General features: G+C 51.6%; 9 protein-coding genes, 15 long non-coding RNA genes, 1 other non-coding gene and 6 pseudogenes across 91 annotated transcripts; 17 read left to right on the top strand and 14 right to left on the bottom strand.

Annotated features, from left to right (window-relative positions):
• Nucleotides 1–5242: 5242 nt before the first annotated feature.
• LOC144331930 (uncharacterized) lies at nt 5243–71640 on the bottom strand. The gene is made up of 3 exons (XR_013399544.1): nt 71482–71640; nt 46165–46359; nt 5243–6228 (listed from the first exon to the last, which is right to left on the bottom strand). It is a non-coding gene; the product is annotated as an uncharacterized LOC144331930 (long non-coding RNA).
• On the top strand, nt 27085–49946 carry LOC107000560 (uncharacterized). Its single transcript, XR_013399554.1, has 3 exons — nt 27085–27268; nt 27379–27548; nt 48341–49946. It is a non-coding gene; the product is annotated as an uncharacterized LOC107000560 (long non-coding RNA).
• LOC144331943 (uncharacterized) lies at nt 27661–31982 on the bottom strand. The gene is made up of 2 exons (XR_013399563.1): nt 31919–31982; nt 27661–29525 (listed from the first exon to the last, which is right to left on the bottom strand). It is a non-coding gene; the product is annotated as an uncharacterized LOC144331943 (long non-coding RNA).
• Nucleotides 29607–30462, bottom strand: LOC695168 (transmembrane emp24 domain-containing protein 2 pseudogene; annotated as a pseudogene).
• On the top strand, nt 34358–39396 carry LOC144331944 (uncharacterized). The gene is made up of 2 exons (XR_013399564.1): nt 34358–36009; nt 36197–39396. It is a non-coding gene; the product is annotated as an uncharacterized LOC144331944 (long non-coding RNA).
• Nucleotides 71641–75098: 3458 nt separating the features above from the next.
• On the bottom strand, nt 75099–77213 carry LOC100430086 (sodium/hydrogen exchanger 3 pseudogene; annotated as a pseudogene).
• An 8796-nt stretch (nt 77214–86009) lies between these two features.
• Nucleotides 86010–92397, top strand: LOC107000559 (sphingomyelin phosphodiesterase 4-like; annotated as a pseudogene). Its single transcript, XR_013399535.1, has 11 exons — nt 86010–86587; nt 86652–86656; nt 87131–87225; nt 87678–87776; nt 87999–88000; nt 88525–88688; nt 89261–89487; nt 89836–90069; nt 90318–90447; nt 91842–91963; nt 92115–92397. The product of XR_013399535.1 is annotated as a sphingomyelin phosphodiesterase 4-like (transcript).
• Nucleotides 90733–99782, bottom strand: LOC144331950 (uncharacterized). Its single transcript, XR_013399570.1, has 3 exons — nt 98282–99782; nt 91766–92767; nt 90733–91044 (listed from the first exon to the last, which is right to left on the bottom strand). It is a non-coding gene; the product is annotated as an uncharacterized LOC144331950 (long non-coding RNA).
• A 323-nt stretch (nt 99783–100105) lies between these two features.
• MED15 (mediator complex subunit 15) lies at nt 100106–186219 on the bottom strand. 50 transcript variants are annotated; one of them, XM_077950628.1, is made up of 22 exons: nt 186089–186219; nt 174558–174631; nt 172710–172801; nt 160322–160451; nt 159365–159547; nt 155758–155845; nt 138343–138394; nt 136659–136688; nt 134677–134889; nt 124182–124420; nt 121992–122345; nt 120241–120348; nt 113053–113172; nt 104986–105122; nt 104766–104893; nt 104445–104579; nt 104302–104365; nt 103260–103326; nt 102669–102829; nt 102417–102583; nt 101863–101961; nt 100106–101155 (listed from the first exon to the last, which is right to left on the bottom strand). In XM_077950628.1, exons 6-22 carry the CDS (start codon nt 155833–155835, stop codon nt 101019–101021), a joined length of 2289 nt encoding a protein of 762 aa, XP_077806754.1. In that variant the 5' UTR covers nt 155836–155845; nt 159365–159547; nt 160322–160451; nt 172710–172801; nt 174558–174631; nt 186089–186219; the 3' UTR covers nt 100106–101018. The 50 variants fall into 50 exon arrangements, with proteins under 50 accessions (XP_077806754.1, XP_077806777.1, XP_077806753.1 ...); XM_077950651.1 differs by lacking the exon at nt 136659–136688 and having other exon boundaries at nt 138319–138394; XM_077950627.1 differs by lacking the exons at nt 172710–172801; nt 174558–174631 and having other exon boundaries at nt 159365–159830.
• Nucleotides 130134–141660, top strand: LOC144331932 (uncharacterized). Its single transcript, XR_013399548.1, has 3 exons — nt 130134–131244; nt 131575–133507; nt 141628–141660. It is a non-coding gene; the product is annotated as an uncharacterized LOC144331932 (long non-coding RNA).
• Nucleotides 186220–192992: 6773 nt separating the features above from the next.
• Nucleotides 192993–193742, top strand: LOC100429984 (mitochondrial carrier homolog 2 pseudogene; annotated as a pseudogene).
• Nucleotides 193743–195334: 1592 nt separating this feature from the next.
• Nucleotides 195335–202796, bottom strand: LOC144331931 (uncharacterized). 2 transcript variants are annotated; one of them, XR_013399545.1, is made up of 3 exons: nt 202669–202796; nt 196949–197850; nt 195335–195993 (listed from the first exon to the last, which is right to left on the bottom strand). It is a non-coding gene; the product is annotated as an uncharacterized LOC144331931 (long non-coding RNA). The 2 variants fall into 2 exon arrangements; XR_013399546.1 differs by lacking the exon at nt 195335–195993 and having other exon boundaries at nt 197055–197850; nt 201898–202796.
• LOC144331935 (uncharacterized) lies at nt 201304–202756 on the top strand. The gene is made up of 2 exons (XR_013399553.1): nt 201304–202305; nt 202459–202756. It is a non-coding gene; the product is annotated as an uncharacterized LOC144331935 (long non-coding RNA).
• Nucleotides 202797–202874: 78 nt separating the features above from the next.
• On the top strand, nt 202875–256813 carry KLHL22 (kelch like family member 22). 3 transcript variants are annotated; one of them, XM_077948096.1, is made up of 8 exons: nt 202891–202936; nt 209791–210057; nt 226380–226545; nt 232557–233275; nt 240129–240321; nt 251672–251905; nt 255890–255928; nt 256375–256813. In XM_077948096.1, the coding sequence occupies exons 2-8, from the start codon at nt 209831–209833 to the stop codon at nt 256510–256512; spliced, it is 1716 nt and encodes a 571-aa protein (XP_077804222.1). In that variant the 5' UTR covers nt 202891–202936; nt 209791–209830; the 3' UTR covers nt 256513–256813.
• LOC144331955 (uncharacterized) lies at nt 212014–222196 on the top strand. The gene is made up of 3 exons (XR_013399575.1): nt 212014–212270; nt 221038–221540; nt 222104–222196. It is a non-coding gene; the product is annotated as an uncharacterized LOC144331955 (long non-coding RNA).
• Nucleotides 214928–216200, top strand: LOC107000558 (keratin, type I cytoskeletal 18 pseudogene; annotated as a pseudogene).
• Nucleotides 246341–248530, bottom strand: LOC107000538 (kelch-like protein 12; annotated as a pseudogene). Its single transcript, XR_013399540.1, has 2 exons — nt 246544–248530; nt 246341–246364 (listed from the first exon to the last, which is right to left on the bottom strand). The product of XR_013399540.1 is annotated as a kelch-like protein 12 (transcript).
• A 3704-nt stretch (nt 256814–260517) lies between the features above and the next one.
• On the top strand, nt 260518–274322 carry SCARF2 (scavenger receptor class F member 2). Of its 2 annotated transcripts, none has more exons than XM_077950676.1 (11): nt 260518–260777; nt 266726–266784; nt 266867–266968; nt 267175–267694; nt 267804–268022; nt 268154–268282; nt 268892–268995; nt 269072–269189; nt 269344–269474; nt 271032–271184; nt 272627–274322. In XM_077950676.1, the coding sequence occupies exons 1-11, from the start codon at nt 260605–260607 to the stop codon at nt 273532–273534; spliced, it is 2616 nt and encodes an 871-aa protein (XP_077806802.1). In that variant the 5' UTR covers nt 260518–260604; the 3' UTR covers nt 273535–274322. The 2 variants fall into 2 exon arrangements, with proteins under 2 accessions (XP_077806802.1, XP_015005257.2); XM_015149771.3 differs by having other exon boundaries at nt 260520–260777; nt 269359–269474.
• A 7578-nt stretch (nt 274323–281900) lies between these two features.
• Nucleotides 281901–282003, top strand: LOC114670649 (U6 spliceosomal RNA). Its single transcript, XR_003720349.2, has one exon. It is a non-coding gene; the product is annotated as a U6 spliceosomal RNA (small nuclear RNA).
• A 7130-nt stretch (nt 282004–289133) lies between these two features.
• Nucleotides 289134–292243, top strand: LOC144331934 (uncharacterized). The gene is made up of 2 exons (XR_013399552.1): nt 289134–290118; nt 292081–292243. It is a non-coding gene; the product is annotated as an uncharacterized LOC144331934 (long non-coding RNA).
• LOC144331951 (uncharacterized) lies at nt 289273–295439 on the bottom strand. The gene is made up of 2 exons (XR_013399571.1): nt 295408–295439; nt 289273–289843 (listed from the first exon to the last, which is right to left on the bottom strand). It is a non-coding gene; the product is annotated as an uncharacterized LOC144331951 (long non-coding RNA).
• Nucleotides 295440–295720: 281 nt separating this feature from the next.
• On the bottom strand, nt 295721–311569 carry ZNF74 (zinc finger protein 74). 5 transcript variants are annotated; one of them, XM_077950714.1, is made up of 6 exons: nt 311057–311569; nt 310292–310377; nt 305399–305494; nt 304004–304130; nt 303390–303485; nt 295721–298809 (listed from the first exon to the last, which is right to left on the bottom strand). In XM_077950714.1, the coding sequence occupies exons 4-6, from the start codon at nt 304035–304037 to the stop codon at nt 297218–297220; spliced, it is 1722 nt and encodes a 573-aa protein (XP_077806840.1). In that variant the 5' UTR covers nt 304038–304130; nt 305399–305494; nt 310292–310377; nt 311057–311569; the 3' UTR covers nt 295721–297217. The 5 variants fall into 5 exon arrangements, with proteins under 5 accessions (XP_077806840.1, XP_077806841.1, XP_015005256.1 ...); XM_077950715.1 differs by lacking the exon at nt 305399–305494 and having other exon boundaries at nt 311385–311569; XM_015149770.3 differs by lacking the exon at nt 305399–305494.
• LOC695246 (uncharacterized) lies at nt 311089–323548 on the top strand. Its single transcript, XM_077949050.1, is given in 11 exon segments — nt 311089–311487; nt 312118–312224; nt 313298–313453; nt 313686–313695; nt 316148–316224; nt 316226–316255; nt 317537–317676; nt 318735–318869; nt 319795–319900; nt 320381–320549; nt 322917–323548. Coding segments are annotated over 10 exon segments (1299 nt in total). The 3' UTR covers nt 320520–320549; nt 322917–323548.
• Nucleotides 323549–338474: 14926 nt separating this feature from the next.
• Nucleotides 338475–354413, top strand: LOC100429360 (uncharacterized). Its single transcript, XR_013399550.1, has 7 exons — nt 338475–338614; nt 340594–340655; nt 341119–341152; nt 343186–344476; nt 344953–344993; nt 345453–345607; nt 353913–354413. It is a non-coding gene; the product is annotated as an uncharacterized LOC100429360 (long non-coding RNA).
• Nucleotides 343110–358396, bottom strand: LOC107000556 (uncharacterized). Its single transcript, XR_001447684.3, has 2 exons — nt 358304–358396; nt 343110–345647 (listed from the first exon to the last, which is right to left on the bottom strand). It is a non-coding gene; the product is annotated as an uncharacterized LOC107000556 (long non-coding RNA).
• Nucleotides 358397–375956: 17560 nt separating this feature from the next.
• On the top strand, nt 375957–396299 carry LOC144331929 (uncharacterized). 4 transcript variants are annotated; one of them, XM_077950748.1, is made up of 4 exons: nt 375957–376323; nt 376780–376886; nt 390785–390856; nt 394499–396299. In XM_077950748.1, exons 1-3 carry the CDS (start codon nt 376099–376101, stop codon nt 390852–390854), a joined length of 402 nt encoding a protein of 133 aa, XP_077806874.1. In that variant the 5' UTR covers nt 375957–376098; the 3' UTR covers nt 390855–390856; nt 394499–396299. The 4 variants fall into 4 exon arrangements, 2 of the variants coding, with proteins under 2 accessions (XP_077806874.1, XP_077806875.1); XM_077950749.1 differs by lacking the exons at nt 390785–390856; nt 394499–396299 and adding an exon at nt 389636–389754 and having other exon boundaries at nt 375960–376323; XR_013399542.1 differs by lacking the exon at nt 376780–376886 and having other exon boundaries at nt 376227–376323; nt 394475–396299.
• Nucleotides 384609–398454, bottom strand: LOC144331933 (uncharacterized). Its single transcript, XR_013399549.1, has 3 exons — nt 396672–398454; nt 389615–389872; nt 384609–385507 (listed from the first exon to the last, which is right to left on the bottom strand). It is a non-coding gene; the product is annotated as an uncharacterized LOC144331933 (long non-coding RNA).
• Nucleotides 398455–398481: 27 nt separating this feature from the next.
• Nucleotides 398482–404140, top strand: DGCR6L (DiGeorge syndrome critical region gene 6 like). 2 transcript variants are annotated; one of them, NM_001193690.2, is made up of 5 exons: nt 398482–398686; nt 398766–398926; nt 402299–402399; nt 403001–403141; nt 403595–404140. In NM_001193690.2, the coding sequence occupies exons 1-5, from the start codon at nt 398577–398579 to the stop codon at nt 403742–403744; spliced, it is 663 nt and encodes a 220-aa protein (NP_001180619.2). In that variant the 5' UTR covers nt 398482–398576; the 3' UTR covers nt 403745–404140. The 2 variants fall into 2 exon arrangements, with proteins under 2 accessions (NP_001180619.2, XP_028682949.1); XM_028827116.2 differs by having other exon boundaries at nt 398542–398686; nt 398766–398989; nt 403595–404134.
• Nucleotides 404141–404813: 673 nt separating this feature from the next.
• Nucleotides 404814–419030, bottom strand: LOC114670386 (proline dehydrogenase 1, mitochondrial). 4 transcript variants are annotated; one of them, XM_077950743.1, is made up of 10 exons: nt 418740–419024; nt 416976–417073; nt 414645–414724; nt 413586–413667; nt 411895–411987; nt 411627–411773; nt 410501–410676; nt 409033–409131; nt 405445–405533; nt 404814–405369 (listed from the first exon to the last, which is right to left on the bottom strand). In XM_077950743.1, the coding sequence occupies exons 3-10, from the start codon at nt 414707–414709 to the stop codon at nt 405200–405202; spliced, it is 921 nt and encodes a 306-aa protein (XP_077806869.1). In that variant the 5' UTR covers nt 414710–414724; nt 416976–417073; nt 418740–419024; the 3' UTR covers nt 404814–405199. The 4 variants fall into 4 exon arrangements, with proteins under 4 accessions (XP_077806869.1, XP_077806868.1, XP_077806866.1 ...); XM_077950742.1 differs by lacking the exon at nt 416976–417073 and having other exon boundaries at nt 418740–419030; XM_077950740.1 differs by lacking the exons at nt 416976–417073; nt 418740–419024 and adding an exon at nt 415137–415520.
• A 31510-nt stretch (nt 419031–450540) lies between these two features.
• Nucleotides 450541–478333, top strand: RTN4R (reticulon 4 receptor). The gene is made up of 3 exons (XM_077950754.1): nt 450541–450698; nt 450770–450849; nt 476639–478333. The coding sequence occupies exons 2-3, from the start codon at nt 450828–450830 to the stop codon at nt 478036–478038; spliced, it is 1422 nt and encodes a 473-aa protein (XP_077806880.1). The 5' UTR covers nt 450541–450698; nt 450770–450827; the 3' UTR covers nt 478039–478333.
• A 32645-nt stretch (nt 478334–510978) lies between these two features.
• LOC114670594 (uncharacterized) lies at nt 510979–513111 on the bottom strand. Its single transcript, XR_013400137.1, has 2 exons — nt 513024–513111; nt 510979–511332 (listed from the first exon to the last, which is right to left on the bottom strand). It is a non-coding gene; the product is annotated as an uncharacterized LOC114670594 (long non-coding RNA).
• Between the last annotated feature and the right edge of the window lie 29117 nt (nt 513112–542228).

Consider the following 542228-nt stretch of genomic DNA (forward strand, 5'->3'; position numbering starts at 1 on the left):
AACCAAAGTTCTTCTGATGTCTTATAATGGCCACTCTTAGAGACAACAGATAATAAATGTTTCCGGCCAGGTGTGGTGGCTCAGGCCTGTAATCCCAGCACTTTGGGAGGCTGAGGTGGGCGGATCACCTAAGGTTAGGAGTTTGAGACCAGTCTGCGCAACATGGCGAAACCCCGTCTCTACAAAAAATACAAAAAATTAGCCGGGTGTGGTGGCAGGCACCTGTAATCCCAGCTACTCGGGAGGCTGAGGCAGGAGAATTGCTTTAACCTGGGAGGTGGAAGTTGCAGTGAGCTGAGATCACGCCACTGCACTCCAGCCTGGGTCACAAGAGTGGAACTCAAAAAAAAAAAAAAAAAAAAAAAAGCCAAAAATAAATGTTTTCTATGCAGATCTTAATTAATCTCTTTAGTGTTGGGAGGGTCTGGAAGAAAAAGATCTAGCTATGTTAATAGAGATTCTTTACACATACAGATTTTCCCCCACAATAAAACAGCTTTGCAGGGCCATTTCAAAATACGGCAAAGAAACGTGTTTTGGGGTAAAATATTTTGATTTTCTTCTTTGTCTTGTAATGTTATGCCAGAGTCAGGTTGGAAAGTAAATCACAATACACAGGGTTAAATAAAACCCATCTTATGAGAATTTCTGATTTGTAGGGGATGACTCCCCAGACCCCTTAGAAATTTGGGCAAGATAAAATATCAGAGTTTAGGGCTGAGTATGGTGGCTCATGCCTGTAATCCCAGCACTTTGGGAGGCCAAGGCGGGCACATCACGAGGTCAGGAGATTGAGATCGTCCTGGCTAACATGGTGAAACTCCATCCCTTAAACACAAAAAAATTAGCCTGGTGTGGTGGCAGGTGCCTGTAGTACCAGCTACTCGGCAGGCTGAGGCAGGAGAATGGTGCGAACTCGAGAGGCGGAGCTTGCAGTGAGCTGAGATCCCGCCACTGCACTCCAGCCTGGGCAACAGAGCAAGACTGTCTCAAAAAAAAAAAAAAAAAAAAAAAAAAAAAATCAAGAGTTTAGTCCTCACATACCTATTTTTTTACATCAATCCTCAAATAGTTTTTTTTCCCACAAAACATACTGGACCAATCGTACAGAAATGATTTGTCAACTTCCAACTTTGTCCAGCTAGAACACTAGAAACCAGTTAAAACGTTTGAGCAAGACAGGACAAATGCTCTGTTTCTTCCACAAACAAGCTGCAAACAGGAAAAAAGGAGGGAGAAAGAGCCTATAGATTAAAAGATTTAGGAAGTGTGCTATCCAAATGCCATGTGCAGACTCTGTTTTGGCTCCTATAAAACAAGTCAATTGAGTCTTGCTCTGTTGCCCAGGCTGGAGTGCAATAGTGTGACCTCGGCTCACTGCAACCTCCGCCTCCCGGGCTCAAGTGATTCTCCTCCCCTCAGCACCTGGAATTAAAGGCACTGGCCACCACTCCTGGCTAATTTTTGTATTTTTAGTAGAGATGGGGTTTCATCATGTTGGCCAGGCTGGTCTCGAACTCCTGACCTTGTGATCTGCCCGCCTCAGCCTCCCAAAGTGCTGGGACTACAGGCATGAGCCACTGTGCCCGCCCAAAACAAGTCAACTTTTTAAATGAAGAAATTTAAACAAACACTGAACATTTGATGATTTTGAAAAATTACTGTTTTTTCAAAGTCATATTATTATGGCTATGTTTTTAAAGAAAGCCCTTATCTTCTTGAGGTATACTGAAATATTTAAAAATGAGATGACAAATGTCTGGTGTTTCCAAAATAATCCTTTTTTGGAAAAGGGGTAAGAGTGAAATATGACTGATTATGAGTTGGTGATTATGAGTTGGTAATCGTTGGAACTTGGGGTTCATTTTTCTAGACTCTACTTTTTAATGTATTTGAAACTTTATTACTAATTACTATCACTTTTATTAATACTGACTACACAAATAAAAGTTTCAACAAATGAAAAATTCAAGACACCCCCAAAAGGGAACAATGACATTTTCATACATGATTTCGTCTACTATTTAAATATCTAAATGGAGGACAGTTGAGGGTGTGACATGGAATACTGGCGTAGAATTTTTTTTTTTTTGAAACGGAGTCTTGCTGTGTTGTCCAGGCTGGAGTGCAGTGGCGTGATCTCGGCTCACTGCAAGCTCTGCCTCCTGTGTTCATGCTATTCTCCTGCCTCAGCCTCCCAAGTAGCTGGGACTACAGGTGCCCGCGGCCACACCTGGCTAATTTTTTTGTATTTTCAGTAGAGACGGGGTTTCACTGTGTTAGCCAGGATGGTCTCGATCTCCTGACCTCATGATCCGCCCGCCTTGGCCTCCCAAAATGCTGGGATTACAGGTGTGAGCCACTGTGCCTGGCCCTCTAACATATTCTTGAACACAAGATAGGAGGGTTTACATTTTTTCCTAAAACTTGATCATAACTCTAATACTACAATATTCCAAGAATAATATACAAAAGTTAAGACCACAGACTAACTATAGACTACTCCTCATTTGAGAATATAGGTTAAAAAATTAATAAAACATGAATACAAAAGGTTTCACTGTGTAGGCAGAGAATAAAATGCCATGGCTAAGTGTTTTATTCTGGGAATGCTTGAATGATTCGATAATATTAGGTATATTAATCTAAACAACAGAAATAGTCGAAGACGAAAATCACGATGCTCTTCAATAGCCGTATTTCAATATTGATTTCTCATTAAAAGTCTTAGACTTTAGATTAATAGAGTTTTTTTAATGTTTAAAAAAATCTGGCTGGGCGTGGTGGCTCACGCCTGTAATCCCAGCACTTTGGGAGGCCAAGGTGGGTGGATCACGTGAGGTCAGGAGTTCAAGACCAGCTTCACCAGCATGGAGAAACCCCACCTCTACTAAAAATACAAACATTAGCTGGGTGTGGTGGTGCATGCCTGTAATCCCAGCTACTCGGGAGGCTGAGGCAGGAGAATCGCTTGAACCCGGGAGGTGTGGGTTGTGGTGAGCCGAGATCACGCCATTGCACACTGCACTCCAGACTGGGCGACAAGAGTGAAACTCTGTCTAAAAAAAAGAAAAAAAGAATCTTTCAAATCAACATTCAATGTTAATGGAAAAACTCTAGAATATACCTTAAAATAAAAAACAAGTAAAACATTCATAATAATTCGGAGGAAGGTGGCTTTCACTTTCCATGGCATACCCTCCTGTAATGTTTGAGTTTATTAGTTTTGAGCACACTTTTTTTTTTTTTTTTTTGAGACAGGGTCTTGCTCTGTCACCCAGGCTGGAGTGCAGTGGCGTGAACATGGCTCACTGCAGGCTCGACCTCCTGGGCTGGGACCACAGGCACACCACAGTCATGCCTGGCTAATTTTTTAGTTTTTATTTTTAGTAGAGATGGGCTCTCATTATGTTGCCCAGGCTGGTCTTGAACTCCTGGGCTCAAGTGGTCCTCCCACCTTGGCCTTCCAAAATACTGGGATTACAGGTGTGAGCCACCTCACCCAGCAATAACTGTCTTGTAACACGAACAGGTGGATTGGCACTGCCATCAATAATAATTGTGACTAATTAGCTGATCAGATTCCCAGGATGGCTTTGGGGCAGCAGTTGGTGCAACTTCTGTCATCAAACTCTGGTTATGTGGACGTCTCTGAGTCATGTCAATGTCATAGTATCTTCTGAGTAGGAATGGTGTTTGTGTGTCTCTGGGTCTGAATCCCTCATGAAACTATAAGCTCCTTGAGGGCAGGTATTATTTGTCATTGCTCTTAGCAAGTCACCTGTTGCTTGACATACTCAACTCTCCTTCTCTGGAGACTGTCCTTTACTTTCTCCATCCACATAGCTACAGTAGGAGCCACCATATTTGTGCAACATGGCCCTACCAATGGCTGCTGTTGACTGGACTAGAGGCAGAGCCCATCTTAAGCTAAGCCACTGAAAGCCTCATGGCCCCACTCATGGATATTGTTGATTGGACTGTGGGTAGGGTCCAACCCAAGCTGGACCAGTGGAGCTCTTCCTCAAGATTTTGGAATTAAGTTTAAGAAAAGGAATCCTACTGACCCAGCTTAAGTATTTAGAGGAGTTGCTGACAAAAAGGAAGACATAAGAAACTCCATTTTGATTTGTACTAAGAAAAATTGTTTTGCCTTGAGATGCTGTTAATCTGTAACTTTAGCCCCAACACTGTGCTCACACAAACATATGCTGTATGAAATCAAGGTTTAAGAGATCTAGGGCTGTGCACGATGTGCCCTGCTAACAATAATTCTCCATTTTCAATTAAGCAGGGGCACAATGCACTGTGGAAGCCGCAGGGACCGCTGCCCAAGAAAGCTGGGTATGGTCCAAGGTCCCCCCCCCACCCCGAGACAGCCTGAGATTTGACCTCATGGGAAGGGAAAGACCTGACCGCCCCCTAGCCGTAAAGGGTGTGTGCTGAGGACGATTAGTGAAAGAGGAAGGCTGTCTCTTGCATATCCCTGGGAACAGCATGTCTCGGTGTAAAACCCGATGGTACATTCAGTTTTACTCTGAGATAGGAGAAAACAACCCTGTGGCTGGAGGCGAGATACGCCGGCGGCAATGCTGCTCTGTTACTCTTTGCTACACTGAGATGTTTGGGTGGAAGGAAGCATAAATCTGGCCTACGTGCACATCCGGGCACAGAACCTTCCCTTGAACTTGTGACACAGATTCCTTTGCTCACGTTTTCCTGCTGACCTCCCCCCCACTATCACCCTGTTCTCCTGCCGCATTCCCCTTGCCGAGATAGTGAAAATAGTAATCAATAAATACTGAGGGAACCCAGAGACTGGAGCCGGTGCGGGTCCTCCGTATGCTGAGTGCGGGTCTCCTGGGCCCACTGTTCTTTCTCTATACTTTGTCTCTGGGTCTAATTTCTTTTCTCAGTCTCTCGTCCCACCTGATGAGAAATACCCACAGGTGTGGAGGGGCTGGTTCTCTTCACAGGCCCCTCCCAAAACCTGGCTGCATCGGATCTCCCCTCACCCCTTCACCGCTTGAGTTAATCTGAGTGAGTCTGTTACTTTCAGCCAAAAGTATCCCAAGGAATTTAATCCCAAGGAATTTAAAGCCTGAGAGACGTCCAATGTCACACTGCAGGCCAATGAGGAACCATCCTCTCTCTGCTGACTCTCAAATGTAAAGTTCTTTGGGGCAAGAAAGAAACAAGGAAGAAAAAATCACTCATATCTGTTGAAGACCTACTATGAGCTGGTACTTTGGGATGTCATTTATTTAATGTTTACCATGCCAGAAGGTAGATTTTATTCTATTAGTTTACAGATAAGGAAACTGAGGCTCAGATACATTGAATAACTTGTCTAGAGAAGAATGGGGATTGTATTTAATTATTTTAACAAATTCCATGATTGTCAGGTACCTCACGTTGCCCTTTTTTTCTTTTTTTGAGGCAGAGTCTCGCACTGTTGCCTGGGCTGGAGTGCAGTGGCATGATCTTGGCTCACTGCAACCCAGGTTCAAGCGAGTCTCCTGACTCAGCCTCCTGAGTAGCTGGGATTACAAGCATGTGCCACCACACTCAGCTAATTTTGTATTTTTAGTAGAGATGGGGTTTCACCATGTTGGTCAGGCTGGTCTCGAACTCCTGACCTCAGGTGATCCACCCGCCTTGGCCTCCCAAAGTGCTGGGATTACAGGTGTGAGCCACCACACCCGGCCCCATATTGCCTCTTAAAATATGTGCTACTTTGTTGTAGATATCAGCATGAGCCTGTTAAAACATAATGAGGTAGCCAGTGGGGACCCTAAGAGGAAGGCGACTGGTACGTTGGCAGTCAGCCTCTTGAAATCTTGTAGAGTACAGACAGAACCAAGAATTGAGACATAGCCATGTCTCCCCCACCTTTTAAGACCATCTCTTTCTAGAACTCACACACTGCTTTCTGATTGCTTCAGGACTCCCAGGACCCACCTAGATAGCCCCAGCTCCAGCCACTGGAAACATCTCCTTAGTGGGTTCTCTGCATGGCCTTCCATCCTTGGGAAAACCCAGAACAAAACCAGATCTTCCAACAGAGGCTCTGCAATGGAGAAATCCCAGTGGACGGAGGTGCATGATCTTCTTTGGAGCACTCAGGGATACTTGTCTCCTCACACTGGGCTGGTTGTGGTGAAGGGTGCACCAGGCTCCTTTTAATGTACACATCTGGATTGAATTGATATTCCCACAGCAGATTTCCTAATGGGGAGTGGAGGACAACAGATAGATAAATAAATATAATTAGGAACTACTGTTCAGTATCCAGACTGACGCATGCTGAAGAGTTTCAGCAGGTACCAACAGACATATTCAGGAGTCAGAGAAGCTTGAGAAATTCCCATAATCATAAATTGTAATCTCCAGGTTAAGTTAGTTGACCATCAGAAATCATCCTAGCAGGTCTTTTAACACTGCAGTTTCCCACAAGCCTGACTTCCGAGAATTCTGATTCCATACGCCTGTGGTGTATTTGTCCTTCTGAGAAGCTTCTAGGAGGATTCTGACAACTGGTCAAACTTAAGAGATTCACAAGGCACATCATCACATTAAAGGCACTGGAAAGTCCTGTAATAATGACACCCACATCATTTCACCGAACCAGTTTATCAAAGTTACTTGAACACAGATTCCTCTCTCTATATATTTTGTACACCTGTTTTTACAAGGTTTACCGCTCAGGGAGCTTGCCAACATTTCCTCTTAATATTTCTATACTAATATTATACATCCAGTGTTTTTTTTATGCCTCTCCTACCATTTTGTAGCATCCACTGGCTGTTCTCTCCCTGAAGGCAGGAATAGTGTCTGTTTTATTTGCAATATCCCTCATGCAGAGCCTGAGTAAATAAGTGAGTCTTTTAAGATCATCTCTGAACAGGGTATGTGGCCCTCTGCCTCCCTGGTTCAATGAGGTACACTGATACCAGGGTGGAAGAGAGATTTAAAGCAGCATGTCATAGTAAGAAAGCCTGCAGAGCCACTTCTGGTTGACAATCGTGGATGATGAGTGCCAGCAGTCCAGCTCCTTCTGCTGTGAGCTGTTTCTCCACTGCTCTGAGATCAGCCTCTTAACAAACTTGGTCCCCTGGTACAAGCCCTCCTGAGACATTTGGTTAAGGAGAGGAGCTTCCCATTTCTCCCCTTCTCCTTTCAGCCACCAGACATTGAAGGGAGCAGTGCTGAGGTCATTTAAATGGGCTTCTCCATAGAATGAGCCCTTCTGTTGGAAACTGGGTTATGCACAAACCATTCACAATGGCTCTTTACACCCCAGGAGCACTAAGATCCCCCTAATCTTCAGTCAAAACAGAGCATGAAGGTGGTGTATTCATCCCAAAGGCACTGGGCATCTGAAAATTAGGGAGGGGTGGGACTACCCACATTCAGGGCTTTGACTTTCCAGCCACAATGACAAGACCACAAGACCTCAGGGAGGACTCCATCCTTCTCATTCTTTATGTTGTGGACCCGTAAAAAGTGCAAGGCGGGAGGCTGAGGCAGGCAGCTCATGAGATCAGGAGATCGAGACCATCCTGGCCAACATGGTGAAACCCTGTCTCTACTAAAAACACAAAAATTAGTCGGGTATGGTGGCGCATGCCTGTAATCCCAGCTACTCAGGAGGCTGAGGCAGAAGAATGGCATAAACCCAGCAGGCAGAGATTCCAACGAGCCGAGATCGTGCCACTGCACTCGTCTGAGACTCAGTCTCTAAATAAATAAATAAAAATGCAAGGGTTTTTTTTTGTTTTGTTTTTTCTTTTCTTTTCTTTTTTTTTGAGGCAGAATTTTGCTCTTGTTGTCCAGGCTGGAGTGCAATGGTATGATCTCAGTTCACTGCCTCCCTGGTTCAAGCGATTCTCCTGCCTCAGTCTCCTCAGCAGCTGGGATTACAGGCATTCGCCACCATGCCTGGCTAATTTTGTGTTTTTAGTAGAGACGGGGTTTCACCATGTTGGCCAGGCTGGTCTTGAACTGACCTCAGGTGATCTGACCTCCTCGGCTTCCCAAAATGTTGGGATTACAGGCATGAGCCACCGTGCCTGGCCACAAGGCATCCTCACAAGAGTTTTGCAACCATTATCTCCTGTTACAATTGAGGAAATTGAGGTATGCAGAGGTTAAATGATGCACCTATCAGAGCCAAGCAGATAGATGGCACAGTTATATTAGTCTGGTTTAAGAAGAGTTTAATTTTTTTTTTTTTTTTGAGACGGAGTCTCGCTCAGTCGCCCAGGCTGGAGTGCAGTGGCACGGGCTCACTGCAAGCTCCACCTCCCAGGTTCACGCCATTCTCCTGCCTCAGTCTCCTGAGTAGCTGGGACTACAGGCGCCCGCCACCTCGCCCGGCTAATTTTTTGTATTTTTAGTAGAGACGGGGTTTCACGGTGTTAGCCAGGATAGTCTCGATCTCCTGACCTCGTGATCCGCCCGCCTCGGCCTCCCAAAGTGCTGGGATTACAGGCATGAGCCACTGCGCCCGGCCTTATGAAGAGTTTAATAAAGGTACCATTTACAGAGATGCTGACAGTGTATTTTTGTTGTTGTTGTTGAGATGGAGTCTTACTCTGTCACCCAGTCTGGAGTGCTATGGCTCAATTTCGGCTCACTACAACCTCCAGCTTCCAGGTTCAAGTGATCCCCCTGCCTCAGCCTCCTGAGTAGCTGGGATTACAGGCACCTGCCACCACACCTGGCTGATTTAGTAAGGATGGGGTTTCACCTTGTTGGCCAGGCTGGTCTTGAACTCCTGGCCTCAGGTGATCCGCCCGCCTTGGCCTCCCAAAGTGCTGGGATTATAGGCATGAGCCACTGTGCCCGGCAGTATATTGGTTTTCTATTGCTCCATAACAAATAACCACAAACTTAGTGGCTTTAAACAACACCCCTCCATTAGGTCATAGTTCTGTAAGTTAACAGGCCAGGAATGGCCTGATTTTCTTCTCAATGTGTCACAAGTTTAAAGTTAAGGTGTTGCTGAAGCTGTGATCTCATCTGAGGTTCAGAGTTCTCTTTCAAACTTTTTCCAGTTGTTGGCAGAATTCAGTTCATTGCAGTTGTAGGACTGAAGCCCCGGCTTCCTTGCTGGTTGTTGTCCAGGAGCTGCTTTTATCTTTTAGAGACCACACTCAAAGTCCATAGGCAATTCACAGCATGGATGTTTTCTCCTTCAAGGCCAGCAGGTGGCTGTCTCTCACTCTTCAACTCTCTTTGACTTCTAAGGGTCACCTGATTAGGCCAGGCCCACCCAGGATAATCTTCCTCTTGATGAACTCAAATCAACCTAATGAGAGTGTGAAATGCTATCATATTTACAAGTCCAGCCCACACTCAAGGGGAGGGCATTATGCAGGGTGTGTTCACCAGGGGAGCAAGAATCTTGGCGGCCAGTTTAATATTCTGCAACACAGAGATAGGAAGCAGGAAACCACCAGGAATACTGCAGCTCCCTGGGAATAGCAGTGGCAGGACTTGATTACAAGCCCTAGTCGAGAATAGATGAGGAGCTGAGAGACACAGAAGGCTGTGGGGAGAGGGTCTCCAGGAAGATGCTGCGTCCTTTGGTTGAAGGATACAGCTAGTCCACAGTTACTTGGCAAAGAGGGAGCTAGAAAAATAAATAGCCTGACCTCAGTTTCCTTTCTTTTTTTTTTTTTTTTTTTGTAACAGAGTTTTGCTCTTGTTGCCCAGGCTGGAGTGCAATGGTGTGATCTTTGCTCACTGCGACCTCCACCTCCTGGTTCAAGGGATTCTCCTGCCTCAGCCTCCCAAGTTACTGGGATTACAGGTGCCCACCACCACGCCTGGCTAATTTTTTGTATTTTTGGTAGAGACAGGGTTTCGTCATGTTGGCCAAGCTTGTCTCGAACTCCTGACCTCAGGTAATCCACCTGCCTCAGCCTCCCAAAGTGCTGGGATTACAGGCATGAGCCACCACACCCGGCCTTCTCCTTTCTTTTTTGAGATGGAGTTTTGCTCTGTCACCCAGGCTTGAGTGCAATGGTGAGGTCTTGGCTCACTATAATCTCCACCTCCCAGGTTCAAGCAATTCTCCTGCATCAGCCTCCTGAGTAGCTGGGATTACAGGTGCATGCCACCACACCCAGCTAATTTTTGTAGTTTTAGTAGCGACGGGATTTCACTATGTTGACCAGGCTGCTCTCAAACTCCTGACCTCGTGATCTGCATGCCTCGGCCTCCCAAAGTGATGGCAAAGATCCCAAAGATTACAAGCATGAGCCACCGCGCCCGGCCACTTTCTCACTTTCATCTTCTGTTGTTGTTGTCTTTTGGCTGATCTTAACACGAAGCTGAGTAAGCGAGCCAGCTTACTGATACAGTCAGTAGAGGCCAACTTCTCAGGGAGATAACAGGTTGGGGGAGTATGGAGTGTGGATCGGGAGAGGTAAGGAGATGATATTTGGCACAAGTACTTCTTAGAGTCACACATCTTGTAATGATAGACCTCAGATTCAAATTCCAGTCTGTTTAAAGTCAAATTATACCATCTATGCATCCATTCATCCATCCATCCTTCCATTTCCTGAGTGCCTACTGTGTGGCAGGCACTCTGCTAACCTAACAACCCAGTGAGAGAAATACTTATATTCCTATTTTATAAATGCGTAGAGAGGTTAAGTAAATAATCAAGAGTCACAGCCTATGAGTGGCAAAGCTAGAATTCTAATTTAATTCCAAATTTGATTTCTACCCTCTCCACCCCCAACCACCCATATATACTGACCAACATATTCATTCATCAGACTTTTACTGCATGTCTTAAGTAAGCTGTGCACTGTGTTCAGAGCTGAATGATACACCAGTCTTATGTCTTCATGATACCCACAGTCTGGTAGAAGAAACAGACCTGTACACAGGTTTTTGTGCAGTGTTCGGGGACAGGAACTTTGAGAGAGGAACGAATGGTGCCCACTTGTGGGCATATAGGAGAGGTCTGCTCGGCTGGGGAAAGACAGCATCCTTTTGAGGTGGGTTTTGAAGGATGCGTAAGATTTTAAGGGGACAGTGCATCTTGGGAGGGCATCATATCTTTGTAGTTCTGGAGGGGGCACCACGGACGCTTCTGGACGACTTGGAGTCATGTCTTGGGGAGAAAACCGCTCCTGTCTGGGCCCTGACTGCTGAGGAGGGAGCTGCCATGCACTTTTCCCTGGCATTTTTCCTACATGCTGAGTACAGAAGCTTTAGTTTTCTGGCATGTTCTGTTCATTCCTTTCCTGTTCTCCCTAGTTTTCCTCTTTCTCTTGTAGTATTTTAGTATTTATTTTACAGTGGTATTCAGTCTCTGAAGGCTTTTGAGGGCATCACGTGTAGCAGGCTGTGGTATTTTTAGGAGTTTAAGACTTTTTCTGAGGGAACCTCCCCCGTGTAGAGGGAGAGAGAGGGACGCCCCGCTCAGGTTGGAGTCAGGGTCAGGGCCAGGCCCAGATCTGGCTGGCTGCCTCGTGTCCAAGCCTCAGAGGGAGGATCTGTGTTGGGCTTTGCTGAATTTTAAAATCTGAGTTCCTGCCATCAGGACACAGGGGTCACTTTTCTTCACTTTTGGGCAGCGCGTGTCCTCTCGTGTCCCTCCCATTGTGGCCGCCTCACCAGAGGCGAGGGACTCCTCGGTGTGGGTTTTCTGTCCTCTTTGCAGAAATGTCTAATTTGGGGCCTCTGCCCAGTTTGGGGTGCATGATTTGTTGTTTTAAATTGCTATGTAGTACTGTTAATGTGTTGTATATTTTCGGTAAGAACCCCTTACCAGATACATGATTCCCCAAAACTGTCGTCCAAACTTTGGGCTCATTTTTTCCTTTGTGGTGCAGAAGCTTTTCAGTTTGCTGTAGCCCACATGGTTGTTCTTGCTTTCCTTGCATGTGACTTTGGTGCCCAATTAAAGAAAAATCATTCACAAACCATTCCATCCTCCATGAGGTTTTTACCCCTTGTGTATTCCTCTTTTTCTTTTTTAAACTCTTTCCAACCGATAGGCATGGATTCAAGTTGTCCTGAAAGTAAGCTCCCCCTGTCTTTTCTTACAGGAATTTTATAATTTTTTGTGGTTTCAGGTTTTGTGTTCAGGTCTTTAATCCATTTTGAGTTGATTTTTTGTTGGCTCACGCCTGTAATCCCAGCACTTTGGGAGGCCGAGGCGGGCGGATCACAAGGTCAGGAGATCGAGACCACGGTGAAACCCCGTCTCTACTAAAAATACAAAAAAAAAAAAAAATTAGCCGGGCGCGGTGGCAGGCGCCTGTAGTCCCAGCTGCTCCGGAGGCTGAGGCAGGAGAATGGCATGAGCCCGGGAGGTGGAGCTTGCAGTGAGCCGAGATCACGCCACTGCACTCCAGCCTGGGCGGCAGAGCGAGACTCTGTCTCAAAAAAAAAAAAAAAAAAAAAGATTTTTTGTGTATTGTGTAACAGAAGGGTTCTATTTCTTTTTTTTTTTTTTTTGCATATAGATATCAGTTTCCTCAAAATCATTTCATGAAGAAACTCTCCTGTGCCCCTTGTGTCTTTCTGATGTCTGGTGCTGATTTCTTTTGCTCAGGAGGTATACCCAGTAGTGGGATTGCTAGCTCTTACCGTAGTTGTATTTTCTGTCATTTTCTTTGAGACAGGGTTTCTTCTGTCACCCAGGCTGCAGTGCAGTGGTGCAATCACAGCTCACTGTGGCCTCTACCTCCAAAGCCCAATCAGCCCTCCCACCTCAGCCTCCAGTAGCTGAGATCACAGGCACACACCACCATGCCTGGCTAAGTTTTTTATTTCTTTGTAGAGACACGGTTTTGCCATGTTGCCCAGGCTGGCCTCAAGCTCCTGAGCTCAAGCAATCTGCCCACACTGACCTCCTGGTAGCTGTATTTTCAGTTTTTTGAAAATAGTAACTTCCAACTCTTTACCATACAATATGTACTAATTTATCTTCCCATCAACAGGGTATAAGAGTTCCCTTTTCTCCAATTCCATACCAGCATTCTTTTTAAAATTTTATGGCCAGGAACAGTGGTTCATGCCTATAGTCCCAGCGCTTTGGGAGGATAAGGCGAGGTGGTGTGCGCCTGTAGTCCCAGCACTTTGGGAGGATGAGGGGAAGTGGTGCGCGCCTGTAGTCCCAGCACTTTGGGAGGATGAAGCGTGGTGGCAGGCGCCTGTAGTCCCAGCACTTTGGGAGGATGAAGCGTGGTGGCAGGCGCCTGTAGTCCCAGCACTTTGGGAGGATGAGGGGAGGTGGTGCGCGCCTGTAGTCCCAGCACTTTGGGAGGATGAGGGGAGGTGGTGCGCGCCTGTAGTCCCAGCACTTTGGGAGGATGAGGGGAGGTGGTGCGTGCCTGGAGTCCCAGCGCTTTGGGAGGATGAGGCGAGGTGGTGCGTGCCTGGAGTCCCAGCGCTTTGGGAGGATGAGGCGAGGTGGTGTGCCCCTATAGTCCCAGCGCTTTGGGAGGATGAGGCAAGGTGGTGCGCGCCTGTAGTCCCATATACTCGGGAGGCTGAAGTGGGATGATCACTTGAGCTAGGGAGGTCAAAGCTGCAGTGAGCTGGGATCACGACACTGCACTTCAGCTTGGGTGACACAGTGAGTCCCTGTCTCAAAAAATTAAAAAAAGATCTTTTTAGTAACATTTATTTCAGTAAGAGTAAAATGGTATCTGAATGTGGTTTTGAGGTACTTTTTTTTTGTTTTTTTGAGACGGAGTCTCGCTCTGTCGCCCAGGCTGGAGTACAGTGGCATGATCTCAGCTCACTCCAAGCTCCACCTCTTGGGTTCACGCCATTCTCCTGCCTCAGCCTCCCAAGCAGCTGTGACTACAGGCGCCCGCCACCACGCCTGGCTAATTTTTTTGTATTTTAAAGTAGAGACGGGGTTTCACCGTGTTAGCCAGGATGGTCTCGATCTCCTGACCTCGTGATCTGCCCGCCTCAGCCTCCCAAAGTTCTAGGATTACAGGCGTGAGCCACTGCGCCCGGCCGAGGACTTTTTCTTACGTGTTGGTCAATTTTGTGTCATCTTTGCAGAGATGTCTACTCAGGTTCTTTGTTTTGGTTTGGTTATGTATTTTTATGCTACCTTGCGTTGTTTTTTTCTGTGTACATGTTTGATAACAACCAGTTATCACTTACACGATTCCCTCAGATTTTCTTTTTTTCCTTTTTTTTTTTTTTTGAGACAGAGTCTCATTCTCTCACCCAGGCTGGCACGCAGTGGCACATCACAGGGACATGTATATTGGTTACCTACAGCTTTGCAATGTAATTTGCTATCAGGGATTGTGAGTTCCCCAACTTTGTATTTTTCAGGATTCCTTAGATGTTCAGGGTCATTAGTGGTTCCAGGTGAATATTAGCATTTTATATAATATTTCTTAAATTTTTGGTGTATAATAAAGTACACAATTAGAGGTTATGCTGGGACATGTTTTTATCTTTGGGGACATTTTGATACATGTATATTTTGAGTAATGATCAAATCAGGGTACTTAGCATGACTGTTCCCTCATTGAGGTACTATTTCTTTGTTGTGAGTACATTCAAATTGCTCCCTTCTAGTTCTTTGAAAAATACAGTATTTTGTTAACCAGAGTTACCAAGCTGTGGTATAGAAAACCAGAATGTGTTTCTCCAAACGCACTGTAACTTTGTTTCCATAACCAATCCCTCCTATCCCCCTCCTTCCCCTCTCCTCAGGAAACCACTGCTGTACCTTCTGCTTGAAGGTAAAGTTTTTTGGATTCCATGTAAGTGCGCCCATGTAGTGTTTGTCTTTCTCTGCCTAGTCGATTTCATTTAATGTAATGTCTTCCAGGTTTGTCTGTGTTTTTGCAAATGACATGACGTCATGAATTTATTCCTCCTAACGAAAACTTTGTACCCTTTGAACGGCATCTCCCTGTCTGCTTTACCCCCCAACACACCACAGCCTCTCATAACCTCTTTTCTACCCGTTATTTCTATAAATTTGGCTTTTTTAGATTCCACATATACATGAGATCATGTGGTACTTATCTTTCCTGTCTGGCTTATTTCACTTAGGGTAATGTTCTCCAGGTTTATTCATGTGGTTGCAAATGACACAATTTCCTTCTTTTAAAAAAATGCCCAGCAGCACTAATCATTAGGGAAATGCAAATTAAAACCACAACAGTATCACTTTACATCTGTTAGAATGACTAATATTAAAAAAATGAAAGGTAACAAGTGTTGAGGAGGATGTGGAGAAAATGGAACCCTAGTACACTGTTGGAGTGAATGTAAATTAGTACAGGCATTATGAAAAACGGCATGAAAATTAATCAAAAAACTAAAAATAGAATTACCACATGAGGTCAGGTGCAGTGGCTCACACCTTTACTCCCAGCACTTCGGGAGGCTGAGTTTGGAGGACTGCTTGAGCCCATGAGGTGGAGGCTGCAGTGAGCCGAGATCATGCCACTGCATTCCAGCCTGGGCAACAGAGCAATACTTTCTCTCGGGAAAAAAAAAAATTACCACATGACCCAGCAATCCTACTTCTGGCTATATATCTAAGGAAACTGAAATCAGTATGTCCAAAGAGATACCTACACCCCCATATTTACTTCAGCATTATTCACAACAGCCAAGATAGGGAACAACCTAAGTATCTATCAACAGATGCATGGATAAAATGTGTGTGTGTGTGTGTGTGTATATATATATATTTATTTTTTAAACTATAAGTTCTAGGGTACATGTGCACAACGTGCAGATTTGTTACATGTGTATACATGTGCTGTGTTGGTTTGCTGCACCCATTAACTCTTCATTTACATTAAGTATTTATTCTAATGCTATCCCTCCCCCATCCCTCCACCCCACAACAGGCCCCAGTGTGTGATGTTCCCCGCCCTGTGTCCAAGTGTTCTCATTGTTCAATTCCCACCTATAAGTGAGAACATGCGGTGTCTGGTTTTCTGTCCTTGCGATAGTTTGCTCAGAATGATGGTTTCCAGTTTCATCCATGTTGCTACAAAGGACATGAACTAGACTGGCTAGCCATATGTAGAAAGCTGAAACTGGATCCCTTCCTCACACCTTACACAAACATTAATTCAAGATGGACTAAAGACTTAAATGTGAGACCTAAAACCATAAAAATCCTAGAAGCAAAAACCTAGGCAATACCATTCAGGACATAGGCATGGGCAAGGACTTCATGACTAAAACACTAAAGTACATATTTTTTTAAAGAAAATCTTCTTCAGTGATTTTCTTGTCTAGTTTTTCCATGCCTATTTTCAGCAGGTTGCATTAACATATACGTGGTGACTTAGCTTTCTAAAAAGAGCTATGGTATAATGAATATATGCCACTTGCCAGAAACCATGGTCAATACCATACATACCTCATTCCTAAGTGACCTATAAACATAGCAAGGCCGGCATCACCATGTCCATTTTATAGATGAAAAGACTGAGGCTTGGTGGTGCTGAGAGGTCTAAAGCTACAAGTTTACCAAGTAACAAAGTCGATTTAATCATAAGCACATTCATTTCTTTCACTTTTCAGATACAATGTTTAAAAACACGTCAAATGATTAAGCACTTCCTATTTGTTTTACTCTGAAATATAGTGATGTCCTTTGCCAGTTACTTAAAAATGTTTTGTCCTTACTCTGACGTATGAGTAACTGGTGTGTTTGTTTTTGAGAAGGGTCTTACTCTGTCATTCAGGCTGAAGTGCAGTGGCATGATGTCAGCTCACTGCAATCTCTGCCTCCCAGGCTCAAGTGATCCTCCTACCTCAGCCTCCCAAGTAGCTGGGATTACAGGCACACGCCACCAGGTCTGGCTGATTTTTTGTAGAGAGGAGGTTTTTGCCTTGTTGTCCAGACTGGTCTTGAACTCTGAGTGCAAGCAATTTGCCCAACTGGCTTCCAAAAGTGCTGGATTACAAGCATGAACCATAGTGCCCTGCCTACCGTTGTTTTTTTATAGCTTGTTTGCCCTCTTCTTCCCTTTCTTACCCTCCCTCCCCTGATGGTCTCCCTCCCCTTTATAGATATAGGGTAAGTGGCCTCAAGCCAGTACCTTGGACATTTACCTCTACTATATTTTGGGCCAGGACATTATAACTAAATTTAATAACTATTTGAAACAAACATCAAGTTAAGATTTTGCTACAAGAAAGGTGGGTGGACATATATGAATAGTTTGGGAGTAAATGTCAATCTTTACCTTCCTGAGGCCTTATATTCTTTTTTGTTTTTGTCCTGGTAGTTACTTTCTACATTTTAAGTTTTTTTTCTTTTAAAACCTTTATTGTTGACAGGTTTTTCCACTTACATTATTTATCTCAGAAATCATAGGAGAGACTGTACCCTGTATTAGTTTTCTGTGGATGTGTAACCACCACAAATGTACTGGCTTAAACAACAAGTATTTATGATCTCTCAGTTCCTGTGTGGCACAGTTTCGTGTGTCCTATACTCAGGGTCTCGCAAGGCTCAGTCAAGGTCTTGCCTGGGGCCGGGCGCGGTGGCTCAAGCCTGTAATCCCAGCACTTTGGGAGGCCGAGACGGGCGGATCACGAGGTCAGGAGATCGAGACCATCCTGGCTAACACGGTGAAACCCCGTCTCTACTAAAAAGTACAAAAAACTAGCCGGGCGAGGTGGCGGGCGCCTGTAGTCCCAACTACTCGGGAGGCTGAGGCAGGAGAATGGCGTGAACCCGGGAGGCGGAGCTTGCAGTGAGCTGAGATCCGGCCACTGCACTCCAGCCTGGGCGGCAGAGCGAGACTCCGTCTCAAAAAAAAAAAAAAAAAAAAAAAAAAAGATCTTGCCTGGGCCATGCTCTTCCCTGAAAATTCTACTAGAGAGAAACTCACTTCCAGGCTTTTTCAGGTTGTTAGCAGAAGTAACTTCCTTGAGGCTGTAGTTCCAAGGAGCTCAGCTTTTGCTGCCTGTTGGCTGAAAGCTGCCCACAGTTCCTTGCCACGTGGGCATCCTCTACTTAGCAGTTTACTACATCAAGCCAGCAAAGAGGATATGTGCCCCAGTCTCCTACGATGCAGTCCTAAATAATGTGGTCAAGGGAGTCTTAGACAATATAATCAATGGAATCAGAGGAATCACATCACTTTTGCTGTATTCTCTGGGTTAGAAGAAAGTCACAGGTCCCACTCACATTGAAGAGGAAGGGATTTCACAAAATCATGGACACCAGACATCTATCCATGCCCTCATTTTACGGAACAACAGAAAGACCATAAAATGGAACTCTGAGAAATTATCATTCAACATACAACTTTAGTTGCCAAGCCCTCAGGCTACTTTTAAAAATATAAACATATGTCCCAGTTTAGATATATGAATATTTCAAGTTTCCTGGAGTCCTTCTTTTAAGATCACAAAGAAGGAATGTAACTTTATAGCTTAGGTGATATATAAAAAAATGAAGCTCAGATGTAACCAGAAACTGAGTTTTTTTTTTCTTTTCTTTTTTTCTTTTTTTTTTTTTGAGACGGAGTCCCACTGGCAGTGGCACGATCTCGGCTCACCACAACCTCCACCTCCCAGGTTCAAGCGATTGTCCTGCCTCAGCCTCCTGAGTAGCTGGGACTACAGGTGCACACCACCATGCCAGGCTAACTTTTGTATTTTTAGCAGAGACAGGGTTTTGCTATGTTGGCCAGGCTGGTCTTGAACTCCTGACCTCGTGATCCACCCACCTCAGCCTCCCAAAGTGCTAGGATTACAGGCATGGCCAACTATGCCCGGCCCAGAAACTGAGTCTCTACTCTGGCAAGTTAAACATAAAAAGTTAGTACATCTCAGGCTAGGTGCAGTGGCTCAAACCTGCAATCCCAGCACTGTGGGAGGCCCAGGTGGGCAGATCACCTAAGGTCAGGAGTTCAAGATCAGCCTGGCCAACATGGTGAAACCCCGTCTCTACTAAAAGTACAAAAATTAGCTGGGCCTGGTGGCAGGTGCCTGTAATCCTAGCTACTTGGGAGGCTGAGGTAGGAGAATCTCTTGAACCTGGGAGGCAGAGGTTGCAGTTAGCCAAGATCGTGCCACTGCACTCCAGCCTGGACAACAGAGCAGACTCAGTCTTTAAAAACAAAAAAACAAAAAAACAAAGGCTGGGTGCGGTGGCTCAAGCCTGTAATCCCAGCACTTTGGGAGGCTGAGACGGGCGGATCACTAGGTCAGGAGATTGAGACCACCCTGGCTAACACGGTGAAACCCCGTCTCTACTAAAAAATACAAAAAACTAGCCGGGAGAGGTGGCAGGCGCCTGTAGTCCCATCTACTCGAGAGGCTGAGGCAGGAGAATGGCGTAAACCCGGGAGGCGGAGCTTGCAGTGAGTGGAGATCACACCACTGCACTCCAGCCTGGGTGACAGAGCGAGACTCCGTCTCAAAAAAAAAAAAAAGGTACATTTTGTAAAAACGAAAACATGTTTTTGCTTAAATGAATGTATATACTCTTTTCTAACTTGAATTTATTCCCTATTCTTAGCGTATGAACTTTTTAATAGACTTTAACTTCTAAACAGTGAATTGAAATTCTCAATACAGTGAATTCTATAGGAAAAAAGAATACTACATAAAATGATTATTGTTCATGTGTTAGTCATTTCTACAAATTACTTAAAGCAAAACTATTAGAAGGCAGGCCATAATTAAGGGAAGATCTCAAGAAGACTCCTAGTGCAGTTCTTAATATTTTTACTCCTGATTTTCATATTATTATTAATAATGATAAACCCCTCATTTGAAAATACTTGTACAAGGAAGCAGGACAAGTGAAATGATTTTGTAAACCCCAGCCAATCTCCAAGAGAATAATGATCATATTAAAAGTAATAGCAATGACATCACTCTGCATTAGTATAGAGTTTGTTTATGAAGCCCTTTTACATGCCCCAAACCAAACTTGATTTCCAGTGACAATATGTTAATATTATGCTTTATAGAGCCCTGAGCCACACACTGATTATTTGTTCATGTGTTAAGATAAATGCAAGATTTTTCCCAAGAAAATCCTGGTCCCATGCCCAAGCACTTGCCTGATTCTCACATTTAATTACTTGGGCATATCTTGATTACTGTATCTTTGGTACTGCATTTTTGAAAGAGGGCATTCATTTTATCCACGGATAATGTTTATCATCAAAAAAAGAACCTACCCTTACTTTATTGCATAGATTGTCTGAAGTCCATGGCTCTTGTTAGAAAATTTACCCATATTTTAGTAAAATTTTTGTTCTAAGACTGGGTAGAGCTAGGTGGGGCAAATTTGCCTCTGCTCCATGTCAGCTTCCATGGCTCATTGGGAAGACTGAAGGGTTCATTTTCTTTATTTTGAGACAAAGTCTCGCTCTTTCGCCCAGCCTGTAGTGCAATGGCACGATCTCAGCTCACTGCAACCTCTGCCTCTCTGGTTCAAGTGATTCTCCTGCCTCAGCCTCCAGAGTAGCTGGGACTACAGGCATGTGCCACCATGCCCGGTTAAGTTTTTCTATTTTTAGAAGAGATGGGGTTTCACCGTGTTAGCCAGGATGGTCTCGATCTGCTGACCTCGTGATCCGCCCGCCTTGGCCTCCCAAAGTGCTGGGATTACAGGCATGAGCCACCGTGCCCAGCCTGTTATGGCTTTTTAAAAATAATTGGAAAGAGGTCCACATAGTAAGAGAGTGAGGTCTTCCACAACCAATCAACAACGAGCTGAGTCTTCTCACCAACGGCCATGGGATGAGGCATCTTGGAAGCTGATTCACTTATAGCAAAGTGTAAGAAATTTTCAAAGTACTTTTTTTTTTTTGACACAGAGTTTTGCTCGGGGGCTCAAGCTGGAGTGCAGTAGTGTGATCTTGGCTCACTGCAACCTCTGCCTCCCAGGTTCAAGCAATTCTCATGCCTCAGCCTCCCAAGAAGCTGGGATTACAGGCATGTGCCACCATGCATGGTTACTTTTTTTTTTTTTTTTTTTTTGAGACGGAGTCTCGCTCTGCCGCCCAGACTGGAGTGCAGTGGCCGGATCTCAGCTCACTGCAGGCTCCGCCTCCCGGGTTCACGCAATTCTCCTGCCTCAGCCTCCCCAGTAGCTGGGACTACAGGCGCCCGCCACCTCGCCCGGCTAGTTTTTTTTGTATTTTTTAGTAGAGACGGGGTTTCACCGTGTCAGCCAGGATGGTCTCGATCTCCTGACCTCGTGATCCGCCCGCCTCGGCCTCCCAAAGTGCTGGGATTACAGGCTTGAGCCACCGCGCCCGGCCGCATGGTTACTTTTTTATTTTATTTTATTTTATTTATTTTTAGTAGGGACAGGGTTTTTCCGTGTTGCTCAGGCTGGTCTCAAACTCCTGGCCTCAAGCAGTCCTCCTGCCTCAGCCTTCCCAAGTACTGTGATTACAGGTGTGAGTCACCATGCCCAGCCAGAAAGAGTAATTTACCACTAATCACCTCCTCCTCTTTCCTGTTACTATTGTCCAGCATTTTATTTTCACCTCAATTTTTCTATTGCCCAAGTTGGTTATCTATTGCCCAAGTTGGTTATACTCCTAAGGTGCTTATTCAGATTTACCTGTGTTTACCAGTTTCTTTACCCACTGCTATGCCAGTTATGAATTTACTGCCTCTCAGCTCCCAAACTCAGCTTGGTTGTCTTGTGTAGTGATACTGGAGCTGGATCCTGTGTACTTGGATTTCTCCTTTACCAGCTGATACAATGCCACGTTATACTAGGTCAGTAAGGGGAAACAGGTTCACTGCAGAGGAAAGTGGCTTCTCTTTCTGGTTCCTGTGTTCTCCCATTCTTGTCTTCTTAGTCCTATTGGCAGCAGTGTGCATGCACCCCGCAACAAGTTTTGCTGACACTCTGGAGTGGGGCTTTCTACTTACCAATGTGAGCTCAGAATCCCTTGCTCTCTAGCCTTGCTTCTTGCATTTTCTTCTTCCTGGGATCAAATTTCTTCTCTTTCTTCTATTGTGTGGGTTATTATTATTATTATTTTTTTAGATGGAGTTTTGCTCTTATTGCCCAGGCTGGAGTGTAATGGTGCGATCTCAGCTCACCACAACCTCTGCCTCCTGGGTTCAAGTGATTCTCCTGCCTCAGCCTCCTGAGTAGCTGGAATTACAGGCATGTGCCACCACGCCCAGCTAATTTTGAATTTTTAGTAGAGACAGGGTTTCTCCATGTTGGTCAGGCTGGTCTTGAACTCCTGACCTCAGGTGACCTGCCTGCCTTAGCCTCCCAAAATGCTGGGATTACAGGCGTGAGCCACTGCGTCCGGCCTCTTTTATTGTTTTAAGGAGGGCTTATTAGTAGTAAATTCTGTCTTTGTTTAGCACTTGATCTTCAATGATGAACATGTCTTTCCTGAGCACCCACTTTTGAATGATAATTTGGGTATAAAATTCTAGATTGGCAGTTAATTCCTCTCAAGACTTACAAGATATGATTCCACTCACTTTTGTCTTTTTTGTTTTATGAAGTTTGCTTCTAGTTTAATTTCTTTATAAATAATCTGACTATCCTTTTACTGATTCTGCTGTCTTTAATGTTTGAAAGTTTCACTTTTTTGTCTAGATGTGAATTTATGTTTTCCGCTATCACTGTGTGTTCTGAATCTGAAAATGAGTTATTTTATTTCTAAAGTAAAGTCAGCCAGTATCACTTTAAACGCTTCCTCTTGTTCATTTTCCAGTTTTTCCTTCTGGTACTTTCTACTGACATATGCTGGACTTTTATATTCTATCCTACATACCTCTTAACCTTTTATATTTTTAAATTTTCATCTGTTTCTGCTATCTCTTGATAATGTCTTCAAATGTATTCTCCTTTTCTGTCTTTAATGGTTTTTTAATGTCACGTTTATCCTGTTCACTAAGTTAGTATTTCAATGATCTTCGTTTAATTCTGGTATTAGAAAGTTGTGTCTAATCTTTACTTTATCCTGTCCACTAGGTTTTATTATTTCAATTACAATATTTTTCATTCTGCATTTTTTTTTTTTTTTTTTTTTTGAGACGGAGTCTCGCTCTGTCGCCCAGGCTGGAGTGCAGTGGCCGGATCTCAGCTCACTGCAAGCTCCGCCTCCCGGGTTTACGCCATTCTCCTGCCTCAGCCTCCTCAGTAGCTGGGACTACAGGCGCCCGCCACCTCGCCCGGCTAGTTTTTTTGTATTTTTTTAGTAAAGAAGGGGTTTCACCGTGTTAGCCAGAATGGTCTCGATCTCCTGACCTCGTGATCCGCCCGTCTCGGCCTCCCAAAGTGCTGGGATTACAGGCTTGAGCCACCGCGCCCGGCTCATTCTGCATTTTTTTTTTTTGCCATCTGTTCTTCAGAATCTTTTTTTTTTTTTTTAACTTTAAATCCTTATATTTGCCTTTACTTATATAACACTCTTGGTGGGTTATGTGTCAATCTGTTCTTTTGTGTATCCGCTGACCATCCCTCATGGGACTTGTTTACTCATGTGTTTTGTAATTGTGGATTGTGAAGTCATCTTAAGTGGGGCTTTTCTGTGGGAAGTTGTGGGGCCTAGGTTATAGCTATGCTCCTACAGAGTGATACACTGTGCATCCTCCTAACACCTGAGTTGACACTGTCCTGGAACCAATTTAAATTGTCACCTGTAGTTTTCCACACTAAGTAATTTAAATTTTGGACTCAAAACCATGGCAAGATGTATTTCCAGGGTTTCAATTTGGTAAGATAAACTTTAATTTAAGAAAAATCCAGATTCTAGAGACCTCTTCTGTGAGAATAGTTTTTTAGTTGCATCTAGATAGGCAGAAAAACTTAAGCTGCTAGCAACTATCAACTTTAATAATTCACCCACCCCCATCCTCGACTGCCACAATATCACCTCAACTATCTACTTCTATTTATTTTTTGTATTTGTAAATTTTCTTTTCACATTGTATGGTATGGCTGCATGATAATTTACTTAAACCCTTATTTATAAGCTTTCGGATTGTTTTTTCTATTTTAATACACAGTATTTCTATGAAAATTCTCATAGGTATTGAGTATTGTGGATATTATTTAGGATAGAGTATAAAGGTTAGATAACTAATCTAGTATCAATCTTCCAGTACCTGTGAAAATTTTCAGGTTGTATGAAATTTTGTCCAGCAGCATTCAGCACCACAGGGAAGGCAAATACTTGGAATCAACCAGGTTGGGTTTTTCTCTTCAGAAGAGTAAAATAAAGGAAAGAGTCAGTGTGGTTAGGCTCGGTGTGGTGGCTCATGCCTGTAATCCCAGCACTTTGGGAGACTGAGGCAGGAAGATTGCTTGAGCTCAGGAGTTTGAAACCAGCCTAGGAAATATGGTGAAACCCCGTCTCTACTAAAAATACAAAAATTAGCCAGGTGTGGTGGCAGGGGCCTGTAGACCCAGCTACTTGGAGGGCTGAGGTGGGAGGGGATCACTTGAGCCCAGGAGGTCGAAGCTACAGTGAGCTGAAATTGCACTAGTGCACTCCAGCCTGGGTGACAAAGTGAGACCCTGTTATGAAAGAAAAAAGAAAAGAAAAGAAAAGAAAAGAAAAAAAGGACAGGAGGCAGTGGCCAGAACAGCATGTAAGTGGGATAATTCTTGGGTAATGAAAAGGACTAGAATGCAGGTGATGGACTTTGGTGACAAAATGCAAACTATGCATACAACAAAGAGAGTTAATGTTCAGAATATGTGAAAAAACTTTCACAGTAACTCCAAGGAAAAACTTAGGTTTTCACTACAAAGAAATGCTAAGTGCTGAGGTGATAGATCTTCTAAATACCCTGATTTGACTATTGCTCAATGCACACATGTACAGAAACATCACACTGTATCCTATAAATATCCACAATTATCACATATCAATTAAAATAAAACTTCTAAAATATGGAAAACTTCTTAAAAGTAAACAAACAAACAAAAATTAGGAAAAGCAGAGGCCATAGAATTAAATCAGGCCATAAGGACATTCAAGTCAGTCAGGATGAACTCAAGTATAAGACTTTAGGAAAAGTGTGAAAGTTTTCACTGAAAATTTCCAAGAGATCTGAAGGTGGCAGTGCCAGGGAACTAGCAGTGGGGGTGGGTAGCACATGTTTCTAAGAGCAAGAGATTTTCTAATAGGAGGAGAGAAATAATGATTCCCAAGGAATTGGAAGGAGCAAAGAGACTCTATAAACCACATTCCCACCTGAAGTACTTTAAGTACTTTGGAGTTTGAGAGATGTGTAATCTCTACTTGACATCCAAGGGAAGCAATGCCCTCAAGGGAAATCCAGGTTACAGTTACAGCCAGGAGATCCAAGGAACTGTCAAAGATAGAGCAGCCAAAGGAAATCAGGACATTGGCTTGTCATACAGCTGGACTTCCAGAGACGACAACTGAATGTTTTGTGCAGTGTGGGAGGAAAGGGGTGCTGGACCAAGGGAGAGAATTCAGAATATAGTGGTAAGAGTGCAGGAGAGAATGGGAGAACAAAGGGGCTTAGGGTTTGGATAGTGAGCACAGAAACCAGGAATGTTCAGCAGAGAGGGTTGCTCCATCAGACAAAAGAATGGAGAAGTGTGCAGGGGCCTTCTTAGCCATCCCACATGGAATCAGATATCTCAGCAAGAAAGTCTAAATCTAGTCATTACGTGTCCAGGAGTGGGCAGTCCTCCTGCTAGCATTGGCCCTATGTTTATGGTTCCTGTTAAGAGGACAGGGGAACAGGGACCAAGAGGTTACTACAGAAAGTCAAGTTGTGCTCTGAAGCGCCCCCTGCAGGACCCTGTCCAGAGAGACAGCAGCAGTTGAGGCTGCTGGTCAGCACTCTGGGCTATTTTGTGCTCCCTCCCACCTGCTCCTCCTTTTGGCCCAAGTTCTAGTCCCACTTGCTTTGTCACCCCCTCCTATGGCAGCTTCCTCTCTGGTCTTCAGTGTCCTCGTTGATACAGTGAACATAGCATCTCTCCTCTAATCACATATATTCATACAGTAAATAAATGATGTGAAAGTACTTTGAAAAATGTAAGTGAAAGACTGGGGCACTGACTTCTTCCCATTTTCCCAAGTCCTGCTTCAGAACCACTCTCCTAGGCCCCAAGCCCCTAACTCCTTCTTGGCCGTTAATCAAACTTTGCCTACTGAGGGGCATAACTATATGGTATCCCCAGAACGGGGACTAATATTACAGCCCCCATTTCTTCTCTTTGCTATTTGCCATGATACTCTTAAACCTAGAGACTGGGATCCTCTCCCTAGGCCAAAAGGGAGGGGCACATAGGCATCATAATGGGCATTCAGACATGGTATGATGCGAGGGGTGGGCATGAGATAAATGCTGGAGTAGGTCTGGGCAACACCCCAGTTACTCATTTGGACTCACTGGGACAAGTGATTAACTAGAATTCTCAATGAAGAAATGACAAGAAGGCTCCCTCCAATTTCTCAATTTCCACCCCGCCCGATACCCAGTTTGATTCCGCACCCTCCTAATCCACGCCACCCTTGTAATCCAACCCGCTCTCCTAAGGCAACCCACTTACCCCCCCTTTATCCTCAATCTGCCAAGACTCTTTCTCCTCTCCAGAAGTATGTGGATTTTTCAGTTTTCTGCTCTCACTGTTATCCCACTGTGGCTCATGCCTGCCCTCCCCACTACCCTACCCTAAAACTCTTCCTGCCCTGCTCTTCTGCTGTTCATCACAGACTATCTATTTGCCAATGCCGTGGTCGCACAACTCTTTCTGGCAACTTCCCTATCTATGCCTCTAGCCCTCTTAGCCCTGCTTGCCAAAGCTGTGGTTCCAGAGCTCTTTCCTGTGACTCCCCTATCTATCCACCTACTCCTCCTCCTAGCCCTGCTTGCCAATGCTGTGGTCCCAGAATTCCTTCCTGTCACTCCCCTGTCTATCCCCGTACTCCTCATCCTAGCCCTACTACTTCCCAATACTCTAGTCCCAGAACTCTTTCCTGTGACTCCTCTATCTATTCCTCTACTACTTCTAGCTCTGTTTGCGAATGCTGTGGTCCCTGAACTTTTTCCTGTCACTCCCCTATCGATCCCCCTACTCCTCCTCGTAGCCCTTCTTTCTAGAACTCAGCCTCCAGCCCTGCCACCTGCAACCAGAGCTGGCGATTCAAAGATCTCATCTTGGAGATGTTTTTCCTGCTCCTGGAGCAGTTTTGGTGCAGTTCAGAATGGCCAGGACCATGGCTTCAGCAGCCTGACCTGGTGGACAAAGAGAAGCAAGACAACGGCAAACCTGCATTCAGCCTCAGTAAGTCACGGGAGCCCTTTCCATGGCCAGGTCCTGGTCACCTACGGCTATCTGTATTTTGCCTTCACTCCCATCTTGTTAATCCTCTTTGATTTTCTTTCTCTAAACAGTCTGCTCCTTTCCTTCCCTGCCTGATCAGCCAGATGGCCTAAGCTTCTACATTTGTCCCTGGCTTCTCCATGGAACTCAGTCTGTAGCCACAGAACAAACCACAGGGCCAGAGACAGAGAAAGTAGAGGTGAATGAGGAGTGGGAAGCACCTCATCTGTTCTCAAGGAGGGTAAGTCCTGCCCTGGGTTAAAGTAAGGGCAAGAACCATTACCCCTGTGAGCTCAGAGGGCACAAGGCCCCTGCTAGAGACAGAGCGAGACTCAGTTTTGATTTTGTTCATGTTTTTCGGGTCTTGTTTATTCCAGAATTTATTTGTATTCACCCTAGGATTCCAGAACCATGGCAGGGACTTTAGATATCTAGATTCAACAGAATCTCAATTAAAATCTCACTATATTTTTGAGAATTTGACAACTAAAATTTATACAGAAATGCAAAAAGCCAAGGTTAGTCCACATTCTCCTAAGACATTTTTGCCTACCAGATATCAGAACTCATCATGAAAATTATAGTAATTAAGATAGTGTAGGAGTGGGGAAAACACAGACAAGCAGACAAATGCCACAGATCCAGAGCAGAAGGACTGCCACACTGCTCTGCCCATGCATGGCTACTGAACACTTGAGACGTGCTATTAAGTGTAGAACTTACACTGGAATTTTGTTGTTGTTTTTAAAAAGAATTATTTATTTACCAAATCTGAGACATGTTAGATACAACCAATTTTAAGTTTACATATTTTAAATCAATTTTGAAGTGTTACACACACACACACACACACACACACACACACACGCATACAACAGTTGTCCTGAGGTGAAAGTCACCTTTCTCAATAAACTGTTGCAAGTGTTCTCACCCAAGGTTGAAAAATTGTTTATCCTGAACATGAAAACCTGTAACAAACTTAATTATGTAAAAGTCATTACTTGTAGTTTTCCCGTTGCAAAGATAAAAAAAAAATGTCCAACTAATATATATGAGTCATAATGTAATACTGGATCGTCCCCATACCAAAACCAGAGGCTCTTCTAATTTTAAACCCATCATCGGAGAACAAGAGAAAGTCATTTCATTTTACACAAAGCAAAATTTACATGTGCTGAAAAAGAAAGACCTAAAGAAAGACCGAAACAAAAACCCTGGGGCGGACACTGATGCCCGAAACAAAGACCGCTGATCAAAAATAAAATGGTGGCTATATATCACTGCAATGAAATCCAAGAGGCTTCAACCCTTTGGCATCAGAAATCCAGATTTTTCCAATTATGTAAATGCATGTTTCTTATGTGCCAAGAGTGAGGGAAGTGGATGTGCCAGTGTGGAAAGAAAAAGAGCCACCACTCACTGGCAATTTTAAACCCATCATCAGAGAACAAGAGAAAGTCATTTCGATTCTCTCACCCAGGGAACTAGCTTTAACAGACAATGAGAAGGTCAGGCAGAAACCCAAAAATGATTATTAGCTACTTGTGTCATCAATTTAACTGGAGGTGACTGAGTCCTAAGGTTCAATGTAAAAATGTATGGGGCAAAATATATGCTGAGTTGTAGCTTTAAAGCAAAACAAGAAAACAAAGTAGAAAAGTACCCAGCCTGGCAGCATACGCCCAAGTCAGAGAGCTCTGCCATTAGGATGGGCAGAAACCATCAAGATTCATACTGTTGTTTCTCGTAAGGACTCAACAAAATCTTAGTGACCTGAACCATAAATTGAGGGAGTCCAAAGAATGCAGTCATTTTAGTACAGTACAGGCTTTGTGCTGACTTCCTGAACAAACTGCATTTTATTGTGAAAACAAAAAGAAGAAATAATAAAAAACTATACCCCATATTTCACTTAATGGAGGGAGCATTCAAATAAGAAATTATGCCAATCAACTGTCAAATTTCCACTATAACTTTCCTGAAAAGGTATTTTCCCCCCAATATCCCAGTATCTATTAATCACAAAGAAATATAAGTTGTGAATGTATAGTTCAGAAAATAAAAATGGAGAAACTAATGATATTATTATGACCAAGATGTATGGCAAACAGTGAATTCAGAGTTTAGGATCATCAGGAAGAGGCTTTTTTTTTTTTTTGAGACAGAGTCTCTGTCACCTAGACTGGAGTACAGTGGTGTGATCTTGGCTCACTGCAACCTCCACCTCCTGGGTTCAAGGGATTCTCTTTCCCCAGCCTCCTGAGTAGCTGAGATTACAGGCTCACACCACCACGCCCAGCTAATTTTTGTATTTTTAGTAGAGACAGGGTTTCACCATGTTGGTCAGGCTGGTCTTGAACTCCTGACCTCGTGATCCGCTGGGATCACAGGCGTAAGCCACCATGACCAGCCAGGAAGAGGCTTCTTAAATAAGCCTCTGGACTTCAAAAAAGCTCTTCAGGTAGTAGATCTGTCCCAATGTCATGGCAACTAGAACAAGAGCTTCAAAGAAGGACCAAAGAACCACTCTGCTGTTTGTGTTGTTGTTGATGGCTCCATGTATCCTCTCCCGATTTCCATGTATTCCTGTTTGTGCTTTCCAGCTGTCATCGCCACTGCTAGCTCACTGATCATTTCTTCTAAGTTGTTCTGGTGAGCTGCTTTTTCCATGTCTTGTCCTTTTGGAGCCTCCCCAGTATCAATGGTGAACATCACTATTTTTGGAGTCATGGTAGACATCCGGTTACTAAAACAAACTTCGGAATCCATGTGAGCAGCAAATGTGTATTTCCCACTGGATTCTCCGTCTCCTCTGTAAATCCCTTTATTATCTGGTCCTATTATCTCCACATTAATGTCCAGGAAGCCGCCCTCCACCACCTCAGAGATGAGGCCCATCTTGGTACCCGAGGCGACCCACTCAAAGAAGCACTCCTTGGCATGTGGGTTGATGCTAATAAAGTAGCCTGAGACCATGGCCAGGAGCGCGGCTAGGAGCACCAGCAGGTCAGCAAGGGTCACCATGGTGGGGCTGGGGCGGAAGCCAGGACCTGGACTGCGGCCTCCAGAGGTGCTCCTGCTGCCGCCCCGCTAGAATTTTAAACAGTAGGAAAAACGGGCTGCGTACGGTGGTTCACGCCTGTAATCCCAGCACTTTGGGAGGCCAAGGTGGGTGGATCACGAGGTCAGGAGTTCGAGACCAGCCTGGCCAAGACAGTGAAACCCCATCTCTATTAAAAATACAAAAAAAAAAAAAAAAAAAATTAGCCAGGAGCAGTGGCAGGCGCCTGTAATCCCAGCTACTCAGGAGGCTGAGGCAGGAGAAAATAAATAAATTAAGTAGAAAGAACAATGTCAAATGTCTCAATTTTTTTTTTTTTCCTTGAGACAGAGTTTCACTCTTGTTGCCCAGGCTGGAGTGTAATAACGCAATCTTGGCTCACTGCAACCTCCACCTCCTGGGTTTAAGCAGTTCTCCTGCCTCATCCTCCCAAGTAGCTGGGATTACAGACATGCTCCACCATGACAGGCTAATTTTTTGTATTTAGTAGAGACAGAGTCTCACCATGTTGGTCAGGCTGATCTCCAACTGCTGACCTCATGTGATCTACCTGCCTCAGCCTCCCAAAGTTCTGGGATTACAGGCATGAGCCACCATAACCAGCCATGTGTCAATTTTTATACTGAAACTTTGAAAGTAAAATAATTTGGATATAACATTAGCTTTATCAGGTTCCTTTTTCTCTCTGATGTGGACACTAGATATTTAGCCTAGATAGACAATATTTAGTCTAGATAGGCAATATGTGTCTCACTTCATATTTTTATTGCATGGCACTGATCTAGAAGATAACAGAAATATATCTTCAGGACATCAAATTAGGAAAAGATGCCATAAATGGCAATTAAGAAGCAATAACCATAAAGGGAAACACTAATATATTTGACCACATTTAAAGTTTTGGTGTCAAAAGACAGCATTAAGAGACTAAAGAGGCAAGCTACAAACAGAGAAAATGTATTTGTAGCACACATGATTCTCAGTAAAGAACTTCAACAAGCTAATAAATAGGCAACCAATCCAATAGAAAAACACGTTCAACAGTCTCCCCAACACCCAAACACATCCCGCAGCACATGGTGTCAGAATGAATGTATGGCGGGGAAGAGTGTTTACGCGCACACTAAATCGGGTGGCTAATTCACCCATCCTAGGGATACCTTTGAATCTTTTAAAGTAAAGGATATTATATGAAGTATCCAGTCATTCATAAAAACAAAACTTAAGATAGGGACTACTAAGGCTGGAGGGACGGGGAAATGCAGAGTTGTTTCATGCGTGCAAAGATGTTCTGGAGACTGGTTTCATGCAATGTGAATATACTTTTGTGTACTTAAAAATGCCTAAGATGGGAAGGCTGAGGCGGGTAGATCACAAGTCAGGAGTTCGAGACCAGCCTGGCCAATATGGTGAAACCCCATCTTTACAACAATACAAAACTGTTAGCTGGGCGTGGTGGTGCACGCCTGTAGTCCCACCTACTTGGGAGGCTGAGGCAGGAGAATTGCTTGAACCCAGGAGGCGGAGGTTGCAGTGAGTGGAGATTGCACCATTGCACTCCAGCCTGGATGACAGAGCTAGACTAGACTCTGTTTCCAAAAAAAAAAAAAAAAATGCCTAAGATGGTAAGTTTTATATTATGTGTATTTTACAAATAAATATTTAAAAAACCTCTAAAGTCACCACGTTACTTAGAATCGGAAAGAGTTATTCTGTCTATATTATCGTGTTGGTGATACTGGTCACATTGACCAGAATGTTTTTCATATAGAAAATCTCCAGTTTTTTGAGGCAGACACAGAGTTTGGATTCTTGACATCTGCTTTTAAGTGGAAGAGATTTCTGACTCCTTACAAAATTTCTTTTAGAGAATGATTGGCCAAGATGAGATCCAATCATATGTCCATTACCTCCTGGGTCATCCACTTGGTGGTGAGTCCTTTCCAGGCCATGTGCAGGGGCAGTTCCAGTAACCAGGCAGGAGCTGAGAAGCCCCAGGCAGGTGAGTTGAGTGCTGGAAGCAGGCGGGGTGTGAAGTAAGACCCTGAGAAGTGGGAGCGGGTTGAGGTGGATGGGCAATAAAAACAAGACCTACTCCAGAAGGGTGGTACCACAGGACAGTTGCCTGGAGATGGAAAAGGATGCAGTTGCCTGGAGTCGGCAGAAGGCGTGGAGCAGGTAGGGAGCAAGAGGGCACCCAGAGTGCTCCAGACCAGACCAAGCAGCATGGAGGCGATGGTGGGACACCCGAGGGGGCAGGCGAACCCAGATGAGGTTCATCGGGACCAGATTTTGTGGGGTCCGCGTGACCGTATCAAGCCACGTGGAGGCCATGGTGGGACACCCAAGACAGGAGGTGACGCCACATGAGGTTCATCAGGACCAGATCTTGTGGGGACCGCGTGACAAGATCAAGCCGTGTGGAGGCCATGGTGGGACACCCGAAGGAGCAAGCGACCCCAGATGAGGTTCATTGGGACCAGATCTTCTGGGGACCGCCTGACCAGATCAAGCCGTGGGGAGGCCACAGGGGACACCTGAGGGAGCAGGCGACACCAGATGACGTTCATTGGGACCAGATCTTGCAGGGACCACGTGACCAGATCAAGCCATGAGAAGACCATGGTGGGACACCTGAGGGAGCAGGCGACCCCACATGAGGTTCATTGGGACCAGATCTTGTGGGGACTGCCTGACCAGATCAAGTTGTGTGGAGACCACGGTGGGACACCCGAGAGACCAGGCGACCCCACATGAGGTTCATAAGATCTTATGGGGTCCGCCTGAGCAGACCAAGCTGTGTGGAGACCACAGTGGGACACTGACAGAGCAGGCAAACCCAGATGAGGTTCATCAGATATTCTGGGGACCGCATGATCAGATCAAGCTGTGTGGAAGCCACGGTGGGACACCCAAGGGAGCAGGTGACCCCACATGAGGTTCATCGGGGCCAGATCTAGTGGGGACCGCCTGACCGGATCAATCCGTGTGAAGGCCACGGTGGGACACTCAAGGGAGCAGGTGATCCCAGATGAGGTTCATCAGATCTTGTGGGGACCGCTTGACTATATCAAGCCATGTGGAGGCCACAGTGGGACACCTGAGGGAGCCGGCGACCCCAGATGAGGTTCGTTGGGACCAGATCTTGTGTTTACCGCATGAGCAGATCAAGTCGTTTGGAGGCCACGGTGGGCCACCCGAGGGAGCAGGCAACCTCAGATGAGGTTAGTTGAGACCAAATCTTGTGGGGACAGCATGACCAGATCAAGCCGTGTGGAGTCCACAGTAGGACACCCGAGGGAGTAGGCGACCTCAGATGAGGTTCATTGGGACCAGATCTTGTGGGGACCGCCTGACCAGATCACGCCGTGTGGAGGCCACGGTGGGATACCTGAGGAAGCAGGCAACCCCAGATGAAGTTCATCCGAACCAGATCTTGTGGGGACCGCCTGACCAGACCAAGCCGTGTGGAGGCTATGGTGGGACACCCAAGGGAGCAGGTGACCCCACATGAGGTTCATCAGATGTTGTGGGGACCGCATGACCAGATCAAGTAGTGTGGAGTCTATGGCAGGAAATCCAAGGGAGCAGGCGATCCCAGATGAAGTTCATCAGGACCAGATCTTGTGGGGACCTCCTGACCAGATCACGCCATGTGGAGGTCACAATGGGACACCCGAGAGAACAAGCGACCCTACATCAGGTTCGTCAGATCTTGTGGGGTCCGCCTGAGCAGACCAAGCCATGTGGAGGCCACAGTGGGACACCCGATGGAGCATGCGACCCCAGATGCGGTTCATCAGATCTTGTGGGGACCACATGCTCAGATCACGCTCTGTGTGGTAGGACACCCGAGGGAGCAGGTGACCCCACATGAAGTTCATTGGGACCAGATCTTGTGGGGACCGTCTGACCAGATTACGTGTGTAGAGGCCACAGTGGGACACCCGAGGGAATAGGCAACCCCACATGAGGTTCGTCAGATCTTGTGGAGTCCACCTGAGAAGACCAAGCCATGTGGAGGCCACGGTGGGACACCTGAGGGAGCAGGCGATCCCAGATGAGGTTCATCAGATTTTGTGGGGACTATCAAGCCATGTGGAGGCCACGGTGGGACACCCGAGGCAGCAGGCGACCCAGATGAGGTTCGCCAAGACCAGATCTTGTGGGGACTGCGTGACCACATCAAGCCGTGTGGAGCCCATGGTGGGACACCCGAGGGAGCAGGTGACCCCACATGAGGTTCGTCAGATCTTGTAGGGACTGTATGAGCAGATCAAGCTGTGTGGAGGCCACAGTGGGCCACCTGAGGGAGCAGGCGACCCCAGATGAGGTTTGTTGAGACCAGATCTTGTGGGGACAGCATGATCAGATCACGCCATGTGGAGGCCACGGTGGGACACCTGAGGAAATAGGTGACCCCAAATGAGGTTCATCAGGACCAGATCTTGTGGGAACCGCCTGACCAGATCACACCGTGTGGAGACCACGGTGGGACACCCGAGGGAGCAGGTGACCCCAGATGAGGTTCATCTGAACCAAATCTTGTGGGGACCGCCTGACCAGATCAAGCCGTGTGGAGGCCACGGTGGGACACTCAAGGGAGCAGGCGACCCCAGTTCAGGTTCGTCAGATCTTGTGGGGTCCGCCTGAGCAGACCAAGCCGTGTGGAGGCCACGGTGAGACACTTGACGGAACAAGAGACCCCGGATGAGGTTCATCAGATCTTGTGGGGACCGCATGAGCAGATCAAGCTGTTTGAAGGCCAGGGTAGGACACCCGAGCAGGCGACTCCAGATGAGGTTCATCGGGACCAGATCTTGTGGGGACTGTGTGACCAGATGAAGCAGTGTGGAGTCCATGGTAGGAAATCTGAGGGAGGAGGTGATCCCAGATGAAGTTCATCAGGACCAAATCTTATGGGGACCACCTGAGCAGATCAAGCCATGTGGAAGCCACGGTGGGACACCTGAGGGAGCAGGCGACCCCAGATGAGGTTCGTCAGATCTTGTGGGGTCCGCCTGAGCAGACGAAGCATGTGGAGGCCATGATGGGCCACCCGATGGAGCAGGCGACCCCAGATGAGGTTCATCAGATCTTGTGCGGACCGCAGGAGCAGATCAAGATGTGTGGCGCCCGTGGCGGGACACCCGAGGTAGCAGGTGACCCCAGATACGGTTTGTCGGGACCAGATCTTGTGGGGACTGCGTGACCATATCAAGCCATGTGGAGGCCATGGTGGGATACCCGAGGGACCAGGTGACCCCACATGAGGTTCATCAGATCTTGTGGGGACCGCACGAGCAGATCAAGTCATTTGGAGGCCACGGTGGGCCACCCGAGGGAGCAGGCGACCCCAGATGAGGTTTGTTGAGACCAGATCTTGTGGGGACAGCATGACCAGATCAAGCCGTGTGGAGTCCACGGTAGGACACCCGAGGGAGTAGGTGACCCCAGATGAGGTTCATTGGTACCAGATATTGTGGGAACCGCCTGACCAGATCACACCGTGTGGAGGCCACGGTGGGACACCCGAGGGAGCAGGTGACCCCAGATGAGATTCATCGGTACCAGATCTTGTGGGGACCGCCTGAGCAGATCAAGCCGTGTGGAGGCCACGGTGGGACACCCGAGGGAGCAGGTGACCCTACATGGGTTCATCAGATCTTGTGGGGACTGCGTGACCACATCAAGTCATGTGGTGGCCACAGTGGGCCACCCGAGGGAGCAGACGACTCCAGATGACGTTTGTTGAGACCAGATCTTGTGGGGACAGTGTGACCAGATCAAGCCGTGTGGAGTCCACAGTGGGACACCCGAGGGAGCAGGCGACCCCAGATGAGGTTCATCTGCACCAGATCTTGTGGGGACCGCCAGACCAGATCACACGGTGTGGAGGCCACGGTGGGACACCCGAGGGAACAAATGACCCCAGATGAGGTTCGTCAGATCTTGTGGGGTCTGCCTGAGCAGACCACGCCATGTGGAGGCCATGGTGGGTCACCCGATGGAGCAGGCGACCCCAGATGAGGTTCATCAGATCTCGTGGGGACCGCATGAGCAGATGAAGATGTGTGGAGGCCATGGTAGGACACCCGAGGGAGCAGGCGACCCAGATGAAATTCCATCAGATTTTGTGGGGACCGCCTGACCATATCAAGCCATGTGGGGGCCACGGTGGGACACCCGAGGCAGCAGGCGACCCCAGATGAGGTCCTACCCAATCAGATCTTGTGGGGACCGCCTGACCAGATGAAGCCGTGTGGAGGCCAAGGTGGGACACCCGAGGGAGCAGGTGACCCTACATGAGGCTCATCCGATCTTGTGGGGACTGCGTGACCACATCAAGCCGTATGGAGGCCACAGTGGGCCACCCGAGGGAGCAGACGACTCCAGATGACGTTTGTTGAGACCAGATTTTATGGGGACAGTGTGACCAGATCAAGCCATGTGGCGTCTACAGTGGGACACCTGAGGGAGCAAGCGACCCCAGATGAGGTTCACCTGGACCAGATCTTGTGGGGACCGCCTGACCAGATCACGCCGTGTGGAGGCCACGGTGGGACACCCGAGGGAACAAACGACCCTAGATGAGGTTCGTCAGATCTTGTGGGGTCTGCCTGAGCAGACCACGCCACGTGGAGGCCATGGTGGGTCACTCGACGGAGCAGGTGACCCCAGATGAGGTTCATCAGATCTCGTGGGGACCGCATGAGCAGATGAAGATGTGTGGAGGCCATGGTAGGACACCCGAGGGAGCAGGCGACCCCAGATGAAGTTCATCAGATTTTGTGGGGACCGCCTGACCATATCAAGCCATGTGGAGGCCACGGTGGGACACCCGAGTCAGCAGGCGACCCCAGATGAGGTTCTACCCAATCAGATCTTGTGGGGACCGCCTGACCAGATGAAGCCGTGTGGAGGCCAAGGTGGGACACCCGAGGTAGCAGGCGACTGCAGATGAGGTTTGTCAGGACCAGATCTTGTGGGGACTGTGTGACCACATCACGCCGTGTCTCAAGGTGGGACACCCAAGGCAACAGGCGACCGCAGATGAGGTATGTCAGGACCAGATCTTCTGGGGACTGTATGACCACATCACGCCGTGTGGAGGCCACGGTGGGGCACCCAAGGGAGCAGGTGACCCCACATGAGGTTTATTACATCTTGTGGGGATTGCATGAGCAGATCAACCTGTGTGGAGGCCACGGTGGGACACCCAAGGGAGCGGGCGACCCCAGATGAGGTTTTACCGAACCAGATCTTGTGGGGACCACCTGACCAAATCAAGCCGTGTGGAGGCCACGGTGGGACACTTGAGGGAGCAGGTGACCCCAGTTCAGGCTCGTCAGATTTTGTGGGGTCTGCCTGAGCAGACCAAGCCGTGTGGAGTCCACGGTGGGACACCCGATGGAACAGGAGACCCCAGATGAGGTTCATCAGATCTTGTGGGGACCGCCTGACCAGATCAAGCCGTGTGGAGGCCACGGTGGGACACCTAAGGGAACAAGCAACCCCAGATGAGGTTCGTCAGATCTTGTGGGGTCCGCCTGAGCAGACCAAGTGCGTGGAGGCCATGATGGGACACCCGATGGAGCAGGCGACCCCAGATGAGGTTCATCAGATCTTGTGGGGACCGCATGATCAGATCAAGCTGTGTGGAGGCCAAGATAGGGCACCCGAGGGAGCAGGCAACCCCAGATGAGGTTCATCAGATCTTGCAGAGACCGCTTGGGCAGATCAAGCTGTGTGGAGGCCATGGTGGGCCATCTGAAGACCCCAGATGAGGTTTGAGACTAGGTCTTGTGGGGACAGCGTGACCAGATCAAGCTGTGTGGAGGCCACGGTGGGACACCCGAAGCAGCAGGCGACCCCAGATGAGGTTCACAGGACCAGATCTTGTGGGGACTACGTGACCACATCAAGCAGTGTGGAGGCCACGGTGGGACACCCAAGGGAGCAGGTGACCCCACATGAGGTTCGTCAGATCTTGTGGGGACCGCATGAGCAGATCAAGCTGTGTGGAGGCCATGGTGGGCCACCCGAGGGAGCAGGCGACCCCAGATGAGGTTTGTTGACATCAGATCTTGTGGGGACAGCGTGACCAGATCAAGCCGTGTGCAGTCCACCGTGGGATACTTGAGGGAGCAGGCAACCCCAGATGAGGGTCATCGGGACCAGATCTTGGGACCACGTGACCATATCAAGCCGTGTGGAGGCCACGGTGGGACACTCGAAGGAGCAGGTGACTGCAGATGAGGTTCATCGTGACCAGATCTTGTAGGGACCGCCTGACCAGATCAAGGCGTGTGGAGGCCACGGTGGGACAGCCGAGGGAGCAGGCAACCCCAAGTGAGGTTCGTCAGATCTTGTGGGGACCGCATGACCAGATCAAGCTGTGTGGAGGCCAGGGTGGGACATCCGACGGGGCAGGCGACCCCAGATGAGTTTTATCATATCTTGTGGGGACTGCGTGAGCAGATCAAGCCTTTTGCAGGCCACGGCGGGATACCCGAGGGAGCAGGCAACCCCAGATGAGGTTCATCAGATCTTGTGGGACTGTGTGAGCAGATCAAGCCATGTGGAGGCCACAACGGGACACCCGAGGGAGCAGGTGACCCCAGATAGGGTTCATCAGGAGCAGATCTTGTGGGAACTGCTCTTCAGTTATGAACCCACAAACTTGATACGCAGCATCACATGTATGCCCTCTGCAAGGGTGATGGGCCTGGTAGGATGGAGGAAAGGCCAGAACGGGGAGTTCTCCCCCGGAAAAAAGGAGAGCATCCTGGTGGCTGTGGAATGAAGGGTATGGGTCCCAGTGAAGGAACAGATGCCTTCTCGCACCCCACCTCCTTTCATAGATGTTAGGAGCGACATCTTTGGAAGACGCCTCGCCTACATCACATCAGATGTATTAAATATACTAAAACGCATCCACATCCCACGAAACATTTTCACTGTGGAGATGAGAGACTGAATACCTTTCTCTAATTTTGCTTTTGAAATATATTTTGCAAGATTGTTACATTTTGGTTTTCTTGGTATTTTGGTTTCTTTCTAATAAGCTAGAGGTTTCTACTCAGGTTTCTGATCTTCTCTCAGACCTTCAGAAAGCTCAGAGGTAGGAGCCTCTGGGCTACGGTGCTCCCCGATGAAGCAGCCCTGCGCTCCACTCTCATCACTGTGCACACTCCATCGGCCTGTCACATCAGTTCCCCCTAGGCTGCTGGGCCTTAGATGGAGCTTCAGGTCCACGTATAAAACCACCTCCCAGCTCTCTTCCCTGGACAACCCACAGGTACCGAACTCACCAGGTAGAAAGCCAGGCTCACCCTGCCTCTTCTTCCCCACCCTCTGCTACTCCTCCAGAAGGTCCTGTGTCTCAGCCAAAGGCATCAGTCATCCACTCTCCCTGTCAGAAGCCCAGGAGTCATCCCTAGGGTCTCTCCCTCACTCCACACGCATAGGGAGACACGAGTCCTATTGGTTTCTTCACATTTCTCTCACCTGATCCACCTGTTCCCACCTCAGCGAAAGACTGCGTGTCTGCATTCACACCACTTTTCACCTTCTAAACAGCACCCCAATCTGCCTGTCTCTCCATCCTCACTCCGGAAGCCTCAGCAGGGCCATGCTATCTCCTGCCTAGATTGTTCTGATGGGTTTTCCAACTACTCTCTTTCCCTCCCACCCATCCCCCTCCACCCCTGCTAGCTAGGGCTTTGCTAGGAGGCCAATTAGATCACATCAGTCTCCACACAAGGTCTTTCAGTGGCCCTCACAGCTCCTGAGCTTAAATAAATCAGCACACATGGCCCCTTTGGTTCTGGTTCCTGCCTAGATTCAGCCCATACTCCCTTCCACCTCTCCACCCACATCTGTATTTCTTTATATAAATTGTTATTATTATTTGAGATGCAGTCTCATTCTGTCACCAGGCTGGGGTGCAGTGGCGTGGTCTCAGTTCACTGCAACCTCCGCCTCCCGGGTTGAAGCGATTGTCCTGCCTCAGCCTCCCAAGCAGCCGGGACTACAGGTACATGCCACCACACCTGGCTAATTTTTTGTATTTTTAGTAGATACGGGGTTTCACCATGTTAGCCAGGATGGTCTCAATCTCCTGACCTCGTGATCTAGCTGCCTTGGCCTGCCAAAGTGCTGGGATTACAGGCGTGAGCCACTGGGCCCCGCCTATAAATTTTTGAGAGGCGTCGCACTCTGTCACTCAAGGCTGGATTGCAGTGGTGTGACCACAGCTCACTGCAGCCTTGAACTCCTGCCTGCCTCAGCCTGTGGAGCAGCTGGTGGTATAGGTGCACGCCACCACAACTGGCTTTTTTTTCTGTACAGACAGGACCTTACTATGTTGCCCAGGCTGATCAGCTCCTGGCCTCTAGCAATCCTCCCCCCTCAGCCTCAGCCTCCCAAAGTGTTGGGATTACAGGTGTGAGCCCCTGCATCCAGCCATATATATATATATACACATATATATATATACATATATATATACACATATATATATATACATATATATATACACATATATATATATATATATATATATATATATATATATATATAAATTCTTTGCTTGTCATTTTTGATTAGTGTAAGAAGCCTAGACTGGCTAGAAGTTCTGAATTTAAATCCGTGCTCTGTGACACTGGATGCTCACTTTTCCTTTTCTGGACTTGTTTTTTCATCTGAAAAAATGGAAATGCAACCTGTCACCCTCTGAGAGTGTTTTATTTTAAGAGTTGAAGACTTGTTTAAAGCTCGTAGCTCAGAGTAGGTACACAATAAAGAATGGCCATCATTGCTCTATTAGTCATTACCCAATGATTATGAGCCTTCACTTGTCTCCAGGTAAAATAAGTTAATTTCAGCCATGTATTTCCTTACTCCCCACTCCCCATGCCTCTCTTGTCTGGTGTCATCTCACATCATACAGCAGCTCAGTGATGGTGCTGGCCAATCTTGAGTGTACATTCACATCTGTGTCCTTAGCACTCCATGGTACTAGCTCTGCAGCCACCTCTGTGGCCTGGCATAAAAGATTCGTAAGATAAGGTGGGTGAAAAGATGTGGCCCCAGAGGCATAACTAATCCAGATAAAGGCCACTGGGAGTGCTTCTGGACCTACCAGGTACACTCTGACGTCTACTTGGATTCTCCCTTTTAGGATTTCTCACATGGTTCTTAACTGGTATATTTAAACAGGCATTTTCTCCAAATAGGCTTTTCTTTTCAAAGTCTTTTCTTTTTAAGCCAGCTTGGTTAGAATGGACAGCTGGGCATTATTAGGTCCACGGGACCAAGGGGACGACTGACATGAAATTGCTGGTGAAGATGGAACTGACCTAAGAGGACTAGAAAACTTTGTCTAGTAGAAAGTGACTATTGTTTTAGTAACTTTAAAACTTGCCAAACTCAAATGAACAGGGTGTTAGACTTAAATTGCTTGATCATTATACAATGTGTATGTGTACCAAAACATCAAACTGGGCCTCATTAAGTATATACAATTATAATGTTTTAATTACGTAATTTTTAAAATTCAGTATCTTCCAATTAGTTTGGAGAACTGAGTAACATAAAAAATTAAAAATTGCAGGACAAATTTTAACACAAATTTTTACTTAATTGGCACATGGGATTTTTTTTTTTTTTTTTTTTTTTTGAGACGGAGTCTTGCTCTGTAGCCCAGGCTGGAGTGCAGTGGCCGGATCTCAGCTCACTGCAAGCTCCGCCTCCCGGGTTTACGCCATTCTCCTGCCTCAGCCTCCGGAGTAGCTGGGACTACAGGCGCCCGCCACCTCGCCCGGCTAGTTTTTTGTATTTTTAGTAGAGACGGGGTTTCACGGTGTTAGCCAGGATGGTCTCGATCTCCTGACCTCGTGATCCGCCCGTCTCGGCCTCCCAAAGTGCTGGGATTACAGGCTTGAGCCACCGCGCCCGGCCGGCACATGGGATTTAAAAGTACCGTAACTTAGTAAGCAGGAAAATGAATTCTTCCTACGTGTTACTGTGAGGTATTGTTTCCACCATTACGACCATTAAATAGTGAAATAAACTCATCTTAGAGCCACACATTCAAGGTCTTATAACAGTGAAGTATTGAACCAAGTTTTCAAACTTAATAAACCATATTTAATCACATTTTTCACATAAAAATAAATTATATACTTTCCTTATTTAATATATTAAAGGCAAATTCACTGACAAGACCTTGAAAAAGTGACAACATTCTAGCCGGGCGCGGTGGCTCACACCTGTGATCCCAGCACTTTGGGAGGCCGAGGTGGGCGGATCATGAGGTCAAGAGAGCGAGACCATCCTGACTAACATGATGAAACTCCGTCTCTAGTAAAAATACAAAAAAAAAAAAAAAAGAATTCGCCGGGCGTGGCGGCACGCACCTGTAGTCCAGCTACTAGGGAAGCTGAGGCAGGAGAATTGCTTGAACCTGGGAGGCGGAGGTTGTAGTGAGCCAAGACTGCACCATTGCACTCTAGCATGGGAGACAGAGCAAGACTCCGTTTCAAAAAAAAAAAAGCAACATTCTGAAAGTGTTGACATAGTACTGTTTCGGACGTGAAGTGTAATTCAATAAATGCTGCCAACATTTTTCAAAGAATCTCAAGTGTAAATTTTAAAAAATCTCAATTCTAGAAGGAAATAACTTACATGCATGTTTCTAAATGCAAAGTATGTTATTGCCAAGGAATTAAAGACCAGGAAGCAATAAGCAAGAAAAGGGATTTATTTTCTTTTTAGGATTATTTTAAGAATTTCTCCCTAGCTTAGCTAATTATCTTCAAATCCCAAATACTACACTCTCAAAGATCACACTATCACCTACTACATCATAAAACAAGTTATGTGGTGTGAAAAGAAAGAAATCTCGGGACTCCCAAATCACTAACCCAAAGGCAAGTGAAGCTGGGAACTGCATCAGGCAAACCCGCTCCCAGTTTATTCCTAACTAAGATAGCTACAAAGACAAAGAGGCTACATACCTCCCATACTTCCCCTCTCACCATTTGCCCACAAGGAATTTCCTTAAGCCAGACTAAGGCGTAAGTGAAGATTACTCTCCCCTCCTCTCACATATAAATTGTGTAATCAGAAAAAGGCAAATCAGAGACTCAAAAGAATGCAGCCATTTGTCTTACCTACTTATGACCTGGAAGCCCCCTCCCATGCTTCAAGTTGTACTGCCTTTCTGGACAAAATCAACGGACATCTTACATATATTGGTTGATCTCTCACATCTCTCTAAAATGTCTAAAAGCAAGCTGTAGCCAACCACCTTCGGCACGTCCTCAAAACTTCCTGAGTGTGTCACATCCACAACCTTGGCAAAGTCAAGTCTCCAAATTTATTGAGACCTGTCTCACATATTTTGGGTTCACAATGGAACAGAGTGGCCCTCAGCTTTCTGCTACACAGAGCTGACTCGAATCTTCTTTGGTGATCCCAGGGAGTTCTCATCACACCCCCTCTGGTGGAAGAGCACGTGGGCATTCCGTATCTTTGGTGTACACAAGTGTGTGTTTGCTTTACAGCACTGCATTGAGAAATCTAAATAAAATTTTCTTGTCTTGACAATCTAAAACAAAGGGCCCATGACTCCAGCAAGTAACTACTCACTAAATGTGTTGAATGCAAAGCATAAGTAAAACGAGGATCTTTTTAGGGTATCACTTAGACTGGAAGTCAGGGGACCTCAGTTTGGCACCAAAATCGATCCCTCATTTGGAGGGTGATAGGGCAGGAAATAAGCGAGGACGGGCAGGAAATAAGAGCTGTTTGGTAACAGAGTAAGGGAAAGAGGATAAATATCCTAGGGAAGACAAATTTAAGCAAATGGCAAGTAACATTTAAAAGTATGTTCTGTGGCACAGGGTGGGATCATCCCTGGCTTCGTTTGGCAATTTCTGCAGACTGGCCAAATCTAGATAATTTCTGGCAATGATACTCTATTTAACCACCATTGTACACATGACTACAGTGGCATGATCTGGAACTTGAATATAGTTTATCTAGTACAGGCAGAAATTTGGAAATGCCCCTAGAATATTTCAAAATTAGGTTTCAGAAATGCTAAGATCTCTGCCAAATGGTTTTCAAACAGCTAACTGTGATTGGGTTTTTTGATGTAGTTTCTCTCATACATTTTTTGTCCTGGGAGTGGGGGTTTGGAGGTAGAGACTGCTTTGCCACGCTGACTCATGAATATGGTAAAAGTACAGGTGCTAAAAAAATGTTCTCTAGTTATGCTCCTATGTAAGTGAAAAGGAAATTTGAAAATTTTAACGGACAACTACTTCTCCTGAAACTTTTAAGGTTAGATTTATCAGTTTCTCTTTGATACTCATTTCGACAGCATGCTTCCCCTCCCCCACCTACTCGTGGTTCTATATATAGCCAGAGCAGCAGTACTAGAAAAAAAATAGCCTATTCTATTTTTAATGTAAATAATCCTACTTCCAATTTTATAGAAAACTAAATTTAAAATGTGCTTCACCAAAGCATTTGCACTCCAGGGCTCATCATTTAGGTCTAAGTCTTCTGTAACCTTGTCATTAAATTTATACCACTTTCCTTTTCCACACTCCCTAGAACCCAGAGATCAAACACAAGGTTAAAAACAAACATCCTTATCCCCAGCATTTATCTCTATGCACTGTCTACAAATAAAGCAGCTACATTTTAAACATCTGAGAAAAATGTGGCAACAAATATTTCAATTTATAAAATAAACTTTTCGAATTGAAGGGGTAAAACCAGTTACATCAAGCTTTAAAAATTCAGAATGAAATGAGGTCAAAGAACAAAGCCAGCAAGCCAGCGTGTCCTGCACCACAAAGGTGAGTGTGGATGATAAGGGAGGCGGAGAGGACAGCGGAGAGGCTGCTGGCCGGTGGATGAGCAAGCACCGCCTCCAGAGATCCTCCCCACCTGTCCTTCATGAAGGAAAAGTAGGGGCCTGCGTGTGCTGCCCATTGTATATGATGACACTAAGTGCATAGTTCTCTGTGAGGGCATTTTTTTTTTTTTTTTGCGGGAACCCTCCACCTTCCTAGATCTATATATACTTCACCTATCTTCACCAATTTCCAAAGAAGAATTCTGCCGAGCCATTCCCAAAACTGTAAGGCTCCACATTCAGCATCCAGGGAAACTATGCTTTAGCAGAAAGACCATATTAATGTAGATCAATAACAGCAGGACCCAATGAAGTCAGATACAGATAAGAAGATGCGATTTCCTAGTTTAATCCCAGAATAACTACCTCTTCAATTTAATTACAGTATCTCAGAAAAGCCAAGTCTGGGAAAGCCTAAGTAGGCCCTGGTTTGAGCATTAAACATTCTCCTTCACAGCAGTGACAAGGCTGCGCTCTAGAAACAAGGCTCCTGTGATGAGATCTGCCTGTTCTGGAGCAGCAGCTGCTTCAGACAAGGGGCTTCTCGGAACACAGGGCCACAGCCTTTCATACGGTGAATGAAACATGAGAACAGAAGAAGAATTGAGTGAGGAAATAGTTTTTAAAGTTTTCAGGAAGAGAAAAAGTTACCCTTATTTGTTCATCGTGTTTACTGGAGCATCTAATCTCCCAGTCAAATCCAAATATCAATAGGTCAATTACCAAGACACCAGGTCAAAGCTTAAGGTAGGTTTTTACTTAATGTAGCTTCTACTGAAACAGAATTCACAGACATAAACAAACACATAGAAAAGGTAAACCTGACAATGAATAAAATCCAGCTTGCTACAAAGTAGTTACCTAATTTTCTTTTCTGTTTTTTTTCCTGTGATTTAAAACTGGCTCATCTGGTAGCAACTTGGTGTTGGTGACTGGAGTCCAGTGAATCAGCTGGGTTGAGCCACAGGGTGTGGGACAAGAGTAGGGAAATCTGATTTTGGCTTGCTGCTCATCACCGCGATTCCCAGGAAAGTTACTGTGCCTCAGGCTTCTTGTCTGTAAAATGAGAGAATATTGCCTGGATACCTCATAAGCTGATCATTTCAGCTTAAGGAAGGTTAAAAAATAAGGCAATATACAGACCTAAGAAATATGTTTTTGAGGACAGATACTTTGTAACAGCGGTTGACAAACTATACCAGTGGGCCCAGTGCAGCCTGCCATCAGCTTTTGTAGATAAAGTCTTGTTAAAGCACAACCATGCCCGTTTGTTTACTATTGTCCATGGCTGCTTTTGTGCAACAGCAGCAGCAAAACTGAGTAATCAAAGACCACATGGCCCACAAAGCCTGAAGTTGTTTTGTTTTGTTTGAGACGGGGTCTTGCTCTGTCGCCACGGTGGACACGATCTCAGCTTACTGCAACCTCCGCCTCTCGGGTTCAAGCGATTCTCCTGCCTCAGCCTCCCGAGTAGTTGGGACTACAGGTGCACAAGACCACACCTGGACACTTTTTTGTATTTTTAGTAGAGACAGGGTTTCATCATGTTGGCCAGGATGGTCTCGATCTCTTGACCTCATGATCCGCCTGCTTTGGCTCTCAAAGTGCTGGGATTACAGGCATGAGCCACCGTGCCCAGCCAAAGCCAAAAATTATTTAAAAAAACAAAACTCACCAATTCCGATCTGTAATGTAACTTTGAACTTGATAAATGTGTAAAGGTGGTTTTAATGAATTATTTTAATACTATTTCTACTGCATGTATCTTCATCTTCTAAATAGTCATAACCCCAAATCTCCTTCCTGGTTATAAAGTGACATGCTAGAAAGATTCCTTTTGGTTTTGAGAGTTTTTTTTTTGTTTCATTTATGTTTCTTTTTTGAGATGGAGTCTTGTCACCCAGGCTGGAGTGCAAGTGGCAAGATCTTGGCTCACTGCAACCTCTGCCTCCCAGGTTCAAGCGATTCTCCTGCTTCAGCCTCCTGAGTAGCTGGAATTACAGACATCCACCACCACACCCAGCTAGTTTTTTTTTTTTTTTTTTGGTATTTTTAGTAGAAATAGGGTTTCACCATAATGACCAGGCTGGTCTCGAACTCCTGACCTCATCCACCCACCTCGGCTTCCCAAAGTGCTGGGATTACAGGCATGAGCTGCCATGCCCAGCCAATTTTGTGGCTTTTTAACTACAGTTCTCTGAAGAAAGAATACAATGCGCATTGCATTTTAGGGGTCTCCTCCCCAGAACTGACCTGTGGAGTGCATTTATTGGAATGGCAAAGCTTCCTTTAATTAGAGTGGATGTGAATACTAAAAACACCCACATACAAAACTCAAATGTGAACAAGAAAAATTGTCCAGTGTGCTTCAACATCTTTGAGGCTTCTAGGCCCCAAAGGAGCCACGTGAGTTCCCCTGCTCCCTGCCTGGCTTGTTCCCCTGTTGGCTGAACTGGTGTCCCCCATCAATCCTCAACCTCATGTGTCTCCATCTCCTGTGAGCCCATTAAACAAGCCAACCACATCCTCCCACAGGCACCAGAGGCCACCACACCCCCTTGTTCCTACAAAGCCTGCCTCTACGCCCCTCTGCTTCACTCTATTCCTGAGTGCACCCCTCGTGTGGCCCTGCCTGGTGCGTGGCGTCCTCTTCTCCAGGCCATGAGTATGTGTAACTCATAAGCTGCTGTCGATCACATCTGTCCAGCGCAAGGTGTCATGTGTTCAGCTACCTTGTGCTATTTAGGGTGGGGCATTCTTCCTTCATCAACATGGTGAACAATGATGACAGAATGGGGTGCAACTGGGAGCCACCAGCAGTCAGGCTATGGGCAAATCATTTCTAAGAAAGGATGCTGGCAAAGCACCACAGTATAAAAATTCCTTCCACTGCACAGATCAACTTGCTTTTTACATGAAGTTTGTTTCATTTGAGAAAAGCATGGGATAATGAGCACAAAAGAGATTCTTCCCTATGCTGTATTACGTGGCAGCAGGCCGACCTCCCGCTGATAATCAGAGTCAATTTTCCCTGCAGGTTGTGACTTTTTTCTCTTCTGGATGGTTTCTTGGCACCAGCGCTAAAAGTGATCAAGCAGCAGCCGTAGCTGAAAGTTCAGCGAGACTCTTATGCCCACTGATGGAAATAATTTCCTTCTGGAAGTCAGGACTTCTTAACATGTAGAGCTTGAAGTTGCAGGGACCAGAGCATAAATTTCAAGTGAGTCACAGAGAGTTATGAGGAAGGTGGCGCCATCTCTATTTTCCATCCCTTACACCAAGTGAAGACACAGCGGTGTTACATAACAATCATTGATTTAAGGTGTATACTCTGCCCTGGAAAATAGTACCTGTGGTAAATTAAATATGGCTAAAGATACTTTGCTACGGGTCCCACTGAGATGTCACTGAGAGGGAGAGTCTATTTCCCCTCCTCCTGAATCCGGGCCAGGTCTGTGACTTGTGTGGTTAATAGTGTGCTACAGAAGTGATACCCCACGAGGCTGGGACAGTGGCTCACGCTGCAATCCAAGCACTTTGGGAGGCCAAGGCAGGTGAATCCCTTGAGTCCAGAAGTTCGAGATCAGCCTGAGCAAAGTGTTTGTAAAATCCCATTTCTATAAAAAATACAAAAATTAGCCGAATGCAGTGCCAGGCAGCTGTAGTTCTGCCTAATCAGGAGGCTGAGGTGGGAGGATCACCTGAGCCCAGGAGGTTGAAGCAGCAGTGAGCTGTGATTGTGCCCTTGCACTCCAGCCTGGATGACAGAGTGGGAGGCTGTCTCAAAAACTTAAGAAAATAAATAAATAAAACAGTGGATGAGATAACAAAAATGTATTATACACCATGCAGCCGTAAAAGAAAAGTCACATCCTTGGCAGCAATGTGGATGGAGCTGCAGGCCATGATCATAAGCAAACTAAGCCCCGAACAGAAAACCAAATGCCGCATGTTCTCATTTACAAGTGGGAGCTAAACTACCAATACACCTGAACATGAAGGGAACAACAGACACCGGGAATGACTACCAGATGCCCCACCCAAAAAAGGGAGAGGGACCCGCTCTGCAGGTCCTCCGCTCACTGCCTGGGTCATGAAGTTGCTGGGACCCCACCCCCAAGCCTCAGTGTCATGCAATCAACAGATGTAACTAACCTGCATGTGTACCCTTTAATCTATAATAATAAGAGTAAAGAGTATTGAAAGAAGCGAAGAAAATAATAATGAAAAAACACAATCTATAGTTATCCAAACAATCCACAACTGTCACAAACACAGAACGAGGACCCAATGGACAGAATGAGGCAGCCAAATACTCAACCCAACATGGTATGTAGGGAACATATTTTTCAAAACACCAAAAAGACACAATGGGAGAGAGTCTGGTTCAAGAAGTGATTTTGAGAAAACTCAATATTCACATGCAAAATACTGAAATAAGACCTTTACATTGCACGGTACACAAAAATCAACACAAAATGAATTAAGGACCTAAACTCAATCTTGAAACTGCAAAGGTCCTATAAGAAAACATAGGTTGGGCGTTTATTTTGGGAAACCTGTATCCACGCACACAGGTTGCAAAAAGTAAAAAATGATCATAACATTAAAGGAAAAATTAGGGGAAATACCCCCACAGATAACGCAATGGCTTGGCTCTGTGTGTGTGTGTGTGTGTGTTTTGTGGGGTAGAGGCTTGATACAAAAATTACTGCTAACATATGCAAATATGACACTAGTGACACTTTAGAACTTCTACAGGGGGAAGGAAACAATGAAACAAACAAACAAAAAATGCATCCTAAAGACTGGGAGCGAATTATGGAAAGTCCTACCTCTGAAATAGGTTATTTAACACCTACCATAAATTAAGTGAAAAACAACAACAAATACCCAAGCTAAGAGGATGAATAGACGTGTGTGTAAAGAAGACAGGAAATTGACTCACAGGTAACAGTTTCTCAGTATCACTAATCCTCACAAAAATGTCAATCAAAACTGTAGTCAGGTACCATATAATTCCAGTTAGAATGAATATTACAAAAGACAACAGACAAAAATCAAAATTGTTGAAGGTGATGGCTGGTGTAGACTTGCAGGAAGGAAAACGCTTGTATGCTCTTTGTGGGAATGTAAATTAGTATACACGCTATGCAAAACTGTTGGAGGTTTCTTAAAAAAGTAAAAGGTCAAAGTACAACTACCACTCCAGGTAGCAACCCCACCACTGGGTACACATTTAGAGGAAACGAAATCCCTGTGTTGAAGAGGTATCTGCCTTCCCATGTGTCCTGAAGCACTAGTCACAATAGCCAAGATATGGAATCAACCTAACTGTCCATCCACAGATGAAGAGATAAATGAACTGGATATACACGATGCAACGCACTTCAGCCTTCAGCCACAACACTCCAGGAAATCACGTGATCCACAGCCACCTGGAGAAACCTTGAAGACAATTAGGTGAAATGAAATGAGAGACACACACACTGCGTGACATTAGGCAAATGGAATCCCAAGAACACTGTCTCCTAGAAGCAGAACTTTCAATAGGTGTTACTAGAGGCTGGAGAGAGGAGGGGGCATGGGCAGGGATTGGTAACGGGTACAGAGTGACACTCAGAGGTGAGGAATCCATTCTGGTGTTCTAGTCCACAGCAGGGTGCCCAGGGTCAACAACCTCTGAGGGAATTTTTCAAAATCAGCTGGAAAGGATGGTTCTGAATGTTCTCTCCACAGAGAAATAATCACGATGGAAGGTCACAGAGATGCCAGATTTGATCATGATGCTACGTATATATCAAAACGTCCCTTGCACCCTCTGGTTACATACATACACTCTATAGCAATGAAACTGCCATCAACTGTTGGGAGAATTCATTCTAACTGGAGTGAGATAGAATCTGAGTGTGGTTTCATTTATGTTTTGGTGTGAATCAGCCACGTTGATAATCTTATCTTTTACCTGTGCATTAACCTCATGTTTTCTGGTCCTCTGCCCACTTTTACACATCAAATTAAAAACAAATTAACAATAACTTGGCAAATATAACTAATCATGCAAACACACAAAATCAAAACCACCACTCAGATTCCATCTCACGCTAGATGGAATGGATACCAAAAAAAAAAAAATGGTGAAAAATATTAAAAGACAAAAAATGATGGTGTGGATTTCCACAGAAAGGGAACTTGCCTCCACAATTCATGGAAACATCAACTAGCATACACACTAAAGAAACCACTTGGAGTTTCCTCCAAACCTTAAAACTACAACTACCATTTCATCCAGCAATTCTACTACTAGGTGTATACACAGAGCACATGAAATCAAGCCACGGAAGAGATTATCTGCGTTCCCAGGTGGAATCCAGCACTATGCAGAATGGCCAAGATGAGAAATCAGCCTGCCTGTCCATCTGCAGATGAAGGGATAAGGAAACTGTCCCCTGCGTAGACATTGGAATACTCTTCAGCCAGAAAAATACAACGAAATCCCATCACGGAAGTCACACGGTTGCACCTGGAGAACGTGGTGGTAAATGAAATGAGCCAGGCAGACACAAACAAACTTTGCATCCTCTCACTCACGCAGAAGCTGAGAAACTCTGTCTCAAAGACCTAGAAAGCATAATCATGGTTACCAGAGGTTGGGAGGAAGAAGGGGAATGGGCAGGGATTGGAAAGGTGTACAAAGTTCCAGACGAGAGGAAGGAAATCCTGTTTTTCTATTTCACAGCAGGGTGACCAGGGTTAACAGTATTAGATAGCTTGAAAGGAGGATACAGAAGCTTCTAGTTACAAAAGAATAAACAATGGTACGAAATAACAGAGACGCTAAATACCCTGATTTCGTCATTCCACAATGTATGCAAAGACCAAAATGTCGCACTCTACTCTCTCATTGTATTCCTTTACTATTCGGCGAATTTGTTTAAATAAATATAAATACATGATGTTAAAACTCATATGGGACCATGAATCACCCTGAATTTCTTCCAAAGCAATCCTGAGACATCCAGACCACATCAGATGCATCTCACCCACTGATTTCAAATTTCATGGAAAAACTGAGTACCTGCTTCCACATAGCACAGTGGAACACAAGGGAGGACCCAGAAGTAAACCCACACACCAAAAACCATCTGACCCTCGACAGAATCCACAAAAATAAGCAAGGGGGAAAGGATGCCCTATTCAATCAACGGTGCTGGGATAAGTGGCTAGCCACGTGCGGAAGAGTAACACTGGGCCCCTACCTCTAACCAGACACAAAAAGAAACCCCAGATGAATGAAAGTTTTTTTTTTCCTTTTTTTTGGAGACGGACTCTCGCTCTGTCACCCAGACTGGGGTGCAGTGGTGCAGTCTCAGCTCACTGCAACCTCCGCCTCCCAGGTTCAAGCGATTCTTCTGCCTCAGCCTCCTAAGTAGCTGGGATTACAGGCATGCACCATCACGCCCGGCTAATTTTTGTATTTTTAGTAGAGACAGGGTTTCACCACGTTGGTCAGGCTGATCTTGAACTCCTGACCTTGTGATCTGCCTGCCTTGGCCTCCCAAAGTGCTAGGACTACAGGCGTGAGCCACCACTCCTGGCCTGAATTAAAGGTTTAAATGGAAAACCTCAAACTATTAAAATCCTGCAAGAAAACATACAAAATACCTCTCTACACATAGGCTTTGGCAAAGAATCTATGTGGCTTTGTCCCCAAAGGAAATGACAAAAAAGTTGACAAGTCAGACTTAGTACTCTAAAGAACTGCCAAAGAACAAAATAAATTAGTGACAGAGTAACAGTCAGCCTGCAGAGTGGGAGAACATGCTCCCAAACTGCGTCTGATCAAGGTCTCATGTCCAGAATCTTCAAGGACCGTAAGCCAATCATTCAGCAAAGAACAAAAAATCCCATTAATATATGGGCAAGGGATGTGAACACACACTTCTCAAAGGACAATGTGCAAGTGACCAGCAAAGAGGGAAACATGCTCAAATCCACTCATCAACAGAGAAATGCCAATCAAGAGCAGGTCGAGATACCATCCCACACCACTCAGAACAGTGATGACTATGCAAAGAACAGATAATTTCGTATTTTTAGTACAGACAGGGGGGTTTCTCCATGTTGGTCAGGCTAGTCTCAAACTCCCGACCTCAGGTGGTCTGCCTGCCTCAGCCTCCTGAAGTGCTGGGATTACAGGCGTGAGCCCCCGTGCCTGGCCACCGAGCATTATTCTTTTTTTTTTGAGACGGAGTTTTGCTCCATCACCCAGGCTGGAGCGCAGTGGCACTATCTTTGGCTCACTGCAAGCTCTGCCTCCTGGGTTCACACCATTCTCCTGCCTCATCCTCCTGAGTATCTGGGACTACAGGCGCCTACCACCACGCCCAGCTATTTTTTGTATTTTTAGTAGAGACAGGGTTTCACTTTGTTAGTCAGGATGGTCGTGATCTCCTGACCTTGTGATCTGCCCACCTCGGCCTCCCAGAGTGTTGGGATTACAGGCGTGAGCCACTGCACCCGGCCCACTGAGGACTATTCTAATCCATGCAGTGGAGGAGAAGGATGAGGAGGAAGACTGAAGTTATCTGCTAATGGCTTCCCCTATAATTTTTGACCATTCTTAACTTGGTAATATTAATACATATATGTGGATTTGCGGAGAAAAGAACCTTTCAGAAATGCAGAATCTCAGGCTCACTCCAGACCTACTGAGTCAGAATTCACATTCTCTAGGAGCCCGGAGGATCTGTGGTTTGGACTTACCTTCGTGGGAGAAGTCATAAAGTTGAGCAACTTCTTTTTGACTCATTAGTCAATTCATGCCATCTTTTTAGAGATGTCTATTAAGGGCCTTTACCCAGTTTTAGCTTTGACATTAGTGGTGGTGGAGTTGTTGTCTTTTTTTTTTTTTTCCAAACACAGTGGTGTTAGTTTCTTGGACATGTTAGATAACAACCGCTTTCATAGATAGTTTTTCAGATCTGTCTCCAAATCTGCAGGACACCTTCTCTTTTGATTCATTGGTTTCATTCCCATGGAACATCTCTAAAGCTTTCCATAGTCCTACGTGTTTCTACTTGCATGTGTACATGGTTATTTTGGTGTCCCGTCACAAAAAAAGGAAACAAGATCGCATTTTCTGTGCATTTCTTCTTCCTACATTTCCCTTTTGTTTCTTTCCTTTTGGCTATCTAGGGAAGGGGCTCTATCCTTGGCGGGGGGGGGAGCCCACACAAAACAGGGTCCAGGTTACTCTCATCCTCATGATCATAACTGTCTCTCCTGCTGGTTTTAGGGGTGGATTCTCAGACTGTGGTGACCCAGGAGCCATCGTTGTCAGTGTCCTCTGGAGGAACAGTCACACTCACCTGTGGCCTGAGTTCTGGCCTAGTCTCTACCAGTAACTACCCCAGCTGGTACCAGCAGACCCCAGGCCAGGCTCCACGCACGCTCATCTACAGCACAAACACTCGCCCTTCCGGGGTCCCCGGATCGCTTCTCTGGCTCCATCCTTGGGAACAAAGCTGCCCTCACCATCACGGGGGCTCAGACAGACGATGAATCTGATTATTACTGTATGCTCTACATGGGTAGTGGCATTTCCACGGTGATTTAAACCTATGAGGAAGTGCAACCAAAACCTCTTTATATACTCACAACAGTTCAGCCCTTACAAATGGGAGGGAAAGTGAGAAGATGGAAATGGTCAACACGGTGAGTGAGGAGTCTCCTTGCCCCAGTCTCTGATGCAGGGGTTCACTGCCAGGTGCCTCTCCCAATCTCTCCCCGGGTGTGTTCACCTCCCCAGTGTGACTGTTCCATGGCTGTGCTTCCTCTCCACTGAGAATAATGTGAAGGCAGAATTATCCACAAAATATGTAAGCTCACAGTGAGTCACAGAGACCCCCGTGCTCCAGGAAGACACTTCTTACTCAAAGAGAATTAACAGGCATATGCTCATTCATTAATTTGACCACGAAGGCTGACTTAATATTTTATTTATCACCGAAGTGGGAGCATTTTCAGGGAGCTTGTTAAAAATGCAGTTCTCCAACCTAAACCACCTAAGTCTGAATCTTGGGTTGGTGCCAGATAACCTGTACTTAACAAGTTGTACACGAAATTTTTCATTAGTGTTAATGTTTGGGAAGAGCCTACTTTTATTATTATAAAATTATTCACAGGGATCTCTGTTTAAAATAATGTCAGGTTAATATTCCATAATCCTACTCTCCTAAATTCCCATTCAAAACCCCCCAAATACTCAGAAACAGATTTTAAATCTCAAGCCACAGCAAAAATTATAACTTGATTTATGCAGACAGACTTGGGAGGAATTTCTAAAAGCGTAAGTTCTTAGGTGCCAGGTGTGGTGATTCATGCCTATAATCACAATACTTTGGGAGGCTGAGGCTGAGGCAAGAGGACTGCTTGAAGCCAGGATGAGGCCAGTGTCTTCCACATAGCAAGACTCCGCCATGAAAGAAAGAAAGAAAAAGATGTAAGTCCCTTCAGGAATTTCCAAAAACATGTTTCCTTAGGGTATATTTAGTGGTCCATATGAATATCTGTTACTGAAAACCATCCCATGGAGGACTGGCTTCCAGAATCCCTTCTCCCTCCCACTGAGCTCACCTACCTGTGGCTCTGGCTCTCAGGGTCTTTGTAGGACACAGGGCTCAGCCTTCCCCATCCTCCACCTCTAATCACAGATTGTTCCACAGGATCACGGTTCCACTGAGATCCTCTCCCATAGATGTGTACCTGTCCTGAACAGTGTCTCTTAACATAATGCTGGCAAGACAGGAAGGACTGAGGGATGACTAAGCCTTGAAGCCACCAGAAGATGGCAGTAACGTCACTGCTGAGCTTTGCTGGGCCAGACTCAGGCTCCCACCCTCCTCCCTTCCTCTGACTCTTTCTTCTGGACACCCAGGGTCCGGGAGCTTTCTCCACTCAATCTGGGCTCTGGGTTGAGTCCCTCAATAGGACAGAGAACCTCTCAATAGGACAGAGGAAGTGCTTCAGGGGGATCTAACACAAGTGAGGGCAGATTTTAAGACTGTCCATGCACAGAAAACCCTGTGAAAAGAAACAAACCAGCCCTACTTGTGTCTGTGCACCTGAGTACTTAGGACTGTTTTCCTGATCTCCCGGTTGAGTCAAGATTGCAAATGTGTGGTTTGTTATCCAGATCAAGAGAAATCCATGACAGTTTACGAAGACAAAGACGACAACTACCCTGATCTACTTGTCACACAATTAAGACACAAGGTCAGGGGATCACAACCATCCTGGCTAACATAGTGAAACCCAGTCTCTACTAAAAATACAAAAAATTAGCCGGGCGTGGTGGTAGGCGCCTGTAGTCCCAGCTACGCAGGACGCTGAGGCAGGAGAACGGCATGAACCCAGGAGGCAGAGCTTGCAGTGAGCCAAAGATAGTGCCACTGCACTCCAGCCTGGGCAATGAATCAAGACTCCGTCTCAAACAAAACAAAACAAAACAAATCCTAAAATTCATATGGAACCAAAAAAAAAAAAAAAAAAAAAAAAAAAGCCCTCAAAGCCAAAGTAAGACTAAGGAAAAAAAAAAAAAAAAAAACTAGGGGCATCACATTACCCAACTTTAAACTATATGACAAGCCTAGAGTTACCAAAACAGCATGGTACTGGTATAAAAATAGGCACATAGACAAATGGAACAGAATAGAGAATCAAAAATAAAACCAAATACTTATAGTCAACTGACCTTTGACAGAGCAAATACAAAGTGGGGAAAGGATACTCTATTCAACAAATGGTGCTAGGATAATTTGAAAACCACGTTTAGAAGGAAGAACTGGATCCTCATCTCTCACTTTTTACAAAAATTGAGATGGATGAAAGACTTAAATCTAAGCCCTGAGACCACAAAAATTCTAGAATATAACATTAAAAAAGCTATTCTAGACATTGGCTTAGGCAAAGACTTCATGACCAAGAACTCAAAAGCAAATGGAACAAAAACAAAGATAAGTAGCTAGGACCAAATTAAGCTGGAAAGTTTCTTCACAGAAAAAGAAATAATCAGCAGAGTAAACAGACAACCCACAGATTAGGAGAAAATATTTTGCAAACTATGCATCTGACAAAGGACTAATACCCAGAATCTATATGGAACTCAAACAAATTAGCAAGAATAAACAAATAATCCCGGCCGGGCGCGGTGGCTCAAGCCTGTAATCCCCAGCACTTTGGGAGGCCGAGGCGGGCGGATCACAAGGTCAGGAGATCGAGACCACAGTGAAACCCCGTCTCTACTAAAAATACAAAAAATTAGCCGGGCGCGGTGGCGGGCGCCTGTAGTCCCAGCTACTCAGGAGGCTGAGGCAGGAGAATGGTGGGAACCCGGGAGGCGGAGCTTGCAGTGAGCCGAGATCGCGCCACTGCACTCCAGCCTGGGCAACAGCGTGAGACTCCGTCTCAAAAAAAAAAAAAAAAAAAAAACAAATAATCCCATCAAAAAGTGGGCAAAGGACATGACTAGACAATTCTCAAAAGAAGATATACAAATGGCCAAGAAACAAATGAAAACATGCTCAGTATCACTAATTATCAGGGAAATGCACATCAAAACCACAATGAGATATCACCTTACTCCTGCAAGAATAGCCACAATTAATAAAATAAAATAACAGATGTTGGCATGAATATGGTGTAAAGGGGAACATTTTTACACTGCTGGTGGGAATGTAAACTAGTACAACCACTATGGAAAACAGTATGGAGATTCCTTAAAGATCTAAAAATAGAAATACTATTTCATCCGCAATTCCACTACTGCTTATATACCCAGATAAAAAGAAGTTATATGAAAAAGACACTTGCACAATATGTAAAAATATTAAACACATAGCACAAAAAATGAATAACAGGGTAACTTTGGTTATAACTTTAAATGAGAAAATCCAAAGTAAAACAACAGTATATAATATAAATATCATATAAAATGCACAAGAATAATTTATACTTAAAATTTTTTAAATTTAATATTAACAAAAGTAAATCTAATATACCACATAAGTAGGTATTCAATAAAACTAAATACAATTATGTTTAACTTTATAAACTACGTTATACTATGAAAAAAATCCTATTAACTTTTGAATATTTAGCCCAGGAAACCAAGTACATCTCTTCTTTAAAAGTTTTGATTCCAATTTTAACAAACAGGTGTTTTTGACAACCAGTTTATTTCCTTACTGAAATTTTCAAGGCACAGAAAGAACAAAAGAAGTAATATCCATTACATTGCCCAAAAGAACAGTACCTGGAGGATTTAGAGGCAAAAATGAAGCCTGAGAATAGCAGGACATAGACATATTTCGTAACATAGACTCATAGCAGAATCACGGTTATGTTGGTTCACTAGGGAAGAAAACACTAAACAGCTCTTGCAAACACACTCAATATACAGTAAGATAGTTTGTGATTTTAATGAGTTAGCAATGCAGAACAATGAGGCAAAAGCAAACAAAAAAACTAAAAAAACACTAAAAACAAAAATAAATCAATTTTCTAGAAACATTTTTAAAGACTTTGCTTGATTTACCAAAGAATTCAGTATTGCTTTATTCTGTCTCCATTTTATTTTATAATGGAACCCATCTAATTTTATGCTAAATGTATGCTGTAAGGACACCTTGCTTCTCTGGAAAGAATAAGAGGACAGTGGACAGAATTCCATACTCTATTAAAAAGAGTATCTCCAGCCTGGCGACAGAGCGAGACTGTCTCCAAAAAAAAAAAAAAAAAAAAAAAAAGTGTGTTTTCATATATGATTTTGTGACTCTACATTTTTAAGTAAGGATGAAGAACTTGGTGATTAATTGATTCCTCAGTTACTCATCAATGCCATCAGACACCTTGAATATACTGTAGGAACAGCATCTGGAAGAGGAGGAGGTGGGAGACCTGAGTAATAATTCAGACGGAGCTGATTTCCACGATCTTATTTTCCCATTATCTGCAGCTCAGAATTTAACTAAGTATCTGTGTTAACCTGTATTGTTAATCCGGGTGAATGACCTCAGAAGACACCAGGCAGCTGGATGCCTGCACTTTTTTAGATTTCGTGCTAATGGTTCATCTACTCTCCCCATCCCTGACACTTTGATACTTCCTTGAAATTGGATTACGTATGAGATAGAAACAAAGAATGCAGGTGTTATAATGACTCTTTCTCAGGAGCCACTGCATTGGTGTTCATGATGCATTACTGTACCAGGTGCCTCCCTCTTCTTGTTAAGGCCCTTCTTTATTCCCTGAGATGTGCTCATCACGAGATAGCTTCAAGCATATCATATGCTTGCTTTGCCAGTTATAGCAACCATGAAAATAAATTTACGGCATCATATATAGCCTGAATATTCTCAGATGTTTCTAATAGCTCTTAAAACAGAATGTTTTCCACAGAGTAGCTATACACACATGCTCTCAGCTTATGTAAACTTGTGTTTTTATTGGTCTTAAAGCAAAACTTTTCCTAAAATTGAGAAAGGAACTAAAGTCTATTGTCATTATATGAAGAAAGATACAGCATCTAATATTGTGAACTTCTCTATTTTAAGATGTTTCCAGACATCAAGACTGGATAATACAATTATTTAACAATTTGGAATATAAAGAAATGAAAAAAACCTTTATACTACATTACTAACATCTTTGTTTGAGCATGACTGCCTTATAAATTTTTGGTAGTTCACTGAAAATAATGGCTACTTGTGAGAAAACTGAAATAGCCTAGGACATAGAAGACAGAGATAGAAAGAAAAGGTAAATTAACTATTTGTGCCACATGGTAAAGAAAGTTTGCAGTATGTAGTCATTAAATGTACTTGCTTATAGTTACATAATATAACCAATGATGAATAATTTTAAGTGCAATTTAGAATTCGGAATGTTTTATATTTAATATATGTTTCTGAAAGAAATATAAGATCTACTGAATGGGGAGACCCTTTATATGTGTAATTACTTACAAATGGAGAAAACTTTTACAATACTTTTTACACTTTAGCTATAGACTATAATTCAAGAGATTCAGTAAGAATAGCTTTTTGTAACTTAAATATTCTACATTTTCCTTGCATACATTTTTGCCTTTAATCACGTATTTCACCTAAGATGGTAGAGAATATACGTGCAGTAAGATTACATTAATAATTACTATAATAATGATCCACGACAAATTTAGTTTTAAGTGCAGCGGGAAAAAAAGTTTAATAAAAACAACAGAGACACAGAATATGTGGCTTTTCACAGTTTGTCTCCCATATTATTCCTATCATTTACTCTGTGTTTCTGGGGTTAAGTAATAATAAGATTAGGTGTAAGTGTTTTAATGTGCTTTTAATTATTAAATATAAATGTATCACATAGCAATTATATTCAACACACTATTATTTCAAGCTATGTACAATTTTAATAATTTCATACAGATTGCTTTGAAAATGAGAGTGAATCTGAATATTAACCAATAATCAAAGAAATATTTATAGTGCAAATATTCTCAGCAAGATTTGAATTGTTGGTAAATTCAAAACAGAAATACAAAGAAAATTTTGTATAGTATTTTTCATCTAGTTTATGTTACAATGTTTTAAATTCAGATTAATCACATATCATGATATAATGTTTTTGGTTTTGTTTTTTTGAGACAGTCTCCCTCCGTTGCCCAGGCTGGTGTACAGTGGCATGATCTTGGCTCACTGCAACCCCTGCCTCCCGTGTTGTTCACATGATTCTTGTATCTCAGTCTCCCGAGTAGCTGGGATTATAGCAGTGTGCCACTGTGGCTATTTTTATTTTTTGTAGTTTTAGTAAAGATAGCGGTTTGCTATGTTGGCCAGGTTGGTCTGGAACTTCCGGCCTCAAGTGATCCACCCACCTCAACTTCCCAAAGTACCAAGATTACGTGCATGAGCCATGGCATCCGGCCCTGATATAATGTTTGAAAGTAGTGGGTGAATGCTGCATTTGAGATACTAGAGACCTATTTGGAGCATTAAGCGAATGCATCTTATTCTCTTCCTTCTTCTAAGAATGTATTCTTTACTATTCTATGCAATGGCTTACATATCTGCATATTTTCTTGGCTTGTCTACATGATATACAAATATTTGGATACAGATAGAAATATAAGTCACTCATCTAAAAGCTTTTCAACCTGACATGTAAATACAGGTTATTTGAAAATGAAATGGTAAAGTGTTACTGAAGAACTTTTACTATGGTTCGCGTTTGGTAATATTTGCTAATATTCTAAAAACAAAATAAAACCCAAAAAATACCTTGATTTCATAATGTAAACATCTGATGTCTAAATCAAGACATATATTTTAACTAATTTTATTCTGGTGCTGCATAATTTCATAACAGATTAAATACTAGCTGAGACTCATGAGAGGTAAACTAGTGAATTATCCCATTAAGATAAATTTTGTTTCGGGGAAGTAACATCTTAATTTAAATGGAGAAATTTACTAAATCAAGTACCAAGATTTTATTTCTGCTACTAAATGGAAGATACAAGTAAAATGTAAATACATTCCATCATTCTATTCTTTACTATCATGAGAATATAGACAGCATATTTTACACAGAGCATACAAAGCCTTATGTTCATTGAATTACAAGTAAAATATATGTGTAAATAATTATATATCTAATTTAGATAGTAAATGACAGAATTTACTTATTTACCTGTGCGAGATGGAATCACTAGCAATTATTCCAGGTACGATAACTGGCTGAAAACGGGACATGAAGTAAACTGGTATGCTTAAAAGTAACGACATCAAGTAAATTCATTATAATGTCTCCAAGCAAGGCAAAACCACTCTCATGAGATAAGAAATGAGAGGCTACTTATTTTGACAAAGTTGACTTCAATGACTTGGGGAACCAAGGACTGCATGTACATGGATACTTGTTTTGTACCCCCCGCCAAAAATGTGTTTCCACTGTAATATTTGGGAACCCATTATTTCCCGATTTATGCTCTTATTTTCATATAAGAGAACAGTTGATACTCCAAAATCAACTTAAATTTTAATTAACCAAATACAATGTTTTTAAAGACAAAAAAAATTCATAGTAAGAGTTAAGCCAACAGAAAGATAGGGAATACAAAACAGAAAATCAATAAACCAAAATTAGATGTTTGAAAAGATACCAACGTTGGCAAATGTTTACTTAGGTTAAGCAAGAAAAAGAAGAGACTCACATTGCTGGAATCGGCAATAAAAGAGAACTCATCACTGCCAGTATTACAAAATAAAAATAAAAGACAATGCAATGAAAATCTTAGGCTAAAAAAATTAGATAGCCTAGATAGAAGGGATGAATTCCTAGAAAGACACAAACTAAAACAGATGAAACGACTAAGGAGAAATAGAAAATCTACATAGATCTAAGAAGGTAAAAAGATTGGATTGTAATTTTGAAAACTTACAATAAAAATCTCAAGTAGCTTCTCAGGTGAAATCTATCAAACACTCTTGAGAAATTAGTGTCAATTGTTCACCAACTGTTGCAGAAAAAAAAAGAGAACACTTCCCATTTTATAAAGCTAGGATTACTGACACAAAAACTTTATCACAAAACAATATAGGCCAGTATCTTTCATTTTGTGTGTGTGTGTGTGTGTGTGTGTGTGTGAGAGATGGAGTCTCACTCTGTCGCCCAGGCTGGAGTGCAGTGGTGCAATCTCAACTCACTGAGACCTCCACCTTCCAGGTTCAAGCGATTCTCCTGCCTCAGCCTCCCAAGTAGCTGGGATTACAGGCGTGCAGCACCACACCTGGCTAGTTTTTGTATTTTTAGTATAGAAAGGGTTTCACCATGTTGGGCAGTCTGGTCTTGAACTCCTGACCTCAGGTGATCTGCCCACCTAGGCCTCCCAAAGTGCTGGGATTCCACAGGCGTGAGCCGCCACACCCAGCCCATTGTTTTATAAAATCGAAAATCTTCAACAAAATACTGCCAAACTGAATCCAGAAACATATAAGATAGATTATGCGCTACATGCAGATGTGATTTACCCCAGGAATGCACCATTGATTTACTATTTGAAAATTAGTGCATGCGAATGCTGCATTAACAGAATAAAAGACAAAAATATATGAGCATCTCAGACAGAAAGCATTTGAGAAAATATCACACATTTTTCATCATAAAAACGCTCCAAATGTATGGACAATAAAATAACTTCCTGAAACTAGTGAAGAAAATTTTATCTATGAAACCCACAGCTATCATTATACTCAGCAATGAGAGGATAAATGACTCATCAGTTACAAGAATGTCCACTCTTACAAATTCTATTCAACATTATACTGTAGATTCTAGTGAGGTGTAGTGAAGAATGGAAAATTTAACACATTCTTATTGGAAAGAAAATAAATTTTTAAATATTTACACATCACACGATCTCATATAATTCTAAGAAATTCAGTAAAATACTATTAGAAATAAATTTAACATAGTTTCAAGATATAGATACAATACTACAAAATGAATTTTATTTCTATATACTATCAATGAACTGTTTTAAAATGGTATTAAGGAAACAAAACCATGTATAATACCAACAAAACAGGTAATAAATTTAGAAATTAACAAGAGCAGTGCAAAACTCATACTTTGAAACCTGCAAAATATTGTTAAAGTAAGTTGAAGAAGAACTAAATAAATGAGAAGAGGTGGAGCGAGATGGCAGAAGAGAACGCTCCGTGATTGTCTCCCTGTAGGAACATCAAATTGAACCACCATCCAACGATCTAAGCAAATGAATACCTTCACAAAAACCAAAGAAATCAGGTGACAGATCACAGAACCTGGTTTTAGCCTAGAAACAAAAAAAGACACATTAAAGAGGGTGGAGAAGACAGTCTTGCGGTGCCTATACCAGCCCTCCCTCAACCCCAGGCAGTGCAGAGAGAGAATGTGTCCACTTCTAGGAGGGAGAAGAAAGCGTGCATGAAACTTTGCCTTGGAGCCCAGTACCATCTCTGCTACAGTAAAACACAGCACTGGACAGAACTCCATTGTCCTTGATTCGGCCAGTGCCCACAGACAGAGCATTTAGATATGACCTGGGCTAGGAGGGAATCCACGGCCCCGTGGGACAAACCTGAGTCCTAACTTGCTTCAACACCAGCTGATTAAAGTGGCCTCAGGCTCTGAATAAACTTCAGTGGCAGGCAGGCCGTAGCCACTGTGGTCCTTGGGTGAGCCCCAGCAACCAATGATGGTCTGGGAGGCTGTGGGCTTCATATGTGACATCAGCTACAGTGGGCACAGGGCTGCCTGTGTTACCCTAATCCCAACTCCAGGCAGTGTAGTGCAGTGCAGAGAGAACTCCTTTCCTATGCAGGAAAGAGGAGAACCCAGTCCCAGCTCCACCACAGTGGACACAGTATCAGACAGAACACTGTGGTCCTGATCCCAGGCAGGAGCTCCCAGGCACCTCTAGACCCACCTGGAGGCAGAAGGGAATCTGCTGCCCTGGTGGGATGGGCCTGAACACTGGCCAGCTTCACCACCAGTAGACTAATATGGCCTAAATAAGTCAGCAGCCGTCAGGCAATAGTGGCCACAGGACTCAGACAAGCCCCAGTGCTGCTCTGGTCCGAGAGGCTGTGGGCTTTGGGTATGTGGTGCCAGTTGCAGTGGCCATGGGAGTACCCAAACCACCCTTCTCCCAGATCCACAAAGTTCAATACCCAGACTCCTTCCAATGGGAAGAAGAGGGAAGTGAATGAAACACTTTGGCTGGGAACCCAGGGAACCCCTCCCTTATCTTCTCCAAGTCCATTAGGCGCCTCCGGGACCTCAATCTTGCAAGAGTCACAGTGAACCTGAGCTTAGGGCACCCTGTTGCTGAAACAGCTTCAGTGACCACAGGCTTAGGGAACTCAACAGTCAGTACCCTTGGAATTTCTGGAAGACCATCTAAAGGAGGACAGGTACAAACAAGACCAGAGTACAAAGACAGGAATAAATACCGACTTACTCAATTCCCAAGCAGGAACATAGGCCCAAAAGCATTAAAAATATTCAGGGAAGTATGACTGCACCAAACAATTAACAAGTCACCAGTGACTTAGGAGAGAGAAAGATGTGAAACTCTTCAGAGAGGGAAGTAACAAATAGCTGTTTTGAGGAAACTCAATGAAATTTTAAAAATATAAAAAAGTAGTTCAGAAATTTATCAAAAACATTTAACAAAGAGATTGAAATAATTTTAAAAGACCACAGAAACCTCAAAGCTGAAAAAATATAATGGATGAACTGAAAAATGCATGAGAGGGCCTCAATGGCAGAACTGATCCAACAGAAGAAAGAATCAGTAAGGTCACCCAGGCCGTTTGAAATACACAATAGGAGAAAAAAGAAAAGAATAAAAAGAATGAAAAAGACTTAGGAAATCTATGGGACAGCATCAGAAGAACAAATTTAAGAGTCATTGGTCTTCAAGAGAAAGCAGAGAAAGATAAAAAAGCTTATTCAAAAAGATCATAACAGAAAGCTTTCCAATTCAAGAGAAATACATAAATATCCAGGTACATGAAGACCAAAGATCATCAAGTAGATTCAAGCCAAATAAGACTATGCCCAGGTGGCCAGGTTTGGTGGCTCACGCCTGTAATCCCAAGCACTTTGGGAGGCTGAGGTGGGCGGATCAACTGAGGTCAGGAGTTCGAGACCAGCCCGGCCAACATGGTGAAACCCCATCTCTACTAAAATACAAAAATTAGCTGGGTGTGGTGGTGGGTGCCTGTAATCCCAGCTACTTGGGAGGCTGAGGCAAGAGGATCGCTTGAACCCAGGAGGTCTGAGGTTGCACTGAGCCAAGACCATGCCACTGTACTCCAGCCTGGGCAACAAGAGTGAGAGACTCTGTCTCAAAAAAAAAAAAAAAAAAAAAGATTATGCCAAGGCATATAATAATCCAACTCCAAATGTCAAGGACAAAGAGGATACTGTAAACAACAAGAGAAGTGAATCAAACAACATATGGAGAACCTTTGATATGTCAGGAAACAGAGTTCTCAGCAAAAATTAAACAGGCTGGGGGCCTCCCTCCCATGGGGGAAGTGGGATGACATATTCAGTGTGCTTAAGAAAAACAATACCAATGAAAAAAACCACACCCAACAAATATACATCCTCCAAAAATGAAGAGATACTTTCCCAGACAAAAGCTGAGGAAATGCATCACTACCAAACCTGTTTTACAAGAAATGCTAGGCCGGGCACGGTGGCTCAAGCCTGTAATCCCAGCACTTTGGGAGGCCGAGACGGGTGGATCACGAGGTCAGGAGATCGAGACCATCCTGGCTAACACGGTGAAACCCCGTTTCTACTAAAAATACAAAAAAAAAACTAGCCGGGCGAGGTGGCGGGCGCCTGTAGTCCCACCTACTCGGGAGGCTGAGCCAGGAGAATGGCGTGAACCCGGGAGGCGGAGCTTGCAGTGAGCTGAGATCCGGCCACTGCACTCCAGCCTGGGTGACAGAGCGAGACTCCGTCTCAAAAAAAAAAAAAAAAAAAGAAATGCTAAATGGAGTTCTTCAGTCTGGAAGAAAATGATGCTAACATGTAACAAGAAACCATCTGAAGGTATAAATCTCCTTAATAAAATTAAATACACAGATAAATTTAAAATAATACTGTAGTTGTGATGTGTAAGCAACCTGTATCTTTCATATAAAGGCTAGAATACAAAATTGTTAAAAATAATAATATAACCCAACAATTTTTCAAGGTTTACAGAATATAAAAACATACTGAAAGACATCCAAATACAAAACGTGTGTGTGTTTCGGGGGATAGAGTTACAAGGTAAATGTTTTTTTGTTTCTTTTTTGTTCTTTGCAATCAAGGTTAAGTTTTCTTCAGTTAAAAATAACTTGTTATAATTATGTTTAGCCTCATGGTGAAAAGAAAACAAAAATCAGTAATAGACACCCTCAAAATAAAAAGCAAGGAATTAACACACACTACCAGAGAAAATTACCTCACTACAAATAAAGACAGGAAGGAAGGGAAAGAGCAAGGAAAAGAAAGGAAGAAAGAAGGAGAGAGAGAGAAGAAAGAAGAGAGAACAAAAGAAAAAGCGTAGCAAAACAATCAGAAAACAAGTAAAAAATGGCAATAGTATGTTTTTACCTGTTAGTAATAACCTTGTATATAAATTAAATTCTCCGACTAAGACAGAATGGCTGAATGGATTAAAAGACGAGACCCAACTAGACACTGCCTAAGACACTCAGTTCACCGATAAAGACATACCTAGACTGAAAGTGAAGGGATGATAAAAGATATCCCACACAAATGGAAACAAAAAAAGCAGGAGTAGCTATACTTGTATCTGATAAAATAGACTTTAAATCAAAAAAAGAAAAACTAGAAAGATAATTATATAAGGGTAAACAAGTCAACACAGCAGTATAAAAGTAGAAAGATCTCAAATATCCAACCTGACAATACACTAAGTAATGAGAAAAACAAGAAAAATCAAATTAGTAGAAAAAAAATAAAGATTAGAGAAAAAATTTAAAAAATAGAAACTAAAAAAAATACAAAAAGTCAAATGGAACCAAGAGCTGGGGTTTTTTTCAAAGTCAAAATTGACAAGCTTTAACTAGACTAAAAGAAACTGAAATAAAATGAGAGATGAAAAAGGAGACATTCAGTTGATTACACAAAAATACAAAGGATTGTAAGAGATTACTAAAAACACCTATATACAAATTGAAAAATCTAGGAGAAATGAATAAATTTCTGGACATATAACCAAGTCCCAAGATAGAATGATAGAGAAATAAAAAACCTGAACAAACGAATAATGAGTAATGCAATTAAAGCAGTAATAAAGAGTCTCCTGTCAATTGAAGAAAAACACACAAATCATGGTCTTACTGCTGAATTCTACTAAACGTTTTTAAAACAACAAATACCAATTTTGCTCAAAATATTCCCCAAAAAATGAACAGGAAGGAATACTTTCAAACTTGTTCTATAAGGCGAGCATTACCCTGGCACAAAAGCTAGACCAGGACACAACACAAAAAGAAAACCACACACAAATATCCCTGATGAACACAGATGTAAAAAAACCTCAACAAAATACTTGAAAATTGCATTTGACAATACAATAAAAAGATAATCTGCTATGATCAAGTGAGATTCATCTGAGGAAAATGAGGATGATTCAATAAACACAAATAAATGTGATACATCATATTCAGCAAATCAACAACAAAAACCATATAATCATTTCAGTGGATGCTGAAAAAAATAAAATTCAACATTCCTTCGTGATAAAAACTCAACAAAATGAATACAAAAGGAACATTACTCAGCACAATAAAGGCCATATATGACAAACCCACCGCTAACATAATCAATGAGGAAAATTTAAAAGCTCTTCCTCTAAGATCTGGAACAAGCGTGGCTACTTTTACCACTTTTATTCATCATAGTATTGTAAGTCCTAGCTAGAGCAATTAGGCAGGAGAATGCAATAAAGGGCATCCAAACTGGGAAAAAAGGAGTCAAGTTTTCTCTGTCTTCAGGTGACATGATCCTATAAAAGAGAACCTTAAAGATTCCACAAAAATCTTACTAGAAATAATAAATTTAGTAAAACTGCAAGACACAATATCAATATACAAAAACGAGTAGCACACCCATGAGCCAATAGTGAAACACCTAAGAAAAATCAAGAAAGCTATTTAATTAACAGTACTCACCAAAAAAAGATACCTAGGGATAAACTTAACCAAAAAGGCAAAAGATCCCACAATGAAAACTATAAAACACATTGATAAAAGATATTAAAGAAGACGCAAGTAAAAAGAAAGTTATCCAATGTCCACGCGCTAGAAAGAATATTGTTAGAATATCTATGTCACCCAATATATGATTTACAAAATCAATGCAATCCATGTTAAATTACAAAAGATGTTCTTCATAGAAATACAAAAAAGAAAATCCTAAAATTCACATGGAAATGCAAAATATCTTCAGATAGACAAAACAATGTCGAATAAAAAGAAAAAAGCCGGAGGCATAACACTACCTGATTTCAAAATACACTACAATCTATAGCAACCAAAACAGCATGGTACTGGCAAAAAAAAGGGGGGGGCAGGGAGAGACAAAGACAGAGAGACACAAATGACAGACACACAGACAATTGAAACAGAATAGAGAACTGAGAAATGAATCCATACATTTACAGTCACCTCATTTTTAACAAAGGCACCAAGAACACACATTCGGGAAAGACAATCTCTTCAATAAACTGCGCTAGGAAAACCCAACACCCACAGGTAGAAGAATAAATCTAGACCATTATCTTACCATGTAAGAAAATCAACTTAAAATAAAGGTTTAAATATAGGATCTGAAACTATGAAAATATTAGATTAGAAAACATAGGAAAAATGCTTTATGAAATTGGTTAGGACAAGGAATTTTCAAATAGACACCAAAAGCACAAGCAAAAAAGGCAAAAATAGACAAATGGAATTACATTAAACTTCAAAACTTCTGCAAAGCAGAGGACGCAATCCATAGAACGAAGAAACAATCCAGAGAGTGGAAGTATCTGCAAACTATGCATCAAGCAAGGGATTAATATACAAAATATATAAAGAACTAAAAAACTACTCAAAAGCAAAAATACAAATAATCTGATTTAAAAATCAAAAAAAATCTACCCAAAACCTTTGTCCCCTACCATTTATTTCCCCGCCTTCTTTTCCTGACCCCCTTCAGACCCCTCCCTCTCGCCATCCTTTTTCTTCCTCCATCTACCTCAAAACTTCTTCCCCACCACTTTTTACCCACCGTCTTTTCCTAACACCTTCTCTACTCTCCCGCTCACAACTCTCTTCCCTATCCATCTACCCAAAAACTTTCCCCACTGTTTTCATCTATCCTCTTTTTACCCCCTTCCGCTCTCATTAGCCTTTTGCTCCTCCATAATCCCAAAAACATTTCCCTCCATTATTTCCCAAAGCCCTATTCCTACTCCTGCTGCTAACCACCCTTTCCCCCTCCATCTACCCAAAACCTGTTTCCCCATCGTTTTTTTTACCCTCCTCCTTGCTACCCTCTATTCCTTCCTCATCTATCCAAAAACGTTTCCCCACTGTCTTTTCATAAAGCCTTCTCCACACTTTTCTCGCCACCCTCTTTCCCCCTCCATCCACCCCCATTTTTCCCCTCCGTCTTTTCAAAGCCCTTCCCACTTCCCGCTCGCCCTCTTCTTTCCCCTATCCTGCTTGCCACCCTTTTTTTGCCCTCCATCTACCCCAAAACTATTTTCCCCATCATCTTTTTCCCAATCCTCTTTCCTACATCCCTCTCACCACCCTCTCTTCTCCTCCCACTTGCCACTCTTTTCCCCCTCCATCTACCCAAAAGCTTTTTACCCACCTTTTTTCTTTCTGCACCATCTTTCTTTTCTGCCCTCCATCTTTTCGCAAAACCTTCTCTCCCTCCCACTCACCACCCTCTTTTTGCTTCTCCCGCTTGTCACTCTCTTTTCCCCCTCCATCTACCCAAAAACATTTTCCCCCACAGTCTTTTTGGAAAACCTTGTCTCCCTCGCTCACCACTCTTGTCCCCTCCTACTCACCACCCTCTTTTCCCCCTCCATCTACCCAAAAACATTTTTCCTCACTTTCTTTCCCCCTAACCATCTTTTCACAAAGCCTTCTCCCCGCTCCTGCTCACCAACCTCTTTTCCCCACTCCCGCCCCTCTCCCACACACCACCCTCTTTTCACCCTCCATCTACCCCCAAAACTATTTTTCCATTGTCGTTTTCCCAACCCTCCTTTCCCCCCTTCCTGCTTGTCACCCTCTTTTCCCCCTCCATCTACCCAAAAACTTTTCCCCTACTCTTTTCCCCACCATCTTTTACGGCTCCTGCTTGCTACCCTCTTTTCTCCTTACATCCACCCAAAAACTTTTCTCCCTCCCCACTGTCTTTTCACAAAACCTTCTCTCCCTCTCGCTCGCCGCCGTTTTACCCCTTTACCACTCTCTTTACTCCTTCCACTTGCCACCCTCTTTTCCCCCTCCATTTACCCAAAAACTGTTTTCTCCTTACCGCTCAGGCCAGGTTGCAGTCTTCATTGTGGCCACCAATCACAGCGAGGCGAGCCGCGGTGCCACAAACGGGCATAAGGCAGGTGTCTCTCCTTTGGCCTCTTCTTCCTCTAAGCCAGGCGGGAGCTACTGGAGCGTCAGACACAGAAGAATCCGGAATGGCCTGACCGCCCCCTCAGCATGCTTTATATACGGAAGTTATACCACTGTGTCCTGAACTACATGTTCTGATTGGATGGGAGAAAAACCTCTAGGCCTACTCTGATTGGACTTTATTATCACGTTCTGATTGGATGAGAGCAATTCTTTAGCCAACCAATCAGAACATGATAATAAAGTCCAATCAGAGTAGGCCTAGAGGTTTTCTCTCATCCAATCAGAACATGTAGTCTGGGAATTCAGTTGCAAAACCTCCCTATATAAAGCCGGCTGAGGGGGTCAGGAGACAGGTTATTACCAGGCTCTTCTGTGTCTTCGTGCCCTGCTGCTTGGTGCTCAGCTTAGAGAAGGGGAAGGGGAAGAGGAAGACACCTGCTGGATGCTGGAGACTTGAGTCTGTGACAGCGTGGCTGGCTTTGCTGTGGTTTGTGGTGGCCATGGAGACTGCAGCCGCGAGAGCCTGGGAAGGCAGCCCACAGCGGGAGTGTGGCCAGAGTGGTAGAAAAGGCAGCAGGGTAGGTGTGGTATCTGGGAGTGCACTGCTCGCTGCGGGGGCAGGTTGGGCACGCTATCCCGGGTTGCATTGCCTGGGCGGGTTCCATACAGTATGCATGGTGCCTGAGTTTATCCATCTTTACAATGGGAGCAGTACTAAGGTTTTCTTTTTCTTCTCAGTTGACTGAATTATTTCCCTAGTCTGTCTTCTTGCCACTCTTGATGCTCATATGAGAGGACCTAAGGTAGTTTCTGACAACCTGGGACTCCTGGGAAAAACAGAAGGTGCTGCAGACTCCATTTTAGGAGAAACCTCTGTTTCTCTGTTTTCCTCATGGAACCCCAAGAACTGTAAGCAGAAAGGTCCCTCTCAAAATCTGAGGCTCCGCTGGGCCCTGTGGCTCATGCCTGTAATCCCAGCACTGTGGGAGGCCGGGGTGCGGATCACCTGAGGTCAGGAGTTCAAGACCAGCCTGGCCATGGTGAAACCCGGTCTGTACTAAAAATACAAAAAAATTAGCCGGGCTTGGTGGTGCGTGCCTGTAATCCCAGCTACTCGGGAAGCTGAGGCAGGAAAATCGCTTGAACCTGGGAGGCAGAGGTTGCAGTGAGACGAGATGGTGCCATTGCACTGTGGCCTGGGCAACAAGAGTGAAACTCGGTCTCAAAAAAACAAAAAAAAGAGAAAAAAAAATCTAAGGCTCTACTCTGTTTTGCCTTGCCTTATCTGACCTTTTTGATTTGGGGGGCCATCAGAAATTAGTAGAGGAGAGAGATCTAAAGAAACTTGTGGAAACAGCGCTGTAATTCCAGCACTTTGGGAGGCTGAGGTAGGCAAATCACCTGAGGTCAGGAGTTCGAGAGCAGCCTGACCAACATGGAGAAATCCCATCTCTACTAAAAATACAAAATTAGCCAGGTGTTGTGGCACATGCCTGTAATCTCAGCTACTCAGGAGGCTGAGGCAGGAGAATTACTTGAACCCGGGAGGCAGAGGTTGCAGTGAGCAGAGATCACACCATTGCACTCCAGTCTGGGCAACAAGAGCAAAACTCCATCTCAAAAAAGAAAAAAAGAAAAAGAAAAAGTTGTGGATATGAAGATATATTTATGATAAGATAGGTTATGAAGGAAAGACATTTTATGTGAGAGAGCATCTTGTATGGCAAATTCTTGTCCTAAAGTAGAATGACTAGGAAAGAGAGAAATACAGGACAAGTCAGAAAGTCATAAGATGGGAAAGAAAAACTTACAACTGCTAGATCTTCTCCTGTCTAGAAGTGTGTGTGATGCTTATATGAAGGAGCTCTAATTAATTGGATTAAAGGAAAATGAAAGCTCTTAAATATTTTGTCAGAAAAATAGACACTCTCGGCCGGGCGCGGTGGCTCAAGCCTGTAATCCCAGCACTTTGGGAGGCCGAGACGGGCGGATCACGAGGTCAGGAGATCAAGACCATCCTGGCTAACACGGTGAAACCCCGTCTCTACTAAAAAATACAAAAAACTAGCCGGGCGAGGTGGTGAGCGCCTGTAGTCCCACCTACTCGGGAGGCTGAGGCAGGAGAATGGCGTAAACCCGGGAGGCGGAGCTTGCAGTGAGCAGAGATCCGGCCACCGCACTCCAGCCTGGGTGACAGAGCGAGACTCCGTCTCAAAAAAAAAAAAAAGAAAAAAGAAAAATAGACACTCTCATGCCTTTTATTTCACAAGACTTAAGTATTCTTTGGGAAATACAGTTTTAAAATTATTGGTAAAAAAAAAAGTCTTTAAAGTTTAGACATTTGTTCTAAATTAAGTCAGAGGTTAAATTGGCTAAGTGCTTTAATGTCATAAACTGCTTCTTTGACTTTGGAAAATTGTTTAGTTTACCTGGTTTAGAGCCATTCATTAGATTTCTAAGTGACACCTGGAACAGGTGGAGTGAGCCATGTCTCCTAACTATGTTGGAAAGAGACTTTATCTGCAGTTCTGTCTTGTAGCGTAGACTCTGCCCCTGGTACGTAATTAAAACTGCTTACACTGAAAAGAAACAGTACGTGTTTTTGATTTTTAAAAGGCATGGGAGGCCGGGCGCGGTGGCTCAAGCCTGTAATCCCAGCACTTTGGGAGGCCGAGACGGGCGGATCACGAGGTCAGGAGATCGAGACCATCCTGGCTAACACGGTGAAACCCCGTCTCTACTAAAAAGTACAAAAAACTAGCCGGGCGAGGTGGCGGGCGCCTGTAGTCCCAGCTACTCAGGAGGCTGAGGCAGGAGAATGGCGGGAACCCGGGAGGCGGAGCTTGCAGTGAGCTGAGATCTGGCCACTGCACCCCAGCCTGGGCGACAGAGCGAGACTCCATCTCAAAAAAAAAAAAAACTAGCCGGGCGAGGTGGTGGGCGCCTGTAGTCCCGGCTACTCGGGAGGCTGAGGCAGGAGAATGGCGTAGACCCAGGAGGCGGAGCTTGCAGTGAGCTGAGATCCGGCCACTGCACTCCAGCCTGGGCGACAGAGCAAGACTCTGTCTCAAAAAAAAAAAAAAAAAAAAAAAAAAGGCATGGGAATATGGGTTTTTAAAAAAATTGTTTTGTCTAATTTAGAAAATTTAAATGACCTCAAGGTCACTTCAGGCCTCATCCCTCCATCCCCGCTTGAGCTACCAGATCCAGAAGAGGCATTTGCATGGCAGCCACCCAGAGCTGCCACCTCCAGAGCTGGCGAGGGCAGGATGGAAACTGGGAGGGAAAGGGGGCAGATGCTGGTTCAAGGAGTCTAAACCCACAAGTGCTGAGCAAACTTGCTGGGCTGCAAGTTTACCTGCAGCCCACGAGGTGACCCAGTAGTTCAACAAACTGCTAAGGACCTGAAAATAGCACTTAAGCCTGGGCTACTTGCTGGGCCTGCATCCACTCTAGGGTCACGCCTGGAGTCCTGGCACTGCGGACGCACCCCACCGTCCCCGGGGAGAAGCGCTGGGCTGGGAGGGGCCTGGAGCCTTGTCTAGGGTATCACTTTTGCAAATTCATTTTGTTCAGCAGCACAGGATGGCCGCTGAGGCCCGGGCCCTGGCCTGGGTTGGCATTAGTGCGGCTCTACTGGAGTGGGCGCAGAGCTTTGGGAGTTCCCCACTTCTGGTCGTGTTTTGGCTTGTACAGCTTGGCTGCCTTCTTGTTCTGGGTGATCCCGAGCTTGGTCTACTTGAAGGATTCCAAGCACTTCCTCATGGACTTGTGGAAGATATCCCAGTCCTGCTTCTTGTCCTCAGCTGGTGTGGCTGTAGCGATGCATGTACTCCTTCCCCGGCTTGCACAGGTACTGCTGCAGCATGTGGTGCATGACCGTGTGCTCCCCGTACCAGATGCTCTGCCATGCCGCCCCAGGGACTGAATGTCCAGACAGACGGCGCTGATGTTCTCCCTCAGGAGGTAGGAGACAGAGGCCACCATAGTGGACAATCGTGGTGTGAAGTCCACGTTTACCACATTATTAGCACTTGGGGAGCTGATGAAGGCCAGGGACCTCAGGCACTCTCCCTTGGTCACTTAGCTGATGGCATCCTTCAGGTTCAGCTTGTGGAAGACATTGAGGATCCCATCTGGAGACTTCTGGGCCAGCCTTCTCATGAGGACTCCGCTGAGGAAATTCTTGTCAAAGTGGGACCACATCTCTCTGAGATAATTGTGCCTGATATGCCTGGATATGTCCTTGATGGCCAAGAGGATGTGGTCGAAGGCGTGGCAGTGCAGCTTCTCATGGAGCATGGGCTCCCGATGTTCACTCCTCTTCACCTTCAGCCACTGCACCAGGGGCTTGATGGTCAGACCCCAGAAGATGACCCTGAAGATGATGACGGTGGTGCCGACAAACAGGTTATTTTCCTTGACCTTGTTTCCATTCAGAAGCATGACCAGGATGAAGGCCATGGCCCCATGCAGGCCTCCATAGGACATGACCACCTGGTCTGTGATCTCCAGCCGCACCGTCCAATAGCAGTCCAGGAGCCAGGACTGGATGACACTGATGGCGTCGGCACATGAAGGTGAAGGGCAGTGCAGGAGGAGAAAGGCCCTGTTCCACATCCAGATGAGCAGGTGCATGGCTAAGATGCCCAGGGACATGAAGATGGGATTGGTGCCACTGGCCAGCATCTTAATGGTGTAGCACATGGTGGTGGCCAACTGCTCCTAGATGTTGGCCTTCACATACTTATGGCAGCAGATGCCACAGAAGATGATGGCCAGGATGGCCTCCAGCAACAGCTTCACAGACATCAGGATGGACAGGTAGGAGATGACGAACATGAAGCCAGGCTCAATGATGTGCACGTGCTTGGTGAGGTGGGTCACCAGTGACAGCGGAAAGGCAAAGACCACCCCCATCAGCGGGCCCCCCAGGCTCACCACAGACTACACCTTCCATAGAGTCCATGCTGGTCACGTTGTCACCACCCAGTGTCACAAAAGATTGAAACATATTGTACAGAAACACAATGATAGAGTCATTCAGTAGCTACTCCCTGAAGATGATGGTGAACATGACCTCATTGACATGAACCTCCTCAAATGCAACCAGGACAGCTGCCGGGTCAACAGTGGTGATCAGGCTGCTGAACAGGAGGCAGTCCAGCAGCCCTATCTGCAGGTTGCCCATGAGCCTGCTAAGGGAGATGCCATAGAGGGACAGGATGGTGGTGGCTGTATTCCACATGGTGCTGATGACCTTGTACAGCAGGATGGTGCCCAGGTTTCCAAAGAAGAGCCTGTTGGGGATGAAGTAGCTGGTGTCTAACATGATGGGGGACATCAGCATGAAGGATGCTATGTGTTTGGCCACCCAGATGGGCTGCCCGGCACCAGGCCCAGGATGATGAGCAGGGCGCTCTCAGGGACCATGCTGGTGACCTTGTGGGACAGGTAGAACCAGTCCTGGCCAGGTTGGCCTCAAGGATGCAGAGCACAATCATATACAGGTCTTGGACATTGGCCCGTTCAAAGGCGACCACCTGGGAGCTCTGGCTCACATCATGCACACTACTGTGGTCCTCCTTGACACCCCCTCACCCATAGCAGCCACCCCAGCACCAGCACCAGTGCCATCGGCAGCCCCCCGCAGCAACATCACTGCTGTGTCTCAATGCCAGCCTGGGACACACATGTTGTGGGGAATCCCAGCTGTGCTTGACTGATGCACCCCGCTGGTGCTGCTGAACTCACAACCCAGCAAGGAGCCCCCGGGGCTTTGGGGCTGTTGCTGATGGCAGTCCCCTTGTTTTGTTTTTTAATCAGATGTCACTTTTATAAGTACACACAGATAAAATATCATCAAAGTAAGATATTCTTAAAACTTTTTTTTAGTTCAAAGTTCTTCTGTATCACTTTTGACTTAAAGTCATCAGTGCCCTCATTTTCCCACATTGTTTTCTGTTCCATCAAGAGAAAGGGACAACAAACTACCACCCATGAGCCAGATGTGGTGCTCCACTCATTTTTGCAAATAAAGTTTTGTTGGGGCCGGGCGCCGTGGCTCATGCCTGTAATCCCAGCACTTTGGGAGGCTGAGGCAGACGGATCACGGGGTCAGGAGATTGAGACCATCCTGGCTTACAAGGTGAAACCCCGTCTCTACTAAAAATATTAAAAAAAAAAAAAATAGCCACGCGTGGTGGCGGGCGCCTGTAGTCCCAGCTACTCGGGAAGCTGAGGCAGGAGAATGGCATGAACCCGGGAAGCGGAGCTTGCAGTGAGCCGAGATTGCGCCACTGCACTCCAGCCTGGCAGCCTGGGCGACAGAGTGAGACTCCGTCTCAAAAAAAAAAAAAAAAAAAAAGGCCGGGTGCGGTGGCTCAAGCCTGTAATCCCAGCACTTTGGGAGGCCGAGACGGGCGGATCACGAGGTCAGGAGATCGAGACCATCCTGGCTAACACAATGAAACCCCGTCTCCACTAAAAATACAAAAAAATTAGCCGGGCGTGGTGGCGGCGCCTGTAGTCCCAGCTACTCGGGAGGCTGAGGCAGGAGAATGGCGGGAACCCGGGAGGCGGAGCTTGCAGTGAGCCGAGATCGCACCACTGCACTCCAGCCTGGGCGACAGAGCGAGACTCCGCCTCAAAAAAAAAAAAAAAAAAAAAAAAGACACGATCTTGTTCTCTCACTCAAGACTGAAGTGCAGTGGCATGATCTAGGCTCATGACAGCCTCAATCTCCTAGGCTCAAGTGACCCTCCTGCCTCAGCCCCCCCAAGTATCTGGGACTATAGGGGTGCACCACCACACCTGAATACTTTTTTTTTTTTTTTTTTGTAGAGACAGGGCTTTGCCATGCTGCCCAGGCTGGACATCTTATTTTTTTAGAAAAAGAGTCTCGCTCTGTCACCCCAGGCTGGAGTGCAGATGGTGCCGCCATCATAGGTCACTGTAGCCTCAACTCCCAGGCCCAAGGAGGGAGCCATTCTCCAACCTCAGCCTTCTAAGTAGCTAGGACCATAGGCACACCCCACCATGCCCAGCTATTTCATGTTTTAATGTTTTTGTAGAGATGGGGGCGTCACTGTGTTGCCCAGGCTGGTCTCAAATGCCTGGCCTCAAGAGATCCTTCTGTCTTGGTTTCCCAAAGTGCTGAGATTTCAGGCGTCTCACACCTGGCCTCATGCAGGTCCCATGCCTGGCCTCACTTAATTCTTGACCAAATAACCTATTAATAGGGCAGTTGCCAAGTGGTGGTTCTCTAACTTCATTCTTCCTGTATTGATTACTGGGTCAGTGGTCATTCTGTGGTAGGGAAGACTTTTCTCTTTGATGTTTGTTTATTCAGGTATATCCGTGTGGATCGGGGGCGGCGGCGAAGTTTGCACATTGTGCAATTGAACAAGTTGTGATACGTCCCTGCTGTCATTGATTTTGATGTCCAGACTGCCTCTGGCTTGGCCAGTGGGAGCCCCTAACTTGGGCCTGTTTCCGTATCTCCCTCAGGACACCAGCCATGTCCTTTGCTTCCTACAGCCTCCACACACTAGCCTCCTGAAGCGACACGTCTCTCATCAGACGTCTGTGAGTGCAGACCCTGCCTCCCAGGAGGTCTGGAGGTCAGAAACTCTGCTCCAGGTGAGAGCTGAGCTGGTCTCAGCTTCTGTTTCAAAAGAAACTATTCAGCCACCTTCCACCATGTGGGGCAGAGTCCCAGAGGTGGCCCCTCAGCCTGGGGCTGATTCTAAATTGTTGGTATTTTTCTGCAATGACATTTAGAAAACATGAAAATAAATCTGCCTACCCACCTAACTTACATGCCATGGATGGTGTTTTTCATCCCAGGACCCCCCTCCGTCGGAGTTGTTTCATTTGGCTCATGGTGATATGATCATTGCAGAGTCTCTCGGTGTCCCTCTCTCGTGGTGTTGGAGATGTTTCCTATGATTACCATCATGTGGATATTCAGCACTGCCCCAGTAGCACTTTTGTGACATGGAATGGTGAGGGGTTTGTGCAGCCTCCACAGGCCTTCTGTTGATTCAGGGGATCCAAATAGTAGGTGACAGAATCTTTTGTTTTCACAGGAGGCTCCAGCCTCTCACAATGGTGTGGGCTGGCTCGCTCCCTGAGTCCTGGCTGTGTCTTCTGAGCACACCTTGGAGAGATCTGGCCGGTGCTGCTTCTGATACTGGATCCTAGGACTGATCTGGTAGCCACAGCCTCGCTGTTGATGCCTGGTATGTAGATAAGACAGGATTCTGTCTCCGACCTCAGACATAACTCCTAGTATGTGGAGTGCTGTGCTTTTTGAAGCCTCCAAACCATTTCACAGCAGCCTCAGGTGCTAGAATGGTAGGAACCATTGCCCCTGTTCACAGAGGGGACCATGATACCCAGACAGCTCTTGGCTGTGTGGACAGTGGGATGTGCTGGCCATGAAGAGGACAGGAGACCATGACAAAGGCTTACAGGACAGAACTGGAAGGTTCTGCTGTTTCCTGGACCAAAGCATTAATGCTTCTTGTTTTTTTAATTAAGAAAAAAATTGTAATTGTAAAATATACATAACATAAAATGTACTGTCTTAACCATTTCCAAGTGTACAGTCAGTAGTGTTAAATACATTCACGTTGTTGTGCATCCAATCTCCAGAATCTTGCAAAACTGAATCTGAACCGGACGAGGCGTGGGAACTCACTCCTGTAATCCTAGCACTTTGGGAGGCCGAGGTGGGAAAGATTGCTTGAGGCCAGGAGTTTGAGACCAGCCTCGCCCATATAGTGAGACCCTGTCTCTCTCTCTCTTTTTTTAAACAGAGTGTCGTTCTGTCGCCCAGGCTGGAGTGCAATGATGTGATCTCGGCTCACTGCAACCTCTGTCCCCCAGGTTCAAGCGATTCTGCTGCCTCAGCCTCCCGAGTAGCTAGGGTTACAGGCACCTGCCACCGCACCTGGCTAATTTTTGTATTTTTAGTAGAGTTGGGCTTCTCCATCTTGGCCAGGCTGGTCTTGAACTTCTGACTTCATGATGCACCTGCCTCGGCCTCCCAAAGTGCTGGGATTACAGGCGTGAGCCACCGTGCCCAGCCCCCCCATCTCTTTTAATAAAAAAAAGAAACTGAACAATTAAACAATAGTGGTGTCTCCTCCACCATCAGCAGTGCCTTTGTGTTTTGCCATGAAGTGATGGCCCGGGGCAGACCCATGCCCAGCATAGTGGCACCATAGTTAGCCTCCTGTCCGCCCCCCACTCCCCCACCTCCTCCAGAGCATGAGCAAGCAGCTGTACTCATGGTGTGTGGGGGCCTGGCGCCCTCCTACATGCAGCCTGGCCTGCTTCCTCCCCTTCCGCCTCGCCTCTCCCCGCTCCCTCTCTGGGCAGTGTGCCCTAGGCACACAACCTGTAGTCTGGTGCCCATGGCGTCTGTGCATCAGTGTGCTTGGGAGACTTTGGCTTTGTTGCTGACAAAATTCTTGAGGGCTTTCTCCAGAATGAAGGACCTGTGGGTGATGGAGTTAAACTACAGAAGAGCCTCCTGTCACTTTTTCTTTGGTTCTGGGGAAAAGCTGTGGGCCTGCCTCTGCCACAGTCTCTGCAGCCAGTTCTGTGGCCCCATGCTTTGCCATGTGAAGGATCTCTCAGAGCATAGGTTCCCCCAAATCCTCACCCTCGGCATCACCTGGAAGGAGAACGAGGAAAAGCTGGGGACCCCATCTTGGGCCTCCTGAGTCACAGAGCCTGCAGTGCCCTTCCTGCTTCCAGAGCAGACTTGCTGCGTGTGCCTAGCTGGTGCCTGGGGGCCTGGTTTGTTGCCAGGGCCCCGCTTCTCCCTGGGGCCCTAGGGCGCTTGCTCAGCGCTCTTGCATGTGGCTTGACCTGGCAGGGGCAGGGGCCGCTGCACTGTGTCACCTTCTTGTCTGCTGGTTCTGCCTACTGAGTGAGTGGAAATACACCTACTTTCAAGGGCCAGCCAGAAAGGCTTTTCTGGGCTGTTGCCTGTGAGGATTCTGTGTCCTCACGGGCCAAGGGAACTGGCAGGGGGTTGTCCCTGCAGAGGGCAGGAGGTGCCTTTCCCTTCTTCCCAATGTTCACTTCCTCTTGGCCAGACCTTGGGTCGGGTGAGCCCTGCTCAGAATGACTTGCAGTGGTGGGACGAAGTGCCCAGAGATGCTCCACTTTTTGCCTCTTCCAGTTGAGACAAAAAACAAAATGTGAGAAAACTGAGTGGGTAGGAGTCAGAGAAAGGCAGCTGTGGAGGTCCGTGTCCCCCAAGGCCCCTTGCCGCTTGCCCAGGCCTATGCTGCACCTGCCATACAGAAATCCCTGCCCGTCCCTGCTAGCCCTTATTTCCAGATGCAGGAAGTGAGGCTCCCGGGGTTGCCCTGCTCTCACTAGTTGAATCCAAGGTGTGTGCTTGCTCCCTGGTGGCCCTGTGGGCCGTAAAGATGGCCAACGGCCCCACAGGCCACTGTGTTCCTTTAAGCGAGGACAGAGACACACTGGAGAACTGTGTCTGATTCCTGCCTGAGCCCCAGGTCTGGCATAGAGGAAGGCTGTGAAGGCGACACCTTCCTGCCCTGCTCCTTCCCGCTCTGCTCTGCGTGCTGTGGCATCTAGCAGGTGTGTCCTGATCTCTCCTGTGTGGAGCCCAGTGGCCGTGCTGCTTGGGCAGGAGGCATGGCGCTCATGAGGCAGGATATGCGCCAGGCCAGCTCTGGCTGTGCTGGGCTGAAGGGGTGCTTTGGATGCTGCAGCGCTGCGGGGCGGTAGATTGGAGGGTCCTGGCTGGGGGCCAGCTTAGCTTGTTTCCTGCTGCCTCTGAGTCTGTGTGGCTGTGGCCAGGTCCTCGGGGGCTCCTGCCCTTGGGAGCCCTCCATATCTGGAGGGTGGGAGTTCCTGGTGCATTAGGAGAGGCTGCCTCCTAGAGTCAGAGCTGATGCACACACCACCTCGGCTGACCTCCAGACTTGGGGGTGTGGAGGGCAGGACCTGGGGGCCTGAGCCTGTGCTCCTGTCTGTGCTACCCTTGGGGACCTGTCGTCATCCTCAGCTCTCAGAGAGATCCACTCAGGGAGGGGACATTGCTTGGGTTTTAGACACATAGGAATTGATCATGTCATATGCAAATTTGATAAATTTCTCAAAACAACCCAGGGAAATCCAGTCAATTACATATGTGTCTTCTCTGGGCAGAGTCCCTCTCCTGGAACATGCTTTGACAGTTTCTTTTCTGGGCCTTGGGATCTTGAGGCCTTGGTGGCTGACAGCATGTCCCAGAGAAGACCCTGAGCACTTGAAGGGCTGTGGTGTGCACATGGCACACACAGTGTGGCCTCAGAGTCACTGGGGAGAGCGGGTCCTATCTGGAAGGGCGGTGAGTTGGGCCCTTCCAATGAGCTAGTGAGGCCTTTAGGCCTCAGCGACACTGAGAGGCCACCCCGGTGAGCTGGAGGGTCTATCCACCCCCAGCCTCCAAGGCTGAGGAGAGTGCCGCCACAGCCCTGGCCTGGCTGCCGAGGAGGGTGCTGCGCTGGCCGCGGCTGCTGGGACTGCAATTGTTTGGATGGTCACTGACCACGCTTTTGTTGTCGTTTTTCTCCTCACTTCTGGGCTCATTCTCATTGCTTGCTTTCTCCACTTCCCCCTCCTATGTCCGGTCCCATGTTTCCCCTTCCCCACCCTGTCCTCTCATGCTCTCCTCTTCTGCCTCTTCCGGCTTCTCTCTGTTCACCGTCTCAGGTGGAGGTTCTGCACTACCGACTCTGTCTCCAGTGCCCACCACAGCCCCCTGCAGCCCAGCCTCCAGGCCCTCCACACCTACCAAGAACATGCTGCGCTCCTTGATTCCCTTCCCCTGCCCAGAGTGCGTGTCCGTGCCTGGCAAAGCAAGGGGCTGGCTGGGCTCAGCCGCAGGTAACAGAAGCTACTTTCAGGCAGAGCGAAGCCCCTGTGTTGCGGGAGGCAGAGATCAGCCTCCAGCCTGGCCTGGCCCTTGGCTTTGCAGACTGGCCCGGTTTGTGGGGGTGGGGTGTGGCTGTGTGGCAGAACAAGGCACGTGGCCCAGACTGGCCAGCTCCCCACCAGTGGAGGAGTCCCAAGGTCTCTGGTGTTGAGACTCCTTGCTTGGCCCTGGTTTGAAGAGCTGGAGTCGTGAGGCCTCTGCAGTGGCCCAGTTCACCCCCACTCTGCAGGGCCTGGTGCTCAGGAAGGAGCTGAAGACACAGAGGCCTGGGACTTGCAGTAATGTGGGTGCTGCCCTGTTCAGAACTGTCACCCACGCTGGAGGTTCTGTGAGACTCTGTGTGTGAGGCAGGGGGTTGGCGAGGACCTGGAGCTTGGCCCTATAGCCCACAGAGGCTGTCAGTCCTTGATGGCCCGGCCTGGGCCCCGCCTTCACCTAGGGAGCCTCGGCCACTCGTAGACACCTCCAGAGGGGGATGAGAATAGGTAGCGACCTCATAGAGGTCATGGTCTGCCTAGGCACAAATGACAAGTGTATGGATGGATTTGAGGTCAGTGAAGCAGAGTTCAGGCCCATGGGGGATTTCGGAGACGACAGAGTTAGCGAGTCTGTGAGAACCCGGGGGATGAGCCGTGCCCACAGCCAGGGGCCTTCCCCGTTCACCCTGCAAAGGAGCACACGTGATTGAATGGGAATTTGAGCACAGGATGGATAAACATGGGGGGCCTGAGTGCCGGTGGGATGAGTGGCAACCACAGCATGTGGTGGCATCCCTGTTCTGCGGAAGCCACTGGAGAAGACTTGGGTCAGGGAGGGAGGGCAGTGTCCAGGAAGCATCTAGTAACCCCCATGGCAGTAGGGGTGACCAGGGAGGTCCTGGAGGGGTGAGCTGAGGTGTTGTGAGGCTGGGCCCAGTGGGAAATGTGGGGCTTTGGGGACACATCTTTAAGAAGCAAGCAGGTACGACTGTGGCCAGGGACTCCACGTGGGACTGTGGCCCAGGAGAGGTGCAGAGCTGAGAGAAATCTGTGGCTCCGCAAACCTGTGGGAAAATAGCCTGAGGCTTTCATGTGACTGCCAGGGACAGGGCCCGACACCAGCCCCTCCAGACCCTCTGGAAGGACCAGGTGAGGCTGGGTAAGTGCACCCGCAGGGAAGGCAGGTTCCCAGTTCCCATGTGGATGCCGTCCCCTCCCGTGAGTTGAGGGAGCATGTCATGGCTCAGGATCCCAGGCCAGGATGGGAGGGAGGGCCGGGGTGAGACTGGAGGAGAAGGACGCTGGTCTGACTTCCCACCCGCTGGTGCCCTTCTAGTCAGGTAGTATAGGGACTGGTTTTCTCCTTCCTTCCAAGGCAATGCAAATTCATTGCCCAAAGACTTAAAGATACAGCTAGATAGAAGAAAATAGCCGGGCACAGTGGCTCAAACTTGTAATCCCAGAACTTTGGGAGGCCAAGGCATGCAGACTGCTTGAGCTCAGGAGTTTGAGACCAGCCTGGGAAACATGGCAAGACCCCTGCCTCTACAAAAAAAGAAAAGAAAAATTAGCTGGGTGTGGTGGTGTGTGCCTGTGGTCTCAGCTACTCGGGAGGCTGAAGTGGGAGGATCCCTTGAGCCCAGGAGGCAGAGGTTGCAGTGAACCGACATCATGCTGTTGCACTCCAGCCTGGGTGACAGAGTGAGACTCTGTCTCAAAAAAAAAAAAGAAAATACCTCCCACCCTATAGCTCCATTCTCAGCCTCAATCACTGATCTGTGGGGTGTGTCACCTGGACCTGTGGGGACATTTTCCTGACGGGGAGACTTGAGTGGGCAATGATGTGAGCAGTGGTCCATGCGGGGTCTGCAGCATCCCAGGATATACCCAGAGGCCGGGCCCTGCACCAGCCTCAGCATCACAGATGGGTTGAGGCCCAAAGGGCTGGGGGTAAGCATGGAGAGGTGAGCATGTCCACTCGGACTCAGTGCCCCGTTCCCCTGTCCTCATCCACTCTTGATGCTCCCACCTGCCCTCCCAATGCTGAGCAACCAGAGAAAGCCCACGGCCAGCAAAAAGGCTTTCCTCACGGGTGTAGGTCTCCAGGATCCTGCTTGTACATTGTAAATCTAAAGCTTGGCCTGTTAGCTTGACTGTGTTCTTGTCTTGGGATTTTCCTGACCACAAGTCTGTGGGCAACAGAGGAATTGATATCCAGGGATTCTCCTGGGCTGAGCCCTTACCTAGCTGTGTCCAGAATGAGGAGCAGTTGGAAGGAATTGGGGAGGAAAGCGAAGGTACTACTCTGTCACCCAGGCTAGAGTGCAGTGGCACGATCCTAGCTCACTGTGCCAAGAACTCCTGGGCTCAAGTGATCCTCCCACCCTAGCCTCTTGAGTAATTAGAACTACAGGCACACACCACCATGCCCAGCTAACTTTTTAAGTTTTGTAGAGACAGAGCCTCCCTATGTTGCCCAAGCTAATCTCGAATTCCTGGCCTCAGCCATCTTACCTGGGAGACCCTGGACCCAGAGCTTGGGGGTGACACCCGCCTCCTCCTGCCCTGAGGATCAAGATAGGCAGCAATGGCCAAGGGCACAATGTGGTGGGCCATGGCCCTGTGCCACCCACTGCGGGTATGCAGCGATGCAGAAGCAGATGTGTCTGTCTCAGCGAGTCCTCTTCAGGTGGGCTGTGCGGGCGCTGGGCCAAGCACTTCCCTACCACAAGCTGGCCGCAGTTCAGACCAAGCAGTGCAAGGCACATCCGCTGGGTGCCAGGCACAGTGGTGGCCCCACTCTTTGCCTGGCTCGTGCCTCCTGTGTGGAGGCAGATCAACTGCCCCAGGGCAGGATGTGGTCAGACCTGGAGGCCACGTGTTGCAGCCCTTCCCAGGCCCTGACCCCTCCTCCTCCACCGAGGAATCGTTCATGCCCACCAAGGAGCACATAATGGTGGTGCGCCTGCCACTGAAGCACCTGCACACCTTTGCCAACAGCCTGAAGCCAGAGCAGACCTCACCTTTTGGCCACTCCCATACCAGCAGCCCCCTGGAGGCGTTCAGTGTCTCGTCCTCTTTCCCCCACTCTGGTGTTGCCCACAGCGACCTCTCCCCAGGGCATGGGAGGCAGGGTGAGGGGAATCCTTCCCTGCTCACTGTGAGGCCTCTGGAGGTTGACACAGGTGCCTTCTCAGCTAGCCTGGTGGGGCTGCCGGCTGGTCTCTGGCTCCCAGAGCCTCTCTCTCCAGACTGGCCAAAGAGGCCCCATCACGCTGCCGTCACTTGCTCCTCCCCACCCCTGTCAGGAGAAGGGCTGGGGTGGTCCTGACTCCCAGGCCCACTGGGACTGGCAGAATGGGCTGTTTTGTGTGGGGCTGAGGTAAGCTGTGTGCAGGGGATGCAATGGCTTGGCCGCCTGCATGCTGGGTGTGTCCTTGGGATGTTCCCTAACCTTGGTTTCTTCCTCTGAAAAATGGGGCTGAAACAAGCTCTTACCTCTCAGAGGTGCCCAGTGCTCTCCCCTGGCAGAGCCAACCCTTGCTAATGGGAGCCCCAGGCAGGGCCACCTTACTGTGCAAGCAGTGGGACCCTCCCCTCCCCTGCAGGCCGCTGTCCCGAGGTTCGTCCAGCAGAAACTCTACCTGTTCTGCAGCATTACTTTGGCCACTGGCCCCTGGACCCATTGTTCGGAGCTAGGAGTGTCGGCTCCATCTCATGCGGGCTTGAGTCCTCTGTGTGCCCCAGTGAGGGAGGTCCCCTGGGGTGGATGAAGGAGGAGAACAAATGTTGTCACAGAGACCTTGGAGAGGAGGGGCCTTGGAGGTCACATTGTTCTTTCTGTTTCAGTTTCCAAAGCCAACCCTCAGGTACAGCAAAGCCCTGCCCCGTGCCATCTGTCTGGTGTCAAACGGGTTTCTACTCTTACACAACCAGGGAGCACTGGGTCCTGTGGGCTGGGAAAAGCCCGCCCATGACCCTGGCTTCTGAAGCGACAGTGAGAGCGCCAAACCTCACAGGGCTGTGCGTGTCTCTCCTGCGCCCTCTGGGGGATGTGGGAAGAGTCAGTGTAGCTGCCGCCTGGGGACCTGGCCTCCAGACCACGGGAGGATTTGGCCCCAGCCACTGGGCCTTCAGCACACACCTCCCCGACAGGTCCTGGAGGTGTGGCTGAGCTACCTGCAGCCGTGGCGATGTGCGGCTGACAAGCAGGCTCCCAGCAGCGACTCCCAGCCCTGGTGTGCCTGAGAAACGGTAAGCCCTGGCCCCCTCTCCTCACAGCCATGCCACCGGCTCCCCTGGGCAGATGTTGCTCCAATGGGTGGAGGCCAGGACAGCGGCCTATGCTGGGGTCAGCCTGGCCCTGGCTCTGGCGGCCTCCTGGGCTCCTCTCCCAGCCCCTGCTGAGTGGCGCACAGACCAGCCCTTCCTAGGCTCAACTTTGCAGGTCCTAGAATGGGTTTCTCATGGAAGCAGTGGTTGACCTGTCCCCTCTCCCTTCTGGCCCAGATTTTCATAGTGACCTGCAAACTGTGCCTTGACCCTTCCTTACCAGCACAGAGCAAACCAGTGGCTGCCTTCCCCTTATCTCCTGCTTCATCCTCACACAGACCTCCCAGGCGTCCATGGCACCTGGCATAGCCACTGACCTCTCCCTTCCTTGCCCGAGGCCTTCCCCTTTGGACCCTCTGGGGGATCCTCCCTCAGCCCCCTCAGGCTCTGGGCCAGCCTCTGCCATGGTGGCTTCAGTCCTCTTGGAAAGGGGCCTCAGCCCTGCTAAGGATTCAGCATCCTCAGAGGGCCTGGGTCTCACCTGCCTGTGTCCTGCCCTCCCTGCCTGCCAACAGTCCTCTGAGCTGTCATCCATGACACTTTGTCACCTTGGCCAGGGAGAGTCTGAAAGCCTGGGAACAAGCAGGGGTATTAGGGGCATGGACGGGCGCAGCCCCCACCTCCACCTCCAGTGGGAAGGCTGGCCCCAACCTGCCACCTCGGTCCCCAGGGTGCCCTTTGTCCAGGAGAACCTGCTGATGTACACCAAGCTGTTCGTGGGCTTCCTGAACCACGTGCTCCACACAGATCTGGTCAGCCCCAAGCACGTGCTCATGGTGTTCTGAATGGCCAGAGTGTTTGCCCAGTCCAGCCTAGCCAAGATGATCCAGAACGGTAAGTCCTCGGCCCAGGCCAGCCTGGCAGACCCCGACCCAGCCAGACTAGAGCCAGGCCCTTAGCTGGTGGGTGACACCTCTTCAAGAGGGACCCATGTGTCCAGAGTGGGCCTCGGCAAAGGTTGCTGTGGAGACTCCTGGGACACATCTGCGCAGTTAAGGCTGGGACCGGCTGGCAGGCACCAGGCACTGGGTGGAGGTATACCCACAGAGGGGGCTGCACAGACCAAGCTGCCGCCCCATGGCACCACAATTTCTCCCTGGCAACTCGTGGCAGCAGCCTTGGGAGGCTGTCTTGGTCTCTGGCGTGCGTTTGTCTTGGCTGGGTTGGACATTGGCTTCTGTTGCTCCTCCCGGTGTTTGCCCTCCTGTAGATACTGCTGGGGGCTCTGTGAGCCACCAGCTCCCTCATTTGCCCTCCCCATGTCAGCCACCTACTAAATGGGAGACACTGCCAGGCAGGGCCTCAGGAGGACACCCCTGGGTCATGGCTCCCCAGATACCTCGGAGGCATCCTGAAAACCTGTGGGCAGTAACCAGGTACTCTGTGCCTCCGGAACTGGGCGCTAGGTTTGTCTCCTGCCTTCCAGTTTGAGCAGCTGTTCCTGGAGCCGGAGCTCATCATCCCCCACTGCCAGCACAGACTCTTCACAGCCTGCACATTCGCCAGCGGCTTCCTGTCATCGTGGCCACCAGTGGTCACTGATACCTCCTTCAAGGTGAAGAGCCACGTCTACAGCCTGGAGGGCCAGGACTGCAAGTACACCCTGATGTTCAGGCCTGAGGCCCACACCCTGGTGAGTGGGTTGGTGGTGCCCATCCACAGGGCCCCTGGAGCCACGGGGCTGAGCAGAGGCAGGAAAGTGCTGTGTTCTGGCTGGAAGGCGGGAGGTTGGGCGTAGAGTTGACGCACTTCTCCTTCCCCTGTTTCAGTAAAGTCTGATTTGTTTCTGATAACGAAGGCAGTGTTGGGAAATTTCACATTTAGAAGATCATCCTTTAGTCTTTAAAAGTCCTCCAGCAGAAGCTGCTCCTCCCGTCACTCAGTGATCTGGCTGTGCATCCATCTTAGGGCCCCTAGTCAGCCTGCCTTGGTGGCAGCACAGGCCTCTCCTGCCAGTGACCTGCTCTTGCCTCCCTTGCAGGTCCTGCACCTCACTCAGCTCATCACGCAGGCCAAGCACATGGCCAAGTCCATCTCAGACCCGTGTGTGGAGAGTCCGGCCGGCTGCTCCTTCCTATTGTGGCCGGGCTTTGGCCCCACGGACACCAACGGCTCCTCTTCAGCCAATGACCTGGACGAGATGGGGCAGGACAGCGTCCGGAAGACAGACGAGTGCCTGGAGGAGGCCCTGGAGTATCTGTGCCAGATATTCCAGGTATGAGCAATGGGGCCTACCCCACGGCCATTAGGGTCCCCTTCCCCGAAGGGTCCACTCCCCCTTAGCCTGTGGTCTGCCACGCACCTGTCCCAGGCCCCATGCAGATGAACCCAGTGTTGTGGGAGGCAGGCCCACACCCCGAGTCTGGGTGCCCTCGTCGCCACCATTAGAAGCTGGTGGGGTGAAGACTGGTCCCTTCCTTCACCTTGACACTGAGGACAGAGGCGCTTCTCTCTCTCTGGCAGCTCAGTGAAGCACAGCTCACACAGTTCACACTTGCCTTGGACACCATCCAGGATGAGAATGGAAAGCAGCAGCTCCGACTGCATTGCAGGTGAGGATGGACTCATCCCTACGTCCCTGGGCCAGTACCAGGTGAGAGGCCCAAGTCCCAGAGTTGCATGGGCTGGGCCCTGACCTGTCCCCAGCTCCCTCCTCTGCTGTGAGCAGAGATGGCTTGGCTCTTCTGAATTGTGTGCAGGGGCCATGTTTTCTTTTCTTTCTTTTTTTTGAAACAAAGTCTCCCTCTGTCGCCCAGGCTGGAGTGCAGTGGCAAGATCTCAGCTCACTGCAACCTCCGCCTCACGGGTTCAAGCGATTTTCCCACCTCAGCCTCTTGAGTAAGTAGCTGGGATTATAGGCGCATGCCACTGTGCCTGGCTTTTTTTTTTTTTTTTTTTTTTTTTTGAGACAGAGTCTCGCTCTGTCACCCAGGCTGGAGTGCAGTGGCACAATCTCGGCTCACTGCAAGCTCAGCCTGCTGGGTTCACGCCATTCTCCTGCCTCTGGAGTAGCTGGGACTATAGGCACCCGCCACCACGCCCAGCCAATTTTTTGTTTTTTGTTTTGTTTTTTTTTTGAGACGGAGTCTCGCTCTGTCGCCCAGGCTGGAGTGCTGTGGCCGGATCTCAGCTCACTGCAAGCTCCGCCTCCCGGGTTCCCACCATTCTCCTGCCTCAGCCTCCCGAGTAGCTGGGACTACAGGCGCCCGCCACCTCGCCTGGCTAGTTTTTTGTATTTTTTAGTAGAGACGGGGTTTCACCGTGTTAGCCAGGATGGTCTTGATCTCCTGACCTCGTGATCTGCCCGTCTCAGCCTCCCAAAGTGCTGGGATTACAGGCTTGAGCCACCGCACCCGGCCCAATTTTTTGTATTTTTTAGTAGAGACAGCGTTTCACCGTGTTAGCCAGGATGGTCTCCATCTCCTGACCTCGTGATCCACCTTCCTCGGCCTCACAAAGTGCTGAGATTACAGGTGTGAGCCACGGCACCTGGCCAATTTTTGTATTTTTTTTTTTTTTTTTTGAGACGGAGTCTCGCTCTGCCGCCCAGGCTGGAGTGCAGTGGCCGGATCTCAGCTCACTGCAAGCTCCGCCTCCCGGGTTCACGCCATTCTCCTGCCTCAGCCTCCCGAGTAGTTGGGACTACAGGCGCCCGCCACCGCGCCCGGCTAGTTTTTTTTTTTTGTATTTTTTAGTAGAGACGGGGTTTCACCGTGTTAGCCAGGATGGTCTCGATCTCCTGACCTCGTGATCCGCCCGTCTCGGCCTCCCAAAGTGCTGGGATTACAGGCTTGAGCCACCGCGCCCGGCCAATTTTTGTATTTTTAACAGAGACAGGGTTTCATCATATTCGTCAGGCTGGTCTCTAACTCTAGACCTCGTGATTCACCTGTCTGGGCCTCCTAAAGTGCTGGGATTATAGGCGTGAGCCACTGCGCCTGGTCAGGGCCATGTTTTCTGACCCAACCCTACGACCTGGGTTTCTAGATCGACAGGCTGCAAAGGTTTGAAATTGAGTATCAGGGGGACCTGGAGCTGCTGCCCCTCTGGGGCTATGAGATTACCAGCTTGGTTCGAGCACCCTTCCGGCTGTCATCTGCCATCAAACAGAGTGAGTGGGCAGGAGGGCCGGCCTGGCCTCTTCAGAGAGGGTTCTGGGTGCTCCTGCCTGGGGTGCAGTCCCAGGGTGGCCTATGGGGGTGGGGTGCACCTGAGGCCTGTGGTGCCACCACCCCATACCCCCGTGCCACTGTCTGCGCTTCAGTTTGCAGACCAGATGGCGGCTCTGTGTTCCTGAGATGACTCCCTTGGCAGCTTCTGTCGCTACCGCCTCACAGAGCCCACGCTGGCCAGCGGCCCCAGGCTCAGCCTGTGCTTTCTGGGCAGCTACCTGACACTGCCCTGGCTGCTGCTGGCTTTCTTCGTGGCTTCTCTGTTCTGCGTCGGGCCCCTCACCTGTGCACTGCTGTTTACTCTGGGCTATGTCCTCTACTCCTCAGCCAGGACGCTGCTGACCAAGCTGGGGAAGCTGCACCAGCCCTGATGGCATTGGACGTGGGAGGCCCCTCCAGGTGGGAACACGGTTATCTTTGGGCTCCTGGTTGGGAGCAGGGGGATTCCTGCAGTCGTGGAGGCATCTGGGGGAAACGGGACTGAGAAGGGAGGGAAGGTAGCTTCAATAAAATCAAGTGCTCAAAGACACAGCAACCGTTTGATGATACTTAAGTATTCAAAATAATGACAACTACAGACTGACTGACAGAAGCCACCATGGGATCTCTCACACCTTCATTCACCCCACAGACGACACACCAGGGAGAACAGCATCTCAGTGGTGATTTTTTCTTTTTTTTTTTGAGACGGAGTCTTGCTCTGTCACCCAGGCTGGAGTGCAGCGGCACCATCTCGGCTCACTGCAACCTCCACCTCCCAGGTTCAAGCGATTCTCCTGCCTCAGCCTCCTAAGTAACTGGGACTACAGGCTCGTGCCACCATGCCCGACTAATTTTTTATATTTTTAGTAGAGATGGGTTTTCCCCATGTTAGCCAGGATGGTCTCGATCTCCTAACCTCGTGATCCGCCTGCTTCAGCCTCCCAAAGTGCTGGGATTACAGGCATGAGCCATCGCACCCGGCCTCAGTGGTGATTTTCAAACCAAGCCTTTGTTTTTGATGTGGGGTTCTTTTTAATGATTTTCAAATTTAAATGTTGTAATTTGTATTTTGGTTTTTGTTTTGTTTTGTTTTTTGAGATGGAGTCTCGCTCTGTCGCCCAGGCTGGAGTGCAGTGGCGCGATCTCGGCTCACTGCAAGCTCCTCCTCCCAGGTTCAAGCAATTCTCCTGCCTCAGCCTCCCGAGTAGCTGGGATTACAGGCATGTGCCACCATGCCCAGCTAATTTTTGTAGTTTTGGTACAGATGGGGTTTCACCATGTTGGTCAGGCTGGTCTCAAACTCCTGACCTCATGTGAGCCACCCACCTCAGCTTCCCAAGTGTGAGCCACTGCGCCCGGCCAGTGCTTTGTATTTTTTATGTAAACTCAGAATAATGGCATTTTAGGGCCTGTGACCAAAAACCAAACCAAGTTTGTAACTCCACCAGGGATCTGAATAAACCTGCCCTTGTTTTTTGAGTTTTCCACCGCCTAGGCTCAGTATCCAGGCGGTTCACCCACACAGGGTCCCTGAACACGCAGGGGCTGCAGAAACAGCTGCTGGGCACCCTCACCCAGGTTGGCCCCTCACCCCAGTGTCCATGGGCCTGGCCCTCTGGTTTCCTTTGCTTTCCTTGCCCAGGAGCACAGTAGACATGGCAGCAGCAAAACCAAGGTGCATGTTAACACTGAAGTGCCTGTGACAGAAAGGTTGAGGGCCTGCCTGAATCTTTTTTTTTTTTTCTTTTTTCTTTTTTTTTTTTTTGAGACAGAGTCTCTGTCGCTCAGGCTGGAGTGCAGTGGCATGATCTTGGCTCACTGCAACCTCCGGCTCCTGGGTTCAAGCGATTCTTCTGCCTCAGCCTCCTGAGTAGCTGGGATTACAGGTAGATGGCACCACACCCAGCCTGAGCCTGCTGGGCCTGAGCCATGTGAATTTTGCCTTCTACTTAATATCAACATTGAGTAGATTGGCCTGTAATCCCAGAACTTTGGGAAACCAAGGCAGGGAGGATCACTTGAGCCAAGAAGTTTAAGCCCAGCCTGGGCAATATAGCAAGACCCCATCCCTACAAAAGATTCAAAAAGTTGGCTGCGCGTGTGGCTCACACCTATAATCCCAGCACTTTGGGAGGCCAAGATGGGCAGATCACCTGAGGTCAGGAGTTCGAGATCTGCCTGGCCAACATGGTGAAACTTCACCTCTACTAAAGACATAAAAATTAGCTGGGTGTGGTGCCACCTACCTGTAATCCCAGCTACTCGGGAGGTTGAGGCAGGAGAATCGCTTGAACCTGGGAGCTGGAGGTTGCAGTGAGCCAAGATCGTGCCACTGCACTTCAGCCTGGACGACAGAGTGAGACTCTGTCTCAAAAAAAAAAAAAAAAAGATTCAAGAAGCTAGGTGTGGTGGTGGCTCATACATGTGGTCCCAGCTACTTGAGGTGGGGTGGGAGGATCACCTGGGCCCAGAAGGTCAAGGCTGCAGTGAGCCATGATCATGTCACTGCACTCCAGCCTGGGTGACAGCAAGACTCTGTCTCCAAAAAAAAAAAAAAAAAAAAAAAAAAAAACACCTGACAACCTGAAGCATATGCTACTGTGTCTATGGCTTCCAGAAGCTCTGAGGATCTCGCGAGTGGCTGGGGACTGTGCACTCAGCCCCAGGGCAGTGTCTGGCCAGGAGTGGAGGCAGACACAACCTACTGAGTAGAGAACGAAGCACAGCAAAGCTGAGTGAGGAGGCAGGGTCTTGGTAGTTGGGGCCCAGACACTGGAGAGAAAGGAGGACTACTGGCATGAGAGCACCGGACGCTGGAGAGAACGGGGGACTACTGGCACAAGAGCAGAAGCAAAATGCAGTTAGGGGTCCCAGCCGGGAGGCACTGGGGGGGACTTCCAGGGGAGGCCTGGGGTTGGAGCAATTCAGGAACCAGTTCTGGGGCACAAGGAGGAGGAAGCTCTGGGGACATCTAGGAGGGAGGCCGGTGGCCGGGGTCCTGAGGAGGCCAGGCTGAAGGAATTTCTTGCACGTTCTTGTCTCTCCACCCCTGGACGCCTCCAGAGTGATTTATTCTAACCGCTGCCACCTCCTCAACTCCTAGGATGCCCTCAACTTTTTGCCACTAGGCCACACTCCCCTGCTGTGAACAGGCCAAATCCAGATGCTTCTCAGACCTCCTGGCCTGCAGCCTCTGGCAGCACAGCTTCAGGCTCTCCGGACACCACCCCTGCCCCCTGCACCTCCACACCCCACTCCTCGCACCAGACAACGCTGTTGCCGTGGAACCCATTTGTGGCCCACTCTCTTCCATGACCAACACATCCTGTCTCTAGGATGTACCAGCACCCGCATGACCCGAGGTGACTCAGATTCTGGTCACCTCGTGCAGGTGACCCACCAGAAGAGGCCCTGTGCAATCAGGAGAAATCGATACCTTTCCTCTTGGACATCCAAGAGCAAGTTAGATCCCCTAAATGGCCAATAACCCTGACATTTCCAACATAAATGAGAGAGGACTCTTTGTATTTTTCTGAGACAAGTTCTCGCTATATTGCCCAGGCTGGAGTGCAATGCACCATCATGGCTCACTGCAGCCTCCAACTTCTGGGCTCAAGCAATCCTCCCACCTCACCATCCCAAGTAGCCAGGACTACAGGCACACACCACCACACACTGCTAATTTTTAAATTTTTTTTGTAGAGATAGGGTCTCACTACGTTGCCAGGCTGTTCTTAAACTCCTGGGCTCAAGTGATCTGCCAGCTTCTTTATCCCAAAGCGCTGGGTTTACAGGTGTGAGCCACCACTCTGGAGAGAGGACTCATGTAGCCTTCACTTTAAAAATTAAGCTAGCTTCCCTTCACTCTCAAACCAGAATCCTCAGCACAATTTTCTCAAATGGGAAGGGGCCAAAAGAAATCAAATTGTTTCCCAATCAAGAATTTCTACTTTTGGCCAGGCACAGTGGCTCACGCCTGTAATCCCAGAACTTTGGAAGGCCGAGGCAGCTGGATCGCCTGAGCTCAGGAGTTTGAGACCAGCCTGGGCAACATGGCGAAACCCCATCTCTACTAAAAAATACAAAAAATTAGCCAAGCCATGGAGGCTCACACCTGTGGTCCCAGCTACTCAGAAGGCTGAGGTGGGAGGATCACTTGAGCATGGGAGATGGAGGCTGCAGTGAGCCAAGATTGCATCACTGCACTCCAGCCCGGGCAACAGAGTGAGAGACCTGTCTCAAAAAAAAAAAAAAAAAAAAGAAAAAAAAAAGCAATTCCTACTTTCTCCCAACGAGTATTCCAGCTATGAAAATCACCATTGACTTTAATATCCATGTGAATCTTTGTATGCACTTAAGAGGTAGGAAGAATGCAAAAAAGTGAGAGGAAGAGGAGGAGCAAATGCTTTTCAGCCACAGCAAAAGGCTGGCACTTCGGAGGGTGGAGGCCTTTTGAACCCAGCCCAGCCCAGGGGAGCGCAGCGTCAAGCCGAGGGTGTCACCAGCAACTTCTCTCTCCACTGTTGGGTCTTCCTGACTTCAACGCATCTGCAGCCTCCTCCCTCCAGCTATGCTGACCTCTGGGAGAGCAGCCAGGGAGCACCCACCTGGCTGCATGTGCTGACTCGGACTTCCCAAGGAGTGCTCAGAGCACTTTTTTCTCAAGATGCTCAGGAGAAAAGCTACCCAGGCCTTCCAGAGAACCAGACTTTCTCCTCTTAAGATTCAAAATGGTAAGCTGGGCGTGGTGGCTCATGCCTGTAATTCCAGCACTTTGGGAGGCCGAGGCGGGCGGATCACGAGGTCAGGAGATCGAGACCATCCTGGCTAACACAGGGCAACTCCGTCTCTACTAAAAAATACAAAAAATAAGCTGGGCGTGGTGGTGGGTGTCTGTAGTGCCAGCTCCTTGGGAAGCTGAGGCAGGAGAATGGCGTGAACCTGGGAGGCGGAGCTTGCAGTGAGCCGAGATCATGCCACTGCACTCCAGCCTAGGCGACAGAGTGAGACTCTGTCTCCAAAAAAAAAAAAAAAAAAAAAAAAAAAAGATTCAAAAGGTAAGCTGGGCATGGTGGCTCACGCCTGTAATCCCAGCACTTTGGGAGGCCGAGGCGGGTGGATCATGAGGTCAGGAGATCAAGACCATCCTGGTTAACACGGTGAAACCCCATCTCTACTAAAAATAAAAAAAATTAGCTGGGTGTGGTGGCGCACGCCTGTAATCCCAGCTACTCAGGAGGCTGAGGCATGAGAATCGCTTGAACCTGGGAGGCAGAGGTTGTGGTGAGCCAAAATTGCACCATTGCACTCCAGCCTGGGCAACAAGAGCAAAACTCGGTCTCGAAAAAAAAAGATTCACAATGGAGACTGGGCCTGGTGGTTCATGCCTGTAATCCTAGCATTTTGGGAAACCAAGATGGGAGGACTGCTTGAACCCAGGAGTTCAAGACCAGCCTGGACAACATAGCAAGACCCTGTCTCTGTTTAAACAAACAAACAAAAAAGCCTAGGCAACATGGGGAGACCCCGTCTCTACAAACAATAAAAAATAAAAAATTAGCGGTGGGGTGCAGTGGCTCACGCCTGTAATCCCAGCATTTTGGGAGGCTGAGCGGGGTGGATCATGAGGTCAGATTGAGACCATCCTGGCTAGCATGGTGAAACCCCATCTCTACTAAAAATACAAAAAATTAGCCTGGCGTGGTGGCGGGTGCCTGTGGTCCCAGCTGCTCTGGAGGCTGAGGCAGGAGAATGGCGTGAACCCGGGAGGCGGAGCTTGCAGTGAGGTGAGATCACACCACTGCACTTTTCAGCCTGGGTGGCAGAGCAAGACTCCATCTCAAAAAAAAAAAAAATGCTGGGTAGGATGGTGCATGCCTGTGGTCCCAGCTACTTATGAGATTGAGGCAGGAGGATCACTTGAGCCCAGAAGGTTAAGGCTGCAGTGAGTAGTGATCGCACTACTGCACTCCAGCCTGGGCTACAGAGTGAGACACTGTCTCAAAAAACAATTAACAACAAAAAGCCAGGACCGAGCATGGTGTCTCATGCCTGTAATCCCAGCACTTTCTGAGGTCAAGGTGGGTAGGTCACTTGACATCAGGAGTTCTAGACTAGCCTGGCCAACATGGTGAAACCTCATCTCTACTAAAAATACAAAAATTAGCCAGGCGTGGTGGTGCATGCCTCTAATCCCAGCTACTCAGAAGGCTGAGGCAGGAGAATCACTTGAACCTGGGAGGCAGAGGTTACAGTGAGCCAAGATCATGCCACTGCTCTCTAGCCTGGGTGACAGTGAGACTCCTTCTAAAAAATAAATAAATAAATAAAAAATGAGAGTTATAAATTGGCACCTGGCACCAGGGAGAGGCCAGTTCCTGATGGGTCACACCTGTTTCACTAAAGTGTTAATTGAATGCAGGCACAAGGGAGAAGCAATTTCCTGGCCATGTGTATTACGAGACAAAATGGCAGAGTATGACTTTCTGGGGGCACCCCACCAGAAAAAGGAAGAAAGCCTCAAATAGGCATACGTACAGTTTCCTAAACACACTGCGTACGCTCACCTTCCAAGGGCAAGGAGGGCACTGTGCATGTAAGCAGCCCACCCTAGGGAAAGAATGATGGGAAATGGGCCAGTCTATAAAGTGCTAGGATCAAGGTTAAACACCGCACTTGACCTTTATATGCTGCTTAGGTCTCTTCCAAGAATACTTTCCTTTCTTTCCTGTTCTAAAACTTTTTAAAATAAACTTCCGCTCCTGCTCTGAAACTTGCCTCTGTCTCTTTTTCTGCCTGGGTGCCAGGGAAGGAGTGGGGAAGGGAGGGAGGGAGCACAGAAGCAGAGCAGGCCCTGGCCTCACTGGGCCCTGGTGAGGGCCACACAGGCCCGACTCCCAGCACACACCACTCCTGAGGATGCTCAAGGTGACAGTCCCTCTACTCACCCCCAGCTGCTTCTGAGCCCCTTGGCTGTGGTAGCACTTGTCATCTTGCCTGCATTGAAGCCAACCCTGAAGAACACCTTTGTCTCTCAGCAGAAGAGGCTTCAGGCAATGTGGACCAAGCACCTGCACCGCTCAGGGCCTTTGAGATACCCGCATCTGCACCCACAGCTTTCCACTGCCAGGCCCACCAACCTCCAAGTGGATTCTGGCTCTCTATAGCATTTCCTGGTAATTCTACTACTTTTAAGCCTGGCTAAATTCCAAGATAAATGACTCAAGATAAAGTATTTGATCTCCAAACTGACAAAACAACAGCTAGTTTGTTTTCTAGCTATTATTTCGGTATTTGGCATTTACACAAAAGCACATGATGAAGTAAAACCTTACCTGCTGAAGACTAAAAATAAAGCTTGTTTCTTTCCAAGTCATGTGCTTGGATCCTCACTATCAGGCGTCCCTTCCCGGCCCCTGGTCCCTAGTCCGGCCCCTGCTATCTGCAGGGACCTGCCTGGCCAGCCAAGTCTTGCTCATCCTGGGACCTGGCAGCTGCCCTGGAAGAGAAGCGTTGCCAGAGCTGCGCCCACCCTCCCTGGAGGTGGGAGGGCTTTCCTGGTCCCCCAGCTGGGCCAGAGCTGCCTTCGAAACACAGATCAGCCTGGGTCTCCTGCCCAGACTGCATGCTCCTGGGGGCAAGATGCCATCTTCTCCTGCCCTGACAAAACACCGCTGACAGGGGGTCCAGCCAAGCTCATCTTCCTTCCTGGAGGGCCATCTCCAGAGTGCTGTGGCCATGCCCGCGCCACCCCTCCCACCACAGCAGCAGCTGCATCTGTGGCTGCGTCCATTGTCTGGGGGTGGCCAGCTTAGTGTCCACCCTCACCTGGCAGCACAGTCCTCCCAGTACCATGGCCCCCCTTCCTTGGCATGAATCTCAGCCCTTTCCTACCTCAGGGAGCAGGAACTTTGCCAGGAAGCTGGGGGATCAACTAGGCTAAGGAATGGGATGGTGTATCAGACAAGGAGAGCTGAGGTCCAGGGTGTCCAGGGCCAGACTGGACACTGCCAGCCCCAAGGCTGACAGCATCCTGACAGGACAGCGAGCCCAGATTCATGGAGAAGGGGACACAGTGATGAACAACTGGCAAACACAGGAATAATAAATTTATTATAATCACAGATGGTGGGGTAGTGCACATAAAAAGGGGGGACCTCTTCTCACCAGAGGGCTGCTGGCCAGTGCCCAGAGTGGCAGGCAACACAGGGAGGCACTCCCCGCATGGCCCCGGCCCGCTGCCAGGCCCATTCTCTCTGGGTGGCTCAGTGTGTGGTGCTCTGAGGACGCGGGTCCCGAGGGCCTTGCTCTTCATCCTTCACAGTGGGGACATGGCCCTCATGCCAGCGGTGCAGGGGTGCCAGCAGCAGGACCCCCGATGTCCCTGCTCCCTGGGTGCTCCACAGTGCTCAGCAGGAATGCCGTGAGGGCTGAGGCCCAGCTGGTGGCAGGAAGCCGGCAGCACCCATGGGCCAGCACTCCCTCCAAAAGGCAGCCTGTGCCCTGGACTTGGGGGCTTCCCTGGGGGGTGCTGCACCTGCCCAAAGCAGCGTAGCCTGAACCCAAAACTGTGACCAGAGAATCCCATGTGTGTTTTAAGGGTTTCCTATGTCCTCTGTGTTCTCCTATAGAAACGAGTAGCAGTGTGTCTAGCACACACAAGATGCTCTAAACACCCTGAGTGCACCCTCACGCTGCTGAGATGGACCTGGACCCTGGACAGGCCACGGTGAGAGCAGCCCGAGGATCGCATCTGGCTCCTTGGAGGAAGTCACATGGAGGGCCTTCTCTAAGAAGTCGGCCAACGCCCCCCAAGCAGCCCGCTCCACTGCGCCTATCCCAGTTCTGTACAGGTGTGGGATTTCGTTTGGCAGGTCCCCAAGGCAGAAGATAAAAGCAGGAAAGCTAACCTAACCCCAGGCTCTCTAAGGAAGCCAACACCTAGAAGTGTCTGACAGGAGGCATGTGTCCTTGGCCCCGATGAGGCTGTGGGCCATCCCTGCAGTTATGGCTAGGCGGCTGAGAGGCAGGCCTGGTGGACGCTCTGGGCCCAGGTGTTGAGCAAGGCGGTGACCGAGTGCTTGTCTGGGAGCTGCAGCAGCCTGGAGGTCATGCAGCGGTGCACCGACTGGAGGAAGGGGTTGGCGTCTGCAACAACGTAGCAGGTGTGAACCTAAGGCAGCCAGTGCAGAGCTCGCTCCTGGCATACCCGGCAGTGCTCCGCAAGGGGCAGCCCCAGGCTCCAGCCGAAGCACCAGGAGGTGATGTCCTGCATGGTGCCCGGCCTTCAGGTTCTCCTCCCAGAGCCTCGTCGTCAGTGAAGAACTGAATCTGAACAGGATCTAGCGCTCTGCCTCTAACAACCTTGGGGACCCAGCCCAGCTCTGCTGTGCCAGCTCTGGGCTCAGGGAGACTGCCCCCTGCCACCGTAGTTCTCTCTGGAGCCACATCACCCAGATGGGGCCCTGTGCGCTCAAGCTGCCGGTGGGACCCATCAGCCCCGCCAAGGTAGTGGCCTCTGGGAAGCTAGTGGCCTCCGGGAAGAGCAGGGTCTGTCCTTGAGCCATGGGCTTACTCATCCCTCACCCACTGAACACAACCACCCTGGACAGTTGACCTGACACAAGTTGAAAGGGCGAAGGGACACAGTGGGAGCAGAGACCCTTTCCTCTCAGGTGACCACTGGACAACCCGCTCCTGTCTGTGCAGGAGGAGCCAGAAGAGGTGAGGGAGGGGCTTGAGCTGGAGAGGGGCAGGAGCGCAGAGCGGCTGTCCCCGCTGCAGTGGAAGCCTGGTTTTCCACAATGACCCCTGCTTGCCCTGGGTCCCCAGACAGCTCCTCTGGGTCTACCTACCGTACTGCCACTGCCGGTCGATCCACAGCGGGCTTTGGGCAGGATAGTCAGCGGGCACACTGAGCTCCAGCGGTGGCACACTCGGGAGGTCCTTGTCATCTGCAACACAGAAGGCTGTATCTGTGACCTGAACAAGCCCCAGCCTGCCTTGCCTCACAGCCCTGCTCTGGAACAGGACTCTTCACACCCTGGGAGGTTCTGGTGAGGCTTGTGGCAAAGCCTGGAAGAGGTCTCTCTGACTCTCAGATTTCCAAACATGAAGCCTGGAGTGCCCTGCATCGATGGGTGCCCAGAGGTCCTGCCTACCACCTCCCTAGGGCCCCAGAGCCACATCTGTGTTGGGGAGGTGAGAGTGTGCGGGCTTTGGCAGTGAGGACTGAGGCATCATCAGGCTGTCTGGGGCCCGGTGTGTATGAGGATAGAGCAGACAGCCTGGCGGGGCGTGAATGCAGGGGGGGTTCTGGGCGCTGTGCCCTCTGGCTCAGATGGCAGAGTCCTGGGGCTGCAGTCAGGGCCTGCTTTCCCATGCCAGCCCCAGCCCTCTGGACACTCACCCAGCTTGCAGATCAGGTGGACAGTGCCATTGTTGCTGCAGTGAGAAGGGTCCAGGTTTACTAGGAACTTGGGGTCCAGCCTGGCCACCTCGCCCTGGAGCACACTGGGGATGCTCTGCCGCTCATCATCCTCAAGCCTGCGCTTCCGGGTGCACACCACCGGGGCCCTGGGGAGGCGGCATGGTGACCACACCGGGCACACGCGGCCCAGGGCTGGCCGCCCTCCGCGAAGCCCAGCCCAGCTGGACGTACGTGATGGGTGGGCCGTGAATGGCGGTCATGGCTGGAACGAATGTGCGGTACAGGGAATGGTTGAAGACAGGTGAGCGGATGTTGGCCAGGACGGCGTCCAGGAGCGGCTGGCATAGGTACTGCTGTTTGGTCGGTGGCACCGGGGGCGGTGGGGGAGTGGGCTGGAGGCAGGATGGGCACGGTCAGCAGCCCAGGACCCGAGGGTTCCCCATTTAGGGGGCTTTCACACCCCAGGCCCGTTGTCACTCACAGCCAGATTCCTGAGGCCCCTCTCACAGCCTCCACCCTTGTGCAGACAATGTTGGCTGATTCTGGGAATAATCCCCCACCCCTACAGCCTGTCTTCCCTACAGTCCCTGCCTCCTCTGAACTGGGTGGAGGAGGCACCCATGGGGGCCATAGACAGAGGGTGACTTCTCCCATGCTCCCATCCAGCACAGCAGACCTGGCCTGGAAGCCTCGTGGGCAGGGTCCAAGGTCAGGCCCAGCCCCCACCCAGATGCCCTGACCTTGAAGGACCATCCCAGCGGTGCTCTCAGGAGCTCTTGGGGGAGCCCTGGTTCCCCTAGGGGTGTCTGGCATCCCACTCACCACCGCCATGTCATTCTTGAGTTTCTCCAGGGCGATCTCACACTTTTGCAACGTCTTCAGGGGACACCTGCAGAGAGAGAGGACTTGGGCTGACCTCTGTGCTGGAAGAGTGGGAGACATGGCAGCTCTCAGGCTGGGATCCCAACCACTGCCACTGGGCCTTGGCCATCAGAAACCTCCTCTGCAGGAGCTCCTACCAGTTGACTGGCTGTTCCCAGACCCAGAGTTGAAGGCAGGCAGCCCTCAAACCCAGGAGTTGCTTGTCCCTGGTTGGCAGAGTGAGGCGATGGGGCAAGAGAAGGGACAGTGGCCAGGCCCCTCATTAGGCTGGGAATGCCTCATTCTCATGTAGGCCAGTCCCTGCCCCGCTCATCCCTATAACCCTAACAAAGGATCAACCCATGAAGGCCTGGAGGACCACCCAATAGTGACTGGCATTCTATCCAGACAAGCAGAACAGAGAGACCCTTCTAGACAGGGGTGGGGGGAACAGCCTGAGTTGAGGTGAGAGGGAGGTATATGCCAGTGCCCATGCAGTTTGGAGGCACTGCCCGAGCACTGATCCTCACAGCACCGTGGCCAGTGGCCCTGCCTTCCACCTGCTTCTCACCAGAGCCATCTTGTTTCATTTTCAAGACAGCACACATGAGCTACAAATGGGTAACTGAGATGCAGTCGCCTGCCCATGGTCACCGGCAAGTCAGGGGCAGAACTCCAGGTCAGGCTCAGGCCCATCAGGCCAGCTGATGGTGAGGCCACTGCAAGCTGGGCCCCTGGCTGCTGGCTGGTGAGGTCTGGCTGTGATGGCCCAGCATGAGGGCCACAGCAGCGGCCAGGAGTAGGGCAAAGGCTGGGCACTGGCCAAGATGAAGCCTGGGCTTGAAGCCTCAGCACACACCAGAGTGGAGCCTTGGAGGCCTCTGGCCAGGGCTCAAAGAGCTGCCCGGTGCCTTTGCTAAATCCACATCATCACCAAGTGCTCATCCATGGCTGGGCTATCCATGCCCCTGTGGACCCTCCGTGGGCTGTGTGCAAAGCTCACCGCTTCGAGGGATCTGTCAGAATATCCAGAAGGCTCTTCATCTTACTCAGGTCCTTTTTTCTGTCTGGGACAGAAGAGAGGACACTAAGACACAAGCCCGGCAGTGTCCCCAGGGTGCAGGCCCTGCCCCGGCCGCAGCCCACCTTCGTTCTTGTCGATCTTGTTGATCATGCGACGCAGGGGCTCGATGTACTTGGACAGCTGCTTCAGCTTGTCCAGGTACTGCTGCTCCTCGGCCTGGCTGGAGCCGGCTGGGCTCATGACAGAGCTGGGGTTCACTGCAGGACACAGGTGGGTGAGGCCACTCGACCCTCAGGCGGGGAGCGTGAGCTCTGAGGGCCCCAGAGCTCGCACACCCAGTATGAGCTGAGGCCTCATAACGGTGAGCGGTGACCTCAGCACCTCAACCCACCAGGCCGAGTACAGGTCACACGATGGGGCCATGGACCCCAGGCCCAACTTACCAGGTGTGTTTAAAGGTCCAGGTGAGGGGACACTGAAGTTCTGTGGGGTCCGCGCCGTCACTGGGCTCTGGGAGGGCTGTGGTGAAGGGCTGGGCAGGAAGCTACTGGGGGACGGGGCAGGGCCGGAGCTGCAGACAAGTGAGAGAAACATGTGAGCTGGGGTCCAGGCAGGGCCAGCCTTGAGGTCCAGGCGGGGAGGGACACCCCAGGCCAGGCCTACCTGACGTTGGAGTTGGGCTGTGAGCCGGGCTGGCCAGGCTGCGGGGATGGCTGCGGGGGAGGGGGCATCGACTGTGGGGTCTGCACCTGCTGGCCCGGTGATGGCGAGGACAGCATGGGGAGGCTGCTCTGGCTGACCTGGAAGTGGAGGGGCTCAGCTGGCGCACTGCCACACGCCCGCCCACCTCCACACCACCTGCCCACCTCACACACAGGTCCGTCCTCCTGCACAGCCTCACCACACACCTGTGTCTTCATCCAAATGCCACCAGGACATACACACAGGCACATCCCCCAGCATGGCACACAGCATGAGGTGACCAAGGAACTGGCAGGGGGGCCACGCAGGGCAGCCCTTGCTCCTTGGCCAGGGGCCCACAGAGACACAGGCTTTGAGGGCTGTGTCATAGATGTGTGAGGAAAAGGGCAGTCTGGGAGGTAATGCCCTCGGCTGGCACTAGCCTGGCCTTCCCTGCCACGCCTGCCTGTCCTGTGACGTGCTCCTTTGTGGGTTGGTGAGGACCTTGCTCTGCTGACCAGTGGGACTGTCTTCCCACATGCTTCCACAAGCCCCCGCAGCCCACAGGCTGACTGCACCAAGGACAATCCCGGTGGCCGTGGCCATCTCTTTGGTTAACACATGCAGCTGCAGGGCTGGTCCCAGGCTGTGTCCCACCTGGACCTGCTTAATTGGAGTGAGGTGGCCCAGGGAGCCACACACACACCCATGGTGGCACTGGTATCAGCCCACACCAGTGCCCCTGGGAGAGGCGAGCTACTCAGTGTCAAAGACACCTGGGCCCAGAGCCTGGTTCTGCCATGCAGGCGTGCACCTGAGTCCTCTGAGGCCCTGTGTGTCTGCAGAGCAAGGCTGCTGCTCTGCTCCCCAGGCCTTATTGGGCACGATACAAATAAGATCAATCAGCCCATTGTCTGCACAAGGGACACCACTGTCTTCATCCGTAAACTCTAGGGATGAAACCACACCACCCAGGCATCAGGGACAAGCATGTGTGAAACACCCACACCTTCCTGGGGTGGAGCACAGATGGCAGTTTTGATGGGGAGGACAGCTGCCTGCCAGACCCGGGTGAATGGCCTCCCCTAGAGGGACTCTCAGCAAAGAGGGCTGCCTTGTCACACTGGGGGAACCCTGAAGGCCCTACTAGCTTCAGAGGCCCCCATGGGCCCACGGTGGCATTTCCCACACCCTAGTCAACCCCCTGCATGCCGAGCATCCCCTCACAGCCTGCCTAGGAGCCAGGCCCCTGGACCGTCCATTTCTGTAGACCAACTCAGTGCTTCTCCTGGGGCACTCTGGCCATGAGCACCTGTCTGGGGCCACAGCTCACACAACTCCCCAAGCACCTCCACCACAGTGCTCTGAGTACTGGGACAGGACTGCTGCTTTCTAAGCTCCTTAAATTGGGAACCAGGCCCAGAGCCCACAAACAGAATGCTGCCCTCCTCACCACCCCACCAGGCAGCAGAGGGCAGGGTGGCACTGCCCTTTCAGCACCACCTGGATCAAGCTCCTGGAGCGGAATGCTCTTTCTGTCCTGCCTGTTCCATGGGGTGTGCCTGACAGTGCTGCAAGGGATGTTGGGTGCAGGCCGCTCCTGAACCACGTGTGCTGGGAGACCAGGGGGTAGGGGGCTAAGGCACAGGGTGTGACCACAGCAGGGCACTTCCAGCATGGCTGGGTCAGAGGTCCCTATCCAAAGCCACTGGCCCAGTGGACATCAACCGATGGAATGGACTGTTACCACTGCTTTGTGATCAAGACACCGCTGCCTGGGAGAGGAGGGGCAGAGTACAGGAGCCCCAGCCTCAGCCTGCCGGGCCTCATCGCTCTACTTAGTGGAGCAAAATGGCTCGTGGTGATTCTCGCAAAGGTTAGCAAGGTCAGAATTGTGACTGATGTGACTTCATTTGCTAAAATTCTGAGTTGAACAAGTACAGAGGTTTCTCCCACCAAAGTCCTGTGCATTCAGGGTGCTGGGGTGCACAGAGTCCTGGCTGAAGGGGAGTGAGGGCATGTCTCAGACACCAGAACACATGTTCTAGACTCATCCAGGTGTCAACAAAATCCCAAGGCCAGAAAATTCCATACAGAGAACCACAGACGGCACCGAGGAGTGGGAAGTAAAGACTTCGGGCTCCACGCTCAGCCCAACCCTGTGGAGCACGGCCCGCCCTGTGGTGGGGTCCCTTCTAAAGCCCCCAGCAGCCCCGTCACCACTCTGCCTTTCCTGACCCGTGCCTGACTTGCTGCTGCTCTCTACCTGCACCTCAGAAAGCTGTCTCACAAGCTCACCTCTTTCTGCTTGAAGGTCAGGCCCCTCCCCCTCGCCTCTCTCTGACCGCCTCTTCCAGAGAGGCGCTGTGCCTGAGCAGCTGGCCCTTCTAGGAGATGGTCAGCTCTTGTCTGCGGCCTAAAGCTCAGCGTTTCTCTGAGGAGCAAGGCAGCTGCAGGCTGGGCAGACCGCCGAGCAGGGAAGGCCACCACACGGCCCTCATTGCCACTCGAGAGTTCTTATCTGCTCTCGAACCTCAGGAAGCCCAGCACCCGCTTTGGCCCCGAAGCAGCAATCTCACCAGCCACGCCCGTGGGACCCCCAAGCACCCACCCAGAACTTAGGTCTATCTCAGTTCTTCAGCTGCTCCAGGCCAGGGCAGCTGGCAGCCAGCAGAACCCAGAGGATGGGAGGCAGGGAGATTTCTAGTGGGAAGAAAAACAAACTAGGGGCACCCTTTCATTTCCAAGAGCACGAGAACAGGAAGCCAGGCCCTGTGCCCAGGTGTCAGTGGTAGACAGTCCAAGTCCAGCACCTGGGATGAGAAGCAGCACCCCAAAGACTCATCTGAAGACAGAACTGGCTCTAGAGAGGCAGCCAGAGAGGTGAGAAAGAAACCTCCCAGCCCTTGGGCTCATGTCGGGTCTGGGACTGGAGCAGGAAACAGGGAGGCAACAGTGCCTCTCCAGTCAAAGGATGAGCCCCTAGCGGGCACAGGGCCAAGGACCAAGGGGAACTGCTGCTCTGTGCACTCTCTGGTCATATTCGGCCAGGGGCGCGGGCGCCGGTGTGTCACAGCTACTAGCAAAGGGCCCAGGACAAGAATGTCACACCTGCTAGGGAAAGAGCTTCTAAGTGCACACCACCTGTCACCTGTGTCACAGGTTGGGAACAGGGAGCTCAGAGGGAAGTGACTTGCTCAAGGTCACCCTAGTGATGAAGGGACCTCAGGCACGTTAAACATCAACACCCCAGCAACAATGGCATGAACTGCATTTCTGGGAAAGGGACCCACACAGCAGCCTGGAGCTGAAGGCAGGTGAACACAGTGGGCTAGATAGGAGGTGGGAGGGCAGAAAGGCTGGTCCAAGGAGCTCCATCCCACAGAGGAACCCTCAGGCAAGGCTGGCGGCACTGCGCGCTCCCCCCAGTCCCCCCCATATACTGGGAACCGTTCCTGGCTCCAGGCTCCAGCACTCAGTGTGCCCCCTAGAGGCCCTCCCCAGGGCGCAGTGGAACACGGCTTTCACCCTGGCAGCTGGCAGCCAGCAGAGCCCAGAGGATGGGAGGCAGGGAGATTTCTAGTGGGAAGAAAAACAAACAAAGGGAACCCATTCATTTCCAAGAGCATGAGAGCAGGAAACCAGGCCCTGTGCCCAGGTGTTTGTGGCAGGCAGTCCAAGTCCAGCACCTGGGATGAGAAGCAGCTCCCCAAAGACTCATCCAAAGACAGGCTCTAGGCTCTAGGGAGGCAGCCAGAGAGGTGAGAAAGAAAACTCCCAGTCCTTGGGCTCATGTCAGGTCTGGGATTGGAGCAGGGAACAGGGAGGCAACAGGGCCTCTCTAGTCAAATGACGAGCCCCTAGTGAGGAAGGCACTGCCTACTTACACCTGCCAAGGGAGGATTGTGGCATGGGTTATGCCACCCCCTGGGCCCCTGTGCTGGGCACCGTTATCCAGCATGCACCCAGCACAGAATCCTGCTTGGACCTGGTAGCCTGAGTCCGTGAGGCATGCCCACCGTTACAGGAAGATGCAGCCATGTGCCGTCAAGACAGAGGGAGGAAGCCCGGGCCCTGCGAGGCCTCTGGAGAAGAGCCCATGGGGCACGTATGTTCCCACTCTTTTAGCTCCACCTGTTTTCTTGGACCCAATTTGTTGCCACAAGGAAAGAACAAGAGCAGACAGGCAGTGTGGTCTCCAGACTTCGTCTTGCTGACTGCTGAGGGCAGGTAGCTGGAAGGACAGTGGCCACTGGATGGCCAACTGGACACACCGGAGTCAGCAGGTTCTGGCTCCTGAGAGCTCAGATGGGACACAGTGGGGCAATTCCGGTGAGGTCAACAGATACGTTGCTGGGATAAACTCTCTTTTCTCGGAAGGGACTGGATTGAAAGATAATGACACAAAAGCAGCAGCACACCTCTGGAGCCAGCTGGTGTGGGCAGGTGAATGCCCTTGGTACACGGTGCCCAGCATGCTTCACGTCCCCAAGGCTGTCCCACAGCCAGGTATGGGAGGATGTACCAGGGAGCCTGGTACTGCAGCCCAACGTAGAGGGCTGAGCTGGGGGAGGGCCCTCTGCGGGGAAGGCCAGGACCAGCAAGGGCTGCAGAGCAGCTGCCTGGGCAGCAGGGAGGCCTCCACTCCAGGGTGTCCCTCCATTGGCTTTTCTCCCTCCCTAAACTCCTGCCAGTTTCCTTTTTTGCAGCTGACAAGCATGAACAAATCTGCTTTAAAAACACAGAACAAGGCTGGGTGCAGTGATTCAGGCCTATAATCCCAAAACTTTAGGTTGCCGAGGCGGGCGGATCACCTGAAGTTAGGAGTTCAAGACCAGCCTGGCCAACATGGTGAAACCCCATCTCTACTAGAAATACAAAAATTAGCCAGGCATGGTGGCAGGCACCTGTAATTCCAGCTACTCGGGAGGCTGAGGCAGGAGAATCACTTGAACCCAGGAGGTGGAGGCTGCAGTGAGCCAAGATCACGCCATTGCACTCCTACCTGGGGGACAAGCATGAGACTCTGTCTCAAAAAAAGAAAAACAAATAAACAACAACAACAACAAAACAGAAACAAAACCAGAACTTTGCCCCAGTTCTGTGCCTTCCTTCCTCTTTCCATAAATCCTGTGGCTTTTGTCTACTGCCAGGACAAGGAATACTTTCTAAATGCCGCCACATTTGTCCTCAGTGAACAATCCCAAAGGTTCAGAGGTATGCCCCTCACTGCCAGTGCGAATGGGCGGAACCTGGTGACTAAATCTGTGTGGAGTTAGCCAGCATCTTCCCATGCCGGTGCTCTCACTCAACCCACACAGTGCAAAGAGGACAAACCAGAATTCTCCATGGCATTTACTCCAAGGCACTAACTTTTTGGCTTCATCATATATTTCTCTATCCTTCCTCTGCTCCACCTTACCTCCTTGCCTATGGGGATTGGAAGCTTCTAAAGAGAGTGAGACCTATTAGCTGGCATAACTCAGGGCAGCCTTAATCTAAGGGCCAGGGAAGGTTGGGGAGGGAAAGACTGAGTGGGTTTGGGAACTGGTGGGAAGGAGGGAGGGAGGGGCTGCCTATGAGAAGTCTAGGTGGCAACACCAGCAGCTGGGTGTGGGGAGTGGCCAGTCCACAACACAGTATGGGCAAGCCAATGCCCAGGACAGAGCCTGGTCTTGCGGGATAATGGGGGGGCCCACCCGAGAGTGCCCAGTAAACAAGGAGGAGGAGCCAGGTCATCAGCCCAGCAGGAAGGGGAGTGAGGAGTTGCCAGAAGAAACCTGCTGAGAGGCCAAGGCACAAGGGTTTCATTTGAGCCCTCGATACTGACTTGGTGGCTCCCTGGGGGCACTCTCAGTCTGTAAAAGGGGCTAAATGTTCGAACTATGACCTGCTGCAACGAGAAACAGTGAGGCTCTGTACACAAAGAGCTTAGCTCAAGGCCTGGCACTGGCACGTATCACACACTGAAAACATTGGGGACTTTTTGTGTTTATAAAAATCAGTCCTACACGCTGCTACTAAAGTCATTCCTCCACATAACAACCCAACCTGATTCTGTGAACCCAGTGGATACTAAGCCAGAGGCTAAAGGAAAGGAGAAAAAGCAGTTTTAGCAGACAAGAGTGCAGAACCCAAAGGGGTCTGTCTGGTCAAGGAGACACCAGCAGCATGTGAGTGGATCGCGGAGCTCACAGCCTCCAGGCCATGGGGAACTGCACCCTGGCTTCTGCCCACACTGGCCTCCTTTCCACCACAGCCAAACAACCTACTTCCTCACTCCCAACTTCCGCTCCTCTGGAGAGCTCTTTCACCAAAGCCTTTCCACCAGCCGATTCCAGGCACTTCCTCCTGCTGTAATTCAACAACTACCAAAAAGGAGGTCCCTGCCAGAGAACTTAAGTTCCAGTCAGTAACTATGTAAATGGCACATCTCGGGTAACCCAGGGGGTTAGTATGCAGGGAAGGCAAAAGCTTAACATGCACCCAATGGGGGCCCAGGCCACTCTCTTGGCAGTGTGTGGTGTGTGGCACCGGACTTGGGGCCACATGGACCAAGGGCCATCCTGGCTCAGCCTCCACTTCTTCCTCTGTAGAACAGAGCTGCAGAGACAGCGCTGCACAAGCCAGGGTGGTGGCAGTGCCTGCACCTGGGCATTCAGGGATGGGCAGGGACCACTGTCTGCTAGGATTATAGAGGCATTTCCCCTAAAACAGAAACTGAATTGTAAAGTTCTTTTGGCAAATTTGAGGTTTCCACAACAAACCCACTAAAATGGAAAGCCTGTATGATTAGAGAACTTCAGCATCATTTTATTCTCAGAACCTTAGCACAGTGCCTGGCACACAGAATGCATGTGGTAACTACTTGTTAAACAAATGACTGTACCATGGAGCAATTCCAAATTTCATACAATAAAGAGAAGCCGGGAATTCATATCCCTGAAAAGCAAAATGTACACAGAAGTCTACCTCTACCTAGAAAGGGGATGTGTATTACAAATTACACACTCTACACAGCAAACTCTACAACAGCATGGCCCAATGCCATCTTGGCCACAAAAGCCACGTTCTGGAGTCTGTGCTATCCACTGCAGCAGCCACTAGCTTCCCCGTGGGCAAATGAGGGCTTGAAATTTATTTGGTACAACTGAGGAACTGCATTTTTTCATTTTATTTAATTTTAGTTGACTTTTGGGGTTTTTTTTTTTTTTCCATTTTTAAAATATATGGCCGGGCGCGGTGGCTCATGCCTGTAATTCCAGCACTTTGGGAGGCTGAGGCGGGTGGATCACGAGGTCAGGAGATCAACACCATCCTGACTAATACGGTGAAACCCCGTCTCTACTAAAAATACAAAAAATTAGCCGAGTATGGTGGCGGGCGCCTATGGTCCCAGCTACTCAGGAGGCTGAGGCAGGAGAATGGTGCAAACGCAGGAGGCAGATCTTGCAGTGAGCCGAGATTGTGCCATTGCACTCCAGACTGGGCCAGAGAGCGAGACTCTGTCTCAAAAAATAAAAAAAATACACACACACATATATATATTTTTTCCCATGAAAAATAAAATATATATGTATATATAATTAGAGAGTATGTCGCTATGTGAACCAGGCTGGTCTCAAACTCCCAGCCTCAAGTGATCCTCCCATCTCAGCCTCCTAAGGTGTTGGGATTACAGGCATGAGCCCCTGTGCCCGGCCTAATTTTAGTTAATTTAAATGTAAACAGCCACACATGCTTAGATAGCACAGCTCTAGAAAGCAAAACTTTTGCTTAGCTTCTGTTTTATTTTTATCATGAAAATGCGTACAGTATAACTATTTTAAGCTGAAAAGACCCAGATATTTATTCATATCCTCTCAAGAAGCACAAGCTGGGCTTAGCTTCATTTAAAAAAAAAAAAAAAAAGGTGACTGTGGGTTTGGCACTCTGAAAGCCACCATAAAGGAAGTCACCGGCAATGATAATGACAGGTGTGCTTTACAAAGGCGCTCAGAGGACGCCCTGAGCTCCCAGCCGTGCCCTGGGCGCTGCCCCGTTAAATACCTGTGCCATGGGCTGTCTGCCCAAAGGGATGGAGCTTGACGGGACGGCGGACACAGCGGTGGTAGGCGGGAACCGGGCTCTTATGTGCATCCCACCTTGGGCCAAGGCTTCCGTGATCATCTTTGAGGACAGAGGGACAACAGACAAGGTGATCGCAACAAAGAAACTCAGTGCCTGGGCAGGTGGAGAGGACATGTGTAGCCTCTGCAAGAAGGAGCACCAGGGTGAGGAACCCTTGGACAGCTCAGGGCAGCCTGGGAGGGGAGGCCACCCACACATTCAAGCCCACAGCACCTCCAGGTCTATCTGGGCATTGGGAATCTAGAAGATTTGCCAAGAATGCTGCTTCCAGACCTTTCTATTCTATTGGCTGCTCTCCTGCACTGGTGTCCTCAACACACTTCTGAACACACCTCACTAACAGATTAGAATTCTACAGCCCACAGAACCATCAGAGCCAGACCTTGAGGGCCCGCACTGGTGTTTCTGGAGACCAGGCTCCCGGGGACAGACGTCAAGAGTACATTCCACCAAAGCTTGTGATGAGAACACTCGACTCCCACTGAACCATGAGCTCAGGTAAGCCTGCTCACAGCATCCTTCCTTCTCAGTGGCACACTTCTTACAGCCCAAACCCAAATCATCCACCTCTCCTCCTCCAGGCCTGAGGCTGCTGGTTCTGGTATCTATTGAGGAACTGGTTTTCTTTCATAACAAAAATGGGCAAAGGTGAGCAAGAGAAGCCTAGGGGGACTGCTTGGCAGGCCTCCGCCCTGATGAGGAAGTTCACCTCCACAGGGATGTGAGTCAGGAACTCCAGTATGAGCCAGGACCATTTCCCTCATCAATGGACACTTCTTGAACTACAAAGGCAGCAGGGCAGCTGAGCACTGTTGTGGGCCCAGGCCCGACCACTCTTGCTCTGGGTTTTGAGTTGGGGATGGGGCCCAAGTCTCGTTTCTAGAGAGCAAGGCCTACAGGCACTTAGGATGGTAACAAACTAGAATAAAACACGCCAGGCTCAGAAAGAAAGCAGGACTGATCCACGGAAAAACAACACATCTCATGGTGGGAGGCTGTGCTCTGGGTCCCAAGCTCCGGAAGGTGCTGCCAGCCTTCAGTGCAGGCAGCGACGGATGCCAATAACAGAGCTCCAGCAGGAGAGTGGCTGCAGGGAGACCTGTGGCCTCACACACAGGGCCCACACTCGCAACCATGGGCACACACAGGAGGCACGAGAAGACGGAGTGACACAGCCTAGCAGATGCCAACCAGAACCTCACTCGTTCCTCCTGCAGCCAGAACAAATGAACTAACTGGGGGTGAGAAACAAAGAAGCGATCCCAATGGGGTAAGAGTCTATTTACCACTACCTGCGGCACTTCGGAGGAGCCCGTCTGAGAGTGCAGCAGTGCTCAACAGCACTCGTTCCACAAGGGAGAAAAGCCTGGAAGTAAGTCAGATGGTATGAGAGAAGCAAACTTTTTTCCAGGAAGAGAAAAACAAACAAAAAAACACAAGGAAGGCAAAGCTTAAGTCTAATGTACTGCTGACTGGTGTTCTTATAACTGAGAACTCCTGATAAGGAAAGCCCAATTTGTTTCAACTACAAATGCCAACCCAAAAGCACCAGTTATGTCTACTGGATCCGACGAGCCAGGCAGCTCTCAACAACACTTCACTACTTCCCAACACACATCTACCCAGAGAGGAGTCCAAAAAACCTCTCCCCGCTCCCAGGTCTGACTCTCCCCACTGCAGTCACTGTGCAGAAGGATCCACAGAAAAGAGAGAGGGTCCTCCAGGCTGGCCAAGGCTTCAGTAGAGCAGCTGTGAATCAGCAATGCCACATACATGTCTATAATGGAGGTCTGTCTTTGATAATCCTTTGTGACTTGTAAATTAGAGTTTGGTTTTCACATACTAAAAGAACAGAAGGTTAAACGACAAAGTATTATAAGGACTGTTTGAAAATGAGATGCATGGCCAGGTACAGTGGCTTACGCCTGTAATTGCAGCACTTTGGGAGGCCAAAGCGGGCTCATCTCTTGAGGCCAGGAGTTCAAGACCAGCCTGGCCAACATAACGAAACCCCGTCTCTACTAAAAATACAAACATTAGCCAGGTGTGGTGGCGCATACCTGTAATCCCAGCCACTTGGGAAGCTGAGGCAAGAGAATTGCTTGAACCCAGGAGGTGGGGTTGCAGTGAGCCAAGATCGAGCCAATGCACTCCAGCCTGGGCAACAGAGCAAGACTATCTCAAAAAAAACAAAACAAAAACAAAAACAAACAAACAAACAAAAAACAAAAAACAAAAACCCAGCATAGTGACTTATGCCTGTAATCCCAGCCTTTGGGAGGCCAAGGTGGGTGGATCACCTGAGGTCGGGAATTCAAGACCAGCCTGACCAACATGGAGAAACCCTGTCTCTTCTCTACTAAAAATACAAAATTAGCCAGGCACAAGCCTGTAATCCCAGCTACTTGGGAGGCTGAGGCAGGAGAATCTCTTGAACCCAGTAGGCGGAAATTGCAGTGAGCTGAGATTGCGCTATTGCACTCCAGCCTGGGTGACAGAGTAAGAGCCTCTGTCTTAAAAAAAGAAAAAAAGCCGGGCGCGGTGGCTCACGCCTGTAATCCCAGCACTTTGGGAGGCCGAGGCGGGCGGATCACAAGGTCAGGAGATCGAGACCACGGTGAAACCCCGTCTCTACTAAAAATACAAAAAATTAGCCGGGCGCGGTTGTGGGCGCCTGTAGTCCCAGCTACTCGGGAGGCTGAGGCAGGAGAATGGTGTGAACCCGGGAGGCGGAGCTTGCAGTGAGCCGAGATCGCGCCACTGCACTCCAGCCTGGGCGACAGAGCGAGACTCCGTCTCAAAAAAAAAAAAAAAAGAAAAAGAAAAAAAAAAAGAAAACGAGATGCATTCTGTCCTGTTTCTTGCTTTTTTAAAGAGACAAGAGTCTTGCTCTGTCTCCCAGGCTACAGTGCAATGCTGTCATCACAGCTCACTGCAGCCTCAAACCCCTGGGCTTGCATCATCCTCCCATCTCAGCCTCCCGAGTAGCTGGGACTGCAGACATGCACCACTGTGCCCAGCTAATTTTTTATTTTTATTTTTTTGTAGAGACAGGGTCTTGCTGTGTTGCCCAGGATAGTTTTGAACTCCTGGTCTCAAGTGATCCTCTCACCTCTTTTCCCAAAGTGTTGGTATTACAGGCATGAGCCACTGTGCCTGGCATGTCCTGGTTTTACAGGGGAGAAAGAGAAGTATGCTGTGTCCTGCTAAATCCCCCTGTGGGTGACATCGCCCTTCTCAGCTACATAAATAACACTGGAAAGAGAACCAGGTGTGCACAGCACAAGGCTGAGCAATTTTTCTAGAATACTCAGTCCCAGGCTACCCTTTACCACACCCATCACCACAGTACTGCAAAGGGCCTAACAGGGCGCCTCTCTTCGGCTCTAAGATGGACTTGAGAGACGGCATGGAGGGCTGCCGGCATTGGGGCCCCCAATCCCAGAATTTCATTCATGAACTCAGAGGCCTGTTTCCACAGCACGCAGCAGCTTACACATACAAAGCTGCAACACGTGGTCACCACGTCCTGATGTCCACTGTGTGAACAACACAAGGGGAGCTCCAATCTGCATCTCTGACCTCCTGGTTAGATGGTGGCTGATCAGATCTGAAGGCCCTCAAAGTGAACCAGTCACTCACCTCTATTAGTTTCAGAAACAATCTAGGAACAATCTAGGACATCAAGATATGTGTCATTGGTAACAGCAAAAAATTGGAAATTATTACAAGGTCCAAGAACAAGACGGTAACTGAGGATGGCAGGAGACATTCACAGAGTATGATGAGAGTCCCTTGGCGTCGACCAGGGCTTTCTAATTAAAGGAGAACATTTCATCCCATGTTGATGTGGAAGATGCTGCACAAAAACTGCAGGATAGCATGGCATTGATTATGGGAAAGAACCAGAAAGGACACCAGACCTTCTCTCTCATGGAATGGTTCTCTTACTTCTATTCCTCTCCACTTTCTGGGTTCTACAGTTACCACACATACTTTTAAAGTTTTTAGATCAGAGTACCGTAGCCTCACCTGGTCACTGTGCCAATTCAAGATTCAAAAGAAGATCATCAATCCAGAGGGCCCCTCAGAGCACTGGCTGCGCCCAAACCCCCCCATCCCCCAGCAGGGGGAGCTGCTATTGGTGGAACAATACAGTGAGGGTGTCCAATCAGCCCCCAAGAAACTGCACTGCTTGCAACAAGGCAAGACCAAGCTCTGAGAGAAAACCAGCAGAATGCAGGTTACAGAATTTCAAGGTGCTACATTTGGACTGAGAAGCACCTCATAGATACGCCCTACCCATTGCTGGACTTTGAGAAACTACAAGGCTCCTCTGCCACTAGCACTTGGGAATCCCCCGCAAGGCAGCACATGGTGCCACAGGGCAGGTAGGCAATGATCCTTAAAACACTAAACTCACTCGGCAATGAACCACAGTGGTAACCACTCTCTATCCTTCCTGTGCCAGCTGGGCGGGGACCTCCACATGAAACAAGGGGTGGAGAAACTGACAGGAAGACCAGCGCTTCAAGGACAGGCTCAGCATGGGCCATGAGCACACACAACTGGCATCCTGCTTCTGGAAGGTGATGGGATGCCAGTGAGACTGCAGAGCGGACACTTCCTTGAGCTAGAAGCCTAACGAACGTACCAGCTGGGCCTGCACCAGCTGAGAACATGGGCTGTTCCATGGCTGTTCACTTTCCAAATACCAAGAAATGGAAAGAAAAGGAAAGTTCGGCTGGGCACAGTGGCTCATGCCTGTAATCCCAGCACCTTGGGAGGCTGAGGCAGGTGGATCACTTGAAGTCAGGAGCTTAGGACCAGCCTGGCCCATCTCTACTAAAAATACAAAAAATAAAATAAAATAAAATAAAATAAATTAGCTGGGCATAGTGGCGCATGCCTGTAGTCCCAGCTACTTGGGAGCAAAGGCAGGACAATTGCTTGAATCTGGCAGATGGAGGCTGTAGTGAGCCAAGATTGCACCATTGCACTCCAGCCACTCTAGCCTAGGTGACAGAGCAAGACTTTGTCCAAAAAAAAAAAAAAAAAAAGGAAGGAGGGAAGGAGGGAGGGAGGGAAGGAGGCAGGAGTTCTAGGCTGGGAGTGATGGCTCATGCCTGTAATCCCAGCACTTTGGGAGGCTGAGGCGGGTGAATCACTTGAAGTCAGGAGTTCAAACCAGCCTGGCCAACGTGGTGAAACCCTATTGCTACTAAAAATACACAAATTAGCCAGGTGTGGTGGTGTGTGTCTGTAGTCCCAGCTACTTGGGAGGCTGAGGCACAAGAATCGCCTGAACCCAGGAGGCAGAGGTTGCAGTGAGCCGAGATCGCGCAACTGCAACCCAGCCCGGATGACAGAGTGAGACTCTATCTCAAAAAAAAAAAAAAAAAAAAAGAAAGAAAGAAAGAAAGAAAGAAAAGAGCAGTTCTTGCTTTCCTGCTGGGCTTGACCTGCAGTATAGAAGTTTCTGGCCGGGCACGGTGGCTCATGCCTGTAATCTCAGCACTTTGGGAGGCCAAGGTGGGCGGATCACGAGGTCAAGAGATCGAGACCATTTTGGCCAACATGGTGAAACTCTGTCTCTATTAAAAATACAAAAATTAGCCTGGCATGGTGGTGCGCGGCACTTGTAGTCCCAGCTACTTGGGAAGCTGATGCAGGAGAATCACTTGAACCCGGGAGGCAGAGGTTGCAGTGAGCCAAGTTCGTGCCACTGTACTCCAGCCTGGCGATAGAGACTCCATCTCAAAAGTTTCCATGAAGTAAGGTCCTGAACAGAGGAGCGACGGTCCAAAGAGGCAAAGGCAGCAGCTTCCACTGGCTGGGCAGTCACTATGTGCCACCACTAAGCTGACTGTGAACACACTACATCCCTCCTCTGCATGAGCCCAGGACAAGGGAGCCCCCCCGGAGGCCTGAGGACATGCCGAGACACACAGGGAGGTGGCAGAGACCTCCAACTTTGTCACACGAAGTGGTCAGCCTCCCCCAGTTGTAAGTAAACGTGAGTTCTGTGGTATGTTTCATACAGGGCTCCACCTAAGTAAGAATGTGACATGGGGACCCTGGCCCCAAGTCATTTGGTGCCATGCCAAGGTAGGATGCTAACCTCAGCTGCAGCTAAACACCTCAGATTCCCTCCTCAGACAGCTTCCCAGGGACTTAAAGGAGGTAGCAGGCACCAGGAAGGACATTACTGAGCACCCCCCAGGTGTGAGATGAAGCCTGCCACCCTTAAGACGACAGCAAAGTGCAGGCGCACTGCCAGCTGTGGGCTGGGACCCAGCCACAGTCTTATCACATCAACTAGCACATTCTGACTCTTTCTAAAGGCAACACCCCCTCCGAGTCAGGACCAACAGTGTTTCCACCATCATGTGGAAAGTGGAAAAACTGAAGCCCCAGACCGTAAGTCTCCCCACCTCAGTGGCGGCAAGGAGAGGAGGGGCTATAGGAGAAGGTACAGAAACCCTGGGACTCCAATCCCAGGACGCTAGGAGGCCAGGTGAGGCCATCTGCATTCCATTGACACGTGACACATAGAGACACACACATGTTCCACACATGTGACACACCAGCAAGCTCAGCAACACGGGAGCGGCACGCTTCTCACCACACAGCACCAGAGTCCCCGAGTGCAGGTGAGCACCAGGATGCCCTCTCCCACACTCCTGCTGCATGTGGCTCCCATCTGCTTCCGAGTGTCTAGAAAGCTGCCCTCCACCCTGGTCAGCTCTGTACTCAGACTCTCAAATGGAACGTGAGAGGTGAGGACAAAACTGCAGCCTTCTACTCTCTGATACATGTTCCCTGAGTCACTCAGAGTGGCAAGGAAGAGGGATGATGAAGGATGCCCAAGCAAAGCTGGAAACGACACGCACTATGAGACTGGTGGGTCCTAGACATGACCAAGCAGAGCTGCCCACCCCAAGGACTCCAGGGGTGTCTTGCAGAGTGCAAGGGGGAGAGAAGCAACTGCTTTACCAACTTAGCCCCCAGCCCCTAATCCAACCAGAATCCTCACTGTAGCACTCCATGTGCAGGTGACCATGCACCTGCTGGTGACTATGGAGCCCTCCACCCCCAGGCCCTCACCTGGACTCCGGGAGCCACCATCTGCGCAGCCTGAGCTGTCTGTACTGCCGTCTGCTGCTGCACCTGGGGCTGCACGGGGGGCTGCTGCACCACCATCGGAGCTCGGACCTTGAGGGAGAAAGAGAGAATGTGATTTGGAGCCACCTGGGTCAGAGAGCAGAGCCCAGTCCTCCTGCGGGAGCTTAGGAAATGGAGCCTTTCTTGAGATGAGGAATGGGACTTTCATGACTTCATGTGCTGTGATGTCACCTCACTAGCCATCTAGGATCCCATTAGCTCAAATCCAATTCTGGCAAGTGGCAGTGTGGCCCTCCCACTGGGATGTCTCCACATATCCCTCAGCACCAGCTATCACCACAAGCACTGACAGCTTCCAATGCAAAGCTTACAGCCTAGCCTGCTCATCCTCTGGGCCAAGCATGCTGATGGTCCATGAGAGCCTCACTCAGCCTGATTTGTTGAAGGTGGGTCAGCTGGCCAGCAGAGGGCAGGGCATAGAAGCTCCTGTCTGTATTCTCAGCATTCTGGGAGGCCGAGGCCAGTGGATTGCTTAAGTCCAGGAGATCAAAACTAGCCTGGGCAACATGGTCAAACCCCATCTCTACAAAATATACAAAAATTTGGCTAGATGTGGGGATGCACGCCTGTAGTCTCAGCTACTTGGGAGGCTGAGGTGGGAGAATCGCTTGAGCAAGGGAGGTCTGATCACGTCAGTGCACTCCAGCCTGGACAACACAGAGAGACCCCGTCTTCAAAACAAAAAAAAGTGGGGGTGGGGGGCAAGCTTGGGCAAAAGGGGCAACTGTGGAGCCACTGCATGGAGGGGTCTCCAGAGGGACGAGATGGGCCCGCACTACCACACAGGGGGCTCTTCCTTAGACATCTCCAAGCCACCAGGGCAAACCCTGCCAGGGCACATTCCACCATGCAGCACACAAGGGTTTCATTCTGCACAGTCCCAGGGGTCAGGCAGTGTGTTGACTCCCAGGTGACAGATGAGTGACCGTATCTGCTCCTCACAACTCTCCTGGACTTCCAGCCTGCCTGTGAGGCCTCTTGTTCACCCCCACATTTGGCTCAGGCCCCACTCCACTCATGAATCACAAATAGAAAAGGCCACAAAAATCAAGTAAGCCAGAGTTATCCAAATAGCCCCTTGATGCAGCTACCTCCATCCTGGTGATCATACTCTATCCTCTGTGCCAATGTCACTGAGTAGACTGGCTTTGTGCAGAGATACAAAATGAGACTGGGAATAACAGTATTTTATATTAATACTCCCCTCGAAAATATAGTAATGAACTTTGTTCTCCTGAGACTTGGCAGAGTGTAAAGAAAACAAAAAAGATACTTGCTTAGAACATTAACTCTGAGCAGTTGGCAAACCACCAGATACTGATGGAGCTGTCACATTCTTCCATGTGGTGCCCATTAGTCGAAGTGCTCACACCCTGAAAGGGCCCACAGAACTGCTGCAATCAGCCACACTGCTTGGAATGCGACTTGGTGCCCCAGCAGCAGCAGCAGCCAGCACCCTGTGCAGGGTGCAGAAGCAGCTCTCAGAACACAAAACGCAAAACACATGCTTCCCTGCTGAGCCATGCTAGAATCAGCAGGGCTGGCAAGGGGCGGGGGCTGCCTGAAGTCTCAGCACTTGAAGAACAGGACATACTATCTCTAGTCAAAGAGTCTAGAAACTACTGACAGAGTCATGGGCTGCATGTGCTCCACTGCGGGCCACAGGTACTCACAAATTTCAGTGGTGGTTGGGTATACAACATTTGTCCAGGGAGAGCTTGTGCCTGTGACACCAAAGGCTGGGTCTGTGACTGTGGTGGGAGTTGTGATGGTTGGTTCTGAGCAACAGGAGGCTGCTGGGGCTGTGGTGGCGGCTGGTGGTGCTGTGGATGATGCATCTGCTGCAGCTGCTGGGGCAGAGCTTGGGTGGGCGGAGGCTGTGGCTGCTGCATCGGTGGCTGCTGAATTGGCGGCTGGGCCTGCAAAGCCTGCTGCTGCTGCTGTTGCTGCTGCTGCTGCTGCTGCTGTTGCTGTTGCTGGAGCTGCAGCTGTGCCATTCGCTGCAGCTGCTGCTGCTGCTGCTGTATCTAGAGACAGACCAAGCAGCACTCGGTTATCGTTCATTTGCCTCTGTGGTACCAGCTCCTCCCTGTGACACTCTGGACCCCAGGAAGCCCAGGTGGCCATCTGCAGAGCCATCAAGAAGGCCTTCCTGGCTGGGTGCAGTGGCTCATGCCTATAATCCCAGCACTTTGGGAGGCTGAGGTGGGCAGATCACCTGAGGTCAGGAGTTCGAGAACAGCCTGGACAACCCGGCGAAACCCTGTCTCTACTAAAAATACAAAAATTAGCCAGGCATGGTGGCTCACACCTGTAATCCCAACTACTTGGGAGGCTGAGGCAGGAGAGCTACCTGGGAGGCTGAGGCAAGAGAATCACTTGAACCGGCGGAGTGGAGGTTGCAGTGAGCCGAGATCACGCCGCCGCACTCCAGCCTGGGCGACACAGTAAGACTCAAAAAAAGTCTCGGAAAAAAAAAAAAGAAAAGAAAAGAAAAAAAAAGGCCTTCCTGAGCTGACAGGCTGACCTCTCACTCACACAGGGAGAGGCACATCTCCTATAGAAAGATTCTGGGCCCCCGAGGCCAACACCAGCTGCCTTCCTGACACTGAGGAGGCACCAAGCGTGTGCCTGGGCTCTGGTCTACCATTCCACTAGGATGGTTCAGAGGACATATCTAGAAGCTTCAGCAAAAGGTGACAATGAACAGGTATAGCTCCATGGAAGCTAGGATAAAAGCTGAGGCAACTGCAGATTTCTGAAGCCTCTGTAATGATGCTTGCTTTGCCCCTACAGGTCAGTGGCATGAGCCTCACAGTGACAGTCAAGATCTGCTGGTTAGCATGAGAAGGAAAACTGTGGCTGCAGATGGACTGTCAGCTCTGGGACAGGGGCCCCAAGATCCAGAGAAGCCCAGCAAGCTGAGGCCTGAAGGAGTAGGAGGGTGGTGGGGGCCCTTTGGGGCTTTCCTCTCCCAACCAAGACCTGCTGTGGGGGCAGATGTTTAACATGTCTAGACTCTCTATGGAAACCATGGGAAGCTGAACAACTTCTGAGAAGCAGTGCTGCTAACATGACATCACCATCACCCCATGGAACACCAGCTGGAGGCTGACTAACACTGAGCCCAGAACCCAAGACAGAGAGGTAAACAGGAGGCACATGTGTCCTCAGCCAAAATGGTCCACAGTGGCTCAAGTAGTCCCAAGCCTCAGAGTGTTCACCTCACTTCTTGCTTCAGCTCACTCGTTTGAATCCCTTGCAGCCCCTGAAGCACACAGGAGGCCTGCCGCCAGATGCCCCGAGCACAAATGGAAGGGCTAGATCACAGAACCTTCCTAGTGAGTCAGGTCCTGTTTTTCCTACCTGTCTCAGACTTTTCTTTCCTTTTTTTTTTTTTTTTTTTTTTGAGACGGAGTCTTGCTGTCACCCAGGCTGGAGTGCAGTGGTGCAATCTCAGCTCACTGCAACCTCCGCCTCCCAGGTTCTAGCAATTCTCCTGACTCAGCCTCCCGAATAGCTGGGATTATAGGTGTGCGCCACCATGTCCAGCTAATTTTTTGTATTTTTAGTAGACGCGGTATTTTTAGACGGGGTTTCACCATGCTGGCCAGGCTCGTCTCGAACTCTTGACCTGGTGATCTGCCTGCCTCAGCTTCCCAAAGTGCTGGGATTACAGGCATGAGCCACCGGGCCCAGCCTTGTCCCAGACTTTTCGAGAAGCCCATGGAAAAAGGCAGGCACACATGTGTCAAGAGGACCCTTGGCTGGCTCCGTGCACTGCACCCAGCATCGTGACTGATGCCAGCCCAGGGCTCACATTGCAGGAGGGAGGCCAAGAGCAGGAACAGGGGACCTGGTACCTGTTGCTGATTTTGATGATGTAATTTAATTAGATGCTGCTGCTGCTGCTGCTGCTGCTGGAGCTGCTGCTGCTGCTGCTGCACTACTGCTTGGAACTGCTGCTGCATGGCACTCTGCTGAGCCTGGAACTGCTGCTGTTGCTGCTGCTGCTGCTGCTGTAGCGCCGCCTGCTGCTGCTGCTGGAATTGCTGCTGTTGCTGCTGCTGCTGCAGCGCCACCTGCTGGAGCTGCAGCTGGGCTGAGAAAAGACCAGAGTTGCCAGTCAGTCCACAAGGCAGGTTCCCAGAAACGCTGCAGGGCTGCACAGCGAGGGACAAAACAGCCAGCAAAGTCCCCACTGCCACGGCTGCCGCTGGAATCTGAACGTTCCATTTACCACAGACAGAAAGATAGAATACAAAGTAGCATTTGTGTTGATTTTGGAATTTCCTATCACGAGTTACTCTGTAATAACCAAAGAGAAAAGAAAAGGGACAACTGAGTCTTTTGGATAGATAAGAAGCCTAGACTCTGGAAATCAGTAATCTCCTCTCTGTCTCTATGGATTGGCCACTTCTGGACTCTGTACGAATGGCACTGAACATGTGCTGTTTTGTGACTAGCTTCTTTAGCATAATAGTTACAAGTTCGCCCATGTCGTGGCATGTATCAGCTTTTCCGTGTTATTTTTATCGCCAAATAGTATCCTACAACACCGACTTCCTGTGTTTTATTTATCCATTCATCAGCTGATGAACATTTGGGCTGCTTCTACTTTGTGGCTATTATGAAAACTGCTTATATGAACAGTCAATTACAAGATTTTCTGAGGTAAGGTTTCTTTTGGGGTGAACATAAAAATGTTCTAAAATTGTGATGATGGCTGCACAACTCTGTGAGTTACACTAAAACCTACCAAGTGGAGCACTTCAGATGGGTGAATTGTATGCTGAAGAGAATGATGTCTCAATAAAGCTGTATTAAAGAAATACAGAGAGATCCTTTGTATATTTTGCCATTTCTTCCAATGGTAACATTCTACAAAATTACAAGGTATCATAACCACGATGTGTGCTCACTTGTGTGGGTGTGTGTACTCAGTTCTGGACAATTTAACCACCTGGGTGGGTTCAATCACCACCAGTCAATACACTACACAGTTCCCATACCACAAGGATCCCTCATGTTGCCACCTCTCTCAGCAACCCTGACCCACAAACTCTGGCAACTACTGCAGCATCCTCCATTTCTAAAATTTTGTCATTTCAAAATTACATATAATATTTCAAAAATGGAACCATACAGTATGAACCTTTGGCTTTTTACATTCAGCATACAGGTTGTAGTTCTGGCAACAGTTCCTTCCTTGTACTGCCAGGGTATTCCATGGTACAAGCACCTCACACTGTGTTTAACCATTCACGTGAAGGACATTTGGGTAACTGCAGATTTGGGCTACCACAAATAAAGCTGCTGTTAAAATTTGTGCCTGGGTTTTTATGCGAGGTTTTCATTTCTCTAGGAAAAATACCCAAAAGTGTAACTGCAGAGTTGCATATTTCATTTTGAAAGAAGGTAAAACTACTTTACATTCTGACCAGCAATATGAGTGATTCAGTTTCTCTGTCACCAAGATTTGAGGCTGTCACTATTCATTTTAGCAATTCTGATGGGTGTAAGATTTTTTTTTTTTGAGATGGGATCTCACTCTGTTGCCCAGGCTGGACTGAAATGGTGCCATTGTGGCTCACTGCACCCTTGACCTCCTGGGCTTAAGTGACCCTCCTGCCTCAGCCTCCCGAGCAGCTGGAACTACAGGTGCATGCCAGCAGACCCAACTAATTTGTAAAATTTTTGTAGAGACAGTCTCACTTTGTTGCCCAGGCTGATCTCAAACTCCTGGGTTCAAGTGATCCTCCTGCCTCGACTTCACAAAGTGTTGAGATTACAGGCATGGGTCACTGTGCCTGGCCACGTGTAAAACTTTCAAAATTTATTTTGTAACAGATTTCTAACTCTATCTGACATTCATAAAACATGTATGACCGGCTGGGCGCAGTGGCTCACACCTGTAATCCCAGCACTTTGGGAGGCTCAGGCAGGAGGATCATTTGAGGTCAGGAGTTTGAGACCAGCTTGTCCAACATGGTGAAACCCCATCTCTACTAAAAATACAAAAATTAGTGGGCATGGTGGCACGCGCCTGTAATCCCAGCTACTCGGGAGGCTGAGGCAGGAGAACTGCTTGAACTCAGGAGGCAGAGGTTGCAGTGAGCCAAGATTGCACCACTGCACTCCAGCCTGGGTGACAGAGTGAGACTGTCTCAAAACAACAACAACAACGACAAAAAGTATGACAATACTTTTAAATTTTCTGAAATGTGTTGAAGCTTGCTTTATGATTTTTAGAAACATATTGTTCCATCATATGCTTATATTAAGTTGTTCATTACATTGTTCAAATTTTCTGTAAATGAATTTTTTGGTCTGTTTATCAATAACAAAGAGATGTAATTGAAGTAATTACCTAATACATCTTTCTTCATCTTTTTGTTTGTTTGTTTCTTTTTTGATTTCGCTCTGTCATCCAGGCTGGAATGCAGTGTCTCCATCATGGCTCATTGCAGCCTTGGCGTTCTGGGCTCAAGTAAGTCATCCTCCCACCTCAGCCTCACAAGTAGATGGGACTACAGGTGTGTACCACTACACCCAGCCAATTTTATTGGCTGACTGATTGAGATAGGGTCTCACTGCAGCTCAGGCTGGAGTGCAATAGTGCAGTCATGGCTCACTGCAGCCTTGACCGCCCAGGGTCAAGCGATCCTCTTACCTCAGCATCTCAAGTGTACCTACAGGTAATTTTTAAATTTTATGTAGAAATGGGTCTCCTATTTTGCCGAGGTTGGTCTTGAACTCCTGGGCTCAAGTGATCCTCCCACCTCAGCTTCCCAAAGTGTTGGGATTACAGATTGAGCCACTGCACTCGGCCTTTCTTCATCTTTTATTTAAAAATAAAATTTTGAGTGTTTTACTTACAATCCTTTCACATGTTATATTGTAGGTGTGTGTTTCTTCTAACAATAAAACAACTGTGCTGTTTCATTTCCATTTGTTCTCACATTTCCTATCTTTCAGCAGAAAAGTTTAGTCCACTCACATTTATTATGATTACTTATATTTTTAAACTTATTTCTATTAATATTTGTCTTTCCTTTTCTCTCTTTTTTTTTTTTTTGAGATGGAGTCTCATTCTGTCTCCAGACTGGAGTGCAGTGGTGTGATCTCGGTTCACTGCGACCTCCGCCTCCTGGGTTCTAGCGATTCTCCTGCCTCAGCCTCCCAAGTAGCTGGGATTACAGGCATGCACCACCATGTCCAGCTAATTTTTCGTATTTTTAGGAGAGACAGGTTTTCACCATGTTGGCCAGGATCGTCTCAATCTCCTGACTTCGTGATCTGCCTGACTCAGTTTCCTAAAGTGCTGGGATTACAGGCGTGAGTCACCGCACCAGGCCTTTGTCTTTCCTTTTCTTTTTTTTTTTTTTTTTGAGACGGAGTCTCGCTCTGTCGCCCGGGCTGGAGTGCAGTGGCCGGACCTCAGCTCACTGCAAGCTCCGCCTCCCGGGTTCCCGCCATTCTCCTGCCTCAGCCTCCCGAGTAGCTGGGACCACAGGCGCCCGCCACCTCGCCCGGCTAGTTTTTTTGTATTTTTAGTAGAGACGGGGTTTCACCGTGTTAGCCAGGATGGTCTCGATCTCCTGACCTCGTGATCCGCCCGTCTCGGCCTCCCAAAGTGCTGGGATTACAGGCTTGAGCCACCGCGCCCGGCCTTGTCTTTCCTTTTCTAAGCTTTGTATTTTTTTATTGCATTTTTGCTAGATGACTGGATTGAACTTTGTATTATCTGGATTTCTGCCTTATCCTATTTTTTCTACTGATTTTAAATTTTATGAATTATTTCCATTGTTTTAGCAGTAAGTTTTCAATTTTATCATGCATATTTAACTTAAAATATAAACCTTATCAATATTTTAGCATTTCCCAAATTTACTACTTTTTTTTTGTTTGTTTGTTTGTTTGTTTGTTTTTTGAGACGGAGTCTCGCTCTGTCGCCCAGGCTGGAGTGCAGTGGCGCGATCTCGGCTCACTGCAAGCTCCGCCTCCTGGGTTTACGCCATTCTCCTGCCTCAGCCTCCTGAGTAGCTGGGACTACAGGCGCCCGCCACCGCGCCCGGCTAATTTTTTGTATTTTTAGTAGAGACGGGGTTTCACCGTGGTCTCGATCTCCTGACCTCATGATCCGCCCGCCTCGGCCTCCCAAAGTGCTGGGATTACAGGCGTGAGCCACCGCGCCCGGCCTGCTACTTTTTAAAGTAGGTTTTATATGTACATGACAGAACCGATATTCACACTCTATCTCCCTGCTGACTTTCATTTATATCATATTTTGTTGATCTTAACTCTTCACAGCAGACATTCTATTAAGAGGCTGGATGGATGTGAGGCTAGGGATACAGCCTCTGAGCGAGGCTGCCTGGACTCAAAACCTCAACTCTGTCACTGCTCATTGCCTCAGTTTTCCCTGTTAGAAAACACAATAATAGTATCCACTCCACACACTGGACTAAGAATTAAATAATCTATTATGTAAGTAAAACACTCAAAATAGTGCCTGGGGTTGGGTGCTGTGGCTCATGCCCATAATCTCAGCACTTTGCACAGCCGAGGCAGCAGATCGCCTGAGCCCAGAAATTCAAGACCAGCCTGGGCAACATGAGGAGATCCTAGGTCTATAAATAATAATAATAATAGGCCGGGCACGGTGGCTCACGCCTGTAATCCCAGCACTTTGGGATGCCAAGGTGGGCAGATCATGAGGTCAGGAGATCGAGATCAACTGGCCAACATGGTGAAACCCTGTCTCTACTAAAAATACAAAAATTAGCTGGGCGTGGTGGCACGAGCCTGTTGTCCCAGCTAATTGGGAGGCTGAGGCAGGAGAATCGCTTGAACCTAGGCAGTGGAGGTTGCAGTGGGCTGAGATTGTGCCATTGCACTCCAGTATGGTGACAGAGTGAGATTCCATCTCAAAAAAAAAAAACAATAAAATAAAATAAATAAAATAGTGCTTGGAATGTGGCAAGTCTGTATGGAAGTTAGCTTGACTGTTTTATTTTACAGAGGTAAATTTTTATTTACACCAGGGATTTTCAACCTTTTCGCTACACTACTGACACTTGACCCAGATGATTCTATGTTGTGGGGTGCTGGCCCGTATTTGTAAGATGGTTAGCAGCATCTCTGACCTCCACCCGTTATGCACCAGCAGCACCCCCACAGTAGTGACATCCCAAAATGTCTCCAGACATTGTCAAATATCCCCTGTGGTGGAACATCACCCGGGGTGAGAATCACTGGTTTAGATTTACACACATTTACTATCACCTACGCTCAACGTTTCTTTTCCCATTTTATACCTTGCATCACCTGAGAGGGAAGAGGAGAGGATAAACAAAAGAATATATCTAAGAGTGCAAAAGGCTTATTGGAAAAAGGAGAAAAAAGGATATATTCTTTAGAAAATCTTTTACTGAAAGTTTCTAAGGCTAGGTTTATCTAAAAATGGCTTGCTTTCCACATCCTTGAGTCTTGCTGGCATACAAATGTGACTGGCAGCTCTATTCTCAGTGCTTTAACAATATTCTATTATCTTTCTGACTCCACTGCTGAGCGTACTCCTTGCTCCTTTGCAGGAACTGACTATTTCTAAGATATTCCTCTGGCCTTTGGTGCTCCGCAGTCTCACAGCAAATGAGATGGCTAACTAGGCTGGGGCCAGATGGGCTTTTCTCAGTAGTTATCCCCTCACATATTGTTTTCTTCCATTCTCTCCATTTGATCCTTTGGGGGCTTTGCTTGGATGCCAATTCAAATTTCTGATCTTATCCTCATTTCTTACCCTTGCTTTCATATTTTCCATGTGCTCTTCTCTGTGCTACATTCTAGGTAATTTCTTCAAATGTAGCTTCTATTACACAAATTCTTTCTTCAGCTGTATCTAATGTGCTGTTTATCCATCCACTTCCTTTGTTCAAAAATTATACTGCTAATTTCTACAGCTTTATTTGGTTCCATTTCAAATCTGCTTCATCGCTCCTGATGATGCTTTTTCATTTGAATTTCTGCTTTTTCTTTTCTTTTTTGTTTTCTATTTTTTCAGAGATGGTATCTCGTTCTATCCCCCAGGCTGGAGTACAGTAGTGAAATCATAGTTCACCATAGCCTCAAACTCCTGGCCTCAAGCAAATCCTCCTGCCTTAGCCTTCCGAGTAGCCAGGAGTGTAGTTATGTGCCACTGTGCCCAGCTCTCCACTTTATTTCTTTATACACCCCATGGCCCATATCTAACAGTTCCTGAATGTGTGGTCACTGGGCATGCCTACATGTGTCTATTATTTCTGTTCACCTTCATGGTATCTCTCCTTCCCTTCATGGCTGGTGATCTCTGTATGCTGACTGCTTGACCTTAATGAACAACTGTCACAGGTCTTACACTGGGGACATGTTCCTCCAATCTGCACCTGCTTCTGGGGGACCTGGGGGGTGACCACAGGACCCAGCACAAACCCTGGCTGACTAGAGGAATCCCAAGCTTACTTTCCCCCACCCTGCAGCAGCCGAGGCTCAGGAGGACAAAGCCTCCCCAACTGCTGCAGGCCAGCAATCCAAAGTGCACCCTAACCAGGACCTAGTTATCCAGGAGGAGGACATGTCCTCAGCACCCAATCCGTCACACAGCTGGCAGCAGAAATTATTTTTAAAGTCAGCTTCACATGCATGTGATATAAAACTCATTGAGAAACAGAAATGCACAGCGTGAAAAGCTTTGCTTCCAACTCTGTACTGCAGCCCCAGCCATAGGAACAACCAGCAGTTTCAGCCTTTTCAGACTAACCTGGGTCACCTGAAAACTACCACAATGTCCCCTGGCCTACCCTTTGAGAGTCCCTGGCAAAACCTCTGCCCCAGGCTCTGCCCTCTTGGTGGCACCAGATGAAGATCTGAAAGGGCCTTAATCATGCAGTAGTCTTTTTTTTTTTTTTTTTTTTTTTTTTTTTTTGAGACGGAGTCTCGCTGTGTCTCCCAGGCTGGAGTGCAGTGGCGTGATCTCGGCTCACTGCAAGCTCCGCCTCCCGGGTTCACGCCATTCTCCCGCCTCAGCCTTCCCAAGTAGCTGAGACTACAGGCGCCCGCCACCACGCCCGGCTAGTTTTTTTGTATTTTTAGTAGAGACGGGGTTTCACCATGTTAGCCAGGATAGTCTCGATCTCCTGACCTCGTGATCCACCCGCCTCGGCCTCCCAAAGTGCTGGGATTACAGGCTTGAGCCACCGCGCCCGGCCGGCCATGCAGTAGTCTTTGGGAAAGGTATCAGGAAGGGATATTAAATGCCCATCAGGCAACACCACTAGTTTCAGGGAGACCAGGGAGGCAAGCGGTAAAGGGCAGGGAGATATGGTCTCTGACAAAGGTGGTAACAAGATCCTGAAGTACAGAATCCACTGTAACTTTTTTTTTTTTCTTTTGAGATGGAGTTTCCCTCTGTTGCCCAGGCTGGAGTGTAGTGGTGCGATCTCGGCTCACTGCAAGCTCCGCCTCCCAGGTTCACGCCATTCTCCTGCCTCAGTCTCCCGAGTATCTGGGACTATAGGCGCCTGCCACCATGCCCGGATGAGTTTTTGTATTTTTAGTAGATATGGGGTCTCACCATGTTAGCCAGGATGGTCTTGATCTCCTGACCTCACGATCCGCCCACCTTGGCCTCCCAGTGTTGGGATTACAGGCATGAATCACCGCGCCTGGCCCCCACTGTAACTTTCAACTAGTGCCACACACAGAAGACCAGGCCCCTTGGAAGCTAAAAACAGGATGTGGGCCAAGGTCATACTGGGGAGGGCAAGGGCAGGATATCAAGCTTCACCACTGAACTTCTGACAAAACTGGTTTAAGACAAAGTCTCTGGAGTGGGATGACAAGGCAACTCATGTGAGCATTCTAAACTCAAATACATTTAAAAACAATTTATTATCAAATATAAGCTCATGATAAAAAAAAAAAAATGCACCCAGTACACAAGAGTAGAACATGACAAGGAACTTGAGCCAGTACTTCTGTGGGTCCTCCCTAAACCCAGCTGGCGTACGTATCTGATGTGCTAAGAAGAGTGAGGTGATGAGAGCTTGGGACAAAGAACCAGGCAGATTGTTCTAGGACGAGGAAACCAGCACGTACTGAGAGTTAGACGACACGAAGTAAGAGGAGAATTAAGGTATGAGAAGGGAAGGTGGCTCGGGATGGAGGAAGACTCCAGAGCAGGAGTGGGTAGAAATGAGCATGCCTATGGCCTCAAAGAATAGGAAACCTGACACAGGATGGGGTAGGAGCATGAGGATGGTGTCAGGCAGCAGCTTTGATCCCGGCTCTTGGCCTGGGGTGTGACTCCAGCTCTCATTAGCAGCTGGACAAAGCAGAGGGGGTGATGCTGCCCTCTTCATAGGGTTATCATGAGGGATGTGTGATAAAAATACACTGAAGCACCAAAGCCTGTACACAGATACCCACAGCAGCTTTGTTTGCATAATAGTAGCCAAAAGCAGGAAACAACCCCATGTCCTTCATGGGTGAATGAATAAACTGTGGAAAATCCGTTCCATGGAATATTACTTAGTGATGAAAAGGAATGAACTACTGATAAAACCTGGGTGGATCTCAAAGATCTCAGACTGAATTTAAAAAGCCAATCTCAAAAAGTCACATATGGTATGATTCCATTTATACAACATTCACAAAAGGACAGAACTACAGAGACACACGACAGATCAGCAATTGTCAGGGCTTAGGGCTGGAGGGAGGGTGTGATCTCTGAAAGATAACACAAGAGAGCTGGTTGGTGGTAATGGAACAGCTCTGCATGCCAATTGTGGTGATGGCTACTTGATTTGACATGTGGTAAAATCTCACAGACCTACACATACACATATATGCAGCCCAAGAATGAGTGTAAAAAACTGATGAAGTTGGCTAGGCATGATGGCTCACGCCTGTAATCCCACCACTTTGGGAGGCTCAGGAGGGAGGATCACTTGAGGTCAGCAGTTTGAGACCAGCCTGGCCAACATGGTGAAACCCCATCTCTACTAAAAATACAAAATTAGCTGGGCATGGTGGCAGGCACTGGTAGTCCCAGGTAGTCAGGAGGTTGAGGCAAGAGAATTGCTTGAACCCAGGAGGCAGAAGTTGCAGTGAGCTGAGATCACGCCACTTCACTCCAGCCTGGGCAACAAGAGTGAAACTCTGTCTCAAAATAAAAAAAAAAAAAAAAATGAAGTCCAAGTTAAGTCTCTAACTGAGGTGATTACACTGCCTCAACATTAATTTCTTGGTTTTGACCATGTTCTGTGTAAGATATTGTTACTGGGGAGAGCTGGGTAGAGGGCATGTGGGAACTCTCTGTGCTATTCTACAACTTCCTGTGACTCCTAAACTATTTTAAAAATAAAAAGTTATATGAAAGGGAAAAAAACACTAAAGCACTTTGCAGTGGGCACAGCACACTCCAAGAAATGTTGATGGGACTCGAAGATACATCAACATAGGTCCTGAGGGTGGGCGTGGTGGTTCACACCTGTAATCCCAACACTTTGGGAGGCCAAGGTGGGCGATCACTTGAGCCCAGGAGTTCAAGATAAGCCTGGGCAACATGGTGAAGTCCCATCTCCACATAAAATACAAAATATTAGCCGGGCGCGGTGCTGTAAGCCTGTAGTCCCAGCTACTTGGGAGGCTGTGGTGTGAGGGTCACCTGAGCCCAGGATGTCGAGGCTGCAGTGAGCCGTGATTGTGCCACTGCACTCCAGCGTGGCCCACAGAGCAAGACCCCATCCCAAAAGACAGTCCTGGAAAGAAGAGGGAGGTCCTTTAGCTCCCCTTGAGAGCAGCTTTGGTTCACCTGTAACACCTATCACAGCCCAGTTCCCCACCAGGGCAGCCGTGTGGAGAGGACATAGAGTCTCCTTCACAGAAAGGAAGTCAGAAGATAATATGGCTGCAAGCCACACCCAGGGTGACCAAGTGGCAAGGGCACCACTAGAAGAGATGGTGCCCAGAGCTCGGGCAGACAGTGGAGTTGTGGGTGCTGGCACTCAGCCCTGCCTCGTGGCTGAGAACCCCCTGAAACACACTGTATCTATCTCAGCCACAAAACACAAACCTTTGGCTGGAGTCTCCGGCCATCCCCACCCTCCTGCCCAGGGCTAGGAGGAGGGCCCAGGATCACTTAACCCTTCTGGGAGCTCAAAGAAGATTGGAAGCCACATACAACAAAGATTAAAAAAAAAAAAAAAAAGCGATTTGGAGCTTCTCCATGCTTTTCTTGATACCATCATAAGCACAGGAATAAAATGTGTTATCGTTTGCAAGGAAAGTGGCAAATCCTCCAGGAAGCGTGGTACTCACTCTGTGGAGTTGCCGTAGACACGACAGCCATGCTGTGAGGGGCCATCCCCGAGGTCCCAGGAGGCGGCTGCCCTGAGAGGGACATTGGCTGTCCCATGGCACCAAGGCTACCCATCCCGCCCAGAGACTGTCCCGGGCCCCGAGGAGGCATGCCAATTCCGGCGGCTCCCGCGGCGGGTCCGCCAGTCAGGCTCTGGAGTGCATTCATAGGATCTGTGGGAACACAAGGGCAGAGCTTCTCAGGAAAGGGACTAACGGACTGACCATGGCTCAAATGGCGTGAGGCTCACAGAGCACAGATCTCTCCTACCTACAGGCTCAATCCCCTCACAGCCCCAAGCAGTAAGAGACTAGGCTCCTGGAGACTCCCAAATATGAGTGGGTAGGATGCCAGGTGTGTTGGTCATTGCACGACCCATACCTCTAGCCTGGCCTGGTCCAGGGTCCTAATGTTAAGGGACAAATGACCTCTCTGATGTCTGCAGGTGCACTAAAGATGGGCTGAGGCCTTGAGGGCAGGTGGCTACCCCCACCTCTCCTGGCTGTCCAGCCCTCCTGCTGGGTGAGCACACAAAGCACGATGGGCCCTTCTGAGCAAGCAGAAACACAGTGGCCAGGGGATGCTCTCCCAGGGAGGGCACAAGTCCACAGGCACACAGAGCTCCACTCCTACTGTTGCACAGTCCAACTCAGCCTGGGCCCCTGTGTGCAGGGCCACCATGCCAGAACAGCTGAGGGGTGCAGAGGAGGGCTCCACAGAGCACCGAGGAGAAATGTGCCAAGCCCACCAGGTCAGCAGCTCAGTGAGCAATGCCACAACAAAGGACAAGGATGCCATTGTCACAACAGTGTGGACTTAATAGCAAACAGCTACCCACAGACAGATATGGCCTGGCAGGACCACCATGTCACACAACTGGGTGGTGCCCAGGACCCCATGTTCCAATGCCAAGGGGCCCAGATGTTCTGGCCACATGCCCTTGCTGCTGCTCAGCCCAGCTGGCCAAGAATCCCTGTCCTGGCTAAGAGGTGAGACCCACACGGGCAGAGACAGCTGGCATGTACAGCTCTACTGTCTAGGGCAGGGCAGACCGTGGTGTGCAGCCTGTAAGGCCAGTGCACTCCCTTCCCAATGGCAGAATGCAGTTGGCCAGCCTGGATCTGTTAAACCCCTTCCCTCATAGCTTAGTCAGCAGAGACCAAGGCTGAGTTGACAGAATTCCCCTTATGTGATAAACCTTGAAATTTAAAAATATGGATTTCTAAACTTTTTTTTTTTTTTTTTGAGATGGAGTCTCACTCTGTCACCCCGGTTGGAGCGCAGCGGTACAATGTCAGCTCACTACAACCTCCGCCTCCCAGGTTCAAGCGATTCTCATGCCTCAGCCTCCCGAGTAGTTGGGACTACAATGCGTGCCACCACACCCGGCTAATTTTTGTATTTTTAGTAGAGATGGAGTTTTACCATGTTGGCCTGGCTAGTCTCGAACTCCTGACCTCAAGTGATCTGCCTGCCTCAGCCTCCCAAAGTGTTGGGATTACAGGCATGAGCCACAGCACCCAGCCAGATTTCTAAATTTACAAAGAAACTTTGTAACTTAAAAAAGTGAATTCACAGCATTTTCTCAGAAATGCTGCTACATATTATTACACTGAAAACAGCATAATAATTCTCTACAAGAGAGCTCAGCACTTTTGGATAATGTCTTAATAGCTTTGTGAGTGTTTATCTTTTTGCTGGGCAAAGGCAGCATTTGTATGAAACGGGATGGGGAGGATCATGTGACTTCACAGTCTGCAGGAAGACGAAGGCTGGAGAGGTCGGGGCACAGCTGGTCAGCCTCCTCCCTCCACAGCTCTCTCCGCAAGTATTCTCCTCTAGTGACAGGTTAACCCAGGCACATGAGGCATGCACTATGTCATTCTTGTCACCTCAAATCCAAAGTTGGGAGAAACTTTAACTCAAAAGGGAAAACTCTTACCACTGACGGAAGCTTGAGATTTCTTGTTATCTATATGAAAACACAAACGAAAAAAACCAAAGTAAACAAAGTTTTATATAACCACATATTTCCATGGGTAGGTCAGTTCTGTAGGCATCTGCCCAAGCCTCAATCCCCACGGAGCTCCTAGTACTGCCCGCTACCAGGGGAAGTGTTTCGACTCTTGGCAGTGCTGACCCCACAAGGGACCTGGGAGCAGAGGGTGCAGAGTAGCTCCAGGGTCAACTTGGGGCCTTAGGGAGCTGCCCCCAAGGCTGAAGCACTCTGGGGTTGGGGACTCTGGGCCTACTCTGGCTTTCCTTTTTTTCAGGTCCAGAGTCTCAGCTCAGCCCTAAGAAAACAAGTAACAAGAACACTACAGGAACCCACGGCAGGGCTGGAGTGGTGCTGAGACTTGACACTGCCTCCCTTTGCAGTCTGCTCTGGTGAGGCAGTGTCTCTGTTACCTAGATGAGGAAACTGAGGCTGTCCACAGCCAGCTGGAAGCCAGTCCAGCTGAACCCAGTGCCCAGTGGAGAACTTCTGTAGCAGCCATGGGGCCCTGAGCCTCCTGCTTGGCTGCTCCCCATGACCCCATAAGCCCCACAGGACTGTGTGCACCAGGTGGGACACTGTCCCTGAAAGCAGAACATGGGGAGTCTGCCAGCGCATCTGGGCCAGATCATCTGGGCTATTCCTTCTCCTCTTACACATCCCAGCACCTTCCCAACACCACAGAGAAAGTGAAGTTCACCTTGCTGGCCATTCTGGTAAAAAGTTAGTATGGAAAGAAGCAAAATCTACCAGGCTCTGGGGTGCTCAGTGTCTCCCTTCGCCCTAACAACAGACACTGAAGGTACAGCTGCCTGTCCCTAACCCACAGGGGAATAGCAATAGGACTCGCCAAACACGTGCTCCAAGGACAGGCCTATGTCAAGAGAAGCCTGCCTCTGGTGGTTACGCAGCGGCAGTGGGCAGGAGCCATCGTTGGCTGAAAACACAGAGCAGCTGCTGGCCCCAGTTTCCTTCACAGGCTGTGGCCATCCAGGAACACTTGGTGTCCACATACTTCCAAGTAACACACACAAGCACCAAGACCCGGGCCCTAGGATGTAATGACAACTCACTTCTGCAGAGCTGGGGCCACTGCCTGGTTGATAGAACCACACTGGGCCCTCTGAATCAGAGGAGGCACAACGTGAGGTAAACACGGGGGCCCTCAACACAGCAGGGAGCCAGGGTGCAGACTCAGGAGGTCCTCCTCAGAAGCTTCCAGTCTAGAGGGAACATATGCCTAAGTGTCTCTGGCCTCCATGGGTCAATAAAATCAACTTTTAGGGAAGAAGAGTTTCTGTTCCAGGGTAAACAGAACTTCCCAGAAGTAAAAACAACAGCCCTAGGAAAAGGGAGATTAAGTGAGCAGTGAAACAGCAACCCCGTTTAGACCACTTTGAGGACAGCATTTCCATGATGCTAGAATCAGCATTTTTGAGGCCAAGGCTCTGGGAGGATGGGGGATCTGGAATCAAATGCAAGGCAGTGAAGAACTTCCCAAAAGGAAGTGAGGTGACACAGACCTTCTGACTCAGGCACCACGGCCTGCCCAGAAAGCTCTGCTGAGGCAGCGTCAGGGCTGGCCTCTCACAGAGATCTCAACAACCCAGAAATGTGAAATCTTACTTACGAATGTCTCGAAAATGGATAATGAGCCTGGCCACGAGAGAAAGGTATTCATCCTAAAAGTAAAAACAGGAAGCAGTTTAATCCCAAATGAAGAAGCGCAGTCATCGGACTCCCCCTTCCCGCCCCCTCGCCTGCTGGCGCCGAGCTGAAGCCCGAAGCCCATTCTGCAAGGCAGACTCAGACACTCAGCCTCTTCTGGAATCCGCCTCTCGGAAGGGAGCCGTCAGTGCTTAGCTAGGCGGGCCAATAACAGGCACAAAGAAACAAGAAGGGGACAGAGAGCCTCCAACGGCCACTCCTCTCCCCTGATGGAAAGGCACTCAGCTGAGAGAGCTGTGAGCCATCTTGAGTGCCGTCTTTTTGTCACAAAGGGGACAGGCAGGTTGGGGGGATGAGGCACTAGCCTGAGGGCACAAGGCCTGTCAGAGGCAGCCGTGGGTGGGCCGCTGTGTCTTTGCACTATGTGTACGGAAGGGCTTTCATTTCTCAGCCCAGCCTGTTGCTGCCTTTTCACTGATGACGCAGTACCTGCTGCAAATCTGGATGGCACTCCCCTGGCTGTGCTTTCCGGGAGAATCTATGTTCATCCGCATTTATGCAAGGGCAAGGGAGAGGGTGAAGCCCACTCTCAGGTGAGGTGAAGGCCGCTGGCTGCTAAGGCCCGCTATGTGCAGGCTGCTGTGTTTCTGGGATTGCCTGGCAGGGCCTGCCTCCCACCCATTGTCCTCTTTGGCCCCAAGGACACTCACTCGCAGGTGTTTCAGGGAAATCACTGCTGTGAGTTGGTCTTGTGGTCAATACAGGGATGTCTGAGGTAAAGTCTTATTTCAGAGAAGCATCCTTGCCCTCTGCTGAAGTGCCCATCCTTCTGGCAGGGAAGCCTGGAAGGGGCAAAGCCCCGGCTCCCTGCCCTGCTCACCCAACCTTCCTCCTGAGTCACTGTGACACTAAGAGTTCATCCACTACACTCATAAGATGGCAGGGCAGAGGGAAGGATGATGAAAAGTGGTCTCAGGTGAGGGTAAAAACATAAAGACACTTCCGAAATCTTTATCATCCCACATCTATTTCCAAACTCTACCCTATTTCTTTTTTTCGGCTTGGGGAAATTAGCACAGGACAACATGAAGAGGAAAGGCCCAGGAGAGAGGAGAAGCTGGGATAAGCAGCGAGGCCTGGCCAGAACAAGGGGGCACCAAGGAGGTTCCGGCTGTCCCCATTATTCCTGACAGGAAAGCTGATGTGCATGTGAATGTGGCCCGCAGGCAGTCAGTCCCTGAAGGACAGTGGTATGAGATGGGGGCAATGGAGGTGTGGGAACCTGAGGACACTCAGGAACAGAAGCGAGGTGGCCAGGTATGAGGGGAGAAGGGCCTCGGGGCCAGCCAGGTCGACATCTCACAGCTCCTAAGGCCCTGGACTATTTCTTAGGTCTGCAATACTTCAAATGAATTTGTTTTCTCCACATCCATAAACAGTAAAACAAGGGGAAGTAGGTTTCAAAAGCAACAAGATACTTCTACTTAGACATAAGACACTTAAACAAGGCTCAGGACCATGTCCCCAAAGCCCTTCTGCATAAAACCAGGGCTGAGCAAGACCCACTGCCAGCCCAGCCCCTGGAATGCAGGGGGCAGGCATCGTCACTCTGCAGAGCCCAGCACCACTCCTGACCCACAGCAGGGGGCAGCCACTGCAACCTGCTCCAGTTCCACTACCAGACCAGCATGAGGAGGCTTAGTGGGGAGTGCGGAGGGAGGGGATGCCTGATGTGAGAAACAAGCACAGGAAGCTGTCACACTGCCAGCCAAGGAGCTTTCTTGTGGGCGATGATATTTCCCACATTCCCCCAAACACGGGTTTATCTAGGAATATCCAGGGGCGAACGCAATAGGTCAGCCACAACAGCTCCTTTCCGGGAGAGAAAGGCCTGGATCCAAAACTGTGCCTCTGATCCCCCTGGCTGGGTTCTTTCACTCCTGACTCCTCACCATCCACCCCCAACCCCATCCAGATGGACAGATTATTACGCCCCTTTCTGCTCCAAAGCACACCAACTCCCCTAGAGCTGCTGCAGAAAAAAGGGCTAAAGAGTCAGGAACCTCCCTTATCTTCACTCGATCTGCTCCAGCTCCCCTGCTGGCTATCAAAATATAAGTGAGTGTCCAGTTGCACCTGAGGCTGAGTATTACAAACCATAAACAATGAACATCATGACAGTAACAGCTAGCACTTGGCACTTTATGGCGCCAGGCACCGGAGTTAACAATTCACATGCATTATCGCCTTGATTTCTCCCAACCACCCAGAGGCAGGTACTACTAACACATCCAGTTTACAGATAAGAAAATAGAAACGTTAAAAAGCTCCATAGAGGCCAATCGTGGAGGCTCACATCTATTATTCCAACATTTTGGAAAGTCAAGGCAGGAGGGTCCCTTGAGGCCAGGAGTTTAAGACCAGCCTGGGCAACGTAGTAAGACACCATCTCTACAAAACGAACAAACAAACAAGCAAACAAACATTACCCTGGTGTGGTGGCACATGCCAGTGGTCCCAGAGTGGGAGGCTGAGGCATTAGCCTGAGAGATCAATGCTGCAATGAACTGTGAACACTCCACTATACTCCAGCTTGGGCGACAGAGTGAGACCTCACCTCAAAAAGTTAAAAGCTTCATAGAATTTCCACATTTGCTTGACATGTGGAAATCTTGCACAAGTGCCTCACAACACATTGTGGAGTGAACACAAGGAAGAAGAAAGGAGAGAAACACACGCTCCATGCCACATACACTGCATGACATACACCTTTTATATAAGACCTAGGGAACCCAAACACACATATTTGCTTAAATCTGCCATGAGAAACACTGGAAAGACACACCAAAATAGAAAACCGACAAACCAGCAAGTATCAGGAACTGGGCTGGAAATGTGCCCTCTCTAAACCCACGGTGTTATGGGTTTTCACTTCAGAAGCACATAAATCTTTTACTATTGAGAAAATAAAGCCAAATCAGGTCAGGCACGGTGGCTCACACCTGTAATCCCAGTACTTTTGGAGGCCAAGATAGGAGGATCACCTGAGGACAGGAGTTCAAGACCAGCTTGGCCAACAAGGTGAAACTCTAGCTCTACTAAAAATACAAAAAAAATTAGCCAGGCATGGTGGTGTATGCCTGTAATTCCAGCTACTTGGGAGGCTGAGGCAGAATTGCTTGAACCCAGGAGGCAGAGGTTGCAGTGAGCCGAGATCACACCACTGCACTCCAGCCTGGGCAACAAGAGCGAAAACTCTGTCTCAAAACAAACAAAAAAAGCAAATCAAAGCCAGGCACAATGGCACAATCCTGTAATCCCAGCTACTTGGAAGGATAAAGTAAAGTAGGAGGACTGCTTGCGCCAGGAGTTCAGGGGCAACTCAGTAAATTTTATTTCTCCAAAAAAAAAAAATATATATATATATATATATTTGAGATGGGGTCTCACTCTGTTGCCCAGGCTGGAGTGCAGTGCAGTGGTGCGATCACAGCTCACTGCCGTTTCAACCTCATGGGCTCAAGTGAGCCTTCCCACCTCAGTCTCCTGAGCAGCTGGGACCACATGCAAGCGCCACCACACCCAGCTTATTTTTTTTTTTGAGACAGAGTCTCACTCTGTGGCCCAGGCTGGAGTGCAGTGGCACGATCTCAGCTCACTGCAAGCTCCGCCTCCCAGGTGCAAGTTATTCTCCTGTCTCAGCCTCCCAAGCAGCTGGGACTACAGGCGCCCGCCACCACGCCCAGCTAATTTTTTGTATTTTTTAGTAGAGACAGGGGTTTCACCGAGTTAGCCAGGATGGTCTCGATCTCCTGACATTCTGATCCGCCCACCTTGGCCTCCCAAAGTGCTGGGATTACAGGCGTGAGTCACTGCGACTGGCCAATTTTTTGTATTTTTTGTAGAGACACGGTTTTGCCATGTTGGCCAGGCTTGTCTTTTGCTCAGTCCTCAACCTCCAAAAGTGCTGGGATTACAGGTGTGAGTCACTGTAGCCAACCTGAAATATTTTTCTAAAATGAAAAGTATAGCAAATCAAAAGAAAAAGGTACAATTCCTAAACATTCCAAATAAACTAAAACAAATGAGCTGAATATTAAGTTGGTGGCAGAGTCATATAGGGAAAAGAAATCTTTTGAGAAGCTTTTTAAAAAAATGAAACAAAGAGCAAAACATTCTCAATAAAAGGGATACATTTTAAGGGCAATTAGAACTTCAAGGTAATCTTAAAATTTTAGTCTAGCTTTTGTTATCAGGGGTAATATAAACTGTTTATTCTGAAACGATTTCAAAGTAAAGCAAGCAAGTATGCTAATAATATTAGAAACCAAGATATTCATAGTAACAGAAAAGACACATGTTTAAAATGAAAGAAGTAAAAACCCTATATATAAGGTTAAATTTGAATTAGAAATATTAGTGTAAAATTATGGGGTTTTGTTGTTGCTGTTATTTCAAAAACATGTTTTTTCTTAGTTCTGTTCACTAAAAGGCCCAAAGCAATGAACAGAGCAGCGCCCACATAGCACGCTCAAAATGCCACTTTACCGGCAGAAGTCCCCAGGGTTCACTCCCTAGAGGAGCAGCCAATCTGGGTCTAAATGCCAGCAGACTAAGAAAAACTAAACAGGTTGTGTGAGGGCCTCAAGAGACACAGGAGCTCCTGCTAGATGAGGATGGGACCATCTAAGCATCAAAATGAATGACAGCAATGGACCAGAACACCCCAGATACACAGCTCTGAGCTCAAAATGTCACTAAAAGAGAACCCATCTGTGGCCCTTGGGGGGATGCCTTAGACTGGAAAGATCAGAAAAACAGCATTCCTGGAGGTCCTGAACACACAGGGTTTCAAACAATCATCTAGCCCTGGCTGACTTTCTTGACAAAAAAAAACTCCATGTAATGAATGTGGGAGAAAAGCCAGAACTAGTCTACAATCCCTAATTAAATGATGAAATCATCGGAAAGATAATAGGAACTTTACAAGGGTCAGGCTGTTGTTGCTCTCCAAACCTCCAAACTGTGGTCTTATGGGAATATCAAGATGCCCAGAAATACAAATTAAGGCAATACTTCGGAAATATTTTTGCTAAAAGACCACGGCATCCTCTCTGCTCTTCGATTTAGCACCCAGTTCATAAGAAGGAGGGGGCAGGCAAGATGAATCAGGAGCTTAGGAGACATCAGAGCTCATGGGGAGGGCTGCAGGACAGCTGGGCTGCTCCTTCACCAGGCTGGGAGGGGCCCGAAGGGAAAAAAGACCCTTGTTTGGATCCTGATTCAAAGAAGCCAACTATTAGGAAAAAAGCATTGGAACTTGAAAGAGGCCTTCCCACTGATGACAATAGTGACTCCATGTGATTGTCAGGCGGGGCCCTAGCACAGGCCAGTGTGGAGACGCTCAGCAGAGATAACACCCTGAGGGTGGGGATGTGCCCTCCACACTTCAGGAGAGACACAGAGACAGCCAAGGGAAAAGTCACCAAACCACAGCAACTGCTGACTCCGGGTTAGAGGAATACGACACCTCTGTGCTTTCATGTCTCAGAGTTTTCCTAATAGATTTTAAAATACCATCAAATTCCTGAAAGAAAGCTTCCATGATAGTATCCGTAGCCCCATGGGACCTTGGCCCCAGCCCACAGGACATGCCATCAGAAACCAAACAGGGATGAGGCAGCCCCAGCAGTGCCCCCCACCCAAGGAAATCACACAGCCCTGACCTGGCCACGAAGGAAAAACAGACTTGTTATCCATCATTTTCACTCATTCCATTAAAAATATATGTACAGGCTGGCTGAGATACCCATTTAAAACATGCCATTCAATGGTTTTGGGTACTACATTCAGAGTTCTGCAGCATTACCAAAATCAATTTTAGAGCATTTTCTTTCTTTCTTTTTTTTTTGAGGCGGAGTCTTACTCTGTCACCCAGGCTGGAGTGCAGTGGCGCCATCTTAGCTCACTGCAACCTCTACTTCCTGGGTTCAAGTGATTCTCCTGCCTCACCCTCCCTAGTAGCTAGGACTACAAGTATGTGCCATCATCCCCAACTGATTTTTGCATTTTTAGTAGAGGCAGGATTTCACCATGTTGTCCAGGCTGGTCTCAAACTCCTGGCCTCAAGTGATCCGCTGGCCTCGGTCTCCAAAGTGTTGGCATTACAGGTGTGGGCCACCATGCCCGGCCTAATTTTAGAACATTTTCATCACTCCAAATGAAAACTCCATTTCTCCTACAGCACGCTTGGCAATCACTAATCAACTTTCTATCTGTGGCAGGCTAAATAATAGTCCTTAAATCAGGTCCTATTCCCTGGAACCTGTAAATGCTGCCTTATTTGAGAAAAGGGTCTTTGCAGATGCGATTAAGTTAAAGATCTTGAGATGGAGGACTATCCTGGATTATGTAGGTGGGCCCTAAGTGCAATTGCATGTATCCTCCTACGAGGGAGGCAGAAGGAAAGTTCACACACACAAAGAAGGCGATGTGAAGATGGAATACAGAGAGAATTTATTTACCTTGTGATGCTGGACTTGAAGACTGGAGTGATACAGCCACAAGCCAAGGAGTACCAGCAGTGACCAAAAGCTAAAAGATGCAAGAAACAGGTTCCTCTCCTATTGCCTCCCTGCTGCCACTGTGATTTTTACCCATGGTAACTGACTTTGAGTTTCCGGCCTTGAAAACTGTGAGATTAAATTTGTTTTTTTTTTTTTTTTTTTTTTTTTCAGATGGAGTCTCGCTCTGTCACCCAGGCTGGAGTGCAGTGGCTCGATCTCGGCTCACTGCAAACTCCACCTCCCAGGTTCAGCCATTCTCCTGCCTCAGCATCCCGAGTAGCTGGGACTCCAGGCGCCCACCACCACCCCCAGCTAGTTGTTTTGTATTTTTAGTAGAGATGGGGTTTCACCGTGTTAGCCAGGATGGGCACGATCTCCTGACCTCGTGATCTGCCCGCCTTGGCCTCCCAAAGTGCTGGGATTATAGGTGTGAGCCACCACGTCCGGCCTAAATTTCTGTTCTTTTAAGCCACCAAGTTTGTAGTAACTTGTTATAGCAGCCACAGGAAACATAAATTTTGTTACCAGGAGTGGGGTGCCTAAAAACGTAGCAGTGGCTTTGTAACTCAATAATGAAGGGGTGCTAGTAGAATTATGAGAAGCATGACAGAAAAGGCCTAGGTTTCCTTGAACAGGCTGTGGGGTAGATATGTGGATGTTAAAGACTCTGTCACCCAGACTGCCTTAAAGGAAATGAGGAACTTGATACACAAAGTCTGTGTTATCTTCAAGAATACATACACTATTAAAAACAAAACGTTGGTAGAAGCATGAACATTAAAAGTGATTCTAAAGGCACAAAGGAAACAAGGAACATGTTACTGGAAACCAGAGCAAAGGTGATCTTTGTAATATAACGGCAAAAAGTTTAGCTGGATTGTGTCCTGTAGCTGTGTGGAAGGCAGAATCATAAGCAATAAGCTTGCACATTTAGCTGAGCAGACTTCCAATCAAAGCATTCAAGACTCAGCTTGGGCCGGGCGCAGTGACTTATGCCTGTAATCTCAGCACTTTGGGAGGCTGAGGCAGGCAGATCACCTGAGGTCAGGAGTTCAAGACCAGCCTGGCCAACATGGTGAAATCCCGTCTTTACTAAAAATACAAAAATTAGCCAGGCATGGTGGTGGGCACCTGTAATCTCAGTTACTTGGGAGGCTGAGGCAGGAGAATCACTTGAACCCGGGAGGCAGAGGTTGCAATGAGCAGAGATCGCGCTACTGCACTCCAGCCTGGGCGACAGAGTGAGACTCCGTCTCAAAAAAAAAAAAAAAAAAAAAAAAAAAAAGCAACACGAAAGAGATAAATTAAGGGTACAATAAACAAAAAGAATTTTTAAAATACAAAAAAAAAAAAAAAAGAGAGAGAGAGAGAGAAATTGAGGGAAGAACTGTTAGGCAGAAAGGAATCCACACTTAATGATTTGGGAAATTCTCAGGCTATTTAGATCGGAATAAACCAAAATGCTAAAACTAGGAGATTCATTGTTAGGAAAGTGTGTTCTGTAGAGAATGCCAAGGGTGTGGCATATCTTGCAATTTTTTTCTAGTGCCAAAGAGATTAAACATGGAACTTACGAATCCCCTCAATCATCTCGCAGAAGTAAGGAAACAGAGATGAAATTATCTAGGAAAGATCTGTGGAGAAACCTCATCTAATACTATGAATTCCATCATATATGCAGAAGTTCCACAAGGATTTTGAGAATGTTCTACCAGCAGAAACACTGCCAGCTTGGAGTAGAAAGTTTACAGACTAGACAAAATCAAAGAACTCCCAAAATTTTAGAAGCAGGAATAGGCTGATAAAACTACTCAGCCTCAAACACGTGCTACCCTTTAAGAAAGTGAGGGCAGAGCCACGGGCTCAGAAGTCAAGAGACAGGAGCCTCCAACTTTATGGTAACCTGTTATGGCAGCCATGGGAAACTAATACACTATTTCTATAGATCTGCCTATTCTCTGGGCATTTTATAAAAACGCAGCATGTCATCCTTTGTGGCTGCTTCATTTCATTCACGTAATGTTTTTAAGCTTCATCCATGTGGTAGCATGTATCAGCCCTTCATTCCTTCATGTGGCCACATGATACCCACTGTATGGCTATTCTACATTCTGTTTATCCATTCATCTGCTGGTAGACATTTGGGTTGTTTCCACTTTTAGCTATTTACAATGTTATAATAATGCTATAAATGTTTGTGTATATGTTTTTGTGTGGACATGCTTTCTTTTCTCTTGGGTATATACCTAGGAGTGAAACTTCTGGGTCGTATGGTAACTCTACATTCAATTTTTTTAGGAACTGTCATACTGTTTTTCACAGCAGCTGTACCATTTCACATTCTCTCTAGCAATGTATGAGAATTCCAATTTCTCCACCAGGCATGGTGGCTCACCCCTGTAGTCCCAGCACTTTGAGGAGGCCAAGATGGGTAGACTACCTGAGGTCAGGAGTTCGAGACCAGCATGGCCAACAGGATGAGACCCTGTCTCTACTAAAAATACAAAAATTAGCCGGGCCTTGGCTGGGCGTGGCAGCTCACACCTGTAATCCCAGCACTTTGGAGGCTTACGCAGGTGGATCATGAAGTCAAGAGATCAAGATCATTCTGGCCAACACGGTGAATCCCCATCTCTACATCTAACAAAAGTTAGCTGGGCATAGTGGCGCGTGCCTGTAGTCCCAGCTACTCGGGAGGCTGAGGCAGGGGAATTGCTTGAACCTCAGAGGCGGAGGTTGCGGTGAGCCGAGATTGCGCCACTGCACTCCAGTCTGGTGACAGAGCGAGACTCCGTTGCAAAAAAAAAAAAAAAATTAGCTGAGTGTGGTGGTGTGTGCCTATAGTCCCAGCTACTCAGGAGACTGAGGCAGGAAAATCACTGGAAGTCGGGAGGCAGAGGCTGTAGTGAGACAAGATTGTGCCACTGCACTCTAGCCTGGGTGACAGAGCAAGACTCCGTCTCAAAAAGAAAGAAAATTCCATTTTCTCTACATCTTTGCCAACACTTATCATTGTTGTGTTTTAAATCACAATCATTATAATGGAAATGAAGTGGCACCTCATTGTGGCTTTTATTTGCAATCCACTAATGACTAGTGATGTGGAGCCTCTTTTCACGTGGTTGTTGGCCATTTGTATCTCTTCTTTGAGATACATTTATTCAAGTACTTTGCCTATTTTGTAGTTGCTTTTTTTTTTTTTTGGTGTTGCTGAGTTGTAGGAGTTCTTTATGTATTCTGGATATTAAACCCTTACCTGACATGTGATTTGCAAATACTTTCTCCCATTCCATGGGTTGTTTTTCCCTCTTTCGACAGTGTCCTATGATGTACAGGTTTTTAATTCTGATGAAGTCAAATTTATCTATGTTTTTTGTAGCTTGTGCTTTTTTGGCATATCTAAGAAACCACTGCCTAATCCAAGGTCATGAAGATGTATGCCTCTGCTTTCTTCTAAGATATTTACAGTTTTAGCTTGTAAATTTAGGTTTTTGACCCATTTGGGGTTAATTTTTTTCAAAGTTTTTTAGAGACAGAGTCTCACTCTGTCACCCAGGCTGCAGCATGTTGGTACAATCACAGCTTACTGTAATCTCAAACTCCTGGGCTCAAGTGACCCTCCAGCCTCAGCCTGTCGATTAAGCAGGACTACAGGCACGTGCCACCATCCCTGGCTGGTGTTTTTTATTTTAAGTTTTGTATAGGGTGTTAAGTTGGGGCTCAACCTCAGTATTTTGTATGTAGTTACCAGTTGTCCTAGCAACTACTGTGGTTTATGTATTTAAAAATTTTATTTTTGTTCGGGCGTGGTGGCTCACACTTGTAATTCCACCGCTTTGAGGGGCCGAGGCGGGCGAATCACGAGGTCAGGAGTTCAAGATCATCCTGGCCAACATGGTTAAACCACGTCTCTACTAAAAATACAAAAAATTAGCCGGGTGTAGTGGCAGGTGCCTAATCCCAGCTACTCGGGGGGCTGAGGCAGGAGAATCACTTGAACCCAGGAGGTGGAGGTTGCAGTGAGCCGAGATTGTGCCACTGCACTCCAGCCTGTGCAACAGAGCAATACCTTGACTCAAACAAAACAAAACAAAGCAAAACAAAAAGCAAGCTGAAGGTAGGAAAGTATCTTCATTAATCAGAGGCATGTTGGCATCTTTGTTCTCTCTTGGTCTCCTGGGGAACACAGTTGGGCCTATCTTTTTGCCCCTTGATTCTAGCTGTTTTGTTGTTCACTTAGACCCTCCTCTCTGATGAAGTCCAAGGTGGCTTCCCAGTTCTGATGCTCCCTCAGCCTCCCTAGTCCCTGAGTTTCACCTTAGCTCCTCAGTCAGGGTTCAGCTCTGTACTAGTCATTTCTAAACTACAAACCAGAGACATGTACTACTCTTCTTTTCTTTTTCTTTTTTTTGAGATGGAGTCTCACTCTGTTGCCCAGGCTGGAGTGCAGTGGCATGCTCTCGGCTCACTGCAAGCTTCACCTCCTGGGTTCAAGCAATTCTCCTGCCTCAATCTCTTGAGTAGCTGTGATTACAGGCGCACCACCACCACGCCTGGCTAATTTTTGTATTTTTAGTAGAGATGGGATTTCACCATATTGGCCAGGATAGTCTCGATCTCCTGACCTCCTGATCCACCCGCCTCGGCGTCCCAAAGTGCTGGAATTACAGGTATGAGCCACTGCATCCCAGCCAACATGTACTACTTTTCCATAGTACTATGTGAAGTGGAAAATAGGTGATAGGAGTTTAATTTTTAACAGGCAAAGTAAGCAAATGCCCAGAAATACATCCAGTTCCAGTAAATATATGTCCGCACTGCCCCTGTAGTGCTGATACAGAGGTGCCAGGACCCTGATTGTCTTCTCATTCAATGGGTGCCAAATCTTCTTGAACTTTCCTTCAGGAGGCTGGCTGGAATGTTTGGAGATGCCATTATCACTATCACCTACCACCCCTAGGCATAGCTATTTTTGTATCCCTCAGTCTTCCTTAGACAGAGAGTAGTCCCACCCATAAAAATTAAAGTGTTAAGGAATTAAAGTGGGTGTTTGGGTGTCTTTTGCTTGACAGATGGGAGTCAGTAAGAGATGTGGCTAAGAGTGTGGGCTCTGACATTAGCCAAATGACATCCTGAGCAAAACAATTAGCATCTGCATGCCTTAGTTTCCTTGCCTGTAAACAGGAAAGAGTGGCACTGTAACCGAGTAAGGATCAAATGAGTTCACACGCATGAAGCATGCAGAACAGGGCCTTCTAGGCAGACATCACTGTAGAATGCACAAATGGGGCCTGGCTGTGAGACCTGGAGCCAGGCAATGACAGGATAAGGAGGGCTTTAACTTGGGGTGCTGACACTCACACTGAAGGTATGAGCTCACTCCAGACAATTTGGTGAATTCCTTTAGACAAGTACACACAAGGCTTTCCTTGCTCTGGGGTATACGCTAGATAGCCTGAGGTGCCCATTAGTGCCTGGTTTTCTTTGGGATGGGCACCTCTGGACTCGGAAGCCTGCCAGGACTGCAATGGAGAGTAATCCTCCTCCTCCATGAGCCACAACCTCTCAGACCCTCTTGGGGTCTGGAAGCACAGAGAAACTACTTCTCCCTATCCTATTCCCTGCTCAGGGGTCCCACCTTTTACATTCCTTCACAGCTGTTCCAACAGGGTCTCAGGCAGCAAGGGCAGGTAACAAGTGTGCCTGGGCTGCCATCTGACCTGGAGAGTCCTATCACAGTCCACCTGCTGAGATGGTCCTCACAATACTAGCTGGCATTGCCTCCATGAGGAGCTTCAGCAGTAAGTAAAAAGATGGCCACCAGACAATATCCAAGTAAGATGTCTGTCCCTGTAAAAACGATGTAGGAAATTTCCAATAGTTCTTACACATATTTGTCTTCCAATTAATCAGAGCTTCTTCCTGGAGTTTGGGATTTAGAAATGGCTTGATAAAAGGAAATGGACTAAAATCATTATGGCACAGTGTGCAGGCTACAGTTAATTCAGGGGCCAACGCAGAGAGAGCTGTCATAGGAAGGGGCAGTTGTTCCGCTGGACGCCTCTTTTGGGAGGGAAGGATTAATCCTAAGGTGCTGGGCATGTCTCTGTGGTAGCTAGTCTCCACGGTGCTCCCAAAATAATTAATGGCCTGCCTATAGGCTGCCATTCTCATCAAAAGGTAGAGGTAATTTACCCTCCCCTGAACCTGCACTGGCCTTGGGACTTACTGTTTCCAAGTGATGTTCTAGGAGTTGTGAGGACTGGCAGCTTCCACTTCTTCCTTCTCTTGCAAGCCAGCTGCCATGCTAAAAGGAAGTCCAGCTATGCTACTAAAGATACCACGTGGGGGCCATGTAAGGAAAACTGATGTGCAGCCTGATGAAGCCTTTATTGCCCTGTCAGCATGGCTGGGCTGCGGATGGAAAGCAGTCACATGAAAACTCACAAGTGAGGCCGGGTGCGGTGGCTCACACCTGTAATCCCAGCACTTTGGGAGGTCGAGAGGGGTGGATCACCTGAGGTCAGGAGTTCGAGACCATCCTGGCCAACATGGTGAAACCCCGTCTCTACTAAAAATGTAGAAATTAGCTGGGCGTGGCAGTGTGTGCCTGTAATCCCAGCTACTCGAGAGGCTGAGGCAGAATAGCTCAAACCCGGGAGGTGGAGGTTGCAGTGAGCCGGGATCGTGTCACTGCACTCCAGCCTGGCGACAGAGCACTTATAAATCTGAGATAGCCCTTACAAAAATTCATTTAATTATAAGAAAATACAAACTGGCCAGGCACGGTGGCTCACGCCTATAATTCCAGCACTTTGGGAAGCAGAGGTAGGTGGATTGCCTGAGGTCAGGAGTTCAAGACCAGCCTGACCAACATGGTGAAACCCATCTCTACTAAAAATACAAAAATTAGCTGGACGTGGTGGCAGAAGAATCACTTGAACGCGGGAGGCGGAGGTTGCAGTGAGCTGAGATTGTGCCACTGAACTCCAGCCTGGGCGACAGAGTGAGACTCCATCTCAAAAAAAAAAAAAAAAAAAAGAAAAAAGAAAAGAAAAGAAAAAAGAGAAAAAAGAAAAAGAATATACAAACTAACAAAAACAATTAAAAATTGTCAATTTTTTTTTAAGATGGAGTTTCACTCTTGTTGCCTAGGCTGGAGTGCACTGGCGCGATCTTGGCTCACACCAACCTCCGCCTCCCGGGTTCAAGCAATTCTCCCGCCTCAGGCTCCTGAGTAGTTGGGATTACAGGCATGTGCCACCATGCCCGGCTAATTTTGTAGTTTTAGTAGAGACAGGGGTTTCTCCATGTTGGCCTGGCCGGTCTTGAACTCTCGACCTCAGGTGATCTGCCTACCTAGGCCTCCCAAAGTGCTGGAATTACAGGCATGAGCCACCGTGCCTGGCCAAAAATTGTTAATTTAAAAAAAACAATAAAAAGAGTCAGCCGGGCGTTGTGGCTCAAGCCTATAATCCCAACACTTTGGGAGGCCGAGGGGGGTGGATTACCTGAGGTCAGGAGTTTGAGACCAGCCTGGCCAACATGGTGAAACCTTGTCTCTACTAAAAATACATAAATTAGCCGGGCATGGTGGCACACGCCTGTAATCCCAGCTATTCAGGAGCTGAGACAGGAGAATTGCTTCAGCCCAGGAGACGGCGGCTGCAGTGAGCCAAGATCGTGCCATGGCACTCCAGCCTGGCCAACAGAGCGAGACTGTCTCAAAAAAAATAAAAATAAAAGTAAAAAAATAAATAAAAATCCCCCCATATATTTGCAAATTATATATCTAATAACAGACTTATATCCAAATGCATAAAGAACTATTACAACCCAACAATAAAAAGACTAACAACCCAGTTTAAAAATGAACAGAGGATCTGAATAGACATTACTCCAAAGAAAATATACAAATGGCCAAAAAGCACATGAAAAAGATGCTCAGCATCATCAGTCACTAGGCAAATGCAAATCAAAACAATGAGACACCACTTCACACCCATTACACAATGGCTACAATTAAAACAGACAACGAGTACTGGAGAGGATGAGGAGAAACTGAAACCTCATTTAAGTTGCTGGTGAGAATTTAAAATAGTGCAGTTGCTTTGGGAAATCTGGTATTTCCTCAAAAGGTCAAATACAGGGGTACGATATGACCCAGCAACTCTACCCCTAGGTATATACCCAAGAGAAATGAAAACACAGCCCACACAAAAATTTATACATGAACTATTGTTCTGCTTATTCATAATAACCAAAAAGTAGAAACTATGTAAATGTCCACCAACTAATGAATAGCTATAAAATATGTGATATGGCCATCCAGAAAAGGAATATTTGACAATAAAAAGGAACAAAGTTGACTAGGCGCGGTGCGGTGGCTCACGCCTGTAATCCCAGCACTTTTGGAGGTCAAGGCAGGTGGATCACCTGAGGTCAGGAGTTCGAAACCAGCCTGGTTAACATAGCCCTAGACCATGGCAAAACCCCATCTCTACTAAAAACACAAAAACTAGCCAGGCATGGTGGTAGCACACACCTGTAATCTCAGCTACTAAGGAGGCTGAGGCAGAAGAACTGCTTGAACCCAGTGGGTGGAGGTTGCAGTGAGCCAAGATTGTGCCACTGCACTCCAGCCTGGGTGACAGAGCGAGATTCCACCTAAAAAAAAAAAAAAAAGAGGAGGCCAGGCACGGTGGCTCATGCCTGTAATCCCAGCACTTTGGGAGGCCGAGGCAGGCAGATCATGAGGTCAGGAGATCGAGACCATCCTGGCTAACAAGGTGAAACCCTGTCTCTATTAAAAATACAAAAAATTAGCCGGGCGTGGTGGCGGGCCCCTGTAGTCCCAGCTACTCGGAAGGCTGAGGCAGGAGAATGGTGTGAACCCGGGAAGCGGAGCTTGCAGTGAGCGGAGATTGCACCACTGCACTCCAGCCTGCGGGACAGAGCAAGACTCTGTCTCACAAAAAAAAAAAAAAAAAAAAAAAAGAGGAATAAAGTATATAGCAAACATGGTTCATGGACCTTGAACCTTGAAAATATTATGCTAAGTGAAATAAGCCATCTGCAAAATGAAAACATATATTGTACAAGGACGGGTGTAGTGGCTCACACCTGTAATCCCTGCACTTTGGAAGGCTGAGGCAGGCGGATCACCCGAGGTCAGGAGTTTGACCAGCCTGGCCAACATGATGAAACCCGGTCTCTACTAAAAATACAAAAAATTAGTCGGGCGTGGTGGTGGGCGCCTGTAATACCAGCTACTTGGGAGTCTGAGGCGGAGGAATCGCTTGAACCTGGTAGGCAGAGGTTGCAGTAAGCTGAGATTGTGCCACTGCACTCCAACCTGGGCAACAAGAGGAAAACTCTGTCTCAAAAAAACAAAAAACAAAAAATATATATATTGTACAATTGTATATTGTATATGGAAAATTCCAAATAGGCAAATCTATAGCAGTAGAAAGTATAAGTGGTAGCTGAGGGTTGAAGGAAAAGGGAATGTGACTGCTATCAGGTATAAAGTTTCTTTAAAAAATGTTGAAGGCTGAGCATGGTGGCTCATACTTGTAATCCCAGCACTTAGGGAGGCCAAGGCAGGAGGATAGCTTGAGATCAGGAGTTCAAGACCAGCCTGGTCAACATAGTGGGACCCCGTCTCCACAAAAACATAAAAAACTTAGCCGGGTGTGGTGGCACACGCCTGTAGTCCCAGCTACTCAGAAGACTAAAAAAGGAGAATCACTTAAGCCCGGGATGTTGAGGCTGCAGTGGGCTGAGATCACGCCACTACACTCCAGCCTGGGTACAGAGTGAGACCCTGTCTCAAAAAAAAAAAAATTCTAAAATTAGGCCAGGCTTGGTGGCTCGCACCTGTGACCCCAGCACTTTGGGAGGCCTAGGCAAGAGGATGGCATATGGCCAGTAGTTTGAAACCACCCTGAGCAACATAGTGAAGCTAGCTGCATCTCTTTTTATTTATTAATGAATGTTTCAAAATTAGATTTTGGTGATGGCCGCACAACTCTGTGAATATCCTAAAGACCACTGAAATGTAAACTTTAAAGCGTGAATCGTATAAAGCTCTTAAAGAAAAAGAAAAGGCTTATCAAACAGATCCCTAGTACAGAGCCCACTCTACCCCACCTCAGTCCCTGTGCTCTTGCAGCTCTGCCTTGCACACACACGTGCACACAAGTGCATATGTGTCTTGTTCATTTCTAATAAAATGGTTCTGTCCCAGGGACAGATGAAAGGAGGTGGTCACATAAAGCCCTCAATGTGGTGCCCCACCCAGGGAGAGAGCCCACATGTAGTGGAAATCCTTCTTCTCCACTCCACCTGTGACGAGTTCTAGATAAGCATCACCTTCTTCACTCTAGCAAAAGGGGACAGGAATGATTCTGGGCGCATGCCTCAGGGCCCTGTAGGGCTTAGGTAAGGACCCCTAGGAGGGGCTGAGGACAAACCAGGTTCTTGCTCATGGCACTGATTCCTTCCACAGGAGCAGCTAGGGGCCTGAGCAAGCTTCCAGTAGGATTCACGGGGGCTGACAACAGATGGAAGGTGCCGGCAGTGAGGTCTGGGGCTAGAGGCTGGGCCTGCATCCCAAATGCCCTCCTTGTACCATGGACACACAGGAGGACCCAGACTGCTGCAGGCAAAGCCAACGGTGCCTGTGATCAATCAGTGAGTAACCACCCCACCCCTACACCCTAGGACACCCAACAGAGAGGTTCCAGAGTCTGTCACACTCTCCTCTCCAAGGCTCTCTGCCAGAGGGGCTCCACTCACTAGGGCCTTACCCGGGTCTTGGCCTTCAGGAACACATGGCTCTCCATATCCTTGCTGGATTTACTGTGTGCCACGCCAGCTTTCCTCATGGCATCCTCACTGAAACACAAAAGGAAAAGAGATGTTTGCACACACCAGTGAGTTCACCACTGTGGGGCCCTGGTCAACAGGCCCTGCACAAGCAGCTGCCCCTGGTGACAAGGTGCTATCAGACCCAGCACACCAGCCTGGCTGAGGTCCAGGAGACGAATATAGGAAGGGGCACTCAATAGAGAGCAATGACAGGCCACTGAGTGAGGGAGAGAGCGAGCAGGGTGATCAGAAAAAAGGGACAGGAAAGGTGGTCGCCATGAAGCAAAGAGAGATCCCTGGCATGAGGGGGCAGGAGGCTAGCCCCTAGGGATGGCTCACAACCAGTTCAGGATCAAGGACTACTGGGTGGCCAGCTGGCCTCTATTTCCTGCTCTCTGAGTGGCCTGCGTTCCCCACGAACTCTGCCAGATGGTGTAGCACCCTGGTTCCAGATTTGATTCCTCCTATAAAATGAAGGGGACACATGAAGTCATCTCTCAATTCCTCCCAAGGCAAGGGTCTGTCCCCATGTGGGACAATGCAAGTCCTATATGTGGGATCAAAGAGACAAGCTTCTAGCTTAACTTCTAGCTAGCGACAAGAGGAGAAAGACCACATAAATGTGAAAAGTATCTTTAAAAACCGATTTACCAACAATTTTGTACCAAGATAGAATCCTGTGAAGGGTTTTTCATCACACTGCTGCTCCACGGGGATAAAAAGTCATGTACGTCAGTTAAGCTGGACCCCCCTTGAATGCAGCACATGCTGTCCCACCCCACCCCCCACCTCCCACACTCACACACGGAAAGACAAAAACAAGTGTGCATCTGTTAGAAAGGCCTGGACTGTGGCTACCAGGGGCGGGCGGCTCTGGTCTGCTCATGGCCTGCCTTCTTCCTAGTGGGATGGGTCTCTTCCTTGCCTGGCCTCCCACCCTGGGTTTGCTGATAAAGAAACAAGTGGCCAGGTGCAGTGCCTCACGACTGTAATCCCAACACTTTGGGAGGCCAAGGCAGGTGGATCGTCTGAGGTCAAGAGTTCAAGACCAGCCTGACCAACATGGTGAAACCCCATCTCTATTAAAAACACAAAATTAGGCCGGGTGCGGTGGCTCAAGCCTGTAATCCCAGCACTTTGGGAGGCCGAGACGGGCGGATCACAAGGTCAGGAGATCGAGACCATCCTGGCTAACACGGTGAAACCCCGTCTCTACTAAAAAATACAAAAAAACCTAGCCGGGCGAGGTGGCGGGCGTCTGTAGTCCCAGCTACTCGGGAGGCTGAGGCAGGAGAATGGCGTGAACCCGGGAGGCGGAGCTTCCAGTGAGCTGAGATCCGGCCACTGCACTCCAGTCTGGGTGACAAAGCGAGACTCTGTCTCAACAAAAAAAAAAAAATTAAAAAAAAAAAACAAAAAAAAAACCCCACAAAATTAGCCGGGTGTAGTGGTGCATGCCTGTAATCCCAGCTACGAAGGAGGCCGAGGCAGGAGAATTGCTTGAACCCAGGAGGTGGAGGTTGCAGTGAGCCGAGATCGCGCCGTTGCACTCCAGCCTGGGTGACAGAGTGAGAAAAAAAAAGAAAAAAAGAAACAGGCTGGGTGCGGTGGCTCTCGCCTGTAATCCCAGCACTTTGGGAGGCCAAGGCGGGTGGATCATAAGGTCAGGAGATTGCGACCATCCTGGCTAACATGGTGAAACCCCGTCTCTACTAAAAATACAAAAAATTAGCTGGGCATGGTGGCAGGTGCCTGTAGTCCCAGCTACTTGGGAGGCTGAGGCAGGAGAATGGCGTGAACCCGGGAGGCAGGGCTTGCAGTGAGCGGAGATCGCACCACTGCACTCCAGCCTAGGAGACAGTGCGAGACTCCGTCTCAAAAAAAAAAAAAAAAAAAAAAAGAAGCAAGCATGTCAGGGCTCTGGGGCCTTCCCTCTGAGTGAATTGAATAGGCCCAGTCCAGCCCATGCTAGAAAGCATTCTGACCACTCCAAACAGCAACCAGCTAACCTCAGGAAACTGAAGGAATGTACACACGGGGCTGCAGCAATACGACTGTGATTCTTAAAGACATCACAGAAAGAAGGTTTAATGCTCAGAGGTGCACGCATCTGTCTTAACGTAAAAAGAAAAACAAAATGACATTGACCTATCACCCTGCTAGATTCAAAAAGCGTTCTTGGGCTGGGTACAGTGGCTCAGGTCTGTAATCCCAGCACTTTCGGAGGCCAAGGCAGGTGGATCACCTGAGGTCAGGAGTTTGAGACCAGTCTAACATTACGAAACCCTGTTTCTACTAAAAATACAAAAATTAGTCCGGCATGGTGGCGGGCACCTGTGGTCCCAGCTACTCGGGAGGCTGAGGCAGGAGAATTGCTTGAACCCAGGAGGCAGAGGTTGCAGTGAGCTAAGACGGCACCACTGAACTCTAGCCTGGGCAACAGAATGAGACTCCTGCACTCCTGGAGTTCCTACCTCCCTGTCTGCTTCCTGAAGCCTGAATTGAGGCGAGGAGGCAGCAAGGGGTTCCTGCTCACAAGGCATCCAGGGGTGGAACAGAGAAGTAAGGGGAAAGGTCACCAGAGTCACAAAAGATGAGAGAGTTAACAATTCAGGAGGATAATGACAACCAGCTCACGCACGGTGCTGGGTCAGAGTTCTGGGAAAGCGAGGCATGGGTGGGCTGGGAGGACCCTGTGCGCATGCTCTCAGGTTGGCGCGGGGCTGGCTCTCCACACCCAGAGGCTGAGATGACAGCTGCTAGGCCCCAAGAGGTCAGTGAACATTTCTGATAGAAGTGGCTGCATAGGCCTGTTTCCTGAAGGTTGTCTCACCTGTGCCCCTCAAGGCAGGTATGCCCTTCAAGAGCATACCTGTTCTTCCCACCTTCCTTTTTTCTTTTTCTTCTTTTGTTTTTTGAGACAAGGTCTCGCTCTGTCACAGGTTCAGCGCAGTGGTGCAAACACAGCTCACTGCAGCTTCAAACTCCTGGGCTCAAGTATCCTTCCACCAAAGCCTCCCAGATAGCTGGGACTACAGGCATGTGCCACTATGCCAGGCTAATTTTTTTTTTTACTTTTTTTGTAGAGACAAGGTCTTCCTTTGTTGCTCAGGCTGGTCTCAAACTCCTGGCCTTAAGTGATCCTCCACCTTGGCCTCCCAAAGCACTGGAACCAATAGGGAGACCCAGGGGAGAGCAGTAGAAACAGCAGGGGAGCACTTGCAGGCCAAGCGGGACAGCCTGGAGGCTGGTTCTGTGAGGAGTGGGGAGGCTGTCGGTGGTGGATGTGACTAGGAGTCAGAGATAGAGAAGGTGCAGAAGAGTCTGGGAAGTGACAACCAGTTACACGGATGGGCCCTGTGCCCACCAATAGCGATCAGAGAGCAAAGCCAGGCTTGATACAAAAGCAGTCCTTCTGAGCTGCTACTGGCCATTTTTGAGAGTGTCGGCAGACTGGCAGGCCCCAGACAGACACTGTCTTGGTGCAGCAGAGACACCTGGCACAGTCAGAGAGACAGGATCTAGAAACACAGCTTAGTGCAATACCTTTGAGGTGATGGGATGACCAGGTTGAAGAAATGTGCTTGGTGAGCCGAAGGCAAGGTGGCACCATACACTAGGGGATGTGCTGGCGGATGAGCCCGTCCTGTCCTGGGTAACGTCACAGATGACGTGGACACCGTGAGCACCAACTGTCAGCTACTCAGAGCCTGAGGAGCATGGACCAAGCTGGAGGCCGGAAACAGGCAAGTCTTGACAGGCCAACACCAGGAAACTGAGTTGGGATAAATGTCCACTTCTGCATGAGCTTCAGGGGATCAGAGTGGGGCCGAGGAGCAAGGTGCTCCTCCAGCAAGGCCAGGGCTCCGAACAGCAGCACTGTGCAATGTCACTCCCACATCTCCTCCACAGCATCCACCCATGGAGGCCCAGCAGGTTTGGTGGCCAGTTAGACCCTATGCGGTTTGCAGTTCTGTCAACCGTATTTTTAAAAACGTCTTTGCTCCTGTTTCTAGTTTGAAGATCATGTGCCACAAAAGAGATAAAGTGAAAAAGAACGCAGGAACTCTGCAGCTAATCCCCCACACTTCCTCGCTGATGCCTGCCCTTTCCTCTCCAGCTGGCCTGGCGCTTTTCAGAGGCATCCCCTGCCTGGGCATTGACTCCATGAGGGCACCCATTTCACACTCATGCTGAGGTCAAGTCCCCTTCCTTCCTCCCTTAGACCTAACACGCCTGCTGTGGGAGGCTGCAGGCAGGACCCAGGCCCACCTTCAGAACAGGACTGGCTGCTCCCAAAGCCCCCTTCTGATCTCCCTAAGCTGGGCTCTGCCGCCATCCCCAGCATGCCTTCCTGAGCAGCCAGACCCGAATGGGTCTCTGTCTCCTGAAAACAAAACCCTTCAAGCCACTGTCACGAAATGAAAGGAAACTATCACACAAGGAGACAGCCCCAAACATGGAGCAAGGAGCACAGCCTCAGACAAAGAAGAGAGAACCAACCTGTCACGGTGAGCTCTGCCCCGACACAAGCAAGCCCGGAAGACGAGGGCCCGTCCAGACAGATGAGGGCAGGGAGCAGACTGGTGTCAGCTCACAAGGGAAGACCCTCGATGACTGTCCTGCCACAGTCCTGTCCAACATAAGCAACAGGTTCGAAAACAGTACAGGCCTATGAGGCGGCCGCCGAAGAACCCAAGGCTGCCTGGGTGGTGTTCACACTAGCTGACGAAGGGGGCAGGGAGCCACTCCCTGTTTGCAACCAGCCAGACCTCTGAACACAAGGGTTGTTACCTGCTCAGAGCACACAGTCCCTTGCTGTGAACTGGGCTCCCATGCTCTGCCTTGGGCCATGGTCTAGCTGGTTGCCATAGCTATGTCTGTGCACTCAGTCAGGGTTCAACTGGTATCTAGCTTAGACAGAAGCCTCCCAGGGGACCGATTCATCATTACAGGCCCTTGGAGCTCCCCCACCAGGGGGTCTGAGGATGTCCTACCGTCCAGAACTGTCCCCAGAACATGGTGTGTCTCAATGGCACTGCCTGACCCTGCCTGAGCTCTTGGTGTCTTCATCTCCCAGCACCAAGTGCCCATCCCAGAAACTTGGGAACCCCCTTCACTTTCTGACTGCCGCCTTTAATTCTCCAAAGTTCCAATCTTTGCCCCAACTCCCACTGCACCTGTGGCAATTCCTCCCAAAGGGCCTCTGTCTCCCGTTCCCATTCCTATCCCCACGGCCTCAACAGCTCCCCAGGTCACATGACTGCCAGTGAGCAACTGCCACTGAGTGTGGGAAGCAACCTGAGCCCCTGCTTGCCTTGAGCCTCGCTCCTCACCAGCAGGGCAGGCAGCCTGTCCAGAAGGCCACCGAGGAACCTACTCCTGCACCTGCCCCACATACTCTCCCCAGGGCCCCGGGGACGATGACCTACTGTCTGGCACATTAACTGACTATCCCACCCTGCTCCCACCCAGGCACCCCTGCTGTCAGCTGCACAGAAACCCTGTAGCCACCTCACCCATGTCTGTGGCACTTCCTGGAGGAATCTCTGGTTCCCGTGTGCCAGTCCCACTATACCAAGAACACTCTGAGAGCAGAGACAACGGCGTCCACTTCTGTGTGCAGCAGGCAGTCATCACTGCCAGGCAAAATAACTGGCTCTTTTTAACACAAGGAGTGGTACTGTCATGCATTTTGATGGGACACGACGTGCAGAACGGAGAATCAGCGTGGCAGCCATGGGGGAAACCAGGCCTCAAACAAGCACGTCCTGGCAGTGGAGGACAGGGTGCCTGGGGGAAGGCGTGTGCTGGGGCAGGCAGCTGGGCCTGGCAGGAAGCAGACAGAGGAGGGGCCTGGGCTCAAATTCCAACCTAGCCACTCAGCAGCTCTCCGTCTTGGGAGAGGCACTCCCTCCCCCAAAGCGTGGCCTCTTCATAAAGGAGGGCTCTGAGAGGCTGTGGCCAGGATGAAGGTGCACAGAGAGGACCAGGCAGTGAGGACAGGCCCAGTGTTGGCTGGGTCTACAGGGCTTCTGCCCAGCATGGGCCTGTTGTTCCTCACCTCCTTCCTATTCCAAATTGGGAAACTCTGTCAACAAGAGCCCAGTCCCAGTCCTTGTAATCTGAATGAGACTAAGAAAAAGCAAAAAACTGGCAAACTGAGCATCCTAGGGAAGAAGCACAGGGCATCAAGCTCAAAGCCTGCTAAGGCCAGTGAGGCCTGAGGTAAGCTGCCCCAGTCTGCCCTCAACCCATCTGGGAGCGCCTCCCTGTCCTTCCTTTGCACAGACAGTGGGGACAGTGCCGACCTCACAGGTGGCCCTGAGGATGACAGTAGTTAATATTATAAGGCACTGGACATACAGGAAGTGCTAGGTATGCATTAAAGAAATAAGTCAGGCAACAACCTGCCCAAATGTGCAACAGGACAGCATCCTAAAACACCTCCGCCATGTGTTGAGGTTATTGTCGCCCCCTCCCTAGCAGATGATGGACCAATGAGCATGTGCAGCTCCCTCAGGCAGAGCCACCCTCCCACTGGAGCTCTGAGTCACCTGTAGTGTACCCTGAGGCCAGCCCCACAGCCCACAGGAAGGACACTCACACAGGCATGTTGATGAGGCATGAACTGGCCTCCCCACCCCAACTCCCGCTCTGCTCCGCTCCACGCCCTGACTCTTCCCTCCACACCCACCCTGGTTCTCACCAAGGACCCTCTCCCCTCTGAATGAGGCCTCTCCCCTGACCCCACCCTCTTTACCACTGCTCCCCCTGCCACACTGCCAGGCCCCCTTCCCTGGTCTAACTACTTTCCCATTGCTGAATGCGGGCACGAATTCCCAGGACGGCCAGCTCCTCTGTCCTCCTGCTGGTGTCTAAAGCAGGAAGGTGCTTTCCTCCCTGGGGCACAGACTCCTGACCTCAGGGGGACAGGATGATTCCTTCTAGCCATTTATGGGACAGATTTATGTTCTGCTCCAAGGAAACTTCTGTGAGTTTCTTCTATTTTTGAGAAACACAATACCTATCAATCAAGTGAACTCTCATAGGGTGGAATAAATTTTTGGCAGCTCCACTTCACCCCACCCAAGAAGCCTCCTGGTAAATTGCTGCCTGTGTGTGCAGTCTGCTTGCCCACCTGGGACAGGAGCCCACAGCTTGTACGTGGGCCCCTTACCCTATGTGTTGAAAACCTAAATCACAGAGGACCAAAAGACAACAGAAGGAGAGTTAGACAATATCAGGATGATGGTTTCCTAAGCATATCACCAGAAGCAGACACCATAAAGGAAAAAAGATTTTCCCATATTAAAAAAAAGATTGGGGCTAGGTGTGGTGGTTCACACCTGTAATCCCAGCAATCTGGGAGGCAGAGGAAGGTGGATCACTTGAGGTCAGGAGTTCGAGACCAGCCTGGCCAACATGGTGAAACCCGTCTCTACTAAAAATACAAAAATTAGCTGAGCACGGTGGCTCACACCTGTAATCCCAGCACTTTGGGAGCCAAGGCGGGTGGATCACCTGTGGTCAGGAGTTCAAGACCAGACTGGCCAACGTGGTGAAACCCCATCTCTACTAAAAATACAAAAAATTAGCCGGGCATGGTGCCTGCAATCCCAGCTACTTGGAAGGCTGAGGTAGGAGAATGGTTTGAACCCGGGAGGCAGAAGTTGCAGTGAGCCGAGATCCTGCCACTGCACCCCAGCCTGGGCAACAAGAGTGAAACTCGGTCTCGAAAATAAAAAATAAAAATACGAAAATTAGCCAGGCATGGTGGTGTGCGCTATAATCCCAGTTACTTGGGAGGCTGAGGCAGAAGAATCGCTTGAACCTGGGAGATAAGGGTTGCAGTGAGCCAAGATCAAGCCATTGCACTCCAGCCTGGGCGACAAGAGTAAAACTCTATCTCATATATATAAAAATTAGCTGGGCATAGTGGTGTGTGGCTGTAATCCCAGTTACTTGGGAAGCTGAGGCAAGATAATTGCTTGAACCAGGGAGGTGGAGGCTGCAGTGAGCTGAGATAGCACCACTGCACTCCAGTCTGGGTAACAGAGTGAGACTCTGTCTCTAAATAAATAAATAACAAATATGAACCTCCAAGTTGAAATGAGGGACCATATCTGCACATTTAATTCCCTTCCATCCTAAAACCACGGAAAAAAAAAGGAAGAATGGAAATGGTCGCCTCAACAGCCTTTTAGAAGCTGGAAAACTGATGGCCCAGTGGTAATGTACACAGCAAGAGGACCAAGAAACCAGAGTCCTAAGTAACCCTGAGGAGGGGGAGAGCCCTAGGTCTTTGCCAGGTTGTGGCCAGGCTGCAACACGTGCTCTGGGACAGAGGGTTAAAGCTGTCCCTGTATCCCCCACACCCCAATTTCACACTGTGGGTAGCTGCTCCCACACCAGGTGACCACAGGAGGTATACTCTTTGGAAAAGCATGAAACAGATAGTCACTGGATGAGGGGGTCAACCACCCAGTTGAAAAGGCACAGGTAGGACACTGAGAGAGGTGGACTGCGTGGTCATCTGTGCTCTGGTCTGAGTGACTAGATTGATGCACACTAACTGCCGAGACCCACTGGGCCATCAGCCTCCTCCATCCCAGTGAGCAGCAGGCTGGCAGCCAGGCCTTCACCCATAGCCTGGTGTCTGGAAGACCATGCTCTAGGGCAGGGTCTCCAATCCCTGGGCCACAGACCAGTACAGGTCTGTGGGCTGTTAGAAACCAGGCCTCACAGCAGTAGGTGAGCAAGCATTACCGTCTGAGGTCCGCCTCCTGTCAGATAAGCGGTGGCATCGGATTCTCATAGGAGCACAAACCCCACTATGAACTGTGCATGTGAGGGATCCAGGTCGCACACTCCTTATGAGAGTCTAATGCCTGATGACCTGAGGTGGAACAATTTCATCCTAAAACCATCCTCATCTGCCAGTCTGTAGAAAAATTGTCTTCTGTGAAACCGGTCCTTGGTGCCAAAACTGTTGGGGACCATTGTTCTGGAGGAAGGACTCAGAATCTGCAGCCAGATGAGCCTTCAATGAAGTTCCCAGTCAACAAGCTTCACATGCTGGAAGAGACTCCTAGGCTTTGGAGGGCCCCTCTCAGAGTGAGCAACCAGCCAAGGGCAGCCAAATGCCATTAACATGGCCAATAAAGACCCCAAAAGAAAAGAGTAATTTAAGGTAACAGAAATTCAGCAAGAAGGAAATGTAGAATTTATTAGGCCAGGTGCAGTGGTTCACACCTGTAATCTCAGTACTTTCAGAGGCTGAGACGAGAGGATCACTTGAGGTCAGGAGTTTCATTTTGTTGCTTTTTTTTCTTTTGAGACACAGTCCCGCTCTGTTGCCCAGGCTGGAGTACAGTGGCATGATCTTGGCTCACTGCAACCTCCACCTCCCAGGTTCAAGTGATTCTTCTGTCTCAGCCTCCCAAGTAGCTGGGACTATAGGCGCGTGTTACCATGCCCAGCTAATTTTTGTATTTTTAGTAGAGACGGGGTTTCACCATATTGACCAGGCTGGTCTTGAACTCTTGACCTTGTGATCTGCCCGCCTTGGCCTCCCAAAGTGCTGGGATTACGGGCGTGAGCCACCACATCCGGCTGAGATCAGGAGTTTGAGACCAGCCTGGGCAACATCACAAGATCCCATCTCTACAAAAAATAAAAATACTTGCCAGGAGTGGTGGTGCATGCCTATAGTCCCAGCTACTTGGGAGGCTGAGGTGGGAGGATCACTTGAGCCCAGGAGTTCGAGGCCACAGTGAGCCATGAACACATCACTGCATTCCAGCCTGGGCAATAAAGTGAAAATTTACTAAAAAAACAGAATTTATTATAATACATATAAATATTATACTACATTGTATCCATTTAACAGGAACCGGTGCTATAAAAAGGGAAAAGTCAGATTATGAAAAAGGAAAAAAAGGAGTTCTTGGAAATAAAAGCATGTTAGCAGTGAAAGGTCAAAGACAAAATTGTGGAAATCACTTAGAGAGCAGAGCTAAAAGAAAAAGAGACAGAAAACAGGAGATAAAAGATGAAATTAGAGGCCCAAAGAGTGAACATTAAACACTCCAGCAGAGGAAGTGTAGGGAGTGAGATTCCCCTGAAATGACTCAAGGGAACTTCCCGAGTAGAGCAGGACTTGAGTTTGGGGATCAAGGCAAGTCACTGTGAGGCTCAGAGCCAGCACCTCAGGAGAAAGACAAGGCCAGCACAAGGGCAGCACAGTGGAACGTCATTTTAAATCCCCCAGTTAGCATGTCCCACCAGGGGGCCTAGATGCACCCAAACTGGCATGGTCTCCAGAAAGTTAATTCCCAGGAGTCCCTTCTCAGGAAACTAGCAGAATGAGGGAATAAATCACAAAGGATGAGACACGGGATATAGGAAACAAGGGACCCAACAAAGGAGGGCAACAGTCCTAGTCTGGACAGACAAACAACAGACAAGCACGCTGAGGGCTGTCACACCATGCCTGCGGCCACTGCCTAGAGGGTTCCAGAAGGGAGGTCCAAGAGGGTCACCGCCCACCTCCTTTGGGAGGCCAAAGTGGGTGGATCACTTGAGACCACAGGTTTGAACTGAAACTGACAGACAGCCCACTCGCACTAAGCCTGAAGATAACTGTACTGAGACACAACCGGAAAATAAAGGAAGAATAGGAATAGATACACAGAAAACTGGGCAAACAGTGTTCAAAAGGCAATTCTTTCCTAGGAAAAAAGTTAACAAGCAATTGCAGTACACCACTATGCTCAGCTCTGAATATCATTTGTGTAGGCAGAAAACATACACATTCATTACTGATTTATGCAGAAAGTAAAATACTGGAAGAATGAGGGAGGAGAAGCAGAGATAATGGCGATGGAAGGGAGCTACAGAGCAAGCCAACAGATAAATGTAAAATGCCAAGTTGCAAGAGCGGCACACGCCTATTACCTAGAATCAGAGGTATATGCCGGAAGAAAGCTCAGATGTAAAGGCAGTTGCTACCTCTGGGGAGAACTGGCAGAGTTGGAACCACGGTAGTTTCTTGTCTTTATACAGTTTATGTGATATATTATGTTGATAAAATTTAAAGTAATTAAAAATTAAATGAGGCTGAGAGTGGTGGCTCATGCTTGAGCCCAGGAGTTCAAGACAGGCCTGGGCAATATAGTGAAACCCCATCTCTACAAAAAATACAACAACTTAGCCAGTTATAGTGGTGCATGCCTGCAGTCCCAGCAACTTGGGGGCTGAGGTGGGAGGATTTCTTGAGCCCAGGAGGCGGAGGCTGCAGCAAGCCGAGATCGTGTCACTACACTACAGCCTGGGTAAAAGGGTAAGACCCTGTCTCAAAAAAAAAAATTGTTTTTAATAAAATTAAATGACAAAATGCACATAAAGAGTGTCATAGAGAAATACTCAGCAAACAATAGCTATTAAGAAGGGTCATGTGGCCGGGTGCAGTGGCTCACACCTGTAATCCCAACATTTTGGGAAGCTGAGATGGGTGGATCACCTGAGGTGGGGAGTTTGAGACCAGCCTGAACAACATGGAGAAAATCCGTTTCTACTGAAAATACAAAATTAGCCAGGTGTGGTGGCACATGCCTGTAAACTCAGCTACTCATTTGGCTGAGGCAGGAGAATCGCTTGAACCCGGGAGGCAGAGGTTGCAGTGAGCCGAGATCGCGCCACTGCACTCCAGCCTGGGTGACAGAGCTAGACTCCATCTCAAAACAAAAAAACAAAAAAACCTGCCACATATTCCTTCTGCAAGTGGTCCCACAGTCAGCGCATGGATGGAGTTGGAAGGGACCTCCAGGTGAGTGAGGCCAATGGCACAGGCAAAGCAGTTCCTCCCACCCCCACCAATCTGAGAGGTGCCTTCTGGCTCAAAGGCCTCACCACACTCCCAGGCAGAAAAGCCCCTTCCCTGTCCTCCACCAGTGCAGGGCTTGTTCTCATCTAGCCTTCTGACCTTCATGAGGTCTCTAGACAGCTATAGGGTGGCATCCCACACTGTCCCTAGACTTCTTCCAATCCTGCAGCCAATTTACTGCCCCACTGCCCAGGTGGTTTCATCTCTAAGGCAGGAAATGATGAGATACCGATTGTTTAGTCATCAATGTACCCAAAGCAAACACATGGCCTCTCCACCTCTCAGGTAGCTGAGAGCACATTTGTCAAACTGTATCCCAAACAGACTGCAACTTTTCCTTTACTGGAACTTCTACATTCTGGTTCTTTTGCTTTTTAAAGAAACATAAAAGTGTTTTTTAACAAGATAAAAATATATACTTCAGAATTTAACTCTCCACCCACATGTAGGAATGGATATTTTGGTCTTGCAGAAAGAAAATCTCGAATCATACCAATACAGGAGATTTCAAACACTGTACACCCCTCTGGACTGCTTGATGACACTTTCTTGCCTCTATTCTCAAGATCTCTCAACTCCCAGTAAACGAGATCATTGAAAGAACTAACCTGCAGAAAAGGCTGCTGTCCTTCAAACTGTGTGCTATTGTCTAAGCTAGTTCAGAAGAATACACGAGCTTCCTTCACATACTCCAATCTGTTGATTTGACTTCTAAAGAACCAGCAGAGCTGGAAAGGCCTTGAGATCTCTGTCCTGGTGCTGGCCTGGGGCTTCCCTACGTCTAGCCTGAAAGTGTCCCCACTCACCAGCAGGAAAGCATATGGCAAGGATGAGATCTGCCAACCCAAATGCTGATCTCACATGGCTCTGTGGTATTTGGTGGGGGTGGGGAAGCTCGATCTTTTAGAGATCTGCACTCAAGTACTCATAGTTGAAATCATCTGGTGTCTGGGATGTGATTTAAAATAGTCCAGGAGGTGGTGAGGAAGGGTGGGTGAAGAAACACTGGCCATATGTTGCTAACTCTCAAAGTAGTTGGGAGACCATTTTTCTATTATCTCTACTTCTGGGAACACTTGAAAAAGTCCATAACAAACTTTTTTTTTTAAAGGAAGGCAAATGCTTATCTCAAGCCTGTGGGATGACTGTGTATGATCCACACCTCATGTGAACCTGGGCTGTGAGCATGCAGGTCCCAGCCAGACTGAGCATGCAGGTCCCAGCCAGACTCCATCCTGGGAGAGAACACAACTTAAGCCATGGGAAACCTGTAACTCAAAACTGAACTCACAGTCACAGCCTAGTTTCAGTTTAAAAATACATGTGTATATGTATTTACATATTTAAAATGCATACATATCAAGCTATAAGCACACACAGGACTGGTGGAAATATATCAATATGTCAGTAACAGCCAGCTCTGGGGAGAGAGTATGGAAAACACCTTCCTGTTTTTCAGTCCTCTACAATGTTATCTGGAATGGAATGAAGTACTACACCCACAAGTCCTGAAGCTACTGACCAAAACAGGAGGGAGAGACGGGACCAGGGATGCCATGACTGGAGTCTGATGGTTTCCACCATGCCCCATCCTCTCATCCCACAGTCTTTCTTCACATCTGCTCTGCCCACCACAGCCCTGCTCTGGAGTTCTCTGCTCTGCCCCTTCTGCCATCCCCACCTAGGCAGATGGGTTTCATCCAGCCTCCAGGGCGGCCCACCCACTTGTTCCTGCAGCAGGCTGCTCTTCCCAGGTTTGCTTCCCCATCTCCCACTGGCTGTTGGAAATTTCACCCGCACCCACTCCGCACATCATCACCTTACACCCAGCCCTCAGATCAGTAGAGAGGCTGCGGCAGGAGAACTGGTGGAGTGCATACCAGTGGCTTCCTCCTCCCTTCCTCCTGCAAATTCATAGACACATGCACACAGAACACGAGCATTCACACATGGAACCACCAAATCCTACCACTTATTTCCTTGTGGGCTCCCTCCCTCCTAGATCATCCTTTCCATTCCTTTTTTTCTTTTTTTAAATCATCTTTTCCATTCCTACTGTCACTGCACCCAGTAAATTTCAATGTGCATTCAAAATCAATGACAGAGCCTGTTATAAAGGCAGGTTCCTTGACAATGCCAGGTGTTGGCAAGGATGTCTAGCAAGTGGAACTCCCTCACATTTTGCTGGTGGGAATGTAAACTAGTACCACTTGGGAAGAGTGTTCAGCAGAATATGCTAAGAGACACATCCCCTGACCCAGCCCTCTATTTAACTTCTAGGTGCACAGCCCAGAGAATTAAGTGCATATATTTATCAGAAGACATGACCAAAGTCATTCCTGGTGTTGCCTTCATGTAGCCAACACCTGGAACTAACACCAAAGTTCATTAGGCACAAAACAAAAAAGTAATCTGGAACAGAGTCCTCCATGGAATAACACATCATAAACAAGAACAGGCTGGGCATGGTGGCTCACGCCTATAAGCCCAGTATGTTGGGAGGCCAAGGCAGGTGGATCACCTGAGGTCAGGAGTTCAACACCAGCCTGCCCAACATGGCGAAACCCCATCTCTACTAAAAATACAAAAATTAGCCAGGCACAGTGGTGCACGCCTGTAGTCCCAGCTACTCTGGAGGCTGAGGTAGGTGAATCACGTGAACCCTGGAGGCGGAGGTTGCAGTGAGCTGAGATTGAGCCACTGCACTCCAGCATAGGCAACAGAGCAAGACTCTGTCTCAAAAACAGATAGATAGATAAATAAGGCCGGGCATGGTGGCTCACACCTGTAATCCCACCACTTTGGGAGGCTGAGGTCGGGGACCACGGGGTCAGGAGATAGAGACCATCCCAGCTAACACGGTGAAACCCCAACTCTACTAAAAAACTACAAAAAAAATTAGCCATTTGTGGTGGCAGGTGCCTGTAGTCCCAGCTACTCGGGAGGCTGAGGCAGGAGAATGGTATGAACCTGGGAGGCAGAGCTTGCAATGAGCCAAGATCGGGCCACTACACTTCAGCCTGGGCAACAGAGCAAGACTCCGTCTCAAAAAAAAAAAAAAGGCTGGGCACGGTGGCTCACTTCTGTAATCCCAGCACTTTGGGAGGCCAAGGTGGGTGGATCCCCTGAGGTCAGGAGTTCGAGACCAGCCTGGCCAACATGGTAAAACCCCATCTCTACTAAAAATACGAAAATTAAGGGCTGGGAGCGGTGGCTCACACCTGTAATCCCAGCACTTTGGGAGGCTGAGGTGGGCAGATCATGAGGTCAGGAGATGGAGACCATCCTGGCTAACATGGTGAAACCCCGTCTCTACTAAAAATACAAAAAAATTAGCAAGGCATGGTGGCGGGCGCCTACAGTCCCAGCTACTCAGAGGCTGAGGAAGGAGAATGGCATGAACCCAGGAGGCGGAGTTTGCAGTGAGCCGAGATCGCGCCACTGACTCCAGCCTAGGCGACACAGCAAGACTCCATCTCAAAAAACCAAATGAAATAAAAATACAAAAATTAGCCAGGTATGGTGGTGTGTGTCTATAATCCCAGCTCCTCGGGAGGCTGAGGCAGGAGAATTGCTGGAACCTAGGAGGCAGAGGTTGCAGAGAGCCAAGATTGTGCTACTGTACTCCAGCCTGGGTAACAGAGTGAGACTCTGTCTCAAAAAAAAAAAAAAAAAAAGAACTGCTGCTGCCTGTGAGGATAAATTTCACACATGATGCACACGATTGTACAGAGGCCTGTAATCCCAGCACTCTGGGAGGCTGAAGCAGGTGGACTGCTTGAGCCCAGGAGTTCGAGACCAGCCTGGGAAACATGGCAAAACCCCATTTCTACAAAAAACACAAAAATTAGCAGGGCGTGGGGGTGAGCACATGTAGTACCAGCTACTGGGGAGGCTGAGGTGGGAAGATTGCTTGAGCCCAGGAGATCGAGACTGCAGTGAGCCAAGATTGCACCATTGCACGCTACCCTGGGCAATAGGGCAGACCCTGTCTCAAAAAAAAAAGAAGGCACAGAGTGTGATTGCAGAGATTCCAAATGTCTCCCTGGCCATGGAAGTCAGAAGAGTGGTGCAGTTTGCCCTGGCTGGATGCAAATCTGAGGAGTATGAATAGTTCTCTGGTGGCACACTCAAGACTGGAGGCATGTGTATCGTTTACTGTGATAGGGATTATACCTCAATTTAAATACCCCATAAAATAAGCAAGAGCTTTGAGCCCCGTGCCCCAGGACCCTGCCCTGTCCTTTGGTTGGCCTGAACGCCTACTACAGAGCACTTGACAGGGACTTCTCCCTCACATGAATGAAAGCAGACTGACAGCACTTGCAGGACGTATGGTGACCTACTGGGGCTTCTGAGGACGAACCCTGAGTTCTATTTCACAACAGGGGCTCCATCTCACACATGGCAGCCAGAACACTTCCTCAAAGGTCATGTCTGATGAGGAGGACTGAAAGGAAGCTTGGAAAGAGCAGAAGAGAAGGGCAGCAGGGACGTGGGATGAGTCACTTCTTAACCTACAAGCACTGCCTTCACCAAGCCCCAAGAGCTCACCAACACAAGAAGGAACAAGGGGGTACTCAGGCTGGGAAGAACAGAAGTTCCAGGGGTAGGGGTCTTGCTGGTCCCCTGCCTTTGGCCCAGATGTCCCTCATTCCCCTTCAACCCTCCAGCTCACACTTCACTCTTATGTGAGCCCCTATCTCTCCCCCAGATTCACAGGCACAGAGCTCAGAGAAGATGCTGGGGCCAAGGATTAAAACAAATCCTGCCAAAGAGAAGGGCCAGTTAAAAAAATTTTTTTAAAAAGACAGAAACAAATAAAAGGAAACAGAGTCCAGAAGGAGGGGGCCCCCAGGGAGTATGGGAAGATGGTATAAGTGAGAACGAGCTGGTGAATCCTGGGGAAGAGGATGCCTGAGTGCTTTTACTGTCCCTGCAACTCTCTGTACATTTGAAATATTCTCAAAATAAAAAGCTCAGGCCGGGTGCAATGGCTCACACCTGTAATCCCAGCACTTTGGGAGGACGAGGCAGGCAGATCACCTAAGGTCAGAAGTTTGAGACCAGCTTGGCCAACATGGTGAAATCCCCATCTGTAATAAAAATACAAAAATTAGCCAGGTGTGGTGGTACAAGCCTGTAATCCCAGCTACTCAGGAGGCTGAGGCACGAGAATTGATTGAACTCAGAAGGTGGAGGTTGCAGTAAGCCAAGGTCATGCCACTGCACTCCAGCCTGGGCAACAGAGCGAGACTGTCTCAAAAAAACATAAATAAATAAAAATAAAAACACCCTCAAAATAAGGAGACATGGGGCTTGGAAAAAAGGTAAACCATCTTCTCCAAGGACTCACTGCCCTAAATAACAGTTACCGCATGTCAAGCTGCTTAACCCAATCACGGGGCCTCTATTAACAGCCCTGCACCTAGGCTAGAGAGTCATTACTAAAGTTGAGGCGAACATCTCCCTTACAGGGTGACCGTTTAGAGGTAATTACGCCTTGGCTCTTATTCTATTCCTGTTTGTTCTCTAGCCCGTACTCCCCTTTGTCTTTAAATGTCTCAGGGCCAGGCACAGTGGCTCACACCTGTAATCCCAGCACCTTGGGAGGCGGAGGCAGCAGATCGCTCAAGCCCAGGAGTTGGAGACCAGCCAACATGGCAAAACCCTGTCTCTACAAAAAATACACAAATTAGCCGGGCATGGTGGCACACACCTGTGGTCCCAGCTACTTGGGAGGCTGATGTGGGAGGATCGCTTGAGCCCTGGAGGTGGAGGTTGCAGCGAGCCACAATCACGCTACTGCACTCCAGCCTGAGTGACAGAGTGAGACCCTGCCAAATAAATAAATAAATAAATAAATGTCTCAAAAAGAAAATCAACCATCACAAGCTGTGAGGGAAAAAAAACTTCAAAATGAGAAGTTCAGAATGGTTTAGGTAGCACTGACAGACAAAACCATGGCAGGCTTTAATTAAAGCCAGCACTGCTTTCCACAACCCTACATATAATTATTATGTACTTCATCTAGGCCAAGATATTGTGCTAAGAACTACAAGAGACACAGAGCTATGGTTCCAGGTACCACACTCAAGGAATTTCCAATGCTGTTGGCAAGGCAAAAAATAGTTAATCTGTTCAGTTCATGTTAGGATGCACTCAATGAGGGCTCTGGAGCCACCATAGGCTGAGCTAACCATCAGGGGTCAACCGGAGGGGATGAAGCCAAGGTCAAAGCTTCACCAGAGAAAGTCACAGAGACAGAGGAAGAGCCAGCCACTACAGCATCCAGAGAGGGCATGGTGTGGCACAAAGCTCTCGTGCCAACATGAAGAAAAGTAACTCGGAAGGACAGTGTCAAACTGAAAGGGAAAGGGCCTCAAGCTCCCTTGCATGGATGGAAAGGATGGAATCATCTTGGGAACGCTGGTCTGGCATTGAGGGCCCAGGTGAGAGAGGTCACATATCCTGAATACAGAGCACACAGTGATTTTCCACCTCAGATAACTAGCTATAGCCACCTCACTTACAGACAGGTCCACCCTATCTAAAGATTTCTGATGACAAAAGCAATATGCATTCATTCTTGACAAAAATACACACAGGTATACATGTAGTGAAAATTACATGGAAAATTAAAATCATGGCTGGGCACAGTGGCTAACGCCTATAATCCCACCACTTTGGGAGGCCGAGGTGGGCGGATCATTTGGGTCCAGGAGTTTGAGACCAGCCTGGCCAATATAATGAAACCCCATCTCTACTAAAAATACAAAAATTAGCTGAGTGTGGTTTTGCGCGCCTGTAATCCCAGCTACTCGGGAGGCTGAGGCAGAGAATCGCTTGAACCTGGGAGGCGGAGGCTGCAATGAGGCAAGATCACGCCACTGCACACCAGCCTGGGCGACAGAGCGAGACTCCATCTGAAACAAAGAAAAAATTAAAATCATTCATAACAGTTAAAGACATCTGTTTAATAAAACTCAGCCTGTACCATGCATCCTGCTTGGTAACAAGCACTTGTCGATGTTGACGCCTTATGGCAGTCCCTCCCATCAATGTCAACAGCAGCACGGAGCCCATCGCCTGCAGCTACAACTCTAACCAAGCTCCCACTGTTGGTCTGTTTCACACATCCCACTCCTGAGACAATGATGTGGCAATGAGCATCCTCATCACCATCAGGCTTTGAATACTTTCCTGATTGTGCCCTTGGAGGAAATAGACATTTTAAGGTACTGGTATAAACAGTATTGCCAAAAGGCCTTCCAGAAAAAATGGCTCTAATTTAAGTGTCCCCAGCTGAGCTGGCTGGTTGCCTGCATCTTCCTGTGGTGCTTCTGCCATCTCTACCTGAGGTGAATGTCCCCTCAGGACAGCCCCCATCACCATAGCAGCTGAATGGGCCTATAACAGTACTCAGAAAACTGGCACTGGACAGACTTACCAATCCCCCTGCTATAGCACTCCTGAGAGGCAGGAAATGATTGATTCAAGTTCCTGCCCTGAGAAGTTCAGACCAGGAGGAGATAAGCCTTCAAACAACCCAAGGGCAACCTAGAAACTCCTCACCAAGCCTGTGAAAAGAGCAAGGGGGTGGGGGCAGTGAAAAGAGCAAGGGGGTGGGGGCAGTGAAAAGAGCACGGGGGTGGGGGCAGCGGAAGGCCCAGCCTCCTTGGAGAACGGCTACACCACTCAGCCACGGAAAGGAAGGATCTTTGAGGCAGGCGAAAAAACTGGATGAAGAGCAGGGAGCAAGAACTGAGATTGTCTGAGGGTCCACTGCCAGCTTGGTATGATGGAGCACAGGTCAAGGAACTGGCAGGCAGGTGCAGACACTGCAGGAAGGGTCAAGACTAAGAACAGAATCCACAGACAGTGGGCAGCCACTAAAACACTCTGGGCATCAAAATAACTGGGGAGGACCAGGAGTAGTGGCTCATGCCTGTAATCCAACACTTTGGGAGGCAAAGGCAGGAGGATCACTTGAAGCCAAGAGTTCAAGGCCAGCCTGGGCAACAAACCAAGACCTGGTCTCTACCAAAAAAAAAAAAAAAAAAAAAAAAAAGAAAATTAGCCAGCCCATGGTGGCACCTGCCCTTAGTCCCAGCTATTTGGGAAGCTAAGGCAGGAAGATCACTTAAGCCCAGGAGTTGGAGGCTGCAGTGAACTATGATCGTACCGCTGCACTGGGGAACAGAGCAAGACCTTTTCTCAAAAAAAAGTAATAATAATTGTGTGGCAATCAAGTACATGAAACAAGAGTTAATAATCACTGAAGCAGAGTGGTGGCTATATGGACATAGGGGTCTTTATTCTATTTGGTTTTGTGATTTAAATTTTTCATTTGGAATTTTAAAAAATTCATTAAAATTCCTTAAAATGTTTTCCCTCCAGATATTTAACAGAAATTACTGTCCCAAGGAATGCTTTAAAGGGGGCTAGTACCCCACTGCCCTGCCATGACAGTGGCAGGGAGATAACCATGTGGTCATGGTCCTTCCTACCTTGGGATGCCCAGCATGGGTCCTTGACTGGCCACAGACACAGACAGCATCACAAACAGCAGTAACAGCTGGAAGACCTCTGGTCAGGGTGGATGTCAGGGCCTGCAACTGTGGTAGGCACGTGGGGTCACTTACAAAAGGGACCTGGTAGGGCTGGGGGCTAAGGTCTGAGGGGTACTGGTTGGCAGAGGCCAAAGATCAAAGGGGCTTGCCGGCTGGCTCTTCCTCTGCTGTTAGGGTCCAATGACCCACTGGAGCTGCTAAAGTTATAAAGAAGCCACCAGCATCAGGCCTCTTTACCGGGTCTCCCAGTACATTTGGCTTGGGTTAACTTTGAGCTGCTCCTCTCGCTCCCCTACTCCCAACAGCCTGCAACCTCTCTTTCCAAAATTAAAAGGTGGTTTGGGCCGAGCACAGTGACTCACGCCTGTAATCCCAGCACTTTGGGAGGCCGAGGTGGGTGGATTACCTGAGGTCAGGAGTTCGAGGCCAGTCTGACCAACATGGTGAAACCCCATCTCTACTAAAATACAAAAAATTAGCCAGGGATGGTGGCAGGATCCTGCAATCCCAGCTACTCGGGAGGCTGAGGCAGGAGAATCGCCTGAACCTGGGAGATGGGGGTTGCAGTGAGCCGAGATCATGCCACTGCACTCCAGCCCGGGCAACAAGAGTGAAACTCCATCTTAAAAAAAAAAAAAAAAAAAAAAAAAGGGGGGGGTTTGTCTGTCTTGTCCTGTTGTGGTTCAGCAACTATTTATTTATTTTTTTATTTTTTTATTTTTTTTGAGACAGAGTCTCGCTCTGCCGCCCAGGCTGGAGTGCAGTGGCGTGATCTTGGCTCACTGCAAGCTCCGCCTCCCGGGTTTACGCCATTCTCCTGCCTCAGCCTCCCGAGTAGCTGGGACTACAGGCACCTGCCACCTCGCCCAGCTAGTTTTTTTGTATTTTTTAGTAGAGACGGGGTTTCACCGTGTCAGCCAGGATGGTCTCGATCTCCTGACCTCGTGATCCGCCCGTCTCGGCCTCCCAAAGTGCTGGGATTACAGGCTTGAGCCACCACGCCCGGCCTATTTATTTTTTAGATGGAGTCTCGCTCTGTCACCCAGGCTGGAGTGAAGTGGCATGATCTTGATTGAGTGCAACCTCTGCCTTTCAGGTTCAATCGATTCTCCTGCCTCAGCCCCCCAAGTAGCTGGGACTACAGGTGTGTGCCACTATGCCTGGCTACTTTTTGTATTTTTAGTAGAGATGGGGTTTCATTATGTTGGCCAGGCTGGTCTTGAACTCTTGAGCTCAAGGAGGATATATATATATATATATATATATATAATATATACGTTACTTATATAAAATTTTATATATGTTCTCTATATAATATATATGCACACATATATACATACATACACATACATATACACACTATATATGTGTGTGTGTGTATATATATTTGGTTTTTTTTTGAGACTAAGTCTCCCTCTGTCGCTAGGCTGGAGTGCAGTGGCACAATCTTGGCTCATTGCAACCTCTGCCTCCTGGGTTCAAGCGATTCTCCTACCTCGGCCTTCTAAGCAGCTGGGACTACAGGCACCTGCCACCACGCCTGGCTGGTTTTTGTATTTTTAGTAGAGATGGGGTTTTCATCATGTTGGCCAGGCTGGTCTCGAACTCCTGACCTCAGGTGATCTGCCCGCCTCGGCTCCCCAAAGTGCTAGCCACCGTGCCCAGCCTAAATATATTTTTTGTAGAGCCAAGGCTTCACCATGTTGCCCAGGCTGGTCTCAAATTCCTGAGCTCAAGCAATCCACTCACCTTAGCCTCCCAAAGTGCTAGGATTACAGGCATGAGCCACCGCGCCCGGCCTTCGTAAACTTTATTATGAGATTTTTTGGCAACTTATTTTTTTAGCTCATCAGCTATCATTAGTGTTAGTGTATCTTATGTGTGGCCCAAAACAATTCTTCTTCTTCCTATGTGGCCCAGGGAAGCCAAAAGACTAGACACCCCTGATTTACAACATGCAGAGTAACTCTAAGCAGCTGTGGCCTCTCCTCTAGGCTTCATTTTCCTCATCTTATAAATGGGAGTAACATGTGCATCTACTGACAAAGCAAGCATGAAGAGGGGATGAGTCAACATCTGTCAACTCCTGCAACAGGGCTTGGCATAGCATGCCTGCCGCATGTCAGCTGCTGTTGAGAAAGCCCTGAACTCCTGAGCAGATGACTGAGGGCTCAGGTCACTGTCACGACTGGCCTAGAGGCTCAACAATCACTTCCTATTTGCCCATCAGGAGCCGCCCTATGGGGCATTTGGACTGTGAATGTGAAGAAAGGGACAGAAAGGGCCCCTAGCCTCAAGGAATGGACATTCTAGCAATAGGTTATACACAGATACCTGTAAGCCAGTGCAGTCACTTAGGTGACAACCAGGCTATGAAGCTGGAAAACAAGGGCCGGAACTGCACCAGAAGGGCACAAGAGCTGTGAGTGGAAAAAGCCACAGAAAAAGCTCAGCCAAGGCTGACTCACTGGCTTCTGCCTATGGCAAGGACCATAACCCACAGGCAGAATCTTGGCTTGCAAGTTTAAAGGCACTCCCCATCCTTCTGAAGACCTCTCCAGATCCCTGGAAGTTGCTGTTCAGTTGTATGTTTTGTTCCTTGTGTTGTCTTACTTGGAGCTCACGTCTCTCTGGAGGCTTCACTAGAAGAGGTGGATGGGCCGGGCGCGGTGGCTCAAGCCTGTAATCCCAGCACTTTGGGAGGCCGAGACGGGCGGATCACAAGGTCAGGAGATAGAGACTATCCTGGCTAATTTTTAGTAGAAACCCCGTCTCTACTAAAAAATACAAAAAACTAGCCGGGCGAGGTGGCGGGCGCCTGTAGTCTCAGCTACTCCGGAGGCTGAGGCAGGAGAATGGCGTGAACCCGGGAGGCGGAGCTTGCAGTGAGCTGAGATCCGGCCACTGCACTCCAGCCTGGGCGACAGAGTGAGACTCCGTCTCAATAAAAAAAAAAAAAAAAAAAAAAAAAAAAAAGAGGTGGATGACATGCTAGTCCCAGCTCCATTCCATGCTTCCCCGAGCCCCTTCTGGCACTTCACCAGATACTGTCCTTTCCCAGTTGTGTCACCTCCTCTCTGTACTGTTTTGCCCAATGGACATCTATTTATTTCATCTTTATATGTGCAATCTGCTGTACAGAGGAGTGGGAGGGATAAAAGTCTCAAGAAAAAGATGACAGAAAAATAAAAAAGAATTGAAAGAAAATAGCTGATAAGGTCCTTTTGTTCATTCACAGCTTAAATATTTTCTACAAACCTGTATGACAAGTGCAGCACTAGTCATTGCACATGCACGCTTGTTCTCTGAGAGACTATAGCCCAGAGACAGGCTCAACATTAACCCAGCAATCCCGTGAGGAAGTCCAAGCCCCAGAAAGGCCAGTTAAATTGGTTCTAAGGGTGGCTTATCCTGTAGTTTCTGCAGGGAGAGTAGATGTTCAATGAAGAGTCAACAAAGGCAAGCACGGTGGCTCACACCTGTAATTCCAGCCCTTTGGGAGGCCGAGGCAGGTGGATCGCTTGAGCCCAGGAGATTAAGACCAGCCTGGGAAACATGGTGAAACCCTGTCTCTTACACAAAATACAAAAATTAGCTGGGCCTGGTGGCATGCGTCTGTAGTACCAGCTACTTGGGAAGGCTGAGGTGGGAGGATTGCTTAAGCCCGGGAGGCAAAGGTTGCAGTGGGCCAAGATCATGCCACTGCACTCCAACCTGGGTGATAGAGCAAGATTCTGTCTCAAAAAAAAAAAAAAAAAAAAAAGCCAACATGAACCTACTAACAATTTCCCAACTACCCTCCCCACAGGCTCCAATAAGTGTCATCAATTTCCCTAACCAGGCTTGGGGTATCGGGGTATTACCTTCATTCTCCAAGACTAGAGAATCTCCTACTCCTGCAAGGGCACAGGAGGTTGTGGCAGGGAGCTCACCACTGAGTCCCAAGACCTCTGCAAAGGCTTGTACAGAGGTCTCTTCATTTTTCCCTTCCACCATACCTGTAAAACAGATTGGCCTCCTACCATTTCATTGATGAGGGATACAATTAAGAAAGGCTCGGCCAGGTGCAGTGGCTCACACCAGTAATCCCAGCACTTTGGGAGGCCGACACAGGTGGATCATGAGGTTGGGAGTTCAAGACTAGCCTGACCAAGATGGTTAAACCCCATCTCTACTAAAAACACAAAAATTAGCCAGGCATGGTGGCAGGTGCCTGTAATCCCAGCTACTCGGGAGGCTGAGGCAAAGAACTGCTTGAACCCGGGAGGCGGAGGTTGCAGTGAGCTGAGATCGTGCCATTGCACTCTAGCCTGGGCCACAGGGCAAGACTTCATCTCAAAAAAAAAGAAAAAAAAAGAAAAAAAAGGAACAGCTACCAAGTGGAGAAAGCAGGGGCTCCAGAGCTTTACAATGTACACTGGTTCAGGTAAAAAACACCACTGCACTGGAGAATCACTTGAGTACAGGAGTTTGAGGCTGCAGTGAGCTATGATCACAACACCTGCACTCCAGCCCAAGTGACAAAGCAAGACTCTGTCTCTTAAAAAATAAAAAAATAGGCCGGGCGCAGTGGCTCACGCCTGTAATCCCAGCACTTCGGGAGGCCGAGGCGGGTGGATCACAAGGTCAGGAGATCAAGACCATCCTGGCTAACATGGTGAAACCCGGTCTCTACTAAAAATACAAAAACAATTAGCCGGGCATGGTGGAAGGCGCCTGTAGTCCCAGCTACCTGGGAGGATGAGGCATGAGAATGGCGTGAACCCAGGAGGTGGAGCTTGCAGTGAGGCGAGATTGCACCACTGCACTCCAGCCCGGGCGACAGAGACTCCGCCTCAAAAAATAAATAAATTAATTAAAAAATAAAGAATGCCACTGTAATACAAGAGGTGACCCGGCTGGGTGCGGTGGCTCACATCTGTAATCCCAGCACTTTGGGAGGCTGAGGCGGGCGGATCACGAGGTCAGGAGTTCGAGACCAGCCTGACCAACATGGTGAAACCCCATCTCTACTAAAAATACAAAAATTAGCCAGGTCTGGTGGTGCGTGCCTGTAATCCCAGCTACTCAGGAGGCTGAGGCAGGAGAATCGCTTGAACCTGGGAGGCAGAGGTTGCAGGAGCCAAGATCACTCCACTGCACTCCAGCCTGGGCAACAGAGTGAGACTCTGTCTCAAAAAAAAAAAAAAAAAAGAAAAGAAAAATTAGCTGGGCATGGTGGTGGGCGCCTGTAATCCCAGCTACCTGGGAGGCTGAGGCAGGAGAATGGAGTGAACCCTGGGAGGCAGAGCTTGCAGTGAGCTGAGATCGCACCACTGCACTCCAACCTGGGCGACAGAGCGAGACTCCATCTCAAAAAAAAAAAAAAAGAGGTGACTCACACAGCCCCCTTCCACTCTTCAATAAGTGTTTTGTGTACCAGGTACCAAGCTTCATAGGTATGAGGTCCTATGGGAAACTAAAAAGTGCTGAGATAAAACATATCAGAGGTGGTGACCCACTTTAGATCAAGCAAGGAAGGATCCTCTGAGTATCTGATACTGAGCAGACACCTAAAAGAAGGAGCTAGTCATGAATACAGTGGCGGGGAGGAGTCTACTCATTTTTGAATACCTTAAACACTTGATAATAAATTGGTTAAAAATAAAGAGCTCAGGGGCCAGGCATAGTGGCTCACATCTGTAATCCCAGTGCTTTGGAAGGCTGAGTAGGGAGGATCACCTGAACCCAGGAGTTCCAGACCAGTCTGGGCAACATGGTGAAACCTCATCTCTACAAAAAATATAAAAATCAGTCAGGCGTGGTGGTGTGTGCCTGTAGTCCCACCTACTCAGAAGGCTATGGTGGGAGGATCGTTTGAGCCTTGAAGGCCAAGGCTGCAGTAAGCTATCATCATACCACTGCACTCTAATTTGGGCCACAGAGCAAGATTCTGTCTCAAAAAAAAAAAAAAAAAAAAGCTTGGAATGTTCAAGAAGCTGAAAGACCAGAGAGATCAGAACAGGGTGGGGGTAGGAGAAAAGGTGACTATACCAGGTCAGGGTGAGGGGCTAGGAGGGTGGGACATCTGGAGTTTTATTCTAATGCTAAGAGAAGTCACTGATTGTTTTGCAGCAGGGCAGTGACTACACTTCAGGCCTCACCCTCACTTGTGCTGTTGAGGGAAGAAGGATGGGACTGGGAAGAGAGCAGGAGACCACAGCCCAGAATGGGCCTGGGTGAGGTGGAGGCAGTGGAGGGCTAAGAGGCTGAACTGGAGAGTCTCTGCAATGGCTGTCTAGTCATAGCCAGCCTCAACTCAAAATCCCTTTTCCTTACTGGGAGCCAGGAGACTAGATTATATACTAGCGCATGCTCTGGGTCACTGTTCCCTAGGCTCTTGGTAGAGACAGTTAACTAACCATCAGATGTTTTCTCCTCTATCAAACCTTAACAGGCTTTTTTTTTTTTTTTTTTTTTTTTTTTTGAGACAGGGTCTCGCTCTGTGGCCCAGGTGGGAGTGCAGTGGTGTGATCGTAGCTCACTGCAGTCTCGACCTCCCGGGCTAAAGTGATCCCCCTCCCCCCTGCCCCCGCCTCAACCTCCAGGGTAGCTGGGACTACGAGTACATGCCACCACACCCAGTTAATTGTTATATTTTTTTATGTTGCCTAAGCTGGTCTCAAACTCCTGGACTCAAGCAGTCCCAGATCTCAGCCTCCCACAGGGCTGGGATTACAGGTGTGAGCCACAGTGCCTGGCCAAGCAAGATACTTTCTCTATCCCTTCATCAACTATAAATTACTTGGGTACAAAGCATTTCCCAAAATGGCCAAATTTAAACAACAGTGTAAAAACATGGGAGGAAGTTAAGTGTTAAAGGTATGTCCAGAATTCTAATGCAAATCTTTTTTTAAAGCAAATTTTTTGACCTTGTGAGCACAATAAATCAAGGCACCAAAAATCACGACTTTCAACGTGAACCCTAGAGAGAATGTGAATCCTAGAGAGAATACAGACAAATTTGAGAACTGAGAACACCCACATCACCACCTAGGGAAGGCAACCTTTGAAACTGCTCCTCCCTGCTGTGGTAGGAGAACGCCCATCTCGTGCCTTATCCCTAGAACTTGGGAATATGCTACATTAGATGGCAAAAGGAACTCTGCAGATGTAATTAAAATACAAACTTTAAAATAAAGAGATTATCCTGGCTTCTCCGAGTGCACTAAATCTAATCTGAGCCCTGAAAAGCAGGATATTTTCTCTAGTTGAAATCAGAGATGTGGCAGAAGAACTGGCCCTCGCTGGAGGGAGACACATAAAAAGCATGAGAAAGAATTCGGGCAGCTTCTGGGAACAAAGATTGACTCCTGGCTAACAGCTAGTAAGGAAAGAGGGCACCTCAGTCCTACAAGCTCAAGGAACTGAATATGGCCAACAACATAAATGGGCTTGCAAGCAGGTTCCACCCCAGGGCCTCCAGTAAGAAATGCACCCTGCCAACATCTTGATTTCAGCCTTGTTAGGCCCTAAGCAGGAGACCTAGTGAAACCTACCTGGACCTCTGACCTACAGAAACTACCAGATGATAAATGTGTGTTTTTTGTTTGTTTTTGAGACGGAGTCCTGCTCTGTCACCAGGCTGGAGTGCAGTGGCGTGATATCGGCTCACTGCAACCTCCGCCTCCCGGGTTCAAGCAATTCTCCTGCCTCAGACTCCTGAGCAGCTGGGACTACAGGTGTGTGCCATCACACCCAGCTAATTTTTGTATTTTTAGTAGAGACAGGGATTCATCGTGTTGGCCAGGATGGTCTTGGTCTCTTGACCTCACGATCCACCCGCCTCAGTCTCCCAAAGTGCTGGGATTACACGCGTGAGCCACCACGCTCGGCCAAATGTGTATTGTTTTAAGATGCTAAATTTGTGGTAATTTGTTAGAGCAGCAATAGAAAAATACACAAACAGCAATCTCCAAAAAAAAAAAAAAAAAGAACTCAATTCTCCTGGAAGCAAAATAAAGCTAAGTTAGGAAATATCCAGTCACTCTCAACACCCATAAACTCTTCAAGCACCCTCCCAGTCCTCTAACACTTTCCCTGCCCCCATTTTCTGTGATGACAACTCACCCTTCCAGTTCTTAAATTCAGGGCTTTCCAAAGAAGAACCCTTGCCCTGGGGACTTTTCTTGCAGGAACCCTGAAGTGGGATATCTCTCAAGATTTCACCTACAGATAACTACAGTGTATCATTAAAACACTGTTCACTGATTGTGCAATATCCCCAGAAATATCCCAAGGCTATTCTTCCCAAAGCCCATAGCTACTAACTCTACAGTCCCTACTCTTTCCACTGTACTGAAAGGTTTCCCAGCATTCAGCCTGGCTTCCTTCCTTCCACAATGCTTCACCCTACACCCCACCCCCCTCCATCCAGTTAGTCATCAAGAATTGTCTACATTCCCCTTCCTCTGGAATCTGTCTTCCTCTTTCAGTTTCTACCACTGTCTAATGCAGGCCTTTATAATCTCCCGACCGACTAGGTCATGCCACAATCATTTCATGGAGCAATGTGGCAGGCAGTGAGCTAGCAGTGAGAATACAAGGATGAAAAAGGACAGGTTCCCCACTCCCTGCAAATGTTCAAACTCCCTTAATGGCTTAACTGGTCTCTCTTCTCTGTCCTTTATCCATCTCCAGGGACTCTAGGGATATTCCCAACACTGGCATTTCACTACTTCAAAGAATGCCACATGCCAAACACAGGCTCAACTCCTTAGCACAACACCCCCACTAAAGTGCTAGTACCCGCTCACCCTCATTCCATTATCTCCTGAGCTCCCTTACTCCTCGAGCCCCGGAACTCTCAGCCTACAAGGTCCTCCCTCCACGCAGTAAATGCACATGTTTCCTAACTCCTCAGCTTGGAATGGTGGCTATTTACACTCCTACTTGTCTTTCTAGGACTCAATTTATTCGTCACCTACTCACTAGACTGCCCCTGGTCTGCTCAAGTTAACCGCCGCTTCGCAAGAAACCCCTGCAGTATACACAACATTACAGACGCACAAGACTGCACCGTGACGGTTCCTTTACCGACAATGCCATCCCTCAGGAAAGGGGCTGTGTCTCCGGCAAATCTGTGGCGAGCACAACACGCCAATAAGCTCAGTTAAAAACTGCTAATAGAAACAAGCAGTCGGTGGTAAGGGGCTAGAGTTCCTCTGGGCGGGGCCACTGACCCCAGTTCTTCACTCTCTCCTCCAGAAACGACGATCGCTTCCTGACAGCGGCTTCCTGCCATCCTTTGGCAAAGTCCACATTCCTTCGGGGGGTCACCCTTAGATCCTCCGTCCCACCGCCCACACCCCAAACAACTACCTTCCCAATCTCATCTTACATCCACCCTCCTCCCATCACTTTCTCTCACCGTTGACGCGCTTTTCTGGAAGAGAAAACATGAAGTACCCAGCTCTGCTAAACACACCACAGCCGGTTGCCTCTCTCCCTTTCCCTATTCAGTGTGGTTCAAAAAGCGGGGGAAAGTCTGCACCCAAAGCACACAAATGACGAATGAGAAAGCTCAAGACGATGATTCATAAGCCAGGGCTCGTTGGTTTGCAGAGCTCGGCCCCAGGAAAGCTAACGAGCAGTCCATGTCGGGAACAGAGGGGAGAGACAGGGGAGGCCCGCGCCCTGGGACCCACGCAAATCCCCGGCGCCTTCTGTCTCCCGGAGCCCTAGGTTTCTCACGGATCCGGCCCTGGCCTCGCCCGCCACGCGAAGGAGGAAGGCCCCGCAATCCAGCCCCCTGCCCCGACCACTACTCACATTTGACTGACCAGCTTCTGCCGGAAGGCGGTGCTCCGCCAGTCGGTCTCTTGCCCTGAAACGTCCATGCCTGTTCCCCAGCTCCCGCCGCCCGTAGCCCGCCCCGCCGCGACCGCCGCTGCCTCAGCCACAGAGCCAGGCCCAAACCCGGAAACCGTCCGCGGCGCCTCGGCCGGGGCCGGAAGTGAAGGGGGGTTGTGGGAAATGGAGTCTCACGCATAGGCCTGTGGGAAATGAAGTTCCCCGCCGAGGACGAATCGGTCTCAGCTCCGCCCAGCTGGGAGACACACGCCTCTCTTCCAGTGCAGCTGTCGAATAGGGCAGGTGCTCCCGCAGCAGGCCCGCGCCTGACAGCCTGCATCTTCTGCGACTCTTCAGTGTGCTGGCCTTATCTACTCCCTGACATCCAGACCCCTCCAGGATGCCGGGCCAAGCTGCCAGCTATCTGCTATCTATAGTAATGTTAGGGAGAGACTGTTTGTCAAATATGTGTGGGTACCTACTGTGTGCCAGTGCAATGTGATCTGGGATCTGCTTTCCTGCGACTGCCTGCTAGCACCGCCTCCGAAAAGCGACCAGATGGACTCTCATCACCGCTTTGCTCTTAGATTTTTTTGAATCTCACATGTCACCAATGGCTGTATTTGGGGGTTGCGGATGTGAGGCCCCTAAACCACGTTTATCAATTTTTAGACATGGGCTTTCCCCTTTGACCAGCAACCATGTCCCCTTCATGGAGAACTCAGCCTAGCTAGTAGCTGGAGGCCAGATGTCAAACGAATTTGATAGGTGAAGGTGAGCGAGCTGAAGGTGGGATGAGGGGTTATGGGGGCCTGAGAATACTTTTAGGAATGTAAAAGTTCTGCCTCCTCGGAACTATGGGGCCTTTATCTGTTACCCCGAGGAGGGAGGTGACGTGAGGAAAATCTGGAGCCCAAGTAGTTCATAAGTACCAGGTGGACACCAACCAATACGGGCCTCAGAGAGTGTGGACTGGCACCTACTGAAGCCTAAGTGCCAGGCCCCTGCTAGGCACTGTACGCCCCTTGAAACTGTGCCCCAAACAGGAGGTTGAGGGTGGTAGGGAGTGGGTGGGAGAGGAGTGAGCATTCTCCCCAAAGAGGCCTCTCTTGCCAACAGGGTGTCAGGTCTTGTGTTGATGTGAGGGCTGTTCATGTTTTCAAACATTTTCTGCTCTAATACTCCCAAAGTTAATTTTTCTTTTTTTCTTTTTTTGAGATGGAATTTAGCCCTTCTTGGCCAGGCTGGAGTGCAATGGCACCATCTCGGCTCACTACAACCTCCGCCTCTGCCTGCAGGGTTCAAGCAATTCTCCCACCTCAGCCTCCCCAGTAGCTGGGATGACAAGTGTACCCCACCATGCCTGGCTAATTTTTGTATTTTTAGTAGAGACAGGATTTCACCGTGTTGGCTGGGCTGGTCTCGAACTCCTGACCTCAGGTGATCCGCCTACCTCGGCCTCCCAAAGTGCTGGGATTATAGACATAAGCCACCGTGCCCGGTGGCAAAACTAATTTTTTTTTTTTTTTTTTTGAGATGGAGTCTCGCCCTGTTGCCCAGGCTGGAGTGCTGTGGTGCCATCTCGGCTCACTGCAACCTCTGCCTCCCAGGTTCAAGTGATTCTCCTGCCTCAGCCTCCCAAGTAGCTGGGATTACACATGTCTGCCACTAAGCCTGGCTAATTTTTTGTATGCTTAGTAGAGACAGGGCTTCACCATCTTGGCCAGGCTGAAAACTAATTTTTAAAAACTGTATCTAGAGTGTTCATCTTGTCCGGGGTTGCCCAGGAAATTCCACATTTTAGTGTTCTTTTACTTTTTTTTTTTTTTTTTTTTGAGACAGAGTCTCGCTCTGACACCCAGACTGGAGTGCAGTGGCACAATCTCGGCTCACTGCATCCTCCGCCTCTCGGGTTCAAGTGATTCTCCTGCCTCGGTCTCCTGAGTATCTGCGACTACAAGCACCTGGCACACAACTGGGTAATTTTTGTATTTTTGGTGGAGACAGGGTTTCACCATGTTAGCCAGGATGTTCTCAATCTCCTGACTGGGTGATCCACCCACCCTGGCATCCCAAAGTGTTGGGATTACAGGCGTGAGCCACCGTGCCCGGACTTGTTTTTTTTTGTTTTTTTTTTTGAGACAGTCTTGCTAGGTCGGCCAGGCTGGAGTGCAGTGGCACCATCTCCACTCACTGCAGCCTCTGCCTTCCAGGTTCAAGTGATTCTTATGCCTCAGCCTCCCCAGTAGCTGGGACTACAGGTGAGTGCCACCACACCCAACTAATTTTTTTTTTTTTTTAGTAAAGACGGGGTTTCACCATGTTGCCCAGGCTGGTCTTGAACTCCTGACAGGTGATCCGCCTGTCTCAGCCTGTCTCACTGTGCCCAGCCCCAGGTTTACATTTTGAAAGTCCTGTGTTCTGGCTGGGCGTGGTGGCTCACGCCTGTAATCCCAGCACTTTGGGAGGCCCAGGCAGGTGGATCACCTGAGGTCAGGAGTTCCAGACCAGCCTAGTCAACATGGTGAAACCCCATCTCTACTAAAAATACAAAAATAGCCAGGCATGGTGGTGTGCGCCTGTAATCCCAGCTACTCGGGTGGCTGAGGCACGAGAATCACTTGAAACCAGGAGGTAGAGGTTGCAGTGAGCTGAGATCGTGCCATTGCACTGCAGCCTGGGCGACAAGAGCGAAACTGTCTCAAACAAACGAACGAACATGTTAATAGGGTACTCAGGACAACCCTCCCTCTTCTGCACTGTGGTTGATGGAGCCACAGACACATAATTCACAGACACAGGCAGAGAGAGGCCTGGAACTTTGCCGGGAGTTTGTCATCACAATAAAATTGAGTGACTATTCCCTTTGGTATTTTCCCCAGAGCTCTTTTTCTACTTGTCCCTGCATTGGGTTGGTGGTGCCCAGGGCAATGATCCCTGGTGAGAGACCTGGAAAGGTGGACCAGGGAAAGTAGGAGGCCATGGGAAGGTTGATCATGAAGTGGACTTGCCCTCTCTTGACACTGTAGACCCTCCTGGGATCCCCCATCTGGATGTTGATGGTTTAGATGTCTGAGAATAAATGATGGAGGAGGCCGAGAGTATGCAGAGGCCAGACCTGCATCCCACACTATGTTCTGGGGATCCTCATCTCGGGGGAGATCCTCACTGCTCATGTGGCCATGTCTCTAGTCCCCAGGTTCCTGCAGGCTACTGTGCCAAGGCTGTTTCCACTCAATGGCCACATATTTCCTGGACACCATTCTGGGCTCTGCAGGAGGTAGGAGGTGGAAGCTTCCCAGGCAGATCAAGCTTCCCCCTCGAGAGCTTAGCACAAGCCCTTTGAGCCTGTGGCTGTCTCCCTACAGCCTCACCTCTAATCTTCCTCCTTACTTTGGCACTCAGTCCCTGGGAGGTGATGACCTGCCCCGCATTCCATCCTAGCACCAGCCAGATGTAACTCCTCTGTGTGTTTGGCCCGGAGCCTGTAATCGCTTATGTATGTGGAGGTAGGGAGGGAGTGGTTGTTTTTTCTTTTCTTTTCTTTTTTGAGATAGAGTCTCACTCTGTTGCCGAGGCTGGAGTGCAGTCGTGCAATCTCGACTCATTGCAACCTCCACCTCCTGGGTTCAAGCAATTCTCCTGCCTCAGCCTCCCAAGTAGCTGGGACTACAGGTGTGCGCTGCCATGCCTGGCTAATTTTTTTGTATTTTAGTAGAGACAGGGTTTCAACATGTTGCCCAGGCTGATCTCGAACTCCTGAGTTCAGGCAATCCGCCATCCTTGGCCTCCCAAAGTGCTGGGATTACAGACATGAGCCACCACGCCCGGCGGTTATTGTTTCTAAAAGCCATACATGGTAGAAACTTTAGAAAGGCCCAAACATTACGAATCCCATCATCCAGAGGCAGCATTGTCAGTATTTTGGTAAATTTTCTTGTCCTCTCTGTTCGTTTAAAAACTGTAATGGGGGCCAGGCACAGTGGCGCACATCTATAATCCCAGCATTTTGGGAGGCTGAGGTGGGCTGATCACCTGAGGTCAGGAGTTCAAGAGCACTCTGGGCAACATGGTGAAACCCCGTGTCTACTAAAAATACAAAAATTAGCTGGGAGTGGTGGCACATGTCTGTAATCCGGCTACTTGGGAGGCTGAAGCAGGAGGATCACTTGAACCTGGGAGGCGGAGGTTGCAGTGAGCTGAGATGGCACCACTGCCCTCAAGCATGGGCGACAGAGTGAGACTCCGTCTCCAACAAACAAACAAACAAACAAAAAATGTAATGGATCATGCTGTAGATGCCATTTGAATCCTGTGTTGTAAACCTAATGTTAGAGCCTAGGTATTTTCATAAGTATTAATTTATTATTAACTAAAATTTTCATTAAAATTTAATTATAATTTTGATTATAGAATTACATCATGGGTAAATCTATATACCACCAAGTGTAACAAATTTTTTTTTTTTTTTTTTTTTTGAGACAGAGTCTCGCTCTGCCGCCCAGGCTGGAGTGCAGTGGCGTGATCTTGGCTCACTGCAAGCTCCGCCTCCCGGGTTCACGCCATTCTCCTGCCTCAGCCTCCCGAGTAGCTGGGACTACAGGCGCCCGCCACCTCGCCCGGCTAGTTTTTTTGTATTTTTTAGTAGAGACGGGGTTTCACTGTGTCAGCCAGGATGGTCTCGATCTCCTGACCTCGTGATCCGCCCGTCTCGGCCTCCCAAAGTGCTGGGATTACAGGCTTGAGCCACCGCGCCCGGCCAAGTGTAACAAATTTAAAAGGCGATTTTAAGGCCGAGCAGGTGTGGTGGCTCACACCTGTAATCCTAGCACTTTGGGAGGCTGAGGTGGGTGGATCACCTGAGGTCAGGAATTTGAGACCAGCCTGGTCAAATGGTGAAATCCCATCTCTACTAAAAATACAAAAATTAGCTAGGTGTGGGGGCGTGCGCCTGTAGAGGCAGGAGAATTGCTTGAACCCGGGAGGCAGAGGTTGCAGTGAGCCAAGATTGCACCAGGGCCCGGTGTCACTCCAGCCTGGGTGACAGAGCGAGACTGCATCTCGAAAAACAAACAAACAAACAAAAAAACCCAGACAATTTTAATAGCAGTATCATATGCCATATCTATGAATCTCTCACGCCTTGCTCACTCCAACATTCTTGGACATGTAAGTCGACAGTGTCATCTTGGTGCACAGTTTCAGAAATTGTCCTGAATCCAGGCTTTAGAAATGTATCCTGGGGCCGGATGCAGTGGCTCATGCCTATAATCCTAGCACTTTGGGAGGCTGAGGCAGACAGCTCACTTGAGGTCAGAAGTTTGAGACCAGCCTGGTCAACAATACCCAACCCTATCTCTACTAGAAATACAAAAAGTAGCCAGGTGTTGTGGCACATGCTTGTAATCCCAGCTACTGAGGAGGCTGAGGCAGGAGGAGGATCACTTGAACCCGGGAGAGGGAAGCTGCAAGTGAGCCGAGATGGAGCCACTGCACTCCAAGCCTGGGTGACAGTGTGAGACTCTGTTTCCAAAAAAAAAAAGAAATGCATCCGGGATCTGTCCATCCACGGGTGCTGATATGGTTTGGCTGTGTCCGCAATGAAATCTCAACTTGAATTTTATCTCCCAGAATTCCCAAGTGTTGTGGGAGGGACCCTGGAAGGTAATTGAATCAAGGGGCAGGTCTTTCCCAAAAATAAGTCTCACAAGAACTGATGGGTTTATCAGGGGTTTCTGCTTTTGCTTCTTCCTCATTTTCTCTGGCCCTCACTGTGTAAGAAGTGCTTTTCACCTCCCGCCATGATTCTGAGGCCTCCCCAGCCATATGGGACTGTAAGTCCAATTTAACTTCTTTTACGTCCCAGTCTTGGGTATGTCTTTATCAGCAGCATGAAAACAGAATAATACAGGTGCTGTCACGGCGGATGTTGCTTGCCAGTCAGGTGCTCCTGTTCTCAGGTCTCACCATCCTGTCCTAGCGAATCATGCACATGGAAGTGCTCATCCAGGTGGGATATGAGCCTCTTCCCCCAACAGGACGAAATATTTTGGGGTGGCAAGTATGTCAGCTTTCTCATTTCTTTTGTTATGCTCTGAACATTGCCAGCATTGACAGGAGGCATGGGTTGCTCACAGGCTTAACTCCATGACTGCATTTGGGGGTCCTTGGAACTGTGGTCCATGGTAAAGTTTTTTTTTTTTGTTTTGTTTTTGTTTTTTTTTTTTTGAGACGCGGTCTCGCTCTGTCACCCAGGCTGGAGTGCAGTGGCCGGATCTCAGCTCACTGCAAGCTCCGCCTCCCGGGTTCACGCCATTCTCCTGCCTCAGCCTCCCGAGTAGCTGGGACTACAGGCGCCCGCCACCTCGCCCGGCTAGTTTTTTGTATTTTTTTTTTTTTTTTTTTTTTTTTGAGACGGAGTCTCGGTCTGTCGCCCAGGCTGGAGTGCAGTGGCCGGATCTCAGCTCACTGCAAGCTCCGCCTCCCGGGTTCACGCCATTCTCCTGCCTCAGCCTCCCGAGTAGCTGGGACTACAGGCGCCCGCCGCCTCGCCCGGCTAGTTTTTTGTATTTTTTAGTGGAGACGGGGTTTCACTGGGTTAGCCAGGATGGTCTCGATCTCCTGACCTCGTGATCCGCCGGTCTCGGCCTCCCAAAGTGCTGGGATTACAGGCTTGAGCCACCGCGCCTGGCCGTTTTTTGTATTTTTTAGTAGAGACGGGGTTTCACCGGGTTAGCCAGGATGGTCTTGATCTCCTGACCTTGTGATCCACCCGTCTCGGCCTCCCAAAGTGCTGGGATTACAGGCTTGAGCCACCGCGCCCGGCCCCATGGTAAAGTTTTATAGCATTACCAGGAGTGTGACAAGGGTGAGAAGTTAGGACCTGGATATGAACAAAAAGAAATCTCATCTTCCTTTGACCAAATCATCAAGGAAACAACTCAAGAGATGATCGTTTGTTCAGCTGCTGCCCTTATCACGTCCCTTCCATGTGCTCACTCTAAGATCTATGGCACAATTCACTGGGAAAGAATCCAAGTTCTGTGGACTTTGTGACACCATACTAACCATTTATCAGAAAGAGGGTATCCTAGGATTTTTCCCAGGTCTTGTTCCTCACCTCCTAGGTGACGACATTTCTTTGTGGCTGTGTGACTCACTAGCCTACCACCTTGTTGATACCCATGCAATGGACAGTGGGGTTTCTATCATGAATGAAATGAAGAATTATTCTCAAGCTGTCACAGGATTTTTTTTGCCAGTATGTTGACCTATCCCTTTGTGATTGCCTCCCATCTTATGGCTGTTAACAACTGTGGTCTTGCTGGTGGATGCCCTCCTTACTCCCCAATATATACTTCTTGGATAGATTGCTGAGGTATGCTACGAAGAGAAGAAATATGAGCCTAGGAAATAGCTTGTTTTTCCAGATACAAGCCCTTTGGGAAGAGAAGACTTATTGTTGTGACCTGAGAATGTTAATATGAAGATGTGGGGCAGGGACTGTGACATTTCTATAGTTTCAGATGCACAGGATTATGGGAGAGAATGTTGATTTGTATATAATTTGGCATGCTTTCGAAATAATCATTTACTCTTGGGGAAAAGCAGAAATGCATCCTGGGTCTCAGGGACAAACATATTAAGGCTCTTTATATAATTTCACACATTACAGATATTACAGGATAATTTTCAAAAATAGGAGGCTGAGGTGGGAGGATTGCCTGAGCTCAGAAGTGAACCCAGGAGGAGTTGGAGGCTGCAGTGAGCTATGATTTCACCACTGCACTCCAACCTGGGTAACAATGAGACCCTGTCTGAGGAAAACAAAAAATCAAAAATAGGTACAGCCATAACTGTTCTGATACTAACTCATGTTAAAAAACAAGGTTTCACTTGGGCCACAAAACAAGACCTGATCTCTACAAAAAAATAAAATTAGCCATGTGTGGTGGCACATATCTGTAGTCCCAGCTACTCGGGAGGCTGAGGTGGGAGGATCATTTGAGCCCAGGAAGTTGAGGCTGCAATGAGTTGAGATTGCCCCTGCACTCCAGCCTCAGTGACATAGCAACGCCCTGTCTCAAAAAGAAAAAAAAAAAAAAATCCTCCCTTTTTTCTTTTTTCGAGACACAGTCTTGCTCTGCCACGCAGGCTGAAGTGCAGTGGCGCGATCTCGGCTCACTGCAAGCTCTGCCTCCCGGGTTCACGCCATTCTGCCTCAGCCTCCCAAGTAGCTGGGACTACAGGCGTGCCCACCACCTCGCCTGGCTAATTTTTGTATTTTTAGTAGAGACGGGGGTTTCACCCTGTTAGCCAGGATGGTCTTGATCTCCTGACCTCGTGATCCACCTGCCTTGGCCTCCCAAAGTGCTGGGATTATAGGTGTGAGCCACCATGCCTGGCCCTCTTGTTTTTTTTTTTTTAAACTTCCATGCATCAAGCAATTCATGTTTGTTTGTTTTGAGACGGAGTCTCACTCTCACCCAAGCTGGAGTGCAGTGGTGCCATCTTGGCTCACTGCAACCTCCACCTCCCGGGTTCAAGCGATTCTTCTGCCTCAGCCTCCCCAGTAACTGGGATTACAGGCGCATGCCACCATACTTGGCTAATTTTTTGTATTTTTAGTAGAGATGGGGTTTCACCATGTTGGCTAGGCTGGTCTCGAACTCCTGACCTCAAATGATCCACCTGCCTTGGTCTCCCAAAGTGCTGGGATTACAGGCATGGGCCACCACGCCCAGCCATGCAATTCATTTTTTTGAGACGAAGTCTCACTCTGTTGCCTGGGCTGGAGTATAGCAGCCCGATCTTGGTTCACTGCAACCTCCGCCTCCCCAGTTCAAGTGATTCTCCTGCCTCAGCCTCCCAAGTAGCTGGGATTACAGGCATGTACCACCATGCCCAGCTTTTTTTTTTTTTGAGATGGAGTCTCGCACTGTCTCCCGGGCTGGAGTACAGTGGCACAATCTCGGCTCACTGCAACCTCCACCTCCCAGGCTCAAGCGATTCTCCTGCCTCAGCCTCCCGAGTAGCTGGGATTACAGGTGCCTGCCACCACACTCAGCCTTAATTTTATATTTTTAGTAGAGACCAGGTTTCACCATATTGGCCAGGCTGGTCTTGAACTCCTGACCTCAGTGATCCGCCCGCCTTGGCCCCCCAAACTGCTGGGACTACAGGGGTGAGCCCAGCTGTAATTAATTTTTATTGCACATTTTGCTCTTAGGTTGGATTGATAATTTTATTATCTTTACCATTTAGTAGTGATAACATAAACTTGTTTGACTAGTCTGTCAGTTTTCTTTTTTGAAACAGTCTTGCTCTGTTGCCCAGGCTGGAGTGCAGTGGGGGGATCTCAGCTCACTGCAAGCTCCACTTCCCAGGTTCACCCCATTCTCCTGCCTCAGCCCCCCCAAGTAGCTGGGACTACAGGCGCCTGCCACCACGCCTGGCTAATTTTTTGTATTTTTAGTGGAGATGGGGTTTCACCATGTTAGCCAGGATGGGCTTGATCTGCTGACCTCATGATCCGCCTGTCTTGGCCTCCCACAGGCATGAACCACTGCGCCTGGCCTAGTCCCATCAATTTTCAAACTAGCTTTATTTACTAAAGAATATCCCAGATCATGTAAACTAAAAAGCATTTGGATTAGTTTCTATTTTTCTTAAAATTTTGGTAACATTTAGCTTGTATGAATGCTCATTTACCTCCCTCTAAGACCAAAAATCCTTTTATGACACCACAGACAAAACAGACATCTTCAAAGGAGGGTACAATTTGAATAGAACTCCTTTAAGGGATTTAAAAAATTTAGGCCAGGCGCAGTGACTCACTGTAATCCGAGGTGGGTGGATCACTACATCAAGAGATCGAGACCATCCTGGCCAACATGGTGAAACCTCGTCTCTACTAAAAATACAAAAATTAGCTGGGCATGGTAGCTCGCACCTGTAGTCCCAGCTACTCAGGAGGCTGAGGCAGGAAAATCGCTTGAACCTGGGAGGCAGAGGTTGCAGAGAGCTGAGATAGCATCACTGCACTCCAGCCTGGAGACAGAGTGAGACTCTGTCTCAAAAAAATAAAATAATAATAATAATTCAGTTAATAATACTGAATATGGATATATATAATATTCAAACATACATACATACATATACACAAATATAAACACATAAACATAAAAACACAAATATCTTATAGCTTTCATTCCAAAATGGTAGTTGTGAGTCAGTAAAGCACAGTAATACAAACTCACTGTTCTCTCTCTCTCTCTCTCTCTCTATATATATATATATACTTTTTTTTTTTTTTTTTTTTTTTTTTTGAGACGGAGTCTCGCTCTGTCGCCCAGGCTGGAGTGCAGTGGCGCTATCTCGGCTCACTGCAAGCTCCGCCTCCCGGGTTTACGCCATTCTCCTGCCTCAGCCTCCCGAGTAGCTGGGACTACAGGCGCCCGCCACCTCGCCCGGCTAATTTTTTTGTATTTTTAGTAGAGACGGGGTTTCATTGTGTTAGCCAGGATGGTCTCGATCTCCTGACCTCGTGATCCGCCCGTCTCGGCCTCCCAAAGTGCTGGGATTACAGGCTTGAGCCACCACGCCTGGCCTTTTTTTTTTTTTTTTTAAAGAGATGGAGTCTTCCTGCTCTATTGCCAGGCTGGTGCAGTGGTCCAATCTTGGCTCACTGCAACCTCCGCCTCCTGGGTTCAAGTGATTCCCCTGCCTCAGTCTCCCAAGTAGCCGGAACTACAGGTGCGTGTCACCACACCTGGCTAATTTTTTTTGTATTATTAGGAGAGACGGGGTTTCACCATATTGGCCAGGCTGGTCTCAAACTCCTGACCTTGTGATCTGCCTGCCTCGGCCTCCCAAAGGGCTGGGATTACAGGGGTGAGCCACCACACCTGGCCCCCCAAAAAAAAGACTTTAAAAAGGGTTTTCATTTGCCCAGTTTCCAAACAGTTTCATTTTTTCTCTTTTTATCCTTAGATGGTTGTTTTTGCAGGATTTTGAGTCCCTTTAGGGGAGGGAGCCCTAATGTTTAAGTGACTGAAGTGCTGAAGTGGAAAAAGTTCTGGCAGGTTGGACTGAATTGGGACATATCAAAGGAATCAAGGAAATTGGAGGAAATATCAAAGGTGGCAAAAGGAGGAAAGGGGAGCAAAAGCAACTGGAAAGGAGAAATCTCAGAGGGGCTTGTTTGGGGAGATTGCAAGTTTCCCAAAGAACCCAATGAAGTTGTCCATTATCCTTAGCAAAAATCATGGCAATACAGAAAGGAAGCAGGAGGCAGAGCCGGTAGAGGGCAGGGACTCCAGAGAGGGGCTTTAGGTGACCAAGAAGACCCCAGTGGAGAAGCAGGATCCAATAGAGAGAATATCAACTTCTTACGCCATCTTCTTTTCTGTTTTTTGAGATGGAGTCTCACTCTGTTGCCCAGGATGGAGTGCAGTGGTGTGATCTTGGCTCACTGCAGCCTCCGCCCGAGTTCAAGCGATTCTCCTGCCTCAGCCTCTCAAGTAGCTGGGATTACAGGTGCCTGCCACTGCACCCAGCTAATTTTTTTTGTATTTTTAGTAGAGATACGGTTTCACCATCTTGGCCAGGTTGGTCTCGAACTCCTGACCTCGTGATCCACTCGCCTCAACCTCCCAAAGTGCTGGGACTACAGGCGTAATCCCAGCTGGGCACTGAGCCACTGTGCCCAGCCCCGATTATGCCATCTTCTGATCATAGAGCTGTTAAAAAAAAAAAAAAATTTCAAATATCTCATTATCAGTTTTCAGCCAGAACAGATAGTACATATTCCTGGCAGTACTGAACACTCTTCCCTACCACCACCCTGCCCACCCACCACTTTTCTTCTTGTAAACCAAAGGTACCTACCAACAAACTGAGAACCAAAACCAATAAGCATTTTATGACTTAACCATGGACAAAAGAGATATCCTCAAGGCTGGGCACAATGGGTCATGCCTGTAATCTCAGCACTCTGGGAAGTCAAGGTGGGAGGACCACCTGAGGCCAGGAGTTCCTGACCAGTCTGGGCGAGACCCTGTCTCTTAAAAAGAGACAGAAAGAAAGATACCCTCCAAAGAGGGTGCACAAAGATTCAGCACTCTCAAATCCATACCATTTGCAAAGACATTCAAAAGAAAGAAGGTACCTTTGGTTTCTTTTGTTTTGTTTTGTTTTGAGATGGAGTCTCGCTCTGTCACCCAGGCTAGAGTACAGTGGCGCGACCTTGGCTCACTGTAACCTCTGCCTCCTAGATTCAACTGATTTTCCTGCCTCAGCCTCCCAAGTAGTTAGGATTACAGGCATGGGCCACCATGCCTGGCTAATTTTTTTGTAATTTTAGTAGAGATGGGGTTTCACCATGTTGATCAGGCTGGTCTCTAACTCCCGACCTTGTGATCTGCCTGCCTCAGCCTCCTAAAGTGCTGGGATTACAGGTGTGAGCCACTGTGCCCGGCCAGAAGGCACCTTTGTTGACACAGGTGACTAGGGATGTCATCTCGTACAGAACAGTGTCATGTCTCCAGTCATGGACTGACTCATCTATAACACCAATGAATATTGAGACAACAAAAACCCCTTATGGACTAGGCCCACTTATTACAAACTCCTCTGTCATGGTCAGAAAAAGAGAAGGTTCAGAACCTTGTCTTTGGCCGGGCGTGGTCCTTCATGCCTGTAATCCTAGCACTTTGGGAGGCTGAGACAGGTGGATTGAGGCCAGGAGTTCCTGACCAGCCTGGGTGAGACCCTATATCTTAAAAACAAAAGAGGCCAGGTGCAGTGGCTCACGCCGTAATCCCAGCACTTTGGGAGGCCAAGGCGGGCAGATCACCTGAGGTCAGGAGTTCGAGACCAGCCTGACTAACATGGTGAAACCCTGTCTCCACTAAAAATACAGAAATTAGCTGGGCGGAGTGGCAGGTGCCTGTAATCCCAGCCACTTGGGCGGGTGAACCGAGATTCCGCCATTGCACTCCAGCCTGGGTGACAGAGCAAGACTCCGTCTCAGAAAACAATTGAAAAAAAAGAAAAAAAGAAAAAAAAAAAAAAAAGACCACCCCTCGCAACATGGTGAATCCCCCTCTTTACTAAAAATACACAAAAAAATTACCTGGGTGAGGTAGTGTGCACCTGTAGCCCCAGCTACTCAGGAGGCTGAGGCAGAAGAATCACTTGAGCCCAGGATGCAGAAGTTGCAGTGAGCCGAGATCATGCCACTGCACTCCAGCCTCGGCGAAAGAGCAAGACATTAAAACAAAACAAAAACCAACCAAACAAACAAAAAACGAACCTTCTCTTTTTCTGACCAGGACAGAGGAGTTTGTAATAACGCAAGCTGTCCTAAAGCAAGCTGTCACTTGCACGCACTGGCTATTCAGAGATCGGGGAGAATATTCTCACTGGTCATAAAGCCAAGCTCTCAGGACACAAACAAAACAAACAGGAATGAGGTAGCTGTGCCTGGGAGGAAAGGATCAGTAACAAATGGTTACCCCTAAAACAAATTTAAGCAAGAGTCACAATGCGGATACAATATTTTCTTCTGCTAATTTGAATTTGGAAAGGAAGGGACAAGAAGTTTTTACCTTCTACTCTCAGCTGAGTACTACAGGCAGCGATCTGGGAGTCGACCTTGGTAAGAATGCTTACCTTTTGCCAGTTGTCCCAAGTGGGGTGTCTTTGCCACCTCATTTGTTTGCTGGGTGCCAGAAAGAGTAGGGGGAAAGGAAATATTTTTTCCTCACCTATCACAAGGTTCCTGGTTGACACCCCTCTAACAAAGGACAGATTAACAAGAGAAAAGCATATCAATTTATTCAATATAAATTTTATATGACACAGTAGTCTTCAGAAAAAAGCCCCAGTGTCCAGTGAGGGGTACATTCTCTGCCTTTTTTTTTTTTTTTTTTTTTTGAGACGGAGTCTCACTCTGTTGCCCAGGCTGGAGTGCAGTGGTGTGATCTCGGCTCACTGTAAGCTCTGCCTCCCAGGTTCATGCCATTCTCCTACCTCAGCCTCCTGAGTAGCTGGGACTAGAGGTGCCCACCACCATGCCTGGCTAATTTTTTGTATTTTTAGTAGAGCCGGGTTTCATCGTGTTAGCCAGAATGGTCTCGATCTCCTGACCTTGTGATCCGCCCGCCTCGGCTTCCCAAAGTGCTGGGATTACAGGCGTGAGCCACCGCGCCCAGCCAATTCTCTGCCTTGAAGATGGTGCTTATTACAGCGTCCTCACCTGGCAAAAGTAGGGGATGAACTCCCTCAAACCTCTTTTATACGCTGATCCCATGGTGACTTCACCCTCATGACCTAAACCCCTCCCAAAGGCCCTACTTTATAATAGTATCACACTGAGGATTCAGTTCCAACATAGGAATTTTGGGGGTACCAACATTCAGACCACAGTGGCCTCCTTGTCGCTGCCCCAGGACTCCTTTTCCTCTCCTCTCTGGGTCCACCCTTACACCTGGTCCCATTGGGCCTTGGAGATCAGTCTTCCCCTACCTGAGGCCAAGCTGGGCCTCATCTTCCCCCAAACCTGCTCTTGCTCTGGCTCCCGTGTAGCCAGGGTGGGCCTACTTCCCCACCCATCTCCTGGGCTCAATCTTTACACATCACTGGATTTATACTGGGGAAGCTGCTTCCTTCCCGGGTTTCTAGCCTGCTCCACTCTCGTCTTCACTCTCTGCCTGTCTGAGACCAGGCACTATGGCTGGCTCCCTACTTAGTCTTCCTCTCCACCAGGTTGGCATCTGCCCACCCTGGCTAAAGGGTGCCCTCAGGGCTAAGTCTAGCCTCCAGAGGGCAGGGTCTGCTCTCCAACCTTCCCTTCAGGCTCAGAAATCCACTGGAATTATGAAAATTCCAGGAGGTATCCTGGAAACCTCCATACCACTCACTTTGAAGGATCTCACCTCCACGCGTTTGCTGACACTGTCCCCTTCATGGAATGCTTTTCTTACTCCCAAAGTCCTCGTCTGTTACACGTAGGGGGTTCTCCTCCAGAAAGCCTTTCTAGGAGGAAGCCCACTCGCATTTGGAACCTCTGCCTCTGGAGGCCAATCCTGTTCACCTGATCCTTGTCTGGGACCCTCAGTTATTTCTCTGGACTCAGCCAGGACAGCAATTCTCTTTCATCTATTTTCTTCCTTTTACATTCCCCTTCCACCTTTTTTTTTTTTTTTTTGAGACGGAGTCTCGCTCTGTCACCAGAGCGATCTCGGCTCACTGCAACCTCCACCTCCCGGGTTCAAGCGATTCTCCTGCCTCAGGCTTCCGAGTAGCTGGGAATACAGGTGCGCGCCACTATGACCGGCTAGTTTTTGTGTGTGTGTTTTAGTAGAGATGGGGTTTCACCATGTTGGCCAGGATGGTCTTGATCTCCTGACCTCGTGATCCGCCTGTCTCAGCCTCCCAAAGTGTTGGGATTACACGCACGAGCCACCACGCCCGGCCCCACCTTTCTTTTTAACCATGAGCCATCTCCAGCCATATCCTCCCCGCACCACTTTCTCCACCCTTCACAGTCCCTCTCAAAACCACAGTGTGGGACACGCCAATCTTATTCCATCAGGAGGCTCTGTGGCTCCAAGCTCTGGGCGCAGCCGTTACGGATACGCCTTGGAGGATGGGATCCGCTTGGAGGTGAGGTGGAGAAAAATGAATGCCAAGAGCCGCGCACGGACCTCTGGGACCAGGCTTTAAGACTGGGAATCAGATTTACTGCAAAATATCAGTAAAGGAACGGGCACACAAACTAGCACCTGTTCACCCTGGCGGTGTTCGGCGATTCTCCCCGATATCCCGCAGGGGGCGCGCTACCTTCAGCGGCACGGACAGCGGTGGGAGCCGGGAAGGAGCAGGCGCGGGAGGGAGGGAATGAGTGCGTGACGAAGGGAACGAAAAAAGGAGGGGAGGGGGAAAGAAGGGAATCAAAGAGGGAGGGAGGCAATGGGAGGGGGTAGAGAAGGAGGGAGGAAAAGCAGGGGGAAGTGAGACAAGGAAGGAAGGAATGAGAGAGGGAGGGGAGAACGAGAGTGAAGGAGGGAGGGAAAGGAAATGAAAGAGGGAGGGGATGAGGGGGGAGAGAGGGAGGGAGTGAATGAGTGAGGGAGGATGGGAATGGGGGTTAAGACAGGGAGGGAGGTAACGAGAGAGAGGGGAGAATGAGAGTGAAGGAGGCAGGGAGGGAATGAGTGAAGGAAGAAGGGAATGATGGGTGAGACAGGGAGGGAGGGAATGGGGATGGAGGGGAGAATAAGAGAGTAAAGGAGGGAGGGAGAGAATGAGAGGGGGGAGTAAGAGAGGAAGGGAGGAGAGAACAGAGTGAAGAAGCGAATGATGAAAGGGGAGGGAGGATATGAGCGGGGAGGGAGATAGTGAGGAAGGGCAGGAGGGAGTGAGTCGAGGAATGAGGGCAGGACCGAGGCAAGGAAAAAGTCAATGGGTTCAGAAGGCGCGACCCTCGGCAAATTCACTCATTCGTTGGTTCGGCCCCGCCAAGTGCCAGGTGCCGCGCTAGTGCGGGGACTCACTGAGCCTTGGCGGTCGCTGCTGTCCTCCGCAGAGCGCCGGAGGGGAGCCGCCCCCCGTCTCCCAGCCGCAGGGCCGCCCCGCGCTGCTACCCCGCCCGGCCAGGCACCCCTGGGCCCGCGTCCAACCCGCCCGGCGCCTGCGCGGCGCGCCCACGTGACGGCCGAGGGCCCCGCCCCGCCGGCGCCGCTGGCCCCGCCTCCGCCTCCCGCCTCCCGCCTCCCGCCTCCCTCCTGCTGCGAGCGCGGCCTCGGCTGGCGGCGGCACCAGGTCAGCTGCGAGGCGTGGGCCGGGCGGGTCGCGCGGCGGCGAACGCGGGGGGCGGGCGGCAAGCAGGCATCGCTGGGCCGGGGGCAAGCTAGCAGCGCGGAATCCGAGGGGCGCGGGGGCGGGCGCGGGCCGGAGGCGCGGGGGCGGCGACCTGAGGAGAGCCCGCGGCCTGACGTGGCGGGGACGCGGCCGGCGGGATCCCGGGGCGCGTAGAGGCCGGGATCTGGCGCTCGGCCGGGGGCCAGGGTGCGAGGCCTCCTCAGCGCGGCTGCGGGCGGGCCCTGTTGCCTGCGGCGGGTCCGAGGGCGGCCTTCCTGGCGGCGACCCTCCGCGCTGAAGCGGGCGGCCTTGCAACAGGCGGGCGACTTGGGGCCGGCCTGACGAGCCTCAGTTCCCTCAGTCGGGCCCGGGGACTGCAGCCGTAGGAGCCCAGCCCCGCCAGCTCGCCGGGTTTCCTGAGAGGAGCCGGAGATCGCGCTGTCAGTGCAAAATCACCAGAGCGCGAAGCGTCGGCTGCCAGTTCTGACCATTTTAGATTCGCTGCGGGCGGAGCCGAGTGGATCTGGGGCGGGTAGCGGGGCACCGCCACCTTTCGCCTGGGCTCCTCCCTGGGCGCCCTTGCTCCGGCCCTCCGCGGGGCCGGGCCTGGGTGCGCCGAGTGCCTCCAAGTCGGCTCCCTGGGAGGTTCTTCCAGAGCGCACCCTTTGGAAGGCTCCCCCGCTGGGAATCAGGACCCACTCCCTCTCTACCCGAGCCGCCCCCTTTGCCTTTGTGGCCGACCTTGCTTCATGCTGCCAAGGATTGAGTTTCTTTGAGGGGATACTGCTCGTTCGGGGGGCCTACAGAGGACTGAGGATATCTACTCAGTAAAATGGTAGCGAATTGAAAGTTCCTCTAAAATGATTTTGACTCTGCCATCCATCACTTCATAAAAATTCGTCTTATATCCTTCAGTTTGTACCTATGTGGCACATTAAACTTCCTTTCTGCTCCCCACTAAAACTTCGAACAGCACAAAACAGAGGGAACTTGGCTTGTGATGACTAGAATTGGGGATATGAGACTGGCGAAGAGCTTCAGGCTACAGTAGCCATGTGTCAAATGAAAATGGGGCCTGGGGGCGGGCGCAGTGGCTCTTGCTTGTAATCCTAGCACTTTGGGAGGCCAGGGTGGGTGGAAAACTTGAGGGCAGGAGTTAAAGAGTCCAGCCTGGCCAACACGGTGAAACCCCGTCTCTACTGAAAATACAAAAATTAGCTGGGTGTGGTGGCGCGCGCCTGTAATCCCAGCTATTCGGGAGGCTGAGGTAGGAGAATCGCTTGAACCCAGGAGATGAAGGTTGCAGTGAGCCAAGAACCTACCACTGTGCTCCAGCCTACACCATGTAGTGAAACCCCTTCTCTACAAAGAAAATTTGAAAAATTAGCCGGGCGCAGTGGTGAGCTCCTGTTGTTCCAGCTACTGAGGAAGCTGAGATGGGAGGACCACTTGAACCTGGGAGCTTGAGGCTGCAGTGAACCTCAAGCTGTCTCACCCCAGATAGCCAGGACTACAGGTGTACGCCACTATGGCTTGTTAGTTTTTAAATTTTTTGTAGAGAAAGGGTCGTGCTATATTGCCCAGGGTGGTCTTGAACTCCACCTACCTGGACCTCCCAAGGCACTGGGATTACAGGCATGAGCCACCATGCCCAGCCTACTTTGCACTTTTTTTTTTTTGAGACAAAGTCTCGCTGTTGCCCAGGCTGGAGTGCAATGGTGCAGTCTTGGCTCACTGCAACCTCTGCCTCCTGGGTTCAATCGATTCTCCTGCCTCAGCTTCCCCTTTCCTCAGCCTTTCGAGTAGCTGGGATAACAGGTGTGTGCCACCACACTCCGCTAATTTTTGTATTTTTAGTAGAGATGGGGTTTCACCATGTTGGCCAGGCTGGTCTTGAACTCTTGACCTCAGGTGATCCTCCCACCTTGGCCTCCCAAAGTGCTGGGATTACAGGCAGGAGCCACTGTGCCCAGCCTACTTTGCACATTGGTTTTTTTTGTTGTTGTTTGTTTTTTGTTTTTAAAACGGAGTCTCACACTGTCACGCAGATTGGAGTGCAGTCGCGTGACTCTCCTGCCTCAGCCTCCCTAGTAATTGGGATTACAGGTGCCTGCCACCATGCCTGGCTAATTTTTTGTATTTTTAGTAGAGATGGGGTTTCACTATGTTAACCAGGCTGGTCTTGAACTCCTGACCTCGTGATCCGCCCGCCTCAGCCTCCCAAAGTGCTGGGATTACAGGCGTGAGCCACTGCGCCTGGCCACTTTGCATATTTTGACTGTTGCCTAAGGTTCTGTCAAATCACTGTGCCATGACATCTGTTCTCCTGAGGGTAGACGTTTTGGTGATTTAAAACCGTATAGATGTGGTTTTAAATGTTGCACTCTGTGCTGTGCTCCTTTGCAGCAGAGAATTGATTCATTTTTCGGCATATCCCCCTTAGCCCCTAGCTACGTTTCTTAAATTGTACTTGGTAAATGTACTTTGCCTGCCCATGGAAGATGTCTTTCTATTTTACCGTACTTGTTCTTGCAGTAGGTGTTTAGGGAGTAGCTGCCGTTTATCCCTTCCCAAGACAGCAGAGGCGCTACTGTGCTCATAGAAGGTGGGGATCCACCTAGGGGCTTGATGTCTGTTGGGGTAGTCAGTTGTGGAGGTCACCCTCAGAGAAGGAGGCCCTCTTGACTCTGTGGTGGTCATGGTGGTGATGAGGAAGCTGAGGCATGGATATATGAGACAAGTGCCCAGAGTCTATCATTAGCAAGTGGTGCAGCCAGCCATAGGGGCTTTTGAGATGTTTGTGAGATAAAGCCTCACCCCTTAAGAGGCCGGAATCTCCTTGTGGTGGGTAAATAGGCAGGTTTGGGCTGGGCGTGGTGGCTCACACCTGTAATCCCAGCCCTTTGGGAGGCCAAAAGCGGACGGATCACCTGAGGTCAGGAATGTGAGACCAGCCTGACCAACAGGGTGAAACCGCTCTGCTAAAAATTAGCTGGGTGTGGTGGTGCATGCCTGTAATCCCAGCTACTAGGGAGGCTGAGGCAGGAGAATCACTTGAACCTGAGAGGCAGAGGTTGCAGTGAGCCGAGATCACACCACTGCACTCTAGCCTGGATGACAGAGCAAGACTCCGTCTAAAAAAAAAAAGGCAGGTTTGAGTGGTGGGGCATATTTGTCATGTTCTTTGTACAACGATAGAGGAGAAGTAATAGAGCTAGACCTTGACCAATATGGGACTATGAGAGACAGAATGGCCTAGATGGGTGACTAAAGGTGTTCAGAGGATAACAGGTATCCCTTTTGGACTAAGGACTACTAATGGGGCTGAGTAGGTAAGGCTTGAAGGAGAGCAGCCTGGGGAGGATGAGGCAAGAGGTAGGGAAACTGGTTGGGGCATCATTGCTGTGGTCTGACCCAGAATAGTGGCCCTGGAGGAGTAGAGGGTGGCTGACTGAGACGGAGGAGAGGTGAAGGAATCAGAACTAGTGGGTTCATAGGGCACACGGGTTAGAAAGGAAAAATATCATTAAGACAGTGAGGTTTTCAACATGGAAATGGTAGCTATACCAATAAGAAAATTAGGCAAGTTGGAGGGCTACTAGCTAGAATAAGCACTGAGCTGTAGGTGAAACTGGGAATGTGAACCCTTGGGAAAGAAGGGTGGGATCGAGCAGGGTGTGTGGGATGAAAGGGAGAGGTCAGAAAAGGGAGAATTATCATAGGGCAGAGTTTCCAGGCAAGAGAATCCTAAGTGAGAGGTGGTCATGGGGGATACACCTTGCTCTGGCAATCTCTGGGGCCTTGGTGAGAAAGACGAGTCAGCCCAGGGAGGGGGAAAGGAATGGGTGGGTGGCTGGGTAGAGGTCCCAGGTCCTGGAGGCAGACTGAGGGGCAGGTATAGATAACTGAGTATGTTTGATGGGAAGCAGTAGAGCATCCAAGGGGTGGGGTAGGGGGGTGACCCTGAGCCTCAGTAGTGAAAAGGGAGACCTCTTCTTTTTGGCAAGTTTTATATTAGCATCTATTTTTCATTTTTTCTTTTAAAGATATATAATCATGTGCCACACAGTGACGTTTCAGTCAATGACAGACCAGACCACATGAAGGATGGTGGTCCCATATTTTTACTGTACCTTGTCTATGTTTAGATACACAAATACTCACCATTGTGTTACAGTTGCCTATGGTATTCAGTACTGTGATATTGTGAAATATATATTTGGTCTTGTCTCATTTCTTGGCATACAACTTATAAAATCTTTGGACTCTCCAGAGTGCTGCCTTTTTGTATGCTGGCCAGCATCCCCTAGGTAGCTTCAGGATGGAGGCTAGTTATAGGAAAGGCCAAGGCAGGATAAGAGGGTTGGGACTTTAAGCCTCACCTCTCAACCTCTGGAGAGGGGAGACGGGCTGAAGATTAAGTTCATCACCAATGGCCAGTGATTTAATCAGTCATGCCAACATAATGAAGCTTCCATAAAAATTGAAAATGACTGGGTTTGGAAAACTTTGGGATAGTTGAATACATGGAGGCTCCTAAAGGGTGATGTTCCTGGAGAGGGCCTGGAGGCTCTGCACCACTTCCCACATGCCTGGCCCCATGCATCTCTTCATCTGTATCCTTTGCAATAACCCTTTATAACAAACCAGTAGACATGAGTATTTTCCTGAGTTCTGTGAGTCGCTGTAACAAATTAATTAAACCCAAGAAGGGGGTCTTGGGAACCCCAATTTGTAGCTTATTGGTCAGAAGCACAGGTGAAACAACCTGGGAGACTGAGCCCTCAACCTGTGGGATCAGACACTGTCTTCAGGTAGATAATGTTAGAGTTGAATTAGAATTAGAACACGGGTCCGCAACCTCAGGCCTCAGACATGTATCAGTCTGTAGCTGGTTAGGAACCAGGTGGCACAGCAGGAGGTGAGTGGAGGGGGATCCAGCATTACCACCTGAGCTCCATCTCCTGTCATATCAGAGGTGGCATCAGATTCTCATGGGACCACAAACCCTATTGTGAACCGTGCATGTGAGGGATCCAGATGAAGAGATGCATGGGGCCAGGCATGTGGGCTCCATATGAGAATCTAACTAATGCCTGATAATCTGAGGTGGAACAGTTTCATCTCGAAACCATTCCCTGACCCCGTGGAAAAATTGCCTTCCACCAAACTGGTCCCTAGTGCCAAAAAGATTGGGGACTGCTGAATTAGAGGACACCCAGATGGTATCTGTGGCAGAATTGATTGCTTGCTTGTTAATGGGGAAAACCCTCACACATTTGGTCACAGAAGTCTCCTGGATTTGTTGTGGTATGAGAGGAGAGGAAAGACATGCTGTACAAGTATGTAGCCTAGGAGCAATTGGCTGTACCTTATGGCCTAGATATGTAGTAGTCTCTACCATCTAGGTTTGTGTAGGTGTACCCTGTGATGTTCACACAATGAGGAAATTGTCTCCAGCGGTGCATGTCTCAGAATGTATCCCCAGGCCGGGCGCGGTGGCTCAAGCCTGTAATCCCAGCACTTTGGGAGGCCGAGACGGGTGGATCACGAGGTCAGGAGATCGAGACCATCCTGGCTAACACGGTGAAACCCCATCTCTACTAAAAAATACAAAAAACTAGCCGGGCGAGGTGGCGGGCGCCTGTAGTCCCAGCTACTCAGGAGGCTGAGGCAGGAGAATGGCGTAAACTCGGGAGGTGGAGCTTGCAGTGAGCTGAGATCCGGCCACTGCACCCCAGCCTGGGCGACAGAGCAAGACTCCGTCTCAAAAAAAAAAAAAAAAAAAAAAGAATGTATCCCCAACATTAAGTGATGCATGACTGGAGGTAATTGGAGAATAAACATATTTTGGGGAGAGGAAAGTAGGATGAAGTGAGGTGGAGAAGACAGATGTTCACATCTTGTAGCTCTGACTGTGCTGTGCCTACAGAGCCTGCAGCTTGGCCATGCCTCGCAGTGTAGGACTGGCCACTCCCTGACCCGAGCAGCTGGCTATCCACAGCCACTTTTGGTTGGTCCATGGTAAAAGTGCATTTGCAGTAGGTTCGTTTTACTGGTTAGGTTTTAGAGGCTCCTATTCAAATCAGTTTGCGGTTTTTGAGCGTACTGACTCAATTGTTAGAAGGTAACCTTTAATTTAAAAGGCAATGCAAATGAATTTAAATGCATGAGGTTCAATCACAGTTACTGTGGTTGACTCTCAGAATCTCAGTAAAAGAAAGTAGGCCCTGGAAATGCCACCCCCTTGGCACCCACCTCCCAGACTCCTGGCTCTGTGTCTCCTGACCACAACTCAGGTCTTGCCATTTTTACGCATCCATTACTGAGGAAGAACCCAATTTTGTTCATTCAATGGGAGGGAGGAAGAGCTTTTGAGAACCTGGTGTGTGCTTATGTTTCATATTCATTGTTTTTACGAATTTTAGAATACCCCAATGGGGTGGGTGCTTTTATCTCTCTTTTTACAATTGGGGAACTCGAGGCTCAGGTTAGTCATGTTGTAAGTCCCCGTGAAGTGGTGCTCCAACCCAGGTCAGTCTGTTTCCCAAAACCCTTCTGTTTGACTTTCATGCGGAAGAAGATAAAATGCGATGAAGAGTCTTGGGCATGATGGCGCACAGATCATCATGAAGAAGGCCATCAGGAAGTTGGACTAGAGGTGGGAGGGGAGAAGGAATTATGGATTTGGGAAAAGAGGGAAAACAGGTGAGCCTGAGGGAGGCACAGGAGCAAGGGGAGCAACAGAGCTGGCCAGTCTGTGTGTGGTAGGGCTGATGCTTGCCTGCTTACCCCCATCCCCTCTGTTTTGCCAGCTGACAGGCTGAAGTGGTAAGGGATCTTGTGGCTGTCAGGATGGCAGAGGAGCAGGAGTTCACCCAGCTCTGCAAGTTGCCTGCGCAGCCCTCCCACCCACACTGCGTGAACAACACCTACCGCAGCGCACAGCACTCCCAGGCTCTGCTCCGAGGGCTGCTGGCTCTCCGGGACAGCGGGATCCTCTTCGATGTTGTGCTGGTGGTGGAGGGCAGACACATCGAGGCCCATCGCATCCTGCTAGCTGCATCCTGTGATTACTTCAGGTGAGTTCACTAGAACTGTTCGTAAGAAGAATAACAAAGATAATCCTGGCTCTGCTAATAAAGGTACTGGCGGTGACAGCAGTTGGTCTCCTGCTCACCTCAGAGGCTCCCCCACTCCTTGTGGTTATGACTTAGTCAACAAGTATGAGAGACAGAAGGGGGTCTTAGAGTTCATTTTTCATTCAGCGATCCTATCTCTTGGGCTTTGCCTTCCCTTACCTTCCTTTTCTTTTTCCTTTTCTCTCTTTTCTCTTTTCTTTCCTCCTTTCTCTCCTCCCCTCCCTTCCCCTCCCCTCCCTTCCCATTCCTCCCCTCCCTGGTAATTATTGCTGTGTATGCATCACCTTCTGGCTCACATCTCTCATCCCTCAGGTGTTAGCCTCTGGCCCTCCCAGTGAGCTCTGTGGCCCCTCAGGGATTTCTTATGGCCTCCTTCGTGACCCCATCCCAGCACTTGGCACAGTGTGAGGAACCACTGGCTTATCTGTCTTTTCCACTGGGTGGAAATTTGTCTCTTATCCCTAGCGCCTAACGTGGTTTTCACATATTCAAGCAATACCCATGGCTTAAATGAATAAATTTATGTGCACAAATAGCAGATCAGTACACCATTTGCCCCATTGTCTGCACTGCTCTGCACTCAAGGAGGTGGGTGTCACCACACTTATTTCACATAGGTGGCATGAGCCTGAGAAGGACTGAGGGCCACTCATGGTCCCCAGCAAGGTTGTCATGGGACTCCAAGCCTGAGGTGTTCCATTCTAGCTCTGATTCTGTTCGATCATTTTGTCTTCAAGGCTTGGTTGTAGTTCTCTCTCTCCCTCTTTCTGTCTTTTTTTTAATTAGGAACTATCAAGCAAAATATGTATGGTTTAAGTGCCTTCTGTCTCCAGAAGGAGTTTTGGAGAATGTGACCCAGTGGTGGCTTGGTGCAGATGTGCCAAGGAGCAGCAGAGTTCTTTCAGTTCACCAGGGAAATTCAGCTGAGGCCTTTAATAAAGATTAAGATAACATACAGGACAGTGGGTAGGGTAGGGGAGCTGAGGGCCCCCTGCAGGGGGCTTAGGACGTGTACAGGAGAGGATGGCCAGAGGCTGCAGAGCCTGTGGGATCCCCTGGGCTCACCCTCTCAGCCCTTCTTGATTTAGTGCCATACCACTCTTTCTGAAAATGACAGTGTAGGCACTGCCTTTCCCTAACTTATCACAAACCTTATGTGGCTTTCCATGTCCTCCAGGAGCAATTTCTAGCCCTTTCCACAACCCCTCTTGGGTAAACCTCTTATGAGAGGTGTCCTGCTCTCTGGGATGATTACAATGCATCACTAACACCCCCTGCATCCCTCCACTTCCATTGGGAAGGGGAGCAGGCGAGTGGCAACATTATTGGAAGAGCCCAGACTCTCATCTCAGAGATGTGTATGTGTGTGTATGTGTGTGTGTGTGTGTGTATGTGTGTGTGTGTGTATATATATATATATGAATATATGTATATGAAATAGAGGCCAGGCGCGGTGACTCACACCTGTAATCCCAGCACTTTGGGAGGCTGAGGCAGGTGTATCACTTGAGGCCAGGAGTTTGAGACTAGCCTGACCAACATGGTGAAATCCTGTCTCTACTAAAAAAAAAAGAAACCAAAAAACAAAAATTAGCTAGGTGTGGTGGTGGGTGCCTATAATCACAGCTACTTGGGAGGCTGAGGCAGGAGAATCGCTTGAACACGGGATGCGGAGGTTGCAGTGAGCTGAGATTGTGCCACTGCACTCCAGCCTGGGCGACAGAGCAAGACCCTGTTTCAAAAAAACAAAAAAGAGGCCGGGTGTGGTGGCTCACGCCTGTAATCCTAGCACTTTGGGAGGCCAAGGTGGGGTGGATCACCTGAGATTAGGAGTTGGAGACCAGCCTGGCCAACATAGTAAAACCCCGTCTCTACTAAAAATACAAAAACTAGCGGGGTGTGGTGGCACATGCCTGTAATCCCAGCTACTTGGGAGGCTGAGGCAGGAGAATCGCTTGAACCCAGGAGGTGGAGGTTGCAGTGAGCTGAGAAAGAGGCCAGGCTCAGTGGCTCACTCCTGTAATTTCAGCACTTTGAGAGGCGGAGGAGGGCGGATCACCTGAGGTCAGGAGTTGGAGACCAGCCTAACCAACATGACAAAACCCTGTTTCTACTAAAAATACAAAATTAGCTGGGCGTGGTAGCACATACCTGTAATTCTAGCTACTTGGGAGGCTGAAACAGGAGAATTGCTTGAACCGGGAGGTGGAGGTTGCAGTGAGCCGAGATCGCGCCGCTGCATTCCAGCCTGCTCCCCTTCCCAATGGAGTGGAGGGATGCGGGGGGTGTTAGTGATGCATTGTAGTCATCCTGGAGAGCAGGACACCTCTCATAAGAGGTTTACCCAAGGGGTGCTGTGGAAAGGGCTAGAAATTGCTCCTCGAGGACACGGAAAGTCACCTAAGGTTTTCGATAAGTTAGGGAAAGGCAGTGCCTACACTGTCATTTTCAGAAAGAAAGAAATAGACCATTCCCAAGTGTTAGCGTGTTTATTATTTGTTTTAGTTATTTGTGAAATGTTAAAATGATAAAGGACTATTTTTTTCCCAGTATGACTGGTAAAGATATGTAAGAGGCTTGTAATATTTGATATGGGCAAGGGTGGAGAGAAGGGTATTTGGGGGTGGGCTGGCCCGTAGTTTAGGGCCCTGCAGTTGTACGCCGGGTGTCTGTGTAGGTGTCGTTCCCGTGGGATGATGCACCCGGTGCTGAGACATGTTGCAGGACAGAGCCCTTCTGTTCTGTGTTATCCAATGGAGCTGCTTGCAAACTGGGCAGTGTGGTTTGTCTACTGATAGGGAGTGAAAAACCTCAGGACCTGGTGGAAGATGATCCCACTGTGAAGATCTGGAGGGATCTTGCTGTACTCTGGGAATTGAGCAAAGGGAGAGGGAGGCTGACTTTCTTCTGTTTACTGCATTGTCTGAATTATTTTACAAAGAACAGAAATTGCTTTTTTTTTTTTTTTTTGAGACAGAGTCTTACTCTGTCACCCAGGCTGGAGTGCAGTGGTGCAATCTCGGCTCACTGCAACCTCCACCTCCCGGGTTCAAGTGATTCTCCTGCCTCAGCCTCCTGAGTAGCTGGGATTACAGACATGCGCCACCAAACCCAGCTAATTTTTGTATTTTTAGTAGAGACGGGATTTCATCATGTTGGCCAGGCTGGTCTCCAACTCCTGACCTCAGGTGATCCGCCTGCCTTGGCCTCCCAAAGTGTTCGGATTACATACGTGAGCCACTGTGCCCGGCCTCTTCTCTGCCTTTTCTGTCCTGTGGAATTTTTTCTTCTTTGGCCTGCCTGAAATGCCTCCTCCTCTGGAGAGCTTTCCCTAATTGTCCCTCGCTGTTTCCCAGGTGGAGGAATCTCAGTTTTCCTGAAGGGCAGAGAGCTGTACTGCCCTGCTGCAGGATGCTTCCTCTGCTCTTTCCGTGTGCTCTGTACATGGTTTAGGAATTCGATGGCCAGACTGCATCTTCTTTTTTTGACTTTTGTTAATAACTTTTCATTGCACACTTATTTTGGCTCCCCTGACCCTACGCCCACCTTGTATGCTTTAACCTTATATGCTTCTGAGGTGGTTTCTCCTCCCCTCCTGGACCCTTATAGTCTGAAGGGCCCAAGGGCTCTATCCTTTATATACAACCTCCACAGGTCACGTCGTCCCTCTCTTAGTTTTCATACCATCTGTGAATTATAAAAGACTGCTTTGCTGAACTCAATGCCTGTTACTTTAGAAGTTTGGATATAGTTGATGATTTTATTTTTTAAAAATTAATAGCACTTTATCCACAAAAGAGAGAGAAAGTTGTATTCCCCACAAAACACAAAGCCCAGATGTTTCCCAGGGTAGGTGTGCCTTTTACAAAAAGACTCCAATGCCGTTTAAATTTTTTCCAAGCAGTTTCAGAAAAAGAAAAAAAATTTTTTTAAATTAGCCGGGCATGATGGCATGGCCTGTAGTCCCAGCTACTTGGGAGGCTGAGGAGGGAGGACAGCTTGAGCTTTAGAGGTTGAGGCTGCATTGAGCCATGATCACACCACTATACTCCAGCTTGGATGACAAAGTGAGAGACCTATTTTCTCTTTAAAAAAAAAAAAAAAGCTGAGCACGGTGGCTCACACCTATAATCCCAGCGTTTTGGGAGGCCAAGGTGGGCAGATTGCTTGAGCCCAAGAGTTTGAGACCAACCTGGGCAATGTGACGAAACCCCATGTTTACAAAAAATACAAAAATTAGGGCTGGTCACGGTGGCTCACACATGTAATCCCAGCACAATGGGAGCCCAAGGCCAGCAGATCACTTGAGGCCAGGAGTTAGACACCAGTGTGGCCAACATGGCAAAACCCCTTCTCTACTAAAAATACAAAAATTAACTGGGCATAGTGGTACACACCTTTAATTCTAGCTACCCAGGAGGGTGAGGCTTGAGAATCACTTGAGCCTGGGAGGTGAAGGTTGCAGTGAGCTGAGATCGCGCCACTGCACTCCAGACTGGATGAGAGAGTGAGATTCTGGCTCAAAAAGAAAAAAACAAACAAGGCTGGGCACGGTGGCTCACACCTGTAATCCTAGCACTTTGGGAGGCTGAGGCGGGTGGATCACCTGAGCTCCAGAGTTGGAGACCAGCCCAGCCAACATCCCTACTAAAAATACAAAAATTAGGTTGTTGGCAAAGCCTGAGTCCTGTCCTCTCGCTCTCCTCCCTGGATAGCATGAGCTTCACTACTCGCTCCACTTTCTCCACCAACCACCGGTCCCTGGGCTCTGTCTCAGGCTCCCAGCTATGGTGCCTGGCCGGTCAGCAGTATGACCAGCGTCTATGCAGGCACCAAGGGCTCTGGTTCCTCGATCTTCATGTCCCGCTCCACCAGCTTCCAGGGCAGCATGGGGTCTGGGGGCCTGGCTTCGGGGATGGCTGGGGATCTGGCAGGAATGGGAGGCATCCATAATGAGAAGGAGACCATATGGAGCCTGAATGACCCCTGGCCTCCTACCTGGACAGAGCAAGGAGCCTGGAGACCAAGAACCAGAAGCTGGAGAGCAAAATCCGGGAGCACTTGGAGAAGAAGGGACCCAGGTCAGAGACTGGAGGCATTACTTCAAGACCATCGAGGACCTGAGAGCTCAGATCTTTGCAAATACTGTGGACAACACCCATATCATTCTGTAGACTGACAATGCCCGTCTTGCTACTGATGACTTTAGAGTCAAGTATGAGACAGAGTTGGCCATGCACTAGTCTGTGGAGAGCGACATACATGGGCTTCACAAAGTCATTGATGACACCAATGTCCATCAGCTGCAGCTGGAGACAGGGATCGAGGCTTTCAAGGAGGAGCTGCTCTTCATGAAGAACCATGAAGAGGGAGTAAAAGGCCTACAAACCCAGATTGCCAGCTCTGGGTTAACTGTGGAGGTAGATGCCCCCAAATCTCAGGACCTCGCCAAGATCACGGCAGACATCCAGGCTCAATATGACAAGCTGGCTTGGAAGAAACGAGAGGAGCTGGACAAGTACTGGTCTCAGCAGATTAAGGAGAGCACCACAGTGGTCACTACGCAGTCCACTGAGGTTGGAGCTGCTGACATGACAATCATGGAGCCGAGACGTACGTCCAGTCCTTGGAGATGGACCTGGACTCTATGAGAAATCTGAAGGCCAGCTTGGAGAACAGTCTGAGGGAGGTGGAGGCCCGCTATGCCCTGCAGATGGAGCAGCTCAACGGGATCCTGCTGCACCTGGAGTCAGAGGTGGCACAGACCCCGGCAGAGGGACAGCGCCAGGCCCAGGAGTACGAGGCCCTGGTGAACATTAAGGTCAAGCTGGAGGCTGAGATCGCCACCTACCACCGCCTGCTGGAAGATGGGTGAGGACTTCAATCTTGGTGATGCCCTGGACAGCAGCAACTCCATGCAAACCATCCAAAAGACCACTACCCTCCTGATAGTGGATGGCAAAGTGGTGTTTGAGACCAACGACACCAAAGTTCTGAGACATTAAGCCACCAGAAGCAGGGTATCGTTTGGGGAGCAGGAGGCCAATAAAAAGTTCAGAGGTCAAAAAAAAAAAATACAAAAATTAGCCAGGTGTCATGGCACATACCTGTAATCCTAGCTACTTGGGAGGCTGAGGCAGAAGTACCACTTGAACCTGGGAGGCGGAGGTTACAGTGAGCTGACTGAGATCGCACCACTGCACACCAGCCTGGGCGACAGAGTGAGACTCCATCTCAAAAAAAGAAAAAAAAAGAAAGTAAAAAACCAAACAAAACAAAACATAAATTAGCCAGGCACGCCTGTAGTCTCAGCTTCTGGGGAAGCTGAGATGGGAGGATTGCTTAAACCTGGGGAGGTCGAGGCTACAGTGAGCCATGAGTTGTGAGTGTGCACTGCACTCCAACCTGGGTGACCCAGCGAGACCTTGTCTCAAAAAAAAAAAAAAAAAAAAAAAAAATTGGTTTAATGCTGGGGAATCTTACTAGTTACATGCCAGGGAATCATGGCATTCATCAATTCATGGCAACCCAACACATCTGCACACATGTCTATATAGCATATCTGCAGACATGGTGAACAGGCATGTGATAACATTCAGCATCCATTCTCACAGTTAAAAGTTTTTTGAGCAGGGTGTGGTGGCTCAAACCTATAGTCCCAGCTACGTGGGAGAGTAGGCCGGAGGATTGTTTGAGCCCAGGAGTTCTGGGCTGCAGTGTGCCATGCCAATAGGGTATCCACACTAAATTTGGCATCAGTATGGTGACCTTTCTAGAGCAGGGTTGCCTAAAGAGGGGTGAACTGGCCCAGGATGGAAATGGACCAGGTCGAAACTCCCATGCTGATGAGTAGTGGGATCATGTCACTGCACTGCAGCCTGGACACCATAGCAAGGGTCCATCTCTCACAAACAAACAAAAACCAAAGAACGTTTTGGGCTGGGCAGGGTGCCTCAAACCTATAACGCTAGCACTTTGGGAGGCTGAGGTGGGCAGATCAGTTCAGTCCTGGAGTTTGAGATTAGCCTAGGCAACATGGCAAAACCCTATCTCTGCAAAAAATACAAAAATTAGCTGGGCATGGTGGTGCACACCTGTAGTCCCCACTACTTGGGAGGCTGAGGTGAGAGGATTGCTTGAGCCCGGAGGTCAAGGCTGCAGCGAGCCAAGCCAAGATGGTGCTACTACAGTCCAGCTTGAGTGACAGAGACTCCGTTTCCAAAAGAAAAAAAAAAATTTTTTTTTTTTTTTCCAAGGGATTCTTGTTCAAGTTCAAGTGATTCTCGCACCTCAGCTTCCTGAGTAGCTGTGAGTACAGGTGCGTGCCACCACACCCGGCTAATTTTTGTATTTTTTGATAGAGACAGGGTTTCACCATGTTGGCCAGGCTGGTCTCAAACTCCTGACGTCAAGTGGTCCACCCACCTTGGCCTCCCAAAGTGCTGGGATTATAGGTGTGAGCCACCGCACCCAGCCTATTTTTATGTATTATTATTTTTTAGACTAGTCAAGTGCAGTATTGAGAAGAGGGGACAGAGAAGAATAAGGAGTTTGATCTGTTACTGCCTATGAACAACCAACTGAGATAACTCAACTACCTTTGGACCAGCCAAACGTTTTAAAAAAATGTTTGGTGTAGGCCGGGCGCGGTGGCTCACGCCTGTAATCCCAGCACTTTGGGAGGCCGAGGCGGGCGGATCACAAGGTCAGGAGATCGAGACCACAGTGAAACCCCGTCTCTACTAAAAATACAAAAAAAAAATTAGCCGGGCGCGGTGGCGGGCGCCTGTAGTCCCAGCTGCTCGGGAGGCTGAGGCAGGAGAATGGCGTGAGCCCGGGAGGTGGAGCTTGCAGTGAGCCGAGATCACGCCACTGCACTCCAGCCTGGGCGGCAGAGCGAGACTCCGTCTCAAAAAAAAAAAAAAAAAGTTTGGTGTAAATTCATTAAACCACAGAACCCACCCAAAACTCAAGAATATTTTCGAGGCTAATTATATTTTTTATCCTAGTGCGAGTCTTTATACTTTTTTGGGGGGCATATTAAAGTATTGAAGAGGAGGCACTAACCCAGATCCCATGGGATGTAAGATCCTATGTGGCATGTGTACAGTATTTCTCACAATGGAACCTTCTGAATTCTAAAATATACTTGACTTAAAGAGTTTGGACAAGGGATCGGGGACCTGAACAAGCTGACCCAGGAAATATTTTTCTCCCCCATCTCACACCAGAGGCAGCACACTGGTTTGCCATTCTGTACCTCGTGGAGGTCCCGGGCACCAGCAGTAGAGATGGCCCTCATTCTCTGTGCTGTGGAGTGTTCTGTGCTGTCGATGTCCTCTGTTTATTTTGTCATTCCCCTGCTACTGGGTTCTGGTGAACAGTTTTTTTAAAATTGTGGTTCTAAAAAAATAAACACAAATAACATTTATCATATAGTTCAGTAATGTTACGATTATTTACATTATTATGAAACAGATCTCCAGAACTTTTTAATCTTACAAATCTGAGACTCTATACTCACTAAACCACAACTCCCTTTTCTCCTTTACCCCCAGGCCCTGGCAGCTACCATTCGACTTTCAGTCTCTATGAATTAAACTATTCTAAGTACCTCATAAGTAGAATCACACAGCATTAGCCCTTTATCACTTGCTTATTTCATTTGGCATCATGTCCTTAAGGATTATGTGTGTTATAACATGTGACATGATTTCCCTCATTTTGCAGGCTGAATAGTGTGCCATTTTATGGATATACCACATTTTGTTCGTCTATTCACCTATCAAGGGATACTTGGTTTGCTTCCATCTCTTGTCTATTACGTATAATGCTGCTATGAACATGGGTGTGCAAATATCTGAGACTCTGCTTTCAGTTCTTTTGGCTATATCCCCAGAAGTGGAATTGCTGGGTCATTCTATTGATAATTTTCTGAGGAACATAGCAGTTGCACCACTTTTTATTCCCACCAACAGTGCACAAGGGTTATAGTTTCTCCACATCCTTGCTAAAGCTTGTTATTTTCTGGTTTTTTTGTTTGTTTGTTTTGTTTATTGAGACAGGATTTTGGTCTGTCACCCCAGCTGGAGTTCGGGGGCACCATCATAGCTCCACCTCCTGGGCTCAAGCAATGCTTCTGAAGCCTCCCAAGTAGCTGGGACTATAGGCATGCACCACCATGTCTGGCCAGTTTTTTAAAAAATATATTTGTAGAGATAGAATCTTACTGTCTCCCAGGCTGGTCTCAAACTCCTGGGCTCAAGCAATCCTTCCACCTCAGCCTCCCTAAGTGCTGGGATTATGGACATGAGATTATAGATGTGAACCACCACGCCCAGCCTACTTTTTTGTGTTTTTTTTGGTTTTGGTTTTGGTTTTTTTTTGTTTTTTTTTTTGGTTTTGTTTTTTGTTTTTTTTTTTTGAGACGGAGTCTCGCTGTGTCTCCCAGGCTGGAGTGCAGTGGCGCGATCTCGGCTCACTGTAAGGTCCGCCTCCCGGGTTTACGCCATTCTCCTGCCTCAGCCTCCCAAGTAGCTGGGACTACAGGCGCCTGCCACCATGCCCGGCTAGTTTTTTGTATTTTTAGTAGAGACGGGGTTTCACCATGTTAGCCAGAATAGTCTCGATCTCCTGACCTCGTGATCCACCCGCCTTGGCCTCCCAAAGTGCTGGGATTACAGGCTTGAGCCACCGCGCTCTGCCTTTTTTGTTTGTTTTGTTGTTTTTTTATAGTGGTCATCCTAATGGATATAAGGTGTGGACAACTTTTAAAAATTTTTAAATCTTTATTTTGACATAATTCCTGACTTATAGAAAAGTAGTGATAAAAGGATACACCTTTGTGTCAGGCCATGCATGGTGGTACATGCCTATAGTCCCAACTACTTGGGAGGCTGAGGCAGAAGCATCACTTAAGCCCAGGAGGTTGAGGCTGCAGTGAGCCAAAAATGAATTTTATTTTATTTTATTTTTTTTGAGACAGAGTCTCACTCCGTCACCCAGGCTGGAGTGCATTGTCTCGGCTCACTGCAACCTCTACCTCCTAGGTTCAAGCGATTCCCCTGCCTCAGCCTCCCAAGTAGCTGGGATTACAGGTGCCTACCACCACACCCAGCTAATTTTTGCATTTTTACTAGAGACAGGGTTTCACCATGTGGGCCAACTTGGTCTTGAACTCCTGACCTCAGGTGATCCGCCCACCTCGGCCTCCCAAAGTGCTGGGATATAGGCCTGAGCCACCGAGCCTGGCCCCAAAAATGAATGTTTAAAGAATTAAGTGTGGGCCGGGCGCGGTGGCTCAATTCCAGCACTTTGGGAGGCTGAGGCGAGTGGATCACCTGAGGTCAGGAGTTCAAGACTAGCCTGGTCAAAGTGGAGAAACCCCGTCTCTACTAAAAATGCAAAATTAGCTGGGTGTGGTGGCGCATGCCTATAATCCCAGCTACTCGGGAGGCTGAGGTAGGAGAATCGCTTGAACCTGGGAGGTGGAGGTTGCAGTGAGCCAAAATCGTGCCATTGCACTCCAGCCTGGGCAACATGAGCAAAACTCTGTCTCAGAAAAAAAAAAAAATTACATTTGGTAAATTTTTTGTTAAAAAGGAAAAACAATAAAAAGGAGTGACTATATATTTTGTTTTTCTTTTGGGCTCTTTTTTCTCTCTGGTTTTTATTTTGAAATATTTAAATCCTATAGAAAAGTTGAAAGTTAAGTCTAGTGAACACCTGTACTCTTGGTTTCAATTCATCAGTTAACATTTTGCATATTCACTTCAGAGTAAGTTTTAGATATCATGACAATTTATCTCTAAAACTTCAGTTCAGCTCTCTAAGGATGAGGAGATTCTTTGACATACCTATAATACTATCATAATATCAAAAATTTATAATTGAGCCGTGTTCCATGGCGAGTGATTTTAGTCCCAGCTACTTAGAAGGCTAAGGTGGGAGGATCACTTGAGCACAGGAGTTTAAGTCCAGCTTGAGCAACGTAGCAACCCTGTCTCTAAAAAAATAAAAATGAAAAAGAAATGTGTAATCATTCTATAATTTCATCTGATACTGAGTCCATGTTCAAATTTTCCTGATTGTACCCCAAATGTCTTATATCTTCTTTCTCCTCCCTCCATTCATGATCCATGCAGTGAACTTTTTTTTTTTTTTAGGAGACAGAGTCTCATTTTGTTGCCCAGGCTGAGCAATGGTGTCATGATAGCTCACTGCAGCCTCAAAATACTGGGCTCAAGCAATGCTCCCACATCAGCATTTATAATTGATGGGATTACGGATGCGTGCCACCATGCCCAGCTAATTTTTTTTTAAGAGATGGGGTCTTTCTGTGTTGCCCCATCTGGTCTTTTTTTTTTTTCTTCTTTTTCTTTTTCTTTTAAGGCAGAATGTTGCTCTGTTGCCAAGGCTGAAGAGTAGTGGTGCAATTTCGGTTCACTGCAACCTCCGCCTCCCAGGTTCAAGTGATTTTCGTGCCTCAGCCACCCGAGTAGCTGAGATTATAGGTGTGCACCACCATGCAGCTAATTTTTGTGTTTTTAGTAGAGGCGAGGTTTCACCATGTTGACCAGGCTGGCCTCGAACTCTTGGCCTCAAGTGATCTACCTGCTTCGGGCTCCCAAAGTGCTGGCATTACAGGTGTGAACTATCGCACCCGGCTGCCCAGTCTGGTCTTAAAGTCCTGGCCTCAAGCAGTCTTCCTGCCTTGGCCCCCAAAGGATTATAAGATTTTTTTTTTCTTAAAATGACACACATTTGTGTCAGGCCAGGCATGGTGGCTCACATCTGTAATTCCAGCACTATGGGAGGCTGAGGCGGGTGGATCACATGAGGTCAGGAGTTCGAGATCAGCCTGACCAACATGGTGAAACCCTGTCTCTACTAAAAATACAAAATAGCCAGGCGTGATGGCACATGCCTGTAATTCCAGCTACTTGGAGGCTGAGGCAGGAGAATCGCTTGAACCCGGTAGGCGGAGGTTGTAGTGAGCCGAGATTGTGCCATTGCACTCCAGCCTGGGCAACAAGAGCGAGACTCTGTCTCAAAAAAAAAAAAAAAAAAAAAAAAAAATCTGTGTCAATCAAAGCACCCACACCCTGCTCAGGGCAGGCAGTCTTGAAATGTTGCAATCTTCACTGCTGCCAATATAGTCCCAGAGGTGCCAGCAGAAGAATCAGACAGGAGAAGTGCATGTATTAGCACAGTCCTGGAAGTCCAGGAGAGCCAACCAGATCACTACAAAGAGCATGGGAAAGTGCCCCGAGGGCTTGGCCATGCATGGAGTGAAATGTCTGGGAATAAATGTAACAAGTATGTGCCAGGTCTGTAGGAAGATGACTTGTAAGACCTCCAAATAGACCCAGAGGATGGCTGGACAGTTAAAAAGGTCCACTGTGTCCATTATAAAAATGCCGTTTATCTCTACATTAACCTAGATGTTTAACATAACCCACCAAAATACCAAGAGGGTTTATTTGGGGCAATTACAGAAACTTGATTCTAAAATTCAAATGTAAAAAGGAAGCAGTGACCAGGAAATTGTTGAAAACAAAAATAACGAAAGGAGACCATTCCTATCCTATGTGATAAAGATAGCCTCAAAAATTAGAGGAAGGGGCCAGGTGCGGTGACTCACGCCTGTAATCCCAGCACTTTGGGAGGCTGAGGCGGACGGATCACAAGGTGAGGAGTTCAAGATCAGCCTGGCCACCATAGTGATAACCCCGTCTCTACTAAAAATACAAAATTAGCCGGCTGTGGTGGCACATGCCTGTAATCCTAGCTACCGGGGAGGCTGAGGCAGGAGAATCTCCTAAACTTGGGAGGTGGAGGTTGCGGTGAGCCAAGATCTCGCCACTGCACTCCAGCTTGGGCGACAGAGTGAAACTTTGTCTCAAAAAAAAAAAAAAAAAAAAATTAGAGAAAGGAGGGAAGAGTTCAGAGTTGCCATCTAGAAAAACAAAGTTGGACCCTTGCTTCATACCTTATACCAAAATAAATTCCAAGTAGATCAACAGTTTTAAATGTGAAAGAAATGTGAAAGATTCAACAGTAAAAACACTAGAGGAAAATATGGGAAATGTTTTCTAAATAATCTCAGAAGGAAAAAGCCTTCCTGAGTTTGACACAAAACTCGGAGGCAAGTAAATGATAAATTTGATCACATTGAAAACGAAGATAGGCTGGTCCGAAGGTAGTGAGTTACCTCAGTTGGTTGTTCACAGTCACAGATCCAACTCCAGGTTCTACTGTTTCACCTTCTACTTCTTTCACTGCACTTAACTAGACTTAAGGAAAAAAAAAAAGACAAATTTCTGCATGGCAAAAAAGCAATACAGAATCAAAAGATAGGGGAAACTCCTCATCAAAAAAGGGGCAGATTTCTTCAAATTGATAAGATAGAATCTAATAGAAAACTGACTAAGAATCTGAACTGTTCAGAAAAGAAAATGGAAATGGCTCTTTAACATGTGAGGACATTTTCTGTACCTTTTGTGATGAGGTTTTCCCTCTCGTGGTAGTGAGTTAGAGCTGGTGTCTTCCTGGGTTGGGGGTAGAGGGTGCAGGCACCAGTCCCTGCTATTAGGAATGATGTAAAAAGAGTGACTTGACAATACTATCAAAGTATAAATGTATGTAAACCCTTCAACCCAGCAAATGTATTTGTGGGACTTAATCCTGGCATATGCATACTCAGCATGTTGTAAGAGTGAGGCTATTTATCACGTGAACTAACTGGAAATTATAAGTAACCTAAATGTACCCCTGTAGGAATAGGTTAAAGAAGTGAGATAAGCCGGGCGCGGTGGCTCACGCCTGTAATCCCAGCACTTTGGGAGGCCGAGGCGGGCGGATCACAAGGTCAGGAGATCGAGACCACGGTGAAACCCCGTCTCTACTAAAAATACAAAAAATTAGCCGGGCGCGGTTGTGGGCGCCTGTAGTCCCAGCTACTCGGGAGGCTGAGGCAGGAGAATGGCGTGAACCTGGGAGGCGGAGCTTGCAGTGAGCCGAGATCGCGCCACTGCACTCCAGCCTGGGCGACAGAGCGAGACTCTGTCTCAAAAAAAAAAAAAAAAAAAAAAAAAAAAAAAAAAAGAAGTGAGATAGCTGGCTGGGCATGGTGGCTCATGCCTGTAATCCCAGCACTTTGGGAGGCTGAGGCGGGTGCATCACCTGAGGTCAGGAGTTTGAGTCCAGCCTGGCCAACGTGGTGAAACCCTGTCTCTACTAAAAATACAAAAATTAGCCGGGCATAGTGGCACACGACAATAATCTCATCTACACCCGGGAGGCTGTGGCAGGAGAATCACTTGAACCTGGGAGGCGGAGGTTGCGGTGAGCCGAGATTGCGCCATTATACTCCAGCCTGGGTGACAAGAGCGAAATTGCATCTTAAAAAAAAAAAAATAGGCCGGGCGCGGTGGCTCAAGCCTGTAATCCCAGCACTTTGGGAGGCTGAGGCGGGTGGATCACGAGGTCAGGAGATCGAGACCATCCTGGCTAACATTGTGAAACCCTGTCTGTACTAAAAATACAAAAAACTAGCCGGGCATGGTGGCGGGCGCCTGTAGTCCCAGCTACTCGGAGGCTGACGCGGGAGAATGGCGTGAACCCAGGAGGCGGAGCTTGCAGTGAGCCAAGATCGGCCACTGCACTCCAGCCTGGGCGACACAGCGAGACTCCGTCTCAAAAAAAAAAAAAAAAAAAAAAGTGAAACAGTCTTTGCAAAGAGTGAAGCAGTCCTGTGTACATGGGCATGGATCGGTCTCCAAGCTTTATTGTAAAAACCGGGCCGGATGCAGTGGCTCAGGCCTGTAATCCCAGCACTTTGTTAGGCCGAGGCAGGCAGATCATGAGGTCAGGAGATCAAGACCATCCTGGCTAACACGGTGAAACCCTGTCTCTACTAAAAATACAAAAAATTAACCGGGCGTGGTAGCATGAACCTGTAATCCCAGCTACTTGGGAGGCCGAGGCAGGAGAATCACTTGAACCCAGGAGATGGAGGTTGCACTGAGCCGAGATCATGCCGCTGCACTCCACCCTGGGCGACAGAGCGAGGCTTCATCTCCCTCCCACCCGCGCCCCCCCAAAAAAAGTCCTGGCACTGTGGCTCACACCTGTAATCCCAGCACTTTGAGAGGCCAAGGGGGTCGGATCACAAGGTCAGGAGATCGATACCATCCTGGCTAACACGGTGAAACCGCGTCTCTACTAAAAACAAAAAATTAGCCAGGCATGGAGGTGGGCGCCTGTAGTCCCAGCTACTCAGGAGGCTGAGGCAGGAGAATGGTGCGAACCCGGGAGGTGGAGCTTGCAGTGAGCCAAGATCGCACCACTGCACTCCAGCCTGGGTGAGAGAGCGAGACTCCGTCTCAAAAAAAAAAAAGCCAAGTGAGATGTGGAATATGACTGCCCTGGGAATACTGCGGCCCTGGGAGGGGAACTCACTGATATCTGGGAGCAGAGGCAAGGGGACTTTCACCACAACCTATGCTGTATTTTTTTTTTTTTTTTTTTTTTTGAGAGACAGAGTTTCACTCTTGTTGCCCAGGCTGGAGTGCAATGGTGCGATCTCAGCTCACTGCAACCTCCGCCTCCTGGGTTCAAGCGATTCTCCTGCCTCAGCCTCCATCTGAGGAACTCAGAGGAGACACCATCACGCCCAGCTAATTTTTGTATTTTTAGTAGAGATGCAATTTCACCTTATGGGCCAGGCTGGTTTTGAACTCCTGACCTGAAATAATCCGACTGCCTCGGCCTCCCAAAGTTCTGGGATTACAGATGTGAGTCACCGTGCCTGGCCTCCTTCTGCTCTTTGAATGATACTTGGCATTTGGTAGGAACTTCATAAATATACATTGAATGAAACGACTTGTATTAGTTTCCCATTAATTCATTGCTTTGAAATGTGCTCTGGAGTTGCTACTGCTCCGATCCAGGAACTGCACTGATGAACACAGCAGAAGCAAGCTGTGCGTGGCCTCCCCTCCCGAGGCTCATACGGGACTCCTTGGGCCCATGAAAAGGGAAACAGGACAATTTCCAGGATGGCTGCCCAGACTTGGTCAGGATCCTTTTGTGGGATGGCTCATGCGTGCACACAGTTCACTCAGAGCACAGAGTGGGTCAGCCCACTCCCCGGGCCCCGCCACCAGCACCAGGTTCTTCTCTGAATACTGTCACTCTTGACAACCTGGGCTTGAGTCCTTGTTGGTATAACTCAATTTTCTTGTGTCTTCACTTTTCAGAGGAATGTTTGCTGGGGGATTGAAAGAGATGGAACAGGAAGAGGTCCTGATCCACGGCGTGTCCTACAATGCTATGTGCCAAATCCTACATTTCATATACACCTCCGAGCTGGAGCTCAGCCTGAGCAATGTGCAAGAGACACTGGTGGCTGCCTGCCAGCTTCAGGTGAGGCATGTCTCGTCTAGCAGGGCAGACCCACACCCAGGTGGGGTTCCCTGAGATGCCCATGATGCCTGCCAGGCACTAGCATTGGCTTGAAGATGGGTCAGGAGTGTGAGGAGACCAAGCAGTGAAGAAGGCCATGAAGTGGGGAGGACTCTGGAGTTGTGCCCTAGAGCTAAAACAGAGCTGCTTCAGACACCCCAGGCCCTCTGCCTTTGCCCTCTTCACTATTGCTGGTTGTTTCCCCACTGTCTGAGTCTCCCTGTCATTGAAAGCATCCTGAACATAAGCAGGTAGGCTGACCCGAGGCTGCATGCGGACGTCCTGTGTGCTTTGGAGTCTGGCAATGCGGAGCGTCCATCAGCATTGCTGCCAGGGCCCTTCCTGCCTGTCCCCGCACTGGACCACTTCAGTCTCTTGAAAACATATGCTTTTTGTTATTGAACTTTATCTATTTATTTCTCCATCCATCCATCCATGCATGCATGCATCCATCCATCCGCTCATTCAATTTATTGGAGACAAGCTCTCTCTCTCTTGCCCAGGCTAGAGTGCAGTGGCACAATCACAGCTCACTGCAGCCTCAACCTCCTGGACTCCAGCAATCCTTCTGCCTCAGCCTCCTAAGTAGTTGGGACCTACAGGCATGTGCCACCACACCTGGCTAATTTTTAAATTTTTTTTATAGAGATAGGGGCTTGCTTTGTTGCTTAGGCTAGTCTTGAACCCCTGGCCTCAAGTGATCCACCTCAGCCTTCCAAAGTGTTGGGACTACAGGTGTGAGCCAATGTGCTTGGCCTGTTTATTTTTTTTAAAAGACAGGATCTCACTCTGTTACCCAGACTGTAATGCAATGGCATGATCATAGTTCACTGTAACCTCCACCCCCTAGGCTCAAGTGGTCCTCTTGCCTCAGCCTTCTGAGTAGCTGGGACTAAAGATGCATGCCACTGTGCCTAGCTGATACATATATGTATATATATTTTTATACGGATGGGATGGGGCCTTGTTTTTTTTTTGTTTTGTTTTGTTTTGTTTTTTGTTTTTTTGAGACAGAGTCTTGCTCTGTCACCCAGGCTGGCATGCAGTGGCACGATCTCGGCTCACTGCAACCTCTGCCTCCTGGGTTCAAGCACTTCTGCCTCAGCCTCCTGAGTAGCTGGGATTACAGGCATGTGCCACCATGCCCGGCTAGTTTTATTTATATTTTTAGTAGAGATGGGGTTTCTCCATGTTGGTCAGGCTGGTCTCCAACTCCCGACCTCAGGTGATCCATCTGCCTTGGCCTCCCAAAGTGCTGGGATTACAGATGTGAGCCACTGCGCCCAGCCAGGGATGGGGCCTTGTTATGTTGCCCAGGCTGGTCTCAAACTCTTGGCCTCAGGTGATACTCCCACCTTGGATTCCCAAAGTTCTGGGATTACAGGTGTGAGCCTCTGTGCCCAACCTGTTATTGAAGTTTAAGTACTTGTTTTCAAGTACTTAATTCTGAATACTTACAGAATTCAAAAAGTTTTCTGAGGCTTTGACAGTGTGACTTATGCTTTGGAGGATTATTCTCAGTGGTGTGGGTGCAGTTACACAGGACTGGGCCTGCAGGTGCCTTTGAACTATCAATCAGAGGCCTGATATGAGTTGAGAGTCACCTCTTCCCACATTTCTTAAAAGTGAAACAAAGTGCTATGCTAAGTTCATCATTCTGACCTTTCTTCCCATGAGGGCAGGTTTGGCGCAATTAAAAAAACACTCAAGTCCTAGGAAAACCAACCTGTTCGGGGGCATATGGAGGTGCCACCCCATGTGACAAGGCCCTGGCGGCCTCCCTGTGCCCTATTCTCAGATTGTTAGGACCTGGATGCTGGGTGGGTTGATCGGAGATGACTGACTTGTCTCACCATACCTGCATGGTGAGTAGATGGAGTTGGGTTTTACAACAAAAGAATTTCCCCCTCTTCTTTTGTTTAGAGATCTCTTCTGTCCCCACATCCCTGTCATTTTCGCTTTGGGAACACTCGTCCAGTTCTCCACCCTGGCAGCAGTTAATTCCTGATTCAGCTGCCTTTGAAACATTTCCCCCAGCATGGCTCAGCTCCAGCCGTCCTATCTCCTCCTTCACACCTGCCACTCTCCTGGAGCTCCCCTGCCAGTCCCCTGCTCTGTGTGTCCTGTGACCATCCTGCCAGTTCCCTGGGCTCAATCTCAGTGACTCCTTGAGCCTGTCCACCTTCTTAATTCCCTGTGTCCAAGTGAGCACAGGTCATCCTTCTCAGTATTGCTTGTAACCATCTCTGTTCTGTGTTTCCATTTCCTTCCCCTTTGCCTGGCCTCCATCTCTATATTTCTGCCATTTCCTTCTTCTCCCTGCAGCAATCACACACACTGAAACCAGATCATCTTCCTAACACCACTTTCACTCTCACCAGTCAGCTTGGAGGCCTACAGTCTCTCTCTGTCGGTTTGGCCAGTGCTCCTGACAGCCCTGGGTCATCTCCCCTAGTGCCTCAGAGGCCATCTCAGGGGCAGCAGCCTAGCTTTGTTTTTTAACATATCAGGCTTCTGGGCCAGGCTTGGAGGTTCATGCCTGTAATCCCAGCACCTTTGGAGGCCAAGGTGAGAGGATCGCTTGAGGCCAGGAGTTTGAGATCAGCCTGGTCAACAAAGCGAGACCCCATCTCTACAGAAGCTTTTTAAAAATAGCCGGGCATAGTGGTATGCATCTGTAGTTCCAGCTATTTGGGAGGCTGAGGTGGGAGGATCACTCGAGCCCAGGAGGTGGAGACTGCAGTAAGCTGTGATCACACTACTACATGCCAGCTTATCTCAAAAAAAAAAAAAAAAAATTCCGGCTTCTTTGCAATATTGTTTTATAGCAGGTTTTACTTGGCATGACCATGTCAAGTCCATAGGCCTGTAGGATTGTGTGTGTTCACATAGCTAGTGACTATTGGGAGCTTTCCCCATGTGTTGTGCCCTGCACTAGGCCTGGGACCAGACTCTTCACGGTGTCCCCAGAGGCCTGAGTCTGATTCCCAGTAACACTGTCCTATTGGGTTGCCCCAAGCACATGCAGTCCCTTCTGTGAGCCTCTTATGGGGCTTTTGCACATCCTGAGCCCAGGCTGGTTCCTCTGTGAGATTTCACTGAGCAGAAGGCCCACTGCTCTAAAAATAGGACTGAAAGGAGTATCAGCGGGGTCCTCTCAAGGAGCTGCTGCTGCCCAGGCTTCTTCAGAGCTGTTTGTGCTCACATTCTGCCCAAAACTTGGTCTTCAGGACCCTGGCCCATGACAAACCAGAATTTTAGGAAAACCTAGTCGTTTGGAAAGAAGTGGCAAAGCAGAAGTACTGGCAAAGGGGGAAAACAGAAGGTCAAGTGAAGATGATCAGGGCCGAACAAAGCACCATGGGATACCTTGTGTAGGCACAGAAGATGGTCAGGGCCGAGCAAAGCACCATGGGGATACCTCGTGTAGGCACAGAAGATGGTCAGGGCCAAGCGAAGTACCACGGGGATACCTGCCTGACATTTGGTAGGTCCCATCCAGCCCTTAGCATGTCACCTTGCAAGCAATATTAGATGTCTTTTGAATTTTAAAAAAGTTATTGTTAGTATTTATTGATAAACTTTAAATACCTTGGCCGGACGCTGTGGCTCACGCCTGTAATCCCACAACTTTGGGAGGCCGAGGCGGGCGGATCATGAGGTCAGGAGATCAAGACCATCCTGGCTAACATGGTGAAACCCAGTCTCTACTAAAAATACAAAAAATTAGCCGGGCGTGGTGGCGGGCATCTGTTGTCCCAGCTACTTGGGAGGCTGAGGCGGGAGAATGGTGTAAACCCGGAAGGCGGAGCTTGCAGTGAGCCGAGATCGCGCCACTGCACTCCAGCCTGGGCAACAGAGCGAGACTCCGTCTCAACAAAAATAAATAAATAAATAAAAATTTAAAAATAAATAAATAAATAAATACCAGCAGAATTATTCCATGTGTAATGGTTAATTTATTGATGATCCTGGATAAGCCAGGTATTTCCATTTTTAGAGAAACTGATTTATTGCACTGAACCCATGACTGGAGTTGGTAGCAGGGGGGTTCCCACAAGAGGGGACCCCACAGCATCCTGAAATGGAGCTGGTTTGGGATTCCGAAGAAAGAAGCATCAAACACCAGGGTGATCTGGCCAGAGCGTTTATTAGAGGGAACTTATGTATAGAGTGGTGCAGCATATCCTCAAGACAGATAAGGGAAAAGAGAGGCTTTACCCAGGCTTGCCCATGGAGTGGGTTAGGGTATGGAGTTTCAATTAGGGTTTAAGGAATTTGTCTCAGGGCCAGAACCAGTTTTTCTTTCAGTGTTTTGGGTAACAACCTTGATGCCTTTATCAGTGCCTGGGAATGTTCAAGGGCCCAGTTTGGGTTCAAGCCTGCTGGGAAAACCTGCAGTTGACTGGGTCACAGAGAGGTCAAGATACTCTGTCATTTTTCAATCTGAACTCGGAAAGAAAGGAGGTAGGCACTGGGGGGCCCCACTGAACCTCTAAAATCCTGCTTTCCTAAAGAATTTATCAACACCTGGTTTGTTCTCCCAGGCAGTTTTCCCTAGGGCCCTTACCTTTGTCTTCTATTTTCCAAGATTTGGTTGTTCACAGGGTGGCCTTTAACAGCCTGCTAGTTGTGGCCTCATTCCCATCTCCCTCCAGTGCCATTCTTTCTCGCTGTCCTTTCAAACCACTAGTGCTTCCCCACGGTTGGGAAGGGTTGATGTGGCCACCTGGGAGCCCCTTCACTTACTGGAGTCAAGTGGGTCTTGACCCAGCTGGGGACCTCAAGAACCCTGAGTCAGGGATCACTTGAGCCCAGAAGCTTGAGACTTCAGTGAGCTGTGATCTTGCCATGGCACTCCAGCCTGGGTGACAGAGCAAGACCCTGTCTCAAATTTTAAAAAGAAAAAGAATTCTAAGTCAGGTTTCTGGGTTGGTGCTGGTTAGGTGTCTGAGAGGCTCTGAGCACTCCTAGGGAACCAGGGTGGATGTTCTGGCAGGGGGAAAAGGCCGGGTTTGCTTTTGCTCCCAGCACTTTTGGAGAGGCAGGCTCTTCTAGAGAATCCTAGGGTAAGGATGGGGGTGGTCTTAGGTCCTTTCCAAACCACAGATACATGACGCAGTAACCGTTTGTGCTGCTTCCTGCTTTTCTGGAGAGCCAGTACTTTTTTTTTTTTTTAAGGTGGAGTCGCACTCTGTCACCCAGGTTGGAGTGCAATGGCGCGATCTTGGCTCACTGCAGCCTCTGCCTCCTGGGTTCAAGCGATTCTTCTGCCTCAGCCTCCTGAGTAGCTGGGATTATAGGCGTGCACCACCACGCCCAGCCAATTTTTGTATTTTTAGTAGAAACGGGGTTTCACCATGTTGGTCGGGCTGGTCTCGATCTCCTGACCTCGTGATCCACCCGCCTCGGCCTCCCAAAGTGCTGGGATTACAGGCGTAAGCCACCATGCCTGGCTGAGCCAGTACTTTTGATCTAAGAGGGAGCTGACGTATATCAAGGGTCCACTCCTATGTGCTCTCTTATTTTCATCATACTCCTCCTCACTTTAATGATCCCTGTTTTATAGATGAGGAGATTGAGTCTTAGAGAGGTTAAAAACATTCTGTATGGGAAACTGAGGCAGGAGAATCATTCGAACCTGGGAGGCAGAGGTGGTAGTGAGCCGAGATTGCGCCACTGCACTCCATTCTGGGCAACAAGAGTGAAACTTCGTCTCAAAACAAAACAAAACAAAACAACAAAACATGCTGTATATCCTGTCACCTGGTACGTTTCCAAACCAGGACTTAAACCCAGTCTGCAGTAAGCCCCAGTCTCCAGTGTGTCAGAAAAGGTCAGGGACAATTAAGGAGGACTTCCTTTCCACTTTGCCTGGCCCACAAGGGCCTGTATTTCTGCCATCATTCTGTCTCCCACCCCCAGATGCTGTTCGCTAGCCCAGGCTTCAATGGGTGTCATTCTCTCTGCAGATCCCAGAAATTATCCATTTCTGCTGTGATTTCCTCATGTCCTGGGTGGACGAAGAGAACATTCTTGATGTCTACCGGCTGGCAGAGCTGTTTGATTTGAGCCGCCTGACTGAGCAACTGGACACCTACATCCTCAAAAACTTTGTGGCCTTCTCTCGGACTGACAAGTACCGCCAGCTTCCACTGGAGAAGGTCTACTCCCTCCTCAGCAGCAATCGCCTGGAGGTCTCCTGCGAGACCGAGGTATACGAGGGAGCCCTTCTCTACCATTACAGCCTGGAGCAGGTGCAGGCTGACCAGATCTCGCTGCACGAGCCCCCAAAGCTCCTTGAGACAGTGCGGTTTCCGCTGATGGAAGCTGAGGTCCTGCAGCGGCTGCATGACAAGCTGGACCCCAGCCCATTGAGGGACACAGTGGCCAGTGCCCTCATGTACCACCGGAACGAGAGCCTACAGCCCAGCCTGCAGAGCCCGCAAACGGAGCTGCGGTCGGACTTCCAGTGCGTTGTGGGCTTCGGGGGCATTCACTCCACGCCGTCCACTGTCCTCAGCGACCAGGCCAAGTATCTAAACCCTTTACTGGGAGAGTGGAAGCACTTCACTGCCTCCTTGGCACCCCGCATGTCCAACCAGGGCATCGCGGTGCTCAACAACTTCGTATACTTGATTGGAGGGGACAACAATGTCCAAGGATTTCGAGCAGAGTCCCGATGCTGGAGGTAGGACAGGGTGCTAGCTGGTCCCTTTGTCTTCAGGTGATGTGAGGGTGTGGAAGTCATGGGCTGAGAGAGTTGCTCAGGTTCCCCCAGCCTTTCACATGAACTTCACTTGTCATTGTGGAATAAAGTCTGGGTGAATTCAGAGAAGGTGGACAGCAGTGAGATAAGGGAAGGGGACATCCGGATTGCCTTCTTTCCTGCATGTCCTCTACTCCTCAGAAACCCATTTACCCTGGACCCCTGCTCAGCCTCTTTGGGATGGGCTAGGTTGTGAGTGTATTGTGCAGGAGGAGACGGGAGGGGAGCCCACAGCAGGAAAGGCAGTCGGACTGTGATGGAGAGGACCTAGGAGCAGTGGCAGCTGGGCAGCCTCGCCCTCCGTCGTGCTCTCTCTCAGCTTTGATGCATATTGTTTCAGTTTCCCTTCGCCAGTCTGCCTTGCTCTTTCTTCTTTCTTACCTGCTCGCTAATGGTGGAACAGACTTCCTGCTTCTGTGCCTGAGCAGCATGCAGTCTTCAGCCCAGGGGAGTGGTAAAGGCCAACAAGCATCACTGAGCCTCATGCTGCATTTTCGCTGTGCCCTGCAGTCAGCCACACACTTAGCACAATTTCCCCTGGGAGGAGGCAGTTTTCCCAAGAGAGGGTTTTGTGGACTGCTGTGGTCCGTAGGATGTACCTGGCTCTATCAGTCACTTAGGCTGTGATCTCACAAATGCATTTCTGAGCAGAGCAAGGGACAGTGGGTCAAGCCCACCAGCCTCAACTACCATTAGATTTCCAGGGATCCCTCCACCTTACCTTGGTGCATGTGAGAAATCTCCCCACCCTTCATGCTGAAAGACGGAGCTGTGCTGGAGAGAGAGAGATTGCTAACTATTTCCAGCAGCCATGAGCTAGATGCTGACTGAGTTCATGTTCATGTTTCTGTTTTCTGGGATCAGGGTGGGGTAGGGCCTGGCCTGGCCATGCCACTTGGAATCAAGCATAGTGATCCTGGCCAAGGAGGAGAAGACCATTTCTAGGCCACCTCTCTACTCCTGGCCCCAGGAAGTGATCTCCTTTGTTAAGCTGATGAGACTCAGAGGTTGGCAATAACACATTGTGGTTAAGTATGAGGAAGGGCAGGTTTCAGAAAAAAGGAAACAGCTACCTTTATTTCCTCCCTAAACAAAAGTTGTCCCCCCAGTGGGTGTGGCCACACCAGGTTCAGACTTCCCTCTGGCCAAACCTTAAACCTTCTTTTTTAGGGGACTCGGTTTCCCAGTTGGGGGGCCAAGGCCAGACCACCCTGCTGAGAGTAACCTACAGACCTGCAAAGCCAATCTCTCCAGAGTGTTTTGGCCTCTGACCCTTAGCAGAAGGTAGAGACAGCTGTGTGCCCAGCAGGGATGCTGGATGTTTCCACAGAACTGTCCTTGGGGGGTGACAGCTAGGGATTCTGCCTGCCCCTGTCCTCTGTCCACCTGCTATGGGCCATTGATCTCACTTTCACTTACAGTGGGAGTATGAATTTCCCCTTGTGAAGGGGTGTTTGTGAGACCAAAGCTGAACTCTGAGTAATGCTAATATTAGCCCCTGTAACCAATAACCAATCCCAAACCCCTGTCTGAGAGTAGGATCACAATGGCAAGTGGGGTCGGCAAGACCTGCCTTGAGAGAGTAGGTACCCACAGAGTGGAAGTGGCGGGAAGGGCCACAGCCCTACTGGTTAACCCAGGGGTGTATCATTTCTCCAGAATGAAGGCTTCATTAACCTTCCAGTGGACTCAAAACTTCCACATGAATCCTTAATTTGAATATTCTAAGAGTTTGGATCTTTCTCTGCTTTCTCATTTCATCAGCCTTAGAACTGGTGAATTCTAAAAGCTATAGGCTTTTAGAATATAAGGAAACAAGATTTTACAGTAAATTAGGCTTTGCATTTTGATGAGTTACTTACCAGGTTATATCTTAAAGCATTGATACAGAAACCGCATATTTTAAAACCTTACCTCTCTTGGAGCAAATGGTGTTTGTCTCCAAGATACTACTTTTTTTCTTTCATTCCTTCTTTCTTTGTATCTATATTATCTACATTATTCTTTGTACCTTTCCCATAGCCATAGCCCTGTGGATTACTGAACACCAACTGCATAGTATACCTAGTAGTAGCTGGTTACATGCTGCTATGTGCCCTGACCCTACTTAAAATAATAATTTAGGCTATGTGCAGATCATGTCAATAATCCCAGCACTTTGAGAGGTTGAGGCAGCAGGATCTCTTGAGCCCAGGAATTCAAGATCAGCCTGGGCAACAAAGCGAGACCCTGTCTCTACCGAAAAAAAAAAAAAATTAGCTGGGCCTGATGGCGCGTGCTTGCAGTCCTGGCTACTTGGAAGGCTGAGGCAGGAGGATCACTTGAGCTCAGGAGTTTTAGACTTCAGTGAACTATGATCATGCCCCTGTACTGTAGCCTGGGCAACAGAGTGAGACCCTGTCTCTAAAAAAATTTGCTTTAAATAATGTGATTTTTCCCTGGGCATTTTCGTGGCTGCTAATATTTTAAAGTACGTTTAATTTTTTTTTTTTTTTTTTGAGAGGAGTCTAGCTCTGTCACCCAGGCTGGAGTACAATGGCATGATCTCGGCTCACTGCAACCTCTGCCTCCTGGGTTCAAGCCATTCTCCTGCCTCAGCCTCCCAAATAGCTGGGATTATAGGCACCCACCACCACGCCCAGCTAACTTTTTTGTTTTGGGGGTTTTTTTTTTGAGATGGAGTCTCACTCTTTTCTGCCCAGGCTAGAGTGCAATGGTGTGATCTTGGCTCACTGCAACCTCCGCCTCCCAGGTTCAAGCAATTCTGCCTCAGCCTCCTGAGTAGTTGGGATTACAGGTGTGTGCCACTATGCCCCGCTAATTTTGTATTTTTTGTAGAGATGGGGTTTCACCATGTTGGCCAGGCTGGTCTCGAACTCCTGACCTCAGGTGATCCACCTGCCTCAGCCTCCCAAAGTGCTGGGATTACAGGTGTGAGCCACCACGCCCCGCCATTGTTTTGTATTTTTAGTAGAGATGGAGTTTCACCATGTTAACCAAGCTGGTCTTGAACTCCTGACTTCAGGTGATCCGCCCACCTCAGCCTCCCAAAGTGTTGAGATTACAGGCATGAGCCACTGTGCCTGGTCAGTACATTTAATTTATTTAAAAAAAATTTAATAGACATTAAAACATTAATAGTCATGCAAATGCTTAAGTCATAGAAATATAGAAGAAAAACAGTCTACTGTTTTTTTTTTTTAAATTTTTGAGACGGACTCTCACTGTATCCTAGGCTGGAGTGCAGTGGTGTGATCTCGGCTTACTGTAAGCTGTGCCTCCCGGGTTCACACCATTCTCCTGCCTCAGCCTCCCGAGTAGCTGGGACTACAGGCGCCTGCCACCAGCCTGGCTAATTTTTTGTATTTTTAGTAGAGACAGGGTCTCACCGTGTTAGCCAGTCTTGATCTCCTGACCTCGTGATCTGCCTGCCTCAGCCTCCCAAAGTGCTGAGATTATAGGTGTGAGCCACCACATCTGGCCACAGTCTACTGAATTTAATAGGAATTCCAGAATATTTTTCTACCAGCTCTAGGGTTCATGTCTGAGTTTAAAATAGGATGATACAAATCTGAGTTAAAGTGACTCTCCTAGTCAGTTTCAGCTGCTATAACAAATACTACAGATGGAGTGACTTAGACAACATACCTCTATTTCTCACTGTCTGGATACTAGGAAGTCCAAGATCATGGTATTGGCCAGTTCAGTCCCGGTAAGGGCCCTTTCTGTCTGTGTTCTCACATGGTGGAGAGAAAGAGCTGTAGTCTTGGGCACTAAGCCCGTCATGGGGCTCCACCCTCATGACCTGATCACCTCCCGAAGGCCATGCCTCCCAGTAGCATCACATTGGGGATTAGGCCTTCAACATAGGGGTTTTGGGGGAATCCAAACATCTAGTCCATAGCAATAACTAAAATTGTTTACATCTTTATATGCAAAAATAAAGCTTATTTTTATTAGAAAAATATTGCTTGAGGACTTATTCTAATAAAGTAGAAAATTAATTCAATAAAGGGGAAGGAGGGATACAGGACACAACAGGGAAATAAGAAATCAGTGGAACCTTGGCTATGTCTAAATTATTGACATATGGTATCACTGTTGGTGTCTTTTTTTTTTTTGGTGGGGTGGAGTCTTGCTCTGTCGCCCAGGCTGGAGTGCAGTGGCATGATATCAGCTCACTGCAACTTCCATCTCCCAAGTTCAGGTGATTCTCCTACCTCAGCCTCCGCAGTAACTGGAACTACAGGCACACGCCAGCATGCCTGGCTAATTTTTTATATTTTTAGTGGAGACGGGGTTTCACCACATTGGCCAGTCTGGTCTTGAACTCCTGACCTCATGATCCACCCGCCTTGGCCTCCCAAAGTGCTGGGATTACAGGTGTGAGCCACCACACCCGGCCCTGTATGTGTCTTTAAATTTGAAGCCACAAATCCACATGAACTCAGCTTAAAAAGCTGTTAGGACAGTAGATGAGAAGAGCAAACAGAAGCACATGGAGGGTCCTATCTCACTCTAGTTGCAGACACTTGGGGTGCAGATGTTGATTGAGCCAGAATGAACACAAGAGAGGAAAGATTTGTACATAAAGGAGCATGGCGCACAGGAAAGGCAGTGAACAGCACCATCCCAGCCAGTTGACGGGGCCTCTGTGAGTGCTGTGCCCCAAGCCTGGACTGCTGGTCCCTAGCCAGATCTTATTCTGGCTTGTGCCCCAGGTCATGCAGGTCTCAGACCTTGCCTTCTCAGGAGGCCTTTCCTGATCACTGGAAGGAAGCTCTGCCCTCCCCAGGCCCTGCTGACTAGCAGGTCACTCATCTCCTTACCTCCCTTTCTTTCCTTCACAGTGTCTGTCATTATATCAAGCACTGCTCTGGTTAGCCTGTTTCCATTCTGCAGGGGAAGGCAGGGCCCTGACCTCTTGAGGCTCCCTCTGGATGTAGTGCTGAGCACTGTGCCCCATCCACAGTGGGAGGCCTGGGAATGTTGATAGAGTGAATGAATGATTCATTGCTGGTAATCTTATTCCTTTGTTTAATTCATTCAGCAGACAGAACATAATCTGTCCTGAGCCAAAGGCTATACTGAGTTCTAGGAATATAGAAATGAACCCTGATCCATTAGAACCCCAAAGTTAACAAGGACCCTTTTCATGCTCATCTTTTATGATTCCTCTTGATAGCTTTTCTAGGCAGGTGATATCACCTCATTGGACAGGTGCAGAACTGAGTAAACTCCAAGAGATTAAAACTGATGCCCAGGCAGACCCAGCTAGACAGGGCAGAGCCCAGGATTCACACCAGGTCAGGGGCACCCAGGTGTGTGTTCCCTCTCCTGTTGGCCCTGCCTCCTGAGGCTCTTGTTTGCTGCATTCCTGGTAGGCAGGGAGGGGCTGACCACGCTGCAGGGGCTGGAGGAAGCAGCAGCAGAGCACAGCTAACTTGTGCTTTGGAGCAAAGGATGAAACTGATCTTTTCACTGACCAGCATAGGGCACAGGCCAAAGAAAATTTTGGTTACTGTCTTGTGAGCCAGTTGAAGTTAGACTTGTTCTCTTTGGATTAAGTCTTCCTCTGGAGAAATAAAAACACTTGTATGAAAGAGGCTGTAACTATCTGTGGGCTGTTGGGCAAGGAGGCTTCAGACACTGGCTTTGAGCTCACTGGGTCCTGGCCCCTCATGGCTCTATGATCATCTCTGCTCCACACTGCAGGCCATGCTCCCTGTTGGTGCTCAGCCCAGGAGCCCCCCTTGGGTCCTAGCCAGACTCCTCTACCCTCATGGGCCTGCTGCAGCGAGTCCAGTGCCTTTTCTCCCATGGGGGGTCCCTGGAATCTCACACACCCTGCCCTTACAGAGCCTGCAGTCCAGGGTGGGAGTTAACCCTTTCCAGTTTCCCAGAGAGGGAGGCCTTGAGTGGAGGGGAGGTCAGGAAACTCGGGGCTGGCAGCATGGTGGGAGGAGGTGAAAGTACGATGCCTAGAGCCTTGTGTGCTGCTGTTGACAAAGCTTGAGGGTATGATGGGTGCTGTGTGCAGGGTGTGCCTGAGCAGACCACTCCTGATGGAGTGCTGGGGGAAGTTCAAGGCCGGGAGGCCAGTGAGGGGGCTGATGCACCCATCCAGTGGAGAGGCTGTATTTGGAGGCCCTCCTGAGTGGGAGCAAGGCTATGTGGACGGTGAGATGAGGTAAGTGAGATGGAAGTGGCTGTATAGCCATTGAAGCTGAGGCAGGAGGATTGCCTGAGTCCAGGAGTTTGAGACCAGCCTGGACAATATATGTCACAGGTGTCAAGATCTTGTCTCTATCAAAAAAAAAAAATGGTTGACGCAGTGGTGCATACCTCTAGTCCCAGCTACTCGGGAGACTGAGGTGGTAGGATCACTTAAGCCCAGGAGGTCGAGGCTACAGTGAGCCATGATTGTGCCACTGCACTTCCACTTCCACTTCAGCCTAGGGGACAGAGAGACCCAGTCTCACAAAAAAAAAAAAAAAAAAAGAAGCCATTGGACAGCCCAGGTGGACAGTTAGGTGGAAACACAGAAGGCTCCTGGCCACTCCTTCCATTCTGTGTTTGGGGAAGCACCTGTGCTCAGGTGTGTAACAGCCTGCAGGCCTGGCTGTAGATCGGTGTGCACTGGTATGTGGGGCAGTTGGGGAGGGTTCAGGCTGGGCCGAGGCAAAGCAGAAATGGGACCAGAACAAGAGGTGCAAGCCTGCGGGGCAGCCTCCCTGCCTAGTCAGTGCTGTGCTTTCCTCATATCTTGGCACAGGTATGACCCACGGCACAACCGCTGGTTCCAGATCCAGTCCCTGCAGCAGGAGCACGCCGACCTGTCCGTGTGTGTTGTAGGCAGGTACATCTACGCTGTGGCGGGCCGTGACTACCACAACGACCTGAATGCTGTGGAGCGCTACGACCCTGCCACCAACTGCTGGGCATATGTGGCTCCACTCAAGAGGGAGGTAAGGAAGAAGAGGGGCCTTCTCCTGCCTAATTTCCTTCCCCAGGATGTGCAAAGAGTGAGAGGCCCAGGTGTTAAGACTTGTCCCAGGTCAGGGAAACAGGCTTAGTGAGCAGAATCCATGCTTCTCCAGAGACCCTGCATTGAATGCATTGATAAGGCCCCATGAGGTTCAGCCAGCCCACCTGGGGAGGCTCATCAAGGATCCAGACCCCATTGCTCAGAATTGCACCCCACTTGTGAGTCTCACATGCTGAGACCTTGTCACACCACCTTGGCCCTGGCAAGCTGCTTTAACCTTGTAGTTCAAATGTGGATAGAACATTTGCTCTTTGTGCAGCTGAGATGAGCTGGGACACTTCCAGAGATGTTAAACAGGAAGGGGCCCTGAGAGAGGTGAGGGCCCTCAGTAGCCCAGCTCACTGGCCTATCCTCAGACCTCTTCCCTCTAGGTCCCCTGAAGGGTGGGGCCTTCCAGAGCCAAGAAACACTCGAAGGTTTTGTTTTTTATATTAAATCCTATGTTTGAATATTGGGACAACTTGAAAAGAAAACAAAATCATGTGCATCCTATATAATACTTTTATTCCAATTTGAAGATGTTTAAAATTATGTTCATTGTGGAAAAGTGATGTTTTAGGGAGGTGCCTCTTTTTTATATTATGGCTTTGGGGTACTCAGTCCTGGTGTAACAACCAGACATGGGATCCCAGGGAAGGAACAGGCCTTGCTGGCCCCCTATTTCCTGGGTCTCAGCTTCCGAGAACAGGATATGCACCCTGCTAGTACTGACATAGCATTTGTGGAGCACCTGCTATGGGCCAGGTACACCTTTGGGGATTCCCAAGAGGCAGATGATGGTATGGAGGGCAGGTTCTACCTGCACTGCCTCAGGGAGTTTAGCAAGAGCTCTGGCCTTTGTAAGCCTCTTTCCAGTATCTCTCATGACCCCCAATCCCCCCAGGGACTTAGACTTTGACTTCAGGGAGTGAGGGCTAGTGTCTCCTCAATGGATCCAGCTCTTTATCCAGGTCATTCACATAGCCCACACAGATTTCTGTCTCTTGGGCAGCTGTGAGCTGCAAGCTGTGACCTGCTCCTTGCTCTCAGCTTCTTTGGGGAGAAGGAAGCCTCTTTGGAAGGACACTCCCTACCCCCATCCTGGGGAAAGGAGCAGATTTTGCATGGAGAAGATCAGGAAGTCCTTGAGACCAAGCGGACAAGAAGGGCTCTTGGGTTCTGTTCCAGGAAGGGTGATGGGGGAAGCCTCCTAGGTGGGTGTTGTGGGAGGGGCTTAGCAATTTCTTTGTCTGCGGCAGCTGGGGAAGCAGCAGTTCTCCAGCTTGGCCACAGAGGGGCAGCCTTGGCTTTCAACTAGCTGCGTCCTGGCTGCCGGTGTTCCTTCTTTCATGCATGCATTCATTCCGCAACTACTAAGCACCAAGTACCAAGTCCTGGGAATCCAGTGGTGACAAGAAATGAGAAAGACTCCCCACTCCATGGTGTTTACAGCCTTGTAGGAGAAACCACTCTTAACCAGCAAACAAATCAATAAAGTGGTTACAATTATGGTAAGTGAAATGAAGAGGGGGCTGAACTGAAGCATTTCCAGGGAGGGGGCTCTGGTAGGATGAATCTAGAGGGACTTTTTGGGGAATGTCCACCTGAGGAGATGTCAATTAGACCTACCATTTACAGGGGAGGAAATGTTACTGGGAATGTGTCCTCAGTTCTTATCTTTTTGGTTAAAAGACTTTAAGCAAGAGACATGCATTAACAAAGATAAGTGTAAGGCAGTTTATTGCAAAAGCAAGAGTACATTCTGAAGGCTGAGGCAGAGCACGCTGCTCCAGAATAAGATCGCCCCAACTGGCACTGGGAAACCTCCCTTACGGGAGGTTTAATGATTATGCATAAATGGGCGGGAAGAGGTGTTACTCATAAGCATGTTTTGTTTGGGTGGTCTAGCAGCGCATGCACTGTGGCTCTACATGCTAGTGCATTTATCGCATGTCTCATTAGCATCTTAAATCTTCACTGAGGAGGTGTGTTTTTTACCGTTACAATGAGCAAAAGTTACTTTCGAAGCAAGCAAAACTGGGGCAAAATATACAACACAGGCTCCTTGGGGTGGAAAGTCCCTTGTGGGGTTAGTTCCTATTTGAGCTGGATAAGCTCAATTGAAAGAGGGGTTGGGGCTTTTGAAACCCCAGGTGTGGTTAACATGTCTCAGAGGTCATAGTCCCTTCCGGGCATGCTAGGGGCTGAGGCCGACCTGGAATCCACTTCCCTGCTCATATCTAACCATCTGCCTAGTCTAACAGAAGGACCTTCCAGGGCAGGAGATGGGCTCACAGCTTTTCCTGAGCAGAGGAAGAAACATGGGGCATGCTTGTAGGAAAAGAAAGCCCAAGGATCAAGAGCAGAGCAAGTGAGGCTGGCCCTGGGTCATCGCGTGGTCTGGGTTGAAGGCAGCAGTAACCTGTGCTGACACACAGCTGTGGAGCTGGAGGGAGATGGGAGGGTTCAGAGTGTAGTGTGGAGGTAAACTGATCAGGCTTGCTGATGGATCAGATGTTGGGGAATGAAAAAGGATAGGTCATGTTGGCAGGGCACGGTGGCTCACGCCTGTAATCTCAGCACTTTGGGAGGCCCAGGCGGGCAGATCACCTGAGGTCAGGAGTTAAAGACCAGCCTGGCCAACATGGTGAAACCCCATCTCTATTAAAAATATAAAAATTAGCTGGGCGTGGTGGCGGGCGCCTGTAGTCCCAGCTACTCTGGAGGTTGAAGCAGGAGAATGGCGTGAACCCGGGAGGCAAAGGTTGCAGTGAGCCGAGATCACACCACTGCATTCCAGCCTGGGCAACAGAGCAAGACTCTGTCTGAAAACAAACAAAAAACCTCACAGGATTGGTACACTGAATATTACAAAAAACCGATGAAAGAAATAAAAGAAGATGTGAATAGATGGAGAGACATACCAAGTCCATGGATTGGAAGAGTCAAATAGTAAGAATGTCAGTTCTTTCCCAACCCAATTAATAATACATATATTAATATAGTATTCCTTATATTGGTATAGTATTAATACAGGAATACTAGTATTTCTATCAAAACTTCAGGAATGTTTTTTGTACTATTAAGGGAAAATGAAAATGGAAGCTGAGGTTTGGATATGCCCCTAGGCCAACTGCCTCTAGCCATGTAACTGAAAGTTAAGCTGTCCTCCCTCAGTGTGATAGCATTACAAAGAAAGCTTATGCACAGTAGGGAACAATATACTTCCTCATTCATGCTTTATAAACTGTGCTGTAACTGCTGTGAATTGGGGCTTCATACCACTTCCAGTTTGGGGTTTCTTGGTTCATGAAATCTTTTACAGGCACAATAAAGCTTTTTAAAATATTTCTATTTGTTTATTTTTTGAGACAGAGTCTCACTCTGTCACCCAGGCTGGAGTGAAGTGGCATGACCCTGGCTCACTGCAACCTCTGCCTCACTGGTTCAAGTGAGTCTCCTGCCTCAGCCTCCTGAGTAGCTGGGATTACAGGTGAGCACCACCATGCCCAGCTAGTATTTATATTTTTAGTATCATGAGGGTTTCACCGTATTTATAGCCCAGGCTGTTCTTGAACCCCTGGTCTCAAGTGATCTGCCTGCCTCGGCCGAAGTGCAGGGATTAGAGAAGTGAGCCATTACACCCAGCCTAAAATTTTTTTTTATTGCCGGGTGCAGTGGCTCATGTCTGTAATCCTGGCACTTTGGAAGGCCGAGGATGGTGTATCACTTGAGGTCAGGAGTTCAAGACCAGCCTCACCAACATGGTGAAACCCCGTCTCTACTAAAAATACAAATATTAGCTGGGTGTGGTGCCACACACCTGTAATCCCAGCTACTCGGGAGGCTGAGGCACAAGAATCGCTTGAAGCCAGGAGGCAGAGGTTGCAATGAGCCAAGTTTGTGCCACTGCACTCCAGCTTGGGTGACAGAGTGAGACTCTGTCTCAAAAAATAATAATAAATTTTAAAATAAGTAATTTTTAAATTTTGATTTGATTTTACTTGTGACAGTAGATGTAAATGAGATTATTCTGAAATTTATATATAAAGGCAAAGGAACTAGAATAGCTCAAATAATTTTGAAAAAGAACAATAAAATGGGAGGAATCTGCCCAATTTCAAGATTACTACATAGCTACAGTAATCAAAGCCGTGGTGTGGATAGAGTGTTAGACACATAGATCAGTGAAACAGAATGGAAAACCCACAGACCCGGGTAAACATGCCCAGTTGTGTTACACATGATTTTGGACAAAGGTGCAGAAGCAATAGAGTGGAGGAAAGATATCTTTCAGCAAATAGTGTTGGAGCAATTAGATATCCATCGGCAAAAAAATGGACATCAACCCAAGTCCCATACCATACACCAAAATTAATTCAAAATGGCTTATGGAGTTAAATGTAAAACCATAAAACTTCTAGGAAAAAAAAGAAAATCTTTTTTTTTTGAGACTGTTGATTTTTAATATTTTCTTTAAAAAATACAAAGGAAATTAACTCTGTGGGTTAATACAATTCAGGGAAAGAGGGAAAAATGGAATTTCAGAGCAAAGGTTGTTTAGGTTATCACATTCCCACACTCCCAATACCTATAAAACAAGAATTTCACTCCATGACACAGAGGAATATTGAATGATAGCCCAGAAATGTTGATAGTTGAGGTACTGAAACTAACAAAAGGATTTTGGTTGTCCTTGGTTATTCTGTCCTGTGATGAATAAAATATACACTAAAGGACAGGTAAGGAAAACTTATAGCAGAAAAAAGACTAAATGTACCAAACACAGCAGTACAAACCACTCCTTGGCAGAAGTGTGCTTCTGAAAGAATGGGGCAATAATCAGGTAGCTGAAATAGTAGGCTACTGTCACTCCCAGCCCATCCCCAAATAAATAGTGTGGAAGTGTAATAGTGTAGTAGTATTTGATTCAACAAAGAAAGTCTTTCACCCCCATTCAAGGCAAACATTGCCATGGCTAGATGAGCCCTGGCAGGTAATAAGACAACTGTAAAATCACAGGTACTTCTAGTTTATCCCCAGTTATACCGAACTCCCACATTGATGTCATCTTCTCTCATCCCAATATTTGTTCACTCTTTTATTTCCCCAAGGTGCGAAAGACCTTGGGGAAATAAAAAGATCTTTCAAATAATATGCCCTTCTCCATCTTCCAAGCTATGTAATACTTCAGTGCTGTTCTAAGTTCACTGACATTCCATCCAGTTCAGTTTACTTCACTTATTCTAACTTCAATTGTGATATATAAATCCTGACCTCCAAAAGAAGTGTCAGATGAGTCTCTCCCCCTTGGCCCCAAAGTTTTGTGGGGTTTTCCCTTTTGTTTCTCTCTAGAATGGAACTGTGTTGCCCCTAGCTACCTGGAGATTAGAAAATGTATTTGTTCTTGGAAAAAAAAAAAAAGACTTGAATTTTACCAAGTTTACCTAAATTGGTATCCTTCCAATCATCTAGGCTGGATATTACCCACATCTAGTAGGCAATACTCACCTTAGTTCTTTGCAACGTATGAGGCACAACATACATATAGTACACCAAGCACGTGGTAAGTTAGAAATGACAGGAAAGTGCTCCCCAAAGCAGTGGGAGAGGTCATGTGGTCTCTTACATCCATTCAATGTACATTCTTTTCCCTGGAGTATGTTACCCACCCTTCTCAGGAACAACAACCAGGACGAGGGGGAGTATGTGTCAAATAAGTACAATCATCACTGCACTGGTGCCTGTAATCACCCTGTGCACACAGTGAGAAACAGACATTCTGGAAAGGATTCTTGATTCTCCCACTAACTGTCCGCTGGACTGGTCACTAGCTCTGGATGGTGCTCCAACAATGGTCACTTCTTGTGGAGAACACACACCAGCATCACAGCACTGGGTTCCCATGGATGTCACAACTTCCCAGCTGTTGATGATAGGGTCATAACATTCAATGCTACTTAGCAGGGAATTACCATCATATCCTGAAGTTGCATAGAGTCTCCCCCAAAGCACTGTGGCCCCTACATCGTAGAGTGGTCATATTGGTGACAGTTGTCCAGGAATCAGTGAGAATGTTGTATGCTTCATTGGAAGAAAGGTGGGCTGTACCATCAAATCCCCCCACCACATAAATATGGTCATTCAGCAGGGCTACTCCCACACCAGAACACTCGATGGCCATTGATGTAACATTAGTCCGATGTCCTGTATGAGGGTATATTTCTCAACTGAATTTAAGATATTCAAGCCGTCATACCCTCCTAGACAGTGGATCACTCCACTGGCCACTACGGGTCCAGCACCTTCCTGGGCTGCCTGCATATCTCCCAGCATGCTCCACTGGTCAATGTTTGGATCATACCACTCCATACTGGTGTGACACCTGCTTCCATCAAAGTCTCCAGAGACACAGATCATATCTCCCCGGGTGGTGGCTCCAGCAAGACCTTGTCAGACATTAATCGGGGTCACAGAATACCAGACCCCATCCTCATCTGCTATGTAGTCTAGACATTCCACTGAACTAAGGCAGGAACAGCTATCATAGCCACCAATAATGTAGATTCGGTCATGTAGGGACACTGAGGCCACATAATGTCTGTTACGAGTGATGTTTGGCAAAAATCTCCACTCCTGAGTCTTAGGGTCGTATTTCTCTACCACGTCAGTGGGAGACTGCTGGCTTCCGAAGCCCCCAGCCACCAAAAGCACTTCATTGGCTCCTAGGTGAGCCCTTGTCCTGGGTCCCTGCATCTGACACTGAAGTTCAGGCCTCAGATGAAACTTCTTTGCTTCATCCACCAGATCCCTGCATTGTAAACTACAGCGGAAGAAAGGCTCAGCATCTGTTACATCTGTGATATACCTGGGGGTTAGCAGGGGCATCCGCACATACTGTAGCAGGTTAGGCAAGGGTTTTTCCCGCTGTTTCTTGACGTGCTTCAGGCAGTTGATGACAGCCTCAAAGACTGGCTCTTCAGAATCCACCTGAATTTCATCGCACTTGATTAGCTTTTCCACCCCTCCTTGACTCAGAAGAATGAACTCTTCATGCTACACCACTTCAGGAAAATGCTTCTGGCTGCTTGCATCAGGTCAACACAATTGGGGTTTTAGCAAAATCCCTAATAACCCAGGCAATTAGAAGGGTCCAACTGACTAAGAACTCACAACAGGCTTGTTTCACACCTTTCAACTGAAGCAGACAGGTTGCAGGAAGCAGTTCTTGTGCATTCTCCACTGTCACATGTACTGTTTCTGTGTGCACAAAGTCCGATAAAATGTCCATGGTAGAGGCAGTCAAACTTTGGATGTCAACATAAGGTTTCCCCTTCTGTGAAAGCTCACTAGTGAACATGGCACAGAAGTAATCACTACAGGCAACCAGCACAATCCAATGGGCAGGGAAGTCTTTCTGCTCTACTCTCAATGTCACATCATAGGGTATTGCTTTTCCTGAGGGAGTTCATTGAATTGAGGATGGATTTAGCATGAGTATTTGTCATTATGTCTTTGGGGGCCATAATGCCTCCCATAAAGCAGTGTAGAGAAAGAACAAAATGGGTCCTTGGATTCTGCAACTCTGCTCCTGAAACCACACAGCCGCGCCAGGGCCCATCCCCAGCCTGTGAGGATGGAGTGGGGCATGGGGCCAGCAGGCAGCTCAGGAGGAGCCGAAGCGTCGCCACCGTCGCCCACCCTCCCACCCCCTGGGCGCAGTGGCTCTGGAGCCGTCTGGGTCTGGTCCCTGCGGCGGCCGTGTGATGTGATGACCACAAGAAAATCTTGAGGATCTAGCTAGAGCAAGGAATTCTTAGACTTGACCCCAAAAGTATAAGCCATAGGCCGGGCGCGGTGGCTCAAGCCTGTAATCCCAGCACTTTGGGAGGCCGAGACGGGCGGATCACGAGGTCAGGAGATCGAGACCATCCTGGCTAACACGGTGAAACCCCGTCTCTACTAAAAATACAAAAAACTAGCCGGGCGACGTGGCGGGCGCCTGTAGTCCCAGCTACTCAGGAGGCTGAGGCAGGAGAATGGCGCAAACCCGGGAGGTGGAGCTTGCAGTGAGCTGAGATCCGGCCACTGCACTCCAGCCCGGGCTACAGAGCAAGACTCCGTCTCAAAAAAAAAAAAAAAAAAAAAAAAAAGTATGAGCCATAAAAAGAAAAATTGATAAGCTGGACTCCATCAAAATTAAAAAATATTTGCAAACCACCTATCTGACAAAGGACTAGTATTAAATAAATACATATATAAACAACTCTTAAAACTCAATGAAAGGCCAGACGCGGTGACTCACACCTGTGATCCCAACATTTTGAAAGGCCAAAGTGGGCGGATCACGAGGTCAGGAGTTCGAGACCAGCCTGGCCAACATGGTGAAACCCCGTGTCTACTAAATATACAAAAATTAGTCGGGCACAGTGGCACATGCCTGTAATCCCAGCTACTTGGGAGGCCGAGGCAGGAGAATCGCTTGAACCTGGGAGGTGGAGGTTGTAGTGAGCGGAGACAGTGCACTCCAACCTGGGCGACAGAGTGAGTGTCCGTCTCAAAACAAAACAAAACCTTGGCAAAATACTGCAAATAACCCCATTAGAAAGAGGGCAAAAGAAGCTGGGCACGGTGACTCACACCTGTAATCCCAGCGCTTTGAGAGGCCGAGGCGGGTGGATCACGAGGTCAGGAGATTGAGACCATCCTGGCTAACACAGTGAAACCCCGTCTCTACTAAAAATAGAAAACATTAGCTGGGTGTGGTGGTAGGTGCCTTGTAGTCCCAGCCACTCGGGAGGCTGAGGCAGGAGAATGGCGTGAACCTGGGAGACAGAGCTTGCAGTGAGCCGAGATCATGCCGCTGCATTCCAGCCTGGGTGACAGAGCGAGACTCTGTCTCAAAAAAAAAAAAAAAGAAGGCAAAAGAGTTGAAGAAGCATTTCACTGAAGAGGATATACAGATGGCAAATAAGCATATAAGGAGATGTGTAACATTATTAGCTATTAGGGAGATGCAGATTAAAGCCACAGTGAGAGAACTACCTCAGGATGACTAAAATAAAAAGTAGTGACAGTACAAAATACTGGTGACTGTGCAGGGAAACTATGCTCATGCATTGCTGATAGGAATGTGAAATGGTACAGCCACTCTGGAAAACAGATCTGGCAGTTCTTCCAACTATCATGTGACCCAGCAGTTACCATCCTGGGTGTTTATCCTAGAGAAATGAAAACTACTCTGTATACGTTAGCCAGGCATGGTGATGCGTGCCTGTAATCCCAGCTACTCGGGAGGCTGAGGCATGAGAATTGCTTGAACCCAGGAGGCAGAAGTTGCAGTGAGCCAAGATTTTGCCACTATACTCCAGCATGGGCAATAGACCAAGATCCTGTCTCAAAAAATAAAAAATTTTTAAAAACTTACCTGTACATGAAGATTAATAGTAGCTTTATTGGTAATAGCCAGAAACTGGAAACAAATCAGATGTTTTCAACAGTGAATGGTTAAACAAGCTGTGGTGGATACACATGGAATACTACTCAGCAATAGAAAAGGAACTAACTATTGGTACATGTTGAATACCCCTTATCTGAAATGCTGGGGACCAGAAGTGTTTTGGATTTCAGATTTTTTCAGATTTTGGAATCTTTGCATTATAGTTACTGCTTTAGCATTTCTTATCCAAAAGTCTGAAATGCATTTCGTTTGAGTGCCATGTATGTACTCAAAAAGTCTCAGATTTTGAATGTACTCAACGTGTACATGCAATAACTTGGTAGAACCTGGGTTGGGGTAGAAAGCCAATGTCAGAAGGTTGTATACTGATTTAATTCAGACAACACTCTTGAAGTTACAAAATGGTAGAAATAGAGAAGAGATTGGTGGTTTCCAGGGCTTAAGGAAGGGATTAGAGTAAGGGAGGTGGAGTGGATGTCACCCTAAAGGGCAGCCCCTTGGGATCCTGGTGGCTGTGTCCGTGTCAGCATCCTGGTGACACTGTGATATAGTGACACAGGCTCTTACCATTGCGGAAGGAAGGCACATGGGACCTCTGTATTGTTACTTCCAACTATACGTTACTCTACACTTATCTCAAAATTAAAAGTTTAATTCAAAAGAAAAACCTCAGCTGGGTGTGGTGGCTGATGCCTATAATCCTAGCACTTTGGGAGGCTGAGGCAGGCAGGTCACAAGGTCAGGAAATCGAGATCATCCTGGCCAACATGGTGAAACCCCATCTCTACTAAAAATACAAAAATTCGCTGGGCTTAGTGGTGCATGCCTGTAATCCCAGCTACTTGGGAGGCTGAGGCAGGAGAATCATTTGAACCAGGGAGTCGGAGGTTGCAGTGAGCCGAGATCACGCCATAGCACTCCAGCCTGGTGACAGAGCGAGACTCCGTCTAAAAAAAAAAGAAACCCCCCCCCCAGACCCTTATTGGTGATAGGAGAAGACCTAAACCAAACCCTTGGTGTGTTTTCGTCCTCCCCACTGCTTTGTCCACCTCTCTAGACTCTTGTTTTGTCGCCCGCATGGCCTCAGTGTTAGTGACTTGCCCGGTGACATAGCTCTGGAGGCTTCACACCCTGAGGGGCTCCTCTACCCTCAAAACACCCAGGGCCTTGCCTTGGGGCCTTCTGTTGGCCTGCTCGGTGTGAGGGGTGGGTTCTCTTACCTTGGGGCCAAGGTAAGAGGTTCCCGTGATGGGGGCAGGCTGGGCCTGTAGAGATAGCCCACCAGAGGGAAGGTAAAAAGCCCACAAAAGATTCAGGACCAGGATCCAGAGCCATGTGTATTTTTCTCCCCACATAATAAGTTTGATGTCAGATATTATTTACAAACAGATTTTGAAAGCAGGGTCAGCAGGCCCGGAGGATTGCATGTCCAGTGGGAGTGGGAGAGGGGTGCAGGCCTCTGAGGGCAGGTCAGCAGTCCCCAGGGTTCTGTGGCTTCTCCCAGACTGGCTTGAAAAAACTGTTTTTATTTTCTTGGAGTTCCCCCATGCAGATGTTAACTTTAGGGGCAAAGGAAAGACAAAGGTTACATTTCATCTCTGAGTCTATAGATGTATCCCCTATTGGGAAGAGGTTAGAAGTCAGTGACAAAGACAGTATGTCCCATGAGAATCGAGGGAGGATTCTTGTCTGTATGTGAGGAGTAAGTGGGAAGTGGTGCAGCCTCACAGTGTTGTCAGGCAGATGTGGGGTGGTGATTGGCCTTGACAGAGTACCCAGCCACCCTTCCTTACTGCCCTCTCACGCCATTTCTCCTGGTGGCTCCACACAGGTGTATGCCCACGCAGGCGCGACGCTGGAGGGGAAGATGTATATCACCTGCGGCCGCAGAGGGGAGGATTACCTGAAAGAGACACACTGCTACGACCCAGGCAGCAACACTTGGCACACACTGGCTGATGGGCCTGTGCGGCGCGCCTGGCACGGCATGGCGACCCTCCTCAACAAGCTGTATGTGATCGGGGGCAGCAACAACGATGCCGGATACAGGAGGGATGTGCACCAGGTGAGTGGGGCCAGGGGCTGTCCACACCCGTCATCATTCCCAACCCTCTCAGTTGTTGTTGATGGAAAATGTAATTGAAACATGTGCCTTTTAAAAATAGACTATTTTTCAAAGCAGTTTTAGGTTCACAGCAAAATTAAGTGGAAGGTACAGTTTCCATACACCCCTTTTTCCCTGCATACACATACAGCCTCCCCACTGCAGACCTCTCGCTCCACAGGGGTGGATATGTCACAGTTGTAGAAACTGCATTGATGCGTCACCATCAACCAGAGTCCACAGTGTTCACTCTTGGTACATTCTGTAGGTTTGGACAAATGTCACCATGACAGTATCATACACATACACATCTACCTTTGCTTATTATTCTTAAAAACTTTTAGGCCGGATGTGGTGGCACATGCCTGTAATCCAAGCAGTTTGGGAAGCCAAGGTGAGAGGATCGCTTGAACTCAGGAGATTGAGACCAGCCTGGGCAACATGTTGAAACCCCATCTGTACAAAAATACAAAAATTAGCCAGGTGTGGTGGTGCATGCCTGTAATCTCAGCTACTTGGGAGGCTGAGGTGGGGGGATGGTTTGAGCCCAGGAGGCAGAGGTTGCGGTAAGCTGAGACCACGCCACTGCACTCCAGCCTGGGTGACAGAGCCAGGCCTTGTCTCAAAAAAAAAACTTTTAGAGTCAGGCTGGCGGCACATACCTGTAGTCCTAGCTACTCAGGAGGCTGAGGTGGGAGGATCATTTCAGCCCAGCAGTTGGAGGCTTCATTGAGCTATGATCACACTGCTGTTCCCCAGCCTCGGTGACAGAATGAGACCCTGTCTCTATTAAAAACAAAACAAAACAAACAAAAGAACAAAACTTTTATTATAAAGTTAATATAACCACATTGCAGGAACTTTAAAAAATAGAGATGGGTGGCCAGGCATGGTGGCTCACGCCTGTAATTGCAGCACTTTGGGAGGCCGAGGTGGGTGGATCTCTAGGTCAGGCGTTCAAGACCAGCTTGGCCAAGATGGTGAAACCCCATCTCTATTAAAAATACAAAAATTAGCCAGGTGCGCTGGTGGGCGCCTATAATCCCAGTTACTTGGGAAGGCTGAGGCAGGAGAATCGCTGGAACCCGGGGGGCGGAGGTTGCAGTGAGCCGAGATCGCACGACTGCACTCCAGCCTGGGCAACAGAGCAAGACTCCGTCTCAAAAAAAGAAAAAAAAATAGAGATGGGTGAGGAAAAGCATTTATAATCAGGCCCCTGCAGCACTGTTTTTCCATATGACCATCTTCAGTATTGACTGTGTATGTTTTCTGCCTGAAAGCATCCCGTTCTGAGCTGGGCACAGTGGCTCACGCCTGTAATCCCTGCACTTCGGGAAGCCAAGGCAGGTGGATGGCTTGAGTCCAGGAATTGATACCAGCCTGGGCAACAGGGTGAAACCCCATCTCTGCTAAAAATACAAAAAAAAATTAGTCGGGCATGGTGGCTTGCACCTGTAGTCCCAGCTACTTGGGAGGCTGAGAGAGAATCACCTGAGCCCAGGAGGTTGAGGCTGCAGTGAACCTCAGTGATGGTGCCACCGCACTCCAGCCTGAGCGACAGAGCGAGACCTTGTCTCAAACAAACAAACAAACAAACAAACAAAAAAGAGCATCCTATATCCCATTCTGCTTCTCTCAGTGACTTTTGTCCTGGGCATTTTCCAGTTTAACACTCAATCTTCATAATCCCCTCTTGTGTCTGAGTTTTAACTATTCCAAATAACATGACAAGTAACAGTTGCTTTGTTGGACTTTTCAAGTATTTTGGATTATTTCCTTAGGTTCATGCCACAGTTCTCAAAGTGTGATTCTCAGACTAACAGAGTCTGCATCACCTGGGAACGCTGTGTGATGAAGCACCTCAGACCCACTGATTCAGAAGCCCTGAGGGTGGGGCTTGGCAATCTGGGTTTTAACAGGCCCTCTGCTTGTGAGATCCTCCGGACCAGCACATTCATTTTCTATTGCTGCAGTAACCTATCTCCACAAACTTAGCAACTTAAGATAAATGTATTCTGCATTCACAAGTCCTCTGACAGGGCCTTGCCAGGCTAAAACCAGGGTGTGGTCAGGGCATCTTTCCTTTGTGGAGACCCTAGTGGGGATCTGCCTCCTTGCTCACCCAGGTGGTTAGAAGAATTCAGTCCCTGGCAGTTGCAGTCCCATTTCCTTGCTAGCTGTCAGCTGAGGGCCTTCTTGGCTTCTAAAGGTCCCCACTTTTCCTGGCTTCGGGGTGCTTCATCTTCAAAGCCAGCAATGGCAGGTTGAGTCCTCCTCACTTCTCAGCTCTCTCGTCTGGCTTTACCCTTCCTTTCTTTTGAGATGGAGTCTTGGTCTGTCACCCAGGCTGGGGGGTAGTGGTGCAATCTCAGCTAACTGCAACCTCTGCCTCCTGGGTTTAGGCGATTCTCCTGCCTTAGCCTCCTGAGTAGCTGGGAGGACTGCAGGTATTCGCCACCACACCTAGCTAATCTTTGTGTTTTTAGTAGATGGAGTTTTGCCATGTTGGCCAGGCTGGTCTCAAACTCCTGACCTCAGGTGATCCATGCACCTCAGCCTCCCAAAGTGCTGGGATTACCGGTGTGAGCCACCACCCCCAGCCTCCCCTTCCACTTTTTTTTTTTTTTTTTGAGATGGAGTCTCGCTCTGTCACCAGGCTGGAGTGCAGTGGTGCTCTTGGCTTACTGCACCCTTCGCCTCCCGGGTTCAAGCGATTCTCCTGCCTCAGCCTCCCAAGTAGCTGCGGTTACAGGGATGTGCCACCATGCCCAGCTGATTTTTGTATTTTTAGTAGAGATGGGGCTTCATCGTGTTGGCCAGGATGATCTCGATCTCTTGACCTTGTGATCCGCCCGCTTTGGCCTCCCAAAGTGCTGGGATTACAGGTGTGAGCCACTGCGCCCAGCCTCTCCCCTTCCACTTTTAAGGGCTCATGCAATTGGATGGGTCACCTGGAAAATCCAGGAAAACTGCCTCATCTCAGGGTTTGCACCCTTAATTCTTTTTTTTTTTTTTTTTTTTCTGTATTCTCGCACCCTCGATCCTATCTGCAAAGCCCCTTTGGCCACTTAAGGTAGCATATTCTGGAGATTAGGAACTAGACATCTTTGGGGGCCACTATTCTGCCACCATAGCTAGAGAACCAAAAACGGCTAATCAGTTAAGAAGATAAGATTTTCATGGCTCTTAATACTTATTGCCAAATTCCTTTTCTGGCATGTCAGACAGATACATAGTAGTATGGCTTTACCACACCCTCACCAGCATTGGGTTTTGTGATTTTTCTTCTCTGCAGTTGTTGCTAGTTAATAGTTGGAAAATTTGTCTCTGATGTTTTGATTTTGTATTTCTTGAATTACTAGTAGGTTGAACATTTTTCCATGTCTTTGTTTACTGTTTTGGACAATTTTGAAGACAAGAGAATGTTGATGTTGATTACTCCGCAAGGAATTACTTCCACTTTCTGTCTCCTCCCCCTGTCCTGCTGCCTGTGTTGAGTGCTGCCGGTGAGGTTGAAGACATTTCAGTGGAGTCCCTGTTTCTCAGGCAGCTTCCGTTTCCTGGAGGGGAGAGAAGCAGTGCCCTCAGACATGGGGAACAACCACATGCTGATGGGGGCATAGCCACACACTTGAGGGCAGAGACTGGCTTAGGGCCAGGTGGCCTGAAGGAAGGGCTAGGCTCGAGTAAAGCCAGAGGGAATCGGATCATTCTAGGGGAGGGCCCAAAAGACAGGCTCCTGCAGACTCAGCCATCCCTGAGTGAGAGAGCAGCAGCCTAGCCCATGGGCAGGATGTTTCAACACTGGCCCTGTGCCATCCTTCCAGGGGGTCTGACCTGTCGGAATGGTGGGTAGCTGTGGCCACCTTGGTCAGTGGGCTTGTAGGGGAGCTGGTAGCCTTGTCCCAGCAGGTGCTGGGCTTTATTCTGGCCTTGGCTTTGCAGGTGGCCTGCTACAGCTGCACGTCTGGACAGTGGTCTTCCGTCTGCCCACTCCCTGCTGGGCACGGTGAGCCTGGCATTGCCGTGCTGGACAACAGGATCTATGTGCTAGGTGGCCGCTCACACAACCGTGGCAGCCGCACGGGCTATGTGCACATTTACGATGTGGAGAAGGACTGCTGGGAGGAGGGGCCCCAGCTGGACAACTCCATCTCAGGCCTGGCGGCCTGTGTGCTCACCTTGCCTCGCTCCCTGCTCCTCGAGCCGCCCCGCGGTACCCCTGACCGCAGCCAGGCCGACCCGGACTTTGCCTCTGAGGTGATGAGTGTGTCTGACTGGGAGGAGTTTGACAACTCCAGTGAGGACTAGGCTTCCCGTGCCTGGTGTCAGAGGGAAGGGCGGCTGGGGCTGCAGGGCAGTGAAACCCACGCAGCCTAGGCCACAGCACTTTACTCCAGGGCAGGGCCCCCTGCCCCTGTTGGCCACAGCTTGGGGGCCCTGCCCTCTTTCTTCACATCAGCCCCTTGGCCAGCCTGCCGCAGGCATCTCAGGGCCGTGCAGATCCCGGCCTGTGGATTACATCACAGCAGGAAATGCTTCTGAAAGGCTTTGGTCTTCCTCAGTGAGCCCTGGAGGGGTTGGCCTTCTCTTTCCTCCCTGCCTAGATCAGTCCTTATCCAAAGGGACCTGGGAGCTGACAGCCTGGGCAGGGGGGCTGAGGTACGTGGCAGCCCTCTTTCTGTGAATGGGGTGGGCCTGTGGGAGTAGCTGGGGTTGGAAGATGAGAGCTCCTGAGGGGCAGAGGAGCAGAGATGCATCAGCTCTCCTGGGACTGGCTCTGTGATAAAAAGACCCCTCCCGCTGGGTTTTCAGACCCCATGTTGTTGATCAATGAAATAAAGCATCTTACAGAAGGTGTTAACTGTTTTTCTGTAGCCACAGCCTCAGTTCCTTTCCACAGTGCATCCAAGCTGCATCCCTGGGAAGTGTGGCTTCTGGGGTCAGAGCTGCCGTCTGGGAGGCTGTGGAAGCCCAGGCCAGAAGCCAAGTGGCACTAGGAAGACCCTGCCTGAGAGGGAAGCACAGTCAACTCCACAGGCTAACAGGGCAGTCAGTGGGAAAGCTGGAACTTGCCCTGGTCTGGTGACAGGTGGTTGTGTAGCCCACTTGAGTGTCTTTTCTGGTGTGGAACTTGTCTCCCAACCAGGGCAGCACGCAGAATTTCAGTTCAGCTCCAGGTAGGAGTCTCTCAGCCTGAGAGGGTCAGGGAGCCAGAGCCTCAGCACCTGGGAGCGGGGCAGCATCACAGGGGCATGGAGGGTGGCCCCTCTGGCCTGTGCCCGGCTCTTCCCAACCTCCTAAAGCTGAGTGTGCTGGGGAGGGGATCTGCATGTGCTACAGGTTCTCCAGGTAACCCTTAGACACCCAGTCTCAAGGACCACACTGGCACAGCATCTGGGACCCTCCCCTTTTCACCTGTCCCGGTGCTTTTCTTGCCCTCTTGAGACCACCAGGCTTAGCCTGCACCCTGCATGGATGGGCTGTGAGTCCACACCAGCGTGACCACAGGGCTGCACCACCCGAAGCTTTCTTCCATCTAGATGCCCTCACAGGGTCTGCACCTGCAGACTCCTACTATGGGCCTTGTGCCCAGAGCCATCCTGCAGACAGGGCTGTAACTGGCCAAGGCCCCATCCTCTCCCAGTTGACTGGGCAGAGCATGGGGACAGCCATGTGTTTTTGCTGGCATCCTGTCCCAGAAGAGAAGGGGGCAGTGTGCTGCTTGATGGGAGGAGAGGGGATGGGGAGGGGGGATCATCAGTCACTCTGGGCTCTCCTAAATGGATACCCCAAGGATTCTTGAGAGTAGAGGCAAATCCCTCGGAGTTGGCCTGTGCCTCCAGGGCTGTGGTATGTGGGTGTGTGTGAGACCTGAAGACCTTCCTCACTGTCCTGGGCCCTGAGTACCCCTGAGGAAACATGACATCGCCTTAGGGCAGCAGACCCGGTGTTGAGCCCCGGTGGGGCAGGATGGCTACACACTCCAGTGTCATCTCCCTTCTCCCGAGGGTGGGGTTCAGAGTAGGAACCCCACTCTGTGGGTCTCAGATCCAGCACTTCCTGTATCTCTGCTACCACCTGGCAGGCCAGGGCAGTAGCTCCTGCAGACCTCAGAGGTTTCTGGAAAGGAGCACCAGACATGCCCCACCACTCTCCAGTGTGTTCTGACACCATGCTGGCTGGCACCATCTCACCTGAGCCACCAGCCACAGCCACAGGTTTGCAGGAGGCCTCTGGTCTGCAGGAGCAGGAAGGGCTCACTGAGGTCCTGCACAGCCTGGGGAGGAGTGGAGAGTGCCTTGGAATTGGGCGCAGCCTGGCCCTGCCAATGTCGGCCTTGGGGCGCAGCTGGGTTTCTAAGGGCTACATCTCATACCCCTGAGCTGAGGCAACCCAACTTGTGCTCTCCAGTGTGGCTAGGCTCCTGGTCCCCGCTTTCACGCAAAACCCTCCTCAGCCTTCAAGGTCCACTTCCTTCTGGCAGCCATCCTGGCCAAAGCCAGCAGGCCAGGGCTCCAGGCTCCAGCAGTTTGCCTGTGTGGTGGTCAATTGTCTGTGGGTTCCTTCTACATCCTGGTGCCACGTGGATGATCCTTCATTCCTCCCATACTTCTCAGTCTTCCCCCAGGGGTGCAGTGGTGGCTGGGACAAATGAGGGCTCTGCCCATGACACCCAAAGTTGCCATCCACTGCAAGGGATGTATGCATCAGGTCATGAGGTGAGGCTGGGGACGATGCTTGTCCTGAGAGCATTGGTGGATAGCCACATGCGAGATTAAGAAGACTACTCTGGGTGACAAACAGGGGTGGGCAGAGATCTGAGACATTTAGGAGGTCCTGAGGGATTGGGGGGGCACCATCCAGGTGGTGCCCTTCCTGTACAGAGGTGGCACATGGGGGTGGGAACAGGTCTGGGGGAAGGAGAAAGGTGATGGAATTTGATATGCCTGTTCATGACCTCCATCCAGCTGAGGTGAGTGTCCCCTCCAGCCCAGGGGGTCAGTGCCTCTAAAGCCGGGAGCTGGGCTGGGATAGACCCTGCAGCCACTGGGACCTCTGCTGGCCTTTACTGGGAGCAGTAATCTGGATCCTCCGTGGGAGGGGCCCCAGCACTGGGAGGGCACTGCTGAGGTCAGGGCTGTGCCCAGGCTGAGCTGCCCAGAAGTGGTTGGCCTGTTTATTTGTCCCCAGGTTGTTGCATTTGTGTCCACACTGGTTCCACTTCTCTTTCAGCCCACCCCACCTCCCTCGTGCACCAACATGGCTGAGTGAGGAGCCTGCTCTTCCCCATCCCACTCTCTGCCTGTACCAGCCTGGTGATACCTGTGGCCTTGGGCCTTTCAGTGGCTCCTCCTCCAAGCCCCCTTCTCCAGCCCCACCTTTCATGGCTATCTGGCCACACCTGGAGAGAGTCTGCCTGCCCTTCTTCAGTGAGCCTGTGGGCCGCATGTGGCCTGCTCCCCAAAGAACACAGGTGCCCTCTCCCTGCTCAGGCCTTCTGCCAGCTCCCAAGTCCCCAAAAGACATCCTCACTAGGACCTGGCTACACACGGGACATTTGTGCTCCCTGCCCAAGCTCTCAACTCCTTGGACCTGAGAGTGGGTCTGCCCCAGTTGCCCCCGCCCGGGGACCTGCACCCTGCTGCTTCCCAGTCCAAGTCCAGCTTCCCCGCTGGCTCCCTAGGGCCTGTCCCTCTGTCTTGCTCCCTTCCCACACCTTCCCTCTGCTTTGTGTTGTTACCCACCTTGCCTGATGCAGGAGTTCCCACTCCAGCCCCAACCTCTCCTGGAAATCCGACAGCCAGCAGAACCCACTGCCCAGACTCCCCGAGCCCCCTTCACTCCTCAACTAGGATTGCAGGGTTTCCATCCCGGGGGTCTCCTTCTGTCTACTTCTTCCTACCGCAGTCCACAGCCGGGCCATTCTACCTCCTCTGCATCTCTCCCATCCGTCCCTACGGAGACCCCTTCCCCCAGGCCTCGGGTCCGGACCCAGTCTACCACAGGCCTCAAGCATCCTGCTCGGTCCGCCCCTTGCGAGTTTTGAGTGCGCAGGAGTGCGCAGGGGGAGCTGACCGCACATCTCAGCACTACAAGGACTTCGCGGTGGGGTGCTGTGGAGTTGGCTTTCGGCCTCGACCTGGGCTGTCTGAGGGCCTCACTCCCTTAGCCGGTTCCGAGGCGCTGGGGGCGGGGGTGGGCTTGTGGAGTCGCGGCCGTGTCCCCCATCCGCCTTCCTGTCCCGGGCCTGGCTACGCAGTGGGCGCGCGGGGGCGGCTGCTTCGGTAGATGTTTCGGGAGCGGACGGAAAGGCGCGGGAACCGGGGATTCCTCGGGCGGCCCCTCCTTCCCGCAGCGCTCGGCGGGCCTCCTCCAAGTTCGCCCCCAAGTTTGCGAGCGGCCGAATGGGGGCGGGGGCTGCGCGGAGGGGCGGTGGCTAGGCCGGAGGGTGGGGTCTGGCGCGCGGGGCGGGCGCTGCCGCCTGGCCGGCCGCGGCTGGCCCGGGATCAGGGAGCCGATGTGGAATTTCCTGCCCGGCCCGGCGCCCCTCCTGCCGCCCCCCGCCCGGCCTCGCACTCCGCTTCCGGCCGCTCTCGCTGCGGCCGCACCCGCGCCCGTGCCCGCCCCGCGCCTGCCCCGCGCCTGCCCCGCGCCTCATGGAGGGCGCAGGGCCCCGGGGGGCCGGGCCGGCGCGGCGCCGGGGAGCCGGGGGGCCGCCGTCACCGCTGCTGCCGTCGCTGCTGCTGCTACTGCTGCTCTGGATACTGCCGGACCCCGTGGCGCCCCAGGAACTGAACCCTCGCGGCCGCAACGTGTGCCGTGCTCCCGGGTAGGAGCCGGCCTGGCTGGGGGAGGGGGCCGAGAGGGACGCCCGGGGCAGTGGGGTGGCGGCACCCGGCATTGGAAGGGGGCTCCCGGAACTTCCCTACGCCAAATGTGGGCCCCTTCGTTTCCCTCGCCAACGCGACTCCGTTCCAGGCCCAGCCTCGGCCATGGGCCACGACCGTGCATCCGAGGGTACCCTGGACGAGAAGTCACCTGAGGGGAGGACGGAGTGCCGTGGGCACCTAGGGGATGACACGCATTATCCGGGATGTCAGGAAAGACCTGAAAAAAGGGATCCTTGGCCGAGTTGTGAAGTCCACGGGGAAATGCCGGGGAAGGGCATTCAAGCAAAAGGAACTGCATGTGCTAAAGCCCCGCACTGGTCCGACTGGAGCCGGGAGTGGGAGTGAGGAGGAATGTCAGGGGAGGAGGAGCGGTGCTAGCCCAGGAGGTCCTGGAGCAAGCCAGACTTGGAAAGGCAGACTCGTGTCTTAGAGCGGGCGCGGGTGGGAGGGTGGTGACCCAGGCGAGCGTCGAGGAACCGGCGCTCGAAGTGTACCAGAAGCGGGAGGTGGAAGGGCTGTGACAGGCACAGGGGACGGGAGGATGTGGAAACCCTGGCGACAACCAGGGTGCAAGAAGTGGCCACGCAAAGGTGGGGCACCGGCTGGGGAAGCCAATGTGGGACAGGCAGGGGACAGGCCCGGCCGGTGGCGAGTGGGGGGTGAGCCAGGGAGCTTGCACGGAGGACAGACAGCCGAGCCCCGGACGCCAGGAGTTGGGAGCTGGGGTCGGGGGAGCCGGTGGGCTGGCCAAAGGCCACAGCAAGGTCAAGGGCATCTCCACGCAGGGGTGAGGATCAGGCGTGTGGGGGCGCCTTGGCGCGGACTGTGGACGCCGCACACGCTGGCAGCCGCAGAGGCGGCCGCCGGGCTCCGAGCTGGGTCGCGTCGGGGCGCCTGGGCCACGGAGCCCGGGCAAGCCGAGTCCAGGGACTCGGCGCCGCAGACAAGGGGCTGTGAGGGGGCCGCGCGGGGTTTCCGAACTCTGGTCCCGAGGCGCGCAGACCCCTCCCCGCTGCGAGCCCCGCCTCCGGGGCGGGGGCCGGCCTGGCCCGCCATCTGCTTCGCATCGATGCCGCCGCCGCCGACTCCCGGGCCTCCCCGGCCCCAGGAATGCAGCGGCGGCGGCAGGCGGGGCTGTGCCTGGAGAGGGGGAGGGCGCGATCGCCGTGGGCTCTGTCTACTCACTCCAGTCCTCTTTCCCCCGCAGGCCCGGGACCAGGGATGGGGGTCCAGTGCCAGGCTCTAACTGTCCGGAGCCTGAGAGCCCTTTGCTCCCGCTCCCCTTGTCTGCAGACCTCCCAGGAAGCTCCTGCTCCAGGAACCGAGAGCCCGGGTTTGGGTTCCGATCCTGGTGCCACCCCTACCCAGCTGTGTGGACCTGGGCAAGTCGTTTGACCTCTCTGGGCCTGTCTCCACCTCTGTAAAATGGGATTAGGGATCACAACCCCCTCATGGGGCTAAGTGGGGATCGCTATGGTCAATGAGTGGCAAGCGTCGATGGGAAGGGCAGCCACCTGGGCCCTGCCCACCTGGGGTCTGGGACATGCCTTTGTTGTCCTCCCACGTCTTGCAAGGCTTCCATCAGCCCTTCCCTTTCCTGGGAGGCAGGAGAATGGGGAGAGGAGAGTGCAGAGCCAGTAAAATCCTAAGCACCTACAGTGTGCCAAGGCTGTATTGGTGTAAGGAAGCTGTGGTGGAGATCCTGACCCTGTAGCAGAGGAGACCTACAGTCCAGAAAAGCAAGTATGTCTAGACATCTAGCAAGAGCTGGGAGGTGTTGAGTTGGGGAGTGCTGTTTCCTTTAGGGTGGTCTGGGGAGACCCGCTGAGAAGGTGGTGAGTGAGCACAGGCCTGCAGGAGAGCATAGAGGCCCTGTGGGTGTCTGGGGCAAGGTTCCCAAGGCAGAGGGCCTGTGGAAGTACAGGAAAGATCCAGGGGGCTGGGCAGAGTCCAGGAGGGACTGGCGGAGGAGCTGTCAGAGAGTGAGGGTGGGCAGGCCACTGTGGGCTGCCACTGCTCAGAAGACTTGGACTTTTCCTCTGAGGGCCATGGGACCCCCTGGGGCTTTGCACAGAGAAAGGGTGGGATCTGACCAGGATTGGCTGCCAGGTGGCAAACACTTCACACCCTGAGGGGCAGGGGGTGGAAGCTGGGGCCAGTTACAAAAAGCCAGGGAGATGGAGGGTGGCTCTCACAAGGCTGGGACAGGGAAGGGGAAGTGATCCCATTTTAGATGTCCTTTAGAAGCTAGAGCTCAGCATCTTTTTTCTCAATGGATCTTGTGTAGACAAGAAAGAGAAGCCAGAGATGCTTCTCCAGGTCTCAGCCTCCCAGCCTGAAAGGACAGGCAGGGGTTATCTGAGACAAGGAAGACTCAGGGTGCAAGGAGGTCAAGAGTTCAGGTTTGGGCTGGTTGAGCATGAGGCCCATGAGGCCTCCCTCTGGTGACGTCATCTATTGGGCAGTTGGATTTGCAAGTCTAGCATTGACGGGCGAGCCCTGCTGGAGGGTCCAAGGTGTTGTCAGGGTTCAGTGAGCTTCCCGAGGGAGCTAGTGTGGGCAGAAGAGAGATCTGAGGATGGGGACAGAAACCAGAAGAGAAGTGTCCAGGCAGGGCAGGAGGAGGGCCAGGCAGGTATGGGGTCTCAAGGGTGTGGCAGGCAGAGAAGCCTTTCTGCCTGGATTTGGGGGAGAACATGGATAGGTATGGATACCATGAGCCAACTTGAAGGTGTGAGAACTCACAGTGGGTTTGAATCACAGAAGAAATAATGCTCTATGAGGGAGAAACCTACAGCATGTCTTTTTTTTTTTTTTTTTTTTGAGAACGAGTCTCACTCTCTGGCCCAGGCTGGAGTGCAGTGGCCGGATCTCAGCTTACTGCAAGCTCCGCCTCCCGGGTTTACACCATTCTCCTGCCTCAGCCTCCTGAGCAGCTGGGACTACAGGCACCCGCCACCTCACCCAGCTAGCTTTTTTGTATTTTTTAGTAGAGACGGGGTTTCACCATGTTAGCCAGGATGGTCTCGATCTCCTGACCTCGTGATCCGCCCATCTCGGCCTCCCAAAGTGCTGGGATTACAGGCTTGAGCCACGGCACTGGGCCTCCCTACACAGCATGTCTTACTTGCTGAGGGGCCTGGGCCCAGCCTATGGCTTGGCTCCTCAGGGTCTTACCGACTTACAGAGCAAGCATGGGAGTGGCCCTGCAGCAGGCCATCTTTCCCCACCCATCTTTGTAAGATCTTCAGAGAGTCGGCTTGCCACCACCACCTGGCCTTTTCTGCCAGCCCTTCCAAGAAGGAAAGCATCTTGTCCTCAGTGAACCCAAATGGACTCTGTCCTGCTGGTGGGTATGAGCTCTGCTGGGGTTAGGCCTGGGTGCCCACTAAGCCAGGGATGACCAAGTGCACTCAGAGGCACTGCAGCCTGCCCTCAGGATCCTTTGTGCTTAGTATGTGCCAAACCACTTCATAGGTCTGGGTTCTCTCTCTCTCTCTCTCTTTCTCTCCCCTATCTCTATCTCTCTTTTTGAGACAGGGTTTCACTCTTGCCCAGGCTGGAGAGCAGTGGTGCTATCATAGCTCACTGCAGCCTCAAACTCTTTGGGCTCAAGTGATCCTCTTGCCTCAGCTTCCTGAGTAGCTGGGACTACAGGTACATGCCACCATGCCTGGCTAAAAACATCTTGGCTCTCTTAATCTTCCTACAGTAGGACCAAACCCATGAGCCCTACTATATAGCTAAGGAGCCTGAAGCTCAAAGAGCTTAAGCTCCATGCCTGAGGTCACACCGCAAGTGGCAAACCCAGACATCAAACCCAGCTGAGTGTGGCCCTAAAACTGGGCTCCTAGCCACAGAACCGCATGTCCAGGGCAGAAGGGGGTTAGTGCTTCCGGGGCAATTCCAGCAGGCCACCTGGCAAAGCTCCTCACAGGAGGGACACCTGCAGAGGCTCTCCATCCAGTGGCCACGGTTCAGAAGCAGACACAAGTGGGTGGGTGATGGCCAGCAGACCTGGTTCTCCCTGCATTTGGGCACCTTGGTGCTCCCTGGGTCAGGGCTGGGTGGGTGGAGATGTGGGGGCAGGGGCCAGGAAAAGCCAGGCCTTCGTATTCCTGTCTCTGGTTTTCAGTTTTAGTCGTGGAAAATACACTGAACCGATTCCCCAAAGTTTGGGATTTTATGGTCCTGTTCGCCAGGTCCTATCTTTGACCTGAAGGAGAGCCAAGCCTTGTTCGGGAGGAGGGGCCTCGAGGCCCAGGTGCTCTGTGCAGGGGGTGGAATTCTGTCTAGCTGGGGAATGGTTGGGGCATCTTCTGCAGCCTGGGCAGGAGCGTGCCAGGCACGTACTATCCTTAAATGCATGGTGTGGAGGAGCCAGTCTGTCCCATCCCACTGGGGTCTTCAGGCTTCCTTCCAAACTCCCCCCACCACCACATCCTGGTTCTGAATTCAGATACTGAATCCGAGCCTGCTTGTGAAGAAGCACGCTTCTTTTCTCTAAAGTGCGAATGGCTGTTAGTGCCTTTAGGATTGAGGCGAAGTTCTGGGTTGGCTGGGACCCTAGGATCCTGCAGCCTTGGTGGTGGTTCCTTCTCAGCCTCCTCTGCCCCTGAATGTGGGCTAACCCCAGCTCATCTCCTGTGAATCCTCTCTAGCCATCATGGCTTCACTCAGGCAGGGCCTCCAAACCTTTGTGCTCACATACCCCATCTACCCGGGGTTTTAGAGGTTGTGCTCTCCTGAAGTGCTGCGGTTAGAAAGGACCTACTGAGGTAGCATTGTGTACTCTATAAAGCATTGTGTACTCTACAAAGCCAAATCAAATGGAACAAGAGGAAGACCATCAGCATAAACAAGCCTGGCATGCTGGCTCATGCCTGCAATACCAGCACTTTGGGAGGCCGAGGCAGATGGATCACCTGAGGTCAGAAGTTCAAGACCAGCCTGGCCAACATGGCGAAACCCCGTCTCTAGTAAAAAATACAAAAATTAGCCATGTGTGGTGGCATGCGCCTGTAATCCCAGCTACTAGGGAGGTTGAGGCAGGAGAATTGCTTGAACCTGGGAGGCAGAAGTTGCAGTTAGCTGAGATCGTGCCACTGCACTCCAGCCTGGGCAACAGAGCGAGACTCTGTTTCAAAAACAACAACAAAGGCATAAACAGATGCTCTAGTAGTTCCTTCCTCCACCCTGGTCCCTGAGCCCTTTTGCCACAGTTTGACCTTCCTCCTGCACATGGAGGACTCCCCATGTGCCTGCTCTTTCCCTAGTGGCTGGGTGGGCCTCACCCCACCTCCCTCCAGAAGCCCCTCTGCCAAGTGGTCACCTCACTGTGTCTACATGCCACCCCCCACCCAGAGGCTGCCCCTCCCCAGTGGAGCTCAGCCCCAGGGTTGGGGCATCTAGGTGTGTCCCTGTGGCCCAGCCAGTCCTAGTTCTGTCCTTGTCATGCCATATCATATCACATCTGGATCCATGACACCCATTAGGCCGGGCCCTCCACTTGGAGGGATGCCCTAGACCCTCACGTTTGAGCAGGTCCTGAGGCCCATGGTCCTCTTCCTGGCTGCTACCTCACTGCGGTCCTTCCTGGGACTCCAAGGCCACTTTTCTCAGGCCTAGTGGCTGTGGGAGGAAGACACAAAGGAGTTAGGTGAGATGGGGTGGCGGTTCTGGGCTGGAAAGTTCTTGGCGGTCAGGTCTGTTTGTGGCAATCCTCCACTGCCAGACACATTGCCTGGCAGGACCTCAGTAACCACCCCCCTAGGACAGGAGCACAAATGCAGAGGCAGGGAGTCTGTGAGGAGGCTGCAGAGGAGCCCTGAGCAGATGGGGGCTGGGGGAGGGGCATTGCGCTCAGATGTCCTCCCTCTGCTCGCAGCTCCCAGGTGCCCACGTGCTGCGCTGGCTGGAGGCAGCAAGGGGACGAGTGTGGGATTGGTGAGTGGTCATCCCGGGTACCTGGGGCGGGGTCGGGGGCGGGGCTAGGACGCGCAGCAGCTCTGGCCTGTCTGGTCCACAGCGGTGTGCGAAGGCAACTCGACGTGCTCGGAGAACGAGGTGTGCGTGAGGCCTGGCGAGTGCCGCTGCCGCCACGGCTACTTCGGTGCCAACTGCGACACCAGTGAGCGTGGGGTCGGGCCGGTATTGGTCGGTGGGGCGGAATCCTGGAGAGATGGGGCGGGGTCCAGGGTGGGGCGGGGTCGGATCGTCTTCGGGGCGGGTCCCCAAAGGTGGCGGCTGGAGTGCGGGACGCGGGCAGGTTCTGGCTGGCTGGGGGCACCTACTCAAGCACCGGGGCCTTCCACCCCCTCCGCTCCTCCCCCGCAGAGTGCCCGCGCCAGTTCTGGGGCCCCGACTGCAAGGAGCTGTGTAGCTGCCACCCACACGGGCAGTGCGAGGACGTGACAGGCCAGTGTACTTGTCACGCGCGGCGCTGGGGCGCGCGCTGCGAGCATGCGTGCCAGTGCCAGCATGGCACGTGCCACCCGCGGAGCGGCGCGTGCCGCTGTGAGCCCGGCTGGTGGGGCGCGCAGTGCGCCAGCGCGTGCTACTGCAGCGCCACGTCGCGCTGCGACCCACAGACCGGCGCCTGCCTGTGCCACGCAGGCTGGTGGGGCCGCAGCTGCAACAACCAGTGCGCCTGCAACTCGTCTCCCTGCGAGCAGCAGAGCGGCCGCTGTCAGTGCCGCGAGCGTACGTTCGGCGCGCGCTGCGATCGCTACTGCCAGTGCTTCCGCGGCCGCTGCCACCCTGTGGACGGCACGTGTGCCTGCGAGCCGGGCTACCGCGGCAAGTACTGTCGCGAGCCGTGCCCCGCCGGCTTCTACGGCTTGGGCTGTCGCCGCCGGTAAGCGCGGTCTCTCGGCCAGGGAGGGAGGAGGTGGAAGGGCGGGCCGCCGATGGGGGCAGGGGTGAGGCGGGTCCCAGCCTTCCCTAGCCTCCGACCCCTCCCCCAGGTGTGGCCAGTGTAAGGGCCAGCAGCCGTGCACGGTAGCCGAGGGCCGCTGCTTGACGTGCGAGCCCGGCTGGAACGGAACCAAGTGCGACCAGCCTTGCGCCACCGGTTTCTATGGCGAGGGCTGCAGCCACCGCTGTCCGCCGTGCCGAGACGGGCATGCCTGTAACCATGTCACCGGCAAGTGTACGCGCTGCAACGCGGGCTGGATCGGCGACCGGTGAGCAGCCCTGCTTCCGTCGGCCCAGACACGCAGCCCCCTGCCCTGCCTCCCCCATGAAGGCCCTCTGTCGAGGGCACTGTGGTCCGTTTGCTTCCATTTCTGCTGACGCCTCCTCCCATCTTTCCAAGGTGCGAGACCAAGTGTAGCAATGGCACCTACGGCGAGGACTGCGCCTTCGTATGCGCCGACTGCGGCAGCGGCCACTGCGACTTTCAGTCGGGGCGCTGCCTGTGCAGTCCTGGCGTCCACGGGCCCCAGTGAGTGCCCTGGGACCGGGAGGGGGTGGAGGGCTTGTATCTGCCACAAAGGAGGGTCCAGCCAGACCCCAGGGGCCGACGAGGTTGCCTTTCCACCCTGGGCTGGGTTATCACCTCAGCCTTGGTCCCTTACCCCAGATAGGGGGTGACAGTAGGCTCTTTGAGGGCAGTTTCCTGCCCTTATGTCGGGAAGCCCACGTTCAGCGCCGGATCTGGTGACCAGTCCAGCTTGCGTCAGTGGGCTCTTGAGGTGACCCCGAGTTGGTATAGAAGGAGCAGGGACCTCCACTTACAGCCAAGGGTCTGGTTCAGCAGCCCCTCTTCCCACCCACCCAAGTCAGCCCCAGCAGTGGGCGCTGCTGCGCGGCCACCACGGGTCCTGTCCCCCAGGTCCCCCCAACTGGTTGTGCAACATTCGTTTCCAAAACATCCACCACCCCAATATGTGCCACGGGCAGGGCTGGGCTTCAAACCCTAGACGATGAATGGAGCGCGAGAGAGCCCGGTTCTGGGACCCTGGACCCTGGGCCCTGGCCGCGGGTGAGGGGTGAGGGTAGGGGGCATCCTAGGGGGGCGGCTGTGGCCTGCCTTGACCCTATGTCCCGGCAGCTGTAACGTGACGTGCCCGCCCGGACTCCACGGCGCGGACTGTGCTCAGGCCTGCAGCTGCCACGAGGATTCGTGCGACCCGGTCACTGGTGCCTGCCACCTAGGTAAGTGGATGAGGGGCGTCCCGTTAAGGAATGCAGGGGGGGCCAGAAACCGTGCTGACCCCATAATCCCCTACAGAGACCAACCAGCGCAAGGGTGTGATGGGCGCGGGCGCGCTGCTCGTCCTTCTCGTCTGCCTGCTGCTCTCGCTGCTCGGCTGCTGCTGCGCTTGCCGGGGCAAGGACCCTGCGCGCCGGTAAGCCCAGATACTGCCCCGCTTTCGCCTGGGTTCAGGCCGCACCCTCTCGGTGCCACCGGACCCAGATCCAGCTCTTCCCCGCCCCCGCCCCGGACGTGGCCCCGCCCCTTCTGTGCTCCGCACTAGCCGAGATCTATCACCCCTGGGTCCCGCCCCGCCCCCGCAGGGAGCTGTCGCTTGGGAGGAAGAAGGCTCCGCACCGACTATGCGGACGCTTCAGTCGCATCAGCATGAAGCTGCCCCGGATCCCGCTCCGCAGGCAGAAACTACCCAAAGTCGTAGGTAAGGATGACAGCGCGGGATCTCTGGAAGAAACACCTCTGGACGCAGGACGCTGCTGGGAAATGGGTGTGAGGGGCCCCAGATCTCAGTGAGGAAATGGGGGACCTTGAGTGTTGATGTGCGTGGGCGCGAGGAGGTGCGACCAGAGGGAAGGTAAGAGATGTGGCAGCTGAGGGCGAGGCCGGGTAGGAAGGCAGGAGTCGAGGTGCGCGGGCTGATGTGGGCGTGCGTCAGAAGCGTTGGCCCCGAGAGTGATCGCATCAGGGGTGTGTGGACAGCGGGGTGCTGCAGGCTCCCCCAGTCTGTAGGAGAATGCTGTATATCCCGGCCAGAGCTGCTGGGGGAATGCGTGGGCACGGGAGTGCCCTGCCCCAAGGAGAGGACCCGCCCTCCTGCCTACATCCCCAGCAGTACCCAGAGATCCTCCTGGAAAGTGGGCAGGCTGGTCCCCACCCACCAACAGGATGGGGGTGGGGTGGGGTGTGCCGCTTCTCTCCGTGCTGACTCCCACCTGGGTGGACCCTCTCTTCCTCTCTTTCCCACTTATTTCTAAAGATGGAGGGGAAGGGGGCTCAGACCCTTGGGAGATGAAGGAAACAGCTGAGAAAACCCCTTGGCCAAGCTGGGCGCAGTGGTTCAGGCCTGTAATCCCAGCACTTTGGGAGGCCGAGGAGGGTGGATCACCTGAGGTCGGGAGTTCAAGACCAGCCTGACCAACATGGAGAAACCCCGTCTCTACTAAAAATAGAAAATTAGGCGGGTGTGGTGGTGCATGCCTATAATCCCAGCTGCTCCGGACGCTGAGGCAAGAGAATTGCTTGAACCTGAGAGGCAGAGGTTGCAGTGAGCTGAGATCGTACCATTGCACTCCAGCCTGGGCAACAAGAGCAAAACTCTGTTTAAAAAAAAAAAAAAAAAAGAAAGAAAAAGAAAAGAAAAAAAGAAAAAGAAAACGGAGGGAGAAAAAAAAGAAAAGCCCTTGGCCCACCTAGCAGCATGGCATCTGGGGACATAGGTGTGGGAGTGGACCCCACATCCCTCTGTGGAATGGAGGCCAGGCTAGCCAGCTTCTGGGGCTCCCTGTTGTGGGGTCTGCATCCCTGAAGGCCAGGCCTAGGGTGCAGCTTGCTGAGATGGGCTGAACCAAAAATGCAGCCGTCACTGCGCATTTGGGCTCAGAAGTGCTCCAAGGCTCCCCTGAGTCCCACAGGGCAGGGCCTAAAACAGAGCTTGGAGGCCTTGGTGGCCTGTCTCAGCCCTGTCTCCCACCTTTCTGGCCTTTTCCCAACATGTCAGCCCAACCTTTTCCAGCTCCCTGGCTGCACACACTTGCCTTGCACCTTAACACGTTTTGCTCGTTTCTTTTCTGGGTTCACCTCTACCCATTCTCCAGTCCTGGTCCAGTGTCACCCTACCTGTTGAGTTGCCTGTGCCCCCTGCAGTCTGAGAGTAGGGCTGGTCTTGGTCACTCCATCAACATTTGTGACAGCAGGGGCTAATGAGGGCACTGGCTGGGGCAGAGTGGACCCTTGGCAGCTCTGCCTCATCCTTCCCCAGTGGCCCACCACGACCTGGATAACACACTCAACTGCAGCTTCCTGGAGCCACCCTCAGGGCTGGAGCAGCCCTCACCATCCTGGTCCTCTCGGGCCTCCTTCTCCTCGTTTGACACCACTGACGAAGGCCCTGTGTACTGTGTACCCCATGAGGGTGAGTAAGGCGCTGCTTGGGCATCACTCCAGCCCAGCAAAATGGTCCCATGGAAAAGCTGTGTTCTGGGCGGGCCACAGGAGAGGGGCAGGCAGCATGGAGAGGAAGGGCTTGGTCATGCTGGTACCTGAGGGTTGGCCACAGAGCTGAGGCCATAGAGCTGGACTCTGCTGTTCAGTGCTGGAGACAGGTGTGGGGAGATGGGTAGGCCACAGCCCAGGTTGCTTCTGGGGGAAAGTAGGCAGAGAGAAGTTTCCGGGCTTAGGTAGGGGGTGGCAGAGGAGACAGGAGGAAGGGATCCACAGAGTATGTGGGTGCACCTTCAACCTTCACCTGCAGCCTTGGGTCCACAGATAGCAGAAAGGAGCCTGCCGGGCTGGGATTCTGCCCTGTCTCCTCCCTTGCCCGTGCCCCCAGATGCCCTGGGCAGGTGACCAACTCAGAACCTCAGAAGCCTTATCACTTGGTCTTTTTTTTTTTTTTTTTTTTGAGACGGAGTCTCGCTGTGTCGCCCAGGCTGGAGTGCAGTGGCACGATCTTGGCTCACTGCAAGCTCTGCCTCCCTGGTTCACGCCATTCTCCTGCTTCAGCCTCCCAAGTAGCTGGGACTACAGGTGCCCGCCACCACGCCCGGCTAATTTTTTTTTTGTATTTTAGTAGAGACAGGGTTTCACCGTGTTAGCCAGGATGGTCTCGATCTCCTGACCTCGTGATCCGCCCGTCTTGGCCTCCCAAAGTGTTGGGATTACAGGCTTGAGCCACCGCGCCCGGCCTTTTTTTTTTTTTTTTTTTGAGACGGAGTCTGGCTCTGTCACCCAGACTGGAGTGTAGAGGCGAGATCTCCACTCACTGCAACCTCTGCCTCTCAGGTTCAAGCAATTCTCTTGCCTCAGCCTCCCGAGCAGCTGGGATTACAGGAGCCCACCACCACGCCCAGCTAATTGTCGTATTTTTAGTAGAGACGGGGTTTCACCATGTTGGCCAGTCTGGTCTCGAACTCCTGATCTCAGGTGATCCACCCGCCTCAGCCTCCCAGAGTGCTGGGATTACAGGCGTGAGCCACTGCGCCCGACTAGAAGCCTTATCTCTAAAAGAAGGATAATGGAACCCCCGTGGGGACGTTCCAGCATCAAATTCGATGATGCAGGCTCCCAAGGCTGGAGAGGTGTCGGGGCAGGGCTGCCAGGCCAGGCCAAGGTTGGGCTTCAGTCGCATGAATGCACCCATCACTCCCGGCACAGCCTGAGTTCAGAGTCAGCCGCACAGACTGAGGCTCTGAACTACGTGTGTGGTTGGTGCTCTGTGCCAGGCACGTCTGGATGCCAGGGTGACACAGCGCCAAGGGCATGGGTAGAGGAGGGAAGGTGAAGGTTTGTGCCTGGAGGTTGGAACCCCTAAAGCTATTCCTGAAGGCTGTGAGCACCCTGCTCTTCCCTTGCCAGAGGCACCAGAGGAGAGCCGAGACCCCGAAGTCCCCACTGTTCCTGTCGAGGCGCCGGCGCCGTCCCCCGTGCCCTTGACCACGCCAGCGTCCGCCGAGGAGGCGATGCCCCTCCCCGCGTCCTCCGACAGCGAGCGGTCAGCGTCCAGCGTGGAGGGGCCCGGCGGGGCTCTGTACGCGCGCGTGGCCCGACGCGAGGCCCGGCCGGCCCGGGCCCGGGGCGAGATTGGGGGCCTGTCGCTGTCGCCATCGCCCGAGCGCAGGAAACCGCCGCCACCTGACCCTGCCACCAAGCCTAAGGTGTCCTGGATCCACGGCAGGCACAGCGCCGTTGCAGCTGGCCGTGCGCCGTCACCACCGCCGCCAGGCCCCGAGGCCGCGCCCAGCCCCAGCAAGAGAAAACGGACGCCCAGCGACAAATCGGCGCAGCCGGTCGAGCACGGCAGCCCCGGGACCCGCGACCCAACGCCGCGGCCCCCCGGGCTGCCCGAGGAGGCGACGGCCCTCGCTGCGCCCTCGCCGCCCAGGGCCCGAGCGCGGGGCCGCGGCCCGAGCCTCTTGGAGCCCACGGACGCCGGCGGTCCCCCGCGAAGCGCGCCCGAGGCTGCCTCCATGTTGGCCGCGGAGCTGCGCGGCAAGACTCGCAGCCTGGGCCGCGCCGAGGGGGCCTTGGGCGCGCAGGGCCCCAGGGAGAAGCCGGCGCCCCCACAGAAAGCCAAGCGCTCGGTGCCGCCAGCCTCGCCCGCCCGCGCGCCCCCAGCAACCGAAACCCCGGGGCTTGAGAAGGCGGCGACCGACGTGCCCGCGCCTGAGACGCCCCGGAAGAAGACCCCTATCCAGAAGCCTCCGCGCAAGAAGAGCAAGGAGGCGGCGGGCGAGGGGGGCAGGGCGAGCGCGCCCACCCTGTAGCAGGCTGTGGCTCCTCCGCGCGCAGCTCCCTCAGCTTCGCAGCGCCGCCTGCCACCCTACGCCTCCCACGCGCTTGGGCACGGGCGGCCTCCTATTGGCCGAGCGCCGCGTGGCTAGCGGAGGCGTCTCATTGGCTCAGGTCCTGCAGCGGCTCCTGGATTGGAGCAGTGTGCTCTGTCGGGAAGGGCCCATCCTGTTGGTCGAGGCCTGACGGGCGCTTAGCGGGCGACTCCCTCCCCATTGGCCAAGTTATGGAGCGCTCCGACCAGGCTGCGTCTCATTGGCCAAAGATGGGAGGGTTCCGCCTAAAGACCGCCTCTTACTGGCCACGAGTGGACTTGATTGCAGCTACCTTCTCATTGGTTGAGGCCAGAAGCACTTCTGCCTAGGCTGCCTCTCCCCGGCTAGGGCCTGGTGCTTCTGGCTGGAGGGTCCCTCCTTTGGCCTTACCAACAGAACCCGGGGCTACCTCCACTGGCTGGGATCCCAGGCATCTGGTTGACCCCAGCCTGGGGAGGAGGGCTGGTCTCCGCTCCTCAGGGGCTTAGTCCGTCCCACCCCTTCCCTTCCCTGGCAACCGGAGCCCCGGCTCCTCAGCTGTCAGCTGGTTTTGATGGCCTCCCATTGCCCCACACACCGCGGGACCTCCAGGGGCGACTCTAGTGGCCTGAGGAGATGTATTTATAGGCCCCTAGCAGGGCTGCTCCCACCCTGGCCGGTGCCCCAGGATGGGCTCCTCCCGGCGGGGGCTTGGCCAAAGCTTTCTTAATAAAGTGCCTTTCCCCTGGTGCTCTGATCACTTCCTGTTTGCAGGCTTCGGCCAAAGATGCCCCCCCAGAAGTAACTTTATGTGACGACCTGTCCTGCACTCTCCCCCACCCCTTATCTCAGCGGGGAGCCCTGGAGCCCTGGCGTGGGTCTCCCGGGACCATGGTGGAAGTGGGCTGCGTCAACCCACATGCCTCGTTTGTTTATCAAGTTTATGCGGCCCCATCCGGCCTGCCCCATCCTGGACTGGTCACGGGGAGGAAAGCTGGGTGGGGGCAGATCAGGCGGAGTCCCTGACTGAAAGGGACAGGCGATGGGTCTGCCTCGGATCTGGGCATTTCCCCTGGCCGCTGCTGTTAAACTTGGGCCTCAGAGCTGTTGGTAGCAGCTTGCGGGGGGTGCAGAGGCTGAGGCCAGGGGGCCGCGGGCGCTGACTCCAGCCGGGCCTCCTCCAGCACAAACAAGCCGGTCTCCTGCTGCACAGAGCCCTGCTGTCTGCCTCAACGGGTTCCTTGTCCTCAGCCGGAAACTCTCCTGACTGCCAGCCCCGCCTGCTCCTGCGGGAGGTTGAGGGAGATGGAGGGAGCGCCCCGCGCAGATCCCCCGCCCCCAAGCCAGACCCTGCTGCCTGGCCCTCGATGTGTGACCATCTGTGCCCCAAGGCCTCCCTGCTCTTGACCCGCCTACCCTGAACGGGTTCATCCTCCCGGGCAGGCCTCCTAAGTGACCCTCCTAAGCCACAGACCCTCACCTTCCATGGCCCCTGCTGTCCCCACACTAAGTTCCCCCAGCTCCTGCCTGTCCGGTCTCCTCCGGCCTCCTGCCTCTGCCCCACGGGCCTCTTCCTGTTCTCCTGCATCTCATCATTTGATGCCCAGCTCAAAGTCTTGCCCTGCTGCCAGGATCTTCCGATCACCCTGCAGCCGCCGCATAGTGCTCATCGGTCTCACGCTGGCAACTTGGGGCTCTCGTCCTGGCCACACTCTCATCCTCTGGCCAGATGCCCCACTGAGGTCAACTTTGGTCACCCATTTCAGAGGGCTCAGCCATCTGAGCGGAGGCTGTATCCTGCCCTGGGTCGACCGTCCAGAGCAGCTGGCAGGACACAGTCAGGCAGCACGTGGAATGTGGGATCCCTGCCTCTGGGCCACACTGCCTCCCTGGAGCCAGCTGGGCACCCTCCCAGCCATGGCCCTGTGGCTGGAAAGCCTCTGCTCTGTTCCGGCACAGCGCCATGCAGGCTGCTGGGGTTGAGGCCAAGAAGGCAGATGCCCAGCCGGGCTCGGCGAGGGCAGGGCAGTGCCTGCGTGTGGATGAGGGGTGGGCAGTGCAGGGGCTCAGACCACATTCTTGCCTAAGCGGTGCCCACGCCCCAGAACCATCAAGATGCCACACCGCTGTTTCCTGAAACCCCCCAAGCCCTCAGCTCTTGCTATTCCTCCTCCCCCAGCCTGGACCAGCATGATTTGGAGAGAACAGGGATGTCCCAGTGACCAGGCCTTTCTGGGGACCTCTCCTTGCCCTTCCCTGGGAACCCCCCTAGGTGTCGAAGACTCTACCTGTGGGTGCCTCACAAAACAGGGGACCCCTCTCCACCCACCACCAGCCATCCCCTGCCCCCAGGAGGGTCCCAGTGGCTGCTGGGAAGGGAGATGCTGGGACCCCTCCAGCCTCCTGCCTCCCACCACCGGCTTCTCCCCACCCCCTCGGGGATCACAGCAGTGCCAGCTCCCAGGGCAGGCGCCACAAAAGGGAACCGCGGCTGCTGGAACCTCCGTTGCCATGGGGATGGGGACCACAGGACCCACATCTGGTAGCGATTGAGGAGGAAAAATTATGAGTCGTGGAAAACGCAAATATTTTTTGTAGCACAGAGCACAAAGGAGTGGGAGGAATGTGGGGACCAGGCCCAGCCTGGTTTCAAGCAGACGCGGCCCACGGCACACAGAGGCCTGCAGACACTAACCTTGCGCCACACGCGCTCTCCTCTAGACTCAGAAACGCCAACACAGACACACAGCCCGAAATGCAGACATGCACACACAAAGCCAGCAGAACCCCAGAAACACAGAGACAGCACACACACTGCAACACACACCCACACAGCACTGGGCCCAGAGGAACACAGCCACTCACCTGCCAACACACGCACACGACACTCCACTAGACCGAAACACTCACCCTCCAACACACACATACAATCCACCGCTCACAGAGATAGACGCGCTGCAACACACACACAGCCAGCCCACACTACTATGGAGGACACTTACCCCACAACACGCACATAACAATGGAAAAAAAGACTGACTCTGCAACATACAACATGTATCACCAGACACAGAAACACCGAGACAGAGACTCGTTGCAGCACACACACCATAGGCCACAAAGAAACCACGAGAGAGACAACCCTGCAACATACACACTTCACCAAAGTCAGAAGCGCATATATCTCATACAAAATACACACTCATCCTGCACACATACATCTTCCACCAGATACACAGAAACATGACAGAAATACATTAAACACACTCGCCAAACACACCACCTGCAGCACATAGCTCACCACCAGACAGAAATGCAGATAGGCCGGGGGCAGTGGCTCACGCCTGTCATCCCAGCACTTTGGGAGGCCGAGGCAGGCAGATCACTTGAGGTCAGGAGTTTGAGACCAGCCTGGCCAACATGGTGAGACCCTGTCTCTACTAAAAATACAAAAAATTAGCCAGGCGTGGTGGCGCACACCTGTAATCTCAGCTACTTGGGAGGCTGAGGTGGGAGAATTGCTTGAATCCAGGAGGCAGAGTTTTCAGTGAGTGGAGATCACATCACTGCGCTCTAGCCTGGGCGACAGACTGAGACTCCGTCTCAAAAAAAAAAAAAAAAAAGAAAAGAAAATGTAGACACAGACATGCACCCTGCACCCACCACACCACACTCACAGAACACACCTCATCCTGCAAAACACACACACACACACACACACACACACACACCCTCTGACACACAGAAACTCCAAGAGACCCTCACTCTGCAACCATAGACACCTTCTGCCAGACACATAGAAACAGCAACTTACACAACCTGCAACACGCACATGTGCTGCCAGAGCCGACTAAATACTAAGACACACATGTCAGCCGACACACAGAAGTGTACCCATCCTACGGACAGATGGCATACACAGCATCCACGCCCTACTAGGCATGGAGGCGGGCACCCACCCTAAAATGCACTCACTGCGCTAGAAACAGATCATGAGGCCTGGCGTGGTGGCTCACGCCTGTCATCCCCACACTCTGGAAAGCCAAGGCAGGAGGCGCACTTGAGTACAGGAGTTCGGCTCGTATCTGTGGTCTTTCACCCTGCAAATACACACACAAACATGCCACCAGGCACACAGAAACACCAAGACACAATGGGAACACACACTGGGAACATGCAAACTCCTCCACACACCAGAACACGGAGGCTGCTGGCAGTACTGAAATTCATCTCAGCCCTGGGCTCCGGGGAAATGGTGCTGCTGAGAAATTGCCCCTTCCTTTGTGTTCTGAGAAATAGTGAGCCCAGAAGAAGCACTTTGCTCTTGTCCATTCCAAGACCCCGCCTCCAGCCTTCAGCATGAGTCTCTTATTTATCAGGTTGCTCCTTCCTCATCAGTGAATTTTCTTCCCATAGCAGTAGCCTGAATAAAGTCATCTCCTTATGTGTCTGGTACATTCCTCCAACAGTCGTTGTGCCTTGATGTGGCACGGGTTGGACTTACCTTTCTGTCCCCAATGACTGCAACCAGGTGGTGAGCCCTCTCTGGGACCCACAAGCCGCCCCTGACTGGCAATCAGGGTGGGGGACCTTCAGTGAGTGTGACCCCTGGTCGTGTGCTCCCAGCTTTTGTCCGTTGGTAGCATAGTGACAATTTTATTTTGATTCTTTCAGTTTCATGGTCTGACCATTTGGTGATCTTTTTAAACAGATTGGTGGTTTATAGACATCTTGTCTCTGTTGGGTGAGAGAGGACAGTGTGTGGTTTGAGAGTCTTTTCTGTTTGTTCATTTGTTTAGTTTAGTTAAAAATTTTGGGTGAGATTGGTGGCTCACACCTATAATCCCAGTGCTTTGGGAGGTGGAAGTGGGAGGATCACTTGAGGATAGGAGTTCAAAACCAGTGACCCCCATCTCTAATAAATAAATAAATAAATAAATAATTTAGCCACGCATGGTGGTGGTGTGCACCTGCAGTCCCAGCTACTCCGGAGGTTGAGGTGGGAGGATCCCTCAATCCCAGGAGTTTGAGGCGCACCACTGTACTCCAGCCTGGGCAACAGAGTGAGAACCTGTCTCTAAAAACTCCAAGAATTTGTCCCCAGTGGGAAGATGGTTTGGAGATGTGGTCAGCCACATACATGGATGGAGTTGTGTTGTCATGAATGCTTCATTTAGGTGGATTGGCTGTCATACGCACAGGTAAGCGACACACCCAACAGTTAGTATGCTTGAAAATAGGCCTGTAGCTGGGCGCGGTGGCTCCCACCTGTAATCCCAGCACTTTGGGAGGCCGAGACGGGTGGATCACAAGGTCAGGAGATCGAGACCATGCTGGCTAACACGGTGAAACTCCATCTCTACTAAACATACACAAAAAAAATAGCCAGGTGAGGTGGCGGGCGCCTGTAGTCCCAGTTACTCAGGAGGCTGAGGCAGGAGAATGGCATGAACCCAGGAGGCGGAGCTTGCAGTGAGCCGAGATTGAGCCACTGCATTCCAGCCTGGGTGGCGAGACTCCGCCTAAAAAAAAAAAAAAAATAGAAAATAGGCCTGTTCCTTGGGTGGAGCTAACATGCAGATGATTGGCAAAGCCTCCTGAGAAGCAGTGGGGTCAGGGCTGGGGTTAGGAGGGCAGAGGTCAGGGCTAGGGTTAGGAGGGCAGCCTACAAGAGTTGAAAACCACCTAGTGAATCTATGGTGGTTGGGCTGCTAGGGAGGAAAAGGAGGAGTGGGAAGGTGGGAGAAAGGCCTTTGACAGGGTTACAGTTGGAAGCAGGGTGTGGAGGAGTCGACCTGGGGCCAGCTCAGTTGTGTGGACGGTGGTCAGGTGTCATCCATCTTCGGGTGAGGTCATGGTCTGGATGAGTCCAGCTGCAGGGCTGAGGTCACTCACCTGGTAAAGAAGCTGGTTGGGGTGAGCTCCTGGGCCTCCCTGAGTTTGCAGTGACCTTCGCCCAATAATGGACCTCGAGACATCTGTGAGGGAGTCCTAGAACCACAGGACTGTGGTTGGACAGAGCTAGTGAAGAAGCCATTGTCCTGGCATCACACTGGGGATACAGTGATTCCAAAGCTGCCTGCTGCATACACCCCACAGGAGGTATTCCAGCGGGGCTTCCTATTAATAGTCTGACATGCATTGTGAGGGGCAAAATGTGCACACGTGACACTCATTGGAGAGCCTCAGCAGTGGGCATTCCATTTACACTGCTGCTTCCCGTGTGTGTGTCGGGGGGCCTCCCTTATAAGTTTATTTTTTTCTGAAATAAAAAACAAATTGTTTAAATTACTTATTTGGCCGGGCGCAGTGGCTCACGCCTGTAATCCCAGCACTTTGGGAGGCCGAGGAGGGTGGATCACTTGAGGCTGCGAGTTCAAGACCAGCCTGGCCAACATGGTGAAACCCCGTCTCTACTAATAATACAAAAATTACCCGGGCGTGGTGGCGCCTGCCTGTAATCCCAGCTACTCACTGCAACCTCCGCCTCCCGGGCTCCAGTGATCCTCGTCCCTCAGCCTCCTGGTATTTGCTGGTTTTAGAGGCGAAGTCTTGGCAGGTCAACCTGGCTGGAGCGCAGAGGCTATTCCTAGGCGCGGTGCCACTACCGACGCGCTCCGTTTTCCACCGGGGCTGCCTCCCTCTTCCCTAGGCGGCCTGGTGGCAGAGGCCACCATACCAATGCCGGCCTCAGTGCGGACCTGGATCGGCACAGCGGACTACAGCACAGAACTCCCCGTCACGCGATTATCCTGCCTCATCCTCCTGAGCAGCTGGAACCTCAGGCACGCGCGGCGCCGGCCCCTGGAGCTCAGAACCGCCGTTAGGACTGCATCCGGCACCAGGCAGCCAGCGGCGAGGGGGACATGGGATCGTGCTGCCATCTGGTGGCTGGATGGGTAGCTGCTGCTTTTTTTTTTTTCTTTTTGAGGCACGGCCTCGCTCTGTGGCCCAGGCTGGACGCAGTCACTCAACAACCGCTCACTGCAGCCTCCATCCCCCACTCCCCCCCGCCCCGGCCCAATACATCCTCCCATCTCAGCCTCCCAAAGTGCTGAGATTACAGGTGTGAGCCACCGCACCGGGCCGGTACCACTTTTTTTTTTCTTTTGAGACGGAGTATCACCCTATCGCCCAGGCTGGAGTTTAGTGGCTCAATCTCGGTTTACCGCAACCTCTGCCTCCCGGAATCAAGCGAGTCTCCCGCCTTAGCCTCCTGAGTAGCTGAGATTACTGGCGCACGCCACCACGCCCGATTAATTTTTGTATTTTTAGTAGAGATGGAGTTTCACCATGTTGGCCAGGCTGGTCTCGAACTCCTGACTTCAAGTGATCTGACCACCTCCGCCCACCAAAGTGCTGGGATTACAGGCACGAGCCACCGCGCCCGGCGGTAGCATCTCTGAAGAGCTTAAACAAGTGTGGGTAACAGTCTGGGGGAACTTCCACGCAGTTCTGATTGTGCAGCCCAGTCGGGCCTGCTACAGGGATTTGGTGTCCCAGGCCCAGATTATCCCCCAAAGTAGGCATAGCCAGGTGAGGAAAGCCAGAAGTCAGCGACAAATACTGTGCAGTTCCACGTATGTGGAGTATCTAGGGGAGTCAAATTTGTAGAGAGAGGCAGGGCCTGGTGACTAACGTCTGTTATCCCAGGACTTTGGGAGGCTAAGGTGAGTGGATCACTCCTGAGGTCAGGAGTTCGAGACCAGCTTGGCCAACATGCTACTAAAAATACAAAAATACAAAAAATACAAAATTTACTAAAGATACAAAAATTAGCCGGACGTGGTCGTGCGTGCCTGTAATCCCAGCTACTTGTGAGGCTGAGGAAGGAGAATCACTTGGACCCAGGAGACAGAGGTTGCAGTGAACCGAGACTGCACCACTGCCTTGGCACTGCACTCCAGCCTGGGTGGCTAGCAAAACTTTATCTCAAAGAAAACAAATGAACAACAACAACAACGACAACAACAAAAAATTAGCAGGGCATGGTGGTATGCGCCTGTAGTCCCAGCTTCTCGGGAGGCTGAGGCAGGAGAATCACTTGAACCCGGGAGGCAGAGGTTGCAGTGAGCTGAGATTGCACCACTGCACTCCAGCTTGGGCGACAGAGCTGGACTCCATCTCAAAAAAAGAAAAAAGAAAAAAGACAAAAAAGTTCGTAGAAACAGAAGGTGGAACCGTGGTTACCAGGGGCTGGGAGGGGGGGGGAATTAGTGTTTAATGGGTGCAGAGTTTCAGTTTCAGATGATGAAAAGATTCTAGAAATAGATGGCTGTGAATGTACTTAGTGTCACTAAACTGTACACTGAAAAATGATTAAATTAGTGCTTGCTTTGGCAACACATATACTAAAATCAGAATGATAGAAGATTCGCATTGCCCCTGCCCGAGGACGACACGCGAATTTGTGAAGCGTTCCATGATTTTATTTTATTTTATTTTATTTTATTTTATTTTACTTTATTTTTTGAGATGGAGTCTCGCTCTGTCGCCCAGGTTGGAGTGCAGTGGCGCCATCTCGGCTCACTGCAAGCTCTGTCTCCTGGGTTCACACCATTCTCCTGCCTCAGCCTCCCGAGTAGCTGGGACTACAGGCGCCCGCCACCAAACCCGGCTAATTTTTTGTATTTTTAGTAGAGATGGGGTTTCACGGTGGTCTCGATCTCCTGACCTTGCGATCCGCCCACCTCGACCTCCCAAAGTGATGAGATTACAGGTGTGAGCCACCATGCCCGACCAAAGCATTCCATATTTTTAAACAGAGATATAGACCAATGGAACAGAACAGGAGCCTCAGAAATAACACCACACATCTACAACCATCTGATCTTTGACAAACCTGACAAAAACAAGAAATGGAAAAAGGATTCCTTATTTAATAATGCTGCTGGGAAAACTGGCTAGCCACATGCAGAAAACAGAAACTGGACCCCTTTCTTATACCTTATACAAAAATTAACTCAAAATAGATTAAAGACTTAAATGTAAAACCCAAAAACCATAAAAACCCTAGAAGAAAACTTAGTTAATACCATTCAGGATATTGGCATGGGCAAAGACTTCATGACAAAACGCCAAAAGCAATGGCAACAAAAGCCAGAATTGACACATAGAATGTAATCAAACTAAAGAGCTTCTGCACAGCAAACAAAACTATCCTCAGAGTGAACAGGCAACCTACAGAATGGGAGAAAACTTTTGCAAGCTACCCATCTGACAAAGGGCTCATATCCAGAATCTAGAAGGAACTTAAATAAATTTACAGGAAAAAAACAACCCCATCAAAAAGTGGGTAAAGGATATGAACAGACACTTCTCAAAAGAAGACATTTATGCGGCCAACAAACATATGAAAAAAAGCTCATCATCACTGGTCATTAGAGAAATGCAAATCAAAACCACAATGAGATACCATCTCATGCCAGTTAGAATGGCGATTATTAGGGGCCGGGTGCGGTGGCTCATGACTGTAATCCCAGCACTTTGGGAGGCCGAGGCGGGTGGATCATGAGGTCAGAAGACCGAGACCATCCTGGTTAACACGGTGAAACCCCATCTCTACTAAAAATACAAAAAATTAGCTGGGCATGTGGCAGGCGCCTGTAGTCCCAGCTACTCGGGAGGCTGAGGCAGGAGAATGGCGTGAACCTGGGAGGCAGAGCTTGCAGTGAGCCGAGATCGCGCCACTGAACTCCAGCCTGGGTGACAGAGCAAGACTCCGTCTCAAAAACAAAAAACAAAAACAAAAAAAAACAAAACAGAATGGCGATTATTAAAAAGTCAGAAAACAACATGCTGGCGAGGCTGTGGAGAAATAGGAACACTTTGACACTGTTGGTGGGAGTATAAATTAGTTCAGCCATTGTGGAAGACATTGTGGCGATTCCTCAAGGATCTAGAACCAGAAATACCATTTGACCCAGCAGTCCCATTACTGGGTATATACCCAAAGCATTATAAATCCTTCTACTATAAAGACACATGCACACGTATGTTGATTGCAGCACTATTTACAATAGCAAAGACTTGGAACCAACCAACCCAAATGTCCATCAATGATAGACTGGATAAAGAAAATGTGGCATATATACACCATGGAATACTAAGCAGCCATAAAAAAGAATGAGCTCATGTCTTTTGCAGAGACCTGGATGAAGCTGGAAGCCATCATTTTCAGCAAACTAACACAGGAACAGAAAACCAAACACTGCATGTTCTCACTCATAAGTGGGAGGTGAACAAGAGAACACATGGACACAGGGAGGGGAAGATCACACACTGGGGCCTGGCTAGGGGTGGGGGGCAAGGGGAGGGACAGCATTAGGAGAAATGCCTAAGGCATGCAGGGCCTAAAACCTAGATGACGGGTTGACAGGTGCAGCAAACCATTATGGCATGTGTATACCTGTGTAAGAAACCTGCACGTTCTGCACATGAATCTCAGAACTTAAAGTAAAATTTTAAAAAATAAATAAAATTTAAATTTAAAAAATTATTAAAATAGGCTGGGCATGGTGGCTTAAGCCTGTAATCCTAATTACTCAGGAGGCCGAGGTGGGAGGATCCCTTGAGCCCAGGAGGTTGATGCTGCGGTGATCTGCGAGGGCACCACTGTACTCCAGCCTGGGTGGCAGAGTGAGATCATGTCCCCCCCCCAAAAAAAAAAAAAAAGAAAAAAGAAAAAGGTTAAATTGGTAAATTTTGTTATATATTTTACCACAATAAATAGAATGGAAGTAGAGGCTGAGAGGCTGTTGAATTAGGTACTGTGGAACACTTCAAGGAAGCAAAAATAGCAAATATTGGACAGCAAAAGACTGAATGGGCTCCATCCTTTCAGCCTGCTGGGGCTGGGGCCTCCACGGTCCCCTGGGTTAAGGTTTCAGCATCCACCGTGAGATGCCATTTGTTCTTTTCCATTGGAAGAACATGTCAAATCGGGCTGTTAAACGGAGAAACAGAGGGGATAGTCACCCCTTCTCTCAATCCTTGAAGTCCCTGTTTTAATGTATTTTGGGTCATATTAACGATTTTAATGGCTTGGGCAGGTCTTCAGGGTCTCGTCTGCCAAGACCAACAGTAAGGGACAAAGTGTGGGTTTTATTCCAATTGGAGCATCCATCTCAGTGATGGAAATTCAAGAGCAGAAAGAACTGAGACCACTGGAATATTCTGCAAAGCTATTACACCAGTGATCAGAGTGAGGCGGACTTGTTTGACTTCAATCTTATGCCCCAGGGAACAGAGGGAGTTCATCCCTTACATTTAGTGGGGTCTTTGCGGAAACAGTGTCAATTAAGGCCATAAAATTTGCTTAGTGCGTGGGAACCAGTGGACATTTGTGAATGCAATTGTCCTCTGTAGTGGCGAGGGTCAAGGAGTGTGCTGTGTCCTTAGCAAGGCTGGAGTGGTCACGGATGCTTCATTTTGGGGGATGTGATGTGGGCTCACATCTTGAGGATTTGGGTTTGGATTCTCCGTATAACTTGTTTTAGAAGCGCCTGGACCTCTTTGGGGTCTTACCGTAAATCTGATTATCGGGGAAGCCCAGGTTGCAAAGTTACCAATCCCAGGGCTGTGTGTGGGGTGGCCGTGGAAGTTCTGAAATGGGGGCCCTTTCCTTATCAGTAGGGTTTGGTGCTTTGGGATGAGAAGACAGAGTCCTGGAATCAATCATTCCAGGCCATCGAGGGCCTCTGTAGGAGTAGTCACACGGGGCCGGGCATGGTGGTTCACACCTGTAATCCCAGCACTTTGGGAGGCCAAGGTGGCAGGATTACTTAAGGCGAGGAGTTCAAGACCAGTCTGGGCAACACAAGGAGACCCCATCTCTACAAAAACTAAAAGCAATTACCCAGGCATGGTGGAGTGTGTCTGTAGTCCCACTACTCAGGAAACCGAGGCAGGATCACTTGAGCCACAAGTTCGAGGCTACAGTGAGCTGTGACTGTGGCACCACACTCCAGCCTGGGTGAGAGAGGGAGATCCTGTCTCTAAAAAAAAATAAAACAAAAGTGTAGTCACTTGACTAGTAAGGGGAGCTGTACAGCCTTCTAATTTGTAGGTTCTCCCCTGAAAAATAACTGCCAGATGCCTGTGTCAAAAGCCTTTCTCCTAGAACACCACGGGGTTGGGCCTCACTCCAGTTCTTCTGCCATACTTCTCCAACTCTTCCTTAAACTCTAATCCATGAATCCAGAGTAGGAGTTGGCAAGCTACAGCCTCCAGGCCAAATCTAGCTCACTGTGCATTTTCTTTTCTTTTCTTTTTTCTTTCTTTTATTTTCTTCCTTTCTTTTCCTCCCTCCTCCCTTTCCCCTTCCCTTCCCCTTTCCTATCCTTTCCTTTCCTTTTTGACAGGGTCTCACCCTGTTGCCCAGGCTGGAGTGCAGTGGTGCACTAAACCTCGACAGATCGCTTTAATGATTGGCATCAGTAGTAAAGGGTCGGTCTGCGGCAGGAGGGGACTTTTGGGTTTTTGCTTTTGGGTCGCTTGGTTTTTAATTTTTTTTCTTCTCCTTTTTCTGTGAAGCTTAAGGGCCACCGTAGCTGAAAGCCTTGCCGCTGAATGCCGAAACGTAACCTTCCCTGGCTGCTGTATAGATAACATGCGTAAGCCACCATGGTCACAGCTTCTTCGGTCGTTTTTCAGGAACTTAGACCAGCTCCTGTCCAGTTCAAACTGGTTGAGACCACTAACCCTTCAACTGGGCCTGCGCAAGTGCCCAAAACGTGGCCTTTTGACATTGGAGGGCCAAAAACTCTGCCTTCAGCTCATGCTAATGCTACCCTTTTCTGTACACGTGTCCTGTGAAATGCCATGAACTCCAGCCATGCTCACACAGAACGAAGCTGTCACTTATCTTCGGGGGACGTGGATTTGAGAGATGTTGTCCCACCTCCCCGCTCAGTGCCCTTGCGAATAAATCTTTTCTCTTTTGCAAAACCGTGTCATAGTGGTTGATTTACTGTGCCAGCAGAAATGCACACGAACCTGGATGGCAACAAAAGGCTGGAGGTCATGCCCAAGTATGCTGTGGGGGTGGGCAGAGGACTACCATGCCCAGCCAATTTTTTTTTTTTTTTTTGGTAGAGACAGGGTTTCACCATGTGGGCCAGATGGTCTCTATCTCTTGACCTCGTGATCCGCCTGCCTCAGCCTCCCAAAGTGCTGGGATTACAGGCGTGAGCCACCACGCCCAGCCAGTATGTAGGCTTTTCATATTTGATTCTTCCACTTAGTATTATAATATGCACTAAAGGCTTTCCCGTGTCTTTTCATGGGTTGATAGCTTATTTCTTTTCAGCATTGAATAATACTCCATTGTCTGGATATACCAGAGTTCAGTTCAACAACTTGGTTTGTGAACTTCCAAGTTTCTTGGTTCCTTCCAAGCTTTGGCAGTTATGAATAAAGGTGCTATAAGCATCCATGTGCAGGTTTTTGTGTGGACATAAGTTTCCAACTCATTTGACTAAATACCAGGGAGTGTGATTGCTGGGTCACATGGTAAGAGTATGCTTAGTTTTATAATAAACTGCCAAACTGTCTTCCAAAGTGGCTGCACCACTTTATAATCCCATTGGCAATGAGTGCTGTTGTCAACGTTTTGAATTTTGGCCGTCCTAATATGCGTGTTGTGGAATCTCATTGTTTTAATTTGTAATTCCCTAAATGACATAAAACGTGAAGCATTTTTTCCATATGTTTATATCTGTTTATCTTTTTTGGTGAGGTATCTGTTCAGATATTTTGCCCACTTCTAAGTCAGGTTGTTCATTTCCTCCCTCCCTCCCTCCGTCCCTCCCTCTTTTTTCTTTTCTTTTTCTTCTTTTCTTTCTTTTCTTTTCTTTTCTTTTTTGAGACAGAGTCTCACTCTGTCACCCAGGCTGGAGTGCAGTGGCTCGATCTCAGCTCACTGCAACCTCTGCCTCCCCGGTTCAAGCGATTCTCCTGCCTCAGCCTGCTGAGTAGCTGGAATTACAGGCATGTGCCACCATGCCTGGCTAACTTTTTGTATTTTTAGTAGAGACGGGGTTTCACCGTGTTAGCCAGGATGGTCTCGATCTCCTGACCTCGTGATCGACCTGCCTCAGCCTCCCAAAGTACTGGGATTACAGGTGTGAGCCACTGCACCAGGCCTTTTTTTTTTTTTTTTTTTTTTGAGATAAAGTTTCATTCTTGTCACCCAGGTTGGAGTGCAATGGCACGATCTTGGCTCGATGGAACCTCTGCCTCCTGGGTGCAGGCGATTCTCCTGCCTAAGCCTCCCAAGTAGCTGGGAATACAGGCGTGTGCCACCACACCTGATTAATTTTTGTATTTTTAGTAGAGACGGGGTTTCACCATGTTGGCCAGGATGGTCTTGAACTCCTAACCTCAGGTGATCCGTCCACCTTGGCCTCCCAAAATGTTGGGATTACAGGTATGAGCCACCGTGCCCAGTCATTCATGTTCTTATTGTTGAGTTATAAGAGTCCTTTTTGGCCAGGCACGGTGGCTCACACCTGTAATCCCAGCACTTTGGGAGGCCGAGGCAGACGGATCACAAGGTCAAGAGATCAAGACCATCATGGCTAACAGGGTGAAACTCTGTCTCTACTAAAAACACAAAAAAATTATTCGGGCGTGGTGGCAGGTACCTGTAGTCCCAGCTACTTGGGAGGCTGAGGCAGGAGAATGGCATGAACCTGGGAGGCAGAGGTTGCAGTGAGCCGAGCTCACGCCTCTGCATTCCAGCCTGGGTGACAGAGCGAGACTCCGTCTCAAAAAAAAAAAAAAAAGTTCTTTTTAAGATAACAGTCCTGTATCAGACTGTCAGATACGTCTTTTTTCCACTTCATGAGAAGTACAAGTATCTTATAATAAAACAGTTCTAATTTCTCTCTCCTATCCCTTGAATCATTGCTGCATTTCACTTATACATAGCTGTAATGATTGAAAACATTGTTGCTATTATTATTTTGAACAATATGGTTCAAAATAAGGTTGTATATTAAGCCTTATTGTATAGATCAATTAAGAATAAGAAAAATATAAATTTTAAATTTTAGTTACACTTATTTTTTCTCTCCTGCGCTTCCATTCTTCATGTAGATTTGAATTTCTGATCTATATTTTTTTATAGTATATCTTATATTAAATATAGATAACATATAAAATATATATAACATTATATGTATTTTATTAAACATGTATATATACATATATAAATATATATAACATATATGTATTTTATTAAACACGTATATATACATATATATAACATACATGTATTTTATTAAATATTATATTATTTCTCTGAAGAACTTCTTTTAACATTTCTTGCAGGGCTGGTCTACTGACAACAAATTTCTTCAATTTTTATTTGTCTGAGAACATATTTATTGCGACTTCCTTTTTGAAGGATAATCTCATAGGGTTCAGAATTCTAGGTCGGTGGGTTTTTTCTCTCAAGACTGTAAATATTTCACTCCACTCTTTTTGTTTTGATGGTTTCTGTGAAGAAGTCTAATGCAAGTCTTATCTTTGCCTTTTCCTCCTTGGCTTCTTTCAAGATTTTTTTCTTCATCTTGATTTTTTTTTTTTTTTTAGTTTGAAAATATGCCTAGGTATAGGCTTTTTGGCATTTATCCTTCTTGGCGTTCTCTGAGCTTCCTGGATTTGTGGTTTCATGCCTTTCATACCTGAAATTAATTTTGGAAAATTCTCACTCATTGTCGCTTCAAATGGCATTTTATACTTTGCCTTTAAGTACAGCTTGTAATTTTTAATTGAATGCCGAATATGTGGTGTCTTGTGGTGTGGTGATAAGGTGTGTGGGAGGACAAGGATACTACAGTCCTATGACGAGGTCTCTGTCTTTTAGGCACCCTGGGCTGTGACCTTCACAAGGATTTCCCAGTTTTTTTCCCACCTTAAGTGTGACAGGACAGTTAGAGAGGGCTGGAGTTGGGCATTTTCCTTTCCCCGGGTTGCTAGGCTCTGATAAAATTCCAGTAGGTCAAGGTTTGACAAAAGAGTTTATACTGAGGGGCGGCCATGTCAAGAGCAGAATGCTCTGGGTATGCTTCCTTTTTTTTTTCTTTTTGTCGTTTGCCATACCTTCAGATGGCGTGGGTATATTTCAAAATGGCTTCTCTTCTCCTTTTGCTAGAAGCACAAAGGGATTTTTCTCCAATCTTCATTGTGAAAATCTGGTAGAGCTCATGGAGGTAAGATCACAAAAGTGTGGGCTTGCCTAACAGGCGTGCACTACCACACCCAGCTAATTTTTACATTTTTAGTAGAGACAGGGTTTCACCATGTTGGCCAGGCTGGTCTCGAACTCCTGACCTCAAGTGATCCCCCAGCCTCGGCCTCCCAAAGTGCTGGGATTACAGGCATAAGCCACCATACCCGGCCTCCTTGGGGTTATTTTCCTATTTATTTATTTATTTTTTGAGACGGAGTCTTGCTCTGTGGCCCGGGCTGGAGTGCAGTGGCCGGATCTCAGCTCACTGCAAGCTCCGCCTCCCGGGTTCACACCATTCTCCTGCCTCAGCCTCCCGAGTAGCTGGGACTACAGGCGCCCGCCACCTCGCCCGGCTAGTTTTTTGTATTTTTAGTAGAGACGGGATTTCACCGTGTTAGCCAGGATGGTCTCAATCTCCTGACCTCGTGATCCACCCGTCTCGGCCTCCCAAAGTGCTAGGATTACAGGCTTGAGCCACCGCGCCTGGCCCCTATTTATTTATTTATTGAGATGGAGTTTTGCTCTTGTTGCCCAGGCTGGAGTGCAATGGCACCATCTAGGCTCACTGCAACTTCCGCCTCCTGGGTTCAAGCGATTCTCCTGCCTCAGCCTCCTGAGTAGCTGGGATTACCATGATGCGCAGCTAATTTTGTATTTTTAGTAGAGACGGAGTTTCTCCATGTTGGTCTAGCTTGTCTCAAACTCCCGACCTCAGGTGATCCTTCCGCCTTCACCTCCCAAAGTGCTGGGATTACAGGCATGTGTCACTGTACCCAGCTCCTTGGGGTTTTTAATCTCAAACCTGGCCACGCTGAGCCTCCAGCAAGTATAATGACAGGGTAGGTTTCTTGCCCCAGCACTGGTTCCTCTGCAGGTTCCTGCTCATGGGTCTGTACTCCAGGAATTTGTGGTTCTGTCCGTATCCTCTTCTCTGTATCTTCAACTTCAGATGTGACACTGTTCCCTGTGGCCTCAATTCTCTGAGAGATCTAAGAGGAGTTGTTGATTTTCAATTTGTTCAGATTTTTACCTGTTGTTAGGATGGAGTAATGACTTTCAAGCTCCTTCAATGCCAGCCCAGGGCCACTTTTCACATGTGCCATGCCACTGAACACCAGGGGTGTTTTTCTCCAACCCTGAGGAGCAGGATATTTGTTCTGACAGAGGCATGGGAGGCAGCAGCTATAGAAGCATTTAAGCCTCATGGGGTGAGCCATCTACTTTTAGGAGTATAGATCTAGGCATGTCACATGGCTTTCCTTTTAAAACACTAATCCCAGCTGTTCAGAATGGTCTCCTGTTATGTCCTGACCAAAATGCTTGCTGGAAACATTACGTTTTGCTTCCCCGGCAAAATACTAAGTCTAGGGTGATAGCCCCCAAGAGTCTTTTGGTTTACGTCCCTAAGCTCCCACTCTGCATGCCTGTGCAACCCACCCTCCATCGAAACCCTGGACACTACAGCTTGGGTGAGCTTCTCTAGTTAGCAGCACTTTGCTTGTGTTGTCACACATTGTTGCTGAAAGAATTAACTGTGTCCCCACGCAGCTCCATGGGGAGGGGACACTTGGAAGCTTGTGCCTGGTTTCCTCTGGAAAAGACTCTGCTGATTTTAGTCTGTATCCTTTCGTTGTAACAAACCATAACTGTTCTGAGCCCTATGAGTCCCTCTAGCAAATTGTCAAGCTTGAAGGTGATCTTGCGGACCCTGACACAACATCATAACTCCATGGGGATAAGCATGAGCCGCAGCAGCCGATGGGGATAAGCGTAAGCCGCAGCAGCCGATGGGGATAAGCGTGAGCCGCAGCAGCCGATGGGGATAAGCGTGAGCCGCAGCAGCCGATGGGGATAAGCGTGAGCTGCAGCAGTCGTTCTCATGAATCCTCTTAAACGCTGCCGCAGAGCAACACGTGAAAGGGTACCTCTGCTCCCAGCGGTGGTGTGGGACTGCCAAAGTCACAAACGTAGGAATCACCATGAGGCTGTGCCCTCATACTATTAAGAAACAGACAGGATCTCTGAGTAGGTCCCATAACCACCCCAAAAGCAATTCTTGGCTGGGCACAGTGGCTCACACCTGTAATCCCAGCAATTTGGGAGGCCAAGGTGGGTGGGGTGGATCACGAGGTCAGGAGATCGAGACCATTCTGGCTAACATGGTGAAACCCCGTCTCTACTAAAAACACAAAAATTAGCAGGGTGTGGTGGTGCACGACTGTAGTCCCAGCTACTTGGGAGGCTGAGGCGGGAGAATTGCTTGAACTCAGGAGGTGGAGCTTGCAGTGAGCTGAGATGGCACCACTGCACTCTGGGCGAGAGAGAGAGACTCCATCTCAAAAAAAAAAAAAAAAAAGTAATTCTTTTCAAAAAATTAATTAGTTTTTGTTTTGTTTTGTTTTTTGTTTTTTGGAGATGAAGTCTAGCTCTGTCGCCCAGGATGGAGTGCAGTGGTTTGATCTTGGCTCACTGCAACCTCCACCTCCTGTTCAAGCGATTCTCCTGCCTCAGCCTCCTGAGAAGCTGGGACTACAGGCGTGTACCACCATGCCCTGCTAATTTTTGTATTTTTAGTAGAGACGGGGTTTCACCACGTTGAGCAGGCTAGTCTTGAACTCCCGACCTCTTTATCTGCCCGCCTCAGTCTCCCAAAGTGCTGGGATTACAGGCAGGTGTGAGCCACTGCGCCTGGCCAAAAAAAAAAAAAAAATTAATTAGTTTTTAAAGACAGGTCTTGCTCTGTTACCTAGGCTGGAGTGCAGCAGCGTAATAAAAGCTCACTGCAGCCTTGAACTCCTGGGCTTAGAGTCAATTAAGAAGCTACAGGGGGCCGGGTGCGGTGGCTCAAGCCTGTAATCCCAGCACTTTGGGAGGCCGAGATGGGCAGATCACGAGGTCAGGAGATCGAGACCATCCTGGCGAACACGGTGAAACCCCGTCTCTACTAAAAACTACAAAAAACTAGCCGGGCGAGGTGGCGGGCGCCTGTAGTCCCAGCTACTTGGGAGGCTGAGGCAGGAGAATGGCGTGAACCCGGGAGGCGGAGCTTGCAGTGAGCCAAGATCACGCCACTGCACTCCAGCCTGGGCGACAGAGCGAGACTCCGTCTCAAAAAAAAAAAAAAAAAAAGAAGCTACAGGGCTGGGTGCAGTGGCTCACGCCTGTAATCCCAGAACTCTGGGAGGCCGAGGTGGGTGGATCTTGTGATCAAGACCACCTGGCCAACATGGTGAAATCCCCTCTCTACTAAAAACACAAAAATTAGCTGGATGTGGTGGTGCGCACCTGTAGTCTCAGCTACCTGGGAGGCAGAGGTTGCAGTGGGCCGAGACTGCAACCCTGCACTCCAGCCTGGTGACAGAGGGAGAGTCCGTCTCAAAAAAAAAAAAAAAAAAAAAAAAAAGAAGCTACAATAATATAATAGACAATTCTAAAGGAATAGTGAGGAATACAATTCAAGAGTAATTTAAAAGTTAAATGTAATATATAGAACCAAAAAAGGAGTTAAGGGGCTAAGTGCCAATGAAAAGTATAAAGAAACAAAATCTAATAGACCTTATTATACAGAATTAGAAAATCTCTGTGCATTGGCTGGGCGCGGTGGCTCACACCTGTAATCCCAGCACTTTGGGAGGCTGAGGAGGGCAGATCACGAGGTCAGGAGATCGAGACAATCCTGGCTAACATGGTGAAACTCCATCTCTACTAAAAAAAATACAAACAAAATTAGCCAGGCATGGTGGCGGGTGCCTGTAGTCCCAGCTACTTGGGAGGCTGAGGCAGGAGAATGGCGTGAACCCAAGAGGCAGAGCCTGAAGTGAGCCGAGATCGCACCACTGCACTCCAGCCTGGGCAACTAAGCAAGACTCCATCTCATAAAAAGAAAAAAAAAAAAAAGAAAAAGAAAACCTCTGTGCTTAAAAATGTTATAACAAAGACAGAAAAATGTAGATGCCAAGGGTATATGTGTGTGTGTGTGTCTGTGCTTATGTGTCTATGTGTGTGTGTGTTTATGTGTCTGTGTGTCTGTGTGTGTGTGTATGTGTGTGGGTGTGAAATAAACCGAAGAGAACAGTGGACAAAAGACAGGAACAGACCACACATATGAAGAGAAAAACAAACGGCCAACAAGCAGGGACAAATAATAGTCTTAAAGCCTCAAAATGGCAAATATAAAAATCAAGGCAGGAACGACCCCATGCTGGCCAGGGAGTGGTGACAGTGGCATGTCAGAGCCGCTGGGAACAGCTCACAGCAGGCCCACCAGGTCAGATTCCACCCAGGAACAGCGATGAGCTTGTGTTCATAACCTTCACCAGGTAACCGCATTTCTCAGAACGTACTCAGAGGAAATGATCAAAGATAGGCACAGAGGCCTATGTTAAATAATTATTTATAGGCAACATCTTGATGTTCAATAGTAAGGGAATAGATAAATTAAGATACAACTGTAACATAGAAAATGATGTGGCCAATTATGCCTGAAAATATTTTATAACATGGAAAATACTTATCATAAAATGTTAAATGGAAAAGGATAAAAATAATATGTAGAATATGAATCTAATTTTCCTTTTTTTTTTCTTTCTGAGATGGAGTTTTGCTCTTGTTTGTCGCCCAGGTTGGAGTGCAGTGGCACAATCTGGGCTCACTGCAACCTCCACTTCCCGCGTTCAAGTGATTCTCCTGCCTGAGGCTCCCGAGTAGCTGGGATTACAGGCGCCTGCCACCACGCCCAGCTAATTTTGTATTTTTAGTAGAGACAGGGTTTCACCACGTTGGCCAGACTGGTCTCGAACTCCTGACCTCAGGTGATCCGCCCACCTCAGCTTCCCAAAGTGCTGGGATTACAGGCATGAGCCACCGCACCCAGCCTAATTTTCTTTTAAATGAAAAACGATATGTATACATGCATAGAAAACAACTGGAAGACAATGTATCTAAATGTTAATAGTACTTATCTCCAGGTAATGATCCATGAACTGATTCTGAAGGTCTTTGTTTTGAGAGTTTTGCTCTATCACCCAGGCTGGAGTGCAGTGGTGCCATTATGATTCACTACAGCCTTGACCTCCTGGCTTCAAGCGATCCTCCCACCATAGCCTCCAGAGTAGCTGCGACTATAGGCACGCACCACCATGCCCAGCTAATTTTTTTTGTATTTTTTGTAGAGATGGGATCTCCCTATGTTGCCCAGGCTGGTCTTGAACTCCTGGGCTCAAGTGATCTTGCCTTGCCCTCTCAAAGTACAGGCATGGGCCACTGAGCTGAAACCTGAGGGTCATTTTTATTATGATTTTGTGATTTTTAAAAATTTTTTCCAATATACATATAAAATTCATAATCAGGGAAAAGTTTTTACATACATAAAAGAAAAACATCAAGACTCCAATATAAAGAGGGACAAAGGGCATATTCAAATATTTTTCAAAAAGAAAGCTCAATAGGCTGGGTGCAGTGGCTCATGCCTTAACCCCAACACTTTGAGAGGCTGAGGTGGGAGGATCGCTTGAGACCAGGAGTTTAATACCAGCCTGAGCAACACAGTGAGATCCCTCTGTTCCCCAAAAAATTTAGCTGGGCATGGTGGTGCACACCTGTAGGCTCAAAGTCCCAACCATTCAGGAGGCTGAGGTGGGAGGATCACCTGAGCCAGGGAGGTTGGGGTTTCAGTGAGCTGTGACCACACCACTGCACCATGGAAATAACTTCAACATCCAACAAAAGAGTATCTAAGAGACCAGAGAGAACACTGTGCCTCTGTTTAGAAGTATAAGAAGGAGAGTTTAGATGCTTGAAAAAAAAAAAAAATTTGCTACAAAGCTAAATGGGGAAACAAGATAAAAACTATAGATATGCTATGTTTAAAATAATGCAAAGTTCTATATGAGCAAAGCACAGGGTAATGTATCAAAGTGCAAAATGCAGTTTTATTAAGAATTATGGGGATTTTATTTTTCATAAGTCCACATTTTCTGAACTGTGGTTATTTTGCCAGCATAACTTAAAAAGCATACTGAAATAATTTCATAAATGATAGCACTCCATACAAACGTAAAGTATTATCACCAAGAGGGCAGCTTATTCTTGCTTAGGACTGAGTAGAAATAACATTCATTCAAGATTAACTCTGTCTTCCTATCTCTGAAGAGTGTCGGGACAGGGGACAGGGAGAGCCACCTTTTCCAGGGTTTGTACAACACCTCCATGTGGGACCACCATGGAGCCCATCTCCCTGGGCTTCAGCTCCCTGCCTCCAGTGGATGCTGGGAGGGGCTTCTTCTGTGACCTGGGCTGGTGACTGGTGCTACATAGTGAGAAGCCCTGCAGGGCAGCCTCACCAGCCCAGGGTGGCCTTGCCCAGCCCCAATCAGTGAAGGGGAGCCTCCAGACACATCTATCTTGATGTCGTGCCCATCTTCCCTGGATGCACTGGGCACTGCCTGGGAGTTCCCAATTTCTCACCAGGGGCTAAATGGCAAGAGGTGATGTTGGCATGTTAGGATCTGGCTACAACGCTGCTGGGCCATGCTGTGACAGCTGTGGGAACACCCCTGACTGCACTGTCACTAACACACAGCTCTGCAGTAGAGCTATTTACATGAGGTAAGTCCAGGAAATTCACTTTTTCCAAATGCCCACCGCCCAAGATTATTCTCCTCTCTAGCAATATAATAATGTTCACTGGAAAGTAATGCTATTCATAATTCTTGTTTTATTATTATTCTGAAAATAATAGTTTATGGAGGAAACTCCTGATGGAAGCCATGTCAGGAGTCCGTCCGAGGATACAACAGTTGATATACCTCCTTTTTATTTCACACAGGGTCTTGCTTTGCCACCCAGGCTGCAGTGCAGTGCTGTGAATCATGACTCACTGCAGCCTTGACCTCCCAGGCTCAAATAATCCTCCCACCTCAGCCTCCTGAGTAGCTGGGACCACAGGGACACGCCACCACATCTGGCTAATTTTTGCATTTTTTGTAGAGATGAGGTCTCACCATGTTGTCCAGGCTGGTCCTAGACTTCTGGGCTCAAGCGATCCCCTTGCCTTGGCCTCCCAAAGTGTTGAGATTACAGGTGTGAGCCATGGCACCCAACAAGATCCCTTCTTTTTATTGGCAAGAAAGATCTTTCCCCTTGTCAACAACTTCCAGGTCCATCAAGGAAAACAGGTGACAGGACTACCTCAAATGGCTCTCAACTTTCCTCCCGGCGTGTGGCCCTTCTGGGGAGGTGACTGACTTTAACTAAGAGAGGCACCCTGGCATGCAGACCTGATTGGGGTGATAAGGCAAGGCTCCCACACCTGGAGAAAGGTGGTCTGGATCTAGGAGCCAGGGAGGATCAGGTGCTTTCCTCGTTGAGTAGCTCAGAAGGCGGCTACTGACACCAAAGCACATCATGTTAGTTTCGAGGTTTGCTTCCCAGGGAGAAATTTCTGCCAGCTCGGGGCGGAACGACGCACAAGAGCTTTGCCACATCCAGCGCGTCGATGGGGTCCACGTCCCTCAGCCCAGCATCCCCTGCACCCAGCAGGCTGCCAGGCACGTAGTATGTGCTGAGCAAGTGTTTGTTGAACTGGATGGCCAACGGCTTCCCCTGGCTGTGCAGCCTCTGGTGCTCAGTGAGGTGCGAGCTCCAGTTGAACATCTCTCCACATTGCTCACACTTAAACGACTTCTCCCCGGAGTGGATTTTCTGATGTTTAATGAGACAGTGGTTCTGACTGAAGGCTCTGCCACACTCGCCGCACTTGTAGGGCTTCTCACCAGTGTGGATGCGCTGGTGCACGATGAGGGACGAGTGGCAGCTGAAGGCCTTCCAACACTGGCTGCAGTCGAAGGGCTTCTCGCCTGTGTGGATGCGCCGGTGCACGATGAGGTAGGCGTGGGAGCTGAAGGCTTTGCCGCACTCGTTGCACTTGAAGGGCTTCTCGCCGCTGTGGATGCGCCTGTGCACGAGCAGGTACGCGTGGCAGCTGAAGCCCTTTCCGCAGTCGGCGCACTTGAAGGGCTTCTCGCCCGTGTGCGTCCTCTGGTGGAGGGTGAGGCGCGAGCGGCTGTTGAAGGCCTTCTCGCAGTCGCTGCACTTGAAAGGCTTGTCCCCACTGTGGATCTTCTCGTGCACGGTGAGGGACGAGTGGCAGGTGAAGGCCTTGCCGCAGGAGCCGCACTGGTAGGGCTTCTCGCCCGTGTGTATGCGGTGGTGGCGTGTGAGGTGCGTACGCTGGTTGAAGGCCTTGCCGCACTCGCCGCACCGGTAGGGCTTCTCGCCGGTGTGCACCCGCAGGTGCATGCTGAGCAGCGAGCTGCAGCTGAAGGCCTTCTCGCAGGCGCTGCATTTGTAGGGCCGCTCGCCCGTGTGGATGCGCTGATGCACGTTGAGGGACGAGTGGCAGCTGAAGGCCTTCCCGCACTCGCCGCAGAAGAAGGGCTTCTCGCCCGTGTGGATGCGCCGGTGCTCCAGGAGGTTGGTGCTCCACGTGAAGGCCTTGCCGCACTCATCGCACTTGTAAGCCTTCTCCCGGCTGTGCCAGCGCCGGTGCAGCGTGAGGGAGGAGCTCTGGCGGAACGCCTTCCCGCATTCGCCGCACACGAACTCGCCCTCCCCGGCGCCCGCCCCGCGCTGCCGGCGCGCGTGGGGGAACTTGTGCGGCTCACTTGGTGTAGGGGCGTTTTCTCCCGCACACAGTCTAGCAGGAGCCTTGGTTCTGCCCTCAGTAGCCTGGACGTTCTTGCGTGTGTCCAGCAAGCGTCCCCCCTCGGGAACGCGTTGCTGGGCGAAGAGGGGACACCTAAGGGGGAATTTCTCTACAGGGACGTCCCAGACGATAGCATGTGCAGGCGCCCAGGGCGCAGCCTGACTCCTCTGCAGAGCACCGGCCTGGCGCCCCCACGCCTGCGCCCCGCCCAGGGGCCGCTCCGTGATGGGCTCCTGGGCGGGTTCTTCTTTGCAAATACCCTGCTGTTGAGAGGGCACCGCCTTCAGCTGCCATTCTGTAAGATATTGAAAGTGATTTTCTGTGAGCAAGCGGAAACCTGGCCTAGAATTCAGATTTGAGAACTGACCTGGAGATGCAGATAAGCCCAGAAAAGAGAGGAGAGGACACCAGGGCCAAGGCTGGAAGGCGCAGGCAGAGAGAAGGGAGAGCCCAGGATGAGATGTGCAAGCAAGAGCAGGAAGAAGGGAGAGGAAGAAAACGCAAGGAGCTACCAGAGAGCAAAGACTGGGAGAGGTGGAGAGGCCAAGGGAATCCCCGGAGGAGCAGCTACAAGCATCAAGGGGGCTGAGAAAGGGGCAAGCTGGGGAGCTGGTGATCAGGATTACACTCATTCACAGACACATCGGCTGACCGACTGCTGTGTCAATACCATGGCAGGTGATCGTAATACACAGGGCAAATACAAGTTTTTTGTGTGTTTGTGTTTTTTGAGACGGAGTCTCGCTGTCGCCCAGGCTGGAGTGCAGTGGCGTGATCTCGGCTCACTGCAAGCTCCGCCTCCCTGGTTCACGCCATTCTCCGGCCTCAGCCTCCCGAGTAGCTGGGACTAATAAATGAATTAAAAATTGTCTGTGGTGCCAAAAGGAAAAAAGGGCCTCCCACACCCCAGCGCTTCCCTTTAGAACACTGGGAACTGCAAACGCTTTCTCTGAGACGCATGCAAACCTCTTCAGAAGCGAAATGACCCTAGTCCAAGAGTCCAGTCCAAGATGTAACTTCCTGCTTGTCAAAAAGGTACAAGAGGCTGGGCGCGGTGGTTCATGCCCGTAATCCCAGCACTTTGGGAGGTCAAAGTGGGCGGGTCACTTGAGCCCAGATCAAGACCAGCCTGGGCAACACAGACCCCACTACAAAAAATACAAAATTAACCAGGAATGGTGGCACATGTCTGTAGTCCCAGCTACTCAGGAGGCTGGGGTGGGAGGATCACCTGAGCCTGGGGAGATTGAGGATGCGAGCTATGATCACGCAACTGCACCCCAGCCTGGGCAATAGAGACCCTATCTCAAAATAAATAAATTAAATAAATAAATAATAAAAACCCAAAAAGCTGTACTCTTCCTTTAGGTGAAGACAGTTGCCCTGTGTGCTGGGTTGGATCTGTCTTCTCTGTCAAAGGGGGATGTGTTTTTCTATCCTGCACACCACATCTGGTTAAACACTTATTCGATAAGAAGGCTTGCTTTCTTTTCTATCTCTACAGCAAGGTTTTCTGAGCTGGCAGGAGATTTTATTTCTAATTCTGTCCTTCCCAGGCTTAAAAAGGGGCATCTAGTGCAGTGGGCAGAGCTGCACGGTGGTGCTGCCCGTGGCCCCGACCCATCCAGAAGGGCAGGGCAAGTGGAACTGGCCATGGCACACATGGCAGGTAGCCAGGTGGAGAGCGAACAGCATGTGCAGAGGCTCAGAGGTGAGACAGTAAGATGAAGACAAGATACGCAGAGGCAGGAAGGCTGAGAGGTGACCCTGGCAAGGTGGATGGGTTTGAGGTGACCAGACGCCTGACTCAGAGGGCAGTGGGGGAGGAAAGGCCTTTTGCACAGAGGGTGACCCTTGATCATGTGGTATCTTGGTGGGGGGCGGGGAGCAGGGGAAGCAGGGGGCGGGGACAGAGTCTCGCTCTGTTGTCCAGGCTGCAGTGCAGGGGTGCAATCATGGCTCAAGGCAGCCTCCAACTCCTGGGCTCAAGCGATCCTCCCGCCTTGGCCTCCCAAAGCGCTGGGATTAGATGTGTGAGCCCCTGTGCCTGGTATAATGGTTTGTCTTGAAGGTGGCTTTGGTGGTGTGTAAGGAGGTGGGAGCGAGCAGTTAGGGAGGCCAGTTAGGGAGGCCATCTGAATAATTCAGGTGAAAAATGGCAACTTCAGACTGGTACCAAGGCTGTGAAAATGAACAGGAAGCAGCCGATCTGAGAGCCATCGAGGAGCTAAAACTGATGGCTCTAGCTGTTGACTGAAGGTGGCAAGAGAGGAAATGGGGGAGAGGATGAGACCTCAGCAAACACCCAAGCCAAGGATGGACGGTGGAAGCTTTTGCAAAGACAGGGACGGGAGGAGGAAGGTCCAGTTCCAAGTCTGGTTTTAGACATGCAGGCAGAGGCCCACGAGGTGGTCAGTGACAAAGGGCTGCAGCTCAGCTGGTGTTGCTATAGTGTAGACCACGCCCACACCAAGTGAGAGGTGAGTCTAGGGAAGGTGCACAGAGCAGAGAGAAGAGGCCCAGGCCAGAAAAAAAGTCGTTTTGGCAGCAATAGGGCCAGCAACACAGCAGGGCACATACATTTAAGGGATAATGTGCAATCAGTAAACATCGCGTGAGGATGCTCACTACGTCACGGCCAGTGTGGTAGCCAGACTCCGGTGTGCGTGCTGTGCTTCCAAGGGTGCGTAAGGCTTTATTTATTTATGTTTTTGAGACGGGGTTTAGCTCTGTCTCCCAGGCTGGAGTGCAATGGTGCGGTCATGGCTCACTGCAACCTCTGCCTCCCAGGTTCAAGTGATTCTCCTGCCTAAGCCTCCAGAGTAGCTGGGATTACAGGCGCCTACCACCACGCCTGGCTAATTTTTTTTTTTTTTTTTTTGAGATGGAGTTTCACTCTTGTTATCTGGAGTTACCTCCCGGGTTCAAGCAATTCTCCTGCCTCAGCCTCCCGAGTAGCTGGGATGACAGGCATGCGCTACCATGCCTGGCTAATTTTGTAATTTTAGTAGAGATGGGGTTTCTCTATGTTGGTCAGGCTCGTCTCGAACTCCTGACCTCAGGTTATTTGCCTGCCTTGGCCTCCCAGAGTGTTGAGATTACAGGCGTGAGCCATGGCACCCGGCCACGTGTCGCTTTAGAAAAGTCTATCCGCACACAGAGGAACGGCCTAGAGGAATCAGTGACGTGGTTAGTTATTAGAGAACAGTTATCTCTGGGTGGAAAGATTATGCAGGATTTTAATAACCTTTCAGCCTCATTTTCAGTGTATTCATATATGAATCAAACAAAAATATGAATTTTTTAAAACCTCTAATTTTGTCAAAGAGGACAAAGCAAGCATCAGAGGCTGGGGTGAGAAATAAAGACCAGAAAGCGGGGGCTGCAGCTGCTGCTGCAGGTTGGGGCTGGGTGGTGTGTGGCAGCAGAGTGGGTATGGAGAAGGGACTGCCTTCCCCGACCCCTGTGCTCTGTGCTCCACAGCTTATTGGCTGCCTTTCCCACAGAAAGGTGTTTCTTAAGCTTTCTAGACACCTAACATGCTCAGCAGTCACTGTCCAATAAATTAAGCTGAAATTATTTAATTCACTTATTCATCAACCAACTCAGTAGAGAAGTCTACAAAAAGAATGTTGGAGAAGAAAAACAGACCACCTTCTGCTCAAGACCCACCCTGGTCCCCTTTCCCTCATGGAGGGCTGCCATCTTGGCCACAACCTAGAAGCCCTCACTGATGTTGACCCTGACCCTAATGCTGGCCCTGACCCTGATGCTGATGCTGACCCTGATGCTGATGCTGACCCTGACCCTGATGCTGGCCCTGACCCTGATGCTGATGCTGACCCTGATGCTGATGTTGACCCTGACCCTGATGCTGGCCCTGACCCTGATGCTGATGCTGACCCTGATGCTGATGCTGACCCTGACCCTGATGCTGATGCTGATGCTGACACTGATGCTGACCCTGACACTGATGCTGACTCTGACGCTGATGCTGACTCTGACGCTGATGCTGGCCCTGACCCTGATGCTGATGCTGACCCTGATGCTGACTCTGACACTGATGCTGACCCTGACACTGATGCTGGCCCTGACCCTGACACTGATGCTGACCCTGATGCTGATGCTGACTCTGACGCTGATGTTGTCCTTGACCCTGATGCTGATGCTGACCCTGATGCTGACTCTGACAATGATGCTGGCCCTGACCCTGATGCTGATGCTGACTCTGACGCTAATGCTGGCCCTGACCCTGACGCTGATGCTGACCCTGATGCTGATGCTGACTCTGACCCTGACACTGATGCTGATGCTGACTCTGACGCTGATGCTGGCCCTGACCTGACACTGATGCTGACCCTGATGCTGATGCTGACTCTGACACTGATGCTGGCCCTGACCCTGACGCTGATGCTCATGCTGGCTCTGACACTGATGCTGGCCCTGGCCCTGACACTGGCCCTGAACCTGACGCTGATGCTGTCTCTGATGCTGATGCTGATGCTGACCCTGACGCTGACACTGACCAATGCCAGTTGCCCCTCCCCTGGTGGCCCCCTGACCCCAATCCCACACCCCCGGCTGCCCAGCCAACACCACTGGCTCAATATTTCTATTCCTGCCTCCCCACCCCCATCAGCAGGTGGCCATTTGGTCCCAATGGCCCGGTTTGCTCCCTGTTGTATCCCAGAACAGGTTTCAGCACACAGGCAGTGCTCAATATGTGCTGAAGGGAGACAGGCGGGAGGGTCTGGTGGAGGACCTGAGAAGGTGACATGGAACCAGAGCAAATGGAGGGAGGAAAATAGGGGCCATAGGAGGAGGTGCCGCTGGAGGTGCTGGGGCCGGCACCCTTCCACCTGTGCCTCTGCTCACCTGGACGGGGCCCTCCAGGGACTTCCCTCTGCATGCTCCATGGCTCCTCGCCTCGTTCCAGATGGGAGATCACATCTGGCTTGTGCAGTGGAGGTCCTGCTTGTGGGGAGAAAGTGGGGCTGGGCATGCTGTGGCTCTCCAGGCCCAGCTGACCTCAGGCGCCGCCCCTAACAAGGACAATGCCTGTGAAGTGGACACCCTCTCTGGGAACAGGAGGTCCTCTGGGCCAAAAGCAGTGAGGGTCTCAGACTGGAACCCAAATCCCAGTGCACACTCTGAAGACCCCACGTGTGCTGACGTCCTTACTTTATTGCTCGAGGACCGTTTCAGAGCCAGCTGGGCTCCAGGGTCCCACCTTCCTCTCTTCTCTCCCTGCCCCCACCCCAGGACCAGGGGAAATGCCAAGCAAGGATGCTACCAGCTCCTACGCTGTCCCCTGGGGACTTCTGGCGTGGCCAAGGCCCCTGGCCATGAGTGCCCCAAGGCACAGGTCTTGCTTCCCACCCCATGACATATCTGGCACCAGGGCTGGCACTGAAGGGATCGTCCTTAATATCTACCATGCAGAAGAAGGCTGACAGCAGATGCCCAGCCTGGGGCTGGGGGGATCTTACCTAGGGCAAGAAGGTTCTGGTAGTTCTCCAACATCACATCCCGGTACAAGGCCCTCTGAGGGGAGTCTAGCTGACCCCACTCCTCCTGGGTGAAGTCCACAGCCACATCCTTGAAACTCACCGATTCCTGAAATGACATATAGGTTTCTCACTCACCCAGGAATGATTCTGTGTCCATGGTTCCAAAGGAGCCAGAGATTGATTAATGACCCTACAAGTAAAGGGTTAACCTCAGGTGACCTTCTCCCATGCACAGAAGGTTGTGCTGTAGACACTGACCATGACTGAATTTGGGGACCAGGGGCAGGGAGAGGGGCTGGGAATTGGCATGCATTCCCACACCACCTTCTAGACTGGGAAAGCAGGTCTGAATAGACACTGCGGGGTCTTGGCAACTTGAGGTGGGACCCACATGGCTGTTGTATCATGCTCTAAGTCCTGGGTGAGATGCTATGCTTCATGGGGTCAAGAATTTCAAACTTGGCCGGGCGCGGTGGCCCAAGCCTATAATCCCAGCACTTTGGGAGGCCGAGACGGGCGGATCACGAGGTCAGGAGATCGAGACCAGCCTGGCTAACACGGTGAAACCCCGTCTCTACTAAAAAAATACAAAAAACTAGCCGGGCGAGGTGGCGGGCGCCTGTAGTCCCAACTACTCGGGAGGCTGAGGCAGGAGAATGGCGTAGACCCGGGAGGCGGAGCTTGCAGTGAGCTGAGATCCGGCCACTGCACTCCAGCCTGGGTGACAGAGCGAGACTCCGTCTCAAAAAAAAAAAAAAAAAAAAAAAAAAAGAATTTCAAACTTAAAAATTTGAGAGAATATTAATAGTACAAAAACCCCAGCAACTCTATTCAAAGCTCACTAATGCAAAAGGATCCGAACCCAGACTAGATACCGTTATTACACTCTAAAGAAGGAAACCTTGTATATATATCAGCAAGTTCTGTGCCCCAAGGGATCAAGAGAGGCTACCTGCAGTCCTCACCTGACTGCCTTCCAATCCTTCCCGCCTGCTCCCCCTGGGCCTGGGCATCCTGGCCACCACCCAACTCCAGACTTGCTTTGATCCTTGAAAGGATCAAATAGATGCCAAGGAATTTCACTGCATCCCAGAACAAATCCCAGAAACACTTAAGAAATTCCAAAAACCTACTCAACAAAGTAAAATTCACAATGTCCAGCATCCAATCAAATAACTAAAAGGTGAAAAACATTAACGAAATCAGAGGAATTAAGAGTACATTAGAACAGTATGTGTTTACCTCAAAAGAAGTCATTAAGGGAGGAAAAGAGAAACAAAAAAGACATATGACATAGAAAACTAATAGCAAGGCTGGGTGGGGTGGCTTATGCATGTAATCCCAGCACGTTGGGAGGCCAAGGTGGCAGATCACCTGAGGTCAGGAGAATTTCTTGAACCCAGGAGGTGGAGGTTGCAGTGAGCCAAGATTGCGCCACTGCACTCCAGCCTGGGTGACAAGAGCGAAACTCTGTCAAAAAAAAAAAAAAAAAAAAAAAAAGGGGGAAAAAAGAGACATGTAAATCCAACTATATTAATAATTACACTAAATGCGAATAGTTTAAACACTCCAATTAAAAGGTGGAGACTGTCAAACTGAATTAAAAAAGCAAGCTACAGAAACCTACTTTACATACAAAGATAGGTTAAAACTGAAAGGATAGAAAAAGATAAACCCTGCAAATACTAATTAAAAAAAAAAGCTGAACTGCCTATAGTAATAGCAAAGTAGATTTCAGAGAGACGACTATCAGAGATAAAGAGAATATTACATAATGATAAAAGGCTTAATTCATTAAGAACTCATGGCAATCCTAAATATAAATGTATCTACTAAAAGAGCTTCAAAATACATAATGCAAAAACTGACAGAACAATTGAAAACACCATCATTCAACTTGACTTAACAGATATTTACATAACACTCTAGCCAACAAAGGCAGAATACATATTTTTCAAGGGCATGTGGAACATTTACCAAGATAAACCACACTCTGGGAAATAAAATAAATCTTGGCAGATTTGAAAGGCTTTAAATCATACAAAGTTCATTCTCTGACGACAATAGAATTAAATCAGAAATCCATAATAGAAAGTTATCTGGAAAATGCCCTAAATATTAGGAAATGAAACAACACATTCTGAAATAACATACGGTTGAAGAAGAAATCACTAGGGAAATTAGAAACTATTTTCAGCTGAATAAAAATGTAACATAACAAAAGTTGTAGGATATAGATGAGGCAGTGCTTAGAAATTTACAGCGCTGAATGCTATGCAAGGAAAAAAAGTGTCAAATCAATATCTATGTTTCAATCTTAAGACACTAAAGTAGGCCGGGCGCGGTGGCTCAAGCCTGTAATCCCAGCACTTTGGGAGGCCGAGGCGGGTGGATCACGAGGTCAGGAGATCGAGACCATCCTGGTTAACATGGTGAAACCCCGTCTCTACTAAAAATACAAAAAACTAGCCGGGCGTGGTGGCGGGCGCCTGTAGTCCCAGCTACTCGGAGGCTGAGGCGGGAGAATGGCGTGAACCCGGGAGGTAGAGCTTGCAGTGAGCCAAGATCGCGCCACTGCACTCCAGCCTGGGCGACAGAGCAAGACTCCGTCTCAAAAAAAAAAAAAAAAAAAAAAGACACTAAAGTAAGTAAAATAAGTTTCAATCTTAAGACACCAAGGAGATAATAAGGATCAGAAATCTATGAAATGGAAAACAGAAAATAGAGAAAATCAATAAAACAAAAAAATGGGTTTTTGAAAAGATCAATAAAATTGATAAACTACATGGCTCAGCAATTTCACACCTAGGTATTTATGCAAGAGAAATTAAAATGCACAGCCATACGTGTACTCAAATATTTATAGCGGATTTATTTGTAATAGCAAAAGCCTATGAGCGACTAAATATCCATCAGCTGGTGAATGGATAAGCAGACTATGGAATATCCATCCAATGGAGTAATGGGCTGAATTGTATATCCTTCACCTCAAATTCCTATGTCTCAACCCTCAGTAACTCCGAGAGAGGTTCTTTTTTTTTTGAGACATAGTCTCACTCTGTCACCCAGGCTGGAGTGCAGTGGTGCAATATCAGCTCACTGCAACCTCTGCCTCCTGGGTTCAAGAGATTCTCCTGCCTCAGCCTCCTGAGTAGCTAGGACTATAGGCACACGCCACTACACCCAGCTAAATTTTTGTATTTCTAGTAGAGACAGGGTTTCACCATGTTGACCAGGCTGGTCTTGAATTCCTGACCTCAAGTGATCCACCCAACTTAGCCTCCCAAAATGCTGGGATTACAGTCATGAGCCACTGCATCTGGCCTGGAGAGAGGTTCTTTGAAGAAGTAATTAAGTTGAAATGAATTCAATACAGTGGGCCCTAATCCAATATAACTGGTGTCCTCATAAGAAGAGGAAATTTGGACACAGACATAGAGGAGGTAAGACCATGTGAAGATGTAGGGAAAAGGTGGCCATCTACAAGCCAAGAAAAGAGGCCTCGGAAGAAACCAACCCTGCTGACACCTTGATCTCAGACTTCTTTTTTTTTTTTTCTTCTTTGAGACAGAGTCTCACTCTATCACCCAGGCTGGAGTGCAGTGGCGCGATCTAGGCTCACCGCAAGTTCTACCTCCTGGGTTCACGCCATTCTCCTGCCTCAGCAGCCCATGTAGCTGGGACTACAGGCGCCCGCCACCATGCCTGGCTAATTTTTTTGTATTTTTAGTAGAGATGGGGTTTCACCATGTTAGGTAGGATGGTCTTGATCTCCGGACCTCGTAGTCTGCCCGCCTCAGCCTCCCAAAGTGCTGGGATTACGGGCGTGAGCCATCATGCCTGTCCTTGATCTCAGACTTCTTGCCTCCTGAATTGTAATAAAATTAATTTCTGTTGTTTAAGCCCTCCTGCCATACTTTGTATGGCAGCCCTAGCAGACTAATACAAATGGAATATTACTCACCAATGAAAAGGAACAAACTACCGATTCACACAACAACATGGATAAACTGAAAAGCATATGCTAAGCGAAGTAAAGCAGAGACAAAAGACCACATAGTATAAATTCCATATGAAATCCTTAAAGAGGAAAATCTATAGCAAAACTATAGTGGTTACCAAGGGGAGAGGGGAGAGGACTGAATGCACAGGGGCATGAGGACATTTTTGGGTCATGGAAATGTCCCATATCATGATTGTGGTGCTGGTTACACAACTGTATATGTTTGCTCAACCTCATCAAATTGTATACTTAAAATTGCACAGTTGTGCTGTATATAAATTACACCTAAATAAAACCTTACCCCGCAAAACACTGGATTTCAGATGAGGAGGTAGAGATGAGGACAAATGCTGAGAACACACCCCTAACTGAGGCATGCAGGCATGAAGGACGATGATAGTCGAGGGAAGGAGAAAATGGGCTGAAACAAAGCTCCAAGCTGGGTGTGGGGGTGCACACCTTGGTCCCAACTACTCAGGAGGCTGAGGTGGGTGATTTGCTTGAGCCCAGGAGTTGAAGGCTGCAGTGAGCTATGATCATGCCACTGCACCCCAGCCTGGGCGACAGAGCGAGACTCTGTCTCAAAGAAAAAAAAAAAAGAAAGAAAGAAAAACAAAAAATAGCCCCAAAGGTATCAGAATATGGTGCTGGCCAGTGAGGCTGTCAGAGGCTACATGGCTTCAGTGTGGGGAGCATCAACCAGCAAGAGTAGGGTAGGGTCTGAGGCCCGCACAGGCCTTTTTGGTGGGTATTTCTGGTCCACTGGGAGAAGCCTATGTCTAATCTGTCTTCATTCTGCAGGAAAGGGAATAAAAAGCCCAGAGAGTATGTGTTGGAATCAGATGCCGATGTGGTAATGACACTAGCAGAGAAGTCAGAACAGACCACACAAGATGTCCCAGGAGACAGAACAACTTGAACTGTGAGTGTGAATGAGACTGTCAAGAGAAAATGCCAAAGGCGATGTGTACTCAGGACAGTCAACTGGTTATTCAAGGATCTAACAAGCAAATATTTTACAAATAGGAATAACACATGCACAAGGGCCCTACCACCTAGAGGGAGCTGCACAGACACATACAGACATACATACATGCACGCACATTTTTTTTTTTTGCTGAACCATTTGAACGTAAGTTGCAGACATCATGACGTCTCACTCTACAGTCTTCAACTTGTATCTCCTGTGGATATTCTCTTACATAGTCACAGTACTATTATCACACGCAATAAATTTACTATTGATATAATATGACCCAAGATACAGCCCATTTTCAAATTTCCTCAATTGTCCCAAACTGCCCTTTTTCAATTTTTTTGGATCTATACCCTAATCAAGGAACATGCATTGCATTTGACTGTCAAGTTTCTTGAGAACTATAAAGCATCGTGACACACTACAGAAGTGAGGCACATCTCACAATACACGTTTTACAGCTGTTTCTAGCTGTCAATAATCAGCTGTCACCTCTTTTGAGTGGCAGACTGACAAAATCACAAAATGCTAAAAACCAACCAACCAAACAAAAAAACCCATAGACCCCTCGTCCCTCCAGATCTTTCACTCTACTGTGCTCTTTGTCAACTGCACCCTTCTAAATACTACCATGGGGTAGGGCGGTTGCCGTAGAGAAACAAAATGAGGAACAGAGTCCACAGTCTGTAAAAGGAGGGATCTGGGTCCCACGTGGCTGCAGAAGTGCCCAGGGCCAATTCCTTGCTGATCCATCAGATTCTATAAATCTCCAGGACTCTCCATGAAGGCCCCACGCCAGGGACCAGGCACAGAGGAAAGCACACAGGGATGCCTCCCCTACCACTACTCTTAACCCAGTGCTGCAATCCAGGTCTTCCTCAGCTGCTGCACGTGCCCCTGTCCGATTCCATCCCAGTAAATCAACGGTGCAAACATCCTGCACCAATCCCTGGCCAGCATGTGGAGAGACCCCATGTGAGCCATCACCTACTTTCTCAGGTTCCACTAAAACCACTCCTCAGAGCTCCCAGGACAGCGCTGGGCAGAGAGATCCCCAGGAACTGACCCACTGAATCGGGTTGGAGGAGACACTCCATAGAGTACATCTCCAGGCACACCTCGGGCAACATGTGGACTCTTCAACTGGAGCTGTTTCCACTGCCCAGAGCTTCCTCAGGACTGGCCAGCAGGTACCCAGGTGAAGGTCTGTGGAAGGCTGATGATCCAGGGCTGGGGAGGAAATGTGCCAACCCTCTTCATAAAGAAGGAAGAACACTCAGCCACTCACCTTGGACCTGGCTTCGGGAAGACCCCAACCCGATATATCCTCGGGATTCTCTTTCAGGGAAACAGCAGGATCCTGAGAGGAAAGAGCTGGGGAAGGAGAAATGAGTCAAGGCCACGGCTACCAGGCTCACAGCTGAGCTTAAAGCCCACCTGTCGTGGCACAAGTGAGAATCAGAGAGGAGGCCAAACCTGCCGGCAAGGCCGGGTGGGGAACAAGCCCCAACAGCTAGCACCAACTGATATAGCATCGAGGGATAATTCTGCCTGTGTCTCAGACACTCCAATTCATGAAGAAAAGAGCTGCTATCCCCCAATCAAGCACGTCTGAGTGGGAACAAATGGTTGGGCACGGGGAAGAAAGAAGCAGGAGGCCAGGCGCGGTGGCTCACTCCTGTAATCCCAGCACTTTGGAGACCGAGTCGGGCGGATCGCTTGAGCTCAAGACCAGCCTGGGCAACATGGCGAAACCCCGTCTCTACTAAAAATACAAAAATTAGCCGGGCATGGTGGCGCGCGCCTGCAATCCCAGCTACTTGGGAGGCTGAGGCGGGAGAATCGCTTGAACTCGGGAGGCAGAGGTTGCAGTGAGCGTAGATCAAGCCATTGCACTCCCGCCTAGGTGAGAGGGTGAGACTCCATTAAAAAAAAAAAAAAAAAAAAAAAAAAAGATGCTGGATGCTTCTGGGAAACTGGCCTGATCTCTCTGAGTGTCAATATCCTCAAGTGCAAATCCACAGACACGCTGACTACAAGAGCGAAGCTGTACCTGTCTTCTCGGGCTCCGGGGCAGGGATCTCCATGGCCTCCACGGCAGCCTCCCCGGGAGGAGTGGGCAGCTCTGTACCTTCCAGGACCCAGGGCAGGCCCAGAGGAGCGATTCCTGCTCCTGGGGCTCAGGGGCCTGCAGCGGAGCCTCGCGGGGCGGCCACGCGCTCACAGCTGCACGATCACACGCACGGAGCCCCCTCCCCGCGCCCGGCTGAGGCGGGGCTCAGGCCGGCTCCGCAGATACCCACTCCCCACACCGGGCTCAGCCCCATGCCCGGCGCACGCACGCCCCGGCACACCCCCGCCACACGCTCCTCCGGGCGAACCCGCGCTCGGAGACCAGGGCCAGGCCTAAGGTTCCGCGGCCCGGAGCCATCGGACGCCGAGCGACCAGCAGATAGGTCCCGAGGCGGACAGAGACCGCTGACGGTCTGAGGGACCGGCAAGTGGACAAACCGAACTCCCACAAAAGGACGGCGACTGCCACAAAGAGCAGCAGGCGGCCGCCGCTGGAAAGTGCGCCTGCGCAGAACGGACGCAAACTACACCTCCCGGGAGCCTTTGCGCCGCGCAGGCGTCAGACTCCATTTCCTAGAGGGAGTCCGGGCCAGTGCTTGAGTCAGGACGCCAACGAGTATGTAGCATACCCTTCTAGGAAATGTAGTTCCTGGGCCAACAGCCGGGAGCTCGGGCAACCGCCACGCTCTTGCGGGCGAATGTAGCCGTGAATCTAGATGTGCAGATCAGTGCAGTGTCGCTGAATGGGTGTCTAATTGCGAGGATATTGGGAGGGCGGTGCCCAGGAACTGGGATTTGTCCTGTTAGTTCGGCCACGTCCCCAAGTGGAGTCGAGTGGGTTCCTGCCCACATCCGTCTGCAGGAAAGACTCAAGCCCCTAGTCTTAGGGATCTTGGGAGTGGTGGGCCTGGCCTCGAGGGGTTTTCCAGGGGCCCTGCCCCCACTCCCCTTTCTCAAGCCACATATCTGAAGCCCACGGGCGGAGGTACCCAGAGTTGGGAGAGCTCTGGCCTAGCCCCTCCCAGGGGGCTCTGTCCACAGTTCACCCTTGGGGTGGGAAAGGAAGGTCTGGGTGGCGGCCCAGTCGTGGCGGCACAGGGCTGTGCCATGAACACAGTGATGATGTCGGCGTCAGGAACACTGAATACGTACTGAGCACCAACCACATGCCAGGCCTACTTCAAGAGCTTGGAGTACATTTTTCTGGCAGAATGCTCACAGCAACCCAAGGAGGTTTGCTAACCATTATTATTCCATTTGGAAGATGAGGAAGTTGTGGTACAGGTGCGTGGGGTAACGTGTCCCAAGTCACACAGCCAGAAGTAGGAGTCCAGCACCGAAGTGCAGTGCCACGTTCCTACTGAGAGGTGGTCTGGCGTGGGGCGGGGTGGTGCACATTCCAAACCCTTCAGCCTCCCACCTTAACCGCAGCTTAGGCTTGGCCACAGGCTCTCGCTTGACATCTGTGTCCACTGCCCACATCAGCACAGCTGTGCCCAGACCTCCCTTGCCCAGTGCAGCGCCCGTGTTTGATTTTGTTTTGAGACTGGGTCTCACTCTGTGGCCCAGGCTGGAGTGCAGTTGCACAATCACAGCTCACCGTAGCCTCAACCTCTCCAGCTCAAGCTATTCTCCCACCTCAGCCTACCGAGTAGCTGGGACTACAGACATGTACCACCACGCCCAGTTAATTTTTGTATTCAGCACCCAATTTTAATAGCAACCCAGGACAAGAGCCTTGGTGGGGTGTTGAACTGTTGATTATACAGTGTATGAGTCTTTTTCTATGTGTGTAAGTTTGTGTATGTGTTTGTTTCTCTGTGTATCTTACAGATGTAGGTGTTTGCTCTTGCCTCACGTTTCTTTCTTTCTTTCTTTTTTTTTTTTTTGAGACAGTGTCTCGCTGTGTCACCCAGGCTGGAGTGCATTGGCGTGATCTCGGCTCACTGCAAGCTCCGCCACACCATTCTCCTGCCTCAGCCTCCCGAGTAGCTGGGACTACAGGTGCCCGCCACCATGCCCTGCTAATTTTTGTATTTTTAGTAGAGACGGGGTTTCACCGTGTTAGCCAGGATGGTCTCGATCTCCTGACCTCGTGATCCACCCGCCTTGGCCTCCCAAAGTGCTGGGATTACAGGCCTGAGCCACCACGCCCAACTGGGTCTGCATCTTTCTGTGTAAGTGCGCATGTGTACATGTGTGCCTCACTGTGTCTACACAGATCTGAATGTATGACTGGTGTATCTGTGCATGTAGCTCTGCAGTTCATCGCTATAGACTGGATGGTTGGGAGTATCATCTATGTCTGCTTGCCTGTGTTCTGTGTGATAGTGCATAGATGCTTTGTGCCGGTGATTATGGATGGCGTCTTGTTCAGGTGAATCTGTAGACCTGTGTGTGTGTGTTTCTCTCAGAGTTGTAGTTTGTGTGAGATGGTATCCACCTCTCTTCATTTGTGGGGTTGTAGACCTCGCAGGTCGAGTTGTGGCTGTGTGTGTGCCTGCGTGTGTTCTTCTGTGTTGACTTCCAGGGCTCATCAGCGTCAGCGTGTGCATCCTTGTGTACATGTGTATGTCACTGTGGGCCTCATGGACCCCCTGTGTCTGTAGGAAAGCCAGTGTGAGCCCAGGGATTCTAAATTGAGTGCTCTGTCTCCTGTGTCTGTGCCCGAGTACAAAGGCTATAGGGACAGGGATGTGTCCAGCCTGAAGGGAAGAGTGGAAGGGAGGATGCTGTTATTGCTTTCTGCTGACTATAGACTTCTGAGGCTGGGGAAGGCATTTACCGCTAGGCCGTTTAGCTTAAGATTCTCACTTACATAAGCAGTTCCAGGTCGATTCCTAAGTTCTCTGATTCCTCAGTTCTCGAGGGTTGACCAGCAGGGCTTTGTGAAGGCCCAGTGAAATATGGATATATATGCCTTTTTTTTTTTTTTTTTTTCCTGAGATGGAGTCTCACTCTGTTGCCCAGGCTGGAGTGCAGTGGTGCCATCTCGGCTCACTGCAACCTCCGTCTCCTAGGTCCAAGAGATTCTCCTGCCTCATCCTCCCTAGTAGCTGGGACTGCAGGCACCTGTCACCACAGCTGGCTAATTTTTGTGTTTTTGGTAGAGATGGGGTTTCACTATGTTGGCCAGGCTGGTCTCGAACTCCTGACCTCAGGTGATCTGCCCACCTTGGCCTCCCAAAGTGCTGGGATTACAGGCATGAGCCACCATGCCCAGCCTATATATGCCATTTTAAAAGCAAAAAGCATTTTTAAAGTGGAAGATTTTATCTTTGTGTGGGGTTTGTTTGTTTGTTTGTTTGTTTGTTTTTGAGACAAATTTTCACTCTTGTTGCCCAGGCTGGAGTGCAATGGCATGATCTCGGCTCACCGCAACATCTGCCTCCCAGGTCCCAGTTCAAGCAGTTCTCCTGCCTCAGCCTCCTGAGTAGCTGGGATTACAGGCACACGCCACCACACCCAGCTAATTTTTGTATTTTTAGTAAAGATGGGGTTTCCCCATGTTGGCCAGGCTGGTCTCAAACTCCTGACCTCATCACCCACCCGCCTTGGCCTCCCAAAGTGCTGGAATTACAGGTGTGAGCCACCGCACCCAGCGTGTGGGGTTTTTTTTTTGAGATGGAGTCTCACTCTGTCACCCACGCTGGAGTGCAGTGGTGCGATCTTGGCTCACTGCAACCTCTGCCTCCTGGGTTCAAGCGATTCTCCTGCCTCAGCCTCCCGAGTAGCTGGGACTACAGGTATACGCCACCATGCCCAGATAGTTTTGTTTGTTTGTTTGCTTTTGTATTTTTAGTATGTGCCCATCCTAAAGTGGAAGATGTTAAAGACCAAAACACAGCAATGTCTTACTACATTAAATACTTGGTGTCACAACTGAAAAAATATTTTATTTATTTATTTATTTATTTACTTACTTACTTACTTACTTAGAGATAGTGTTTGGCTCTGTGGCCCAGGCTGGAGTACAGTGGTGCGATCTTTGCTCACTGCAACCTTGGCCTCCTTGGCTCAAACGATCTTCCCACCCCAGCCTTCAGAGTAGCTGGGACCACAGGGGCGTGCCACCATGCCCAGCTACTTTTGTTATTTTTTGTAGAGACGGGGTTTCCCCATGTTAGCCAGGCTGGCGTCAAACTCCTGATGAGTTCAAGGGATCTGTCTGCCTTGGCTTTCCAAAGTACTGGGATTACAGGCGTGAGCCACAGCATCCCGCCTGAAAAAAATATTTTAAATAACTGTTCCAGCCCTGACATGGTGGCTTACGCCTGTAATCCCAACACTTTGGGAGCCTGAGGCAGATGGATTGCCTGAGCGCAGGAGCTTGAGACCAGCCTGGGCAACATGGAGAAACCCCGTCTCTACTAAAAATACAAAATTAGCCAGGCATGGTGTTGTGTACCTGTAATCTCAGCTACTGAGGAGACTGAAGTGGGAGGATGGCTTGAACCTGGGAGTTGAGGCTGCGGTGAACCATGATTGTGCCACTGCATTCCAGCCTGGGGAACAGAGCAAGACCCTGTCTCAAACAAACAAACAAACAAACAAAAACCTGTTCCAGTAATCACCAATTAGTTTGTATCAGACAAACTCTCTTGCCAATAACAATTCAAACCTTGCACAGAGAAATAGATCTCAGGAAGAAAATAGTAGTCTTAATAGGCTGATGATACAGAGGTTAGAGTTTGGGGCCTCCAGAGTTTTTCTAAGTTGAGAGGCAAAATCCAGGAACAGAGACAGTCAAATCGGGGTAAGCCTCAGATTTTGCATAAAAATTTATTTCAAATCCTTGGATGCCTCCTAATTGTATAAGACTCCAAGAAAGGGTGGGCACTGGGGCTCACACCTGTAATCCCAGCACTTTGGGAGGCTGAGGTGGGCCTTCAAAATCCTTGCTCTTTCTGAAGTAGACTAGGGGCTTCCCTGAGGGGTGGTCTCACCTCACGCTGAGACCTCTGCATGCCTTTTGCATAGAAATATTTGATGAGGCTCCCAGGGGCCCTTAGGACCTTGGGTTACGAGGACCAGGAGCATTAGCGGACTGTGCCCCTTCTCCCCACTATAGATTGAAGTAAAGTTCTCAGTCAAGTTCACCAGCAGGGAGTTCAGCTTGAAGAAGATGCTGTCCCCAAAACAGACGGGTCTTCGGAGTCAAGATTGCTGTGGTCACCAAGTGAGTGTGGAGGGGCTTGGGCTCATGCACTGAGGGCGCCTGTCCCTTCAGCTGTTTCTGCAGAAAAAAGCATGTGTGGGTCTCCTCTCTGTGCGTGGTTGCTGCACAGTGAGATCAGGCCCCAGAGAACACTTGGTGTGTTCAGCTACCTCCTGTGTTTCCTGCAAACCAGCTCAGGAGTGTCCTTGCTGCCTTGCTTGGAAGCAGTAGGCTGGCTCCAGGAACTGCCCAAGTGCAGGGTTTTCTGTCCTCGCTTGGAATTTGTCATGGTCCCAGGTTCCTGTTGAATGGTTGTAACTAACTCCTGCCCTTTTGTCACGAGTCAGTTGCCAAGAGAAGCCTGTTTGTTGGTTTGAGAGCAGTTCTTGCAGACACAGACCACTTCCTTAGAGAATTCATTTGCTTCTCCAGGATGGAATCTGGCTGGGCCCCTGAACTTGCTGGTCATGTGGGCCGGGGCCTCTATCAGTTGTACCCTGGACTCCTATCTGTGTCTAAACACCACTCCCCACCCCCAACTACACAGGAACCACTTGCGTAGCACTCTGGGAGGGCTCTGGGCATGAGCAGCGAGGACTCCAGCAGCAGCTCCCCCAAATAACCACTGCTAATGAGGGTGGCTTGAGAAGCAGCTTTGATGTGCTCCCAAATCCAGTTGCAAAACAGAACTAAAGTTAAGACCTCAGCAGAGCACAGTGTTGTAACTTTGAAGGATTCTTACTCTAGTGTCCTGTGTGGCAGTATTGAAATTGTTCATTGTTAAGACTCAGAGGAGAAAAGCACTTAGCATCGTGGGACTTGGAGCATTGGTGCTGAGGCACCGCTTCATTCATTCGTCGGATGTTTATTTAGGCCTGAGGCCCGGGGCAGGGGTCAGGGGATTGTCCTCCCGCACAGCACATGGATGGCAGGACCAACACCGGGCCTGATCTCCCAGCTGGGGGCACAGGCTGCTAACCCCAGATCTGGAATCTTTCAGATGCCCTTCCTGTGCTGACTTTACTAAGCAGGGCTCTGACTTTCCCACAGAGATCATGTGTGACTTGCAGAGGGTCTGTCTGCTTCAGCCTCTTAGAAAGGTCTTGAGAAAGTACATGCAATGAGGACCGAGCTTGCAGAGGGAGGGCAGGCATGCAGAAGGCTCGTGTGCAGCCCCAGACCTGGGTGCCTTCATCACCATCCTCACCCCACCTCCGGGTGTGCAGAGAGGGGGCAGGTCTCCTGTGCTGTGGACCAATAGCAGGGCTGTCAGGACACTGAGAACATTTCCTCCTCCTGCAGGAGAGAGAGGTCCAAGGTGCTCTACATCGTGTGCCAGTGCGTGGAGGAGATCAAGCGCCGAGGCATGGAGGAGGTGGGCATCTACTGTGTGTCCGGAGTGGCCACGGACATCCAGGCACTGAAGGCAGCCTTCGACATCAGTGAGTGTCAGCCTGTGCAGGATGGATAGAGGTGTGGGTGCCGGTGTCCGTGATGAGATCTTAGAGCACTCCATGACCCGGGCATGTCACATCCTTCTCTGTGTCTTTTCTTCATTTACTGTTTTATTATTTTTAAGAAAGAGAAGACAAGAGTTGTAGAAGGAACTTCTGTAGAAACCAGTTTTTAAACCATCCTAGCTACAGATGCTGCTTGCTGGGGTGCACCAGGGGCTTCCTCAGGGTCTTGGCCTTCCTGCCTTGGGGGTGGACAGGAGGTATGGAAGCCCAGGACTCAGTGCAGTCTGTCCACTGCCCTGCTTGAGGATGTGGAGGGGCAGAAGGCACTGATGGGACCCAGCTCAGACCGGGGCTTCAACATCTCCACCTCCATCTCACCAACCCTCAGAAGCTATGAAGGACCTGGAGCTGCCCCAAATGCCAGGGGAGGGCACCGAGACCCCAGAGGGTCCTTGCCCAGCATCTTCAAAGCAACAGGACTTTGTGCCTGCAGACCCTTTTTGGGGGCACGCACCACCCACCCTGACCAGGATCCCTAGAATGCCCAGCACCCCTAGGTGGGCCCTGTGGTAGTTTTAGCTCCCTCTGGGAGTCCACAATGGACCTGGCCTGTGGTGGGGAGGTAAGTCCCAGTGGCCAATTTGGTCCAAAGGAAGACACCAGTTCAAACACTGAAACCAATCAGATTCTTCCACAGCCTTCCTGCTATCAGAAGACACCGGTGCAGGGGTCGTTGCTATGTACAGGGCAGAGCCACCTGATTCCCACCCAGGCACTGTGTCCTGCCATGCTGGCCTCCTCCTGGACATCACATCGGAACAAGCAGGGGAGAGGAATGGGAATGCCCACGCACCCCCATCAACTCTGCAGACACAGAACCACACACAGCTCTTGGGAGGAGTCAGATGAGCTGCTCAAAGCCTGGGAGGGACCCACATAGTGGTCAGTGTGGCAGGGATGGTGCTTTAGCCAAGGCAGGTGTGGTGGGAGACCCACTCAGGGTCCTGAAGGAGGCCGCTGCATTTCCGTGCTCTTTCCAGATAACAAGGACGTGTCAGTGATGATGAGCGAGATGGACGTGAACGCCATCGCAGGCACGCTGAAGCTGTACTTCCATGAGCTGCCCGAGCCCCTCTTCACTGATGAGTTCTACCCCAACTTCACTGAGGGCATCGGTGAGCACTGGAGGCCTTGTCCTTGTGGGAAACGTCTCCTCCACATGCACTGCTGCCCTTGGAGGCTGTGAAAAGTGAGGTGTGGGAACCTGAGCTATGCCCTCTCTGCCATGATCAGTGTTTTAACACAACCTTGGAAAGCAGGGGACCAGAACTGAACCTGTCCTGGAAGGCCTTGCCCATCCCCAGAGGGCTCCCTATCCCTATTCCTCGAGGAGACCAAGAGGGTGAAATGGTCAGCACTGCCGTGCTGTGGGGTCCTGAAGTCTGCTGTCCTCCTTCCTTCAGACCAGGGCTAAACAAGGGCACCCAGGTGCTCTAGCCATGGGTCCTGGCCCCGTCAAGCATGGGTTCAAACCTGCCCTGACCCTTAGTCAACCTGGAGGCTGATGTCTAAAGTGGGCACTGGTGCATGTGGCACCTGTAGCCTCCACATCACCCTTAGGGCAGGTCTGCCTCCCGGTCCCATGCACAGAGGACCTGCTCTCCCAGCCAGAAGGTGCCCCAGTGGTGTCCAGGGTGTCAAAGGGGGTCTCTGCGTATTTGGTGGGGCTGGGGCCCTTTCCCCTCCTTGTGTCCCTCAGTCTCCTGTTTCATTCCACACTAAGCCTCCCCTGCCGTGGGCTCCCCTGGGGAGGAAGCGGCAGCGAGGGAAGCTCTGACCAGGAGCAGCTGCTTTCGTGGCACCTCCTGCTGCTGTTTGCTGGGTGCTACTGACCCCTGTGAGGTAGAGAAAAGGTGTTCGGGTGGCTCACACCCCACACAGGCGCCCCTCACAGGGTCTTCACTGGGGGCGAGCGCTGTGGGAGTGAGGATGATGACGGGCCTGGCCTTTCTAGTGACATGAGCCCTGGGTGCTCCATAGACCACCCTGGGAGAGGTCTCTGGCTTGTGACCCTGAGGAGTAACCCACCGCCTTCTGCAGCTCTTTCAGACCCCATTGCAGAGGAGAGCTGCCTGCTCAACCTGCTGCTGTCCCTGCCGGAGGCCAACCTGCTCACCTTCCTTTTCCTTCTGGACCACCTGAAAAGGTAGCCCACCTCTCCTGTGGCTGCCCAGGGCTCCACATCCCCAGGCCGTGGGGTGCCCTTCTGCTCCCAGCAGACCCCCAGCACTGAGGACCTTTCCCCCTGACCCCTGTCTGCAGTCCCTCACTGCTTCTAGAGACTAGCGCCACTGCCATCCCTGCCCCAGCCTCTCCTCTTTGCTACCCTCTTTTCTCTGCACTGTGGCCTTAACAAAGAGTTCAGAGCTTTGGCCATGGCCAGTAGTGTACTTGTACCCCTCTCTTTCCTCCCACCCAGATCATAGAGGAGACCTCCCCATCAGCCCAGAGCTGGCCCCTTGTCCTGGGCCACTGAGACCCAGAAGTACCAGGGCTGGAGTCAGTTTGCAGGGTCAAGATCAAGGTCAAGGTCTCTTCCTCCCTGAGGACTCCAACATGGCCCAGCCCCTCTACTTCTCTCCTGGTGGTGGCATTGAAACAGCACCTCTGCTTTGGTCCTCTACAGGGTGGCAGAGAAGGAAGCAGTCAATAAGAAGTCCCTGCACAACCTTGCCATGATCTTTGGCCCCACACTGCTCCGGCCCTCAGAGAAGGAGAGCAAGCTCCCTGCCAACCCCAGCCAGCCCATCACCATGACTGACTGACCAAGCTGGTCCTTGGAGGTCATGTCCCAGGTATGGGAAGACAGGCTTCAGCCCATGCAGCCCTGAGCTGACAGAGGTGGCCTCTGCCTGCCCCACCCCCAGTCCTCCCATCTTCCTACTTGCATGGTATATGGTGGTAGCTGAGATTCAGAGAGAGGGACTTGCCTAGGCCTGCATGGATGGGAGGGTTAGGGAGGGCCCACGCCACTTGTGGGTCCTGTTGGTGCACCTCGCTGAGGGCTTAAAACCACCCCAAGTGTTTGAGTGTGGTGGCTCATGCCTGTAATCCCAGCACTTTGGGAGGCTGAGGCAGGATAACCAAACCCAGGTGTTTGAGACCAGCCTGGGCAATGTAGCAAGCCCCATCTCTAGAAAAAATAAAAATAAAAATTAGCCAGGCATTGTGGCACACACCTGTAGTCCTAGCTACCTGGGAGACTGACACTGGAGGATCACTTGAGCCCAGGAGTTAGAGGATGCAGTGATCCATGATGGAGCCACTGTACTCCAGCCTGGAGGACAGAGCAAAAAAAAAAAGTTGAGTGAGTCTGCTGAGCTGAGAGAACAGAAGTGAAGCCACCTGTGCTGGGGACACTTGGGGCAGGGAGAGTGTGGGCAGAGAGAAGCCAGAGAAGTCCAGGCCTGTGGAAGTCAAACAGGAGATTGTGCACCAGGAGGGTGGTCAGGATCAGAAGACGAGGCTGCTCTCCCGGGAGGACAAACCCTAAAGTGCGTAGCCTGGGACTCCTTCCCCAGGGCTCTGTTGCCCCTACTGGAGCTGCCTTCCAAAGAGGACAAACACGGCAACAAAAGACCCGTTTCTGCATAAAAATCCTTCTGGAAAGAAAAAGAAGAAAGCCATGAATGGAGTAAAAACGCTACCCCGTGTTGACTTAGCGTCTCAAACCCTGTTCTAAATAGAGTGTGGTTTCTAAGTCAGAGAAATGGAAGAGGCCCCACCCACACAGGGACAGGGCCATTGCCTCATAGGATGAAGCAGCAGTGTTTATTCAAGGTACAACAGCGAGGGAATCCAGTCACATTCCCTTCTCCCCGAAGAGGGCACATCTTGACAAGTGATCCAGTAGAAATGTTTAAACTCCGATAAGTTAAAAAAAACCATTCCCTTCACCCTGTCTCCCAGGGCCTGACCTGGACTCTAAGATGTACTGGCTTGGGGAGCCCTTGGGTGGCTGCATGGAAAAACCACAGTCTGAGGCCAGCCTGGGGCTCCCAGCCCTGGCTGGGATCTGCCCAGGCTACCTGTCCTTCCGCTTTGGGTTGCTGTCTCTTGGCAGATGACCCGACACTTGGGGGTGGCCCAAGGACATCTCAGGAGGGTTTAGTTCCTACTCTACCGATGGCCCGATTAGTCAGAGGTCTCCAGGCCCTCTGTCTGCCTCCTGGAGATGGACTGGGGCCTTTAGACTTCGGTGGAGAACAGGATGCTCTGTCTCTTGCTGTCCGGGGCAGGGATGGCCTCCAGCTGCAGGAAGTACAGCAGCACCTGGACCTGCCCATCAGAGTGGGGAAGAAGAGAGTGGCTTAGAGGGGGGCTCACGGCTGCTGGTGGGGAGGTCTTTGGGGCCCAAGCCCTCAAGTCCAGCTCAGGTGCTGGGGACCCCTGCTGGTGTCATGAACCCCTTACAGTGAGGCGGGGGTGGGATGGGGTCCTGACAAGGCATGACTTAGGGGGGTTATTCGTTTATTTTAGGGATACACAGGGCCCCCCCTCTGAGCTGCTCTCCTGGGCCACTGTGCCCAGCCAATTTTTATGACTGTGAGTGGGGACAGATTTCTTAAGCAATTCACAAACAGCCATAGTTTTAAGGGAAGAAATTGATAAATTAGACTATATTCAAATTAAGAATTTCTGTTTATTAAGAGACACCACTAAGAAAGTGACAAGGCAAGTTGCAGAGTGGGAACAGATCTATGAACACATATAATGACAAAGAGGGCTCACATTCAGAATATGTAAAGAGCTCTTAAAAATCACTAAGAGAAAGAAAAATGGGTAAAAGATATAAGCCTGTAATTTATAAAAGCAAATACTTGAATGTGTTCAACTTTCTTAATATTCATGTAAATGCAAATTAACATCACAACAAGATAACACATCCTCCAAAACGCCTGAAATTTAAAAGACAGAACACCAAGTGTTGGAGAGAATCTGGAGCAACAAGAACTCTCATCTGCTGGAGGGAATACTGTGTTTGGCATTGAATACTAGTTCTAGAAAGTAGCACATTTAGGACTTAGGCATTTCACTCTTAGGATAACAGAAACACATGCACAGCTGCATCAAAAGACATGTATGGAAATGTGTGTGGCATCATTCTTTCTAATTGGAAAAATATCTTGAAACAAAACCCAGATGTGGCTTCTGTTTTCCAGCTTGGATGCTGTCACTCCTGTCCTCACAACAACAACAAAAAACACCTTGAAGAAGCTGAAAATTAACAACTTTTCTTAGATCCACCAGAGACTTGAGGCTAATAGGGCAAACCGTTATCCCCCCATTGGAGAGGCAGTGAGTCCCAGCCTAACAGGATCGGAGACTGGCCGCGGGGCCAGAACCACAGTGGGAAGACTGAAATGTAAGTGACAAATTGCTGGAGGCTCCGTGTACAGAAACTTGAGAATTAAGATTTAAGGGAGCCCAGCCTTAGGGGGCCCTATGCTTTCATGAACTTCCAAGAGCTCTGCCAGAGGCTCTTGTGAACATCAGAGAAAAATTCCCTCCCGCTCCCCACAGAGAAGGGGAAAGTAACTACTTTGAAATATGCCCAGGGCGTTCTGTTCTCCTTAGCAAAAGCCTGCCCCAGGGAAACTGTTTCACCAGAGTCTAACCACCTTGGGCTTTAGTAGGGCCTAACACATGTTAGTAAAAGAATAAAAATCACATCAAACTTTTCTTCAGAACCCATGCAAGCAAGCAAGAAAACTAACCAACCTAAAATTCTGTATCCAGCAAAATTATCTTTCCAAAGTGAAGAGAAATAAAAACCGTCTCATACAAACACAAATTTGCTGTCAGTAGATCTGTCAAAATGTTAAAAGAAGTTATCCAGAGAGAAGAAAATGATCTAGGCTAGACACTTGGATCTACGTAAAGAAAAGATTTTAGGGAAGGAAGAAAGGGGCTTCCTGGCTTCCTCCTCCATGGGGCACTGGTGCCATGCCCAGCACCAAAATGCCCCTACCCAATGCTGAATAGGAACACAGAGCACCGTGAATTGCTGGCTCTAAAAGGAAGAGTGGAAGACTTGTATTCTCAACCCACAGCTGCTACTGCTACATTTAAAGACGCTGCCGTGAACATTGTAAGTTCTCTGGCTCATGGAAGGAGGAATCTATTCCAAAGACTCTGGGAAAAACTGTAAATTAAATAAAAATATGATGAGAGCTCTCTTCCCTGAGCTTTATAGATGTTAATAATGCACCTTGTTGGCCGGGCACGGTGGCTCACTCCTATAATTCCAGCACTTTGGGAGGCCAAAATGGGCAGATCATGAGGTCAGGAGATGGAGACCAGCCTGACCAACATGATGAAATTCTGTCTCCACTAAAAATTTGCTGGGCATGGTGGCAGGTGCCTGTAATCCCAGCTACTCAGGAAGCTGAGGCAGGAGAATTGCTTGAACCTGGGAGGCAGAGGGTTGCCATGAGCCGAGATGGTGCACCACACTCCAGCCTGGTGACAGGGCAAGACTCCCTCTCAAAACAACAACAACAACAACAACAACAACAACAACAAACTGGACACATATTTTTCACTGTATACAAAAATTAACTCAGATTGGATTAAAGATTTAAATTTAAGATCTCAAACTACAATAATCCTAGAAGAAAAACTTGAAAAGTACCATTCTGGATATGGGCTATGGGAAATAATTCATGGCTAAGTCTTCAAAAGAAATTGCAACAAAGCAAAAGTTGACAAGTGAGACCTAATTAAACTAAAGAGCTGCCACACAGCAAAAGAAACCAACAGAGTAAACAGACAACCTACAGAATGGGGGGAATTACTCACAAAGCATCATACAACAAAGGGCTAATATCCAGAATCTATAAGGAACTTAATTCCACAAGCAAAAAATGAATAACCCCATTTAAAAATGGGCAAAAGCCATAAATAGACACTTCTCAAAAGAAGACATAGGGCCGGGTGCGGTGGCTCAAGCCTGTAATCCCAGCACTTTGGGAGGCCGAGATGGGTGGATCACGAGGTCAGGAGATCGAGACCATCCTGGCTAACATGGTGAAACCCTGTCTCTACTAAAAAATAAAAATAAATAAAAAAAACTAGCCGGGCGAGGTGGCAGGTGCCTGTAGTCCCAGCTGCTCGGGAGGCTGAGGCAGAAGAATGGTGTGAACCTGGGAGGCGGAGCTTGCAGTAAGCTGAGATCCAGCCACTGCACTCCAGCCTGGGTGACAGAGCGAGACTCCGTCTCAGAAAAAAAAAAAAAAAAAAAAAAAGAAGACATAGATGCAGTCAACAAACATATGAAAAATGCTCATCATCACTAATCACGAGAGATATGCAAATCAAAATGACAATGAGATATTATCTCACACCAGTCAGAATGACTATTTTTTTTTTTTTTTTTTTTTTTTTGAGACAGAGTCTTGCTCTGTCGCCCAGGCTGGGGTGCAGTGGCCGGATCTCAGCTCACTGCAAGCTCCGCCTCCCGGGTTTAGACCATTCTCCTGCCTCAGCCTCCCGAGTAGCTGGGACTACAGGCGCCCGCCACCTCGCCCGGCTAGTTTTCTGTATTTTTTAGTAGAGACGGGGTTTCACCGTGTTAGCCAGGATGGTCTCGATCTCCTGACCTCGTGATCCGCCCGTCTCGGCCTCCCAAAGTGCTGGGATTACAGGCTTGAGCCACCGCGCCCGGCCAGAATGACTATTTTTAAAAAGTCAGGCTGGGTGCGGTGGCTCATGCCTGTAATCCCAGCACTTTGGGAGGCCGAGGTGAGCGGGTCACGAGGTCAGGAGATCAAGACCATCCTGGCTAACACAGTGAAACTCCATCTCTACTAAAAATACAAAAAATTAGCCGGGCGTGGTGGTGGGTGCCTGTAGTCCCAGCTACTTGGGAGGGTGAGGTAGGAGAATGGCGTGAACCCGGGAGGCAGAGCTTGCAGTGAGCTGAGATCATGCCACAGCACTCCAGCCTGGGCAACAGAGCGAGACTCTGTCTCAAAAAAGAAAAAAGAAAAAAGAAAAAAAGAAAGTCAAAAAAATAGCAGATACTGGCAACTTTAAGGCCAAAAGGGAATGCTTATACACTGTTGGTGGGAATGTAAGTTAGTTCAGCTGCTGTGGAAAGCAGTTTGGAGATTTCTCAAAGAACATAAAACAGAACTAACATTCAACCCAGCAATCCCATTACTGAACATGTATCCAAAAGAAAACAAGTCATTCTACCAAAGATATATGCACTCGTATGTTTATTGCAACACTATTCACAATAGCAAAGACATGGGATCAACCTAGGTGCCCATCAACAGTGGACTGGATAAAAATGTGGTACATATAGACCATGGAATACTATGCAGCCACAATAGAATGAAATTATGTTCTTTGAGGGAAAATGGCTAGAGCTGGAAGCCACTAAGTGAACTAACATAGTAACAGAAAACAAATGCCTTATATTCTTATAAGTAGGAGCTAAACTCTCAGTACCCATGGACATGAAGGCGGTAACAATAGACACTAGGGACTGCTAGGAGCGGGAGGGAGGAAGGAAAAGGCTGAAAAACCGCTGAGTACTGTGTTCAGTACCTAGATGTTGGAATCATTAATACCCCAATCCTCAGCAGCACACAATATACCCAGGGAAAAAACCTGCACGTGCACACCCTGAATCTAACCTAAAGGTTGAAAAAGAAAAAAACAGAATGGAATCTCTGTCTGTTCTCAACATATCAGTCGTGCCCCTCTTCAATTTGAAACTCTCACTATTGGCTATATTTGGGGATACCCTATTTCCCTTCTCATAACTTATTTTAAGAAGCACAGAATAATAACATGTGGGCTTGGGATTCAGTTTTTGAAATAAAACACTGAGCCTTCAATGACCTTCCTGTACATGTAAAAGCACAGCTGTCTGCATGGCAGCAGCTGGACCCCACACTGTGGATTGTGCCTTCACCCTGGAATGTCTGTGATGCCCTCTCACCACAGTGGTGGGATTGGAGATCTCTTGCCCTCAGTCCTAAGTGCCACTGTCTGTGCCAGCCAGGCCACTGGGCCATTGTGGCAGACAGTGGTGCCCTTTGTGTGGAGGGCACTGAGTGTGAGCTGAGGCGGACACAGCACTTTTGACAACTTTATCTGCTTCTTTCAAAACTGAGTCTGAATTGTGATAAAGTGGTTGGTTTTGGCCAAGCAGGTGTATGTCATAGAACAATGGCTTGGGAGTTCAGAATCCTGGGTTTGAATGAGCCTCTGAGCATTATTAAGCTGTGAAATCTAAAGCAAGTCATTTCACTGATAATTAAGCCTCATGAGCACTTACACTGTACACTTTACCTACATCAAATCATTTGGCCATCACCACAGACATATGGCATGATTGATTTACTATCACCTTTCGCTGGGCAGAAAAAGACAGAGATGAATGTGCCGAAGCTTATGAGCCCCTCAGCAAAAGAGCCGAGATGGGAACCCAAGCATATGGCCCCAGTGCTGCGGCTCTGAACTACTGACCTGCCTTCAGCACTCAGCCGTGGGATCGTGAGTCACTGTGCAAGGGAGTTCCAACATCTGCGTGTATGTGTGGAATGATCTGAGCCTGCAGAGTTCCTACACGCTAGCCACATTATGGGGTGGTGTCCGTGGTCACATAGCTCAGGGCAGGTATTAGTACATGAATAGTTTAGCTGTGTCATAGTCTTTATGTGAAAGGCATGTAAAAGCCCAAATGCTTTTGAACTGGTTGAGGATTTTGAGTTGGAGGACAACACTTGGGACAACCAGTCACATTCTTTCAGTGCTCGGCCACTGCTCAGCACATATCCTAAAGCTGGTAAATAATGGAAAGACCCTTGATTGATATTTGATGGCATTATGAACTTCAAATGACCCCTATAGAAATGTTAAAAAAAAAAAAAAAGTCTGTGAGCTACACAACCTGGGGACAAGACAAGTAAGAACACAAACTACCACTAAATAATTAGCCTCCTGTATCACCCTGATTGCAACTCCCTTGGCAGCTGGTTTGAAGAGCCTCAGCGCTCACCAGGGCCATCTCCCTACTATGCCCTCTCTCGCTGTGGGTTGCCTGGGCTGAACATAGGCAGCCCCTCACATGATGACTGCTGACACAAGGCAAAGGAAGACTAAATGGAAAATGTATGTTTATAGTGATTATTTTAAAATATAAGTATTTCAGTATTTTCTAATCTTTAATAATTGATTATTTTTAGGGGACTTTTTTTTTTGAGACGGAGTCTTGCTCTGTTGCCCAGGCTGGATTGCAGTGGCACAATCTCAGCTCACTGCAACATCTGCCTCCTGGGTTCAAGCAATTCTCCTCCCTCAGCCTCCTGAGTAGCTGGGATTACAACTGTGTGCCACCACACCCAGCTAATTTTTTGTGTTTTTAGTAGAGATGGGATTTCACTGTGTTAGCCAAGATGGTCTCCATCTTCTGACCTCATGATCTGCCTGCCTCAGCCTCCCAAAGTGCTGGGATTACATGCGTGAGCCACCGTGCCCAGCCTGTTTTGTTTTTGTTTTTGTTTTTGAGGAGTCTCACTCTGTCACCCAGGCTGGAGTGCAGTGGCATGATCTTGGCTCACTGCAACCCCTGCCTCCCAGTTCAAGGGATTCTCCTGCCTCAGCCTCCCAAGTAGCTGGGACTACAGGCACATGCCACCATGCCTGGCTAATTTTTTTTTTTAAAGTAGAGATGGGTTTTCACCATGTTTGTCAGGCTGGACTCAAACTCCTGACCTCAAATGATCTGCTCACCTCGGCCTCCCAAAGTGCTGGGATTACAGGTGTGAGCCACCATGCCTGTCCAATTATTTTTATAACTGAGACAATAAATAAATAAATAAAATTAATGCTGGTGCATGGTATTAAATCTAGTTTTAAAAAACTTCACACATAAACAAGGGCAGAACACTATACCCTCCAAGATAAATTCAGTAGCAGTGTATATGGGTCTGTGGAGGTTGAAAGGGACTTGGTAGAAGTCAAGAAGGTAGTGGCTGTCCTGCTGGGCTTTTAAAGGGTCTGAAGAAGTGACAGGATGCTGTGGTTGAATCCTAGCATGTATTTTAGTATTTTTTCATTTTGAGCTTGATTATTTCTTGTTGTTTTCATTTGCCACTACCTGGAAAGCCAAGGGCTCTACTCTCATTTCCTTTCTGCTCTTTCTTTGCCTTCCTTGGTCCATGAAGAGGATGGTCCAGGAGAAGCTTATTCCATGCTTGTTAACCAGGCACATCCCTAAGTTCTAGTCCCTGAGTCATTTATGAGTAGCACCACCATGAACTGACAGCCATGCTGTGTCCTTCCACATCCCCTAGGTGACTCCTTCGAGCCTTCCAGAAAGTGGGCGAGAAGGAAGCCCTACTCTACCACCACAGTAAAGTAGCCTGTCTTTGCCTAAGATGTAAATGTTGTTTTCTTGGTTCCCTTATTTTTCAGTTGATATCAGCTATGGGAAAATTATCCAGTACATTATAGATGTTAGATAATATTTCCTTGGGAATGGAGGAGGTGTATCTTACCAACTGACACCTGATTCCAGAGGATGTACAACATTGGCAGTGTCAGAAACTACACTGCATGTTAAGGGATATTTTCTTCAGGAACAAGCTTTCCACTTTAGATAAGAATTCTGCAATTGCCACCCAAAAATTATCTAGACAGAAACATTCTTCAAGAAAACTCCTGTGCTTTCCTACGGGAACTCTACTCTAGAGTTGGGGCTTTTGATTTGAATGTTCTTTCCAATCTTGGTTACCCAGAGTTTCCAAGTGAGCAAAAGACCTGTGCGAGCCATCCATAGCATGGCCTGATTCTCAGAGTGTTTTCCTTCTCTAATTACAGGTGACTTCAGGGAGCACATTCAATGGTACATATTCTGGAATCGCTCACTGGCTGTGAGAAAAAGATTCTGTAGGAAATGTGGAGCCTAACTGCTGGCTTTTGTCTGGAGAGCCTCCGTGATCTAAGACGCTTGGTGGGAATGAGGATGGGGGGGGGGTATAGTAAAAGAAACTGGTTTCCCAGGTGACAAACACTTTTTATCTATGTATAGTTCCTGGGAACATGTTCACATTAGGTGGTATTCACATTAGGTGACGTTCACATTAGGTCGTGTGGGAGTGTGTGTATTAGTGTGGGGGGGTGGGGTGGTCTATGTGCAAGTCTGCATGATTTGCTTGTGAATGTGTGTCTATGTGTGTTTCCCCTAGGAAAAAAATGTTGTGTTTACCCAACACAACTCTCAGTGCCATTTTTCTTAATTTAACAAATCAGACCACACATTTTACTTACATTAGTTCATTAGTTCAAACCTCCCCATGCCCATATGCTGTGAGCTTGTTTATTGAATCCACATACCAGATGGAGAAATTAAGCCACATAAATAAATGTGCCCTGGCTCACTTGCTATGAAGTGAGGAGCCAAGATGTTTACTCATACGGTGCTAATGTTGAAAGGATCACTATTCATCATGCAAGGGAGCTCCAGCACCCTCTATGCCTGGAATTACGCAAGCCTGCAGAGATCCCAAACACCATCCCTCACATAAGAGAGCCTCAGTGATCTCAGAATCCAGGTAGCTATGTAGGCATCTCCATGCAGGTGTCACATAGTCCTTAGTGTGAAACAGACATAGAAAGCCCATGTTTCTGATCAAGTCACAGGTTCTGCAACACTAAGGGAGGCACTAAGTAGGACAATATGGTGCCTGTGTGTCATAGCTGGTCTCTCCTCAAGACATGGCTCAAGTCCGATAAGAATTGGGGAAATGCTTTAGAGTCTTGGACAGAGTTATCACCACAAGCCCTCTGAGCTACATAATTTAGGGATCATGACTATTAAGTACTCAAATTACCACTTGGCTATTATCCAGGTATCCGTCATCCTTGTGGCAACTCTCTTATGAAGCTGGCGGGGAGAGCGTCAGTGCTGGAGCTGAGCCTCCCTTCTGGATGGGCCCTCCCTGTGTTAGCAGGTGGGTGCAGGCACGGGGGTCAGCATGCTCAGTGGATTTACACACACAGCATTGAAGAATAAGGCTGGGCTTCATTATTTACACATTTTCAATAACTGACGATCTTCGTAACATAAAATCAATGATTTACTACATTAGAATATTGTCCCTAGTATTGAATCTTGTCTCTCAATAAAGGGTTGCTTAAAGTCACATGAGAGATTCAACTGATGATACATGGGACAGGCGGTAGCAGCAGTTAAAGCAGTCATTTGAAAAGGCTTTTACTATAAACTTACTTGTGAGCCTGAAGGGGAGGATAAAAGAGATGATTAACTCCCCTGTGCTGTGTTCCTATTATGTGTGTTGTGGAGGACAATTACACAGGAAGGTGATGGAGGGAACAGAGCAAAGGATTGCACAGGTCCATTGAACCCATAAGACAATGTTGAGGTTAGTGAATGAGACTGCTCATTCTAGGTTGAATTTTACCTCATGCATTCTTTCCATGCTTTCTTCCAGTAGTTCCTTCTCTTTTTTATTAACTCGGTCACGGTTGCTAAAATCCTCACTAAAAGAGGACAAAGCTTTGTAATAACATAAAAGCTTGTAAATTTGTGATAGCTCAAATTTTACAAAATACTGGGGGCTTTTGCCTGAGACCTGGATAAACTAGTTGTGTAAGAATCGGGGGTTCCTCTGAAGACTACTGGACTTCTGGGAAGAAAGATCTAAGTTGCCTCTCTGTGATATGGAGTTGGTCTTAAAGCCAGGGACATGGTAGTCTCTAAGTCACATAGAAGGCTCTGAGAAAGGAAAATGAGGTCTCCATTTTCTGGGTTTAGGATGTCTCTGAGAGCAAGCAGGGGGTCACAGAAGTATACAGAGAAATAGATAATGTGGGTAATACATATGTTTATAGTATCTAGAAGAAAACATCAAGCTGTACATTAAAAAATACCTAGAGTTTTGAAAAAGACAACTAAAATATAAGAATCTTTAAAACTCACAATGCAAATCAGGACCACGTGGCTTCCTTTTATTTCTACTGAACAGTAAAATAAACATAGCACCAATCTTGCGAACACACTTCCAGAGAACACACAGAGTAAATGCAGCCTTGCTGCCTGATTATTTCCAGAGAATCTTGATTGCACGCCTGCAATAACAGACATTACAGAAAAGGGGAAGGACAGAAACATTTTTCTGAAGGTAGAAGTCAAACCCTGAAAACAAACATTAGCAATCTAGCATCAGACTTTTTCTCAGAAAGGAAGAAAAACAGGATTTTTTGGGGGGATTTCACCGGGGTTCATGGGGAGAGAATCAGTGGCTTTCTGAGATCATTGTTGAAGGGTTGGGAGAAGAGAGGGCCATTGGGTTAATGCAAGGGACATTTGGTGACAGAGGAAAACAGAACTTGGGGTGAACATCAGAGAAGGTCCTGTGGCTATGGAGAGGTCTCCCTAAGAAGAGACAGGACTCTGTCCCCTGCCACAGCAAGGTCTAGGGATGGATGTGGAGTGTATAAATCAGAAACTGAATTTGGATGTGGAAAGAATGAGTGGAGAAGGCACACCCAGAGCTGGCGCAGCCACTGCCCATTCTCAGCCCGACCTTATTGCAGGCAGCTCTGATCAATAGTGAAGGAGGCAGTGGGGGTGGCAGACTTAATTCATTAAACCACCAAAGCATCAGCCACATGGCCACTTTTCCAGTTAATTCAAAGTAGCTTGCATATTCAGGTTTGATCCGTGGAAGGGAAGTTACTCTTTGCAGACCCATCTTTTGACAATCATTTTGCAATGTCAGAAGGTCTGAACAGCCTTGGGAGGCAAGCAGACCCTGGTCCCTCAGTGTAGTCACTGGAGGAGACAGTCACTGAGAGGCAGCTGACAGGGTGAAGGGAGAGGGGAGGAAGGCCACAAAGATGACAGCCTTTAAAATAAACTGTCATCTTGGGGAGGTCAAGGATCTGAAAGAGGAAGGAGAATTCTTTATCATTAAGGACCGGTCCTTGTCTCAGGCATCTCCTCCAGAGCATCACCTTTGTCCACCCACACACCTCGGGCTAGGAGGACTGGAGAAAGACAGTGAGGGGGTCTCTTGGGTGTCTGGCAGAGGGCGTGATGTAGAGGTGTCAGTTGTTCAGGAATCTCTGTCTCTAGGGAACCAAATACATTTCCCATCTCAGATCCTTCACTCATTGGGGTTGGGATTCTACTCGTCACTTTTCATCTCTGAATGTCAGCACCCTCAAGTGTAAAATCTCAGCCACAGCCCCTCCTCTGCCCTCCCTGCAGGGCTGATGTTCTCCATAAGCCATAAGGCATCATGCCCACGGAAAAGCCGAATAGGAAACCATGCGCCACTGCCCCGGAGCCATCCAAGCATCCTCTCCATATTCAGCCACTAAGTGTCCAACTTATTCCTCCTGGCATGTAGTAGACACTTAGAGAACACTACTGAAGTACCAGTCCTCTCTTAAGGTTTTCCTGTATTTAGTGATTTTTTTAACCCTGTACTGGGATACTAAGAAGTAGGGCCTAAAAACTATAGCTAAAATTTCATTATGAGAGTGCAGAGGACTGACGGCAGAGGGACGACATGAGCTTGCCAGGTCCACATGGCTTAGTGGAATTTGAATCCGGGTCCCCACTCTGCACCAGCCCTGCACTTGCAGTCATCCTGCTGTGTTCTCCTCTCCGTGAAGGCACTGCCTACAGTCTGTCTGATAGAGGTGTTGAGTGCTCACTGAATCACTTTGATTCAGCAGGCTCTGCTTGGAAGCCTGTAAAGAACAGGATCATAAGTTTAAACTTAAAACAGATTATAACTATTTTCCCTCTGGTCTTCTGTCAGCAAGATGTCAACAGCCCTCTCTATTGTAAATGCCTTAACCAGCATCTTCTCTGATAGAGATTATAAGAAGATACGCCGTGTCCACCACTCAGCTTCAGAGACCTCATGGCTTCTGGGTAAAGAAGGAGGTATACCCTGTAGAAGGTACTGTGGAAGTTCATTAAGTTGATTCAAGAATCGCAATTGTGGGGAGTATTCAGTGTCCCATATGTAAAAAGGAAACTATGAAGAGATTAAGCCACATTTTTTAATGTGTCAGAATTCTAATTTACGTAATCAGTAAGTATTACTACAACCGCAAAAGTAAATATCCACTTAAAAGTCAATTTTTGTTCATGTTTAATGACAGACAATGTTTCAAGCTAGTGTCTAGAACTTACCTGGTTGTTAAACATTAGCATAGATCTCCCTGAAAGAGTGGTGCTATATTATTATTTTTAAATTAATATAAATTAAATACATATAAATTAATTGACATAAAAATTGAGCATATGGCCAGGTGTGGTGGCTCATGATTATAATTCCAGCATTTTAGGAGGCCAAGGTGGGTGGATCACCTGAGGTTGGGAGTTGGAGACCAGCCTGGCCAACATGGTGAAACCCCGTCTCTACTAAAAATACAAAAAATTGGCCCTGTGTGATGGCGGTGCCTGTAATCTCAGCTACTCAGGAGGCTGAGGCAGGAGAATCACTTGAACCTGGGAAGTGGAGGTTGCAGCGAGCCAAGATCACGCCATTGCACTCCAGCCTGGGCAACAAGAGTGAAACTCCATCTCAAAAAAAAAAGGGCACATAATAAAGTTCCCATATTATTCTGTCTTCTCGCCCTCACTTCCTGATTTTACCTATTACTAACATCTTACATTATTGTGGTACATTTGCTAAAATCATGATAAAATATTGACACATTATTATCTGAAATCTATCATTTGCATAATGTTCTTTCTGTTACACATTTATATGAAGTTGGAAATATGTATAACATGTGTCCACTATTATGGTTTCATAAAGAATATGTTCACCTCCCTAAAAATCCCCTCTTCTCATTAATCTCTGTCCTCTTTCTCCATAAACCTTGGCAACTATTAATATTTTTACTGTTTCTTCAGTTTTGCCTTTTCCAGAATGTCATATAGTTGGAATCATATATTATGTAGCTTTTTCAGATGAATTTATTTCACTAAATTGATGTATATTTGTTTCCTTCATGTCTTTTTTATGTCTTAATGGTATAAATTGGCACATTAAATCACCAAATAATATTGCATTAAATGGATTTTTGTCTTTGTATTCACCTGTTGAAGAATTTGGTAGATTTCATTAGAAACCATCTGGGTCTGGTGTTTTCTTTTTCAGAATGCTCTTAATGTGAATTCAACTTATTTAATAGACATAAGTTTATTCAAATTATCTAGGATTCTAGTGTGACCTTGGGAAGATTGTCTTTCAAGGACTTGAGACATTGCACTGAGGTTATCAAACTGCGGTCATAGAATTGTTTATAATATTCCTTGATTATCCTTTTAATGCCCAACAGTTCAGTGGAGATGGCTCCTGTTTCATTTCTGAAATTGGTCCTTTGTGTTATCTTCTTTTTCTTGGTTAGCCTGCATAGAAGTTCATTCATTGTAATGAGCATCTCAAAGAACCAGCTTTTGTTTTTATTGATTTTCTGATGACTTCAGTGTTTTAATTTTATTGACTTCTGTGATGTTGTCTCTTACTTCTTCTACTTGCTTTACGTTGCATTCCTTTATTTTCTACAGTTTCCTAATTGAAACATGATATTACTGATTTTAGATCTTGTGATTTTTAATATATTGCATCCAATGCTATAAATTTCCCTCTAAGGACTGCTTTTGCTACATCCAGAAATCTTGTCAAGTCACATTTTCATTTAATGTAGTTAAAGGTATTTTTAATTTTCTATTGAGACTTCTTTAACCCATGAGTTATTTAAAGGTGCATTGCTAATTTGTAAATATTTGGGGATTTTCTGGCTCTTTTACAGTTGTTGATTTTTTGTTGTCGGGTATGTGTTGCAAAAGCGGTGGTCTATCTCATCTTGCCACCTCCCAAGATGGCCCAGGATGTGGGCTTTCCCTGAGTGAATCTTTGGCAATCTGCCAACCTGATGTGGTCTGCCTCCCTCTTTAGTCTGAGTTTGCTTTCTGCTTAGAAAGGGCCATTCTCAGTTCTGGCAGGGAGTTTTCCTAACATTTAGAGGTGACATTCTCACTCCTCAGTGCAGCCTGCACCTCTGACCTGTGGTCAGCAGACAGGACAGAGGCCCTCAGTAGGCAGAGTTCAGCAGAGTCTCTGACCGAAGTGCATCTTCAGAGTCTGCACCTACCCCCTGTGACCTCAGGCAGACTCTGTGTCCTACAGCAGGAGGAACTGTGCAACCATCCTGTGGAAATTTGTGAGGATCACTGTGTTACTCAAGTAAGGTCTTTGGAAAGTGTCGTATTACTACTGTTTGTTAACTGCTTGTTGGTGGCCTGGCTGGGCCACACCCTTTATGAAAACCGGGATCCCTCAGCCAGTGTAGGTATCTGTGCAGCCCGAGACCCTCATGTGAACAGCCTCATGGCAGCTGTCTTTTCCCCTTGCCACCATCAGTGCCTCCTTGTTCCTGGGCACTGCTTTCTCTGATGGGTGCTCCACTGTTTACCTACACCTTAGTGACTACAGCTGGATGTCTTTTCTGGAATCTAGGTGAGGGGCATCAATAGCAGCTCTGCTGTGGCACTGCCCTCTTTCTTAGCTTGTCTTGCTCTGTCTCAGGCTCCCTCTAAAGATCCCACCCTTCAGGTTCTTCCACAAGTTTCTTATTGAAATCTGAGCAGAAAAATATGACCAATATGACCAATCTTATGCCCACTGAAGATATGAATGAAGAATTAAAACAATTCTCCATGGACTCTACCATATAAATCCCCAGAAGTACTTTCTAAAAAAAAAAATCAAGGAAGATGTAATAGTTTTCCATAAATTAGAATACCCTACACATACAATTAAATGAAATGGCTGGTATAGTCTTGAAACCAAAACCAGATAAGGTAAATTAAATTCTGTGATATTTTAAAATACTGTAAATTCTGACTAATGTGAGTTAATCTCAAAATGTGAAATGGTGGATTAATGTTGAAAATGCAATAAATAAACTTAGCTACCTCAAGAGGTTAATGGAGAAAAAATGTGATTATTGCAATAGATTCAGGAAATTCATGGATAACATTTACCATGTATTTATAGGACAACTATCTCATAAACTTTAAGTGACCTGTGACAACCATTTGAATTAATACTGCTTTAACAGCATATCTCTTGACTTGATAAAAACCAGACAAGAATTTCCATAACATTAATTTATTTTTAGCACCTATATTGGGTGTGAACCCATCATAAAGTTTGCCCACTGTAAAGGTATACAATTTGATGCTTTATTAAAATGATACTGTGTGCACCCATCACCATGATCTAATTTAAAAATGTTTCCCTCACCCAAATTCTCTCTTGCCCACTAGCAGTCAATCCCCACTCCCATCTCCAGCCCTAAGCAATACTGCTATGATATTCCATCTCCATAAATTTTCTGCTTGTTTAATATAAATGGACATATATATATTTGGAATCTGACTTCTTTGATTTAGCATACTATGTTTGAAGTTAATTGATGCTTTAGCACATGCTGGTCATCTGTTTTCCTTCATAGTCTGATGTGTTTATTCATACAGATAGTGTTTATTCATTTTTCAGTTAATGGACATTTAATTATTTTTGTTTTTTTCTATGATGAGTAATGTAGCTTTGAGCATTCATATACAGTCATGTAATGCATAATGACATTTTGGTCAATATATATGTATATTTTTTGAGATCCAGGCTGGAGTGCAGAGGCACAATCTCGGCTCACTGGAACCTCTGCCTCCCCGGTTTAAGCAATTCTCATGCCTCAACCTCCCGAATAGCTGGGACAACCAGCACATGCCACCACATCCGGATAATTTTTGTGTTTTCAGTAGAGACAGGGTTTTGCTGTGTTGGTCAGGCTAGTCTCAAACTCCTACCCTCTGGTGATCCACCCACCTCTGCCTCCCAAAGTGCTGAGATTTTAGGTATGAGCCACTGTGCCTGGCCTAATTTTTTTAAGAAACAAGAGAGCTATTTTCTAAATTAGCTTTGCCAATTTATATTCCTACTATGATGCATAGCACTAATTTCACTGCACAATGTGTGGTAGGCCCCAATATGTAAGAAATGATGAAAGTAACACATAAAAATTAGTATAAAACAAATGAGATTATCATTGTTGCTATCATCTTTGTCAAATTCTCAAAACAATCTAAGTATATTTTTATATAAATGTGCTTGGCAACATAGCTGAAAAAAGCATTATCAGTAACAAAGACATACATTTGAAGGGGAAAAACACTTGTACTAACAACACAATGTCAGAATTAACATACAAATTCTGCTGGTCACTTTGGAATATTTAATTGCCTGGGGCAGTGTTTTGTAGACAAATGAACATCTATGGAGCACCCGAGGTAGGGGGAATCAACAAGACTTGGGTTTCAAAAGTTATCTGGGGTTACAGCATGAAACTGTTGGAGGACACACACCTTGTGTGAGTGAGGTGCCTCAGTGTGTGTGGACGTGTTGGAGGTAGAGCATAATGGTGCTTCCTCCAGAAAGGGACATTTGGGGTAGATTCATTCCATTTGAACAACACAGCCTGATGTGGCATGGACATGAATGGAGGTGAAATGGACAGTAGCTGACAGGAGCAGTCCTGACAAGGCCAAGGTGAAAAACCTGGGAAGTCCTTCAGGTGCAGAGCCTTCAGTTGAAAAAGGAGGTGGTCACAGGAAATACTGAGATGGATCAGCAATGCACGGGAGACAGAGTTCTTGGCCCTGTGGAGTGAGTAGTGTGGATTCTCAAGTTTTCTCCTCTCTCCATTAATTTCTCTTCCAATGCAGATGACTTTGAATGTCCAATGGATCATGAGATTATAGACAAGCCTCAGCCTGCTTTTGAAGGTAAAGGAAGGCTGCTAGCAAGACTAGCATCTGGGCTTGGCTGTGCGTGTTTTCTATTGTGGGGAAATATATATAACACAATATTTATCATTTTAACCTTTTAACCAAAGTATGCACGCAGTGGCATTCAAAATATTCACAGTGTTGCATAACCAACACCACTATCTACACCCACAATTTCGATAATTTCTTACAAAACCTTGTCCACAGTAAGCAATATAGCACCTTCCCCCTATTTCCAGCCCACGGTGATTCCTATCCTGCTTTCTCTTGTATGAATTTGATTATTCTAGGCACTTCATACAAGTACAGTTATACACTATATTCCTTTTGTGTCTGGCTTATTTCACTAAGTATAATGTTCTCAATGTCCACCCACATTGTATCATCTATCAAAATTGTGTTCCTTTTTTACAGATGGATGATGTACCACTGCATGTAGACCATCTTGCTTTTATTACATTCATTTGTTCATTGATGGTTGGACTTTTCCACCTTTTGGCTCCTGTGAAAAGTGATACTACAAACATTATATACAAATATCTCTTTGATTTCTGTTTTCTATTCTTTGGGGTATATACTTAAGAGTAGAGTTCCTGGGTCCAACAAGAGTTCTGTATTTAACCACTGTTTTTCACAGTGGCTGCAATTTTATCCATTTCTACCAGCAATGTATCAGGGTTGCAATTTCTTTACATCCTTGTTCACACTTATTTTCCTTTAAATCATTCTAGTAGGTGTATATTGGTGTCTACTTGTGTTTTTCATTTGCATTTCTCTAATGACTAATGGTCCTAAGCAGCTTTTCCTGTGCTACTATCCATGGGTGTATCTTCTTTAGGGAAATATATATTCAAGTCTTTTACCCATTTTTGAAGAGTTGTCTGATTTTTATTGTGTTAGCTTGCTGTTGTAGATTTTTGGAAGGTTTAAAATATATTCTAAATTTTAGTCTCTTACCAGATAAATGATTTGCAAATATTTCCCCCTTTGTGTAGAACTTTAGATTCATAAACTTCATTAATTTGTATGAAATTCTCAGCAGTTGACCTCAAACAGATAAGACTGAAGCAATATTTTGGAAATAGTTGAAAGTATTATCACAACAAAACAAAGGCATAATCAAATCCTGCAAGCTCCAAGTAAGGCACAATGACAAATAAAGCAGCAAAGGGCCATCTGGTGATTCGTTCACCACACTTGTTGCAACTGTTTGTGCTGCAGTTAAAACATACCAGCATTCAACCCATGTCTCCTCTCTTGAAGTAAACTGTCCTACGTTGGCTGGCCTGAACAAGCATAGATAGTCTCCAGCCTCAATTAATATGCATGCATGACAAAGAAAAGGAGGTCTGGATGAAAAAATATTGTATGATTAATAATTATGCTTTAATTAATCTTAAAGGATATAATTTCAGTGTTTGTAATTCTCCCGTCGGCAGTTATAACAAAGGATTAGTGAATAAATACAGTAGACTGTTTTGCCTAGAATTGAATCCTGTCTGTCTATTAAGCTTTGCTTTTATTCAAGTGCAAAATGCTAAAACACATAATAACTGCAGTGACAGCCACTGTGGATCCTCAGAGGATTCCACAAAAATGGTCTTGGGACATAAATCCTACAAGTTAATATTGTTTTAAGGGGTTTAGAAAACCATTTAACTGGGTTTCAAACCTCACAGTGTGAGCAGTGGGACTCTCATTAAACTATAGCGTGTGCTTCAGTACCATTTGTAGACTGACTCATTCCTGTTGCCTTAAGTTGCCATCAGCAAAATGCCAGGGACTCCATTTCTTGCTCCTCAACTCCTCATTCTTGCCTGTCTTTCCACAAGGGAAGATTTTTAGCAGGAGCTCAAGCTGTGCTTTTAATGAAACACATCCACACACACTGTCCTGTTGTCCACATTAAGCAGAGCTCCCTGAATAACTCATGAACAAAAGCATCTATGACTAACTGTTGCTCTGTGTCCTCCTAGCCTCTGAGGAGTCTCTAATTCACAAGGACAGAGGAGATGGAGAGAGGCCGGTCAACACAAGGGTAAGGTTGCTTTGCATTCCCTGAAATAGAAATGTTCCTTTCTTGGCATCTTTCTTTTTCAACTGACTTTACATGTGAAAAAATGACAGTGTACATTACAGGTATTAAATGCAGTTTTCTGAGGGGGTGGAAGAAGTGACTCTTAGCAACTGATACGTAATCCAAAATGGCATATACCTATGACAGCTTCAGGTTGTAGACTGTATCCTTGGGGCCCTTGTCCTTGGAAGCAATGTCTTCTCCTTGGATTCAGTATTTTGCACTTGCCAACCTACGTGGACCTGAGAGATCCACCACCCAGAAGCTGATGTCTTTTCCAGTGTGTATCCTACCCTTGTTTGGGGGGCCTTGAGGTTGACTACACTTTCTGATCAAGTTTTCAATATTCACTGAGAGAAACAGCCTTGTGCAAACAATCCACAACACGACGTACCCTTCATAAAGCTTTGTTTCTGTATTGCAGGTGGTGCAGGCGGCCCCTCTGGGGTGTGACTCTAGTAAGTATTCTGGAATTATTTACTGAGAAAACAATCTGGATGGCAAGAAAGGTGTGGCATCCTTGCAGGTTTCAATGTGAAGAGCCACCCTGATCCTGGGATTGGGATAGGAATAAGCACAGTGGAAATGTTTTTTAAAAACCTGAATTCCCCGGGGAAATATTATGGCCAATTTTTGAGGAAGCAGCTGTGCTCCCTTTTGGGTGGTGCTGACTTGGGTGCTTGAGGATTCGTGGTGTCTCATGTGAGGCTGCATCACGTGGTGTGAGTGTGTGCGTTTCTGTACAGATGAGGCTGTGTGTTTCCTCAGGAAAGATTTCCCATTTATACAACCCAATCGCAGGTGTCCACTTCTAAAAATAAAATCCATCCCCTGCCCACTCTTTCTGTGCAGTGGCTCCTCCACCCTCACCAGAGCCATCCCTGGGTCTGGCTTATTATCTCCACTGCTCAGGTGGAGAACCTGAAGGGCCAAGGGGGTGGCCCCAGCTCCCGAGTTCCTGAATGAAAAATTGAAAACATGAACCCAGGAGTGTGGGCCTGTGCTGATGCTGACATGCAGTTAGTCATGGGGTGTTTGCCACCATGCAGGGAGTCCAGCATTCATGTATAAGCCCTAAAGCACAGAGCCCAAAAGGCCCCAGACACTGCCCATCATCATAAAGTGGCCTCCATGGTCACACAACCCAGGGCGGTTCTAGGCACATCTCCCCACAGGCCGGCCAAAAGCACAAAGATCCCCGGGGGTTTGGGTCAGCTCACAGATCCTTTTTTTTTTTTTTTTTAGCTTTTATTTTAAGGTCAGGGGTACATGTGCAGGATGTGCAGGTTTGCTACATATGTAAATGTGTATCATGAGAGTTTATTGTACAGATTATTTCATCATCCATATATCGAGTCTAATATCAGTTATTTTTCCTGATCCTCCCCCTCCTCCCACCTCCCATCCTCCAGTAGGCCCCAAGCTCACAAATTCTAAGAGGAGTGGGGGACCACGCAGGCCAGTGCGGCCCACTTCAGTATTGAAGTTAATTTGCTCAGCAACTGGACAAAGCCCATAAGGAAGGGTGATGTATTTTAGTAGATTTAGTAATACTATCTTCCCAAGCCCTAAAATGCTCAAATCCTGCCAGCTGAAAATGGTGAGGAGGGACAGATGGGAACTCTGTGCAGCACTTGGTTATTAGCCTGGCTTCCGTCCCCTCGTGGCAACTCTCTTATGCATGTGGGTAAAAGACCCTCAGCCTCAAGTCAAGCCGCCTCTATGAGGAGACATCTCACTATTGACTGGCTAGTGCGGTGTATGGCCACCAGCCCAACTGAAACAAAATGTGGCTTTAAAACAAGTGTAAATCTCATACAACAGGCAAATGCAGAAGCAGCATGTCTTGCAAGTTGTAAAGAAGACAGTCGCAATGTCGCTGGACTTCAACGTGGGTAGAAGACATGAGGGAACTCTGTCACTGAATCACGGCAGAGTTCAAAGCCACTTGTAGACTATTTCATGTTACAGAAGGTGGCCTTTAGCTACTAAGCAAAGGCCTCTGTTTCTCATTTCTTTCCTGTTCATCTTCTTGATCATCCTTCTTCCTCAAGGTAAAAGAGCCCAAGCAAAAGGCAGTTTCAATATTAATCTGACCAAAGTTTTGTGCAGTTTATTATCATCCAGGTAATCAGGTGCAACCCGGTCTGCCTACCAGCCCCCCATCCCTGCTCTGTGTTTTCATTTAATAAATATTTTGGTCTACTTACTATGTGCTAAATTTTCTGGAGACCACAGAGTAAATAAGATAGAATCTTTATGTTAACAGCTAAGTTAGATTTAATATAACTGACAAAAATTAAAATTTCTGATTTCTTGTAAAAATATTTTGTACGTGTGAATGCATACTGAATGTAAAGTGGTTAACAAAAAATCACACTTGCACTCATGGAAGGCTTTTCATGAATTTGTCAATTTCTTTTTTTTTTTTATATTTCCCCGCTTCACTGGATAATGCATATCTGAACCTGGAAACTGATTCCCACTGCAGAAAGTGTTCTGAGCCACATCCTTTAGCTTCACTAGTGCAGGACCACCCGGGAGGATGGCCCAGCATCAGCTCAGCCCATGCTGTGATCAGCCACCTCCATGCACCACACCAAGCAAGCTCCCTGGGTGATTCAGTCTCCACCACCAGGGCACCGACCTTTACTCTGTGTTCTCCTAGCTCCCTGTGGGGATGCTGTGCAAGACATCTCTATTGAGGATGCTAAATATGACATCTGTAATGAGGACACTGTACAAGACATCTCTAATGAGGATGCTGTAGAAGACATCTCCAATGAGGATGCTGTATACGAGATTGCTAATGAGGACACTGTATACGAGATCGCTAATGAGGACACTGTATACGACATCGCTAATGAGAACGCTGTATATGACATCGCTAACGAGGATGCTGTAATATGACATCTCTAACGAGGATGCTGTATATGACATCGCTAACGAGGATGCTGTATATGACATCGCTAACGAGGATGCTGTATATGACATCGCTAATGAGGATGCTGTAGAAGATATTGCTAATGAGGACGCTGTATACGACATTGCTAATGAGGACACTGTATAAGACATCTCTAATGAGGATGCTGTAGAAGTCATCTCTAATGAGAACGCTGTATACGACATCGCTAATGAGAATGCTGTATATGACATCGCTAACGAGGATGCTGTATACGACATCGCTAATGAGGATGCTGTAGAAGACATTGCTAATGAGGATGCTGTATACGACATCGCTAATGAGGACACTGTATAAGACATCTCTAATGAGGATGCTGTAGAAGACATTGCTAATGAGGATGCTGTAGAAGACATCTCTAATGAGAACGCTGTATACGACATCGCTAATGAGGATGCTGTATACGACATCGCTAAAGAGGATGCTCTACAAGACATCTCTAAAAAAGAAGATGCTGCCACTGTAAGATACTTTTCTTTGTCTTGAACAGAAATGTTACTTTCCTGGCTTCTTTTGAGTCAGATGTAGACATGAACATCTGCCAATGTGCATTATCGATGTCATCTGCAATTTAATCAAAGGTAGACATGAACATCTGTCAATGTGCATTATTTATGACATCTGCAATTCCCTTGGTGTGGTGCTATTGATTGGCAGCCTCTCACCAACCCATGCCGGGCACACTGGGGCGTGGTAGATGGCAGCGTCCACGATCCACTGCAATGCAGAGGTGTTTCCCTCCACAGCAGTTTTCCCCCGTGGATTAAGGTTGTGAAACTGCCAATCTAAATATACTTTAAAGGTAAATTCTGTGGGAAAAGCTCTTTTCTTTTCCATAGGTGTCCTCCATGTTAGTTTTGGGGGACTCCGACCTCTGACTCAGTCACTATACCCCTTCTTATTTTCTCCAGTTGTTGAGAGAATATCAGATCTGTGTGACATGCATGGCATCATTTCACCCTCCTAATGTTTTCTTTTCTATAATTGCAGGATCCATTTGTACTGGAGAATGGTACGTACCCTGAAATAACTCATTTCCTGAGGGAAAAATCCTGTCTCTAGGGTACAGAAACCTGATTCTGGACTCCTTTTGGGAAGGAGGATTCCCAAATCATTGCTCTGATGAGAGCAAATGATTTTGCAAGTATAAAACAATGTTCAGAGAGGCTGGAGGGATATCTGTGAGCCCAGAGGAAACACCAGGGGATCCTGTGTGAAGCACCAGAGCTTCAGCTGGGGTCAGAGGAGTGGGTGGGCCTCTCTCTAATGACTTATCCTGATGTTTGTGTTTTAAAGATCTGTTTTTGGAGAGCATATCCAATGATGAGGATTTGTAGGTAGGTAACTACTTTCCATGTAAGATCCAATGGGAGAGAGTTCCCAGGGGCCTTCAGTGTATCCATCTGCTTGGGAGGTTGAGGGAGGGGGCATGAAATAAAAAAGAAAAAGGAAATATGTGTCAAATTGGATTTGGTCTTTTCCAAGTTTCTTGCCATAATGTAAGAACTGTCTCTGTGGGCTGGGAGGGTGCTGTGTGATTTAAAGGTGATCTTTCCCAAAACACCTGGCCTTTTCTCTTCTGCCTCTGCCAAACATCACAGCCTTTGGGTTGGACTAGTCAGCACTGCTTGGGATTGTGCAGAAGAGGTTTGGGGTTGCATCCAGCGGCACCTGTGGCTAACAGAATCTGAGGACACAACTCCCTCACAGGCACTTACTTGAACCTGGAGACAAAGTTCTCTTGGTGTGTGCCCAGGGGTGCAGGAGAAATTGATGGTCGTCCTCTGAACTTTTAGGACTTTAAAAAGCAGTCATGTTTCCATCCTCGCTGTTGACTCCTGGCTTAAAAGGATCTCCCAGGGTGAGTGAGGAGGCGGGATCGGACCCTGGCAGTCTGATGGCAACACCTGTGTTCCTCTGCGCTGGGCCATGGATGACGTTACACACCTTGGTGAGAATCAGGAATTACACACCTTTGTGAGAATCTGCATCTGGAATTGAGATGGGCCTTGAGTCATATAATTAGGTTGGAAAAGGTGCATTTTACTACCCTATTGAAAGAAACCATATTTTTCTCAATCCAGCAGGATAAATGGTTTTCAGTATCCACTTAACTGCTCATTGACTCTTATTGTAGATCAGGAGGTGGCAAGCAGCCCCTGCCCTCCCCCCGTTGTAGGCCCAAGGTAACCAGCAATTGACTGCATATAATGGAAGAGTGGTGCATTTGGAGGTGTCTGTATTAATGGGAGCCACATGATATGGGTCAGAGCTAGGGTGAGAAAAAACCTGGGAGCACAATGAAATATTTGAATATCAAACAAAACAGTATTGAAATCTCCATTGTACTTTAGTAGTTGAAGTCATTCTTGTGGTCATCACTGCCTTTCCCAAGCATAACAAGCTACTTAATATCACATGGACCCATGCCATGAGGAATGATGATCAGTTTGTAAAATGCCAATAAAGCCATTGCCTATATAAGCCACGATATTTCATCCATATATTTCAATGTCCATGTGTAAATATAGTTCAAATGTCAGAAATTTATTATTATCTAGTAGACTATGCATGGTATATCAATGAGCGATAACCCTCATACTCTTTCTATTAATAATTATTTGCATGATGAAAAAAGCAGAGTCCCATTCTTAGATTTTTCTCAGTTTGCACACATTAGCATGACCACCCCATGTCCACCTGACATGTGCCAGCAGGAGGCCAGGAACAGAGGCTTTTCTTATTAACCAAGATTTCTAAATATATTACATATTCAAGGTTACAAATAACTCTAAATATCATAAAAGGTTAGCAAGGAAGTTTCCCTTCCACTCTGAGCTTCCAAACACCAAGTCAACATTTTTGTTTGCATGTCATCCCTACAACCTATGTGCAAATAGAAACATGCACCTGGCATGCATGCTGATGCGTGATTGTGCTTATACAAAGTCCTCTGCACCTCTGCATATATCACTGGGCAATGCACCTTAGTTATAATTCCACTTTTCAAATGTAAATCCATTGTATTGTTTCAGAGCTATAAAGTACTGCACCCTAAGTACCTTAAGCAGTACTTTCAGAGCTATAAAGTACTGCTTAAGTATTCCCAAAATTACTTAAGCACCCCCCTCTGGGTATCCATTTGTTCTGTTTCCAGTCTTGCTCTTATAACCAATGCTGTAGTGAACAGCACTGTGTTGAGTAGAAGTGGTGAACGTGGCATCTTTGTCTTGTTCCAGTCCTCAGGGGGGATGGTTTCAACTTTTCCCCATTCAGGATAATGTTGGCTGTGGGTTTGTCATAGATGGCTTTTATTACCTTAAGGTATGTCCCTTCTATGCTGATTTTGCTGAAGGGTTTTAATCATAAAGAAATGCTGGATTTTGTCAATGCTTTTTCTGCATCTATTCAGATTATCATATGATTTTTGTTTTTAATTTTATTTATGTGATACGTCACATTTATTGACTTGCATATGTTAAACCATCCTTGCATCCCTGGTATGAAACCCACTTCATCGTGGTGGATTATCTTTTTGATATGCTGATGGATCCAGTTAGCTTGGATATAGCATTTCTTATTATTCCTTCTGTGGAATATATTGGTTTAAATAATGAAAACATGTTCTATCTTCACTGCTTAGCACTTTGTGTTTCTTTAACAGCCTTTGCAACAGGGCAACATAAAAGAAGGAGCCCCACTATTCTCCCCTTAACCTGGAATCCCCCCTTCTCCACAGCTCTCTCATTGGACAGGATAGACTGGGCACCCAGACCTCAGGGTAAGGATATGCTCCATCACCTAGAGGTGCAGTGCCTGGGAAGGCCAACCTTGGAGGGGTGCTGCCAGCTTTACAGTGACGGAGGTGTTGGGAGGGACTGACCACCCATTTTTTTTTATTATTATACTTTATGATCTAGGGTACATGTGCACAATGTGCAGGTTTGTTACATATGTATACACGTGCCATGTTGGTGTGCTGCACCCATTAACTTGTCATTTACATTAGGTATATCTCCTAATGCTATCCCTCCTCCCTCCCCCCACCCCACAATAGGCCCCGGTGTGTGATGTTCCCCTTCCTGTGTCCAAGTGATCTCATTGTTCAATTCCCACCTATGAGTGAGAACATGCGATATTTGGTTTTCTGTTCTTGCAATACTTTGCTGAGAATGATGGTTTCCAGCTGCATCCATGTCCCTACAAAGGACACGATCTCATCCTTTTTTTATGGCTGCATAGGATTCCATGGTGTATATGTGCCACATTTTCCTAATCCAGTCTGTCATTGATGGACATTTGGGTTGATTCCAAGTCTTTGCTATTGTGAATAGTGCTGCAATAAACATACGTGTGCATGTGTCTTTATAGCAGCATGATTTATAATCCTTTGGATATATACCCAGTAATGGGATGACTGGGTCAACTGGTATTTCTAGTTCTAGATCCTTGAGGAATTGCCACAGTTTTCCACAATGGTTGAACTAGTTTACAGTTCCACCAATAGTGTAAAAGTATTCCTATTTCTCCACATCCTCTCCAGCACCTGTTGTTTCTTGACTTTTTAATGATTGCCATTCTAACTGGTGTGAGATGGTATCTCATTGTGGTTTTGATTTGCATTTCTCTGATGGCGAGTGATGATGAGCATTTTTTCATGTGTCTGTTGTCTGCATAAATATCTTCTTTTGAGAAGTGTCTGTTCATATCCTTTGCCCACTTTTTGATGGGGTTGTTTGTTTTTTTCTTGTAAATTTGTTTGTGTTCTTTGTAGGTGCTGGAAAATAGCGCTTTGTCAGATGAGTAGATTGCAAAAATTTTCTCCCATTCTGTAGGTTGCCGATTCACTCTGATGGTAGTTTCTTTTGCTGTGCAGAAGCTCTTTAGTTTAATTAGATCCCGTTTGTCAATTTTGGCTTTTGTTGCCATTGCTTTTGGTGTTTTAGACATGAAGTCCTTGCCCATGCCTATGTCCTGAATGGTACTGCCTAGGTTTTCTTCTAGGGTTTTTATGGTTTTAGGTCTAACATTTAAGTCTCTAATCCATATTGAATTAGTTTTTGTATAAGGAGTAAGGAAGGGATCAAGTTTCAGCTTCCTACTTATGGCTAGCCAGTTTTCCCAGCACCGTTTATTAAATAGGGAATCCTTTCCCCATTTCTTGTTTTTGTCAGGTTTGTCAAAGGTCAGATGGTTGTAGATGTGAGGTATTATTTCTGAGGGCTCTGTTCTGTTCCATTGGTCTATATCTCTGTTTTGTTACCAGTACCATGCTGTTTTGGTTACTGTAGCCTTATAGTATAGTTTGAAGTCAGGTAGCGTGATGCCTCCAGCTTTGTTCTTTTGACTTAGGATTGTCTTGGCAACGTGGGCTCTTTTTTGGTTCCATATGAACTTTAAAGTAGTTTTTTCCAATTCTGTGAAGAAAGTCATTGGTAGCTTAATGGGGATGGCATTGAATCTATAAATTACCTTGGGCAGTATGGCCATTTTCATGATATTGATTCTTCCTATCCATGAGCATGGAATGTTCTTCCATTTGTTTGTGTCATCTTTTGTTTCATTGAGCAATGGTTTGTAGTTCTCCTTGAAGAGGTCCTTCACATCCCTTGTAAGTTGGATTCCTAGGTATTTTATTCTCTTTGAAGCAATTGTGAATGGGAGTTCATTCATGATTTGGCTCTCTGTTTGTCTGTTACTGGTGTATAAGAATGCTTGTGATTTTTGCACATTGATTTTGTATCCTGAGACTTTGCCAAAGTTGCTTATCAGCTTAAGGAGATTTTGGGCTGAGATGATGAAGTTTTCTAAATATACAATCATGTTATATAGAAACAGGGACAGTTTGACTTCTTATTTTCCTAGCTGAATGCCCTTTATTTCTTTCTCTTACCTGATTGCCCTGGCCAGAGCTTCCAACACTATGTTGAATAGGACTGGTGAGAGAGGGCATCCCTGTCTTGTGCCAGTTTTCAAAGGGAATGCTTCCAGTTTTTGCCCATTCAGTATGATATTAGCTGTGGGTTTGTCATAAATAGCTCTTATTTTGAGATACGTTCCATCAATACTGAATTTATTGAGAGTTTTTAGCATGAAGGGCTGTTGAATTTTGTCAAAGGCCTTTTCTGCATCCATTGAGATAATCATGTGGTTTTTGTCTTTGGTTCTGTTTATATGCTGGATTACGTTTATTGATTTGTGTATGTTGAACCAGTCTTGCATCCCAGGGATGAAGCCCACTTGATCACAGTGGATAAGTTTTTGATGTGCTGCTGGATTCGGTTTGCCAGTATTTTATTGAGGATTTTTGCATCGATGTTCATCAGGGATACTGGTCTAAAATTCTCTTTTTTTATTGTGTCTTTGCCAGGCTTTGGTTTCAGGATGATGTTGGCCTCATAAAATGAGTTAGGAAGGATTCCCTCTTTTTCTATTGATTGGAATAGTTTCAGAAGAAATGGTACCAGCTCCTCCTTGTACCTCTGGTAGAATTCAGCTATGAATCCATCTGGTCCTGGCCTTTTTTTTGTTGGTAGACTATTAATTATTGCCTCAATTTCAGAGCCTGCTATTGGTCTATTCAGGGATTCAACTTCTTCCTGGTTTAGTCTTGGGAGAGTGTATGTGTCCAGGAATTTATCCATTTCTTCTAGGTTTTCTAGTTTATTTGCATAGAGGTGTTTATAGTATTCTCTGATGGTAGTTTGTATTTCTGTGGGGTCGGTGGTGATATCCCGTTTATCATTTTTTATTGCATCTATTTGATTCTTCTCTCTTTTCTTCTTTGTTTGTCTTGCTAGCCTGACCACCAATTTATAAGGCTGTGCTTTGTTGGTGACATAAAGGATTGTTTCACAGATTGCTGGGGAGGGACAATCCCAAGGCCTCACCTGGCCCTGGTCCTGGCTCTGCACAAAGGCAATAAGAGAGGGATGCTGGTAAGGGCTGACCTGTTCCTGTGCTGGGGAGGAAGGTGCTGGGCTGAAATTCAGGAGGCTGAGGATGCAGCAGTCCCATAGGAGGTACATGACCTTCAGGATACATTTTCTTAATTGATGATAAATGGAAATGAGAAATTGTTGATTATTTTTTCTGCCATTGGATATCTACTCTCTACTGCTCATGCTGTTCTTGTCTTTTGCGGAAGATGGAGGATCAATCAGTGGGTGCTGCACTGAGTGGAAGGAAGGAGAACTGTGACAAAAATTAAGGGGATATGAGGGATGAGAGGTCCTTCATCCAGGTGCTCGCAGAGCCCTCCTGAGGAGGAAAGCCCTGTGGCTGCCTGGGGAAGGAGCAGTGAGGGCTGCATGACGCCCACAGTCAAGTGTGTGGTATGTCTAAGGACACCCGGGCTGGTCTGTGAGGAGCCAGTGGCAGAGTGAGAAGCAGCAAGGCCAGGAGGGTGGCTGGAGGCCAGTCTCTGGGTCATTCTCCATGTGATGGAAACAGCCAGACCCCAGTGGGCTGGGAGGTGCAGGATGCAGTGACTGATGACAGAACAATGTGGAGAGAGGCGCCATGTGTCAAATCTTTACTTTGTTCTGGGCATTGTGCTAAAACTTCCCATGGCTCATCCCATTTAGGGGCTGAAAGTTGCAGAGGTTTAGGAAGCTCACCCATGATACTGGAGCCCCCATCTCCTGCCCTAGTGTTGTCCCCCTTCTCACCCAGCCACCACCTGTTTCAGGGCAGCACGCAGAAGTGGTAACCTCTTATGGACAGGCAAGTAAATTCTGCTGTTTTTGTTATTCACAGAAAAAAACACTGGCTCGTGTGGGTTGGGAAGGTGAAATACCAGAAGGATTTCATCTGGTTATTTCTACCTATGTGAATCCTATAATATTGAAATGCATAGGTTAGCATTTTTGGCCAATTTACTCAGCATTCTGGGTTAAAGGCTCTTATTTTATTTATTTATTTATTTATTTATTCATTTATTTGTTTATTTTTGAGACGGAGTTTTGCTCTTGTTGACCAAGCTGGAGTGCAGCGGCATGATCGTGGCTCACTGCAACCTTTGCCTCCTGGGTTCAAGTGATTCTCCTGCTTCAACCTCCCATGTAGCTGGGATTATAGGTGCTTGCTACTATGCCTGGCTAATTTTTTGTATTTTTAGTAGAAATGAGGCTTCACCATGTTGGTCAGGCTGGTCTTGAACTCCTGACCTCAGGTGATCTACTTGCCTTGGCCTCCCAAAGTACTGGGATTATAGGCATGAGCCACCATGCCTGGCCTAAAGGCTTTTAAAATTCACTTGCATAAGCTGACTTAGTTTTCTTTAACCTTATAGAAAAATGCAAAAATGGCAATCTCTTTTATCACACAAATAATGTCTTTTTAATAGAGTTATTTTTTCTAATTGATGTATTATGTACTTTTCATTCACTAATAAATTGCTTACATTTGAAGTGTTTTATGAATTAATATTTAATTGCATAGATGAAGATTACTAGTCATAGGCATTTTACTAACCAGTACTCATTAAGCATAGCATGGATTGATGTGATGTTGTAGGCTGAAAGAGTGAGGGTCGTGATCAACTCAGTGTGCCACTGGAGGCTATATGAGTAAACAGCAAACTGTTCTCATGAATGCAGAATGTTGGCAAAATGACAAACTGTGTCTGCCACCCAGAGGGAATGCTGAGGGCAGTCACACCCCAGGCGCAGCATTTCTTGAGATTAGGCACATCTGAAGCCTGTTAGCAATAATGTGAACCTGTGATCAATTGAGAAGCTGACCAATCATTACCTCCTGCTCTCTGCTCTTTCTACTCAATAAATACAAAGGGCTGTAGAAGCTTAGGGCGGCCACCCTTGCCCACTGGAAGCTGGGAGCCCTCTTCTTCTTCCCTGGCCCCTTCTTTAAACAGTTTCTTTTTTCCTTGGTTTTCATTTCTTCATTCATCCTCCTTTGTTCAGTCCCACAGTAACTGTGGCAAACCATGGGGACTGTCACAATGTGATGTCAAGGAGCTATTTTATCTGGTAAAAGGAAAAAGATACTACAGGAATTAATGCAAGAGCTGGGCCAGTGGAGACACCGACAGTGATTTGTCTAAGATCCAAATCATTTCGTTGTCTTTCCGGCCTACCATTGTCATCAGCATTGTTGGGGTCCTTTTAGCACAGATTTCTCAAAATGGGCAACCCATAACACTTGGAAGCTTATGAATTCATAGAATTTGAAAGAGGGCAATTTGGGAGCACCTATCTATTTTAAAATTCCAGTAACCTGGGAATTTCATCCCATGTCTAGAGTCTTTTATGTAAATGATTTCCACTATTAGAAATATGTGCATGGGGATTTTCTATGAAGCAGTGTTTTGATAGAATAGAAAGTTGGGACAAACCAAATTTCTATCATGAAGGAAATAGTAATACACTGAATAATAATACAGTGAATATTATGCAGGCTTTAAACATCAAAAAAGAGCTCAACTTCTGACTTCCGATGATCACATTGAAGTAGGTCACAGCTGGTTTACATTTGATTTTCATGCGGGAATTCTGGGTGTCTGCCTTAGTGATTTTGTATGTGGCTAAATTTAGCCAATGAAAAGCTATTTGAAGTATGGCAAAATGGAACTTTAAAACACTATCTTGTCAACAACCAAGTGGACCTGTTTCACATAAAACCCTCACATTCATCTGCCTGCCCCTCCTTCTCTCTGTCCACACGGGCATCATTTGTTAGTGGAACTGAGTGTTCACTGTCGAGCTAACAATCCCATAACCTTCCTCTTCCTAGTCACATGTTAATTCTTCAACAAATCCCTTTGGATAGATTGTGATTAAGCTTAGCTGCTAGTTCCAGTTGCTTCCCCAAACATACTTCTCACTGTTCTCCCATCACACCCTTCAGCCCATCCATGCGGGGTTCCTTTGCTTTTCCCACCTTACACCAAACTCCCTATTTTCACTCCCACTTTTACCTCCTCTCCATGACAAAACAAACAAACACCACTAGCATTTTAAAACTTAGTTGTAATCTTTCTTCCTTCATGAAAATTTCTCCAACAGCCACTCCCATGGCCCTGTGTGTTCCAGATATTTTAAAATATTGGCTATAAGGTTGAGCACGTCAGGATTTGCTGTTTCGGGCTGCACACTGTTTTGTTTGTATTGATTCTTCCTATTGGAGGCGTGGTCATTGCCTTCTCCTCCTCTGGGGAGTTTATGCCAGTGCTCTTGAATAAGATTGGCAGACAATTTTTCTTTTTATACTTAATATTTTTTTTGTTTGGTCTTAAGATCATCCATGACTGGGGACTTCATCCACAACTGCGGACTTCATTCACAGCTGGCAGCTTCATCCACAGCTGGGAGCTGCATCCACAGCTGGGAATTCATCCATAGCTGGGACTTCATCCATAGCTGGGGACTTCATCCATGGCTGGGGACTTAATTCAGAGCTGGCAGCCTCATCCACAGCTAGGGGCTGCATCCACAACTGAAGCATCATTTACAGTTGGGGGCTTCCTCCACGGCTGGGACTTCATCCACAACTGGGTCATCATCCGTGGCTGGGACTTAATCCATATCTGGGGGCTTCATCCATGTCTGGGGGCATCATCCGTGTCTGGGGGCATCATCCATGGCTGGGGAGTTCATCCACAGCTTGTTTGCCTGATCTGTATCTGAGTCACAGATACAGATGATTAAACCTAGTAATTTCATTGAGTTCCACTTCTGTAGTTTTTGTTTCAAAAGTTGTTTGTTGATAATTTAATGAAATAAACTAAATCAGAATTACCCCCTTTTAATTATGTCCTTGTGTCAATATAGAAAGAGTGGATTTAAGGAAACACTGAGATGCCCCTGTCTGTGTTTGTGAACAGGACTGTTGGGTCTAAAGCCTTTCTCTGGTAGCTCTCCAGAAGATTGCCCCACCTTACACTTGCTTTCTGCAGGTTCCAGAGGCTTCCATTTGAAAGGAGCCTCTCTCCCCACTCTGCCTCACCCCACACCAGCTCTCCTGTAACCCACTGACTTTGTAAACACTTTCTTCCACCTGCACCTCATTGAATTCAAAACTTGGAAAATAGTCAAAAATTCTAAAAAGGTGGGAGTGGGTGTGATCTGGAAATCCCTGCTATAATGTTTTTAAGGGAATCTACTGGAAACTGTGTTTTAAATAAAACCAACCATCCCTTAGCACTAGAATATCAAGCCATTCATTTTTTAACAGAACTTTGAGATATAATTCAAATACCATAAATTTCACCCCCACACAGGGTACACAAAATTCAATGGTTTCTAATATATTCCCAGAGGTCTGCAAAAATTACCACAATTGAATTTTAGACAGTATCACTTATTGACATCCATACATGCATATAGATGTAGATATATATAATTTTAATATCATCTTGAATATTGTAGTATTTAATATTGTACTATAATAATATCTATTTGTGTCTTTATATTGCTGTTTCATTTTGTTATTCTGAATGACAATCTCCATGTACCTTTATACAGTTTAAAATACACCTTTTTACGACTGGAGAAATGAAATTGTTTCTAGTAAATCACGTAAGAAACACACATGCTATTGTTATAAAAATTCAAATACTGCTCAGATCTGTAGAATGAAATGTATCACTGCCAGCACCCCGCCCACTCAGTCACCCACATCCACTTACACACAGATAGACATGCCCATGTTTTTACATAATGTAATCCTGCTTTGTGTGTTGTTCCCTGACTGGCTTTTCCATATAAAGTAGAATTTGGTGATCATTGCTTATCAGTACATGTAGGTCTCTCTCATTCTTATTTATAGTTGCATCATTATTCAACAGGGTATTTTACCATAATTTGGTCACTTTTTCACTATGGAATTCTTATGTTGGATTCAGTTATTTATTACAATTACCTATACTATCCTGGGCATACCTGTATATTCATCTTTTTGGTAACTTAATTAAGTGGGATTTTTCTTTCATGGTTGATTTCTAAAAATAAAATACTGAGGCAAAGTATAAATCTTTAGTTATTATTACTATTTTTTGAGACGGAGTCTCGCTCTGTTGCCCAGGCTGGAGTGCAGTGGCATGATCTTGGCTCACTGCAAGCTCGGCTTCCCAGGTTCACACCATTCTCCTGCCTTAGCCTCCCAAGTAGCTGGGACTACGGGCGCCTGCCACCATGCCCAGCTAATTTTGTTTTTGTATTTTTACAAATAACACAGGGTTTCACCATGTTAGCCAGGATGGCCTTGATATCCTGACCTTGTGATCTGCCTGCATTGGCCTCCCAAAGTGCTGGGATTACAGGTGTGAGATACTGCGCCTGGCCATATTTTGATAAAAAATTAAAAATCGTGTTTCAAAAAAATTTAATGATCTTATATTCTCACCATCAGTACATGAGAGTTCCTATTTCCACACACCCTTAATTACAGAGGAAATGACCAATGCTAATCTTGGCCAATTTTATGATTAAGAAATATTTCCACTTTTAATTTGAATTTCTCCACTTATTAGAGAGATTGTGCATTTTTTGCATATGTTTACTGGCCATTTATATTTCTCGCTGATAATTTCATAATGATATGTTTTACTAGTTTTCTAATTCATTTAATGATATTCTTTATATATTCTGCACATTTATTCCATATAATTAGCAAGTTTGTTTCTTAAGATCTGTGTCATAACTTTTATTTTGTTTATATTATCTTTGTTTTAAAGAAACTTTCATTTTTAGATAATCAAATTGTTGATTATTTTCCCTACCATTTCTGGATTTTGTGACTTGCTTTCAATAGCATGTCCTTTTAGGGCTTTATTGATTTGTTTTGTTTAAAGAGTGTGCTCAAATCTTACATTATTTAGTAATTTCTCCCATTACAGTATGTGGACATCACTAATTCCAACTAACGTAGATCAAATGTATCATTTGAATTTCTGTGTAGTAATGCACATTGTAGATAAGTTCTGATTTCTTTAACTATTCCCTATTATATGGATATTAAGGTTGTTTTTAAAAATTCCCACCACTAATGTCCTATGTAGGCTAAATGACACTAAAAGATTTTTGTAAATAAAAATGCTAATTTGGCTGGTGAAAAATCCCATAGATGCTTTAATTAATCAATTTTTTTCTATTTCAATTAGTTGCCTATTCAGAGCCTGTGTGTATGTATTTCTATTTGGCAGTTTATAGTTGGAAACACTCCTAAAAAAGGAAATCTAAAAACCACACAAAATACAAAAACATATTTGATTAGTAAGAATTAAATTTCTGCATATCCAAAAAATTGCTAAAAATATTAAAATTGTAGTCAAAATACCAGCTTATGAAACAAAGCAAACAAAAATACTAAACAGAAGAAACAGGCTAGGTGCAGTTGCTCACTCTTGTAATCCCAGCACTTTGGGAGGCCAAGGCAGGAGGACTGTTTGTGTCCAGGTGTTCGAGACCAACCTAGGCAACATAGCAAGACCCCATCTCTACAAAAAAAAATTAAAAATTAGCCGAGCATGGTGATGCATGCCTGTAGCCCTAGCTCCTCAGGAGACTGAGGTGGGAGGATCACTTGAGCTCAAGAGATCAAGGCTGTAGCGAAGCCATGTTAATGCCACTGCACTGCAGTCTGGGTGACACAGTGAGAGCTGTCTCAAAAAAGGAAGAGGAAAAGAATACTCTAGCTCCACTTCCCCACCACAGAAATCTAACTGGCAACTATCCACAGATGGGAATACCCTCAAGAATATATATTCCAGAAACAAGAGGAATGTTGCCCAGGCTGGAGTGCAGTGGAGTGATCTCGGCTCACTACAACCTCTGCCTCCTGGGTTCATGCGATTCTCCTGCCTCAGCCTGCCGAGTAGCTGAGATTACAGGTGCCTACCACCACACCTGGCTAATTTTTTGTATTTTTATTAGAGATAGGGTTTCACCATGTTGGCCAGGCTGGTCTCGAACTCCTGACCTCAGGTGATCCACCTGCCTTGGCCTCCCAAAGTGCAGAATTACAAGTGTGAGCCGCCGTGCCCAGCCTACTGTCTATTGACTTTTGATAAAGGCACAAAGAATACACCAAGGGGAAAGAACAGTCTATTCAATAAATAGTGCTGGGAAAAGTGACTATTCATATGCAGAGAATAAAATTAGACACTTATCTTGCACCATGCCTAAAAATCAACCCAAAATGGATCAAAGACTTAAACATTAGGCTGAAAACTGTAAAACTACTATAAGAAAGCACAGAGGAAAAGCTTCATGACACTGATCTGGGCAATGATTTTTTGGGTATGTCCCCAAAAGCACAGCAATAAAAGCAAAGATAGAAACAGAATGGCATCAGACTAAAAAGCTTCTGCACAGCAAAAGGAACAAGTAACAAAGTAAAGAGACAACCCACATCATGAGAAAAAATATCTGCAAACCATACATTAGATAAGGGGCTAATATCCAAAATATATAAGGAACTCAATCAACTCAACAGCAAAATAACAAATAAGCTAATATAAGAATGAAAAAAGGAACCAAACATATTTTTCAAAAGTAGACATGCAAACAGCCAACAGGTTCATGAAAAAATGCTACCTCAAAGGCAGGTCCTGGGACCAGTAACATCAATATTATCTGGGAATTTGTTCAAAAGACAAAATATCAGGCCCCACTGCAGACCCACTTACCTGGAAGTCGCATTTGACAAGATTCCCAGGTGATCCATATGCATGTTAAAGTTTGAGACGCTTACTATAGACAGCAGGTACTGAAGAAGCTCTGGGGCCCAGAACTGACTGGTGGCAACCTAAATCTTTAGGAAAATGCAAATTAAAACCACAGTGACATAACACCTCCCTCTCATCAGAACGAGTTTTATGAAAAAGACGGAAGGTAAGTGTTGGCCAGGATGTGGAGAAAGGGGAACCCTAGTACACTGCCAGTGTACAGTACAGCTGCGATGGAAAATGGCATGGACGTTCCTCAAAACACTAAACATAGAACTATCCTGTGAGCCAGCAATCCCACTTCTGAGAACATATCCAAGAGAATTGAAATCAGTGTGTTCACGGATATCTGCACTCCCTTGTTCACTGCGGCCCCATTTACAGTAGGTAAGATGTGGAATCTGCCTAAGTGAATCAGCCTAAGATGAATGCATACAGAAAAGGCAGTGCACATGTACAATGACGTACTATTCAGCCTTAAAAAGAACAAAACTCAGCTGGGCGTGGCGCCTCACACCTGTAATCCCAGCACTTTGGGAGGCTGAGGTGGGCAGATCACCTGAGGTTGGCAATTTGAGACCAGCCTGGCCAACATGGTGAAACCCCATCTCTATTAAAAAAAATTTTTGTATATATACACACACACAAAATTAGCCTGGTATGGTGGCGCATGGCTGTAATCCCAGCTACTTGGGAGGCTGAAGCAGGAGAATCACTTGAACCTGGGAGGTGGAAGTTGTGATGAGCAGAGATCATGCCATTGCATTCCAGCCTGGGCAACAAGAGTGAAACTCCATCTCAAAAAGAAAAAAAGAAAAAAAGAACTAAACTCTGTTATTGGGAAGACACAAATAAATCTAGAGGACATACTGCCAAGTGAAATACAAACACCACAGAAAGACAAATATCACATAATCTCAACATGCACGTGGAATCTTTTAAAAGTTGATTTGGGCCAGGCGCCCTGGCTCGTGCTGGTAATCCCAGCACTTTTGGAAACTGAGGCAGGTGGATCATTTGAGGTCAGGAGTTTGAGACCAGCCTGGTGAACATGGTGAAACCCTGTCTCTACTAAAAATACAAACATTAGCCAGGCATAGAGGCAGGTGCCTGTAATCCCAGCTACTTGGTAGGCTGAGGCAGGAGAATCGCTTGAACCCAGGAGACGGAGGTTGCAGTGAGCTGAGATTGTGCCATTGCACTCCAGCCTGGGTGACAGAGTGACACAACATCTCAAAAAAAAAAAAGTTGAATTCATTCAGTAGAAGAATGATGGTTACCAAAGCTGGCAAGGTGGCAGAACAAGGGAATGGAGACCTCCTCTTCAAAAGGTACAAAGTTTCAGCCAAGCAGGAGAAAAAAGTTTTGAGGTCTGTTGCAAGCAGGAGACTATAGTCAATAATAATGAATATTTCAAAATAACTAAGAGAGGAAATTTCTTTTTTTTTTTTTTTTTAGACGGAGTCTCACTCTGTCACCCAGGCTGGAATGCAGTGGCGTGATCTCAGCTCACTGCAAGCTCCACTTCCTGGGTTCATGCCATTCTCCTGCCTCAGCCTCCCAAGTAGCTGGGACTACACGCGCCCGCCACCACGCCCGGCTAATTTTTTGTATTTTTAGGAGAGGCGGGGTTTCACTGTGTTAGCCAGAATGGTCTCAATCTTCTGACCTCATGGTCTGCCCGCCTTGGCCTCCCAAAGTGCTGGGATTACAGGCGTGAGCCACTGTGTCCGGCCTAAGAGAGGAAACTTCAAGTGTATCAACCATAAAAGAATGCCAAGTAAGTGAGGTAACAGGGATGTTCATTAGCTTCTCTTAATCACTCCATATTGTATTAAGTTAAATTTGGTCTAAAACTTCAGATCGGGGGTTGCATGGGGCAGAGTGGGGGAACTGCCAGCAAAGGGCCGCAGGGATTTCCAGGTTATGGGATGTTCCATATCATGATTGTGGAGGTGGTCATGAGGGTGCACACATTTCTGAAAATTCATCCAGCTGGACACTTAAAATGGGCGTATTTTCTTGAACGTAAATTTTTCTCCATAAAGTTGATTTTATTTATTTATTTATTTTTGAGATAGAGTCTCACTCTGTCACCCAGGCTGGAGTGCAGTGGTGCAATCTCAGCTCAATGCAAACTCTGCCTCCTGGATTCAAGTGATTCTCCTGCCTCAGCTTCCCGAGTAGCTGGAATTTCGTTTTGTTTTTTTTGTTTTTGTTTTGAGACGGAGTCTCGCTCTGTCGCCCAGGCTGGAGTGCAGTGGCCGGATCTCAGGTCACTGCAAGCTCCGCCTCCTGGGTTTACGCCATTCTCCTGCCTCAGCCTCCCGAGTAGCTGGGACTACAGGCGCCCGCCACCTCGCCCGGCTAGTTTCTTGTATTTTTTTAGTAGAGACGGGGTTTCACCGTGTTAGCCAGGATGGTCTTGATCTCCTGACCTCGTGATCCGCCCGTCTTGGCCTCCCAAACTGCTGGGATTACAGGCTTGAGCCACCGCGCCCGGCCATCTTTGTGTATTTTAGTAGAGATAGGGTTTTGCCAAGTTGGCCATGCTGGTCTTGAACTTCTGACCTCAAGTGATCCACCCACCTCGGCCTTCCAAAGTGCAGGGATTACAGGTATGAGCCACCAGGCCCAGCCTATAAAGTTGATTTTAAAACAAGAGAAATCAACATCACCAACAAATAAATTAATTAAAATAAAATAAAGCTGCCTCCATAAAGCACACTGTAACCTAACTTAATAGGTGTGAAAGGACAATAAATCTTGGGACCCCAAGAGGCTAAAGGGAAAAGTCAAGCTGGGAACTGCTTTGAGCAAACCTGCCTCCCATTCTATTGAAAAGTCTCCCCTCTGCTCACTGAGATAAATGTGTATCTGATTGCCTCCTTTGGAGAGGCTCGTCAGAAACTCAGAAGAATGCAGCCATTTGTCTCTTATCTATCTAAGACCTGGAAGCCCCCTCCCCACCTCGTGTTGTCCCACCTTCGCTTCGAGCTGTCCTGCCTTTCCGGACCGAACCAATGTTCATCTTACATACGTTCATTGATGTCTCATGTCTCCTTAACATGTACAAAACCAAACTGTGCTCTGACCACCTTGGGCACAAGTCAGGACCTATGGAGGCTGTTATGGGTGCGCGTCCCCACTCTTGGCAAATAAACTTTCTAAATTAACTGAGACCTGTCTCAGGATTTGGGGTTCACATAAGTAAACAAAACAGGCTGCAACCTAACCTGACAGTATGCCCTTGTAATAAGTAGCCCAGTCTCAGCCAATCACAGCAGCGGAACTCTCAGCCCTTCACAGGCGGCCAGCTGCCAAAACATGTTCAAACAAGGCAACTGCAGAGCTGTAACCAACAGGCTATTTCTGCATGTAACTTACGTTTTCTGGCTATAAACATTCCCAGCCCACTTGTGGAGCAGAGATCTGCGAACCGCTTTTGGTTCTCAGCACCACCTGGTTCACAAATCTTTTTTCTGTTCAACTAAACTCTGTCAAATTTAGTCTAAGGCTTTTCTCTTTAACAGTATACATTTATCACACATCACATTGTACTACATAAATGTAATTCAATTGTGATTTATAAACTTAAAATAGTATATTTTTTTTGAGACAGAGTCTCACTCTCTCACCCAGGCTGGAGTGCAGTGGCACCATCATAGCTCACTGTGACCTCAAACTCCTGGGCTCAAGCAATCCTCTCACCTCAGCTTCCTAAGTAGCTGGGACTGAAAGTGCATGCCACCATGCCCAGCTAATTTTTTTTTTAATTACTGTAGAGATGGGGGGTCTCACTATGTTGTCCAGGCTGGTCTCAAACTCCTGGTCTCAGTGGATCCTCCTGTGTGATCCTCCCACCTCAACCTCCGAAAGAACTGGGATTACAGGTGTGAGCCACCACGCTTGGTCCAAAAATAATATATAATTTCTTTTAAAACACTAGATTTTGTTTCAACTTTTATTTTAGAATTGGGGGTACTGTGCAGGTTAGTTACAAAGGTATATTGCATGATACTGAGGTGTGGGGTATGCCAGAACATGTCAAGGGGATATTTTGGTTGTCAGCTACCTGAAAAAGTACGCTTTCAAGTCAACAGCTGCAGCACTATTTTAAAAAATGGAAATGTAACAATGAGGGTTAAATAAATTTCGACAAATTTATAAAATGGAATACTATAGTGATATGAAAACCATTTTAGACTGTTTAATCAAGATAGGGAAAACTATAATATCTTACTGAATAAAAAAAGAAATTATAGAGAAATCTTTTTTGGGTTTTTTGAGACAGGGTCTCGCTCTGTCACCCAGGCTGGAGTACAGTAGCACAATCTAGGCTCACTGCAGCCTCTGCCTCCTGCTCAAGTGATCCTCTGGCCTCAGCCTCCCAAGTAGCTGGGACTACAGGCAAGTGCCACCATACCCACCTAATTTTTTACTTTTTGTAGAGATGGGGTCTCACTGTGTTGCCTAGAATGGTCTGGAACTCCTGGGCTCAAGCAATACTCCTGCCTCAGCCTCCCAAAGTGCTGGAATTACAGGCATGAGCCACCACACCAGCCAGGAAATCATATTGCATGAACCCAACTTTATAAAACATAAACTACTCACACATATTGGTGGTGGCGGGGGAAAGAACCGAGAGGAAATATACCAAAAATGCCATTAATGGGTAACTCTCAGAGGGATTACAAATCATTTTTACCTTTTTTTAATATGTCTCTTACTTTCCAAATTTCCTGTGATTAATTAATATGTAATTTTAAAATAAGCAATAATTCATTTAGAGAATAGATTTAACATCTATATTCTCTAATTACTTTTGTTGGTAATAGTGTTCCTATTCCAAGTTCAAAAAAATTAATAAATTAGGGATAAAAAGAAGTGTTCAAATATTTTTTCTTAATTCTTTTTTTTTTTTTTGATAGAATTTCATTCTTTTCACCCAGGCTGGAGTGCAATGGCACTATCTCAGCTCACTGCAACCTCTGCCTCCTGGGTTCAAGCAATTCTCCTGCCTCAGCCTCCCAAGTAGCTGAGATTACAGGCGTGCGCCACCACACCCAGCTAATTTTGTATTTTTAGTAGAGATGGGGTTTCTCCATGTTGGTCAGGTTGGTCTTGAACTCCCAATTTCAGGTGATCTGCCCACCTCAGCCTCCCAAAGTGCTGGGATTACACACCCTAGGTCATGTGCTTTCCTACGCATCACCTATCCATCCTCAACAGCTCTGTGGCTTTGGCATTACTACACCCGTTGTGCATTTGTATGTGGGAAGTGGGGATTTGAAGTCATTTTGCTCTCCCAAGAAAACCCATGCTCTTGTCATGACTCCGCATCAGACAGACTTGGGTTCAGATTCTGACTGTGGCACTCATTAGCTGTGTGACCTTGGGCACATCTTTTAACTTCTCTGAAGCTCAGCTGCCTGTACTAAAACAGGGGTAATGACGGAAAATGAGGTTATTAAGAGAATTAGAGAGTACACCTCTAGGGCTTTTTGATTGTAAACAACAGCAATATACTCTAGGGCTAACTTTGGAGAAGGATGGAAGAAATTTATTAGAAGGCTATGAATTAGCTAATATAACTGAATGCAAAGCAAACAGCCAGGTCTTGGAAAGGATGAGAGCCAGGCCAGCTGAAAAGATGTCGAGAACAGGGAGGTAACTGCCTTCCTTCTTCAGGGGATTCTTGACTGCATGAAGCAGCTCCGGTTTTCAGTTCTGTGGTTCTCTGCTTGACACTCAACTTGCAGGAAGAGAGGTCAGACTGGACGAGGCTGAGCCATGTGCTGCCTTCCTCATGGATGGAGAGCAAGGTGCCTCCATCCCCATGCCCATCGGGCCTGCATGCAGTGGGGGAAAGGTAGTTTCCACAATAGAAGCTAAGATGTAGGCACTGTTACCAAGCAGGGGGGTCTGAATGCCAGGCAGGCAAAAGCCACAGTTATCCACCGTGGAGCTGACGCAGTCAGACGTCCCAGCCCAGGACCTGGCATAAGGGAGTGGCTCCATAAATGCTTGGTTTTGCTGGTGGTGTTTTCACATGACCTCCTGCGAGGCAGCAGTTCCAGACCAGTAAATCACCATGTAACAGTGCATCTAGAAATCCTGGCTCAGCGTTCTTTGTAGGCGTGTCATGTTGTGATACACACAGAAGATGGTATTTGAGCAGCGAATATCTGAGGTAAACTGACAAGGTGCTCCTGCAGGAGGAGACTGGCTGGGAGGCTCTGGCCACCCCGGCCCTATCTGGCAGTGCTGGGAGCTGAGGGAATCAATACGGCACTTATGGGCGATGCACTGGTGAAGAAGCCCAATTAGATGATAGAACTTCAGGCCCCCCGCCCACCGCCATCGCCTTGGTCTCAGCTCTGCCTGGCCCTCCCTTACCCCTCCAAAAGTTTGAAAAGGGTCCCTCCCCATGAGGGAGGAGGGCTGAGGCCCAGTAGAGTCAGCAGTGGTACCTCTGTCTTTGCCCCACCGATGACTGCCAGCTATCTTCTGCCACTTGCTCCTTAGGGCTTTCATTGTCAGGAAGTTAAGCTTTCTAGGAAACAAAGAGTAACCTTTTTCTTTCTTTTTTTTTTTTTTGAGACAGAGTCTTGCTCTGTCATCCAGGATTGAGTGCAGTGGCATGATCTTGTCATGACCCCATATTCCAAGCTCAAAAAAAAAAATCAATAAATTAGTTCCAAATGATTCTCCTGCCTTAGCCTCCCGAGAAGCTGGGATTATAGGCACCTGCCACCATACCTGGCTAATTTTTGTATTTTTAGTAGAGACAGGGTTTCACCCTGTTGCCCAGGCTGGTCTTGAACTGCTGACCTCAGGAGATCTGCCCACCTTGGCCTTTCAAAGTGCTAGGATTACAGGTGTGAGCCACCACATCCTGCTGTAAGTTTTCTTCTTCTTCCTCCTCCTCCTCTTCCTCCTTTTCTTCTTCTTCTTCTTCTTTTCTTCTTTCTTCTTCTTCTTCTTCTTTCTTCCTCTTCTTCCTCTTCTCCTCCTACTCCTCCTCCTTTTCTTCTTTTTCTTCTTCCTCTTTCTCTTGCTCTTCTTCTTTTTCACGGAGTTTCACTCTTGTCGCCCAGGCTGGAGTGCAATGGCGTGATCTTCTCAGCTCCCTGCAACCTCCATCTCCTGGGTTCAAGCGATTCTCTCACCTCAGCCTCCTGAGTAGCTGATATTACAGGCATGCACCACCATGCCCAGCTAGTTTTGTATGTTGGTCAGGCTGGTCTCGAACTCCTGACCTCAGGTGATCTGCCTGCCTTGGCCTCCCAAAGTGCTGGGATTACAGGCATGAGTCACTGTGCCTAGTTAACTTCTCTTCTTGATAAGTCTAGGAACATCTGGCCCAAGGGGCCTAGACGATTTTGGAGCATTTATCTCTCTGCCTACTTGTCAGTGACGGCATTGATTATGAAAATTAATGCCTGTGCTGTGATACACTCCCTGGAGGCCGAGCTGCAATTGCAGGTGCTCACATGGGGGTTTCCAAGCAGGGCCAAAAGCAGCAGTGCAGGCCTGTGATCGCTGAGGCTGCCAGAGCACAGAGGAGACATTCAGTCTCAAAGAGATATGCATGTTCTTCTCAATCGCTTTTCTTTTCTTACTGTTTGTTTTTTCTTTTGGTTGCTGGGGGAGGGGCGCTGCTGTTTCAAACTTGTGTTTATTTTTTCCTCGTATTAGAGTATGTTCCGTGCTCCATTCTCTTCCCAAATGAAAAAGCACAAATAAGCAAAAAGAAGATAATTTCAAAACACCCAGCTACCCACCCATCCCTCTATTCACCTGGTTGTGAACATGTTAGTATTTATCCTTCTAAGTTCTCCTTCTTTCTAACCCTCCAAGCCTCCACCTCCCGGCAGTGAGCTGCTTTGCCTGAAAAACCCTGGCTCAAGGTGGAAGGAACTCTGCTCCTTTTCTGCCAGTGGGAGCTGAGATAAGAAAAAAGGAAGCTCACCTCTCAGAATACCTTTTTCATCTCCCCATGAAATCCTACCATGCTTTTGAGTGACCTCTCAAATACCCGCTCGTCCATGGAACGTTCCCTGCTCTCTTAGAGAGAAGCCTTCTCAGTCTGAGACGGCACTTTCCACCTGACAAAGACTCTCTCTACCCAAGTCTCACTTTCCCTGCACTATTGTTAGCTCCTTAAGGTCAGACCCTATGTCTAATTGTCCTTGGTACAGCTCCCAGCAACCAGACAAGTGCCTTGCCCATCACAGACACCAAGGGATGAATGAAAGAAAAAGAATCAGACGCTTAAATCAAACAGGAGTTCACATGATCTCAAATGCGAGTGAAGAGAAGGATTTGGAGTCTGTCCTGTGCACAGGACAAAGGAAGGCTTGACATCTTTCCCTTCCCTACGAGAGGCTCCTCCCCTCAGGTGCGTCTTCTCTGAAATCTGAAAATGCCGATGTGTATACTGGCGGTTTCAAGCTCATCAGTTCCATTCTGAGGCTTTATCAGGGCATCTTCTACCACTATTCCACTTCCTAAATGGGAAGTATCGTATGCTTTCTCCCCGCTTCCCTCCCTCCCCTCCCTTCCTTTCCCTCAGTCCTTTCCTTCTGTCGTTTTCTCTTTCACAGTTGAAAACAGAGCTGTGTAAAATACGTCATAATCAGATAGAACCCAATTTGACTACAGGCAATTTTGAAGCCAAAGTTTTTATTTTTTATTTTTATTTTTAAAGACAGGGTCCCACTCTGTTACCCAGACTAGAGTGCAGCAGCGGCATCATCATAGCTCACTGTAGCCTCCACCTCCTGGGCTCAGGTGATCCTCCTGCCTCAGCCTCCTGAGTATCTGGGACTACAGGTGTGCACCACCAGGCCCAGCTAAATTTTGTGTTTTTTATAGAGACAGGGTCTTGCTTTGTTGCCCAGGCTGGTCTCGAACTCCTGGCTTCAACTGATCCTTGTGCTGCAGTCTCCCAAAATTATGGGATTACAGGCGTGAGCCACTATGTCTAGCCTGCTGTTTTTATCTTTAACAGCAACGTGTCTGAGCAGTGGAGGAAGGAACCAATGACAAGGGCAAGTTTACTTGTTTTAGTTCTGCAGAGGTATAGCATTTACTCCTGTCTAGTGCAGAGCACAGAGCCCTAAGGTCAGTGTTCAAAGAATCAAGTCCCACAGAATGTGTGTGTGTATTTTAATATATATTTATATATATTATATATATATTTTATAAATTTTTCTTAGATGTAGTGCATATGAGAATGTAAGTTCAGAAAAAAACCCTGTTTATAAAATTTGCTGTGTTTCCCAGAGACTTTCAAGAATCCAGCCCGAATTGGCTTAGGGAAGGAGTCTTCCTGCGAGTTACAGAAGGACTCTAGAAATCCCTGTTTTGGTGATGATTGTGATGTGCAATTGCAGACTTTATTTTGCAGTGCCTTGGTAACTAGAGATTTCTTCTGCATATTCCCATCTTGGTTTTGTCTGTTTTCACTACATAGAATTTCTGGCTACAGCTGAACATACACATGCCAATCAGTTAGGGGAAAAACCACCCGATTTTTAGCCATTGTATTGTGAGAAACTGATGCAGAAGTGATTTGCAACTGTGTCAAGTTGCATTTCAATTTCCTTTTTTTGTAGAGACAGCCTCTCGCTGTGTCGCCCAGGCTGGAGTGTAGTGGTGCTCACTGCAGCCTCAAACTCCTCAGCTCAAGTGATCCTCCCACCTTGGCCTCCCAAAGTGCTGGGACTACGGGTGGAGCCACCACACCCAATCTTAATTTCCTTCTTCCTGACAGGGTGAAAACATGCAAATCAGTCTGGAATTAGTTAAAAAGTAAAAGATACATAATTTTCTTAAACCTCACTATGAGATATTAGCCTAGAAATAAACCCCAGAACCTAGGATGATATCTTCCAGCTCTAGGACATACCAATCCATGGATCTCCTTAGCTATTCTCCAGAACACTGGGTTGGTTCCAAACCAGTCCCTTAGGATAGAAGAGAGGCAGGAACATTGAACCTTTCATGTCCTCAGTAGGTCCACATGACTATGAATGCAGCCCAGGAATCACATTTGTTCTAAACCACTCTGTTCTTCCTTCTTGACTCTCTTATCCAACAGATAGATGGGATGGGCTTTTGAGCCAGTCCAGGCATCCTGGGAGTCGTTAGGCTACACATGGCTTGGGATTTCCCTGGAGATTGCTTAAAGCTGAATATCCTTGGGGGTCATGATAAACTGAACTGGTGGCAGTCACTGGTGTGTTATTTGGAATGCTTGGAAGGGATGGACTGAGCTCCTATTGCACCATGCTTTTTTTGTTTGTTTGTTTGTTTGAGATGGATTTCTGCTCTTTTTGCTCAGGCTGGAGTGCAATGACGAGACCTCTGCTCGCTGCAACCTCTGCCTCCTGGGTTAAAGTGAATTCTCCTGCCTCAGCCCCCTGAGTAGCTGGGATTACAGGTGCCTGCCACCATGTCAGGCTAATTTTGTATCTTTAGTTGAGACAGGGTTTCACCATATTGGCCAGGCTGGTCTCAAACTCCTGACCTCGAGTGATCCACCTGCCTCAGCCTACCAAAGTGCTGGGATTACAGGTGTGAGTTACCGCACACAGCCGCATTTTTTTTGAGACGGGGTCTCACTCTGTTATGCAGGCTGGAGTGCAGTGGTGTGATATCCGCTCCCTACAACCTCTGCCTCCCAGGTTCAAGCAATTCTCCTGCCTCAGCCTCCCAAGTGGCTGGGATTATAGGTGTGTGCCACCACACCAGGCTAACTTTTGTATTTTTCTTTTTTTTAGGTAGAGTCTCGCTCTGTCATCCAGGCTGGAGTGCAATGGCACAATCTCAGCTCACTGCAACCTCTGCCTCCTGGGTTCAAGCCATTCTCCTGCCTCAGCCTCCTGAGTAGTTGGGATTACAGAAACCCACCACCATGCCCAATTTTTGTAGTTTTAGTAGAGACAGGGTTTTGCCATGTTGGTCAGGCTGGTCTCGAACTCCTGACCTCAGGTGATCTGCCTGCCTTGGCCTCCCAAAGTGCTGGGATTACAGACATGAGCCACTGCACCTGGACTTAACTTTTGTATTTTTTGGTAGAGACAGGGTTTCACCATGTTGGCCAGGCTGGTCTTGAACTCCTGACCTCAAGTGACCTGCCTGCCATGGCCTCCCAAACTGCTGGGATTACAGGTGTGAGCCACCACACCTGGCCGACCATGCTTTTTTTTTTAATTTTATTTTGAGACAGAGTCTCACTCTGTCACCCAGGTTGGAGTGTAATGGTGCAATCTCTGCTCACTGCAACCTCTGCCTCAAGTGATTCTCCTGCCTCAGCCTCCTGACTAGCTGGTATTACAGGTGCAGACTACCATACCCGGTTAACTTTTATATTTTGTTTTGTAGAGACAGGGTTTTACCACATTGGTCAGGCTGGTCTTGAACTCCTGACCTCAGGTGATCCGCCCACCTCAGCCTCCCAAAGTGCTGGGATTACAGGCATGAGCCACCGTGTCCGGCCCCAACCATGCACTTTTTACTTTGCTAGCTAGAGGCAGATAGCTGATCAAAACTGGTTTAAGTTAAAAACAAAAATAAAAACAAAACTCAGCATAGTGGCTCAGGCCTGGAATCCTAGCACTTTGGGAGGCCTAAGTGGGAGGATCACTTGAGCCCAGGAGTGCAAGGCTGCAGTGAACTACGTTTGTGCCACTGCACTCCAGCCTGGGCAACAGAGCAAGACATTGACTCTAAAAAAGAAAAAAAAAAAAATCATGGTTTAAGTAATATATAATGGCATAGGAAAATTCCTAGCCTATTAAGTAGAAAAGTAGATTGTAAAGCAGTTTGATCAAATTTTGTTAAAAAGATAATACAGAAAAAGAAGATATATGACACATGTACACAGAAAAATACAAGAAAACACATACATCAAAATGGTAACAACGATATGCTGGTGAAGGTAATGGGTATTTTTATTTTTTGTGCTTTCTGATTTATTTTGAAATCAGAAAATTGGCCAGGCGTGGTGGCTTATGCTTGTAATCCTAGCACTTTGGGAGGCCGAGGCAAGCGGATCACCTGAGGTCAAGAGTTCAAGACCAACATGGCCAACATGGTGAAACCTGTCTCTACCAAAATACAAGAATTAGCCAGGCATGATGGCAGGTGCCTGTAATCCCAGCTACTCGGGAGGCTGAGATGGGAGATCACTTGAACCCATAAAATGGTGGTTGTGGTGAGCCAAGATTGCGTCACTGCACTCCAGCTTGGGTTGCTGAGCGAGACTCCATCTCAAAAAAAAAAGAAATCAGAAAATTTTTTCTTTTTTTGAGACAGACTTTCGCTCTTGTTGCCCAGGCTGGAGCAAAATGGCACGAGCACAGCTCACCACAACCTCCGTCTCCTAGGTTCAAGCGATTCTCCTGCCTCAGCCTCCTAAGTAGCTGGGATTACAGGCATGTGCCACCACGCCCGGCTAATTTTATATTGTTAGTAGAGATGGGTTTTCTCCATGTTGGTCAGGCTGGTCTTGAATTCCTGACTTCAGGTGATCCGCCTGCCTCGGACCCCCAACATGCTGGGATTACAGGTGTGAGCCACTGTGCCCAGCCCAGAAAGTATTTTTTAAATTGAAAATAAGACAGCATACTCCACAAATCTTCTACCAGCTACACTGTGGACTGAATTAAATGATTCTCCCTGTTGTTTGTGATGTGTCCAGTTATTTCTGGGCACCCTCCACCTCCCCAGGACACTGCCCATCTCCCCAACCCAGGGCCATTTCTCAACCCAGTGCTCCTTTTCCTACTAGGGGCGTGGATTTTCCAACATGACCACCTACATTTAGCCGTGGATGGGATCCACTTGCACTCTCTGAGGGGCTCAGGCAGATTCCTTCCTTATGGAAGGGGATCTGACATTTAATCACCCCATGCACTAAGTACACACTTCAGGATAACCCACACAACCTGCCAGTTCTTTGCTTGTAGTGGGTGCCCAATAAATGTTTGAATGCATAAAGAAAGCACTCAGATAAGCAGACATTTTAGAGCTCTCTGGGGATGAGAAAAGAGAGCACTATGGGAGTGAGAATTAACTTGACTGACTATGGCTGGACCTGGCAAAGAATAACTCAGAAGTATTGGCCTCAGAATTACCTTGTTCAGGCTGCTTAATCCATATTAAAAGTTTGCTGCTCCCACACAATTTTGCTAGGCTCTCCAACCCTGTGAGGATGTCAACAGTTGAAAAAGAAGAAATAATGAGCCCAGCCTGTATTTGCAGGGGAGTGTTAAAACTGCCAGCAGATGTTGGGCGCGGTGGCTTACGCCTGTAATCCCAGCACTTTGGGAGGCCAAGGTGAGTGGATCAGGAGGTCAGGACATCAAGACCATCCTGGCTAACATGGTGAAACTCCATCTCTACTAAAAATACAAAAAATTAGCCGGGCGGGTTGCAGGCGCCTGTAGTCCCAGCTACTCCAGAGGCTGAGGCAGTAGAATGGCATGAACCCGGGAGGCGGAGCTTGCAGTGAGCCGAGATCCCGCCACTGCACTCCAGCCTGGGCAATAGAGCAAGACTCCCTCTCAAAAAAAAAAAAAAAAAAAAGAAAAGGTGGCTCACGCCTGTAATCCCAGCACTTTGGGAGGCTGAGGTGGGCAGATCACAAGATCAGGAGATCAAGACCATCCCGGCTAACACGGTGAAACCCCGTCTCTACTAAAAATGCAAAAAAATTAGCCAGGCCTGGTGGCAGGCGCCTGTAGTCCCAGCTACTCAGGAGGCTGAGGCAGGAGAATGGCGTGAACCTGGGAGGCAGAGCTTGCAGTGAGCCCAGACTATGCCACTGCGCAGAGCGACAGAGCCAGACTCCATCTCAGAAAAACAACAACAACAACAACAACAACAATAACTGCCAGCAAAGCAGGGTAGTTTGCTAAACAGCCAGTTGAGAACTTTCCCAAACTGGTCAGCAGCAGCATTTCACACAGAAGTCCCTTCTTCATTGACATTGACATGTGGCTAATTCTAGCCACCAGCACGCCACTGCTAAGGGGCAGTTTTGTGGCCTTTTACTATTGAATTTGCCAGATGTGTCCAAGACACAGTCTCACAGGCAGAATATAAACAACAAACCAACATAAAGAAGTCCACAGTGATTCTCCCCCTTCACTGAAGTCTTCTTTGCTTCTTTTCTGGCCCCCTGTAAGCGCTCCTTGTACCACACTCCCTAACCCCGCAGCTTCAGTTTTGCTATTTTATATTTGTTTCCTCCTTCTCTGGTTGTTACATGCAAAAAGGTTGTGTTCATGCAGGGAGCAGGAATTGTAGTGGAAATAATGCAGTGTGGAAAGCCAGGCTCAGTTACTTACCAGCCTTGCTACCTTAGCCAAACGGTCATGCTCTCTGAGCTGTAGTTTCCTTCCTCATCTGTGAATAGACTTCTACCAACTCTCCTCACATGACTGTTTCGAGACTGAAATGATATTATAGGTATAGAAATAAATGTAAACATAATATAAATGTATAAGGCCTGACACGGTGGCTCCCGCCTGTAATCCCAGCACTTTAGGAGGCCGAGGCAGGTGGATCACCTGAGGTCAGGAGTTCGAGAGCAGCCTGGCCCAGATAGTGAAACCTCATCTCTACTAAAAATACAAAAATTAGCCAGGCATGGTGGCACGAGCCTGTAATCTCAGCAACTTGGGAGGCTGAGGCATGAGAATTGCTTGAACTCAGGAGGTAGAGGTTGCAGTGAGCCAAGATAGAGCCACTGTACTCCAGCCTAGGTGACAGAGTGTGACTGTCTCAAAAAAATAAAATAAAATAAATAAATGTATGAGACTATCTTTCATCTGGCATACAGTAGATTCTCAAGAAACTCAAGACAGTATTGCGTTGTGGAGTTATGGCGGGGGGCACTAGATGTCAGACCTCTGTGTGCACTTGGGCAGATCAGTTTCACTAAGCTCTCGTGTTTTCCTCAGGAGGGCAAAACGGTACTAATGGGAATAATAATGGAACATCACAGAGTTGATATGAGGGTGAAATGAAATAATGCAGGCAAACACTTCCCAACAGTACCTAGCACATAGTGAGCACTTAATAAATGTAAGCTGTGGCTGCTGCTGCTGCGGCCAGCAGGGAGACAGGAAAATATGTCAATAAGAAATGTACATTGGCCGGGCGTGGTGGCTCCCGCCTATAATCCCAGCACTTTGGGAAGCCGAGGTGGGCAGATCACCTGAGGTCGGCAGTTTGAGACCAGCCTGATCAACATGGAGAAACCCTGTCTCTACTAAAAATACAAAATTAGCCACACGTGGTGGCGCATGCCTGTAATCCCAGCTACTCAGGAGGCTGAGGCAGGAGAATCACTTAAACCTGGGAGGCAGAGGTTGCAGTGAGCCAAGATTTCACCATTGCACTCCAGCCTTGGCAACAAGAGTGAAACTCCGTTTCAAAAATAAAAAAGAAAGAAAGAAATGTATGATGTATATTGGGGCAGAGAGCATGGGCAGTTGGGTTATGGCAGGGCACAGAGTAGAAATGGGAGCTCTGTAAGCTAGCAGCTTCTGGCAATCAGTCTGGAAGGTTTCATGGAGGGATGCACTTTCTGCAGCTCTTTGGATTACAGTTGGAAGATAAGTTGTCTGGAGCTATTAGAAAGGGTATCCCAGATACCCTACACGATTTGGAAGCTGATTGGGTGGGGGTGGGGTGATCAGCTGTTGGGAGTTTGAAAAATTCTGAAATAAAGAAGGTAGAGCTGAAGCTTGGTAGCCAAACTGTAAGCCTATCAGGCTGGTGTAAAACTGTAAGCCTATCAGGCTGGTCTGTTTCCCTAAAAGAGAGCAGACCCCAAGGAATGGTTAGAAAGTCTGAAATTTGGTTTGTAGTGAGGATGAAAGCACAATTGGCCATGTGTGGTTGAATGGCGTGTCACAGACTGAGTTAGGGACAAGCACTTTGGCAGCTCTCGGGAGGGGTGAGCAGTGGGGTTTGTTGCTGAAGGCAGGAATTGTGGACAGCTCATTGGGTGGATGAATTATAATCAAAGCTTTGATTATGAGAAGGAAGGGAGAAGAGAAAGGGGGGCCTCTTGGAGTAGAAATTATTAAGTACTTGGAGGTGGGGCGCTCCACATATAAGAAGATTCTTCTTAAGAGATGAGGGACCCAGAAAGCAGACTGAATTTGCCTTTACCAAAGGTGGGGTCGATACTATTGCTGAAAGTAGGTGTCAGAGAGTCTATCCACTTTCTTTTTTTTTTTTTTTTTTTTTTTTTGAGATGGAGTCTCACGCTGTTGCCCAGGCTGGAGTGCAGTGGCGCGATCTCGGCTCACTGCAAGCTCCGCCTCCCGGGTTCACGCCATTCTCCTGCCTCAGCCTCCTGAGTAGCTAGGACTACAGGCGCCCGCCACCGCGCCCGGCTAATTTTTTGTATTTTTAGTAGAGACGGGGTTTCACTGTGGTCTCGATCTCCTGACCTTGTGATCCGCCCGCCTCGGCCTCCCAAAGTGCTGGGATTACAGGCTTGAGCCACCGCGCCCGGCCTCTATCCACTTTCAACTAAAGTTCTCTAAGATGGTGGATCTTGCCCAAAATTGAAGAATAGTTGCAGGTATTGCTATTCCCGCGCAAGGGGTGATAGGATCCCACACGAAGTGAGTGAAGGCTGTTAGACACCCACTGCAGTCCAGTATCCTCATTGGACCAGATGATGAAACTGAGGCCGAGGGTTGGACTTACCTGCTCAAGGTCATACAGATATATTTGGTTCAATTCGCTATGTATTTTCTTTGTCTTTCTTTTTTTGAGATGGAGTCTTGCTGTTGCCCAGGCTGAAGTGCAATGGCGTGATCCTGGCTCACTGCAACCTCTGCCTCCAGGTTCAAGCGATTCTCCTGCCTCAGCCTCCTGAGTAGCTGAGATTACAGGCGCACAGCACCATGCCAGGCTAATTTTTGTATTTTTAGTAGAGATGGGGTTTCACCATTTTGGTCAGGCTGGCCTCGAACTCCTGGACTTGTGATCCGCCCGCCTCCGCCTCCCAAAGTGGTAGGATTACAGGCGTGAGCCACCACCTCTGGCCTCTGCTCTATATTTTCTTTTAGCTCCCTTCTCCAAAAATGTGAAATTCCCCCTAATCTCTTTGCTTCCCATCTGGATAGTGTCAGAATGAAAATCCTAGTTTAATTTTGCGGCAGCTAAGAGCAGCAAACAAGTCCCCTTTATTATTATATTTTATTTCTTGAGACAGAGTCTTGGCTCACTGTAACCTCCGCCTCCCAGGTTCAAGTGATTCTCCTGCCTCAGCCTCCTGAGTAGCTGGGACTACAGGCCCGTGCAACCAAGTCCGGCTAATTTTCGTATTTTCAGTAGAGACGGGGTTTCACCATGTTGGACAAGCTGGTCTTGAATTCTTGACCTCAAGTGATCCGCCAGCCTCGGTTCCCCAAAGTGTTGGGATTACAGGAGCGAGCCACCACGCCCAACCAACAAGTGCCCTTTAAATACATCCTTCCTTCTCTCTGCTGGCAGGCTTTGATATGCCCACCATGTGACTTTTCGCCCCTTCCAAGATTTCCAACCAATCCCCTCCTTCCTGTTTCCCGTTGGGCTTTGGGGAATGTACCATATGGACTCTGCGGGCAGACGGAGAGGACGAAAGGCGTGGCGACCGCTTATTTCTTTGGCTTTTGCACGTATCCCATGAGATTCTGGCAAGGCTGAGCGTGCAGGTAGCAGTGGGATCCCTGAGGATGGGAGCCAGTGCACTGAGATCTCTCGCCTCCGAGGCTAGGGTCCTGTGGTCCGCCCGAGGGCCGCAACCCCCGCCCTTTCATGTGCCCGCCTCGCCCCCGGCGGCGCCGATGCTCCTGCTGCTGCTGCTGCTTACCGCGCCGGACGCCGGGGCTGCGGGACAGGGCGGCACTGGCCGGCTACTGGGACGCCGGCGCCTAGGGACACCGCAGCATGAGGCAGAGGTAAGGACGAGGCTTTGGGACTCCGACCCGCGCCAACCGCCCCCTGGGAGCCGCATCCTGCTCGCGCCCGAGCTCGGGGTCTCGGGCCTCAGGCTGGCCCTGGCGGGCGACTCTGGAGCGGGTGGCCCCGCGAGCGGACGCGCGCGCCGAGCCTCCCGCCGGGACAGTGCTGAGGCCGTGACCCGCCGCGGCGCGAGCGCCTCCTTCCCGCGGCGCTTATAGCTCTGCGCCCCGCCGGCGGGCCGCCAGGAAGCCCCCGCCCCGTGTCTCCCTGTGGTCACCTGCCGCCGGAGGATGCGCGGCCAGGTGCGCCGGCGAGTCACTAGTTCCGGGGCGGCGGGCGCGGGGAAGGGCGGGGAGGCTGCCTGCTTCAGGCGGGAGGTGGAGGAAGGGGGCTTAGCCCGGCGCTGGGCCGGGGGGCTTTTTTGGAGCTGCGAAGGTCTCTGTCTTTACCAGGGTCCGTCGGGTCCTTCCTCCGCGGCCTGGCCCCCGGGGCCTCCCCGTCCCGCTGCCCCGGCCTGGCACTGGCGTGCGCCAAGGGTGGGCTCCTGCGAACTTGGCAGGTAGGTGGCCGGGAGAACCCTGGCGCGCCTTTCCATTTGTGTGGGCGGGGGTCGTCGGGGGGAAGATGCAGAGTGCTCACTCCTGGCACCTGCAGCCCTTGGGGGAATGGCAGCTACCCTTTAGCATGGACTGTCCCCAGCCCACAGAAAGTCAGCTTTCAAAGGTTCTAGCATATTCCTCCCTCCTCCACCAACAGAGCTCCTTGCTGTGGCTGAGAATTGTCGGCCTGTGATGGGACAGGGACGGGGTGGGAGAGCAGCACCTGGCGCTTGATGAGCACCGCAGTGATGGCAGCAGCAGAGATGCTTAGAGACCATTGGCCGTGCCACGCTCTGTCCTGAGTGCCCACGTGTCTTAATGCGCTCAGTCCTCACCACAGCGGACAGACTGGGTGCTCTTATGATCCCTGCTTTTCACAGTAGGAAGTGGGGCACAGAAAGCTAAAACAAGTGGTGGCGTCAGGATTTAGATGAAGGCATTGGGTTTTGGACTCGTGCTCTCGCAGACCAGTTGAGGGCAATTGACTTGGGCGTATTCCACAGGGTTACCTCCATCCTGGGGGTCACCCCTTGCTGTCTGTCCTCAGACCCCTCCTCCATATTTCCGTCTCTTCACTCTGGAGTTATCTCTGAAATGCCAGGAGAGGTGCATTGAGGTGAATTGGCGTAGTCCTTGAAGTATTCCTGGCCTGTTTCTCAGGGGGTGGAGTCAGGAGGTAATTCTGAAGCACTGGGAGGAGAGCCTGGGTGCAGTGGGTCTTCCCAGGGGGGCACTTAGGACACTGTGTATTCAGGGACCTGGGGCTGTGCCTTGGGATCCAGAGAGTGCTGAGGGCAGCCTTGCTTCTGGAAAAGGTGAGGAAGCCCTTCCCTTCCTTCTGATTCCCAAGTTGTGGAACCCAAGCAGATCCATTATTGCCCCAGCTAAACTCCGTTATGGATGGTTCTTTTAAGAGAATGAGCTGGGCCAGGGGTGGAGTAAGGCAAGAGGAGGGAGCGCATTAGGACAAATACCTAATGCATGTGGGGCTTCAAACCTAGATGACAGGTTGATAGGTGCAGCAAACCACCGTGGCACGTGTATACCTGTGTAACAAACCTGCACGTTCTGCACATGTATCCCGGAACTTAAAGTAAAATTAAAAAAAAAAATTAAAAAAAAGAGAAAGAGCCACCTGGGAATCCTCAACACTGTGTATAATTGGCACGTGAACTTATGGAACAGAACCTTTTACCCAGTTTGGCCATGACTCGTCAGAGTCATCCATTTCCCTGAGAAAAAGGAAAAAGGAAATATTTTAACTAGTGACATGGGCTTGGGTGAGTTTCTTTCCAAAACAGATAGGCTTTCTCAAAACCACCCTTGCAAGGGTAGGAAAAACAAACTTTCTGCTTTTGGTATTCTAAGCACCTTTAGACAGTGGGGTGTGTGGACAATTATATAAGAGAGTCGTAACAGTGACCACTTCACCTTCCCGTGGCCAGACTGCGCGCACTTCATTTCTGGTCTTCAGGTAGGGTCCTTTCACCCCGTTTTATGCAGGGAAACTGTTCCAGTGAGGTAAAGGGCCATAAACCCAATAATGTGCATAGCTAATAACTCCAAATTCCGTGAGATAAATGTTGAGGGAGCAAAAGGAAGAGGAATGGGGCAGAAAAAGACAATATGAGGCAGGGAAAAAATTCACAGGTGGCAGCTTGAATTGGCCCTCAGGGTGTAGGAGCACCGTGCTAGGCCCTAGCGGAGGGTGGGGACACAAACAAGCCTCTGGGCCTCAACCACCCTCAGGGAGCCAAGGAGCAGAGAGGATTCCTACTTTAGAAATGCTTTACACACTGACTTTTTTCGGCACATTTATTGAGCACCTGTTGTATGTAAGTGCCACATGGTAAGACAGCCTGTGTCTGCAAGAGGTTGATATTTCTAAGAGGTTAGATGCATTGTCAGCCATGCAAGTGCAGTAACCTGGATTTAACTGGCCAGGAAGCCCTGGACGTAGAGTGCTAAGCAAATTTATGCTAACTAGTAAAATATTCTTGATTTGGTTTTGTTTATTTCTTGCACATAAGATTGAGAATTTCTAGAATTTACCTATCCCCTGTGGCTGCTGTTTGTGGAGTGTTTGTGTTTTGCAAACAGGATCATTTTGCAACTCCTTCCTGAGGACCAGCCCTGCACTTGGCTCAGGAAAGGCTGGGACCATTTCCCTTGCCTGCAGGCTGCCCTTGGGCCCGTCACCATTTTGGACCTGGTGCTCTCAATGTGCTTGTCCTTGCCCAGCTACTCATCGAGAGGTGTAGGTGCCCCAAGTGGACCGGGCAGCCCTTCCTAGAGGAGCGTTTTGCGGGCTGTGCCCTTTCCTGGGTGCTGTAGCAGTGGTGGATGGGAGCAGTCCTGGGCATGGAGGCGCTTCATCGATGCTTTGGGCATTAGATTGTCCATGCTGCTTCTAGGGCTCCTTTCTAACCCTAGGACCACGGTGCTGTGTCTACCACGGCCTCGGAGCTGGTTGGAGCCTTGTAATAATGTCATCAGCCAGCATGGTAGCAAGCCCCCCATTCCTCCATCTTCCTGAAGTATTTCTTTGTCATGTGCTGTATTTGGAAGCTGATGTATTGTGGGAAAAGGCCTAATAGGACTTCTTACTACTGGATATGATGAGTGAGATACCGTTTTGCTTGGGTCTTAACTTCTGTTTTCTTAGACCTTTGGTTCCATTTGATCAGGTTCATTCAAATAGAAATTGCGTATATCTTCTAGAAATGAGTTAAACACCTAATCTCTGCTTCCTGCTATATTAATATAGCTGACTGGCTAACATGAAGGACACTTTACATGCTGCTAATGACAAGTTCCCTCTGTGCATGACCACCAGCCCGGGGGAAGGGTTCATGGCTTAAAGGTATCTCTTACCCTTCAGGCAAAGTTGATGTATGGAAACGTGGATTTATCTTCAAAATAAACTAGTATCTGTACTTCTTGGCTTGAAATTAAATTTTTCACAGTAAAGGAATTTGGCAACAGAATTCCTTTGGTAGAAATTTAAAAATTTACCTTGCTAGCCGGGCGCCGTGGCTCACGCCTGTAATCCCAGCACTTTGGGAGGCCGAGGCGGGCGGATCACGAGGTCAGGAGATCGAGACCATCCTGGCTAACACAGTGAAATTCCATCTCTACTAAAAATACAAAAAAGTTAGCCCGGCATGGTGGCGGGCACCTGTAGTCCCAGCTACTTGGGAGGCTGAAGCAGGAGAATGGCGTGAACCCAGGAGGCGGAGCTTACAGTGAGCCGAGATCGCACCACTGCACTCCAGCCTAGGCAACAGAGCGAGACTCCGTCTCAAAAACAAAAACAAAAACAAAAAAAAATTTACCTTGCTGTAGACAGTATTTTAGGCAGTCTGATATCCCACCACTGGTGGGAATGACTGTCACTTTCACCTGCCTGCCCCTCTTTGTCCCCCGACAGCACTTACACACATGCAGGCTCAGAGACACAGGTGCTCCTGACTCTGCCTGCAGCCTCCCAGGCCTGTCATCTGGGCCTGTTGGTGCGGCACATGGATCTAGGTGCTGTCACAGGCTGTCAGTTGTGGAGTGTCCTGGCAGGGCCTGGCTGGCCTAGTCTCTGCTCATGCAGTATTCATCTGCACGCCAGGGGCCGTCTGGACCATCTCTGCTGCGCTGCCCCACTCAGCTCCGTGTGCAGGTGCTTTCCTTTCTTGCTTGTCTCCAGGCCATTTTTCTAAGCTTTTATGAGGTCCGGATGCTTAGGCACAGGCAGTAGGCAGGAAAATCCAGCAGGGCATATAGATCATTCCCAGTAGTAAAAGAGGTCAAGGGGTTTGGCTAAAAATCTCGCTTATATTGGGATATGGGAAAAGTGAGAGGGAACTGATTTCTCAGGAATCCGCTTCATAATATATGTCATGGCATGTTTGCCTTCAATCCTCATGACAGTCTCACAAAGTTACCCATGTGAGGCCCACTTGAAAGATGAGGCACATTGAGGTTAGATGACTTGCCTGAGATCTGTCACCTGGTAAATGGTGGAGCTAAATCAGAGTAAGACAGTGAAAATGCGTGTGGTTAAGAGCTTGGACTCTGGAAGCAGATTGTGCTGTACTATACCAGTTACTAGAGTGTGTGACCGGGAGTGTGTTCCTTATCCTCCCGAGACTCAGTTTCCTCATCTGTGCAACGAAGGGCGTAACAGTCCTACTCACCTCGTGTGGTCGTAAGCACTTAGAATCCTCCCAGGCACGTGGTAAGCACGCAGCGAGCACCCCAAGCTCAGCTGGTACTGTCACTGACTGGTGCTCCTGAAACTTGGAACGGAATTCTGAGGCTTGGGGCTTCCTCTCCTCCAGAGACAGTCTTCAGGGGAGCGTGCTGGGTCCAGACTATCCAGTGATGAGCACAGGTTTCTCTGCAGTGTTTGGATGGGTGAGAATGAACAGTACCACCTCCAAGGGGGAGTTCTTTCCTGTCTTACTGGTCCTCTCTTCATCCCACTTGCTCCCGCTCTCTAACTGCCTTTCTCATCAGTGTGAAAGCATCTGCAGAAGCCTGTTCTCTAGCTCACTCCCGATCCCCTGGGGCTTTGCATTTTTTAAATTAGCCATTCTTTAAACCTCCTGAAATAACTTATTTATTAAAGTTGTGTCCGTTGGTCCCTTCCTCCACGTGTTGTGTTGTCCTGGGTTTTAGGGCAGGGCGGCTTCATGGAAGTGTACCACGACCTTGTCTCTGCTCATGACAAACCCGCCTGCTTCAGGAGAGCCAGGAGTAATATACACAACAGTTATGGGGAAGAAAAGGGACGAAATACCCAGATGGCATAGACAGTGTGGTTCGGGAAAACAAGCGTGCTATTACTTCTTGAAAATCTATTATATGCCAAGCACCGGTTCAGAAGCTTTATATGCATCATCAGCCCTGCAAGTTGGGGATACTGAGTCATTCCCTCTTTACAGATGAGGACCCAGAGACAGAAGCATCGTGCAGGGACACCCAGCACATGGGTGAGAGGAGCTGGGGGTTTGAACCTGCGACCGTGTTGACTTCTGTGGGCCTATAGAGGAGATGCAATTTGAACTGTGCCCAGGCCATGGTAGGATTGTCTAAGTGAGATGTGGGGGTGCTGGGGTGAGCACAGGCTCAGGGCTGAGAGTGAGCAGCTTGCGTTCAGGGGCAGCGAGGAGGCCAGCCTGGCCAGGCTCGGTTGCGTTCAGCGTTGGTTCTGTCTGTGTGAGGGGAGGTAAGTAAGATGTGTTCCTTGCCCTCTGGGATCTTGCTGCAGCTGGTGAGACAGACACACAAATAGATGATTTCAGTGCTGTATGGTAAGAGCTGTGATGAGGGTAAGTATGGGGAGCTGTGGGAGCAGAGCAGGGGGAGCCGGGAGCGTTCCCAGAGCCTTGCCCTGACTGCGAGGGCGAGGTGAGGTAGCGGCAGGCTTAGCGGTGGAAGGCAGGAAGGGATTCGAAAGACAGAGAACAGCAGGAGCAAAGGCATGGCCTTGAGGGCTTTTCTTGTTTATTCTCATGGTCGAATGGATGTCAGGGTACAGTGTGGGCTTTATGGACATCGGGGAATCTGTCGGGGGTTTGAACACACAGCGACGGCATGGAAGTTGAGTTTTAGGTCAATCTTGTGGAGGCGGGAGAACTGAGTCAAGCAAGATCAGCCGGGGAGGAGTCAGCAAACTTTTTTCTGTAAAAGGCCAGAAGGTAAATGTTTTAGGTTCCATAAGCTGGTTGGACTCCGTGGCTGCCTCCGTCTGCTGTTGTGTGAAGGCAGCCACAGAGAGCACAGAAGTGGATGGCTGTGGCTGGATTCCAGTAATGCTTTTATTTGTGGCCTCTGAAATTTAAATTTTATGTCATTTTTACATGTCACAAAATAGCTTCCTTTTAATTTTTTCCCCAGCCCTTCAGAAATGTAAACACCAGGCCAGGCACAATGGCTCACACCTATAATCCCAGCATTTTGGGAGGCCGAGGTAGGTGGATCACGAGGTCAGGAGTTCAAGACCAGCGTGGCCAAGATGGTGAAGCCCCCATTTCTACTAAAAATATAAAAAATTAGCTGGGTGTGGTGGTGGGCACCTGTAGTCCCAGCTACTTGGGAGGCTGAGGCAGGAGAACTGCTTGAACTCGGAGGGTGGAGGTTGCAGTGAGCCGAGATCGCGCTACTGCACTCCAGCCTGGGCAACAGAGTGAGACTCCATCTCAAGAAACAAACAAACAAAACAGAAACGTAAATACCATTATTGGCCTGCAGGCTGGATCTGGCACGTGGCTGGTGGTGTGGCCACCCCCGGGTCTGGCTCGTGGGCAGTAGTGTGCCCACCCCCGGGTCTGGCTCGTGGGCGGTAGTATGCCTTGTAGTTTTGTGGAATCCACAAGGCAAGGCAGACAGATCCAGCAAACGTTAGCTTGAAAGTACCAGGGACAAGCAGAGGGAGTAGAGGTCACGGGCTCTGTTCTCAGAGTTCACAGTTCACTTTGGAAGTCAAGGTGAATACTAAAAGAGCAACATGGGCACCAGGGAGCAGGGAATCAGGCACGCAGCACGCGTGGGCATTCTGCTGCGCAAAAGGCAGGGGCTGTTCCCTCCCTCCTGGACCTTCCTCCCATGCTCCAGGCACACCCTGCGTCAGGGCTGTGGGACAGACTCCCCCTCCCTGAAACACTCTTTCCTGCAATATTGCATGCGAACTCCCTCAACCCTTCATGCCTTCGCTCAGATGTTACCTCCTCTGGGAATCCTCATGCCTCCCAGTGTAAAATGTCAGTGTGTCTCCTTCCTTCAGTGCTCCGGATTCCCTGTACTCTGCTTTACTCTCCGTTTTTCCGGAGCACTGACCCCTCTAGCATGCTGTGTTGCTCGCTCATGCTTACTGAGAGGTGGCAGGGCCCGGGCTCTGGAGACAGGCTGCCTGGGGTTGATTTGTGGCTTCACCACTTGCTACTCATATGGCTTTGGGCGGATTATTTAACCCCTTTGGCCTTGGTTTCCTCACTAGTATGAACAATACCTAACTCAGAAGTTTTGTGAGGATCAAGTGAATTTATATTTATAAAATTCATAGCATAACACCTGCCATGGAGTCAGAGCTGTATTATGTAAGTGTTTAATAAATACACCTTTTATTGTCCGTCTCCTTCCACAAAAATGGAAGATTCATGAAGTCAGAAATCCTATTTGTTTTGTTCTCTGATGGATCCCTAAGCATTTTGAGCAGGACCTGGGGCAAAGCTGGCCATCTGTGCTCACCGAGTGAGTGACTGGGTCGGGGGAGGGTGTGGTCTGGGACGGTGTCAGGGAGCAGTGAGGTGTGGGTCAGTGCTGTGCACGGGTCTGCCCTGGGTCGGCTGGCTGAAGAGGCTGAAGCTGCTGTGTGCCAGTGTGCTTGCACACAGTCCGGGGGAGTGGGAGGGACAGTGCTGGGCTGGGGCAGAGGGGCTGGCTGCATTTGGAGAGCACTGGGCCGGGTCCTACTGCAAGAGGAGAGAGAGGGTCTAGCTATCAAGGGCAGGAAGAAGCCTACAGGGCCCAGTGTTTCCAAGCGCTCTTCCATCCACCTCCTATCCTGGCCTGACCCCACTTAGGAGGAGGCAGAAGGATCGCTTGAGGCCAGGAGTTTTAGACCAGCCTAGGCAATATACGGAGACCCCATCTCCACAAAAACACACACAAAAAACAGCAACAAAATCGATTTTGCATTACTTACTATAATCACAAAAAATGACAAAGAAACCAGAGGCATTGAGAGGGGCCTAGTTAAATAAGTCCCCGTACATCCAAACAATGAAATACCATGGATTTGTGGGTTTTTAAAAATAAGGTAAATGTTGAGGATAAACTGTTTAATGAAATACACTTCACCTCGCTCATACAAACAGTAACTGAAAATGGGTCACTCACATGTTAAACATAAAACTATAAAACTTTAGGGGAGAAATTCTAAGAGAAAAAATGGAGCCCTAGAACTAGGTAGAGATTTGAGACTTGACACCAAAAGCATGACCCCTCCAAATATGGATACATTGGAAATCACCAACATTTAAAACCCAGGCTCCGGGAAACACTGGCTTAAGAGGATGAAATGAAAAAGTACAGACCAGGAGAAAAGACAGGCATTCCTGGGAGATATTGCGGGTTCAGTTCCAGGCTCCCACAATCAAAGCAAATAGGGAAATAAACTCCGGTACCCAATGTTTTCGTTTCCCAGTGCATATACATGTTAGGTTTACACTATGGTGTAATCTATTAAGTATGCAATAGCATTATGTCTAAAAACCATGTACATTTCTTAATTTAAACATACTTTCTTGGGCTGGGTGTGGTGGCTCAACCCTGTAATCCCAGCACTTAGGGAGGCCAGGGCAGGCGGATCTCTTGAGATCAGGAGTTCGACACCCGCCTTGGCAATGTAGCAAAACCTTGTCTCCACAAAAAAATAAAATAAAACTAGCCACGTGTGATGGTACATGTCTGTAATCCCAGCTGCTAGGGAAGATGAGATGGGAAGATCGCTTGAGCCTGAGAGGTTGATGCTGCAGTGAACCATGTTTGTGCCACTGCACTCCAGCTTGAGTGACAGCACAAGACCCTGTGTCAAAAAAAAAAAAAAAAAAAAAAAAAAAAGAATGTTGGTTTGTTTAATGACTTGTGGTACAGAAAAAACTTTGCTAAAAAATGCTAAGCATTATTTGAGCCTTTAGAGACCCCTACATAATCTTTTTGATCTTTAAGCTGTTGGAGTCATGCCATGAAGCTAATTGGCTGCTGACTGATGAGGATGGTGGTTGCTGAAGGGTTGTGGGGGTGGTGCTGTGACAATTTCTTAAAATAAGACAACAATGAAGTTTGCCACATTGGTTGACTCTCTTTCACATAGGATTGATCTGTTGCTTTGTAGTGCTGTTTGATAGCATTTTACCCACAGTAGAACTACTTTCAAAATTGAAGTCAGTACTCTCAGATCCTGGCGCAGCTTTATTAACTAAGTTTATGCACTATTCTAAATCCTTTGTTGTCATTTCAACAATGTTCACAGCATCTTCCCCAGGAGTAGATTCTATCTCAGGAAACCACTTTCTTTGCTCATCCCTAAGAAGGGACTCCTCATCTGTTCAAGTTCAATCATGAAATCACAGCAATTCAATCCCATCTCCAGGCTCCACTTCTAATTCTAGTTCTCCTGCTATTTCCCCACATCTGCAGTGACTTTCTCCACTAAGTCCTGAACCCCCAAAGTCATCCATGAGGGTTGGAATCCACTTCTTCCAATTCCTGTTGATATGGCTAGTTTGACCTCATCCTATTTGATCACAGATGTTCTTAATGGCATCTAGAATGGTGAATCCTTTTGAGAAGGTTTTCAATTTACTTTGCCCAGATCCATCAGAAGAATCACCATGTATTGCAGCTACAGCCTTATGAAATGTATTTTTTAAATAACAAGACTTTGAAAGTCCTTGATCCACAGGCTGCAGAATGGATGTTGTGTTAACAGGCATGAAAACAACACTCATCTCCTTGTACATCTCCAGCAGAGCTCTTGGGTGACCAGGTGCATTGTCAGTGAGCAGTAATCGTTTGAAAGGTATCCTTTTTTCTGAGCAGCAGTGGGTCTCAGAGTGGGCTTACAGTAAACCGTGCTGTAAACAGATGTGCTGTCATCCAGGCTTTGTTGATTATTTATAGAGCATGGGCAGAGTGGATCTGGCACAATTCTTAAGGGCCCTAGAATTTTGGGGATGGTGGATAAGAATTGGCTTCCATTTAAACTCACCAGCTGCATTGACCCTTAACAAGAGAATCAGCCTGTCCTTTGAAGCTTTGAAGCCAGGCATTGACTTTCCTTCGCTAGCTAGGAAAGTCCTAGATTGCATTTTCTTCCAACAGAAGGCTGTTTTGTCTGCATTGAAAATCTGTTGTTCAGTGTCACCACTTCATCAGTGAACTCAGCTAGATCTTTTGGGTAATTTACTACAGTTTCTACATCAGCACTTGCTGTTTCATCTTGCATTTTTATGTTACGGAGATAACTTCCTTCCTTCATCTCATGAGCCAGCGTCCTCTGCTAGCTTCAAATACTTCTGCAGCTTCCTCGCCTCTCTCAGCCTTCATAGAATTGAAGACAGTTAATGCTTTGCTCTGGATTAGGCTTCGTCTTAAGGGAATATTGTGGCTGGTTTGATCTCCTAACCAGACAACTAAAAAAAACCTTTTTCCATATGAAAAATAAGCTGTTTCACTTTGTTACCATTTGTGTGTTCACTGGAGTAGGACTTAATTTCCTTCAAGAACTTTTCCTTTGCATTCATGACTTGACTAGCTGTTTAGTGCAAAAGACCTAGATTTTGGCCTCTCTCAGCTTTCAACATACCTTCCTGGCTAAGCTTAATTATTTCTAGTTTTGGATTTGAAATGAGGGATGCACATCTCTTCCTTTCACTTGAACACTCAGAGGCCACTGTAGGGTTATTGATTGCCCTGGTTTCAATATTGTGTGTCAGAGAATGGGGAGGCCCAAGGAAAGAGAGAGACCTGAGGGAACAGCTGGTTGGTGGAGCATTCAGAGCACACACAGTATTTATCCATTAGTTCACGGTCTTATAGGAGTACAGTTCATGGTGCCCCAGAACAATGACAATAGTGACATCAAAGATCACTGATCACAGATGATCATAATTCATGTCATAATAATGAAGAAGTTTGGAATGTTGTAAGAATTACCAAAATGTGACAGAGACCCAGAGCGATCACTTGCTGGCGGGACGATGGCACCAGGAGGTTTCCTTGATGCAGGATTGCCACAGCCTTCAATTTGTGAAAAACAGATTGTACAATACAGCAAAGTTCAATAAAGCAAAGCATAATAAGATGAGGTCTGCTTGGATTTGCAAATTTCAGGTCCAACCAAGTGCTAGTATCCAGAATGTGCCAAGAACTCTCAAAATGCAACAGCAGTTTTTGAAAATTGAAATACAAAATAGCCAAAAGACACTAATAGGCGTTTCACCAAGAGTATGTACAGATGTCAAGTAAGCACATGAAAAGATGGCCACCGTCTCATGGGAAGGTGTCGTTATGGACCGAATGTATATATCCCCCATATTCATACATAGAAGCCCTAACCCCCTGTGTGGCTGAATTTGGAGTAAGAAATAATAATTAAGGTTGAATGAGGTCATAAGTTGGGGTCCTGATAAGACAGGATTTGTGTCTTTGTTAGAGGAGACCCCAGGGAGTTGGCTCCCATTCTCTCCACCTACACCCACCAAGGAAAGCCCACATGAGGACATAGTGACAGGGGCCATCTATAAGCCAGTAAGGGCCCTTAACCTGTAGAATGGTGAGAAAACAGTTTAAGGTGTTGAAGTCGCCCAGCCTGTGGTATTTTGTTACAGCAGCCCAAGCGGACTAATACACATTAAGATCATGGTGAGGCAGCGTGACACACCCATCAGCATGCCTTAAGCACAATGTAGAAACAGCACCAAAAGCTGGTGAGGATGGGGAGAAAGTGGGCGACTCACACATCACTGGGTAAATGTAACATGGTACAGCCACCCTGGAGAAGAGTGTGGCAATTCCCCCTCCCAATAAAGCAAACCCCACCACCACCAACAAAACATGCAACTACGGAACAACCTGGCAACTCGATTCCTGGGCATTTGCCCCAGAGAAATGAACATGTAGAGTGTGGCAGAGAATTAATGCAGTCGGTCTGGGATGCTCCGAACCTGCTCATTCCCAAGAGAATATCTGGCCTTGCCTGGCTCTGGGGAGGAAGCCCAGAAACCATTGAAATACTTGCCTGATAAGAGTGTGTTTTCGTAGCTGGGGCTGTGGGCAGTTTATGCTGATGACCTGATCTATGGTGGGGCCCTGGACCAGGTGGTGTCCTTCAGGGAGATGGGCTTCATGAAGTTCTTTGAATTTTTCTAGGGAGTCGTCCAGCTCAAGGATGCCTGGAGGACCTTACCCGACAACACTTATGTTCACACAAAATCCTGGACCTGAATGACCTCAGCAGGCTCGTTCCTCAAAGCCAAAACCTAAAAACAACTCCTCAGAGGCCTTTCAAGGGCCAAGAGGTTAAGGGCTTGGGGTGGGTGTGGAAATAAAGAGGAACATTTGGAGATCCATATTAGAGGAGGAATGAACAGGACTGGGTCACAGGTTGTTTAGGACATAGGGACATACAGGATGAGGAAACTCTCCCAGAGTCCTAGACTAATACACAAATTAACATACATGGGCACATGCCAGGGCAATGGCTCATGCCTGTAATCCCAGCACTTGGGGAGGCCAAGGTGGGAGGATTGCTTGAGCCCAGGAGGTTGAAGCTGCAGTGAGCTATGGTTGTGCCACTGTACTCCAGCCTGGGTGACAGAGGGAGACCCTGTCTCTAAAGGAATTAAAAAAAGAAAAAACACTGGTACAATTTATTGACAGCAAGTCTGGGTCACAGCCATATAGAGGAAGAAGAAGACCAAGATATGGGGGTTGGATTGTTTTTAATATGTAATGTCTATGAAACAACCAAGCCAGAAAATCAACAAGGCAATTCTATATCTATGTAATTCTGAATGAAGATAAAACCTTGGGCTTATACGCATGGAGATAAGAATTAACGCCTTGGAAAAGGATTACATCACCCAGAGGTTATGTTTTTAAGTGTAGAGATAGAATAATAAGGCCATACCTGAACTGTGATGCACTGTAGATTGTAAACCCAGGCAGAGGAGTCTCTGCTGGCAAACGCTGCTCGGGAGGAGCATCCAGAGAGGGAGGAGCAGGTTCTGATGTCAGGATCCGGAGAGGAGAGGATCTTCGGAATCGCAGGTGAGCCCCTCCCCCGGACTGCTGCCAGGATGTCCAGGAGGATGGGCGGTACAAAGTCGCTATTAGGTTTTTCCCACAGCAGTTCATCAGTGGCAAGAGAGAGGAGTTCTGGGGCGATCTGGTGGGAGAGCGAAGAGTGTAGGAGAAATGAAGAGGGAACCTCCAGTGACCACAGTGAAAGGTGCTGTGTGTTGACTTCACCGAAATTTAGCTCTGAAGGGGCCCAGACAACCTGGGCTCTTGAATAAGGTTGGCCATGTGATGTTAAGGATTTTTTTTTTTTTTTTTTTTTTTTTTTTTTTGAGGCAGCATCTTGCTGGTCACCCAGGCTGGAGTGCTCTAGCTTGATCATAGCTCACTGCAGCCTCAACTTCCCAGACTCAAGCGATCCTTCTACCTCAGCCTCCTGAGTAGCTGGGACCACAAGTCACCCAGGCTGGAGAATGCAGTGACACAATCTTGGCTCACTGCAACCTCCGCCTACTGGATTTTTGTGCCTCAGCCTCCCGAGTAGCTGGGACTATGGACATGTGCCATCATGCCTGGCTAATTTTTGTATTTTTTGGTAGAGGTGGGGTTTCATGATGATGGCCAGGCTGGTCTCAAACTCCTGACCTCAACTGATCTTCCTGCCTCAGCCTCTCAATGTGCTGGGATTACAGGTGTGAGCCACTGCGCCCGGCCTCTCTCCTTTCTTAGCATGTCAATTACATTTCTTTTTTTACTTTTTTCAGTGGTTGCCCCAGAGTTTACAATACACATTTACAACCAATCCAAGTCCACCTTCAAATAACACTCTACTACCTCACAGGTAATGCAGGTATCTCACAACAACAAAATATTCCTAACTCCTCTCTCCGGTTCCTTGTGTCATGCATGTCACTTAAATGTAAGCTGTAGTCATCAAATACATTGTTGCTACTACTATTTTGAACAAATTGTTATCTGTTAACTATATTAAGAATAAACATAAAAGTTTTTATTTTAGCTTATTTCTTCCTTCTCTATTGCTCTTCTTTCGTTTCTGTAGATCTGAGTTTCTGACTTACATCATTCTCCTTTTCGCTGAAGAAATTCTTTTAACATTTCTTGTGAGGTAGAGGTAAGCATCCTGGAGACAACTTCCCTCAACTGTTATGTATGTGAGAAAGTATTTCTCCTTCACCTTTTCCCCCAGTTTTTTCTATTGTGGTAAATTACTCATAACATAAAATTTACCACGTTAACCATTTTTGAGTGTACAGTTCAGTGATATTAAGTACAAGCCTAATGTTATGCAGCCATAACCACTGCCTAGCTCTGGAATCCTTTTCATCTTGTAAAATAGAAACTCTGTGCCTACTAAACAGTATTCCCCATTCCCATCTCACGCCAGGCCCTGGCAACCACCATTCTACTTTCTGTCAATGATTTAGACTATTCAACATATCTCATGTGAGTGGAATCATACTGTGGCTTTCACTCTGCATAATGTCCTTAAGGTTCATCCATGTAGTAGCGTGTGTTAGAATTTCCTGCCTTTCTAAGGCTGAATAATAGTCCATTGTATACACAGACCACATTTTGTGTATCTGTTCATCTGTGGATGAACACTTGGCTTGTTTCCGTATTTTAGCTATTGTGAGTAATACTGCTATGAAGATGGATGTACAGATACCTCTTTGAGAACCTGCTTTCAATTCTTTTTGGGTATATGAAAGGAAAATAAATCTAAGGACCCAAAAATCACTAAGCCAAGGGAAAAGTCAAGCTGGGAACTATGTCAGGCAAACCTGCCTCCCATTTTATTCCTATAAGATAGCTACAAAGATTAAAGACAGTGGCTGGGTGTGGTGGCTCCTGCCTGTCATCCCGGCACTTTGGGAGGCTGAGGTGGACAGATCGCCTGAGGTTAGGAGTTCAAGACCAGCCTGGCCAACATGGTGAAACCCCATCTCTACTAAAAATACAAAAGTAGCTGGGCATGGTGGCATGGACCTGTAATTCCAGCTACTCAGGAGGCTGAGGCAGGAGAATCACTTGAACCCGGGAGGCGGAGATTGCAGTGAGCTGAGATTGCACCATTGCACTCCGGTCTGGGCAAAAAGAGTGAAACTCCATCTCAAAACAAAACAAAACAAAACAAAACAAAAACAGCTACATACCTCCCTTACAATTTACCTACAAGGAAATTCCTGTGGGCCTCAAGATCTTCACCCTAAAACAGTTCTGTTGAATTTCACCCTGGCAATATAAACTGATAACTGATCTTCAAATATGTAGGACAGAAAGTCATCCCTCTGCTCGCTTGAGACAGATGCATATTGGATTCCCTCCTCTGCCTGTTGTTTATGTAAAAATGCAAATTCACTGAGCCGGACCAAATTATGTATTCAGTAAAAGGTTGATAAAAGACTCAGAAGAATACACCAGTTTGTCTCTTATCTACCTATGACCTGGATGACCCTGCCTCTTTGAGTTGTCCCACCTTTCCAGACTGAACCAATGTACATCTTACACATATTGATTGATGTCTTATGTCTCCCTAAAATGTATAAAAGCAATCTGTGCCCCGACCACCTTGGGCACATGTCATCAAGGACCACCCGAAGCTGTGTCACAGGTGTGTCCTTAAACTTGGCAAAATGAACTTTCTATTAATAAACTGATTGAGACCTGTCTGAGATATTTTGGGTTCACAGGTATATACCCAGAAGTGGAGTTGCTGAAGCATATGGCAATTCCATTTTTAGTATTGTGAGGAACCGTCGTACTGTTTTCCACAGCCGCTGTACCATCATACAGCCCCACCAACAATGAAGAAGGGTTCTGACTTCTCCACATCCTCACCAACGCTTGCAATTTCTGATTTTGTTTTGTTTTGTTTTGTTTGTTTGTTTGTTTAACATACTGTTCATCCTAATGGGTGTGTGGTGGTGTCTCATTGCAGTTTTGGTTTGCATTTTCCTAATGATTCATGATGTTGAGCATCCTTTCAAGTGCTTGCTGGCCATTTGTATACCTTTAGAAAAATGTCTATTTAAGTCCTTTATTTTATTTTATTTTATTTTATTTTATTTATTTTTTTTTGAGACAGAGTCTCACTCTTATCACCCAGACTAGAGGGCAGTGCTGTGATCTCAGCTCACTGCAACCTCCGCCTCCCGGGTTCAAGTGATTCTTGTGCCTCAGACTTCCGAGTAGCTGGGACTACAGTCATGCACCAACATACCATGCTAATTTTTGTGTTTTTTTGTAGAGACTGGGTTTTGCCATGTTGGCCAGGCTGGTCTTGAACTCCTGACCTCAAGTTATCCACCCTCCTCAGCCTCCCAAAGTGCTGGGGTTACAGGTGTGACCCACAGTGCCTGGCTGCTTTGCTCATTTTTTAAATTGGGTTGGTGGTTTTTTTGTTGTTGAGTTTTAGTAGTTCTCTATGTATTCTGTCTATTATTCCTTTATCAGGAATAATGATATTCGAGTATGTGATTTTAAAATATTTTCTTCCATTCTGTGGGTTGCCTTTTTCCTCTGTTAATATTGTATTTTGATGCACATAAATATTTAATTTTCATGAAGCCTAATTTGTCTACTTTTTCCTTTGCTATTAGTGCTTTTCGTGTCATACACAAGAAATCATTGCCAAATCCAATGTCATGAAGCTTTTCCTCTATGTTTTCCTTTAGGGGTTTTATTGTTTTAGTCTTACATTTATGTCTTTGTTCCATTTTGAGTTAATTTTTGTATGTGCTATTAGGTGAAGATCCAACTTCATTCTTTTGCATGTGGATGTTCAGTTTTCCTAGCACCAGTTGTTGAAAAGGTTGTTCTTCCCCATTAAATGGTCTTGGTACCCTCATCAGAAATCATGTGACTGTAAATCTACGCTCTGTATTCTATTCTGTCAGTCTCTATGTCTATCTTCATGCCAGTACCACATTGTTTAGATTACTGTAGCTTTGTGGTAAGTTTTGAAATCAGAAACTGTGAGTTCTCCAGCTCTGTTCTACTTTTTCAAGATTACGTTCGCTGTTCAGGGCCCTTTGATATTTCATATGAATTTAGGATAGGTTTTTCTATTTCTGCAAAAAAAGCATAGTATTTTGATAGAGATTGCATTACATTTATAGATTGTTTTGGGTATTATTGATATCTTAACAATATAAAATCTTCCAATCCATTAATATGGAATATGTTTCCATTCATTTATGTCTAATTTCTCTCACTAATGTTTTATAGTTTTCATTGTACAAGTCTTTCACCTCCTTAGTTAATTCCTACCTTTTTTTTTTTTTTTTTTTTTTTTGAGACAGTTTCGTTCTTGTTGCCCAGGCTGGAGTGCAATGGCACAATCTCGACTCACCGCAACCTCCGCCTCCCAGGTTCAAGCGATTCTCCTGCCTTAGCCTCCCAAGTAGTAGCTGGGATTACAGACATGTGCCACCACGCCTGGCTAATTTAGTATTTTTAGTAGAGACAGGGTTTCTCCATGTTGATCAGGCTGGTCTCAAACTCCCTGACCACAGGTGATCCACCTGACTTGGCATCCCAAAGTGCTGGGATTACAGGCATTAGCCACTGCACCCCGCCCATTATGCTAGTATTTTTAAAGGGTTTTTACATCAATGATCAGAGGCATATTGATCTGTTGGTTTATTTTCTTACAGTGTTTTTGGCTTTGGTATCAGGGTAATGCTGGCCTTATAGAAAGAGTTAAGAGGTATTCACTCCTTTTTTTTAGTTTGTTTTTGTTTTTTTTTTACAGAAACAGGAACTAAAGAGTTTTAACTGGGCACCGCTATAGCAGTGGCTGTTGATCATCGTCTCCTGGCTGGAACCAGGGAATCCTGTCGTTCAGGGAGGAGCAACGCAGCAGCAGGCATGCCTTCTCAGCCCCAGCTGACTCACTCTGGGGTGGATGGATGTATTTACTTACTTATTTATTATTTGGTTCTTGCTCTGTCGCCCAGGCTGGAGTACAGTGATGCAATCTCGGCTCACTGCAGCCTGGACCTCCCGGGCTCAAGCGATCCCACCTCAGCCTCCCAAGTAGCTGGGACTTCAGGCACATGCCACTACGCCAGCTAATTTTTTAAACGTTTTGTAGAGACAGGCTCTCGCCCTGTTGCCCAGGCTGGTCTTGAACTCCTGGCCTCAAGCCGTCTGCCCACCTTGGCCTCCCAAAGTGCTGGGATTACAGGTGTGAGTTACCACACTCAGCCCACTCGGTTTTGAGTGGCCATTTGCTTTGACTCAGCAAACACTTCTGATGGTAACAAAGCACCAACTGAGTGGCTGGTTTCAATCCTACTCTTGCACCCAACACCGCAACATTTTATCTACCTGGAGCAAATGCTCTGGGGTCCTGAGGAGCTGGCCACACTGCCCATTTTGCTGGTGGGACAGTGGGAGGCCCTGCCCTCCTCCCATCCCACACCTCTTAGGCAAGAGCTGTGCCCAGGAAATGTCACCTGTAACTGGTCTGCACAGACCCTGTCTTCCAAAAGGGTGCTGTGCCTCCACCAGACCCCACGGGCAGTACATTGGTCAAGCACATGCAAGACACGCCAAGGCCAAGGCCTGACTGATTGGACAGTAAAGACACAATGAGCCCCTCTCGTTCGAAGCTGATTACTCACAGAGTGAAAATAAGAGAAGCCTGAGGTGGCAGCTCCCTCCCGTCCTGGTGCCACACACTAAAAAGGACAGCACCGAAACAAAAGGGGTCAGAGAGCACGCGCTGCGGGACACCCACTGCGGAGCAGCCCCTGGAGACTGCGCCGGGTGGCATCCTCATCTGTGGCTCTGTTGTGGGGGCCAGGGGCAGGCAGCCTCCCCCTCACCAGGGCCAGCGAGGCAGGCAGTGAGGAGCAGTCTCGGGAGACAGAGGGAATGAGAGGTGGCCTGGGTGCAGCCTGATGTTCTGGGAGGAGCAGGCTTAGGTCAGCTGCTGTGCGCACCTCTGCGTGGCCTGTGGGGATCCTGCAATGGCTCAGGGCCCCACGGCAGAGCTGTCTCTCTGTCCACACAACGGACACACAACCTGACACACGGAAACTCACAGAGACACCAGAGAGGCACATGTGACACTCAAAGACAGACCCACACAAAAGCCACGCAGGAAAGCCTTTTGCCACACGTGCACACACACATACACACAGGTGCCCATCCCTTCAAACCTTGGTGTTTGCCCAGACACACCTGTGTCAGAGACAGGGGACCTGCAGCTCCCCAACACACACCAGTCACCCCACACTAACCCAAGGTGTCACCAGCCAGCCTGGAGGACTTGGGAGGCCAAATGGAGGTGGACAGTGGCCGCAGAGCAAAGGCCTTCGGTGGATAGCACCCGACGTGAAGAGCCATGGCGCCCACCGTGTCCACACACACAGGGGACACGCACGTCTGTGCACCAGCTCCCCCATTCCTACACACGCATCACCCATCCCTGGGGCTCTGGAGGATGAGGCCCCTCCTTCCAGACCAGGGCCTCCCTGAAGACCCAGAGGTGGTCCAGGAGTCCCCATGCCTGAGTGACCCACTGCTCATGTCCATGAAAAAGAAAAGGAACTGTGTGTGTGTGTGTGTTTGTCAGCACAATGGAAGTTTATTTTATATATATATATACTTTAAGTTCTGGGGTACATGTGCAGAACGTGCAGGTTTGTTACATAGGTATACACGTGCCATGGTGGTTTGCTGCGTCCATGAACCCATCATCTACATTACATATTTCTCCTAATGCGAAAAGGAACTTTTTTTATCTGAGGAATGTGAGCCCCCTTTAATTATCTGGCCCACAGAGGCACTGGAATGAAACAGCAGTCACATCCCACTCCCACTTGAGCTAAAGACCTCTTGAAGCCAATTGCTCTGTGGGTTCTAGACTGATGCCAAGTAGACATAAAAAGCCATGCGCTAGACACCATAACTCTTACTCTGTAGTCCAACACTGTATAGCCAGTCACTAAGGTTCTCTCTGGAAAGCAGTCAGAATTCCTGCTGACTTCGTATCAGCCCACTCCCTGTCCCCTTCAGTCTTTAAAAACGTGCTTGTGATAAGGCTGAAGGAAGCACTCCCAGGGCAACTTGGTGTGTCCTGGGCAGCTCTCTCAGCCTTGGCCCAGACAAACTCTCTATATGAACTGTGGTTCAGTTTCTTTCTTTAGGTTGACATCCACATTAGGGGAGCAGTGTTGCTGGGCTGGGGAAGCTGGTTCAGGTCAGATGTTGCACCAAGGGTGGGAGAAGGGGCGTTCCTGCATCAGCACCCAGACGAGGCAGAGCAGCAGGTGTCCAAACCCAGGCCTGGCTCGCTCCTGCTGTGGCTCACAGCCCCCACCCCACCTGGCAGACCCCCGGAGCTGGTGACAGTGTTGCCCAGCTGGCCACAGCAGCTGGGCTGCTTATCCCACTCACGACCTATGGGGGAGGTGTCAATGACCAAGCCCAGCCCCAGCTGGCTCCTGGTCACTTGCTGCAGGCTCAGCTCCCACGGTCTCCAATCCCACCTCCAGCTCCTGCCATTCCGAGGGACCTGGAGGCCAGGGTGCCCGGCGCATGAGCAGCTCTGGGTTGTGGTCCACCCTCCACGGCAGTGGCCTGAGCGCTCGTTGTCATTATTCACTTTATTCACTCCTGGTTTGCTGGCTGGAAGGGATCACACAGACATGGCATGCAGCGGAGCCAATCCTGCCAGGGACTGAGGAAACAGGTGCTGGAGAAAACCAGAGACTTTGCTGGCGCTTCAGGGGGACCCCAGTTGGCTCAACGCCCCCTCTCCCTCATAGCCAATCACTAACCAATGTTCTCTCTGGAAACCAGTCATAATTCCTAACCTAGTCAAAGCAGGTCATCCCACACAGTCCAGCCACCCCGCAGGCAGCTAAAGAGTGCCCGGTGAAACGCAAGTCTGAGCGTGTCTGTGTCCCCAAGCCTTTCCGTGCCCCCTGCCGCTCTTCGGACAAGCCCCCAGCAGCCTCTGTAATGGGCAGCCCCCGCCCTTGTCTCCTGCGCTGGCTTCCGCAGCCTGGCACACCGGTCCTCTCGTCCATCCACCTGACCTGATTCTGGCAGGGCCTTTGCAGAAGCCTTTCCTCCACCCCAACCCCTCCTATTAAAGCCTGTTCCTAGCCGGTTCAGCCCCAGCCACCAGAAGCCCCCCAGCCCCGGCCCAGCAGCTGGCCTGGGGAGCGGGGAGAGCGCAGTCTGGGTTACGGGCTGGGGACCGGGCAGCCCCGGGCGACCATGCAGGCCCAGATGGGGACTCTGGCTCCGACTGTCCTGCCCCAGAGGCTCTAGGGTGGTCCCGTCTGTCTCACCCCGGGGGTGGGGAGGACGCAGACAGACCCCAGCGCCACTGCTCGGACGCAGATGATGCCTTAGACCCAGGTTCTGTAGGCTCTGGCCCGAGCGCCCTCCCTCTGGGGGAAGGCGGGTGACCGGGACAGTCCACCTTGCAGGCTCGCCGGCGCGGAGCCGGGACCTCAGCCCGCACTGACACAGCAAAGGCCGGTGGGATTCTCCATGGCCCTGCGATATCCAGGTGGCGGAGTCTCGCCTCTAAGGTGGCGCAGGGAGCAGGCAGGTGCAAGCCTGGGCTGAGCGAAACCCTCCTCGGAGTCTCCGCAGAGGGGCAAGGCGCGCCTCCCTCTGAATGAGCAGGCGGCGGGGCGCGGGCCAGGACAGGTGGCCGGTCGCGTCGCGCTCGGGACTGTCGTAAAAGGGGGCGGGACGCTCCGCTCGCGGGACTGTCGTAAAAGGGGCGGGACGCGCCGCGCTCGGGATGACGTGAGGTTGGGGAAGCTCATTGCTGCCGCCGGCGGCTACCGGGCGTCCGCGCGATGGAGCGATACGCGGGCGCCTTGGAGGAGGTGACGGACGGTGCCCGGCAGCAAGAGCGACACTACCAGTTGCTGTCCGCGCTGCAGAGCCTGGTGAAGGAGTTGCCCAGGTACGCGGGCGGGCGGGCGGCGGCCTGCCGAGGCGGTGTCGGGTCCCTCCAGGGCTCACCGCGCCCCCCTACCCCGCAGCTCCTTCCAGCAGCGCCTGTCCTACACCACGCTCAGCGACCTGGCCCTGGCGCTTCTCGACGGCACCGTGTTCGAAATCGTGCAGGGGCTACTGGAGATCCAGCACCTCACTGAAAAGAGCCTGTACAACCAGCGCCTGCGCCTGCAGAACGAGCACCGAGGTGCGCGGGGGCAGCGGGACGAGGTGCCTCCTCCTCGGGGTCTGCGCCTCCCGGCAGCTCTTGGTATCTGTGCAGATCGGCTCCTTCCTTGGGAGTGTTCGAAAAAGGTCCCTAAGATTAACAAAATCAAGGGCGCGGAGACTGAGACAGCGCCTTTTTAGTGACCAGTGGGTCCAACCAGTTTTGTTTTCAGTTGCTGCAGCCCCCACTTCTTAGCAGAAACTCCTTGCTCGGGCTTCCCTGTGCCCCAGCCCCTTCCAGACCGGACGGCCCTAGGCCTCGGTGCCTGGTTGGCCTACAGGCAGACTCTGGTGGTGGCACTGATTGCGTTGCCCCTCAGTAGTTGGAGGTCTGTTGACAGCTGTGCAGCGAGCGCCTTTCAGGGACAGTTCCCTCTCAGACCTCGCAGGGCCTCATTCCAGTTGCACATCAAATTCCTAAGCACTGTCTCCTGTGGCGCCCTCCCAAACCCGAAGAGCTTCCCACTTGAGCCGCATGCTTGGTGGGCTTGGGAGTCCTTTTCTGCGAATTATATAGGCCAGGTCCCCCTGCACCATCAGATTTCAACCTTCGCTATTTTATTTTTCCCAAACTTCTTTTAAAAGTTGAAACACTTAGAAAAGCTGAAAAGATAGTCTACTGCGTGCGCTTGTGCTCGCCGCTGAAAGTTCAGTAGTGAACGTTCTGCTCTAGTGCTTGATATCCCAAAATGCGTGCATGTAACAGCATAGCGGTTCACCTAGAGTCTTCAGCGTTCCTGGAGACCAGGATTTTCAACCCAGCAATGTTGACATTTGTGACTGGGTAAGTCTATGGTGAGATGCTGTCTTGCGCATTGCAGGGTGGCAGGGGTACCGTCCCTAGTCCGGAAAACCAAGAATGCCTCCAGACAACCGGGGGGTGGGGTCAACCTTGGCCTCGGATTGGGAGCAAGTTCTCTAGAACAAGAGTGGTCTCCTACACAGCTGCCGAGGGTAGCCCCCTGAGAAATTAACTGTTCTGGGTGTCTCCTGACTTTCAGTGCACGGCCACATCATGCTACCTAACTTGTGGCAAATTGTTGATTTATAAGTAAGGATCCAGTCCAAGTTCATATACTACAATTGGCTACTTTGGTCTCTTTGCTTCTGGAACAGTCCCCAGCATTTATCCTGGCATTGACTTTGTGTAGAGTCCAGGGCAAATGCCCTGCTGTGGATCTATCAGGTTGCTTCCTCGTGCATTTAACCTGCTTCTCCACTCTCTGGGTTTCCTGTACACTGGACTGCTGGTAGAAGCCTGATTAGAAGCAGGTTTAATGTGGCAAAAATTCCTCCTAGCGGTGCAAGGCGCCCTTCCCCAGAAGGCAGGCACTGTCCATCTGCTCCAGGATTTGTGTTTCTATCAAGAATGGATGTCGGATTTTGGTAGACCCCTTTTTGGCAGCTCTTGAGATGATCACATGGTGAATCATTTTCTATGACTACAGTGAATTACAGTTACTTGAATTCCATCCTACTTGGTCATGCTGTAGTATCCTCTTTATGTACGCTGGATTTGATTTGCTAAAATCTTAAGAATTTTTTGGTGTATGTTCATGACAAACTGTGGTCTATAGTTTTCATGTAATATCATCTGGTTTGGGTATCAGGGTTTTTGCCAGCCGTATAGGATGAGTTTGGAAGTGTTCTCTCCTCTTCTGTTTTCCAGAAGAGTTTGTGTAGATTTGGCATTACTTCTTCCCCTAAATGTCTGGGCGATTGTCTTTTTAAAATTTTTTATTGAGCTGTAAGAGGCATACAGTTTAATCCCAAGTGCATGGCTCAGTCCTTGATGCTCAGACTGTGCCATGTGTGGCCAGTGGGGGCGCTCCAGGCTCCTTTAGATGCCTCCCCATCATTCCGTGAGCACTTCCTTGCTTTCTGGTTCCAGAGCGTGTTCAGGCTCATCTTTTGTTTTCTCCCTGTCTCAGTCCTGGAATCGGCCATTTTTCCACAGGGCCCTGGTCCCTTCTAGTGGGATGGGGAGTTTCAATAACTCCCTGGGCCCATTGCTGTTTGGGCCAGGCCCTGGTTCCACCAGCAGCAGGCATGCCTGCGTTGACGTTCTGCTTCTCCTTTCTGATTTGGCAGGGGTGAGTGGCTGCTCCTACCTCCTTTGTGTTCCCTGGGCATGTCTAAGGCCAGGCCCCTTCTGCCCAGGCAGCCGGCGTGGCTCTCTTCTTGCCTTTTGGTTGCCTACCTAGTGGAATCTGGTAGTGGGCCTGGCACTTGTAGCAATGTTTGATCAGTAGAGTGAAGGAGATGACATTTCCCTGCTTCCCTGTGTTATGGAGATGTCTCGAGGGAGCTCTTGGTTTGAAACATATTTCATGTGATAAATGCCATCATTGAGGTGTGTACAGAATGCCAAGAAACAGGAGATCGGGGAAGGCTGCAGGCACAGAGGGAGCCAGCTACCTGCAGGGGAGCCTCAGGGACCCTGGAGTTCCCTGGAAACTTGCCACCAGAGAAGAGCTGCAACATCAGGGCTCTTCCCAGGAACAGAGTGTTGGGTTTCACGTTTCTTGTGGCCAGGGACCCCTCCTTCCTGGGGAGCTGTAGCCATTTGGCACTTACTGGTCACTGGCGCCAGCTGCGGGGTGCTGCATGTTCTGTTTCATGGTAGTTTATGTCCCATGATCGCTTCCTCTGTACATTCCCCTCAGACTAGACAGTTTGCATACATCTGTGTTTGTGCACAGTTCAGCAGGGACCGTGGAGCTTTACTTGGTGGCCGAGGGTGAGCTCCTCAAAGCCGCACAGGCTTATGGTGCCCCAAGCTCATCCCAAACTTGGGCCTCCCAGGTCTGCCCACCCTTCTCGGTCTGGCGCTGTGCCAGAGCTGGGAGCTGCAGATGGGGGAGGGGGCTGCCCACCCTGAAGGGTGGAGGGGCCGAGCACACCCCTGGTAGGCAGAGGCCCCACACTCAGGCTCAGCGACCCCGCTCCTCCTGCTCCTTTCCCATGCCTTTGTCTGAGGTGGTCTCCAACACTTGAGTAGATGTCCAGTGGCCTGTGGCCATGGGGACCCTGAAGCCCTCAGACTGCAGCCTCCCTCCCACCCGCCTCCTCCAGCTGCCCTGGGTCTGCGGCTGCAGCTTTGGCCCCACCTGGCCAGTCTTCCCCACCCCACCTTCTTTCAGTCCCCCGCACCTTCTGGAGTCCCCTGGAGACTTGCCATTGGAGGGCCCGGCCCTGGGTGACAGTAGGGTGGGAGGATGGAGGAGGCTGGCGTCCCCACTGCAGATACGCCTTTGGCCTGGCTGCTCTGCTGGGCTGGCAAGGCAGGTGCCCATGGGTGAGGGCTGCTGCCGAGTCCCACCGCCTGCTGACCGGCTCTCATCCCTCCCAGTGCTCAGGCAGGCGCTGCGGCAGAAGCACCAGGAAGCCCAGCAGGCCTGCCGGCCCCACAACCTGCCTGTGCTTCAGGCGGCTCAGCAGCGAGAACTAGAGGTACTGGGAACACAGGCAGGGTGGCCGGCCTAGCTGTCCTGTGGGCACCATCTGGCTCTGCTGACTGGAGGGGGGTTGGGGCTCAGGTGTGGGTGGCTACTCTGGGCCTGAGTGGGCCACTGGAGGCCTAGTGAGTCCTACCAGGTGGCTCTTCCCTGAGGGTGCCAGGTGTGCTGGGGCTGGGTGGAGGGTGAGGGCCTACCAGTGCTCCCCTGGAGCTCACTGGTGCTCCTCGTGGGTTGGGGCCTCCGCAGAGCAGGTGGCCTTGAGGGGGTACAAGGGCAATGGTGGGGTGATGGGGCCAGCCAGGAAGCGGCCCATCCTTCTCCCAGGGAGCACAGGGACAACCAGAGACTGGCATGTAACCAACAAGCCATGGGGCAGCGTGTGCCTGCGGAGATGTGTGTGTGGTCCCAAGGCAGCCCCAAGTTAGGGCATTTGTGGAAGCCCCTTAGGGCCCCCTTCAGGAGTTCGCATGGCCGAGGAGAGGCCTGGGTGTGCTGAGGATGCATCGGTGGTGTCAGAGCTGGTGCTGCTGGGGACGGCAGCAGGAGCATGTGTTTGAGCTGCCCTCCCCCTCCCGCCCCACCCCCCACGGCAGGCGGTGGAACACCGGATCCGTGAGGAGCAGCGGGCGATGGACCGGAAGATCGTCCTGGAGCTGGACCGGAAGGTGGCTGACCAGCAGAGCACACTGGAGAAGGCGGGGGTGGCTGGCTTCTATGTGACCACCAACCCACAGGTCAGTGCCTGGGCCTGCTCCGCCCTAGCCCGAGTGCCCCTGGGCCCCACAGACCCCATTCCATCTGGGGTTTCACCGCTGGTCCCTGGGGAGCCAAGCTCAGGGTATAGGGGGTAAAGTGGAAGGATTGAGACTCTGGAAAGGATTTCTCTGCCATTCCCAGCACGGAGGCCAGGCCCATTCCCTACAGGAGGGTGAGCCAGCCAGCCACGGGGCACTGCCCACCCTCCCCAGGCCTGCTGTGCCCCACAGGGCCCTCTTCTGCTCCCCTCCCACATGCCATTCCAAGTGGCCCTGCTGGGGGCAGAGGCTCAGATTCTACCCTGTCCTGGCAGGCCATGACCAGGCTTCACAGGATGGCCGCCCTGTGGGCTCACTGCCTGGCACCCTTGGGCCGGGGTGAAAGGGGCCCGGGGGTCACTCTGGCCTTCACGGTGCCCCTCTGTATCCCAGGAGCTGATGCTGCAGATGAACCTGCTGGAACTCATCCGGAAGCTGCAGCAGAGGGGCTGCCGGGCAGGGAAGGCAGCCCTGGGACTGGGAGGTCCCTGGCAGCCACCTGCTGCCCAGTATGACCAGGAAGGCAGCCCTGTCCCACCATAGCCACAGGCAGCAGAAGTCTGGGCAGAGTTCATCTTCTGACCTTTGGCCACTGCCTTCCCAGCTGCCCACAGGGGTCCCCTGCTGAGGAGAGGCCGGGTGAACCCGGCTGCCTGTCCCCCTGCGTCTGGGACTTGCTGCCAAACGCTAGGTTGGTCTCATAAAAGGAAGGCCGGCCCAGCCTGCCGCTGTCTGCTTCAGGGCCCGGCAGAGAGTGAGGCCGGGGGTTCTCACACCTTCTCACTCCACGGGGCACATCCCAGCCTGCACCGCGGGCCACCCGAGTGCTTGTTCTGGTCTCAGCCGCTCCCTTGGCAGCTGCAGCCCCCATGCAGAAGAGGCTCCGAGACCCAAGCTCTGTGTGACCCAGAGAAATAAAGATGCCTCAGTGTGGCCCGCGTGTGGCTTGTGTGACAGCTGCAGGTTCTGCCATAACCAGGGCCCCAGTAGGGCCCCCGCCTCTGCTGCAGCAGAGGCCTCTGCCTGGGGGCCCCTTCCTGGGCTGTGTGCCCAGCCCACCACCCCTCCCCCTGTACGGAGACTGGGACCCTCCAGCCTTTCCTGCCCCAGCCCTGGTCCCAGGATGCTGTCACTGCCATCTGCACGGGGCCCCCATCCAAGCCCCAGGGCATGAGGACCACATCCAGCCTGCTTTGTGGGGCTGGGGGCTGGAGAGCGTGGGAGAAGACCCGGGGTGCAGGTGTGCGCCTGCCGCAGCCTGGTCAGTGTCCTGTGGGAACCACTAGGAGGCACCTGATGCAGGTCACGGGTAGAGGACTCCGGGTGGCAGGAATGGCCTGAGGAGGAGCCCCGGGGGAAGGCGTGCCAGACCCACGTAGAGAGCTTGGCCTCTGCATCTGCATGAGTCCCCTCCATGCTGGCCTGGGCCCATGGGCCCTGCTGGGCCCTTGTGGAGTCAGGGTTGGGGGTGTCCAGGTCTGCGCAGGGCCTGGCCTCCAGGAACAGATGATGCTGGAAGCCAGAGTCTGGGGTGAGACTTCCCTGACCTTGTCTGAGCCACTCCCTCTTTGCTGCCCAGAGCTGACCCTGTGTGAGGGCGAGGGCTGTCAGCTGCAGGAACAGTGGTTTATTGACCAGGCAGGGCCTCCCCAGCCCGGCCTCTGCTCCCCGAGGGGCTCGGGCTGTGTGGGCTGGCCCTGGCAGAAGGCGGACAATCCTCTAGGCCCAAGGACATGGGGGTCACAGAGGTGGGGGCCTTGGGCCCACACATCCGGGGAGAGTTCCCAACCGTTCCCTGCAGCTATCCCAGGCAGGTAGCAGGTTTGGCCCACACCTGAGTGCCCAGACCCTGGGCAGGACTGGGAGGCACCTGACCCCACCTCCAGCAGCTCTGCAAATGCTGAGAAAAAAAGGTGACTCTGTGTGAGGATGGGGTTGGCTGCAGCTGTGGTGATGGCCCGGGGTGGGGCCTGGAGGCCGAGGGTGGGCTGGCGGGTGCTAGGTGCGGCAATGAAAGAGGCTGCCAGTTCGGAGCCACCGCAAAAGCTTCAGCCACAGCAGCTGCCGAGTGCCCTTCATGAGGCTGCTGTTCTCCAGGGCGCGGTGGGACAAGTAGGGCAGCACCTCCATCACGGGGCCGTAGGGCACGTACTTGTAGCCGGCCTGGCCTGCATGGGGGCAGATACGCCATGAGGTACAGGCCCAGAACCGCACCCCATCACACCAGGGAGGGCCCCACTCACCCAGCGGGAAGCTGATCTGGTCACACATGCCTAGCAGCTGTCCAAAGTACACCTGATGGTCAGCGGGATGCAGGCACAGCTCCTCCATCCTATGCAAGTAGAGCCAGGAGCTGAGGGCCAGTTCCAGGACACTGTCCCCGGTGCAGGGGTACAGGGCTCCTGTCCCAGCTCTGAGCCCGTCCTACTACCCCAGGTTCCCCATCTACACTCTCCAGACTTCATCCCCTGCAAGGTGGGGCTGGGGTATGGGCTCTGCCTGGCCCTGCCCCAGTGAGGTCTCTTCTCAGCAGGACTCTGCTGGGCTGCCCTACTCTTCTCCCTGGGGAGGCGTCAGCCCTTAGCCAACAAGATCCTCCTCCTGCTTTCCCCACCCTCCCCTCTGCCACCTCTCCTCTACCTCCCTTCCTGGAGGTGCAGCCCTTCCTGGGGCCCTGACCCACCCAGCAGCCTGCCCCACAGGGCAGGGAAGCTCCTCGGCTCTCCTGCCATCCCTTCCTCAAGCCCCTCCAGGGTTCTGCGGTATGACTGGTCTCCGGCCCTGCCCTTGCCCTCTGTGGGCTGCTCCTCTGCCCCATCCCCACAGCTGCTCTGTCCCACACAGCTGCCACCAGCCCCCGAGTCCTCGGAAGGCGGCTGCCCTGAACCGAGATGTGCTGCACATGTCACATACACACGGGATTTAGGAGACTTTGTAGAAACATAATACTCAATGACGCGTTGCTTTTCTAAAAGCAGCTGGAATACGATTTGAAGTAATATTTTGTATATTTTGGGTTAATTAAAATGTATTCTTGAAATTCATTTTATCTTTTTTAATGTAGCTACTAAAAAATTTTACAGATGTGGCTTGCATTATATATCTGTTAGCACTGCTCAGATATTGGGGTGGGGCCCTCAACTCTGTCCTGTCTTCACACCACCCCTGACAGGGTCTTACAAAGATTCTCAGGGTTTGAAATATCCATGCAGTGACAGTTCTCACGTTTCATATCCAGCTTCCTATGTCCAGGTATCCTGACTTAGCCGGTCTGCACAGCACTGGGGCCCCCACCCTGGGCTGAGTTCCGCCCGCTCCTCACACATCACCTGGGTGACTGGCGGGGCCTGTGCTGTGCTTCCCACTCCCTCCCCGAGGGCCTCACCTCCCCTGTTCTCTCCCCGCCCCAGCCCTGGCTCCCAGAGTACCCATCAGCCAGAGGCCCTTTCCCTCCATCCCTGGGCTGGGCTCCAGTGTCGGGACCACCCAGTCTAAAGCAGGCACCCGTCTCTGCCACATCGCCCTGGTCTCCATCGTGTGTCTCCCTCAACCCCAGGACAAGAACCCGAGAGCCGGGCTGCCACTGCTGGCTGCCCCCTCCCCTGTGGTGTGCATGGCCTCTGCCATGTGACTGCAGCTACCCCCAGCGCCGGGCAGCAACTCACTCCGCCTGGCATCTGGGCTTGGCCTCATGAGGCATTTTGGCCAACAGGGAGGTACCAAAGGTGACACAAGCAGAGGCTTGCCCTCTCCAGGCCTTCTGGAAGCCTGAGCCCACCACATGCCCAAGCCTGGGCTGGCCTGTGAGACACTGGACCTGGGTACAGCCTCCTTTACTGCCCCAGCCATGAATGAACTCATTAGGCCCCACCGGCCCCAGATCACAGATGCAGGAGGGACACAGGCACGGCCAGCGGCAGAAGCATCAGCTGAGCCAGCCCGCCCAGGCCTCCAGAACATGCCACTGTTTCAGCCTCTAAGTTTGGGGCGGGTTGGTTCCTCAGCCAAAGCCAACTCGGGTTGTTTGAGGGTGGGTGGTGTGGCAGTCTCGGCCCGGCATAGGACAGAGCAGCTGCCATAGTCTAGAAGCACTTACTCAGGGGAGGGGACCCCAGTTCCCCAGAGCTCCCCAGCCACCCACTGCAGGGGCACAGAGCTGAAGCCTGCAGGGGTCCAGCCTCAGGCAGGGTTGTGAGCATGGTATTGGGGGAACCTGGCACACGGCCCTTGGGGCCATGAGGAGAGAGCCCGACTGCCACTCAGGGGAGGGGGAAGCTGTGTCCAGTGGGGAAGCCACCGCCACAGCAAGACAGTGGGGACAGACAGGTGCCAGCGGGAAGCTGGAGAGAGGAAGCCCTGCTGAGGGCAGGCTGTCCTTTTGGAGTTGGATGGTGAGGTGTCTAGTCAGGCTGTGAGCCCACCAGCATTGAGAGTCCACCCAGAGGCTGGGAGTCCTGATTACAAGCTGAGAGGACCCACCAGCTCCCGAGTGCTGGCTCCTGCTGGCCGCCAGGCCTGTGCGTGTGGAGACAGTGAGTCTGTCCCATCTATGACAATTAGCAGAGGGTCAGGGCACAAAAGCGGGTGTGCTGTGATTTCAGGCCATGAAAAAGCAGCAGCATCGTGAACAAAGGCTGAATGTGGACATAAGTGAATGATTTCAGAGCCGTGAGTCAGCTCCCCGAGCAGCCCCAGGATGTGTCCTGTTGGCTGCAGCCCTGGCCCCAAGCCTGGCCCTGTGGCTTCACAGCTCCTTGGGGAGCCCCCTCGTGCCACAAGCCTTGGATCTGGAATGCCCTGCCCTGCTGTGGAGTGGAACCTCTGCTCAGCTCCTAGGAAGGTGAGAGCCAGCGAGGCCACTGCCCAGGCCCCCGAGGGTTCTAGGGGTCCCATCCCTGGGAAGGCGGAATCTGGGAGGGGAGGGGGAACCTAGGACCCCATTGTGTGCATAGCTTGGGCTAAGGCATGAGATAAAACCGGGGTGACAGTACTGGAATATCCAAGAACTTACTTCACCTAACTGCTGCCTTTGACTTGTTAGAATTCTACCAAAGTTGTGCTCCATGGGACACATGTTTAAAGGGAAAACAGACCGTTACATTCCAGATGTAGTAAAAATGTTAAGGGAACTGCTTATAAATGAGGCGGCGCTGTGGAGGCCTCCTGAGGGACTGGGCTCCAGCACTGCATCTGTACCTTTCAGCAGCCCTCCGAATCCCCTAATGAAACTTAGGTTTTTAATTGTGAAGTTTAATAAGTCAGATGTTAATTTTTAAAAGGCTGGTTATAGTGGCTCATGCCTGTAATTGCAGCACTTTGAGAGGCCAAGAAGGGAGAATCACTTGAGGCCAAGAGTTTGAGACAAGTCTGGTCAACATGGTGAAACCCTGTCTCTGCTAAAAATACAAAAAATTAGCCAGGCAATGTGGTGCACACCTGTAATCCCAGCCACTTGGGAGGCTGAGGCATGAGGAATTGCTTGAACTTGGGAGGTGGAGGTTGCAGTGAGCCGAGACCATGCCACTGCACTCCAGCCAAGGTGACAGAGCGAGATTCTATCTTAAAAAAAAAAAAAAAATGTTAATTTTAAAAACCAACGTAACTGCAAAGAGCCTTTGTGCTCACAGTCCAATGTCCAGAATGCCAGCAGGCCCGGGCCTGCAGGCACCGAAGCTGCCCTCCAGCTCATTTTACCAACCTTCCCCACAACTGCCCGCCTGCACCCAGCAGGTTGCTCTGCCCACCCTGAGCTCTGCACTGCTGCCACCTCTCCCCAACCAGAAGAGCCAACGGCTCGGGTGGGGTGTCGGTGCAGGGTGGGGTACACCTACCTGCGCAGCGTGAAGCGCACTGTGTCCTCGTTGTGGGAGGCCACCATCACCTTGGCCTTGGCGTTGTGCTTCAGCTCCTCCAGCACGTAGTCCAGGCACCTGTGGAGAGTGCCACGTGTGCCCAGTTCCAGCCTGTGGTCGCCTGCGCCTCTCATTACCAGCTGCACAGAGAGGAGGCCGAGGGCAGGCCCAGGGTCATCCAGTGAGCTGGCTCTTTCCAAGGGTGTCCACAGGATCCCACAGGTTCAGGAGGAACAGGAGCAGCATCTGCCCCTCCCAGCACCTCATGAAAAAGAAAGACCAGCAACCAAGAAGAAGTGAGCGATGTCTGGGACCAGACAATTCATGCAGAACCAGCTGGGGTGCAGCGTCCCTGCATCGAACGTGCCGTGACACTGGGGACCAGCCCAAACATGGCCATGAGCCTCATGACAGACACAGCTTTGCTTCTGGGGAGGGATCCTACAGTGCCCCCCGGCCCTGCAAGGAAATAAAAGGGAAGCAGGTCCCTATAGGGCACAGTGGGGGTGGGCATCCCGGTGCACCAGGAAGCCCGAGCAGTACCACCCTCCTGCAGCGAGGACACAGCAGGCTTGACCACGCGCACATTCTCTCTGACCCAGCAATTCCAGTTCCAGGAACCTAGGACAGCTGCATCCTCAGACACAAAACCCCTGATGGCCCGTGTGTACCATAGAGGGTGACGGTGTGTCCAGCAAGTCCCTGTTACAATAACCAGACTGAAACCAGTAAGATCAAAGATGCTGGACACACAGTCCCGGGCACCCCATGCTGGCTGGTAACAGTGCCACTCTGCAAGCCCACACAAGGGGACCCAGATGGAACGCGAAATGAAAAGCACATTGGGCAGAGAACACACTACAACGCAAACAACAATGGCGGAGATGTGTGCGCTGCGGCACGATGGGCACGGCGGCTGCAGGAGGGGAGCTGCAGGCAACCAGGAGACACCTGGGGTCTCTGAATTTGCAGCACACACGCCTCTAAGAGGAAAAGCTCATGGTTGGCCAACCTGTGCTACATGAAAAGATCACCAGGAAACTAGAGCAGTAAAAGCAGGTGCAGAACAGCTGATGGGCGATCCCACTGTGTGAACTGAAAAGCAAACAGGCTGAGCCTGCGGGGCGGGGAGGGCCGGGTGCTCGTGCACATCTCTGGATCTAAGTGTCTACAGGAGCCGGCTCAGGGAACTGTGGCCTATTTTGCTTTGTTCAATGGGCTTTTCTATATTTGTAAAAGAATAACCTTAATGTTTTTGAAAAAGCAACACATGACACAAAAGCAGAGGAAATACCAGTTCTGACCTGGGGACACACGAGGCTGCCACTCCTGCTGGGGTCTTCTGGCCCCAGCAGGGTGGGACAGGGTCAGTCTCCAAGCCTCTCCCTCAGGCCCAGTTTCTTGGCACCCTGCCCTGGGAAGATGGAGGCGCGGGAGAGCTGCGCACCTGTGGTACATGGCGTTGGTGGCCTCGTACGTGGGGTTGATGGGGTCCTCATAGCCGATCTCTGCCGCATGGGCTCGCTCCTGGGCCAGGTAGGCGCCCCGCACCAGCTTGGCCCCAAAACGCCAGCACTCACGGCGAGCCAGCTCCACGCCCAGGGTCACATTGTCATAGGCATCCTGTGGGGCCAGGGCCAAAAGTCGCAGGGAGCCTGGGCAAGCCCAAGTGACAGCAGGATGGGGCCTTCCTGGGCCCAGGTGCAGTCACCAGGGCTGGGCAGCAGCTGCCTGGGGAGGTACAGCTCAGGGCACCTGGAGCAGGTGTGGGTGAGGATCTGTCCCCAAGGAGCAATGGCAATGGGGATGTCTGCAGCTTCCTGTGTGGCCCGTGGACAGCCCTGTGGGAGCAGCCCAGGCACCAGCAGCCATCATGTGCCCTAGACTCCCAGGCTGACTGGGGGACGGGATGTGTACTGCAGGCTCCTGCCTGGACCCCTCCCCATGCCACCCTGTGTCCTCCGGGCACCCGGCTCACCCCTGAGAGCTCTGAACCTGTTAACATCCCTGAGCAGTTTGGGGCCCACAGGCTAGGGTGGGCTCCCTGAATACATGTGACATCCTGGGTGAGTCTTTCCGGGGAGGGCCCAAAGCTTTCATCCAGTTCTTAGGGGCGTTGAACTGAAAACACGCTGGAGGAAATGGTCATGTGGCGCCTTCCACGTTTGGGGCGTCAGGCACATCTAGTGGACCCTCATAGAGATCGCTGTCTTCCTCCTGCTCCTTAGACACTCGGCAGGTTCCGAGAACCACAGGAGAGGCTGCGGGCAGCGGGCCCTTCTTCCTACTCTGAGCCAGTCACCCCGGCCTCGGCCTCCTCTGCAGGCCTGGCTGTGGCCACCACCTAAGGGGCTCTTTCCTGGGCCCTGGGGCCCGCCCTGGGTAAGCTGTGCTGCAGAAGACCCCAGCAATCCCTTGGGGGCACGGCCCACTCCCTCCTCCATCCCGTGAGCTCCCTGGCGGGTGCTGAGTGTAGAGCCAGGCAAATGCCAGGGATCTCAGATGAGAGGAGCCCCGCCTGTGAGGTCTCCAAGCCCCAAGGCAGGCAGGGAGGGGCTGAGCGGGGAGCTTGCCTTGAGGTAGCACTGGTACGTGTTGAAGATGAGCGGCTTCTCCACATTGAACTTGCGCTGCATCTCCAGCGTCAGGCGGCTGATGGCCGGCTGGAAGTAGGTCTGCTCGGCATCCACCATCAGCCGCACGCCCACCTCTGTGGCTTTCTGAGAGGTGCAGAGGGAGGAGCAGTGGGAGCGACTGTTGCTCAAGTGAGGCAGGTGCCCTCTTCTGCACGAGTCCCAGGTCCCCAAGGCCCCAGCCCTCTGTCCAAGCAGGGCAGCTCACCTTGGCCAGGACATCCATCCGCTGTAGCATCCTCGTCATCTGTAGCTCCTCCTCCTCAGTGAACCGGGACAGCAGGGGCTCCAGCTGTCCTGTCTGGGGGTGCAGCACATGGTCAGGCCACAAGCGAGGGCTGGAAAGTGCCACCCTGAGGCCCAGGCTAAACCTTTCTCAGTGTTCCCAGCCCACGGGAACCCTCTGATCCGCCCATGCAGGGCCGGGAGGGCCACCTGGACACAGCAACACAGCGCCCGGGAACCTCCAACGCAGCCAGTGCACTGCCCTATGTGGGCCTGGTGGCACCATGAGGGAGCTCATTGGCCATGTCCGTGGGCCCCAGGCTCAGTCTAGACCTGCACCCCAAAGTGTGTACTCTAGCAGCCTCCCCAGTTCCCACCGAGGCCTCACTGTTGTGGGAGGGCCCCCTGCAGCTCCCATGTGACACTGAGGAAGTGAACACTGACCACCCAATCGTCAAACAGAAGGCTCCGCCCGGAGCAGGGAGAGGACCCAGGAGGAGGAACCCCTGGCTATAGGCTGACAGGGCGGTCGTGCAGCACATGCTGACACGTGGCTAGGGACCAGGGCAACCTCCAGGATGAGGCCTTCAAGGAGCTGGTGCTCAGAGGCCATGGGGACCCATCCCGCAGGGCCTCCCGCTCACCCCTTTGCTGCCCCAGCAGCCTTGCCTCACTGAGCACACACAGTACCGCTCTAGCCCTTGCTACACCATGCTAAAGTCTCCAGCAGCTGGTGGCCTTGGTGCACAGCCGCTCTGTACACACGGCGCCCCGAGCCTCTGGGTCGAGGTCTCTAAGTGTGAGGCTGGGCCCTTAGTGGACTGGGGCTGGGTGTGTCACGGAAAGCTGCCTCTGCGGGATGTTTTCTGAAGGTGCTTCTGTTCTTTCTTCGAATCCCAGCTTAGGTTGTGGTTTCAAGCATTCTACCAGGTCCTGGGCCCCCCTCCCACAGGCAGATGACTCTCATTCCTCTCCCCGCTGTACACAGGCTGGCCTGGTGACATGCTTCTAACACACAGAACTCGGCAGAAAAGACACCGTGTGACTTTTGAGGCGAGTCAGGAAAAGGTCACCCAGCTTCTGCCTGGCTCTCATGTCTCAGGGGACACTGGCAGGAAAAGGTCACCCAGCTTCTGCCTGGCTCTCACGTCTCAGGGGACACTGGCCCTTAGAGCCCAGCTGCCGTGTTGGGATAAAGCCCAAGCCACAGCCAGCACCAACTTCCAGACATGGGAGTGGGCGCCTCCACCAGGTCCCAGCCCACCACTCTGTGAGTACAGCTACCCAGGAGACCCCAAGGGAGGACTGCCCGGCTGAGCCCTGTCAACCCCAGAACCATGAGGGAGAAGCAGAGTCACTGCTGCGTTTCAGGCCTCTGAAGTTTGGGGTGACTTGATGCACAAGACAGATGACTGGGGGAAGGCCCAGACCCCCTCTCCTTGTGGTGTCTTAAGGCTCTGCGTGGGTCTCTGTCCCACCAAGCACTCTGTGGGCACTAGTGGGTTTGTCTCCTTCCCCCTGGACCATAGGGGGTCTGTGGGGCCACAGTGTGCAGTGATCTTGGTCATGTTAAGTTCCCAGGGTGGGCAACAAGAGACACGCATGGCAGGCTGAACTCCCTTCTCAGCCCAGCGCCCTGCTGAGCAGGGCCTCACCGAGGAGCGGAGGCGTTACCTGAGCGTTGGGGACCACCAGGTGCTTGGAGAGCTTGGTCCTGCTGTCGATGAGGCTGCCCCAGTCCAGCAGGTCCACGGTGCTGAGGGAGGAGGCGCATCAGCAGAGGGGGCGACCCCACCTGTGGGTGCTGGGGTCGGGTGGGGGATCCAGGCCCAAACCTGTCCGTTCACCAACCACCACAAAACCCACCTCGGTGTGCAGTTTTAAAAGACAGAGAAGGCTGAGGCAGGAGAATGGAGTGAACCCCGGAGGCAGAGCTTGCAGTGAGCAGAGATCGTGCCACTGCACTCCAGCCTGGGCGACAGAGTGAGACTCTGTCTCGGAAAAAAAAAAAAAAGAAGAGAGAAAATGTAAATACTGTTCTCTGTTTAAAAATTTAAAACCAGTGGCGTGCAGTGGCTCAAACTTGTAATCCCAGCACTTTGGGAGGCTACGGTGGGCAGGTCACTTGAGCCCAGGAGTTTGAAACCAGCCTGGGCAACATGGTGAGACCTGGTCTCTATAAACATAAATTAATTAAAATAATTTAAAACCAAAACACAACAGTCCTGTATCTAGGCGGCTCTGAAAACACTGAGTACCCTAGGGCTGTTTTGGGCTTGTGGAGGGGCCGAGCATACGCAGCCAGGCAGGAGGTGGACACAGCTCCGGGGGCCAGGGAGGACACAGTGGGCAAGGCTGTGAGGGGACGGCTGACTACTGCACCACCCCAGTCACCTCCCCACTTCAACTGGGGGCTCCTGGTGCCCTCGGTCCCAGCCCCTGACCCCAAGGATGGGGCGTGGGGCTCTGAACCTTCACCTGCCAGCGTGGGCTCCAGGGGGGCTGAGAGTGCCACCTTTGCTCTGGACCCAGATAATTCTATAATGAGCCCTCTATGGGGGCCTCAGGGACCTGAAGCCATCAAGTCCTGCTGTGTGAAAAGCAGGTCCTTCAGCACTGTCATCCCAAGGCCCACCCTCTCAGGCAGGGCAGCCAGGACTGGGAGACGCCGCTGGGGCTTGGCTGGAACCATGGCTGATGCTTGTGTCCTCTCAGCCTGGGGGCTGTTCTCACCCAGACAGTCCCAGGGTCTCCGCCGTGAACCAGTCCTCAATCTCAGCCTTGGATGTGATGCCCATCTTTGCAACACTTTCCTTGAGAAGTGAGAAGGCCTGGATCAGCCCCATTCATTCACATTTTATCCTTCCCCCACCCATTGGCCTCTGGTGCTGTTTCTGGCTTTATTACATCATTAGCGAGAACGGGATCCATTTCTGGTTTGTTTCTACTGCATAGAGAGGTCTATTCCCACCCTGCTGCTGATGCTCGCCCATGCCCTGCAGGGCTGGTCCCCAGCCCTCCCACCAGCATCTCCCCACTCTGTTCAGCGTCCCTCTGACCTCCTCCTCCCCACAAGACCAACCCCAGCAGCTGCAGAGTGAGCCACATGCCCTGGATGAGTTCCCCAAACCACCTCAGACCACTGCCCACCATGCCCCCTGTGCGCCCCCACGGTGCCCACCCCCTCACAAGCCCCGGGAGTGGGGAAGGGGAGGGCTGCCCCACCTGCAGCGCCGCCACCTCCAGCCTGGTGTCCACGCCTGGCCAACCCACAGCAGGCTGCTGACCCCACCCCACCCCACCCATGAAGTCCCTGCACATGGCGCTCTGGAGGTCCTGTAGAGATGGAAGGGCGGGGTCTGTGTTTGCCATGCAGGTGCAGGACAGCAGTGGGCACAGGGGCTGCCTGTCCCCTGCCGAGCAGCCCCCACAGGCTCCCTGCCTCGGTTTCCTCCCCTGTGCCACCAGCACCATAGGCTGCTCACCCGTGGGTCACAGGACCCAGAAACACCAAGCATGGCTAAGGCAGAGACACCCCAGCAAGGCCCCCTTGCTCAGGCCTCTGCCCCAGAGCCAGGGTCTCTCAGGCACCTCTGATGTTCCTGCCCCCACACAGCCAGCCCGCAGTCCCACCCGGTCCTCCAGGCCGACCCTCCTGCAGCATTCTTCCCCCTGACACTTCTTTCCAAGCAGCAACCAGAAATGTTCCTTTAAAGTGAAAGCAGATCTTACCATCTCATCTTGTTTAATGTCACCCCAATGCAGGGCCTTCCCCTTCCATCTGCCCCGGGAGAACAGGCAATGGGCGAGAAGACGCCCCTCACCCTGGTGGCCCAGCATTCAGCTGGCCACTCTGACCCCCAGCCCCAGTCGGGAGGCGGCTTCCAAGCACTGCTCGGCAGGGCCAGGTGCAGTGGTATGCACCTGTAATCCCAGCACTTTGGGAGGCCCAAGTAGAAGGTTCACTTGAGCCCAGGAGTTTGAGACTAGCCTGGGCAACATGGCTGGTCTCAAAATATGAAAAAATATGAAAATTAGCTGGGTGTGGTAGTGTGCGCCTGTAATCCCAGCACTTTGGGAGGCCAAGATGGGGGGATCACTTGAGCCCAGGAGTTCCAGGCCAACCAGGGCAACATAGTGAGACCTCATCTTTTTTCTTTTTCTTTTTCTTTTTTTCTTTTTTTTTTTTTGAGATAGAGTCTCGCTCTGTCACCCAGGCTGGAGTGCAGTGGCATGATCCTGGCTCACTGCAACCTCCACCTCCCAAGTTCAAGCAATTGTCCTGTCTCAGCCTCCCAAATAGCTGGGATTAAAGGCACCTGCTGCCATGGCTGGCTAATGTTTGGTATTTTAGTAGAGACAGGGTTTCACCGTGTTGCCCGAGCTGGTCTCGAACTCCTGAGCTCAGACAATCCACCAGCCTCAGCCTCCCAGTGTGCTGGAATTACAGGCATGAGCCACCATGCCCAACCGTGAGACCTCCCCTTTACAAAAATTAACAAAACAAAACAAAACAAAACAAAAAAACTTGGCCTGGTGTGGTGGTGTGCACCTGTAGACCCAGTTACTCAGAGGCTGAGGTGGGAGGATGGCTTGCGCTCAGGAGGTCTAGGCTGCAGTGAGCTATGATCACACCACTGCACTCTAGCGTGGGCAACAGAGCAAGACCTAGTCTCATTTGAAACAGACAAACAAACAAAAACATAAACAGGCCTGGGACCTGCTGCCCCTGACGGAGGGCTGCTGGGGCCAGCATGGGGCTGTGCAGGGTCAGGTGTTTCTAACACTGAACGACATTGGGCTTTGGTGACCTCTGGCTTCTCTAGCCCTCGAGCCCTGCTTCCCCCATCTCTGGCCCCCAGAGGCTGTGTCAGGGAGGGATTCCCAGGCAGAAGATGCGGCACCAGCTCCCTGGGCACAGTGGCTCACACCTGTAATCCCAGCACTTTGGGAGGCCAAGGTAGGCAGATCACAAGGTCAGGAGATTGAGACGATACTGGCTAACATGATGAAACTGCGTCTCTACTAAAAATACAAAAATTAGCTGGGTGTGGTGGTACATGCCTGTAATTCCAGCTACTCGGGAGGCTGAGGCAGGAGAATCGCTTGAACCAGGGAGGTGGAGGTCACAGTGAGCAGAGATCAAAGCACTGCACTCCAGCCTGGTGACAGAATGAGATTCCATCTCAAAAAAAAATAAGAAAGAAAGGAAACAGAAAAAAGAAACCTGACCTGGTGCCTTCCTAGTCCCCTCTCCATCCCAGCCACAAGGTGGGCATGGCTTCTGCATGGCTAGCCCCTGTCCCACTCAGCTGCCACCTAGGATGCCCGTCCTTGCCCATGGCTGGCCACTGCCTCCCCTGGCATTCCTGCCTTGCTGCCTCCTCCTCCTACTGCAGCACCACCAGCACTGGCTGCTCTTTCTGGATGCCCCTTAGATGTAGGCACTCCCCAAGGCCTCCACATCCCGTCCCTCCCCCTGCCAGTTCCTCTACCTGGGATGTCCCTTCTCACCTTCCTGTCCCCTTGGCCTGGGCTCTCCACGGCCACGGCTTGACCTTATGGCATCCTTATGCACACAAGCACAGCAACGGCCTCTCAGAGGCCACTGTCTGTCCATTTCAGCTCCTTCTTCCTCCACCATCCTCCGCACCCCTGCCACCACTCGTCCTAGGCTGACCATGGCGCTCCCCATGAGATTTGGGCCAACAGCATCTGACACTGATTTCGTGGACCTCTGCCCTTACCTCGCACCCACCGAGGCCTCACCTAAGCTCAAGTGTGGCTCGGTGCTTCTCATCTCCCACCGACCCCGGCCTCCCCCCCTCCCCCCCGCCTCCTGGTGAGGCCAGGAGTGCAGCCCCCGACCTCCCAGTCTCATCTGAGACATCAACACCACCAGATCACACCCCGCCCCCCCCCACCACGGGCGCCAACAAACGGAACTTTGCAAACTCTTCCCAGGGTCACCTGGAGATAACCCTCATCTCTAATACCCCTAGGCCGATGCGGCTACAACAGCGTTCTGCTTGTTGCCCCCACCCCCACCCCCACCAAAAGCCCTCACACTTTTTTTTTTTTTTTTTTTTTTTTTTTGAGACGGAGTCTTGCTCTGTGCCCCAGGCTGGAGTGCAGTGGCGCGATCTCGGCTCACTGCAAGCTCCGCCTCCCCGGGTTCACGCCATTCTCCTGCCTCAGCCTCCCGAGTAGCTGGGACTACAGGCGCCCGCCACCTCGCCCGGCTAATTTTCTTGTATTTTTAGTAGAGACGGGGTTTCACCGTGTTAGCCAGGATGGTCTCGATCTCTGACCTCGTGATCCGCCCGTCTCGGCCTCCCAAAGTGCTGGGATTACAGGCTTGAGCCACCGCGCCCGGCCACCCTCACCCTTTTTAAAGTTACCATGGGTGAGTTCAAAGCTGGGCGTTTGAGGGGCTTCCCATTTTTCCCCAACAGTGTGCTCAGAGTCGCCGTGTCTGGGAAGCGGCTGGGTCCCGGGGATTGAACCCTGGGGTCCCAGGCTATGAGCCCTACACCAGGCTTCTCTTGTGGCAACATGAAGAATACTCCATTTTAAATTCCAAGTGATAACTTTGTATTTCCACAAGTGGTATATATAGTAAATATTAAAATGACCATTGTTTTTAGTTGGTAGACATCGACAAGTAGGAAAATTTGCGAGGTCCGAAAGGAACTGCAGGAAACGTCTCCCTTCCTGGCTTCCCTCGCTCCAGGAGATGCTTGGGAGGCACCCCTTTCACGCCAGGAAGCTCCGTAAAGGCTCCCGGGACGGGCAGAAGCTCCATGCCCCCGCCTGCACCCCGCGCACCTGCTCGTGCCGCGCCAACAGCGCGGGCCAGGCGCACAAGCGCAGCACCAGCAGGCTGCGCGCCAGCTCCCAGGTTCGCCGGCTGCGGTACGCCTCCTGCGCGTTGCCGAAGTCCACGGCGGGCACCGGTGGCCGCACTGCCTTGGCCGACCCACGTCCCGGCACGGCCCCTGGGCCGGCGGCAGGCTGCTAGCGGACGGCCGGCGCCGCGGACAGCGAGGCGAAGCGGGGAATGTAGGGGTGCAGCGCGGGTACGACGCGCCTCAGAGCCATGTCGGGACGCCGGTACCCGCCCGGGCCGCTTAAGTATGCGCTGTTGGTCCCGCCCCGCCCCGCCCCGCCCCGCCCCGCCCCGCCCCGGAGACCCCTAGCCTCGCTCTCTCCTCTGGAGTCCCACGCTCCGAGCCGCGCCCACTCCTGGGGAGACACAGCCCCATCCCAGAGGCCCCGCCCCTCCCTAGCATCTGCACCCGCTCCTCCTGAGGCCCGGCCCCGCCACGCCCCGCCGTAGGGCCCATGCCTTCTCCACGTGAGTCCCTCGCCCGGCGCTCCGAGCAGCGCCCTTTCCCCAGGAGACGCCGCTCCACCCTAGGACCCCCGCTCTCACCTCTAGAGAACCCGCCTCGAGGTCCCAACCCCACCCCTGAGGGACCACCCCAACCCGAGGCCCGGCCCGCCCTGGTGGTCATGCTCCAGAAGACCAGCGCTTCCTCCGCAAGGGTTCCAGTACCCCCAGGACCCACCGCCCTTTCTCCTCATGAGGCCCCGCCCCGCGCTCCCAGCCGCGCCCGCTCCTCAGGAGGAGCCGCTCCGCGCCCCTACTCCCCGGGAGGCCCTGCCCCAGGCTCCCAGCCTCGCCCTCTCCTCGGAAGGCCCCGCCCCGCGCTCCCAGCCGCGGCCTCTCCTCGGGAGGTTCCGCCCAGCGCGCCGCAGCAGGGTCTTGGCAAGCCGTGGCCACACCCCCGCGAGAGACCCGGTCCCCTGCTCTACCCGCCGCGAGCTCCGCCTTCCCCACAGGAGACCCGCTCCCTTGGGAGTGACACCCCGCCCCCTTGGGAGCGGGACCACTGACCAGGCTTGCGGTCTCCCCACCACACCGGGTTTCCCGGGTCCCCAGGCCAGCCAGGTGGGTCCGGAACCCGCCGATCACTGCAGCCGCACACCTGCCTTTCTCCCTGGTCCTTGAGCCGCGTGGACCCACAGCTGAGGCCGGATCAGCGGAGAATCCAGCCCTCAAAGTGGGTCCGCTTATCCTCTGGTCTAAATGGGTGTATGGGAAGCCGTCCTCTCCCTCCCACCCCACCCCCGCCTCAGGTTTCTTAGGGGCTTGCCCCGCATTCCTCTCCTGTCTTCCCAGTCCCACTGCCCACCCAAGGGCAAGCGCGCACCACTAGGCCCCCTCGGAACCTGTGCAGCCCGGTGGTTCTTCCCTTCCCTGCCGCCCCACAAGACTCCGCTGGCCATGCCGCCTCCCCTGTAGGCCCGGCCTCAGTGCCGCCCGCGGGCCCCCTTTGCCTGAATGCCCCTCCCAGATGTCACTTTCTTGGTGGAACCAGCCCTGACAGCCTGCCGTAGTGCATCCCTCCCCATCACTCACCTCTGGGCCCCTCGTCACCTCAGGACATTCCTGCACCCCACAGACACTGGGTCTGGCTGTGGGTGGCAGCCTCCTCCCACCTCACCAGCAAAAGGCTTGCAACATCCAGGGGCTAGCTTAATGAAGAGCGTGGTCCACTTCAGCCAGTATCTGCTTCTCTCTGTGCTCCTTGCACCTTTCTGGAAAGGGCAGGAGGTACCTTGCATGCCCTGACCTGTTCTGCAATGTTGACATTTGAGGCTGAATAATTTCCTTGTGGTGGGAGCTGCCCTGTGCATTGCAGGTTATGTATCATCATCCCTGGCCTCCAGGAACCAGAGGCCAGTAGTACACACACACACACACACACACACAGACAGACACACACACACACACACACACACAGTCGGGATAGCTGTAAATGTCTCCAGACATTGCCAGGTGTCCCTGGGGGACACCATCACCACCACTCTAGAGAAAGAGAGGCTTCCTGATAAATGGAGCAACAGTTTTTCTGCTCTTCTTCCTCCTGGTGGCATCACAGAGCAAAGGAGAGAGACAAAAGGAGTGAATGAGTCTAGGCTCACTTTGCTGGAGAGAGGCTAGCCTCAGCAGCCGGCTGTAACCACCAGAGTCTCCCCTTCCTGAGGACTATCCCTCTTCCTGTGGCCCCTGTCCACACCTATCACACCTTTCTCCCCAGTGCCTGTCATGCTGTCAGCTCCTCCTGAGCCCAGGCTGTTTGCATGCTGCTCTCAGGCACCCATCCCTCCCCTGAACCCCACACCCTCCTTCCTGTCTTCATCAGGGTCAGCCTGGTGGGTGCCACCCCTGGCAGGCCCTCTCTGACCCCCAGGGCCCACCTGGGCACCTGTGTTGCCGCAACTCCCTCTTCTCTTCTTGCACTTGTTGCTGGTGACTTTGATAGCTGTGCCCCATCCACACTGCTGCCTTGATGCGTCGTTATTTAGTGAATGAAGGAAGGAATCGATGTGGGAACCCATGTGGGAAGTTTGACCCCAGTTTCTAGACTGGTGACTATGGATTTGAGATGCATCCCCCAGGCCTTGCCCTGAGTCACCCTGGACCACACCCAGTCCTCACAAGCACCTTGGCACTTCAGCTACATGGTGGGGACCCTCTGCCGGCAGAGCTGAGGCCAAGGCCCACTGGCTTCCCAAAGTCCCTGTTCCTGCTCTCTGTGAAGACAGCCCTTTGATGCCACATCCTCTCCTCTGGAGGGCACACCACACTGGTCTGGGTTGCATTCTTCTCCCAAGCATCTGTGCCTGGTTACCAGAATTGGAGTTCGGGTTCCTAGTCCTCAGCCTCCACCCAGGCACTGTGTGTCGGGAGTAACTTGTCAACATTGGTAACTCAAGAAGGTGAGAAGAGCCGACCCTGACCCTAACCCTCCCCATCTGGAGCCAGTACTCGCCATGACTGCCATTTTCTGGATAATCCTGTTGATCTGATCTGCTCCTGGCCTAAGACCTCCCCTCTAATGCACTCATATCCATGAGAGAGAGGGGGTCCCACCAGCTGTGCCACCTTTCCTGCACTAGTAATGGAGAAGGCTGTCAGCCCTCCACATCACACACACTGAGTGTGTGACAGTCAGCTCACTGACTTACCGCCATGAGAAAACATTTTAAATGGCCCATTTTCAAGGCATGATAAATCTGAGTACTGGCAGCCAGCCTGCCAATGTAACAAACCGCATGGCTCATGCACCTAGAAGATCACAATAAGCAAACAGAATGTAGAAGAGGGGTCCGCCTATAAAAGGGAAGAAAGTTTCGTTACTGGGAAATTGAAACTTAAGCGGGGAAGGGGATGGGGTATAACCTTACAAGGGGGATAATGAAACTTAGCCAATGTTCTGGGAGATTGTAACCCCATAGTACTCGACCAGTGAGGAGGAGGAACTTGTGTGCTAGGGGATAAGTTACTTGCTGTGACTGCCCTAGTGTGCCTACCCACCAGACACCGATCTTGCAAGACCACTATTAAAAGTCTCGCTTTTCACTTTTCGTGCCTCTGAGTCCATTCTTTGGGTTTGGATGGGTGAGCTTGTTTCTCACACTGCCACATTGCCTCTCCCAGTATTCCTGACACATGCCACACAAGAGCTTAGACTTCATCCCTGTTCTTATGTGGGAAACACTGAGCAGAATCTAAGCCGAAACACACCTGAAAAGGTCATGGCAAGGCCAAGGCAAAGCTCATAAACAGGGTGGTCCTTGTCATGCATGGCCCGTGGAGGAGCCAAGCCTGGCTTCAGCACCCCAGCCACCCCGGGCAGTCTTCAGGGCGTTCTTAGTCCTGCCTCGTGGGTGCCAGGGTCAAGGAGGGTCCCTCACCTCACATCCTACCATCAAACTTTTACTCTGTAGCCTGGGGTTCAAAACCGGAGGGTCTGAGGGTGACATCAGAGAAGCGGCAGATCAGGAAGCTCCAGGAACCCATCCCTCCCCTGGACAACAATGATACTGAAAGGAATGGTCTTAAGCAGTGATTCTGGAAACCAGCAGAACGCTTGCAACATCCAGGGGCCAGCTTAATGAAGAGCCTGGTCCATTTCAGCCAGTATCAGTCAATTTCCACCTTTATGGGCACAGCTACCATCCCCCAAACCTCAACCCAGTGGCACACAGAGGAATACAACGCTGGTGCACAGCAGCACTATTCACAACGGCAAAATGGTGCAAACAAAATGTGATCCATCCATACAGTGGAATATTATTAAACTATAAAAAGGAATGAAATACTAATGCATGCTATGACATGGATGAACTTTGAAAATATGCAAAATCAAAGAAGCCAGTCACATGCATGGAACTGGAGGAACTTATGTTAAGTGAAATGAGACAGAACAGAAAGTTAAACACCGCATGTTCTCACTCGTATGCGGAAGCTAAAAAAAGCTGGCCTCATCGAAGTCAAAAGTAGAACAGAGGATAGTAGAGGCTGGGAAGGGTGGAAAGAAGGGAGGGAGAGGGAGAGATGTGTTGAAGGATACAAAATTACAGCTACATGGGAGGAATAAGTTCCAGTGTTCTACACTAATGTGGGATGACTCTAGTTAACAATAGCATATTATGGGTCAGGTGTGATGGCTCATGCCTATAATCCCAGCACTTTGGGAGGCCTAGGAGGGTAGAATCTCTTGAACCTAGGAGTTCAAAACCAGCCTAGGCAACATGGTAAATTCCCATTACTACAGAACATACAAAAGTTAGCCGGGTGTGATGGTACATTCCTGTAGTCCCAGCTACTCAGGGGTTGCTGAGGCAGGAGGATCACCTGAGCTTTGGGAGGTAGAGGCTGCAGTGAGTCGCGATAGTGCTACTGCACTCCAGCCTGGGCAACAGAGTGAGCCCGTGTGTCAAAAACAAAACAAGGCCGGGCGCGGTGGCTCAAGCCTGTAATCCCAGCACTTTGGGAGGCCGAGACGGGCGGATCACGAGGTCAGGAGTTCGAGACCATCCTGGCTAACACGGTGAAACCCCGTCTCTACTAAAAAATACAAAAAACTAGCCAGGCGAGGTGGCGGGCGCCTGTAGTCCCGGCTACTCGGGAGGCTGAGGCAGGAGAATGGTGTAAAAACCCGGGAGGCAGAGCTTGCAGTGAGCTGAGATCCGGCCACTGCACTCCAGCCTGGGCGACCGAGCGAGACTCCGTCTCAAAAAAAAAAAAAAAAATCCAAACCAAAACAAAAATTTTGTATTTTCAGATAGCTAGAAGGAGAATATTGAGTGTTCGTAATGCAAAGAAATGATAAATGTTTGAGACGACAGCTATACTAATTACTCTCATCTGATCACTGTACATTACATGTATAGAAACATCACTACATACCCCACGAATATGTACAATTATTATGTGTCAACCAAAAAATAAAAATAGCCGAGTGTGGTGGCTCACGCCTGTAATCCCAGCACTTTGGGAGGCCAAGGCAGGAGGATCACTTGAGCCCAGGAGTTCCAGACCAGTCTGGGCAACATAATAAGACCTCATCTCTACAAAAAAATACCAAATTAACCAGGCATGGTGGTGTGTGTCTGTAGTCCCAGCTACTCAGGAGGCTGAAGTGAGGGGATTGCTTGAGCCCAGGAGGTCGAAGCTACAGTGAGCTATGATCATGCCACTGCACTCCAGCCTGGGCAATGGAAGGAGACCCTGTCTCAAAAATAAAATAAAAGTGAAATTAAAAAAAGAAAGAAAGAAAGAAAGGTGCCAGACACAAACAGCCACAAGTTGTATGGTTCGGTTTATACGAAGAGTTAAGAATAGACAAACCCGTGGAGACAGAAGTCACACGAAGACAAGTCCGTAGATTAGTCTGGCGAGTGCCTGGAGGTGGGGGACGGGAGGAGCAGGAGGGACTGCCAAGGCCCACGGAGTTTCTTTGGGGTCTGGAAATACTCTGGGGCTAGATAGTGGTGATGTTTGTTCAACCTTGTGTATAGACTAAAAAAACCATTCAACTGTGTCATTGAAATGGAAACATTGTGTGGTATAATGCAAAAGGTAGTAAATGAATAGTATAATGAATTATATCTCAATAAAGCTGTTATTTTTTTTAAAAAGCATAGAGCCCAAAGTTATAGCGTTTGCTTCAAGGAAGCCTGTGGCCCTGCACAGAGGCGAAGGTGGACAGGGGCTGCCAGGGGCAGGGCTGCAGAGAGGGCAGGGGGAGAGGCAAGGTGTGCAGGGATCACAGAGATCGCCACTCGTGTCCAGACCATAGCAGGGCAGGCCTAGCGCCGGGTGCCCAGGCCCGTGGGAGAGCCCACCTGTGAGGGCGCCTGTGGGAACAAGGCTGGCATGAAAGTCACTGGCTGCATGTGACAATCAGTGAAACAACTGAGATTCACAGGAGCTCTGTAAACACTAGGAAGCAGGTCTTATGCTCAGCTGGGGACCCTCGGCAGGTGGCTATCCTAAGCCAACTGATGGCTCTTTTTTTTTAAGAGACGGTCTCTCTCTGTTGCCCAAGCTGGAGTGCAGTGGCACGATCATAGCCTTGAACTCCTGGGCTCAAGTGATCCCCTGCCTTAGCCTCCCAAGTAGCTGAGACTACAGGCTGGACTGCATCTAGCTAATTTTTTAAAAATAGTTTTTGTGGAGACAGGGTGTGGCTGTGTTATCCAGGCTGATCTGAGACTCCTGGGCTCAAGCAATCCTCCCACCTTGGCCTCTCAAAGTGCTGGGATTCAGGTGTGAGCCACTGCGCCCAGTCGTGGATTATTTTGAAAGAATGATGCCCTGTCAGGGCCAGAGGATCCAGGTGGGAGTTGGCGGCGGGGAGTCCTCAGGGAGATGGGCTGGGTGGGAGGTGAGTGCTGGGGACAGAGGGGTGGGCTCTGCTCTCCAGCTCAGGAGATGGGCAGATCTGAGGGGCCAGACTTGGGCATGTGGTGGGGACCCAGCTGCTGGCCGCCCCGAGGTTGGGCCGGTCACCAGGGCCTGCCACTTCCAAGGAGAAAGCAGACAAGAAACAGACCTTTGAGGGTAGAGAGGCCGCTGTGCTGCCCATTCGGCCCCCTGGGGACACTGCAGTCAGCCCCGCTCAGGACTCCTTCTGTTCCCCCACTTGCCACTTGGACTCATTCCCAGCGAGATCATTGTTTCTCCTCAGCCGTGAGCATGACATTGACATAGGAGCTCTGGCAAAGTCTTTTTTTTTTTTTTTTTTCTGCCATGTGCCTCTTACCTGGACTCCTGAAATATTTGTTTCTCTGCCGGAAATGGGGCTCCCTGCATTCATTCTGATTTGTTGCATTTTTGCTGCTTGCCCTGTAGCCACTTTTACTGATATATTTGCTCTGTCTGTAGGCAAAGGAATTCATTCCCATTTGTTTAATTTGGGGCTTGTCCTTCCGTTATCTGCTGCACCAAACCTGGGCCACTGGGTATATAAATTCCCTCATTGGTACTTTCTCCCCTTAACCACTACACACTGCCGTTCACAGATCCTACTTGAGTTCTATTTAGCTATGTCATTTTATTCATTTTTTTCAAAGCTAGTAAAATGTGATTGCAGTTCCTGAAGTTAAGATTGTCTGCTAGATCCCAGAACACGCCACTATTTATGTGAATGCAATCACACTTCACCACTTCATCATTTTCAATGCACGTGTGAGGAAAGGTATTTAGACCCCCCCCACACACACACCCACCAGATTGTTTCCTTGCGAAATTAGGGTATATTCTGCTGACAAGCATGGTGTTCACAACCTTCCCATGCAGGAGCTACGATCACCGCTCCATTCTATGCAGGGGAGACTGAAGCTCAGGGAGGAGGAGGGACTTGCCCAAGAGCCCACAGCAATATTTGAACCTGGGGTCACTGTCCTCAGGGACATTTTTCTTTTCCAAGAGTCATATGTGTGCTAGGTCTACGGAGCCTGCTGCCCCCAGCCCCCACCCCAGGGAGATGCAGGTGACTGGCACCCGGTGAGCCCGGGCTGGCATTGTCCTGAGGGCCTGCGGGCCAGGGATCAGGAATGTAGGAGCCCAGCTGAAGGGACCCAAGCCCTCCAGCAATGGGTAAACACGTGCATCTTTGTGGTTGGTGAAGTGGGATTGTGTGTGTGAAGGATGAGGCAGGCTTGGGGTGCACGACCCCTTTGCTGGATGGAGCAGGTGTGAGCCTTGGGAAAGCTGAATGCCACAGTGACAGCAGCAGCAGCACTGACCCCAGATGTTGTGACGTCCCAGGCGTGACCCACGTGGGAGCAGGTGGACTGCAGAGGGAGACTCCAGGCGCTGGCTTTGTGCCAGATGGGGTTTGGGACTTCTTCCTTGGGGAAGTGAGAATGGTAATAATGCCCCCTCAGGTTACTGTCAAGATTCAGGGGGCTCCCGAGTTGTTTAGCACAAGCTCCAGCCCCCACTAAGCACACGATAACGCAGAGCCGTGATCTCTCTGCCTGAGCAGGTAGTGGGGTGGGGGACTGAGAGGCTGCAGAAAAGCCTCAGAGCCTCAGACTCCCTGAAGGCTGGGAGGGACCCTGGGGAAGGTCGGCTGCTGACTTGGAGAGGTCGAGGCGGAGCTTGAGCTGGGCGGTTTACAGGTAGGGGTGCTCCCTCTGAGATGCCCCAGCTGGCATCAGTCTTGGCGCCCCAGACAAGGCTGAGCCTCCCAGAGCCTTTCTGTAGGGTGGCTAGGTGCCTGTGATAGCCGGCACCAGAGACCTCGTCAGGAGGGCTGACAGGTTCCGACAGAATCTCAGAGGGCCGCCCCTTTCAGAGGTGGATGGGAGGTCAGAGGACATGCCACGTGGGCTCCTGTGGAGTCAAGATGCTTAATGGAGCCACATGTCTGGTGATGCCAGGCCAACCAACCACCCAAGATGGTTCACCCCGTGGCCTGGCCACACCCTCTCTCCAGCCCGTCCAAGGCAGGACATGCGTCTGGAGTGGACCCGGTGACACCCTCGTTCAGGTGGAGATCTCCTCAGGGAGGGGTGCCCGGCCATCCCCTGAGGTCCCTCCAGCCCGACCTAGCTCTCTTCCCCAGGTGGGCAGTCCCCAGTGTGCGGGATAAGCTTGTCTACTGTCCCCAGAGCCTGACCTGGCCTTGTGTGCCCTGCCGGGTGCCAGCAGGGCTTGTAGCCTCAGCACTGACCGTGCCTCCTGGGCACCCACTCGAGGGCTTGGGGACTTCCCAGAGGCGGTGACAACTGAGCTGAGATGAGGAGGACCCAGGCTGGTGAGGGAGAACCAGGGTCTCAGGGGACACAGAAGGACAGTCCATAAAGTCACAGGGAGACTTCGGCCCCGGAGCGTGAAATCAGCACCCCGGACTCACCCCCAAGCCTGCCCCACTCTAGCCAGGGCAGGTCGGGGCCGGGGGCTGGCAGCCTCCACTTCTCGCTTCTTTGCCATGGACACCCCCATGCCCCCGTCTTCCTCCAGCAGCACGGGAATCCCCAAGGGCCCCATCGGTCCCAGCTCCTGAACCACAGGTCTCAGACTGCAGGCTCTGCTGGAGGCTCGGGCATGGGGGTATATCAGGGGCTCCCACCGGCCCCCTCCCAGGTGTCAGACTGTCAGCAACCTGTGCCTTCCAGCAGAGTTGCCAAGGTGAGTTCCCTTGGGTGGAGGACAGGGACAGACGGTGCTGTGCCCATCACAGCTGAAGGCTCCGGCTCTCCTCCTGTTTCAGAGCCCTTCATGGGCTTCAGGCCTCATGCAGAGCCTGTCTCCTTGGCTGGTGTGGGAGGCGTTTTATCCCCAGGTCTCAGCCAGTGGTTGCCCAGCAGCACAGTCAGAGCCGGGCCTACCTGGTTCCCTGGGCTGGCACTCTGAGTCCAAGGTGGCACCGTTGGGCAGTGACCCCTCCCTAAGCCCCCAACCTCTGACCTCCTAGGCACTGGCCCAAGCCATGGCTCCTGAAAAGGAAAACCTGGGGATTCCTTCAATGTCCACCACAGGTGATGACGGGCTCAGAGCACCATGGGGTGTGCCCAAGATGATGAGCCCTCCCTGCATGTCAGTAACAGGGACACACATCCCTGATGCGCGGGGAGGGAAGAGTCTGAGTGTACGAAGCTGTCTGTCCACGCAGGCCACATGTGGATGGGGGGCTAGGACACGGAACGGAGGAAGACAGGACTTGGAGGACTCCCGTCTTATGTGGTAATGTCTTTGCATCGACCACTCTTGTATACTCACCATCATTTCTCGCAAAGTAATAACGCCATGAGATAACGCCACAGTTTATCTTGTAATGTGGATAAGTCAGGACCAACTGGAGATGAGCATCGCCCTGAGGCTGACCCGTAGCAGGGGCCACTGGAGCTTTGGGGAATTTGAGATTTCTTTAGCCAAGCCTGGGGTGCACTGTCAGAGAGCACCTCCAGAGCTGTTCAAGGCCTTTGTCTCCCCTCTGGGAAGGGCTCCGAGTGGAGTCAGATGAGGGGCCTGTGCTTGCCTACCAGGTTGTTCCAAACGTAGGCAGCCGGGCTCCCTGGCAAACTCCTGGGTGCCCTGTGAGCAGCTCTGACGTCAGTGGACAGTGTTCCCAGTGAGTCTGTGGTCAGTCCTTGTGTCCAGCATTGATTTTCCTTCTGCGGTCAAGTTAGGCTGTGTTGTTGGTACTCGCTGTACCTCCAGGTGCTGAGCAAGCATGAGGCTAATCTCCCGCTACACATCCCGCCCCTCTGGCCCCGATAAACCAGGGCACAGAGGAGCTGGCCCATGGCTTTCTTGAAACCATGCATTTCATTTCTGATTATAAAACTAAGGCGTGCTTTGGTAGACCGTGTGGTGGATACTGGGAAGGATAAAAAGGACATCAACCTGTTCTGACATCCCAGCACCCAGGGCAGGGACCCAGAGGGGAGATTTGGGTGTATTTCTCTCCATTGTCTTCTCTACAGAAGTGACACAGGTGTGCACACACACATCATGTGGACATGTGCAGATGGAGCCCACCCATGTGTGCACAGGCACGAACACATGTGGGACATTTGCTCTGCCCCGCAGTGTGTGTGAGGCATGTGAACATCCACTGCCCTTTGTGGAAGGCATGTTCACACCTGTGCACATACCTGAGGCCACTCTATCACTGCAGGCCCCTGTGCATTTCCTGGGAGACACGTTCCCATTTCATTAAGAATTCTTGGCTGGGCGCGGTGGCTCACACCTGTAATCCCAGCACTTTGGGAGGCCGAGGTGGGGGGATCACAAGGTCAGGAGATTGAGACCATCCTGGCCAACATGGTGAAACCCCGTCTCTACTAAAAATACAAAAATTAGCTGGGCGTGGGGGCCTGTGCCTGTAATCACAGCTACTCAGGAGGCTAAGGCAGGATAATTGCTTGAACCAGAGAGTCGGAGGTTGCAGTGAGCAGAGATCACGCACTCCAGCCTGGTGACAGAGCGAGACTCCATCTCAAAAAAAGAAAAGAATTATTCATGATGGATCTACTCCAGGCTCTGCCTCGCCATCACTAGTCACAGAGCAACTCACAGCCAGTGCTCTCCTCACAGGGGTCTGAATGGCAAGGAGTGAGCCCCAGGATTGCCCAGGACAAGTGGCAGCAACAGGGTGAGTTCCCAGGACGCTGGCAGGCTGTGTGCGGCTCCCGGCTCTTGGAGGGTGCAGAGACCCCAGGGAAAGCCATGAGATGCCTCCTGCACTTGTCCCACCGGCAACCTGCAGGGGTGGGTGGGATCAAGAGTGGCAGCAACTGCAGACACCCAGACATCTCCCCAAAAGAGCAGGGTGGGGGGCTCTGGGTGATGTTCTGGAGGGACAGGAGCAAGGAGGGAGGCCCAGGGCACCAAGGGCTTCTCATCACACAGGCTCTGTCCCAGCCACAGTGCTGTCCCTCCCTGAGCCCTGCATAGCCTCCTGCCCATAGGTGAAGATCCAGCCTCAGCTCCCTGCATGCAGCAGGCCCACCCGTCCATCCATCTGTTCACACCAGGAAGCCCAGTCAGGTGGACGGCCCCTGTCCTGGCAGTGCCATGTTGCTGGAGGCATCCTCCAAGAGTCACCCAGCCCCACAGACACTGATGGAGGACAGCAATGGCGCTTCCTGACAGTGCTCGGCAGGGGTGGGCGTCAGGGTCAGCCTCCACCACGTCGCTGTGGGAACAGCCCCCAGGACCCGCTGACCCATTTGATACATCAGGAGGAAAGCCAGGGAGCACGGCGCACTCTCCAGCTACCGTGGGGCCAGCACACCATCCAGCCACCTTGGGCCAGTGAAATGGAAAAAGTTCCCCTGTTGCCCTTGCAGGGTGTGCAACAAGGGGCGTGGCTCGCTTCTTCAGTGCTCCACTGCCCAAACCTCTAGGGGAGCTGACAGATGTGCAGGCTGGGGCTCCGACCCCACAGCAGTCTCTAGGGGCCAATGTTTACAGCTGAAGCCCCAGTGGGTGTGTGTTACGGGGGCTCTTTTAGTTTGCCATCTACAGGGCGACTTGTGTTAGTCACAGGGCTTTCTGCATCCTGGGGTTCTTGCCTTGGTGCACCAGAAGACTCAGGTCACATGTGGACTTGCAGAATGAGTGCAAGGTTGTATTGAGTGGAAGCCAGAAGGGGGTGGAGTGGGAAGGTTTTCCTGGAGTGGGGTCACTGAGCGCCCAGGCTGTCCTCCGGCTGCCCAGCCAAACTCCGCGTGGTTCTGCCAGTCGGTGGCCTGCCAGCATGCCGGTGCCTATCAGTGTGTTCATCTTGACGTCCAGCCGCCCGTGTGTGCCTCTGTGACATGCTCCTCTCCACGTCCAGCTGCCTGTGTCTGCCTGCTAAGGTCTCGGGGGGGTTTTATAAGCACAGGATGGGGGCGTGGCAGGTCAGGGTGGTCGTGAGAAATGCGACATTTGGGCAGGAAATGCCTGTTCTCACCTATGTCCATAGAGTTGGAGCCCTAGTCAGGGACCACTCCCTCCTCTACCCAGCACTTCCCTTTCCCCTCTTCTGTGTCATTTAAATGGACCACACTTTTCCCTTCCCAGCACTTCCCTTCCATATCAACAGCACATTCTCCAGTCACTATGGGGTCAGCACACTCTCCAGCCACGTGGGGCCAGCAGCGGCTGGGCTCCAATTCAGGTCTGCACCAGTCCCTCATTCTTAAACCCCTGGGTCTCGGCCTGCCCATGTCCCAGCTTCTCCAAGTCTTGACTCCCAAAATCCCAGCCTCCTTGAGGTCTCAGTCTCCCTGTTCCAGGCCTCAGCCTCCCCTGAATCCCTGCCTAGCCCAGTTCCTACCTCCCATATCCCCTCCCCAGGTCTCTGCTACCACGGCTCACCCAGCTGCACCCCCACCCCACATATCTCCTGGGACCCAGGAGGCCACTCGTGGGCTAAGCCTGGTATCATCCGCGTGTAAACCTTGCTCTGAGCACACTCCCATGGCTGTGGCTGCCGACTTTCACTGTGCATATTAAATGCCATTCAGATGGATGGGATTGGTTTTCGGTGTCCAGCGGACGGCAGCACGTGGAGAAACAGCCGCCCTGAGGGGCCTCTCCCTGAGCCCTGGCGGGTGAGCTCTTGGTGGGAGCGACTGGGGAGCAGGGACCCATTTAGGATGGGGTTGGGGGAGAAGGCAGGAGGCAGGTGGGACCCTCCCTGGAGCCTCTCCTGAGATGCCCTAAGGGCTGGGAACGGAAGCTACTTGGTGGGGGAACCCAGCAGGGGTTTCCTGTCCCCGGGCTGTGGCCATGCCGAGGACCCTCCTGCTGCTGCCTCTCCCAAGGCCACTCGGCCCCTGCTCACTGTGCGACCTCACACAGCAGCTCTGTAAGCCCTTCTGTCGTCTTTAGCCACGTCCCACCAGAGTCCCCTGGGAGCCGCTGGCCAAGGCAAGGCTGGGCAGGGGGTTGACATAGGCTCTCACTCCTTCAGATGCCCTCAAATGGGATTCCACCTTGTCTTGGCTCCTGAGACCTCCCAGCCTGGCCTCTGAGGGTCTGTCCAGACCTGCAGGTAGATGGCTGGGCCTGCAGGGACAGAGGCGGCCAGCAGAGGGCAGCAGAGCGCCACAGAACTGAGGACCGGCACTCATCAGGCCGGGACGTGGCCACCCTGCATGCGATCAGCTCTGGCTCTGGCTCTGCCTCTGCCTCTGCCCTGGGCCTTGTCCCACCCCAGGACACCCCAGGCCCTGGCTCGGCTGCAGCAGGGAGGCCAGGCCTCACCCCTCTCTCTCCTGACACCTGCCCAGCCACCGGCCTGAGCCACCGCCCTCCAGGCCTCTCCTGCCATCCACCCCAGCACCGGGCCCCTGATGCCCCTGCTTCCCTCCCATGGGTCCCTCCTAGACACCATCCTGGCCCAGCCAAGATGCCAGCACCGGATATCCCCAAAACATTCCGGGCCCTGGAGGACAGGGTGAGGCTCCAGCACCTTCCAGGTGGCACACACGATGAACAATCCCAGGGCCCCGCACCCTGGACCCACCTCCCCCAATGCAGAGACCCCCACCGCAGGCCTTCAGCCACAAGTATGGACACACAAGGCTCCTGGGGTGTGGGCAAAGGGGTGACACTGGCCCATAGTGTGGGCACCATGTCACAGGGCGAGACAGAGACTCAGCCCCCAGGGTAGCTGACCTCGGGCTGGGCCAGGCCCTGGCCACGCTGAACCAGGCCTGAGCATCCTCAGGGGCCGGCCTCTCCCTGGGGGGTCCCCACAGAGGCAGCCATAGGCTGGGCCCACCTCGAGCCCAGCACCTTGAGGGCCGCAGAGCCTCATGGCCCGGGCCACTAGTGGTCCCTTTGTGTCCTCCGGTGACAGGAAGCCCCCTTCCCGTCAGCCCAGTCTGTCAGCCCCCTCTGTCCCGGGGTGAGGCCTCTATGGTGAGGCCCGTGGTCCTGGCTCCAACCTAGCACTCCTCGGGACCCACTCCCAGGCCCAGCTCCCTGCCAGACCCACACACCCAGCTAACACCAGCCCCACCCGTCCTGCCCCACGGGGGCGGCACCCTCCACTCTCCTTCACTGGTCCCTTCTCTGTCCCCCCTTCCTGCCTCCCCGCCCTATCCGCTGGGCCCTCATTGTCCGGCCTCCTTCCACCACTCCTGAGAACCCTCCCGCACGTGAGCACTCGTCCCCGCACCTGCTCACCAGGCCTGGCTGGGCCGGACCCTCTCCCGAGGTGAGGGCTGCAGCCGGGTCGGCTCGGCTTGGCTCAGCGGCGCAGACTTGTTTCTGCCACAACAGCTGGTGAGGAATGAGCAGACCACGGGCTAGCCAGGTCTCCACAGCCTGCCCCGGGGCCGTGATGCTCCAGGGTGGGGCAATGAGGGAGGAGCTGCAGGTGGCTGAAGCTGGCTGAGGCAGAACGCGCTGATTGGGGCTTTGCCTTCCTCTGGATGCCTCCCCTTGGGAAGCCCTGTGAGAAAGGCCTGAGTGCCCCAGGGGAGAACCTCACACTTCCCAGAGGAGGTAGGGCTGGGGGCGGCACTGGCCCCTAACCTGGAGCCCTGGGCTAGACATTGGAGGCTTCCATGTGTAAGGAGAGGAGGCCCCTGGGAGGCAGAGGAGGAGGGCTGGGAGGTCCGCAGGTGAGGCATCCCCTGGGCCACACCTCAGCACCTGGCTTCCCCCCTCAGTTGCCAAGAAAATGCCACCTCCCCTGGTGGATGGCAGCACATGGAGCTCCCGGTCAGGCGTAGGGTTTGCAGACCTCTGGGTCCTCAAGTCCCAAGTCCTGGTGTGGCGAATGCGCCCCAGAGCTCGGCAGCTGGTGAAAAACCTGTCTTCCCAGTTACCTGCAGCCAGCCTGCCTCAGGGATAATTGGCTCCCTGCAGCTCCTGCCAGGCCCCTTGCCTCCAGAGGAAGCTGTTGGGGAACAGGCTGGGCAGCACAGGCCCCAGAACAATCTCACTGGTGTCAGGGCCCCAGATACACCAAGCAGCCCCTGTAGTCCCAGCGACGGCCCCGCAGGGAAGCCCATCCTGAAAGGCAGATGGTGGGAGGAGGAGGTGCTTCCGGTGCTTCCTGGAGGCCATCGTGGCCCGGGAGAATGGTTTATTCTCAACCTTGATATTCAGGTCTATACGCTGGGAAGATAGGAGCTGCAGACCCCACTGACGCCCAACCCCGCCCCCAGCCCCGATCTCTCCCGGCCCGGCAGCTCCTCCAGTCTCACACACAAGAGCTCCAGCAGGTCCCAGCCTGGCCATGGCCCCACCTGACTGCACACCTCTGTCCTCGGGGCCCATCACCCCTTGGTCCCCTCTGTCCAGCCTCCAGGAGCCCGCACTGAATGTCTACAGGTCCCTTGGCAGGGTCTCAGGTGATTTTTGAGGAGCTGGCGGAACCACAAGCTCTCTCCTAAGACCCAGCATCAATTCAAAAGCTTGCCTTCCTCTCCAGGGCTCAGGACTGACACCTGCCCAGGGCATCCATGCACGAAAGGGCCCCTGCGCCAAGCACCTGTCTAGCAAATGACAGCCCAACTCAGCAAATGCCCACACCTGCCCGAGGGTCCCCAGGACATGGGCTGCCTGGTCCTGCTGACTGAAGGCTCCGGCACCCACATGAGGGTGGGGTTGTCTGACTCCGGCACCTGCCCCAGGAGCAACCCCTGCAGATGAGGGCTGCTGGCCAGGCAGACACCCCACTGAACTGGCTTCGTCTCACTCTTCCCTGAAGCAGTGTTTTCAAGGACAGAGGCAATGTGAAACAAAAGAGTTGACTGATTAAAGAAGCACCCTCCTACCACTAACAAAAGATGGGCCAGAGCCAGCACACTATGCCACAGCACGCAGAACAAAGGCGTCGTGCCCTGTCCCAGGCTGGCCGTGTGTCCCCTCCAGGCCCGTCACTGGGCTTCCTGACCGCCTCATCTCCACTGTCCCTGGTAGCTGCCCTCATTGCACCCTCCTCCATGGCGCCCTCTGAATGAGGCCACCGAGGGGACATGGATGACTCCAGCTGGCATGGCCTTGCCCATCCCTCAAGGCTGCAGCACAGTGGCCACCCTCTCCTCACTGCTGGGAATGTTCTGGAGCTGAGTTGGTGAAGGGAGGTTGGAGAAGAGGCCCCAAGCCCTCCGCACACCCACCCCTGGCAGCAGTTAGCAGCTGCTGGGGAGAGAAGGGTGTGAGCTCTTGCAGATATGGCACCCCAGGGTATCCTGTGCCAGGGGACACTGGGCATGCAGGGGCTGTCGGGGCACAGCAGGCTCTGTGGAGCATCGAGGGTGCCCTGACAGCACGTGTAGGGGAGCAGGGTCCCAGTCTCGGCACCGTCCGGTCAGATGGGCCTGGCCTGAGTTCCAACTGCCTCTCCCAGCTCTTTGACCCCAGACGTCACGGCTTTCTGGCCTCTGGAATGGAGTTGGGGAGGGATGAAAGCCTCACCAGGGGTGGAGCAGGACCCACAGAGTCCCGTGGAAGTGCATGGCAGCTGTGAGCCTTTCATTCTGAGTATCTGAGACCCCAGGAGGGGCTGGGCGCTCGTCTGGGCTGAAGTCCCGCAGTGAGGGGCGGCGGCCGCAGCCAGGATGCACCATTCATTGCCATTGACGAGGTCTGGGAAGAGAGGTGGTTTGGGGGCCATTATCTGGGGTCCCTGGGCTGGAGGGTCCCGTCTTTGGAACGGAGGGGCCGAGAGAATGGGCTCTAAGCCGGCTGCCCAGGCCCCTCCTGCTGTGTGCGGCTCTGTGCTGAGTGCATGGCCCCCAACCCCCCGGCCTGTTTGGTGGCTTCTCCCCTCCCCTCTCTGCTGCATGGTCCCCTGGAGCTCTCCCTTCCCCACTGTGGGGCTGAGTTAAAGAAAAAACTGATTCCAGCAGACGAGGGGAGGAACAGGCCTGCTGGAGGCAAGGTGGGCGTGGGGGGAGTTTGTCTCCCCCGATGCGCAGGCAGTGGTTGGGGGAGCGTCTTTGGTGGGGGGATGAAAGCTCAGACTCTGGCCTGTAGGTCCCAGCTCTAGGCTTCCCAACCCCCAGGCTCCCCAAAAGGTCTGTAGTGTCCTGGGCACCCAGGCCCCGATCTCGGGTGGAGGGGCACAGTGCCTCCCACAAGCAGCTCTGCCCAGCCTCAGGGCTCCTCACACACACCCAGGGCCTCTGGAGTGGGCAACTCCTGCATCCTCCGCTTCCCTCAGCTCAAAACCAGGGCAGGTTTGAAACGCGTGTGCAGCTCATCGTAGACGCGGGTTTGGAATTTCCAACGCGGTGCCTCCAATTTCACAAAATATTGCCCCACGTTAGACACTCTCAAGGAAAGGAAATGGGGGCTGGGAGAGACCAGGGCCTGTGGGAGGTGGGGCTGGGGGCAGCAGCCTTGGGACCCTTTCCCCGCTCCTTTCAGTCTGGCTTAGATATTTTTTAGATGAAATAAAATCGGATTCAGTGGTGGTTTCTGCACTGCCCCCAGGGCCTGGGGTCAGAATTCCCCCGCTGGGGCACAATAGGTGCCATTTCCCGTGTTTGGGGGCTCAGGGAACAGGGTGTGAGCCATGAGGGGAGGGGCTTGGGAAGGTGGGGATGGGCCGCTGGAGGCTGTGGGCCAGCATCCTGGTGTGGCAGCCTCCACCACGGCAGGCGGGTCCCTGGATGCCCAAGGCCCAGGACCCCAGTCCAAGGTGAGGAGCTGGGTCTCTGGGGAGGCCAGGCTACCTATAGTGGACCAGCTGTACCCTGGAGCCCTGTGCTAATGCCCATCCTCAGATGCTCCCAGCTCCAGCTTGCCTCAGGGCCTTGGCACTTGGGGCCCCTCCCGGCCTCCTGTCCCGTGAGGCCTTCAGAGCCTGTGGAAGCAGCGCCACCTGAGTTCCAGCTCTGCGGAGTCTGCTTTGGGCCGCATTTCCTCACTGCAGGCCCAGCTGGCTCTCAGCTGGTATCTGCCCGGGTGCCTGCGTCACAGAGACTGGGGTATGGAGGATGGCAGGCTCCCAGGGACCCTCTGGGGCCGCTCTCCAGGTTGGGTGCATGCTGGACACTCACTCCATTCTGCCCTCCATTTGCCCATGCTCCGTCCACCCAGCCAGGCCTGGAGGGTCAGGGGTGTGTGGGTGGGTGCTGCTCAGAAGCCCTGGCTATGGGGCAGGGGGCCCAGCCTTAAGACTGCGGCCTGGCCCTGAGCGTGGGCGCAGCCTGGCTCCCCGACTCTCCCTCCCCATAAATAAAAGATTCCCTCCTTCCAGCTTGCGCAGCCGCCGCCTGCTCGCCGGCCCGGCCCTTTGTGCCCACGCGTTGCCATGGAGATGGGCGATTCAAAGGCCTGGCACTTCAAGGCTTCCCTCCTCTCCTGGCGGGCCGGGGCGGGGGTAGCCGGGATGGTTGCCCGAGCCCCAGTGGGTGCCGCCTCCTCTCTCCGTCCAGCAAAATGCCAGATCCTGCCAGGGCTAGGGCAGCCACCAATTCTCACTCTGGTGTGGGTGGCTGACTCTGGCCCCTACCCTGAAAACAGATGCGCTTTTACAGGGACCTTCTTCAAAGTTTGATAGAATAAGGGAAACTGAGGCACAGCTGGTCCCTTGCCCACCGTAGGGAACACAGAGCCGACTCCCTGTCTCATGCACCATTCTCACAGTGGGCTGCTTCCGGCTGTGGCCAGGGTCACCAGGCTCCAGGACGTGGCCCTGGGGAGAGGCTGCCCTTCCTCCATCCCAGCATGGACGGCCCGGGGCTGGAAGCCGGGATTTGGGGTGAGCTGCATGGGAATGACTAATCCATCCACAAAGCCGTCCCCTCCGCACTCTGCACGCCATGTGGGTTGGAGCTATCTCTGAGTCACCGTCGAGATGATGAGAATGTCGCAGGGTCTTTGAGGCTCTTCCGCTCCCCCCAATCCTGTTTCCCATTCACTTTCTATCTCCCCACAATCTGCCCTTTAATCATCTCCTGAGACTCATGCAACTAGCAGAATCGACGGCAGCACTTTCTGGTTCAGCCACTGCCTCCCACCTACCCCACTGTGACAGCCACTTGGCATTTGTTGCCTGCTCGCTGTGGCAGTCAGGCAAGTCTGGGACCCCTTCCAGCCTCGGTTTCCTCTCCTGTGTAATGGAAGCAGTTGTCCACTCTTAACAAATGTCCAGAGATGTCTGGGGGCCAGGTCTCTGTGCTGGGCCTGGGAACAAGACACCTGATTTTGGGCAGAGATTCTGTCCCCCTTGCTCCACCCCATGAACTCTGGTGAGGTGACCACTCACAGAGTTACTTCCCGGCCCCAAGTGGCCGACCCATCAGGGACTTCCCGGGAGTCACAGGTTGCAGGGAAGGAAGCCAGGGAGAGGTGGCAGAGCCGGCTGCACCCCAAGGCTGTCTCCAAGGGGCCCACCCTTGGCCTCCATCCACCCCTCCCTGGCCCGGACCCCTGTCCTGCCTCAGCAGCCCAGCCCACGGCAGCTGTCCCCTCACAGGCTGCAGAGATGGTGGCCCTGGTCCCAGCCATGGAGCAGGCAAGGCACGTGGACATAAATAAATATGGTTGTGCTGTGGCCAGGCCATGGAGGAAGCTCGGGGGACCTCGATGTCTAGCATTAAGACCTCCTGGGAGTGGGTTGTCCCTTCTGGAAGGGTGCTGGGGACAGCCGTGTGGCCCTTTTCAGTGCAAGGATCCCACGTCCCCAGGCAGTGCCATCACATCCCCTGATAAGCCCTGAAGCCCAGGCATGAGGATGCAGCTGGCCCGGTCCCGGTGGGGAAGGGAGAAGTGCAGCAGCTGGGCTCCAGCTCGCCAAGCGCTGATCGCCAGTGTCCTGGGTCAGAAAGCAGGAGGCTTTTGTGCACACGTGGGCCTCGGGACTGGGTCAGGGCTCAGGCTCCCCAGACAGGAGAAAGTGCACGCAGGCCCACCGGCTCCCCAGCTGAGGCCGAGTCCTTGCCTTCCGTGCTCGGAGCCCTGTCTTAGGTGCTTGGTGCTCTTCTCTGCGTCCTGGGTTTCCCGCCGGCCTGCCCCGCCCCAGGACTTTGGGGAGGCTGGGACTGACCACGATCCCCCAGGAACAAGGCAGAAGATTGATAGAACTGGGCCCTGCCTGCTCTCTCAGCCCCCAGCGCCCCCAGAGGTGAGCTCCAGATGTCACCAGGGCTAATTTGGGAGCCCCTGCCCCGTAGAGGAAACCCCCTGCGCCAGGCAGAGCCCCACTTGGCCCCTGCTTCAGCTGAGGGCTGTGACCCACGCTGCCACCTCCCCTGCCCTGCAGCGGAGCTAGATGATGGCTGCTCTGTCAAGGGGGCCACTCGGCCAGGACTAGTTCAGGGAATAGTTCCGGGCTTTGACCCTGGCCTGTCTGACCTGCAGGCTGAGCATCCCCCACCACACTGTTTTCTACAGGGTGGACGGGAAAGGAGGCCAGAGACCGGGAGACCCAGCCACAGCCATGCAGGAGAGGGCTGGTCAGGGCTGAGGCTGCTGCCCCTGGCCTGAGAGCAACAGCGCCATGCCCCTCCATCTGCCATCTGCACCCAGGGTCATCTCCAGCCCACAGGGCAAGGGGGCCAGGGCCGGGTCCTGAGTGCAGGGGTGTCCTTGGCAGGGTGAGAGTCAGCCTAACTCAGACTCCACTGCCACACTTGCAGTGAGACTGACAGGTGGAATAAACCCACCAGGCCCCCCGCCACCAGGAAGAGCGCTTCAGAGTGGCCCAGGCCCGGCCCTGTCCCTGAGAGAGGGGTGCTGCTGGTGTGCCCTGAGCAGGGGCTGGGCTGGGCCCTACTGCTTGGTTCTGTCTATCTCGGATTTTTGCTAACAAGCCCGTCTTTTTTCTTTTTTTTAATAAACTTTTTAACTTTAGAACAGTTTTATTTTTGCTGAAAAATTGAGAAGACGGTACCGAGAGATCCCATCGACCACACACCAGTTTCGCCGTTGTGAGCCTCTCGCATTGGTAGGTTATTGCTGCTGAGCCAAAAGCGGCCACTGTTACCAGCCATCGTCCTGCACTGCGCATGTTTCCTTCGTCCTTACCCATGTCCTTTTCTCCATACCAGGATCTGACTTTGGTCATCGAAATTGCCAAAAACAAGGGGACACAGGAGTGTGTTTGGCCAGGTGGGCCACCTGCTGCTTCTGCCGCCAGACGTTCATCCCAGCTCCCCACGCACTCGGGGGACTTCTCAAAGGGTCTCACGTGTTGGGTGCCAGAGACACCCTCGTGGGCCTCGGATTCCTCCTCTGTGATGAAGGCCGGGGCTGCTGGTTCCTCCACACCATGCTCGGCCCCCAGCAGACAGGCAACAGGGCCTTGTCCCACTGTAGCTGTGGTCAGGTGGTCCGGGCCTGGACGGTCCTACAGGGACCCAAGGCCCCCACCTCGAGGTCTCCCTGCCCAAGACACCAGTGGGGTTGGGGTGGGCCAAAGGCCCCTTGCTCCAGGGGCCATAGGAGGGGCTTCTTAATCTGAGGGTGAGAGGGTTTGGGAGGTGACACCCCAACTCCCACCCCGATTCTCACCCTCCACTTCTTGCCCCAGAAACTATCACCATGACTGCCCACCTCCACTTCTCACCCCCACCTCTCACCCCTACCTCTCACCCCCACCTCTCACCCCTACCTCTCACCCCCACCTCTCACCCCTACCTCTCACCCCTACCTCTCACCCCTACCTCTCACCCCCACCTCTCACCCCTACCTCTCACCCACACCTCTCACCCCTACCTCTCACCCCCACCTCTCACCCCCACCTCTCACCCCCACCCCTGACTCTTACCTCTCACCCCCACCTCTTACCCCTACCTCTCACCCACACCTCTCACCCCCACCTCTCACCCATACCTCTCACCTCTACCTCTCACCCCCACCTCTCACTCTTACCTCTCACCCCCACCTCTCACCCCTACCTCTCACCCCCACCTCTCACCCATACCTCTCACCCCCACCTCTCACCCATACCTCTCACCCCCACCTCTCACCCACCCCTCTCACCTTCCAGCTCTCACTGGCCTCTATTTCTCCCCTGTCAACCTCTTCTTGCCCCGCGCTCAGCCTCCACTGAAAAGGTGGCCTTTTCCCCAGATAGCTGGGCAGGGGCTGGGCCGGACAGATTGCTGGCAGGGGAGGCACACTTGCTCTTCTTTGGTGAGAGTGGCTCTTGCCTCCTATGATCCTGGAGCTCAGGCCTGTCCAGCGCCCCTCCTGGGAGGCAGCAGGGTGGGTGTGTTCTTGCAGATGTGGACAGCCCACCTTGGCACTCAGGGACCAGCGATCCAGCCCCTCCTCCACGCAGCCATCCTGGATCACTCCCCGCAGCTCTGGCCGACTGGCATCTCAGCACCTCCCCAGTGAATGTCCCCAGGCCCTGCAAACTCAGTCCTGTCAGTCCCCAGCCCACTCTGGAACCCCTCAGGGATGCTCCTTTCCTTGAGTCCTCTTCCTCCCATGGTCTCCATTCCCGTGGATTCTCCCTGCTGGGAAGTAGATCTCACCCCATTTCACCATCAGGGAGACTGAGGATGGGAAGGTAAAGGGACTGCCCAGAGCCATGCCTGTGGGAGGCCTGGGACTTGCTGGTGGCCTGTGATGGTTGGGCAGGGGGGTGGGGATGACTGGAGTCCCCAGGACCCCGAGGACCACACCTGGCGGTGGAGGCCTAGGGTGAGGGGCTGGGGCCGAGCAGGGCCTCTGTGCTGCCACTGTTGAATGTGACACTGCTCCTGAGAAGCAAGACAAGAGACAAGCAGGCCTCTGCTAATGGGGCGCTAACAAAGACAAGAAGGGTGAGCAGGCATCAGGAGCGCGTGGGGACTCGCGGTGGGACGGCCATGAGAACTCGGCCCACGGCCATGTCAGTGGTGGCAAGGAGAGGATGGATGCCAGCTGTTTTTTTATTTTATTTTATATTATATTATTTTGTTTTATTTTATTATTTTTCTAGAGGGTCTTGCTCTGTTGCCCAGGCTGAAGTGCAGTGGCACAATCATGGCTCACTGCAGCCTCGAACTCCTGGGCTAACGTGATCCTCCCGCCTCAGCCTCCCAAGTAGCCGAGACTACAGGCCTGCACCACCACAGCCAGATAATTTTGTTTTAATTTTTGTAGAGACTGGGACTCACTATATCCCCCAGGCTAGTCCCGAACTTCTAGCCTCAAGGGATTCTCCCCGCTCCGCCTCCCAAAATGCTGGGATCACAGGTGTGAGTCACTACACTCAGCCTGTTTTATTTTAAAATAATTTTTAAATTTTATTTTAATTTTTATTTTAAAAATGGGTATCCTCTCCGTCCACCCCATCTCCAGCGACCTGATACCCCCCAGCTGTACCTGCAGGTGGTCCCCCTCCTTGCCCCCACTAGATACCTGTGAGTACCTCACCCTGGCCCCACCAGACCTGCAGGCATCTCCCTGCCCTCCAACAGCCAGACCTCTGGGAGCCCCTAAGCAGCCCCCATAGGGAATCCCCACCGTGATGACGGCTGCCGTCCCTGTGGGTGAGGGGGCAGCATCTCCCTGCAGCTTAGATCTGCATGTTTCTCATTCTGAGTGAAGGTCAGCAGGGGTGATGGGAGGTTCCTTTTATGCCTTTGCCCATTTTTCTCTTGGGCTGCTGCTCTTTTTCTTACTGATTCGTGTTGAGAACCAAAAACGGCCCTTTGTGAGCTGAGTTGCCGATATTTTTACACTTTGTTGGTTTTCATTTTATGGTGGTTTTTCTCTCCGTGCATCTGCCTTTTATTTTCATGAGGCTGAATATACCCGTCTTTTACTTTATGGCTTCTGGGTTTTGTATAATTCTTAGAGTGACTCAAGATTGATTTTTTGCATTCCATGCTTTCTTCTAGGAGTTTTATGGTTTCATTTTTACTTTTTAAATCTTAGTTCCACTTGGAACTTGTTTTAGCGTCGAGGAGTGAGGTAGGAACCCAAATGTTTCCTCCATATGTCAATTCCGTTGTCTGAAGGCCAAGTGTTGATTATATATGTGGGATTATTTGTTGAGGATTCCATCTCTCCTCTTGGATTTGACCTGCCTCTTCTCATATTTGCATTTGAGCCTCTTTCTGGACTCTTTCCCATCACGTGACTGTCCAGGGTCTGTGTTAATTATCATGGTCTTAGAATATGAGGTATTTCAGGATGCGACATGGCCCGTCTCTCTCCGTATGCTCATTCTTTCATGTGAACTTCAGAATTGCTCTGCATGGGCCTCCTGATTCATTCAAGGAACAAGCAGTCAGGCTTCGACCAGGCCAGAGAATGGGCTGCGGGTCCCAGCAGGGGGCTTTCATCTGGGTTCCATCCCCTTGGCCTGTGCCCCGGGGCCTGGCTCCTCGGGACTCAGCCAGTCCTGCTGGTGGAGTGCGCAGGCATGACGCTGAGTGCTGGACTCTGTTTCCAGGCGAGGCCTTGGGGTGGAGGGGTGTCCCAAGGGAGTGGCTGAGGCAGAGGACCCTCTTTCTGGACGTCCTCACTTGCCCATGGGAAGGGAGGTGGTCCTGGCTGAGCCACAAGGCCCTGCACACATGCACCTTGGCAGAGCCAGTCAGAGGTCTGATGACCAGAGCACCTAGGTGGCAAGGGCAGGCAGGAGTGTCCAGGAGGGAGCCAAGCTGTGGCTGCTCTGCTGAGCCATCCGTTCCAGCAGGCAGCAGGCAGCAGGCAGCGGACTGAGAATGCTCAGCTGAGAACTCGAGCCTGGGCATGAACTGAAACCTACCCCTTAAGCGGGCCTGCTAAGAGTGGCAGCTGGGAGCTGGAGACCCAGGACCCAGGCAGCGCCCAGCAACCCATGTGGCCTGTTCTCAGCCACACCCCCAGGGCCCCAGGCTTGGCTCCCACCATGGCCGGCCTCCAGGGAGCCCCTCACCTGGCTGGTGGGCCAGTGGGGTGGGGGCATTGAGCAGAGGGTGGGTGGGGCCGGAAGACCCCAGATGTCCAGACACAGGCTAGGAGAAGCGCCTCCGAGGCTGGCAGCAAACCCTGGCCAGCCTGGACCGTCAGCAGGAATCCTGGCTAAAAATACCCCAGTCTCAGAGGCCCGCCGGCTGCTGCAGCCTCCTCAGAGCCCCCTCCTCATGCTGGGCACCGCCCATGTGCCCCTCCACCTCCCTTGTAGGCGACAAGGCCTGCAGGACACAGAAGAAAACTCAGGCCCTGCGCCAGTGAGTCCCAGCCCCAGGCCCCGGCCTCCAGGACTGTCCACAGAGGCCCCCATCTCACTGCAAGGCCAGGGCTGGCCCCGCCCTACTCCACACCCTTGAGCCTGGGAAGCGTTCAGGGCAGGCCCCATCAGGACCAGCTCTGGCAGGGGCCCAGGCTCTGCTGGTCCCACCCTGCAAAGCTCCCTGTCCCATGGCTCTCAGAGGCAGAGCCACTGGCTGGGGACCAGAGCCCCAAGGACTTGGTCTGAGTCAGCCTGGCAGAATGTGGCGTGCTAGGTGGGCTCTTCCCAGTCACCCCTGTGGACTTCAAGTGACCACATGGTGTGGCTATGCCCTTTATCCTGGAATCACTGGCTGGGGGACTCAGGCCAAGGCCCACCTCCCTGGTGCTCAGTTTCCCCACCTGTACCCAGTGGGGATATGAGGAATGGGGGTCCAGCAGAGGTATGCGGGGTGTTACAGCCTGCCTCCCAGAGTGTTTGTTGAGTGACTAAATGACTGACGAAGTGAGCAGATGAAGGCAGTGAGGGAGGCTGTGGAGGGTGGGACCACTGAGCTCAGAGTCAGGCTGGCCCTTCTGTGTCCTTGGCAGAGCACCCGGTGGCAAGCCCTCAGCCTCTCCATCTGGAAAACGGAACAAACCTGCATGCTGCATGGATTGTGGTGGCCCAGAGTGGGGTGCTCAGGGACCCAGCGAGCTTCTGCAAGAGCAAGGCTGGGCACTGGCCAGCCGAGGCATCCCAGGGGCCATCTCACTGTGGCCCCAAGATGGGTCTGGTGGTCCACCCTGCCTTCCACTCCCGTCCACTCCTGCTGATAGCTATCGCCATGCCTTCCCTGCCTTCCCTGCCCCACTAGGAGTTCGTGGGTGTTTTCAGTGGGTACCCCTCCCCCCCGACCCGGTTTTGACTGCCCGCTGGGCTCCTGGTGTGAACAGCGGCTCCCAATTTAGCTGTCACTGCCAGGTGGGTGGCTCTAGAAGGATCTGCACTCCCTGCAGGGGCGGGGGAGGGGCGTGAAGCCACAGCGGATGCCTTGGGCACAGCCCAGGGACCCCCGCCTTCCGGAGCTCTGCCCCTGCACCAGATTTGGGCCTCCAAGGACCAGAAGCTTCCTACTCCCTAGCGCCACCCGCCGGCCTCCCCAGAGAGAGGCCACCAACTCAGTTGTGCCCACTGAGAGAAGACCCTGAGCCCATCTGCTGGCAAACACAAGTGGCCTGAGCTCATCTCAAGGTCCAGGAGCCCTGGGGACTCACTCACCCCTTCCTCTGGGCACCAGGAAGAGTGGCAGACCAGGGGTCCAGGTGCCAGCCCTGCGTGTCTCACTTGGCGGAGTGCCTGTTCATCTCCTTTCAGGCTCCCATCCTGGAGATGGGCCACAATGGATCCAGTCCAGGGCTGGGGGAGGCAGAGGTAAGGGCCATCACTGTGCAATGCACACGTCCCATTGACGGTCACCAGCAGCCTCCGGGTGGTGAGAGATGCGCATGGCCCGTCGGGGGGCCTGACCACAATCCAGGATGCCATTCTGTGGGAGGAGGCCCTTGCTGGTACAGAAGTCAGAGGCATTCGGAGATGGGCAGGCCCAGTGGGACTCTTGGGGCCACTGCCAGGGTTTGGCTGTCGGTCCCTTCCTTGTACCAGCCCCCTTTGCTGCTGCATGTGGCTTTGATGAATAAGAGATGAGGAAGCAGATTAATTATGGCTTAATAGGCAGCAAAGTTGGGCAGAGGGACTCCTAGGGACGGGAGTCCTCAGGGTGCAGAGCTGACGGGGGAAGGCCAGGACACCCTCTGCAGCCCCGGGGATGGGGGATGGTGAGAGGCTTCTGGAGGAGGCAGAGTCTGTGGACAAAGAGAGGGCAGAGAGGGGCTGCCAAGATGTGGGTCCACCTAAGCTCCCCAGACCTCCTTCTCCCGTCTGGAAAATGGGTGGTGGTAGTAGTGTCTACACTGCAGGACTGAATGGGATGACTCACTCAGCAGGCCTGGCACAGAGTCCTCTCAGGCCTTGGGCATGCAGCCGCCCTCCGTGGTGAGAGCAGATGGCAGGCTGGCGCCCCCCAGCTCCCTGGCACCGGGACCACATCCCCAGCCGCCCACTCAGAGTGCAGGGAAGGGTCGGTCACACTGACACACTTGGGCAGCAGGCATGCGCTTTCCGCATGACCTTCGCGCTTCCTTCCCGGTCTCTCCTTGCATTGGCCTGGAGTGGCCCAGAATGTGTGGAGCAAAGACACAGTTTCCTTGCTGCCCCATCCCTCCCCAGGAGGCATCGAGGGCCTGGATGTCCATGAGTACTGCACAGGCATGCCAAGCAAAGCCGTGGCACGCCTGTCTCTCCAGGCGGGAGATGAGCCCCCCGAAGCCCTGGGAAGCAGTGACCTTCCAAGGAGGGTGAACCATGTCCCTGTCAACCCAAGACAGGCCACCGCAAAAGGTCCCCTCACCTCAAGCTGGTTTCTATGGGCAGGCCTGGAGTTTTGAGTGAAAACCCTGCATGATCCTCTCAGGGGACAGGAGGGATGAACAAAGGAGGGACGGTGACCAGCTGACCCTGAGGCATTAGGCTCTGCCTCTTCCACATGCTGTGCCAAGCTCAGAGAGGCCAAGGGGCTGGGCCGAGGTCACACAGCTGGGCAGGGCCCTCATGACTGGCACACTGGTGATGGAGGCCGAGCCCTCCATCGGCCTCCATCGATGGGGTGGGAGGTGAGGCAGCCCCTGGCCTCACTGGAGTGGGGGTGGTGGACTGGGCAAGCTGGCAAAAGATGTGCCCTACAGGGTGGGTGTGGGGTGGGGAGTGATTCAGGCAGATGCCTGTGTGGCCCTGTTGGCCCAGTCCAGGCAAGGTGTGACAGGTCTGCACGGCTCTGAGGGCACAGCTGTCTGCAGTCTCCAGCTCACTCCTGATCCCCAGGGCCACGTGTCCAGAAAGCCTGGGAGCTTGGATCAGCTGGGCACAGATGGCCTGTCCTCCCAGCATCCCTGCTGGGGCTTCCTAGGAACTGATTGGTGTAGACTCTGGGCAGCAGATGGCCAGGCTCTGCCCACAGGGTCCGTGGCTCCTCCCACGAGGTCACCCCGTAGGACTGGCTGTGCCCCTTGACCAGGGACTCCAGCCCCTGTCAAGCCCTCCCCTCTAGCCCCTCACCAGCCTTCAGCTGCTCTCCCTCTCTTGCCCGTTGGGTCCTGAGGGGTGATGGCTCCGCGGTCACCTGCCCAGAGAGTACACCACTCCCCATACTGCCTCCTACCTGGCTACACCCTGAAAAATGTGGCTTACCAAACCCTCCCACGTGCGTAGCCCGACAAGCGGGCTGTGCCTTGCTGGTAGCAGACCGACCGACTGCCTAGCCCTGCTCAACTGTGCCTCTGCACCCGCATAACTCCCTATCAGCGTTGGCCGACACCTAACCATCCCAGCCAGCACCCAGGAGTGGGCCCAGCTTCCAGTGGGGAGGGCGCTGGCCAAGGTGCTGGCCGAGGAGGTGGACACAGGAAACCAGCCCGTCCCCCAGTGCTCCCTCTGCGGCCTCAGCTCTGCTCCCACTGCACAGACCTGTGGGGAGGTGGAGGCCCAGGCCCCAGCCTAGAGCAACCAAAACAGCCAGGCTTGGTGGCTGGAGAGGGTTCCGGTGCCAGAAGCCTCCAGAGCAGCCCCAGCTCCCCATTTCCCCCCATGCCCATTCCATGCCCCAGAATGGTCACTTCAGCTGCTGCAGGAGGGGCAGGAGGGGCTTTAAACCTATGGGAGGGGGCGGGGTCACAATCTTCAGCTGTAGTGGGCCACTCTGGGTCACTGATAACTGATGTGACGCCTGCGTAGTAAGCACGGAAGTGTCCTTTCAAAGCCTCTCTGCAAGCACAGAGCAGCCCAAGACTGGAGCCTGGTCCACCCCAGGGCTGTCCTCAGACTGATGGCCAGTGCCACGTGACTCATCTAGGGTCTGATCCATCCCTGTGGTGAGAGCTCAGTTCCTGGTCTGGCGGCTGCTGTGTGCAGGGACCCTGGAGGAAGAATGCTTGTGTGGGGGTCGGGCCTCAGCCTCCCACTGGCTCTGTGAGCTTCGCCTGAGGTTCCCCATCTGTGCAATGGGTGACGATGTCTTGGTGTGGCTCTGGGAGGACCCATTGATCCACCTCAGGGGCTGAGCTGGTGGCACTCGGCAGCCAGTACCCCCTGGGGAGGTGGCAGTGTGTGCACAACCCACCCCTTCAGGAGACCAGGGGGCAGAGTGGCTGGGGGTATCTGGGCCCCACCTCACCTTCTGTGTGGCTGGGAATGGCATGCACTCCACAATGCCCTGGCAAGCCTAGGCTGGGACAAGGACGATAGGGTTAAAGCAGGCCAAGGTGATGAGGGGCACAGAGCGGCAGCCAGAGGCATGTGGGCAGTGCAGCCTCCACACCAGGCAGAGGGCCCACCCAGCATGGCTCCCCCCCGCAAAGCTGCCTGCCACTGGGCTCAGATGGGAGCACTGGGGCTCTGGGAGGTCCTCACTTCCTCTGGACAAGTCAGGCAGGTCGCCAGCCCTGCGCCCTGCTCATCTTCCTCAGGGCCACCTCCATGGCCAGGGGCGGGCAGAGAGCACAGGGCTGCCCAGTCACCAGGTCTCTCTGCTTCCTATCAGTGGACCTGGGCTCTGAGGGGAGCCATCAAGGCATCAGGCTGGCCCACTCCGTCCTTGAGTCAGAGTCCTACAGACTGACACTAGGCTGGCCTGCAAGACCCTCATCTGCATGGTCCTCTCATGCAGGGTGGGTCTGGGGAGGACCCAGCCGGCCTGAGCTGACTCCCAGCACTCCTCCAGGTGCAGGGGCAGCCTGGCAGTTGTCTGAAGACCCCGGGAGGCGCTTAGGAGCTCATCAGTGAGGCCCAGTGGGTGCCTCGAGCAGAAGACAGAGAAGGGACACCTGCACCCCTGTGTGGTGTGTGCAGGGGCGTCACTGGATTCTCTGGCCCCATGCCCCACCCCGCCCGTGGGGGGCTGGCTTGGTAAAGTGGGGGATATTAAGCAGGTGGCCTCGGAGAGCGCTTCTGGGTTTGGGGCCCCCATTCTGCAGGAGGGAAGAGGGGGGACCCCTGCAGGGTTACGGGTAACATCAGGCCTGGGTCCCCACTCTGGAATGTGCAGAGAGGGCCACAAAGGCCCAGAAGGGCCCCCAGAACTCTCTTAAGCCTTGAGCCTATTTCTTACTGAAAAATGGGGGCGATCGTGCTCCAGCAAGGGGCTTCTGTGCAAGGGGCTGGGGATTCACGGGTTTCGTGAGGCCAGGAAGGGATTGGGTCAGGCAGAGGCCATCCCCAGGCCTCGGTACAAAGCCTTTGCCCGCTTGGGGACCGGGCCAGCCTAGGAGGCCACACCCTCCGGCCCGCGCCCCCGGCCCGCTCCGGCCCAGGCAAGCCATCCCCTCGGCCGCCTGCAGGGGCCGCCGCCTCTTCAGGAATGCGCCGCCTTTGTCTGGGGCCGCGCGGCGCCGGTGCACCGGGCGGCCTGAGCGCCTCCTGCGGCCCGGCCTGCTAGCCCCGGCCCGCCGCGCCGCCCACGCCCCCACCCCGGCCCGCGCTCCCCAGCCCCCGTACGGGCCAGCGCCAGAGCTCAGGTGAGCGCCCCGCCCGCCGCGAGGCCCCGCCCCGGCCCGCCCCCGCCCCGCCCCGGCCGGCGGGGGAATCGGGCGGATTCCTCGCGCGTCAAACCACCTGATCCCATAAAACATTCATCCTCCCGGCGGCCCGCTCTGCGAGCGCCCCGCCAGTCCGCGCCGCCGCCGCCCTAGTCCTGCGCGCCCTGCGCGCCCCGCGCGCCCGCGGCCCGAGCCCAGCCAGAGCCCGGCGGAGCGGAGCGCGCCGAGCCTTGTCCCGCGGCCGGGCCGGGGCCGGGCCGGAGCGGCGGCGCCTGGATGCGGACCCGGCCGCGGGGAGACGGGCGCCCGCCCCGAAGCGACTTTCAGTCCCCGACGCGCCCCGCCCAACCCCTACGATGAAGAGGGCATCCGCTGGAGGTGAGTGTCCGCGCGGCACACGAGCCCGGCCGGCGGCGGGGCGTGGAGGGGGATGGCTCGCCCCCTCCCTGGAGCCGCAGGGCCCGTCCGGGGCTGCCGAGGCGGGGGCAGCGTAGCTGGGCGGCAGGGAAGGCCACCGCAGTGCCGTGCGAGGCTGGGGCCGCTGGCGCCCCGGCCCTGGGAGGGCGGAGCCGGAGGCAGCAGGAAAAGTTGCCGCTTCCCGGGAAAGTTGACGGTGACAGCAGGGCCGAGGGTGGCGGTCCGGGGGTCCCCGAAGCTGGGCCAGGTCCGGGACTGGGGCCGCGGGCTGGAAGGGCGGGGTCCGGCCGCGGAGCGCCCCGGCCACCAAGGGGTTAACGAGCGGGTTTTGCAGAAACGTGGGTACCGAGGGTGGGTGGGGGTGTTGGGCCGCCTCCACCCCCGCCTCACGGACTGGGCTCAGAACCTCCCGTTTCTCCGAGGTCAGGCTGCAGTGGGATGAATGGAGGCGTTGGCAGCAGTAGAGGGCGTGGGGGACAGGGTTGTCCCAGCACTGCCTCCAGGGCAGGCGGTGAGAGGAGGCAGCAACGCCCGCCATTCGCAGCCCCAGGGACATTGAGAGGCTTGGCTGGGGGAGTCAGGGGTGGTGGGGCAATCAACAATTCCTCCCTAGCAGCCCCCGTGGGACTCCTTCCCCCAGTTGGATGTGAGGTCCCGCAGTGGGGGCAAGGGAAGGTGGGCTTCATGTGAGTTGGGCATGCCCTGCCTGGAGGGTGCTCCCCAGGTGCCCACCCAGGCTGCCCTGCTGATGTCCATGGTGCCGCAGGCTGCACACACGTTTCCTTGCACGTGCACGTGTCTACACGGACTGCACACTTGCACACCTCTGGTGCACATGCATGCCAACGCCGCCCCAGTGTGCACATGCACAAACACTGGGTGCACACACGGACTCTGAGGGCGCATATCTGTGTCCTCGCCCCCGCCTGCACGCCCACGGCCACACATGCATGCACGCGGCATGCCTGCTGTGGTCTCCACGGGTGGCACATGCTGGGGCCCCTTTCGCAAGACCCACTCCTGCACCCATATGCTCATGTGTTGAGTGGGGAGGCCAGGCCCACAGACAGGGGCAAGACATCCTCCGCCCCACCTCTTCCTGCCTGCTTCTGTGTCCTGGGGGTCTCCCCCTCAGGTGTGTGCGCGCGCGTGTGTGACTTGGTATGCGTCTGCACGTGTGTCTGTGCGCGTGATCATGTGTGCCTGTGGGCACACAGGCATATGTCTCTTTGCCTCCGGGGTGTGGGTGCCCTTTGTGTGCCCAGATGGGCTGTGGCCTAATCTGGAGCAGAGGCCCTGGAATGTGTGTTGGGGGCTCATTGAATGTCCCCAGCCCAGGATGTGAGGGACAGGGTCTGCCAGCCGCTCCCACCCACCAGGGCTGAGGCAGTGAAAGACGATGATGGGCTGGAACCTGCCTGGGCAGGGACGACCCATTTCAGGGCGTGAGGTCAACACTGACCAACAGGCCAGACTGTGGGCACCCTTGGTGGCCACTGCAGCTTGGCTGACTGGAGCACGTGACCCAGAGTGACTGCAGAGAGGCCCTGCCTCCAGTGCCTCAGTTTCTCCATGGTGAGGACCTTCTTGGTGAGGGGTTCCAGGGTGGGCTCCCCTACCTCTGGTGTTGTGTAGGGTGCTGAGCAGATGGATGCCATGCTGCATGATGGGCAAGGGTGGCCCACTGGCACTGTGGCAAGGGCCCTAGGCTGGGGCTCAGAGTGGCAGGCCACACCTCCTGCTCCCCTGGCCACACCAGTGACTTGTCTGTAGAGTGGGGACCCGCAGGGTATCTCGTAGGTTGTGTGAGGGTGAAACATACTAGCAGAGGGGCAGCTGAAGCAGTGGAGCCGGACAGTCTCTTTTTCTAAGCCTCAGTCTTCTCATCTATAAAGGGGGTTCTATTCCCTGTTCTGCTCCACTGAGGTGAGGAGGAAGTGAGCTCCCATGCCAGGGGTGGGAATGGGTGGCCATCCGCACCTAGACCCCACTGGGCCGAGTGGCACGTGCAGGGCCTGCCGTGGCAGAACCATGACCTGGATTTGGGTCCTGGCTCAGCCACCTGCTGGTGGTGTGACCTTGGGTGTGACAGGTCACCTCTCTGCCTCAGTCTTCCTCACGCAACATGGGCCAGTCGTCAGGGATTATCAGGGCACTTCCAGGCTGAGGCTGGGCGGAATTGGCCCAGCTTTCCCCGTGGAGTTCTGACTCCGGTGCCTCTGCCTGCAGAATGCCCAGAACACCTCCCCACACCCCCACCCAGCAGAGTCCTCCCGGGACCTGTGCGTGCCGGCTGGGCCCTCACCCCATCCATTTGCAGAAGGGACAATAAAAGCCCCTAGTCAGGCAACTCAGGTCACAGGTGGGTGGAGGGGGACAAGGCAGGGATGCTGCCCAGCTTGGGAGACACCCCTGCAGTACCTTCACTCCCTCCCTGCCCTCCCCCTGTTCCTCACCTGGGGGGCTGTGTTTCCCTATGTCGGGGTCCTTCCACTGGGACTGGCAGAAATGTAGGTTTGCCTGGAGCGAGAAGCAGGGGAGAGGCTGAGGGAGGGCCTGGCCCAGCAGGTCTCCGAAAGCCAGAGGGCTTGTGGAGGGTCTATGGAGGACACCCGCACAGGGGCTGGGGCCTTGGAAGGTGGGGAAGGTCCTGCTGTCCCGGGAGGCTGGGGACTGGCCCACAGCCTGTGGAGGGGCCTGGGTTTGTTTGCTGTTGCTGTGAGTGACAGGCGGGCTGTGAGGACCAGGGCATGTAGGACAATGCCCTCCTCCTCCCTCCGCCCAGAGACAGTGCAGCCTCGCAGCACAGCCCCCTCCTCGTCCCTGCCCCAGCCTTGAATTCATGCTTTGTGGCACAGACGGCCCTGTGCAGCCGGTGCAGCACCAGGAGGGTCCAGCTGGTGAGGACAGGACGGGCAGGAGGCAGAGGAGCCCTCCTGCTATCCTGGGCCTGTGGCCCGGAACCTCTCACCGGGAGCCTCGGTCTGTGCGCCTGGGAAAGGGGTCAAGAGCAGGAAGCACACGGGGAGTTGCAGGATGACCTGGAAACGAACAAATGCGTGTGTGAGCTAGGCGCCCCGCCCGGCCCTGGCACAGGGTTAGTGAGGGCTCCTGATACTTGGCTACTGTCTGATCAGTGAGGTTCATGCTGTCCCGCCCCGATTCTGGTGAGCCTGACCTCCGACCCCTGACCCCCAGGCTGGCCTACCTGACCCTCTGCAGCCACCCAGGGCCTGGGCCTCGGGGTCCGAAGGAGCTGGCCTGGTTGCCTGCTGCCCCTGCACCTATGCAGATGCCCTCTCTGCACCTCTCAGTGTCCCTGCTCTGCGGCCTGGCTGCACCCAGGCCAAGGTCACAGGCACCCTCAAAGCCAAATCCCAGACACTGCATTTGCCCCAACCAGCCGTTCACCTTCTCATTTGTTCATTCGTTCGTTTGTTCCTGGCCTGTCAGACTCTCTTCCGAGCCAGGCAAATCAAGGGGTGTGATCCTTGGCATCATGCATCTCTAGCATTGAATGCTTTAAAGGATAGGAGGTCACAGAGTGGTCCGGGGAAGCCCGATCAGAGTGACGGACATGCTGCCCCACCCCACAAATCTCCCTGCACTGTCCCTGGGGCCCAGCTGGGTCCCCCCACACCAGGTGTTCTGTGCTGCCGTTTCTTCTTTTATCGCTGTATTTTAAACACTTTGCACATCGGGAACTATTCTTGTGCATCATGGGTTTTCTGGTGTGTGTGGAATCCCTTCCTGAGAATGCACCATCATTTATTTATCCAAACCTGCGCTGGCCTCCTGCACTGCCTGCGGCCGTGGAGCTGGGCGCCGGGAGATGCAGCCTGCACACCCACCCCACCATGTCCTCAGCTGGCACCCACCAGGTCCGGGGGCTGGTCACGTGCCCCTCCCCTGACGCTTGGGCTGATTTCAGGGAACTCGGCAGCAGGGCCAGATCCCGCCCCTCCTAACCCGCTGAGGCCTTTGACAACCGAGGGCCAGCCGGGCGGGTGATGGTGAGTGAGTAGAGTCTGTTTCCGGCCATCGGCTCTCTGGGCGGCCATTTGTGCAGTGGGTGCCTTGGGGCTGCCTCTCCCCTGCCTCTTTCACACAGCCTCTGGTCTTGCCCACTATGGCCTGTGGGGCCTCTTCTGTGGGGCAGCGGGGCATGGAGTGGTGCTGGCACCGTCCCACAGCTGTGTCCTGTCTGATGGAGGCGGCCCACGGCAGCCAGACCCAGGAGGTGAAGAAAGGCAGGGCTGTTGGCACACCTCGAGAGTGGCCTTAGGAGGTGCTGAGTGGGCACAGGCCAGGGTCCCCATGTAGGTCTACACAGGCCTGGCAGGCGGTAAGCCCCATTCAGGGCGCTGGCACATGAAGCCAGGCTGATCTGGAAGTGGGGCGTCGGGCGCTGACCCAGCCTCACTCAGAGCAGCCTGCCCTGGGCCCCCGGGTGCTTCTCCGCTCTCCAGTCGGCACCCTGGCATTCTGAGCCGGCTGTCACAGGGCACGGTCCGTGGAGTTGAAGTTCTCTGGAGTGTTGATGGGTGTCACATAAGGGCTTTGTGGTCAAATGTGGGATGTGCTGGATTAGATGGTGCTGATGGTGCTCCTTTCCCGCAGGGCGTCTCGGGCCCTGTTTTGAAGGGGGGTGGGCGGCACCTTCTCTGAGGGGCACCCCTGTGCGATGCACCTCAGGGCCTGGTGTGCCCAGGAACCTGTTCTGGGAAACAGTGGTTGAGGTGCCTCAGAGGACCAGAGAAGGAGACCTGTGGGCCTCCAGCAAGGGCCCCGGAATGGATGGACCCTGCCACACAAACCCCGCACCCACGGGGTGCCCAGTGGGTGGAGGGACCACTGCTTCTCCCAGCAATTTGAGGCGATGTGCAAATTTAACCTTTGGATTTATGACTCTATTTCTTTGCAGCAAATGTCACGGGAAATGTCAGGCCAAGGCTGAGGCTGGGTGAGGGGCCTGTCGAGGAAGGGGGTAGGGCTAGGCAGGCTGGAGTGCTGCAGAGGGGCTCAGGCCAGGGTGGGCTCCAGGCCCCTCACCTCCTCCTGGGAGCCTTCCTGGGTTGTCCCTTCCTTGCCTGGATCCCCGACTGTCACAACCTTGCTGAGATGTTGCCTTCATTTGCCTTCTGCCAGGGCCCAGATGAGGCCAGCTCAGGGACATGCCAGAAGTCCCCCATTCCCCAAGGCTGGGCAGCCGTGGGATCAGCTTGTGCAGTGTCAGCTTGCTGTGTGACCTTGGGCAGCTCCACCCTTCCTGGTCACCGTAGGCCTCATCTGCAGTCCACGGCTGGTAGCCAGAGGTGGTGTTCCCAGCTCAGGGCCCTCAAGAGTGGGGAAACGCCTGGAGTCCTCGATGTGTGGGGTGTGGGGCTCTGGAGGAAGTGGGCGGGGGCTGAGTGCAGGGCTGGGGTTGTGGAGGGCTGGTCCTTGGTGGTCCCAGGGCCTGGGGCAGCCCCTGCACACAACAGGTGCTCAGTAAAGACCGAAAGGCAGTGCATGGATGTGGAAGGTGGAGGTGGATTCCAGCTGGGAGTCCACAGTCCCCAGTTACGCCCCCCTCCTCCACTGCTACATGCCAGATGTCATTCCAAGGCCCCAGCCTGGCCTGTCACCAGCTCTGCCCTACCTCCCAGGCCCGGGCGGGTCAGGGAACGGTGACTGCCTCCTCCCTGCCGTGTGCCAGGTCTGTGCACTGGAGCAGGGGTTCAGGCTCCCTCGTGCCCCGGCAGTTCCGCATCTCTCCTGCACACACAGCTCCCCCCACTGCACACCTTGAACCTCCAGATCCAGCCCATCTGCTAGTGTCACATCCTCCATACCCAACGTCCAAGCCCGGAGTCCCAGCCTCTTCCCTCTCCCCAAAGGCAAAATCAGTGTCAAACTTGTACCCCATCTTCTGGTCCATCCCCTTCACTCCTCACTGAGGGCCAGCCTCAGACCTGGCCTCCGTCCCTGGCCTGTGGCCACAGCTGGCCCCAGCTCCCTGCCTATCATCTTGTTCCCCACCCAGGGATTCAACTGCTTCCCTAAGACATGTTTCCAGCCAGGCGCTGCCTGCCTAAACTCCCCCATGGCTGCCCCTAGATGAAGCTTTGGCCCCTTCGTTCTCAGGGCCTGGGCTAGAGAGGGTCTCACGTAGGAACCTTCTTTTCCATCCTCACCAGGGAAACCCCTGTCCCTAGATCCCAGTGCCTGGCACCTGTGTCTGCCTTCGCCTTTCCACCTGAAGAGCCCAGGCCTAGCTTGAGGATGCAGAAAGCCATGAAGAGTGGGACAGCCACACTGGCAGGGAGGGAGGGCCCAGGTGCCGGTGAGGAGGATCATTTGCACCTTCGTGGGCAGTGCCTGGTGCCCATCTGTCCCTGGGTCAGCTCCGGGAGACCCCAGGGTTGGTGGCCCTCAAGGCTGGCTGTTAGGTGCAGATCAGTTGGCCCAGATGGCTGCACAAGGGTCGCTCTGTTTCCCCCGGGGAGCCCCTACCCTCTGAGCCTCCCTGTCCACATGTGGCTATTGTGAAACTGGAGCGGTGGTGAGTGAGCTCTGCCCACAGGGCCCAACCATCGTGGAAGCTTGATTTGGGCAAGCTGCAGGCTCCTGGTGTACCTGCTCCAGGGACCCCCTTCGCCCAGGCCAGGCACTTGCACACCGCTTCGTGGCCTGGGCTAAACTAGCTGTGGAAATCGAGACTGGTGATTGGGGCCTTGTGGGAAGGGGTGGCCGGGCCCTCACCTCCTGGGGGCCTCCCAGATTTTCAGCCCTTTGTTACCTGTCCTGTCCTGCTCTGGGGGGATGCAGGCTGGACTCTGGCCGGCCCGTGTGGCCAGTGGGGATGGGCATGTGGGCTCCACTGTACTGCCTGGAGCAGGAGCCTCTGCTGAACCCTGGTGGGTACAGAGAAGGAACTGCTCTCTGGGGCCACCCCTCCCCATCAGTCCTTCTGCTGTGAGGGTCCTCATAGGACATCCTGAGAGACACATTAGTTCATGCCAGGGGAGCCCAAGTGATGGTGGGGCTGAGAGGCCATGACGGGGTAGGAGTGGGGTGCACAGGCTCCAGGCAGGGCTAGCAGCTGTGGAGTCCAGAGGGGAGGCTGGGTGCATGTGGAGAATCTCAGTGAGGAGCCAGCAGCGCGGTTTGGGTTCCAATGGGAGCTCTGCTGCAGGACCTCTGCGCTGACTCGGAGGGAAGCATGGGGTCCTCTGCCTTTGTTGTGTGGAGGCTTCTGTCCCGCCCTTCACTTGTGCTGGCCTCAAAGTGCAGTTGGAGAGGATGCCTCGTCCCTGCCTGGTCCTTGGGCAGAGTCCTCAGTGATGGCAGGGCAGGGTGGGACTGGGTATTGGCAGGGTGGGCCACCTGACCCCAGGCATGGCCTCTATCCCAGAAGCCCATTCAACACACTTGGGGAACCCACTCGCCCAGGCCTGGCCAGCTACCAGCACAGCTGTTGAGGGAGGGCTGAGGAGCCGGCCAGAGGTCATGCCGGATGTGCCGTGCTGGTGCTCCTGGCCCCACCTGCCTCCACACATGCCACCAGGAACCTGGGAGTCGGCCCTGGTGCCCCCTCCTTTGTGGAGCCCAACCAAGTTCCCTCCCACACACTCTCCACTTGAGTCTCCGCTTCCCTCCCAGCTCTCTCTGGACATCCAGGCCCCCTTGTCAGGGAGCATGGAGCTGGCCAGTCATGCCCTACCCAACCCCAGGGCTCCTCAGGGCCTCCCAAGGGGTGGGGCTGTATGAGGTAGTAGCCCATGAGCCTAGCAGGGATTGGCTTCTCGAGGTTCCCTTCGGGGCTACAGATGAGCCCCCTAGGGCAATGTGATGCAGAAGCAGGACTGCCACAGTCCCCTCAGCTGGGTGCATCCCGTGCCCCACCTGCTGGGACCATGGGGGACTGTGGACTTGAGTGTGGCCTGCCAGGTGAACCCCAAGTGTCCCCTGGGGAGGGTTCTCCCCTCCTCATCCTTGGTGCAGTTTCAGGCACCAAGATATACTCCCGGGGGCCCTGGGCCAGTCCCTGATGCAGGGGAAGCCCCCCGGGGTCACTTGCTTCTCCCTTCATTCTCTTAGCAAATTCTTCCTGGCATCAGTTCCAAGACAGTCCCGTGCTGGGCGGCAGGGACCTTGAGATTCTTGACATGCTCTACCCCCAAGCCCCTCAGATTTCAGGGAGACATGCTGAAGCCCACAAGGTCGCTAGGAGTGCCGGCAGTGGTGGGGGTTGAGGACTCTGAGCCCCCCACATTGAGCACTCATGGAGGCCACACTGGCCCCAGGTCTGAAAGAGGAGCTGGAGCTGCTGGCCTGCAGACTGAGGAGGCTCCAGTGTCCCCTAGCAGAAGCCCAGTGGCTGCAGGACAGTCCACTGCCCGTGTGAGATGCTTAGAGGGTTCTGGTTTGGGGGAGGGCAGGTGAAGAACTTGTGGGTCCAGAGGGGAGTGGAGGGAGGGGCAGAGACTGCAGAGGTGGACCACGGGGCGAGCTCTCCTTGGCCCCAGCGGGAGGCTGCCGCGACTCTGGTGCTCCCTCAGCCTGACACGTGGCCCCTGCACACCCAGCTGCGTCCAGGCTGTCTTTCATCTCCCTGCCTCGGCCCCAATTTATGTCAGGCAGAGGCTGACACAGGGACAGGTGTGACAAGTGTCTAGCTTCCTATTTGAAAATTGGCAAAAGAAAAACTCTCCCCATAAAGATATTCTATCTACATACCTCCCGGATGTCACTGCGAGGACCCGTCACAGCTGAGACAGATGGCGGCCCTAATGGACTCCATTCTTCACCCGCTGCCGGAGCGGAGGCCGGTCCCCTGGGGTGGCCTGAGGCGGACGATGGGTGATGGGTGGGGCACCAACCTCCCTTTGTGCCCTCCCCTATGCCATGGCCTGCCCGCAACCCTGAGCTGCCCACCAGGGCCTTTGTCATAGCCAGGGATGCCAGGGGCAGGTGACTTGGACACCTGAGGCCACAGTGATCCAGTGCCTCCCTCCTGGCTGAGAGAGAGTGCACATTTGACCCCCAGCCTTGGCATATGTCAGGACCACCCCCACCCCCGCTGGCTGAGGTATCACTTCCTCCAGGAAGCCACCCCAACCACCCCACCTGAAGGTGCCACTACTGTCCCCTGCAGGCAGAGCGCTCCAGGAGGCAGGGTACTCAGGATCCCCTGGCCCCCAGATCACAGGGAGCTTGATGTTGCAGGACAGTCTCCATCACTGCCTCCGGGTCTCGAGGTGATGAGGGCCCTGGGAGCCGGGGGAGTAACAGGTTACTCTCCAGTGAATTGAGGGGAGGGAAGGGCTGCAGTCCTGCACAGCCCCCTGTGGCTCACTTTCTGCCTGGGGGTGTCCACCGTGTTCGTCATCCTCACTTGCATGGGGCTACCCCAGGCCCAGGGTGAGGTCGAGACCCACCCAGCCTGTCACTTATGCTCAGCCAAGCCTGAGTACCCCATGGACAGGAGCTTATGGGCTATTACTCCCAGCTGGGCTCCCATGGTGGCCCCATTGGGTCTGAGGATGGACACCTTGGCAAGGTAGATGAGGAAGGGATTGGGAAGGGGTGGCAGGGTTGGGGCTGGGGGAGAAGAGCCCCCCCAGAGGGAGTGTGTCTGGGAATAGAGCAGGGCATTCTGGAGGGGGAGCTCCTTGAGCAAAAGCCAGTAGGGGCGATGGCCTTGGAGCAACAGAGCCCCAGGCGGTGCTGGCTTCAGGCCTGGGGTCAAAGCCAGGTAGGATGCCAGCAGAGCACTTCCTAGCTGCAACTTGGCCTTGGAGCCAAGGGCTTTCTCCTCTGCGGGATGGGGATGGTGGTCCCCCCGGGGGTGATGTGAGAAGGTCCTCCAGGGAGAGGCCAGGTGCAGGCTGCCCTATTCTTGGTGGGTGGATCAGGCATTTCCTGTGCACCCACCATGAGCTATGTGCCACCTCCACCCCCCGCCATGAGGTGGGCCTTATTATCTCCATTTCCAACTGAGGGAACCAGTTCTGAGAGGTTGGGGGGCCTGCCTGAGACCTCCCCAGGCAGAGCCAGGGCCCCGAGCCCTGACCTGTTTCCAGGACTGCCCTGCAGGGCCAATCACAATGGGCAGGGATCCTGGGGTGTGGGAGCTCATGGAGGGGGCTCCTGCCACCTGCAAGACAGACTCACCCACCCTTCCACCTGGCCCAGTGTCAGCATGAGACCAAACAGAGCAAACGAAAAACACCCTTAGCCGGGCGTGGTGGCTCACACCTGTAATCCCAGCACTTTGGGAGGCCGAGAAGGGCGGATCACGAGGTCAGGAGATCGAGACCATCCTGGCTAACACGGTGAAACCCCGTCTCTACTGAAAATGCAAAAATTAGCTGGGCACGATGGTGCACACCTGCAGTCCCAACTACTCTGGAGGCTGAGGCAGGAGAATCACTTGAACCCAGGAGGCAGAGGTTGCAGTGAGCCGAGATTGTGCCATTGCACTCCAGCTTGGGCAAGAAGAGTGAGACTCCGTCTCAAAAAAATAAAAAAAGAAAAGAAAAAGAGAAAAAGAAAAACACCCTTGATTTTATTTTACAAGATCATGTTCATTGTAGAAAATTGTGGAAAAATACACCAAAGTTTTAAGAAGGAAGTTGTAGTAGTCTGATCAGGCTGCCATGACAAAATACGATAGACAAGGTGCACTAAACAACAGAAGCGCATTTCCTGACAGTTCTGGAGGCTGGAAGTCTGAGATCAGGGTGCCAGCATGGGCTGGTTCTGGTGGGAGTTCCCTTCCTGGCTTGCAGATAGTCACTTCCTCACTGTGCCCTCACGTGGTGGGGGATGGAAAGGTGGAGAGAGAGGAGGGCATGTGCTCTCTGGGGTCTCTTTCTCTTCCAGGCCACTAATGCCATGGTGATGGCCCCAGCCTCGTGACCTTATCTAACCCTAATCACCTCCGAAAGGCCCTGCCTCCAAATACCATCACACTGGGGATTAGGGCTTCAACATGTGATTCTGGGGGAGACACAGACATTGAGTTGTAACCGAAGTAAAGCTATCCGTGTTGCTACTTAGTGACCGCGCCCTTGGCATTGGGGTACTGAAGCCATGCCCCCACCCCAGGAGCATCCATTGCCTCATGGGCTGTGGGCCAAGGCTCTCTCCCAGGGCTGAACATCCTGGGGAATGCTGTTTCCATAGCTGCACAAAGCCTGCCACTTGCCCTTAGTGATGAGCATTTAGTGCATTCACATGACAAACATTTATGGAGCACCTCCTGTATGCGGGTCACCAGCCCCTGTGGAGCCTGAAGCTCAGGGTGCCTCAACCAACAGAAACAAGCCACACAGAGGCCTGCTAAGTGGACCAGTGAGGTGTGGAGTGGAATGGGCACCCTGGCAGTGGGTGGAAGGTGGAGGGGTGTGAAGGAGACCCTGGGAGTGGGCCCACAGAAGTGCCTCACCCAGACCCAGCCCTCCCATTTCTCAGATGAGAAACCCAGGCAGGAGCCACAGGTGGTGCCTGAGTAGGGTCATGTGACTGGGCCTGGGGGTGACTGGGCCTCCAGGCCTGCTGCAGCCATGATGGGGGTTGGAGAAGCAGCCAGTGGAGGAGCGAGCGGGATGGGGCATGGCTTCCTGCACGCCTGGCCTGGGATGGAGGCACTGGCTGGCTGGCTGGCTTCCCGGTGGGTTGCAAGGTTTTAAATATGCATTAACAGAAGAGGTGCTGAGGCCTGGCTCAGGGGCTGCCCTGAACAGGCTGAGTCCCCGGACCCTACTCTGTGAGGCTGGGGGAGGAAGGAAAGGGGATGGGGGCAGGGCTGTTGTAAAATCATCAGGACAGTTTTAGGAGAATGGCTTACGCCTTTGCAGGTTTGAGAAGCCACCCGTGGGGTGACCCGGGCAGGCCAGGAGACCAGCTGGCTGCTGGGGTGTCCTCTGTGGGATAAAAGGTCAGGCTGCCCAGTCTTTGGGGCTTACATGGGGGGAAAAGTGCAGTATGGCCTGTGCATGGCCCCCCGACCCCTGATGACCCTGTGGTGATGCCCAGTGTGGCTTTGGGGGACCCCTCTGTGCCCTGGGCTCTGTGGGGTGGGTCCCAGACAGAGATGCTGAGGAAATAAGGCTGGACTGCCCGGCCTCCTGGAGGGCAGCTGACCCCCTTCCCCTGGCCCTGCGCAGTGGGGCGGCGCATCAGCCTCAGGAAGTAGCTGAAATACACTGACCTCGTTTTCCAAGAGGCAGCGGCACCTGGGCCTCCCCCCATCGTGGGTGAGAAGCCGACAACAGTTTCCATCCCAAATTGATTTCAAATACGGAAGAGTTATCACACACAATCATATAGGAATAATTTATCACTTGTTAATAAAAGAGCAATTACTTATTCACGTCGCCGCTGTGTGCGTGCATCGGTTTGGTTGCGGAGACGCATTGGGGGCTCTCATAGCAGCTGAGAGAAGCCCGTGTGCACTCAGCCAAGGTCAGGAAGGAGGATCGGGGGCTGCGCACCCACCCCAGTGCTAAGTGACCCCTGATGGGTGTTGACCGCACACCCCTACCCTCTGCTCCTGAGGGGCCCCAGCCTGGAGTGGGGGGCTCAGATCTGGGACAAGGAGGGGACAGGAGCAGGCAGGGGTAAGGGGAATCCAGGGATGGGGCTTCATCACAGTGTGAGGGCTGGGCTGGGTGGGCAGGCAGGAACTCTGAGGCTGGGCCAGGGGAGCAGCTGCCTGGCCTGCAGGGAAGGCCCAAGCACAGAGTTGGGCTTTTAGGCCAGAAGCTGCCCCTTTGGGTGTGTGGATTGCGGAGTCTCTGGGGCCGAGAGCCCATAGTGTCCTGGGAGACCCAGATGCATCCTCAGCCACTCGGCTGAGCAGGGGACCGAAAAGCGGCATGTGGATCCTCCCTGGCCAGCTGCCAGCTGCCCCGGGCTGTGTGTCCAGGTGTTCTTGGGCTCTCACCGTTCCTCTCTCCTCCTGCACCTTGGAGACACCTGCTTCTAACCCACATTTGTCTCCACCTTCTGGAAGATACACTTTCTTTTTTTCTTTTTATTTATCTCTGTTTTCTGAGATTTTAGTGCCAAATACGCAGTTGTTTTTAAAAACAATAACATTGGGTCAACAACATATTGCACAGAGTTAACACCTGCAGCTGGCCTCAGAGGCTGGTCTGGAGAATGGGCTCAAGCTGCCCCTGCCCCGCGTCGTCCTGGGAGGCAGCCACTGTTGCCTCTGTTCCCTGGCTTTGCCGGTGGTTGCCACCACATTTCCTCAGCTTCTATCCAGTTCTGTCTCCTCCAGCACACTCCCCGGCACAGCTGTCTCGCTGCCATCAGTTAAATTCACAGCCAGTGTTTCCCAACCCAGGTCACATAAATGTTGTTCGCAATCCTGCCATGGGGTGGATGACCTTCCTTCTCTTCCATGGCCTTTTGTTTTTCTTGGGGCTTACAGTTGATGTTTTTTCTGCGTTCACCACCCTCATGGGCTTACTCTTCCCCACATCAGGACTTCTATCGGGGTCTCATTTTTCCCATGGGTAAAGATTCACCCCAAGCACTTGTCCTGCTGCCCCATAACTTCCCTTCACCGCCTGTTGAGATTTCAGTTAATGCTTCCTGGGTCCCACGTTTTCCTCTTTCTGGGTTTGCACTTCATTTTGGCTGAAGCACAAGCCTGACTAACTCTGTAAAGAAGATATAGTGAAGAATCATTCCGGAAGTCTTCCTGTATTTACCAGTATGTTCAAGCTGGATTGTCTCAGTCCAGAATTCCATGTTGAAATTAGTTTCCCCTCAGAGCTATGAAGCTGTTGCAGTGTTGTTGTTTCCTGGCATCTAGTGTGCTGTGAAGACAGCCAGTACCACAGTGCATCTTCTTTTGTGTGTGTGTGTGTTTTCTTTTTTTTTGTTTTTTGTTTTTTTTGGGGAAAGAGTCTCACTCTGTCACCCAGGCTGGAGTGCAGTGGCATGATCCTGGCTCACTGCAGCCTCAAACTTCTGGGCTCAAGCAATCCTTCCACCTCAGCCTCCCAAGTAGCTGGGATTACAGGCATGCATCACCACACCCGGCTAATTTTGTAGTTTTTTGTAGAGACAGGGTCTCACTGTGTTGCGCAGGCTGGTCTCAAACTCCTGGCCTCAAGCAGTCCTCCCACCTCAGTCTCCCAAAGTGCTGGGATTACCGGCGTGCACTGCTGCACGTGGCTTCATGTTGCATCTGTGTGACCAGCTTCTCCTCCTGGAGCTTCAGGCCTCTCTTGACTGCTGGGGGCCTGAAAGTGCACTGTGAATGCCCAGTGGAGGACTGGGTACTCAGCTTTGGAAAGTTTTCTGGTATTATTTCTTTGCTAGCTTTTCTCAGTTTTTTGTTTTCTCTTCTGGAACTCCCCTTAGATGTTCAACCCCCCTATATTTGTCTCCCAAATCTCATTCATGTTTCTTTCTCCTTTGTTTTTCTTTCTGGAAGATTTCTTTGACCTTGTTTTCTAACACTTGTATTGATTTTTTTTTTAATTTTAGTGATTCTATTTTTAATTTCCAGGCACTCTTTCTTTTTGTCTGATGCCTCCTTGCTCATAGCACCCTGTTCTTGTTTTAAATCCCCGTCTATGCCTAGGAAGACACAAATGAGATGTTTCTCCTAATTTTTATCTTTTTCCCATACTGTCAGCTTCCTCCAGCATCATTCTCCCTCTTTTTCTGCATTGATATGTTTTCCAGATGCCTGGTGGTCACTGGTTTTCTGGTCACTTTTATGAGGGAAGCTGGTTGACTGCTCTGTTGAGATGGAGCTTTTCTTCTGCCCATCGGTCCTGGGTGCCCCTGGATCCCTTTCTCTGGGTGTTTCTCCAGGGGAGCAGCCTGCCACTGTGCTCCCCACTCCTCACTCTGCATCACCCTCATTTCAGTGGGTTTCTGGAGGGGAGGAACACGTGTCTGTCATGCAGATCCCTGTGTCTAATACATGGTGGGTGAGCAGGGGAGGGGGACCATCAGTGTTGCATGAGAAGCCACAGCAGCTCGACTCTGAGCACAGGCTGGGTCTCTCATGAGATGAGTCAGGCTGTACCAGGCCTCAGGCCTGTCCTCGAGCCTCGTTTCTCTGCTGAGGCTGAGATGGGCAGAAGCAGCAAGGAAGTGGCTCCAGGTGGGTTTGTAGCACAGCCTGGCTGCTGCCCCCTCCTCCAGCCCAGATGCAGCCAGGCTCCTACCTGCCATATCTCCTCGATAAAGCAGGCCTACTGCCAGGTCAGGCCAGAGTGGCCTTGCAAGACCACTGGAGCAGAGGGGTCCTTGTGGCTCTGGGACACTGTGAGCTGTACCTTGCCTCCATGGGCTCCTCACCTGAGATGAGGCTGACCCAGGTCAGATAGGCAGGCCTCTGGGGAGGCAGGATGCTGGGTGGGGGGCTGGGTGGGGTTTCTTTGGGGTCCTGTGGGGGTGGTGGGTGCTCTCATTGTCCTCACATCACTGGTGTGGGGACAGATTTGGAGGGGGCTGGCTGTTTCTCTGCCCACTCTGTGAGGGGGTGCAGAGGCTGCATCTGAGCCCAGGGCTGCAAGACTCCAGGGCCCACCCTCAGCCATCCCTGGGAAGGCAGCCTCCTGGCCTGAGGTTGAGGTGCTATGGGGAACTAGGGAGCCCAGAGTGGCTGCCCCTCCCTGCTGTGTCATCCCTGGGGCTCAGGGTCTGCTCTGGTCACCTGGGGATGATCATGGTGATAAGGATAGTGGTGATGAGGATGGGGGTGGGCAGGGATCTTGGAGCCCAGATTGTGTGCCCTGTCTCCTGGCCTCGCAAGATGGCCAGCAAGACACTTGCCTCAGTCAGTGCCTCATCTGAGGAGCGGGGTTGACAGTCACCCCCTCACTGTACTACGGGAGGATGCAGTACAGGGATGTCCTGAAACCTCCAGGAATGAGGAAAGGCTGCACCTTGGGCTGTCCCAGGGAGGCAAGGGACCCTCATTCCTTACTCCCTGTCCCTTGTCCTCTTCCCCTCCCCATCCTTGAGCCAGGGCATCTGCCCAGGGACATCTGCTATCCACCCAGTACTGACCCACTGATCACCTGGGGCTTCCTATCCTTGTGTGAGATCAGCCCCAGGCTGCCCTCTATCTAAGGGCCTTACACAGAACTGGTGTGATGATAGTGGTGATGACAGTGATGATGATGAAGATGATGATGGTGACAAGGATGTGGATGCTGATGGTGATGCTGGTGATGAGGATGAGGATAGTGATGAGGATGAGGATGATGGTGATGGTGACAAGGATAAGGAGGGTGATGTAGGTGATGAGGATGCTGATGGTGGTGATGGTGACAAGGATGAGGATGGTGATGATAGTGATGATGCTGATGGTGATGAGGATGAAGAGGGTGATGATGGTGACAAGGATGAGGATGGTGATGAGGATGGTGATGGTGATGATGGTGATGATAGTGATGAGGATAAGGATGATGGTGATGATGGTGATGAGGATGCTGATGATGGTGATTGGGATGATGATGGTGATGAGGTGACAAGGATGAGGATGGTGATGGTGATGATAGTGATGAGGATGCTGATGGTGATGATGAGGATGATGATGGGAAGGCTGAGGATGAGGATGATGATGATGGTTATAGTGATGGTGATGAGGATAAGGATGATGGTGACGATGGTGATGATGATAGTGATGGTAATGGTGGTGATGAGGATGATGGTGATGTTGATGAGGATGGTGATGATGATAGTGATGGTGATAGTGATGATGGTGATGAGGATGGTGATGCTAGTGATGTGATGATGGTGGTGAGGATGGTGATGCTTGTGATGTGATGATGGTGGTGAGGATGGTGAGGGTGGTGATGGTGTTGAGGATGGTGATGATAGTGATGGTGATAGTGATGGTGATGATGGTGTTGAGGATGGTGATGATGATAGTGATGATGATAGTGATGGTGATGATGGTAATGGTGATGATGGTGTTGAGGATGGTGATGATGATAGTGATGGTGATAGTGATGGTGATGATGGTGTTGAGGATGGTGATGATGAGGATGGTGATGATGATAGTGATGGTGATGATGGTGTTGAGGATGGTGATGATGATAGTGATGATGATAGTGATGGTGATGATGGTAATGGTGATGATGGTGTTGAGGATGGTGATTATGGTGATGAGGATGGTGATGATGATAGTGATGGTGATCATGGTGATGAGGATGGTGATGATGGTGATGAGGATGGTGATGATGATAGTGGTGATGATAGTGATGATGGTGATGGTGATGAGGATGGTAATGGTGATGGTGATGATGGTGATGATGATGATGGTGGTGATAGTGGTGAGGATGGTAATGAGGATGGTGATGATGATAGGATGGTGATGGTGATGATAAGTATGTTTACAATGATGATAACAAGGACAGAAAATGCCTCCACAGCCTAGTTTTCCTTCACAATCTTGGCCATGGGTCTGCAGGAGCAACCAGGCCTGAGGCCGTGGAGGGTGGTCCAGGGCATCCTGTTTGCAAGGAGGAACTGCACTCCCTTTCCTCTCTTGTTTCCTGGACCAAGTGTTCTCATCTTTAATATTTCTTTGTTCTTAACTGTGAAGATCCCTTTAGCAGAGGCTGGAATCCTGATGTCCTGGGAAGTACATTGACATGGATCTGCCCCAGTCACCTCTTTCCAGGTCCTGTCCACCGAGGGAGGCAGCTTGATGTTAATGGGTCATAAACCACCTTGGTGTGACCTGGCCAGAGTCCCTGATACAAGGTGCAGGGAGGGGCCTTGGCCCAGCCTCTGCAGGGTTCCAGGATGGGTGGACTGGCATGGAGAGGCCCTGTCCCCAGAGAACCCCTACCTCAGTTAAACCACTGTCCTGCTCAAAACTACCTGCACTGGATTTATCTCCTCTGAAGTGCCACCCGAGTCCTTTCCTCCCAAGTCGGACTGTGTCATTTCCTCTGCTGTTCCCCTCTCTTTACAACCATTCTGTTCTCTTTGTGTGTGTGTGTGTGTGTGTGTGTGTGTGTGTAATCCCAGCTACTCAGGAGGCTGTGTGAGCCACCCCTCCCAACTTATTTGTGTTAAGTTGTCCTATTTTATGCATGTTTGACTGTGAGCGTCCTGACAGCCTCTTTACAAAAATGATGTTTTTATTTTGACCTGCAGAGTATTTCGGTATTTCTGAGTCTCTTTCTTGCCTAGAACCCCTCACCCTAGGCCTCCATGAGATGCTGAGCTTGCCCAGGTCTCTGCAGAGCTGAGCCTGCACTGAGGTTGCTAGGCTCTTTTCACCTGGCTATGTGACTTCAGCAGGACCGTGGTCTTCTCTGACCCTTGGTTTCCTTTTCATTAGGTGGGGGTCTGAGTGAACTGCTGGGGCCATTGTGAGGGTGAAGGTGGCAGCACCCACACTCGGCTTGCTCACAAACCAGGTTGGCAAACTGTTGATGTGAATGGTGTGATACTAAATAATTCCAGCTTTGTGGGCCACACAGTGTGTCATAACAACTCAGCTCTGCTGTTGTCGCGGGAAAGCAGCCATGGACAATGCGTGAACACATAGGTGTGGCTGGCCGCCAATAACACATCCTTTACAGAAGCAGCAGCCAGCCCTTGGGCCAGTTTGCCAGGTGCCAGTAGAACAGGAGGCCAAGGCCCGTCGGCTCTGACAAGGGTTCCACTCCGGCCCCCGGACACGGAGCTCTGGCCTCAGCTGGGGGAATTCCAATGGGAGCATCCCAGGCTGAGGAGGATCCTCTGCCGCCTCTTGGACTCCTCATCCCCTGGGGAGCGCTGGATCCCACTGGCCCTGCCTGGCTGGGCTTCTCTGTGGTCTTACCAGGCACTGCTCCTGTGCCATGGGCCAGCTGCTGCCCCCAGCTTAGTTTGTAACGTGAAGGGCTGGGCGGTCCCTGGGATGGCTCCAATGGGAGCCTGTCCAGCTGCTCTCCTGCTGACTGAGGCTGATCCAAGGCTGCTGAGAACGAGCCGGCAAGAGCCTCAGGACCCACACGTGTCTTTTCACAGCAGAATAAATTCTGCTCGGGCAGAGGCCGCTCGCCTGCCTGGTTGATCATGTTTTACAAGTGCTGAGGGCGAGAGAACGCATGGGCATGTGCCCACCCGTCTTCCTCCGCTGCAGGGGTGTGCAGACCCTCCAGCTGGGCCCTGGCTCCTGGGAGGGGCTCACATCCCAGCAACCCTCTACTGCTCAGTGGACTCTGCCTGAGCCCTGACCAGCCTGGGGGCTCTTATTGTGTGTTTCCAGCATGCGTGCCTATTGTGTGCACCCCCGGGGGTCCCCATTGTATGCACTGAGTCTGTGCTCCTGGCTCGTGCACCCTGAGCATGTGCTCTTGTACTTCCTCCTGCCCTGTCAAGGCCAACACTCTGGGCTCACAGGCAGTGGTCAGCCTTGTGCGTGCAGCAGATTCAGGGCCCTGGGGGAGTGTGGGAGGCCTGGGGCTTAGGTCTGGATGCTAGCCCATGGGAATGGAGGGCTAGGCACCAGGTACTGGGCAGGGTCAGGCAGGCAGATGGGCCTGGGAGGCAGGTGTATGGCAATGCTGGGCCCAGGCCTGGCTCAGGGTGTACCCCCAGGGTGGGAGCATGCCAGCTACCGGCCACTTCCTCATTAGTGTCCTCTGGGGACTCAGCTCGCTGTGGCTGCTGGATTGAATTAGCTGAGGGACCAAGATGAGCCCTTGGTGGAGACAGAATTCTCCAGATAATTAGGCAGCGGGTGTTTGTTGGCTCCTGATGGAGCGTGGAGGAGCACGGTGGGCTCTAACCTCCTGTGGGGCAAGGGGATACTGGCTGTGCCCTGGGCTGGACGAGGCTTCCACTGGGCAGAGCCCCCAGGGACCCCCAGTGTGGGGCTTACTGGGGTGGGAGCCGAGGAGGGTGCACCTCCAATAAGGGGTGTGTGGGCTGGATGGGGCAAGGTTCTGGAGCCCTCCACACAGGCAGCCCAGCCTTGACCAAACATGAATCCTTGAGGCCTAGGTGCCAGGCCAAGGATCCTGTCCACTTGGAGCTCTGCCAAGACCCTTTGGCTGGCAGTGGGCTCCTGGGCTCCTGCCAACATCCTCATGCTGCCTGGGGCCAGCTCAGGCCTCTGTGGCTCCTAACCCTCCCGTAGGGCATCTGTCGTGCAGCAGGGTGGCCACCCGTGGTCAGCTGGCCCTGGACCGTGAGTGCCTGGAACCTGGCTCCTCGGCCTGGTCTTGTGTGGGCAGCACTCCGCACAGCACCTACGACAGGGGGCCACTTCACACCTTGCCCAGGGACAGACGGAGGGCCAGGGGAGTAGATGATCTTGCACATTGTGGCCCACATTGATGTGTCCTTGGGGTGAGGGTGCCATCCAGGGCTGCCAGCTCTCACCTGGCCAGGCCATCCTCTGCTAACTTCAGGGTCTGTGACTTGAAAGGTGTATCCTCTCAGGGTGCCCTGCTGGCTGGAAACAGGACTGTGGAGCTCAGGTTAGGAGCGGGGGTGGCTAAACCTTTACTGCCCAGCAAGACCTTTTAACACCCCGGGGCCATGAGGCTGGGAGGCCCGCTAGCCCCCGGGGCTGTGGCTTCTCCTGCTTTACTTGTTATTATTTGTCTGACAATATATTTAATTATAAGATTTTGTGTACTTTCAGGCACGTTTCTTGTAAGTAGCATATGACTGCATTTGACCTTTGATGGTGTTTGCTATTGATTATACCCACACCAGTTCTCATGTTCCTCATCTGTAAAATGGGTCAATAAACTTGACACCCCCTCCAAGAGAATTTGCTGGACTGAAGGGTCCAGCCCATGGCCTGGCTGCTGGCCCTGGACCCACCCACATCTCGTTGTCTCTGGTGAGCCCAGCAACACAGGGCAGGGACAAGCCCTACTGGCCAGGGCAAGGTGTGGAGCCAAAGGGGCTGAGGGAGCACCAGGCACACTCAGGAGGCCAGTCCCGAAGGCTCCCACACTGGGCCTCAGTTTCCTCCACAGCATGTAGCTAGCTAGGCCTGGAGCTGCTTCAGTCTGGGCCCAGTGCCCTCTCACCATGGCAGGTGTCCTTGCCTGGTATTGACCTCACCTGCCTACCCCGCCATCGCAGCCAAGATTAACAAGGAGCAGGGGCCAGGGCCAGGGCAACAGGGGCTGGTACCCACTTCCCTAGGATATTCAGGACCCCTCAAAGGCAGACTGCCCCCACCAGGAGCTGCTGCCAACCTCCTGCCCCAGCACCCAGAGCCCTGGAAGGGCACAGGAAACGCCATGGGAATTCTGGCTGCCCCTGCACGTGTCTGTGGGCCTGAGGATGGATGGCGGGTGGGTGTGCATGTGAGAAGCAAGCGAGGATTGGGGGACAGATGGGTGGGGGGGCGGGGGGAGTGAGTCAGTGGTGGAGGGCCAGGAGTGGGGAGCAGGCGTGGGAGGGGTGCCCTGACCCTCTGTGGTGTGGGGATGACACAGGCCCGCCACCCCCGCCCAGAGCTATTTCTGGCCTTGGTGCACTGAGCTGTGGCCTCCTGTTCTGCCTCATAACTGTGGTCTGTGACGTGACCGCCTCACGGGGACATGGCTGGTGTCCGAGAGGATCCTGAGCTGACTGCTGTCCCAGCTGTGCTACAGCTGGCCCCACCCCCAGCCCCAGCCCTCTGCAGCCTCTTACCCCAGCCCTGGGAAGCAGCAGCTCAGAACCTCCCTGGAGATTCCCCTCCCAGCCACCCTTGGCACAGGAGCATGCTGCCTGCCCCTCTGCACGTGGCCTGCAGCCCAGCCCCTCCGTACCCTCCCCCATTACTAGCCAGGCCCCCAGCCTTCATGCTTGGGCAGGACATGCCACATGGTCCCTCTGGGCAGCACTGTGACTGTCTCCCTTGGCCACCTCTCTGCCTGGGTAGTCTGGGGTGGGAGCAGGGCAGGGCTTCACCACTCACTGCCTCAGTTTCCTAATCTGTAAATGTATTGCTGACTCACATCTTTTTATAGCAGGTGATGGGACCCTCCGGTGATCACAGCCCGGGGCGGCATCGGGGCCTGAGGGCGCCGAGCTGTGTGCGATGAAAGCCGGTGCTCGGGGCCTCCACAGCTACCTGCCCTGCGCTGCCTCCTGGCCTCGCTGGGCAGAGGCAGAGGCATTCCTGTGGGACCTCAGCCCAGGCTTGGCAGGGCACAGAGGTGGGCGGGGCCCCAGGAACAGTTGGGGTCAGGGACAACATGAAGAAGGCCATCACTGCTCGGCTTGGCTTAGCTACCTGGGCTGCCGGGGTGAGCTGCTGACCTCAGCGGCCGCCTGCCTGCCCATCAGTTGGGCGCATCCCCAGAACACCTCCCACCGCCACCTCCCCATCCCCTTTCTCCACCCCTCACCTCTGCTCCTGCCCTCCCATCCTCCTCCCTCTGCCTCCTCCCACTTCCTCCCCCCTCCCCCTCCCTCCTCACTCCCTCCTTCGGTGAATGTGAACAGCCCTCCACTCAGCGGAGCCGATGGTGCAGGTGCCCACCTGGGCTGCCTGTTGCTCCCGTCAGGGGACGCGTCCTGGACTGTTTGCTGCCCAGCCTCCTGGGCCTTCAGCCTGGTAATCCTGGGTCCTGCCCTGCCCAGTCTGGCTGCTACAGGGAGAGGCCCCGGGTCAGTATCCGGTCACTGTCCTCCCGGGAAAGCTCAGAGCCTTCCAGGCAGGAGAGCCAGCCCTCCCCAGACCGTGGCTCCGGAGCCAGGCCTGGGCTGAGACAGGAGCTCCCAGCTTTGACCCAGCCCTGACAGCCAGCAGGGCCATCCTCCGGGGGGGGTCCCAGGAGGAGACCCTGGAGGAAACAAGAGATGCAAATTGGCCTGGGAGGGTGGGAGAGGCACAGATGTGCCAGTTTGTGTGCAGCTTGGAGATGGAGGAGAGCCTGCTGGGGCCCTCACAGGCTCAGGTGGCCACAGGGCCGTCCTGGGTGGGGACGGTGGACAGGCACACTCTCCATGGTTTCTCTGTGAGAGCTGGGGCCGTGGCAGGGCTGGTTGCTCACCCCATATACAGGGGGCAGGAAGGACAGAGCTCATACTGGATGATCTGTGAGAATTGGGACCAGGGTGAGACTGGGTGAACGTGGAAAGTAGGGTGATGGCAGGCAGGGAGGCCAGGCTGTCTCCAGAAGGACAGTGGAGTATCCTGTTAGAGTTGGCCAGGCAGATAGAAGACAGAGGAAGGCAGATAGAGGGCCAGAGAGACCCTGTGGCCTTGAGGCTGCAGAGCCCAGGGGACAGGTCAGGGGCCACGGGCCAGGGAGGTCTTTTGGGGTTGTGAGGGGCTGCAGTCCACCATGGGGACAGGGAGGAGGCCAGTGAGTCACAGGTCTGGCCCCCTGGGGTGGGGTCAGAGGACGCCCTCCCACCACCTGGCTGGGTCTCCCTCACCCCGGAACCCCGGCTGTGAAGACAAACCCATGCTGCAAAGTTGGGTTTGATTATCTCATAAAAAGATGCCCCCTCCTGCTCGCTCAGCAGAGGGGTTGCCATGGAGACCAGCGGGCAGGCCCCAAGGGGGGCCGGGCTGGAGCCAATTACCGTGGCTGCAGCGAGGAGAGAGCCCACCTCACCCGACTCTCAGAAGTTGGTTTACGAAAAGCAGTTGTTTCAGCAGGAACCAAGCCGTGTCTTTGCGCCCAATACCCACTTCCTGGCAGAACTGAGTGCCACGTGGCCACTCCCCAGTGTCCTCCCATGTCTCCCCTGACCCCGCACCACCGTGTGGCTCAGTTCTGGCTCCTCACTGGGGCCATGTTTAGAGTGGACACAGCAGCTTCAGGAGGGAGGAGATCCCTGAGCACAGGGCTCGGTTCACGGGGAGTAAGCTGAGCCCCGACCACAGCCAGACTCTCAGCCCACAGCTTCGGGCCTGGAGCCACAGGACGGTGGTGGGATGGTGGCGTGGCTCAGTGGTGATGTGGCAGGTGTGGCCACCATGGGTGGCTAGTCTTGGTGGGTGCAGTCAGTCACACCGTATGGTTGGTGACAAGGCTCAATTGGTGACCCCCACAGTTGGTGGTGTGGTGTGGTTGGTAATGTGAGTCCTGACCCTGCCCCCAGAGCACCTGGGGCCTCCACCCCACCTGGCCCCAGGACAGGAAGTGCCATTTACATAGCACAGTTTTCTCTCTGGTGACAGCAGGTGAGACAGCAATGGGGAGCTGGCATGGTCAGGCCCCACCTTCCTAGGAAGAGTGTATAGGAAGAGAGCAGAGAGAGTGTATGCAATTTAAAGAGAACCCAAGGCCAGGTGCTTTCTTCACCCAGTCTACCCAGGGAGGGGCCTCTGGACCCCCATCCCTGGGCTGCCATTTCCCTGGTAGCCAACAAATGGCCCTGGGGCTGGGAGTGTGGCAGAGGAGTCCCCCAGGCTGTGGGGAAGGGGGTCTCAGGACCTGTGAACCTGAGTCTGGGAGGACGCACATGCCCAGCGATCACTGTGCGTTCTGGGCTTGCTGGGCTCTGTGCTTGGGGCATGTGCACTGTCTGCCCAAGTAGACAGGACCCAGTGGGGCAGGGGCCCCATGCGGGTGGGAGGGCCCCAGGGTCACAGTTCTGGGTTGGGGAAGCTGGCCTGTGGTCCGCTCATTCCTCCTGCCTGGCTCCAACCCCAGCACTTAGCTGGCCTCCTGTCTGCAGAATCCTGCTCTTAGCCAGCTGCCGAGGAAGGTGTTAGCTGTCAATGCAGGTGTTAGCTGATAACTCAAGTGTTGGCTGATAAGCTATAACCCTCCCAGGGGGATTCACATTTTAATAGACTCACTCCTGAAGGCGGAAAGAATTTTCAGCATTCGAAAGGGGTGGGGGCTCAATGGTGGAATGAGAGGCAGGAGAGCTTACTCGGGAGTGGGTGACCCCGCTGGTGAGACCAGCTCTGGATGTGGCACCCCAGCAGGTACTACTGCCCATGCAGGGCCTTGGTGAAGCCCCGGGTGTATCTGGCCCTGTAATGGAGGAGGGGTTGCAGGCCCCTGGGGCTGGGGGAGAACCCACTGGGAGGCTGTCCTTGCTGATGGCATCTGGGTGGGAGGGGTGCAGGCAGCTGGCACTGCAGGGGTTGGCTGGGGAGGAGTGAACTCCTCCCAGGGAGGAGATGGAGCAGAGAATGAGGCCAGGGGGCGGAGGCTTCAGGAGGGGGTTCCTGCCAAGTCAGGAAGTGCTTGAAAGGAGGATGTGTGGAGGAGGGAGCAGCCTGCCTGGGTGGTTGTGGGACGTGACTCCTCCTCCCGAGCCCTGGACACACTCGCCCTCTACCCCCACCCTTGGGCATCCAGGAGCTTGTTTCTGAGATAGCAGAGGTACCCAGAGGGACCCCAGCCCCGCTGCAGTGTTTCCTAGGCCCTGTGGGTGGAACCCCCACTGGGACCCCCGGAGACTCGTGCAGTGCGGGCTCTGTGTTCACCGGAGTCCTGAGGAGGTGCCTGCAGTTGCCAGCGCCCATTCCAGGAGGCCTTCAAGTGAGTTCCCCTGGTGACCCAGTGGGCTGCTCCCGGGTGTGTGGGCACCGGATGTGTGGTATGGGGAGTCTGCAGATGTGGCTTCCAGGGTGGAGTGTGTGGCTCCAAGGCATGTTCTAGCCCAGCGTCGTCCATGAGGCCTGTGAAGCAGGGATCCCAACACCTCGATTCCCGGAGTGATGGCCACATCTTGGACCTAGCCCCAGGCCTTCCTGAGACCCAATCCCCAGGGCCCACCTGGCTCTAGCAAAACCTCCAACTTCTCCAGTACCCCTGCCCTGCCTGCTAACCACTCTGTCTTCTGCCCGCAGGGAGCCGGCTGCTGGCATGGGTGCTGTGGCTGCAGGCCTGGCGGGTGGCAGCCCCGTGCCCAGGCGCCTGTGTATGCTACAATGAGCCCAAGGTGACAACAAGCTGCCCCCAGCAGGGCCTTCAGGCTGTGCCCGCGGGCATACCTGCCTCCAGCCAGCGCATCTTCCTGCACGGCAACCGCATCTCACATGTGCCAGCTGCCAGCTTCCGCGCCTGCCGCAACCTCACCATCCTGTGGCTGCACTCAAATGTGCTGGCCCGAATTGACGCGGCCGCCTTCGCTGGCCTGGCCCTCCTGGAGCAGCTGGACCTCAGTGACAATGCACAGCTCCGGTCTGTGGACCCTGCCACCTTCCACGGCCTGGGCCGCCTGCACACGCTGCACCTGGACCGCTGCGGCCTGCAGGAGCTGGGTCCAGGCCTGTTCCGCGGCCTGGCTGCCCTGCAGTACCTCTACCTGCAGGACAACGCACTGCAGGCGCTGCCTGATGACACCTTCCGCGACCTGGGCAACCTCACACACCTCTTCCTGCACGGCAACCGCATCTCCAGCGTGCCCGAGCGCGCCTTCCGCGGCCTGCACAGCCTCGACCGTCTCCTGCTGCACCAGAACCGCGTGGCCCACGTGCATCCACACGCCTTTCGTGACCTTGGCCGCCTCATGACACTCTATCTGTTTGCCAACAATCTATCAGCGCTGCCCGCCGAGGCCCTGGCACCCCTGCGTGCCCTGCAGTACCTGAGGCTCAACGACAACCCCTGGGTGTGTGACTGCCGGGCACGCCCGCTCTGGGCCTGGCTGCAGAAGTTCCGCGGCTCCTCCTCCGAGGTGCCCTGCAGCCTCCCTCAACGCCTGGCTGGTCGTGACCTGAAACGCCTAGCTGCCAATGACCTGCAGGGCTGCGCTGTGGCCACTGGCCCTTACCATCCCATCTGGACTGGCAGGGCCACCGACGAGGAGCTGCTGGGGCTTCCCAAGTGCTGCCAGCCAGACGCCGCTGACAAGGCCTCGGTACTAGAGCCTGGGAGACCGGCTTCAGCAGGCAATGCGCTGAAGGGACGCGTGCCGCCTGGTGACAGCCCCCCAGGCAACGGCTCTGGCCCACGGCACATCAATGACTCCCCCTTTGGGACTCTGCCTGGCTCTGCTGAGCCCCCGCTCACCGCAGTGCGGCCCGAGGGCTCTGAGCCACCAGGGTTCCCCACCTCAGGCCCTCGCCGGAGGCCAGGCTGTTCCCGAAAGAACCGCACCCGCAGCCACTGCCGTCTGGGCCAGGCAGGCAGCGGGGGTGGCGGGACTGGTGACTCAGAGGGCTCAGGTGCCCTGCCCAGCCTCGCCTGCAGCCTCGCCCCCCTGGGCCTGGCACTGGTGCTCTGGACAGTGCTGGGGCCCTGCTGACCCCCAGCGGACACAAGAGCGTGCTCAGCAGCCAGGTGTTTGTACATACGGGGTCTCTCTCCACGCCGCCAGCCAGCCGGGTGGCCGACCCGTGGGGCAGGCCAGGCCAGGCCCTCCCTGACGGACGCCTCCCGCCCGCCACCCCCATCTCCACCCCATCATGTTTACAGGGTTCGGCGGCAGCGTTTGTTCCAGAACGCCGCCTCCCACCCAGATCGCGGTATATAGAGATATGCATTTTATTTTACTTGTGTAAAAATATCGGACGACGTGGAATAAAGAGCTCTTTTCTTAAGCTGTGGCCTCTCGGGCTAGGGTGCTGTGGGCGATGAGAAGCAGGGGTGGGCGCTGGACGGGCAGCCTCTCCCCCATCACAAGGCCCCAGAAGAAGGGGAGATGCCTGGCACCACGGGTGGGACAGCCTGGGACAGTTCCAACGTCAGGTGCCCCTGCCCCCCCAGCCGCACAGATGGAGCGTGCTTGGTGGCTGACGTCACTGAGCCTGGCTGATGGAGCACATGCCAGGTCCATGGGTCTGGACATAGCAGCCCCTGCGGGGACATTTGCTCTGGGGCCCTCCACCCCAGTCAGCCTGCCCGGGCAGCCCGCAGGAGGAGGCTGAGGATGAGGGACCCTGTTCCTACCCCTGGCAGGTGGCAGGAGAGGAAGGCCCTTAAGGACAGTTGGGCGGGTCGGGCCTGGCCTCAAGGCCCAGTGGGGGCTTCATGCACCCTTACACCACTGCCGGTGGTCACACTAGACCCCCCATGCATGTGCCCGGGGCACCCCCACTTACACCATACCCACACCCCAAACACAAGCCCTGGTGGGTCTGCATGTCCCTACACCCATGTATGCATACACGCATGCACACACAGCAGGGCAGGGAACACATATCCACACACAGGCACACACCACGGACTCGAGAGCAGCACACGCATCCAGGCAAAAATATGCACAGGCAGAAATATGCACAGGCACGCTTTCCCACGGCCTGGGCCGAAGAGGACTCAGAAACAAAAGGGAAGGGAAGGGCCACGTGGCCAGGAAGCCTTCCCAGGAAAGGGCCCCCTCCCCACCAGGGCAGTGGCTGGGGAGGGGGAGAGGGAGAAAAACAGTGGCGTGGGGGAGGGTGTGGGGGAGCGTTGCTGGTGGAGCCAGATGGTCGTGGGGGCGGCCGGGGCTCCAAAAGCCTGGGGGGAGGAGAAGCAGGGAGAAGAAGGGGGGAGGACGCGCCTAGCAGCCAAGGCCCCAGCTCCTCCGCCAGCTTCTCTGTGCCTGTGCTGCGGCCCAAGGCGGGAGCTCAGACCTCTCCCATCAAGCACAGGGCAGAGTCAGGATGCGGTGGTCCTGCCTGACCCTTACCCTCCTCAGGATCATCCCACATGCACTGTCTCTTCTGAGAGACCCTGTGCCTGTGCCCATAGGTGCTGAGACCCCCATGTGGCTGCCCACACCTCCACCTGCAGTTTGCCCCTTTGCTCACCTGAGCTCTAGGGCCAGTAGCCTTGCCCCGGAGCTGGGGGCAGCTCAGGCAGGGCAGCCCTGCGGGGCTGGGGTGCTGTTTGCCCAGGGCTACCTCTGCAGCCCCTCTGGGCCCAGGAGACCCTTGGCAGCCCCAGCAGAGGCCTGTCTGTGGACAGCCTGGTGTCAAGATGTTGCACAGTCTCTGCCCTGTGCCTGGAGCTCCACCATCAGCACCTCTGGCACCCCCAGTCTCTGCAACCCCACGACCAGACCCAGGAGTCTGCCAGGCTGTGCCTGGGCACTGGCATGGGCAAGGTTTTATTAATCCAGTTTTTTTTTACCAAGTGGCCCCTGTCATGCCTGAGAAGATACGGCCAAACTGCTGGATCTGGGGTAGGGCTCTCAGCTGAGGCTGGGAGCTCCTTGCAGTCAGAGCCAGGAAACCGAAGTCACTCATTTCCAAAGAGCCTTGAGCCCCAGCTGAGTGACCCACCTGCAGTGGATGCTGGCGCCCTCAGTGGCTTGTGGAAGGACAGCAGGTCCTGCCTCAGCTTGTACACCTCCTAGGACAAGGAGTTCATTACCTCTGCTGGGCCCACTCCTCACTAAGAAGCAGGCACCTGTCACCCTCAGGCCACCTTTGGGGCTGTCACCACCAGCTGTCCTCAGGGCTCTGCACCCTCCCCTCCAGGCCACAGTGGGGGCCTGTGCAGTGGCAGGGGTGGGGAGTTGGGCACAGTCCGACCAGGCCTGAGGAGGGGGTGAGAGGATCCGGAAGGAAGTGGACGAGTTTTAAGTTGGACTCAGTAGGATGCACGGACACTCCCATGGGGTGGAGGCGGCAGGCAGGGCTCCCAGGCGTCCGCCCTAAGCAGCCGGCACGGGGCGCGCGTCCCTGAGGTGGGGGCGCCGAGAGGAGCGGCCGCTTTGTCGAGGCCCAGAAGACATCTGGGCGGGGGTGTCGTGTGGGCTGTGCAGGCTGAGCTCAGCAGAGGGGCCCGGCTGGAGGACACATTTGGGAGTCGTGAGCACTTGGGTGATATTTACAGCCCAGGAAGAGATGAGCTCACCGGCCGGCCGCTGCTGACGAGGGGCCGGGAGGGGGTGGGGCATTGGACCAGGGCCCAGGGACTCAGCTCCTTCCTGTGCCCACCCTGGCGCTCCCCAGCTCTGCCTGACCAGCCCTGGCCGGCTGGGCCCCTGAGGTCAGGTGCTGGACCAGGCAGGGGGTGGGGGTGTGGCAGCTGGTGCCCAGCGTTGATCTCCCAGACCCCAGAGCAGGTGCAGGAAGCTAATTAAAGCTGCGTGAATCAGCCTTGAGTGTATCAAACCCTGGCCCCCCACCCCATGCGGGCTGCTGATCTACCACAGACTCTCCTGGCCCCGTCCAAAGATGCCTGGCCAGCCCCAGGGCGCCCTGTGGACCAAATCCTTCACAGTTCATGGGCCTGTCCCTGTGTCACAGGCCCAGCCAGGGCAGCACCACCCAGCACAATTGGTGGAGGTGACAGCTGGGGCTGGGCTCACTGTGGCTGCAGCCGTCCTGGGTGGGGGATAGGGGCAAGCAACCCTCAGATGCTGGGCCCAGGCTGGGCTGCTCCCGGGGATCCCTCTCAGCCACCCTGACTCCACCCCTGGAGCCCTGGGGGCTGAGCTGCACCACAGCTGCCCTGCACAGCTGTCTGCCCAAGGCTGCAGGGGGGGCCCTTTCCTTGGATGGGAGCGCCTGCCCCCTGTTTATTTGGCTGCCCAGGGCTTTGCATAGTAATTGGGAGAATTATTTTTTAATCCTTAAATTAGTTCTGAAATAATAGAAGCTGCTGAATGTTCAGCAGCCAATGGTAAACTAACGTCCAGCGAGACCGAGAACATGCCGGAAGCAAGTTGAGAGGGAGGCAAGTGTTTGTGGAGGGGCTGGCCACTGTGGTGGCAGCGGGGGTGGGGGCTCCTCACTGCCAGGCTGCCTACAGCTGGCAGCCTCCCTGGGGAGGAGTGGGCACCTCACACTCACATCCCTGCTGGAAGACACTGCTAATGTCCCCAAGGCACAGATGAGGAAACGGAGGCCCAGAGGCATGAAGCGACGTGTGGGGCAGGATTGGACCCAAGGCCACGCGGGAGCAGACCCTTCGCTGCCAACTGTGTCTGTGCCCCAGAGTGCTGCGCTGCTTCTCCGTCCCAGTGCCCGGGAACATCACAAGACCCTGGGTGTCAATTCCCTCCACTATGCCAGTCGGCCTAGGGATGTCACTCAGGGGTGGCACACTGAGCTGTGGCGGGCTTGTGACTGAGGCAGCTCTGTGTCTGGTCAGCTGACCTTCGGGCCGCCTCCAGCCACAGTGAGGAAGCCCAGCCCTCAACTCAATTTCCCCCAAGGTGCCCGCCTGGTGGCCACCCTCATGCCCAGATTTCTCACTGGTGGCTTTGGCCTTAGTCCTGCCTGGACCCCAGCTGACTCTTTTTCCCACCCTGCTCCGGGTGAGGCCACTCCAGAGCCCTGCCCTGCAGCCCAGCCCCTGTGTATACCACAGCCTGGGCTTGGCAGGGCTCCCCACGTGAGGCCCGGGTGGGAAAAGTGCAATGACCACTGTCAGCAAAGGGTGTATCTCAGCCCACCCCCCGGGGCACAGCAGCTCAAGGACCCCATTGTGCCAAGGCCTTGGAGAGTGGCTGTGATGGGCGTGAGCCCAGTGGCCCCCAGAGCCCCACTCCTGTTGGGAGGGTGCATGTGTCAGGGCCCAGGGCTCCCCAGCAGCTGGCCTGACCCCAAAGTGCCAACCCTAGGTCTGGAGGCGGAGCTCCATGGAGGAGGCCATGGGACTTCCCTGGTTGGTCAGGCTTCTCCAGGGCTGGGGCCTGGCGCTATTGTCTTTTCCTAGGGGAGGTGGGGCTCTGCCAGGGCACACCTCTCCAGAAGCCCCTTCCAGGTAGGTCGCACTCCCCACCCGCCCCTATGCTGCAGGGAAGTCCTGATCCCAGGGGCAGGGGACCCTTGCCGGGCCAAGCCTGGAGTTCTGAGCCAGTGGGTGGAGGAGCAGCCTATGGCTCCCAATCCCCAGCCCCCAGCCCCAGAACTCCTTAGGATCTTCTTCTTGGTCCTTCCGCTTTGCTCAGTATTCAGTTCTGACCCCACTCCCTTCTCCAAGAAGCTCTCGCTGATCCTCCAGGCTGGTTCTCACCCAGCCAGGTGGTCATGGAGTGGATCCATAGTGCCCAGACTCACATGGCCAGAGCCAGGGGCAGGTCACTACCCCTCGATAGCCCTCTGCTTTTGTGCCTGTTTTGAGGAATGAGTAAACCCTCATGGGAGAAGAGGTCCCTGCTTGGGTCCAGCCCTAGAGGAGCTCACAGAGAGCCATGATGGCTGAGGCCTCCAGCGGAAGGGCCAGACAGGGTGCTTCTGCTTCTGCCACACAGTCCCAAGGCTGAGGCGAGGCTGCCCCTCTCTCTAACTGTCCCCACCCACAACCTGTCTTCTTGGATTCAGACCACAGGACCAAGCTCGAACCTGGTTCCCCAGGCCCCAGAAAACCAAGGGAGCCTCCCAAGGCCACACAGTAAGCAGTGGAACCAGGCTGGGCTGGGCTGGCTGCCTGAGCCCGCCTCACGCCCTGTGGGCCCCCCCAGAGCTGGCCTAGGGACTCCTGACCCTGACCTCAGTGGAGGAGCACCCAGCCTGACATTCTGAGAGTCACACAGGCAGCACTTTCTTGGCACCAACAGCAGATTGCATGTGGGGTCAGCAGAGGCCTGCTGACTAGGGGGCAGGGCCAGGCTCACAGCCACCAGAGCACAGGAAAGGGTGCCAAGCTAGGCAGGAGTCCTGCCCTCCCAGCCTGTACTGTGGCTGGGCTCAATGGAGGGTCCCTCTCTCTCTGACCAGTTGGCCATGCATTTATTAGGCACCTGCTGTGTGCTGGCGAAACAGGAAAGGTCCCCTTGTTCCCTTCACAGGACATGCAATGGGGATGTGGCTTGCTTCAGTGCTCTGCTGCTCAGATCTCTAGGTGAACATACAGACAGGCAGGCTGTGGAGCTCCAACCCCACGGCAGTGTCTAGGGGTGAATGTTTACAGCCGAAGCCCCAGTGAGCCTGTGTTACAGGGTGCTCTTTTAGTTTTGCTGTTTTAGTTTAGTTCTCTATAGACGGCTTCTGTTACTCAGTTCAATTAAACCCCAGTCAGAGCCCTGCCTCATTGCAAGGACAGAGGGCTTTCTGCATCCCAAGGTTCTCACCTTGGTGTAAGAATTGGACCGCACGTGGGCTCGGAGAATGAGTGCGAGGTTTTATTAGGTGGAGGTAGCAAATGGGGGAAGCCAGAAGGGGACAGAGTGGGAAGGTTTTCCCCTGGAGTCGGGCCTGGGCTCTCCTCTGGCTGCCCCAGCCAAACTCCAGGTCATTCTGCTGCTGGTTGGTAGCCTGCCGGCATGCCGGTGCCCATCAGTGCGTTCCTCTCGACGTCCAGCCGGCTGAGTGCTCCTCTGCTAATCCGCTCCTCTCCACGTCCAGCAGCTTGTGTGTGCCTGCTAGGGTCTGGGGAGGTTTTATAGGCATGGGATGGGGGTGTGGCAGGTCAGAGTGCTCTTGGGAAATGCAAAAATGTCTGTCCTCCCCTAGGTCTGTGGGATGGAGCCCCAGCCAGGGACCACACCCTCCTCTACCCAGCACTTCCCCTTTTCCCTATCATTTAAAGGGACCAAGCTCTTCCCTTCCCAGCACTCCCGTATCACCGCAAGGAACCCATGGGCCTCCTTCCTGGAGGTTGCTGCTGAAGCTGCAGGCATCACCTGGGAGAGAGAGGGCCTTGCCTGGGCCTGGGCTGCTGTCAGGCCACGTGGATGCGGGGAGGCCATGTTTTGGAAGCCTGAGGGAGGAGCCGCACGTTGTCCCTGCACATGGCCCAGCCTCAGACACTAGCCAAAGTGAGGGGCAGAGAATGGCCCCTTTTGCAGACGCAGTGCACCCGGCCCGGCCCGCAACGAGCCTCTCCTGCAGGGGCAGCCTCCACGGGAAGGGCCAATTAAACCCACCACCGACTGGCCCAACCAACACCGGGGAACAGGAGGCCTCCGATTTGTCTTCACAAAGGGCTGTGCAGAGATTTATGGGCAATAAATGAACATCCATCTCGAGGCAGGCAGAGGAGCGGTGGCAGGGCCGGCAGGGCGGGGGCAGCCCCCTCTGATCGCAGCACGGAAGCCGCATTAATGACGCTTACCAAGGAGAGACAAGGCTGAGGCTGGCAGGGCCACTCACCAAGGAAGGAGAAAAATAAATGTGAACAATTAGGGAATGATGAAGACCTTGCAGGGAGAACACCTCGATACACACCTCGAGGCCAGCCTGGCAGGGTCTGGGGACGCCGAGCCAGGGACCTGGAGGGGTAGGGTAGCGGGCAGCCTGCAGGAGGGGCACGGAGACAGCCTGGTGCTGCTGCACAATTATTTTTGAAAAAAGACGGGGCAGAGAGAAAGAGTGGAGGTGGGGCGGGGGACTGCAGCCTCCAGGGGTACCGGGGGTTTCTGGGAGGCAGTCGCTGCTACCTTCAGGGGGAGCAGGAGGGTCTTGAGACCTTGGGAGCCGGGGTCCCAGCCTCCGAAGCCCTCCCTGAGGTCCCTTAGCCAACAGGGGTGGAGGAGTCACAGCCCTACCCCTCTAGGCTCCCCTGCGGCCACTCCAGCCTCCAGCCCCACCCCTCCACCTCAGCTGTCGGGTCTGAGCACCCGCCCTGTCCATCCATCCCTGTATGCCTCTCCGTTCACCCACTGCTTCAACAGACCATCCCCTGCTCCTCTCAACAGGCCCCGCTCTGCAGGGGAACCACGGACAGAGGCCCTCCCATCCCCAGGTCAGGATCATCTGGGACCCCCGCTGTGGCTGAGGACCCCTCCAGATCTGCAGAGGGACAAACTGGCCCTGAGGCCACAGCCAAGCCTGACTTGGGTGGGGATCCAGCCTGGGGCCGTCCTGCTGCTGCCCCCCACCCCCTGACATCCTGTCATGCTCAGGAAATCTGGTGGCACCAACTCCCCAGATCCCTCCTGGCCCCACCTCTGGGCCTGGTCGGGGGATCTGGAGGATGGCATCAGCCCTGCCTGCCTGCTGTGGGCCTGCGGGTAGCTGTGCCTAGGGGCATGGGGGAACGAAACTGCACCCCAAGCTCACTCTCCACTTTCAGGTTACCCTAAACACCAAGTCTGTGCAGATTTTCCCACCCCATGAGACTTATTCTGTAAAAGCTGGTCTCAGTTAACACAGCCAAACAGAAGAACCCACACTACACTCTGGAAATAGGACACCCTCGCCAGGATGAGGGGGTGCCCGGCACTATCCCCAAGGCAGCCACAGGCCTCAGCGGGCACTGGGGAATTGGTGCAGACCCTGCCCAGAGCCCTCCCCTCCTCGAGGGATGAGACAGTGGGGCCCTCACCCACCAACTCCCCACATGGCAGACATTTCTAGGCACTTCTAGGCTAGCCAAGGGGGACAGAGCAGCTCCCCAGAGGCGCAGGCGCGGCCTGCCGACAGTAGAGCTCGGGGTCTGCACTCCAGGTCCCCACGCCCATCAGTGCCCACCCAGTTCAGCAGGGATAGCAGCATTCCCTGCCCAGCCACTCCCACAACACCACCCAGGTTGGGGGCAGGCGCCCAGTGCCTGGTGACAGCAGTGCCACCAGGCCTGCGGGTGGGGGTCACCGTGTCATCACTACAGCTGAAGAGAGGGCGGCCAAGGAGTGGCATATGGCTGCAGCCTATCCATGGGGGTGCTCGCTCTGCACCCAGAGCTGCCTCCTGCCCGGGACGCCCTGGACAGGGCCCCGTCACAGTGCTGAGTCACAGATGCCAGCAGAAGGCTGGACAGAAGCAACTCGGGAGCCTGAGGACGGGGAACACAGCCTGCCAAGTTTCCCCAGGTTTCCAGGGAACAGTGAGAGGGCCAAGCCAGGCCACAAGAACTAGGGCCCTTATGCCCAGAACCAAGCAAGACGTGGGAGAAGTGGGATCCCCTGTGAGTCCAGGGTCCCAGCTGACCCCAGTCCCTCCCTGGGCCTACTGGAGTGTCCCTGCAGAGACTGGCTGCGCCATCGGCCTGAAGGCCAAAGTAGGTGGGACCATCCTCGCCGAAGCCGGCCTCAGTTCTCAAGGCCATGCTGTGGAGCCAGTGCCATCTGGACCCCCTGGGTCAAGCAAAGGGTGTGTGCTAACCAAAGGCAGGCCCTCAAGGATGCCAAAGGCCCGCGAATGCCCAGTGGACCGTGAAACCTGCCGACAAACCCTGCGGGTTTTGGGGCCACAGGGAGGGAGGGTGACTGCCCTTCAGGAGCCAAAGGATTTCACTGGAAGCCATTCTTTTGGCAAAAGCAGCCAAGTGATAACCAGGCCTTCACCTGTGTCTTAGGCTGAGCCACAGTGGACCAGGAAACTGCAGGGAAGGCCACAGGGAGCCACCTTCCAGGGTTGGCGAAGGGCCCAGCCCCTCAGTCCCATCCTTCCACTGACCCGTGCCCACCTCCAGGGCGGGGGAGGAATGAGGGCCACGCTGGCAGCTGCCTGCTGGATGGAGCCTCAGTGACCTCGTCAGCCGCTGAAGGTGTTCCAGGAGGAGAGGTACATGGTCCTACACCCAACCTTCTCCACCCAAGACCCAGCCTGAGACCAGGAACAGCGTCTGCCATCCTGAGTTCACAGGACCCGCCGGAGCCAGAGCTGGGCCACTGAGGGCAGCCAGCTCAGCTGAGGGGCAGTGCCTCCTAGGACGTCCTGGTTGCTGAGACTGGGCCACCTGCCATGCTGGCCATTGTCTGTCTCAGTTGGGGTATGTCTGTCTCCTGTGGCCCCTAGGGCTGGGCCCCGCTGTCCCACTGGGCACAAGGAGGGACCTGGGGCTGCCAAAGAAAGAAAAGCTGGGCGGGCAGTAGGGGGCCTGGGAAGTATATTGGGGGGCTGGAGGAGCTGCAAGTGTCACAGGCCAGGAGTGCACACCAGGGTCCCAGCGCCTGCAGCCCCTCACCTTGCACCCTGCATGCCACAGAATACCCAGGCAGAGCCAAGTATGACACCCTCCAGTCCAGGGACTCTCCCTGCCTCAGAGAGAGGCTGAGTCACACTGGCCCCACAGAGAGCCAGGCTGTGGCGTCACAGCTGGGCATCACAGCTGCATACCCTGATAGCCACTCAGTTCCTGAGAATCCCTGGAAGGAGGGACTCGCTTCTCCCCACCCACTGGCTGGGCAGGAAGGCAGGGATAGCCTGTGTGCAGAGGGAAGAGTCTGTGCGGGGGCCCTGAGGACCACTCACCTGGAGGCTGACCCTTTTGGGGGGTGTGGTGCTGAGCCATCAGGAGGCCAAAGGAGGGGTGGGAGTGACCCTGGACACCTGTGGAAAGACAGGGCCTCGTGGTCCACCCCACCTGGCTCTGGGCCCCGGGTCCCCTGGCCGCCATGGGCTGCCACCTCATTGCAGTGCCTTCCCTGCTCCGCCTGCTCTCCAGCTCTCCATGCATCAAGCTGGAAACAGAGCAGGAGCGCAGGAATGTGGGATTTCACTTGCAAAATCGGGGCAAAGCAGTACTAATAAGGCCAGGCTTACAAGGCTGGGGGTGGGGCTGAATCCAGGCCCTGAGGGTGGGAGAATGACTGGGGTCTGGTGGGCAGGGGCGCCAGTGGAGGAGGGAGGGCTTAGGGGACCCTGGGTCTGTCATCCTGCCCCTGCCACACTCAGGGCTGGGGAACTCCATACCTGCCAATCCCAGAGCCCTAGGTAGGTAAAGCCAGGACCGGGGCACCAGCCCATGGTGTGTGGCACCCCCACCCTTCCCTGAGCCCTTGTGGGGAGGGGACTGGGCAGGAGGGGACTGTCCCCTCCCACACACAATGTGGTCTCTCTCCCACAGCCCTCCTGCCCCAGCCGGACACCCTCTGCAGTGGCCAGAGTGCGAGTGGTCCTCAGTCCCGAGCCAAGTGTCTCACCCTGCTCCTCTGTCCCTCCCCTCCCTGGCTGACTGGCCTCCAGCCTCCAGACCCTCCATGGGGACTCAGGGGCTGACAGGGTGGCCCAGTAGAGCCCGGGTGCTGAGCCGGGCTGTGAGATGGGTGACCAAGGTGACATGGAGGGAAAGCGTGCTGAGGGGTGCGGGTGGTGCTTTCGTGGACTCACTCCCCTGCCGATCCTCCAGCCCCAAGCCCAGGCCTGGGTGAAGCTGGGCCCAGGAGAGGTTGTTGATCCCAGGGCCAGGGAGGTCCGCACTGTCTAGTCTCTTTTCACCGGGCCCTGCTGCCAGGAACCATCCTCAAGACAGGGTTTAGACCCTGGGAGCTGGGCAGGGCACTGGGTGGGTAGGTCTCCCTTCCCAACCTCACCTACCTGACTCAGGGTTTCCAGACAGCTCTAACAGGGGGAGGGACCCAGGACCCTGGTGCCCCCTCCAAACAGGGCAGGCCCCCAGAGTGGGGGCTGCAGCTCCTCACCCGCACACTTTGACTAAAATGAAAACGGCGTGTCCCTGTACCTAGGGTCTGTGACTCGGGGGACCCTGGCCTGGCCTGGGGCGTCATGTGCAGTGTCCTGCTGGAGAGGTGCCCAGGCCCATGCCCCACCAGAGTTGTGTGGCCCCCACCCGCTCCCCACCTGTGTGCTGCTCCCTGAGACTCCAAGGTGGGTCCTGGCCGCCGGCGGGCACCTCTGGTGGGCTCTGATGCCCAGGCTAGCTCTGCAGGGTCAGGAGTCTGGCAGGCTTGGCCCCACACAGGCCCCAGGGGAGAAAGGCACCCTCCCCAGCCTCACAACACCATCCCCACAGTTCTGCACAGTCCAGGTGCTGGGCTGCTGTCAAAGGCCCTGTGATCACGGCGGGCTGGCTGGGCCCGGGGGCTCCCTCTGCACTCCCTACACCTGCCCTGCCCCAACAAGCCCCTCCTAATTGGGCTTTCTCCCTGACAGAGCGCCATAGCCTCTCTTTTCTGTTCTGTTGACGTCAGCACAATCTTTGCTCACTGAAACCTGGCGGGAGTGGAGAGGCCAGTGCAGCCGAAATAGCTCTCAGCCCCTGGAGCCCGCAGCCGGAGCAGAGAGTATTCCCGGGGGTGGGGACGGCCTCCCCTGCTCAGGCCACCCCTTGGTTCAGGATCCAGACAGCTCCCACAAAACAGGGAGCCTGGTGTCCAGCTCAGGGCCCGACAGCATGGGGCCAAGACAAAATGTGCCGGTAGGCCGGGCGCGGTGGCTCAAGCCTGTAATCCCAGCACTTTGGGAGGCCGAGACGGGCGGATCACGAGGTCAGGAGATCGAGACTATCCTGGCTGACACGGTGAAACCCCGTCTCTACTAAAAAATACAAAAAACTAGCCAGACGAGGTGGCGGGCGCCTGTAGTCCCAGCTACTCGGGAGGCTGAGGCAGGAGAATGGCGTAAACCCGGGAGGCGGAGCTTGCAGTGAGCTGAGATCCGGCCACTGTACTCCAGCCTGGGTGACAGAGCGAGAGTCCGTCTCAAAAAAAACAAAAAAACAAAAACAAAAACGAAACAAAACAAAACAAAACAAAATGTGCCGGCACCAGCCTGGGCAGTCAGACTCAGAGGGACCCAAGAGCCAGCATCACCTCACTCGCCACGCAGCCACCGGCGAGCTGGGGAGCCACGGGGGCCTGAGGCTCAAGGGTGCCTTTTCCCCCCACGGACTACCTCCTCCACAGGATCTCTTGGTTCTTGTTAAAAATGCGAGTCCAGGCCCCTTTGTTAGAGGGTGGGTTGGCAAGGGTTTTTTGTTTTTGATTTTGTTTTTGTTTTGCGGGGGGCGGGGAAGGTGTTGTCTTGGGCTGAGCGAGTGCCCTGGGTGACTCCTGTGATTGGGTACATTTAGGACACAGACCCCAAGATGCTGCCCCTCAAACAGAGAGAATTCAGCAAGAATGACCAGGAATGAGTGTTGTGATTTTTTTAACTGGGGAAACTACGGATAGGGTCCCAGATGGGAGCACAAGGCTGACGGGGGATGGGGCAGGGCCGCTGTACTGGCCACCTGCCGCTGGTGGCCCTGGGGGTCCCATCACCTCCCCATGCCTCAGTTGCCTCTTCTGTAACAGGGGGCAATGGTGAGAATCACAGCAATGCTAGCAAAGGCAACAGCCCTGGGGCTGAGGGACTCAGCTATGCCAAAGTCCAGACCGTCCCAGTGGCACCCAGACCCACTCCTCCTCAGCCTGGCCAGCAGCTTATGGCATGAACTTGCTAAGAAACATGCACAGCACAGCACTGCAAGCTGGGCCCAGGAAGGGGCAACCCAGGAGCCATGCATGGACTCCCATGCACCCACACATGTGCACAGGACAATGGGGGGCGATCTGAGCACAGCCCCCACCTGTCACCCAGCTGGTTATCTGTCAGGGCTGGGATGTCAGCAGACATTTCTTTTGGGTTCATGTCTCTGTAGCTCCCTCCCCCAGCCTGTGTCCCCTGGTCTGGGGTCTTGGGTGTGCCTGCTGGATCCTCAACTAAGGCTCCTCATACATGGGCCCCCCTCGTCACCAGGCAGCCCATGCCAGCCAGACACATTGCCAGCCAACGACCCCCACTGGGGTGCAGCTCCTGAGGCAGCACTGTGTGGTGAGACCCCAGCTCCTGGGACTTGAGCTTCCATCATGGGCACTGAGCTGCCCCAGTGGGCTTCCCCTGACATGCCAGCCCAAGGGAGCCCCCTGGTGCCCACACTGGCATTTTCTGGCACCTCCAGGGGCTCGCTGGTGCTCACCTCACAGCCCTCCCATCTGCGGAGAGCCGGCCTGGCTGATCCCAAGCAGCAAATGGTGCTGCTGCCAGGAAGGCTGCCCCCAGGCTTAGGCGGGGTCTGCAGTCTTGGTCTTCTCCCCGGGCAGCAGCTGACCTGGCTGTGGACCCCTGCACCCAGTGCAGCAACCGGGGGTGTGAGAGAGAGTGGCCTGGGGGGTCTGTTCTGAGAAGGGCCCGGAAGCCAGAGATCCCATAACCCAGCCCCACTCAGGGCTCACCCGGGCTCTTGAGTGCTGCATGCTGTGTTATTCACCAGCTGCTCGGCATTACAATTCAAAGCTGCTGCTGAAACTCGGGCAGATCCCAGCTGCAAAGGGCAGTTCCTTCCTCGAGCTGCAGAATGTGGCTGGAGGGGCTGGCTCAGCCCGGGGTGAGCGTTCACACTGTGGCTGAGTCCAGAGATGAGTAGGTGGGAGGGTGCAGGAAGACCCCCAAGGACCCCCAAAGGCCCCGGAGTCCCATGGGGGAGAGGTTGGAGACAAGGCCCTGGTCCAGCACCATGCCCTACAGGGCTGTTGGGCGGCAGTGCCAGGGCCAGCTGGGTTTTGCCTGAGTCCTGGCAGGGGCATCCGTGACGTGGTCGTCGGGCAGTGGTCCGGCAGTGGTCATTGGGAACATTCCCTGGGTGTCTTGGGGGTGTCAAAGAGACCAGATGTGCCCTGAGTCTCTCGTGCCATTGCACAGGAGGACACCAGATCAGGTAAGGAGCTTCGGCCCAGCCTGGCTTGGCTTCTGCATCCTCCCCAGAGAGGGATGCCCCACCTGTGCCCCCAGCTTTCGCTTGGCTGCATGTTGGGCCTTGAGGCCCCAAGCATCCAGGGGCTCTGGGTCTCTTGCCCCAAAGTCCAGGCTCAGTGTCCTTCCAGAGGACCCTCCTCCCCCAAGACCCCACAATGACTCAGGCCAGGACCGTGAGATGCCTTGGCGGCCTGCGAGGGAACAACTGACTTCTCAGACACAGTACCAGGAGCTGGACCTGGGGGTCTCCCCAGGGCGCCTCTGACTGATGTCCCTGTTCCACCTAGATTGCTGTGGCCTTGAAGCGCCCCTCAGGAAGTCTTTGTGTGCCCCCCATCCTGGACAGAATCAGCCCGTCTATCCCTGCCCTGTCACAGGGGCCCTCTCTCCAGCCTCGGAACCCCCCCTAGGGATCCTGGACCTCTGAGGGTACAGATTCCAGAGGGACAAGAAGCTGCCCCATCTGGCTACCCCTACCCACACAGGGCCCCCTGCCAGGCAGGTGGGAACCAGCAGGTGGCTTTGAACCTCAGCAGTGTCCCAAGGTGGCAGGTGCCCTGCCCCTGCACTGGCCTCCAGGCTTTGGCATGCATGGGTTCCACCCTTGACAGCCCCTCACTCTGCACTCAGAAACCAGTTCAGGGCTGCCAGGGGCTTGCAGGAACCCAGAGTGTGCCCAGCCCAGGCCTCTCGGTCCTCCGTCCTGGGCTATTGTCAAACCCAGCCAGTGTCTGTTAAGCGCCTACTGTATATGCATACAGTTGAGGGGTAATATTGCTCGGCCCCCACATTGCACACTTGTCTGGTCTAGAGAGTTGAACCAGTTTAGGGGCATTGGGGCCCATACACCAGGGCATCGCCACACCCACTGGGCTTTGCCCTTGCTAGCTGCCCCCATCCTGCCCCCAGCTATGCATGCTCTCCAGGCCCTGGACAGCCCTCCCTGCCAGCCTTCTCGGAAGACCTCGCTGACCTCCCCACCGCACTCCACGCCTCCCACAGTGGTCCTCCCTCCTGACCCCCTCGCACCACCATGCCACCTCATATCAGCCTCGGGGCCGCCCGCCCTTGCACTCTCCCAGGGCAGCACACAGGACAGCAGCTGAGGGGATGTGGAGTGGCCAGGAACATCACGGCCCGGCCCCCAGTGGTCTGCTCTGCCCATCCTGACCCGAAGCCTGGGATGACCCCTCCTCACCGGAAGGCAAAGGAGGGCTGGATTGGCAGAATCCGTCACCCAGGGGGCAGCTCCCACACGCTGACTGTACACAGCTCTTAGCTTTTTGAAGAGCAAAATAAATTGTTTTAACAGCAGAGCAGTTACCCTTCTCTGCGCTGCAAGCTGAGGGCCTGGGAGTTCCTGCACCCTGCTAGCTGCCCCTCAGCCTAGGCCTGGCTCCAGATATCTGTGGATGCCCATATGCCTGAGGCCGAGTCAGCTTGGAGACCTGGGACCAGCCTGTCCAGCATCCCTGGACTCAGATGCCTCCTCCAGGGAGTGATGAATCTGATCCAGGCCTGGCCTGGGGTCCCCAACACCCTCACAGGGGCCAACCAGACCTGGAGTGCTCCTACCCCCACTCCAATGAGAACACAGGGCGGCCCTGCACCTCCAGCCTCCTTCCCCATCTTCACGTGTCCACTCCCCGCACTGCTGCTGTGCTGGGGGACCTGGGGACATGCGGGGGTTGCAGGGGCCTAGGCATTCCCAGCCAGGCCCAGCCTCAGGGATCACATGGCACAGCCCCGCACCCCATGGCCCCTGCTTGGGATGCTCCCTGCAGGTCCCGGGAACCACTGCAAGGTAGGGGCGGGGCCTCAGAGCCCTTCCCCAGAGCTGGGGGCTAGCAGCCACCTTTTGGCTTTGGAGAAGGTAAGCCAGGCCTGTCTACCAGGGACTAATTATTTCTGCAGCAGCCGCTTTGCCTGCCCGGTGCCCCCACTGTCCTCACCGCAGGCCCCACAGCTTGTTCTGAGTGTGCTTGTGTGTGTGCACGTGTGTGTCTATGAGCATGCTGCCTTGTGTATGTGTGTTGCACATGTGTGTGTAAGTATGCTGTCCAGGTGTGCCTGTGTGTGCTGCCCACACGGGTGTGTGTATGTGAGCATACTGCCCAGGTATGCACATATGTACACGAGTGAATATGCTGCCCATGTGTGCATGTATGTGTGTGAGCATACTTCCCATGTGCATGCATATGTGCATGTGTGTGAGAATGTGTGGCCCACGTGTGCATGTGTATCTCTGTGCTGCCCATGTGCACATGTGTGCATGTGTGTGAGCATGCTGCCCATGTGTGCCTGTGTGTGTGTGGGCGTGCTGCCCGTGTGTGTGTGTGTGTGTGGGCGTGCTGCCCATGTATGCATGTGTGTGTGTGACCATGCTGCCCATGCGTGCCTGTGTGTGAGCGTGCTGCCCATGTGTGCCTTTGTGTGTGAGCGTGCTGCCCATGTGTGCCTGTGTGTGAGTGTGCTGCCCATGTGTCCCTGTGTGTGTGTCAGCGTGCTGCCCATGTGTGCGTATGTGAGCGTGCTGCCCATGTGTGCATGTGTGTGAGCGTGCTGCCCATGTGTGCATGTGTGTGTGCTGCCCATGTGTGCATGTGTGTGTGAGCATGCTGCACATGTGTGCGTGTGTGCTGCTCATGGGTGCATATGTGTGAGCACACTGCTCATGTGCATGTGTGTTGCCCATGCTGTTGCATGTGTGCATGTGTGTGAACATGTTGCTCATGTGTGCGTGTGTGTGAGCATGCTACTTATGTGTACATGTGTGTGCTGCCCATGTCGTGCGTGTGTGTGTGTGCTGCCCATATGCACGTGTGTGTGAGCGTGCTGCCCATGTGAGCACGTGTGTGTGTGAGAGAGCATGCTGCCATATGGGCATGTATGTCTATGTCTGTCTACCTGCTGTGCCATGGTGTGTGCCCTCCTGGGCTCGCCTGTCCCTTCATCTCCAAGATGCCCTCTGGTCCCTGGCTCTCCCTAGTGCCCAGTTCCTTCCTCTCCCCCACCCAGGGTCCCCACCCCGCTCCTCAGTCCAGCCAGTGCCAATGGGGAATCAGGAACCAGAGTGTGTACCTCTCTCGGCCTGGCTGTGTGACTGGGAGCTGAAGAGCCCTCTCTGGGCCCACTGCCGCTGCACTGTCTCCCAAGTGAGGTCACTTGTGCACCTGACACAGGCTGAGCTCAGCAATTGTGTCCCTGCTGCTCCAGCCCTGGAAGGGGCCCTGAGGATAGGCCCAGGGTCAGAGGCAGGCTCTAGGCTGGACAGCTGCCCACACCACAGGGCGGGCCCAGCACCCATGCCAGACAAAGAGCCATCAAAGGGAGCCACAGAGTGACAGGTGAGAAGAGAACGCCCCAGGTTTGGAAGGTTTGGGTCCCCTCAGCCCCTGCCCCCACAAACGAAAACCATCCCTGGGCCTGACCGCCACTCAGCTCCTGTGCCCAGCCGGCGCTGTGGCCTCGGTGAAGACAGGAAATCCATACTAGGCTGAGGGATGCTTCCAGCGAGGTCAGGCCCACTGGCGGGAGAGGCCAGTGGGGGTGGCGGGGCGGCAGGCCCGACTGCCTCCCCTCGCGGGCTCCCAGGCTTAAATCAGGCAGGGATGTCCAGGCCAGCTCCCATCAGGCCTTCTGAGTACACCAAGCCGGGCCGCCGCAGGGCCAGGTCCCTCCAGGCTCTGTCCAGCTTTGCCAGGTCTCCAGCACACAAACCCTGAGCCTGGGGCCCAGCTGGAGCCCTGGCAGCCCAGTTCCTCGCACATGGGCAGCGGGGATGCAGGTTCCACTCCACATCCCAGGAGCCAGCACAGGGGCCAGGATATGAGAGCCCTTGCTAACCAGGATGGAGCCGCTCAGCAGAGATGGAGACTCACCCTCAGGCCCCTCCTTGCAGCCTCTTCCCCCTCCCCCATCTGCCCTAGGGGCTGCTGGAGCTTCAAAGGCCCCTGCTGGGGTTCCACTTCACCACCTCAGGGCACAGCTCATCTCCCGCCCAGGAGCTGTCGCCCTGGATACCACCTGCACCCACAGCAGCTCAGAGAGGCTTCCTCTGGGTCTTCCAGACTCCCTGGCCAGGCAGACAACTGGTGAAATCAGCACCCCCTCTCCCCAGGAGACCAGCTGGCCAGCTCAGGGGCATTTGTGGATAAATAAATGAATGAATGAACAAAAGAACAAATGCTCCAGGACTCCCCACAGAGCTAGGGTTGCCCCAGGTGACTGCAGGAGGAGGAGCTTCCGGGCCCTGAGGATAGGGAGCCCAGTCTACAGGGCTCTGGACCCAGCTTTGTTCGTGGTTCCTATCAGCGCCGAGGATCAGCTACAGGACAGAGATGTCCAGTGTGGGCTCGGGTGCCCAAGGCCTGGCGCCAGCCTCCCTGATGCACACAGCTGGGCAGGGTGTGCCATATGATCTGCTGGAGATGTGGAGGCAGAGGGAGTGGAGGTTCCTGCCACTCCTTCCCAAGTTGCTCCCAAGTTGCTCCCATCTGCCCCTGACTGCCTGGCAGGCAGGCCCTTTCTGGTGTGGCACCACCACACGGCTGGCCCTGGCTGATGGGGCACGACACACTAGGTTCCCGCAAGGCCTGCATGCTCCGTCTCTCCCTCTGTCTGGGATCCAGCAGCATCTGAGGGAGTGGCTGGGTCATCAAATGACTTACAACAGGGCCTCAGCCACCCACCCTGTGGGGGTTTGCCAGACCTCTGGCCTGGGTGTCCAGACATGTAGTGCTGTCCTCTGGCGCTGGCCAGGGTGGCCTCTGTCCCCATTTCTCTCCTCCAAGAGGTGGCTCTGCTACCCAGTCAGCCCCTCCTGCTGCCCCCTCCCTCCTCCAGGTCAGACACCAAGCCATTCCCCAGGCCTGACTAAGGAGGGGTGCGGACTGCCCCCTGCACCTGCCTGGTGACCAGTGCCCACTGTGCATTCCCCCAGCCAATCGAGCCTGGCACACCCTGAGTGCTCCCTAAATAGCCATGGAGGATATCACAGTCACCCCCATTTTATTCAGGGGTCACCAGCTCCCTGCCCTTAAGGCCAGGCTTTCCCTGAGCCCTAAACCTTATTTGGAGTGGTGGGGGCCGCGCCTGCAATGCCATGTTTTCATTAGCAAGAGATGAATAATTAATGCCACAGCGCCTTTGAGAACTGTTTTGGTTTTTATTTTAAACATTTTTTTCTATGTATAGAAACAGCACTTCCGTTAGGCACCAAATTTATTTTTTAATAAACGTGGCAGTTATTTATTCAATCCCTGGTGCTCCCTGGAGTAGCTGGCACAAGGGTGAAGAGAACTTGCCAGGGCTCCATTGGCAGTCTCCCCCATGTGCCCGCCCAGCCCCCGCTGTGCATGGCCAGGGTGGAGGACACAGGGCAAAGGGCAGAGGTCAGTGAGCGAGGCCCAGCCAGAGGTCAGAGCTGCAGTGCAGTTGCACAGTGGCGAAGCCCTGTGGCACACTGGGACGCTGCCTGGGTCCTCAAGCTTCCCAGCCTGGAATGGGGTGACAGTGCAGGAGGCCCCAGGTCTGTCCATGCTGCCCAGGTATTCTAGGCAGAGGGTGGGAACTCCCCTCAGAGAGATGCCAGGAGGCACAGAGAACCCAGCAGGGCCACACGTCCCAGGAAGGCAGACTGAGCCAGCCATGAAGTACAAGGCCAAGCTCCGCACCACCCACCAGGCCCACCACTCTTTGTGCACAGAGCCTGGGACCTGAACTGAGGCCCAGATAATTCATGGGCTCTGTAATTCTCCAGGTTGAGAGGCAGCCAGTCTTGATTTCTTGGCTCTTCAATTCCATCCACAAATCCCATTACTTGGTGCTTTCTCAGAAATTAAGTCGGAAACAATTTTATCTTTAAATTACAAGTCGAGGAGACTTTGCGCAGTAGAAGACAAACAGTATGTTGACACTCTCCAAATGCACCTTCCCTGGCCAACTGAAACGGCACCTGAGCCCTCTGGCCCATCCACAGCCAGGGCCCAGGGAGTGGACATCCCGGCTCCATGCCCACCTGGCACTGCTCAGCTGTGTCTGCCTGGCTTGGACACAATGCTAAACAAAAGAATTAGGATGTAGACATTTCTTTTTGCAAAGAGTCATCATTAATTTTTTAAAGTGTGCAATATTGTTCTCAACAAAACACAGGAAAAATGAGTTGTCTGTTCCTAATAAATATTTTCTAGATTAAGTATTTGTAATGCTATCAATTATTTATCTCCATATATGGAGTAGGCATAATTTGTAATAAAATGCAGAAAGGGTTTTAATTTTTCCACACAATATATGAAATTGAGTTTCTGACTAATACAGGAATAAATTGACTCTAATCCCTTCCTGTCACGGCATACGGTATTGTTTTAGGTATAAATCTATTATTTTATAGATGTTTTCCAAAAATTAATCTACGATGTTTAAGGATCGGTGTAAATCTCTGTAATGGGGCGTTCTGGTGGGTTCGCATTTATAAGGCCTATCGTTTGCACACGTAGCCCCCGAATCATCAGCTGCACACGCCAAATCACGCCAGGGCTCCATAAACACTTACACATGCTCATCATTCACAAAATCGATGCTGCTTGGGCTCTAATGAGGTGGTGTACGACCCAGGAGGAGCCATGTCTACTCCACCCTGCAGGCCTGGAGTTCCGTGCGGCTCTGGATGGCTCCAGGCTCAGGGCTTGACCACTGACACGCAGAGGCACAGCCAGGCTTTGGTGCAGCTGAAGGAGCAGGTCTGGCCCCGGTTGCATAGCCCAGAGTCTTGGGGAGGGAGGCAGAGCAGGAACATTGTGCTGAAACATGAGCAGGGCCTGGGTTGGCCAGCATGTGTCTAGCCAGGGCCATCGAGAGAATGCAAGGTTAGCAAGAGAGCTGAGGCCCAGCCAGCCCTTCCTGCTGCCCCTCGCTCCTCCAGGTCAGTCCCCAACCCATTCCCCAGGCCTGACTGTGGAAGGGTGCGGACTGGCCCCCTGTGCCTCCTGGTGACCAGTGTCCACTGTGCACTCTTCCAGGCCAGCCAAATCTGGCACACACTGGGTATTCCCTAAATAGCCATGGAGGGTATTGTGGCATGGAAAGCTGTCGATTCCAGAAACCTCCTGGACATAGGGCTGGGAGCTCATCTGCAGAAGCTGCCTGAATCCAGTAGCCACGTCCTGGACACTGGGGATAGGTGCCTGGGAGTAGGGGAGATGGGGCTTTGTCTCAAGGGGATGTGACATCAGGTGGGGACTACCCCAGGCTTGGCTCAACCAAGCCAGGAAGGCTTCCTGGAGGAGGTGGTACAGTGTAGACTGGAGCACCCATTCATGCCACCGACTCACCATGTGACCCCAGTGAGTCTTCCCCTGCTTGGGGCCTCACTTTCTCCACCTGGAATCAAAGAACCCAGGTTTGAGTCCCCATGAAGTTGTGGATCAGCCACAGGGCTAAGCAGAGCACTTTCATATCAGAGCCAGCTCACCTGCAAAGTAGGACTGACAGTTCTTCAGGGGGCAGCAGGTAAGGCTGAAGGCTAGCCCTCTCTCCTGGAGACAGACCTGCTCCAGGCAGCAGGGGAAGGCTCTGACTCTGGCTGGGCCAATCACAATACCTCATTCTCTTGGCCACAGTGATTGGACAGAGGGAATGTCATGTGACCTGAGTCAGGCCAATCAAGGCGCTTCCCTGGACTTTTTCCCAAGCCAAAGCAGGAAGTGGAGTCCCTTCCTCTCTGGAAAGGCTTTGGAGGTATAAGCCTGTCCATAATCCCTGTGACCCCAAGGCCATCCTGGAAGCCCATGGGGTGGTCCCCAGCCTCTGCCCCTCCTGGGCTGAGGAGTCCTCAGTTGGCCCCTTGTGCAGCCCACAGCACTGAGCAGGGCGCCAGTCCTGAAACACCTCCCTGGGCTGTGGGGGACTTGCACCAGAACCTGGGTGCTCTCAGACCCATGAGAGGGCGTGCCTATGGAACTAACGTGAATGTTCTCATACCTCAGCGTTACCTTTTTTACTGGGTGATGAGGTGGAGGAGGTGCGGATTCCTGGGGCTTGACTTAATCCAAATGCTGACTGAGATGTCTCTTACAGAGTCTGCAGTGCTAGGGAGCAGCAAGTATCATTTCATGGCAAATGCTTGATAATTGGAGAACCAGAGATTAAAGTGTGTTTTTGAAAACTGAGAAGCGAGCCCTCAGAATTAAAAGCAGGACATCCACTTTACCACCCACCGCCGCAGAACATAGAAAGCCAAAGCGCCGTGCAGCAGAAAGGTATAAAACAGAGGGGTGAAATAGGCCAGTCACAAAAGGACAAATACTGAATGATCCCACTTAGACACGCTGTAGTCAAATCCATGGAGACAGAAAGTAGACAGTGGTTGCCAGGGGCTGGGGAGGGTGGGGGTCTGTTATTTAATGGGTACAGAGTTTCAGTTTGGGAAGATGAAAAACTTCTGTGGATGGATGGGGGTGATGGTTGCACAATAATGTGAGTGTACCTAATGCCACTGAACTGCTCACTTAGAAATGATTAGAGTGGTCAATTTCATATCATGGATATTTTACCATAATTAGAGAAAAAAAGAATATCCCCCCAAAAATATTAGAAGTCTATATGCCATTACATTTTTTAAAATCTAGAAAAAGAATTGTCTTTGTTTCACCCAAGGTTTACTATGCAGGATCACATACTGAGTGAACGTCTTGAATATACAATCTTTAACTCAATAAATGGGTCGTTTTAGTTAAAAGAAAAAACAAAACATGAGGGAAAGAAAATGAGTGTAAAATGGGACACATAAAACCGGACGACCAAAGCAAGACCGGGCATATGTCGTGCTGTGATGAAAAGGTTTCAAGTCGCCCTTCTAGAAAGAAGGTGCCCTGGGACGGGTCAAAGCAATGAAATGCTGCCAGCAGCTTCACTGGAGCCGGGAAGGAGCTCCAGGCAGAGCTCCGGGGGAGGGAGGCGCAAGGACAAGCATGCATTTACAATGCTGAGTGGCCTTTCCACCGTGGAGCTTGCACTGGGCTCTGGGACACAGAGGCTAATGGGACAGATGGGATATTCCCAGGAGGACAGAGATAGGAGGCAAGAAGCTAGAGCCACAGAGGAAAATGCTGACGTCAGAGAGGTCCTGATAGATGGCCCCGCCGGGAGGGGATGGCTTCTCTCCCAGGGCGAGCAGCCCCCAGACCCACCCAAGAGTCAGGGCCTGTGGACGTGGTGAGAGTGGACTACCCCCCTGCAGTCTGGGCACACCCAGGGGTCATGGGCAGCTGGGGAGCCCAAGGAACCTGGGAGGAATGGGCCCCCCCAGTGTATCATGTCTGGTGGGAGAGGGTTACATATTTTTGGCACACATTCTTTTACTTTTAAAGTTTCTCCAAATAAAAATTATAATAAAAAGATGAAAGAACCAGAAACCATGTGACAGCAGGCCAGATAGCAGCCAGGAGAGACCGGGGTCCAGCTGGTGACAGGCAGCAGGGGTTGAGGGGAAACATGGGGTTCCCCTGCAGACGGGGAGACTGGGCTGTCACACCTGCTGGGTGCACTGCCATCCACCCTGCTGTGGGCCTTCCCGGCAGGAGCAGTATTAACTATGCTTTTTTTTTCTCTGTATTTCTGATGCTGTGACATCTTGGGGCCTATTTACCTAGAGGGAGGTGGGGGGAAAAGCAGAGAAGCTGGCTTGACCCAGGCCTGGAGTCACAGAGCAGCATCTGAGGGGCCATGTGGGCCAACTCCTGGAGCAGCACCAAGACCCAAGGCCCAGAGCCTGACGCTGGCCTCACTGTGCTTATCAGTGCCTTGGGGGCTCTGCTCCTGGGCATTGGCTGGGCACTATCCTGCTCATCGCAGCCAGGCCCACCCACAGATACTTGTGGCATCTGGTCCCTGGCCTCTGTCCCTCCTGGGCTTAGGGGCCCTCAGTTGGCCCCTTGTGCAGCCTGCAGCACTTAGCAGGACACCAGGCAGGTCCCTATAGGCTGACAAGCCTCCTCAGACTCTCCTGCAGCCTGGGCAGCGGGTGCCCACTGCACTAGGAGGGAGACTCCGCATGCCCAGGGCACAAGATGGGGTTCAAATCCCTGACTCAGTTTCCAAATCTCATGCCCTGTGGGCTCCCTGCTTCCTTGGGAGACTCTCCGTTTGAATTCTGGAAGGGCCTGAGCCCCGGCACACCACAGGGCCCCATCCAGCCTTCCTGCCCCGCCCCACTGTGTATGTGCCCGGGGAATGGGCGTGTGTGCACATACGTGTGCGTCCATGCACATGTGAGCATGTGTGTGCCCATGTGCATGTGCCCAAATGTATTAATGTCCAAACTATGGTAGCTGTCCCCAAAATGGGCATCCAAGAATTCTGTCCCTGTATCCTCTCATGGCATTACGTGATGGGGCTATGTACTGAGATATGCATTGTTTGGCAATTTCATTTTCGTGCAAACATCATAGAGTAACTTACGGAAGCCTAGATGGCAGAGCCCACTACACACCTAGGCTGTTTGGTTTGGCCTTTCGCTCCTAGGTTACACACCTGTGCAGCGTGTTACTGTATTGGACACCGTAGGGGATCATAACACAGTGGTATTGTATATCTAAACATATAAAAGGTATAGTAAAAATACAGTATTCTGATCTTATGGTACCACCACTATATACGCGGCCCATGGTTGACTGAAATGTCATTATGGTATATGACTGTATTTGGAATATCATGGGAACAATTTTTTTTTTTGAGACTGAGTCTCGCTCTCTTGTCCAGGATGGAGTACAGCGGTACAATCTCCGCTCACTGCAACCTCCGCTTCCCGGGTTCAAGTGATTCTTTTGCCTCAACTTCCTGAGTAGTTGGGATTACAGGCACCTGCCACCATGCCCAGCTAATTTTTGTATTTTTAGTAGAGATGGGGTTTCACCATGTTGGCCAGGCTGGTCTCGAACACCTGACCTCAGGCGATCCACCTGCCTCAGCCTCCCAAAGTGCTGGGATCACAGGCGTAAGCCACCGCGCCTGGCTGGGAACAAATTTTTTTGTTTTGTTTTGTTTTTGAGACGGAGTCTCGCTCTGTCGCCTAGGCTGGAGTGCAAGTGGCCGGATCTCAGCTCACTGCAAGCTCCGCCTCCTGGGTTTACGCCATTGTCCTGCCTCAGCCTCCCGAGTAGCTGGGACTACAGGCGCCCACCACCTCGCCCGGCTAGTTTTTTGTAATTTTTTTAGTAGAGACGGGGTTTCACCGGGTTAGCCAGGATGGTCTCAATCTCCTGACCTCGTGATCCGCCCATCTCGGCCTCCCAAAGTGCTGGGATTACAAGCTTGAGCCACCGCGCCTGGCCGGGAACAAATTTTTTAATGGGCAGCAGCTGAGGCAGCCCGCCGGCACTGGGTAAGTCACCGATGCCTAGGCCAGGCTACAGGAAGACAGGGGCCAGGCAAGGGCCCTGCCCCAGCCATCTACCACCTGCAAGTCCAAGTTTGGGGCATGCAGGCAGAGGAAGCAGTTCCCAGAGGTATGGGTTCTATCACTAGAGGGGGTGGCCTCCAGGGCTGCAAGCCTCCCCCGGGGCTGCAAGCTGATGGAGGAGCTCCTGGCCCAGACCCTGGCCTTCGAGGATGGCAGCCCCGTCCCCCAGGGAAGCAGGGTCTCAGGCCACCAGACCAGCTACTCACCTGCTGGGATAGTGACACAGGATGGGCAGAAGCCTAGAGGAGTGGAAAGGCATCATGTCCCACTTACTAAGGGAAACTGAGGCTCAGGGCTTGCAGGCCTAGGCCTAGGCCAGGGAGCCAGAACTTGCTGGGTCTGGACTCAGTGGGGCCTGTGTGACCTCAAAGGGAACCCCTGAATTCCGAGAGACCCCAGGGCAGGCGTTTTGGAAATGCTGCTCCCCCTAGCGTGGGGATGCGACTGAAGATGGATCTGAGGATGGGACATTGCATCGGGCCCTGGCAGGGCCCTCAGCTGGACCACTCCCCTCCCCTCTCCTCCCTGCCCCTGCCGTGACCCCCCCCCAGACAGCCACCCTCTGCAGGGGGAGCACGCCATCTTTGGCTTCACCTCCCTTCCTGCCTTTTCCCACCCACTTGTGGATGAAGAGCAAGGCCTGCCCACATCGCCTGGGCTCACCAAGTGGCAGAGTGGCTGCTAGTTAATGGAACCCTCTGTGACAGGTGGAGCACCTGCCCAGGGCGGGAAGGGTCAGAAGAGATCAGGAGCCCTCGCAGGAGGCATCCCAGGCGGAGGCCACAACATCAGCAAAGGCCTGGAGGCTGGACCCAGTGCAGCACCAGGTTCTGGGCCTGGAGCAGGCCCCTGAGCCTGCAGGGTCAGGTCAGGGCCCAGGGAGGAGCAGCTGCCAGAGAGAAACTGAGGCAGAGAGGGCAAAACAGCCTCGGGTCACACAGCTGCTCCGTGGAGGGATGGGATTTGCACCCAGCTCCCCTGAGGCCTGGTTCCACAGCCATCGGTGGACTCTCAGGGAGATCTAGACCCGGCACTGCACCCTCAGGCCCCAGCCCCGTGTGGTGCCTCTGCGACCACCTCACCTGTGTAAGAGCTCAGGGATCCTGCTGTGGCCACCGCCACGCTCCTCCTATCTCAGGAATCAAAGATTGAGGCAATCCTGATTCCAGCTGATGGGATGCCACCTCAGGCCTCCAGCCATGCGCCCAGGGTCTGGGCCCCACATGCCTCAATTTACTCTCTCCTTCTTGTCTGGAGTCTGGGGACACGCCCTGGTGGCCAGCCTGCTGGGCATGGTGGAGGCAGGTCCTGCATCCGCCTTCCTCGTCAGGGGCCAGGATCCACCGCCAGCCTTGCCCTTGAATTCCACCCTCCCACTTCCTATGGGACTGCCACGCTGGCAGTGACCTCCCCCAGGACTGTGATGCCCTCCAGCACCAAGGTGATGCACAGACAGCATCGTATTCCCTGAAGACGCAGGGCCATGACTGTAGGTGAAATGGAATCCTTCCCCTGCCTCCTACGAGTTGTGCCCTTTTCTTTGAAAATTGCCCTGCATGTGGCTTGCCTCCCTTTCTGCCTTTCTTCCAAATGTCGGGAGCAGGGCCGAGTCCACACTGGTTTACGAGACCTCAAGGAGCTGTTCTGTGCCCTGGGTAGCAAATGTTTCTTTCCAAGAAAATCTTTCTAACAGTCCTCGAGGCACTTTGATGGTTCAGCATCCTGGGAGACCAGCCCCAAGCAAGGTGGGGAAGTCACAGAGGACACCGTGCTCCCACGCCCGACGCCACCCAAGTCCACAGGTGACACGAATCCACAGCACAGAGTCAGAGCACGGGGGTGGCGGCAGAGCCACTAGGCAGCCGTGCCCCATGCCGGCATGGGGCTGTGGGCAGTCACCTTGGCTGGTCCTCACAGCAACCCCGTGACAGAGACCTGCAGGCGGGAATCTAAGCGATGGAAGGAGCAGTGTGGGGCTCAAACCCACCTGGGCCAATGGAGGACACCCTGCACCCAAGGGAGGGTCCTACAGGCAAAGCCCCTGTTCCGGAACCACAGGCCCATCCTACCCAAAGTCGAGAGGTGCTCCAGATCTCCGGGGATGGGGTGCCAAGAGATCCAGGCAGAGGTTCAGATTCCCCCAGGGACCAGTGCTTGCTCTGGAGACCCCCCTCATAGCTCCTGCCCGCCCCAGGCTAGAGCTGGCTCCCTGAGTGACAGCAATTAGGACCACGGCTGGCAGAGCAGCCCACACCCCCAAAGCACCTGACGTGGCAGCAGCTCCCTGGGGGCCGTTGCACTCCGGCTGTGGCTGAGGCGCTTGGAATCGGTTTCTTTCTGCTGTAAAAATGGAAACATCCCCTATGTGAGAAACAAGCTGGCGAGGAGAACGCCGCTGCCAAATCACACCCGCGGCAGGGCGCGCGGCGGCCGGGGGCCCCCAGGCCTGCTAGGCAAGAAGGGCTTCGTGCACGGGGGTGGGGAGCCAGGAACCCGGGGGTGCAGGGGCGAGGTGCAGACCCCCCCAGCCAGACAACCCTGCTGGAACATAGGGTGGGCCCTCCCTGCCTTGAACCTCTCTTTTCCAAAAACAGCAACGGTACCGGCTGCATCCGGCTTCCCGCACCCGCCCAGAGATGCTGGAATAGCTGTGAGGGAGGTGGGCGAGCCGCGCAGTGCAGGGGGGCTATCCGAGTTGGAAAGAGCAGCTCCCCTCCCTGGGACACTTGGGGGAAAAACAGCAAGGTTGGGTGTGGGGTCTGTGACGGTGTCTGGGCAGCAGAGAGGGTCCCCAAACACACTGCATGTGCCAGGCCTCCCCGGGGGCCTTCAGAACCACACGTGCCAGCCAAGTGCATGCAGGACCTCGGCTGTGGGTCCCCCAGGCATACCGGGCTGGCACGACCCCGATCATCCCACCTGGGCACCGCAGCCACTGATGAGAGTCACCCTACTTTCCTGGCTGGGACCTTCTTCCCCGGCCCTCCCTGGGCACTGCTCAGCTGCAGGCTCTGCACCTTGGGGCTGAAATCCTCACGTAACTGTAAACCAGCCCGCCACACACCCACAGGCGTGAGGGCATGTGTCGAATGTGTGAAACGCCCCCACCCACTGAGCTGTTCTCATCTTCAGGTTTTCAAGGACACGGCACAGCACCCACATGCTGTGGCCAATGGTGGACTTTGGCGGGCGGAGACCAGGATCCAGGATTGGCAAAGCAGGGGTGGGAGCTAAGGGTGCGGTGCCACCTCCACATGCCTTTCCCCATGAGGCTACAGGCTATCACGGGGCAAGAAGAGGGCCAGGCTCACCAGGGCCAGGAATGCTAAGGGGTGTCCTCCAGCCCTGGAGCCCATGCCCAGTTCCCAGGCTGGTAACGACGGATCCATCAACACCGTGTGTCCAAAGACTGCACTCTGATGGCCCCAGCCTCCTTGGCTGTCACCGCATATGAGGAGCCAGGGACTCCCGGCCTGAAAACTGCCTCTGGGCCTGGCCAGCCCTTCCAGCCCACTCTGCTATTAAAACGGATTCCTGGGGAGGCAAAGCCGTGTGGGTGTAAAATCTGGACTGCCAGTACACTCACACACACATTACCACACTCAGCCATGTGCATATCCATGGCAGTCAGCAATGCTGACACACACACGTGTGCCCACACATACATGCTCATCAGACATGCACTCACACACTCATATGCACACATGCACATACACATAACATGCATGTCCACACACACATACTCATGTACACACACTCTTGCATGCTCACCCACATGCAAGGGGTGAGCATGAGCATGAGGGGAGAAGGCCCCTCCCCATACAAAATCATCCCCCCTAAGATTCCAAAGGCCTGGATAACACCTCACTCTTAGAAGCTTCATGGAGCAGGCCAGGCCCAGCACCCAGATGGGCGGGGGCCGAGCATAGCAGGGCTGGGCAGGCTGGCCCAGCACCAGCCTAGGAAGCCTCCTCTCCAAAGCCCCCGCCCGTGCCCCTCTGGCCCTGGGCTAGCAAAACGGGGTCAAGGTTGATCGCTGGGGCTCAGGCACCAGGAGTGAGACAGAAGGGCAGTGCTGTGTGGGCCTCCCCAGGGACACAGCATGGCGTGACAGCTGCACATGGAGCCCCCTCTTGGGCAGCTCTGCAGGCCTCCAGGCCACCAAAGCAGCTAGCACAGTGGTCCAGGCAAGAGGGCAAGAGAGCGGCACATTCCAGCCACAGTCCACGTCTCCTGGGGAGGTGCAGTAAGAGCCCTGTGGGGGTGGGGATGGGCACTCAGGCTATGTTTGCAGAGAGACTGTTAGAAGGGAACAAGATGGGGCTGCAGGTCATTCCCTCCCCGTGACAATGAGAGAGCTGCAGCCACAGTCCCTGTGGCCCCCTGTGCCTTCAGCACCCAGCCTGCTTCGACTTTGAGAATGACGGCAGCTGAGGGTTCATCGGTGCCAGGCCCTGTCCCAGGAGGCATGGACTTGCTGGAGCTCAGCTGGTCAACTTCCAGGAGGCCCTGACCACCGCCAAGGCCCAGCCCTGAGGGTCTCCTCAGCCAGGGGCACCCGACCCCTTGGGAAAGGAAGGACTAGGCAGCTCCCACACCCTCCCCACCCCAGGACCAGCCTGTAGAGAAGAGCAGCTGTGTTTTCAGCTAGAGCCATGGGCACGAGGGGTCCAGGGAAAGGGCTGTCTGGACAAGCCACCTCCAGTGTCCACAGCCCAGCCTGAGGCAGCTCATTCCCACCCCAGCCCCCGCCCAGGCCTGAGCCCACCAGCTGTTGGCCAGGACCAAATGGCAGAGATTCATGAGTGCCCAGCACACAAGCCTTGTTTACCAGGCCGTACTGTGTCTGCTCAGCATCAGGGCCTCCCACTGAAGCCCTCCCACACCCTCACATCCTTCCCTGCACCCTGTGCCCTGAACCTGCCATGCACAGCCCTGGCCACCCCAGCACATGGGGTCCAGTCTAAAGCAGTTGCCCATGGGGGCTGCCCCACCCCCAGGCTGAAGCCCAGGCCCACACCACAGCTGAGGTGAGCAGGATCTTCCACCAGGAAGCCCCAGCCTTCCAGAAGGGAGGTCTTGGAGCTCCAGGACAGCACCCCAGGACTGCCGGCGCTCACAAAGCAGCAAGGGGGAGGAGCCTGCTGGGTTCCCAAGGGCTGTAGGAAGATAAAGAGGTGACCCAGTTGTGGGGCAGGGGGAGTTTGGCTGGCATGGCCACCTCAGGCCCTGCAGGCTGCCCTCATCACCTGGGGAACCCAGGCCCCCAAGTGTGGGCCAAGGGGCAAGGGGGAATGTGGCCATGATGGTGCTCACCACGATGGTCCCAGGTGCCCACCGCTGCAGAGACAGAGGAAGTGAGCCTGGACATGGGACTCGGCCAGGTGGGGTCCCCATGGACTCGGCCAGGTGTGGGGCAGCCTGGGGGCCAGGCCTGTCTTCAACTCCTGGTTGTCAGGGGACGTCAGGGCCTATCGGGCTGTGGGGAGAACCTGGCCTGGGGCTGGGGATGGCAGAGCTCTGAGTGTAGGAGCTGCTGCCCAATCCAGCAAGCCGGACCACCGACAGCAGGCAGAGGTCCCCGCAGGGAGCGTGGCAGGAAGGGGTATATAGACAGGTGCACCCCCGCAGGGAGCGTGGCAGGAAGGGGTGTGCAGACAGGTGCACTCCCTCAGGAAGCGTGGCAGGAAGGGGTATACAGACAGGTGCACCCCCGCAGGGAGCGTGGCAGGAAGGGGTGTGCAGACAGGTGAACCCCCGCAGGGAGCGTGGCAGGAAGGGGTGTGCAGACAGGTGCTCCTCTGCAGCTAAGACTGACTTCCCCACTTGCCCTGGAGCCTGGCAGGGCTCTGGAGACCAGGATCCACCACACAGTCCTGGGCCACGTCTACTTTGCGGGAATAAGTGAAGTTTAGAGTTCTTCATGCCAGTCAGTGGCACAGTCAGGGCAGGGTGGGGCCATCCTGCCAAACCTGGCTGCAGACACCCAGAGCTCAGAGCCAGGAGTGGCTGGGGCTTGGGGTCTTGAGTGTGAAGATTCGGCCGGCCCAGCAAGGCCTCAGCTCGTGCCTGGCATCGTCCTGGGCCCTGGCCTCGGTGCTCGGTGGACGGCTCCTTCCTAGTGCCAGGTCCAGTTGCAGCTCCTGGGAGCTGCCCCGGGAGCCCAGCCCTGGGTGCCCCGGCTCTCCCAGCTCAGTGTTTCTCTGTGATCAATCAGGGTATCGCCAGGAAGGGTTGGGGCTGCCACCTCCCTGGGCCACCCCGACCGAAAGCTGGGAGGGGCTGCCACAGGCCATCTGGGTAGGTGGTCCACAGGGGCCCTGTCTCACCCTGGGTCAGGTCTGCAGCCTTTGTTTATTCTGGGTGGGGTGGGGGGCTTTGCTGCTTCACTGCACCCCACATCAGCCCTGCTGGGAGGGCTGCCATATGCAGGGAGACGTGGAGGAGCAGGTACACCCTGCTCCACCAGCCAGACCCAAAGCTTCCTAGTGGGGACCAGTCTGGAGCTTGAAATCCCAGCCATCACTCAAGGGGTTTCACTTGTGCCAACACCTTTCTTTTGGAGGGAGTGTGTTGGGGGTGTCCAGTGACAGGGTTAATCCCCACAATCCAAGAGGCCAGTGATGTCATGGGCTCCCGGGGCCCATGACACTGAGACCACGTCCAGCACGAATTCACCTGCCCTTCCTTCAGTGCCTTCTAACGCCACCCAGCCACCACAGCCAGGCTGGAAGGAGACCACACCCCAGCCACGTAAGAGCCACTTTGGACAGCCCACCTAGGAGCTTAAGTCCCAGTGGGACATGCCCACCCAGGCTGCCTCAGTTGCCCATGGGACCTCCAACCACAGCCACAGGCTCCAGCCACAGGAATGAGGCTCCAGCCACAGGAATCACCCTGCCCAACTCAGTCCGCTTGGGCCATCCAGTTGGCCGCAGAGCAGAAGGACAGTGATCAAACCACAGAACAGAGTATGTGGACAGGTGGGCGGGGCACTGCAGAGTGGCAGGTGGATCTGGAGGGTGTCTGGGAATCCACACACACCAAGGCTGGACCTCACAAGAGGAGGGGCAGGCATGCTCCATTCTGAAATCTGAATCGTCCCTGGCCAGCCTGTGGCTGCTTTCACCTTTCCTTTGCTGCAGTGTGTGTCAAACGCATGAATGAATGAGTGAATGAGTCCCTGCCACCAGCCCCCACAGGGTTACATCAAAGCCACCGAGGCTCAGCCGGGACAGGACTGGCAAGTATCACAGTCAGTGGGGGGAGGGCATCGCACCCAGACTTCTGCACACAGGGCCTCTTTGTCAGAGGCTGGGCTGGAGCTCGACCCCAGGGCCACCTGGCTCACCTCATCTGTCCCCATAGCCACCTTTCAGTCCCCACCATGGCCACCACCCCCTTGTCCCCCACCCTTGTCCCCATAGCCACCCTGCCCACGGAATTGATCGCTTGATTAAGTTCAGCATTTAAGTGCCCAGGGAGAAAAATCAATTCGCTTGGTTCCACTTTAATCCATCAGTTCCATTTCTGATAAATGTCCCAGTGTGGAGTCACCATGTAGCCACAGTGCCCCGCACAGATTAGCTGCTAGATCAGGGCAGCCAGGGCGAGCGTCTGGTGGGCTGGGGCAGGCCTGGACCCTCAACTGGCCGTGCCTCCCCACCCCCCTTCCCACACTTTCCATGGTGGTAGATGTGGGTACAGAGGTCAGAGCCCAGCTCTGGCCCCACCTGCCAGGGCCTGAACGAGCCCATCTCCCAAGCCATGAGCTGGTGACATTGTGGGGCTTGGATTAAACAGGATCTGTGGCTGCCAGGCTGGGCCCCTCAGGAACGAGCTGGCACTGGAAGACGAGTGGATTAGACGCGAGGTCAATATTTGTGGAATTGAATTGAATCTGTCACTTGGGGCGTGTATGTTCCAGGTAATTTTGCGGTTTCTGCCTCTGGCAGGAAAACCCAACACAATGACAGCCCCTCACAGGCCACAGTCAGCCTGGCCCCCGGAGAGAGACCCGTGGAGCCCTGTGTCTCAGCAGGCAAGGTAGGGGGATGGGGCAGGGGCAGGGAGGACCCCCAGTGCTGGCCAGGGGATGAGTCTGCAGTGGTTGCCAGCTAAGGAGGGTCTGCCCTGGCCCCCGGGGCATGGAGGCCCCACAGCCTGGCCCCACCCCCAGCTCCCAGGACCTCCTGACCCTTTAAGATACCGGGGATGCTGGGCCTGACCTCTCTGCAGCTGGTGTCACTGCAGGGCCACACTGCACTGTGTTGGTTGCTGTCCACGGTGGGCAGGTAGAGGGATGTGGACGGTGGGGGCCAGGGGAAGGGCAGAAGGGGACACTGGGCCGCCCTGGAGAAGCCAGGTCAGGGCTGGCCCAGCGGGATGGGGACTCTCTGCCTCTATGGCCAGCATTCCCAGCTGAGTCCCCCCAACTCTGCAACCAGGAAGCCCCGTAGTGTGAAGAATGGGGACATTGTGACGCGCTGGCCCCGAGCCCACCAGGTGGCCCCAGGGCCCCACCCTGCCTGGCTCTTCCTGCATGGGTCTGGGTGATGGGGGCTCGTCTGAGGCCCAGTGCTGCCCACCTCGAATCCCCAAATCCCAAATTGGATTAGTTGTGTTTAGAAAGCAGCAAAGCTGCTTATATTTGAGCAAAGGCTCAGCAGATTACCCTGGGCCAAGAGGGTGTCTGCCTGTGTGAGGGGGATTTGAGGAGGAAAAGCTGCACTAAACAAGTGTGAATTGAAAAGAAACTTGGGGGATGATCTGAGCCAGCCGGGCCCTCCACCTGCCCCATAACACCTTCTCCAGCGTGGGCTCCTGCTGCTGCTGGGACAACCAACAGGGAGTGGACGGGGTCAGGCCCAAGCCACTGGGCCCAAGGCCAGGAAGGGGCGCCCAGGACTGCCCATGGGAGAAGGGTGTGGTGCTGACACGAGGTCACCTGGAGTCCCTGGGACTGGCCCTCCACCTTGTGACTCAGTCTCCACCCGGTGGCCCTCTCAGAAGCCCAGGGCCCAGCATGCAGGAAGCTCCATGAACACTCATCATCACACACACTCCAAAGGCTGGGAAAGCTTTGGAGGCCCGGGGCCTGCTGGCCAGACCCTGTCCTGGGCCCTGAACACAGGCTGGGCCTGGAAGGGACAGTGAGGGGGGGCCAGAGCCCGTGTCTGCTCAGTGCAGTAAGCCCAGGCACCTGGTGGGTGGCCCCTGCACCCCACCCTTCCCAGCCCTGCCCTGGGTACCCTGTGCCATATCACATAGCCCACCCATGGGGCCCTCCCAACTCCAGCCAGGAGGGAGGATAGAAAACTTTTATTTCAGAAGAGTGCGAACAAACAAATCCTTCCTTCCCCACCATAAAGAGCCTGGCTGGCTTTAGGAGGGAGGGCAGAATTTTTAGCCTCTCCCTTCCTCAAGGTACAGCAGGCCAAGCCTATGTCACTCATGGCCCCTTTTACAAGTAAAGAATCCAGCTCTGGGCAGTCAGGTTTTCCCAGTGGAGGTGTTTGCCCTGGGGTGCCGGCTCACCTATCCGTAGGACCTGGCTCCTAGGGGTCCAGCCGGTCCCTGGCCTCTTGTTGATATGGAAAGGGAGTGCTGAGAAGGGAAAAGCGTGGTCCCTTTAAATGATACAGAAGGAGGGAAGGGAAGTGCTGCGTAGAGGAAGGCGTGGTCCCTGGCTAGGGCTCCACCCCCACAAACCTAGGTGAGGACAGGCATTTCCTGCCCAAATGTTGCATTTCCCAAGACTACCCTGGCCTGCCATGCCTCCATCCTGTGCCTATAAAAACCCAGGACCCTAGCAAGGCAGAAACAGAAGCCACTGGGTGGCGAGAGGAGCACATTGGTGGAAGAAGACAAGCTGCTGGACATCCCGAGGATGTTGCCTGACTCCAAGGGAAAACCATCTCCCTTCTGGCTCCGCCATCTGCTGAGAGCTCCTTCCACTCAATACAACCTTGCACTGATTCTCCAAGCCCACGTGTGATCCAATTTTTCGGTACACCCAGGCAAGAAACCCTGGGATACAGAAATCCCTCTGTCCTTGTTATGAGGCAGGGGTCTAATTGAGCTGACTATCACCAGCCACCTATAGGCCGCTAGACTAAAAGACCACCCTGTAACACATGCCCACTGGGGTTTCAAGAGGGGTAAACATTCACCCCTAGACACTGCCGCGGGGTCAGAGCCCCACAGCCTGCCCGTCTGTATGCATCGCTAGAGGTGTGAGCAGCGTGGCACTGAAGAAGCCAGCCACTCCCCCGCCGCACACCCTGCACCCTGCACCGGGGACAAGGGAACCTTTCCTGTGTCACTGTTTTTCACTGGGTAGAGATCTCCTGGCTGGAGACAGAATGTTGGGGAGAAGCCAGATGTGCTCAGCAGGTGGGGGATTCTCCTGGGGGGAGGCTGAGGCTGTTAGGAAAGGAGGGGCTGAGGGGGCACCATAGCCCACCCACTTCCACATCGAACTCCATTTTAAACCCCCATCCTCCACTCCTCTACTGGGGCTAAGGAGGCTGAGAGCAGAGCTCGGAGGCCCACACCCAGCACACAGCGGGCAGTGGGGGCTATGGACAGGGCCAACAAACCATGGGGTTGCTGGGCTGAAGCACGGGTGATGACAGGCGTGTGAGAGGGAAGCGGGGGTGAGCCAGCCCTGTGGGCCTCTAGGCCTGGCTTCTGAGGATCCCGGCCCCCTGGAATGACCCAGGGCAGGAGTCTCTGACACTCACCCCAAATGCCTGTGACCCCGTCCTGAGTGGGGGTCCTCCTTCTGGCCGTGACCACCCTGGAGTGGCTTCTTAGCATTTTGTGGTCAGCACTCTCGGCCCCTCTGCCTTGCGCCCTGTCATTTTCAGCGGATTCTGAGCCAGAGAAGGCCATCAATTATTCAGCTCCTGCCTCTCAGCCTCCTCCGTTAGTACCTCGTAAAGCTGGGAAGATAAATCTTCTCCGCTTGCTCTGTGGCGCCGACAGGGAGCAGGGCGGCACCAGGACGGTGACAGGCCCCGGCTGGGCCCTGGTTTCCCAAGCCAGCACAGGCGGCCTGCAAGGCTTCTCTGCTATTAAATCCATAATTCAGCGGCAACGCAGCTGGGGCCTGGCACACAGGGTCCCTGTGATGAGGAGGGGCTGCCCCTGCCAGAATGCACGAGAGGCTGCCCCCAGGGAGAGTTACAAGGACCACTTCTGCGGACCTGGCAGGTCCCGGGGCCCCCCTTAAAACTGCCTGGGGAGAGTCCCTGGAGCTGCTCCGGAGGATCATGGAGCCCGACTCTGCTCACAGGGGAGACCACACGGCTTCTGCGGGGCAGGACAGCTGAGGAGCATGCCAGGCAAGCAACGGTCACGGGGGGTGGGGGGGAGCACAGTGTGGTCTGCATGCCCTCAGCCACACCCAGGGTGACCCTGGAGGCCTGCATGGAAGACCCTGGAAGTGACCTTGGCCACCGCTGGTGGAAGAGACAGCTCCAGCCTCACCTTTCTAGGACAACGCCATCTGCCACCGAGGCAGCACCAGAGAGTGGGGCAGCTATGAGAGGCGGGACCTGTCCAGGGCTGCCGTGATGGGCACTCAAAGCCCCCTTCACCCTCAGTGAGGCACTTGTCCCAGTGAAAACTGAGCAGTTGGACAATCTGATGCTTGGAGGGTCTCAGTCGGCCCCCACCCCGATGCCCAGCCCTGCATAACCACAGAAGCGTTTGTTGAATGGCTGAGTCCCACCCCTGCTCCAACCTTGGCAGGCCTTGGAGTGTCCCCGGCAGGAAGTGGAGGGTGAACACAGGGGGACAAAGTAACAGGGCAGCAGAGCTGGGGTGGGGCCAGGCTGGGCAGACTGGGGAACGAGACCCACTCAGAACACCACCCTCGGCAGAGTCACCCACCCCGACCCTTGCAAACCCTCTGCCCCAGGGCTCGCTCTCAACCTGTGACCAGGGCCCGCTCTAAACCCATGAGAGCTGTGGCAGGACAGGGTGACTCCAGGCCTGGCCAAGAGGCTCTGGCTGACTCCGCCCCTTTCTCCTTCCTCTCCCCACTTCCCATTCCACAGGCCTCCACAGGGCAGGGGCCGTGACAGAGGTGACAGAATTTCGGAGAGGTCACTGAGTCCCTGCAATTAGCAGTAATGAGTTGACACGTGTGGGTGTTGGCCACAGGTCAAGTGCTAATGGAGGCTGATAATTAACTCAACCTGCTGTGAAGCGGTGCAGCCCCTCCTCTCTCTGATCATTAATCCTCGGGATGTCAAACAGCCCCACCCCAGGGCTAATGGGGTCACATTCCAACCATAATGACGTGGCTGCTGCACCGGAAACGCTGGGCTGGTACAGGGAACCCCTCCATCCCAGGCTGGAGACCTCCCCTCCCACCAGATGAGGGTCCTGCCCTGCTCACTGACTCCTGCCCCAACCCAGCTCCTGGGGCCTTCCTGACTCACCACCCTGCACCCCCCAGGGACGGTACACCCAGCAGCCTGTCCCAGCCTGTGTCTCAGCAGACCAGGCTCTGCAAGACACCCCTCCAGCCTCTACCTCCCAGCACTGCCTCCAGAACAGGGGCTATTCAGACTCCCGGCTTGCTGTCCTCTGCCCCGCATCTCAGGCTGCTCCCAGCCCAGGTCCAGTTTCAGGTGCTGGCCACAGAGCTACACTGACCACCTGGTACCTGCTTCTGCAGCAGCTTCAGCGCCCTCCTGGGGCCAGCCAGCCCTGGACAAAGCAGACCCAACCCCTCCCTCCCTCTGGGTCTTGACCTCTGTTCCTGTGGCCAGCTCTGGTAGCTGAGCCAGCATCAACCCAAACAGGGAAGCAAGAAACGCTGTAGCTGCTTCTATGCCTCTTTCTTCTTGGTGACAAGCCAAGCCTGTGTCTCCATCTCACTTAATTGTCGGGTTTGTGCCCAAGGGCGGGGCCATCGTGCTCTATCCATGGGCCAGCCCTGTCTTAGGGGCCAAGGGGCCTGGTCCCCATCTGTGCCTGGCTTAGTAACAGTTCTGCAGTGTCCCAGGAATATTCCGTTGCCCATCTCAGGACAGGAGCTCACTCTCAGGGCCTGGCCGTCTTTGGAAACTACTCCCTCTGGCAGCTGGGGGTGAGCATGCTGGCTCTCAGCGAGCACATCTCTCAGGCCCCTGACCCCTGGGCACCCCCATAGGCTTCTTGTATTGCCCGGGGGGCAGGAATGGGCCCCTCCTGCATGCTGCCTCCACGTGGTAGGGCCCAGACCTCTGTCTCCCCTGCAGTCTCACAGCCCCTGCCCAGGGCATCTGTGACTGGAAACCACCGCAGTGATTCTGAGCTGCCGGGAAGGTGGGTTTCGATGGTACTGCTGCTCAGAGGGCAAGGGGCACCAGTGCCGGCCACCACATCAGACACCATCTGCTGGCACGGGAGGCCGGTGAGGGAGCCGAGGGGACGTTCACTTCAGAACGTCCTCTGCCCTGCAGCAGCAAGATTGCTGCGGCTGCACAGCGAGCAAATGCACGTTCCACGGGCTTAATTCTATCATTCCCCAAAGACCTGATTGCCCCTGAGTTGGGGGTGTCGCGCCTCCGTGCACACGGGAGGCTTTAAGCAGTGAGGTCCACACAGACCCAGGAGTGGCCAGGAACCCTCTAGGGGCTGTGGCACTCAGGTCAGAGGCTGGGAATTCAGAGTCTCATGACCAAGGGGCCCAGGAAGTCCTTGAATAGAATCACCTCTGAAACATTCTGGGAGTGCCTCCCGTGCACCCGGCACTACACGGGGCACACACACGCGTTTCCTTGCTAACTGACCATCCCATTGTACAGGTGACAAAACTGAGGTTCTGAGATGGGCAGAGGCTCAGCCCTCATCTCACATGAGTGGCAGGGCTGGGATTCTCACCCAGGACCATCCAGGTTGGAACCCACCCAGGTGTCCCAACACAGGTGGCGCCAAGAAGCTGGCAGACAGGCTGGGACACCCAGCCCCCTCCCTGGGGGTTGCTGTCCGCTCCACACGGGCCATGGCGAAGCTCTCAAAAGCAGACGCTGGGCCGTGACCCAGCCCCTGGGTCTCAGCATTTGCTCCCATCTCTCAAAAACTAGTTCTTACCTCCAGTGATCAGAAGCTGGGACCACAAAGGTTTCATCCCATGCTGGCCACCGAGCAGGCCATGGCTCTCTGGGCACAGGAGGGAGGTCAGCTGTCAGCCAGTCCCACCCAGCCCCTGCCCAGGCATATGACCTCCTCTCCTCCATCTGCTACCTCACCCCTGCTCCTGGTGCTGGAGCACATGCCAAAATGTGCCTCCTCCGAAAAGCCACCCTTTGCACCTGCCACCGTCATCAGTCATAGCTACAAGAATTTTCCAGCGTCCCCAGCTCACCCTGCCACTCTCTCCCCCAGCCCCCCAGCAGCCCCCCACACATCCCCAGTCCTCAGCCCTGACTTGAATTTCTGCTTTCTGTGCTTTGCACATCTGTGCCACCAAGTCAGTGAGGCCAGGGGCAGGTCTTAGCTGCAGCCTTGAGGCTATTGAGAAAAGTTTAGGCAGGCAGGCAGGCAGGCAGGCAGGCAGGCAAGAAGGAAGGAAGGAAGGGAGGGAGGGAGGGAGGGAGGGAGGAAGGAAGGAAGGAAGGAAAGAAGGAAGGAAGGAAAGAAGGAAGGAAGGAAGGAAAGGAGAGGTAGGGAGGGAGGGAGAGAGGGAGGGACCCAGGGTGTCCTCTTATTTTTCACTTACTTTTTTTTTTTTTTTGAGATAGAGTCTCACTCTGTTGCCCAGGCTGGAATGCAATGGCATGATCTCGGCTCCCTGCAATCTCCACCTCACGGGTTCAAGCGATTCTCCCACCTCAGGCTCCTGAGTAGCTGGGATCACAGGTACATACCACCATGCCTGGCTAATTTTTGTATTTTTAGTAGAGACGGGGTTTCGCTATGTTGGCCAGGCTGGTCTCCAACTCCTGACCTCAAGTGATCCGACTGCCTCGGGCTCCCAAAGTGCTGGGATTACAGGCGTGAGCCACCGCGCCCGGCCATAGGGCATCCTCTTAATTAGAGTGTGAGGCCTGCGGATGTGGGCTGGGGAATAAGTTGATGCTGACAGAAAATAACTTAAACCATTGAAAGGAACAGGAAGTAAACAGAAGCAAATATTTACCAAATCCCTGGTGAGAAGGAACTTTCCAAGAATAAAGAGAAGGATGAGTTCACTTTGACTGTGTGGAAGCTAAACTCTCAGGTGGCTCAAAGGAAAACATCAAGCTAAAAGACAAGCAATGAGGCGGGTAAATTTTTGACACTAACATGACAAAAAATTAATAGCATTAACATGGCAGGAACTTATCTGAAGCAGCAACACCGAGGGCAACGTGAGCAAACTGCAGACAAGGCAACCCGGACGCCGTGGGGTGAACCACAGAGCAGGCTGCCCTGTCCCCACTCTGCCCACATGTGAGACCCACTAGACTCAGAGTGAGCACACCCCAGCCCCTCCGGCCGCGCACCACGGAAGGCCCTCCCACCTCCACCAAGGGCAGGGATCACAGGGCCAGGTTTTTGTCATCAGACAAGTGGTGTCCCAAGTCATGAGATGCTTAACCCATGAATGCCCCTTCTTGGAATCTATGCTAACTAAACACTCAGAAGGGTGGACCTCACTCTGCTGGCTCAGACAATGACCACAGCATATTTGTAACTGCAAAAAGGTGAAAACAGCTACACTATCCAACAGTGGGGAAATGTTTAAGTCAATGCTGGGAGAGTAACACCATGGACCAGCTCCTGAAGAGACGTCTGTGGTGAGTGAAATGCACGCTATACAAGCCCAGAGAGACTGTGAACTTGGAAGAAAGAATAGGTGCACACAATAAGACTGGGAGGAAGTGAACAAACTACCATCGGCCATGAGGTTCTCCTTTACTTACAATAAGTATATGCAACATAGACATGAGAAAGCGATTCCTGGGGTGTGAAGCCCAGGGCAAGAGGATGTAGGGTTTCCTGAGCAAGCAATAATGCCAGCACCTTCTGCATGGTGAGATAAGTCACCTTGGCTCTCTCAGGCTCCAATCATCTCTGCGACTGTAAGGACAGCCCTGTCCCTGGACAAGGGGCAGCTTTGAGGAAAAGGATAGAAGGCCAGATGGGCAGGTGGATGGAGGGCGAATGAATGAGTGAACAGACACACAAGTATGTGGGCAGATAGGTGGGTGAATGGGCAGGTGGGTGGATGGATAGTGAGTAGGTGAAAATGGATGGGTGAGTAGATGGGGGGATGAACAGATGGGTATGTAGAGAGATGGCTGTGTGGATGAATGGTGGGTGGACAGGTGGACAAATGGAAGAATGAATGGTGGGAGGGATGAATGAATGGACAGATGGGTAGATGGATGGATTAGCAGATGGATGGATACACTCATGGATGAGTGGGTGGATGAATAGACAGATGGACAGGTGAGTAAATGGATGGATAGATGGATGGACACATGAATGGATGGGTGAGCAGGTGGATGGATGAATGAAAGGATGGATGGATGGATGGATGGATGGATGGATGGATGGATGGATGGATGGTGGATGGATGGATAGGTATATGGATGGAGGGATGGATGGATGGATGGATGGATGGGTGGATGGATGGATGGATAAATCAGTGGCAGGTGGATGAGTGAAAGGATGAATGGGTGGAGGGATGGATGGTTAGATAGATGAGTGTCTAGATGAATGGATGGTGGACAGTGGATGAATGGGAGCTGGGTGAGGGGCTGTGGTGGATAAGGCTTAGCCATTGACCCCTGCCCTGGCCTGTTTGCCCCTCCCTTCCAGGAGCTCTTCTGGGCCACCTCTTAGGCAACAAACCATCCTGGGACATCTTGCAGACAAGGAAACAGGCTTCAAGAGGCGACGGTGCCTCTTGAAGGGCAGGGCACACAGCCAGAAGCCACCTTCTGCATGGCTCCCACCGCAGCCAAGTCTCCAAGGAAGCTGGGTTTTTACAGGGGCAGGTCCTCAAGGTGGATACCCCTTTGCTAAAGCCTCTGCTCCAGCAACCCGCAAGCAGCCACTTGCCCTAGGCTTCAGGCAGCTGCCCTCCCCTTGCTGTCTTCTGGACTGTTTAGTATGCAGAAGGACCAGCCCTGCAAGGCCACCGTAAATCCTGCCCCTGTCCTACAGCAGATCAATCGCCAATTGGCTCCAAATCCCCTAGATGTCTCAGTAGCTTGGCCCAGCTGTAGGAGCCATGGCCATGGCTGGCTCTAGATGCTGCTGGCTACATATATTGAACTTGAAGCATCGGATTACATGTTTGTTCAATAGCAATAAACTCCCAAGTTTTATGGGGTCATAAAACCGCTGTCTCGGCTCCCACTTAGGTGGTATGTAATGTACACAGGATGGTTTCCCCGCTAATGGGGCGGCACAGGTGATTTGGGGCTATTAGCTGGAAACATCACATCTGCATTTCCCAAATTCTCATAAATAAGGTGGCCCCACCGGAGTGCACCAGACCCAGCCTTGAAGTTCGAGGAGAGGAAGAAAACAGAGTGGGTTGGAGCCATGAGGAATGATTAGAGAGGGAGGGAGACCGGGCAGGGTGGGGGGAAGGCAGGGGATGTCAGGAGAAAGGAGGGGGCAGGGCTTAGCCCAGATGCCCACTGCCCTTGAGCACATCCCTGCCCAGCCTCTGGCTTAGGAGGACTCAGAGGATAGGCACCTCCTCCCAGGGTCCTGGGCCCCAGCCTTGCCCTCTAGAGAGGGCAGTTGAGACACCTGGGGAGCTTGGATGAAGGGCTGAACTGTGGACGGTGGACAGAGTGGAGGGAGCCAAGTGCGAAACAGCACCCAGGTGGGGCCACAATGTTCGGGTCTCCACAGACCCTACAGGGAGTCAAAGAGGAAGACAGCAGAAACATGGAGGCCGAGGCCAAAGCAGAGAGATGGCCAGGTGACCTTAAGCAGGCCGAGGCTGGTGTGTGCATTTGGGGAGGTGCCCCTCTGTGGCCCAGGGTCAGGGTGAGGCACTACTGGGGGTGGAGATGGAAGAGGCAGCTTACGAGGTAACGAGTTCCCATCTAGGGGTAGGGCCACAGTGAGAGCCTGAGGGAGGCGTCGTGTGAGGGCCCTCAGCTCTACCCTGGACCCGTGGTTACCATGTGCAGAACTGCTCAGGTCCTGGTGCCAAGCACCCCATAGGAGTATCCGGGATCCCGACGGGAAGACACCCAGACAGGACTGGGAGAGGCAGCCATGCAGCCAGGAGCTGGGCAGGGGGCAGGCCCGGGGAGGTGCAGAGACAGGCAGTCGAACTCTGACAGTCAACCCCAACTTGCTCGTGGCCAGGTGAGAGTGAGGGGCCACACTGCCTATCCCCTGGGGTAGCCCAGCTGGTGGCACTGGCACCCGGGACATGGCCAGTGGCCTTTTAGCTCTGGCCAGGCTCTTCTCAGTGCTGGAGTTGAGCACGTAGATGACTTTGCCCTGATCCTTGTAACTTTGTTATCGACCCAGGTCCTTAGAAATGCATCGATTTGCCCAAATCAATATTTATTGTGGCTTCAAAGACTGGGGGTTGGAGAGGGGTGCCTGCGGGCTGATGAATGGAGTTAAGGCAGCCAGGGAGCAGTCACCCCCACCTCCAACCCAGCAGGCCTCACCAGCCTCTGCTCCCGCCCTGCCCCCACCCAGCCCCCGCCTCCACCCTAAGAGCCCTCCGGGGACAGCCCACCCAGGTGTGAACAAAGGATGAGCTGGCGGAGGTCACCGGCACCCAGGCGACCCTGCCCACTCCTGTGCCTCCGACACCGAGTGTCCTGCCCTCTGGGGCTATTTGTTTCCTGGAGGCTCGAAGTGAGTTCCTGGGAACCAAGCCCATCCGGGGTTAATTTCCTAGTGGAAGTCCCTCCCTCAGGAAGTCCAGAAGTCAGGGGTGTTGGAGGAGAGCTCCTCTGGCATCCCCACCTTCCGGGCCACACAGGGCCTATAGGTGGGCTCCTGTCTCAACTCCACAGGGCCCCTCGCGATGGGCCTGGGGCCAGCAGTGGGCACACTGGATGAGGATGTGGGGCATCCACCCAGGGGTCCCCTGCCCCAGGGCTCAGGGGAAGGACAGGAGACCCCCCACACCCCAGGGCCCCGAGGCCACAGGACAGAAGGACAGGCTACTGTGAACCCTGGGGGACTGGAGGGGGGGCGGCCCCTAGCCCACACAGGACCGGGAAACTCATTTCAGGAGGCTCTGATGAGGCTAAGGAGGCCTGTGGAAGGCAAAACACGTTCACAGAGAGAAACACACGTTTACAGAGAGGAATTCTCAAGGCCAAGGACCAACAGCAGCAGCAGAGCCCAGCACGCGGTGAGCGAGACCCCATGGGGGAGCAGCAGCTGGCAGCCGCATTCAGTGAGCACACGGAGAGCCTGAGCCAAGGCGAGAGATGGGGCAGACCTGTCCATTCCCTCAGAAGGCCACTGGGGCCGTGAACCCCAGCGCTGGCCGCAGGCCGCCTTGGGCAAGCCCAACCCTGCGGAGGCTTCTTCATGTCTACTCCTGTCCCGTGGCTCCTGCTCTCCTCTGAGGGTCGGGAAGGGCCCAGCCACATGCCCGAGAGCTGAGGACCTGCCCCTGGAAAATCCCAGCTCCCCTGGAGACACGGGTGCAAGTGGGAGCTGTGCAGAAGGCGGCTCTGCGGCTGTGTGCCCTGCTCAGACACGGTTGCCTCTCGAAGCCTCAGTTTCCTTCTCTGCAAGATGTCCCGGGATGTCAGGGAGGTGGTGTGCAGTGGGCTTCCCCCGTCCTGAGGCTGGTGGTTCAACCCCTCAGGCAGAACTCAGTGACAGAGGAGCCCCGGCAGAGTGGGCAGGGGTGAGGACGAGATGGACTGCCCTATCAGCAGGGGGAACCTGTGAGGACCAGGGGCTCCTCGTGCAAACACAAACCCACCCAGGCCCGGCTGGGGACTCAGAGGGGCTCCTGATCTGCCCGGCATCTGAGGCAAGCACAGGGCAGATGAGTGTGGAGGAAGCGGGCCTGGTGGTCTGGAGCTGCCTCTGGGAGCCTTCCTGGAGGAGGAGGCTGTGTCTCCAGCAGCCTTAAAGAACAGCTAATGTTTCTCCGTGGCATGGCCGCTGCCTTCACTTCTTCCAACTCGGATCAATTTTTAATGTAGAATGAAAGCCGGGAGACCACAATTTGGCAGACTGGCTGCTCAGTCACTGAGTTCAATCTCAACCATGGCCTGACTGCCCCTCCCTCCAGCCCCCTCCCCTCTCGCCTTGGGAGGGCCTTCTCTGGCTCCACTGCGGGCCCCGCCCAACATCGTTAACCCACCGGCGCCTGCCCCCGCATCTCAGCCTTCCAGAGTGAACACAGGTGTGTTTAGGGAACTCCTCCAAGACTCAGTGAATGCTGAGGGCTCCTGGCAGGGTTCAGGAGAAAGGCGTCCTGAGGGCAAAACAGCAGGCACCAGGCTGACCCCATGGCCAGGAGGGCCTGAGGGACGGGCCGCTCTAGGGTAGGCTGGGGCAGGGTAAGGACGGGTGAGGAAGTGCAGGGAGGGCTCATGGGCAGGAGGAGCTCCCCTGCGTGGTGGGAGGGCGTGTGCCTGCTGTGGGGCCCAGCGAAGCACCCCGGGACCACGGCCCCCAGATTTTGGCCCCGGGTTCTCTGCCCCCAGCTGAGAGTCACCTGGCAGGTGCCTAACCAAGCATCCAACCTAAAAGCCTCCCCCACCCAGGGCCACTCTGTGGAAAGCTGCCTGGCTGGGACACCTTGTGGAGTGTCTCTGTCACGGTCACCACGTGACCTGGCTCCTGGGGCTCTCCGGTTTTTCAGTGCCCTCAGTGAGTGCTATCAGCTTGTAGGTAGAATGTGCCACATGCCCACATGAAGGGGGTGAAGGGGGAGACGGGGAGGCCGCACAGGGCCTGGCCAGAGCCACCCCCACCCCAGGCCCACAGACTGGAGAGAAAGGGTCATAATGGGGGCCGCGTCCAGCCTGGAATGAACAGGGAGGCAGTGGCTCCCAGAGGAGGGGCTGCAGGGGGAGGGGCTCCTGCCGGGAGCTGGGGCCTTCTGGGGTGGTGCACCAGCCCGGGGCCCCACCCACCCTCCTTCCTGGGGCCCATGACAGAAGAGGGAAGAATCTACAGCGTTGACCAGGGGTCTGCAAGGAGACACTGGCACTTCTAAGCTGTCGGGCCCCCTGCCAGGCCAGACGGATGGGCTTGGGGCATCAGCCTGTGGTGAGCCCCCAAGGACGCTGGGTGCCCATGTGGGGCCAGCAGGTCTCGAAATAGGTGAGGGAGGGGCCCGGGCGGGATGCTGGGAGATGGCAGCACCCCCACCTGACCAGGGGCTGGGGTGGGGCCGGCTGTGGCTATAATCTCAGTCCTGCTGTGTGTCCAACAAGGAGACATCCCCTTGCTGATTTTTACAGATGAGGAAACTGAGGCTCAGAGAGGTAAAAACCCTTGCCTGGCATGGGCTTGGCTCACAGACCCACACACTGAGGACCCAGCCAGGCCAGGAGCTCTCAGAGGCCCTGTTTCCTACCCATGAGATGCTTGTCCACAAGCAGCCATAGCCCTAGAAAGGGGAGGCGGGACCCAGGAAAGGCAAGGCAGAGGGGCGGCTGGCAGACCCAGGGCTGACTTTGTGGGCCAGAGCTGCCTGACCCACCAGCTCCTCCAATACAGGCACCAACCCCATGTCCGGGGGGAGGGTTGAGGGATACCAGGGTGGGGGTGGGGGGGCCAAGAGCCTTGCCCAAGCTCCCCAGCCCGGAAGCTGCAGGCAGGACACGAGCCCAGGACATAGCAGCAGACGGCTGTCCCAGCAAGTCCTGGGCACCTCCTGGGTGCAGTGCCCAGCAGGCCAGGGGCGAGTGCTTGCTGCCCATGGAGCCTGGCACAAAGGTGCACACTCAGGGCTGGGGCTTCGGAAGGTCATGAGATGGTGGTGAGAGCCCCTCCTGGCTGGGAGCCTGAGATCCAAGGTATGTGGTAGGACCCAGAGATCAAGATGCCACATGGATGGGGAAACAGGCCCCAACCAGCACCTCGAGTGGAGGGTGGGGCTGTCCTGGCCCTCAGGCCGGGTGAGCTGCATCCAGAGGCCCGTGAACCTGTGCCCGGGCCAGCCCAGCACCCATTCTCTCCACCTGCACGCGCATTCCCCGGCCGGTTTGTTGGCTACTTCATTCGCTCGCTGACCCCTCAACTATTATTTATGAGTATCTCAGGTGGTAAATAAAGTCAGGGGAACGTGGCAGGAGCCAGGGTAGGGGGTCATGTCCAGGTCCTGCTTCCCTTTTGCAGAGGAGGGTGCTGAGGCATGAGAGGTGCCCCTCGAGGCCAGGTCCCCAAGAAGCCACTGGTCTGACCCCCAACGTGCTGCCCCAAGTCCGGGTCACTGGGGGAGCCGCACAGGACATGTCTAAGGTCGAGAGCTCTGTTCACCTGCCTGCCTGTCCTGTCGTAATCACTGCCTGGGGTCCCAACACCACACTGCTCCTCAGGGGCCAGCCTCCCTGTTCAAGTGAGCATTGATTTCTGTTTTTCCAACAGAGTTTGGAATTAGTAGCTGGCATTTGTTTGGGCAGAAACAGCATCAATATTGTCTCTGGGGTGTCCCAGGCCTGTTCCTGCCTGCAAGCCTGGAACAGCCCCAAGCCCGACTCCTGGCTCAGTCCACCAGCCCACTAAGGAGGAGGACACAGAAGGCAGAGTGACCTGCCTGAGGCACCCCCAGTGTCAGGGCAAAGCCAATCGCATGGGATGGGAGCTCCTTCCGCCTGAGGCTACTGCCTGAAAGCCCCCTTAGCACCTCGTTCCTGAGGCCTGAGAGCAGGAGCTCCCTCCATTCTTAGAAAGGAAACTTCCTCCTGCCCAGTGCTAAGCAGGCAGTTGCTGCAATCTGCCCTGACTAGGGCTGGCCAAATGCATGGATCCGAATCCATCAACTGAGCTGGGCCTGCCACATACCTCCTCCCACAGAGACCTGACACAGCCCCAGATGGGACAGCCTTTACCGCTGCACTGTGTATATGCCTTGAGAGGGATGTGCTGAGCAGCCCAAGACCCCCAGTCACAAGTGGTGTCCAGGCCTGGTCTCTTGCCGCCTGGTCCTGGTAGTGGTCTGACTTTGGTTTTCTTCATTCCTTCCTCTAATCCTTGTGTGAGCAGCCTGGAGGCCAGCATGGAGGAGGCAAGCTGAAGGAGCAGCAGCAGGGCCCTGAGAAGGGCAGGTCCTCCTCCTGAGGCTGGGGTGATCCCTCGGGACAATCAGCGGGACTCCTGGCTGTCCCACGGACCCTGCTGCCTGCTGCCTGCTGCCTGCTGCCCTGGTGGGGTTGAGGCATTTTCAGGAACAGATATGTGCAGCAAAGTGCTTGCGGGAGCCCTGCCCCTAAGGTCCCCGGGGTCCATCCCCCAGCTGAGGGCTGACAGCATCAGGGCCAGGTTGGGGAGATGAGCATGGGGTGTGGACGATGAGGGAGCTCAGGATGCATGTGGGCTCTGCCCTCCCGTCCCCCTGCACCTCCAGCAAGCCCCTTCAATCCAACCAAGCCTCCCCATCTGGGTAAGGCCATCCTGGAGTTTAAGCAAAAGGTGGGCACACAGCAGCTGCTCGCAGGCCTCGGCAGGGGATGGGGTGTCTTGGGAGGGGAAAGGAAGGCTGCTCTGGGGACCAGCACAGGAGACCAGCCATGGCAGCCCAGGACCACCTGCCGCCCAGCGTCCATCTGAAGGCCAGTCACCAGGAAGGCCAGTCTTGACCCAGATCTGTCACCTCCAAAGCATCTGTGGGGTGTGAAACATGGCCTCACTGAGAGGCAAGATAGGGCTTCTCATGCCCAGCCCTGCCCCTGGGAAATGTGATGGGTTCCTGCCAGCGCTCAGCCCCCCAGAGGATCACTCAGTGCACGGATACACAGCAAGGCCCCCTGATGCCCCCACAGCCACTGGAAGAGCCAGCACTTCCGGGACCCCCATTCCCTGTCTCCCACCTGGGATGGCTGCAGCCTGCTTCGCAAATGCCAGGCCCTTGCATACAGTAGGTGCTCAGGGGCGGCGTGGTCTCACTCCCCCTAACAGCCCCCTCCAGGACCCACGAAGGAAGAGGGGGCCCAAGGGTGGAGTGTGGGTCTTCAAGAGCTCTGCATGTTAAGACCCAGAGCCCAGCATGGCCTCCAGCAGAGCACCAGGGAGGGGTCCAGGGGTGTGCCTGCCCAGGAGGCTACATGCAGGCTAGGCTCTGTGAGGGCGATCAGAGGGGAAGGTCACAGCAGCTTTGTGCTCTGTATTGCAATGCATACCCTGTTAATCCTCATGCAGGGCTCACACAAGCCTGTGTGACCCCATGGGTGGCCTTCCCCCTCCTGATGCTGACCCCCAACCCCACCTGCCCACTCGCCTGCCTGCAGCACCTCCAAGGCCTCCGGAGCAGAACTGAGAATTACAGCAGCTTGTCGGGCAGCACTCCCAGCCAGGGTTGGGACCCGATCCATCCCGCAGCAGCATCTGTGATCTTCTAGAAAGGTCTCTGCCTGCGGGGGCAGGCAGGTGGGGTCCAAGGCCAGTTCCCTGAGATCCGCTGCCAGGAATCGACCTCACTTAGCTGGCAACACCTGCTTGAGCTTGGTGTTTAAGGAGCTGTCCTGGAGTCGTCTATGTCCATGAAATCTCAGACACACCTGCACAGTCAGCTCCTGGGCTTCATGTAGCACAGGAAGAAGCAGCCGAGTGAGTGACGGAGCCTCAGGCTCCCAGTACAAGTTGTGGACAGGGCCCAAGCCGTGCTGTCCTCACAGCTCGGGGCAGAAAAGCTGGACAAGGCAGTGCGGACCATTCCCTTGAAACAGGAAAATTCCTTTGTACCCCTCACAGGGCATGCAATGAGGGTGTGGCTTGCTTTTTCAGTGCCCTGCTGCTCAACCCTGTAGGGGAGCATACCGACAGGCAAGTTGTGGGGCACTGACCCCACGGCAGTGTCTAGGGGTGGATATTGACAGCTCGTGAAGCCCCAGTGGGCGTGTTACAGGGTGCTCTTTTAGTTTAGCCATGTATAGGCAGCTTGTGTTAACCAGCTCAACCAGACCCCTGCCTTATCACAGGGACAGAGGGCTTTCTGTATCCTGGGGTTCTTGCCTTGTGTAAATCTGACCACAGGTGGGCTTGGAGAATGAGTGCAAGGTTTTATTGAGTGGAAGCAGCTCTCAGCAGATGGAGCCAGAAGGGAGATGGTTTTCTCCTGGGTGGCCTGAGCTCTCCTCCGACTGCCCCAGCCAAACTCCGCATCATTCTGCTGCAGCCAGCTTCACAAATGCCAGGCCTGCCAGTGCCTGTCGGTGGATTCCACTCGACGTCCAGCCTCTTGTGTGTTCTTCCACTGATCCACTCCTCTCAATGTTCAGCTGCTTGAGTATCTGCCTGCTAGGGTCTCAGGGGTTTTATAGGCAGAGGATGGGGCATGGCAGGCGAGGGTGGTCTTGGGAAATGCAACATTTGGGCAGGAAATGCCTGTCCTCGCCTAGGTCCGTGGGGGTGGAGCCCTAGCCAGGGACCACGCCTTCCTCTACCCAGCACTTTCCTTCCCCTCTTTTGAGATGGAGACTTGCTCTGTCGCCCAGCTGGAGTGCAATGGCCTGATCTCTGCTCACTGCAGCTTCCGCCTCCCAGGTTCAAGCAATTCTCCTGCCTCAGCCTCCCAAGTAGCTGGGACTACAGGGGTCCACCACCACGCCCGGATAATTTTCATATTTTTAGTAGAGACGGGGTTTCACCATGTTGGCCAGGCTGGTCTCGAACTCCTGACATCGGGTGATCTGCCTGCCTCAGCCTCCCAAAGTGCTGGGATTGCAGGTGTGAGCCATCGCGCCCAGCCCCCTTCCCCTATTTCACATCATTTAAAGGGACCACACTCTTCCATTTCCAGCACTTCTGTATCACCCCCAGGTTGGGTTCTGGGGGCTTCTCTCTTCCTTAGCATGTGGGCATTTCACACCTTTTGTGTCAATAGCGAGTACTGTCTTTGTCATGGGGTGGTGAAAGGACAGGAAAATACATGCTTTTTTGTGTTTTGTTTTTGTTTTTTGTTTGTTTTTTAGAGAAATAGTCTTGCTCTGTCACCCATGGTGTAACCATACTTCACTGTAGCCTCAAACTCCTGGACTTAAGCAATCCTCCTGACTCAGCCTCCCAAGTATCTGGGACTATAGGTGCAGATGACAATACCTGGCTAAGTTTTTTTGTTTTTGGTAGAGATGGGAGTCTCGCTATGCTGTCCAGGCTGGTTTTGAACTCCTGGCCTCAAGTGATCCTCCTGCCTCGGCCTCCCAAACCATGCTGGGATTATAGGTGTGAGCCGTTGTGCCTGGCCTCAGTACATGCCTTTTCTGTGGGACCATAGTAGGTGGGTATATCTATGGGGTACATGAGATATGAAGTACATGAGATACGTTAATACAGGCATACAATGGTTAGTATCACATCCAATGGAGTGTCCATTACCTCAAGCATTCATCAATTCTTTGTGTTACAGACACCCCAATTATACTCTTTTAGTTTTTTGTTTGCTTGTTTGGTTTTTTTTTTTGAGATGGAGTCTTGCTCTGTCGCCCAAGCTGGAGTGCAGTGGTGCCATCTCGGCTCACTGCAAGCTCTCTACCTCCCGGGTTCACACCATTCTCCTGCCTCAGCCTGTGGAGTAGCTGGGACTACAGGCGCCCGCCACCACGCCTGGCTAATTTTTCTTTTTTGTATTTTTAGTAGAGACAGGGTTTCAGTTTCACTGTGTTAGCCAGGATGGTCTCGATCTCCTGACCTCATGATCTGCCCATCTCGGCCTCCCAAAGTGCTGGGATTACAAGCGTGAGCCACCGTGCCTGGCCTCTTTTAGTTATTTTTAAACGCACAATACATTATTGTTGACTGTAGTCCCAATACATGCTTTTTTTTTTTTTTTTTTTTTTTTGAGACAGAGTCTCACTTTGTCGCCCGGGCTGGAGTACAGTGGTACAGTCTTGGCTCACTGTAACCTCCACCTCCCAGGTTCAAGCAATTCTCCTGCCTCAACCTCCCAAGTAGCTGGGACTACAGGTGGCAGGCACCAGGCCCAGCTAATTTTTGTATTTTTAGTAGAGATGGGGTTTCTGCATATTGGCCAGGCTGGTCTCAAATTCCTGAACTCAAATGATCTGCCTGCCTCAGCCTCCCAAAATGCTGGGATTACAGGTGGGAGCCACTGCGCCCAGCCCCAATACTTGCTTTTTTTTTTTTTTTTTTTTTTTTTTTTTTTTTTTTGAGACAGAGTCTAGCTCTGCTGCCCAGGCTGAAGTGCAGTGGCCAGATCTCAGCTCACTGCAAGCTCCGCCTCCCGGGTTTACGCCATTCTCCTGCCTCAGCCTCCTGAGTAGCTGGGACTACAGGCGCCCACCACGTCGCCCGGCTAGTTTTTTGAATTTTTTAGTAGAGACGGAGTTTCACCGTGTTAGCCAGGATGGTCTCGATCTCCTGACCTCGTGATCCACCCGTCTCGGCCTCCCAAAGTGCTGGGATTACAGGCTTGAGCCACCGCGCCCGGCCCAATACTTGCTTTTTAATGGTCAAGTCCAGTAGGCCCATGGGGCCTGAAGCAGGCATGCCCCTGGCATGGCCCAGGCTGATCCAGGTGTGGAGGGAGGCGGTGGCGGTAGCTTCACTCTCAAGTCAGCAGTAGGAGTCATGCCCCCAGGCGGCAGGAAGAGGGTGGGCACCTGGGGATCCCTTCATGGGGGCGGACAAGCCTGGGGTGGCTCCAGCTGTCACCTGCTCTCTGTGAGGCCTGGGCAGGGAACTCAAGGGCCCTCCTCAGTTTCCTCGTCTGCACGGTGGACGCAGTGGGCCCTCTCCGAGCTGAGTGATATCAGGGGCTGTGGGCTCTGGGCTCCCATCCCACTTTCTGGGAGCATCCCCTGGGCTCTGACAGCCCCTGCCCAGTTGCTGAGGCCGCCCACACCACAGGGCCAATGCTGTTCCCATGGAGCCCACAGAGTTCCCACCGCTTCCCTCTCACTCTGACTCCCATCCCTCTGCAGCCTGCTGCCAGCCCCATGCCAAACCCAGGGTGGAGGTGACAGCTGGGCACATGCTGGACACCAGTGTCCCCGGCCTGTGACTGTCCTCACTACAGGGTGCCTAGGTCAGGATTCAAACCCAGGCCCGAGCTGCCCTTGTCTGTGCAAGGCTCTATGTCCCCTCCTTCCAGCCCATCTCAAGTGTCCGACCCCAGAGTGCTCGTGCCGGCCACTGGCCGTGTGGAAGACGCCTCCAGCCACAGGGAGGCCCTGCAGCCAGGGCCTGCGGTCCTTGCTCACCAGGGTGCGCACCACTCACCTGGAAAGGAGACAGGGCCACCTTCACACAGCCCCAACACACGGGCCTCAGGGGCAGGGACTGTGAGATGGAAGGAGGGCCTGGCGCCCTGGGGCACCAGTCAACTCAGCATCCAAACACCTGCCCTGGGCAGGTGAAGAAGCAAAGAGGTCAGGGCCTGGCTCCACCCAGCCATGCAGCCTCAGGCTAGAGGCAACACCCTAGGCCTCAGTTTACCCTCTGGGAAGAAGGCGCGTGTGAGGAGCTGGCTCAATACAGCAGGTCCTTACCACTGCTCATGTGGGTTTGCGGGTGGAAGGCCCCCAGCTGCATTGGGTTTGGCTGTAGAGTCCTGGGACACAGACACCACCCAAAGTGGCCTGGGACAGGAGTCCCACTTTTCCAGCAGCCCCTTGCTGGTGAAGGACACTTCGGACTTTCGCCCCATTCCCCGTCACTTTGGTCATGAATAAGTATGCTGGGAGGTTAACAGGCAAATAAAAAGCACAGCTGGAAACAGTGTGAGGCCCCAGTGGCTATGGACCAGGAGGACTATGGAACCCCAGGGCTGGGCAGCATCTGGGCAGCCAACGCCAGCCTTGGCAGACCCCATGGCACCTGCCCAGAGGCTATGTGCAGGCGTGGCCCTGCAAGGTGGGTGGTCAGAGGCAAAGGTCACAGCAGCTTCATGCTCTTTACTGCAATGCATTCCCTCTGTTAATCCTCACGTGGGGCTCAGACAAGCCCCTGTGTGTACCCCCGGGTGGCCTTCCTCCTCCTGTGACGCTGTCCCCCAACCCCTGCTGGTGCAGACCCCATGGCATCCGGGCAGCCAACGCCAGCCTTGGCCACCACACAGCAGCCCAGGGGGCCCAGCAGAGCCAGGCAGTAACAGAGGTCGGCGGGGGGGGGGGCTGGGAGTTTCCCAGGGAGGGTCCCCACACCCCCTGCTCCCCTTTCCTCTCCACCCCGCCCCTTCCCGCTTGCCCCCAGCCCACACACCGGCTACAAGGACCGGCTCCACCCGCCCACCTGCTCCACTATTGTTTACTCGAGGATTTTCTCCGAACGGGCTTTTTTAACTTAAGTGATTACATTTTGAAAGGAAGTCTTACAGCACCACTGGAAATGGAAAACAAGCATCGCAGGTGGCAAATAGAAGGTATCCGTGCAAACAGAATGAAAGCAGAGTGCGCCATGAGATCCCACACAGCTGGGCCTGTGGGAGGCGCAAGCCCCTGCCCTTCGGCTCCAGCTCCACTCAGCCCCGGGAGGGGATTTCTTCCCAGTCACACCGCGGAGGACAGGGCTCTGCCTCCCAGCCCCACTCACCAGGAGAGCGCCCCCACCTGATGGTCGGAAAGCTCTACCTTTAATCAATGCAGCCCATATTGGGCAACACCTGTAAGCACTGCCTAGTGGAGACATGAAATGACTGAATCTTGGCCCCACTTCAGAGACAGTGTCTGGGGACAGAGACTCCTACTTTCCACAGTTTCCCCAGGCCCACCCTCAAGTCCCTCCCTGCACAGGAGTGTAAGCAGAGGAGACAGACAGCAGCCCTCGCCTGGTGGTGTCCACACCTTGACTACCTGGCCATCTCTTAGACTCACCTACACCCGCCATGCTCAAGGCACTGAGAAGTCCTGCAGAGGACACGTCAGCCTTGTTTAACTCAGTATTTCCCCAGGACTCCTTCTTCCCAGCTCTACCCTGGGTGTGGAGGGTCCTCTGTAAAGGACAGACAACAGGCAGCCTCCTGGTCAGAAGTCACCCATCCACACCGGTGAGCAAACTCACAAATCCAGCTTTGCTCAAACAGCAAACTGATTCCCACACAAATGACATATGGCAGCTCTTGTTGTGTCCAGCAAAGCCATGGGACAGGCAGGACTGCCCAAGGCTCCATATATCCAGGCCAGGAGTGGTAGCCTCACCCAGCCCACTCCAACCCCCAACACCAGCCCGAGCAAGAGAGATAGCCCCCGCTCCAGGCTCAGTCCTTTACAGTGTATTCCCTGCAGACCTTATCAGTGCCTTGGCCGATGACCCTCTATCCAGACATCTCAAACTCAGCCATGAAAGGAAAGTGAACATGGCTCTCTCCTGCACATGGCAAATGCTCATGCTCCAAAAAGGCTCTTGGACAGAACAAAGATGCTCGCCCCTCCCCGCTGGTCCTTGCAGGTGCTGCTGAGAGAGGCACACCCATCCCTCAGGGATTCGTGGGGAGGGCACCATGTGACTGCAGCCCAGCACCCAGCATAGGGACCTTAGAAGAGTCTCTGTCACCTCCCAGTTCAACCTACCCAGGAGGGTCCCATGACCTGTGCATGGCGCAGCTCCCAGGAAGCTGCCCAGGGAGGCCCAGTTCGTACGTCTGCGGCTGCAGAGCCCATGCCCAGCTACATTCTGGGAGGGGCAGCATCTGCAGTGGGGACTTTGGGATGGGGCAGAGCTTTGGGGAGGGAGATGCCAGGTGGAGGGAAGAGCAGAGAGTGTTTGGGAACCCGGCTCCCATAATCCCAGGGCTTTGGGAGGCCAAGAAGGGAGGATTGCCTGAGGCCAGGAGTTTGAGACCAGTCTGAGGAACAAAGTGAGACCCCCCACCTCTACAAAAAATAATTTAAAAAAAATTATCTGGGCATGGTGGCACGCACCTGTTGTCCTGGTTACTTGGAGGCTTAAGCGAGAGGATCACTTGAGCCCAGGAGTTGGAGGCTGCAGTGAGCTCTGACTGTGCCACTGCACTCCAGCCTGGGCAACAGAGCGAGACCTCGTCTTTTTAAAAGGTGGGGAGGGGTAGGGGCTAAACAGAACAGTGGTCGCCAGAGCCTGTGGAGAGGGAGGGGTGGCCGCCCTGACCACTGGCCAGCCTGAGTGGCCCCAGTGTGCCTCTTCCCCCTGGCCTTCAGCCCGCAAGGCAGCATCCTCACCTGTCTCACAGAAGCGGGTTTCTCCCCAGGTCACTCTGCCCAGAGGGGCCCCACGGAGGCCCGGGGCGCTGCAAGGAGCTGCTTCCTAGGTGTCAGCCTCCATCCTTGGGCAGGTTTGGTCTGAGCCAACGCCCTAGGCTGGGCCACAGCAGGGACTCTGTCCAGGTGGCCAGGAGGGTACAGGAGTCCCTCAGCCCCAAGTCCAGGGCTGGGGAGAAATCCTTGGGTGGGGGCAGCAGCATTAGGGCTGACCATCCACCCTGTGGCCCTGAGCCCAGGGGCTCTGCTACCCGGGAGTCTCTTCTAATTGGCCCCAGTGCCTCCCGGGCTGAACATTGCTCAAACATGTCAACCTTGCCGCTTGATTGACAACCTGTCACTGTTTCATGAGGTTTCTGAGGTGTTCCTGGGACTCGGCAACCTTGAAAGTTGGATGAAGAACTCCAGGAAACTGGCAAGTCAGTCAGCGGCCAGAAGCGAGGCCCTCGCATGGGGGCTGTGAGGGGCTGCGGGACTCATAGGAGGCCGTGGGGCTCATGAGGGCCTGTGCGGTTCACGGAAGACTGTGGGGTTCATGGGGGACTGTGGGGTGCATGTGGGACTATGGGGTTCATGGGGGACTGTAGGGTATGGGAGCCTATGGGGTACATGGGGGACTGTGGGGTGCATGGGGGCCTGTGGGGTACATAGGGGACTGTGGGGTATGGGAGCCTATGGGGTACATAGGGACCTGTGGGGTACATGGGGCCTGTGGGGTACATAGGGGACTGTGGGGTGCATGGGGGCCTGTGGGGTACATAGGGGACTGTGGGGTGCATGGGGGCCTGTGGGGTACATAGGGGACTGTGGGGTACATGGGGGACTGTAGGGTACATAGGGGACTGTGGGGTGCATGGGGGCTTGTGGGGTACACAGGGGACTGTGTGGTGCATGGGGGACTGTGGGGTACATGGGGGACTGTGGGGTGCATGGGGGACTGTGGGGTGCATGGGGGACTGTGTGGTGCATGGGGGACTATAGGGTACATGGGAGCCTGCGGGGTATATAGGGGACTGTGGGGTTCATGGGGAACTGTGAGGTGCATGAGAGTCTGTGGGGTTAATGGAGGACTCTGGAGTTCATGGGGGACTGTAGGGTTCATGAGGACTGTGGGGTTCTTTCGAACATGCTTCTTTTGTAATGAGAAGAAACAAAAAGTTAAGGCTGGGTCAGGCAGGAGGGGCCCCTGAACCCCTGGGACCCCGAAGCCGTGTGGGGAAAGTGACAGGGTGGGTAGACCCAGCCCCACCATAGGCCTGGAGCCCTGACACAGGGCAAGAGACCGCCCGGTGCCCGGGCCCTTCCCGCCCTGGCCTCTGTGTCTGCCAGGTCCTTGCTCCACGCCCAATCCAAGGCATCCGGCCCCGAAGGATGGGGGCCTGTGTCCTGCCAGCAGCCATCTGTCTCCACGGTGCACAGGCGCCCCAGGCAGGATCCCCCACTGGGGGCTTCAAATAGCCACCTGTCCCTACCTCACTGGCCCTGAGCTTTCTCCTGGGGACCCCCCAGAGGCCCTGCACAGAGAGGTCAGGCTCCAACTCTGGACCTTGGGCCATACCTAGTTGCTAGGGACACACTCAGCTAGGCTCTGAGCTGGAGTCACTGCCCTGGGGGATCCTCCAGTCTGAGTCTGAGCAGAGCTGGGACCAGATTGGGAGGTGAGTGGACATTGCCCGAGACTCTTCAGACACTGCCAGCCCCGTGGGCGCTCGTCTGTAGACCAGGCTTGTGGAAGGGGCTAATATGCCCAGGTCCACACAGGGCAGACGGGGGGCACAGCCATGTCCATCACAGAGTGGCCAGACCTGAGGAGGCCAAAATGGCTTGGCAGTCACACACAAGGCAGATGCCCTCAGCCCTGTGTGGCAGATGGGGAAACTGAGGTACAGATGGGACCAGGGTGCACAGGAAGCATCATGAGCCAGGGCTGAGCCAGGTCAGCGTGGGGGCAGCAGCCATGTGTTTCCATGATCTCAGGTGGCCCAAGAGCCGGGAAAGGCAGGTCCCAGTCTAGGGTGGAGACATGAGGCCAGGGAAAGTGGACATTGTCACACGGGCTGGTGACTCTATGAAGCAAGGCCCAGAGGAATGAGAGATGGAGACGAGGAGCAGAGAGAAAGAGGCCAAGAGAGGAAGCCAGTGGGAGAGGTGTGGGGCCAGGGGAGGCCAGAAGGAGGAGCAGGGCTCAGGGGACGAGACCTGGGGAGGAGAAGCCACTCACTGTCCACAGGGCCACGCCATCTGTGAGGCCCAACCCAGCCCAGGGCCCTCCCACCCCTGCCTCTCCTTGTCCTTCAGCCCAATGTGGCCCAAGGAGCCAACATCCCACTCAGAGCAGAGGAGCCTCCTTCTGTGGCCATGCTCCTCTGTGTGGCAGTCGGCAATGGAGCCCCCGCCTCTTCAGGGAGCACGGACAGAGAAGGGCATGACAGCCCATGCAATAATGACCACTGGATTAGCCACTGCTCCTGTCATTAAACTGGCACCATCATGAGACCTATTTCAGAGCCACAGGTGGAGAAGGGCCCTTCCTCATCGAGGGCCAAGGCCTGGGGATGGCAGTCGCATAGTCCTAGAAGGTGTCAGGGTCGGGGTAGCAGCTGGGAGCAAACCCGCTGTTTGGGAGCCCGGAGGAGGCCACAGAGCCCTGAGCTTTGCTGCGTGGGCAGGAGGCTCCTCCCAGGGCTCAGCTGCAAGGGCTGGTGCTCACACAGGGGACAAGAAAGATGGACCAGGTCCAGAGTCCCAGGCCTCTCCTGATGCCCCAGACCCAGGCCCCTCCATCCCACCCCCCGGGGCCCTGCGTTGGTGTCACCCGTGCCCTCTGCCCCATGCCCGTGCCCATCCTGGGATGTTGTCTCCCCTCTCTCAGGTCTACCTCCCAGCACAGACCCTCGCAGAGGCCTCCTTTTGCTCCCCCAGGGACCCCACAGCACTCTCATCACAGCCCACAGTGTGCCCATCTCGGGGCTTCATCCAGGCCCAGCCAGCCGACAGCCAGAGTCCATCCATCATGCTGCCCACCACCCTTTCAGCCTGATAAGGTTAGTTCTCAGGGAGCATGGTGGCTGCTGCCAGCAAGGGGCCCCCAGGGAAATCAGCCGACATCAATAAACCTCCCTCCGACGCCCCACCGCCCCACGTGCACCATCACTCTTCCGCATCGACCGGCCCACCAAGGCCGAAGCTGCGGCGGCAAGGAGAGGCCCCTCGTCCATCAGCCTCAGATCCCCCGCAGCCTGGGAGCCTCCAGCCAGCTCTCCCTGCCCAGCCGTGTCGCCTGGCTCCCGGCCTGGCTCCATCACTGGGGCCCCAGCCTGTGTCCAGCCTCTTGGCGTGGGAGCAGGGATGAGGTACTGGGCAATGCCGCCACCCATCAGCCTGACATTTCCAAACAGCCTGGTACCACCTCCTCCGCGGGCAGGACCAGCACTGTCAGCAGCTCCCCAGGCTCCAAATGCCAGCATGGCCACCCAAGCTTGGGAGCGAGAAGCCCAGAGGCCCTGCTGGGCATCAGACAGCCCAGGATGGGCATGGGCAGTGGGGGCTGCAGGGTCCCTGGGGCTGCTCCTCCAGCCTGACCTGGAGTGAGCGAGCTCCTGGTTGAGAGCCCGAGGAGCCACCCCAGGCCTCCCCCAGCCTCCCCCATGGCAAGTGTCCCACTGCAGCTGGGGGCAGGGGTGGAAACCGTGCAGCCCTGGGCAGGCAAGGCCATCCAGGGCCCTCTCCCTGCCCTGCCCTGTCCCGCCCCGCCCCACTGCTGTGTGGCTCTGCCACTGCAGGACTCTGCCCCCACAGTGACCCATGTGACCTGACAATCCAAGCCATGTTGGCCCCGGGAGATCTTCCCACCCGCAACGCTGAGCCCCAGCTGGAAAGTCACCCCCGGCACAGGCACCGGGGACAGGCAGTGGCCAGCCCTGTATGCTCAGTTGTTGTTTCTGTTTAAAGGATGAACAGGCTGAGTGTGGTGGCTCACATCTGCAATCCCAGCACTTTGGAAGGTCGAGGTGGGAGGATCACTTGAGCCCAGGAACTTGAGACCAGCCTGGGCAACATAGACAGATCCCCTCTCTACAAAAAAAAAAAAAAAAAAAAAAAAAAAATCACCAGGTGTGGTGGCACATGCCTGTAGTCCCAGCTATTCAGGAGGCTGAGGCAGGAGGATTCCTTGAGTCCAGGAGTTTGAGGCAGCAGTGAGCTGGGAGTGAGGAGCTGGAGCCACATCCCACAGGTAATATGCCGGGGGGATCTCGCCCACTAGTGCTGCATTTGGGGTGGGACAGCAATGAGCAAGTGGCATCGTGTGAATGACTCATGGGTGTCAGAGCCATGCGTGGCCCACTGGGTTCCACTCAACGCCTTGATCTTCAAGCTCTGCACCCAGCCTGTTCACCCTTTAGACAGAAATGACTGAGCTATGGGGCTGGCCACTGTCTGTCCCTAGAATACTCTTAGGACAGTACTGGTCTATGATAATAGGGCTCAGAAAACACGGGGCTTTTCCCATTCAGTTTGAAAGATTTCAATGCTACATGTGGGAGGTTCTGCCCACAATGACACTGAGGCGGAGTGACTCGCCCCCGGTCCCAGAGGACACGACCCTGGGAGGACCCGACCCTGACTTAGGAGTCCAGTTTCACTCTGACCCAAGCGGGCTGAAGGCAGGACAGGGCCACCACGCCTTCAGGCCCTGTGGTCACCCAGATACACTGGGCCCAGCCGCCACCCTCTATCTGCCTGCCTGCCCCTGGTGGTCACCCTGGCAGCAGCCAGGCCGGGCTCGGGGGCACTTGGGGCACTGCCGCAGGGGCAGGCTGGGTGGGCCAGGGTCTCTCTAGGGTGGGGTCTCAGAGCCTTGGCAGAGCCAAGCGCCTGAGGACTGTGCCTGGCCCATGAGGGCTAGGGCCTTAGGCAGGAGGCCAGGGCAGGGCGTGACTGGAAAGCCCCCTTTCAGCCCCCCGTGAGCAGGGAGCCACAGGCCGCCTTGGGAGTCCACACGCGACTTCGCAGCCCCGGGATGAGGGAGTATGCCCGGGGTGGCAGGGCAGACCTCTAGCAGCGTCATGGGGCGAGACTGCCAGAGGGAGGGTCCATAGATGTGGGCTCCCAGCAGGGCAGGAGCAGAGTGTCGAGTTGCAGGGGCAGAGGGAGTCCTGGAGACCGAGGTACAGTGTCTGCATTGGCGGGGGCTGCCCTGCACCAATGGGCAGCAGGTCTGGGCGTGAGATGCCCCAGCTGGGGACCAGGTTGGCTGTCAGAGCAGCTGGGGCAGCACTGCTGGGCAGTGAGGACAGCCCTCCACCTGCTTACCCGGACACCACCCTGACCTGGTGAGGCACCTTGCCCATGTGCAGATCACCCAGGATGAACACTGGGCAGGCTGGGACACGAATCCCAGGGCAGGTGGACAGAGGCGCAGGGTAGGGTGGTCTCCGCAGGGAGAGAAGCCAATCCCTGGCCTAGAGGGTCACTGGGGCTGGGGGAGCCCACCTCCCATCACTGTCCCATCCAGCCCCCCTCCCCATGAGCAGCCAGCCGGGCATCTGGGAGACCACCTGAGATACGAGGCGCTCAGTTAGGGCTGCTGTGTGCTGGCCTAGCAGTGTCCAAGAGGCACAGGCTCTCCCTGGGTAAAGGACCACGGGGCCTGGCTTTGCCGCCAACTCAACCACACCAGGGTCAAGGTGAGACAGGATCCGCTCTGTGGCCCAGGTTCCCCGACCCCCACTCCTGAGCTGTTCTGACATCCGGTTCAATCTACCTCCCCTGCCCACCTCCCCTCCCTTCCCCCACCTCCCCTCCCTCACCTCCCCTGCACCAGCCACACCTCCCGTGCCCACATCCCCTCCCTTGACCCACCTTACCCACATCTACGTTTGCACAGATCCAGGTGGGCCTCAAGCCCAGGCCGGGAGGTCCTCCCAATGACAGACCCAGGTGTTCCCTCTGACAGCCAAGGCTTCCCTCCCTGTTAAGTGGGTCATACCTGGTCCCTCCCTCCTAGGGATGGGGGTGCTCAGGAGGCAGGATACCCTGCCCCTCCCACTGAGTGACCGTGGCTGGCCAGGGCCCCCCAGGCCCCCAGGCGCCCAGCATATGGGACACTTAGTCCTGCCCTTGATGATGCTGCAGCATCTTCCGGCGGGTCACCCTCAGCCCACCTGGGGTCACACCACCACGTGGGAGGCCGAGGGCTGCAGTCGGGTGTGAATGTGGACCCTGGGCTCCTTCCCTGAGTGGCCACCTCCCCAGAGAGCTGCGCCCTGCCACAGCACAGGGCCAACCTGGGGTGAGACCTCGCCCAGGCTGTCCTGCCCTCAAAGGCAGTCCTGCCCCTCAAGGGGTCTTGCTGGGCCATGGCCGCCCATGCACGCTAATGGGGCTGCCAGCCCCAGCAAAAGCCGGTTGGTGGCTGATTGATGGGTAATTGTTTTACCTCTGAGCAGCCTGAGCCCCATAATTTGGAGGCATAAATCCCAGCCTGTCGGGCTTGGCTGACATGGAATGACACCCAGAATTAAATGAAAGCATAACAATTAACAGCCCATAAAAATGTTCTGAGCGAAGCCCCACCACAGGGAAGCGTGTCTCCATCTCCGAGTGGGGCTCCCGAGGGCTCTGTGAGGCCTGCCTTGGGGTGGCGCGGTGCCAGGTCTGGCAGGACAGGCTGCCTTCTCCTAGAGAGACAAAGCTCCTCTCCAGGCCCATGTCGCCTGCTCAGGTCCACTCTCCGCTCACCCCTGGGCCACCCAGAGGTCACTTATGAGCAGGTGTGGTCACAGGCGGGCACTGAGTTTGGGGCAAACACCAGCCCTCACGCCCCGCAGAGCCCACAGCAACCAACTCCCGGTCCCCATCCTGCTCCACGCACCACCTCCCCAACAAGCTGCTACACCAAGCCCTGTGTCAGGGGCCAGTGTGCGGAACCAGCACCAAGACAGCACTCAGCAGGCTCTCCCCACGTGCCTGTGGGCGCACATGTCCCCAAGCCTCCAAGCGCCCACCCCTCACAGGCAGAGTGCTGTGGCCCCAGGCCCTCAGTGGGGAGCGTGGGTGCCTGAGGAATCCGAGGTTCACTGGGAAGAGGTGTGCCCCACCCCAGGGCCTCTCTGGCCCCAGCCTCCTCCCTTGGGGCTGCAGGGAGGCTCCACCAGCCTTGGCACCCTGAGTTCTAGCTAGATGGGGCAGAGGAGCGACATCCTGCCCATGGCTGGAAAACAGGACCCCTGCTGGGCTGGGAGGGCGCCTGAGGATGAGGACGTGAGGAACCAGAGGGTGCGAGTCCCCAGACCCAGTTTCCCGCCAGTCCCCGTGGACATGATGGTGGCCCGTAGGAGCCACGCTGGCCTTGGGGACAAAGAACCCCCAACCCTGCCAGAGGCATGCAGTGGATGCTTCCAGGCTCCAGCCGCAGCTGGGCAAGGTTCTGCCTGCG

The sequence above is a fragment of the Macaca mulatta genome, chromosome 10 (assembly GCF_049350105.2).
Source record: "Macaca mulatta isolate MMU2019108-1 chromosome 10, T2T-MMU8v2.0, whole genome shotgun sequence".
Classification (NCBI taxonomy): Eukaryota; Metazoa; Chordata; class Mammalia; order Primates; family Cercopithecidae; genus Macaca; species Macaca mulatta.

What these genes read in the sequence shown, in the direction of transcription:
- MED15 (XM_015149773.3), bottom strand. Translation starts at nt 186,156, where the DNA reads ATGGACGTTTCAGGGCAAGAGACCGACTGGCGGAGCACCGCCTTCCGG. An exon ending in TCAAGAATGACATGGCGGTG is followed by an intron (nt 102,830 to 103,259) that starts GTGAGTGGGATG and finishes TCCTGCCTCCAG; the next exon opens with CCCACTCCCCCACCGCCCCC. An exon ending in CCACCTGATCTGCAAGCTGG is followed by an intron (nt 101,962 to 102,416) that starts GTGAGTGTCCAG and finishes TCTGTGTTGCAG; the next exon opens with ATGACAAGGACCTCCCGAGT.
- KLHL22 (XM_077948096.1), top strand. Translation starts at nt 209,831, where the DNA reads ATGGCAGAGGAGCAGGAGTTCACCCAGCTCTGCAAGTTGCCTGCGCAG. An exon ending in TGGCTCCACTCAAGAGGGAG is followed by an intron (nt 240,322 to 251,671) that starts GTAAGGAAGAAG and finishes GGCTCCACACAG; the next exon opens with GTGTATGCCCACGCAGGCGC. An exon ending in CGTCTGGACAGTGGTCTTCC is followed by an intron (nt 255,929 to 256,374) that starts GTCTGCCCACTC and finishes TGTTGGCCACAG; the next exon opens with CTTGGGGGCCCTGCCCTCTT.
- SCARF2 (XM_077950676.1), top strand. Translation starts at nt 260,605, where the DNA reads ATGGAGGGCGCAGGGCCCCGGGGGGCCGGGCCGGCGCGGCGCCGGGGA. An exon ending in GGCTTGGGCTGTCGCCGCCG is followed by an intron (nt 267,695 to 267,803) that starts GTAAGCGCGGTC and finishes CCCCTCCCCCAG; the next exon opens with GTGTGGCCAGTGTAAGGGCC. An exon ending in GCGGGCTGGATCGGCGACCG is followed by an intron (nt 268,023 to 268,153) that starts GTGAGCAGCCCT and finishes CATCTTTCCAAG; the next exon opens with GTGCGAGACCAAGTGTAGCA.
- ZNF74 (XM_015149769.3), bottom strand. Translation starts at nt 311,090, where the DNA reads ATGGAGATCCCTGCCCCGGAGCCCGAGAAGACAG. An exon ending in TTCCCGAAGCCAGGTCCAAG is followed by an intron (nt 304,131 to 310,291) that starts GTGAGTGGCTGA and finishes ATGTCATTTCAG; the next exon opens with GAATCGGTGAGTTTCAAGGA. An exon ending in CCAGAACCTTCTTGCCCTAG is followed by an intron (nt 303,489 to 304,003) that starts GTAAGATCCCCC and finishes TCTCCCCACAAG; the next exon opens with CAGGACCTCCACTGCACAAG.
- LOC144331929 (XM_077950748.1), top strand. Translation starts at nt 376,099, where the DNA reads ATGGGAGCCAGTGCACTGAGATCTCTCGCCTCCGAGGCTAGGGTCCTG. An exon ending in CACCGCAGCATGAGGCAGAG is followed by an intron (nt 376,324 to 376,779) that starts GTAAGGACGAGG and finishes TGTCTTTACCAG; the next exon opens with GGTCCGTCGGGTCCTTCCTC. An exon ending in GGCTCCTGCGAACTTGGCAG is followed by an intron (nt 376,887 to 390,784) that starts GTAGGTGGCCGG and finishes TCGTTTCTGTAG; the next exon opens with ATCTGAGTTTCTGACTTACA.
- DGCR6L (XM_028827116.2), top strand. Translation starts at nt 398,577, where the DNA reads ATGGAGCGATACGCGGGCGCCTTGGAGGAGGTGACGGACGGTGCCCGG. An exon ending in CTGGTGAAGGAGTTGCCCAG is followed by an intron (nt 398,687 to 398,765) that starts GTACGCGGGCGG and finishes CCTACCCCGCAG; the next exon opens with CTCCTTCCAGCAGCGCCTGT. An exon ending in CTCAGCAGCGAGAACTAGAG is followed by an intron (nt 402,400 to 403,000) that starts GTACTGGGAACA and finishes CCCCCACGGCAG; the next exon opens with GCGGTGGAACACCGGATCCG.
- LOC114670386 (XM_077950740.1), bottom strand. Translation starts at nt 415,385, where the DNA reads ATGGTGCTGGTGGCACAGGGGAGGAAACCGAGGCAGGGAGCCTGTGGG. An exon ending in ACCAACGCCATGTACCACAG is followed by an intron (nt 409,132 to 410,500) that starts GTGCGCAGCTCT and finishes CACTCTCCACAG; the next exon opens with GTGCCTGGACTACGTGCTGG. An exon ending in CCAGATCAGCTTCCCGCTGG is followed by an intron (nt 405,370 to 405,444) that starts GTGAGTGGGGCC and finishes GCCCCCATGCAG; the next exon opens with GCCAGGCCGGCTACAAGTAC.
- RTN4R (XM_077950754.1), top strand. Translation starts at nt 450,828, where the DNA reads ATGAAGAGGGCATCCGCTGGAG. An exon ending in GAAGAGGGCATCCGCTGGAG is followed by an intron (nt 450,850 to 476,638) that starts GTGAGTGTCCGC and finishes TTCTGCCCGCAG; the next exon opens with GGAGCCGGCTGCTGGCATGG.